Raw genomic sequence first — 537842 nt, 5'->3', positions numbered from 1 at the left:
TGATTTAGTGCTGGCCACAGACACCAATCAAGATGATGAGATTCCAGGCCATTTTGCCTGGTATGCTGGACACAAATTTGTGTCCAGCAAGTGTTTGGCTAAATTGTCCATGAAGGTAAGTAGAGGTAGGTAAGTAAGTAGCAAGTATGAGCTACCAGAAGAACGAAGATGTGTGGTCATTTTCCAGACTGGAATGAGAACTCAATGACATTGACCTTCAAATTCCAGGACTCTAGGAGGCACGGTGATTCCAGTGGTCTCAAGAAGCTAAAAAAAAAAAAAAAAACAAACCACAAGAGATACAATATGGCTTTTATAAAAGTTTCTAATTACTCATCTCTAAGAGTGAAATTCAGAACTCAAATGCTTTGATGGAAATGAAGCAGACTTTGGGGGGTCTGGTTTCGGGGGTGCTCCAAGAACTGAATGTTAAATTTTTATTTGTTCCAGAAAGTCCTGGCAACTTGGAACAGCAAATTTGATCAGCGCCATACGTCCGACCTGTCTCAGCAATGGTGCCATGCGTGTGACTAGGCTGCAAAGCAGCTTGTATTCGTGGGGAAATGACAAGTACCGGAAGGGAAAGCTAGGGACACTGAGACTGTTCCCAATTGTGCAGCAGGAAAAAGGAAGGCTACTGTCTGCTGAGTGGCAAGTTGGCTGGAAGAGGGGATTTGGAAGAGGGCTGGCAGGAAGAATGTGGACTTCTTGTGTGATCTGACAGAAGAGGCAGCTATCTGGAGGAGCCCCGGATCAGAGAAGAGACACAAAGCTCCAGGAGAAACAGATTTCATTTTTCCCAAGTGGAGCTGTGCAGTAAGCCAAAAGGAGGGTTTCTTGGGAGATAGGGGAAGGACTTCTGTTCTCAAGGGATGAGCTGCAGACTAGATGCTAACTGTTTCCAAAGCCTGCAAGGTCAGAGGCAAGTTTGCTTCTCTTTATTGAATTCTGGCTTGAAAGATGTCTACTATTCCTCAAAATTGCTTCTCCTTGTAGAAGTCTATGGCACATGGGTGGACCCCTAGGACATACATTTTTCAAGTTTGATTTCTAGTATATTTAGTCTAAAGAGCTAATTTACTGGAATATTGCTATCATATGGGGCCTGCCCAGTGGTAAGTATGGCTGAGGTTTATCAGACAGTGGTGTCTCCAGTGCAGGCCTGTGTGAAAGGAGAAACTGAGGTTAGAAAAAGGAAGTGTTTGTCAGCTTTGGGAAGTGCAGAAGGCTTAGAGGGACTGTTCAGAACTTGCAGAAAGGTGCTCTGGACTTGTCCAGAGGAAGGGAGCGCAGTGCTGGAAACCTCTGGAAGGCCTGGAGGAGACGCCACTGGGAGCTCCCCACCCCATCCACCCACTCAGGTCTCCCAGTGTCACACACAGACTGGGAGGAGAATCATGGCCCCTGAGACTCAATGCATGCTTTGATGCGCTCTCTCAGAAAAGCACCATGGTATTAAGTGACACAAAACCAAGCCTGAGTCAGGCACAGTGTGGGGTGGACAGGGAGGAGACTCCTGTGTCACCGTGCTTGAGTTACAAGTGATTCTGAACATGGGAGTGTACTGTCGCCTAACCGCCAGTGGTGAGTATGTGACTTCCCAAGCTGGTGGCTCACCACAAGAAGACTATTACAGACTTTGTGTGACCCACAGCCCGAGAAAAGAATTACCACCTCCCTCTCTCTCCCATGACCTCTAACTTGGAGGTCACCCACATGGCCTTTTGTTCTTGGAGAGGACAGGAACTTTGGAAAGTAGAGTTGCTCCACTGCTTCAATAGGTCATCTTCCCAGACTAGCCAAAGCCTCAGAATCTCAGTCTTCTGCTGTTTTATAGCTCCTTTAAAATTTTTTAAAATACGAATTCCTGCATTTCAATAGAAGAGTGTAGATAATAAGATAATAAATATCCAAGTATCTACCACCCAGATTTTTAAAAATATTAACATCTTACCCCTTTGTATCAGATACTTTAAAATTGTAGATAGAATTAAAACCTTGCATATCTATTTTTAGTAGAGGGAAAACATAAACAATTTAATTCTAGTAGGTTGCTGGCTGTATAAAGTAGCTTCCTTTGAGTCTTCAGACAATGGAACTCTGAATTTGTGTACAGAACCAAAGTCCCAGAGATCTGCCCAACCAGAAAAATTGCCAAGAAAGTGTTTATTTCAGTATTTGAACAAGTATTCTCAAGCTTACATTGTGTGTCTCTCTCCACCAGTTGATTAAATGTCCACAAGATTAATACCCATTCTAACCAAATGTCAAGAGCCCTGGGACTCCAAAGGTTACAGGTATGCAAAAGCACATCCTAATCTACTCAGAGTTTTGTCCCATTAAATAAGAAAAGATTAGCAAATATTGTCAGAAAGTTAAACAACTCTTTAAATATATTTATATAGATATTTGTGGTGTTGGGGATTCATGTATGCTAAGCAAGTACTCTACCACTGAGCTATATTCCCAGCCCCATGTCCAAACATTTTTAAGATTTACAAAACCTAAACCCTTGGAAATCTAAGCATTAATTCACCTACTGTTATAGAGGCTAAACTATTTCAGGGTTTACACAGACATCTCTTCTGAATTTTAGTTCTGAATTTCCAATTCACTTCATTTCTACTCGAATGTTGTGTGAATATTTCAAGCTTGAAATGCCTGGAGCCAAACTCATTCTCTCTCCATCCAATTATTTTCTCTTTCCAATTTCCTCCCCTCCTTCCATTAAATACATCATTATTCTTCCAGCCACCCTGATTCAAAGCCTTAGGGCCAGCTCAATTCCCTCTTCTCCTTTGTCTTCAAGAACCTGTTGTTCACCAAATCCTGTTGGGTCTTTCCTAAAATATTTATCATACCTGTTTACTCCATTCCAGTCCCACTGACACCATTCAAGTGGGGATATTTTTTTTTACCTTTGTGGTTTAGCTATTGCAGCAAAATCTGCCTTCCTCCTTTTCTTTTCAATCCATTATCAGTATCAGATTAAACTTCTGAAAAAAGAATTCTGTGTACTTCTGTGCAAACTAAACTCAGTGGTTCCCAAATAGCTTTCCAAAGATAATTTTTATATTCACAATCTTCAGTGTTTTTCACAAACTTTTACATACCTTTCTGACTAGATGTATTCCACATTATTACCCCATGGAAGCCTCCACCCTAGGCACATAACTCTGGTTGCCCCCTCGAATTCTCTGATTGTTATTTCTTGTGCAAGAAACTTCCCTCCCCTCCTTCATTAAACCAACCAGTCTTCACTGGGGACCTATCATGAGCTAGATTATGTGGTGGGCCTATCATACAACAGTGAACAATAAACAAGTGACACCTGCCTACGTAGACCTTACAACTACTGCAGAAAACAAAAGAATAAATAGGAAATTGACATGCCAGGATGTGCGGGAAGTACTGTGACCGGAAAGGAAAGAGGGAGAAGAGGTGGGAAAGAGCTCTGCAGCAGAGGGAACTATCCTGCCCACCTTTTATCAATCCTTTAGTACCTAGCTCAAATGCCTTCTCAATTAGAAAAGTGTAAAAAGCACAGACTTCAAGTCCCACAGATCCAAATTCTAACCCTGGCCCTGCTACATGTCAATTGTGTAAATGATCATGTAAAATTTAATCATACTAAAAGTCAACTCCTAATCTACAAAATATTAATGACAAAAATATTAATCTAGGGCTGAGGATGTGGCTCAATGGTAGAGCGTTTGCCTAGCATTTATGAGACCCAATACTGCAATATATATATATATATATATATATATATATATATATATATATATACACACACACACACACACACAAAATATGTAAATCTACAAAACATATATATATATATAAAATCTACAACACACACACACATATATAAAGCTACAAAAAAAGCATTTACTCATTCAATAAATATGAAGTGTAAAAGCCAGGTACTCTTCTGCATGATAAGTATAACCCTGTGAATATGACAGAAATCCCAGATCATACAGCACCTGCATTCTGATATAGAAAAGTGGGCAGTAAATAGAACAAATATATATTCTAGAATATATTGGTGGATGATAAATTCTGTGGAGAAAATAAGGAAAATAGAAGGTGTATGTATGGGGTTACTATTTTATCCATTCATTTATTTGTTCTTGAACTCATTTATTTGTTCAAACTAACAGCACTGAAAACCTGCCACAGACCAGACACTTTTCTATGTTCCAAAGATATAGCTTGGAAAAATGGACAAAAACCCTCGCCTTCATGAAGCTTACATTCTGCTGGGGGAGAGAGACAAGAAACAAGACAAAAAATAGAAAAATATGGAGATGTTAGCATAAAACAGGAAGGTACAGGAAATGAGTAGATGTAACAAAATATTAGATAAAGAGGCCAGCTAAGCCTAGTGAGCAAGCAAGTGTTGATTAATGACATGGAGGAAGGACAGAGGCAAGCCACATAAACAAGTGCAGGAAGGGAATTCCAGGAACAGCAAATTCAAAGGTGCCCGGTGGCAAGGCAGGACAGAGCCCTGTGGGTTGTTGTGAGAACTTTAGCTTTTATTCAGAGTAACATGGAAAGCCAGTTTGGAGCAGAGGAATGACCTTTTCAGACTTGTATTTTAACAAAATCACTCTGGGTACTGTGTCAGCAATAGTCTAAAGAGAGGCCATGGTAGAAACTGGGAGAACAGTTGGGAGACCATAGCAGTAATTCAGGCAGAGGGTAATGATGACTTGGACCAAAGTGGTAGCCATTGAGGAAGAGAGAAGTGGCAGAACTCTGAATGTATTTCAAAGGTGGAACCAGTGGGACTTATAGTGGGTCAGATTTGGGGTGCAATAGAAAAATTGATTCCATTTTTGGTTTGAGCAACTATTAGAATGGGATTACTATTTACTGAGATGTGGAAGACTCGGGAAGGAATTGGTTGTGGAAGGGTCAGGAGTTCAGCTGTTGATGTGTTGACTTAGGATCATCCGGCAAGGTTTCACTGCAAAAGAGACAGTTGGGTAAACACCTGAAGAAGCTGAGGAAGCAAAACGTGAGAAGACTAAATGAGAGGATGTTTGAGAAAGCACCCAGCACCGTGCACTACCAGTCAAACTCAGTCTCAATGAATTCCATTCTCTTATCTGTTACAAGCTCCCTAGGGTCCAGTAACTGGTGCTTATGCATTGTAATATCCTCCCACTAGTGGGTAACTGTACCTTGTCCACTGTGGTGGCTAAACTATATTCGCTTGAGTGCATGAGAGAAAGGAATAAGCTCTAATCAGCCATTCCTATCAGCTTCCTTTTCTCCTTCCCTTCCAAGGAGGGGATCCTGGCCAACATGCTCTTGCATCTGGAGGAGGGGAACTGGAGGTCTGTACCCCCTATCTTCTCTCTTACCCTTCGTGGTGTGGCACTTCTCCAAATGTGGCGCCACCTGCAACAGAATCAGTGGGGATAGTGGTAAAATGTGAATTCCTGGACCTTTTCCCAGACCTTCTCATTCTGAATTTCTAGGAGAGAAGCTGGAATCTTTCAGCCAAATGATCCCTTGGAGACGAAATTTTAAGGACTACCGTCAGTAAAGAAGATGACCCTCATGGACACTTTTCCTCCGAGGAGGACAATTTCTAGCCATGATGTGGTGAATTACAGCCCCTCTGCAATTTTATGATAATGTGTGCTCATCACCTAATCAAACTGCTCCAGCTGAGTTAGACCCTGACTGGCTCAGATCCCCACTCACGTTGTCAGGTGATTGCTTCAGCAAAAGGCCTTCTGCCAAATACCTCGCCGTTGAACTTTGCAGCTCAAGGAGAGACGTATGAGGGAACTCATAAATGCCAAGTCTCTTTCATCCCGAGAGTTTCCAAACAATGGATACGATTCCACCACGCATTCTCAAGAAGCAGGGCGGCACAACTATCTTAACTACCAAGAAGCAAGAAACTCAGTTCCTTCATATGGCTCAGACTTTCGGCACCATTTTTAGTGCCAATGCTTATGGCCCATCTTTCCATGCCATTGAAATGCCAGCTGCATGAGGGCCATGTCAGGGGTGTTCATTGCCCTCACCCCAGTACCTAGAAGAGTGCCTGGCACACAGTAGTCATTCGATAAATGCACAAATCCATTCCACTTCCTGAGGTGAAGAGCCAAGTTTACACACATTTCCATCTGTGGAGCATCACTGTTTCCTGTAGTTTACTTCTACATTCCTCACCCCACCAGTTCACTATCCCCTATATAAATCTGTGCAGTTTTCACTTAACATATAACTTTCTGGTGACCCCATAAAAAATTGGCAGAAATTCTCGGAAAGGATGATATTGTAATTGGTCTTGTGGGGGAATCCATGGAGGGATAAATTTCACATTATTCATGTTTCCAGATGGGCTTCAGTCCCCCGGGCAGTCATTCCAGAACCTTTTCTCAGCATTAAGTTTACTCCAAGAAATATAAACAGTGATTTAGGGCTTGATTGCTTCCACAAAAGGCTCCCCCGTTTTGGTGCAGAGTGGGAAGAAGAGCCAGCTGGGAAGCAGGATGGGGGGGCTGGTGTCCATGGGGAGCGTTCTATGCGTGAGCAAGATGCTGGTCTACAGGGTTTCCCTGGAGAAGGAGAGCTGGGGGGCAGGGATGGTGACTAGCAAGAGATGGAATTGTCCTTAGGCAGTTCAGGATGTCGTGATCAGCAAGAAGTCTTGGATGCTGGCACACAGAGGTTGGAGTAGCTGTGGGTCCATTCCTACCTCTCCATGGAAACAGTCTTCAAACACCAAACGTCTCTCCAAGGCCACTTCCAACTGGTGGGAATGCTGTACTACTAAAGGTGTAACTGGTATTTTTTGAGTTTTTAATAGGCCGACTTATTACCACCTTCAACAAATATTTGTTCGTCAGCCTGTGTGTGGGGATACAGCCGTAAACAAGGGTGTAAACTAAGTACCATTTTTTTTACTAGTGAGTTCTCCAATTCACAGGCTCAGATTTTAGCCCTTCATACATTTTTTCCAATATCTGATGGTGTTTTCAAAGGGGATCCTTCAGAATAGGTAGATCAGAGTAAATCCTTCCCAAGTCCTGAACGATGGGTCAGCAGAACCCTGATGCCCTCAGGATATATATGGTGATATGATTTATGATTGAAAATCGTCCCACCGAACACATGTTAGGCACTCCATTCATGTAAGGCTCAAACAGAATTTCAGTATGAGCCTGATCAGATGGAAAGTTCATTTTGTGAAGAGCAACATCATGGCTTGCCTAGGCTGCTGCAAAGCCTCCAAATTGGACTCTTTGCTTCCACTCTGGCTCTGCGGGGGGACTGTTTTCCGTTCAGTAGCCAGAGCATTCTATCATGATTCAGTTGAAAAGCCTCCAATGGCTTCCTGTGGCAATCAAAATAAAAATCCCGTCTCCTTACTAGGATCTATATGCTGCTAGGATTGGTTCTGCCTGTAACTGTGGCTTCTCTGGAAACTTATTCTGGCCTATTCTGAACTTATTCTGAAACTTTGACTTTAATCTTTGCTCAATTCTCCAGGAGATCCTTCCTAAACACTGGCTTAAGTAGTTTCATACCTTTTTTTACAATATCACTTTACCTCCTGGCACATTTCATATTCTTCAAAGAAAGAAATATTATAGCAATTTGTAGTCATAAATATGTATTGAATGAGCATGTATCACAGTTACAAAACAAACACCCAAGGGTTTTCTGGAGATGTCTATGACTTAATGGATTTGACTTGCAAATAGTTTGATAGTATTTTTTTTTTTTTTTGGACTGGGGATTGAAGCCAGGGGCACTTAACCACCAATCTACATCCCCAGTCCTTTTTGTTGTTTAATTTTGAGAAAGGGTTTGGCTAAGTTGCTCAGGACTTCATTAAGTTGTTGAGGCTGGCCTTGAATATATGATCCTCCTGCCTCAGCCTCCCAAGTCACTGGGATTACAGGTAAGCGCTACCTCATCTATCCTTTTTCTGGTACCAGGGATTGAACCCAGGGGTGCTTAACCACTGACCCGCATCCCCAGCCTTATTTATTGATTGATTGATTTGTAGAGGGAGGATCTTGCTAAGTTGCTTAGAGCCTCACTAAATTGCTGAGGCTGGCCTTGAACTTGCCATTCCCCTGCCTTAGCCTCCTGAGTCACGAGGATTATAGGTCTGCAACACTTCTTTTTTTTTTTTTTTTTTTTAACAAAAGTTTATTCTTAAATTTACAACAGACTCCAAAGCAACACTTGTGACTAGTTATAGGTGACAAAAGATGTTTAAATAGGAATGGAATCCATGGTCACTGTCATTTCAGGCACAAGAAGCAGCTTACTTTTGGTCAGATTTCTTAATTGCACCTGTGGCCCGATTCCCGCAGCCTTCACTTTTGAGTTTCTTCGGCTCCTCTTTTTGTTTCTCTTTGAGAGCCTTATCTTCCTCATCCACCTCCCTGGGGCTGTTTCAGGGGCTTCTTCTTGCCACCTTCATGACTGGACATGGCACCTGCTGCCCCTACCCCAGACCTTGCTCCTAAGCCCCCCATCGCCTATTTGCCAGCAAATTTTAAAAAAATATATTTTTTAGATGTTGATGAACATATTTGTTTCATTCACTTACTTATATGCACTGCTGAGAATCGAACCCAGGGCCTCACACATGCTAGGCAAATGCTCTACCACTGAGCCACCACCCCAGCTCTGTGAGACAGCAATTTTTAAATTACATTTGAAAACATGGTACATGACACAGAACTCTAGTGCCTAGCGTTAACATTTTTAAACATAGTATCTATAGTTTTTTGTAAAATTAACTTGAACTCAATCAGCACCAAGCCAGTGAAACACAGCAAAATCACACGTGGCCAAAGAATTCCATTGATTGTGCCAGACAGTGACCCAGGAAGAGTTCATAATGGCTGCTGATTAAAACTGCCAATGTCATTCCACATTCCCTTTCTGGAAACACAGGATGATGGCAAGGCCCAGGGAGCATAGTGCTACCCAATAAAAGCAAGAGCGCATAACAGGGGCAGAATAAGGGCAGGGCGGACTGAAACTTGATTGAAGGGTAATGGCACAGCGGTCTTGGGCTTGATGTCATGTTGAGACTGGATGCTGGTAAGACGGTTCCCTTCTGTACCATGTTTAATAGCTGCACTTGGTGAATTGACAGCCTCTCTGTTTAAAACTGACAAGGAGAAAATTAAAGTTTCCCTGGTTCTTTTTTTTTTTTTTTTTTTTTTTTGGTCACACATGAATAACCAATTGAGTCTTAGCGGTTAGTTAAAATTCATATTTCCCTTGTCAGGTTTTTAGCAACTGTGAAGATCAGGTTAATGTAAGTCTCCCCTCCCTTTGCCCTCTTGGCTAACTAGCTAGCTATATTTGCATTTCTTTTTATATCTTTTTCCCCCCTCTGTCCCTTTGACAGCACAGTGTCAGAAACAGTATATTATCTTCACAGATGTTCCATGTGGGAAAGTGTTTGCTCTTATATAAATAGAGAGACATAAAGGGACACTTTGCATGCATTCAACTGTTTTAATGACTTAAGGTCAAAGACTGGTTTTTTTTGTTTTTTTTTTTTTTTTTTTTTTGTGTGTGTGTGTGTGTCCCCCCCCCCCCCCAACTCCCTTTGGGAAATAACCATCAACAAAAAAGATTTGTCAACCACTAGGAATTTGAAAGTTTTCTAATTCTGCTGGAATGGAAAGTTCCAAGCGTGGTGAAATCGTTTTCCATCCGCATATATTCACTTGCAGATCCTAAACAAGTTGCTTTACTGCCTCCTGGAAAGGAAGACTCACTTCAACTACAGCGTCTTTTTCACACCTGGGAAACACCTGGCGACGGTATCCCTCTGCTCCTGTCGAATGTCAGCTCTGGAGAATGATCAACTCTCAGAACCGTGGAAAACAGACAGCCTTGACTCTAACCCCATCTTCATGTCTCTTCTTGATCCACAACGTACAGAAGATTGCAGCTGAGCACTTATTGGCAGCTGTCACCACAGATCTTATTGGCAGCTGTCACCACAGATCTTCTCTCCAAATCGCAGGGAAATCAGTGAGTCGGGAATTAGAGTTATCTCTAGGTTTCACAACCCATGCCCCGGGAACAGAGCCCGTCACCACCCTGTACAAGAAATGAGAACTTGAGAGCAGGATATGAATTTTTCTCACCTCAAAGAAACCCAGGAGAGAGACTCTCCTAAGGTTTATAAGAAATTTGTTTCTGACCCCAGGGTCAGAGAATAGCTTGCTATGAATTTTAATTGGCTGCCAAGTAATTGCTAATTCATCTCTGACTTTGGCAAAAAAAAAAATTAATGTTAAAGAAATGAATTTAGCAGGAAGACTTTTTCTTTCCTCCCTCCCCCACTTCTTTCCTTCCTTTCCATCTTCCTTTGTCCCTTCCCTTCCCTCTTCTCCTCTCTCTCTCTCAGTACCAGGGATTGAACCCAAGAGTGCTTAACCACTGAGCCACCTCCCCAGCCCTTTTAATTTTTTTTATTTCGAGAGAGGATCTCACAAAATTGCGTAGGGCCTTGCTAAATTGCTGAGGCTGGCTTTGAACCTGTGGTTTTCCTGCCTCAGCCTCCCGAGTCACTGGGATTATAGGCATGCACCACTGTGCCAGGCTATTTTTTTTTCTATTCCTCCCTCCTTTCATTTCCTTCCTTCCTTCCTTCTGTGAGCATGATATCATAGCAGCTACTGAAAGCCAAACAGGGATGGTAAATAAGCCTATGGAGTCAGAATGTATTCATTTTCAGAATTTTCTGCTTCAAGAAGGGTCTGGAAAACTGCAAGATTCATTTTTGGATTATAACTCTTTCATGCTGACAAGTTATTCTGCTACTGTCCCAAATCGGATGGACCAATTTTGTGATCCTGTGAGGCAAGGCAGTGTGGGTGGGAGATGCTGAAGGGACAGGGCACCAGAGAACTGTTGGGCCATGCAAGTCAAATGAAACCAACCCCAACCAGGGACAGTGGTGCACGCCTGGAATCCCAGCTGTTTGGGAAGTTGAGGGAGGAGGATTTCAAGTTTAAGGCCAGCCTGGAAGGCTTAGTGAGTCCTTGTCTCAAAATAAGATAAAAAGGGCTGGGTAGTGGGAGAACACTTACCTCACATGTGCAAGGTGCTGGGTTCAATTCCCAGCACCACAAAATAAATAGATGATAAATGAAAATTTTAAAAGAAACCAACATACTGTAGTCCCAGGTCCCAGACCACCTTTCCCATCTTTGAGGACTTCAGGGGACCCATTTTTCTCCATAGCCATTCCCATTTCTTCCTTCCTAAATCTCTTTCCTGACTTTTCTCTGCTCCTACTCAATTCTATGCATATATATAACATAAAATAAACAGTTATAATGGAATCATCAAACATCCAAACATCTGTAACAAAATTGAACGCTCTTTCTGGGAATTTATGGTGCTTGACAGATAATGTCCATCTGTTCATTCAACATACATTCCCCGTCACCTTTGCGCTTATCTTCCTTTGCTGTAGATGCTAGAAAGAAAAATGCTGAACTTCCCAACTTCCGCTGTGGCCTGTGGCTAGAGGGAATCCTGGCTAGAAACTCATGTGCGACTTTTCAGGTCTGACCATAGGCGATTACAATCCACCTGGCGGTCTCATGGGAGAAAGTGGGTCCCCCCACAGCAAACCTGGTGCACCTCCCATTGCACTGCACTCTCTGAAAGGCAGTGTAGTCAAGGACCCAAGACCCCTGGTGGGTCATGCCTCTCTGTATTCCTGGTACAGGAGCCTCCATTGAGTGGCCTCAGGGAAACTCAATGATACTTTTCTCCACTCAGTACTTTTCTTCTCTTAGACCTCCCTCAATCTCCCTTTCTGCTGGGTCTCAGGACCATAAAACTCATTAAACCATAGTAGCTCTTTTTTTTTTCCCTAGTAGTCCCCTTAAGAATGAGACACACCCATACCTGTGCTGGTCCACCTGACTCTTGACCTGGGTGGATGCATCAGTCCAAGTGGGAAAATGAAATGGGGGAATGGGCCTTTCATTGCAATAAGTGATTGAAGTCTTCACTGTCACTTTCGTTTTGCTTTGTTGTTGCTTCCTTGTTGCTTCTCTGACACCTGACAGCTCAGCCCCCTCTCCCAGCTCAGCTGAGCTCCTGACAGAACCATCTTGACACAATTCCAGACAATTAAATCTAAGAGGAAGTCAACTGCATGTTTTATAGGAGACTGGAGAGTGAAGAGCAAATGACATTCTGCCTTCATCCTGATAGGAATCTGGATGCAATGCCCGGAAGGGTGGCAGCCCCTATAGGCACATAGCATGAGAAGCCAAGACCCTAAAGAAGTGGAGGGGAAAGGTTGAAAGAGTCTAGGACTTTGCTAACATTGTTGAGCCACTGCAATAGCCTTGGGGTAGCTATCTTGGTTCTTCTTGTGTCCGAAAAAATAAACTTCATATAGTGATCATAAAATAGATCCACAGTTCTTTGATCCTCTTCCCATCAAAAGAAAAAGTCCAATTCTCTTCGACTTAACTATAGATCAGCTTCAGCTTGTTACTTCTAACAAAAAGAAATAGCCACATTCTTGAAAGAACACATAAAGAAGCCACAAGAAAGATGTCCAAGGAGTCCTGCTATTCCAGTCCCTGGATATTGGAATCTTCCTTGATTGCAGATAAGTGGGTGAATGAGCTTTTACATGTGGGTGGTTGCAAGCCCCTTCCAGCTGATGCAAAGTGGAGATTCCAGATGAACTCTCTATTGAGCCTGATCAAAATGCAGATTTGTAAGCAAAAGGAATTTTTTTTCCCCCTAAAGCCACAAAGTAGCACTGTTTTGTTACAGAGTATAGATGATAGCCAGAATGACTCTGTTAATTTAAGCTATAGTCAGGTACAGCTCCTGTGTGTAGTCAGAAGCATTCCTAACTGATCAATCTTGCAATGTTAACAAGGAGAAGTCAATGTTGTTGTCTCATCAAGGTAATACAAGTTGCTTCTCTAGGACAATTACCTTCACGGCAAACCTCAAGTCCAAAACTTAACAAATTCAACTACAACCTAGAGCTGTCACCTTGCACTTTATAGGAGACATACCTATAGTAAGTAACTCCTACATTAATTGATTTCTATAATTGAAATCTTGGCTAGATTGAATGCTTTTTCTCTACCTTTTTTAATTATTAGAATTAATATCCATTCATGGAGCACTTGCTGTGTGCTAGATGCTAAGGACATAAGAGTGAACAAGACAATGAACATGTTAATATGATGACTTCATATAAAGGTGTATTAGGAGGAACAAAATCAGTGTGGGAGCTATGGGGTGATGGGAAATAGGTGGTTTACTTTAGCTGAAATGCCAGGGAGGCCATCTCTGAGGAGGACACATCAGAGACCAGACTTAAATGATGAGAGTAGCCAGCTTTGGAGAGTTCCAGGGAAGAAGTGTTCAGACCAAAGGAAAAGCCAGTGCCAAGGCTCTGAGGCCAGAGTAAGCTTGACAGGTTCCAGGAAGAGGAGAAAAAAAGGAGAGTAGCATCAGGAGAGGGAAGTGGGTAGGGCAGAGCCCAAGTCACTTAGGTCCTCAAAGGCCCCGACAAGGAATTCGGATTCATAAACAGGGTTGTGACATATAATTTCTAACTTTGAAAGAACACTCTGTGGAGACAGAAGAGCAGTTAGAGGCCACACCAGTAGTAAGGATGAGATGGCTGTGGCTTGCAGACAAGTTGCAGACAAGTGAAGCTGATGAGGCACCGTGAGCTCCGGGATCTATCCGGGTGTGTTTTGAAAGAGAGCTGATGGAAACTGCCGCTACCGTGGTGGTGGATTTCTGTTGATGGCATTTGTAGGAGAAAACAAAGGAGCGGAGGGGCACAGGCACCGAGAGTTTAAAGATGAGGCCCAACAAGTCCTGGGCATTGTTCCAACAGGTGTCTAGTCAATGCCCCTCTCTGGCTGGTCTGCAACAGGCTGCAGCAGAGCCCCCTCCCATGATGTCATCCTTCCAGTTCTGTCTTCCTTTTGTTCCAAATCAAGCAGAGCCCTAGGATTTGGATTACTGAGGATTTATTATGAATCATTCTTGTGGGACTGGGAGGAGGGTAATGAATGCCACTAATTAGCTTGCTAAGTATTCTCTGTAACCAGAGGATATTTGGTTGCAAGTAGAAAGCTGAGGTAATTACGTATGAATCTTATTACATGATCCACATGGGCATTTATGACTAGTTAGCTCAGATAAATGGATGTACAGGTACAGGCTAATGACATCACAGATTCATGCCCCGTAGCTTCCTTCTATATTCTAGGAATCTAAGCTCCATCGCATGTCGTATAATTTAGTTGCCATGTCAGGAAACACAGATCATACTGTTTTGTCATGTAATATTGATAAATCATTTTTTGTTTCCCTGGATTTCTAGCTCTTCCCAAAATCTTGCAGCACTTAAACAATTTAAGTGCATTCCCCTTCTATCATAAGCGCCCCAGCATCATCTTTAAACGGCAAGGTCAGTGGTATCCATTCTGCCCACCCAGGGACACTCTTCTTTCTACTCCAAAACTGACTTTTCTTCTATTAGGAAAGAGTTTCCCTGAGGTATTGACAGAAGAATCTGCTGTCTGAAAAACAATTTCAAATACTCACATTCCAGCAGGTCTTCTCCAAAATGAAAAGCTTCCCCAGGTGTCCATGACCAAAACATCCTAAAAAATTGTTTGCATTGCGTTTCCTGAAGTTATCTCCATCAAGTACAACTAAACAGAACTGCTCTCCTAGCACTGGTCATATGTACCATGCCACCAAACTGCACCTTCTTTGATGATAAGGGTGACATTTCTGGTTTTTCAATGGGTAGCAACAGGGTAAGGGGTGTGGGGGGATAAACCTCCTCATTCTGGTGCAACATCCCCTTCTGGTTTATATCTGGTAACTTTATAAGACTGGGGAAAAATTTGCCCTCAAAATGGCCAAAGACTTTAAATATGCATGAGAAAGGCAGGAATGAAGGAAAGTGAAAGGCTAACAACCCAAGTAGAACGAGCAGAAGCAGGAGTGGGAAGCAGATCATTAGATGAGTTTCTCAAGAGTAAGGACCCCTTCGCCCTGCAGCCAAGCACTTTGCTGGATGGAACAGGAAATCAATAATGTTTGTGGAGCAAACTGCCTGAATGCACAAAGGATTGAAAGGAGCGATAAAATGAAAACCAAAAAAAAAAAAACAAAAAACAAAAAACCCTACGTAACCCATTGCTAATAGTTCACAAATTTGTTTCTGTTGAATTTAAAGTCTTCAATCCTCTTGAATTTGTTCACCCAATTAGAATCTGCTATAGCCTCTGGATAAAAAAAATGTTAAGTTCTAAAAGCTTGTCAGGCTTCCACAGTTAAGGCTCTTATACTATTTCAAAATTAGATATAAATCACAAACCCAAGGACTTTGACCTTCCCACTGTATATATGAATTTCAGATATTATATGGGGCCACTTTCACTATTCGTCTCCAGTCACCCTATTTCATATAAAAAAAAAAAAAAGATAGAGGAAGTGCTGGTGACCTGGTGCATGCAGCCTAGTGCAAACCCTGTCATGGGGCATGAGAAACTATTGCCACCCCATTTTAATTACAGTGTCTGGAAGAAGAGGCTGAACCCCCTCTGATTTGGAGAAAGCCTGGTTTCTTTATCTTATTAACAATAACATATCCCAGTGCTCCAGTAATTACAGACCTATTCCTGAAGCAATCAAATTGCTTATTTGAAAGAAAGACTGTTTCCCTTCCCTAATGAATGCAAAGGGTCCCCCAGAGCCCAAAGGTGATGTGTATGAAAGCTCCTCTGTAACAATGAAAAGCGATCATAAATAAATGACACAGAGCTGCTCTGTTCTTAAAAATCACTGCATGATCAATTTGAGAGACATGCATACAGATGGGACTCATGAGATTTTGTTTTAATTATTCCGCCCGAAGGAAAACGATACTTTGTTCTTTGCTGGCACTATTGTACAGTGAAGCTTAAAGAGACTTGGAAAACATGATCCTATTCATCTTTCTCGAACTGCTGGCAGATACAGTTGCCTTCATTTTTTAGAGGGGGAAACAGGGGTGCAGATAGATGGGCATTTTTGATCTTAGTGGGATGTTTAAAGGATTGTATATTATCATATCCAACAAATTTTAATGCCTCTCTCCTATTCAACTGCTCTGATAATTGTTTGCATTTGAAAATCCACCAAAGGGGTGAAATGAACGACAGAAGGCTGTGAAGAAGGTGAATTTTTAATTTTAGAAGTTACCAAATTCATAACGTAATTTTTTGGTTTGTTTTGTTTTTGAGGTACGGGGGGTTGAACCCAAGGTTTGACACATGTTAGACAAGCGCTTGTAATTTTAAAATGAGGTGTGTGTATGCATACATGAATGCATAGGCATGTTTGAGTATGTCTTGGTTTGGGGGTCAGTAGTAGGATGGAAATAGCAGAGATGAGGCTATTTCACTTCAGCCATTGCACACTGGACTATCTGCCCCCCACTGAAGCTTGCAGCAAGTGGATTAGAAGAGACTCAAATACAGTTCTGTCAGACCAGGGCACTGCTGGAATACAATCTTTCAGAATTTAAATGAAAAGCCTGGTTATGCATTGATATGGAACCCCCATGTGAGTCCTGCTGCTGCCCAGAATGGAAGTTTGCAACTAATTTTTTATTCAGGATCATCAAGAATGCCTCTGAGAGCAGACTCAGAAATTAACTTGTATATTTCACCATCTTAAAATCTGAAAATTAAATCCATTGAAAATTCATCAATATGAGCCTGCAACTGTACAATTTCCAACACAGTAAACTAAAAATTCCTCAGAAGCTTGGGTATTTGTATTTCCTAAGATTCCTTACTGCAGAGTGAAGTTACCAGTTCTTCTTAGATGAGTAACTTGATTCTGGATGACATATGATTGCATTGCCTCTTTGCATACTTCTTAGCCACGTGACATTCATCAGGAGTCAGCAGAATCCCCTCCACCCCCAAATTCGGAGGACACTTGTTTCTACTTACTTCTAAAAGAACACAGAAATGATTTGGAAGAGTCTCTGAAATGTGGCTATCTTTATGGTTGGATGGTTTTAAGTGAATCAGCAAATCACACTAACCAAATTCTAGCTAGTTCTGTAAAGCAATTGCTTAACTGTTGGTTGATGATTAAATCCATCAACTGTTCTTGTTCTGGCTTTTCATTTGTTTTGGTTTTGGATATTGTGTAGGCACAGCTCAAGTGAAGCCAGTTGGACAATTCTTATAGAAAACAAGTAGAAAATATGTGTCAAAAGGTGACAGTCCTGGGGCTGTGGTTGTGGCCTAACGGTAGAGTGCTTGCCGAGCATGGGTGAGGCACTGGGTTCGATCCTCAGCACCACATATAAATAAATAAAAATAAAGGCAATGTGTCCATTTACAATTGAAAAAAAAATATTTTTTAAAAGAGTGACAGTCCATATGGAAAACTAGAACTTTGTTAAAGAATTAAAAGGAATTAAATGGGTTATGCTCACCTGAAAAAAGAAAAGAAAAGAAAGAAGAGGGCTATTCCTAGCAGGAAATGAAGACTCTGCAGAAATGGATTATGCAGAGGGTCCCTCTGGGCCTTGGAACAATTAGCTCTCAGAAAATTAGAGGACAGCCTTTGTGCCTCCAGGGACTCAAGTGTAACAGGTGTCTACTGTCCCTTAGGAAAACTCTCACTCCTTCCAGCCTTTCATTTTTTATGGATGCTTGCCCCCGTGGGGTAAATTCAAACCCTTGAAAGTTAAAGATTTCAAGTCATTGAAAGCCTGAATAATTGGATTCTTGGAAGACATTAGTTTTGCAAGACTCTGCCAGAGATTATGCTTCCTGGGGTATTTTCTGTCAAAGAAAAAAAAAAAAAAAAACTTTTCCTACTGAGTAAAAGGCAAGAACTAAGATGCCAAATTTCCTAAAGTGGAAGATGGAAAAGAGACTTTTTTTTTTTTCCTGTTGCTTTACTGACTAAATCCTTAGGACAATGTGAACAGTGGGACAAGGTGACTGGGGCAGAATCTTCCAGAGACCTGAGAAGAATGAACCCTGAGCTTCCTTCCGGTGGGTGAGGGCTGTTACCAGGGGTGGGCAGAGAGCAGGAGAGCACAAAGGCCAAGAGCAAAGGAGAGCAATTTTCTCATTTACCTGCTGAGAGCGATTAGGCATATTTATGCCAGAAGGTGTTATGAAACTGATGAAGGACAATCTGACAGGGAGTTAATTAAGGAGACCCAGTGCTCAGAGCTGGAGCGGATCTCTGCTGCACTGTGTGGGAGGAGGAAGGTGTGGGAAAGGCACGTCTGGGGGGGGCGGTGGTGAACACTTTTCCCACGAAGAGTCAACAGCACGTTCTTTCTTTCTTTCTTTCTTTCTTTCTTTCTTTCTTTCCTTTTTTATTTTAGATGTTAATGGACCTTTATTTTATTCATTTATTCTATGTGGTGCTGAGAATGGAACCCTGGGCCTCACACATGCTAGGCAAGTGCTCTACCACTGAGCCACAACCCCAGCCCCATGTTCTTCTTTAGGGTAAAAGATTTTACACATCTTGGAATGGGGCTTGCAATATTGTGTATTTTTAGCAGCTGCTGTGAAAATTCCTCCTAAGAAGATGCCCATCTTTGAGGAAATGGCCTCTCCCAGCCTCCATCAGTAGGAGCTGATTCTCCCAGCTTTGGCCAAGGTCCAGTTTTCAGAGGCCAGGATGGAGTGACTGTACCTACCTGGGGATGGGACTTGAAAGAAAAGAAAGAAGGATCTAGAAGGTGGCCCCGAGAGGGGCCTGTGAAATGATGGAGTGCCCCATACCACAGGAGGTGACCACTCTCTATGGCTCACTACATCTTCAAGAATAGACTGAAACTGTCAAAAATCCAGGAACAGATTTTTTTTGGAAGATGGTCCCCTAGGAGTGAGACAGAGATGGAATGTGTGGAGGTAGGATCTGGAAGCAGAGGGGTCTCTAACACTGTAAGGAGGGTTGGGCACAGGAACCACAGTAAGCCTACCCAATGTCTGAGTGACAGAATGAGACTGGCTTGGCCTTTCAAAGTCTGCATCATACTTTAATATAAGGCTGTTCAGATCAACACACAGTGGAAGAAGAGAAAGCCACTTTGCAATAAAGAAATCTATTTCCACTGATGATTTTAACATAAGTGTCTACACTGGCACATCCTTTTTGGAAGGAAATGCACAGTATCTATCAAAACAAAAAATTGGCACGCCCTGCCATCATGCAATAATTTCACTTCAAGGAATCTGCCCCATAAAAACAGTCATATATGTATACAAAGTAGAACTATAGGACTGGGGATATAGCTCAGTGGTCGAGTGCTTGCCTAGCATGCACAAGGTCCTGGGCTCAACACCTAACACCACGCACACACGCACACTCACACGCATTATTTGTAACTGCAAAAACTGGCAAACAACTCATTGTCCTTAAACATGGGATTGATTAAATTGTTATATAAGTGTATGAAAACATCCTCAAGACAATGGGAATTGATTTTTTATTATTAAGGTAAAATTCACATAACATAAAATTAACCATTACATTTTTTTCTTCTTTCTTAATTTTGGCATTACTGGGGACTGAATAAATCAAGGGGCACTCTACCTACCACTGAGCTACATCCTCAGCCCTTTTTATTTTTATTTTCTTGAAACATGGTTTCCACATTTTTATTTTGAAACAGCTTGCCCAGCTTGACCTTGAACTGATGGTTTTCCCACCTCAACCTCTTGAGTTGCTGGAATTACAGGCCAGCGCCATCTTGCCAGACCCCATTGTGTTGAAATATACAGTTCAGTAACATTTCATTCATTCATTCATTCACAGTGTTGTGCAACCATCACCTCTGTCTAGTTCTAAGACATTATCAGCATTCCAAAAAGGAATCCATATCCATTAAGCACCCGTTTCCCCTCTCCCTTAGAAATGTTTTAAAAATGTTATAATAGTATGGACAGTGATATGGCAATCATGCTTTAAAAGCCCTCCAGTCTAAGTCCTATGCACATACACTTACAGAGCCAGTGAGCAGTGATTCTGGCCAGGAGCTGGAGACAGCCTGCCTAGTTTCCCATTCCTGGCTCTGACAGAGACCAGCTGTGTGTCACTGGGCAAGTATGTGCCTCATCTGTGCCTCTGCTTCACAGGTGTAAATTGGGAACTAGATAGTCATGAAGAGTAAATCAACAAAGGTAAGCCTGATAGGTCACTGTTTAATCTATCTGCTTTTGTGTTCTTTGATTTTTTTTTTTTTTTTTTTGGTCAAAATCATGAGCAAATAAAGTGGAAATGGGTTTGTGTAACTGAAATAGGGAGCAGGTGTGTTGAGCAGAGGACTCTGTTTTTCAGGATGCTGACAGGACTGAACCACCCAGAGGCTGCCTCTTGCTCAAAGCAAAGGCTTCAGGGAGCGCGCTTGTTCCCGTATAAGCCACAGAGCAGTCATGCCTTTCAATCTTCTCAGCAGCACAGCAGAAACACGACAGGCTTTCCTTAGCAACAAAACTCTGACTAAAATATTCATGCAAATTACCTGTTTCAGGACTTCCATCTCAATCAAGAGACTGCAGGCGACTTGGGGAGCAAGAGGAAGGGGTCTCTGTGCAGGGGAGACACCTCAAAGGGGAGGGGAGGAAGAAAGGGAGGGAGAGGAAAAGACAAGAGGGATCCGAATCAGTTAAGGTGGAGGAAAAGAAGAGAGTCAGAAGGACAAGGAAATGGGCAAGCATGGAGGAAACCCAGTGCTACTGGGACAGCCGACTGGCTCCGTTCAGGCTGAAACAGAGAATGCAAAGAGCATTTCAATCAAAAGCTCAAGGGAGCCGTCAGAGAAGCACTTGGGACTTCATCTTCATTTTCTGCAGCAAGGTCAAACAATGCAAAGCAGCTGAGCATGGAGGAAGGGGCATGGCCACCGTGGAACTTCCATGTGGCAGCTTCTTTCCATGTCTGCCCTCCAGGGTGACCAATCCCCACCTCCCCACCTCCCCAGGCCTGCAGAAACCACTGCGTGGACAATCCCTGGAGAAGCCCTCAACTTCCCACTCTGAACACAGCCTCCATCAGACTCTGGGATGCCATAGATGCGGGGATACTTAGGAGGCAGTAAACAGAAAGCTCAGGTCCTGTCAGTTCCTTCTCAGGAGGAGGTAGAAAGGCAAGTCCTCAACTTACAAAATGAAAAAAGCAGTCCTGTATGGAACTTGTGTCATTGCAAAGAGAATATTTTTAAAACTCAAATGCTATGGTACCCACCAGAAATGAGAGACATAGCTGGCATTGTGCTCGCAGAGAGTTTTCAAGTATCTTAAGAAGGTTTCTTGTGATTCTGCTGACTTAATGAAGTATCTTGAAAAGGGTAAGCAGGGCCTGGCATCTTCCAAATGGCGATTTTGCTTCTGATAATTTTCCAGAAAAATTAAATGTGCTGGGAAGGATAAATTACAGTTTGATGTGAGTTGTCTTGTTAAAATGTCATTCCTCTCCCCCAGCAACCTACTTCCCGTCTCATTAAAGCCAGTTGACTGGATCTATCTAGACAATTGTGATGGTGATTTACTACCTTAATGCTCAGTTGTTCCTGGGAGCAGAGGGGAGGGGGAAGGGACAGCACATTCCCATCTTCAGTGGCTCTTGGCGGGATGATCAAGTCCTCAGCTGTAGCGTTAAACACAGCAATAGGAAGCAGAGACACAGTAAAGCATTTTCACTGCTGTTATGAGCCGAGATATAAAATGAGATTTATTTGCAACAATCTGATAGAGAAAATTGAGTCCTGGGAATTGATGTCCTAGAAAGGCTTTCAAGTCACCCAGGAGTTACTGTAGGATGTGAGTCACACAGCAGGGAAAAAAAAAAAGAGTTGAGGAGGGGAAAAAAATTGAGCTTTGACATTTTCTGCAGCCACTGTTAAAGATAAAGGAATTGACCAGTTTGTACAATATGAAATATGGTCATAATTACAGTCGTCCCTGGTCCAGTTTCTCCTCACCGTTGGATACCTTGGGCCCTCAAATTGATGCCATAATTCAGCTTTTTTGCTTTTGAGAAAAAATGCAGCTCTTCTGCCAATGTGATGCCAAATAAACAAAATCCCCCAAATGACACTTTTCTAATTTCAAAGGTTTAATCCTGGCAAGAAATCTCATATAGTGGTAATGTTTTATCCTCTAGCCTTTTACCTTTTATTTCTTAAATTCTCCAAAAATGATTGTTGAAATTTGAGTTTAATAATATTTTAATCCCAAGTTAATAAATAAGAATGGAAATTAGAGTTGATGTCCAATTCTACTGACTCAAGTATTCATTTACAGCCCATATTTGCCACGGTTTTGATGTGCATGTGACATTGTAGGCCACTTTCAGAAGACACTTATGATTTTCCCATTTGCATAATTCATTTAGTGCTTCCAGAAGATTTCCCATGTCAACAAGTCTTCATACTGCCAGAGGTCACAGGTAGAACTAAAAAAAGTACAAGAGTTCTGAATGTAGTAGGGCTTTGCCAAAGTCCCGGATCACCCCTTCCCTGCTGGCTTATTTCATTCTTATGAATAAGCAATGAAAATCTGAGACTTCAGGAGACTGCAATGAGTTTTCTGCTGGATCTTCTTGTTCTTCCTGAGATAATGCTAGAAGACATTTATGTAAGACTCACACTTGCTTTGGTGGCAGTAATTTTTTCCGAAAGTTTTAGCCATCTGGACTCCCCTTTTACTTGATATTGGGATTTGGGCCCCTCATCTGCAGCTGTGTCTATGAATAACCGGATGACAGCCTCAAAAAAGTAAAACCTGACCATTTATTATCCCCTCTATAAAGAGATGAGAATTGTGCTAACAATCAAGGTCACAGTCAGTTATACTCCTACCTCATCAGAGGCAACCCTGGGGGACTCCATGGTCAGTAAAATGTCTAGGATAACACTGTTACCTAGACCATGGATATCTTACTCAGGTTTCACATATCCTCATCTGTGTGTGTGTGTGTGTGTGTGTGTGTGTGTGTGTGTGTGTGTTTATAGATCTATGCAATTTGATCCCGAGTATGGATTCACGTAACCACCACCACCTGTAAGATACAGAATGATGTCATCACTGCTGGGCATCTTGGCTCATGCCTGTAATCCCAGCAACTCCGGAGGCTGAGGCAGGAGGATCGAGAGTTCAAAGCCAGCCTCGGCAATTTAGTGAAGCATAAGCAACTCTGTGAGACCCTGTCTCTAAATACAATACAAAATAGGGCTGGGGATGTCGCTCAGTGGCTAAGTGCCCCTGAGTTCAATCCCCGGTACCTCACCACCACCAAAAAAAGAGACCCTGTCTCCAAATAAAATACTAAATAAGGCTGAGGAATCCCCAACCCTCTCCCCACCACCCACACAAAAAATTGTACCATCACCACAAAAGAGCTTCCTTATCTACCCCATCATATTCACATCCTCCTTCCCTCCCCCACCCCAGCATATGGCACCCATTACTCTGTTCTCTAGTTCCATACTTCTGCACATCCAGGATGTTATAGATGGAACTGTACTAGCTATAACATGCTATCTGTAATACACTATGGCTTAAATGTGTCCCCCCACCCAAAGTTCATGTGTTGTTGGTTTAGGAAATGACTTCCTTAACAAGACTCCTGAAGTGCAACAATAAATGGGATGGCATCAAACTAAAAAGCTTCTTTACAGCAAAGGAAACAATCAAAAATGTGAAGGGAGAGCCTGCAGAATGGGAGAAAATCTTTACCATGCACACCTCAGAGAGAGCATTAATCTCCAGGATATTAGAAAAAACTCAAAAACTTAACACTAAAACAAACAAACAAAAACAAAACAAAACAAAAAACAATCCAATCAATAAATGGGCAAAGGAACTGAACAGACACTTCACAGAAGAAGAAGAAGAAGAAGAAGAAATAAAATTGATCAACAAATTTATGAAAAAATATTCAATGTCTCTAGCAATTAAAGAAATACAAATCAAAACTACACTGAGATTCCATCTCACTCTGGTCATAATGCATAATGGCAATAATAAATGTTGGTGAGGATGCGGAGAAACAGGTACACTCATACATTGCTGGTGGGACTGCAAATTGGGGCAACCATTATGGAAAGTGGTATGGATATGCCTCAGAAAACTTGGAATGGAATCACCATTTGATCCAGTTATCCCACTCCTCAATTTATACCCAAAGAACTTAAAATCAGCATATTATAGTGACAGAGCCACATCAACATTTACAGCACCTCAATTCAGATAGCTAGACTATGGGACTAACATAGGTACCCTTCAATTGATGAATGAATAAAGAAAATGTGGAATATATACACAGTGGAATATTACTCAACCTTAAAGAAAAATGAAATTATGGCATTTGCCAGTAAATGGATGGAGCTGGAGATGATCATGCTAAGCAAAATAAGCCAACCCTCAGAACACAAAGCCAAATGTTTTCTCTGATATGTGGATGTTAATTCACAATAAGGGGAGGAGGTAAGGGAAGAATAGAGGTATTCTGGATTAGACAGAGAGGAGTGAAGGGAGGGGAGGGGAGTAGAATGAATAAGACACCATTACCTTATATACATATATGATTACATGACTGATGTGATTCTACCTAATTTACAACCAGAAGAATGAGAAGTCATACTCCACTATGTATGATGTGTCAAAATGCATTCTACTGTCATGTATACTAATTAGAACAATTTTTTTAATGCAAAAAACAATAAATAAATAAATAAATAAATAAATAAAAGTTCATGTGTTGGAAACTTAATCCCCAAGTTCATATGCCAATGGTATTTGGTTGGGGGGACGCTTTGGGAAATAATTAGGGTTAGAGGAGGTCATGAGGCTAGGTCCCTCATGGCAGGATTAGGGGCTTCATAAAAGGAAGGAGACCTGAGCTGATATCTGTCTTTGTTCTTACCACGTGATTCCCCTCTGCCATGTGGTCAGACATCAAGAAGGCCCTCACCAGCTGCTGGCACCTTGATATTGAACTTCCTTGTCTCCAGAACTGTATGAGAACAAATTTCTTTTCTTTACATATTGCCTAGTCTATGGGGTTCTCTTATTACAACAGAAAATAGACTAAGGAGTATATAAACTTTCGAGATTGACTTTTTTCACTAGGCACAATGCCCTTGAGATCCACCCGGGTTGTTACGCGTGTCAGCAGTTCACTCTTTTTTATGGATGAGTAGTACATTCCACTGTGTAGATACACCAGCGCCCCATTTAACCAAGCATGCTTTGAGAGACGTCTGTGTTCTGCTCAGGTTTTTGTTGGTACAAAGGTGCCATGAACACTCAACGTATTCACAGATTTATTTTGTGTGTGAATGTTCCTGTCATAAGTGCGCAAGAACAAATGATTGCTAGGTTGTATAAAAAGTGTTTATTTAGTTTTATAAGAAGCTGCCAAACAACTTTACAGGGTGGCTGTACATCTTATATTTCCATCAGCGGTGTAGGAGAGATCTAGTTTTTCTGCATCTTTGCCACTACCAAATTTTTTGAGAGATAAATGAATATCAAAAAATTGTTAAGGGGCTGAGGTTGTGGCTCAGTGGTAGAGCATTTGCCTAGTATGTGTGAGGCACTGTATTCAATCCTCGGGGCCACGTACAATAAATAAATAAATGAAGGTATTGTTTTCATCACAACTAAAAAAATATTTTTTAAAAATGTTAAGAAGTGACACAGCTCAGCAACCTGTGCAAAAAGAGATATTTGGCTTGTATATGAGCCTCAGAGCATCATTTTAGGATGGCTCACAGCAATTATTATAATAAATTTCCCTGGGCCTTATCAGCCTGTAGCCATGAATCAGTTAACCATGTCTACAAGTGACAGAAAACCCAACTATGGTCATTTAAGCATACGGGGCTATTTTTCACATAGAACAAGATATTCAGAAATCAGCAACAGCAGAAGCTCAAAGATGATAATTGCTGCAGCTTCAGTAATCATGTCCACATTCCTTCAGGAATAGAGAAGGAGAAAGGCCATGTTTGTATAAAGAGGGAAAGTGTTGTCCCAAGAACACAGTCATCTGTTTTTGTCATGTCGCCCAGGACACCGTCTTGCTATGGTTTGAAGATGGCTTGAGTGCCATGTGTTAGATGCTGATCCCTGTGTGGCAGTGTTGAGGTGGTGGAATCTTTACAAGGCAGGGCCCACTGGAAGGGCCTAGTGGGAGGGGGTAGGTCACTGGGGGAAGGGTGCCCTTGGGAGGGCATTTATGTAGTTCTTATGGGACCCTGGGTTAGTTTCTGGAAGAGCAAGTTGTTATAAAAAGAACAAGCCTGGACTGTGAATTGCTCTGGGTTCCTGTCTTGCCAGGCGATCTCTCTCTCTTGTACTGAGTCCCACCATGAAGGCATCCACCATATCATGATGTAGTCAGGAGGCCCTCACCAGAGCCAAGCAGATGCTGGGTGCTGTGCTCTTGAGTCTCCAAAACAGTGAGTTAAGTAATTTCTCTGCTTTATAAAAAAGATATATTGTTATGCAACAGGAAACAGACTAATCCAGATCCCCTCATAGTTGCAACACTATAGAGAGAGGGTCCTGGAATATTGCTTGAGTCAGGCATACAATTGTTGCAGAAACCCTAACAACAGGCTGGAGTTGTAGCTCAGTGGTAGAGTGTTTGCTTAGTACATGTGAGGCACTGAGTTCTATCCTTAACATCACATATACATAAATAAAATAAAGGTATTATGTCCAACCACAACTTAAAAAAATACACACACACACAAATATATATATATATGATAAATATGAGATAATTATTTAAAAAAAAAACTAACATAACCTTCCATAGCTTAATGCTGATATGGCACCTCTACCATACCAAACATCCAGTTCCCTTTTATATTGCTATTCTACCATACTCACATGTCTCCAATTCCTGTGTCTATATGGCTATTTAGCTCTTTTATGGTTTGAATATAGTTCAAGTGTGTCCACCAGAGGTTATATGTTGGGAGTTTGGTCCTCAGCAATGTATGAGATGATAGAATCTTCAAGAGTTAGATGTTATTGAAAGGTCATAGAGAGCACTGCTGTTTAAAGGAATTAATATAGTCGTCATCAGACTCTAGTTGGTTCTTGAGAGAGGTTTGGCCTGTCCCTAAATTCTGGCTTCCTGTCTTACCATATAATCTCCCCTTTTGACACACACTTCTGCTATTGTAATGCCATCTGCCATAAATCCTTTATTGAGTTGAGCAGAAGGCAATACCATGCTCTTGACCATCCAAAATTTTTCACTAAATAAATCTCTTTTCTTCATAAGTTACTTAGCCTCCGGTATTTTGATATAGCAACACGAAATAGACTAATGCAGATTCTTGCCATCATGTTTATACCTAGCCAGAAAGAAGGAGAAAAGCAGAATAGGAGGAAATACTCCTTTGTTCTTATGGACATGACCAGGAAGTTTCCCACACAATTGTCCCTTCAATTCTATTAATTTAACTGTAGCAACATTTCTCCACTTAGCTGCAAGGGAGGTTGGGAAGTATGGTCTTTATTCTAGAAGGACATATGATTATCTAGAGTTTCTATTAGTGGAACAAGATTGTAGAAATTAGAGAGAAACTAGCAGGAGCAAGTACAATGTCTTCCATGTTTGGGACTGGGAAGAATTACTACTATTGAGGGCAGAGGTTCTCAACCAGAGGCAAGTTTGTCCACCAGGGGACATTTGGCAATGTCTGGACGTATCATTGGTTGTAACAACTGGGAATGTGTAAACTCTGAATATCTGGTGGATAGATGCTGGTAAATACCCCACAACGCACAATACTATGATAAAAAGGAAATTATTTAGCCAAAAATGTTAATGGTGCTAAGGTTGAGACATCCTGCCTTATGGATCTATCTTTCAAAACCTCAGCCCTCTGGGCTTTCCTTTTTTTGCTTTTCTAGGAAAGTTTCCAAGACTAGTGTCCTCTTGGGTGAGATTTGGGTGATAGCAAAGCACTTCTAATGAATTAGAATCAGAACAGTAAGACACAATGACACTGGGAAGTTTGCCATTGGTCACTTTAATAAAGAAATGAAACATGTTGACCCTGTGTGTAGTTCCATAGTCACTGTTACCAACCCAGCTTTTGTCCTGAAGAGCAAGATTTCCTTTTTGGCATTTCCCAAGCTAGTTAATAACATATCATCTCACTAATCCAGAGGAAAGAAGCAAATCTATTCAATTAAAGACAAGTGTAATTTTGTACAATTAATCATAGTCTTCTTAAGGGAAAATAAAAATAATTTGTTTTTAGTAAGAAGGAACCCATAATTATTCAGTGAGAGAGGAAAAGCCATTCATGAATATATCATGTTTACTCTGAACGTGGGGAAATACATTGCAGTTTTTGCTGTTCGTCTTGGGCAGGAAAAAAACGGTGTGTTAAATCTCGGCCTTTCTGCTTTTGATAATCTGCTTTAATGATAGATTAAAAATCCAGTTTGGCATTTTGGGACATAAATCTCCAATAATCAACCTGAGAGAACAGCACCAAACCCCCCAGAGAGGTTTCTAACATGAGACGATGACACTTCTTAATAAACTCAGAATTAGTGATGTCACTTGTCACCGGTTCTGCCAGAAGAAGCAGGAAAATGACACGGTTGCTCCAGTGACCTCTCAGAAGTTATGTTCCGTAAATCTGCAAAATCAACCTCTGGAAATCCTCCCCTGGGATGAAGATATACGACGTGTCAGCCGTGCATCCAGCAACCTTTTATTATCTAAGATTGTTATGTGGAGATCAGGCATTTTTCTTACAGACAGGGACAACCATATTATTCCTTGTTTCCTACTTCCGTGGATCTGAGCTCTGTCCTTGTAGTTCTTCATAGGACTTCATAATCATCCTCTAAAACTTCATTTCACAGTAATTCATACATTACTTTTACATTTTTATTTAATTTCCATCTTCTTTTATATTTTTCATATCCTTATTATTTGCCTTTCTAATCAAGTAGAGAAAAGTTTCACTTCCTATGCTTTATTTTTTTTAATATAATATCTGGTAAGTTCCTTATATAAACAATACATCTGTAGTGATTTTTATGTTTTGGTTTTATCTTTTTTTTTTTTTTTTTTTTTTAATTTTTTTGGTGGTGCTGGCGATTGAACCCAGGACCTTGTTACATGTTAGGCAGGCACTCTGTCACTGAGCTAATCTCCATCCTTTTATCTGTGTTTAATACCTTAGCTATTAATGTGAGACAGCATGAAATTACTTTCTTCTTACTATTAAGGAATAAAAGAAAATTTGGAACACACACAAAAAAAGAAGAGAGAATAAAAGATCCATATTTTATGTGATCATGAGATATTGTAAGTAAGAAAAGAAATGCACATAGATACACAAAAGTTGTATTTAGAACTTTAATTTGTTGTATCTGCTGATATCTGGTAAAGGTTATTTAAAGCAGATTGCATGTGAAATGTTACGCTTCTGGAACAATGAAAGGAAACTTTCATATTCCTATTCCTTCGTTCCAGTCCCACGAAGGGAATATTGTCCTGTGTCCTGGGTGCCTTGTCATGCTCCACCCCACACCAGCTGTGGGTCCGTGAGAAGTTGTCTTAGCTTTAACAAGCCTCCCTTGCCTTGTGCATCAAACAGGGATTATGGAACCTTCCTTTCAAGGCTCTTGTGAGTGCAGAGTTAAATGAGTTGACACACAAAGCAACTAGCATATTGCTTGGTAGTGTCAGAGTTCTTGGGCTACAAGCAATAGCTGCCAAACTTAAAAGAGAAAAGCACGTTTATTTGAACGTTCTTGGGTACCTTACAGAAGCTGGGAAGAGGTGAGCAATGGGGTTTCAGAACAGGGAGTCCTGACTATTTTTTGTGCACAGACATCTTGACAGACAATTGAACTCATTTTCAACCACTCTCGGTTCTTTGGAAGATTTCATTCCCAGGAGAAAGACGCTCAGTGCTCTGGATTAGGTCACCTGGTTTTATAAAGGCTGGGGGATTGGGTTAAGTCTTTGGCAGCCTCACCAGACCCAAAGAAAAATGGAAAAGATGTCAGAGAAAAGACAGATATCTACTAGAATGGCACATCGTGCTCAGGAAATGTCAGTTTCTTTTTGGTCACCCATTTTTCACTGTTTTATATCTTGCAGTATGTGTGTTTCTATGACATTATGAGTTCTAATAAATTTTTCACAGTTGATAAAGAGGTTCTCTTCCCTCTCCTGAGTGTATTCCACCCCATCCTAGATACTTCTATCGTTCAAGAGAGACTCTGCCCTCGGGCTCATAGTCTTCCCTCTTTACCCTAAACCCAGTCATCAGCTTGATGGACTTCCAGAAACACATGGTCATGCTCCCCAACCGCAGCCTCTCACCCCTTTAACTTTTCACTCTCAATGACCTTGCCCCCAAGTTGTCTCAACCAACCATTCCTACAGTTATCTAGAAATTCACCAATGCAGACACCATTTCTTGGAACGCGACCAACCTCCAAACCTCCTAGCTTGCTTTCCCAAACCAGTCTGCATTTTTCTCTCTTCTCTTACCTCTTCCTGCCTTAGTGTCTTCCTTACACAGTCGGAATTCCCTGGCACCATCATTAAGGTCATTCACTTGTCTATCAGTGAGTCCCCTCAGTTGTTCATTTTCCACACTTGTGTGAAAAAAATCAACAATGCGGGGTCAATTGGACAGCCCCTTAGGTTCCCCCAGGTGCAGAGGACTTCTGGGGAAATGACAGCCATCCGCCTCAAGGGGATCCCCAGTGTACTCCAGAAAATCCACTGCATTTATCTGGTCATCTCACCCTCTCATTCTCTGTTCTATTAAAAACCATTAAAAAAAATCCTGAAATCATGTCCTGAAATAATCAACTTTTCTCCATCTTCCCTGTGGCCACCCCAATCCAGTTCACTATAATGTCCTTTCTGGGTCACTATTATAGCTTCCTATTTGGTTTCTATACGTTATCCTTTACTCCCTCCGAATCCATTTGCCCTCATGTACACAAGGCATTTATTTACTTACTTACTTACTTACTTATTTATAGATAATCTTTCTCTCCTCCACGTGTCCTCTGCCTCATCCTAGAACCCAGGGGTACTTTACCACTGAGCTACATCCGTATCTCTTTTTGCAAGGGGGTGGGGGATGGGGTGGGGGGTACCAGCGATTGAACCTAGGGCACTTAATCATTGAGCCTGTCCCCAGCCCTTTTTTATTTTTTATTTTGAATCAGGACCTCAATAAGTTGCTTAGGGCCTCACTAAGTTGCTGAGGCTGGCTTTGAACTTGGGATCTTCTTTCTCAGGCCCCCAAGCCTCTGGGATTACAGGCATGAACTACTGTGCCAGGCCCCCACCCTTTAAAAAAAATAAATATATATGTTTTAGATAGACACAATACCTTTATTTATTTATTTTATATGGTGCTGAGAATCAAACCCAATGCCTTACACATTCTAGGCGAGTGCTTTACCACTGAGCCACAACCCCAGCCTGTGCTCCCTTTTTTTAAATGATTTTTTTCGGTATTAGGAATTGAACCCAGGACCCTGTGAGTGCCAGTCAAACTCTGTGCCACTGAACTACATACCCAGCTGTTTTTTGAGATGAGGGTCTCACTAAGTTGCCGAGTCTGGTCTTAAACCTGCCACAGCCTCCCAGGTAGCAAAAGTTGCAAGTGAGTACCACCATGCTCAACCCCAAAGTTATCTTTTAAATTTGTTCTCTATTATCTTTAAAATGTACTTTAGAATCTGCAATGTGTTTTCTGAGGCCTAGCACGACCTCACCCATGTTTCTTTTTCTTCTTCTTTTTTTTTTTCTCATATTGTTTTACTATGTCCTTCTCACATTTCAGGCTCACTGGACTGATGCTCAGTTGCTGGGACAGTGTCCGTCTGGTGTCATTACATAGTGAGGTACCTGTGCCTCTCTTCTCCGTTTTCAACCCTAAGCTCCATTACCTTCTTCACCTGATTAACCGTTTCTCACTTGCCAAGACTCCACTCATAAGCTATCTCCTTGAGGACTTTCTCCCGATGACCCAAGCTAAGCTAATTGCCCCCTGTTAGGCATCCCCATGGCCCCTCCCCTCCACTTCTCTTTCATAATGTTTGCTACAACTATAATTGCTTTCCAAACATCTATCTTCCCACCAGACTATAAACAATACAAGGGGATTAGCTATTGTTCATCATCACTCCCTTAGGCCCTTAACCAATGAGGAGATGCAATGAATGAAAGTCTCCTGTGGCAGGTGATTCCAATGAGCTCAACTAAAGTATTCCATTGCTTTCTCGAAAATGGAGGAAATGGAAATCTTTTGCTACTGCTCATAAAATATCATGTAAGCCAACAGATTTTATTCCCCCAATGATAATATTTCTCTCGTCTTTATTTTAAATTTGGCTTGGGTCTTCAAAAATACTAGTTAATCCCTCAATTTAACAAAAAAGCACCAATCAAATATTAATGGAAAAACTTGAAAATAGCTGTTATCACATAGAGTTTTAGAGTTAGCTTTCCCTTCATTGATGTGGATCTGTGTTTGCAATATAGTTTTCCTTTTCTATTCTTTTATTTTTGAGATGTGGTCTTGCTGTGTTGTCCAGGCTGTTCTCAAACACTTAGGCTCGAGCAATCCTCCCATCACAGCCTTCCACTTAGCTGGGACTACAGGCATGTGCTACCATACCTAGCATGCAACATATTTTTAAAGTATTGAATGTATATAATATGCAGTGTATTTTTTCCTCTGAAGGTTATTCTTAGATCATGTCATAAAATTAAATATTTTGATATTTGTGGTACTCCACAAAAAAAAATTCTGTCTTTTGGTTGCCATTTGTGCTATTACTGTAGGCTGGTATGTGTTAACATTTCTCTGTTCTAGAAAAGAAGAGGATGAAACATCCTATGGTGATTCAGTGTCCAGTGAGCACTGCTTTAAGTATCTATATCTATTTCTCTTTGATTCACCACTTTATTCATAGCTCCAAAACAGCTCTCAGAATTCCACATAAGTCCAGGCTTGTGCTACAATGAGGATGTGATTGATGCTAATAGGTAAATACAATTTATCATGTTTTTCTGAGAATTGGAACTTTAGAAACATAAATGAGAGTAATCCTTCACAAATAAGGAAACCGGTCTGAATGGAGCCCTCAAGTCTCACATATATTTTTTATTCATTGATTTGAGAAGAATGAAAGTTAGAAACCAGGAATATAATTGACACATTTTGTCTGATACACCAAGAAGGAATAGATATAAGAAAAAAGCAAATGCAAGAAAGAAGAGAAAAAGCTTTCTGACCTAAGAAACTGAATAATGATATAAAGCAAGTGTCTCAATTTGATGGCTAGAACACAATTCTCTGCCATATAAGCTCAGAATTTTTACTGAAAGAAGGTGCCACTGATATTAGCAACCATGAGGTGACAGTTTGTGTGAAATGTTTTACACAGAATCAACTCATCTTATACCTGTAAATAACCTCCTGTCAATATTATTGTCCCTAAAGAAATTTTAACTCAGAAAGTTTAATAACTTGCCCAAGATCACAAGCTTGTGGTATAGCCACAATTCAAATTCAGATAGTCTAAATCTAGAGTTAAAAAAGATGCGATATGGCCAATCTTGTAAATATTTACAGAATCTTGCCTAACTACTTAAGCTGTGTTCTATATGTTGAATGAAAACTATTTGTGTTCTAGTTTGTCACTTTCTAGAAAATTCCTTGCAGCTGATTTATTCTCTTTATTCAACAAAGGGGAAAAGAATACTTGCCATGGTTTTTGTTAAGAATTATTGACTTTTCTCTCTCTCCCGGTGTTCATCCATTGCCCTCGGTCGGTGAGTCTTCTGGGTCCTGCAGTGTGGCAGAGCCTGCAGAAACCGGAGCCTGAATCTGCGAGTTTCTGGAAACCTTCAGGGACACTTCAAATCTACAGAGTAGAAACTATCCTGCCTCAGAACCACACGGCTAGATGGGAAGACACACAAACAAATGAAAAAACAAGGGAATAAAGTGCTCCAAACAAACCAAGCTGCTCCCATAAGAGAATCCATCGAAGAAATGTCAGAGAAGGAGTTCAGGATGTATTTAGTAAAAATGTTCTACGACTTAAAGAATTATATAAGAGAGCAGGCACAGGAGTTTTGCAGTAAAATAACAGAATCGCTTCAGGAGATGAAAGATCACTTCTATAAAGATGTATTAGAGGACCTGAAAAGAAATAAAGAAGAAATCCTTGAAGTGAAGGAATCATTAAGCCAACTTAAAAGTTCAATGGAAAGTATCACCCACAGACAAGACCATTTGGAAGATAGAACCTCAGGCAATGAAGACAAAATATTTAATCTTGAAAATAAAGTTGACCCCACAGAGAAGATGATAAATTGCGTGACATTCCCTCACCCAGACACCATGCCTGAACAGCAACTGCTAAAGCCAACCGAGTGGAGCTACTGTGACTACTTCTGGGCTGATAAGAAGGATCCCCAAGGTAATGGCACGGTGGCTGGGTTCGAACTGCTGCTCCAAAAGCAACTGAAGGGCAAACAAATGCAGAAAGAAATGTCTGAATTCGTCCGAGAGAGGATAAAGATTGAAGAAGAATATGCAAAGAACTTGGCTAAGCTCTCTCAGAACTCCTTGGCTGCACAGGAGGAAGGCTCCTTGGGAGAAGCCTGGGCCCAGGTAAAGAAGAGTCTGGCAGATGAAGCAGAGGTTCATCTCAAGTTCTCCACCAAGCTTCACAGCGAGGTAGAGAAGCCCCTAATGAACTTTCGTGAGAACTTCAAGAAAGACATGAAAAAGTGTGACCACCATATTGCTGACCTCCGCAAGCAGCTCGCCAGCCGCTACGCATCGGTGGAGAAGGCCGGGAAAGCCCTCACTGAGCGGCAGAGAGACCTGGAGATGAAGACCCAGCAGCTGGAGATCAAGCTGAGCAACAAGACAGAGGAGGACATCAAGAAGGCGCGGAGAAAGTCCACACAGGCTGGTGATGACCTCATGCGCTGTGTGGACCTCTACAACCAGGTGCAGTCCAAGTGGTTTGAAGAGATGGTGACCACCACTTTGGAGCTGGAGCGGCTGGAGGTGGAGAGGGTGGAGATGATCCAGCAACATCTGTGTCAGTACACACAGCTGCGGCATGAGACAGACATGTTCAACCAAAGCACAGTCGAGCCTGTGGACCAACTGCTTCGAAAAGTGGACCCGGCCAAAGACAGAGAGCTGTGGGTCAGAGAGCATAAAACGGGCAACATTCGCCCTGTGGACTTGGACATCTAGACACGCCTGTGCGGCCCCGGGGGTCCTGCCCGGGAGAGGGGCTGGGGGTCCCGTGGAGAGGGTGGGTGAAGCTGCCCTCCCACCCACTCTCCTGTCCACCGAGGAGAGAGGAGAGAGCTGGCAATTCCAGAAGGGTGATCTGGATGGCTCAGCTGGGGAATCCCAAATATTCCCAGGCCAAGAAGACAGACCTGCGACCCCGCCCTTGTCTCCAAGACTGAAGCCCCCCCAAACCCCCTGCCGTGCTTGTTGCTCTGAGAACAAACTGAGGCTGGAACTTTGTGGTCCCTGCTGAGTTCCATAGGGGTGGCCGTCACATACTTGGATGCCCCAAAGCCCATCCTTCACCTGGTCCCTTTATCTCCCCGGGCTTTGGAAGGTCAGGGAAGGGCTGTCTCTGCCTCCAAGCCAATGTCAGGATCAGAGTCATGGATAGAAGGCGCCGTCAGCTCAGCCTGCACCTAGAATCCTTTACGGGCCCTCTCTCTATTTTTCTCATTGCGTTCTGGGAGCCCAAATCTGGCTTTTCTTGGCCACTTTTCATCCCCGTGGGTCTTGGGAAGGCCTGTTTTCTGCCTTCCCTGACCAACCCTGCCCAGAGAGGTCAGGATGGAGCTACCTCATTCGGCAAATTAGCCCCAAGTCGGAGCATTGAATCACGGTTCCTATCAGACCAGGCATCATCTCTGAAGTCTCTGGAAATCCTGATCCCTCCATTCCTCAGCTGCTTTCTCAAGGCAGTCCCCACCCCTGCCCAAAGTTCTCCGCCAGGGAGACCTCCTCCAGCTGTGTGCATGTCCAAAAGCTTTGAGAGATGGAGATGAGCCAGAAACCACATGGGGTCTGTCTCCCATTGTGGTCTGTCCAACACGGGGCTACCCTGATCCCCGCTCTCCCAGGCTGCCCACCAAGGGCTTGATAGGGCTAGGTCAGTCCCACATGGGAGACAGGTTAGGGCAAGTCTTTGTCAGACTCCATCTGCTTATGCAAGATAGGGTTTGGACTGCTGTATTGCTGGGAGCCATCAGCCAAGTAGGTATGACAATTTCCTTGCCAGCGTACCCCCATGTTTCTTTAGTGGAAGGACTCATGGAAATAGGACATTTTGCAGGACATTGCATGTAAGGTGACCTTGCTCAAGGACCAGGGCAGATCCGTGTTTAGGGTGTCCCAGGTTTAGCATAATAGGAGATTAGGGTGTTCCCCCTTTAGAATAGGGCGTATCCTGTTGCTGAGTTCCTCTTGAGTTCTTAGGGTCAGACAGTATATTTTGGGAGACAGAAGCCCAGGAGTAGTGGATTTGGGCAGAGTGTGGATTTGGGCAGAGAACGTGGATTCCCCCAGAGCGTGTTTGTAGACGGCCGGTGTGAGTTCGGGAATAAAGAATTGCTGTTTGAATCTACAAGCTGTGTGGTGGCTCGTGATTTGTGCCCAGCCAGAGACTGCGGCATCTGGTGGCTCCTACGCGGAACGCCTGAAGCTTGGGGGTAAGTGAAATCGCTCGCCCCTGAGGGAAGGTGAGAGAATGGGTGACCATTTCAAAAAACAATGTGTTCCTGTTCTGATTTATTTTGTTTTTATTTCAAGTTGCCTGTTCCTAGAACTTTCTCAGACAAATTGGGGAAAATGGTTGACTCAAAGTTTGAAGTTGCTCACCTCCGAGGAAGAGAAATTGTTAGAGAAAGGAGGCAACCCAGTAAGACCAAGAACAGTTAGGGCATATGTTGATACAATACAAAAATGTAGCCCATGGATTTTTAAAGACAAGTTATTAAATATATCAATGGGACCATCATGGTATCCTGTAGAAGGATTTTTCTTCAACAAGAAAGAGATGGCTAGTTCTGTTTACTACGCTTGTCTAAGATCTTGGTTTTTACAGACATCTGATTAATTTACAAAGCTAAAGTGTTAAAATATCAACTACTAAATATGAAATCAAGTACTCTTTACTTATTAAGTTCCATAAGGTAATATATTAATCATTATGTGTGTTTTCATAAATTGGTGAATGGAAAAATGTTTAATATTGCTTTGGTCTGTATCTTTGCTAAAACAAGGTTACTAAGCATTAAGATTCTATCAGGTGTAATTTATATACAAAGAGTATAAGAAGTTTCAGTTGGGTTTCAATTACAGTATTATAGTACCATAAAAAACATGAAAGTATTTCATCTTATTAAAGTGGAGTAATTTGTCTAAATCAGAAATTTTATAAGGGTTTTTTCAGAATGTGAATTTATAAAAAGGGTTAATGGCTAGAAAAGAAATATTAAAAGGTTGAAGATGTGAAAATATATTTTAATATGGAAGGTTAAAAGAAAAAGAAATGTTTCTAGATGAGATAATCTCTGTGTGGTAAAGTAAAAAGTTGTGAAATGCCATTTAAAAAGATTTTGAGGAAACTAGACTTACTTTAAAAGTTTGAGAAAGGAAGAAAGAAAAAAAAGGTATTTGTACATGGCAGATTGAGACAAAGCTTCTTAATGGAGTAAAAAAGGCCTTTGGTTGAAGGGCAGCCATGTAAACTAACATTAAGCGATTTAAACAGAATCTAAGCCTCATTTAAAAGAGTGAAGCTGTAGGTGGTGAAAAAGTACATTTAAAAGTACAGTATAGGGGGGAGGGGGGATAGTAGAGGATAGGAAAGGCAGCAGAATACAACAGACTCCAGAATGGCAATATGTAAATCAATGGTTGTGCAACTGAAGTGATTCTGCAATCTGTATATGGGGTAAAAATGGGAGCTCATATCCCACTTGAATCAAAGTGTGAAATATGATATATAAAGAACTATGTAATGTTTTGAACAACCTACAATAAAAATTAATTAAAAAAAAAAAAGATACTTCAAAAGCTTTTTAAAGGAAAAAAAAAAAACCATTGACCCAAATAGGATGCTTGATAATTCTTAATAAGTGCTATAAAACCTTATAAAAGAATGTTAAGATGCTTAATTGCCAAATAAATGAAATATAAACATTCAAAAAAAAAAAGTACAGTATAGATGATAATTAAAAGGCTTTAAAAGGTTAAATTGAAGGTGGTTAAGATGCCTTCATGACAGAGGAAAAAAAACCCCATGATAATGGGAAAATAATAGGATAAAAGATATTTAGATAAAGACGATTAAAACTTTGAAGTAAAAAACTTTAAAGACAGAAGTACAGAAAGGTAAAAAAACAAAAACCAAAAAACTAGAGGATAGAAATAAGATAGAAAATGGTTGAAAATATAAAGTAAAGGTATTTCTGACAGAAAATGCAAAAAGCTAAGACAACTATTAGATACAGACACGTACTTATGAAAACAAAAAGAGGGAATTGGAAGGGGGTATATATCCCCAAAAGATAAACTTAAATAACCGTTTTTACTCTAAACTTTTTAAATTTGGATTCATCAGGACTTAGTGCTGCGGAAAGGCATATGTATCCAAAAAATGTACATAAGCCCAAGGTACTTTGGAAAGATATTCTAACAGGACAATGGAAAGGTCCTGACTCAGTGATTGTCTGGAGTCGGGGCTCTGTTTGCATGTTTCCACAGGGAGAACAGCAGCCGATTTGGATTCCAGAAAGACTAACTAAAACGATTTCTACAGATCGAAAAGAAGATGATTTGACTCAAATCCATAACAGCTGATATCCAGAACTCCAGCTTGGCCATTCTTACATCTGTGACAGTGATTAACCAGGATGCTTTTTTCAATATCTATTTTATTATTGCATTTTTCCACATCATAAGGTTCTATTTTTATTTTTGAGCTCATACAAACCTAGGTTAATGTTTTTTTTTGATCAGTTTTATTTTTTGACTGTGGAGTTTTTAAACATCGCAATGGAGATTTCACCTAGGTAAAGCTACAAGGCCTTTATTATTATCTTATGTGTTGTACGTTTGTTTGCACATTTGTGTTTTGTGTTGTATGTCTGTGTGTGCATATGTCCATATTTCATATATGAGGAGCGTTCATGAGAAAATGGATCCGAATTATTTTTTTTATTCACGTGATTTAAATGGCTTAATTTAAATTAGGTAAACAGCTGTTAAGGATTGTTTTTAAAGGTGGTTAACAGATCTGCTTGTTTACTAATTTAAATCAGGTAAACAGCTGTTAAGGATTGTTTTTTAAGGAGGTTAACAGATCTGTTTGTTTACTTTCACCTTTCCTTTTCATTATATTTAATAATTCTTTTCAGGATAATGTCTTTTTAGCATCATTGCCAGAATTCCTATCTTCATCCCAATGAATATAACTCAACAAGTATGCTCAATCAAGGAGTCAACTTACTTTGGGAGGCAACAGACTTTGGGAGGAGACGGACATATTGATAGATTCCTCCACTTTGAACCGCTTGCAGAACTTGCCTGGACTATGTAACTATCATTTAGTGCAGCAAATTGTGGTAATGCTGGCATATCTTTGCTGATGGTGTCACCAGTGATGCAATTTTTATTTCCTTGCCAGCGCACCACATGTTAATTGTGGTAATGCTGGCATATCTTTGCTGAAGGTGTCACCAGTGATGCAATTTTTCCAAAGGAACTGTCAATTGGCTTGGTGTCGTGGCATTTCTGTATCCTCCTCCCTTCTGCTAGTGATGGTCTAAATTTGGGGGCCAATGGCTATATGCTGGACCGGTAGTCAGTGATGGGTATGATCCAATTGCAGTGGTATCAACCTAAGACAGGAGGCTGACACCTAAAGGTCAGTTGCCTAAAGGTCAGTTTTCCGATGACGGGTAAGAACCATATGTTGAATTGGACAACCTACCAGGCACGGTCCTTAAGCCACATTAACCTCACTCCCCCACTGGCACCAAGACCAAATTTGGGGGCCAACAGAGGTGAGGCAAAGAACCTCACCCCCCCACTTGTGCATAGACCTATCCACAAGTATGGCTGTATGCTGGACCGGTAGTCAGTGACGGGTATGATCCAGTTGCAGTGGTATCAACCTAAGACAGGAGGCTGACGCCTAAAGGTCAGTTTTCCAATGACGGGTAAGAACCATATGTTGAACTGGACAACCTACCAGGCACGGTCCTTAAGCCACATTACTAGTTGTTTAATTAATCAGAAGGGGGGAGATGCTGGGAGCCATCAGCCAAGTAGGTATGACAATTTCCTTGCCAGCGTACCCCCATGTTTCTTTAGTGGAAGGACTCATGGAAATAGGACATTTTGCAGGACATTGCATGTAAGGTGACCTTGCTCAAGGACCAGGGCAGATCCGTGTTTAGGGTGTCCCAGGTTTAGCATAATAGGAAATTAGGGTGTTCCCCTTTAGAATTGGGCGTATCCTGCTGCTGAGTTCCTCTTGAGTTCTTAGGGTCAGACAGTATATTTTGGGAGACAGAAGCCCAGGAGTAGTGGATTTGGGCAGAGTGTGGATTTGGGCAGAGAACGTGGATTCCCCCAGAACGTGTTTGTAGACGGCCGGTGTGAGTTCGGGAATAAAGAATTGCTGTTTGAATCTACAAGCTGTGTGGAGACTCGTGATTTGTGCCCAGCCAGAGACTGCGGCACTGTATGAGCATTGCAGACTCTCTCTCGTTGCTATCCAGGTATGTCCTGCCACCTGGACCTCGAGCTCCTCCGAACTTTCCAGAGCCCTGCACCAAGCCCTCGCTTGGTGCCAGCACCTCCTTTCCCTCTGTCCATCTTCCCTGGAGAAGCCTGAGCCAAGCATGACTCGGGAAGCTTTTCAGCACTACCCCTGGGTTTAGCCCGCCACTTTCTTTCTCGACTACAGCAAACACCATCTCCACCATCTTAGCCTAGAGAATCAGCCTGAGAGAACTGGGAGAAAAAATTGACACAGTGAGCAAGGAACAGCTTCTAGCCAGAAACCCCTGCCCTGAGAGCCCACCTTTCTTCATCTTTCCCACTGATGGCTCTCAGCTTGACCCTTTCATCTCCCATGGGGGCAGAATTCTACCAGCATAATTCACGGATCTTTCCCTCCATTTTACATTGCTAATAATGGATGTTAATCTTGACTCTTTCAGCATCTCTTCCATTGAATTAGAATGGCTTTCTCATAATTTCTTTTAGAAAGATGTTCAATATACTAAAGCAAACCAGATCTTGTCATTTTGTTTTTTTTGTTTAACTAAAACATCCCAAGCACAAAAGCCAACGTGAAGGTGTTCACAATCATGGAGGAGGCAGGATCTGTCCAGCATAGGATGGAAAACCATTCCTTTTGCATTCGGGTTTGGACCATGACACCAGCTACTGATTTTAGGATATTTCTTGACATCTCTCTTTAAAAAATGGGTGCTAGTGGTAATTGCTTTGTGGCTTAGTAAACTATAGAAAATCAAACATCAAAAAAAAAAAAAAAAGAATTATTGACTTTAAAATTTTAAAATTCCTGTGATCTAGGGGTTACTCTTAACAAATTAGCCAAATAAATGAATATGTTTTGATGAATTTCAATCCTTTTTTCCTATTATACATTATATAGAATTCCATAAATATTTTATTCATCAACTCACTAACGTAAGCAAACAATGAGTACGGACACCTAGAGGGGACTGGTTCTTGCTCCTTATAGGACAGACACTTGTTTAACTTTTTGTATCTTCCTCGGACCTTATCACCTCTTTTTCAGTTTCTTTACATATTATATGCTGCATCCTGGTTCTGGGATCCACTACTAGTTACTTAGAACAAAATATCTCCAGATGTTATGAGGTATTGAGCTCAGGTACTTTAAAAAGAGAGCAATGCAGTCATTACTTGAGGAGAGAAAATGGTACATATTTTGCATTTAAGATAGAACTTGTTTTGAACAAAGATCCTGTGGGAGGAGAAGCTCCTATGAGTTTATCTGACCTTCTGTGCAGTGATCTGTCTACCCGAGTCTCCTTTAATGAACTGCCTCCCACTCTAGCTCCTGGCAATGGCTTTTGGCTACGGTGGCACCTTCATCTTTGAGCACCCCACTCACACAGCAGCCCCTGCCAAGCACTCTCCATGGAGAGCTAGTCCATCAGTGATGATGACCAGTCAAATTCTCTGTCTGGAGCTGGGGTTATAGCTCAGCGGCAGAGCACTTGCTTCGAACTTGTGAGGTACTGGGTTTGATCCTCAGCACCACATAAAATAAATAAATAAATAAATAAATAAAATAAAAATATAAAAAATTTTTAAAAAAACTCCTCTATCTGGAGCAGAAGGAGTCAGAATTTAGCTTGCACTGAGAAGCCCTGTAGCACTAGAGTAGTCATTTCCCACCATGTGAATGTTGTTAAATAAATAGGGAAAGTGGGTCTGGGAGAAGAAGGTGAAATTTGGAACAGTGAAGTGCAGAGAAGAGGGATCTTGTGGCCTCAGAGAGAATTAAGGAGGTAGACAGATGTGCTGCTTTGTTCCTTGAGGCTACCTAATTATCAATTGCAGTTCCCATGGGGCTCCAGCCTGCTGCTTCCATCATGATGTTGTGTACCATAAATCCCTTCCTATTTGAATTGCTTTAGTGGGTTTCTGTTCTGCAACCAGAAAATCTCAACTACAATTAAAATGGCCTAAAGACTGTTTCTAGATTTAGGTTTATGTGTATGTGGCACATTTTCAGAGCTCTGGGACAACCAGACAGTAGTTAGAAGGGCAGGCTCTATCCTCAGACTGCCTGAGTAGAAATTCCAGTTCTGCCACTTACTGCTTATGTGATCTTGCACAATCTTACATCTCTGTGCTTTGATTTCCTTGTTTTCAAACATGAGGGTAACCATATTTTTCTATATTATAGTTTATGAGGATTAAACACTTATAAATAGTGTACTTGGTACATAGTATTTAATTACCCAAGGAGCATTAGCTGTTATCTTAGCAAGGCCTTGCTTTTATATATACATACCTTCCTACACACACTCAAGCACATAAACATATGTAAGTATGTGCATATGTGCATTATAATAATGTACACATGCCTATAATAATACCTACTTATAATAAAATATTATGTACATATATATGCATGTATATTTACACATATATACCTGATTATCTGGCCCAAGTTTGAAGCTATATTCCTGCCCTTTGTTTTTTTTGTTTTTTATTTTTTGGTACTGGTGATTAAACCCAGGGCACTTTACTACTGAGCTACATCCCAGCCACCCCACCTCCCTTTTTAATTGATTCTTTTTTAAAAATATTTTTTCAGCTGTAGATGAACACAATATCTTTATTTATTTTTATGTGGTGCTGAGGATTGAACCCAGTGCCTCACATGTGCAAGGCAGGAGCTCTACCACTGAGCTACCACCCCAGCCCTAATTGGTTCTTTTTAGTTATACAATGGAATATATATTTTATTCTAATTAGGGCCCCAGTCTTGTGTATGTACATGATGGTGGGATTCACTGTGGGGTGTATTCATATATGTACATAGGAATGTTATGTCAGATTCTTTCCACTGTCTTTCCTATTCCTATATCTCCTCCCTTCCCTTCATCCCCCTTTGTCTAATCCTCTGAACTTCTGTTCTGTCCCTCACCCCTAATTGTGGGTTAGCCTCCATATATTAGAGAAAACATTTGCCTTTTAGTTTTTGGGGATTGGCTTATTTCCCTTAGCATGATAGTCTCCAGATCTACTGGCAAATATTCTTCTTTACAGCTGAGTAATATTCCATTGTGTATACTTACTACCATTTCTTCATCCATTCATTCATCTGTTGATGGGCATCTAGTTTGGCTTAATAGCATAGCTGTGTCACTGTAGTATGTTGATTTTAAATCTTTTGGATATATGCCAAGGAGTGGGATAACTAGGTCAAATGGTGGTTCCATTCCTAGTTTTTTGAGGAATTTCCATACTGCTTTCCAGAGTGGTTGTGCTAATTTGCAGACCCATCAGCAATATATGAGTGTACCCTTATCTCCACATCCTCACCAACATTTTATGTTACTTGCATTTTTGATAATTGCCATTCTGACTGAAGTGAGATGAAACCTCAATGTAGTTTTAATTTGCTTTTTTCTAATTGCTAGATATGCTGAACATTTGTTCATATATTTGTTGACCAAGCTCAACTCAAAGTGGATGAAAGACCTAAGTATTAGACCAGAAAAACTGCACTTACTAAAAGAAAATATAGGCCCAATGCTCTAACATGTTGGCTTAGGAACCGCCTTCCTTAACAAGACTCCTAAAGTGCAAGAAGTAAAATAAAAAATCAGTAAATGGGATGATATCAAATTAAAAAGCTTCTTCACAGCAAGACCTGAAGAGAGAGCCTACAGAATGAGAGGAATCTGCCACCTGCACCTCAGATAGGGTGTTAATTTCCAGGCTATACAAAGAACTCAGAAAACCTTTTGACTTTTTATCTTGAGACAGTGTCTCAGTAAGTTGCTGAGGGTCTCGCTAAATTGCTAAAGCTGGCCTCAAACTTGGGATCCTCCATCCTGCAGTAATTTGTCCACATTTGTATTGCAGCCTTCATCCTGCTGCATTATAACCTACGTGGTGTCTGTTTTTCTCATTACGAGTGTGCTCCACAATGCAAGTAACTGCCTTCTTTGCTCTTCTATCCCCAGAGCTTTATGTCTGCTACTGGGGATATTCCTGAGCTCACAATAGACTTACATTGTTGGACAGGTAGATGCTAGATGATGCTTCACTGTTAGATTGGCATCCTTTTAGCTTAACACTTGACTTCTGTTAAGTTCACATATCCCTCGGTGACTTAACACTTCGTGCTGCTGCATTATTTACCTCTTAGAGGGAACACATTTCAGAGTCCTCCCAGAAAGCAAGCTTTGGCAAGAGAATAGGAGAGAGGCTTTGAGAAATCTGGTTGCCTGCAAGAAACAGGCAAGTGAAGACGGTGAGATTCTTGAGCTTCTTACTTTTGATCTGGAATAGTTCTCATGGTGACATTTCTCTACCTGACTCAACTTACATGATCGGCGGTGATTGAAAGATATTATCAAGCAGTGTCTTTTTGCAGCTTGGTTGTAGTTGAGAAGAAAATGAGCAGTCACATTGCTGTTAGTTTGCTAGGGCTGCTGTAAGAGAGTATCACAGACTGGGTAGCTTGAACAACAGACGCTTATTTTGTCACAGTTGGAGAGGTTGGAAGTCTGAGATCAAGGTCTCATGGGGGTTGGTTTCTGATGAGGACTTTTTTCTTGGCTTGCAGACAGCTGCCTCACTGTGTCCTCATGTGGCCTTTCCTCTGTGCACACATGGAGGGGGAAGGAGAGGGAAGATGGGAGGCAGAGGAGACAGAAGGACAGTGAATGTGGTATTTCCTCTTCTTAACAGGACACCAGTCCTGTTGGATTAGGGCCCCTGCCCTTAGGACTTCTTTTAACCTTAATTACTTCTCTAAAGATCCTATCTCCAAATGCAGTCCCATTGGATGATAGGACTTCAACATATGAATCTTGTGGGGGCAGGGACACAAATCATTCCAACACACATTAATCCTGGTTGGAGGCCCATTTTAATTAAAAGCTTTTGTGAGTGGCTCAAGCTTTCTACCCTGCTAATCAAAATCCAAACTGAGGACTGAGTCTCTACATGAGGAACAAAAAGCAGTTGCAATGAGATCCACACAGTCTCATCTGTGTGAGCTGGAAATGCAGAAGCCACCACACTGCAGGGCCTTTTGAAAAGTTAAACTATCGAGTATTGGTTCTGGCTTTCCCAGGTGGACTTGGAAGAATCAGAACAGGCAGAGCCCAAGTGTAGGGAAGGCTGCCATCAGTAGGCCGGTCATAGTTGAGAAACTTCCCAGAGCCACGTCAGGAAACAGATCTGTCAGTCAGTCTGAGAAACTGCAGGACCAGGGTGACAAAGGCTTCCTTGGGTCTGGGAAACACAGCAGGTAAATTATGAGCCAAGTGACAGGAGGGCAGAGTGGAGGAGGAACCCACAAAATAAAAGAGATACAAGTGGAATAATAGGAGGCTAGGGTCAGAAGATTGAGGCCAGCTTCAGAATTAATTTCAGGAACATTGAGTTCTGTTAAGGATGGATTGTCAAAGGTGCTTCATTGATTGGGTTCTGATCTCTTAAGTCATTAGAAGATTGTGGGTAGGTGACAAGAAGAGTTTCATAAAATGTCACGCATTATACTCTTCCATGGTATCTCCTGGAGAAACGTCCAAGTTAAGTGATCTTATCTGAGATTAATGTGAACCCTGTTTTAACAAACGGTCTCTTTTATCTTTATAATTGAATTTTTAAAATTTGGATTTTATTCTTTGTGTATAAATTACATTATCTGCTACTTAACCTTATATAATACCAGTGGATTAAAGACTGTAGTTATTATTCTTTGTAATATTTTTTCCTTATTATTTCATTTTTTTTATGAACATTATATTCTCAAAGAACCTTTCTCTGACCCCAGCCTCTGGTGACGCCCTCTCCTGGCAGTCTTTACTTTTCCTTTACAGGTCTTCCTGGAACCTTTGTAATTAAATGGTAATTGCATGATTAATTGTTTAACATCTGTCTTCCTTGCCAAATTATTTTCCCAATAAAAGCAGGAGGTAGGTTCTAATTCCAACACTAGCTCTTACCTAGAGCAATGAATTCTTTTTAAATGAGTTTCATTCACTCATTTGTGCATGAATTTATTTAGTATTCATAAGCCTTAAGAACAGTGTTACAAACAGGAAAATAAACAAACAAACAAAAAATAGTGTGATCATTTCTATCTTCAGAGAGTTCACAATTTAGGACAGAAAGTTCTTAAACATTTTGGTCAAAAGTTCCCATTAATAATCTGGTGAAAGTGGTGGCCATTTTCCCCAGAAAACCACTCATCGGAAATGGACACAAGACTTTGTATTTAACTTGCAAGATTTGCAGATTCCTGGGAATCCATTCAGCGCCTTCCTAAAATTTTCCAGACTCTGAGGTCAAGTTTGCCCCACATAATGGACTTGAAGACACATATAAGGTCAGGAGAGGGATAAAGGGTAGTGTCAGCATGTCCTCCTACAGGTCAGGAAAGATATCCACTGAAGAGATAGTTGAGCCATGTGTTGGAAGATAAATCTGATTTTGCCAGAAGTGGGGGCATTGGAGATTGAGAAGATGGGATTCGGAAAATCGTGGAAGTGTGAAAGAGCATGTCACTGCAAGCAATGGAGGTACCTTGAACAGCTGAGATTGTGGAACTGGAAGCTGGGTGAGTGTGGGGTGGTGGTCAGAAATGGTTGTAGGAGAGGATACTGGAGTGGTAACTAGATATGGTGGTGGGCCACATTCAATGTTAGCCGTGGTTGATGGGGAATAATTTTTTTTAAGGGACTATTAAAATGAGATTTGTATATTAGAAGGAGCCCTCTGGTGGTGGTGTCGAGGGTTCTGGAGGATAGTGGAGTAGCTGTATGGATATTCAGACCCCAGTACCTGGACAAACATGGGCAGTGGAGTTTATGGAGAGGGTATAGACTGGAGTGATTTTCAGGAAGGAGAATCAGCAGGTCATTGTGGCTGATTGGATATGGGGTGTGTAAGAAAGGGTAGGAATAAACTCCAAGGTTGTGTCTTAGGCAACTGAGTGTGCCAGGATGCTGCTAGGTTTAGGTTGCCGTGGGCATTTGCTTAGGCATGAATTCCAATTAAAAATAAAAAAAACAAAAACAACAACGATAAAAACTCAGAAATGCTCAGCGGTCCATTTTTTTTCTTTTCATTTCTTTGTGCTCAAAGTGAAATAAGCTTTTTGTAAGTGATTAAAAAAAAAATAGTACATTCCTTACAACTTAGATTACCCAGCAGATTGGATAGAAGAATGTCAACAGGAAAGTCAACCTTGCCTTTTAATCACAAAAGTTATTCCCGTGCAGCCACACGAGGCAACTTTCTAATCTTTCTTCTTGAAATAAGAGCTCAGGCTGCGTTGAGATGCCAGATTGGCCACGTACAATCTGGGTAGGGCAGATTACTCATCACTGCCTAAAGAATTCTGGGAGTCTGCATGCTTGGCAGGAAAGGTGACAGTTCAATTACAGGTCTGCCAAGTTGGATGCACTTAGTATAGTGCACTGTGTAAAGGGGATTCTCAATAAAATCATAACTGTGAATTTCTTGTAAATAATTACTTTCTATACATTGAATCTTAGGCATTATATATCTTGACTTAGGATAAAAATATCCATGAAAGGTACAATCCTCTTAATTAGTTGCAGATTCAAACTTCATGTAACAGAATGGTAGGCTTTCAATTAAAAATTTTTTATATCAGTTCTTTTGAAATGTAATTTGCATGCCATATAGTTTACACATTTATAGTGTACAATGCTTTCAATTAGTCTTATCTGCTTTAGTTTTTTTTTTCTAATTTTTGGCAATGAGGTGATTTGTTTTTTAGTTGTAGGTGGACATAGTACCTTTATTTTATTTTCACGTGGTGCTGAGGATCGAACCCAGGGCCTCATGCATACTAGGCAAGCACTCTACTCTAAGCCAAAACCCCAGCCCTATATTTGTTTTTTAATCAGAAAAATAAAAGTCTATTTTAAAATTTTAGAATATCCTGATATAGGGGCTGGGGTTGTGGCTCAGCGGTAGAGCATTTGCCTAGCACACGCGAGGCCCTGGGTTCGATCCTCAGCACCACATAAAAATAAATAAATAAAGGTATTGTGTCCAACTACAACTAAAAAATATTTTTTTAAAAAAGAAATCATTTAGAATGTCCTGATATATAAGGCATTTTCTCTTCTGATTATTAGAGCCAAGATAAAATGTTGGTTTAAATTAAAGACAGTATAAAATATGGTCAAAATATTGCCACAAAAGTGATATGTTTACTGAGAAGATTAAAGGTGGGTTATACTAATGGCTTTTGTTGATGTCCTGCTAGGTAAGAGAGACCCAGTTTAATTTACAAGCCCTTATTTTGCCATCAGGGAATTAGGGGAAAACTTCCTCTGCCAATAACTGTCCCAGCTAAGGGCTGAGATGTTGTGATGGGTTTATTCTCACCCAGGATAATAGTGATATTGTATAACAGGGAAAAAAAATTATACCCTTGGGGTTTAAACTGACTGTTGAAAGAAAAACTCAACCTTTCCATTTACTGTATATACACAGTGAGAAAAGTAAGAAGATTTTGAGAATTCTGAATGTCACCTCATATTATGTGTTAATGATCTTTGTGACAGATGGCACAGATCTAAAAACCATATTGTCTTGTTAAAATATCAATGTGTGAAAAGAATGTAACCCCTTTCCTATGAAACAGACAGAACTGTCCTCAAAGACTGAACTTCTCTACTTTGCCATAAAATGCTGGATGGCAGGATTACAATCTGCATGTAGCTGACACCTATGTTGATAATTTATCTCGAACAGTTTTGCCTTCCAAGATTGCATACAGGTGTAGAGTGGGAGAGAGGTTTAACTGTCTCAGATTTGTTCCATTCCATCCTATATCATGGCTAGTCTAATGGTTCTAAAATGTAGCTTTTATTTTCTTACGTCTGGATTTAAAGGTCTACAGAGTCTCCAGTTTAAATCTTGCATATGGTTTTAAAGCCTGTTATAACCCAACACCATCTTGCCTTTCCTGTAATCAGGCATACAAAGACTCATTCTTGTGTCTGAAAGTTTGCTTATATTGTTTAACTTATTGTATTTGCTTTATAGTAAAGTATATTAGATGCTTTAAAAATAGCCTCACAGTCTTTTTTGTTTTCCATGAAGAGCATTTTCTACTATCAAGAATATTGTGCCTTTTAGGGGATCCACGAAGAGGGAATTTTGCTCAGAACTTTCTGCTGCATAACCAAGATGTTTATTTCTTCTAGAAATTGCTATGTGTAATTAATTATATTTCCTTTGTTGCTTTGACCACTAGGAAATTCAGAGTCACATGTGCATCTCTCCTCTAGTACTTACTATATTCTCTTTATTTATTTGCAGTGCTGGGTATCACACCCAGGGCTTCACATATGGTAGGAAAGTGCTGTATCATTGAATTACAACTTCAGCCCTAAATAGATTCATCTAACATGACTTTATTTGTATTAAAATTTTCGACTAACCTCACTTTATTGTCTTTACTTGGGGAAGAAGGAGCAGTGCCTTTTTATAATAACTTACTCTTTTGTTCTTGCAAACCATTTCAAATCCTTTTTGGAATAAAGAAAAAAACTTTTAAAAAATGCTCAACTTGCTTAGTCTTTTTACTCTTTATTTCTTTTTTTTCAACCTCATCCAGCCCTCAAATCCAGCTTTTCCATGCACTCTTTTATCTTCATTGACCCTTTTCTGAGTTCTTGTGTTAATGTAACTTTGCACTTTACTCCTTAGTTTTCATGTGTATTAGTTCTGTTGCAGCAGGTTGTATGTTTTTTGGTGGCCAGGGCCATGGCTTATACTTTTCTGAAACATCTAGTGCAATGACCTTGTATCAAGAACTTTCCTTTTTTTACACTATATTAGTAACAAATAATCACCTTTTAAGCTCATTAACTCTCAGAGAACGCAACACCTCTTATTTAAAGGTGCAGGACCTCCATCTCTCTTTTTTGGCGGTACTGGAGATTGAATCTGAGGGGATCTACCATTGAGCTAAATCCCCACCTAAATCCCCACCCTTTTTTATTTTTTACTTTGAGATGGGAGTCTCACTAACTTGCTCATGCTGGTCTGGTACTTGCAATCCTCTTACCTCAGCCTCCAAAGTAGCCAGAATTACAGGCGTGTGCCACAAACCCCCAGGAACCCATTTTTGTCTATAGCACCCTTGTTTCATCCATCTAAGAAGACTGTTCATTGATTTAAAAGTTTCTTGAGCTCCTTCTGTGTTCTCTGACAGGGCATTCATGCTCACAGCATCCTTTGAGATGGATGGTAATGCCTGCCAGTGGGAAGGCCAACTTGGGGGAGGACTAGGCAGGAAGTTTTGGCGTGAGTCCGATACCTGGGAGCCACTTCTTCGACAGGGAGGAAATCAGGTCTGCAGCCAAAGTGAAAGTCTGCAGCCTGGGTGAAAGGTAGACACCTGAAGCCCTGATACATCCACGCTCAATAGTGCACACATTCTGGGTGCTAACTTCGATCACTTCGGTGGTTGACTACTCTTTTCCGGAGGAAAGTGCAGTATGTTGTTGAGAACCCTGTTCTGAGCAAACTGGGACGCGTGGTAACCTGGGCTGTAATCCAGCTTCCCACCTCCCAGGGTGGAAAGAGGCGTCCCTCAGCAAGTTGAGCACACCTCCCACTAAGCGGGCGCCCATGCCGTGCCCTCGGGCGGGAAGACTACAAGTCCCAGCAGGCAACCGAAGCCCGTCTGGGCCAGTCTTCCGCCGGCCGCGCGCTCGATCGCCCACGTTCTAGTAGGGCGCTGCTTTGGGGAATCCTGTGTACTGACGTCAACACGCTGACGACGGAGGTGCGTGCGTGCTGACGTCAGCGCGTTACATCTTACTCTTCGCGGCTTCTTAAATTGCCAGAGTCTGTGGGCTGGAGCTAGCGTCTGCTGGGCTGTTGTGCTGCGGCTTGGCTTTATCTATCCATCCATGTATTTATTTATTTTTTAAAAGCCCGAGGTTCCCTGGAGAAGGGCGGCAGCTCCCAGCCAAGTTTTGGACTCACGGGTTCAAGATGAACAAAGTGTGCGCTATTTTTGGAGGTTCCCGGGGTATTGGCAGGGCAGTAGCCCAGTTAATGGCCCAGAAAGGCTACCGACTGGCGATCATCGCCAGAAATCTGGAAGTGGCCAAAGCCGCCGCAGGTGACCTCGGCGGTAGGTACCGAGCTTGTTCAGCTGCGTGACTGCAGTCCCGAGGGCTGAAGCTTCGTGTGTAACACGAGCGACTCAGAGGGTTGGTGATTCAGCCGCGGGTCCCTGGGATAGACCTGTTGTGCAGACCCCTACCTGCTTGCGCCTCAACGCCACCTGCCGCCCAGGGCTGGGCGCCGGGGGATTTTACTAAGAAGTCGCAGTCTTGTTAGTACAAGCCTTCATTTTCCTGCAGCCTTTGCTAGTAGTGAGGAGCTCTGTTTTGGCAGCTGGTAGGAGAAAGCAACTCTACACTTAACTTTATGTAGGGGTCAGGGAATGATCCCTGACTACAGCTACAGGGGTTAAGTCTGGAGAGGTAGACATGCCAGGTAGAAAAAGCTCATTTTGGTTTTCCTGAGAGCTGTTCCTGCCCCTATGTGAATGCCCAAAGCAGTGCATCAGAGAAAACCCCTTTTGGGTGCCAGCCGGTTTTGAGATATATCTGGTTTGCTTTATTACATCTATTAAGAATTGTAAGTCATTGATTCCCTTTTTTGTGAATTTTGTAAGTAATTGGAATTTGTTTGGCTCAGTCCTTTTTATTACCTTCAGTTTTTTTTCTTATTAATGGGTCAGTTATTGTTTTTCAAACTCAAGTCTCTTGATGGTAAGGGTAAAAATGACGTCTGAGGGTTTGAAGATACTAAGACCGAAACAATTAGTAGAAGAGAGAAGAATACTAGTAACTTATTATCAGGAAGGCTTTGGGAGGAATAGAATCGTGGGGATGTTAAGTTTTGTGTTTTGTTTTTAAAAGAAGTTGCTGATAGGTTTGGTACCACCAGCTTAGACTCATTGTTTCCTTAGTTTGGGAAAATACTTGGCTCTCTAAAATTACAACTGGAGAATTTCCATGAAAGAAAGAAGTCTTTCAGCCCATATTCATTGCCAGTATATGACCAACGAGGGAAAAAATGGTGCTCCTTGCTGGGTTATGCTGTTTGCTGGGTTAAACCATCGGTGTTTGCTGATTAGATTAAAAACCATTAGTTGAGTTTTAGAGGATAATTGTGGACCAATAAGTCTTCACATGAAAGCCAGGAGTGAGACAGGTGATGCTTTTGGGCATTTCATTTCCTTGAATCATGTGTTCCCCGCGTGACTGATTTTCATTAGTAAAGTGTGATTTTTTCCCAGGTGTCTTACTGTTCCCAAAGGCATGAGGGGATAATGTTAGTGTATACATATTTGGCAAAATCAGGCAGAAAATAAGCAATTATTTTAGTTTATAAAAATTGTACCATTTAGAGTATAGATATACCTGAGTTGAAAATGTGGTGTGCATTCAGTAGAAACCAGTTCTTTCAGGCTGGGATTGTGGCTCAGCAGTAGAACCTAGCATGTGTGAGGCCCTGGGTTTGATCCTCATCACCACATAAAAATAAATAAATAAAATAAAGGTATTGTGTCCAACTATTAAAAAGAAAGAAAGAAACCAGTTCTTTAAATTTGAAATGGCTGGGCCTAATGGCACATGCCTATACTCCCAGTGACCCAAGAGGCTGAGGCAGGAAGATGACAAGTTCAAGGCCAGCCTCAGTAACATAGCCAGGCCCTAACAAATGAGTGAGACCTTGTTTCAAAAACAAAACAATTTTGAATTGGGATCTACCCCAGGCTAGTGATATGCAGGATGATACTCTCTTGATGCCGGGCAGTGCAACAAGCCCTAGCTCCCAGGCAGCCATGCAGTCAGGAGGGGAGACACCCCATACTCTGCAGTATACAGTACTGCTTAGCTTCCTGTTTGGAAGGTTAGGTGCATGAAATGCATTTTCAACCTATGATATTTTCACCCTATGATGGGCTTATCTAGATGTAACCCCATCATAAATCAAGGAACATGTATTAAAATGGTAGATTATTAAGTAGGGAATATTTTATTTTCCTTTGAAGTATGATTTTTTGGCATTTAAACAATTTTTGTAAAGTGGCTATTTTAGAGAGGTAACAATTACTTTTAGTAAAAATGATTTGTAGTTTTAGCTCTTTTTTTATGGCTTTCTTTGTTGTCTCATCTATACTGATGGTCAGGCTTTTATATATATATTATATACGTACAAAAATAGTTTATTTTTAGGGCTTAAAAAATAACAACAAAAAAGAAACCTTGGAGTTTATCCTCAGGACTAAAGAAACAAATTCAACCTAAAGAATTAGACATAAGTTTCAGACAAGGAATATGAACCCAGAAGACTGTTGAATTGGGCATAACAGGTTTAGTGTTAAAGCTATAAACATTATTATGAATCTTAACAAAGCACTGCAAATTTGAAAAAGGATCGCACAATTTTATAGATTCAAAACAAAGTTTTATTAAAAAACAACAACAACAACAACAACAAAAACAAACAATCTAAGAGCCAGGATCTCTTAGCCAGGTGCTGTAGTATATGTCTGTAATGTCAGTGACACCTGAGGATGAGGCAGAAGGATTGAAGTTCAGGGTCAGCTTTAGCAACTTAGTGAGGGAACTGTCTCAAAATAAAAAGGGATGGGCATGGAAGGAGGTAAAGTGGCCCTGGGTTCAATCCGCAGTTAAAAAAAAAAAAAAAAAAAAAAAAAAAAAAGCCAAGGTTTCTTTGTTTCCCAGGCTAGCCTTGAACTCCTGGGCTCAAGCTATCTTCCTCAGCTTCCAGGATGACTGTAATTACAGGTGTGTGCAACTGTGCCCTGCAAAAAAACAACAAAACTTTCCAAAGTTTTCAAATCAACTTTTATTATATTACTTTCTTATTCCCTGCCCACCCCATCCCAGTTTAATTTGACAAGTGAGAGCAGGAACCTATGAAATACTTATCTTTTATCTCTAGGGTTAGCACAAGCCTACCATGTAGTAGGGGCTTAACAAATGTGTACTGTGTAGATTCAAAATTTAAGTTATAATTAATTCTAATGTAACTTTGTTTTGTAGGAAATCATTTAGCATTTAGCTGTGATGTTGCTAAAGAACATGATGTTCAAAATACGTTTGAAGAGATGGAGAAACATTTAGGTCAAGTAAATTTTTTGGTAAATGCAGCTGGTATTAACAGGTTGGTCATAGATTTAAGTAAATTTCTAAGTTTTTTCTTTTTAACCCATTTAGGCTTTTGATTAGTATCAGTTAATGTATTAGTTAAGTTTTTTTACTTGTAAGAAAAAGTGTGTGTTTTAAAACTTTTCTGTACATTCTTTTCTTTCATATTGAAATAAGTGTCTAGTTTGATCAGTTTTAATATTTTAATCCTCATCAATATTGAGCTATTGAATGTTTCTATAACTCTGAAGGCTGTTTCTTCTCAATACTTCCACATAGCTAACCAGTATTCTGAATTCTGTCATCGTGTGTGTGTGTGTGTGTGTGTGTGTGTGTGTACATGTATTTTTTTTTGTGGGGGGAGTACATGAACTGATGGAATTATAGGGTAGGCATTCTTTTATAAAAAATAGATGAATTTAGAATAATATACTAATTGTTGTGCTAAACAAGGCTTAGAATGGCAATTGCTTAGACTATTCAAAATATTTTGGCTACATGGTACTACTTTTAGCAATTTGGAATGTTTGTCACTCTAATTGAAATGGGTAGGAACTACCTTCCAAGTGGATCCTTTCTAAAGGCTTATCATTTATCACAAGCCAAGGTCAAAATAGTACCCTCTAGGTATTCTATCTCAGATATGAAGAACTTCTTACACTCTTTCCATCAAAATGTTACCTATGTCTTGACTTAAAAAAAATTGTTATTAATTTACATGCTATTTATTTTTTGTAGGGATAGTCTTTTAGTAAGAACAAAAACTGAAGATATGATATCTCAACTTAATACTAATCTCTTGGGTTCTATGCTGACTTGTAAAGCTGCCATGAGGACTATGATTCAACAACAGGGAGGGTCTATTGTTAATGTAGGTGAGTTTTTATCTTTGTGGGTTTATAATTATTGTGTATTACCATAAGCATATTTAATCCACTAATTTGTAACTTTCACTTATGAAATTTATCTTTGTATTATCTGTTGGGAAGATTTAACTAGCTAATCAGTGAGTAAAACAGGAATCACAAATTCACTACCTGATGGGGTGGGCAGATGTTGACCACCAAGTATTAGACAATGGCAGTAGAGGCCATGTGATAAATGACCGAAGACATCTAGGTTCAGTTGGTGTTCAGATCTAGTCAATTTTTGGTGTGTATGAATGTGGTTCCAGTTTTGCTAATAATTTTGATTTTTCAAGAGAAATTGGGCATCCTAATTTTTATGCAAAGCCTAATTTAAATTTTTATGTGAAGCCTAATTTTAAAAATATAGACAAAGAATTAAAAAAAATTGTGGACACTGGGTAGTAAACAACAATTATTGTAGTAGTTGCATAAATTTGCAGAAGTTATAGTGACACACTTTCAGACCTTTGAACATTCCTGCATTTTCTAACATGAGCTTTTCAGGGGACACTTTATATCCAAACCATAACAGGAAGTGAAAAATTCATATTTCCTGGTATTTTTACTTTACATTTTCTATCTTTAGATATGTTTAAATACACAAAATACTATCATTACACAAATACTTTACAATTGCCTGCTGTATCTAGGACAGTAACATGCTGTACAGGTTTGTAGCCTAGGAGCAATAGACTGTACCATGTAGCTTGGGGTGTGTAGTAGGCTCTACCATCTTATTTTGTGTAAGTGAACTCTCTGATGTTTGCATGACTATGAAATCACCTAACAGTGGTTACTCTGTATGTGCCTGTCATTAAGCGATGCATGACTGTATAATGTAGGTAAATTTTTAATATTGGATTTGATTATAATAGAAAAAATGGATTTTTTTTTTCTTTCTTTTGGGTACCAGCTATTGAATCCAGAGGCATATCCTTAGCCCTTTTTAACATTTTCTTTAGAGACAAGGTCCTGCTGAGTTGCTTAGGGCCTCACTAAGTTGCTGAGGCTGGCTTTGAACTCAGGATCCTCCTGCACCACTGGGATTATAGGCATGCACCACTGCCCCTGGTGATGTTTTCTTTTTCTAAAGTAAAATTACTTAAAAATTTTTGTGAGCTTGTTTAATTTTTGTATCATAAATACAGGTCAGTGGTGCAGAAAATTACTTCCCCACTTCTGTTTTGCAAGCAATTATTTGCATATAGCTGATATTTTGAATTATAAATAATATAATTTATGACTTATATAAATATAAATTACATATTCTTTAAATGAAGTCACCTAAGTGCCAGGTTTCTGTTCTTGGAGACTAAAAGGCTCAGGGGTCACTCCAGTTGAATTGGGCTGACTGGGCTGCATAAAATAACCACACAAGAGACATAAATACCTTTTCTTTGGGGTTGCTGTGACGCTCCTCTGACCTTAAGGGTCCGCAGGAAGAGAGAGCAAGAGCACATGCTGACCCCTTTTATTGAGGAGAAGCTATTCAAATGAGGCAAGGTGTCAGGTTTCAGGGGGCTGAGTCTGTCCTCATGATGTCCACTGTCAGCAGGTTGACTGATATCTGGGTAGGCCATACCCTAGGGTACAGTAAGAGAAGGGGACACACACAAGGCACTTTAATAGAAGATTCTATCCTAAACAGGGCAAGAAGTTATATTACAAAGGAACAGGTGAGCATAGCTTCACCCATGGGGCTGTAGCAAGACACACACATGCACAAGACACCGACCCTCGAACCCAAGAAGGGTGGGGGAAGCTCTGCCACATTTCTGTGACTGAGCGCCTCAGCACCCAGCCGGGGAGTGTGACCCAGTCACGTGCAAGGTTGGTCTCCCACACCTAAGAATCTTTAGTAGGCAGTACAAGTTATATCACTGAAAGCAACAAAATTGCACATTTATGAAAAGTTATAATTGAAGTGGAACTGGTAAGTTTAGATCAACAGTAGTTCTAATTTAGTGAGATTTATCTTCAGATGAATTTAGGTAGAAGTATTTCCTTACATCTAGTTGTAGAAAGGTAAAATTAATTAGACTTTTTCTGGCTTCAATCTCTTCCTACTGGAAGCCATTATAAGCCACAGAATTTTCATTATAGCTGACCTACTCAGAGATTGGAATGCTTTGCATTCTAGATTGGCTTGCAAGCCTCCTACTTGGCACTTGTGGTTTTACACCAGCTTCATTCCTATCTTATTTTCTGTGTTTGTCTGGAGCATACTTGGATTCTTAAAGTCTTACTACTCAAATGACAGTGGGTAGAATTACTAATGTGAGTAAAGGATAAGATAAAAGTGTTTTACCTTTTTTATTTGTTTACTATAAATTATCTGAATTTTTTATATAATTCCTATGAATTGGTTTGAATTTTCTTACTTTCTTTTCTTCTAGGAAGTATTATCGGTTTAAAAGGCAATTCTGGCCAGTCTGTGTATAGTGCCAGTAAAGGAGGATTGGTTGGATTTTCACGTGCACTTGCTAAAGAGGTAGCACGAAAGAAAATTAGAGTGAATGTAGTTGCACCAGGTCAGTAAAACCTTTTTATTTATTTATTTATTTATTTATTTTTTTAATTTTATTTTTTTATTGGTTATTCAAAACATTACAAAGATTTCAGAATCACATCGGTTACACATCCACATTTTTACATAATACCATAATAGTAACTGTTGTATTCTGCTACCTTTCCTATCCTCTACTATCCCCCCTCCCCTCCCCTCCCCTCCCATCTTCTCTCTCTACCCCATCTACTGTAATTCATTTCTCTCCTTATTTTTTTTCCCATTCCCCTCACAAACTCTTATATGTAATTTTGTATAACAATGAGGGTCTCCTTCCATTTCCAAGCAATTTCCCTTTTCTCTCCCTTTCCCTCCCACTTCATGACTCTGCTTAATGTTAATCTTTTCCTCCTGCTCTTCCTCCCTGCTCTGTTCTTGGTTGCTCTCATTATATCAAAGAAGACATTTGGCATTTGTTTTTTAGGGATTGGCTAGCTTCACTTAGCATAATCTGCTCTAGTGCCATCCATTTCCCTGCAAATTCCATGATTTTGTCATTTCTTAGTGCTGCGTAGTACTCCATTGTGTATAAATGCCACATTTTTTTTTATCCATTCATCTATTGAGGGGCATCGGGGTTGGTTCCACAGTCTAGCTATTGTGAATTGTGCTGCTATGAACATCGATGTGGCAGTATCCCTTTAGTACGCTCTTTTGAGGTCTTCAGGGAATAGTCCGAGAAGGGCAATAGCTGGGTCAAATGGTGGTTCCATTCCCAGCTTTCCCAGGAATCTCCATACTGCTTTCCATATTGGCCTCACCATTTTGCAGTCCCACCAGCAATGTACAAGAGTACCCTTTTCCCCACATCCTCGCCAGCACTTGTTATTGTTCGACTTCATAATGGCTGCCAATCTTACTGGAGTGAGATGGTATCTTAGGGTGGTTTTGATTTGCATTTCTCTGACTGCTAGAGATGGTGAGCATTTTTTCATGTACTTGTTGATTGATTGTATGTCCTCCTCTGAGAAGTGTCTGTTCAGGTCTTTGGCCCATTTGTTGATTGGGTTATTTGTTTTCTTATTGTTTAATTTTTTGAGTTCTTTGTATACTCTGGATATTAGGGCTCTATCTGAAGTGTGAGGAGTAAAAATTTGTTCCCATGATGTAGGCTCCCTATTTACCTCTCTTATTGTTTCTCTTGCTGAGAAAAAACTTTTTAGTTTAAGTAAGTCCCATTTGTTGATTCTTGTTTTTAACTCTTATGCTATGGGTGTCCTATTAAGGAATTTGGAGCCCGACCCCACAATATGTAGATCGGAGCCAACCTTTTCATCTATCAGACGCATAGTCTCTGATTTGATATCAAGGTCCTTGATCCATTTTGAGTTAACTTTTGTGCATGGCTAGAGGAGGGGATTCAGTTTCATTTTATTGCATATGGATTTCCAGTTTTCCCAGCACCATTTGTTGAAGATGCTATCCTTCCTCCATTGCATGCTTTTAGCCCCTTTATCGAATATAAGATAGTTGTAATTTTGTGGATTGGTTTCTGTGTCCTCTATTCTATACCATTGGTCCACCCGCCTGTTTTGGTACCAGTACCATGCTGTTTTTGTTACTATTGCTTTGTAGTACAGTTTGAAATCTGGTATCGCTACACCTCCTGATTCACACTTCCTGCTTAGAATTGCTTTTGCTATTCTGGGTCTTTTATTTTTCCATATGAATTTCATGATTGCTTTATCTATTTCTACAAGAAATGCCATTGGGATTTTGATTGGCATTGCATTGAACCTATAGAGAACTTTTGGTAATATTGCCATTTTGATGATGTTAGTTCTGCCTATCCATGAACAGGGTATATTTTTCCATCTTCTGAGATCTTCTTCTATTTCTCTCTTTAGGGTTCTGTAGTTTTCATTGTATAAATCTTTCACCTCTTTTGTTAGGTTGATTCCCAAGTATTTTATTTTTTTTGAGGATATTGTGAATGGGGTAGATGTCCTCATTTCCAGTTCAGAAGATTTGTCGCTGATATACAGGAATGCCTTTGATTTATGCGTGTTGATTTTATATCCAGCCACTTTGCTGAATTCATTTATTAGCTCTAGTAGTTTCTTTGTAGACCCTTTTGTGTCTTCTAGGTATAGGATCATATCATCCGCAAATAGTGATAATTTAAGTTCTTCTTTTCCTATTTTTATGCCTTTAATTTCTTTCGTCTGTCTAATTGCTCTGGCCAGTGTTTCGAGAACTATATTGAATAGAAGTGGTGAGAGAGGGCATCCCTGTCTTGTTCCAGATTTTAGAGGGAATGCCTTCAGTTTTTTTCCATTTAGAATGATGCTAGCCTGAGGCTTAGCATATATAGCTTTTATAATTTTGAGGTAAGTTCCTGTTATCCCTAGTTTTTCTAATGTTTTGAACATAAAGGGATGCTGTACTTTGTCGAATGCTTTTTCTGCGTCCACTGAGATGATCATATGGTTCTTATCTTTAAGTGTATTGATGTGGTGAATAACGTTTATTGATTTCCGTATATTGAACCAGCCTTGCATCCCAGGGATGAATCCTACTTGATCATGGTGCACAATCTTTTTGATATGTTTTTGTATACGATTTGCCAGAATTTTATTGAGGATTTTTGCATCTAAATTCATTAGGGATATTGGTCTGTAGTTTTCTTTCTTTGAGGTGTCCTTCTCTGGTTTGGGAATCAGGGTGATATTGGCCTCATAGAATGAATTTGGGAGTTCTCCCTCTTTTTCTATCTCCTGAAATAGATTATGGAGTATTGGTATTAGTTCCTCTTTAAAGGTTTTGTAAAACTCTGCTGTATATCCATCCGTTCCTGGGCTTTTCTTGGTTGGTAGTCTTTTGATGGCTTCTTCTATTTCCTCCCTTGATATTGATCTGTTTAGGTTGTTTATATCTTCCTGATTCAATCTGGGTAGTTCATATGTCTCAAGGAATTTATCTATGCCTTCACTATCTTCTATTTTATTAGAGTATAGGGTTTCAAAATAATTTCTAATTATCGTCTGTATTTCTGAATTGTCTGTTGTGATGTTGCCTTTTTCATCCCGTAAGCTAGTAATTTGGGTTTTCTTTCTTCTTCTCTTTGTTAGTGTGGTTAGTGGTCTATCAATCTTATTTATTTTTTCAAAGAACCAACTTTTAGTTTTGTCAATTTTTTCGATTGTTTCTTTTGTTTCGATTTCATTGATTTCTGCTCTAATTTTAATTATTTCTTGCCTTCTACTGTATTTGCTGCTGATTTGTTCTTCTTTTTCTAAGGCTTCGAGGTGTAGTATGAGGTCATTTATTTGTTGGCTTTTCCTTCTTTTAAGGAATGAACTCCATGAAATGAATTTTCCTCTTAGTACTGCTTTCATAGTGTCCCAAAGATTTTGATATGTTGTTTCTGACTTTTCGTTTACCTCTAAGAATTTTTTAATTTCCTCTTTGATGTCTTCTGTAACCCTTTGTTCATTCAGTAGCATATTGTTTAATCTCCATTTGATGTAGGGTTTTTCCTTTCTTATTTTATTATTGACTTCCAATTTCATTCCATTATGATCAGATAAAATGCATGGTAGTATCTCAACTCCTTTGTAATTGCTAAGCTTTGCCCTGTGACATAATATATGGTCTGTTTTTGAGAAGGATCCATGTGCTGCTGAGAAGAAAGTGTATCCGCTTGATGTTGGGTGGTATATTCTGTATATATCAATTAAGTCCAAGTTATTAATTGTATTATTGAGCTCTATGTTTTCTTTATTCAATTTTTGTTTGGAAGATCTGTCCATTGGTGAGAGAGGTGTGTTAAAATCTCCCATGATTATTGTTTTGTGGTCTATTAGACTCTTGAGCTTGAGAAGAGTTTGTTTGATGAACGTAGCTGCACCATTGTTTGGGGCATATATATTAATGATCGTCAAGTCTTGTTGGTGTATGGTTCCCTTGAGCAGTATGTAGTGTCCTTGTTTATCCCTTTTGATTAACTTTGGCTTGAAGTCTATTTTATTTGATACAAGTATGGACACCCCTGCTTGCTTCCGGGGTCCGTATGAGTGATTTGATTTTTCCCAACCTTTCACCTTCAGTCTGTGTATGTCTTTTCCTATCAGATGAGTCTCCTGTAGGCAGCATATTGTTGGATCTTTTTTTTTAATCCATTCTACTAGCCTATGTCTTTTGATTGGTGCATTTAAGCCATTAACATTTAGGGTTACTATTGAGATATGGTTTGTATTTCCAGCCATATTTGGTTATGTACAATACTTAACATGATTTGTTTTTCCTCTATGCTTAGTTTTTCCTGTATTGTGCTCCCTCCCGTTGTTGGTTTTCATTGTTATGTTTCATTTCCTCTTCCTGTAATGTTTTGCCAAGGATGTTTTGAAGAGCTGGTTTTCTAGCTGCAAATTCTTTTAACTTTTGCTTATCGTGGAAGATTTTTATTTCATCTTCAATCCTGAAGCTTAATTTCAGTGGATACATGATTCTTGGTTGGAACCCTTTTTCTTTCAGCGTTTGAAATATGTTGTTCCAGGATCTTCTAGCTTTCAGAGTCTGTGTTGAAAGATCAGCAGTTATCCTGATTGGTTTACCCCTAAATGTAATCTGCTTCCTCTCTCTTGTGGCTTTAAGATTCTCTCCTTTTCTGTATGTTGGGCATCTTCATTATTATTTGTCTTGGTGTGGATCTCTTATGGTTTTGTATATTCAGTGTCCTGTAGGCTTCTAGTATTTGAATTTCTTTTTCATTCTTTAAGTCTGGGAAGTTTTCTAGTATTATTTCATTGAATAGATTGCTCATTCCCTTGGTTTGGACCTCTGTACCCTCTTGTATCCCAATAACTCTTAGGTTTGGTTTCTTAATGTTATCCCATAATTCTTGGATGTTCTGCTCATGATTTCTTAACATTCTCGCTGAGCTGTCTATGTTCTTTTCAAGTTGAAAAACTTTGTCTTCGTTGTCTGAAGTTCTATCTTCCAAGTGTTCTACTCTGCTGGTAATACTCTCATTTGAGTTTTTAATTTGGTTTATTGTTTCCTGCATTTCCAGGATTTCTGTTTGTTTGTTTTTTATATCCTCTATCTCCCTATAGAGTTGATCTTTTGCTTCTTGGATTTGTTTATGTAATTCATTGTCAAAGTGATTTTTCATTGTCTGAATTTGATGAATAATGTCTTCCTTGAGACTCCAGATCATCTGAAGCATGTATATCCTGAACTCTTTGTCTGACATTCCATCAGCTGCAAATATTACCTCATCTAATGTTGAATTGACCTGTATTGTTTGTGGTCCTTTCTTTCCTTGTCTTTTCATACTGCTCATGATTCTTTCTAGCTTTGTGAAACTGTTGAGTTAATGTTTTTCCCCTTATATATTTGTATTGTTCTTGAATAGCTCCAATATCCCTCTTTTGCGGAGAAAGACAATGTTAACAGATCCCAATATCAACAGTACATTATCTAAGGACAAGTTTTCATTATTAATACATTTATAGTTAGATTCTAAGACTATAGATATTGGATTTAATTATTACTTAAGAATATATTCCTTAGTTTCATAAAAGGCGTACCATATCTGGTGGCATATAGAAAACTTAATTTCAGACGAAGGATGTTATACTTAAAGAGAAAGGAGTGAGGGAATGAGGTTAAACTAACTTAGCACCTTTGGAGAACTCTAACCACTCGACTGGTAATTTATGGAAGAATGTATAGACTCAACCTCCTATTTAGATAGTTACCCTATGTATAGATAGCAAAAGTTAGGAGATTGAAAGTGGTATAGAGAGAATATGAATTAAAAAAAGAAAAAGAAAAGAAAAGAAATAACAAGGAAGAAAAGAGAAATAAGAGAAGGGAAAGGGAAGTAAGATAGAAATACAGAAAAAAAAATAGGGGGGAGGTGGGGTATATGCAGTTCCTCTATATTATATTACTTTGGTAATTCAGTTGTTCATGCTCAGTTCTTGGTTTCACATATGCTGAAGTTGTGGAAGAGAGAGAAGAAAAGAGAAAGAGAGGAAAAAAAAAATAGTCTCTCAGAACACTGTTTTCCTTGCTTCCAGTAGGTGGCGTTGTCTATTCCTAGTTTGAGCCTCTGTATTCAGGGTGGTGGGTATAGCCAGTGTGAAGGGAAATGAGCTTCCACCTGTATCTTCCCTACTCTAGTCTCTGAGGTAGAAACCAGGTGCCTCTACAGTTGTTGTTTTGTGTTGATAGCTACAATCCCCAAAAGCTTGTGGGAAATATTTTGAGTTATCTCAGCTAAGGGTGGGGGAGTTGGAAACCGGGTACCTGGATCAGCCGCAACTGTGCTGGTAGCCACACCCACTTTGATGGGTTTTAAGGGTTGATGGGCTTCCTGGAGACTAGCGCTCGGGGCGGGACCGGACTTCCTCCTCCGGTCTGGCTGAGCGGCTGGCGCCTTCCTGCTCCGGTCTGGCTGGGCGGCTGTCGCGGCTTCCTGCTCCGGTCTGGCTGGGCGGCTGTCGCGGCTTCCTGCTCCGGTCTGGCTGGGCGGCTGTCGCGGCTTCCTGCTCCGGTCTCTTTTTATTTATTTATTAAAAATTTTTTTTTTAGTTGTAGAAGGACACAATATCTTTATTTTATTTACTTTGATGTGGTGCTGAGGATCAAACCCAGTGCCTCACACATGCTAGTACTCTACCACTGAACCACAATCCCACCCCCAAAATGTTTTATTAAAATAATGATTATGATTTTTTTTTTCTAGAGAAGCCATTAATTTGTCCATCTATGAGTAGTGATTGATTGCCATCTGGGTAGAGTAGTTTTGAGATGATTGTGAAAAGAATCAAGTAATGAACTGGTGACAAGAAAAAAAATCTTTGTATTTCATATTTTATTTAAAATATGTATTTTAAAAAAAATTATACTAATTATGGAACAACTTAAAGTAAAGAGGATCTTAGAGATCACTTATTCTAGGCAGTTTTATAGTTTAGAAAACTGAGCCTAGGATTTGGAGTGACTTACCTAATTGCATTACTAATTTATGGGAAACTTTAAAGCCCCCTAAGATTTCCCTTATAATATTAAAAAATTGAAGTTATTTTGTTATTTTGCTACTCTGTCTACATAAATTACCTGGACCATTCCAATTTTTTATTTTTACTTTTATATTATTTGCCTTTTGTTAAGTGACTAATTAATAAAATTGCCTAGATTAGTGAAGAGTATAGTAAAAAGGTATTAAAACTCAGATCCACATTATAACTCATTAGCTGCCATGCTAGATTTTTGTTAAGTGTTTATTTGAATAAATGTAGTGTTTTCATATACCTTTGCCAGTTAGCCTTGAAATCTTTGTCTTAGTTTTCTATAAATATTTAAGAATTCATTACTTATGTAAAAAAGTTTATTTTGGGTCACTTGTTGTTTGTAAGAAAAGTGGGCTGCAGCAGATCGTTCCCTTTGCAGTCACTAATCTTTCCCCAGCTTTGACCCTAAAGTTGGCGTTTTATTTGACATTTGATGTTGAGCAGCAGGTATCCCTGATTTATCAAAATGACCTGTTAATCCTTTTAGTGTCCTTTATCCCAGTTCATTGTTTAGGCACAAAGACTTGCTAAATTCAGACATTCCAAATCCATGAACATTTGATAACTGACTATAATTCAGATGCACCCATTTTTTGAAAAAATTCCAAAAGCTGCATTTTTATTTCATTATCTTGGCATTGCTTTCTATTTGTGTGTGCTTTATGTGAGCTGATTGATTTTAGTATTAGCTTAGATAATCATCTGTGGTATAAATTATTTTTGATTTGCAACTACATATATCTTCTTCTTTTCAGGATTGTAAAAAGTGTAGGCAATGAAAAGTGAATTCTGCTTCATGATATTTTAAAAGCTGTGTAGTGTAGGGGTAAGCAAGTGTTTCTAAGTCACAGTAACTCATGCAGCCAACTTCCTGAAGTGGCTTCCTGTGTGCAGGGACTGTGTTAGTTCCTGAAGTTTCAAAGATAAGTATTTCCATCACAGGGAGCTAGGCATCTTGGGAAAGACAGACATATAAACAAATAATTACAACATCGTGATGAACTGAAAGTAAAGTTATGTGTAGGTGCAGTGGAAATGCTGAAGAAGGATGGTTTAATTTTGTCTAGAGTGAATTAATTGTCAAGACAATAAGCTAAATAGTGGGAATCCAGTTTGTATACAAAGAGTGTTAGGGAAGTGTGGTATACCCTTTCTTAACTTACTTTCCAGTGCAGTTAATACTGTGGATAAAAACCTGTTGCTAAAAATGTGGTCATTTTAATAGGGTGACCTTTATTACATTATATTGGTTAAATTTTATCTAGCAGATTTCGTAGTATAAATATGCTTCATTGGTCACAGGCAAAGTACAAATTGAAATAGAATGAATCAATTCCATGGATTATTAACCTTATTTACATAGTAATTTCAACCAGATTCCTTAGCAAATCTTTTAACAGAGCTAACAAATGTAAGAGTTAGCTGACATAAAAAGAAACAAATAATTTTCCTGGGCACCTTAAAATGGAGGTTCCAGATAGTAGGGAAATAGTTAAAAAGCAGATTATAACAAGAAAACCAAGGAACAAGAAATAAATTATGACATTATTCATTGCCCAATATTATTGACTGTTTTAAAGATCAATACTTTCTAAACTTTGATATTACTTTATAAAATAAACTCATCATGGATAAATCTTACTAGTTGGAAAATATTAAAGTATGGGAAACAGAATACTTGATAAATTGAACCTGTAATAGATACATTACTTAAAAATGTTTAAAATAATTTGTACATATTGTACGAGATTTAGTAATACAGAAAGCCATAGAGTGAAAAGTGAGTCAGTCTTGTCTAGACATCATTTCTTTCCTTAAGATCATCACTGTTAATAGTTTCTTCTGTATTTCATGTATAAGCCAATAAATGTGTGTGTGTGTGTGTGTGTGTGTGTGTGTGTGTGTGTGTGTCTCTAAAAACAAATTGTATTATACTAGTCAAATGTTCTTGTTTTATTCATGGAACAATATATATTGGAGATGAATCCATATTATTTTATATAGAGGCACTACACTTTGTTTTGGAAGATAAGTTGTTTTTATTAAAATCCCTACCCTTCTACTTCACTTTTTAAAATAACAGCTTTATGGAAATGTAAGTCATGTCCCATACATTTCACTCATTTTTATGTGTACAACTTCGTGGTTTTAATATGGTCACATAGTTGTTCAATTATTACCTAAATAAATTTTAGAACATTTGCATAATCCCCAAAGAAATACTTTGCCCCTTAGTCCCCATTTCTCTCCAGTTTCCCCAGCTCCTTGCAATCTTAAACTACTTTCTATCTCTCTAGATTGGCCTATTTTGGACATTTTATATACATGGAATCATAAAATAGTTGGAATTTTGTGATTGCTGCATCATCACTTTTAATGGCTGAACTAAAAGATCATAGTGTCTGTTTTTAATTAGGTGTACCCTAATAATGTTTTAGGGGATATACCTATCTTGTTTAACCTATTGCCACTTGATGGACATTTAGGTTGCTTCTGATCTTTTTCTGTTGCAACTAAAAATGCAGTGACAATACTTGTGCATAATTTATCTTGCATATTTGCAAGTGAATGATTGTAATCTGGAAAATAGAATTGCCAAGGCTTGGAGGATCTATGCCTTTTTAATTTGACAAGTAGTGATACATTGAATTTATTTCTATTGGGTGCTTAAGTGTTTTGCTACTGTTATTTTTAAGTTGAAGAGCTTTTGTATTTACCACTTATGAGATAATCTTGTTGACAAACATATGCATGACAGTCTGCTCAGAGCAGGTGTTACTCTGGGTGTTTTTAGGTGCTATTTTGCTTGGTGTTTATTTCTTACACTGTTCCACCCATAAGCATAACAGTAAGACATGCAAATTTGTTCTGGTTAAAATCTTTTTAAAAATGTATGAAAGATGATATGTCATGAGCTTTGTAATGTTTTGAACAACCAATAAAAAGTGTTTTTTATAGCAGATGGACACAGTACCTTTATTTCATTTTTATGTGGTGCTAAGGATCAAACCCAGTGCCTCACATGTGCTAGGCAAGCACTCTACCAACTGAGCTATAGCCCTAGCCCTGTTCTGATTAAAATCTTGATCTAGTTTTTGGCAAGACCCTTGTTTCTTCTTCCTTAAAGAAGTGTCTAGGGTTGAGTTCTTCTCAGATCCTAGAAATATACGGCAGAGAATGGACATCTGAACTTTTAGGTCTGTTATATAGTGCCACATGCCATACTTGATAATATGGGTTATGGATCCTAATCTGAAAATCTGAAGTGCACCAAAATTTAAAACTTTTTTGAGTGCTGATATGGTGAAAAAATTCCACACAATGTTGTGTGATCAGTTGCAGTCAAAGTATGAGTGCACCAACAACATTTTATAAAATTATTACAGGATGTGTATGAGGTATATATGAAACATAAACAAATTTTATGTTTAAACTTGAGGCCCATTCCCAGGGTGTCTCACATTTGTACAAAGATTTCCAAATCTGAAGAAATCTAAAATTTGGGATACTTCTGGTCGGAAGTGTTTTTTTCCCCTCAGTACTCAGTGTAGGGTGCTCTACCACTGAACTATATCCCCAACCTTTTTAATTTTTTTATGTGGCATTCAAGGACTCACTCACTAAGTTGCTGAGGCTGGCCTCCAACCTGCTGTCCTCCTGCCTAAGTCTCTGAGTAGCTGGGGTTTCAGGGTTGTGTCATGTTGCCTGTCACTGGCTCTAACTATTTCTGATAAGGGTACTCAGACTATACTGGTGATAGATAAAATCCTGGTATCTAATTTAAATATAAAGTTTGTTGTGTATAAACATGTCAAAAACTGAAATAGTGACTTAGTAATATGGAAATGAGATGTTGCTGTTTATTTATGCCATGTGGCTAGACAGAAGTGGATGTATGAAATATGTTTCCCTCAGAATTTATGAAATGTAAATTCTCATTGGACAAGAGCCATGCAGTTTTTATGAGCAGCAGTAGTCTTCTTCCTGAAGAGTTCATGTTGAAAAAAGTTTGGTGTAGGGAGTGTGGCTCAGTATTAGAGCACTTGGCTATCATGTGCAAAGCCTGTGCACAATCCCCAGCACCCCGCAAAGGTGTATTGGGTATATCATTAAATCTATAGTAGGAAAATGGAAATGTTCTTAGTTGGTTGAGGGCTTGTCATTTCAGTTATCAATTTACTGATTTAAGGAATGATTGTTTTGTAGCCAGTTGGAAACTTCTAACTGTTCAGTGAAGTAATGCAGCAGCATCATTTGTTGGACAGTGGCACCTACTGGTAGTGATTACTTTTTATAGCTCAGCTTGAAAGTCACTGTAGTATTTGCCTTGGAAAAGGGGGAGTGTAACAAAATTCCTAGAATTTTACAAATTAAAAGTGAAAGATTGGAGAGAGTCTTTTGGTGCACAGAAAGAAAGCATGAACTAGAAAGTGATACAAGCACAAAGATAGATGTGTGGGATGTTTAAGGACTACTCATATCTCTCCTCAGGCCTGTGTATGTGGTATAGAACCCAGGAAGTTTCTTTTATAACATGTCTTAGGTTGTGAATATGTTTATGAGTGAGGATCATAGTTTATAAGTTCAGTATAAAATGACGTATTTGGTAGGTAGAGCCCAGAGTAACTTACCATTAGAGACTAGCTTCACATTTTTGCTTTTATTTCAGATGAACTGGGATAGATAAATGAGGTTTGAAAAGCTGCAGAAAGATTAGGGCTTTTAGTGAAACTATTCTGTATGATACTATAATGGTGGATATCATGACATGCATTTGTCAAAGCCTGTAGAACTAACTGTATAACCTGTGAACCCAGAAGTAAAACTATGGATTTTACTTATCAATATTGGTTCAACTAGTTGGTTCAGTTAACACTAAGGTAAGATGTTAATAATAGGGGAAATTGGGGAGGGCAGTGTGATAAGGGGGCTTGTAGATATAACTTCCTGTCCTTTCTGCTCAGTTTTTCTATAAGCCTAAAGTTGTTCTAAAATAAAGTCTATTATTTAGAAAAGGCTGTCAATAATGATGAAAGAAAGTCTTGATATGTTCTTGTCCTTTATATCAAACATAATCTAAGAGGGAAAACCCAATATATATTGATGTATGGATTTATCCCTTCCTATCAACTTGGCCTCTCTTTACTTTTAGACTTTTTTTTTTTTTTTTTTTGGTATTGAGATTGAACCCAGGGGTGCTTAGGTCCATTGAGCTAGGTCCCCAGCCCTTTTCATTTTTTATTTTGAGACAGAGTCTCACTAACTTGTTAGGGCCTCGCTAAGTTGCTGAGGCTGGCTTTGAACTTGTGATCCTCCTTCCTCAGCCTTCTGAGCTACTGGGGATCACAGGTGTGTGCCAGTGTTCCTGACTACTTCTAGATTTTTATTACAGTGTTCATTGATGGTTAGCAGCTATTCCATGAGATTTGTTATTCCATGTATTTGTGCATAGGTGAGTAGAAGTTGTGGTTAGTTTCCTCTAATGAAATAACATTCTTATCTTCCATGGTTGAATAAGTGCAGGGAGAATCTTCCTATGATGTGGGTGGCTGAACACCATGATTTCAGTTCTGAACTTGTAATCATGCTGGACTGAGAGTACCACTCATATTTAGAGATCTCACCTAAATAGACACAGACCTTATCTGTGATTTGCAACCAAATGTAGACTATTAAAAGACCTCATTCAAAGTTTTAAGACCTTATTCAAGGATTTAAGCTGTCATCCTTTGGCTGTTCTCTGTATTTTGCTTGTGTAATTGTTTTTGAGAACCACAGTCTCTCCTCAGTCCATGTCTGTGTTGAAGAGATCATCTTTACATTTCACTGGGATTGCCCATGAACTTGTCTCATTGCCTAAGCCTCTTTGTGTAAGGTTTGCCTGCAGTTCCTCATTCCTTGTTCTAGATATGCTTATTTTCAAGGTAGAAACTCCTTCAAATGGCCTGTCATAGGTTGTGTGGCCTTACTGTTCGTTTCCAAAAGGACAAACATCAGAACTGATGTTCACTAAGAAGCAGGGCAGATCAGTTCCTTTTAGGACAGCATAGATGAAAACTCAGATTAGCATTTGTTCTTTAGGTGTAACTGCTGTACACCTAATAGTGTCAAGAACTGAGGGTCCTTTTAGGGGAGCTCAGTTTCCTCAACTTCAAGTAAAGTTAGCAAGTCATGGAAACTGCTTAATGAGGCATACTTTCATCTTTCAGTCAGAGTAATAGAGCTAAAAATAAGCTCAGAGATCTGTTAGTTTTAATTGACTTCATTCATTAGGGCACAGAAAACAGCCATACATTTTAGACAGTACATAACTTCCTCAGGTCATAGTTTTAATACTGTTAGTAGAGCAAGGAACAGAATCTTGCTTAATGTGTCCTCATCCAGTGGCCTTTTTACCACAAAATGCTGCTTTTGACAAAATGCTACCAGAGCCAGTTAGAAGTTGAAGCTGGAATTTGCTAACCTGTGTTCACAAGATCTTTCTTGCAAATCATTTCTACTGTTCATGTTAGGTTAAAACATACAGTTGATTTTTTCTGCTGAGAGTTTGTAGTTGCTGGGAAGTATTCTATGCCAATTTTATTAGAATTCAAAAAGACCTTAAACTAAAGGATAACTGTATCACAAATTTTAAGAAAATTAGATAAACTTTTTATTTTTATTCATAATTTGAATTTATTCAATAAATGTGAGTTTTCCTTCTAGGATACTATCTGTTCATAAGTCAGGGAGAGGCACCTTGGAAAGTAAGTGTGTTCAAACACTGAAAGCTTTGGATATCAAGAGCCCTCATCATATTGTTCTTAACATGATTGGATGGCATATTGTTTGTTATGACTCTTCACTGTATATTAATTTACAGTTCCCTTGAAATTCTGCAGAGGCTAATTATTAACTGTGTCAACTGTTTTTCCCTTTTTTTTTTTTTTTGGTACTGGGGATTGAACTCAGGTGCACTTGACCACAGAGCCACATCCCAGCCCTATTTTGTATTTTATTTTGAGTTGCTTAGTGCCTCACCATTGCTGAGGCTGAATTTGAACTCACAATCCTCCTGTCTCAGCCTCCTGAGCTGCTGGGATTACAGGCGTTTACCACTGAGCCTGGCTCTGCTTCTCCTTTTATTCTTCCTTTCTTTCATTGTTCTTGATGAAAGAAATTTAAGTAATATTGCTAACTTTTCAAATATATGTGATGAAATTTTGTGGCAGAAGAGTTTTTTATTTCACAATACAATCTCTCACTGAAACACACAAATAATACTAAATTAGTTTTGTTATTTTTGGCCCTTATTACAGACCATCTGAAATTAGTATTGTGTGCATATATTTTTTCATAACTGTTTTTGAGACAGGGTGTGTCACTTAGGCTGATCTTGAACTCCTGGACTCAAGCAATCCTCTTGCTGTAACCTCCTGGGTGGCTGGGACTATAGGCATGCAGCACTGTACCTTGCTATTTGAAAGCTTTTTGTATGAATGCAAAAATAATATGTACTTGTTGTGGACAACTTGAAAAAAACCCAAAAGTACAAAGAAAATAATCCTCACTTGTAATTCTGGTATTTAATGATAACCACTATTTTGGCACATAGTTTCTTAGTTAATAGTATATATTAGCCTTTTTTTGAGCCACATCCCCAGCCCTTTTTATATTTTATTTTGAGTCACCAACTTGCTAAGTTGCTTAGGGTCTCACTAAGATGCTGAGGCTGGCTCTGAACTTTTGATCCTCCTACCTTATCCTCCTGAGCCTCTGGGATTACAGGTGTGTGCCACTGTGCCTGGTTTTTGTTTTTAATAGTGATATAACTGAGTTCATGTATGATTTCCTTTAAATATACAATTTTCATTCATTTTATATTATTCTATAGCATCATTTGTTAATACCTGCATATTTTTCTATTATGTGGATATAATGGTTTATTTAACTAGTTTATTGTTAGCTTGTTTCTAGGTTTTCCCTAACAATCTGACACTGTCATAGACTTCATGATAGTAAATCTATGAATATTTCTCACAATACTTTTAAGAAAATATTAGCTATTTTTAAGTTAAAACCTAAGGTAAATTTCATAGGTCTGTATAATAAACTAGTGGCCTAATTGATTCTTAAGACAGTATTTAATTCACATTTATTATGATACTTTCAATGACAGTTATATTTAGGTTGATTTTATGTATGATTAGTTTAACATAAAGCCAATTTGAAAACTATATTATTAAGATTGCACACTGAACAATCAAGTAGCACATCTAATTTTTAGTCCATCTATTTTTGTGACCTAACTACTACTAACTACTGTTGCTTTCATGTAGATTAATATTTACTTTCTTTTTAAAAACCTAAAAGATTGAGTACTATATAAAATATTGATTGTGGGTTAAGCATTTTATTAGTAACATGTAGTTGTATGTCTCAGATTAATCTTATATTTTCTTAACAAATCTATGTTTTTTTCTTAATATATCAGTTATCATTTAAAATTGGTTGCTTAATATAATATATAGTACTTTATACTGTGGAACTTTATATTTTAAGTGTTCTCTGCAAGCTTTATTGCATACCTATACCAATTTAAATTTTGATTTTTATGAGTATACTCACATTGGAATTGGATATGACTACCAGATTTTGTTCTTATACAGGTATTGGAAACTTTGGACTTTCTAATTATCAATTATCTTGGCCATAGCAAATGGAACTGACTAGTTCTTATCAGAATTGCCAAATTGGTTCATGTGACCATTTTTTTGATGCCTGTCTTCCCTCAACACAACTTCTCACTCTTTTATTCCCACTCAAATGAAATTTAATCATTTCTGTGGCCTTTTATTTATACCTCTATAAGGATACTCACCAGGCTTCCTTACACCATAATTGTGTATATAAGTGATTGTTTCCTCCATGAATTATAGGTTTCCAAAGGAATGGAATTTTGTTTTATTCATGTCTGTATCCACCCATGACATTATATGAGCTTATCTTTTCATTTTGCTAAGAGTTTGGCCGTATACTTGGAGATCATATATTTTAGTGTTCAGTAAATGTTGATTGAGTTAAAGTGAGTAAAATTGTAGAGTGTTTATTTAATTGATAGCAAAACTGTATCTCCAAAACAAGGTTTATTCATCTCATTTTCAGGTGAAAATTCATTTTTTCAAAATTGAGCAAATATCTTAGTGTCTCCTCTCTTCAACTGAATAATCATTTTTATTGACTTATTATAATTATATATAACAGTGGGATTTGTTATAATATATTCATATGTGCTACACACAATAAAACAGTATAATTTGAAGAGTTTCTGAATGACCACTTCTGTTTTAGGATTTGTTCATACAGATATGACGAAAGACTTGAAAGAAGAACAGTTAAAGAAAAGCATTCCTCTTGGAAGGTTTGGAGAAACCATTGAGGTGGCACATGCAATTGTGTTTCTTTTAGAATCACCATATATTACAGGACATGTTCTAGTAGTGGATGGAGGGTTACAACTTGTGGTATAATTTAGAGATTGTTCAGTTATAATGGTGATTAGAATCAAGTCATACTTTAGCTATTGATAAGACAATCATACTACCTGGGTGACACTTGCTAATCAAACCTACTGATGCTACCAATGTTGATTTCCTTCTTTATATAAATGTTTGAAAAGAACAATGTGTGCCCAATTGGTTTATCTAAAGGGTATGAATCGTCTATATTAGCTACCTTTATAGGCCATATCAATTTTAGTATATAGACATTTTGTGAATGACACAAATATATTTATGTTTTGCTTCAAAAATGGAAAAATTATATTGTATAATTGTGATGAATGATTTCATTGTATCAGGCTGAATTTTCTAGAAGTTAACTTCTAGACAGTTGCTAAAATAAGAATTTCCAGAACATTGATTTGTTGTCAGTACTTTAGCAAATTTGCTAAAGTTAGACATTATATTGTTTTGCATATGTTTAGGCAATCAATTTTTTATATGGGTTGGAAAAATAGTATCAATTAGACAACGACATGAATTTAGAGTTGATTTCTTAGAGCAGTATTACTCTTGGTTGAACAGCTGGACAAAATAACCTGTAAATTTAAATGTGGTACAAGTGGCTTATTTTGTAGAAATTCCCAGCGGTAATGAGGACCAGTGCTTAAGGTTTTAATATCTGGTACAGTAATGAGCTGCATGGATTTCATGAATTTAGGGAGTGTTTTTTTTTTTAACCTACAAAAACTCAGTATAGTGTATTACTTAAAAATAATGTAAGCTTTTGCAAGGGTACCTGGAACAAATTTGTACCAAACCAGCAGCTTCAGTTGCTGCAGTTCTTTTCAGTTCCTGGATGTTTCCCGTGGCCAAATTTGCACTAAATCGTCTCCAAGTTTGAACATCCAGCAAATAATGGCTGACAGAGTACCTGATTTCCAGACAAATATGGTAATGTGGTATTAACTATTGGAGCTGTGTGGACACACAAAATAACACAAATTGGAATAGAATGGAACCTGTCCCCTGTTGGTGGAGTCATCCCAAAGGAATGGAGAGATCAGTAACTGTGCCAACTTATAATTGATGCCAAGTAAAAGCACTGTGTACCTATTATACCTATGGCATATTGAGAAATAAAGTACACTTGAAACATTAAAAAAGAAGTTTAGGAAACTTAACATTATGAGCATTTTTGTATTGTGAATATAACAATGATCCTTACCCTAGTATTTTAGAAAGGTGTAATGGCCAATTTGAATTGTCAACTTGATTGGATTAAGAGATGCAAGAATTAAGGGGTTTATGACTGTGTTGATCAGGGTGTGTCAAGGAATGATTGGCATGTGGGATGGCCAACTGAAATGGAGACCCTCCATGAGCATGGGCAGCACCTTCAAATAGGATGATGGCTTGGATGAAATGAAAGTTTGAAGAACAAGAAAAGCAGCAGCAGATGCAAACTTGATTCTTCTTGAATAGATTGATTGCTGCTGTGATGTCTGAGGATCTCTCTTGCTTTTTCACTCTTCCAAAGTGATCTCTGCCAGTGATTCTCCAGGGAATTTCCAGAAGCCTTCCATCTCAGACTAGGATAGAACCATTGATCCCTTTTGTTCTGTGGCTTCAGCTTCTTGGACTGTGCAGCTACTGGTTCTTCCAGTTCTCCAGCCTGCAAACAGCCATTGTGGACTATCCAGCTTCTGTTTGTGTAAGCCAACCTAATGAGTCCCCCTTTCAAAATTATACTTCCTGTTGATTCTGTTCCTCTAGAGAACCCTGACTAATATAAAAGGTAACAAGTACTTACTTATAAGTAATCATAAAATATTTTAAATATATTTGCAGTAACAATGAGTTAAATGTCTTTACAAGAAACAAAGCAATAGTCTTGAAACAGAGTGTTTGCCTGGGCATAGAGATAAAGATATGAACTGAATGTAAAATATCGGGAAACATCTTTTTTGCATTGAACTCTTGGGAATAATGCAGTATTTCAGTGTCACTAGGTTCATGTTTTTATTTATCATTTTTCAAAATGTTTTAAATATTGCATTCCAAAGTAATTGTCATAATTATCTAATAGCTTTTTTTTGAAGTGGAACATTATCTAAGAATTATGTTGAAAATTAGTGCAAAAAATGATTAAGATGTACTAATAAATTCAGAGTAATAGTATTTTAAATCATTTATGGTCTAAATCAAGATTCCTGATTCTTTAAAAATTATTCTTGTTTTAAAAAAATTATTTTATTTGTTTATTTTTTTAGGTGGTGCTTAGGATTGAACCCAGTGCCTCACACATGCTAGGCTAGCACTCTACCACTGAGCCGCAACCCCAGCCCCTTAAAAATTATTCTTTTTTTTTTTTTTTTTTTTAATGGTGCTGGGATTGAACCCAGGGCCTTCTGCATGCGAGGCAAGTACTTTATATCCCCAGCCCGATAATTATTCTTAATTAATCTTTCAAATAGTTTTTTTTTTTTTTTACTTAGATTTACCTGTTCAGAATATGAGAAAGTAAAGTGTAAGTTAAGTTAGTATTATTGAACAAATTGTCTACTAAATGCAGAATACAGAATATATCAGGTGTTCATAATTTCAGGCACATATAGGAAATGTAGCACTCAGTATAGTTACAGATATGATGCTTTTAAGCTGGAAGAGTTTGTGCGGCCAGAGTAGGTACTTCTGCTCTCCCACCTACTGGCCTTTGGCTGCCTGCACTTCATGATTGCTTTGTATTCGGGTTTTAGTTCCCCTCAGTGGACAACCATGTTCTGAAGTCACCAGTGATTAAGAAGAAAGCAGTGTATTTCACTGAACTGATGACAGGTTAGAGATAGGCTTAACCTTTAAGGATGTGTATTTACACATGAAAATAAGAAATACACCTTTTAAACTATTCTCACCCTCCCCTAGACTATTTCAAACTGGCAAAATATGTGGAGAAGTCTTGAAATGGGTAAAATAAACCTCCACTCTTCATCTTAGGTGAATTCTCCACCTACTTTAGCTAACTTGGTAGAATTTGTAATTCAGTACTTGCATTCTGTTTCTGAAATCAGTTCTCAATTGTTGCCTTACAGTCAGAGATTCAAGAACTTTAATGAATTATTAACCAACAGAATGGTCTATAGTTGTTATGACTCTTGGAACCTACAATCCAGCCCATGTGTGGCATTTAAAAATAATAAAAAAAAGGATAATGGTTAAAACCAATGTATTAAAATTTTGCATTGAAGTTTTAAAACTTGTGCTCCTTTTACACGTTTATTCATATTCAATTTAAGAGGGATTGTAACTGTTTTTTAGAGATAGAATTACATGTTATAAGTTACTTTGGGGGGGATAATTTGTGTGAAGAAGATAACTTATTTATTCTTGCATTATCCAGAAGACTATTCTGGATATTCAAGAGTTATATCTTACATTTACTGATATATTTTTCCAAGCTTTTGGAATGGAAGAATGTGTAAAGTAAATCCTACTGCTGTCTTGACTTGGCAAATATACTATACTTAAATAAAGTACTTAATAATTAACTTTCTTTTGTATTAATTTTGTCTTTCAAGTGTTTTTTAATGATTCAGGATCATCAGTCATTCATGGTGCTCTAGTTTGGGAGGTTATTGAGATAAATCTAAGTATATATCCTGGACTCTTGTTTCTTGATCACATTCCTGTGATTTACCTCCGTTTTTGGTTCTTTGTCACTTTGATGCTTATTCTCACTTTATAACAATTTGCAATGCTAAGCTAATCAACTATATTTTTTCTTAGGCAATATGCCTTCAGTTTGACTAATGATCACCAGTTTAATTTGGAACTCTTGGCCTATAATCCAAATAGAGATGGTATCATTAACACTTGTGTTGCCAGATCCAAGTCTGTATATTTGCTGCTCAAAAAGGGCCTAACAAATCCAGGACAAGTTGCTAGAGTAAGGAGCAAGATTTGGTAAGCCAGCAAGATGGAGAAGATGGTGAACTAGAATTCTGAAGAACTGTGTTAACACAGGTTTTAAGCTTTTTTTATCTTTAGGAAGAAATTGATGAAACCTGCTGGTAATCTGTTCATTTGCACCAGCCTTGGAGGGGTGGGGCAAGATTAGGGTAAGTTTCGGTAAATCAACCTTGTGCAGCTAGTTTAAATGATTAATAAGGGCTACATGCTCAAGGAGGCATAGGCTTTTTCTTGCAAAGGATAACCGCAGACAGCTACAGTTTCCCTTCTGTCCAAATTCCACTACAGGTCTTAACGTGATAAGGGGGCAGTGACGACTCTGGCTACTTCCTGCTTGAAGGTGGGTGAAATGAGTAGTGTTGGAATGGAAATGTTTAACCTGGAATTGGAAATGTTGGAGGATCTGAATGCACAAGCAAGCCATCCTATAAATCCAGAATAGGTGTGTACATACTTGAGTACTAATTATATAATCTGTTTTATTCCTTTATCAGTTGCCACTTGTACCTTGAGATATTGGGTTTTGGCCTCTTGTGGAGCACGTTGTGTTATGATTTGAATGTGACTTGTCCCCTAAAAGCTCATATGTGAGACATTGTAAGAAGGTTCAGAGGAGAAATGATTGGGTTGTAAGAAAGAGTCTTTAACCTAATCAATGATTTAATCCTCTGATAAGGATTAACAGTGGTAGGGTGTGGCTAGAGGAGGTGGGAATTGGGGAGTGGCTTTGGGATCGTGGCTTTGGGTATATATTTGTGTCTGGTGAGGGGAGTCTCTCTGCTTTCTAATCACTGTGATGTGACCTGCTTTTCTTGGCCTCACTCTGCGACTCTCGCGCCATGATGTTCAGCCTCACCTTGAGCCCCGAGGAATGGAGCCGGCCTTCTATGAACCAAGACCTCTGAAACCATGAGCCCTCAAATAAACTCTTCCTCCTCTACAGTTGTGCTGGTTGGGTCATTTAGTTACAGCAGTGAAAAAGCTGACTAAAATACTTTGTAATCTTATTTCTGTGAACTCTTGCTAGCTACATTAATTCTAATGTTTCATAAAAGGAAATTGAGGTACAATTTTGTATGGTATGATTTTTGTATTCCTTCCTAACAAAATTAGCCCTTCTCCACGTTTCAAGTGTTCTGTAATGGGGTTTTAATGATATAGTGTGTTAAACTTAAGCTGGTATTCCCTTGTTCTTGGCACAACCAAAGATCCTTTTATTGAGGGTATAGCCTAACACTGAGATGGCCTCCATTTTTTGATGGCCCATCTGTTTACTATGGGATTGTCTCTATTCCTATTAGCTGTACACTCTATAAAAAAGATCCTTCCTGTAGGACCCCAAAAGATGTTTTAAGAAAGGGTCATCAAAGGAGAGGATAAATATTACCATTTTTTTTTTCTTAAGTACTTGAGGTCCTCTATTGAGATGACAGACTAGGAATCTGATCTTTGTCAGTGGAATGGGTAGATGTTGGGTGCAGACTTGTGTGTGATGGATCCATGGTTTTACTCTGGCTAGGTTGACAGAAGTATTAGTCTTTAGAAATACTTTCAGTGTTCCTATTCATTTTGCCACTAGCTATTGGTCTGGTCCTTGTTCTTTTCAGATTTTTAGAAGAACTCTGTTGTCAGATTGAACTGGATAAAGTAGTACATGAATGGTAGTGTGCAGACCTGTTGGAAGCAAACTCATGGGTAAAAATTAATATAGTCCCCAGTGTTTGTACATACTGAGTTACCAATGATCCTTTAAAAACTCATCATGTTCTTCTATAGGGAGAGAAATGTGAAATGACCTATTACATAGTATTTCAAAAAGATTCAATTTGAGTACACTTCATGGAGCCACCTTAATCTGTGACAGAGCTGCTACTACTTTATCCCAAGTTAAGTTGGGTTTTTTGACAGATTTTGACAATATTTTTTCTTGAAGTGTGATTCACCCCAGCCTTTCATATTGATTGAAGTCTCTAAGAAGAGTATAGTTTCCAAGTAATGTACAGTATTCAAGCCATCTGTTGACTGACAGCTATGACAAATGAAGATGCATTGTTACTTTGAATTATGTTAGGCCAAATCTTGGGGTAATTTCCTTTGAAATTGCCTTGAAAATTTTAGTTGCTTTTTCAGAGTAATTTGGATAGGCCTCTATCATCCCCAAAAAGGTACCTATGAAAACTAACATATCTGTAATTTCCCAGGGCTTGGAGCATCTGAATGAAATCAACTAGCCAGTCTTTGGATGGGCCATCCCCCTGAAACTAAACTCCCACTTGTGGACATCTGATGGTTGTACCTCCCTTTAAGTTATTATTTTTGGTACATGTAAGGCATTTTTGATAACAAATTAAACACGTCCCTGAAATCTTACTGTTACTAGAATATATTCACAAGTCTCCCTGGGTGGCAGTATACTGTTATTATCACCAGAAGGTGGAAAGCCTAGACAATAAAGGGAACCAACTGGTTTTGTAAATTGAGTCCCATAATATATTTCTGTATCCACTGGAGAGTAATATCTTTTGCATAATGAGTACTATTGTAGATAGGTTTTATCATAGTCTCCAGAAAGGCTTTTAGGATCAGAATTATTCCCTGAGCATTTACATTTCTGTCCAAGGCCTGTTTGGTCAAAGGGTAAGTCACATTCCATTACCCTTTCTTTGTCTTTATCAGTATGTGAGGGCCTATATATATTGCAATATGTCAATTTGGCGAACAAGAGATCCAGTTAGGGCTATGAAGTCACCAACCCAGAGAACTGCTTGTCATCTTTGTCAGCTAGTTGCTTCCCTTTATTCCCTAGGCTTTCCTCCTCCTGGTGGCCAGAACAGTATATTGCTACCTGGGAAGACTTGTGAACATCATCAAATAATAGCAAGATTTAAGGGACATGTTTGATTTCTCTGTTATCTTCAGTAAAACGTACTCTTACCACATGATACCACGTGCATTCAGTACCAAAAAGGTATATGGTGAGTTGATGTTTATGTTTATTCCCTTTCCCTCTGCTGGGAAGAGAGCCCTGCCGAGGACAATGACTTAGGCCTTCTGAGTTGAGTTTTGGGGAGGCAGTGCTTTTGCCTTTTATTTTTTTAAGGTCACTGTTAGCCTGATGCTTCTCTTGGTCTGTAAAGCTGATCCAGTCTGTAATTCTAGTTTGGGGGCAGGAAAAAGTCTGATCATAGAGATCTGGCTGACTTCAATAGTTTAATAATCTGCAGGTAATTATGTTAAGGAGGGTGTCAAAGGCCTCATTTGGGAGCAAGGTGGCTAGATTCAATGTGGAGGTAACTTATATTCTCACGATGAGATTATTCAGTAGATTGTCTGGGTATTTTCCCATTCTTGAGGTGAGCCAGTAGCCTCCTTTCTGTTGCTAATCGGAGTAGAAATGATGGGCATGTTCATGTTCAAAAGTTGCCCCAATGTGAATTTTTCTGTATCCTATAGAATGTCACAAATGTCTGTGATCACAAATTCACTAACAGGGAGGCCATCCCTCAGATGTGTGATCCAGTAGTTTGGAAAAATATGCCACCAGACAAGGCACATATCCTAAGGGCTGAATTAAAACTCTAAGCTCTAATCCTTGTTTTTCATAAACACACAAGTTGAATGGCTTCTGTAATTTCAGGAAGTCCCAGGGCTGATACTTCTTCACCTTCACTATATCAGAAGGGCCTTTGACATTCCTTAGTCCATTCTATCACCCAAGCCCATGTTCCTTAAGGGTCTCATAAAGTGATTTTACTATAAGCCCATAATTGGGAATCCAAATTTAAAAACTCAGCCATCCCCTCAAATCCTCAGTTCCCTGTGGGTTTTGAGAGTATCTACACAGGCAATTGCTGTTTATAATCAGGCAAAAGGTCTCTGCCCCAGGACAAAGCTAAGCCCCAATACAGGTGTTAATTTAACTAAGACCTCAGGTCTTAGCCAGAATTTACCTAAACAAGGGGAAGGAATTCTTAAAACCTTGGGGCAACACAGTGCACCGGTATTGTTGAGTTGACTGAGTTCTAGGACCTACTATTCAAATGCAAATAGTTCTTGGGATTTGTTTTCTAGGGCAAGAAACTCTTAAGACTGATCTTTATCCCTTGTGTGTCAACCGCTTCATGGGATATTATTTTGATAGGGACCTTTGCCCCTCCTTTCAGACAGTTTGTATTGGGGAAGTATTCTTTGCCTTGTCTTGAGTCCCAACTGCTTTCACACTGGGTCTTACCTGTTGGTTGATTTCAGGTTGTATTCATTCCTCCAGGTGTTCCTTGGATTTCAGGAAGGCAAACTGCAAGTTCCAGGCCTGTTCAGGAAGGACTTTAATGATGAGTTGACCTGGTAAAAAGGTTATTTGAGCATTTAATTTACAGAAGAGATCTCATCCCAAAAGGGAAGTCAGTTTCTCTGGCATATACCAGAAACTCTGCTTTAGTGTGAGATTCCAAGGTGGAACTCCTAAGGTTGCAAAAGGGATGTTCTGTTCTTTCTCTGAGACTCTCATTATGTGAGTAGTCCATAAAGTTGTTTTTGTTCCAGTTTAGTAGTCAGTACTAAATAAGTAGCACCCGTGTCCTCAAGAAAATCCATTGACTTATTCTCTACTCTGTTTTACCTAGGGCTCCTATGGGGAAAATTTCTATGTGGTATCTCAGATCCGAGGATTCCCTTGGGCCTTTTCATTCTGTATCTGAATACTTTCCATTTTCTGTTGTCTGTGAGCCCCAGTCTCTTTCCTTTTTTATCCTACTTGTACTTTCTTCAACTTAGGACAGTCTTTTCTTCCCAGGGTCCTTCAATTTTAAGTTAGGCACATTGATCTTTGCCTAGGGTACCTTATATTTCTTTGAAGGATCTGTTCCTTGCGGGTCTAATGCAGCAGTCAGCAAGGAGGCTTTGCAGTTTGCATCTTTTTTCTTAAGTTGCTCTCCATTTTTAAGCACCTTAATATTATATTCACTAACTGGATGGGTTTATCCCCCAAATTCTCTTAGTTCTTTTTCAGTTTTCTCTTTAATGTGTGGAGTACACTGCCATATAAATGTCATATTTTTTATTCTCATGTTTTCTGGCACATTAGGGTTATTTTTATATATATAAAATTATATACACACATATACATACATATATACACACATATATACATATACACACATATATACATACATATACATACACACATATACATACATATACATACATATACACACATGTATATGTATCAAACTGCCAGGTATATCTTATCTAGGAATTGAAATGAGTCTTCATTTGTCTTTCGCCATAATTTCTGAATATTGTTGGGATACTTGTGTCTAGGAACCCCCTTTCTTAAACTAATAGAATGCATCTTAGATAATGAAAGGAGACGTTTCCCCATCATTTGGACCCCATGCTAGTTCTGCCTTTGGAGCAGCTGTATTAGCAACATGGGTCCCATTTGGGTCTGATAGGTGGAGCTGATATGTCTCTAGCCTTATTCATCACCATTCTTCTTTTATATCCTGTTTTAAAAAATATTCATCAAGTATATATTTCTGTAAGTCTGCTCAAGAAGGGTGATATGTTGTATAGATAGAGGTAAATAATTTTATCATTTGGAGAGTCCTGTCTATAGTGAGACCTATAGTTTTTTTCAAATAAGTCTGATACCGAAAAAGGGGTTCTGAGTACAACTAAACCAACCACTTGCCTGGATATTAGATCTGAACAAGGTTTGTCAGAGGAGAAATTGCCTTACTTTAGGGGTGGTTCCCAAGACAAAGTTGAGTGCCCTTGTGGTTGTGGAAGGTAGTAACATCTCAGAGCCCTTACCCACCCTTTTCCGTGCTTGTATGAGGATAGCCCTGGCTCTACAGGTTATCCCATGCCTCTTGGAGGAGGCAGAAGGAATGTTGAAAGTGGAGGAGAGGTGCTGATGGAGTCCTTGAAAGGACTGGCATAGGAGGAAGTGGAATCAATGGTGGTTCAGGAATTATGGAGATGGGACAGGGAGTTTAATGTTTGCATTACCTTATCTTGCATTACATTACCTTAACCAACTCTCCCACACACTGTTGTCCCCCCCCCCCCATGTTCACTATAAGCTTGCACCTGGTTTTTCTCAATATCTTGGTGCAAGATAAGAAATGCATGTACATAAGGTATCTCATCATCTTTTCTCACTTGGTCACAAAGTAATTCTTATTAGAAAATAATATAATTGAGTGAACCATTTGAATGACTCTAGGACATACCAAGGCCACACTATGTTACAATAGAATGCTAACTTTTTGTTAGAGGTTCATAACTATAATTAGACCAGTTATTCAAATCTGCTCCTTCAGACTTCCCTTGATAGTGCATCTTCCATTCTGAAAACAAAAAAGTGAATTCACAAGTACAGACGTGAATGAACCAGTTTCCCTTTCCAAACAAGATAACCTTATAGACAGAATTTAAAATGGTTATTTTCTGTGGCAAAAATAACCCAAAAGGAGGGGAAGGGAGTTCTCGCCTGTGCACTGCAGAGTGATTGTTGCCACTCACATGCCAAGTCCTTATAATAGTCTGTTGTTCTGGGGAACTGCTACACCTGATGTGATCCCTTGACTAGGTTAGATTCATATAGACTGTGGCATTTCATATGCAACTATTGACATGGAGAAGACCTTCCTTTATTATCTGCCAGAAATGGGTTCACATGCACTTGCAGTACTCCAAAGTACATACTTATTGTTTTGCCCCAGGGCTTATCAGCTTTCCTGCCCTGTCACATTATATATAGTTTAAAGGGATCTAGATTGTCAGGACATTCAACAGAACATCATAATTCACTCTACAAATGATGTCATGTTAGTCAATAGCACTCTTTGTTAATACCTTAAACTCTTTTGCATCTTCACAGTTTTTTCCCCATCTGCCTAGGCAGTCCCACAAAAATACATGGTCAGCTCTTGGCATTCTCTGTGCCCATAGAAAAGCTGAGGATTATATTAGAGTCATATAAAAGAACAGATTGCTTTTATACTGAATTTTTCTCTGAGAAATTGCCTGTTTTGTGGGGAATGGGCAGAAGCTTGGCATTTGAGGAGAGTAGAGGGAGTTTGAATTTGTCATTATGGAGAGTGAAAAGGTGAGAGATGAGCAGAGGAAATCTGTAATTGCCAAGTAGTGCTGAGGCCCCCTCTGGAGAACGGCTTCCACACTGAGATGAGGAGAATTTTGTGATTTATGTTTCCCTGCATACTCATTTTTTGAGGTTTTCTAGGGTTAATAATTGCTTTATTTTTTATTTTTCTAGTTTGAATTCTACCCATCATAGTTCTGTCCCCAAGCTCTTCAACAGAACTGTTGAATTTCTCTCAATACCATGGTCTCTCAGTGTTGGTTTGAGACACCCTTCCTGGTGCCACCCAACTCTTTCCGGCTTCAGTTTTGACTAAATGCTTTTTAGTGTGCTGCAATTTTTTATGTGAGACTTTCCTTTACCACCACTCTAGGTCTTTTGTCTTATTCTACTGTGTATGGCATATTTCCTAAGTAGCAGAGATTACTTGTTGTTTTCCAAAATCCATTTTCCCCTTCTTTCCTAAAAATGGGATCCCCTATTTCTAGTTAAACACATGAATAAAATAAAAACCACATTTCTCAATATTGCAATTAAGGATGGCCATTATGACCAATGAAATATAAGTCTAATTGCTTCACAGCAACTCTAATGTCAAACACAGTGATCAATACACATGCATGATAAATATTGTTGACTTAATAAATCAACATGTTTTCTTAGTCTTAGAGATGGTTTTTTTTTTCTTTTTTCTTTTTCCCCTCACAGGGAATTTTCCCTGCTTTTTGAAATCTTAGTTTTCAAATCCCATATTGTCGTGACCCCTTGCCCGCAAGGAAGACGCAACTCAGGAATCTTCTTTCAGCAGTTTATTCAGGCCCTTGATATTTCTTCTCTCCCTCTCAGATGCCCCTCCCAGCCTTAATAAAGCATCTCAAGCCCCAATGCGAAGCTGCCACGTGGAACTTTCTCATAGGGTGTTGAAAAACCATGCGCCAACTCTTCCAAATAAGGAGTTGTTTGTTACAGACCACAGTGGAGCCAGCGCCATCCTGCAATGGCGACCATAATCTGCAGAAGCGCCTCACCACAGTTCCCCCATTCTGTTTTCTGAAAACAATACAGGCGAGAGTAGAGGTCCTATCCCACTGTGCAGAAGTGGCTGCATAGTATGGCTCAGTCCTAAGGAGGGCCCTTCCCCAGATCTGAGGCCATATCAGCCGACGCCTTTTTTCGTGGGGCGGGGCGTGGACATCAAACCCGCATGCAATAGGACATGCTCTCCTTGAGGTCCACTTCAAGGATCACTCAAGTGCAGTGCCTTGCCTCGCATCGTGTATCGTGACGATGGTAGACGAAGGGGGATAGCTGAGGCTGAGCTGTGGCTGTTTACAACGACAAACAAGTTGACAACCCCCTGAAAGAAAGGCACGGACTTTAAGGCGATAGAGAAGCACTAGTGTGGAAACCCACCTGCGTGCAATGGCAGCAAGACCAGCAGAGTGCAAGGGCTTTCCAACACTAAGAGAATAACGAGGAAAGACATGCCGATCCCAGTGCAATGTTATAATAACTTGGGGTGCAACGACCATGTCAAAGATTTACTGTTTAAGATGCGCAAGCCAGACTTGAGGTGAATTGCCATTTTCTAAAGCTGCAAGAGCTTGGATGATCATAGCCTTATCGTGAGCACTGCGGGCCTTGAGGTGACAGAAAAACCACAAGCAGAGAAACATACCGAAGCAACACATTGCACCAAAAATGCCTACCCCCACCCACTCTTTAAAAAAGGAAAAGGCAGAAGATATCCAATCAGTGAATTGACCCAAAGTCACGGGATCAACACGGGTACTATTCAAGACAGCTATCTGGGTTAGTTGAGACTGGATCATGTCTTCCGCTTCCATGGACCAATTTCTGGCCAAATATTCGCCAATGATGCGGGAAGCATTCCTGGAATCATTAAATCTGACAGAGGTTATGCATAAATGTGCACGTTGATCAACACAACCTAAATATACTAGATCAGACAATTCCTCAACTTGAGCTTGAAGCAGATCTATCCTTTGATTAGCAGCCAGAATCCCAGATAAAATGTGTTGATTAATTCTACTTTGAGATTCAAGTATGGTGGATGTTTGTTGAATAACCTCATTAATAGTGGCAGCAGTTTGTACTTGGCTGGCCATGGCTACTCCAGCTGTAACTGCTGCAGCAGCAGATACCGCCACAGCTGTCACTATAGCTGCCGTAATACCAAAATCTCTACGGGCTCTAATCAGTTCAACAATAGGAAAAGATTCCGGATCCGCAGTAACTGGGATCGGGACAAAGGTTGGAATTTTTATAATCACTGCCACAGTCCAAGAGCCATTCCAACACTCAGTTAAATAACAGGTAACATTAGAACAATTAAGCATCCCCTGTGATGTATCATTAGCCAAAAGAAACAGGAACGGAGATTGGAGACAGACTGCTGCAGAGGATAACGTAACATTACTTAATTGTGAGTTATGTGAAATATTTCCGAGTCTCCTACCTCGATCCGAGTCTTGGATACTACCAGAAACATTAAACAACCAGCTTTTGACTCCTCGTAATTGAGCCAAAGCGGAGATATCAGCTGTGGCTCCCTTTTCATTGGAAATTAACCATTGAAACCAAGACCAACCAGTTCCTATAGAGGAATTACAGTTGGAAGAATTATATAAGTATCTTTTATGAGATGGGGAAAGAGAGAAACCCTTAGAGACCTGATGTTTCTCCCAAGAGTGATCTTGACAAGGCGTGAATGTTGGGGGGGTATCCTGTTTGTTGATTAGCAAATCTACCTTGTCCCAAAAGCATATCCTTGTCCCAATGGGGGTGTCCCGCCGCATGGTTTTGGGCGGCCTGCTCTACCGCGCCCTCTAGCACAAAGGCTCTCCAGTCCAAATATTTACCTGGAGAAACACAAGCCCGAACAAGGCTAGCCCAATCAGAGGGAGTCATACAGTATCTAGACAGACTCTCCACCTGAGTTAGTGTGAAGGCGGCATCCACCCCATAAGTGCGCACAGACTCCGCCAGGGTCTTCACAATTTTGAAATCTAAGGGCTCATGGAATCTTCCCCTATTGTCATCCTGGAAAACAGGATAAGCAAGACCCATCTCAGCGTTAATAGCCCTCCATGTTTGGGCATGGAAAGCTCTCCCCGAAACACCCCCACCATATGGCGGTGGATCCGGAGGATCATTTTTCTTGAGCCCCTGTTTATTTTTGTTCCCTTCTCCTATAGCTAAACTCCCTAGCTGACGAGACAGCCTCCCGAGCTCTTCCTCTTCATCCTCCTCTTCCTCTGACCCACTTTCGCATGGGGGTGTGCGCAGCGTACTGAGATCTGGATACAATCGTCTCCTCCCCTGTTTCACGCTCCGCACACTCCCATCCTCCTGAAATACCTCACTTCCTGCTGTCTCCGATTTTTCCTCATGTAATTGCTCTAGAACTTCCTGTCCTTTAGTAAGTGCGTCCTGACATCTGCCATCTGTGAGGCAACTACGAACCATCTTCCAAAGGGGTATCACCCCACCCTCTAATATGCCCTGCTCAGAAGCAAAGTCAAGATCTTTGCCTAACTTATCCCAGCTAGGTATAGTAAGGCTGCCCGAAAACGCAAACCACGGTGCAGCAATATCTGTCTTCTGTAAAAATCTCTGTAAAGTACTACGTTTCACTTCTAGGCCCTTGGAACGTAACAGGCCATCTAGGGCCAGGAGAAGCGGACTTGAAGATGCGGCACCCATGACACAACAAAAGACGCACAAAAAACAAAAGTGAAAGTACACAGTGCAGCTGCAATAAAATGTAACGCTCTCTCGTGCTTTACAGAGGAGCTGCCCCGCTTTGATCGCGGGTCCCACTTACCTGGGACTAATCCCCGCTTTGATCGCAGATCCCACTTACCTGGGACTAACCGGGGCACCACCCCTGACTACTGAAAGTTCTGGTTCCCGGGTCTCGGCACCACTTGTCGCGACCCCTTGCCCGCAAGGAAGACGCAACTCAGGAATCTTCTTTCAGCAGTTTATTCAGGCCCTTGATATTTCTTCTCTCCCTCTTGGATGCCCCTCCCAGCCTTAATAAAGCATCTCAAGCCCCAATGCGAAGCTGCCACGTGGAACTTTCTCATAGGGTGTTGAAAAACCATGCGCCAACTCTCCCAAATAAGGAGTTGTTTGTCACAGACCACGGCGGAGCCAGCGCCATCTTGTAATGGCGACCATAATCTGCAGAAGCGGCTCACCACACCATATCCTCTAAGTTTTCCTCATTCCCTTTCTCCCCCATTAGAATTATGTCTTAAAAAATGTTTATACCTCAGTTTGAGGAGTTAAAGCCTATATCCATTCTCTTGATGATAGTGATCTCCCTATGGTGGTTATAGTGGCTGAGCTGCTTTGATACAAAGAGTAATGGCTGGTATCCTATAGAATTTTTAGCATTGCTTTCCAAAACATAGGAGGTCCCTGGCTTACATGGAGAAAAATATCTTGTATTAATTTAGTCTTGATCATCAACAGTTAAGATCCATCTGTGGGCTATGTGTGGACTACATCGTCATCAAGAGCCTGGTGAATAGAAGAATCTGGTGTCTGGGAACTTCCAGTGGAAATTTCCTCTGGCCAAGACTGTCCAGACACATTGGGAGCCCTATTTAGGCTCTATCTGGTCCCACACAGCACCGGAGATGGTGTGACCAGCTGCAGCCATAGGGCCTCTCAGAGATGGGTGTGACCTGCTAAGAAGCCAATCAACCTGCTGACTGTGAGAGGTGATAAAGCAAGACTCCACCCCTGGAACCTTATCCTTGCCTTTGATGTACTCCCTTAAATAAACCACAGGAGCCATTTTTTAATTGTCCAGCTCCAGCTCTTGTGTGGGCTGGATCTATCAGGTGCTCTACTTTAAAACTATAATTCTGATTCTTTGTCTTTTGTTCTTCTCTAATTATTTATTTATTTATTTTTTCTTTTTTTTATTGGTTGTTCAAAACATTACAAAGCTCATGACATATCATCTTTCATACATTTGATTCAAGTGAGTTATGAACTTCCATTTTTACCCCAAATACAAATTGCAGAATCACATCAGTTACACATTCACAATTTTTACATAATGCCATATTAGTGACTGTTGTATTCTGCTGCCTTTCCTATCCCCTACTATCCCCCCTCCCCTCCCATCTTCCCTCTCTACCTCATCTGTTGTTGTTCAGTTCTCTCCCTTGTTTCTCCCTCCTTTCCCCTCACAACCTCTTATATGTGATTTCGTATAATGTTGAGAGTTTCCTTCCGTTTCCATGCAATTTCCCTTCTCTCTCCCTTTCCCTCCCACCACTCATCTCAGTTTAATGTTAATCTTTTCCTCATGCTCTTCCTCCCTGCTCAGTTCTTAGTTGCTCTCCTTAAATCAAGGAAAACATTTGGCATTTGTTTTTTTAAGGATTGGCTAGCTTCACTTAGCATAATCTGCTCTAATGCCATCCATTTCCCTGCAAATCCCATGATTTTGTCATTTTTTAGTGCTGTATAATACTCCATTGTGTATAAATGCCACATTTTTTTATCCATTCATCTATTGAAGGGCATCTAGGTTTGTTCCACAGTCTAGCTATTGTGAATTGTGCTGCTATGATCATTGATGTTGCAGTATCCCTATAGTATGCTCTTTTAAGGTCCTCAGGGAATAGTCCGAGGAGGGCGATAGCTGGGTCAAATGGTGGTTCCATTCCCAGCTTTCCCAGGAATCTCCATACTGCTTTCCATATTGGCCGCACCAATTTGCAGTCCCACCAGCAATATACAAGTGTACCCTTTTCCCCACATCCTCACCAGCACTTACTGTTGTTTGACTTCATAATGGCTGCCAATCTTACTGGAGTGAGATGATATCTTAGGATGGTTTTGATTTGCATTTCTCTGACTGCTAGAGATGGTGAGCATTTTTTCATGTACTTGTTGATTGATTGTATATCCTCCTCTGAGAAGTGTCTGTTCAGGTCCTTGCCCCATTTGTTGATTGGGTTATTTGTTATCTTATTTAATTTTTTGAGTTCTTTGTATATTCTGGAAATTAGTGCTCTATCTGAAGTGTGAGGAGTAAAGATTTGTTCCCATGATGTAGGCTCCCTATTTACTTCTCTTATTGTTTCTCTTGCTGAGAAAAAACGTTTTAGTTTAAGTAAGTCCCATTTGTTTATTCTTGTTATTAACTCTTGGGCTATGGGCGTCCTATTAAGGAATTTGGAGCCCGACCCCACAATATGTAGATCGGAGCCAACTTTTTCTTCTATCAGACGCAGGGTCTCTGATTTGATATCAAGCTCTTTGATCCATTTTGAGTTAACTTTTGTGCATGGCGAGAGAAAGAGATTCAGTTTCATTTTGTTGCATATGGATTTCCAATTTTCCCAACACCATTTGTTGAAGATGCTATCCTTCCTCCATTGCATGTTTTTAGCCCCTTTATCAAATATAAGAAAATTGTAATTTTGTGGATTGGTCTCTGTGTCCTCTATTCTGTACCATTGGTCCACCTGCCTGTTTTGGTACCAGTACCATGCTGTTTTTGTTACTATTGCTTTGTAGTACAATTTGAACTCTGGCATCGCTATACCTCCAGATTCACACTTCCTGCTTAGAATTGCTTTTGCTATTCTGGGTCTTTTGTTTTTCCATATGAATTTCATGATTGCTTTATCTATTTCTACAAGAAATGCCGTTGGGATTTTGATTGGCATTGCATTAAACCTGTAGAGAACTTTGGGTAATATCGCCATTTTGATGATGTTAGTTCTGCCTATCCATGAACAGGGTACATTTTTCCATCTTCTAAGATCTTCTATCTCTCTCTTTAGGGTTCTGTAGTTTTCATTATATAAATCTTTCACCTCTTTTGTTAGGTTGATTCCCAAGTATCTTATTTTCTTTGAGGATATTGTGAATGGAGTGGTTTTCCTCATTTCCATTTCAGAAGTTTTGTTGCTGATATCCAGGAATGCCTTTGATTTATGCGTGTTGATTTTATATCCTGTCACTTTGCTGAATTCATTTATTAACTCTAGCAGTTTCTTTGTAGACCCTTTTGGGTCTGTTAAATATATTATTATGTCATCTGCAAATAGCGATAATTTAAGTTCTTCTTTTCCTATTTTTATGCCTTTAATTTCTTTTGTCTATCTAATTGCTCTGACTAGTATTTCAAGAACTAAATTGAATAGAAGTGGTGATAGAGGGCATCCCTGTCTAGTTCCAGATTTTAGAGGGAATGCCTTCAGTTTTTCTCCATTTAGAATGATGCTAGCCTGAGGCTTAGCATAGATAGCTTTTACAATGTTGAGGTAAGTTCCTGTTATCCCTAGTTTTTCTAGTGTTTTGAACATAAAGGGATGCTGTACTTTGTCAAATGCTTTTTCTGCATCTATCGAGATGATCATATGGTTCTTGTCTTTAAGTCTATTGATGTGGTGAATAGCATTTATTGATTTCCGTATATTGAACCAGCCTTGAATCCCAGGGATGAATCCTTCTTGATTATGGTGCACAATTTTTTTGATATGCTTTTGTATTCGATTTGCCAGGATTTTATTGAGAATTTTTGCATCTAATTTCATTAGAGATATTGGTCTGTAGTTTTCTTTCTTTGAAGTGTCTTTGTCTGGTTTCAGGATCAGGGTGATGTTGGCCTCATAGAATGAATTTGGAAGAGCTCCTTCTTTTTCTATTTCTTGAAATAGCTTGAAAAGTATTGGTATTAATTCTTCTTTGAAGGTTTTGTAAAACTCTGCTGTATACCCATCCGGTCTAGGGCTTTTCTTGGTTGGTAGTCTTTTGATGGCCTCTTCTATTTCTTCCTTTGTTATTGGTCTGTTTAAATTGTGTGTGTCTTCCTGACTCAATCTGGGCAGATCATATGAGTTAAGAAATTTATCGATATCTTCACTATCTTCTATTTTATTGGAATATAGGGTTTCAAATTACTTTCTAATTATCTTCTGTATTTCTGTAGTGTCTGTTGTGATATTGCCTTTTTCATCCCGTATGTTAGTAATTTGGGTTCTCTCTCTTCTTCTCTTCGTTAGCATGGCTAAGGGTCTGTCGATCTTATTTATTTTTTCAAAGAACCAACTTTTAGTTTTATCAATTTTTTTCAATGGTTTTTTTTTGTTTCAATTTCATTGATTTCCACTCTGATTTTAATTATTTCTTGTCTTCTTCTACATTTGCTGTTGTTTTGCTCTTCCTTTTCTAGGGTTTTAAGATGTAGTGTGATTTCATTTATTTGTTGTTTTTTTCTTTTTTTGAGGAATGAACTCCAGGAAATGAATTTCCCTCTTAAAACTGCTTTCATTGTGTCCCATAGATTCTGGTATGTTGTGTCTGTATTGTCGTTTAGCTCTAAGAATTTTTTGATTTCCTCCTTTATGTCTTCTGTAACCCATTGATCATTCAGTAACATATTGTTCATTTTCCAGGTGATGCAGGATTTTTCCTTCCTTCTTTTATCATTGATTTTCAGTTTCATTCCATTATGGTCAGATATGGTGCATGGTATTATCTCCACACCTTTATATTTACTGAGAGTCGCCCTATGGCATAATATACGGTCTATCTTTGAGTAGGATCCATGTGCTGCTGAGAAGAACGTGTATCCACTTGATGATGATTGATATATTCTCTATATGTCAGTTAAGTCTAGGTTATTGATTGCGTTATTGAGTTTTATAGTTTCTTTGTTCAGCTTTTGTCTAGAGGATCTGTCCAATGTCGAGAGCGGTGTGTTGAAGTCCCCCATAATTATTGTGTTGTGGTCTATTTGACTCTTGAACTTGAGAAGAGTTTGTTTTATGAACGTTGCAGCACCATTGTTTGGTACATACAAATTGATAATTATTATGTCTTGATGGTGGATGGTTCCTTTTAACAGTATATAGTGTCCTTCTTTATCCCTTTTGATTAACTTAGGTTTGAAGTTGATTTTATTTGATATGAGTATGGCCACTCCTGCTTGCTTCTGAGGGCCATGTGAGTGGTATGATTTTTCCCAACCTTTCACCTTCAGCCTGTGTATGTCTTTTCCTATCATATGAGTCTCCTGAAGGCAGCATATTGTTGGATTTGTTTTTTTTAATCCAGGTTACTAGCCTATGTCTTTTAATTGGTGAATTTAAGCCATTAACATTTAAGATTACAATTGAAATATGGTTTGTACTTCCAGTCATATTTATTTATTTATTTATTTTAGTTTGGCTAGTTTTCCTTCTTTGCTTATTTTTCTCCCCCTTTACTGAGAAACCTCCCACTGTTAGTTTTGGGCGCTATTTTTCAACTCCTCTTCTTATAGTATTTTGCTCAAAATGCTTTGCAGTGCTGGTTTTCTGGCTGCGAATTCTTTTAGCTTTTGTTTATCGTGAAATATTCTAATTTCATTGTCAAATCTGAAGCTTAATTTTGCTGGATACAGTATTCTTGGTTGGAATCCATTATTTTTCAGTGTTTGAAATACGTTGTTCCAGGATTTTCTCGCTTTCAAAGTCTATGATGAAAAATCAGTTGTTAACCTAATTGGTTTACCCCTGAATGTAATCTGCCTCCTTTCTCTCGTAGCTTTTAATATTCTCTCCTTGTTCTGTATGTTAGCTATCTTCATAATTATGTGTCTTGGAGTTGGTCTATTATGGTTTTGGATGTTTGGGGTCCTGTAGGCTTCCAGGATTTGGCAATCCATTCCATCTTTCATCTCTGGGAAGTTTTCTAGGATTATTTCATTTAATATGTTATCCATTCATTTGGTTTGAACCTCTGTGCCTTCTTCTATCCCAGTGACTCTCAAATTTGGTTTTTTTTATGAGATCCCATATCTCTTGGATAGATTGCTTGTGAGATTTAAGCATCTTTTCTGTGTTGACTATATTCTTTTCAAGTTGATAAATTTTGTCTTCATTATCTGATGTTCTGACTTCTACTTGATCTAGTCTATTTGTAATATTCTCGTTAGAGTTTTTAATCTGGTTTATGGTTTCTTGCATTTCTGGGATTACTGTTTTTTTTTTTTTAAATCTCTATCTCCTGGTAAAGCACATTCTTTGCAGTTTGAATTTGTTTGTTTAGTTCGTTTTCAAAATATGCTTTCATTGCTTGGGCTTGCTGTCTCATGTCTTCTCTAATATTCCGTTCCATCTGAGTTAGGTATGCCTTGATTTCTTTTCCTGTCCATGTTTCTGATACTTCTAGGTCCTCCTGTATATGTAAGTTGTCCTGCATTGTTTGTAATCCCTTTTTCCCTTGTTTTTTCATGTTGTTCATGTTGCTCTCCAGCTGTTTGACTGCTTTGTAACTGCTTTCTCTTATACCTTTGTTTTGGCTTTGTATATCTTTGTTGTCTCTCCTTTGTGGTGGGAGATTATGCCTAGAAATGTTGGGTTTTGTTGTACTTTAAAGCTGATTCATTCAATTCATAAAAGGCTTCCAGGTTCTGTATGCATATAGTGATTTGTTGTTTGTTCTTAGGACTATATGTTTAGGTTAGGTGCTATGGTGGTATGATGGTTAGTATGTCTTGGCTACTTTAGAAGATTGCTCCACTGAAGGTGGATACTACCAGGCAATTGGATCAGGGTGTTGGTAGTAGCTAGGTATGTAGGAGTCCTATACAAAGCCTTGAGACATTCACCTATTTGCATTTAGACAGTTACACGTAATGGAAGACGTAATGCTTGGGATGAAAGTTGGGGGGTAGGGGAATGAAGGTGCTCTTAAAAAGAAAGAAGGAGAGAGAGAGAGATAGATTAGAGGAGAATGAAAAGAACAATAAAACTTGAAACGGGAAAGAAAGAGAAGGAAAAGGGGAGAAAGGAACAGAGCGAGAAGAAGAAAAAAAAAACAACAAAAAATAAAAAATAAAAAAAAAATAAAAAAATTGAAGTCTTAGAGATCCATTTTCTTCTCTTCCAGTAGGCGGAGCTGTGCCCTCCAAGCGAAGCTTCTGCTTTCTACCTGCCGATAGCAATCCCTGTGAGGCGTCTCCTGGGAGTCTGACTTGTCAGTCCAGAGCCATTTCACATCTCCGGCCCTTACCTCCCTTCCTCCTGTCAGCCAGCCAGCCAGGTCCTGTTCCCCAGAAGCGGTTCCCCAGAGATCTAGTTACACTTGCAGCCCCACCGCGTGTCCCATTTAAGCCTCAGTGCTGTGGTAAACTGGCGGCTAAGACCTTGGGAGTCACCGCTGGTGATATGGGGGGTTGGGGGTCGGGGATCCCCTCTGCTTCCCTACAGACACGACCCCTGAGAGGTCAATGAAGTTTCCTGGCTGCTTGTATCTGGATGGGGAGGGAGTCACACACCTGCAAAAGTGGATTCTGCTGGGATGGAATTCCGTCAGCTGAACTCCGATGACGTCACCTCTCTGCTACGGTGGGCCCCAGGCTCCTTGCCGGGGTGTCCGAAGGGAGGGGTGGGACTGGTCCGTCCCTGGTTGGCCTCAGCTCCTGGCTCGCTATTTCATGAAGGCTTGGCTAAAGACTTCTTCCTGCCAAGCTGCGTCTCGGAGGCTAGCGGGACCCAGTCATGTTGGCTGCGGGCGGACGGACCGGCAGCCGCGGACGGACCGGCAGCCGCGCCCGTGGCGCGCAGACTGCGGCTGGTGGATCTGGACCTCTGCGTCTCGTGGCAGGGTTTCGCTCGTCTGGGGCAAACTGATGCTTCAAAAAATCCTAGTAGCTCTCTTCAGTGGAATTTTGCTAGGAGATTCTCCGTTGGTAGAATCCAAGCGTTATCTATGCGTCTTTATGACCCCATCACTGGGGGGGTATTGAAAGTGCTGCCTCTCCGCCCGCCGCCATGTTGGATCTCCCCTTCTCTAATTATTTCTGACTTATTTTCTCTGGTGGCTTTTTCCTGAGCAGGAAAAAGGACCCCCTGGGGAGGTGCGGGCAGCCTCCCCATAACCTGTCTCTTTTGGACTATATTGTTTAGTTTGAGAGTCTCCTTTTTATATATCTCATTGCCTTGTCCTGTGTCTGGTACCATGACATAAGAAAATAGTTTGATTTTGTAAAATTGAACGGATATTAGAAAGTTGAGATTAAAATAAAAAGAATTCAAGAGATCATATGCATATTCAGACTCCTTTTTCCCACAGTAGACAAAATTTTAATCATATAGTTGTATAATCATGAAATACAAGCCAGGCAGATTAGTTGAATGATATTCATGATCAGGGAATTGTGCTATCATGGTTTGGATGACACTTCCCCAGAAACACATTTGCTTGCTTGATTATGCTGGTCAGAGTAAAATTTCCAATATTCTGGATTCTCTTTGTGAATTTTAACATCCTTTGTCTATTTTTTGTTTTAGTTTCTTTTTTTCCCTCTGGGGACTAAACCCAGGACCTTGTGCATGCTAAGCACATCCCATACCACTGAGCTATACTCCTAGCCCCAGCACTCCTTTTTCTTGATGGGCCACTTTCTTCTTGATTAGCTGTGTTTTCTGTCAGCTGCATTCTGGTTGTTCCTTCCTGGGAGTACTGCTACTCACCTTGATTGTACTTGTGTGTTCCCCAAATGTTCTTGGGCACATCATTAAAAAATACCTTTTTCCAGTCAGCTCATTATCTTCATTGTGTATTGAGACACAGTGATTATATTCTCAGAGCTTTTGGTCTGGGGATGTCCCTCTGTAGCCTCTTCTATAGCTGATGTTTCAGTAGCTATTTGTAGTTTATATTGGAGTTTGTGAATTTGCTAATACTCTTGGGAACTCAGGCTCTATAATTCTTCTCTCAGTCTATGGGGTATGACATCTGTGTTCTGCTATTTTCTGTGGATGAATAAGTGAAAATGCTTTTAACAGAGTTACCCATCTCATGCCTTTAAGGAACATCTGACTTGAGTGATTTATGGTAAAATACTTGGGGTTTAAAAATTATTAACATTTTAATTTTCTCGGCCACTGTGCTATATATCATTAGGATCATTCTGGCTTTGGCAGCAGATGGGTGACCTGGCTCTTCTCTAGATGTTCCCAGGTTCTGTTCTTTTTCATAATGGTATCAATCTCCTAAATCTGAAAACATCACCAGTTTATGCCAGGGCTTGACCATCCACATCTATTCTGAGTCCTTCCTCAATTCTTTCCATTATTTTTTTTTGTGTGTGTGTGTGTGGAAAAAAAAATGGATTTTCAAAGACTGGGATTAAAATTCTCTTAGCATGTATGATTTACTTGAGCAGTTGAATTCTCAAAGTTTTGTCTGAGCTTTCCTCTTATTTAACATATTTCCATTAGCAACCTAGCCATTTTTACAGTTTTCATAAATCCAGTGTAACTGACAGTATACAAGTGTATCTTCAGTTCCTTCTTCATTGTTTAGATTTAGATATTTAACTATATTCTGAACATATGGTATTGAATATCTTACAGTTCCCTCAAACCAATATGTGTAAGATGGAACTCATTATCCTTCTTTATTAACTAGAAATTTTTCTATTTTCTTTGTCTTAATGTTCACTTTAGTGGATCAAGTGAGAGATTGATTGTCATTCATAAATCTCTTTTATCCACACATTTAGTCATCATCAGATCTTATTAATTCTAACTAGTAAGCAACTCTGAATTCTTCTAATTCTTTCCATCCCAAGATATGCTGACCTGGTGCAGACTTGGAAAGTTATATCAGCAGATATAAAAATGCCTGCTTCATAATGTCGTCACCTGCCTTGAGTTATAAAAGCACTGCAAGTTTGATACACAAATGTGTTTTTCTGATTTTTCAATTAACCTCATTTTCTTCTTACTTTATGGTGTTTATTCATTTTTCTCTTGAGATCTTAGAGGGCATGGTGGAGCAGAACTGCTTACCTCATGATGCCTGGGAGGCAGAGTGAGAGTGTACAAGAGTGGAGAGTGAGTGTGCATGTATAGCAGGATGTCTGGTCCACATGGCCCAGGTCTTCCAACTAGGCTCCACCTCCTAAAGTTCCCACTACATCCTGATAACACCACTAACTGGGAACTAAGCCTTAACACATAAGCCTTTGGGAAATATTCTAGATCCAAAGTATAACATTCTGTCTTTCATGCACAAAGGCTTATCCCCATTTCACAAAGCAAAATGCATTCAGTCCATTTTCAAGAGTCTTCATAGTCTTTCAGAGTTCCAGCATGGCTCAGAGGTCTAAGTCCAGAGTCTCCTTTGAGACTTAATGCAACTCTTAACTGTGAGTCCCAGTAAAAATAATAAAAAAAAAATAGTAGCACAGGCATAGGTTAAAGGTTATTGTACCAAAAGGGAGAAATGGGGACATAGAAAGGAGAGATGGGACCAAAATGAGACATGAGGCCTGCAGGACAAACATTAAGTCCTGTAGCTCCACATCTGGCATCTGGAGCATGTGACGGTGAGATGTTAGCTCCAATGGGCTTGTGCAGCCCTACCGCTGTTGTCTTGCTAGTTGCAGCCCACATGGCTTCCCTCTTGGGCTGGCTCTGCTTGCAACCTGTAGATTTTTTTGGTAGACGACAAATTCCTAGCATCTCTTAACTTTCTGGGGTCTTTATTAAAGCTTTGGCTTCACTCTCACAGCTTTATGCATCATCTCCTAAGGGGTCACCCATAGTAATTCCAATCCTGCCATGCATTGCCTGGTCTTCTAGGCTTTCCTTTGAAATCCTGATGGAGACCTTCATCATCCTATAATTCTTATATTCTGCATGTCTGTAAAACTGCCCTACATGGATGACACCAAGGTCTCCTGACCATTGGAGCTGCAGCCAGGCTTTCTTGGACCATGGTTACAGTAGCCTCCTCCTGGATGGTTGAGCATATTGAAAGGAATCTTGGGGAGAGAACTTCCTAGGTGGCCTTGTGGGATCAAGGTATCCAGGGGTTCTCTTTTCAAAGGAAAATATGTTAAACAAATTTTACATTCCCCTTGAGCCTGTGATGGGTGGGGTCTGGTCAATTCCTGAGATGCTTCAAAGGCATCTTCTATTGTCTGAGTGCAAACTTGTCTTCTTTTTAATGGCACTATTCTCTTTAGCAACCACATTCTCCTTGGTCTTTAAACACACTCTTGTCAAACTGCAAGTTTTTCAGATTTTTTCATTCTCCTCTTTGTTCCCAATTCTTACTGTAAATCTGGCTAAAAGTAGCCTGCAATACCCATGTCATTGCCTGAATGCTGCACTGTCTTGAGATTTCCTCCATCAGATTAAATGAGTTCATTACCTTAAACTTGGCCTTTCGCAAAGTCCCAGGACATGGGCAGAATGTGGATGTTGTAGGGACAAATGAGGCAAGGCACTGAAGATAGTAGGAAACAGTTTTATTTGGCTGCAGCCAGATTCAGAGGGCAGAGCCTTTGCTGTAATCAATCAATCCCCTGAACGCTGAGTTCAGGTAGTTTCAGAACTTTATACCCAGCATGTAAGGGGAGGGGCTTAGAAGTTCACATAAAAGCAGCTTTTTCTTTTACTGTTCTGGGCAAGTTAACTTTTCAAGGACAACACCTGAGAAGGGGAGAGCTTCTTCTCCACTTTCTTTTCTCCCCCTGCCAGCTGTTACCATGGAGCCCAATTGGTAACTTCTCTTATCTTAAAAATGTAGACATCTCTGTGAAGCCCCAGCTCTAGGCCAGAGGCCTTGTCTACACATTTCTACAAACTACTATACTAGATACATGTTTATGAAAAACTAGTAAGGGGGTGTCCAGCATCTGGAGTGCTGATTTCTTCCTGGCCAGTGGCCAAGTAAAACAGGGCAACACAAAAATTGGAAGTTTATTTACATTGAACTGTTTTGTAGAGACTCTTTTGCTGACTGTCCTAAAATCAGCCATGGTGAAGATTTCTGGGGAAGCCCAGTTAATACTTTTCTGTGGAAAAAGGAGGTGCCACTACATAGACAAATTCTTTGGCAGAATGTAACACAAATAGCCAGAGTAGTCCAGTTCCTAAAAGAGTTCTCATTTCCATCTGAAACCTCATAAACACAGTCTAGTGTCCATATTTCTATCAGCACTCTGGTCTTACTTATACCAGAATTGCCCATTAAGCTCTGCTTACACCATTCTAGGACTTCTCTAGCCTGCATCTTCAAAACGAGCTCTGAAGACTTGTGGACCACATAGCCAAGTATAGTCATAGCCATGACCCCACTCCTTCATTCTGTGTTAGTCAACTTCTCATTCTATGAGTCAACTCTGTGGCAAATTCTTGAAAAAGAACTGAAAGGAGAAATGATTTATTTTGTCTCACAGTTTCAGAGATTTTAGTCCATGGTTGGCTGGCTCCATTGCTATGGCCTGTGTCATGGCAGAGATACATGGTGGAGCAGAGCTGCTTTCAAATGGTGGCTTGGAAAAGCTGGGAGAGGATGCCAGGTACAAAATATACCCTTCCAAGGCAGGTCCCCAGTGATCCTTCTCTCTAGGAGGCCTCACCTCCTAAAGTTTCCATCATATTCCAGTAGTGCCACCATCTGGGTATGAAGCCTGAAGCACAGGAGGCTTTGGGGGACATTCCAGGTCCAAACTCTAACATGGTTCTTACTAGGTGAGATAGCATCTCACTGTGGTTTTGATTTGCATTTATCCCTGGCAGCTAATGATATTGAGTATTTTTTCATAAGTTGGTTGTTTTATTTTCTTTTTCTAGGAAGTGTCCATTCATATAATTTGTCCACTTCTTAATTGGATTCTTTTTTTCTTATTTTTTTTTGAGTTTCTTATATATTCTGGATAATAATCGTTAAACAGTTGAATACTTTGCAGAAAATTTCTTCCATTTGGTAAGTTGTCTCTTCACTGTTTTGTTTCTTTCCTGGTAGAATCTTCTTAATTTGACATAATCTCATGTGTCTATTTTATTTTGCTGCTGGTGCTTTTGGGGGTCTTACCCCTCAAAATCATTGCTTATATTAATGTCTTAAAGGGTTTTCTATGTTTTCTTCTAGCAGTTTTATAGTTTCTGGTCTTATATTTAGATCTTTGATCTATTTTGGGCTGATTTTTGTGTTTGATGAGAAATAAGGGTCAGTTTCTATCTTCTGCATACAGATACCTAGTTTTCCTAGCATCATTTATCGAAGAGGCTGTTATTTCTCCAATGTATTTGTTTTAGTCAGTTTTTTTGTTGTTGCTGTGACTAAAAGACCCAACCAGAACAATTGTAGAGGAGGAAAATGTTATTTGGGAGCTCACAGTTTCAGAGGTCTCAGTTCATAGACAGCCAGCTCCATTCCTCAGGGTGAGGAAGAACATCATGGGAGAAGAGTGTGCAGAGGGAAGCAGCTCACATGATTTTCAGGAGAGAGGGAGAGAGAGAGAGAGAGAGAGAGAGAGAGAGAGAGAGAGAGAGAGAGAGAGAGAGAGACACCACTTGATAGATACAAAATATATACCCCAAAGCCATGACCCCAATGACCCACCTCCTCCAGCCACACCCTACCTGTCTTCAGTCACCTCTCAGATAATCCCATCAAGGGATTGATTCACTGATTGGGTTAAGACTCTCAGAATTCAGTTTCTCTCTAAACCTTCTTGCATTGTCTCACACATGAGCTTTGGGGAACATCTCACATCCAAACCATAATAGCATATTTTTGATGCCTGGTCAAGAATCACTTCATTGTAAACGCATGACATTTTTCTGGGCACTCTGTTGAAGTCCATTGGTCTATGTGTTTTTATGCCAAGACCATACAGTTCCTTATTACTGTGGCTTGGTAGCGTATTTGAAGTCAGGAAGTGTGTTACTTCTAGATTTGTTCTTTTGCTCAACATTCCTTTGGCTATTGGGGTCCTTTGTGCTTCTATTTGATTTTTAAGATTTTTTTTTTTTTTTTTTGTGCTGTGAAGAATGTCGCTGATGTCTTAATGGAGATTGCACAGAATCTGTAAATTGCTTTTGGTAGTATGTGCATTTTAACAAAATTAATTTTTTCAGTCCATGAACATGAGATTTCTTCCCCCCCACACCCTGTGTGTGTGTGTGTGTGTGTGTGTGTGTGTGTGTTCAATTTCTTTCATCCTAATTTTGTAATTTCCATTGTAGAGGCCATTTTTTTCTTTGTTTAAATTTATTGCTAGGTATTTTATTTCATTTTTTGTAGCTATTATTAATGGGATTGCTTTCATGATTTCAGCAACCTCATTATTGATATGTATATAAACACTATTGATTTTTATTTTTTGATTTTGTATCCTTCAATTTTACTGAATTTGTTCCAGTTTTGATGGAGTCTTTAGGTTTTTCTGTATATAAGATCATACCATATGCAAAGAGAGATAATTTGACTTCTCCCCATTCCTGTTTGCATACTGTTTATTTTGTTATTTTGCCTAATTGCTCTGGCTAAGTCTTGTACTCTGTTGAATAAGAGTGACAAGAAAGGACATCTTTGGCTTGTTCAGATCTTAGAAGAAAAGCTTTCAGCTTTTTCTATTCAGTATGATGTTGGCTGTGGATTTGTTATATAGAGCCTTTATTATGTTGAGGTATGTTTCTTCTATACCTGATTTGTTCAGAGTTTGATCATGAAGGCACATTGAATTTTATGAATGCTTTGTCTATATCTATTGAGATAATCATAGGATTTTTGTCCTTCATTTTGTTGATGTGATATATTATGTGTACTGATTTGCATGTTTGGACATTCTTGCATCTCTGGAATAAATCCTACTTGATCATGATGAGTGAGCTGTTTGATGTGATGTTGAATTCGATTTCCTAGTATTTTGTTGAGAATTTTTACATCTATCAACGATCTTGGTTTCTAGCTTTGTTTTGTTGTTGCTACCCTATATATTAAAATTATTAGTTAACTCATGTTCTCCATTAGATTGTGCAGTCATGGAGTGTATATTATATTTTCTCTGTGCAGTATTTCTGCTTCCTTGGTTTGGTACTTGGCAATAGTAGACACTAGAGAAATGTTTTTTTTTTTTACATAAAAATCAAAAGGAAAGTTGTCAACTTTGAGCTAATATGGCTATATGTATTTATGAAATAATAACTCTATTGTAAAACTTACTCTTTTCCATGAAGTGTACAAAAAAGAAAAAGTTCTGCTTCTGGAATAGCAGCAAACAATAGCAAAATGGGAATAAATTCCATTTCCAAAAATATCAAAACCCATAACATTTAGGAATAAGTTTAACAGAAGTATACAACTTCTACATTGAAAATTACAGAATATTGATTGCTGAGAGAAATTAAAGTTCTAAATAGAGAAATATACTATATTTTTGGATTGGAAGACTCAAAATTTTTAAGGTGTTAGTTTTCTCTAAATTGATCCACATATAGATTCAGTCTAATCTCAATCAGAATTCTAGGAGGGTTTTTAATAAGTGCAAATTGAAAAGCTGATTTTTAAAATTTATATGGAAATGTACATAGATTCACCAAAGCAATTTAATAGAAGGTGAATAAAATTGGAAAAATTATATTATCTCATTGGATAAATTATACCTGTAATGCCATGTAATCAAGAGGATAGCGTTCCACTGAATTAGATCAGTGGAACTAAAGAGAGAATCCAGGAGTGGATCCACATAAGGGCAGTCAATTGATGATTTTTTTTAAAAAATAAAAACACTAAGGCAATTCAATGAAGAAAGGAAAGACTTTGAGCAGATGAGGTTGGAACAACTGGATAGTCATGTGGAAAAAACACCTTAACTCCTATTTCACACTGTACACAAAAAATTAATTTTAAATAATCAAGGCGGATATATATAAATTATAAAACTCCTGAAAGCCAATATAGGAAAAACTTTGTGACCATGGATTAGGCAAAGATTTCTTAGATAAAACACAAAAAGCCTAAAAGATTGGTAAATTGGGTTTATTGAAATCAAGAAATTTTGGGGCTGGGATTGTGGCTCAGTGGTAGAGCACTTGCCTGGCATGTGTGAGGCACTGGGTTTGATCATCCGCACCACATAAAAATAAAGGTATTATGACCATCTACAACTACAAAATATTAAAAAAGATATCAAGAAATTTTTATTTCCCAAATAAACTTCCAAAGATATGAAATGAAAAAGGGGGCTCAGTGGTAGAGCACTTGCCCAGCATGTGTGAAGCCTTTGGCTTGGTCCCCTGTATACTGCAAAAAGTAACTAACCAAACAAAAAATTTAGGAAAAGGAAATGAAAAAGGCGAGTTATAGTCTAGCTGAAATTATTTGTGAAACATTTGTTTGTTTGTTATATATTTCAGATATGTCTTTTTTTTCAAACTTTTACAAGTAAATAAGAAAGCAGTGAAATAAATAATGGCTCAAAGATTTGATTACTTCACAGAAAATATATAAGTGGTCTTAGATACAAGAAAATGTGCTCAATATCTGTAGTCATCAGAGAAGTGCAAAATTAAAACCACAGTGGGATACCACCAGATACCTAGGAGAATGACAGAAATGAAGAAGAGTTACAATAACAGTTGAAGATATGGCACAACTGGGACATTTTTATGCTGCTGGTGAGAGTGTAAAGTGCTACAAACTCTTTGAAAAACCATTTGGCAGCATCTTAAAAAGTTGAACACAAAACAGCCATTCTGTTGCTAGATATAAATAAAAATATATGTCCACACAAAGATTTGAACATTATTGTTCATGGTAGCACTATTCATAATAACCAGAATTATAAACAGTGCACATATTCATTATTGAGAGTGCATTAACAAAAAATATTTCTACACAATGGAATATTACTTAACAACACAAAAAGAACTCCAGCCTCTTTTACACATGGATGACTTGCAAAATACTTATGCTAAGTAAAAGAAGCCAGATTCATAAGGGTACATACTGCCTTATTCCAGTCAGATATAGTTCTTGAAAAAGGGAACTAATCTATTACAACAGAAAACAGACCAGTAGTTGTCTGGACCTAGAGGTGGAGAGAGGGATGGACTACAAAAGGGATAGAGAAAACTTTTGGAAGTGATGTAAATATTTTGTATTTTGCTAGTGGTAGGAGCTTCATTGCTGTACCTGTCTTCAAAATTCATCAGATTACATATTTTAAATGATAAATTATGCTTTGATATGAATGGTAAAAGAAAAATGGACTATGGTGGTAGAGGAGGTGAATTTTGGATGAGGATTCGTCTAAATATGTTACTGGACAAAGTGCTATTCTGGTCCTTTAGTTAGAAGCCTCTTAAATTGTTATGATGATAAGTCAATTACTTTTGGTTTAGTTTAAATAGAATAATTTAATATCAATTTCTTTCTCTGAAAGTTTGCATGCTGAAGACTTCAAATGAATGGTGTTCAGATTGTACATTGAAAGGGCAATTTTTTTTCCCCCTGGGAGTTTCAAAAATCTATGCTTTGCCTTTAAATCATTTTAGGTGATTAGCATATTTAAATATTTGTGAGTATATTTCAAGTTAATACCTACATACTTACCAGGAGTACAACAGGAATCTTGTTTATGTGTATCTTTGTAGTTGTAGATAGACAACATGCCTTTATTTTGTTTGTTTATTATTATTTTTAAATGTGGTGCTACAGATGGAACCCAGTGCCTCACAGGTGCTAGGCAAGTGCTCAACACTGAGCTGTAGCCACAGCCCTTTACTGGAAATTTGAGTGACCTTTTATACTAACTTTTCACCTCCTAAAAGGTGATTATGTCACTAATTTTTAGTACCCTTCTATAGATTATGTGAAACATCCTAGTATAGGGGTTCATATCTTTTGCAATGAAGCTAGTAGAAAGAAAAGTCCTGGTTTCAAGTTCTAACTCTGTAACTAATTATGGTTTTGTCAAATTACATTCTCCCCTGAGCCTATTTCCTCATTGGGAAAAGAGAGTAACACTTCTTAGATTTGAATGAAATAATATTAAGTACTAGCCTAAGCCTGGCTGGTAGTAGGTCTTGGTGGTATTCCCATTCCTCCTCTCAGGAATGCTGGTGCATGCCATCTGAAATTCTCCTAGTGTTGGAAGCATTTGGTTTTGTATTCCTGTTTTTTTTAATAACATAACATTAAGATTGATTTTGATGTAATTATAAAGAATATAATTTGTTTAATTTAGCCCCCAGTATTTTCCCTTTCCCTTTTCTTCTCCCTCCCCTTTTCCTTTCCCTGTACTTTCTGATCTTTCTGCTATTTTCTTATAGTTTAGTTTTTTTAAATGAGCGTCTTGTGAATATTCACAATGATGAGATTCACTGTGCTATATTCATATATGTACATAGGAAAGTTAAGTCAGATTCATTCTGCTGTTTATCCTGTCCACAGATCTTCTATTTTGATGCTTCTTGCCTTTTTCCTTCCTCTCTCTCTCTCTCCCTTTCCCCCCTTATTTTGGATTAGCTTCCACATATCAGAGAGAACATTCAACCTTTGGCTTTCTGAGTCTGACTTATTTCACTTAGCATGGTAGTCTCCAGTTCTATTCATTTACCAGCAAATGCATAATTTCATTCTTCTATATGGCTGAGTAATACTCCATTTTATACTCCCCCTTTTCTTTATCCATTCATCTGTTGAAGGGAACCTAGGTTGGTTCCATAGCTTGGCTATGTTGAATTGTGCTGCATATTGATGTCGCTGGGTCCCTATAGTATGGTTATATATTTTCTGGATCTTATTTCCCGAGTCCTATTTTCAGATTTATCTATTCACCTTGATCTGAAGCATGAGCGTTCTAAACAGTATGATTTCTGGTTTGTTCATAAGATGTTAACCCTGATCTTTATCACCAAGTATATCTCAGAGAGTGAATTCTTATTCTAAAAGCAATGCTCCTGAGTAGATTGCATTATTTACACCAGACACTTTAATCCCTTTACTTAAAGGATCAGTTAGAAGTAAATATTTGTGTTCCCTCCAGCTATAAGGGAGCTAGCTGCGAAACAACTGTGTAACTTTCTATGGTTTCCCAAAATCTGACTCTCTTTAATCATACCTTTCCCTGTGACTTTGTTGTACTGAGCTCTGTTGAATCCCTTGTGGCCATTGCTGCTCCTTAGCTACAGCTTTTATACTGTAGGCCTAGATTCCACAGTCGTCTTGACCAGTCTCTGACAGACACACATGATCTCAGTTCTGAGGCTGGTTGTCCCCACTCTTAATATTTGATCTTCAGAGGAGGTGAACTGGGGCAAAGGACAGTGTGTATTCCTACAGAACACTTTGAAGTGTTGCTTTCCACAGCGGCCCTGCTTTGCTTGCCAGTTTTCCACAACTATGAAAAGTCTTTTGGTCTTTTGAGTGAGAAATGTGACCTAAGCAGCAACTTGAAAGCAATTGAAAAGAAAATTGTAATAACATATAGTATGTTCTGCTGTCTTTGAAAGAGCAACTATTATCCTAGATCAAACAATATCATTTTTATATTGTTTGTTTAAATTTAGTTTTTCTATTATTAGTTACACATTAAAGTAATTTGGAGAGTCATTTTCTTTAAAAAATTTATTTTTTAGGTGAAGTTGGACACAATGCCTTTATTTTATTTACTTATTTTTATGTGGTGCTGAGGATCGAACCCAGGGCCTTGCATGTGCTGGGCAAGCGCTCTACAGCTGAGCTACAGCCCCATCCCCTGGAGAGTCATTTTCTGTTCCTTGTAGAGAACCATTTTAATACGATTTATTTGGTATTAATCTTCTTATTTTAATTAACATATTTCCTGATTTTCAGAATTACACATTATCTATAAACTTCCCACTGAAGGAACTTCAAGATTTACCTCTCTTTGACTAGCATACCTACCACTGCTGTGTGCAAACATAGTTTCCATCCCCTGTTAAATGAATCTTCTGTCTTCTTTGGGTTTATTTTTGGGAATCTTCAGTCTTCTTTTTTAAGTTTTTTTTTTTTTTAACCTTTATCTATTTTTGTGGTACTGGGAATTGAACCCAAGAGTGCTCTACCACTGAACTACACACCCAGCCCTTTATTATTATTACTATTATTTATGATTATTTTAAATTTTGAGACAGGGTCTTGCTAAGTTGCTGAGACTGGCCTTCAATTTTGGTTTTGTTATTTCTAGTTCTGTGAAGAATGTCTTTGGTATTTTGAAGGAGACTGCATTGGATTTGGATTCACTTTTGGTAGCGTGGCCATTTTAACAATATTGATTTTTGTAATTTTCATGAATATGAGAGATCTTACTTTGTGTGTGTGTGTGTGTGTGTGTGTGTGCGCGTGCGTGCGCGCGCACGCGCCAGGGATTGAACCCAGGTGCACTTAACCACATCCCCAGCTCTTTTTTTAATGTTTTATTTTGAGGCAGGGTCTCACAAAGTTGCCAAAGCTGGCTTTAAACTTGCAACCCTCCTGCCTCAGCCTCCTGAGTCACTGGGATTATGATCTTTCCATTTTGTACTGTCTTTTTTCTATATTGTTTTTCAGTGTTTTAGAATTTTTATTGTAGAGGTCTTTCATCTCCTTGCTTAGGTTAATTCCTAGGTGTTTTGTTTGAAGTTACTGTAAGTGGGATTATTTCCTGATTTCTTTCTCAGTGAGTTTATTTTGGGTGTATAGAAAAGCTTCTGATTTTTGTATGTTGATTTTTATATCCTGTTAGTTTGCTGAATTTGTTTATCAGTTCTGACATACTTTTGAGGTGGTATTCAGGTTCTTCTAAGTATAGAATCATGTCTCTGCAAACAGATAATTTGACTTCCTCCTTTACTATTTGTATTCCTTTTCTTTCTCTTGCCTGATCTTGCTAAAATTTCAAGTACTATATTCATTAAAAGTGGTGAGAGTAGACACCTTTGTCTTATTTCTGAGTTTAGAGGAAACGCTTTTGTTTTTCCCCATTCACTATGACTTTGGCTATAGCTTTGTTATATATGACTTTTATTAAGTTGTGGTATGATCTTTCTGTACCATGTTTCTTCAAGGCTTTTATCATAAAGACATGTTAAGTTTATCAAAGGCTTTTTCTGCATCTAACAAGGTGATTATGTGATTTTTATCTTTGATTTTGTTTATGTGGTATGTTTATTGATTTGTGTATTTTGAACCATCCTTGTGTCCCTGGAATGAAACAAATTTGATCATGGTATATGATCTTTTAAAATGTTGTTGAATTTGTTTTGCAAGTATTTTATTGAGGATTTGTGTATCTATGTTCATCAAGGTTATTGATGTATAAGTGTTTTTTTGTGGTTGTTGTGTCGTCAGGTTTTGGTAGCAGGGTAATACTGGTTTCATAAAATGACTTTTTTCTTTTTAGACTATTTTAATTTTCATTGACACATAGATAAATGTCCAAACTTATAGGGTACAGTGTGACATTTAAATATAAATATATGTACATATATAGTGAATAATTGTGTTTCTGTGTACATAAGCATCCCTGTGTCTGCAAACACAAAAAACCTGCTCCTTCCTATTGTTTACAGCAGTATCTGTCTAGAGATGATATGATTTCAAATTTTGTGGGCACAAATCTAGGCAAATTAGGAAGTATTGCTTTTCATGCATTTGCAAAACAAATCCAACATTTGTAAAACATAGTCTAACACTGTTTTATCTTTTGAAATGAGGAAACAGATGACTAGCTTATGGAAAATCTAGACTAGATATTTATAAATTCAAAGCTATGAAGTTGTTTTGGTTCTTTTTGAAACAAGCCTTTTCTAAAGAAGACTAATGACTAATAAAGTGTGAGTGCAGGCACACAGGCAGGAAATTGGATCAAAATCCAACAAATTAGGACACAGTCCAAAAGATCTCTTAAGGGTAATGTTCACAGAATGATTTTGAAAAGTTCTTTTCCTCTCTGCTTTATGAAATAGTTTGTGTAGTATCAATTTTAACTTTTCTTTAAAAGTCTGATAAAATTCATCAGTGAATCCATCCAGTCCTGGATCTTTTGTTGTTGGGAGACTTCATTACTATTTCAACCTAATTGCTGTTTGGGTTCTAATATCCTTTGGGTTCAATTTTAGTAGATTGTAAATATCTAAAAATTTATCCATCTAGATTTTCCACTTCATTGGAATACAGTTGGAATCATTAAATCTAAAGCAGTAATGATTCAGCAGCCATGGTGCCCACATTGCACACTGGTTTTTACTATTCACTTGTCATACATACGGTAACTTTCCTGCAGGGATAGAAACCCTTAGTGAAAATCAATTGTTGGTAGCTGTGATGATGAAGAGGTCTGAGAGTAATCACTCTTAGTATAAGAATGAGAAATTTTCTAAGGAAAATTATTCTATATGACAGCACTTCCTCAAGTTTGTTGCATAAGATGTTTCTGGTTTCTTATGGGGACAAAATAAAAAGCAAGGTTTCATGAGGTACTTTTTTTTTTCTTAAAAAAAACAAAACATGCCCTTTGGCCAGTAAAGTGTGAGACTTGCTGGGTTAAACAATGTCTTTATTGCAAGGCATAACAGTATTAAACATATTGACGTGTATATCTAATTTCTAGAAGAGGATATACAGTATGTGCTGACAGAATTCTTTTCCTGTGGGGCATAAGAGAAACCAACATTCCCTGGAATACATTTGAGGAAATATTGTTATAATAGAATTTATAGATCTGAGTATTTGCAATGGTCTTTCCTCCTGACTGTCGGTCTGTCATCAGCATCCTGTCTTCTCCAGCTTGAAACCTGTGGTGCATTTCATCTTCTTTCCTTCTCTTACCCTCTATGACCAGTTGCTGCTAAGCTATTTTGCTGCTCCCTGTATACTGCATCTTCTGTTGTCCTCTTTCCGTAATCCTTTTCTGGCCTTGAATCCTCACAGCTGTCTTCTCATTCATCTTTCCATGTTGTTTTCCCTCTCACTTAGCCATTACATATCTGCCAATGTAATCTTGATGAGCTTTTCAGTGTCAACCCCTATGCAAAAACTTTCAGTACCTGTTGTGCCTGTGACAAAATACAAACTCCTTAGCCTGCCTGGGTGAGACTCTACCCTATTTTTAAAAACTTGTGGCAAAAACCTCATAACAAAAATTTAAGTGTGCAGTGCACTATTTTTAACTATATGCACATTGTATTGCAGATCTCTAGATCTTTTTCATCTTTCTTTTCTATTTATTGAGTATTTCCTTTTCCCCAGCTCTTGGCAACTACCTTTCTACTTTCATCTAAGAGTTTGATTAATTTACGTACCTTATGTAAGAAGAATCATTCAGTATCTATTTATCTTTGAATGGCTTATTTCACTTAGCATGTTGTACCTAAATTATCTAAATTATTTGCAACTGCTTCTCAGCATGAACCTTCAGCTAATTATATAATTAAAAATTTTTAAACTCTTAAAAATTTTATTATTATGAACTATTTCAAATATGAAGAAAATATGTTGAAAATAATATACTTTCCTACATCTACAGATGTTAACATTTTTCTGTTTCATATGATTCCACCCTGCTTTTTTTTTTTTTTCCTTTTTGGTACCAGGGATTGAATTCAGGGGCATCCAACCACTGAGCCACATCCCCAGCTCTATTTTGTATTTTATTTAGAGTCAGGGTCTCACTGAGTTGCTTAGTACCTCACCATTGTTGAGGATGGCTTTGAACACATGATCTTCCTGCCTCAGCCTCCTAAACCACTGGGATTACAGGCAGGCACCACCACACATAGCTGTTTCATATAATTCCTTTTTAAGAAGTAAAAAGAGCATTATGCATTTTTCCGAAGACCCTTTTATTATGCATCCCTTCCAGAGGAACCACTTCCTGAAATTGGTTTTATTTCCATATATCTTTTAAAAATGTGTGTTTTTAAATATTTATAAAATTGATTTATATAAACAAACCCATACTCTACACATCTTTTTGTAACTTCCTTTTATCACCAAATATTGTTTTTGATATTCATCCATTTTAGGTAGAAATCTAGCTTTTAACCTTAACTCTTGTAATATTATGTTGTATGGGTAAATTGTAGTTTATTTCTTCTACTAATGAGCAATTTAGGTTTTTTAAAAATGTTTTTCCTATACATTGTAGGAGTGAGTATACTTGCCATTGTCTCTTTTTCTATATCTTTGAGTTTCTCTAGGCACGGATCTTAATGTTTTGTGTTGTTTACCTTCTCGACACTCTAGTATATCTTATGGATTGCTTCTCAAAATAATGTTTACAAATGCATAAAATGCAAAGAAAATAAATTATTTAAAGTAATTATCAAAGTATTAAAAACCAGTTTTATCATATAATACACATGGCTCCAAGTCACATCATTTACTGGTAGGTCTAATAACTTCCACAAATTTGAAGTACTGCTGAATAGAAATGGTTTTTCAAGATTTGCTGTATTTGTAATATAATTTTTATGGGGACAAGCACAGGTACTTTTACACTATTGTGTAAAAGTATGTAAATTCATAATTGAGGGAAATTTTAAATTTCACCTAGGGGCTAATAATTTTTTTCCCTTCCAAGTTCAAAATTTTGCTATTCATCCAGTTTTCCTGGTTGTATACATTATGTAACTGAAATGATTTAAACAAATTATTTTAGTTTACAAACTATATAGAATAATAACTGACAGTTATTGAACTCTTAGTATGTGCTGGGTACCATGTTAAATTTTACATGCATTGTTATCTCATAAATCTTCACACAAGAAAGAGGTATTACTTTTATCTCCATTTTACAGATAAGAAAACTGAAACTTGGAGAGGGAGTCACTTTCTCATGGGTCCCACAGGTCACTCATGATCAACAAAGCTAAGATCCAAATCTTGGTTGGCCAGCTCCAAAACCCAAGTTCTTCATTACCATGTTATAGAATCCATATTTCCATAATGTAAAGAAAATTATACTTTTCATTTTATTAGTCTCTACTACTAGGCTAGGTAAGGTGATTATTACATTTTTTTTTCAAATCAGAGATAAATTCAGCATTAAAATATATAGTAGATCTTGTAAGCTACAACATAAGAAAGGATAGGGCATTGGGGATAATGTGAAATACCCAATTCAGGCCTAATTCATATGTATACATAAAGTTCCATCATAGAACTTATGTAAAAGATAAATTTTTCAATTTATGAAGGCTATGAATTACTTAAATGACAAGCTTTATCTTCCCCTGCCCCCGTGGTGAGAAAGCTTAAATGTATTGTCCACCTGTTGTAACTATCTAGATGTTAGTGCAATATACAGAGAGATGTATATGAGAGAGAGAGAGAGAGAGAGAGAGAGAGAGAGAGAGAGAGAGAGAGATGTGCTCATGTCTTGTTCCATTAATGCTTTTCTTATTTTCTTCCTTTGATCTTTATTTCTGTTATCTTGGAATATTTTATGAACCCTTGCAATCCATGGCATTGGTGAACACATGCATTTACATGGCTACATATAACAAATTTATGTGGTAGGCAGAATTCTAAGATGGTATCCAGTCTCTGTTTGTTGTACATACATACACCTTCTCTTAGTCATCTAATCAAACACAAATGTAGGTGCTACCCTGAAGGGATTTTATACATATAATTAAGGTTCCAGATCAGGTGACTTTAAGAAAGGGAGATTATCTTGGGGAGCCTGACTCAATCAAGTGCACCTATAAAAGGGACTGGCTCCTTGACAAAAGAGAATCACAGTGCGAGAAGGATCTGATAAGAGGGAGATTCACATTGCTAGCTCTGAAAATGGACAGCTCTACCTGGCAAGGAATACAGGTGGCCTTGAAGAGCTGAGGGCAGTGTCTGCCTCATAGACTAAAGACATCTGTCCTACAATTACAAGTAACTGAATTCTGTCACAGTCACTTGAACTGGGAGGAACATTTTGAGCTTCCAACTAGAATGCAGCCCAGCTGACACCAATTTTAGTCTTATTGTGAACAGAGAACCCAGATGCATCATGCCCAAACTTCTGATATGCAGAACTATGATCATTAGGATGTTGCTTGAAGCTTCTAAAGAAGGTTTTGCTAATTTATTACAGCAGCAGCAGAAAACTAAAACAACTGAATATTTTGCTTCACAAAATTGCACTATTATTTGTTAAATATTTATTGATGTTAAATCCACATTACACCAGCATAACAATCCAAAGTAGTATGATAGTACTTTTTTTTTTATAAATACAACATAAAAGGTGGCAAAATAATGCTAGTTAATCCCAAACCCAGCAAATTAGCAAAAAAGTCACATTCAGAACAATTTGGCAATATATGACATAAGTCATAATTCTACAATACAGATATAGGTCCAGGAGACTGTCTGTATAGTATCTTAAACTCCATGTTAGCAATGCATGTAAGTGTAGTAAAAGAAACTTGTACCATGCTGTATAGAACATCTGCCACCTGGTGCTCAAGCCTATTAATCATTTAAAACTTGGTTGGTTGGTGTTCTTACAAAGTAGAAAGCTGTACATGTGAAGCAGTAATATGAAATATATGGGGTGGTATACAGATATAAAATTATTTTAAAAAATACTATGTATGAATTGAGTAACTGAGCTAAGAAAGTTCAACACTTTTATTATAAATAATGAAAGATATATGTGTTCTGCGTAAGGAATACAGTGTTTTCTTTTCATAGCAAAGTACCATTAAAGCCTCATGTTTTATACTATTAGGCCAAATTATTTTTTCTCATTTAAAAATTTTATTGGTTCCGACTTAAAACTATCAAGTCTGGTCAGAATCAACTCATTCTAGCTGATGCAGAATCGTATGCATTCAAAAAGCAGTCTTTGTAGATATGCCTTTCAAACTACTCAGAACCCAGCACCTTCTTCAGGCAAGGTTTCGCGGCAGCAGGGGAGTGAAATAGCTTCCATTCACCATATCTAGTGCCAGTGAAAAATATGCATTAAGCACAGACTTGTTTTTGACTCTCCTTAACTCTCCATTTCCATCAAGTACACTAGATTCTACAGGCAGTTTCTCATTTATGCCACTCTTGCGGTCTCAATCCATATTCAACTTGCTCTACACATCTAAAATCTTCAACTACTACACAAACTTCAGATAACACTGAAATCTCCATAGCACATGTGCTCCAAACTTCCAACTTGACTTGTGAATGGCAGTGTTTTTTCACCTGCACCTTACGATTAATTCTGAAGAAAACCAAAGAAAAGCCTGGCCTTTGCCACCTCTCCTGCCCCTTCTACTTTTTTCTAAATGAATACAGTACAATTGTGCTGGTAGCATTTTCCTTCATTCTCCTCCCTACTCCTTCCAAACCCTCTTTTTCCTCCAAATATACTATATACCTTGGTCATTTGGGTGGTTTGGATGCCTTTTGTGGAATGGACTATAATATATATTTGCTTTACTCACAATACTTTATATTATTTATATTTAAATTAGCCTTTTAATACGGTTTGTAAATAAGCTTCTTACCAAGGTAGCATGAAAAGAGAATACTACACAAAAGAAAAAAAAAGGTTAAGAACGAAGATATTAACCTTGTTAGAAAACTCTTGGTATTAATAAAAATTAAGGCAAGTAGTTCCTTATGGTTTAATATAAAACAGTTTGCAAAGACAAGGCATTTACTTGGATTTCTTTGTCATTTTCTCTTCCTTTTCATCCTTACATATTGCACTTGGTTCACTGTAGCTGTTGAATACACTGCACTTTAGAATCATTGTAGTATCACATTAAACATTTCACGCTATTGTGCTACATAGCACCTATAGTTTGTGTTTAAAGGCACTTGTCGATTTATGTTTATTTTTGAACAACTGATTTCCTGTAACATTTTGGCATTTCAGAGCACTTTAATCACGCAATTCCAAGTTTTAAACTGAACAATAAATGTGAATTTTTTGTGCAATGTGTGTCTTTCTATACATATCACCTACTTAAACTCTAGTTTGGTATGTCAAGTAAGAAAAATATTATTTTGGTGTTTTTCTTTTTATTTCTTAGTCAAAGGTATATTTCTGCCTTTTACATAATGTGGTGGAGGAATATGTTGGTCAAGGCAATGTCGGTTTCGGTGTTTCAACTTTAACAACAATGCTGGATCACAGGTCCTCACTTTCTACCAAGCCAGTATTCAGTGTCAGGTGAGATGGGCTGGCTTCAGGTTGGAACGCTGCTTTGATGTCTAGTCCCTGGTCCGAAAGTGCTGCATAGCGACTGGCTGAGGGCCGTACTTTTTTTGGCTTGGTGGTCTGTGGCTGCTGATGCCACTGGGCTACAAAGAAAGAGTAAATTAAGATTTTTAACAAAGATACACTTGGAAAGCCCTTAAGTATTTCAAGTAAATACAGAATGTCTTTTGACATATACCAGGCACATATTCTTTGTGAAAGACAACACATCCATTGTGGAGACAGAAAATCTAGGGATACCTTTGCATTTTACTTATATGTTGTAGATTTATTGTCTGTATTGGTAATAAAGGTCAAGTATAGTTTATTTTCATTTTAAAATAATACTGTAGTACTGGGAATCCTTTCAAATAGTTAATAACTTTCCTAATTCTCACTTCTCCTTTTAAAAAAATGTTGGTAGGAGGATTGAAGCCATGGGCACTTTACAACTGAGCTGCATCCGAGTCCTTTTTAATCTTTTATTTTGAGAGAGGGTCTGACAGTTTGCTGAAGCTGGCCTCAAACTTGTGATCCTCCGGCCTCACTCACCTTCTCAAATCACTAGGGTTACAGGCATGGCTCTTCCTCCTCTTTGAAAAACATACCTTTTTCATCAATAATTATAGTAGTTAAGAATTGTGGAGGGATGTTTAACATTAATAAATTGAATGGAAAGAACTGGGCAGTAGAGACAGTTTAAGCCACTGGTTTATTGATGAATCTCACAAAGCTATTTCTTTTTCAAGAGGTAAAATTTGAAATTAGTTCTTAAATCTTTTTCTGATGGCTTTCCTTATGCCAATGGATCATATAATGCTATTTTTCTAATCTATAAATTCAGCAGGAACTTTTTAAAAAAAATTTTGGATGCATGTACACAAATATACACACACAAATCTATTGCTGAGCTGCTTAAGATTAATGAGAAAAGCACCAAGCCACAAAAGTACACATTCCAGCATCAGTGGTACACACATTCAGAGTGCATTAGGACACCATGATAGGATTATAATGTAGGAAGAAATGTTAAAAGACAGTTATTTGCAGAACGCAGTAATAAGAAAACGTGACATTTATGCCTTTGTCTACTGTTAACTCCTAGGGATGCTTAAGTAGGGAAGCCACAACTGACTAGCCAATGTAAGAAAAATCAACATGCATATCTTGCTAATTATTCAAAGCTCCTTAATGATACTTGGGTATTTGTTCTCCTGCTGGGGTTTCATTATTAATGTCGAGAAACTATAAACAGAAAGAGAAAGAGCAATATGAATTTTTTGACAAGTAAAATGCTAGAGTTGTTTAAAAAGATCAGATAAGAGTAACATGAATTGCTGTTCAGATGTTTAAATTTTCATAATTCAATGAGTAAATGCAACCAGATGAAATGAAGTGGCACTCACTGTAAACATCCAGCCTGGCAGTACAGGACACAATCCCTGCTTCATTCTTGGCTGATACAGTATACCACCCAGCATCTTCTTTTGTGGCTCCCTGAATGAGCAGGCAGATGTATCCATGATTATCCTGGTGCATGCTAGAGAAAAGGATAAAGTCATTAGGCTCTAAATTTTTAAAAAGGGACTTTGGACATGAAGCATCATTCTTAATTAGGTCATTAGAAACAGAATTGTGCAGTGGCAGATAATAGGGTCATACTTATTCTGGAGAGGCTGCTAGCCCCATTAAAGTTAATGGAAGAGAAGAGCAGACCTCAAGAGGTTGAATAAATCTGTGCACTTAATTCCTAGTTGAGGATCTGCATTTACAAAAACCACTGAATAGTATGTCACCACTGAAGCAAATGAATTCATCCTTTTTTTGATGTAAACATTTAAAAATAATTACTGTTAGGTTAAGACAATATGCTTTGTCACATATCAATATAGCATCTATCTAAAGGTTTAAATCTATATTTGGGTAAAGAGTGATTTTAGTCTTTGGTATAATCAATAGCATGGCTTTTGTATACACTGATTTAAATGGTACATAAAATGTATCTTTTTATATTTCACTAGAACTGAGCTGCTATGGGTTAAATTAAGTCATTGCGTAGTCTTACCTCACTCGATCTGTGCTATGGGTGAGTGATTCATTTTCTTTCTTCCAAAATATTTGAGGTGGTGGTACTCCTGAGACGCGGCATTCGAGCCTTACTGGGTACCCATCAGCAACTCCTGTATTTTGCAGCTTCTCAAGGAACACAGGAGGTTTGTGTGCTTCTTTAGCTAAGGGAACATGAGATGGATTGTCTATCAATGATATACAAAAGGAGCACTGCAAAGAATTCAGAAGCCTTTACAAATTTTGCTTGAAAAGATCTTTTATAATACCATTTTTCATTTCAGGTGATAAGATGCTAGTCTCTCTCCAAATTATTCTTTTATCAAGCAAAGGTTTGTAAGCTTTCTACTCATTTATTTCCTCAATTAATTCAAGTCTGATAGGCTCACACAGTCCTTTGGCCATCTGTTCCACAGAATGCCTGTCCAACAGCCACAGGAGGTGCCCGAGTCATTGCTAGTATCCGTGATGGCTTCACTAATTATGTCACCACACACAGCCTCTACCAACCACTGCCACCTAGTGATGCTGAGCAAGACAAGTATTTCTAGGAGTCTGATCTGCTTAGATTCCCTCACTTCCATCTGAAATGTTTGCTTTGAAGATTTTGAAATTTGAAATTCTTGGTTTAGGTGAGACATGCCAGAGGACATAAAGGGGGAAAGAAAATAAAGAGCAGGCATCATTATGGCAATCTGGTAGCTTTAAATAGTTCCCTATGAACTAGGAATGTACATCCCATAAATTACAAATTTCAATTTGTATTCTTTGAAGGGAGCTATAAAAGAGACAACTTTATTATTGCCTTATAGGAAGGAAGCCATAAAATAAAGACAACTTTATTATGTAGTCTGAAAAGATCAGAACTGATTGTTTAATAACACTGAATGTTATCTCCCAATGAGAAATTGTTTTCTTGCATCAGTGGTGGAAACAAAATCAAAGAAAGAATTAGGTTTAATTATTCTCTTCTAAGCTGCCAGAATAAAATTTGAAGATATATACATGTCTTTCTGCACCACCACCCTCTCGCCTGGAGTGACAGATACACCCCAATAAAGCAGCTAGGAGGGAGCTCAAAGATGATAAACATTCAACCTGAAATTTCCAAATGCCTAAGACTCTCTAAGACCCTGACTTACATAGAGGGTTTGTTTTTATTAATTTTCTGTAGTTATATGATCTAAGCTATTTTGGGGGAAGTGGGAACAGAAGCTCTCCTCATATTCTTTCTGAGTCTTAGTTTTGAAAAGAACATAAAATGTTGAAAGCAAGACTTAATGTCGTAGCCACTCACCAGTAAGAATAATGTTCCTTTGTGGAGCATTGTGCAGGGCACTCATTATGTGGAACTGCATACACAGTAATTAATTCTTGTAAAAATGCTGAGATGCATTACGATCCCCATTTTGCATATGGAGAAACTGAGATGCTTATATATGATATCATCTATTTGCCAAAGGCCACAAGGCTAGTAAAGTAGAAATGAACTGGGATTGGCACTGCGATCTGATGCCAAAGACCTAGATTCCAATTGCCATGCACTGCCATCTTCTGACAGAAGTGTGAATGGAGGTATACTGAGATATCTGTCTCTTGGACCCCCAAATCTCAGTCCTGAAGGACAGATATGATGAAAATGTACATTTAATAGAAAAAGGAACAGTTTTCATTTAAGGTTAGAAGAATGAATGAAACCAGTCCAGTGTGTAGGAACATAGCTGAAGTTGCACCACAGCCTACACATTTACCACCTTTTTTGTGTGTGGAAAAATATCTTGATCCTATGGTTAGAATCATCATTAGGATTTTAGCCAGGACCTCTTAGGTTTTATTCTCCTTGCCACTCTATTTCTTGAAAAAGCTCAGTACTCACAGTAAGTTTTGATTTGAGTCAGATTCTCAGTTTACTAAATAGGAAAGTCAGAGAAGATTTGCTCCAGTTATTTCATAGGGCTATTGTGAAGACAAATTGAAATAATGTGTATGAAGTGCTTTGTAAATATAGGCATGAGAAATAAACATTATGTTTTGTTATGCTTCTTTTATAAAAGAGACCAGATGAGCTTGGTGCAGCAGCAGTATGCACCCCTGAAATCACAGCGACATATGAGGCTGAAGCAGGAGGATCACAAGTTTAAGGCTAGCATAGGCAATTTAGTGAGAACTTGTCTCAAAATAAAAAATTAATATACCTCAGTGGTAGAGCAATGCCATTAAAAAGAAAGAGAGAAAGAAAAAAAAAAGATAGATCAGATAATTAGAATCTTTACTTATGCCTAACTCTTAAAAATGGTATAAACTTTTCAATAAGCATAGTTTCCTTTTTAGGCTTCTCAAAGGGTAAGACTTCATAAAATAATCCTGCTACAAAATTTGCCTACAATCACAGTATAACCAATTGAAAAATAAATATGAACTTAATTTGATTATGGCACTGGGTATAGATGACAATATTGTTTAAACCTTTTGAAGTTTGAAATCACTACACATTTTGTTTAAAATGAGTTCTGTGTGTTGAATTTGATTTATAATCATATTTTTCATTTCTTGGGGCCTGTGCTGCTAATACTCTTTCCCTGTGTAATACTGGGGCTATCACATATACAAGAACCTGGAAATGCTGCTAAAATCCTTTCCCTTCTAGTTCAGGTTAGTGAGAGAAAAGAAGAATGGCTACACTGGAGTAAGAAAAATTATTTCTGATTTGCTAAGCCTTATAATATGTCCTCACTGGTGATTTTGATGATATAATCTATTTTGTCAGTGGTTTATTTTCTATATTGGTTAAATAATGTAGACTTCATTTATAAGTGTAATCTGACATTCATTCTGGCAGAGAGAAAGGATTCACAGAGAAGCCTACCAGCAACCACAAGCTCCAGGCTGAATGAGTTCTGTCCTGCTCGGTTGGTGGCTATACACGTGTAGATGCCGGCATCTCGGGATGTGACTGGCTCTATGATCAGAGAGTGCACCCCATTTTCACGAACAAGCATCTTGTGTGCACTGTCGGGGCGAATTGGCTTTCCATCTAGTTGCCAGCTTAGATCTGGGGTTGGTAACCCACTGACCTAAACCAGAAAGGAAAGATGTGTAAATTTTTTAAATATTGAAACTGAAATCACTGAGAGCTAAGAGACCAGCATACATTCCAATTCCTTTGGTAGCAAAAGAAATGGATTTTAGAATTAGCTTGTGTCACTTTTTTTGCTTAAAACTATTCCATGGTTTTCTACACACTCACAGGCTTCCTTTTAAAACATTTCTTACAGAACAACTTAGAGACAAGTGAAATAGGGATTTAAAAAATTTCTGTCATTATCTTACCTCACCCAGGACTATAAAAATTCCTGGGATGATGTCAGCACCAGGCTCTGAGCTCTTTGGAAAAAAGATGTCCAACCATAATAACAAACACTCAGCTGGCATTTATATACTATAAAGCTTCTCATCAAGGAGTGGCATTGCTATGGAGACATTAGTTAATGCATCCATCAGCACAGAGAGCTATTATTATTTAATAATCTTTGAAACTGAGTAACAAGAGCAATATGAAATTACCCAGAAAGCCATCTCAACAAATTAGCATCACAATGGAAATGTCATAAAATTTTGAGACCATGAAGGTTGTGTTGACCAGAGATCAGATAAAAGCACATTTAATTGCTAATAACACGTTGTACTGTGAAGGGTAGGGATGGTTGCCATCTGCCAGCTTTTTACAGTGTTGTCCTTGGTTTTGAATAGGAGAAAGGCACTGCTGAGGAGGGCCTTTTTACCTCCCCGATCTCCAACTTTACTAATGGGAAATTATATACAAAGCACATCTGCTGCATAATACAACAATTTCTTTGAAGAACCAGCTTTGCCCAAATCAGTTAGATAACACACACTCCACTCCTGCTCTGTGATGATATTTATTCATTTATACTACCTACAAGATGCCTCCCAGAAATGAACCAAAAAGTCCAGAGAGTTGAAATAAAAAAAAAATTAAGTGTACTCAATGGTGGATTAAAAGCATGAATAGACTTTGGAAACAGCCGTTGTCAGGCAGCTTGGCTTCTGTGATGGTTAGGCTCTGTTGTCCCATCTGTCCACTTGCTATCCCCCAGCTCTCCACCTACACAGCTTTGCCTGTCTGGAGGTCACTAGAAGTGATGCAGGGAGAGAGCGTAGATACTTTAGGTCTGCCCCCAGGCCTTTCCCAAACTTAGAAATAGTGCTGGTTCCCACTTCACTAGTTAGATCCTAGACGAGCGGGCCGTAGTGTGTTTGGTAGGAGAGGTGCCCAAAGCACTGTGTACTCTCAAGCCACCTAATTCACAGTGGACCTGTCCCAGTGGGCAGAGTTATTCATGTTCCTGCAAAGGGAAAGTCATATTCTTTTAACCCCAGTCCCCCTGGTAAGTAAGTAAAGAATGCACAGTCCCAGGAGCTGAAGGTCCTGGTGAGCAGTTCCGTTCGGGAGACAGAAAGGCACGCTTGTTCCTGGAGCAGCGGAAAAAGGTATTTCCCCCAGCCTCAGTGCTGGGTGAAAGGTACTCAGTGTCTAGGAATGTTTGCCAGGAGTTGGGGTGGGGGGCTTCTGGGCAAAGAGCAAGCTGTTGCTTTGGTGTTTGGCTCATCAAGTCTCTTTTCCCTGTCAAAGCTTAAAACACACTGAAGACTTTATTTTTCTCTGAAGCAGGTAACACTCCATCTGTTCATGTGGCAAGATTGAACATTTTCTTCATCTATGTCAGACCATCACAGTGAAATCAAGTACAGACTACTTTTCCTCCCAATGTTCTTTTAAAGGCAGAGGTTTTAAGGACATTTATGCTACTGAAATACTTAAACACATATACTGAAATTCAACTTCTGTGCTCAATTTGTGAAATAAATTACTATGACTTCTTTTTAAAATATGATCAAAAGTAGATATAACAGTATGGTCAATCTCTATACACCCATTATTTAGATTCAGTCTCATCAGTCTCCCATTTTTTATATTATAAAGTAAATTCCAGACTTTATATAATTTTATCCCTATCTACCTAATTATACATTTAAAGAAATATACATTTTATTACATAATTATGATTCCATTTTTATACATGAAATTAATAATTTCTTGGTATTATCTAATGACCTATCTATAATAAAATTTCTTTAGATGACTTGAAATGTAACTTTGTAGGTTAAAAACTATAATAATTCTTGGAAAATTTTTAGAAATTATAATTGAAAAATTATTTGTATTTATTGTGTTCAGTATGATTTGAAATATGTATACATTGTTGAATGGCTAACTTAAGATAATTAACGCATGTATTACCTCACATTCTTATCACTTTTTGTGATAAGAACACTTAAAATTTGCTTTCTTAGCAACTTCCAAGTCTATAATACAGTGTTATTAACTATAGTCCCCATTGTACAATAGATCTCTTGAACTTACTCCTCCTAACTTAAGATTTTGTGTCCTTTGGCCGAAGTCTCCCCAGTTCTCCTCCCCTCGGCAACACCATTCTACTCTCTGCTTTTATAAGTTTGACTTCTTTAGATTCTACATAATAGGGAGGTCATGTGGTATTTATCTTTCAGTGCTTGGACTAGTTCACTTAACATAGTGTCCTGGGGGTTCATCCATGTTGTTACAAATTCCAAGATTTCCTTCCTTTTCCCCCCCTTAGTACCTGGGATTGAACCCGGGGGTGGTTAACCACTGAGCCACATCCCCAGCCCTTTTTATCTTTTATTTTGAGACAGAGTCTCATTAAGTTACCTAGGGCCTCTATGAGTTCCTGAGGCTGGCTTTAAACTTAGGATCCTCCTCCCCTCAGCCTCTTGAGTTGCTGGGATTACAGGAGTGCACCACGGCACCTGGCAGATTTCCTTCTTTTTAAAGGCTGAATAGTTTCACATTGTGCATACATGTATTTTTTATTCATTCATCTGTTAATGGACACTGAGCTTCATTCCATATCTTGGCTATTACGAATAATGATGCTATGAACATGGGAGTGCAGGTATCCTGACATTTTTTTCATTTTCTTTGGCTATATACGGAACAGTAGGACTGCTGGGTCATATAGTTCTAATGTATGAATTTTTACAGACTACAAATAAAGTAAATATACATATGGATTTCAACCTGTGTATTTATACTGCAAAATGAATCATGTTGGAGAATAGAATGTTTTTGATAATACATTTTTCTTTCTATACATTCCTAGAAGCCCAGATTTACCTATTTTTGTTTCTTTCTTTTTGTGGTACTGGTGATTGAACACAGAACACATGCTAGGCAAGTGCTGTATTACCAAACTATATCCCCAACTCCAGACTGACTTTTTGAAAAAGCAGATAATGTCAAGATCCTCAAAGTAGTTATATTTATGTTCTGCAATCCCAGAGAGAACCAGCAGAGGGAACCCAAATTTTAAGAACCTCATCCACGTTTAAAATTAGTTAAGTAGAGCAAAAACCAAATCATAGTATTTTTCATGAGAGCAGTGGTTCTTAAACATTTTTGGCCCGAAATTCCTTTGAGAAACTGCTGAAAACTGTATCATACACAATTTTCTATATAATTTCAGAACTCACACACCTAATAAAGCCTGCTTACCCAAGGACCCTGGGTTAAGAAGCTCTGTGGTAAAACAGGTGAAAGAGAATGTCACTTTAACTTATCTAAGAATTTCTAGAAAATGGAAAGAATAAAAGAGTAGATAGATGGATATATTTGATGAAAAAAGAATGAAGATCCCCTATTGATTAGGGCATATGGCAGATTCATCACATTTATTACTTCAACAAAATGAAAAAAATTAAAGGGATAAATAAAGCCTTTCTTGGATAGGGTATGTAGGGTTCAGAGTAAAGAAAATATTTAAGACAAATTTAAAAGTAAGGAAATTCATGATGGGAAACAGCATATAGATGCTGAGTATATTTTCTAGTTTTTCTTTTGATCTGGCATCATCTTCTATTTTACATAATGTCCCAAAAAGAACTGTAGAGAAATGGCATTGAGGGGAGAAATGAGGCAGTAATTTTGCAGCATAACAAACACTTACTTTACAATCCATTCTGCAGAGCTTTCCTTCTTGAACAGTTAGATCTCCAGGAGCCTGCAAGAAGTGAGGTCTGAAGAATCGCTCCTGAATTGGTTCATTTTCATCTCCACTGTCTCTTGATCTAGAGCGAGGCCTTGAAACAAGATGCATCAGGATAGATAGTAGTTATTTCCAAGCTTTTAGTCCTCAGTTTTCTTATAATACAATGGGGGTAATCTTATTATTTCCTCATCTGTTACCTATTCCCAAGATTTACGCGTCAAAAAGAAAAGCAGAGTCTTGTTTAATTTAGAAGTCTGATAAATTTAATAATCTGCTAACTGTAGACTAATATAAATCACAGAAGGGAAATGAAAAATGAGCCTTTTTTTTCCTAAATATTTTTTAAAGCTTTACAATAGGAGTAAGAGCAGCTTTTTCTATTATCAATTTTTTTTTACTGAATATTTTTCAATAGAAATAACTATTAACTTCACACCAATTTTAATTTTGTAGGAAATTAAAAGCTCTTACTTTTAAAAAATTTAATATATTATCAAAATTCCTTTTCATATTAACTAAGAAAACAAATCTTCTGCATTAATTATCTATGTACCTAAAGGGATTATTTTTACTTTTTAAAAACAAAGTTGTGGGCCGGGGTTGTGGCTCAGTGGTAAAGTGCTTGCGTAGCATGTGTGAGGCACTAGGTTCGATCCCTGGCACCACATGAAAAACAAAAAATAAAGGTACTGTGTCCATATACAACTAAAATTTATATATATAAACAAGGTTGTGCAAATCTCTCACATTTTGCACACCTCTATGTAGTATATTGCCAGAGGAATGCAATTGTATTGCAGGAAAGACTTATGAAATGAGTAACATGTTGGATACAATTTTGTCAGTAATCACTGGAAGATAAATTTAAAAACACTTCACTAGAAAAAAACAAAAAAATGAGAGGAACAAATAAAAGATTAGTATATTAGGCTGATAATCATTTTCTCCAAATACAGATCTGATAAAAATTCTTTGTAGGATCTATTGATATCAGGAAAACCTTTTATGTATTAAAGACCATAGGAGTGGCAGAAGAGAAAAATGCAAGACAATGAACCTGAACCGATGTTGTGTTTATAGCCTGAGATACAGGTCTAAGATCTAACAGATTTTGCTGCACTAGTTTGGAATTAAATTTGCACATGCCCAGGTACTTGTCATCCAAATGTTGATCAAAGGACTGTGGCTTCAATTACATGAGGTGGTATAGACACATCTCTTGCTTGATGCTTACTCAGTTTTCCTGCCTTTCCTCTGTGAGTCTAACTATGTTTCTCTTCACCAAAGGTGTTGTGCATCTATGGCTTGTATCTTACCATCAGGACTATTTCAGGATGTTCTGTCTATAAAATATCTGGATAGAAACCTAGGTTAACAGGCTGATTGACTTACCATATTGTTTTAGGGCAAATACATTATAAGAAATAACATCCTTTCTCTCTCCCTGACTGCCAACATTCTGTCAGTGTCCTTTCATAGACTCAGGGCTACTAGGAATGGAAAGCAGACTCAATTGTTAGCAGATATTTGAGTATCTATAATATGAAAAATCTTACCTATACAATGTATTGTCTAATATGTTTTGAAGTAAGCAATTTAAAAATGTACATTAACAACCTAGCTGATTTTAAGAAATCCAGTGGCAACAGCTTATAATGGTAAGTCTTCACAGCTGTTGGTTAGAGAAGTTTGCTTCGGAACATTTGTGTTCCATTTACTAGTATTTTTGTGTTCATGTGCCACCTAAGGGTGCCAAGTCTTGATTTCTTCATATATAAAACGCGCCATACTTAATAGACTAACAATGGTATATCTGAATAGACTCAGCACATATTAGCAAATGTTTTTTTCCGTCCCCTTTTGGAACTGCAAAGGGGCATAATAATCAAGGATCACACACTTGAATTATGTATCCATGTTCTGTCTTCTAATTCCATTCACTTTTGTTGTCATACTATGTTTCCAGCAGTCCTGAATGTATAGTAATAAGTACACAGTAACACCTACAGGAAGGAACATCTGAAATACCTTCTGACATGAGGATGGCCTGAGGGAGAGCGGGGACTGCGACCTCTTTGGTTGACAGCCTGTACCATCAGCCGTCCAGTACAACTGACGCGGCCCTGTCAGGGACATCAGGAAAAGAGGTCATTCGCTGTGCAAAATTGTTAACCATTAAGCACTCTCATGTCTGGTGTTCCATTCTCATAACAACTCAGTGTTCCATTAGCAATAAAACCCACCCCTCTCAGAAAAGCACTTTCCCTGACTTAAGCTCCTTAATAAAACTAAGAACTCAGGTGACAAGGTCCTTCTCCGAATGTTAAATGTGCTTTACTGTTTTATCCACAATGATGCTTGAAATGCTACCTCTCAATGATCCGTAATCTGCTAAGGTTTCCCTAATACATGAAGTCAAATTGAAAAAAATATAGCAGGACATTATTTTCTTGTCATGATTCAGTTTTCGTAGGCCAATATCTACTGGTTGTGGCCAAATTCTGAAATCAAAACTAGATTTTAGTTTTCTGTCACATCTTTTTAGTAATATGTATATTAAATGTTAGTGGTATCCCCTCCCCAAACAGTTTGTTTGGGGGATGTCTGCATAAGAAAATGAGCATTATGTAAGATGTATACTCAGAGAATAACAAGGAAAATATATGAAATTACACCATGTCCTCAGGAAATGAGACTTAAAAACCAGAAATAGTTGATTATCTAAAGTGTGTGAGTCACTTGATAAGGGCCTAGCTAATGAAAATTTATAATATATTTTTAATTTGCCAATTGAAAATTTGATAATTATTGTTCTGTGGATAGACAAACATAATGCTAAAGGGACCTGATGACATGGATAAACCACTAGTAACTTTGGCTTTTTGTTTCAATTCTTCTCCCCACTTCCGGCCATTACTAGCACAATAGCATGATGCCTGATTTTTTTTCCTCCACTTTCTTCTCCACTCTTCCAGAATAATGGCCAAATGTACTTCTGAATTCAGATGCTGGCCAAAGGTAAAAGCAAGAGAGGAAAAATGGGAAGCAGGTATATTATTGATGAATAGACTTTGTGAATTCTAGCTCAGGATTGATGAGCAGCCCTTATGTGTATTTACATTCAAAATAAAATTCTACCAGTGACTTCTAATTTTGTTGCAAGTTACCAATAAATGCAGGTAATAGAAACAAAAGTGTTCTGTGTGTTTTGAAGAGTTGTTTTCCAACAAAGTGGGCTAGGGTAGGGGGAGGGTGGGTACTAGTAGAGGGAACATGATATTAAAAAAACTCACAGTAGGATTTCTAATGGTGGTGGGCATTGAACCCCAGGGGTGCTCTCCCACTAAGCTAAGTCACCCCTTTGTTAAAAATTTTTAAATTTTGAGACAGGGCTTCACTAAGTGAAGCTTGTGATCCTCCTGCTGCAGTTTCCGGAGTAGCTGGGATTACAGGTGTGTTCACCCATAGAGGAATTTAGTGAAGGGCAGGGATCTGGGCAATAGGGCTCTTCAGGTCTCCCAAAACCTGGACTTCTTTGGGGCTCTAACCACTGGGAAAGGGGAACAACACATAGGGATGTAATACAGATCAGAGGAATTCAGAATGGCCAAATAGAAAGAGGTGGTACCAGAGAAATAAATTTAATCTTATATCACTAGATATAGAAGATTATATATCTTCTATATCTAGCACTCATGCACAATATTTGCTATTGGTCATGGTAAAAACACTGCCTTTCCGAGGAGAAAAAAGTATTACATTATTGAAGGAAAATGATTTCTAAATTAGATTAATTGTATCTGAAGATTTTTTAGTCCCAAGCTCTTGGCAAACACTTGGGAGTCCCTAAACTAGCTTGAAATGTGAAAATTGATTTCACCCTATCTCATCAAATCCATACCTGCTATAGAAAATTTGGATGTACTTGCTTTAAAGACCCTTATAATAAATTACCCAATTCTACTAGATGCTTTATCAAGTGAACACATAAAATCCATGATTCTGTTTTGAGGTTGAACACAAGGAAGCATATGTCTTGTTTTATACAATAGCTTCACACACACTGATACAGGATATGGCCTCCTTGTTATGTGCTTTGCCATGTCAGTGATAGAATGATAAAATGATAATTTGGATCTATCCTCCTCTGTGGGACAAAACAGAGGATCCACAAAAGAAATTAATATTAACTAATCATTGACATGGTTAGAAAAACTTCAAACTTGAACCTTGAATTTGGACAAGCAGAATGGGTTGCTTAAAAAAAATAATCCTCTAACCTGAATTTGAGTTTTGACTTTTTCTAAAACTGGGCAAATCACTGAGTTTTTTAAGCCTTTGTTTCTCTTTCTGTAAAGAAAAGGAATATATATCACAAGGATGTTGTAAGTATTAAATGTTATAACCTAAGATGGTCTTATAAATATTAAATGGTACATGACATCATTATTAAATTCATCATAGCTGGTATTATATTATCATGGCCTGAGAAATTTTATATGCGTGGACATGCATTGAGATGATTTTGGGGGGCCCCACCTGGGCATGGATGACCCCCAAAGTTTCCAAGTAAATGTACTTTATTGGAGGGATCTCTTACCTCCTTTACATTTTTTTTTTTAAAACTTGTTTTAACCAATGTCTCCCTGTCCCTTATCTCAGCATGAGCCTGAGACACCTTTGTATGGTATTCCTTAGCTCTGGAATCATATTTTTTGGGTTTGTAAGTAAATTCTGTTCCTTTAGGAACTGATAATCTAACATCTCTAGCTAGATTTATTCAACTGTAAAACAGGATAATATAGTTAATATCTGGGTACTTGGCATGAGTTAAAATGTACAAAGTGCTTCGTATTGCATTTTGCATACAGTAAATGCTCAAAATGTTAAAATACTGTAGTACTAAATGTGGTCATAATTATAATATCAGATGAATATGAGGCATAGTAGAAGTGTTTTAATACAGTTTTTGCATATGTAAATTATTCTATTAGAATGTAATTTACTCTGAAGAGAAAACAAAATGCTTTTAGCAGAGGAGGCTGAATATGTGGCAAGTAGGCCAACCTTTAACTTCTGTGGTGCTTTCATGGGGCCAAGCACAGTTGTATTCAATGGGCCTGCTTATATGATGGCTGCATTTTATGAGATGTAGGATGAAAGGTGCTCTACTCAGCTAATTGTTAACTAAGCTTAGGGCAAATCCTGCCTTCTCCTCCCCTTTCCAGAAAAACAGGGCATCCAGGTTGACACTGCTCTGGAGAAATTACGCAGTTCTATACTGTTCTCTGGGTTCTTGCTGCTACTGCTTGTAACCGGACACGCAAACCTTGTCATGGAATATTTCCTCCCAAATTTACGAAAACATTTTATGTTACCATTTGTGGTCTTTGTACTTCTACACTTCCTACAACTTTGACTTCTGAACATAAGAGAGGAGGACATGGTTTTCAGGAAGCAGATTTTTAATTTGATTTGTGTATTGTTATTGGTTAAATATATTACTAACCAATACGTAATCAGGAGCATTTAAAAAGCATCCAAATTAAGAAGTTATATAATTTTGAAAATTTTATTTGAAAAAAACCCTGGAATTCAGTGAAGCAGTCTTGAAGATGTCTGAACACCTTATTTAGGAGAATGCTCATATAGAAGTAGTGTTAATGATTTTACTCATACTAATATACCAATTAATCTTAGCAATCATAATTAGAAGGCTCTGATGTACATTACTGCTATAGTACTTGCTTTTAACATTTTAATTTTTTTCTGCTTTATTAATCTGTGGAATAATAATGGAAGTGGATGTTTAGAGAGAAGATTGAAATGAGCCAGGAAACCTTACAATGCTAAAACAAAACAATCATTTTTAATATTTAATTCAGATTTGTGTCACTTTTCTATTCTGAACAAAGCCAAAGTTTAAAGCCATAGTACAAACAAGGAGTTTGAATTGTTAAAGTGATTCTGTATTAAACATCCAGCTTGTAAAGATTATTTGCACCATGCAAATTCAGTTATTTATGTGATATGAAAATAACATTTATATTTCATAGTTTATGAATTTAACTTGTGGCACACAGTCTTTATAAAGGCTTGCCACTTGTATACATAATGCAATTTGAGGGAACATCAAACTGCAAAGCAGCCATTCCAAAATCCAAGTTCAGTACAAAGTAACTTAGCAACACAACAAAACAAAGTAAAACATTTGTGTTTAGATTTAGTTGTGTCTTAAAGATAGGATTAGGGTCTAAAATAAACTGCTTCATGAGCCTCATTTTGGCATAGTGTTTAGTGTAACTGCACAATTGCTCATTATTTTGCTAAACCATGTGATTGCTCTGGTCTCCAATGAATTACTCTGAGCTGCACACATTGCATATGATACAAAGTCACAGGGTAGGTGGAGAGCTGTGTGTTCCATCCCAAGCAGAATTTGGATGCAGTCAACAATATCTAACATGTTTCTCATTCCCAAAAGATTAACCCAGGTGGAAAAAATACCATATTCTATAAAATAATCTACTGAACTTTAGTGTTTTCCTCTTTCCTTGGTTCTCGCCCTTCTCTTGGCTGCTTTCTGTAATTATTTTCCACTGCTCTGAAAAGCTCTGCCTTCTGTGTTTCATTACTGAACTAATTTTTCCACTCCAGCCTTTTCCTCTTTCCCTCGGTTATTTCACATCATGTAGCCTACAGTGTATTAGGAAAAAATAGATGTAATTGCCTGCCTTTCATATCCAAATATTTTTAAAATTTGAAAAAAAAAATCAAGGTAACTGAAAATTCAAGGGCATCTGGGAAGTAGACAGTCAACTTCAGTTTTCTGTCAACTACACTTCATATCTTGAGAGATTCAACTTTTACTTTTGAGTTTTTTCCAGTGGCTACTTAAGATATTCTTTTTTTAAAAAATCATATTTTAATTCACAAATGCCAAGAATAATAAAATCCTTCAGTGTATTATAACAGATGTTATAAGGATAAAATTATGAGAGTTAACAGGTCTATGTTGGCATTCCTACAGCCACAAATGATGATTTATGCCAAGGGTTAGTTAGAAAAATGGGCTGCCACTCATCTTGGTCTAAATACCACTTTGTTGTTTTAATAAGTAGTAACATTCATTCCAGTATCTAGAAGATGACTCACAAGGTAGACATCTGGCATATTTGGGTATACCTGCCACTGAAGACCCCAGGAGAAAAAAAAGAGTTTTACTCTTGGAATTAAAATCAACCAGACAACATGATTAGAGACTTGAAATAACAACTACTGCCAAGTAGCATAAATACCAAAATTCTCTTACAGTTATTTCAATGGGATACACACAACTACATGTTCTGGCCGAGGCCTAAATGTCCACTTTTAGGATTTCCTTAGGTTCTTTTCATGAGTTTTCCCTCCTTTGTCTGTCTTTGGTGATTTAGATAGAAAAGGAGACTGGTGGCCTCATCTCTTGATTATGACACTGAGTGTATTTAAAGACTTTTGGAATTCTAGGCATTAGGGACAGGGGCTGACTGCTATGGCCCCTGGGTGTCTTTTGCCCCTCCGGAAGACCCCAAACACTCACATCACCTTTTGCTTAAATCACCGATGGGGCGGGAGGGATATTCTGTCAGGAGGGCTGGGCTTTTGGCTCCCTGATGTAAACTGGTCCACTTCTCCTATCGTTGCCTTCTCTCCAAAGGGTGGAGGGCGAGACCTGAGGGGATTAACTGTGGGGCTTAGCCTGGGATTTGGTAAAGCAGAATCACTGGGGCCTCATATGAGCCAGTGGCTCCTCTCTTTGGGGTGTTCTCTGGGCCCTCGAGGGGGCGCTGGGAGCAGAGCAGCTTCCCAGTTCCATGTGTGGCCAGTGTCAGCTGTGCTTGGGTGGGGCCCATTCTCTAGTTCAGTTTCCTCCACCCAAGCCCACAGCTGTGGCAGTTGTGGCACAGCCACATCTGCTGCCTAACTCCCTTCCCATGGAGTGATACAAGGGAAAAGCCAGGAGGTCAGAAGACCACACACCAGCAGCATGCTGGGTGGAAATCCCATCTCAATGGACTGCGTACTCTAAAAGAACTGTGGAGTGGAATACCTAGAAACAACTGATCTCTTCCATCCGGGTTGCACAGGCTTCTGCCAAGTCTTAGGATTGCTATTTTTAAGATGGGAATTAGTGTTTGTGAATTAGAATAATGAAAGTAGCATTTATTGAAAGCATATTATGTTCCAGGTAAGCTGAGTGCTTTTTACATGTACTATATGGGTCCATATTGTTATTCTGATATTTTAGAAGAGGAAACAGGCATAAAGAGGTGAAGTGACTTGATAAAGTCACATAGGTAATAAGTGACAGAGTTAGAACTCTCTGATCTGCTGATGCCAGAGCTCATGCTCTTCACCCCTATACTCTGCTCTCCGCGTCATTTCTTTGATTTCCTTCCCTTTCTCCTTTTCCCCTGTTTACAAAGGAGATCTTTTGGGAGGGTCTGGGGCTCTTACACAGGGCTTTGGGTAAGATTACCTTCATTTTTTAAGATTGGTTTTTATTTTAATTAAGACATAATTGAACATATTTATGAGTACAATGTAATGTCATGCTATAGGTGTGGAATGGTATAAGGGGGATCTTCAGTAGCTCTCAATAGTGACTCTATCATGTTTGTCAGGAGTGTAAGCGATCAGACACTATTGACCCTTGAGGCTGGCCTGTTGTCTTAAACTCTGCATGCTGCCATTGGCCGTGAGCACTGCACCTTTCCTGGATTAGAACTTTTCCATATGTACAAATACATTAGTATAATTTGAAGAAGAGCAGAAGCAGACCCACAATTGCATTTTTACATTTATGTTCTTTTGTTCTATAAAATGGCTTACTACAATAACAATTTAAAATATGCTAGGAAAAATGCCTTGAAATTAAAAGCAGGAACCCAGTTCTGCCACGTACTTAAGAAACACACATAATTCTATCCCCAGAATAAATCCCAGTCGTTCTAGAGAATAAGAATAATAAAGGATCCAATGAAGAATTCTGGATTTTGTTGAGTTCTCTACCATTTTTCTTTTAAACAGGCAGAAGGATGAAGTCTGTTGATAGTCAAGGAAACACATAGAAAATATAATAAGACAAAAAAGCAACCTCTGCTTTTGCTCTCTCTTACAATTATGCAAATGTGAACATACTCATTAAAGTGCAACTTCTTAATAGAGACTATGCTTTTCACTTTTTCGGGGTGATGGTCATGTATTTATGGACAAAATTAGAACCTCAAGAAGGTGCATTAACGTAGAAACTTTTCAATGACAGTGAAGAGTCTGCTGTGCTGTCAAACATGATTAGTTGGATAATTTGAGTATCATTCTAATCTTAATATTATTGCAGAAAATATCTTTATATGACAATGGAATATTGGGATAGGATACCTTGTACAAATGTCTAAAAGCCTGTAAGCCTTGTTTAAATCCTACATTTTCTAATCTTTGAAAGATATAACAAAATATGGAACAACATAAATAAATCAGAGACTTTAAAAAGAACTTCTGAACAATCATTATTAGTTATACATATAATTGTTAATTTTAGCTTCCTTAAAAAAAAAAGCCTATGACTTATACAACTTCAGTGAATTCAGTAAAATTACCCTGTTACACATTGAATCTTAAGATACAAAATCACTCACTCAATTTTGTGACCTCTGTAGTTAGCATAATGCCTAAAGTATATAAGATGCTCAAGAAAAAATTTGTGGGCTTGAATTGGAAACATGATGATATCCAGCAACCCTTCATTAAATACTAAGAAGGCAATTTTTGGCCCTAAATCTAAGGGCAAATACAAGACAAAAAAATTTGATACAAACATGCTATATATAGGCATTCACAGATTTCGATGCCTGATGAGGACAGAACTCTATTACTCTAATCCTGGGCCAAGAAGTTCATTGATGTTTGTGTGTACTTCTTAAAAAAAAATTTTTTTTTTTGCATTCTGTTACTAAAATTTGTACACACTACACTGTATCCTTTCTTTCTCCTTTATTTTCTTTATAGGACTTAATCCTACTAGAAATCATATTAGATTATTTTCTACTGCAGGACTAGCCTGTCCACCATTATGACCCCATAACCTCCATAAGAGGTGTATACACAGGAAGCCTTAATATTTATGGAAGGAATGCATATCTGCACCAGAATCATTGCTAGAGAAGAACACCTGATGGAATAAATAAATGTGGAACAAGGAAATTTTCTGGCCTCTGAAACCAAGATGGCTATTGGATTTGGAAAAACAGTTTCATAAGTGAAAGAAGTACAACTTCATCTTTCAATCAAACAGTTCCTCTGACCAATCAAATGCCTGTAAATGCTGTTAAGCAAAGAGCCAAAAAACAGTTTCATAAGTGAAAGAAGTACAACTTCATCTTTCAATCAAACAGTTCCTCTGTCCAATCAAATGCCTGTAAGTGCTGTTAAGCAAAGAGCCCAAACCTACACCCCTTTTTACCTGAGGGTTGGCAGCCATAATTGTAAAATTTCCATCATCGTCTAAGGTAGAGGCTGAGGTGTGGAGAGAGCAGGTCCCATCGAGATCTCTTTGAATGGTGTAGTGATCACTCTTTGGAGAGATCTGTTTCCCATCTTTAAACCAATAGATCTGTACAAGTAAACAAAGATGAAGAATGTGCTCTTACTGTGTTTAGAGGACTGATAACAGTGTGGTCTAAAGGATTGATCTGATTTTTCATGTTAAATGTTAAAACCAAATACCTGAATAGGAAAAAAGCAAGTAACAAACGATTTTAGTTTTTTAAAAATTATATACCTCTTTTTGCCTCTTGATGCTGGGAATTGAACCCAGAGCTTCATGCATGCTAGACAAACACTGTACTACTGAGTTATACCCCAGGTTCTAGTCCTCCTTTCTTTAAAGATATATCTTCTTTTTGTTGTTAAAAATATGATATTTACATTAATTTATTTGCACAAAGGGATATATAGAGAATTTTGGCACTGATTATTTCTATCAAACATTATAGGCATTTTTCTTTTTGCTTCTGTTTTAAAAAATGTATTCATAAGTAAAATGTATTTCTTGTAAGTCAAAGGTAAAATAGCTTGTTCTGAAGGACAGTCACAGACCCCACACTCTAATCATGCCACTGAGTTGTGTTAAATGAGTAAAAGAGTGGCAGGAAAGCGGATTAGAGGGAACAGAACAGGGGGAGGGGGAGGGAAGAGGAAGTACTGGGGACTGAAATACAGCAAATTATATTCCATGCTTTTATGATTGTGTCAAAATGAATTCTGATGTCATGTATAATTAATATGAGCCCATAGAAAATGGGGGGGGGGGAAGAATGGCGGGGAGGGACGCAGCAGTTCAGCTTTGGAGATGGTGAGAACTCTTATTGCTTTATTCTGGGCCAAGAAGAATATGATCAAAAGTTGAACACTTGTCAACTCTCCCAAAGGTATTAAAGAAACACAGTATTACTGAAAAGTACAATAACTTTCAGTTATATATCTTGGTTTGATAGGAAATTAAGTGTGAAAAAAATTTTAAAAATTTCAAGTAGCTCAACTTCCTCTTCCATAGACAACCCCCCTTTCCTCACCTTTGAATAAAAGTGGCCCAAAATTGTCTGATAATTTGTTATTTTTAATTTTGGTTATGAACTACACAGTTGCAAGATCATAATGAATGATAGTAAAGCAGCCCTAACATGACTGAGATGTCAGCCCACCCCAGACTTCACGTTATAATAATGTTATCAAATCATAATACATTGTAATAATAATCTAATAAAATAGATCCTCCCCCTTATTAAACTGCAGTAAATACTTTTTAGTCCTTTGCAACCAAAAGCATTCCTAATTGATTTCCAACAGAAGAAAACCTACTTTAGACTATTTAGTTTTAAAAATAACAGCTTCCTTATTGTAAATCAAATGTAAATTGAGAAAATAAACTGCCATACAAATTTAACTCTGTCAAACTGAGAAAATAAAATGCCATACAAATTTAACTCTGTGAAACTATTTGAATCTGAAAAATCTTTTGAAATTTCTATTTTTAACAGAGGAAAAGTATATATATATATATGTGTGTGTGTGTGTGTGTGTGTGTGTGTGTGTGTATACATATATATTATATAGTACTAAATAAATGCTTGAATTATCAGAATCTGTTACAGGTTTTCTAACCCCTATTTTTTAGTTCCAAATTTTCAGAAATTATCTTACTTTTTAATCTCCAGAACTAAAACCTGACTAATAACTTTCAGTTCTAAAAATTAAATTATGTAAAGCATCATCTTTCCTAATTATCGTATAATTTTAGTGGTTGGATTACTTATTGTGAAGTGTAATTAGTACACTCTTTCCTCCTTTTGCATTCTTGTAACAAGGCCAGTTCTTTTGAGTTCTTTCCTTTAATCATTTTCACCTCCATTATAATTGTAATACAACTTTCAAATGAAATCAATAAATAGTTCCAAACCTTTGCGGAGATTGCTAATGGAGGGGGTAGAGAATACAAGGAAGGGATACTTTTTTTTTTGTAAAAACATAAGCCAAAACAAAGGAATCTTTACACAATGAGTATTCCATATGTTAACAGTCCTAATATGATTATATAGTAGGGCAGAGATAGTTCTTTAATAATCCAGGGAGGAGAAGAAGAGGAATGAGGAAAGGAGGGAGAAAGGGAAGGGTAACAGGGGGAGAAAGAAGTATAAAAGAAGAAAATTTGACAATAAAAGTTCTAAACAAGCATCTTTAAAGATCTGTAACATTTAAATTTGCACTAGTATAAAAACTGTTATGTTAAAAACAGAGTTCATTGTTTCAAGTGAGTAAAGTGTTCTATAAGAATAGGAATCAGTGAGGCTGGGGCTGGGGCTGGGGCTGGGGCTCAGCGGTAGAGGGCTCGCCTACAACATGTCGCACCACCTAAAAATAAATAAATAAAATAAAGGTATTGCATCCAACGATAACTAAACAAATATTTTAAAAAAAGGAATCCATGATTTTAAAACTTAATTAATGACCTTAACTTGGGTAAGGTTTGAAAATAATCTGGGATCTTTTTTTTACGAATACTTTGGAAGTTCATCTTAGTGGATTTCCTTCAAAAGCTGAAAATTTACTTTCAATACATGCACTTGATATCATGCTGTGAATACACAGCTATTACCCAAATTATGACAAGAATGTGGCATAGAAATTTCCTGTAACAATAGAGTTTATTTTAAAAGTTCCATTTTATTAGAGAGTAGATATGGGTTTGAAAATTTAAGGCCATTTTCTTTGATCTATTTTTCTTGGCTTTTTTGTTAGAATTCAGTTTTAAGGAAAGATAGTGATGGTAAAATTACTTGAATGTGAGAACAAAAAATGCACAAAGCTGCGGAGAATTAACACCTACCAGGTATCAGGTATTGCATCACTTGCCCTTCTTCCATTTTGTTGATTCTCATTTCAGCTCTTGTACTCCGCTGTTAACCTTTTTTTTTTTAATATTTATTTTTTAATTGTAGTTGGACACAATATCTTTATTTTATTTATTTTTATGTGGTGCTCAGGATCGAACCCAGGACTGTGCATGTGCTAGGTGAGTGCTCTACTGCTGAGCCACAACCTCAGCCCCCACTTTTAAACTTTTAATACCAGAGAGTAAATTTCTCATTTCTATATACTTGACAAATTTGCATTTTTGATATTGTCCTGTTCTCTCATTGGAGTTTCTATTCCTTTTTAAATTATTTTAGTCATTTTAAATTCAGGTTTTTATTAGAGCTCCCTAAAAGGGTTTAATATGTACAATTCTTAGGCTTCTAGTTTTTTTCTTGTGTCGTTGACTCTCATGGTTGTTGATTTCCTCATATGGTTTGTAAGTCTTGACTGTGAACCTGTTTAGTAGCACTTCCTCCCTTCTATCCTGCAAAAGTCTGATGGCTTAAGTTGTGAAAAGTGTCCTACGGAGAAACAGTCTGCATGCTTATGAAAGAAAACTAAGTTAATCATCCAGAACTAACTTTCATATCCATATATGCCTTTGATGGGGTTTCAGTTTCTCACCTTTTCTATTCTTTTTGCTTAAGTTAGCAAAATATATGCTCCTGTTTATTGCTTTGCTGGGCTACTGAACAGTTTATTCTAGACCTCCTTTTATTGGTAGAACAGCTCCTTAACCAGCATTTCCTTGTGTTGTAGGGAGAGGCCTCCCACCCAGGTCAATCTAATCCTGCATTATCAGAAGTTTTGATCATCCTTTCTAAACTGTACTCCTCACCCCACCTCCATTTGTAAACATAGGAGTCCTTGGTTTTGTAGATTAGAGATTTGAAGTTTTTATCACCCGTGGTGAACACTACTTCTCTGTATAGTATACCTCCGTGGGTTCATGTCTAAGTCTGGCTGCTTACCAGCTCTTTGACCTTGGGAAAGTTAATCTCATAGAGCCCTCTTTAGGCATTTGCAATTTGAGAGTAATGATGAGGAGAAAATGATGTAGGTGTATGAAAAGCTCCTTGTTAATTATTCAGTTGTTCTCATTAGGAGCCACTCCTATCCTATTCTGTCCTGTTCTGTCCTGTCCTGTCCTGTCCTGTCCCAGATTTATTCTTCAAACCTCCAACTCCATTCCCCCATCCTCCACTCTTTGGTTTCTAATGCGTCCTGAAGATGATTCTCAACTTAGAGTACTTAAAACATCTCATATTGAGAAAGCTAGTCTGTATCTCTTCTTCCTATCTTGTCTGCTATATTTTGGAAGCCAAACTCTTCCTCAGAAAATGTGACTCCTGTAGTTTGGTTATGTCCCAGGAATTCATTACTGGAAACTTGGTCTCAGTGCAGTGGAGTTGAAAGATGAGACCTTTGTCAGGGGTGATTGGGTTATGAAGGCACTGCCCTCATTAATGGATTAATCTATTCATGGATTTTAATGGTTAATGGGTCATTTTAGGACTATTTTTGTTATAAAAGCAATCTCTTTCTAGCACACTAACTCTATCTTGCCATCTGATATCCTTTTGCTTTTTGCAATGAATTGAAAGAGGATGAAATCCTTGCTATCACCATGTTTTAGACCTCCTAGTCTCCAGAACCATGAGCCAAAATGGTAAAGTTCTATGGTAAAAATAGACTAGGTTTTACTAGGTTTTGACTAATTTGAGTAGGTTTTTTCTTCTTTATATATTACTCAGTCCTTAGGCATTTTGTTATTGTAGCGTAAACTGAAACAACTCTTAAGAAGTCTTATTTTTAGCTTACCTTAGGCTTTGGATTTCCAGCCACTCTACATGTGAAAGTCACAGGCATTCCCTCAAAGATCTTATAATGTTTCAGCTTCATCTCGAAGAACGGTGCCATTCCATTTTCTACAGGTACATCCCCATAATGAATGTCATCACCTGATTCATCCACAGGAGACCTTTCTAGCCTGTACTCTATTTCACTTATGAGTCTCTGTTCACAGCTGGAGACTTTGTATTCCTGTGTCAAACAAAGAAAGTTCAAGTTAGCAACCTCAAGCTGTCACAGAACAATGTGTCTCATGAGTCTTATCACCCTCTCCAATAAGGCACTAAGATGACAGAGGTATTTTTACCAAAGAGCTTAAAAACATAATCTGAACCCAATTCAATTCCATAGAAAACAAAACCCATTTGGAAGTGAAAATTTGTGATATTTCAAATTGTCTTCAAGTCCTATCATTGAGAAAAACAAAACAAAACAAAAACAGGGATGAAGTGGAAAAGAAAAGAAAAAACTGAAGGCTCTGTATTCCCTATCTGTTCATAAAAATAACACATAAAGGAACACTGATCTCTTTAGGTTAGGTGTACCTCTCCAGAAGGCTCAGAGTACATGTGAAAGCAGCTTCAGTGTGCACAGAATTTTATCAGAAGGCTCAGAGTACATGTGAAAGCAGCTTCAGTGTGCACAGAATAATGGAAGAAATAGCACCATGATTTTTTTTTTACCCATAACAACCCCATCTCATAGGGGTCTCTCCTTAGCTCTACAGCTATTAGGAACTCTTCTCTTTAACAGAAAAACAGGGATAGCACTCCAGTCAAAATTTTGGTTAAAAAACACAAAGCAAAACCAAGAACCCCAATATCCTGTGGTGTTTAAGGTGGATCCTACAGTTCTTGCCTGTAAAGTACAACGCAGACAAGGCAGCCCATTATAAATATTCCCTATTTCATATTAAATAGGGAGTAATTGTAACTAGGTTTTCTCTTAAAGAAGTTCTGCCATCTTTAGAAAATAGTTTGCTGGTTTGAGGGAAGAAATATAGTATTGTGAATAACACTGTGAGCAATACACCACATGCTTTGTCTAATTACTCTGGAATTAATCACTTTCAGAATAAGTAATCCCCCAAAGGTGTATAACAAGTGAAAATGTTTTCATGATTCAAAGTCTAGAGCTTCCACTAATGTTAGGATTAAATTTGTTGGAAAATAAATGTCAAGAAAAATCATGCTGTAGTTATTCTGTTTATCTGATATTAAATGGAAATTGATTTGAATCATAGCACTTATAGTTAACATATGAAAGTAAAGACAGACACACAGGTTAAAAATGAAGAAAATAGTCACAGTGAAAGATTGCAAAGAGAAGAAAGGAGAAAAGTTGAACCTTTTGACCATCCACAGAACTCCCTACAGAGGCATGAGGAGATCCAACATCCTGTAATGGTAGAAAAAACAAGATGATAGAAATAGTAAGATGTAGCAGGATTTCTAGTTTTCTTTAAATGAAACTTTCAGGGTGGCAATATTTAACATAGAGAAACAAAAGGCACATTTTTCAATAGGAGAGTGTACTTGACACTTTAAATTTGTTTTATAAGTATTTTTTCCCCTTTTAACTTGAAACTACATCTGGAAACTCTGTGGAGAGGCAATAGAGATTATACAGCTGCTTACAACAGCTCCATGAATTTTCTTTCTTTCTTTCTTTTGGAGATAGCAGGGGAATAAAAATAGAATTTTAGGTCTTTTGCTGGTTTATGCTTTGAATGCAAATGAAGATAAAGGCAGTCTTTTCTGAACATCGGTATTTGGCTAGATATTAAGAGTATAGTGGGAAATACTAGCTTACTTCAAACAGTGCCAGTGAAAAGGTGTTTCTCCATACCAAACTATTTTGGATTAGAGCAAAAGACAGAAAAATCAGGATACTTAAAAGGAAAATAAAGAGATAAATAAGAAGATAAAAAGAACAAGAATTACCGATGGAAATAGTTCTTATCACTTAACACAGTGTCTGGCACACAGTATTTATTCAATTCATATTATTGTGAGGTTGCTTGATGACATAGATACTGCTTGTCTGTGGCTTGTCCTCTATTTTTCACAACGTGAATCCCAAGAATAGTGTCAGAAGGGACGGAATAATTGTCATCTATCCAGGAAGTCTAGAGCAACACAGTACCTGATTAGTCATTTCTTCTTCTGGCTCCTGAATATTAAAGACAGTCGCACTCTCGGCACCTAGTAGTCGACGGGCCATTCTTTCTTCATAAGTTAATCTCTAAATAAAGCAAGTCACACAAAAATTTATGATTAGAAAAAACCCACAATTATATACTGCCTTATGAAGAAGAGTTAAAAAATAAAATGAGTTTTGACATTTTCTGTAACTATTCTCTCTCCAGCTCCAGACAGCTGCATGTCAAAGGGGTCTGTTTCTTGTGCTTCAGTTCTGCCCTTCACCACTTCTTATAGTCCTCCTGGCCTAACCTACTGTTGGGAGATGAGACAGTTAATCTTGGATGCCACCAACTGATACAGTTTAGATTTAAAGTAAATGATAAGCAGCAAGGCAGAGACCATAGAAAAGATGTGTTATTCTCATCCTTTCTGAAAAACAGAGAAAAGAAAAGATCTTCCAACAGCAAATTTTAAAGGCAATGCTATTTTCAGAGTCGTTCTCAGGCTCTAGGACAACCAAGTAAGCTCCAAGACCAACTGACATGGAAAACAGAAAGCTGCCCAAAAGGAGAACAAATTCATCAGTAAGAAGATAGAACAGGTATCACTGACAGAAGTAATTCTGAACACAGTATATACTCAGTAAATATTAGCAAATGAAAGTTTTCAACCAGTTGACAGTGGTAGTCCTTCTGCTTTGGGGTCAGGTATCCCAGATAGGAGCACTTTCTAGGCTGCTACGTAGTGTATGTGATTAGGGGCCAATACGATAATCCACAAAGGACGACTGAATGTGGCCAAATTAGCAAGAGGACCATTAAAGCTATTTGCCAAAACTAACATCCATAATTCATGACTACTCAGAAGCAAACTGCTTGCCCATCAGGAAGAAAATGGTAGTGTTTTTGCACCTAGCAATCAGTACTTTGGAGTCTGCCAAAACCATTTGCTAGGTCCTTTTTATAAGAGATGCCAACGTTTTTGTTCTGTCAGTGGGATGACTGATTCTTTTTTCTCTTTTCTTTCTTGCTGGGGATAGAGCCCAGGGCCACAGACATGCTAGGCAAACACTGTACCCCTAAGCTACACTCTCAGCCCTGGCTGGGGTGATTCTTGTACTTCAGTTGATTCTGAAATGCTTAGAATTATGGATGTGGGAGGAAATTTCAGAGTTCACCTGCCCCATCAGGGGCATTTTGCAAACGGGGTTTTATTAGAAACAGGGAATAAGGCAGAATCTAAAAAAAAAAAAGTTATTTCAGATAAACTTCTGCATGTAGATGCAAATTCTGTTAAAATTTCTCTAATCAGGAAAATATGTTGGGAAAATTTACAATTCCAGTAATTGCTGGTTCTAGTCCCAGCTGAAACTGGGAAGTGAAAGAGATCAAGTGCCAAGCAGCCCTAAAGGTCAGAGTATTTCATTTAGTAAAGAAAGGGCAGGGGACAAAAAGAGGTGGAGGTACACATTTGAGTGGCACACGAAGTGATTCAGCCCAGTACCTTATTATGTAAATTAATTCTCTCAAAATGATTTTAAAAAAAATCAGTGAATTCAGTTTTCAAACAGTTTGAAGTACTTGCTGTCTTAAAGCCTTCCTGTGTTCTCATGGAGAACTGTATCAACATTGGTGGGGGATCCACCTTGTTTCTCCGAGGCAGAAGTATCAATTTGATATCTGTTCCAATACCAGAGTGTACCTGCTACCATTGGAAGCCAAATTCACTTCAAAGTTTTGTTTTTAAATCACTATGCCATATGGAAACACAAGCCCATGTTTACAAAAGCCAAAACTAAGTAACAGAATATCTAATATTAGGAAAAATGGTTCAAGAATTCCATTTTCTTAAAAAGGAAACCTTACTTTTCTTGTTCTTTTAGGCTCTCAAATGTGGATGTCTATGGAACTCATTATGAATGCCATTCACTGCTTAACAGATAAATATAAATATATGCTTATACATAAAAGTGATATATAAAAATATGTAACAGATAAGTAAAAATATAGATATGCATGACATGATTAAACAGTAGCTTACAGAAGTCTTACTTTGAACTGAGAAATCTAAGTCTATAAAGAATATTTAAATAATCTAAAAGAAGAAGGGGAGGGGAAAGCTGGAGAGATGCCTTTACCTGTCTTGAAAAAGTTCCCATACATACTTTTAAAAAATCTTTCAAAGACTACTTGACAGAGCCAGGGAACACTTCCAGAGCATGTAATCACTTATTTCAGGGAGAAAATATTTTCTTTTGGTGAAGATCTCCTATACTCGGTGAAATGAGTAACTAACAAAAAACTTACTAGAATTTTAATCTTCCTTAATCAGATTAAGATGCTCCAATAATTAAAGTCAGCATTCAACCCTCCTCCTCTATTGGCCACATCTCCCATGGTCTATTTTTACATTTTTATCTATCAATGCTTAAGAATTAGAATTTTCAGAAAACATGATTCCCATAGAGAGCTTTCCACTCTGAAAAATGTGTCTGGGAGGGAGATTTTCTATGAAGAAGCCTGTTTCTTCTATCCAAGAGCCAAGCAAATTTGTTGGTAATGTTCCAGAAAAAAGCTACAAAAGGCTCCTCTGCTCTGCCTGGGGAATCTTAGTTGCTAGATTGGCTTTACTCATCCATTGACTATGATATTTTGATGTGATAATGTGAAAACCAAATAAAACTCGATAAGAAAAAATTCAAGTCCAGAGGACGAAAGATAGCATGTTTTTCACCAGATTTATATATGCACTCTACAATTCTGTAACATTCCCCCTCAAGTTTAGCTGTTTTGCTCTGATAAATTAGAATGAGACTGTGGAACATAATTCTCTATTCAGATTTCTGAGTCAACTGATATCCATCCAGTCATCAGCTGGTAGTACAGGTCTGAACTTCACCAATGATTTCTCTAGCTAAGGTATTTTTTGGGTAGAAGCAGTACATGCCACAGAACCAACTTCTCCTTGGCACTTTTATTATAATCGACTGCTTCTGGGTGCAAACTGTTCCAAGGGCACATCTTCTCCCTCCCTCCCTAGGACCTACCCAGCCACGAACAGAATCTCCATATATCTTTTTTTTCAAATTAAAAAAAAATTTTAGTTGTCAATGGATCTTTATTCATTTATATGTGGTGCTGAGAATAGATCCCAGTGCCTTGCACGTGGTAGGCAAGCACTCTGCCACTGAGCCACAACCCCCATCCCCACATTTCTTTATCATCATTACTCATTTGTTGTAGTCCCAACACTAACATCTGCCCTTCCTTCTTCCTTTCTCTCTAATTCATTAAGAGAAATATTGAGATTCAAGGTTGATGAAAAAAATCTGAAGACAAATCTTAAGATCTAAGCCTCAGGGAAGGGAGATTTGATGTGGATAGCTAATCTTCCAAGTCCAGCCTAATCTGTCAAGTACCGGCTGGCCATTGTTCAGGATGTCTTCCTTGAAGCGAAGTTTTCGTTCCAGATCTTGAATGACGGCATCTTTTGTGCCTTGGATCTCCTCATCAGAGGCTATTCTAGCAGTTCGACTGGCCTTCTTTGGAAATCCCCTACAGAACAAAAGCACAAGGTCATAATGTCAGTTGTCAGGCATCTAAATCCAAGTTAGAATTCAAGTCCAACAAACAGACAGAACAACGTATCAACATGTCATTCCCACATTTTTTTTTTTTTTAAATGCTGCATCTATTTCAACTATTGTGGAAAGAACCTTGAATGTGAAAGCTGGTTTCAGAAGTTCAGGAAACACTAATTGGAACCAGTTTTCAGAGAAGGTTCAAATACCTTGGGGGAGTGTGTCTCGGTGGTTAGGTCAATACCGAGAATAGGAAAGGCCTGTATTTTAGTCCCAGGGAAGCAGAAAGGTAAAGTGAAATATTGATGTGATTTATAATAAGGCCTAGGTTTAAAATCTGACTCTACCTTGTTTATATTAGGTTTGTGATCTTGGGTAAATTTCTTAAAACCTCTTGTAAAACATAAAAATATATACCACATAGGAATTTTGAGAAGATTTGAAAGAGGACATATTTCTTTCATACTTTGATTCAATTTTCTAGTCCTTTCATAATTCACTTGCCTAACCCATTCTAAGCAAATACATGTTGAATATCCCTCATCTGAAATGCTTGGGGTCAAAGTGTTCTGGATTTTGGAATATCTGCAGGTACATAATGAGATCTTGGGGATGGGACCCATTTCTAACCCTGAAAGTCATTTGTGTTTTCTACATACCTATACACATAACTGAAAGGTAATTTTATAGAATATTTTTACTGTGCCTGCTTTTTGACTGTGACCCATCACATGAAATCAGGGGTAGAATTTTCCACTTCTGGCATTATGTTGCTGCTCAAAATGTTTTGGATATTGGAGCATTTCAGATATTTGATTTTTAAATTAGGGATGTTCAACCTGTATTAAGTTTGTTAACTTTCTTTCTGTCCCTTATATGTAGAAAATATCCTAACTAATAGAACCTAAATTTTTCACGTCCATCCTTTTCAGTTATTTGCCCTTAAAGTTCAAATGAGAGCACACCAGAGTTAGATATTAAAAAAACACACTAAAGATATTAGATACTGTGACATTTTGTGTTTGTAATGTCAAAGAGATGGTTAGTTCAACTTCAAATTGTATCCTTTTCATTGGAGATTGAGAAGGATACCATTTATTTAGGGGACTGGGCTACGAACCTGAGTCATGTTAGTAACAATCATAGGAATTATGATTTATAAAATCTCAATTTTCACCACTATGTGGACCTTTAACAGAAACGTGCATAGTTTGTTAGCTTTCCTGTACCTGGAGCCTCCCTTCCATCAGCCTTCAGTTTAATGTCTCTTGGAAAGTCTCCCTAAGTCTATCCAATTAGTCATACAGGTACCATGTTTATTTTCCTTATGGTGTCTCTCACACTAATATTATGTGTCCTTAAATGGTTTCTCTCACCATGGCTCTTTTGTTTATCACAGTACTTGTTAACAGACATGCAGATGTTTCTGCAGTGAGTGGATGTCCTGTCTCTCTTTACTTATGACCTTTCTTTCCCTCTTCAGTCAAGGAAACTTGTGCCAGAGCCATGTAACATCAGATCTCATGTAAAAAGTCAGACTTGGGACAAGTAACTACTACAAAAATGGAAGTAAAGTTCTGCACTGCTTTTGACTACAGACTTACATCTGAGACATAAAAGAGCTAGGTTTTAAAGTCACCCGAAAGACAAAATTGAAGACAGCTCGTTCTCTGTTATATTCAGGTATTATTAGGCACACACAGTTTTCCATTATTACTCAAAGCCTGAACAACATAACTCAGTTGCACAACTATGTGATGATGAGCAGCCTTTGATGACAGACAGCATCACTGTTTCTGCAGGCGGCTACACTGAGAGCTGTGTTCTCAGCATTGATGAGAATGAAAGGAGTAGGAAGGTGAATGTCAAGGGGAGAATAGGTCATTTAAACAAGAAAAGCAGAGAATGGGTATTTTTAAAAGACTACTACAATTGCCTTAGACAAGTAAAAAGACACCTACAATTGTCTGGTTGCTCAGAAAACACTTTTCACTATACTGGACTCCTCTAGGGGGACTTAGAACCACTGCTCTGAAACATTTCATAGAGAAGCAAATTTGGGTTGGGTCCTTGCCACCCAAAAATTTTATCATTTCAGAGAGTACCATTTAGTTTACTCTTTGACCCCCCAATAAAACCCCAAATCATTCTATATTTCTTTTAACAAATCCATTTCCTAAACAAACCAAGATTGCCAACAGTAGAAGGACATGTAACTTAATTCTTCTATTCCCTCTATTTTAGGAAAGGTAGCAGAATACAACAGTTACTATTATGGTATTATGTAAAAATGTGGATGTGTAACCGATGTGATTCTGAAATCTTTGTAATGTTTTGAATAACCAATAAAAAAATAAGATAAAAAAAAATCTATTACAGCTCCAAAAAAAAAAAAAAAAAAAAAGAAAAAAGAACATTTTCCTTTACTGATAGAATTTTAGGTACTTATAATTCTTTGGTTCTGAATAATCCAATAGTAATTCCATAACAATAGTCATTATAATGGCCAACAGATGCCACTATAAAGCTTGGGGAAAGAGGTAGAGAATACAGCATCTAGCAAGGTACACTGCTAGGTTAATACATCAACCCAAATCTGGTTAAGTCTAGACATAAATAGTTGGTTTGTAAAGTGAGTTTATTGCATGATGACATCATGGAATCCTACTATGAATGAAAAATGTTTGCATAAAAGGGTTGGAGGAAAAAAAAAGCTTTATCACTATAGTCTCAACATTATCTTATGTGGGATTGCAAAGACAACCAAATCCTAAAGGAAGGGCCTTCATCACAAGAGGTTAGTTAACAATCAAGTTGGGAATAAGTTAAGGAACAAACCACATGGTACTCCTAGATACAGCACAGTAAAAACTGCTGGCTAGAATGAGTGCTGAGGACTTTACTGAGGAGGTGAGTACCTAAGGCAGACTATGAAAGGTGATGGCAGGTAGCAAAGGGGACAGGAAGGAATTCAGAGGCGGCATGATCAAAAGCACAGAAGTGGGAATCAATCTCTCTCTCTCTTTTCTTTCATTTAACCACCAAGGAGCTCCAAGTCTTGGGCTAGTTACCTAATGACTCTGTGCCTCAGTTTCTTCTTCTGTAAAATGTGCATGTGAACAGCATGTGCCTCATAGGCCCACAACATGAGCTAGCATATGTTAAGCACTTAGAACAGGGTCTGGCATCGTAAGAGTGATTTGGAGGGGCCAACACAAAATGTCCAGCATGGAAATGAATCACAGAGACGAGACTTGCCAAGGGAAACTGAATGAATGAGGGGAAGGAGTTTAAAAGATGCCAAGAGTTTCCAATAATGTACAAATAACCCTCACTGACTGCCTTTTCAATGCTCAACTCTGCTGTTCTAGGGCTGGGAATACAATGCTGAACAAAACTAAGTCAAAATACTTAGAAAAATTATATTGTAAGGTGGAGGTGACAGAGAAAGGAAGAAAATAAGAAGAAAAAGAAGGAAGGAAGGTAGTGAGTGCCACAAAGTGACAGATGTATGGTAGATAGCTGTATTAGTATTGCCTATCAGCTCTCCAAGAAGGTGACACTAGAGCTGAGACCGTGGGTCAAGGACATTGTTGGCTGTATGAAAACCTGTAGGAAGAGGGCTAGGCAGAACGGGTCAGCCAGAATGAGCCTGAGCAGGGCCAACAGATGCCATTATAAACCTTGGGGAAAGAAGTAGACAATACAGTATTTCTCATACTTATTCTAATACAGAACCTCTTCTTTTTTTCAGAGAGCACCTCCTTAGGAAACTATTAAAAACAAGGTAAGGTTTAGTGTTAGCATGTAAGTTTAGTGTTAGAAACCAGAAAAGGAGTTTTTGGGAAGGGGAGACACCAGGAAAGAAAAGCAATTATACATTTTTGAGGCAATGCTTTGGCAACTGAGTTTGTTTTCCTATAAAACTATTTCTGTGCTGGAGTTTAATGTAAAATGGTTGTGGGTTTGTGCCCCCAAATGTCACCTACTTTTGATAAATGAGGAGTAGCAACTCATTAGGGGGAAAAAAAAGAGTATCTAGTGACAAAGGGATGCTTTCTGTTCATGATGGTTTGTAGAATTTAAAAAGAAAAATGCTTATTCAAAGTAAATTGTTACCAAAACCAGAACTCTTCACAAAAATCCATAATCAGAGGCAAACCTTAATCAGTAAACAATTCATAACAGGCCGCCCACATTTATACTTCATGTATACACACTCAGCCCAACTGTGCAAAAAACATTTCTGATCTGTTTACTCTGGCTTTAACAGTAAGTCATTTGCCATTTTAAAATAATATTCATGTGGTTGGGGTAAAACATTTAAAATATATACACAAGCATCTGGAAGGTAAAATCTTCCAGATTTGACCACTACCAAACCCAGGAGGTTTTCTCTCACTTTTTTTCTTTCAACTACTGAAGAATTTTGAATATAACTTTCTCTTGAATTGTTCTTGGTCAATTCTGTCAGTGTATTTCATAAACTCAAATCTCCAGAATATAACATCGATTTAAGAGATCAAGAGCCTATCTAGCAACCAGAGAATGTTTTTAAATTAGTTAAAAGTCGTCTTATTCTCCTCTTTACAAATTCAGTGAAATCTGAGGGTAACTAAATTCCACAAACATTACAGAGTGAGCAAACTCATTAATTTACTGGCAAATATTTAGGTAAGTAATATATTCATCTAAGATACACAAACTGAATTTTGGTAGACAGTTCTTTTTTTTTTTTTTTTTTTTTTTTTTTGGTACCAGGATTGAATTCAGGGACACTCAACCACTGAGCCACATTCTCAGCCCTATTTTGTATTTTATTTAGAGACAGGGTCTCACTGAGTTGCTCAGCATCTTGCTGTTGCTGAGGCTGGCTTTGAACTTGCGATCCTCCTGTCTCAGGGTCCCGAGCTGCTGGGATTGCAGGCATGCACCACCATGTGGGTGATTCAATTCTATTTTTAACAGAATTTATTGTGATGCAAATAATAAGTACAAAAATGGGTACTGAGATCTTATTTAAATGTTCTAATATTAAATTCTCTTCACATTATCTATTGTGAAGAATGAAATGACAAGGATGCATTGTCTACACCTATTGGTTCACTCTGTGCAACTCAATGCAGAGCCGTGCACTACTTGACAAGTCTAACTCTGAGCTGACCCTGGTGCAGAGATATTTCATCAGAACCATCACTTCGTGAGCTCAGATGTGACCTTGCCTACTAATCTGTTGGGAAATACTTGCCCAGAAAAGGATGTGATTTTTTTAAAACGAAATCATCTGATACTGGACCCTAACAAGTCTAATAACAAGATCCTGGGCATGTCCCCAGCCCCTCCAGGTCTCTGCTCTCTGATGGAGAATGACAAGGTTCCCACCAATCTGTTTTCCTGAAAAATGAGAAAAACAGAAATCCTGAGATGTCTGCAAAGCCCAGTGTCCCTTTGTCAGGTTCATTTTTATTGGTTAGTCTTAACCAATGTCTTGACTTGAAAACTGTCTAGAATGCCCTGCATATCTAAAATTTGAAAGTACACCTAAATCTGGTACAAACTTTTCCTTACCACTCAGGGAACTTTGTTTTGTTGCTATTGCAACAGTTTTCATAATCAAGAAATGTTAGACAACACATTTATTAGCAATAAACAGACACGGCTAAGTCATGCTATATATCCTCCTGGCTCAGGCTTATTCCAAAACCCTAGGAAATCTCTTTACCATTTAAGTGTAGAATGAAGACAATGTTCCTCACCTCTCTATTTCCTATAAGTCAGGAAAGAGGGACATTGAAATATGTTTGTAAAGAGCTGAGTGGCTACAAAATATAAGCTCTGAATAGTACATCTGTATATAAGTTCTTACTGACACATGCTCTTAGTGACAATCATTTAAAGACAAAGCCCTACTTTCATGAAAGAGGCAATTAAGAGACACAGTAGCAGTGTGACTATGTAGCTTTCTCTCATGAGAACAGATTCCAGCACTGTCAATGTGGGCAAAAGATACAGTGCCTATCCAATTATCGGAGATGGCTTTGATCTGATTCATGTTTCAGACTCAGTACTGCTGCTCAGAGACCAGCAGAGTCAGAAATTCCTACCCTCTCGTAGGGCCAGTTTTCTGTGTGGAGAAAGAAGGTTACAGGAATACATGTTTGTGAAGCATGTTCTCCTCACGGTCTCCATCAAAAGATCCAGTCATTTGCCAGTAAATGGATAGAGCTGGAGAATATCAAGCTAAGTGAAATAAGCCAATCCCCCAAACCAATGGCCTAATGTTTTCTCTGATATGCGGATTCTAATTCACAATAAGAGAGGGGGTACTAGGGAAGAATAGTTACTTTAGGTAGAGGATAGTGAAGGGAAGGGAGGGGACAGGAAGGATGGTAGAATGAAACAGACATTATTACCTTATGTACATATATGACTACATGACCAATGTGCCTCTATAACATGTACAATCAGAAAAAAATGAGAAATTATACCCCATTTATGTATTACAAAGAGCATACAAATGCATTCTACTGTCATGTATAACTAATTAAAACAAATAAGAAATTTAAAAAGATTCAGACATCATTTGTGTCTGTCAGCACCTCTGAGCAGGGTGACATTTCTCTGCTAGTGACCCAGTCACCTTGGGGAAGAATGTAGCTGCCTGAAGAAAGAAGACACTTGAGGAACTGGATGTGCACAAGTTCCCCAAACCGCAGTCGACCAACAACATGCTGTTGCTGTAAGTCTGGGGCAGGCCCAGTCTTTTCCTTCTTGGTTTTGTGGTTTATCACTGGCGTCCGAGGCCTTTGTTCCCTGTCTTGACCTCTGCTACCCAGACGTGAGAGAAACAGAACCTGATCTCCACAGACTACTTAAAAACCTAGGGTGTACCAATCTCTGCCTCCACAGATCGAAATAAGAACAATGCTAAGCACACACAGAATAAAGTAGAAGGTATACAGTTGATAATAAAGAAAATTGAGATATCTGAAAATGATATTTAAGATTTTGGCTAAAGGCAGGCATAAAAAAAAAGGTTTAATGAGTTTGTTCATTGAGTCATTCATCAATTCATTTGTTAGACCTTGACATATTTGACAATAGTTTGGCAGCTCTTAAAAGTTCAAAGATGCCATTTAGTTATAGAAAACCCTGAAAGGGACACTGGATCTTTGGCAGATTATTTGAATTATTGTGAAGGATAAATACCAAAATTTTGCTTTTAATTCAGAATGCAAATGATGGATTCCACAGTATACCAGCGGGGAAAAATATTCAAAAGACACATGTATCAAACCAAAAGAATGAATTCTTCAAGATTGTGTGATTTAGCAACAGGAAAATTCCTTCAAGACAAGAGGGTAACCACATAATAATGGCTTATTGGGCTAGCACAGAGCTGAAGTCTGGAATCTAGTATTGCCACTTCTCTTTGGAGTCATAGTTCTCTCTCTCTCTCTCTCTCTCTCTTTCTTTGTCTTTCTCTCTTTCTTTCTTTCTATAGTTTTTCACAGCCCAGAACAGTGTGACTTCTCCATTAATTTTTAAGAAACTACAGAACTGTTTTGTGGTAACAATTATAAATATTTGGCCTCATAAAATGAGTAACTATGATAGATGGCGATAAGAGGCAAGTTTTCCTGTTACTTGAGGTTAAGTAAACCCTTAAAACTGTTATCTTCTTAAGAGGATCTAAAAGCAAAGATCATAATAAACCACTGTTTCTTCTTACGATGATTAAGGGCACTACCACCTAATGCCTTCGAAAGACTAATCTTTGATCAAATTCTCTATGAGAAATATTAGAACAGATTCTATGGTACTTATCTTCCTGGGAAGCAAGATTTGGTACCATTTTAGTGAGAGAACTGTCAGGCATCAAGCTTCTACCCTGAATCTCTCTGGTAAATTAGCTTCTTTGTAGCCAGATGATGTTTCATTCTAGCAGCCAAATACAAGTTCAAAAAGAAAAGTTGGGGAGAAAGTCCAAATTTTTCCTTAGGCAAATTCCTTGACTTGACTTTCATTAGAAGTCTATCATCATATCATTACTGCACAGATTCTGTTCTTTTATTTACTTATATATGCACTTGTGCTTTTTTCCAATAAGAATCTGAGAAGCCAGATTTCCAACAGAGAATTCATGTAATCAACATTTAGAAAGTGCCCAACAAAACAAGGCTGTGAAGCTCTCTGACAACCCAGTCAAGGCCAGAGACAGAAATGCTTGTCTTTAATGTGGCATTAGTTCATTCCAGCAATGGAAAACTTTATATATAAAAGAAAATACTATAGTATGAGTTCTAAGGTCTGCCCAATTTTATTCTTTAGTGGGGTTTATTTTGTTTCTCTCTGAAGAATACTGGGCTTCTGGCAAGCTCTGAGGTAGGAGTTCAGCAGGTAGAGTTGAAATACTGAGACTGGCTTCACCATCGCTATCACCTACTCAGTTTTGAAATCTTTTGTAAAGTGAGTAACTGCTAGCTTTCAAAACTCATTTTACTCTTCTATAAAACACAAACACCTGTATCATATGCTACTTCTGAAGGCTTTACTACACTTCTGTAGATGACCTCTTATTTAGCTTCAACCATTTTCTATTTTAAAGAGTTCATAGCTGGAAGTGGTTTCCAGACCTGTAGTCCCAGCTACTCAGAAGTTGGAGGATCATTAGAGCCCAGGAGTTTGGGGCCAATCTGGGTCATATCAGAAACCAAACAAAAAGTGGTCATAGGGTTGCCATTATAGGTTCAGGAAAACAGATCTTAGATAATTTACAAAGAGAAAAAGTGAGAGGAGTCATGTAATCTACCTGTTTTCAGGGTCAGAATTGGTACCTCCATTTTTCACTAAATTGCATACACTCTCACTTATTTGCACTAAAATGTAAATACATTCACACACACCCCATCACTAGATGCTTATAAAAACTTAATACTAGTTAGGGTTTTTCTTAAACACTGAAGTGTATGCTTAGTAACCAAAACCCCTCCACATCTATTGGAATAATGAGTTGAAATGCTTAGTTTGGTGGCCGTACATGGGTTCAAATCTTAGTTCAATGGCTCTGTGGACCCCACCCCCAAATTATTTTAACTACTAGAATCCTCATTTGTTTAAGTGGGACAATGATGACTCTTGGGAATGGTGTATCATGAAATAGTATGAATAAATAAATTGCTTAGCACAAAGATGGATAAGTGGTTGCTAGGGGTCACTGTTATCACAATTATTATGAGCAGTTCTTGATGGGAATCTAACTTGGAGGAAATAGTGTTGATCTAGGTAATGGTCAGTTAGCTCTGCAATAACAGCTTTTGCTGCTGTGATCACTTAAAAATCGGATAGAGGGAAATTCGTAAATTGCTACAGAGGTACTCCCCGGTCGCAGACTTGTGGGCGTAATGTCTTAGGGAACGTGGGAGCTGGCGCGCAGCCTTGGGTAGGCGGGGAGGTGGAGGTGTGCGGCTGTCACTCACGCGGGGGTGACGCCCTTGGGCAGCCCCAAGGCGTTGACGGCCACGGGCGGTGGCTGCGAGGGCAGCAGGGAGCTGAGGAAGGCCGCGGGCGTCTGGCTGTGGCCGAAGCGGGCCGCGGGCGAGGCGCAGTGCGAAGCCGGAGCCGAGCTCGGGAGCGGGGGCGGCGGCGGCGGCAGCGGGAACACGTCGGGCACCGGGAAGGCGCTGGTGGGGCTGAAGACCGGGGGCGGCGGCGGCGGGGGCGACGGGGAAGACGGGCACCACGAGGCCTCGGCCTCGGCCCCGAAGGGCTGCGCGAAGGGCGGCACGGGCGCGCGGCCGAACTGCTTCAGCGTGGGGGACAGGGGCGACGGCAGGCTGGAGGAGCTGGGGCTGGAGGCCGGCGTGCCGTGGCCGGACGCGGGCCCGAGGTTCTGCGCTGCGATGAACTGCTTGGGGCGCGCGTAGTTGAAGGAGCCGGAGGACTGCATGGTGGAGGCGGAGCGGGAGGTCAGCGCGCTCATGGGCTCCGGGGAGGCGGGCGACGCGCAGGCCGCGAGCTCGGGGAGGGCGGGCGGCGGCGGGAAGGGCGGCGAAGGGGGCGCGCTGCGCAGGGCGCCCGCCTCCTGCTCCAGGCGGATTTGGTTCTGGAGTTGCTGGATTTTCAGAGGGTCCCTGGGGAGACAGAGAGGAAGACACCTTCAGAGAGGGAACTGCGAGGAATGCTCCTTCTAGACAGGGAGAGGGACTCTGAACACCCACGCCAGCCCCAGAGTCCCCGTGAGCGCGCACAGACTCCTGAAGGCTGTTGCCTGGACCAAGCTGCTAAGTCAGTCAAGGGTAATGGCAGTGTCTGATTTAAGTCTTATAAGATGATCTGAACCAGTATAGACTGACCCTGATGAAACTTGTCGGCTTCCAAGTGCTCTATTTTAACCACACCGCGAATATGAAGGGAAGGACTTTGATTGAGTTCTCAGTCCTCTCAAATATAACCAATTAAAAATAACAATTCTATCAAAATGCGAGAGAGAGGGGAAAAAACCCCACTTGGTTGAAGTTATTTTTGTAGATTTGTAGGTCCGTCTACTTCAGTGCTGCCACCTCTGCGTTCAGTAAATACCACAGGCTTCATTCTCTGCATTTGTTCCCTAGAGAAGGTTTCACTATATGCAAAGTTTTAGTACACTCCGAATTGCCAATTACTCACACAGACCTTGATACATACAAATAGTATGTGCCGTAGCTCCAACACACGCAAATGGTGACCTCTATCTATACAGTAGGTGTCCAGTAAGCAATAGCAAGTTATTAAATTTTGTAAGAATATTGTAGATTTAGTTTTTTAAACATTTTCCATAGGGAGTTCAAATTTCAATTTTTGCAATGAAAGTTGGTAAACACTTAGCAGATGGCTAGAATCTCACTCTTATTCGAAAGCTTTCCTGTATAGCTCAATTGAACATCCAAGATGCTTTCCTTTATTCCTGTCAGGTAGACATAAGGACCAATGGCTGCCTTTAAACTTCAACAGGAGGTGGCACTATAACAAGCAGATAAAACAGCAATAATTTTATGAAAAGGCACCAAACATTAAAAGTTAAAAACAAACAAACAAACACCTAAATTTCTTACCCCAGGTATTTAATTTCCAAAAATAAATCTTTCAGAAACCCAAAGCAATTCAAGGGATTGAAGCTGCTAATACAAAGTCAAAAAAGATTTAGGTCTGTTATCAAGTATCATTAGATGTAGGACCAGGGGGAAGTTCTAAACTCCTTCCTGTCTTTTCTTCCCTTCTGTAATTAAGCAGTAAAATGATCCCACTTAAATCCATAGGAGGAGGAGGAGGGGGAGGAGGAGGAGGAGGAAACTTTCTTGAGAACTGAAAGGAATAAAGAGAAAATGGTTCTGTATTCTTAATCTGTGCAGAGCATCAAAGATTCCTGACAACAAAGGACTTTGTGGGGTCCTAGTGAACTTAATTTGAACATTTAAAAGCAGCTATGCCACTGGGATTTGCCACTACCCTGAAGTTCCAGATGTCTGTGTGGTTTGGGTAGACTGTCCAGCACATGTGCTCCTGCTTCATGTGTTTAGAACTGGCTTGGGAATAGGACTCATAAAAGCCACCCCTGAGCCCTCAAACCCATTATCCAGCACTCTCATTCTGAATCCCCAAATGCTCCTTTCTGATCTTCCTACCTTTACTGTCTCTTTGCTATTTCCTATCTATGGCAAAATGCATTCTGTTCCTGGAATCCCCTCCCACACTCTTCACCTGATTGATGCACCAGGATCAAAAGCCATCTGAGTGGCTTTCCACCAAGTTGTTTCTCCCCTACTCTGTGGTAGCCTTAGGTTCACAGCGGCCAGAGTCATAGCTGGATCTTAAGGTATTTTAAGCTTGTCCTGCTGTCAGCAAATAGTCGTATGGTGTGGCTCTGTGGAGGCAGCTGCAAACACCACATCATGCTCCGTATCTGGCATGAGGATCCCTCTGCTCCAGTATTAGCAAGTAACTCCTGAGATGCTCATCTTCCAAAAAGACAGGATAAGAGAGCTAAGACCTTCATTTATTATACTGGTTCTAACTTTTTCCATGGGGAGTCAGACTACTCATTCAAGCAATAAAAAGAACCACCAAATTTGCTAACCCAAGTGGGCTTAGAGCTGCTACTTTAAGTAAAGCCATAGTTAAGAAATTATTAACACAGCATTTCAGGAGAAATGAATAACCAAGCATTCTAAAGATTTGTCTGTTGGTACACTTTGCAATGAAGAACTTTTCCAGGTGTTCTCTCCTGTTTTCCAGTGGTTCAGCATCTGGTGAAGAATATAAAATGCACAAACTTGGAAGTGGTGGATAAGGAGGAGCAGGATCCAATTGAATCTTCAGTGTCTGACTTGAGTTTTATGCAAATGGAAATCTAAACATTTAAGTTAAATGGGTTTGACACCTGAATTCTGAGATTCTGAAATGAATAATTTTAAATAATTTTATCAGTTCTCATTAAGTTATTTTTATAAATGTTCATTTTTACAGCTATAAAAAGGCAAAGAGAATAAAAGGTACTAGAAAGTCAAGACTACATATAACTTTTGGTAATTACTTAAAAGTAATTTGACATAAAATGAAATTCATCATTTTTCTGGTTTTCTAACTTTTTCTGCTGTCCTTTCTCTGAAAATGAAACTGGGAAATGAAACTGAATTGAACCTTTTGGAAATACCGTGTAAATGATGAAAAGTTAGGCTGAGTTCTGAATAGCCTTTGTCACAAGTACACTTTTGGTGTCATCTTGTTTAAATCTTCAGTTTTGAAAAAACTAATCCATTGAACTCCTCCCGGTTTCTTTTATCCCCCTCTCTTTACCACACCCCCATTTCAAAGAGTTTAAGAAACCTCCTACTCTTATCCATTCTTCAATTCTTAAAGTCTCACTATTTAGGGAACTAAAACCATCCAGACTTTCTGTTGCATGCATCACAGACCATTTTATAAATAGGAAAGAGGTTTTAAGTAACTTGCTCAGGGTCACAAAGCAAGTTACCTGTAGAGCCAGGTTAGAACCTGTGTCTGTCCCTAGTTTATTTTTACATTAGGCATGCCAACATCAAGAACCTTGACCTTCAATGTGATTTTAAAAAATCTGTCGTCATATTTCCCTCCTTAAGGACTTTATTTACTTTTATGCTTCCTGGCAGCTATGGTATCTAGGACCATCAGGATCTGAATCATTAGTCAAAGTTTTAAATATTTACATATTTAAGAATATCTAACTTCAAGCTTTATTCTTTTTAGGGTGAAATGGTAAAGAGATTAGAATGTCTTGTCATCTCATAAAAGAAATAAATACTAACTCAATGGATTCCCCTCCTATGTTATAGAAAATCAAGACCCCCCCCCCAATAGTTTGTACAAACCTTTTAACAAGAATAGTTTTACAGGTAGTATGATGGAGCAAAGAAGATAAGGATGAAGAAAGATATAAAGCCCAGTTTATTTTCCAGTTCAGCCACCTTTCCTGCTGCTAGATTAAGGCAAGTTGGAAAAAAGTAACCAGAACAAAAACAAACCCAACTAACAGTGATATTGGGGGGAGGAGGGCGAAGGCCAGATTCACAGGTAGACCTTATTGGCTTACTACTTACAGCTTGACCAACTACTACTGCCTATGGGTGGGGTCACTGGGAAGACTGAATGAACATAGCATTTAGTTCATATTATGAACTTAAATAAAGTTCCACAGCAGAAGAGAATAACCACATCAATCCTGGTCACTTTGCAAAATGGTCCTTTAAAAATACGGAGGAAGCAGCCCCATCACTGGAGCAGATTTTCCTCTTTACTTGTTCACATTCCAAGTGGCTGGCAAAGGAACAGCAGTGGCAGGTGGGGAGATGAGGAATTGGAGATGAGGAGGAGAGAACAAGACCAGCCAAGATGGTGCTGCTTCCCTCGTCTTTCCTAGTCAAAGCCACAGGGCACCTATTATGTACCTAGTACTGGACTGACTCACAACAACCCTGGGAGGGAGTTATTACTATCCCCACTTTTTAAATGTCCCCATAGATGAGTGAGGTCAAATAACTTGTCAGAGGGCAGAACCTAGCTGTGAGAGCTGGTTGGCTCATAAAGCCTTGTGCTACATTGTTCTCTCCAAAGTAAACAAAATAAGTTTGCTAGAATGTTAGTTATTATTACTACATATCACTTTTTCTCTAGAGAACTATTGCTCAGGCTCAAAATAAATGATGTGAAAGGAAACTTCTGGAAAACAACTTTTATGTAAATTGGAAATTCCCAGTGTATCTCTTGGGAGCAATGTCTGGATTGCAAGAAGTAATTTGTACCCTGCTCACACTAATAAAGATGGACTATTCATAACTGTCTGGAGAAATTCTTGGGATCATGAAACTGGAAAACATTTATGACTTCAGAATAAATACACTCTTAATGCATTTTCTTTCATTTTTGATTATGTAATACAGAAGCCATTGTGTAATGAAGAATCACAATACGGCACAGTCTGATCTGTGAGCTCCTCTGATCTTACTCTTCATATGCGTTTTGAAGTGGGAACTAGCTTTTAGCATCCTTATGACACTAAATATATGCGTTTTGAAGTGGGGACTAACTTTCAGCATCCTTATGACATTCACTAAATATGGCAGACTCATCACTGTCAAGGATGACAATGTAAACATTTGCTGCAGTTTCTGTACCCCACAGGGTTCATTAGGCATCAGTAGGAATACTACATTTCTAGGGCCCCAAACCAACTGTGGAATTTTAAGAATTTCCAAATAAAGATAGGTAACCTACGAGGTGGTCCCACAACCTGTTTCTCTGTGGCTGAGAGTAGCTCAGTATCCCATACATGAGAGAGCTCAATATATTAATTCTGGAACTCATAAAGTAAAACAAAACTTTTACAGGGGCTTAAATTCAGGTAGTACAATTAAGTTCAATCTATGGCTTTTCTATATTAACGCTCTGGTTGTCTTGTTTTTATTTCATTACTTCTTTCTCACTTCTTCATACCATAGAAACTAGGTCCACTGCATTAATGTCAATATATAAATACTTGCTTTGTTTAGTACTAACATATACTGCTTCTTGGAAAATGGTATATAATTCAGAATTCATGAGATTATCATTTGTACAATAAAAACAAGTTAATATAAGCCAAATGATAATGTATTAGAAGAGGTTTAGGGAAAGTTTTTAGTGCAAAAATAACTGAACTCAAATATACTTCCCTAAGTTTGGCAGACAGAAACAAGGATAAAGATACTGATTTTGTATGAAGTACCAAAGACAAGAGAATGTTAAATTAAAACTGATCGCTTCTTTGGAAAGTGTACGTGTATATTTAACATGCATTGCAGAATGACATAAGTTCCTTTACAAAGCCCCATCCTTTGATCTTTAATTCATTCTGAGTCTTTTGTAAATTGTGCTGACTCTCTAGGCAAAGCCAGAACCCAACACAACTGATTACATGGGAGGGTTCAAGAGAGAAGTGGCCTGCGCAAAATTAACACAAGACTCGAGTCCCTTTTAGAAAGAGTTGTCCTTCGCGTGTAGAATAAGAACCACATTTGGCTCCACTACAGAAAGACAGGAGCTCTTTATGTCTGGATACATAAAGTTGATCTCTATTTGAAGTCATTCCATGTACCATGAGAAAAAGAGAGGGAGGGAGCAATTGCTGACCAATTCATAATCCTTCTGGGAACCTCTCTGAAAAATCAAAGGAGAGCTGCGGCTCTCCTGCAGCACGAGGAGTCAGGACTGAGAGATGGGGAGATGGGATTCTGTCAAGGGTCAGGACTGATTTGAACTCTTCTTCAGCAGCAGAATTCGGCAGCTGGCTCCCCAGGGGTAGAATTCTCATCTGGGGGGTAAATGGCCATTTTGGCTCTGTGCAGGCTGCAGATGTGGTCCAAAGCATTTGCATCTCCACCAGAAGATCAGAATCTGGAGCCTGACATATAAACTGTATATGAGATGGGATGCACTTTGATGGTGTCTGCAATCGGAAGGAATGGGGGGGGGGCACTGGTGTTTGGGCCTCAGCCTCTGGGGGAGGAATGCGAGGTCAGGTTCCCCAAGCATTAACTCAGCATCCCAGTGAAATGCCTTAAATGATTTTCATTTCTCCTGCTTCAAAGGCCAGTGGAAACAGCAGGAAGATATTAGCTGCTGATTCTTATAAAAACTATGCTAATTTAGTGGACATTAAAAGGAACATGAACTGTTCCCAATGGCAAATGTTTGGTATTGATTCTTAAACACAGACAATGTATATTTTTGAAGAGGAATCTGTTTTCCAACCTTTTTTGATGATGCTGTGGCAAAATCAATGATGTAATTTCTTACTGAAACACCAAAGAAAAGCTCCCTGTGAGACAGATGTTGAGAAACTCTGTGGTCTTAAGCATAAAATTTGTGTTGAGAGTTTGAAGAACTGGGGAAAAAAGATGGAAAGACACTTAACTTTCTGTCTTACCATGAAGTGAAGAATCTGGGGTATTTTAAGATTTCATATGGTTAATGTTTCCTCAGCTTTCATCTTAACTGTAGAGTGAGCTCATGCTATCTCTTCTGTGTCATTTCTATTTTGGCTTACACTTGCTAAAGTGAATATATCTAGAGCGGTAGGGTGTAATCAGTATTTAAGAATGAATTACTACTGTGGGGTGCAGTGGCACAGGTCTGCAATCCTGGTGATTTGGGAGGCTGAGGCAGGAGGATAGAAAGTTGGAGGCCAGCCTGAGCAACTTAGCAGGACCTTGTCTCAAATTAAAAAAAAAAAAAGAAAAAAGGCCTGGGGATGTGGCTCAGTGGTAAAGTGCACCTGGGTTCAATCTCTAGCACACCCCCAGTAAACAAATAAACAAATAAAAATAAAAGAATGAATTACTACTAAGGGTAAAGGGTTATATCTTTGAAAACTAGTAACTATTATTTGCTCACCAAATGTCTTTACAAAATAGCAATTCTCTCACTTCTCAGTGCCCCTTTTAAACATTTTTGCTTCTTTTACTCACAGACCACTCAACAAATATTTGCTTAATTTAATTAAAATCCCCAGGTTTCTCTAAAACAAAAAAAGTATATCTGCTCCATCAAGCTATATGGCACTTGACCACACACAGCTACATTTTTCTAAGGGAGTAATCTTAGAGATAAAGTCACCATCAGGCAGATTATTTACAAGTAAGAACACAGAGTCAACAAAATAGAGCAATGTTCAAATAGTTCAACTTCGCTGTGCCATAAGCTATTATGGCTTTGGATAGTTCATTTTTCCTTTCTGGGATCATTTCTCAACGTTAAAGTGGAAATTTATAATGTAATACCTGGAAGGTCCTAATAAACTTTTAGATTTTTGACTTGTTCTTATTAGCCGTTTAAGATTTAAACATTTTTTGTAAGGAAACTAATTTTAAAGGAACCAGTAAACAATGAAGTCAGTCCTAGTATAGTATTAATTTTTGTGTTAATATATGTGACACACACAGATATATTAACACACAAATTAATACTGTATATGTATATAAATGTGCATATGCTATTATCACATCCATTTTGAAAAAATGTATATCGGCTTTTGGTAAGCAGAAATAGAATTTAAAGGCACTAAGAGTCGACTAATTCTATGGTAAATCTTCTTAGAAAAGAAAGGATACTATTAACCTATGAATAATCACCACCTAATTAGCTAACATTAGTTCAATATTCCCAGGGGTGCTCTACCACTGAGCTATATCCCAGTTCTTTTTATTTTGAGAGAGGATCTCACTGAGTTGCCCTGAGGCTGGCCTTGAACTTGTGATCCTCCTGCCCCAGCCTCCAAAGTTGTTGGGACTCAGGAGTGTGCCATGGTGCCCTGTGTATTTTTTCCCCCATAAGATAGATAGACCTATAAATAAATGTGGCCCAGAAGTAGGAAAAAAAGCTTTTGAGTTTTGTCTGTTTTGAAGCCATGCCCATGCAGATAGGGTTGGAAATGAGTCCACCAAAATGCTCTGCCTGATAGAAATGTGAGCTGCAGTACATCAGAGGCTCAGTGGCCACTGTCCTGTAAATAAATTTTTTCTTTCTTGTCACCATAATGCATCTTTATCATTTTGCATGATTTTGTGAATCTTCCAAAAATTCACTGAAGCTATTTTTCTTCAATGTAAAGATAGGGTTATGCTCAAGATTCGGGTTCCAGCGGTCCGGCTGCCTTTCTCTGAGATCTCTGTAGCAAGGGACCATGTATCACCCTCCCACACCTTTCTTGAAGAGCTCCTCTCCTCTGACGTCACCACCACAACTATCCTGCTTTCCTACTTTGGACACTCTGCTGGGTCTTTTCTGACTCCCTAAATCCAGGTATTTCACCAAGATCTAAACTTCCTTAGGCTCCTCTTTGTATCATGAGTCAACTGCTTCACCCTCACTCCCTAATCTCCCCAGCGCAGACCGCAGTCCTGAATTGCAGTTCTTTTACCTGCTTCAACATAACATTATGTGCCTCTTCAAACCCAACGTGTCTCTTACTCCAATCTCATGGTTCCCCCTAATAATGTCTGACATTCAAAACTCTCCCACGTGGGTCCCAAACAGTCCTAACAACCTGATCGCCAACAACTGCTCCATCTCATGTATTTTGTTCTCCCAAATGGCCCAATTTATCATGCCCTAAACTCCCCATGGGATTTCCCTCCTTGTGTCCCTTTGTCTTGCACGTTCCTGATCTGGAGCCCACCCCCTGCCAATTTCTCTTCATCTGCTGAGGTGGTCTTCTACCTCCTTCATCCTTTTGTGCCCATTTCAATGCTGATCTTTTCTTGAAGCCCTTCTTAATAATACACAGCACCTCTTCCTCCCTCCTTCAAGCTGTCCCAGCTAGTATGGCATTGGCAGGGTGTGACTTGGCATTATTGTCTCACACCCACGAGCCAGGTTTCACAGAGCCAGAACGGTGTTCTTTGTACCATCTTTATGATTACAGCGTCTCTGTGAAGAGATGGCCAGGCGTCCTTTGACGTGGAATATGTGAAAGAGAAATGTATCTTGTAATAAAGGGGAAAAGCCTATACTTTACATATATATTCATGTATACATATATACACATATTAATGAAAGCATCAGGACTCTTAGAATGGTGGTTCTTATATTTTTGTGTATATAGTGTCCAAAATATAAAACTCCCATTCCCAAATGAGTGCATTTGTGAACCTTGTGATGCGGCTCTTACTTTGGCTCCTGTGAGGCCCTCCATCACATTCCAGGCAGTAGCAGCCTGTACCGATGCCCATTTTTTTGTTTTATCTGGTTGTCAGTCAAAAACGGCATCAAGTTTATGTTTGCCTAGAAAAGCGCCCCAGGGGGATTTTCAGTCCTTGGTGAGGACTTCGGTCAACTCTAGGCATTCTTTTCCCTGATAGGGCCTATTCTTCCCATCACTGCACTGTTCTACAGTCATTTTTACAAAGCATAGACTGTACCCCGAGGAAACAAAGTTGGTCCCCGTACAGACAGAGGAAATGGTTCTCCTGTGTGTGCACTGTGTAGCAGCAGATCATAAAGACTCAAAAGTGCTGCTAACAGGGCTGCATTGAATGCGAGCGTTGGGGCTAGGATCGGAAGCACTGACGTCTGTCTGGAAGTCACACTGAGGCCTAATGTGCTTTTCGAGTGCTGTGGAAATGCTGCCAGAAGCTGCTAATGGCTGATACTAAATTAAAGAATGTGTAGGCGGAGGTCATGCTTTTTCTGGAAGGAAAATGAGGCTATTGGTTGATGACATGGCAGTAAGCATTCATAAAAGCAGTCATGACTCACTATGGATGGAGAACTGAACCAGTTTCTTCTTGAAATCAGTTTCCTGAAACTCCAAGTTACATGGACATCTGTTTTTATTATTTACCACCTCCCCCCTCCATCTGGTGACTGCAGTCCTCTCCTCCTTTACCAACCTGCTTCTGCCCTGTTCCTTGGGGGTCTGCCAGTCATAGTCTTCCAACCCGTGGTAACAGGGTGAGGGTGTGGCTCAGAACTCGCCGACCACTGTGTGGCTTCAGCAAATCATCCAAGGATAAACATACAACTGAGGCCAGCCCCGGCCAATTAGGGCCCTTTTCTGGGATTGTTTTATACCAAAGATGGAAGAGAAATGTGTCTCTTTGTCTTTTGACAGCTAAATAAAAGGACAGAATCCCTAGGGCTGCCAGTCATGGAAGAGTCTATAAAAAGGGAGTCTATAATACATAAAAAGTCAAGTTGAAAGAGAAAAGACAAGAGAAGAAAGAAATTTAAAATTGGGATACTATCTTAGCACCTAGATCCAGATAATCCTCTGAACATTTTTGTCTCTGAATTCCATGTACAAATTAGTGGCCTTCTCTTTTCTCTTTTCTCCTTTAAGTTAGTTTAAATGATCTCTAATACCTATTTCCTTGTTTTACAGATATAGAAATGGAAATACAGAGATTCACATGACAAAGTTATCAGCTGGTTGGTGCCAAAGGCCTGAAATGAACATCTAGCTGGTAAGAAAAACACTAAATATAATAGTACTGTCTGATGTTAATGAATCAGTAAATGGAAGAACAGTAGTTCATACAATTATGAAAGAAGTAAGAACACTAATAAAATCTCGAACAGGTTAAAAAAAAAAAAGAAGTAAGAATAAATGGTTAAAAGTGTTCTCTGGAAAATAATACTAGAATGAGGTGGAGGGGGAGTTTTTTACTTTTGCATTTGATATTCTTCTATACTGTTTAAAGTTTTAAAAACCATGTGGATATAAAACATTAACATAATGGCTCTTAAAAGATATAGGGCTGGGGATTCACCTCACTGGTAGAGCACTTGCCTAGCATATGTGAGGCCCTGAATTTGATTCTCAGCACCACAAAAAATAAGTAAGTAAAATTCCAGAAGTTGATATCTTAAAGAAAGTCCCACTACAAAAGAAAATATAGTGTTATTGTCTTAGCAACTAAATGTCCTGGAAACCCGAGAAGGGGGCCATTTATCCACTGTCTGTCTGAAGCCAGCAAAGAACTTAATCAGTTGGGACTATTACCACTGTTACTACTAGCACTGACAGCATTGCCACTGGTACTACTACCAATGCCACAGATAACAGCTACCTATTATTGAGCACTCACTAATGTACGAAACAGCATTCAAAGTGCCTTATCTGTAAATGCTCCTGATCTTATAAAAACCCTAGGAGACAGAACACTTTTACTATCTCCATTTTACAGATGAGGAAGCTCAGGCACAGAGATATCCTAAGTAAGCTGTCTATGTCTGCACAGCTGGAAAGTGGTGGAATTGGGATTCAGGTCTGGCTAGTGACCACTATGTTACAGTGTCTCTAATTAAGGCACCACAACTTATCCAGCACTTACCACGTGCACTGTGACTTCAGCTACAGAGGACCTTTCTAATTTGGGTTCCTCCCAAGACTGTGGCTTTCACTGTCACTCCTTTCCCTTCTGTTTCTGTGTTACTAGGATATAAACATTTGCATTCAGCTCAAAACAGCTATATATAGATACAGCCTGGCCACGACCCAAAGACATTCCATATATGTCTCAGATGCTAGACTTTAAAAACGTGTTTATTTCTTCATTGGAGAAACTATAAGAATATATATAGCAACTTGAAGCTGTTCAATTTATTTGTTTACTTAGGGTACTGGGGATTGAACCCAGGAGTGCTTTACTATGCAGCTACAGACTCAGCATTTTTTTATTATGAGAAAGGGTGTTGCCAAACTGCTGAGGCTGGCCTCAAACTTGCAATCCTTGTGCATTAGCCTCCTGGGTCTCTGGGATTACAGGTGTGTGCCACCATCCCCAGCAAGCAGTTGGTTTCAAAACTAAGAAATTAATTTTGCTACTAGATATCTTCTTTCAGTTTTGGCATCACCAACCAGCATTCATTACATGGAGAAACTATTGAATGCTTAGTCTCTCCTAACTAAATATCATTTATTTACAGTTGTACACTATAAATCCAAGATATGCAGTAAAGGGACAGGAAAATGAGACTCATGGGTAAAGAGTCTCAGTTGATATTCTGCAAGTAAAATGTGGATCCATTTCAGAAAATCAAAAGACACATAACATGATAGCAAGAGATACTACCATAAGTTTTCCTGGCACAGACATTGTACATTTAGTTGTGTCTTCACCCCGCTCTTTAAACAACATGTCCACTGTAGAAAAAGTAAAGAAAGAATAATGTCCAAAGCAACTGAAATTGAGCTCTTAAAAACGGCTTTGCTTTTAAAATTGCAGACAGCCCTTCATAGCAGCTGCTACCATTGAGATCCTTAGAGCTTTCCACACTGACTCAGATCCACAGTGACTAAATCACTGTGGATCCGAGCTCTTCATGATCTGAAGAACTACAAAGTTGGTTTACTTTTTTTTTTTTTTTGGTACCAGGTATTGAACCCAGGGCACTTAACCACTGAGTCACATCCCCAGCCCCTTTTTTATTTTTTTGAAACAGGGTCTCACTAAATGCTTACAGCCTCACTAAATTGCTGAAGCTAGCTTTGAACTTGTGATCCTCCTGCCTCAGCCTCCTGAGCCGCTGGGATTACAGGCATGTACCACTATGCCTGGCTGGCTTATTTTTAAATAATTTCCTTTAAATGCGTTTAAAAGCCCATAAATACCATAAAAGCCACTATCAGTCTCTCAAGTTTGTACATCTGAATATTACTGATATTACTTATACATTATGTTATTCAATCTCTTGAGAGACTGTATCACTAAAATACTGGAATTTAGGAATATTATATTTTTCACATGTTGGTGAACATCATTAATTTATAAAGATGCTTTTCAAATTCCTATTAACGTAAGCCTATCACTGAAGAACTCAATGACATTTCTGAATAAATAATACACTGCCAATAACATTTTCTCCATATTTTGATCTCACAAGGGTAAATAAATGAAAGGAATGCACAGTTGGCTCTCGGTACTCAGAGTAATTTCTTTTCCCTTAAAGGTCAACCATTGCTAGTTTAAATGTTAATAGCCAAGCTATGCAAGCCAAGGGTTCTGTGGTGTGAAAGCAGGCCTTGCCTGGTCACCAGGCTCCCATTCCAACCTCTCCTCTGAAGAAGGGAGCTCTTGAAAAAACTCAAAAAATGCATTTTGGCAAGCTCAAGAGATGTAGCTAAGCAATATGAATTAAGAGACTTGTGACCATGGAAAAAAACTGTAGATTTTAAATGGCTTTCACCCTTCTTAACTTTTGACCAGCTAACCTTGACATTCCTTAGAGGCCAAAGGATGAGATGCAGTAATGACAGATCTGACTAACCTTCCCCCTCAGGAGGCAGATCCAATTTTCAGCAGAAAATGAATTCTATCCAAATGTGTCTTGGGAAGAATGAAAATAAATGAGGTTTCTTCCCTAAGAAATGACTAAAACCACTAAAATAATTCTTAGATAAAACCACCCGATTATTTAATGTAGTTACTCTTAAAAAAATGAAAGAGATTTATCATAGCTACATGAAGTTTCCAACTTAAGATTACATGTGACTGTGTACAGTCAAGAGTCATTTGTCTGGCCTTCTATCCAATAATTTTACATAATATGGTATTTAGGACCATTTCCAGTTCCATAAAAATGGTGCAAAATCTTGAAATGCCTTTTGGAAGAACACCTCATAGTATTCACAGCCATGGTCCTGAGCTTAATTTGAATGTATATAAATGAAGTGTGTTGCACAATCATCTGAATTTCATTATGATGCTGTAAGATTATACACTATAAGAGTATATGCAACTTCATTGAAGGTATATACACTTCGATATAATTATTCTTTTTTTAAAATTTAAAATAAATAACAGAAAAGCTAGTCTTGTGAGTTTGGTATCAGTGTGATAATGTACACAGGAGTCAGGAATGTATAGGTAGAAGGAGCCTGGGTCTTGTCCTGTAGAGTGTGTGGAAATTTCAGTGAAATATTACATGGTGCTGGGTGGGAGGGTGAAGCTACTTCCAGAGCTTAGGTTGGGAGCTGACTTTCTTCATCAAGGTAAGAACTTTCACTAAAAATCTTTTAAATCATTTCTAACAAGAATATAGATCAACAATCTAGAGAACAAAGGAAAGACGTGTTCCAAATTAATATAATAGATAAAAATTATCTAATAATGTAATAGATAAAAATGATCTATTAATGTAATAGATAAAATATAGAAACATAAAAGCTATGAATTTAATAGTTATTTAATTATTTAATAGTTATTTTTTTCTTGCTGTGGATATTTGTTAATTTCTAAAATATACCAAAAGAGTAAATTAAATCTCCACAGAATTCATAAAAATGTCAAAATAAGCCAGAAGACATTAAATTTATTCATGATACGTGTAAAACATTCTTCTTTTGCCTTTTAGGTGCATCATGCTATTTTTTTTTTTTTTTTGGTGCTAGGGATGGAGCAAGGGCCTCACCCATGCTAGGCAAGCACTCTACCCTGAGCTATGCTCAGCCCCATACTGTCATCTTTTAAAAACTTCTGCTATGCAGTACACTGCAACTTTTACTATTTCCATGTGGAGGGAATTCTAGGAGGGAAGCCTCTGTGTCTCACTTTGAATCTGCTGCTTGCAGGGAGAGAGCTTTTTTTTTTTTTTTTTTTTTTTTTCCTGTTTTGGGGAGAGCGGGGTGTGCCAGGGAATGGGTAGGTGTGCTTAACTCAAGGGTAAACCTCATTTGGCTCAGCAATGGATTCCATTTCTCCTGAGCTCCCTCCAGTACAAATCTGATTCTTGGATCTTTGATTCCTTGGTTTGTCTCTTAAATGGTCCAGTGCTTGAGTTAGGGGACAGGAAAGCTCTCCTCACATACACATCCTTTTAGTGGCCAGAAAAAACCTCAGACACATGGACTCACTTGCTAATAATTTAGTGACTCTTCAAAGCAGTACTTATTATTTGTTTAGTATTTATTTGGAGAGATTAGTCTCAACTCTGGTAAAGGGCAGAAGTGAGGGTGACCTCAACTTCACTCAGTGCCCCAAAATGAAAATGTTAAACAGGCTCACTCCTTGGGAGGCAATTTGAAGATCATTTATTGATATCTTATCATGTGCCTTTGGCAGGGACTCAGTCCTTCCCAAGGGATTTTGGAAGAGTTCCTCTACTCATATATATATATATATATATTCTCCCTAAGGAGTTTTTACTAAATGCCAATTTATCCATATCTTTTCATTTCCAGTGAAATTTAATCTTTCTCTCCTCCTTCAAATAGAAAATTTGTTTTTATAACCACTTTTAATTCAGCTAATAAAAATACTTAGTTCACATTTACTCTGACAAATGGCTCATAACCTATGTTTCTTGTCTCAAAATAAAATACTGCCATCAAGATTGCTTATGGCTGGTGGCAAGGCACCATATCAGAGCAATCAGTCACCACCACCATCTTCGTGGCCAACAGAACTTAACCTTTGCCTTAGACAATTAAAACATGACTGTTCCTGAAAATCAGTATTGTTGTCAAAATAAAACTTTTTCTTTTAAAAATTAAACCCATAATAACTTCAGCCATTCCTATACAATACTTTTTATCTCCTTCGAAATTAAACTGTATTTCTCAAAAGCACTGATACATGCACATAATAAAAAATGAGAAAACAAAACCCAAAGACTCACCAAACCCTATTGGAATTCTAGGAGCTGAACCTCTACTCACAACTCACTGTCACTGTTTCCTGAGTTCCTTCCAAGCTCCCCCAGACATAATAAGCTTTTAGATATATACTAGAGGGTAGTCCTGTTGCTCTTTATACCAAGATCCTTTTAAACATAGGCTTCCATACCAAATATATTTATTCAATTATTCAGTGTATTCCTATGCCCGTGACAGCATTCACTGGTACTTGCATACAACTGAGACCAAATTCTTTGGAAGTAATTAGTTTTGAAGTTTTACTTAAGCAAATATGGAGATAGAACAGATATATACATACATACATATATATGTATAGAGATATCTATTATGTATATATTATTTATTTGCCACAGTTAAAAGACAGCAAAACAAAATTCTTTCCTAAATTATCAGTCTCACCATGTATTATTTAAGTCATACCTCATATCTTAGCTACATTGACTATTGGATCCTGAGGGAGAGATGTTGTCATCTAGGACCTGACACCAAAATATTATTAGACATACACAGAAACCAGTATCCTCATTTTCTTCCATTTCTTTGGGTATTGTGTTTTTAAACAATGAAATTCTCTTTTAAAGAAAAAATGAGAATCTCCTTTAGCCACTTTAATTAGAGGAACTATTTGCCTCAGGCTGAAATAATTTTTCACACTACATAGCACAATTCATTTCCCAGATGATTCACTGAGTGAGCAACAAGAGTACTCCCATCTGTCTCTAACTCATCATCCTGTTTTATTTACTGGACAGCATTCACTATTACAATTATTGCCTTTATGTATCTATTTTGTACTTTCTACCTGAATGCCCAGCCCAGGGAGTTCAGTCCCTTAAGAAGGGGACCTTTTGTTGTGATTCAGAATCTAGCACGGGGACTGTCATAGTAGGTCCTGAACAGTTCCTTCTCCACTAAATGAACTCCATTTCTATCACCAGGATTGGCTCTTATTATTATTATCTGATTTGCAACTTAGCAGTGGTTTTCAGATCTGAAAAGATAGAGATGACCACTTAGAAGACACTGTTTTTGCTACATTGGTTAGTGCTTTCGACCTACACTACTTAAACATGGTGGCCAGGGGCCACATGTGCACATACGTGCACACTTGAACTATGGTTGGTCCAAACTGAGATGTGATGTAAGTGTAAAATACACACCTGATCTTAAAAATTTAGTTCAAAAAGAGAATATAAAATAACTTCAATATAATTTAAATATTATATGTCAAATGATACTATTTTGAATACACTAGATTAAGTAAAATATATTATTATATTAATTTCACTTGTTTCTTTTTCTTTTTAAATGTGACTACCAAATTATATATGGCCTGATTTATGGACCTCATTTCTGGTAGACAGTGGTCCTAGAAGCTTGATTCAAAAAGTTCCCTCATTTCCGAGAGTTACTCTCAGAGTTACTGTCTCTGGATGTTTACGAGGTGCCCTATCTAACAGGACTCATACTATGGAGCTTAGAATCCAAGGACTTGGTCTCTAGGTGACCAACGTTATGGGATATGATGACAGATTTGCCCATGACAGTAGATGTTATCCTCCAATTTCTTACTCATTTTCTGATGTATTTGCTGATTTCTCAGCAAGTAACATCAGAAGTGAGTCTAAGATTGTGTTTCTCAAACTGTCCCTCTCTTGTTGTACATTCATTCACAAGCAGATGGTCTGTTTGGGGCCCCTTTGTGTTGCTCAGCATGATGGCTGGGGGTATTCTGCTTCAGGCAGTTGGGGGAGACTCCATTTTCATAGGGAACCTTACTCAGGTCACCCTGCCAGGCCCTGGTTTCACAGGAAAGTCAGCCTTTCAGCTGTGGTGAACAAGTGTGGTAATCAGTGGTAGAAAGAAGCTGTCACCTATTGCTTTCCTTTTTTTTTTTTCCAAATCCACTTGGAAAAATTAATATAATCTTTTTCAACCAGGGCCTTAGCATGAAGTATCTCTCTTTTGACCCAGAAACCACTATCTCAGGGAAAACTTGCCCAGTTAAAGAGAGATTACTCAAAGTAAAAGGTAAAATTTTCATGAAAGTATTACTTATGCTTGATAAAACTTTATAAAAACAAGGTGCTTGGAAAAATAACTTTTAGTACACTGAGTATAGAGCTTTTAAAAAACTGCCTCCTGATATTACTTGGTTTGGCTAAATATAGTTAGCAGCCCACATGCTTTGTAGCACATTTTCCCCTGGAATTCAGCTAATATAAATAAAACAAGCAAAGGGAGCCTGGTCCCCCTCCATGACCATTACATCATTCTTCCATATTAGGAAAATCTCTTCAAGTCTGAAATTTTGCCCTAAAACAATCAAAGTTTAATTCTCAATGAATAACTCTGGACAGGGAGCTATTCTCCCCAAAGGGTTGCTGTACGTGGGTAGAACTGTGTGTATTTTCAACAACAGCAACACCATGGAGAACATGAGAAGGTGCCTTTCATTACCCAAAGAAGGTACATGTAAAAAAGCACATTTAATATTCTCTAGATTTTTGCTTTCAATATATATTTTTTGACATATGCATGTGTTACAGTGAATGGAGAGAGCAGAAAGCAGAAATACTTAAGATTCTGGATCTATCATCATTGTAACACTGGTTCTGACCAGGGATTTTTGTATCTGTTTCATCTTAAGAGGATGATTTGGAGAATTAAGGAGTTATGGCAGACCTCTCTTTGGCCTCCCCTGAAGTTCAGTGTTAGATAACTTTGGGTTATCTTTTTGTTGTTTTTGTTTTTCTGAACTGTTCCAATGTTGACATGTTAACTGAGCTAGGCTTCTTGGAATAAAAGGTCAGATTTACAAAGTTAATATGTATGTATAAAATAAAAATCAAACCTTTTCCTTAAACATGACCTTTTCATGGGTACAAACAGGGTAATTCATCTGTTTTCTGATTTTACCTGATATTTCACTTTTCTTTCATCTTAATGTAAGGACTATTTTCACAAGAAATAAGCAAGAAAAAGTTGAAAAAAAAGTTCTAAATCTGAAGTCCATAAGAGTACAATGGCATTGACAAAGCTAATGCCACATTCTAAACCAAATAATCTGTAAACAAACAACCCTAAAATGCAGTGGGTAGCACCTGGCTAATGCAAGCAACCAAGGCTTCTTAGGTCAGGTGCTACTTTTGGCCACAATATATATGTATATATATGTGTGTGTGTGTGTGTGTGTGTGTGTATAAATGAAGATTTTTCTTATATACATATAATTTATTGTCCAAATGTTGACCCTTTCATCTGGGACAAATGATGAACTAGATAGGACTTGGGGACAACAGGCAGATCAACTGTAATGGGAAAAGTGGGACTCGTAGTTAACTCATTAACATATAATGGAAAGTTTGTGTAATGTTGATTAAACTGACAAAATTGAGTTTGGGCTAGAGCATTCGAGAAATTAGACAGGATAAGAAATAATCATGAATTTAAAAATTAAGATGGACTTAACATTTAACATGTTAATTCCCCATTTTGCTAACATAGTACATTCCTTTTCAACACCACCCCAAATACATTGTAAAGTTTAAATCATTTCTACAATGTTTTCCTTCTTCATAGCCCCTTTCTGCATATATCAGGGAAATGGGAGTAACATTACATGGAGGGGAAGGAAGTAACATTAATAAAAATATTAAGGGCTGGGGATGTGGCTCAAGCGGTAGCGCGCTCGCCTGGCATGCGTGCAGCCTGGGTTCGATCCTCAGCACCACATACAGACAAAGATGTTGTGTCCACCAAATACTAAAAAATAAATATTAAAAAAAATTCTCTCTCACTCTCTCTCACTCTTTCTTTAAAAAAATATTAATAAGTTAATAAAGGCAAGTAAACTAATAAAAAGATTAATATAAAGGTCAGTGTGAACATGGATCATATACCATGGACCAAGTTATACTCAGCAAAGACAGATGCCCTGGAGAGCTGTCCCCTGGTACATTGTCAGTGTAGAAACAGAAACATCTATGAAAAATGAGCTTTAGTGGAAAACATTCAGCTGGCACTCTCTTTTCCTCCCTGTCATCTTTTTAAATAGCACTCTCATGTTAGTTCTTTACTATATATAGTAGAGAGCAAGGAGCTGTGACCTGACCCGTACAGAGGCAGTTAGATTGGGCTCCTTCCTACCACCTCGTGCACAACGGCAGCTGTACCTGAAGGGTGACAGATGTGGCCAGGACCAGGTACCCAGGTTCTTCGAGACTCGAATACTGCTGTGCTGCTGGCTCTTCTTAGCTCAGCAGCCTCCTCCTATAAAACTGGCACAAGGCCTATTTCTGACCTAATTCACTGGGGTCGGGGGAGGCACTGGTGGAACCTCAGGGAAACGTGGGAAGCATTTTGTTAGCTTAGTCAATAATCTGTATTTCCACCTCAAGATTTATACAAGAGCTACAATTCCAACATCAGTTTAAGGATCCTAGACCACCCTACCATCAGTTTAAGGATCCTAGACCACCCTACTATCAGTTTAAGGATCCTAGACCATCCTACCATCCTTGCTTGGACAAGAAAATTGTTTATTGTCTGTTTTCCCTACTGGGCTGCAGTCTTCATAGGGCAGGGTCCACATCTGTTTTCCTCACCAACACATAATTTAAACCTTAGCACACAGTCCAAGGATGGATGAGTGAATCACTGAACAAGAAGAGGCAGTAGCAACTAAATTTCTCGAACATTTATATGATTTGGGACAATCTTTATGTCAGTTTTCTCATCTCTGTAACAGGATAATAGAACCTGTGTAAGGGGCAGTTACGAAGATTAGAGAGGACAGTGGTTGGCATGGAGGCTGCTCTGTCAGCCGTTGTTAGAATCCTCTCTTCCTCCCTGGTTAGTGCACCTCTCCTTTTTCACAAGTCAAAACTCAGGATTCTGCCCTGCTTAGGTACCCACCTCATCTAAACCACCTCATCCAAACCACCTCACCCACCTCATGTAAACCCCTCCACCTCCCCTGTCTAAACCACCTTCCTCTCCCGCACACCTCCACTCTGTTCTCTTCCACATAGCCTAGAGTCTTTCAAACCCCCTCCTCTAATCTTGTGACCCTTTGACTTCCTGCCCACAAGAGCTTCCGTTTGCTTCTGAGATAAATTTCAAATTCCTTAACCTGGCGGGCCAGGCCTTGTTGTCTGGCTGCAGCCTCTTCTCGGTTCAGAGTTCAGCCCTCCCTTTCAATGTGCCATTCCACCTGACTCAGCACTACCTCTGCCTCCCACTCAGGTAGGTATCAGTGAAACATCACTTCCCAAGGAAAGGCCCCTTCCAACTGTGGGAGGTCCTCGGTTCCCTGCCCTCCAGAATCCCTGCACAGTTCTTCATAACGTCTACCACATGGGTGTTCCCTACATCTGTCTGCTCTCTGATAATTCCATGAGCTCAGGCCCTTGAGGGCCTTTTCTAGCTTTAGACAAAAGAAAAATAGGAGGTAGCATAATAACAGAGAGAGAAGTGGGCATGAGCTCATCTAGAGAACAGCTGGGACCTGGTGGGGACGTCTTCTAGTGTGGCCCTCACCTTGGTCATCTATAAAAATAACCTGTATTAGACTTTTAAGGCCAAATTTTCTATTGGGAAAAAAAATCTCTGTACACACATGGAAAGAGCTGGCAATGCCACTGGGCTGAAAGAGTTACTACGTGAAGTGGTCTCAGATGTCACCATGGCACCTCATGCCTTCCTGTCACTAACTGGCTGTGAGTTCTCTTCCTTTATAGAGCAAGGGGGTCTCTTCTGTTTCCCCCAAGTGCCTAAAAGTTATGAAAATTGACTTTACGAATCCTAAATAGAGACTTTTTTTTTTTTGCAAAATTTAATGGTGAATGAACAGTTACAATTACAAAAAACAACTGAAGCAGAAGAAAAGATAATTCTAGAACAAAGTCCCCACTATCCACTGCTATTGGTCAAACGTCAATGCTCTAAATACAGTAGAGTTAGGTTTTCTGATATCCAGACCTAGGAAGCATGAGAGGGAATTAGAAATTGTAGCCACTTCATCCATCTAAAAGCTCACAAAGCAGAATAAACCTGATTATCACAGCTCAAGGTAAATTTTAGTGCTACTTGAAAAATAACCCCAAATTTAAGCTTACAGAACAGACACTAACTTTGGGAATGATCCCTACCTCCAGCACCTTCTATTCTGTCTTCCTGCCCATCCCTGTCAATAAATTAAACATTGACAGAGCTTTTACTACATGCTGGGCACTAGGCTTGCTGCAGGAAATCTAGTAGTGGCCAGTGGCACTGCAGGTCTGATATAATGTATCTCTGGAAATTCTGGCCCCAGGTACAGGGGAGGGGTATTCTGTCTTTATGCCTCCATTTCACTAGCCTTTCTGGTCAGCTTCTTCACCTTTTTCCAGGTATCTCAGTCAGGAGGCCACTCTGCTGTTGGTGATGCTAGACTCTGGTGAGGCTGACCTTAGCTTCAGAGGGCCTTACTTATTAGACCTTCTCTCTCTCTGTGCCCTCCACAAGTTGCTTCCTGGAAGACTTTACACACTTTCATGAGACCTGAAGTGTTGACCAGGTGGACTGGCCAACGTTAGGTTGCTTTGCTAGCCAGGGCTACTAGTTAAAGAGTTTTCATTAATGTTATACATTTGTTAATCAAAATGGGGTAAAAGTTGTAATTAAGTTTTTTTCTTCTAACATTAATGGTTGTTGATAAATTACTTATCAAAATGCTAATGTGTAAATCTTTCAACAAGAATAAGTTTGGGATGAATAACAACAAAATTCATAGAGCCTGGACAAGCCTATTAGCTTACAAAATCGTTTTATCCTTCCTCTTTGTTTCATTTTATTTATTTAGGTCACTTTTAATTAGTTGAGATACAGGAGGGAAAGAGGGATATTCTAGAGACACAGAAAATAAAAGTGGCTGCACCATGGGGGTCACAGTCTCTAATGTAGAGAATCAATGGTGGTGTAGTTGGCAGCCTAGAGATAATCAGGAAGGGATGAGAGGATGCAGCTAAGCAGAGACAAGAGAGTGGGAGGAAACAGTGGGCCTGGCACACAGCTGGCTGCCCCACTGTCCTCCTCTACCTCTCAGTGAGGCTTGGGCCAGATCCATTCATTCAGCAAAGTATTCTTGGCTGCCGGGGTAGGGTATGCCAGGTACTGAGACAGGATCTAGGGATACACGCTAAGCAGGAATAAAAAATACATATTTAAAAAGTACTTGGCTACTTCCAAACTACAGCTTGGAGAGCATATTTGTTTACTTTTCCATATTTTTATTAGTGCATTATAACTACACATAATGGTGGGATTTGTTATCACATATTCATACATGCACAAAATATAACAATGTAATTTGGCTAATACCATTCCCCAGTATTTCCCCTTCCCTCTCCTCCTCCTTACCCTTGATCCCTTTCCTTTATACTACTAGTCTCCCTTCCATTTTCATGAGATTACCCCATCCCACTTTCTTTTCTTTTTTCCTCTCTACCTTCCACATATGAGAGAAAACCTACAACCCTTGACTTTCTGAGTTTGGTTTATTCACTTAACATAATGTTCTTAAGTTCCATTCATTTTCCTGAAAAAATAACATAATTTCATTTTTCTTTAGGGCCGAATAAAACTCCATTGTGTATATAGACCACATTTTCTTTATCCATCATCCACTGATGAATACCCAGACTGGTTCCATGGTTTGGCTATTGTGAATTGTGCTGCTATAAATATGGTTATGGATGTATCACTATATCTGATGACTTTAATTCTTTAGGCTAAATACTGAGGAGTGGTATAGCTGGGTCATGATGGTCCTACTCCTAGTCTCTTGCAGAACCTCCAGACTGATTTTCATAGTGGTTGCACTATTTTATAATCCCACCAATAGTGTAAATATGTTCCTTTTTCTCCACATCCTCTCTAGCATTTAGTATTGTTTGTATTCTTTTTAGCTGCTATTCTGACTGGTGGGAGATGAAATCTCATTGTGGTTTTGATTTGCATTTCCCTAATTGCTAGTGATACCAAATGTTTTGTCATATATTTGATGACCATTTGTATTTCTTTTGAGAAGTGTCTGTTTAGTTTATTTGACTGTTTATTAATTGGGTTATTTAGGGTTTTTTGGCATTAAGGTTTTTTGAGTTCTTTAGATATTCTGGATATTACTCCTGTGTCAGAAGAGTAGATAGCAAAGATTTTCTTCCATTCTGTGGGTTCTCTCTTCCTATTCTAATTGTTTCCTTTGCAAGTGCAATAGTTTTTAATTAATTTGATGCCATCCCATTTATTAACTCTTGGTCATTATTTCCTGAGCTTTAGGGGTCCTATTGAGGAAGTTGTTGCCTATGCCTATTTTTTTTTTTTTTTTTTTTGGAATGTTGACCCCTATGTTTTCTTTCAGGAGTTGCACAGTTTCTTGTCCAAATCCTAGGCCTTTGGTCCATTTTGAGTTGATAGGAGAGCATACTTAAAATGACAGAAACATATCATTAGAAATCATATGTGTCATAAGGAGATTGACTTTCCCAATAGTCCCAACTAGATTTTGCCAGGCTTTTCAAATAAGTTTGGAATGTGAAGAATTGTCATCTTTTAGAAGATGTTTATAAGGGATTTTATGTAGGCCCAGACATACCATATTAAAAACAAGCCATTTTATAGCCAGGGAAATATTTTCCTCTTATCTTTTAAAGTTTGGGTGGAGAGTGGGAGCTGTAGGGAGAACATTCATTCCTTCCAGGAACCAGCTGAGAAGGAAGGTCTCTCAGAAGAGATCTGCAGGCTCCTCACGCTTACCACATGCTCAGGGCAGGCAGATCATTGGAATTTCAGGAACCAGGCAAACTGGGTTTCCTGATTCTATAGTCAGACAAAACTTTGCCTGCTTGTAGTTGGATCCTTCCTCCCCCTCCTTTTTTTTTTGTATTCTTGAAGTCGGAGAGAGGATTAAGGGAGTTCATTGCTTTTTAAAATTAAACAAATATATTGAATAACTTGTTAGACATTTATTTGTTGTGTTTTATGACACTGAGTTTTATAGAAAATTGTCTAGTAAGTGTACATAATGAAACAGAACAGATCTCTTTTTTCCTGGGGGTGGCAGAGGGGTGAGAAGAGGGAATAGGAGGAGGCTGGGGGTTCACTTGGCAGTCATTGTCAGCCACCCATGGTCTGAATGATCACACTGCCAGATAAGGTCTCCCAGCTCTGCTGCTGTTTTCTTTAAGAATGGGGATAACACCTACCAATGAGATTTCTTATAAAGTTTAAGTGAAGTTATAAATGTAAAAGTATAATGTCGGATTTGACTGTCAAGAAATTTCAGTCTTCTTTTGCTTTCCCTCAATATTGAAAAAGTATGAATATTAAATTTGCTTAGCACTGAAATCCTCCAGATCTCAGAGTCTACAGAGAATTCAAATAGGAATTTGAAAGGCAGACATGAAGTTCTCTGCAGGTCTGTTAGTGAATACATTGTTACTGTAGAAAACTGTCACATTGTTACTATAGAAAAACTGCCAAAATATACACACTCTTCCTCCTTTCTCCTTTTACTTTCACAACCAAGTCAGCCACAACATTATAGAGATCACCTTTAAAACATAACCTGCTTCTTCTGTTGGAGTTTAGACAATGGAGAAAAATCTGATCTGGCTGCTTTAAAAAGCAAACAACAAAACATCCTCAGCACTTGGCTGAGTCTAAAAGAAAGCTGGGCTTGCACAATGGGCACGCAGAGGTCTGGGGCCCATTACAACTCTGTCTCGGAGGGGCGGCTTATCTCTTCCTCTGATGCTATCAGTTGCCAAGGCTTTCCTTAAAGACAAAAGTCAACTGTTGCACCCAGTTGGAATGTGGCTATGTTCAAGAATGTTGCAATGAAGGGACACTGGGGGTAAGGATTAAATCAGTATATTCTGCCTTAAGGGAAAAAATTCTCACACCCTGCAGGAAGAGTTGCACAATAACCTCCTCCCATCCTTATTGATTGTAACTCAGGCTCTTGTGTTGCATTTTAGGGAAAGTTCACTTGGGTCTGCAGTGAACTTAGAAGTTAACCATACTACAAAGAGTGTACAGAATGAATGTCTCAAAATTACTGCTTTCTTTTTGAAATAAGGGCTCCAAGAAGCTTTTGACACTGTTTCAAAATGAAGTATATTCATAATGCGGAGTCTCTTCGTTACTGTGCAAGAGAGTATGATTCAGATAATTATTTGGTATAAAATACTTTTGCTTATCTAAGCCTTTCCTTTCAACCATTTAAGGAACAGAATGAAAGTACATTCCAGATTTAAGGTTTGAATTCTACCAGCACTTAGACTCAGGCTTCAAATTGGCCTAGTTCTAACTCTGACAATTATCCCCTGACTTTTTGCTGTTGGTCTTTTCTCCTTTCACGTACTGAGTGTGCTTACACTTTCTTCAAATTATTTTATCATTAGTGGATGAGAAGCCCTTTTTTGTTATTACTGGGGATTGAACGTAGGGGTGCTTAACCACTGAGCCACATCCCCAGCCCTTTTAATTTTTTTATTTTGAGTCAGGGCCTCATTAAGTTGACTAGGGCCTTAGCTGCCGAGGCTGGCTTTAAATGTGGGAGCCTCCTGCCTCAGCCTCCCGAGCTGCTGGGATTATAGGTGTGTACCACAGAACTGCACCTGATGAGAAGGCTGTTTTAGAGGGGAGGGGAGAAATTTCAAGAAACTCTGTGTCTAAATTGCATGGCATACCACTTGCATTGAAAGGTGTGAATGATGTCACTTGCTCAGTAGCCCTGGGTTTCTAGTCATTGACACAAAGATCAGTGTGTTCAATCTCTAAATTACACACACTTACAGCTTTCATTATTAATCTTAGAACCTATCAAGCATAGGTCCTAGACAGAGCAAGTGGCTGGCTCACACTGGCATGAGTGAGCAGGAGGGACTGTGGCTTTCTTTCTTCGGTTTTATTTACTTTAACTTTTCCCTGGGGTACGAGGGTGAGGGGGTAGGGGAGAACCTACTCAGTCCCTCTGTCCCCACTGAGCAGCCACTCTCCAGTCACTTGGCTACTCTGACCTCAGTTTTCTTGCAAAGGAAATAAATAGTAGATGAGACTAAATTCTAGCTCTAAATTCCTGAATAACTCTGATAAAGGGAAGTGAAAAAGTACCCTGAATAAAACTGACGGAGAACTAGATCAGGGTGCCAGAGTTAGTTCTACTGCCAGTTAGCTTTTAATATTCCCAGGACTTAGTTTGTTCCTGATTTGTTTTTCAAGAGGAATAAATAGCTGACATGGGAAACTCAAGGGTAAAAAAGTAACAACTGTAGAATAATGGAGTAAGAGTGAAAATTCTTCCCCATAACCACCAATCCTCCACTGATATTTTGAAGCTAATTTTATAGAAACTTTACTATGCAGATGTGAATCCGTGTAACACTCATGTTTAAATGCTTGGGTTTTATTTGTTCACAAAAGTTAGATAAAGCATATAGACATTTTATCTCAATGATCTTTTATCTGTCATGATATGTCAACAACATATCATGGATATTCTTCCATGTCAGCACATGGACATCTGTTTCCTATTTCTTAATGGCCTTAAAGTATTCCATAGTACAGAACTAGCAGTTTTCATTCATGATAAATATGTTCTCTTCAACTGCTTGTTGGTACAAATCATGTAACAATGAAGAACCTTCTTGAACACCTGTTTGAGTATTTCATTGGAAAAATTTCTAGAAATGAAATTGTGGGTTCAGAGGGTATATGCATTTACAGTTTTCAGTTTCAATGGGCAAAGCCAAACTGCCCTCAAAAAGATTGTATGTCCTTATCTTTATCTGAAAAAGGAGGAAAGAACAGGTGATCTTGTTATGATCTTGTTTCCAATGGCCTTTCAATTAAATTAAGAAAGTTCAAACAGTGGTGCACACCTGTAATCTCATTTGCTCAAGAGGCTGAGACAGGAGGATCATGAGTTCAGGGCTAGCTTGGGCAATTTAGCAAGATCCTATCTCAAAATAATATACAAAGGGCTGGGGATGTAGGTCGGTGGTAGAGAAACTCTGAACTTGATCCCCAGTACCTGGGTAGAGCAGGGAGTGGTGGGGATGGGGGTGGAGGGAAAAAGAAAGGAAGTAAGGGAGGGGAAAACAGAATTCAAACCAGGTGCGGTGGTATACACCTGTAGTGCCAGCTACTCTGGAGGCTGAGGCAGGAGATAGCTTGAGCCCAGCTGTTAGAGGTCAGCCTGGGTAAAGAGCAAGACCTCATCTCACTACTTTTCAGAATTCTCGTTAATTTGTTAATTCTTAGGCCTGAATGTGCAATTAGAGTATCACCACCTTACTTTGGGTAGTTACCTTAGCTACTGTAGCAAATCTTTTTCTCAGTTGTATCTCATTATCTTGACATGCAAGCTGCAAAATTCCAAATGGATTGCTCCCAAGAGTCACCTGTAATGCATTATACCTATTCTCCTCCCTTAATAATGTTTTACAATTAATATACAGCAATTGCAAAATAACTTCATGCCTTTGTCACAACGAGAATTCTTTGTTGATAAGATGGTGCTGGCACTGACATGGATGCTTTGAATGTCATTTAAGGTCTTAAGTTTATGATAATCACAAGGTGCCCTTGGCTACTTAAATACATATCAAATGGACATATTAGGCTCTTAGTTATCCAAGTTATAAAAGCAAACATGAGAAAGTGAACTATGCAGACTTGAGTCTTCACCTTGACTGTATATAGTGGATTTGCAGAACACTTCCAATGTATTGTTGGCCCTAGATCTTCTAAGAGTGAAAATAATAAATCATATGGGGGGTATAGATTTGAACAAATATGCAAGCTAATACTTACTTACACATGATAGGATAGTGAATTTTGTTGGTGAGAAGGAAGGTGAGTTATGGAAATTATTGTTTAGAGAGCAGATAGCCAAATTTGTCAAGATGCATTGTAATACTGGAGACTTTTTATCAGTTGGTTGTGGTATACCTGGTTCAAGGTTAGGATGATTGTTGCATTTTGTTTTTGTGGTGCTGGGGATCAAACCCATGGCCTCCAGCATGCTGGGCAAGTGCTCTACCACATAGCTACGCCCCCAGCTTCATGGTGTGTTTCAAGAGCTGAAATTGAGCATTAGTAGCAGAATTCATGTTACAGCAAATAAGTTGGTAATGAAATAGTCAAAAGGCATTCACTGAGGAAAAGAACAAAGGGTTGCAAAGAGGTATCCCATGACCACTGTGTGCTGTCTATAGAAGAGGCAGAAGTCTTACTCGTTTGGACCACATTGATTTAAAACCTCTGATATAACTGAGAGATTGTCATTAATCATTAAAAAGGGAGTTTGTCAAATAAACCAATGATAAAAAGATTACAAAAGGATCACTTAAATTATTTTCAAGACCTTTGGAAGAATATATTACATTAATACTTAAAACCATGACTTCCCTTTCTGCCAGTGCTTTCTTAGTTATGACTAAATTCTTTGTTTTTGTTTTGTTTTTTGGTATTGGAAATTGAACCCAAGGGTGCTTAAACACATCTCTAGCTTTTTTATTTCAAGACAAGGTCTTGTTAATTTGATTGCAGCCTCTCTAAGTTGCTGAGGCTGGTCTCAAACTTGCAATCCTCCTGCTTCAGCCTCCTGAGTCACTGAGATTACAGGCACGTGCCACCATGCCCAGCCATGACTAAGTTCTTTGTATCAATCTTTTACAAAAAGCTTTATGACTTTGGAGTCTTTTAAAGTCCTAACCACCTGTCTCACAGGCAATATAAACTAGATGATGATATTGAAAAAGAAGAAGAAGATGTTAGTAAGAAATGATAAGCAGGTCCTAAAATTACTTGTTAAAGTGTCTAGAAAGATCTCTAAAATAAAAGAAACATTTTTTAAAAATCAATTTATGACTGTACTCTCTTCCCAGCAAAAAAAAAAAAAAAGAAAAAAAAAAAAGAAAGAAAGAAAGAAACATTTTCATGATTTCCTGATGCTTTGGGTGTAGCCAGTGAAGTCTTCCCTGCTCCTTCCATTCTGGCGCCTCTGCATCCACATGAGTGGCGCTCCACCATCCTACAGACACACCATGTCCCTCAACCTCTGGGACTTGGTACCACTAACTGAGCTGCTTTCTCTATCCCGGTTCAAGCTTCTCCCAAACTTCTCTGTGGCCAGGTTTCAGTTCTCGCTATCCCCTCTGAGGACTCCATTCCCAATTAACCACAGTACCCATCAATCCTTTCTCCTTCTGGGTTCTGCCCTCCTTATGAGGGCCTGGTCAGTGTCTTATTCATTCAGGTGAATGCTGCCTATAGAACACACCAGATCACTTTTGCTGAATCAATGAATGACACTGGATTTGTTTGCTAGCTTTTGAAAGTGTTTTGAAAATAGATTTCAAGTATGTCATACCCAATGGCTTCATATTTGAAATTCACCCTTATTAATTAGAAAGTTGGCAGGGATGATACGCTGTGGGATGTTCTAGTCCAATTTCCTGTTGCACAATTTTTTTTCCACCTCATCTATCTAATAAATCTTAGACAAAATTAGAATTATATGGGTTAAAGAATGCTACAGAAAGCACATGGTCTTGCACACTGAGGGCAGAAGGATTTCTGAGAGACTGGGTGGGACTTCGAGAAAAGCTCAGTGGGAGCTCTGAGCTTCCTGACAACTCAGAAACCAAGAAATTCTTCAACTTCTCAAGACTCGTTTTTTTGCTCTTAAATACACACGTGTATTTAACAAAAGATAAACAATGATTTCACAGGATTGTATGAGAACTAAGAATGTAGGTGCACACCTGAAATCCAGTGACTTTGTAGGTTCAGGCAGGAGGAGCACAAGTTCAAGGCTAGCCTTGCTAAGCTAGCAACTTAGCTAGATCCTGACTTGAAATTAGAGAAGATGGGGGATGTAGCTCAGTGGTAGAGTATCCCTGAGTTCAATCCCCAGTATAGGGAAAAGAAAAAAAAAATACAATAAACCTTTAAAGTTAATGGCATCGTTAAACATTTATTAAATGTATGACTACATTGATTCATTTCGATAGAGGAAGGTTAATCAAGTGCAGCCTTTATTTCTGGGCATATTCAATCATGATTTTCAATTATCTAAAAGTTACCTAAGTAATGAGGCCCCAAGCTGGGTATAGCGGTGGCAGATGCCTGTAATTCTTGAGACTCAGGACTCTGAGGCAGGAGGATTGCAAGTTTGGGGCTAATCTCAGCAACTTAAAGAGGACTTAAGCAACTTGGTGAGAAACTGTCTCAAAATAAAAAATAAAAAGGCTGGGGATGCAGCTCAGGGGGTAAAGCATCCCTGGTTTCAATTCTCAGTTCTGAAAAGGAAAAAGAAAATGAAGGAATGGAGCCCCTAACAAAGCAAAGCAAAACACAAACCCTGTCAAAGCTCTTTGGTTTGCACAGCTAGGTATGTAGCTTCCTCCCAGATAGTAATGCACAGTAGACTGCACACTATAAAAGCATCATTTTTCATGAGCAAGGGAAGTGCAGCCCCATTCTCTTTCTCTAGTCTGTTAAGACACAAGCAATACCCACTTCCATCCCGCCCACAGGACTTCTGGGTGGATGTGATGTGGAGCCGTAATTACTCCAGGCAACATGAGTGGTGCCCATGCTTTGGCAAGGTGTGGTGAGTTTGGCAGGGAAGTTCAATTTCCGTAACATTGTTTCCAGCCCAGGAAATGTCTCAGGTGGCTTGGTATGGGTAAGCTGCTGCCAGTTTTTCGGGCACGGACTTGCTACCCTTGCATGACATCATTTGACTGAATTCTCTACTCTGCTTGCTCCACAGAAGCCTCTGCATTCAATTAGTCTCCATTTTTTTTCCCCTCAAATAACCTCATGTGATCCCCACCATGTCTATGTCTGCAAAAGGCCTAATATGGAAGGCCTCAAATCCCTGTGATGAACCTTCTTGCCTATTAAAATAACAAAAGCATTTACTAACGTGTCCATCAAAACCACCAGGTAATGGGAGACTTTTTTATTGTATCCTCATTACCTGGAATAATGGGCAATCACTATGACTCTCACAATTCACGAATACCATATTAAATGTGTTTGTTTATCCTGAGGTTTAAGAACTGAGAGTGATGCAAATCAAAGGTCAATTTTAAATGCTCTTTTTAACCATAAAAACTCTTCTCTAATTTGAGCTAAACAGAGAAGATAAGATAAACTCCCAACCAGGTAGAGCCTGTTATTTCTGTGAGCTAAATTTTTCCCTGTTACCCTCACCCACAAGTTGCCCCAATTTATTAATCACCCCACATCTCCCAAATGATAGTATATTATCTCCTGAAATATCAATTAGCATATAAAATGCCAAAAGGTTTACAGGGGATGTTTCATGGCCCTCGAATGGTAAAACTGACTGCACTTAGGATTTTTTTTTCTGGCAAAACCACAGTAATCATACTTAAAAGCTAGTAAAGCGACACAACAAACTCCCCTAACTTTTGTACACTATGTTACATTTATAGCCACATGTTTGTTGAACTTCTTCTGTTATCATCCCAATGGGTACGGGGATTTTTGAGGCACATTTATTTCTAATACAGTTTTGCTGATTATGCACAGGCTCATCATTTGAATGGGAATGTGGCATTTACTAAAGTCTGAGATTTTTACTTCTTCAAGACTAAGAAGTCATATCTCATGAAGTCATCAACTTAAGTGTTTTTCTTTTTTATTCTTAAAAAATTTTTTTCTTAGTTGTAGATGGACACAATACATTTATTTTATTTATTTAGTTTTATGTAGTGCTGAGGATCAAACCCAATACCTCACACATGCCAGGCAAGTGCTCTACCGATTAGCCACAACCCCAGCTCTTCTTAAGTGTCTTAATCAAATACTCCAGGAGAGCAAGAGAAGAAGGCAAAGAAGACAGGGTAAAACCAGACAGAAACGCCTTCTCACTCCCTCCTTCCATGGCAAAGATATGAAAGCTGAGAAGGACCCAGTGCTCCTCTCACCTGGTCTCTTTGTTTTAAGAGACGTGAACAGAGAACCGCAGGCAATGGACAGTGGGTCACCCTGACCCAGAACCTACCAGACCATCAAAAGATGGATCTGGGACCTCAGATGGCTCAGAAAATAAAAGAAGGCATCAGAGAGCAATGGGCTGCAAGCCACTGGCACATCTCTAGACTTTCCTGCATCCTTAACTCAAGACACACCAAGATTTAGATCTCTAGATGCCCAAGGAAAATACCAGGTGTATGTTAAGCCTGCCAGAGGATGAGCCAATCATTCAGTTGGATCCCGTGCCTTCCATAACGCTTCTGCTTTTAATCAGACTGCTGAGAGCTGGGATGCCATTAGTATTTATTTGTTTATATATTTATTTATTTGTAATTTTAGTTGAATGCCTGTCACCAGTAAGAGTAAAAAAAAAAATTGTTTTAGATTTTAATGACTATTATATAAGGGATTTTTTAAAAAAATATATTTATTATTTAGTTGTAGTTGGACACAATATCTTTATTTTATTTATTTATTTTTATGTGGTGCTGAGGATCAAACCTAGGGCCTCGCATGGGCTAGGCGAGCGCCCTACCGCTGAGCCACAACCCCAGCTCTATAGAAGGGATTTTTTAAAAAATCAGAAACCATACCTAAAGCACAATGAGTGAAAAGATGAACAGATTGTCTTAAAGTCAGAAGAAAACCCAAAAACCAAAGAGAGAAATCACCCCCATGATTCACAGCAGGGTCAAAGGCTCAAGAAGACTGTTTCAAGATACTCAGTCTTGGTCACATTCTTTGCTAACTCTTCAAATGATTGAATGTTTACAAGGTAGCTCTATTACTCTACAAATGTTATATTATGACTTTGTTTATGTAAAACAGGTAAAACAATATTTGTTGTACTACACAGGATATGAAATCATTTACCATCAGTGCAATTTTGAAATATTTCCTAACTATAGATTTAAGAGGAACACTGCAGTAAAATGATACAACAGAGCCACAATAATCTTGAGCAAACATTTGAGAGTCCAACATGATTAACCTTCTCTTTCATTTTCAGATTTGTATTTGGCTTTGTAAGTATACAAAATGAAAATGTCAGGAGTACATAGGAGAATGAGCTCCGAGCAGGGTTGCAGAAGCTACATTGAAATTACCTCGGAGGGACAGGCCCTCAAGAGACACAAGGACAGATACAAAGTGGCCAGATAGTCCCCTGAACACAGTGACTGTCACTCAACGGTTGAGGTGTCTGTCTACTCAGTACCACTATGGCATTTTTCTCCTCCGCTGCTAGGCCAGGGCAGGTGGCCAAGTTGTAGAAAGTGCCACTGTGTGCTTCCCTCTATAACCCAGTAAGATTCTTCCTTTGGAATTGCTTTCCTAAGAAAAGTGGTCTGTGGGATTTTAAACATTTTGCCTTTACCCTTAGTTTTTTCCTGAACTTGTAGTCAGTGTTCTCGATTTGACTTTGCCAGATTTGCCATCTGTGTGTAAGCTTTTGGAAAATTCTGCAGTTGCCCTTGGTGCACATTTTCGAATGATAGCATCACCCTGTGTCTTGGAGGGCGCTTGATGTACTGAAAAGAAAAACAAGAGTTGGACTCAGGAGGTCCTAGTTCTACAATAACTGAACCTTGGGAAAGTCACTTCTATGAACTTCAGATTTTTAAAAATCTGTCTAGTGGAACTAAAAACATTGGCTCTACTCAGCTCCCCTACTTAGGAAGCACCAAATGTCCTGGTGTTTAAAGGAATGAGAACTTAGCCCTCACTAGCACTGAATTTTGTATATCATAACCTCTTGATATACTTGTGTTGAGGATAAATTTAGACTTTTAAACATCTTTTAATATAAAATACTGCTAATAATTTTTTCAACTGAGTGGTCAAGAATATGTCATGCATTTGTACCCTGAAGCCAAGAAATTGACCCAAATAAAGATCTGGCAGGTTCCCACATCTGGTGGTTTCACTGAGCATCCACGATGCACGGTTGGAGAGCTCTGGGAAGGCAGAAGATGAACTGATACTAAACAGTGCAATTTTCTAAGTTTGCTAATTGACAACGCCTGCCCGCTGTATATAAAGAAGGGCCAAGGAATGCATGGGTTTGGACAACTGCTGTCTTATCCCTGATTTTTCTGCCCTTCCAAGAGATTTGCAATTCTTATGTACTGCTCTTTCTTGCAAATAAAAGCTTCCCCTTGGGAAAATGAGGTCCAACTCCTTATCTACTGTCCCTGAGTTACTTGCCTGGACAGATTTATAGTTGTTGGTGTGGACAGTATGTACTCAAGCATTCTATGTTACATAACAATATGGTATGATGTGAGAGAAGTATGGAGTCCATGTGGATCCATTTTGTCTCTTAACAGAAACCAAAAATAGGACTTTTGAAAAATCTACACGTCACCTTTCTATACAAATGCATTCATTTTTAGTTATGAATACAAGTAGAACATGAGACTTTACCAAGAAAAACCACACATTTTTCCAACTCCAGTTTCAAATCAATTCATTTGTAGTTTTACTGGGGTATGCTTTACTTTAATATTCTGTCACCAGACAGATTTTGCAAATGATTGCAGTGCTTAGTCAATGACCAAGCTTGACTCCACTCAACCTTCACACACAGAGCTCAGTTTTCTCTTAATGCCCCCCTTTTGGGGGAAAATTCATCTTTTACCAAGGCTTTAATTATCTCTGATGGTGATAATTTCCAGATTGCTGTCCCCCATTCAGATCTCAGCCGGAGGTATCTACCTATCTCCTGGACACCCCCCACTAGGGATGTACAAAACTAAACTTTCCTTGGAGTTGCTCCTTCTCCTGTCCTTACCCTCTACTAACTGCCTGGCAGAGCTTGGGGAGTAACCCCTGACATATACCTCTCCCACACCTTCACACACCCCAGCACCAATTACCATCACTTCTGTCTTTTAACTATCCCTGGAACCCATCTACTCTAATCAGTTCCTTTGCCTCTATGTTAGTTGAGATCACCCAAAAGCTATTTCCTGAATTATTCTAACCACCTCAATTGGTTTTCCTGTTTCCCAACTGACTACTTATGCTATGCCCCAACAATGTGCTAACCAATAAGGAATGGTTAAATACAGCAGAAGCCATCTTTGCTGGCCTCCACAAAGGCATGGCCTGGTGGAAATGTGGTTTCATTTAGGTAGCCACCACAGAATACAAAACAGCATGCAAGGAAGCATTCTCTCATGGTATAAAACTCAATGTATACAAAGATGGGGTTAGACCATGAAATAATTAGCAATAGAATAAGTTGGGATATAAGTGCTGTTTTTAGGGACTATAAGTGTCAGAGCATTTCAGAGAAGGGAGAGGACAATTTTGACAATTAGGACAGAACATTTTAAATGAAATTTATGGATAAGTGTGTATCAAGTTTGCTATAGCAGTCATTCAACAGACACTAACCACACATTTATAAGTCCCAGGCTCTGCTCTATGTAAGTGACAGATCAAGAAAAGAATCACAAGATAGTCCTTCATTCCAAGAGTCAATTAGATTATAGAATTCTGAGATTCAACATATTGTGGAAGTTAAGAGTGAGAATTTGACCTTGGGCAGACCTGTGTGTACATTTCTCCAGCTAAATGCAGGCTCCCTCCTTCCCAGGGAACTGGTGCACATCTCTCTTCTCAAACTGCCCTGCAACATGCTCACCCTCTCTCAGTTGATAAGCGCCTTCCCCATTTTACTGAGGAGACGGAGCAAGCAGAAGGGCACTCTCATGAGCTCCAACTGTTCTTTCTACCCACTCCTGCACTTCTGGACCCTTTTCTAAAGCCAGCCTGCCGCTGGTGCACCAGGTTTGTGTTTATGGTTTACTTCCTATCCTTGGTGTATAAGCTCTACAAGGGCACGGATTTTTGCATATTTGTCCATTTAGCTCACTGCAATCTCACAGTCTAACACAGTCCCTGGGACAAATATTGCTCAACAATATTTGTTGAATTAATGAGGTTCCAGCCCTGCCATTTCTGATCTGTGTGACTCTGGGAAAATAACCTCCAAATCTCACTTTCATCATTTTAAAATGGGGGTGCTGATTGTAGTTACTGCATGGGACTATAGTAAAGGTTAAATGACACAAAGGATTAGATATTTTAGCACATTTTCTGATATGAAGTAAATACTCAGCAAATGGTACCTATACTATGACTAGAATATTACAATACATCAGCACCCAAGTTTACCTTAAAGCAGTCTAATCTCAAATGATACTACTTTGAGAATTTAGCAGACTGGCAACAAAAAGAGAAATAAGTTGTGTGCATATTTTTTCTTTGTCTCTACCATTAAAACCTAATTATAACTCTAAGAACACTGAATATACAACCAAGTAGCATTAGTGTGTCTACATTCTACAGTAAAAATATTGTTAGTAAGGAAATAATGGCAATCAACAGGCAGCTCACATGGCTAAGCCATCCAAACTAAGTCCAGAGATGACAATTCGACCTCAGTTCTTCCCTGTTTCCTGTGTTGTCTCCCTACCTTCTCTTTCCCCTCTGATGCTCCACGGCCAGCTACTGCTGGGGTATTACCCTCCTCACAAACTCTGTAGTTCTAGGGTGGGGTCCCTGTTAGCATAAGGGGAGTCGGAAGGGAAATGTATCCCTGGTACCTTTATTTTCCCTCAGGGCTTAAATGGAAAAAGAGAAGGTGGGGGTCCCTTTGCCATTGCTGGATTAAAAACCTTAAAAAGTTCAATTTGGAGCTGAGTGCATTTTCCCACAACAATCCTGTTATATATATAGTGGCTTGGTTCTATGGTACTATTAATAAAGCAGAATACTCAGGCTATGATCTCTGGGCTGGCCTGGGAACTAACCACTATGAGTTACTCAGTTTTAATGAAAATTTGTGTTCCGAGTTTCCAGCAATGAGTTTTACAAATCCACATTCAGAATACAACACATCTTAAAGCTCAGGGCTGCCCCCTGCTCAGGATGGTTGAGTTTCACAAGAGCATCACTGATGTGGATTATAGTGTCAAGTCAGGGCCTTAGGTTTGGTGGTCCAGTGGTTCTCCTTTCTGTTTGCATGAGACACCTGACCCCAGTTCTCTAATACCAGGAAAAGCTGCAGCCCACTTCAGAGAATTTTGTGAGAACTAAAGTGCCCCATTAATAGTGGCTTTTTAACAAAGATTGACTCTCTTCCCTCTCACTAGTGAAACTCCAATGTCTATTCTTTTTACTTGGCTTCATGGATCTTTGAGTCTATTTTTAACACTTCTATATTTTTTTTTTAAAAAATGCAAAGTTTTTGCCAACAGAAACCAGAAAACGGTTACTGCTCATTTCTTCTGGCTGACACACCTTGACTCCAAATGGCAGTTTCTCCCTTAGGAGAAATCTTTTCCATCCCATAAGCCCTTATGCCTTCCAACCATCGGCAGCTCATGCCAGGCTGTGAGAATCACCAGTTTCGCTCACCATCGTGGCTAATGGGCACTCAGTGGGGGGCTCTGAACAGACATTAACAAACCATCCCACATTTTCAGTTTGTTTCCTTGTAGACATTATCTAAAATATACAGCAAGAGCAGCTCACCTAACTGGAATGGCTAATGTTACCAATTATGGTTAACCTTAAAGCACATCATCAATGAGCTCAGATTTACTGACAGAAAGAAATCTGTGCCTGGAGTAGTGCTCACAGTAGAAAACTACATGCCACTGGGCTCACAATGGTGCCTCTGCCTCCCGAGCACCTCAGACCTTGCTCCCACGTTATCCCCACGCCTTTGCATTCTCTATAACAACAGGGTATTGCTTTCTGTTCATTAAATCTCCTTGGATGAAACCCTTCTCATCTCCCTTCTCTAATTCTTTATCCTCTGACAGAGTCTGATACAGAGCTTGAGCAGTCTAAAAGGGTATCTAGAGCCAAAAACCTGGGAGAGAGAACAGAGAAGTGAGCGCCTCAATTTTGTCCTGGTAGGACCCTGGAGAGAATCCTTGCCTCCCCTACATCTTTCTTTAATATTTGGTAGCGTCCACTTCTTTTAGTGTGTCTCAGTAGAATATTACTGGAGTGGTCTATCAATCAATCAATCAATCAATCTATTCATCTATCTATCATCTATCTGTAGTTCCTAGAGTACTTTGCAAGAGGCATTTAGTGCTCTATGAACATCATTGTTTTTTTTAATTTATTTTTATTTTTATTTTATTTTTTTAAAGAGAGAGTGAGAGAGGAGAGAGAGAGAGAGAGAGAGAGAGAGAGAGAGAATTTTTTGATATTTATTTTTAGTTATCGGCGGACACAACATCTTTGTTTGTACATGGTGCTGAGAATCGAACCCGGGTCGCACGCATGCCAGGCGAGCACGCTACCACTTGAGCCACATCCCCAGCCCCAACATCATTGTTTTTTAAAAATGGATATTTAGTGGCCACCTCTCCCATCTACTTGAAGGAGAGAGTTACTTTAAAAAATATTAAATAATAGATAATTTACTGAAGTACAGTAAACTTTTGATTATCCCATATTTATCTGGGTCTTTTGAAATAAATGCTGAAAAAAATACAATATATTTTGATACAAAATTGTTTATGTGAAAAAATACACAAAAGAGGTGATACATAGTCTTATAATTCCCTCTGGGAAAGAAATATGGAAAGAGGGCAAAAACCAACGGATAACTGGTAATTGTTTGAACAAATTAATAATTTACTCTTTAAATAATGACCTCAACACCTTAAACAATGTGGACTGTTGGTAATTTCCAAGATATGTCTTCTGTTTCAGTGATAATTAGTTATTTCAACTGTAGTAGAGCGAAAGACTTAACTGTAATCTGGGGAAAATAGTACATTGGAAAAAAAGAGGTAACCACCTTCAAAAGTACTACAAGAATACAACTCAAGAGCAAAGTTTTAAAAACACTAGTTTTATGCCTAAGAAGACAATATGGTAAATTTTTGAATATCAACCATAATGCAGTGTGGTTAAGTGCCATTCAATTTTTATTCTGTCATCTTAAGAGAGTTTTTTTAAAAATCAACTAGAAATCATATCTAGAGCCCATAAAGCTATACTAAAGCAATACCCAGGTGACTGTATGTAGGACATTTATCTATTGTTTACTAAGTCAATGTCCTCACTTGGGACAGACAGGGAATGTAGTTATTACATCACCGAAAGCAGGTGAGCTGTTGTACTATGCCAGCTATCAGAATTTTATGATTCATGGATTTCAACCATCAAAGAAAATAGAGCTACATTATTTCCAGCCACCTACCCATGCTCCTCGCTCAGCACATCAAGATTTCACGTAGCCAGAGATGACAGCTATGTGGACATGCTTTGTTACTCTTGCACATGCTCAGTTTTTTAGTGGATGTGATATGGGCACTGGGCAAATCACTCCCACGCCTATTTCCAAAGACCCCCACCCCCAAAAACTTAGAAGAATTAGTTTTTAAAAATGAAGTGTAGGAATTAGTAGAAAAATCTGTTGACTATTTAGCTCTTGTCTACTTTTACAAGTTTATTGTTCAAGGATGTACTAACCATTTAACTTACAAGCCTTACAGTCACTTCAAGACATAGGCCTACATGTATTTCACACTATCTATCTCCTTTATCAATCACTATAAACAACCTAGGGGGAAAAATAAAATTCCCTCAGAACTCTTATCACTAAACCAAGCCTGCCAAGTCTTGAGGAAAAAAAATACCTTCTTTCGTGGGAGATGGAAAGAGATAGTAAGAAAGATGTACTGCAGAAGCAACCCCAAATCCCTGACAAAGAGCAGGACAACTTACCCTTAGGTATTGGCAGTTATTGAGACAGGACAGGCGCCTTAATAACACAAATCAAAAAAATGTCCTTACAGCCGGGCTGGGCAGTTTCTGAAGCTGGTGAGACCATCCCTTAGCCTGGCTGGTGGGGGCAAAGAGGGGTCGATGGTGAGGGTCTGAGGGTCAAAGGCAGCTTCCTCAGAGATGTGTTCTCAGAGCCCTAGGCACTTGGTATGCCCTCTCTGTCTTCCTCCTGCTAGTTCTGCGATTGCATACCAAAATCGAGATGAGCCAATTCGGGCTCCTGGAGACTCCCAGGTCTGACTGTTAGATCTGAAGACCAGTCAACGGGGTTTGGCTTGTCCAGGCCTGCGACTAGTGCAAGACCCAGCTCAGCAGAAAGGAAAGATGATGCATCCAAGGAGACCAGTCCAAGGAGACCCAACTCACCGCCCTGCTTAGTGCGCCCCCTTCAGTCGCCAGCGCAACAGCCAAAGTCCCAAGCTCAACCCGGGCTCCAGTGAGACCAACCAAGCTCCTTTCTGGAGTGTGGGCCACTCACCATTTGGGACAAAGCCACCCCCAGTGTTAAGAAGGCAATGTGCGGGAAGCCCCCAGACTCCAGGCTGCCGCTCCGGGCCTAGGGGAGCTCTGTGATCATTCCCGAATGATGTGAACACACATCATTCCAGAGAGGACCAGTCTGGCTGTTCCTAGAATCTGGCTATAGTAGGCTAGGCCGGGATGCACTAACAAAGCAGCGGCCGGGGGCTGCGACTGGGGCGCTGCCGGCAGCTTACCAGCAAGCCAGCAGGACGCACCGACAGCGCGCAGGGCACAGCACCCGGCCGGCACAAGACCCCCAAGTTATAAGCAAACTTTCTGGGAATGGCGCCAATGTGGGGGGCATATCCCAGAGAGGGAGAGGAGGCTAGACTCCAGGAGGGCTGCGGGCTGGGCTCAGATGGACCCCTCCTCTCTGACCAGCTGCCAGAGAATGAGGTCATCTCCCCCTCCCAACCTCCACCCCGCCCCCTCCCCCAAATCTCTGGCAGCCCCGCTTTCTCTGCCCTCTAGAAGTGGGGCCACGATTGAGCGAGGGATGGGGTCAGAGAAGTTAGAAGGGAGGGAGGGATCGTCCGTGGGAGGCAAAGCATCTTCTCCAGTCCGACCCCGTTCAAAAGATGCAAAAATTCCCATCTGGAGCTCAGCTTTCAGAGGTCTGTGCCCAGATCACACAGTGTGAGCCAGGGGGCTCCAGGAAGAGCCGTGGGTTGGGTGGGGACTGTTTGAAGCAGCTGCTTCGCGTCCCCCACCCGCTTCTAAAACTCTCCCCCCCACCCTCTAATTCTTTAATTCAAACATTTCTACCAGTCAGGGACGGTTCCCTGCACCTACCTCGGGTCTCAAGGCCGCGCCCCCACTGTGCTCTAATTCCCGTGGGTGCGAGCCAGCGGACGGGCTGCAGGCTCCGGGCTGCGGCCCCGGCAGGTACCGGCGCTATATAGCGCCACGCCGCTCGGTGACTCAGTGAGCCTCCGGCCGCTTCTGTCTGCAGCGCTTCAAAATAAGAGTCCGCGCGCTGGCCCCGCCAGGCCCCGCCAGCGGAGAGGAAAGGAGGCGTGGCTGGGGCCTGGGAAGCCGCCCCCAGGTTAGGAGGTTCCCGCCCCCTTCTCCTAACCTCATCCAGCCCCGTGCGTCTTTCTGGTTGCAAAGCCCCTTCCATGGGGCAGCCAAGTTATAAATCAGGTTTTTCCTGGAACTTTCAAGGACAACTGATAACGGGAAAGAATTTTTTTTTTTAACTTTTCTAAGCCAATAGAGATATTAGCTCTCTGTTATGGACAAAATTCTCCCGTTTCTAATTCTGTTTTTGCCTTACAGACTAAAAAGAGGTATCCAATAAACACAAATACGACCCCAGGGCATTCTAGGAGGAAGGAATGATAAGCTGGTGGTGGGGTGCAAGCGTCCCTAAGGGAATGCAACTGCGGGGCTGGGGGTGGGGGTGGGTCGGGGAGAGGCCAACCTCCCCCCCCCCCCCCCCCCCGCGGGATTTGCAGGTATGGTGCAAACTAATCTGCAGCATTTAAATCCAGGAGCAAAAATCATGCCATAGCATGTTTCTTTTTTTTAAGAAAGACAACGAATCATTCTTAGTTTCCATCCATTAATTAGTTAACTCTCTTCCATGTATCAATGAGTAACTAAACACAGGAACCCTTAGGGTTAAAAGTGTATGGCACTCTTCATTTAGAAACATCTTATCAACCCAGCCTCTACCCTGCCATTCTGAGCTCCTTTTCTGCTATAAACTGTTGGACATCTGAGTCCCTTGCTTTAAACCTCTACACGGGGACTTCTTTAGTAGAAGTGTTTTAAAGGAGGAAATGGACTCAATTCCAGAATTAATTTCTTATGTAGAAATTGTGACAGATTGTAGGCTTAGACCTAAATCCAGATCACCAACTTCTTTCACCAACTCAGCTAAGGACGCTGGGCTCTGTATATAACCCTCTAGTAGCTGGGTTAGCACACTTCAGCTCTGTTCCTGCTAGAGTGTGTGTTCTTTGCTCACTAGGGCCAAAGCTTTTACATGCACTAAGCTGTCAATGGAATGAATGAGTGAACATACCTAAATGTATTGAACCTACTGCTGTGCCAGGCCATTTTTGTAAAATAGTCACCAAGGAAATGACAATAAATGCCAATTATCAGAATTGTTAGTGCATCACTAGCTTGAATGGTCTAGTAATTTTATCCCTACCTTCATTATTGCTATTGACATTAGGGTTTCTAGAGTTGTTTCTAAGCCAGATTCTTCTTCTTCTTTCTCTTTCTCTGCCTCCCCTCCACCCTATACCCCAGACAGAAATATTTTAATTTTGAGGCAAAAATGATTATTAGATATTCAAACAATGAGCCAAAAGTGAATGTTTCCTTGTATTTCTATTCTCAGAGATAAACATTTTAAGTGCCTAGAGTATATTTTTCCAGACTTTTGTAAGTATATCTAAGCACATATTTAAAATATAAATTAGATCATTGTTTACATATGATTCTGCAACCTATTTTTTTTAAGCCTAACAGTATGCTGTAGCCATCTTTAGGCATAACAAAAGATCTTATCATCTTCAATTTCTGAGAGGGTGAAAGGCCAACATCTCTATTGACCTGAGGGAAAACGTTTCAAAAGTGGGGGGGACCCCAAAACCCACAGCATTCCATTATTTAACTTTGCCTTTCTTTGAATTTGTACTTTGCTCATTCCCATGTCAAATGGCCGTTAGGAGCAGAAGCAATGACATCCCTTGGCCACTCACAGGGTTTTCTTAAGGGCTGCAGTGTGACACCAAGATTATTCCAAAACAAGAGCAAGGACTTATGGTCTGTGCCACTGATGTGGAATTCAGAAACTTTCTTATTCCACAGTCATGGGATTCATTTAATGAATTTTAAGATTATGGACTTAAATTTTGTAATTTTATGATATAAGCACAGAAAAAATAAACAGATAGGCATCAGTTACTACTATCACCTCCAGTGTATAGTGGTCACAGGAAGTGGGTATAGGGTGGACTAAACTGGGAGCATTGATTACATGAGAAAACTTACCTACTCCCTTTACTTTCAAGTGGCTGCTGCAAGATGATCCATGAGATCTGCTGTCTCTGTCTGCCTATTTCTTACTACAGGTGTGGGCAAAAAAGCAGTCACGTAGACCAGTTTTCACTTTTCAGTACTGACCCAAGAGGATTTAAGGCACTTATACAGAGCACTGAATATTTTAATGTTTTCAACTTCCAACTTTTTATGCATGCAGTGTGGGAGGTGTGGATACATCTGAGCCATCACCTTGGACAAGTCCCAGAATTGCTAAAACAGTATTAGGAGCACCGATGAGAATGTCTGCCAAGCTTTAAAACAGAATACTCCATCCTCCTCTGCATAGTGCAAACCCTGATCCACAACCTTCCCTCTAGATTTTTTTTCTTCATTCTCCAATAAGTTAAAACTTGGAATTCTATGGTTTTAAGGTAAAATGAGAGGACAGAGAACAAATACACAATAAACTTTTATTTCCCCAGAGCTGCCGTCATGGATTCCCTCTGGCCTCTCTGGAGGTTTTTGGCAGAGGGTCAGCTTTAGGACTTCAGCTCAAGCTACACTTTTAGCGCACTTTGGCTCATGGATCTATGGTTTCAAATATGCAAATTTAATTTGGGATAAAGCAGTTTGCTCAATTTTGCAATTGTCTGGGGAGGAACATGGAATGGCTAAAGGTATTGAAATTGTTCCATCATTCTCTTTTCATGTTCTCACAGATGACAACAGTGAAACAGGTGGTTAGAAACAAAATGAACAACAAAAGAAAACTAAAAAACAAATGGTAGTTGCTGAGAAAAGAAGATCTCAGTAATGAAGCCAAATTGAAGATAAATCTGTATGCATGCACACACACACAACACTGCTGGCAGGTATTATACTACATCTATTTCAAAAACTCTCAATATGGGTAATAATACTTTATAAAGTTGATACTGTTAACAAATCAGGCAAATGTCTTCTGACCAAGGTCCACTAAAAAACTATTACCAAAAGTCTACATTGCCTAATCGTGTTTTCTAACTTAAATATGAAGCCCAAATCAATCTACCTACATACCTATCTAATATGAAGACATATTAACATTCTTTTGCGGCTTCATATAAATCAAAGGAATGAGAATATGTCTTAGTCATTTTTCTAAAAAGAATATTAATGAAAAATTACCAAAATTTGAGATTTTCTATAAGAAGGCCTCTCTATGTATTCACACGTCATAATCAATGGTATGTAAAACAGATGTTCTGAAATAATTCAGCATCAGGATCTATTTCCATTCACTTCTGGTGCCTTGACATTATTTTTGAAAACTTGTTGATTTAGCTCTTGCTGTATTTTTGAAGGGTATAAAAGTTTTGGCTGCATGCTCACTGCTTGTTTTGTAGATACTATTTTTCCAAGGGCTTCCAACCACAATCAGCAAACAAGAACAAGACTAAGAAAAATAGTAGATTAATTAAAGATTTTAACTGATATTGTTTCCAACTAATGTTATTTTTAGGAAAAGGTGTCTGAGAGTAGAATGTTTTTAAGATCAGTTTTTATCTCATTCATTTAAAAAAATAAGCTTTTGAAAAATCTTGGACCACCTTGAATTTAGACTCTGTCATTAAAGTATAACATTTATGTGAATCACATTTATTTCCATAATGACAGCTAATAATTATTTAACAAGAGTATGAAACTTTTAAAAGTCAAAATGTGGGTCTTCTGAAGAGACTAAGCCCCGTGCATTATTTGATCATGAATCCAGACGATTCCGGGAGGAGGCAAAGGGCAAACCTCCAAGGACAATTCATACTTTCAACATAAAAACAAATTAATATAGTCCATTGGCCAAGAAAACTTTTTGGCTCTTTGGTTTGTACATAACTTTTTGTTAAGAATAAGGAGAGAGGATAAGGTGCTGGGGGGTGGGGGTGGAATAGGGTACTTTGTGGAGAAGTGACCGGAACCCAGTGGACATAAAATACGGGGTCAGAGGGAACCTGACAAGCAGGTCTGCAGCTGTGGAAGCTGGTAAACAAAAGAACAGACTGAGTTTGTCTGAGCAAAATAAACCTTGAACCTCCCAAATGACCACAGGGAACTCACAGAATCAGAGCCAGGAGGGGCCTGAAGAGACTGCCTGGTGGAGGGGTGTCCTGGAAAGGGTGGAGCTGAACAGAGTGAGGTCAATCACAGACTGTTTCTGTGACCTTGAGTGCATGAGATTTGTTTTCACATTTGTCAGGTGGAGACAAAGGCATTGACCTGGACGACTGCTGAGAAGACTCAGTGGGCTGCTGCCAGTGAAGCACCTGGCATAGTGCTTGGTCCATATCACATTTGCAGGGAGGGGAAGGTTGATTTTTTTCTGCTTTTAATCTCAGGGATTTTTTTTTAAAAGGAAGATTTAATTAAGAGCACAGTAAAATGTAATAATCTGAACTTCACTTGTGCTGCTCCTATGCCAACCACTTCACAGATACTCTTCCACTTTATCTGATTGTACGGATCATGTGACAGTATCACTATTAATATTATTCTCCTTACATGGAGGATAGTGAGCATAGAGAGGTTAGGTGATTTACCCATGGACATGGAGCAGGCAAGTGGAAGGACTGTTATGTACATCATTAACTCCAGAGCCCAAACTCCAGGGAATATAAATTTGGTGTGAAAAATATAAATGTATAGAAAATTCACTACGCATCCATGGATACTGGGATCTCTGTTAGTAAATCAATAATTTATTATTGCAAAGTGGATTGTGAACAATAATGTCTGCATGACCTGAAATGGGCAAGCAGACCTGTCCACCTTGATCTACAGAAAGATCTCACTCACTATTGAGAACACTTTTCCAAATCAAATGAGTTTTGCTGGCTCTGATGGGATCCTCCACAGATTCTATGTGGATTACTGGGAAGCATAATTAAAAGTAGGAATTTGTCTTTTTATGTGACTTTCCTGAGCAAATGGCAAAATACTATAATCAGATCCTACATAAGAAAAACCTTGAGCTGTGTCTTATAAATGTAATGATTGGTAAAAGACAAATACAGCTTAATCAGGCTAGGATTACACATTTTATGTACATTTGCAGTGGCAACTCATGAAGTTATGGGTAAGAGACCCATATGGGTAAGATCAGCCTTCATTCCATTGCTACTCACAGAAATATAAGGAAACAAAATTACCTCAGTAATGGAGCTGCTCTGGGAGGCACAATGCTTTTTAGCAACTGAATAAGTAAATGCAGAGGAAACCATGGACTCCAACAGGATATTTATAGGGAGCTTGTTTACAGAAAGGACAGAATTGGTCTATTTTCCTTAACTTGGATAAACTTGTCATCTCTGAAATCTGTTATGCCTGCTGTGATTGAATGTGTCTCCCCAAAAGCACATTTGGAAACTTAATCCTCACTGCAGTAGTATCCGGAGGTAGGTTAAGGAGATGTGATTAGGCTGTGAGGGAGGAGTGTATTCCAGGGGTGGGTTAGTTATCATGGGAGCCTGCTCCTGATAAAAGGATAAGTTTACCTCTCTCACTCTCTCTCTCTCTCATCACAGATGTATGTATGTTCTCTTGCCCTTCTGCCTTCTACCATGAGATGACCCAATGACAATGCCCCACCAGATGCTGGCCTCTTGACCTTGGACTTCCCAGTCTCTAGAAACATGATTTCTTTATAAATCAGCCTATCTGTGGTATTCTGTTATAGCAACAAGAAAAAAACTAAAACACCTTTTCCCCACCAAGCCCCTCACATACTAAACTTGAGTATTCATTCTCTTGAATCATAAACTAATGTTCTAGGTCAATTTAATAGAATTATGTAATCTGAAGTACTTTATTTTTATCATTAGGGACACACATAGTGATTTGTTTGAGTGCTGCAATTAAAGGCTTTGTAGCAAAATTATCTTACTACTAAGAAAATTGTGAGATTATTTTGCAGTATATATCTTTACTAAAATAAAGGGTACAAACCTAGACTCCAGTATAGTAAGGCAATGTGAAATGAGAAAGAATTGGGAAAATTTTCTTTAAAAATAAAAATTTAATGAATGCATTTTTACTTTATTTTTATTTATTTATTTGGTACAAAGGATCAAACTCAGGGGTGCTTAATCACTAAATCACATCCCAGCCTTTTAAATTTTTATTTAGAGGGTCTCACTAGGTTAGGGCTTTGCTAAGTTGAAGAGCCTAGTCTTGAACTTTTAATCCTCCTGCTTTAGCCTTCTGAATTGCTGGGTTTACAGGTGTGCCATCACGCCTGGCTGGACGTATTTTTAACGTAGAAAAAAAATCCCTGATGTTGACCCTCCTTCTACAGAGGAGATAATTGTTAACACAGCAATTTAAGGAATGAATTCACTTGATAGGTAGTTTATATGATTGGCCATTAAAATCATCAACTTAATAATACTGTTACTGCCTGTTATGGGCCCATTAAGTGAGTTACTAGGTCACTGTTAATACAGCAAAGTACTAGATTTCAAAACAGGAAAATCAAAAATTTTACCCAAGACTTTCATAAATATAAAGTATATTCATATTGTTCCAAAGAGTTAAGATCATTATTCTTATATCAGTACATCATATTTGCCTATTTGTTTTTAGTAACTTTAGAAAGGGTTAAATTATTTTCAGGAAATTTATGGGAATATAACATGAGATTCTTCACATTAAACTTTGGTTCAATGTACTATGTTTAGTGAAACTAGACATCTATATTTACAAGTGGCTATTTTTTTATACTATGTAATGAATTTTAATAAAATATAGCTCATGAATAGAGTTCAAGAGAGAAGACTGCACTGAGGGAAACTGAAGTGTAGAACCCCATTTTAAAAAGTGTAATTCTGAGCTGTGCATGGTGGTGCACACCTGTAATCCCAGCCACTCCCAAGGCCAGCCTGGGAAACTTAGCAAGATCTTTGTCTCAAAATACAAGGGGCTTGGGATGTAGAGCAGTAGAGTGTGCCTGGGTTCAATTCCCAGTACCACTACAAAACAACCATAAAGAAAGACTAAATTCCATCCTGCCTCTTTAGAAACTGAACTCTTTGTAAATTGCCTCAATTTTTTTTCAAAAGACCTCATTAGAGATCAATTTATTGACAATAGGCATATGCATCCTTTTGTTCAGGGTTGTGGTTAGTTCATTAGCTTATAAGTAGTGACAATATTATTCCAACTTCCTTTATGGGTGGTGCAAGTAGAAACTTGACATAACTGATGTCATTGTTCCCTTGTTTGTTTTTCCTCCACATGACACTTAAAATTTTTTAGCCCAGTAATGAATAAACTAGTCTGAAAAAAAAATCCATTTAAGTTGACTCCATTTTAGAGAATGAAGGCAGTCGTTTTGCATCATAGAGGAATTAATTTTGGATTCGGTTGCCTGCCCCGTGGTCATCAGACCATGACCAAAAGGCCCCAAGTGAGCCTCTTTGCTAGAGCATTCTGGTGGGGCCCCCACTGGCTTTTCCAGACCAAGTTGTTTTACTTGAGAAAGGGATTGCTGATCCTTGAGCCCATTGCTCAGGGGGAGGCATTGGGAAAAAGAAAAGAAGAAGTTAGAGGGGATTAACAATGTTCTTTGTTATAATAGGGGTAAAAATAGATGAGGACAGTTGTGGTTTTATAAAGTGCCTTTGTCCATCATCTTAGGCAAGGCCAATTTATTCATTAGACATGGTAGGTTCAGTGGCAAGGGCCCACGACACTTTGAGCCGCCCCACAAAACAATTTTAATCATTTTTAAACTCAGAAGGAAAAAATGAATATAAATGAATAAAGCAATGATGACTATATCATAATGAATATGCCCTGGATGATATCAATATTTATATTACTATGGTTCTAACATATATCTCTCTATATATGTGTATGTGTGTGTATGTATGTATATATATATATATATATATATATATATATATATATATATATATATTTTTTAATGTAGAAAGACAGCCACAAAAACAAAAATGCCTAAGGCCCCTGAAAGCCATAACGAAGCTCCAATCTTAGGTCCTGACATTTGTCTGAACCTTTGACACTTTCCTTTCATTAGACATAAAGACAAGCTATACCGTCTATTCTCTATTCATGGTTGTGTTCTATGTGAACCTAAATCAGTAGGTGTCACACATTTTTAAAAGAAGAAAACATGGTCTTGTATTCTCAGGCTCTTTCTAATCTAAGCAAGGAGACAAAATCAGCTGTTAACAACAGGTGCTTTGCAGTTGTTCATTCATTTGACGTTTCTTTTATGAGTTAATTACTCATAACTCCCTTGTGAACAATCTGCACATCTGGGAAAATAAAACTGCCTACTGAAAGTGAATTAGTAGAGCGTAGGTGAAACACAATAGTGAATTCATGTGGCTACCCTTAGCAGGCTTAACAAAATCCTTGCTGCTTTGAGAAGTTGGACTTTATGCCTGAAGACGGAGTTAGTACCAGGTTGAAGGCTGCAACCTGGGAATGTGTGGCTCTAGTTCAGCATTCCACTCCTGATGCTTCTCTGGGTCACCCACTCTCTCATTTACACAGCCTCCTCTCCTAGAGCTTTCTATTGATTCAGTAGCATTGGACCTTTTCTGAGAAATGCTCTCCTTTTCTTTTCCAACTTGTTAAGGGTAAAAAGAGAGCATTTTGCTACCAAACGAAACCAAACCAGATGACCAGATCCAAACACTACCTGGTAAAATAATTCCTGAGCTTGATTCATCAGGATCGCCTGTGCATTCAGACTTTAAATGTGACCAAAGATTTCATCAAGTCCTGAGTCCTCTCAGAAATGAGGTCTTGAGGCAGAAGTCCTCAGTCTATTGTTTCCTTATCTGTTCAATGCAGGGGTTGGATGGCATGATCTCTAAATTTCTCTACATCTGATGGCTCAGGGATCACCCACCCTGATGGGGTGTAGGGCTTCTGCACCAACCCTTTAGATGGACACTGGAGTAGTACACAGAGCAGTGCTTCTGTGGGAGATGACAAAGAATACTACAGTTTCTCTTTATATTTATCTTCATCTCAACCTTTGATTTTTTTCTTTGTGTATATTTTTATAATATGTAAATAATAGATAAACCATGAATATATTAAATACACAACTATATATGTGTATATGTGTATATTTATGTTTATATGAGTGCGTTATATAACATATGTACACACACATTATTATTCATATGCACACATACACACATTCATGAATACACACAAAGTACTTGGCTAAAGAGAATGAATGACCAAAAAAACCTTCAAATTTGATTGCTATAAAGTAAGATGAAAGGGGTAGATAACACATATGTAATTAACTCAATTCACCAGACAATATTCGATAGAGGATTTAGGACTTCCATTTCTAGCTTTACCTTTAGTACAATTTGGTTTCTAAACATATAGCTTTAAACATGCAATTTAACTTGAAACGAAGTACTCTGGTCTGTTTTCTACTAGTTCGGGGAGAGGAATGGATATAGAATAGAGTAAGAAAATTCCTTCAAATCATTCCTGTATGTGAAGAGTCAACTAAACACCCCAGACCACTTGAAGACATGAGAAAATAAGAGCAGAGGCCAAGAGCCTGAGTTAAGAGTCCCTTATTAAGGGGATGGCTATATGTCTGCTATTTGGAGCTAGGAAGTTGTAGCAAGCAGAGCATTTGACTTGCCAAATCTTTGTTCCTATAGATGTGGCAGGACACACCCCCACCCCCACCAATACAGAGGCATTCATTACTTAGGAACTCTCACTGGGATCCTCATTTAATAAGAATAGTACCAGAAGATTCCTTCCCCGGAGATCTATCTATATCTGTGTATAGAGTATCAATATAATACACACACACATATATGTGTGTGTGTGTGTGTATCAATATAATACACACACATATACATGTGTGTGTATGTATGTGTGTGTGTGTGTGTATATATATATATATACATATATATATGTATATATATATAATGTTCCACGAATTTTCATATATGCAGGTACTTTCTAAAGTTGTCCTGTGATTACTACTCTCATATTCAAACTGACAAATGACCATTTGGATGCCTGGTTTCTTGGAGTCCATCATTTTTTTGTTTGTTTGTTTTCAATTAGAGAAGGAATTCTTCCTCAGACTGATGGTCATTTACAAGAGAACTGCCATCGACTTGGGATATTTTAAATATATCCTCAAAAGCTTTCATGGACCATCTACTGAAGTAACACAGTTTCATGCTGCATAGCTCATGCTCTGAGTCTGAATCCCTGTCATTACTTGAAAGGTATGTGACCTGGGGCAAGTTATTTAATCTCTCCTTGTCACAGTTCCATCTCTGGTAAAATGGGCACAGCTCACCGAGGGCTGCTAGGATAGAATGAGATGTTCAAAAGCTCTTGGCACAGGGCAGCATGTCATCACTTCTGAGCATCTAGCAATTTCTATGCTATTACTGAGAAACACATTTGCTGCTACCAAGGTGTCGATATTCTAAATAACTAACTGGATGAAGCAAATCATTAAAGTATCATCTTGTTTAAGTCAAGAATATGGCCTGTCTAAAGTTCCTTCAAATTCTTAGTTCTTGAAAACAAGCTGATGGAAGTGCTGTTTAAGTTTACCACAGGAGGGGAGCAATAAGGGAGGGCCGATAAGTAGAATCCAGAGAGGAAAACATCCATTAGGGACTTAAATATTATATTCAACAAAGAAGATAGCTCTGCCATTAACTCCCTGTGAGATCTTGCACAATCTACTTCAAGTCCTGAGTCTCAGTTTTCAAATCTGCACGATAGGGGGCTGGATGAGACTATATCTAACATTCTATAATTACTAAATAGTTATTATAACTCATTATAGAAAATTCTCGGCAATATATTTCTTTGCTTCTCCTCTGCTTTTGATCCCAGAGTATGCAAATAATTTGCACAATGTTTTAAGACTTGATTAATTTCCCCTTGTAAGTGGAAGAATTCCAGTGAGCTGGTTTATGTAAAATGCATTCTAATCACATGGAAGTCTTTAGAGCTACCCTCATTAGCAGAGGGATCACAGAAACTGATGCATTTCAAGATTAAATGAACTATTCTCTTTGAGAACCGAGGCTAGAATTCAGAGAATTCTGAGATCTCAAGTCAAGGTTTGTTACCTAGGGCCTTCAGCACTTGGAGTGTGAGTGCTGTGTATCCCCAGCTGGTGAGGGCATTTAATCCTGGACTCACTGTGCGGGTGTCTGGCTACTTCACAGTGTCCACAGGTATACTGGAGGGATCACAGAGAAACAGTCCTGGAGCCTCTGCAGTTATATATTTTGTGTGTGTGTGCTGTTGTCATTACTGTTTTTCTCTCCAAAGAACTACAGCTAGCCTTGTAATTTTCAAATAGGTGACATATCAAGTTAGTACGTCAAGCAACTCTACAAGTCACAGTCTGTTACAATATCAATAACTACACAAACAGAACTTAGTGACTTGTTTTTGTTGTGTAGATAAACTCTGAAGCCTTTGTTCTTTCTTACTCTGGAAACTGCCTCTTGCCAGTTGGCTTTTTCTTTGTCTTTTAAAAAATATGCTTATTATGAAAACATTCAAATAATAAAGACAACAGAACTGTATTCCTATGCATAACCCAACAACATTACTACTTTCTCCAGTCTTTAAAATATATTTATACCAATAGTGTGTGATTTATAAGACAACTTTTTTGGCATTATTACATCATTTATCATAACTGTTTTTGTCTCCATAGTCTTAATCATTACTAGTCTTATATATTCCACTGGTTGAGACAGAAGAATTAACATTCTATATCTTTGGATCCTAGGGTTTTTTTCCTTCAAGTTTAAAAACAAAACAAAACAGTTACACTAAATATTTTCAGGCTTTTCTATTTTTATTTCTTTTGAATTATTTCCTCAGGGCAGATACTGAAAAGTGTGATTTGGGGAGGACCAAATACCATTTTTATAGTTCTTGACAAATATTGGTAATTTTTTAAAAAAAATTTTTTAGCTGTAGATGAACATGCCATATCTTTATTTATTTTTATGTGGTGCGAGGACTGAACCCAGTGCCTCACACATGTGAGGCAAATCCTTTACCACTGAGCTACAGCCCCAGCCCCTATTGCTAATTTTTTATAAAAACTTGCATTTGTTATTTTTTGTTATACATGACACTGGAATGTATTTTGACATATCATACACACATGGAACATAACTTTTCATTTTTGTGGCTGTATATGATGTGGAGTTATACCGGTTATGCATTCATGTAAGAACATAGTAAAGTTATGTCTGATTCCTTCCACTATCTTTCCTATTCTCATACTAGTGCTAATTTTAAAGAATAACATCAGTTTATGAAGCATTGCTAGGATGCAGTGTAGTTATTAAAAGCTGCTAATTTGTGGATATAACATTGTGTCTCATTTTAATTTTCAATCCTGTGTTAGTGATGATAAACATTTCCTTGTAAGCTTAACATTCTCCAGAAGAGTGATAAAAAAGGTGGCATGTTAAATACAGTTTATATTTAAATTGAAGGGGATATTGGTTTGGAACCAGAGTGTATTACATTGGTAACCATCTACATGTAGTGGTCCATCTCTGTGGGCTATGATATTCCCTTTCTACCTCTGTCCTCAATTTTCTACTTACACTCTGCTATTAACATTAGGCAATGTTCTAGTAGTTTCAATTCAGATGTGGGTGGTCCAATTGTATCTGGTGTGGTAACAGAAGGGTAGATCTATTCACTTGCCTATCTTATAGTTGCAATTAGAATCATTGAGGATTTTAAAAAAAATCTGCCCCAGGATGAATGTCCCTTATTTATTGCAAGCTATGGACATAAATAGATTTCTTGGTTAACAGAAAAATAATGTTTCAATGCTGATTTTGTGGTACAAAAACAGCAATAACAAAAACTGCATTTTCAAATTATGTTTAGGAGTATTCTGAAATTTTTCTTCCAAACCTCAGTCCCCCTCCACCCATACTACAAAAAAGTGCCAAAATAAAAATTAATGTTAATACATATTATTAGTAACAAATATTATTTACCATTTTGGAGAGTTTCAGAGATGATATTGAGAATATTAAAGTAAGCACTGGCAACTTCTTTGTATAATTTTCCTCCTTTGACATTTTCTTCAGTAACAATTAAAGTATTTAAAATTTACACTATAGTGAATGCACATTCAACTAATTTGTTAAGAGGTGAAGTGTTTCTTTTAGGATATGATTACAATTCAATATTCAGAATATATCTCTAAATGGGTTTCAAGATATTTTTGATGCTCTTAGAAACTTTCATTGTCTTCTGCTAAGTTTCATAAATCAGACATAAAAGGGATGTGCTTTTAATGTACAACTTGTGTTTTTCTATGTTGAACAAGAGAATGCTTAGGATTGCAGCTACTACTGAGCAAGTTCCTAAACACCTCTGCAAGAACATGTCTACAAAAAGCCGATAGAAAGGGTCAGATATGATTTTTAATTCTCATGCCTGTTTAAAAACCAGACACCGCTTTCCCTGCAGATTTTGTGTAAGCAGTTAAAACAATGATCCTTTGCTTTTCTTCTTTGCTTATTTTTTTCTCTCCCAGATTGCCTCAAATCTCTGACACACTTCTATTCTGAAATCCTTCAGCACTGACTTCCTTATTTGGTTGCTGGAACTGCTCTTTGTCTTGTTCAAACATTCTGCTAAGCTTGCAGCCTCCCTCCACCCCCCACTTGCCTACTGCTCCCCTTTACACACACACACACACACACACACACACACACACACACACACGACTGGCTTCAACAGGTCACTCTGACTCAGCCTTCTCTGTAGTTCACTAGCCGATCACCCATCAGTTATGCCCATTTAAGGAGTACCTTTTGAAAGTCATAAGGGACCAGAGAGTTTTCAGCTGTTTAGAAAGATTGCTATGTTGTACACTCGAAATTGCCACAAAGCACGTATTTCACACAGCTGCCCTCCTCATACAGCATTAAAAAAGAAAGCACCCCACGCCCCCGCCCCCAAAAAACAAAACAAAAAAAAAACCCAAACCCCCAAACAAAACTCCAGGCTGCTTAATTAGTGGTTACTTTATTCCTCAGAGTTCTGGCACTTAGATTTGGCCGACAGAGTGATTTTGCTTGGTTTTCAACTCTTTCCAATCTGTCGTCTGTGCCAAACACTCCAATCTAATATTCAAAGAAAATATATAACATAGGCCTAAATAGATAGGCCAATAACACAAAGTAGAACTCCGTTCCTAAGCAAAGCACACACTTTCAATAAATGTTGTTCCTTTTTCTTTCTGGAGTTGAAAGCAGCCAGGCATCTGAAGTGCTGAGGGCGAGTTTCTGGTTTTTCTGCTCAGATGTGTATGGAGAAAACACAGCTCTCTGCATTCCCTATTTAAGAAAGAAGCTGCGTGGCCCGTCCAATAAAACAGAGCAGTGTTTTCTTACATATAAACAACTGAGAAATTCCTTGGACAAGCACATAGCCTTTTGGTTCTTGGAACAAAGTGGATGGTGGTATTTATTATGTCAAATAAACACATCATCCACACTCCAAAGGGAAACCTGAAACAATAAGCTGAACAAAGCAGTTTTCAAGGTTTTAATCCTTTTGCAATTAGCTCTTGTCTAATTCTACTGAGAAATTAAGAATGAGCTATTTTCTCAGAAGAAAGAACCCTTATGTGATTAAATATCCACAGTTTGTTCCCAACGCTTATTCTGAGAAAGAATCAGAGCACATTTCCAGAGGCAGGTAATATAAACATACAGGATATCCTATCACTCAATATCATTTCTCATCTAGCCACCCCAAAATGGTCTGCATCTTCCTTTGTTCATTGCACTAATTAATAAAGCTCTGTTATTTGCCAGACTTTGGCTACAGGCTGCAACCAACGTTTGTACAGTTACTAGTTTGATCATTACAAGAAGCACATCACTTTCTATAGAAAGCACATTCTTTCCCCGCCTTGTTACCATTCAGTCAATTTGCTTATTTGTGTTCACCATGGCGACCAATGTGGAAATAGCATTCAGCTTATGAAATTCCCAAAGTGTATTCCCCTCTTACTTGGGACCGTTTTAGACTGGCTTGGATAAATTCTTCTTGGGAGAAGACTCAAATACTTCTTGGATACAGGCAGGGTATAAATTACAAAGATGCTTCCAATTATTTCCATTGGTTACAACTTCCATGAGTCAGGATGGGCCTTATAGCACAGATTGTAGGCTCCAACTTGTGTAGGTTTCAGAGCACATGGAGGTCACGACCTTTTGCACACTGTAGTATTTCATTCTATCATAGGAACAAGCAATTTTGCTGAAAGAAAATATGAAGGCTGAGGGCTAGTTTTTGGTTTTGGGGATACTGAGACAGTCCTAAGCATTTTAATGGGAGCAAAAAGATTTAACTTAGAAAATTATACTGCAAGTTGGGAAAGACTGTCACTGTTTACTTTGAGCCTAGAGTCCTAGGAAGCATCACTGAAGAATCACTGGTACTAAGAAACCAGTCCAAGGCTGGGCTTAGAGACCGGGGGTCTTCTGCTATCTTTGCCACAAAGCAGTAGTGTCATTTTAGTGGAAGTTGTTTCATTCTATAAATCTTCCTGTCCACATCTATAGAATGCCAATCTCATTTTAAATCAGAATTCCCAGTCATTAGATTTAACAGTCCAAACAACTGTAACAGATATTGTGCATGTGCTCAAGATAGACCATATGAACTATTGCTTAGTGAACTATCAACCTCTTTGCCTCTGCTTTGTTAGTATATAAATTTGGCATCTAAACTAAAGAATTTGAAATTTGAGTTCTTAGTGGAAAAAAAATTAGTAACTGGTAGATAAAGACGATTTCAAATAATGTCACCAAATCTAAACTCCTAAAACCTAATGAGAGAGATTATTGGTCCTCATTTTTTTTGGTTTGTGGTATTTCACTGATAATTCCCAAATTCAGCCAGAATTTTAGGTTTATTTAGACCCAACCTTTCTCTTATAACTGGTTCTTGGGATCACTTTCAATCTTTCTGAGACTGGTTGGAACTTCTCAAAAATAAAGTGAATATTGACAAAATAAAAATATGTATATTTGTCAAATATTATATTTAAATATATATATATTTATAAGTATATATTTATAGTGACAAAAATATATATTTTTGTTGTTGCTTCATTCCATATATTCTGTCTTCTAATTCCAGTGTCACTTTGATTCGATCTATGCTTGTCCCTGAGCTTCCCCCACCCCAGTCTCCCCCTGGGCTCTGGGATACTGTGAGGTTCACAGTGACATAGCTCTCAGAGCTAGAGGTAGGGACCAGGGAGAAGTTTTCCAATACTCACAATTGGTCATCATAATAGCTTCTAAAAAGCTGAAAGAGTGGATTGTTTTGTGTGGAGAGGAGTTGAAATATTCTACACCTCTAGTTTATCATTCAGGATGTATCTGATTATAATATTAAGTTTTTGCTCTAAGTGGGTTATAATTGCTTTGCTTGGAAGTAGAAGATGCTTCCCAGCAAGCCCTCCTTTTATTTGCCTTGTGTGCCTAGAAAAGTGTTAGGCATGATGTAGCGAGAAAGCACTAATCTAGAAGTGAGAAGGAAAATTAAACTCTGTGATTCTAGCAAAATCAATTACCACTTTCCTCATATCATTCTTCTTCAATTTCTAAAGGCTTCAATCCTTAGTTGGAATTATAATTATTTTGAGGAAAAAAAAAGTGTCACCTGCACCTTCAAACATGAGGTAGGAAATACAGTCCAACTTATTATTTTTAAAAGGATTACCTTTTCCAAAGGAAAAGAAATCCAGACTTAAAGAGTTCCAGGGATGATAAGTATTTTGACATGGCCATTCTAACCACCTATTTCCCTCCCAGGGAGGTTCCCCACTTTCAGTCCCAGTGTTCCTTCAGAGAGCCTGCCAGGCCCTGCAGGCCTGTAAGTCTATGTGGGGGTTGGGAATCAGTACAATTGAGGAAGATGAGGAGGAAGAGGGGGAGGAGGAGGAGGAGAAAAAAAGAGGAAGAAGAGATGAGGTCATTGTTAATCAGTATAATATGGGGGTTGAGAATCAGCACAACTTCTAGGTCTTACTCTAATTTCCATGCCTATTAGAAAATCTCTAATTTTCTAATTTATACTCCAGGTTTTGATGGGGACAGAAGGAAAATGGTTGCCATATGCTTGACCACATTTGTTTCATATTCAAAAGGAAATAAACACACACACACACACACACACACAGAGAGAGAGAGAGAGAGAGAGAGAGAGAGAGAGAGAGAGAAACTTCAAATAAATGAGTATAATTGAAAGCTGATTCCTCAAATTTGACTCTGAATCTAAATACTCATCAAGGAGGCCTAATTGAGAATATAACATGCTCATAATGTCTTCACAATAAATAGTCTTCACTAGTTTTGGGAGGAGCTGCAGAAATATCCCCTGAGATGGAAAATCTTTGCAAACTAGCAAGCAGGAGCGCGAGTGTAACTGAAATCATTACCAGCAATGTGTTGGAAATGTATTCTCCTGACATCTGGCCATGACTCAGATTGCCATCCTGGACGATTCCCTGCTGAAACTCCTGCCAAACTTTGTTCCACAGACACAGCTCTCCTGTTTTATCCACACAGAACAGCTCTACTTGACAAATTCTATGATTGACTATAAGACAGTTTTGTATACACAGTGCCCCGACAAACCAATTTAAGTTAATTACCATTTTGAAACAGTAGACACAAAGCAGGGATCCTTATCAAGTCCTGGATACCCCTTGCAAATGGTCTATACTGACATATCTCTCAGGAGATGAGTCTTGAACGAAGAGCATCTGGAATAATCCTTGCTTGGCTACTAGCTGACTTCAGGCCACAGTTTGAGGTTAATTTTCATCTAACCAAAGTCTAGTCTTTGTCTCGCCAATCAAATGGAACCATTTTTGGATACATATCTCATCAGTCAGCATAACCCTGCTCACCTCATGTGCTTCCATTTTTTAATGGAAATAATCCTTCCTTCCTTCCTTCCTCCCTCCCTCCCTTCCTTCCTCCCTCCCTTCCTTCCTTCCTTCCTGTATCATACCTTTGTCTTTTTCTTGATTGTCTAATAAACCTCCCAAAGCAGCCCTATAGCAACCACATTCCTTATCTCATTCAGCAGATGTTCAGTAAGCAGGTTAGAGGAGGACTGTTATCTTTATCTTACATTTCTGTTTGTTTTTCATACTTCCATTCCACACCCTTCATATCCATATTTGAACACTTCCCCCCTGAAGCTACCATAGCATTTAGATTTTCCTTTTCTTGTCAATTTAACAAACATTTAAAGATACATATTAGTTAAAAGAATACTTTCTTTTCTATTCATGACAAAGGAGGGTCAAGATATTAATGTTCTCTTCCAAGAATGTATATTCAGGACTGTACATGCAGGAGCAACGCGTGCGTGCGCGCGCGCACACACACACACACACACACACACATTCTACCCCCATATGGCTAAGTGCTACTGTACAAGAAAAGGGAAGACACATACTAAACCCATAGGTACTATGGAGGACTGGAAAAAGACCAAGAAGATCTGAAAAGGCATCTTGGAGAATATAGTTGGGATGTCACATTACTTTTCATATTAGCTGAACCACAAATCCAGGTAATTCTGGCTCCTGTGGTTACTCACACTATGTGTGTGTGTGTGTGTGTGTGTGTGTGTGTGTGTGTGTGTGTGTGGTTTCATTATACAGAGTTGATTTCTTAAAAGATTCATTATAATAATGCTGATCCTCTCCTATCCTTCTTAAGCCACCAAATCTTTCACCGCCTATTTTATCTAGGAGATTTTTGTCATCAGACCTGTGATTACTCAGTTCTTTTGTCCTCAACCTCTGACTTTGGAGGGGAAGTGTTTCCATTTCCTTGAAAGACTATCCAAGCCCCAACTTGGATTCATGTTTCTATTTCTTCTACTCTCATCGGGGGCCACATCCAGCTATCCGACTTTTGCTCTTTTGAATTATTTTTCAATTCTCAAATCTTTCTTGTCAGCAAGAAAGTCTCTCTTATTCTAAGATCATCTTCTAATGATGTTTCATAATTGTTAAGCTGCCATTTTTTTTTCTTTCATCACAGAATGTATTAAAAGCATAGTCTACGTCCTCACTGTTTCACATATTCCTTTTGACTCCTTTCTTCATCTCTTACAATCATGCTTTATTTTTTCCCTTGCAAAGAGCCAAAATTGACCTGAAAAGGTCTTCAGTGGTCACTGAAGCACCAAATCCAACAGCTTCTCTCAAGCACTCCCCTTGATTAATCTTTAACCATCTGAAGAATGAGGCCTGCCTTCCTCAGAGGCTGGCCTCCACTGTTTGCCACCACACTGTTCTCCCAGCTCACTTTCTACTTCCCAGAACACGCCTTCTGAGTTTTGCTGAATGACTCCATTTTGTCTGGTGTCAGGTCCTTCAATGCAGGCATTTCTCCTGTGCCTGCCTTCGTCTCCTCCCTTCTCAAGTTGAAGACTCTTTCTGGACCATTTCTTAGTCTACGGCTTTAACCTTTCTCTCTAGATGGATGATTAAAATATGTCTTTAGTCTTAACCTGTCTTCTGAGTTCCAGAAATACCTTTCCAGTCACATAGTGGACATACTTATCTGATGCCCAGCAGTATCCTGAAGACAACATCACCATGGCTCCTGTGGTTGCGCACACTATGTGTGTGTGTGTGTGTGTGTGTGTGTGTGTGTGTTGTGTGTGGTTTCCTTATACAGAATTGTTTCTTAAAAGAGCTTACCATCCCCTTGATTCTGCTCCACGTACTCTGTCCAGTTCTCCTTTACCTGTCATTTGTGCTATTCTAATGACTTGTCTCTATATTTCTGACTGTAATGATCCTATACGTAGTTAGTTTCCTCTAAAATACAAATCTTATTTTAGAACTTTGGTTTCACAGAATAGGACTGTCTAGGTTTCTTGATCCTTTACTGAAAACAATGAAAACTGCTTGATAAATTACACAATATGATTTTCCCAGAACACTGAAATGCTGTCAAGGAGTAAGGGTTTAAGGGGGGAAATTCAAAGAAAGGTGGGAACACAGAGGGATAAGCAGTAGCTGCTCTACTTTGAGGAATATTCCAGCTAGGAAATGAGCTTTAGCTTTCATGTCATCAAGAAAACAAGAGACAGAAGACGAAACTCAAGGCAGGCCTAAGATGAGGAATTTAATCAAAGACCCCCATAAAGTTGAGCCCCATTCACCCAAATGCCCTCTACATAAGGATGAACGAAGCTGATGTGAAAACTGCTCCACAATTCTATGGCCAAGGAATCACGAAGGAAGTTACTCTGTATTCAGAAGAGTAGGGGAGAGGAAGAGTCCTGAGAAGTTGTTAGTGAACCTCCTGCAGATTCACATCCAACCTCCCATCCTTAAAGTGATTAAAAAACAAAAACAAACAACAACGACAAAAACTCTCAGCCCGTACATTTAACTTAAAACAGTCCCAGGTCAGTGATTTCTTTAAACTTCTGGCAGAACAAACAAATTCCGGGAGAAGGCCACTTCATTTTAGGACTGTAGGAATTCTCATATTTTCCAAGGCACACCAGTGGCTTACAGTAAAATAAATAGTACAGTTACTAAGGGACATGGAAATAAGGCACCATGAGCAAGAACCAGCAGAAGTAATAAACAAAACAAAAGTTTGGTAGGGCACATAAAAATAATACAGTGTTCAACACACTCAGACAATTTTTTTTTGTTGTTCATTTTCTGGTTATTTTCACACCACTGCAAATGCTAAAAAAATCCTTATCTCATAAGCTTTGTGTTAAACTTTTCTGAATATGCTTCCTCTCATGCATCTGTGTGTTCAATTTTCAATACCTTGTTCAAAATCTACCTTTTTTTGGTGAAGTTTTCTCATATCCTTCAGAAGAAATTAACATTTTCCCTTATAGTCTCATGGGCTTATTGTGGTATATAGTGTGAGTGTGTGTGTCGTGTGTGTGTGTATACATATATTACATATGTATATAATATTCATATACTATACATATATATTTTTATATATGTACACACATATACATATTTTTCCCCTCCCCTGGTCTATGAGCTCTTGAAACTCAATTGCTTCTTTTCAAGGGTTTGTTTAATCAGATTCAATTGAATATCATACACCTTGTTAAATACTTGTTCCTGGCTCTCAAATATTTGCAGCACAAAGCAAAATTCTAGTACCCACAGCTTTTCATGAGCCTCTAAGTGTCTTTAAAACCTCCAATCTTGTCAGTCTCCTTATAGCCCCTTGCAAATTTCATGTTCATTTTTAGATCCTATTTTTTTTTTTTTAACTTATGCTGTTTTCCTCTCCTACAAGCGCTTTCTTTTTCTTCTGTTAATGGAAAAATTGCCTTACTTGTTTCTGGATCCATCAGGCACTACACATGAACTTAAGTGTTGAGCTGAGGCATGATGGTGCATGCATCCTGGCCACCTGTGCTGGGCACTCACTATGCATTTGTTGAAAGAAGTTCAGCTATATCTATGTGTATGTACACAGGCAAACACACACATGAACATATGCCACATGCATATTGTTAACCAAAATAGGTTGTAAGCTCCAGGAAAAAAGAATAAATATCTAAATTTTTTAAAAGATATTTTTCAAATCTAATTGCTGCTTGATAAAAAAAAAAATCATCCATGTTAGATGACCAATTCTAGCAGTTGGAAGAAGACATTTAATTTTTTTTTTACTCAATTAGGAGCAAAAATAATACAAAAATAGCACTTGATTCTGAATGTTAAAAGTGATAAGAGCTTGAATCTCAAACGGCTACACACAATTAACATTTGACTATCTACCATGTTGTGCTAGACATTCGGCCAGATGCAAGGGACACAGATATAATAAACAAGATAAAAATCCCTGTTTGAAAGGATAGACCACAACCTATCATTCAAAGGTGCTAAATACTGTACCATACCACGAGGTAAACAGATAAGGTCAAAGCAATTACCTCTCACAAGGGGAGTAGGGGAAGCTTCCAGTTCAGAAGGAAGGTCTTCAAAGGTTGGAGGAGGAAGCAGCAATTTAAGATGGGAGGGCAGAGGCAAAGGCATTGCAATTTGGGAATCCTCTCCACACAGAAGCATGAAGTTGGGCAAGAAGCCTGCATGCTTAGAACAGTGGAAATCAGTTTGAACATAACTCCAAAGGAAATTCAGGCAAGTTGAAGCATTGAATTGGACTGCGAAAAGGAAAGTGCTTCAGGCCTAAAACAGAGGGGAAATTCCTTAAATACTTTATTCTTCCTATTCTCAACTTGATGTTTCCTTCCAGCCAATACCATTGCTCAGTCCTCTCCCTCCATTAAAGCACAGCTTTCTTCCAATCTCCTGGTTGTTTTTTTTTAAATTGATTTTTAAAAAAATAAATGACAGTGGAATGTATTATAATTCTTATTACACATATACAGCACAATTTTTCATATCTCTGGTTGTATATAAAGTATGTTGACACCAATTCGTATCTTCATTCATGTACTTTGGATAATGATGTCTATCACATTCCAATATCCTTGCTAATCCCCTGCCCCCTCCCTTTCCCTCCCACCCCTCTGCCCTATCTAGAATGGGCCAAGGACCCCAACGGACACTTCTCAGAAGAGGAGATACAATCAATCAACAAATATATGAAAAAATGTTCATCATTTCTAGCAATTAGAGAAATGCAAATCAAAACTATTCTAAGATATCATTTCACTCCAGTCAGAATGGCAGCTATTATGAAGACAAACAACAGTAAGTGTTGGTGAGGATGTGGGGGAAAAGGTATACTTTTTTCCATAGCAGTTCTACTGCTGGTGGAACTGCAAATAGGTGCAGCCAATATGGAAAGCAGTATGGAGATTCCTTGGAAATCTGGCAATGGAACCACCATTTGACCCAGCTATCCCTCTCCTTGGTCTATACCCCAAAGACTTAAAAACAGCATACTACAGGAACACAGCCACATCAATGTTTATAGCAGCACAATTCCCAATAGCTAAACTGTGGAGCCGACTAGATGCCCTTCAGTGGATGAATAGATAAAAAAAAAATGTGGCACATATACACAATGGAATTTTACTCAGAAATAAAAGAGAATAAAATCATGGCCTTTGCAGGTAAACTGATGGCGTTGGAGAAGATAATGCTAAGTGAAGTTAGCCAATCCCAAAAAAACAAATGCCGAATGTTTTCTCTGTAAGGAGGCTAACTCATACTGGGATAGGGATGGGGAGCATGGGAGAAATAGATCAATTCTAGACAGTCTTCTGGTCTTTTACAGAGAGGTTATTCACACCCTGTTAGAGATCTGGTTTCCAGGATAGGAAATGTTTGCAGACCTAGTCAACACAAACCTGTAAATACACAGGAGGGTGCACTGAGCTTCCCACCTCAGAATTTTGGCCGGTGTTCTCATTGGGAAAACTCTAAGACAAAATGAGCAATTCTGGTCTTCTTCATTTAGAGAAAATATGCGTATTGCCATGTTTATTTTGAATACTCAACTCTTGGAATGAAAAGAACAATTCCTTTTAGAACACTGACAAAGATTTGATGCTGTGGACCATAAATATGACTTTTACCTAATTACAACCACCAGAAATACAACTTTATGGGCTTACTTGATGATAGGTCAGGTGTGAGTATATGCCTCAGAAACAAATATTTGTGACTGTTTGACTGCCACAGTCTAGATCTGCTGTCCCCGACAGGCTCAAGTGGAGATATTTGGTTATGTGTCTGCATCCACATTTGTTACTGCTATAAATCAGAAGCATCACACATTACCAGAACCACAGAATCCTATAATAAGAAGGGACTTTTATTATAACTACGGGACTTTTATTATAACTACGAAAGTTTTTTTTTTTTTTTTAAAGATACTGTGTACTAAGAGATAATGGTCTTGAGAAATCTGAAGATTGTTGTGACAAATATCTACCTATAGTTCTTCACCTGGTCTCTGGATTATCACCTAATAAATAATAAAGCAACTTGTGTTTGGCTTATACCAACTTTGATGCAAATAAATAGACAGTTTTCCTAGAGGCTTCAATACCCAGCAATAAGGTGCTATAGGTTAGTTTCTGGGTTAACATATTTTCTAGTTTGCTTCAGACAGAAGAAACATACTTCCTACTCTTATCAGAAAAATAGAATCTATGAGGAGGTATTTTCTACCTGATACTATTTGAGGCATATTCTCAAGTTCAATGTAAACGTCACTTAACGTACATGGTTCCCACACAAGGTGAGTAATAATTGAAAAAGTCGAGCCTGTTACCACTGTAAAAGCTGCGTACTGTAAATGGAAAAGAGAAAAGATGACAGTATATCACTAGCAGAGACATGCCCGAACCGCATTCCCAGGAATCCTTCAGCCACAGGAAAAACAGCTCCAAACAAGCAGCCCTCAGTCCTGCACAGGGTGTAAATTAGCTTCCGCTGACAACCCTCTCTGTACACCTTTCTTCACCGCAGTCCCCTGTCATGCCAAAGTCAACAGCGTGCACACTACCAACACAAGGCCAGAAAGCTGTCCTTTAAACCCTCTGGATCACAGACCATGAGACAGTCAACAAGAAACATTTTTTAAATTCCTGGGACAATTTTCAACTGGTGTAAAGTTGTTGGTGGCCCTGGGTGAGCCCAGAAGCAGGTTGGGTGGATTCTTTTCATAGATCCCCAGTGTTATATAGGGTTTGTTGGTTTGTGTTCCTCCAACAATGAACCCTTGCTCTGTGAGAATCTAGAATTCAGGTCATGTAGTATGTACTGAACAGATAAATGAGGCAATAGTATTTCTCATTACTAGAGAATTCCTAATAGATGACTCCCTACTTCTGTGGGCTATGGAACACTTCCTCAATGATAAGCATGCAGAGGCAATGGAGTTACTGCATTTGAGGCTGCTCACCCGAGTACACCGCCTATTCTTCCTCCGAGGCACGTTGCTGAACTTGGGATTAGAACTCCTACAAATAAAGGAAAAGGCAATGCCAGACATTGTCTGTTATTCCCCAAGCTGTTCTTGTCCTCTGCCTCAAGGAGAGTCTTCATTTGTCCAAATGGACCAAGTCTCTAAGGCTGGCATTGTTCATGTGGGTCTGGGGTGGGGTGGGGAAGCAGAGATTCAGCTGTGCTCTTAGTGCTCACAAAGGACACCTATTCCAACTCCTTTTGTTATTTTCTTGGGGTGCAAATTCTTAATGATATTCTACTTTATCTGGGACATTAGGGGACAGGTCTCCTATTTTTTAATAAGTCTTTAAAAATTTATCTATGTCTTAAAAAAAAAACATTTAGAGCTGAATGAAGACTTAGTTATAAAGCAAACACTCAGGCAGTAGCCACCATCCAGGTCTAAAAACAGAAGTCTCCTGCATGTGCTCTGCCCTCATGCCCTCTAGTAACTGAATCCTGACTTGTGGAGTATCTCATCTGCTTGATTTTCTTGATAGTGTTACCTTCAATATAATAAGTGGTAAACAGGCTCGACTTTTTCAATTAGTACTCACCTTGTGTGGGAACCATGTTATGTTAATGACATTTACATTGAACTTGAAAATATTGCCTCAAATAGTATCAGACATCCTCCCTGTTTTTGCGTTATATGAATGGAATTCTACTATATGCATACTTTCATCTTGCTTCTTTTGTTCTATTTTGTGTTCATCTTGCTTCTTTTGTTCTATTTTGTGTTTGTCAGATTTATCCATATTGTTTTGTCCAGCTCTCATTCATTTAGTTGCTGCTAACATTTAATTGAATAACTGTACCATGATTTCTTTATTCATTCTTTTGGTAGTGGACCTCTGAAATGTTTCCAGTTTGGGTTGTTGTGATCAGGGCTGCTCTGCATATCCTGGTTACAAGTCAGTGGGTGCATATGTGTAAGCATTTTTTTGAGGAATATAGTTAGAGTGGAATTGCTGGGTCACTGGGTTTGTATAACATCCGGGTTTATCCAGTTGTGCCAAACTCTTTTCCAGTGTGGTTTATACCAATTTATACTCCCACCAGCAGTATATGAAATATCCTGTTACTTCACATCCTTGCCAGAACTTGGTATTGTCAGACTTTATTATTTTGCCAATCAGGTGGGTGTATAATGTATCAATGTTGTTTTAATTCATACTTACTTTATTACTAATGAAGTTGAACATCTTTTCATGTTTACTGGCAATCTGAATTCCCTGTTTGGCAAAGTGGCTGTTCTAGTCTTTCACTTGTTTATTTTTTAATTGACCAACTGCCTTTTAATTAATGATTAGCAAGAGTTCTCTCTTTCTTGTGGTAATATATATTTCAGTCCAGTGTTGTCTATGTGAGTTGCAAATATTTTTCACTCTGTGACTTATATTTTTACTCCCTTGATGATCAATATTTACTTGAATGATTTGAATCACTGAACTTTTCCTTGATGATCTTTTTTAATTTACCTGGAATTCACTTTTGTGTATGACATAAGGAGAAAATTCCTTTTTAAACAGAAGCATTTAAGTTAGCAAATATTACGTATAAAAAAGGAGTGTTTATTTGGAGTAGGCAGAGGGGAGTGAAGGGAGAGGAGGGGAAATGGGGTAGAAAGAATCGTAGAATGAATCCGACATTATTACCCTCTGTGCATATACGACTACATGACTGGTGTGAATCTATACCATGTACAATCAGAAGGATGAGAAGTTATACTCCATTTATGTATGATGTGTCAAAATGCATTCTACTGTCATATGTAATTAATTAGAACAAATAAAAAAGAAAATATAAGTAAAAAAGAGGAATGTTTAAAGCAAATGTTTTGTATTTTCCTCCTTTGTTGAAGATATGAAGCCTGAGGCTAATAGATCCTCACATACCTCATTTAGGGACAATGATGTATTCATCTATTAACTTCCTTAAAAGTAAGAGTAAGTATGTGTTTAGGTTCCATGTAGCAAATGCCCCAAGGGTACCCTATATAGGGGCTGGAATACACGCATGTGCACACACTACACAAATGCTTGTAAAATCATGGACCCTTGTTGCAAAAATACACAGAAAACTGGTATAGTAGCTATTTGTGGGAAATGTATTGTTTAAATTTTCTGCTTGAAGGCAAATTATATAATGTTTAAGATAAATTACCATAGTAGTTATAGTAGTTTAGTGGGAAAACGGTCAAAAACACCAAAATTTATCTACTTTATCTCTTTTAGGAATTCATCTATCAAATAGAAATGTTGATTTTCAATTATTTTACATGTGCTTTTTCACACACACACACATATACACGCAGACAATATTGTTTACTTAGGGAGTACAGGAATTATTGCAATACATAACTACATTGAATTGCAGAGTATTCAATCTTTCTCTAAGCTACAGGACTTTAATTCTGAACATTACTTGCCAATTCATTATCTGAATAAAAGGCTGGCACAAGTGACAAGGGACATCTGCCTATAAATTCAAGATGAGTAGGAATAGAATGATGTAAAGAATTTGTGTTAAAAATTCTTTGAGCTTAAGAGACTTTGGCTATCTTTCCAATGGACTAACTACCCTGGATGAAGCAAAGAACAAGGGTTTTCTTGTTCTCTTTCTTCTACATTTTCTGTTGAATGTTTTAGCTACACAAGGAACTTTGACTTCTCTTACACTTTAACAAATGAGTCAGTTTATTTCAAGTTTGATGAACCAGAAATAGCAATGAATTACTTTAAATATTATAGTTAGAGCAAGTAAGTCAGAATATAGATAATTTTTAAAAGTTCAAAACATGTCAGCAGGTATATACTATGTATGTGTTAGTAGGACAAATTCAGTATATGTACCATGGTTTTATTCTAAAAAAAACCAAAACAGTACACAGATTAAAGTTACAGTGTGGGCTGGGCCGTGGGTGTAGCTCAGTGGTGGAGCACATGGTTGACATATGTGAGGTCCAGGATTTGACTCCTTGCACAGGGAAAAAAAAAAAAAATTAACAGTGACTATTTGTATAGAGGTAGGTTCTAGGAAATTTACAATTTTCTCACTGAGCTTTTCAATACCTTCCAATATTGCTGCATCTGTATCTATTTATAGGCAAATAGATATTATAATAGAAACAATAATAAAATTTAACAAATGTCTTAGTTAGCATTCTTTATCAGAGGATTTGTCAAATACCAGCCTTACCTTTTATATGTGGGACCCTCAGTAAAAGGCCTGTGGTTGAGGGGGACACATTAGAGATACACCATGGAAGATCTCTTAGTGAGGGAGAACATTCTAGATTGTGCATGCAATTCCTTAAACTACAAATCCTGACCCTTGACTTTATTAGGGCAGTGGCAAAGTAGGTGACCTGCAGCCTCTTCATAAAAATAAGGCGACCTGTTAGTGTGGGACTCTCAACTTGATGCCTTCTCAAGAGACTCTGCTTCTGCTTTGATGACACAACTCAAGAAAAATTGTCAGAATGGGATCAGAAAGGAAGTTTCCTGTCTAACTCAATATGTTGCAAAATTTCCTGAAAGATTTACTCAACATGTGATTAATATGTAGGGGAAATATGCTGTGTAATTAGCAACTGAGCAGCTGCAGGAGAGGGTACAGAGATAGGGGAACATGGGGTGTAATACAGCAACCCCATGACAATGATACCACCAAAACCCGACTATAGCTACATTTGGAATTTGGCTGGATGTTCAACTGTTCACCTGATTTTTTTAATTGACAATTTTTTTTTATTGAAAGCTAACATGAAAAATACTTGGGCCTCACCACATAAAATAGTACTTTTATTTGTATCACAGTCATTTCTTCTAAGCCATCTCTCTTTTTGGGGGGAGGGCAGGTACCAGGGATTGAACTCAGGGGCGCTCTACCACTGAGCCACATCCCCAGCCCTATTTTGTATTTTATTTAGAAACAGGGTCTCACTGAGTTGCTTAGTGCCTCGTTTTTGCCAAGGTTAGCTTTAAACTTGTGATCCTCCTGCCTCAGCCTCCCAAGCTGCTGGGATTACTGGTGTGTGCCACAACACCCAGCCTAAGCTATCTCTTGAGGAAAGCAGAAAATATAGACTTGATACATGAGTCTAGTTCTTGCAAAACTAGTTTATTTTTCATAAGGTACCGTCTGTTTCTCAGTGTGAAAATGCCTAAAATTCTCTTGGTTATGAAGTTATGTGTTTTGGGGTGATCTGATGAACGCCTGTGTTTTGGAATTGAACAATTTCCTGGGTAGAATGATGATGAACAGACAGATGAGCAGTTCTGTTTATACTGTTAGATTGTCCCGATGGTAAAAATACACTGTTTTTGGATGAGTCACAAAAATATTGCCACACAGTATTTGGTAAAGTTTAGAAGAAGTCAAAAATAGGATGGGGTGGTATAGATAAAGGGATTTCAAAACAAGCATATGGTCATTCAAAAGTCATTTGATTATTTCTTTTTTCTTTACTCATCGTATCTTCTTCAAGGCAAGAATTTTATAGAGAGATAAACATGTTCAATGATTCAAAGATCTGCACAAGTCAAAGTCTCAAGCAAACTGACACTACTACTGGATTTCGCGGGAAAAATGAAGACAACTCAAACTTATTTTGCGGAGGTTCATGGGAAATAAAATAAGTAAAATTTCTTCCTTGAAGTAAGATTTGCTCCTTTGGCAGAAGAGGTCAGGTATTCGAGATTAGGACCAGGGTAAGAGAGCATTCACTAGAGAGTTCACGCAGAACAAAATGAACTTTGCTCCTTGCAGCTCAGCTTCATGTGACCTCAGATTCTAAGACAGGGAAATGAAAATGTGTAATCTATAACAAATTTACTATTCCTATGAAAATGAGAGTGAATATTCCCTCGATTTGATCAAACCACTCTTTTGTGAGAATTTCTATGATCTCATTCTCTGCATGTGAATATATTGAAACTTAAGGAACCTAATTGCATTGAAATTCCTTACAATTTGCAGGGGGTAGATCATTGGAAAATCTAGCCACCATAGGTTTTATTTTATAGATTGAGCCTCCATTTATTCCTCAAATAGTTTCTAAGCAGAGGCTATGGCTCAGGTCCTGAGAATTGGGGCCCTGTGAAGAGCCGGATGGACTCCTTTCCAGCCTTAACAACTGTGAATAGTGCAAATGGTGTAGTAGGCTAAACAGCCGAATCAGTCTACTATCACAGGACCATCGAAGCAGCCAAACCAAATGCCAGACATTAATCAGCACTGCCTGATGTTCTTGTGCTGGGCTCTGTGAGGATTCCAGCAGCAATGAAAACATGCTCTCTGATCCTCATTTTGGGGATTCAACAATTATTCTCAAGAAACAATTAGGGAAAAACAACACAGTTCATTACTAGCTACAGATTAACTACATTCACTGCAGAGACCTGAGGGGAATAGAATGTTCTCTATTCCTTACATCTCATCAGCACACAAACTTGTTTCAGTAAAGCCACACCACCTCTCAAGTGCTAATTATTGTGATGGACAATTGCAGAGTATCAGATGTGACAGCCTTGCAAAATTTTTAGAGTAGCCAATAATAAAATACATTTTAAATCACAAGAACTTTATAAAACAATACCTATTATGATAATCACATTCTTGCTTTTTCTATTCCTTTTCCTACTCTTTGATTTCATTTTTTAAAATGTCACTGGGGAAACTGTAAATCGATTTTACAACAGTGAGTTATGGAAAACATTGCTACAGACTAGCCTTTTCAAACTGTGGTAGAGCCGGCTGGCCGTAGTAGAGGCATTGTGAGACCCAGCTATAGACTAAATATTTGTGTCTCCCTAAAATACATGTTGAAATCCTGAGACCCAGTGTGATGGTTTGAGGAGGTGGGGGCTTTTGAGAGGTGATTAGGTCATGAGATGGAACCCTTATGAGAGATTTGTGTTATCTTGCCAGGACCCTCCTACCAGGAGAGGACACAGTGGGAAAGCAGTCTTTTATGAGCCAGGAAGAAGGCCTTCACCAGACACTGGATCTGCTGGTTCTTTATCTAGGATTCCTAAACCTCTAGAACTGTGAACAGATTTCTCGTCTCCCGGAACTGTGAGCAGTAAATTTCTACTATTTATAAGCCACCCAGTCTATCGCAGTTTGTTCTAACAGCCAGAACAGAGCAAAACTGTAAGAAATCATGCTTTGCAACTACTTCTAAAATGATGACAGCTGATATTTACTGAGCAGTTACTCTTGACCAGGCACTAGGTGATAAGTGCCTTCATATTTATTTCAGGATGCTGAATGGTAATTCTTTCAGCGTCAGTTTGGCTGATTCCCCATAAGGGTCTGAATAAAAAATAGAGATGCCAAATACCACACCCTGAAGGAAAGTGCAAAAGCATCATGTGAGAGGCTAAAATATGGACATGGAGGGTGTGTCCAGATTGAAAATCCAGTTCTGTTAGCCTGATCATTGGTTACTCCCCCAGCTAATGCAAGAGTGGGGCTGAGGCACACAGAGGGTGGTGTCTGCAGGTGTCTGTGTCTTGTGTAGCTCCACACTTCTACCCTAAGGGAGGAGAGGGTCGCTTTGCCCTCACCTCAGTTAAGTGAGAGGGGACTCAGAGGGCTTGAGTAAGTCCCTTGTAATGTTAGGCTGCAGAGGCAAAGGGTGGCAGTTCTATGCTCCCAGACAAGCACGCATGGCTTCCCCTTAAGGCCAACTGGGCCTTGAGGGAGCTGTCATGGTCATTATAAAAGGCCATCAAGAGGGTTATCTGGAAGGGTTAAGAAGGCACATAACTGAGGAAGTAGCTGGGCCAGGTTGGCCTCTAGATGCCTGGAGGCTGAGGTCTAGACAAGAGGGGCCACTGCATCCAGAGAAGCCACACAAGTCAGAAGGTGGAAGGAAGGGAGGGAGGGAGGGAGGGCAGAGAGAAGGCCCACCCACTCCCAGACCTCCCAGTCAGGACCTGGCTTTCTCTGAGATAGTATAAGGGTAGGGTGGGAGGAAAGGTTTTATTTAGGACTAGACCCAAGTTTTGATTATTGTACTAGACAGGATTTTTTTTTTTTTTTTTTTTTGCATTGAGCATTGAACCCAGGGAAATTTTTACCATGAAGCTACATTCTCCAGGCCTTTTTTACTTTTTATTTGGAAAGAGTCTCTCGCAAAGTTGCTTAGGGACTTACTAAGCACCTGAGGCTGGCCTTCAACTTGTAATCCTCCTGCCTCTGTCTCCTGAGTGACTGAGGTTATGGGAGTAGGCCACCATCCTCAGCCTGGACAGAACTTTAATTACTGAAATGATAGGTTTCTGATGGGATAACTTCTAGCTACAAGCTACTGTGAAACCAATGAGATCGTCTGGGATTTCAATACCCAGAACAAGGAAAGAATAGAACCACAGAGCAAGAGTTCCTGAGGAGCCGGGGAAAGGTCAGTTATGTTCTTATTGCATAGATATGCCCTGTATTCTACACACTCAGTATTCCTTGAGCACACTGCACACTTTATGCTTCCAATAAGTCCACATGTAAGTACTTTATTATTTACTTTTTTTTTTTTTAACAGAAGGGAAGACTGATGCTGAGAGAAAGATTACGTCATCCCCAGCCAAGGTTTCACACTAGTGAGGGGCAGAGGTGGGTTGAACCCAGGAGGTCTCACTTACACACTCCCTGCTGTTCTCTCTGAGGCACTTTGATTTGCTGTGGGAGGGAAGAGAGAGGAAGCAAAGTGAAATAATTTAACCAGGAGTTATAGTACTGGCTTCCATTCTATGTATTTTTATTTGTGATATATGTGTGCGTATACACACTCACACATACACACACACACACAGGTTTACTTACTAGCAAATTATGTTCATATATTATGTACATTTAAATATAAGTTCCCAGTACAAATTTCAGAATTAATAAGTTGAATATTCTTTATCTCCTGGGGATGCAGCCTTATCGTGATACAGTGCAGTAGAATCCCTTGATTGTGTAGACTACTTTCCACTTTGTTCCCAGAGTTCCTGAGGCATTGGGGCTCACTCATCTCTTCTGTTTGGGTTACTTTTGTGGGAAAGTGTGACAACAGGAGGCTTGAGTTGAAGAAGGAAGGAAAGTTTCTTGGAGTAAGAGGACTGGGTGGGGTTGGGGGGCACTTAAGGATGCCAAAATTGGGGGTAGGTGAGGGGGAAGACTCAGAAATGGGGGCAGGAGGCTATCGACTAAAGATCCTTTCTTTTACTTAGCAATATTCTTAGGCTAGTTCTAACAACTTTCCTCAACTTATTTGATAGCATATAAAATCACTCATGATTGTCTTACTTATTTTTTTAAATTTTTTTTTTAAGTGTTGATGGACCTTTATTTTATTTGCTTATTTGTATGCGGTGCTGGGAATCGAACACAGTGCCTCACATGTACAAGGCAAGTGCTCTACCACTGAGCTACAACTCCAGCCCCAACTTACTTATTTTTTAGCAACCTAGTTTAGAGGAAATTTTTGCTCTAAAATTATTTATTCAGAGTGACTCTTGGGAGGTGGCCTCTGCCCTGTGATGCAATATGAGGCATACCCAAAAGCTAAGAGCACCACAGCCCACTGCAGGTGTCTAGTGAGTGACATTTGCCTTACTAGCCACCAATTAGCTGAGATGCTAATCTTGCTGGAATGCAGTGGCCTTCCAATCTCTGAAATCCTATTTAGAGTTGATCTATGTGCATTGTACATTCTTCAGGGGGAAAGTTTCCACAGTTTCCATCATGTTTCTGAAGAGTTTTTATGATCCCAAAAGATAAGAATGACCGTCCTCGTCCTTGGTATTCCCATGAATTGTTCCTCCTCTACAGCAGAACTTATCTTGGGAGGGGGAAGGTGCTTTTTTAAGAAGAGGATTTATTTATTTAAAGCAGTACTTATTTGAAGAAAAAAGAAAACGGTAGGGAAATACATTGCCTCCTTCCTCCTTCCCCACAATCCCATTCTCTATAAGGCATTTTTTGTTAATAGTTCATGTCCTAGAGCTTAAAATATTCTTTTTTGTTTTATTTATTTTTTTAGAAGTAATCGGACACAGTACCTTTATTTTATTTATTTAATTTTATGTGGTGCTGAGGATCGAACCCAGGGCCTCACACGTGCTAGACGAGTGCTCTAGCGCTGAGTCACAATCCCAGCCCTTAAAATATTCTTTAGAATTATTTCAATCAGAGAATCAACACCTGGTTTTAAAACCTAGAAGAGTCCCAAAGAAGACTTATAGTGGTGGTAGGATAATTATAAAGGGGTTAATTTAAAGATAGGACACTCTGGAGGACACCTGTTTGGAGAATTCCTTTGGACTTTGGATGGGCAGAGGTCACTGCAGAGGAGAGAAAGATTAGGTCAGCACTACAAATATGCATCCGCTGAGGTCCCAATGGTAGTGGGAATAGAGTGCTTTGGGAATCATTATGGTGGTGCTGGATGCCAATTGTTGTTGGCAAATGACAGGCCTAATATCCACTGTAACATAGGAATATGGAATCAGAAATATACAAGGTCTATATAAAGACTATAATAAACTTCACTAAAAGAGGAGAATTAATGAAGAAACAGCCATTTTCATGAATGATAACAGTCAGTGATTTAAAGATGGCCAGTTTCCACAAAATCAAATTTGAGTTTTAAATCATACCTCAAAGTCATAATGGCCTAATTTTCTGAAATTAACATAAGCACGCAAAAGTTTATCTAAAAGTAAAACAGCAGAAATGAATACTCAGTGTGTGTGTATATATGTGATACATCTCTATTACCAGATGCTGACCAATTTTTAAGGTACAATAATTAAAACAGCATGATATTGGCTCAAGTGTAGACCAAAAGGTCAGTGGCATAGAAAAGAAAATCAGAAGCAGCCACAAGCATGAATAATTTAGAGAATGATAAAGGTGCCATTTCAACTCAGTAAGAAAGCACAGATTAGTCATGAACTCAGGAAAAAATAAATTTCAATACACACCTTATACTATACGACAATATAAATTCCAGATGGTTGAAATTCCTAAATTACTAAAAATAAAACAGAACAAGTTACCTACCAGATCAGACTGGACTCTTTCTCTTTCCCAGCCCGGGAAGAAATGGTCTCCTGAAGAGGCAGTGCACTTTGTTAGTTAGTTAAGCTACTCAACTTGAATACTTTAAACCGGAAATGTAACACAACAATCTGCACTCAAATTATCAGCACCACCCTTTCATGTGTCTTTCTACCCTGCTGTAGAACTCTGGAAAATTTATACACTTGCAAAAATTATAGACATAAAAATGTTTTGAAACAAATCAGTGAACTGATAGACAGTTTTCTTTCTACATTTCCTCCTGCCCCGACTCTTCCCATTGCACAACAGAATGTGTTAATTTGAGTTCTTCTCCTAAAGGTGATGTAATGTCCCAGTTATGTGCCCAGTTAATGCTGAGATTTAGAATGCTAATCAACACAAAAAGATTTATGAGTCTCATAACATTTTTAGCAAAAGAAGCAAGAAACAAATGAATATATATGTTATGATTATGCTCATCTAAGGTCCCAAGCCAGGAAAATGAAACTATATTATTTAGAAAGGTATACCTAGATCATATCATATAAAGGAAATGAAGGAAGCATCTCAGAAATCAGGACAACAGTTTACCTCCTAAGTAAGGGACAGTGCTAAAAAGAAAAAAGGCTAAACCAGTGAAGTAGAACACACCTGTAATCCCAGCTACTTCGGAGCCTCAGGCAGGAGGATCAAAAATTTGAGGCCAGTCTCAGCAATACAGTATGACTCTGTCTCAAAATAAAACATAAAAGGGAGTGGGGCTGGGCGTGGTGGTGCACTCCTGTAATCCCAGTGGCTCTGGAGTCTGAGGCAGGAGGATCTGGAGTTCAAAGCCAGCCTCAGCAAAAGTGAGGTGCTAAGCAGCTCAATGAGACCCTGTCTCTAAATAAAATACAAAATAGGGCTGGGGATGTGGCTTAATAGTAGAGCCCTCCGCCCCCAGTAAAGGTGGCAAAGTTCTATTTATTTAATTTTTTTTACCTAGGTGATAATATATATGTTAATCACTATTTGTTATTTTTCAAAATTAAACTTTATGTTTTAGAATTTTAGTTTCATATCAAATGGAAAGTATAGACGATTCCCATATATCCCTTGCCCCCACATAGGCACGGCCTCCCCTATAGTCAGCATCCTCAAGAAGAGTGGCATATTTGTTATAATGACTGAACTTATATTGACAATCATCTCCCCAAATCCATAGTTTTCATGAGAATTCATTGTTGGGTTGGAAATTCTATAGGTTCTGGAAAATTTATAATAACTTATACCCATCATTATGGTGTCATAGAGAGTAGCACTGTCCCTAAAATCCTATGTGCTCAGCTGCTTTATCCTCCTTGCCTCCCCACAGCCTCTGATAACCCTGATCCTTTTGCTGCCTTCATAGTTTGACCTTTTCCAGAGTATTGTGTAGTTGGGCTCACAGTCCGTAGCCTTTTCTGATTGGCTTATTTCACTTAGTAATATGCATTTAAGTTTCCTCCATGTCTTTTCATGGCTTGATAGTTCATATATTTTTAGTGCTGAATAGTATTTCTTTTTTAATATTTATTTTTTTAGTTACAGGTGGACACAATATCTTTTTATTTTTATGTGGTGCTGAGGATCAAATCCAGTGTCTCGTGCATGGTAGGCGAGCGCTCTACTTCTGAGCCACAATCCCAGCCCCCCTGAATAATATTTCTTAGTCTGGATAGACTACAGGTCAACCATTCACCTACTATAGGGCATCTTGGTTATTCCCAAGTTTGATAATTATGAATCAAGTGCTGAAGATGTCTGTGTACAGGTTTTGTGTGGACATAACTTTCCAATTCTTTTGGGTATATCCCAAGGAGTGCAACTGCTGGATCCTAGGATAAGAATATGGTTAGTTTTGTAAGAAACTGCCTTATTCTAAGGTGTAACTTTTTGCATTCCCACCAGCAATGAATGAAGGTTCCTGTTGCTCCCCATTCTCATCAGCATTTGGTGGTGTGTTCTTTTTCTTTTGGCTATTCTTACTGGTATCGAGTGCTTTATTATTGGTGTTTTAATTTGTAGTTAAATTAATGACCTAATAATCAATGCTATTGATTATATTTTCACATACTTGTTTGCCATTTGCATATCTTCTTTGGTGAGGTAATTGTACTTTTTTTTTATTTTCTGGATTTTTGATGCTTTGATATCTGAAGCCTTGCTGACTCTAAAGAGACTTCCCCTCCTGGGGTTAGACAATTCCTAGAGATGGTAAACTTGCCTTTGAAGGTGACTTTCATATGCAAACTAACCAATCTGGAGTCCCCACTACCTCTGCTATCAGGGCAAGGCACCTGACTACTAAAGACAGCCTTGTGCTTAAGAGCCTGCTGGAACATTCCAACTGGCCAACCCTAAATCTGCACACGGTCCTCTGTCCATTCCCATGACAATCACAGTAAAGGCTTTTGCCCAGGTTTACCTTCATTCTTTCTGTCTCCTGACAGACCTTGGTGCTCTCCTCTGGGACCCTGTGTGATATGGTGTGCCCCCCTCCTCTTGGGATCTATGGATAATGAACTGTCTTTTCAATGGTGGTCATCTCCAGAGCTATTGGCCTCAACATACTTGAATAAGAAAACCTACATCCATTTTAAGACAGTATACAGGTCTTCCCATTAAAATTACTTGTTAAACTGAAGGTTGGTTTATTACACATTTTGTGGACATAATTTTTTTCACATTAAAAATAGGTTTATTACACATTTTGTGGACATAATTTTTTCACATTAAAAATATATTTTCACCTTAAAAAGTAATGTAGGCTTTAAACCCAAGGAAAATAGAATGATAACTGTAATATATTCTGCTTTTCTAGACATTTTCCTAAGGAAGATCCAGTTCAATGTAATTGCAAAGGACTTCGGAAAATTCCTAGGTTGTGATTTAGTTTTTAAGTTTCCACTGAAACAAAAAGTGGGAATTAGGTCATTTTGCCTTCTGTCTGTGGGATTGAGCAATGCTCGTTAAAAATCATGGAGGTTTTTGTCATCATATGCCACATAGCAAAACCCAGTAAGAGCTGCTTACCTAACAGAGAAGCCAGATTAGAGTTCAACAATTTAACATTACTGAACATGTTCTAAGTAAAATTAAACACAGTTTATGTTGTTCTTGCAATCCTCAAGTCTCATTTACAACCATTTAAAATTAATATTTAACCACATTTATATAAATACACAGAAGTGTGTAATGGGTTGACTTGGTCCTTTGATGCCTGCTCTCTGGGGCAGGTGCTACTGAAATTCTCCAGGCTTATTTCTCAGATAGCTTAGCGCTCAGGGAAAGGGGAAATAAAAGAAAGTAAACTAGCAATAAATATCTGAATTCTTAATAAATGAAGAGAAAAAGTGTGGAAAAATATTTTCTTATACACAAGTGGCCTCAACATTTAAGACCAGCACTGTCCAAAAGAGCTTACTGTGATGAAGTAACGTTCTGTATCTGCACTGTCCAATATGGTAGCCACCAGACACATATGGATGTTGGGTACCTGAAATGTAGCCAGAATGATTGAGGACTGAATTTTAAATTTAATTAACTTCAAACTTAAATAGCCACATCTGGTTAATAGCTGCTATATCAGACAGTGCAAGTTTAGATAATTTTACCAATTTATTATAATTTACCCTTCTTGAAAAAAAATATTAAATCTTAAGATAAAGTTTCAATAGCACTTCTAGAGAAACTGCATTTACTACAAATCAAGATTGTAAGTAGTTTCTCTTGACTTGTTGTACTCAAGGACACACATAAAATAATCGAAAACAGAAAACATGAACAATGAAAATATATGAAAAATTCCTACCAAACATAGCTTAGAGGAGGTTCTGAATATAATTTTGAAAAAAGTGGATAAATAATTTCATGAATGAACTGACAGGAAAGTTATTTAGCTTTCTGACTGGGAAAAATATTACAGGCGAAGTACAAACATTTCTTTAAAATACAGAGCCTTTATCTCTTTTAAAAAAATGAGTTAAGCAAATATGCATAATGGAGAATTAGATGGATGGATGAATAGGAAGAAAGCTAGCTTTGATGTATGGACTTTAGTAAAGTTATCCCTTGGTATTCATGGGGATTGGTTTCAGGACTCTCCATAGATACCAAAACTCTCTGATACAAAAGTCCCTTATATAAAATATCATAATATTTGCATATAACCTATATACATTCTCTAGTGTACTTTAAAGCGACTCTAGTTTACTTATAAATACCTAATAATATATAAATGATAGGTAAATAGGTGTCCTAATATATTATTTAGGGAATAATGACAAGAAAACAAAAAATCTATACATGTTCAGGGCAGAATCAATTTTTTTTTTCTCAAATATTTTCAATCTGTGATTGGTCGAATTTGTAGATGTGGAACTTCAGGATGAAGAATACAGGGGCAGGCTGTTAAGATCATCAGGTGTGAACCTCCTGCTGGGATATTTGCATCTTGCCTTGGGACTCCCATTAAGCTTTTCTTGTTTTCCTAACCCCTAGATTGTTTCTCCTGCTCTAGGAGAAGGTAGTACATTTCATGTAATAATTTTAAATTATACAAGTTAATTTTTTAAACCCTTCAAAAGGAAAGTGAAAACCACCTGCAGTATCTCTACCCATAGATAACAGGGGCTAAATTTCATTGCTTACCCATCCATTTTTTTTTCTTTTTGGCTGACTGTATATATGTGTGCATATATAATATTCTGAAATATTCCAAAATTAAAATTGGTTTGTACTTCATGGTACATCTACTGCTGGTACATTTTTTTTTTTTTTTGTCTTTTAACAGCATCATTTAAAAATCACTTCCTTTAATACACAAGAAACATAGAAGACAAAAAGAAAGTCAGATAAAGTTCTAAGTCCCAGAGTTGGTAGTTTAGGAGGAATCAAAGAAAACAAGCCTTTCATCAGTCTCCCTGGGAAAGAAGGGGTGAAACAGAATATCACCAGGCCCTGGGTGAATCCAGTGTAGGGGCCACACCGGGCTTAGCTCTCTACCAAAGCAAAGTGCAGATTTTCCTTGTCATTGTCCTGGCCTTGCTCCCGTGCTCATCCTCCAGTTTTCAGAAGTCATCCAGTTCCAAGAATGACTCCTTCCTTTAATCACCTAACATTTTCATTTAGGGAAGAAGGTCACGAACGCTGTGGGAGTTGTCATCCTTCAGGATGGTGAGGGGAGATCTCCCTAAGACTGTGTTGTTTGGTTTCCAGCTACTGTGTTGAGAACATGAAGATGGGGAACTCTCATCTTTTGAGGGCTTGTCTGAGCTCTGGCTGGCTACGGTTTCTGTGGGATATCTTTCATCTTCCTGGGAAGACACCTGTTTGGAAGGGTGCTCAGTGTCATTCCAAGGTAGCAGCTGGTCCTCAAGGGATAACTGAGTATCCAGAGGCAGGTCTAGTTCAAAAGATGAAGGTACTCCCAGGGGCAGAATAGATTCTGGGGGAAGATTTGATTTAGAGGCTTCAGTCTCAGATACTTCACTCAGTCCTTTTACCAGTGGACTCTGAGGGTCTTCACTGCTGGTCTTCATAGGTATCCATGCAACGTCAAGGACACCAATGCCAAGGAGAGTGGGGATATGAGTCCTGGGCCTGTTTTGGACCTCTGAGCTGTTCTCCTGCTGGTAGGGTTGACTGTGGAGAGCTCTCCACCTGGATGGGAGGGTCTGGAATGCCTGCACTAGGAGGACCAGAGTCTGCTACTGGAGCCTGATGCTTGTTGTGTGGTGGAGCCCAAGGTGGGGTGACTGGGATGCTCTTGGCTGAGCCCATCTTCACTAGGGGTACTGATTTTTAAATGTACAGTCTTGGTGAACACATTTCTGTGGCAGTCAGTGTGTTTCTACCTTACTATTTGAGTTATTTCTATTGGCTATACAGTATTCCATTTTCTAAAATGCTAATGTGGATTACTATCCCATCTCTCGCCCTGTATTTTCCTATATGTTTGTCTGATGCTACTTGAACAACACTCTTCTTTTAAATTGGTTTTAAAATATTACATGAGACGGGCATGGTGGCAAACACCTGTAATCCCAGTGGCTCAGGAGTTCTAGCCAGCCTCAGCAAACGCGAGGTACTAAGCAACTCATTGAGACCCTGTCTCTAAATAAAATACAAAATAGGGCTGGGGCTGGGGCTCAGTGGTTGAATGCCCCTGAGTTCAATCCCCAGTACGTCCCCACAAAAACAAAAACAATAAAAAACAACTACATAAATCTCCAAGTTGTATTATAATTGACTCTGTCCTTTATTGTAGAATCAGTAGGGTGAATGCTGGCCCTTCCTCTTTTGCCACCAACTTCATTTGAGAGGACTGGACTTTAGATTTGAGACTGAGATCATTAACCAGGAAGAGGGCAATAGGCAAGACCTAGAACAATAGCTGTCAATCTCCTAAGCCTGTAGTGGAATGTGGAAATGAGGAGGGAAATAATTCGATTCCTGAAGTACATATGGGAACGCTTAGAAGACTCCTGCAGAATTTCCAAGGACCTACTGCTTTTCCAAAATATGGAGAACCTCTGGGTCAAAGAGCAAATGTTCAAATTCCTTACCATGTTCAGAGTACATTGTTCCAGTGTGACTCTGAATGTCCTTGAGTTCATCAGCATGAAAAACGAATGTCCCTTGGATTTATTCGGTGATCCAAACTTGTATTTGCCAAAAAGATAAGTGTCAGAGGATGCGCGATTTGTTCTAGCCAAGGCATCGAATTGGAACCATTCACAAAAGCCGGAGCAAAGACTGTGGCTCAGGATCACAGTCTGAACAAACAGCACTGTTCTTTATAGTACACTCACACACACGGGGAGCATCCGAAACACACAGTACCCTCCTTGTTAAGATGGAATCCCACTGGCTAGCCAATTGATTCACCAGTCTGCTAACTAATTCCATACTAACAGCTTAAATTAAAAGTTAATGAAACACAGCCAGGGCCCCATTATGTTACACTTGTAACGACCTTTCATTACCAAAAAAAAAAAAAAAAAAAAAAAAAAGAGAGAGAGAGAGAGAGAGGAAAAATAACTGGGGCTTCATTAAAAGGAAAATGTCTGGGACACCATCCTGGGCTGGAATGTACCCACAGTCAGAAGCATTCCTTGCAGCTGCCTCCCTGCCAAGTCTCAGGGAAGCCACTTCTCAGAGGCAGGAAAGAAATTCCCACAGGTATCCTGTGACCAGATTGAGCAGGACACATAAGGCAGCATTGTTTGTGGCTCTGCAGGATCTGCTCAAGATGGGAAAAATCTGTTCACTTGGACTACTGTGCACTTAACAGCTTCACACTCCGTCCTGCTAGGAAACTCACACTTGACTCAGACTTCCCGGGAAGCAGGAGGTAGAGAGTCTCTATATCCTTCTTCCTCTCTAGATTCAGGTCCCTAGTAGCTGTTTCTCTCTTCCAGATAAATGAAGATTGAAGAAATTCACGACTCCACGTCCTGCTCTGTATCTCTCCCAATTCCCTTGTCTCAACATTCTGATGATCACCCTGTGCTAATGATTTACAAGCCTTCATCTTAAGCACCCTCTGCCTTTGGGCTGTGTGCACATGGGGGGTCTATACTAGTACCTCCCACCCATGTGCAAAATCCACCCTCAGTTTCTCCCATGAAATGGCTCTCCAGCTTGGCTTCCAGACACCTTCAGTGGCCCTGTATTCTGAAACTTGCGAGTAACCTTTAGATTTCTTACAAATCAGTCATTTAGGATTGGGGACAATCACATATGCCATTGTATGACCATTGTCCTGAAGGTAGTGCATACGACAGGTTCTTGACTATGTAGCTACACAATCTAAGAATCCTTGGAAAATTATTCTGTCCTCAATCCGACTCCATCTTGCTATATCTCATTAAAAATACCACTACCTCTACCTCTAGTATGTATTTATTTATTTGACAACTATTCAAATATTCATATATTTACTATGTGTCAGGAACTACTTTAGGTGTTTTATAAATATTGACTTTTAAAATCCTCATGGCAGTCCTACCATTATCTCCAAGTTCTGGAAGAAGAGGTAGAGACAGCATGATCACCTTGCTCTGGCCAGCCTAGTTACCTTGCTTTCCTCGAAATACTATTTATTTTCCCCCTGAATATCTTTATCCTGGTCTTATCACCTCTTCTCTCCCCAAATCCCCCTCTCTGTGTCCTCTTTAAAATAAGTGCTGACCTACAAGTGCTCATCTAAGGCCACCCCAACCTGCCATCAAGACTAAACTATTCCAGTTCACGAGTCTTTCCTTCTTTGCAAGTCTCCTACACTACTCACAATACAAAGGTACTATGTCTGTGCTACTGCTTTGCATGCTTATTTAATTGTCACATTCCAGGAACTCCTGGAGGTCAGAGGTCCCCAGGATGTTTTTGTCTTCCTCTAGTATTGGGTAAAAACATAACTTGGACTTGGTCATTATTAACTGAACCAAAATAATGAATATTGCCATCATCCAAGGAAAAGGATGAAGAACAACCATCGAAAGTTATCTTTTGCTTTTTGTAGCTACTTTTAATATATATTTTTCTCAGTTCAATGGGAACAGTACATTACATATATTTGTGGGTAGAAATACTGCTTTCTTATTTTTATTTTTAGACCAGGCATTGAAAATTATGGCCATAGTCAAAATCTGGCTCACCGCCTGTTCTAACAAATAAAGTTTTATTGACACAAAGCTATGCCCATTCATTTATGTTTTGTCTGTTGCTGTTTTCACACTCCAAGGGCAGACCAGAGTCCTTGTGACATAGCCTGTATGTCCTGCAAAGCCTACAATATTTACAACTTGACCCTTTACATAAAAATTTTGTTGAACTCTGCTTTAGACAAAAAGTAGACAAACACCTGAATAAGAAACACTTCTGCTCCTCAGTATTTTTATTTTTTGTTCTGGACTTAGTTTTCTCTACTAATTGCCTTGATGTTTTGTGAATATTTTTAAAATTAAGTGTCCGCCTATGGCTTGAGATCAAATCAGAAAGCATTTAATTTGTTCTGCATTACAACACATGCTTTCAGAGAGTTGGTTGATGTAGTGCACATTGAGAAATTTCTTTCCCTTTTTTAAGGTTCCTGTTGTATCTCACTGTGGGCAACATCTCTGAATGCTTCACACAGTTGGTGATCTCATTGAGTCATATTAAGTCTTGGTCACTGGCAGCAGCCCCATCAAATTTGCTTGTGGTTACCTAGATTTTCCATGCCAGTGGAGGCAAGAAGTGACATGGTAATAACATCAGATAATCCCCAACCCAACTAGGTTTGGGAAGGCAGGTAAAGACAGCATTTAGTATTGAAGGGTGCCAGGATGGTGTTTTGCTTTTTATTTCTTCTTCAAATCAAAGCAGGGCCTTTTCACTACTCGTAAACAATAATGAATGTCAGTCTGTTGACAAATTGCCTTTTCTTCACATAATTTCACTATAATGATGGAATGACCAGAACCCTGTCTTGGTCTTGTCTTGTGTGAACTGGAGTTCCGCATTGCCTGTCTTGCCCCTCATTCTTAATCCCTCTCCTGGTACCATACCTCATCTTACAACTAGTCCTCCTACAATGCTGTGACCTTAATGCTCCTTGGGAATTCTGACTAACAGCCCAGGGTTTGGGCCTCAACAGTCTGCTGACAGATTTCTTCAATGTTGACAGCCTGTGCAACTCCCTCAAATCTCCAAACAGCATTTGTTCCCAGGCTTCCTGTCATCATGTCACCATGATGTGCTATAATGGGTTTCCTGGTCTCCGCCTCTGGCCCTGCACCATGCTGGAGGGCCCCTGTCTTCCACACCAGCCTTGATAAGCACCTGCTGCTGTGTCCACCCAGTGTGTAGCGTGGTTCTCCAACCACCTGTTCCTGCGTCTGTCCTGTCCCATGGCACTTAATTGGACTTCACCCAGTTTTGACTTGAAATTGGATAAAATGAAAGGAGAAGAAGATAGTCTCACTTCTCACTAAATCTTCTCAAAAAACATGCTGCTTAATAGTCCCCAACCTAGTACAGACATAGCCAAAGTCTAGTACTTTCCCTAATTCTGATTCCATTTTGGTGTTACTAAAGGCCCTGGGGAAAAGCTGCCTTAACACTCAAAAAGCTACTTCCTGTAGCTTTGTCACCACAAAAACAAAACAAAAAAAAAGCCAATAAGTATCTGTGGCCCCCTTTCTAGTGTGAGTACTATGTTGGCATTTAAAAAAAATATTCAGTTTGAACGTCAAGGCAGACTCTTGTCTATAGCTCCTTAAAAATTATACTCACACACATATGTATGTGCACATTACATACTTAACTTCTGCTGTCGACTGTGAACCATTCCCACAGGCGACCAATGGGTCTACCCATGGTCAACACTTTTATAAATGACTGGCTACAGAAAGGAAAAAGGATGAGATGGGGTAAGAAAGTGTACCAGATAATTTTGTGTGAAGCAAGAAACATCATGTAGCAATAAAACAGGATAAGTGTATTATGAGTGAAATAAATCTTCATAAGCAAGAGCAAAATACTTGTCTATCTTCTAATTTTCCACAAAGGTGAGGCTAAGCAATGCAAATCTTCAGAGGGCAGTATCTGTCAGATATTGCATCTTCTAACCAACGGCAATTTGGTGAGCCACGGAGACAGGGTCAACAGGAAATGGGTCTGCTTTCTGCTTACTCTATCTACAGCAGTAAGTGGGAAACAAGACACTTTGACAGCACTAACAGAATCTTAGTAAGAATTTACAGTAGGTCAGAAGTGAAGAAAAAGATGCATAGCAAAAGAGATTTTAAAATAAAGGACAGGAGAAGAAATTTGAAGGGAAAGCAACAAAGGTATTAAATGAAGAAAGAAATACAACCCAGAGTTAAATAATTATATTTAGAATACTATGGGGAATTATTCCGAGTCAAGGAGTCAAGTAATTAGTTGAGAACACTGCAGCAACTTTCACGTAATTACAGGCTCAAAAAAAAAAAAAAGCAGAATATAGAGTTTTACTGTGTAGTGCATTAAAAAGCTAGAGAAGTCACAAAATCTAATATGTATTCATGGCTAACCCAGAATCTACAAGTTAGATGCAAGTCAGTCTCTCTCTCTCTCTGTCTCTCTCTCTCTCTCTCTCTCTCTTTCTCTCTCTGTGTGTGAAAATATATATAAATATTTTCAATTGAGTTAATATGTACATTCATTCTGTACATATGAATATATATGAATATGAATATATATTTATACTTCTAAACTTTAAAATAAGACAATACCCCTCTATCAAAACAAAAGATAAAAATGTTTTCTCTTCCACATTTTTACACTGGGAAGTTTGAATTAGCAGTTCTTAAAGAGCAAAGGTGTGATTTCAGATGTACAATATAGTATAGAGTATCAAAAAGGCAAAACTCAAAATGATTAAAGGATTTTTAAATTTTTCTGTATATGTGGTAAGAAAAGCACAGGTGCCCTTTTGATTCTAAAGGTAATTTGGGGTAAATGTTATACTGCAATAAATGACTCTTTATGGATCAACTAATATGGAATCAAGAAATAGCAGGGGACTGGGGTCATGGCTCAGTGGTAGAGTGCTTGCCTAGCATGGGTGAGGCACTGAGTTAGATTCTCAGCATGCATATAAATAAATGAATAAAATAAAGGTACATCAATATATAAAAGAAAAAGAAGAAAAAGAAATAGCAGGTACCTTAGAAAGAGAAGATACATTCTGATGTCTGGAGTCAACTGCTTCAGATCAATGAAAACTTCATGTGGTCCCCATTTTTTAATGCTAAATTATATCACAATCTCACAAGCATCAAAAATATGAATGACTGAAATTCAATGTCAATGTATTGTAGGCCATGTTAAGAACAGGGCCTCTGGAGACAGTGCACTTGGGTTCAAACTCTGGCTCCTCTTTTGCTAGTAGTGTAACCTTGGACAACCTGCTCAACCTCTGTGCATTCACTTGTTTTTTTATCTGTGAAACGAAGATAATGGCATCTTCCTTACAGTGAGTGACGAAAGTATGACCTTATATTTTGAGGTCTTTAGAATAGTCTTGGGACATGATCAGTGCTATGTAAAGGTTTGTTATGTAAATATTTACTGTGTTTCTACCATGTGCTAGGCATCAGAGATCCCATCACAAAGACAGTCTTATCCTAAGGGGGTTCAACAACATAATCATATTGTGAGCCACGCATGTTACATAAGACAGAAGCTTAGGGACCTGCTTTGACTTCTGTATTCTCAGTTCCATAAATGGGCCAGATACATCCAGTACAGGGATTAAATCAGTCACTTCATCAATCTTTCTGAAACCATAAACAGATTAACAATTTGAATTGCTTAGAGATTAGGATGTTTTTTTGGAGATCACTGGGTGATGCACATCTGCTAAAAAAGTGTCCAGTGTCCCAGAAAGCTAGAAACAAAAAGATCCGACTAATCATTCTCTGAAAAAATTAGAGATTGGAGCATTTGAACACTTACTTAGGGAAAGAAAATCGGGAAAGGTAAGAGGAAGGAAAAGCTCTTTGGACTTTGGTTCTCCTCATTTCCTTTTCCTCGCTCATCCCCACTGGGCCTTCCCACAAAGTTCCCAAAGTTCATCCAGGAGGTGGAAGGTGGATGTGAATGCATAATCTCAGGTTGAGATAAATCTGGAACCCATTCTGAGTTCTTCAGGGCTGACCTATAGAAGAGCTGAGATTATTAGAAGCCATCTGCAGAGGCATTCTCTTCTCCCCAAGTCAGCAGGCTCCCTGAATTATACAGTGCAATGCATGATTCAAAGAGTAGGTAAGGCCCCAGAAGTGAGAGCTAATTAGCAGTGTTGAGTGAGCAGGGTGGTGAGAGTCCCAGGCAGTGCAAAGTGCCATCGTCTCTACCAACCTAAGGCCTGAGCGTTTTCTCCAAGGAAATAAATTACTAACGAATTTGGTGAAAAGAGTATTTTCTGAATGTATCTAGAGGAGAAATTAGAAGTGTATTGTCAGATTAATAATCTCCACAGTCTATCCTTGCTTATCTTATCTGTAAACTGGATGAGGTGGCCTTGGGTCTCCACAGCCCTAGTTAACCACTGATATTCTCTGAGTCTATGCTTCAAACCCAGGGGAACCCACTGGGTTTGTTTCCTGCTTGTCTCCAACTTCTCTTGTTATCACTCCCTAAACCTGTTCTCCCTTCATCACATCTTGGGGAAGTGACTCAATATTTAAGCCCAAGATGGCTATGTCAAGGCTGGTCCATGGAACAGTAGGTGGGATAGAGCAGTATTTACCATGCTCCCCTAAAACACATTGTGACAGTACGCACTGTCTCTCTTCTGTGTTTATCCTCCCCAGATCACACTGAGACTTCCTAAGCATTAGTCTTATGTGAGCTGCCTTCAAGAAACTGAAAAGTCCCTTGGACTGTACCTCCCATTGTGTTTCTTTCTTTTTATTTTTATTGTTGGTTGTTCAAAACATTACATAGTTCTTGATAAATCATATTTCACACTTTGATTCAAGTGGGTTATGAACTCCTGTTTTTACCCCGTATACAGATTGCAGAATCACATCCATTGTGTTTCTGATAAACTTTAATCAGACCCCCTCGCTCTCTTGTACAAATATGGTGTGCATGTGTGCATAGACTTGCCTCTTAGATTTTCGAGGATTTGGAATCAAATCATATAAAATTTAAAATGGAGAAAATTAATCTATGGCTGGCTTAGCTGGAGTTTAGAGCACAGACATTAACAAACCAGACTGGGAGCCTAGATATCACGTATATTAGTAATATTTAAAACATAAATTAGACAAAATTTTAGCAAATCAAATACAATAATATATATGAAGGAAACTACACCATGTAAAGAATGTAGAAGTTATTTAACATTTGAAAATCTAGTGATATAATTTACCATATTTTTAGAAAACTATGTTATCAGCTCAAATAGAGGTAGAAAAAGAAAACATTAAAAAACTCCACCAAATCCTGATAAAAGTTCTCAGTAAACTAGAAGGGAGCTTCCTTAACTGATAAAGGGTGTCCATGAAAACCTACATCATACTTATTAGTGAAAAACTAAGTGTCTTTCCCCCTGATGTCAGGAAAAGGCAAGTATATCTGCTGTCACTACTTCTAACCAAAGTTTTACTGAAGGCTATGGCTACTGTGATATGACAAGAAAACAAAACAAAACAGCCAGCAGCAGTCTAGTTTCAAAAGGGGAAGTAAATATGTATTGATTTGCAAATAACACCATTGTCCAAGTAGAAAATCCAATGGAATCTATAAAAAAATAAAGCTACTAGAATTAATAAATTAATGTAGTAAGATTGTAGATTATAGGATCAATATATATCACACCAATTATATTTTTATATACTAGCAATGAATGATCAGATTTTAAAAACATTTATAAGAACGTACATTTTTAGCTTTTTTAAAAAAAATTATTTTGGCACCAGGGATTGGACTCAGAGCACTCAATCACTGAACCACATCGCCAACCCTATTTTGCATTTTACTTATTTAGGATCTCATTGAGTTGCTTGGCTTTCTTTTGTTGAGGCTGGCTTTGAACTTGGATCCTCCTGTCTTAGCCTCCCGAGCCACGGGGATTATAGGTATGAGCCACAGCACCTGGCACATTTTTAGCTTTTTAAGAAACTACCAAACCATTTTCCAAAATGATTACAACATTTCATTATCCCACCATCATTATATAAGAGTTCCAGTTCTTCTACATCTTAACCAGCATTTGGGAATAGGTTTTCCCTAATTTTAGGTATTTTACTATATATGCAGTGAAATTTCATTGTGGTTTTAATATGAATTTTCCTAATGACTACTAATTTGAGCATCTTTTCATGTGTTTATTTGCCATCTGTATATCTTCTTTAGTGAACTGTTGTTCATATCTGTTGTCCATTTTTAAGTTGGATTAGTTGTTTTCTTATTTAGTTTATTATATTATTTTATATTCTAGATAGAAGCCCTTTATCAGACACGTGCTTTGCAAACATTTTCTCCTTGTATAAATAGATTGTCTTTTAATTTTCTCATCAGTGACATAGCAGCTTTTGATTTTCAAATTTATCCACTTCTATGAATCAAGCTTTTGATATCATAACTAAGAAATTCTTGCCTAATCCAAACTGATAAAGATTTTCTCTCATGCTTATTTCATATAATCTACCCGTTCTACTCTTATGCTTTCAACTCAGAGAAAAGCATAAGGCCATCCAAAGACTTGTACAAAAGCAGTTTTATTTGAGATAATGAAAAACTGGAAAAACTAAATATCAACAGTTGAATGGATAAAATGGAATAATATTCAGCAATAAAAAGGAATAAACTATTACACAAATAACATGATATGAACAAATTTTAAAGTAATGCTGAGTAAAAGAAGTCAGATGAGAAAGAGTATTGTATGATTCCGTTTATATAAATCTCTAGGAGATGTAAATAAAAATATAGTGATAGAAAGCAGATCAGTGGTTACATGATGGGAGTGAATACTATTGGAGAGGATTATAAAGAAGTAGGAAGAAATCTCTGAGATAATGGATATATTTGCTGTCTTGACTGGTGATGTTTCCAAGACTGAATACACACGTGAAAACATCAAATTGCTGTTGATTACATGTCAATTATACCATGAAAAATGTTTAAAAACCATCTGTAATTTTCAGAAATTCACAAGGATTTTATTACAATGTTAGGAAAATGCTAACAATGCTAACTTGGAGGGTGACAAGGCCTGTAATTGGGATGGGTCACAGGTTTTCTGGGTCATGTGGCAAAATTCTATTCTTTAAGCTGGGTGGTGATACAGGCTGCTTCCTTTATATCCATTCATTATGTAGGAATTCGTGATATATACAAGCTATATAATGAATTCTTTGTTTGATATGGGTTTCTGCGTTTGTGTTTCCTTTTACAATACCAAGTTTTTTTTTTTTTTTAAACAAAAATTTAAGAAAACAATGGTTGAAGAGGAGGGGACACATAAAAATGTGACTCAGCTCATGATAGGCACATTTCCAACTCTCATTCCCAGGGCGATACAATGCTGAGGAAAAGGAAATTGAAATGATACCAAGTTAAATTGAAAGTGAAGTTAAATAGACTTGCAAAATGGCTGCAGCCTTTAAGGAACGCTTCCTAAATGTTAGAGGGGAAGCTAACTAAATGCTATCTCAAGTTGGGTGTGTACCTGTGACCTTTCAGACTCAATGGGAGAATAGGCAGCGAGGTGGGCGGGGGAGGCAGGGTGGGGCTCAGCAGATGCCATTGAAGCTAAGGCACCAACATTAATAAGAGAGGCCAAGTCACAAAGAGAGCAGCAGGTCTTGGCATATCCCGGATGAAACCTGTCACAGGGCAGGACAGGAGAATGATTTCCTGCGTAAGCTCTGGAGTCTGGGTTCAGAGTTTTATTCTGTCACTTAGACAAGTCACTGGTGTGTGGTCTGCCTCATTCTGCTCCTTGCTGTCCTGGAAACAGTGATGTGACGTGCTGGGAGGATTAAATGAGACAGTATCTGTATGGCACTTAGAAATCATGCCTGCCATGCAACAAATACATTGCCCATTATTATCAATGAAATCTTTAAACTTAGGAACTTTGAATCTTAGTAGTGAACAAGAGAAATACGGTTTTATAAAGACCCTATTGTATTGCAGACTATTTCCAGGACTGGCCATGATAAAAACCTGCCAGAAGCTCTTGACACCAACTTTTATGAGAGTATGTTTTCCTCGGGGGTTTCTTGGGATCCTGGGATGTAGATCGACAAGGGCAGGCTCAGGTGTTCAGATTCCATGTGGATTTAGGGTCACTCACTTTATGGTAAGTGATTTCTGGTACATGGAATCCAAACCATGCTAATTTTACTTGTTACTGTCATGTTTGAACTTTTTCTTTATTCTTTCTTTTTTTTTTTTGAGAGAGAGAGAGAATTTTTTAATATGTATTTTTTAGTTTTTGATGGACACAACATCTTTGTTTGTATGTGGTGCTGAGGATCGAATCCGGGCCGCACGCATGCCAGGCGAGTGCGCTACCGCTTGAGCCACATCCCCAGCCCATGTCTGAACTTTTTCTTGGGAGAATGTCACAGGCAGAAGGACAAGCTGGCGTGCAGCCATCAGAAATGGAGCTTCTCATCTGAAACAATGACCACTAAGGGATGAGGCAAGCACATTAAAAGTCCCACCAGTGACCAACCACACACAAAGGAGCACACACAAGAGCAGCCAGTTCCGAAGAAAGACAGTCTCTCCTTCCTCTCTCCTTTCCGTCTCTTCTTTTTTCCCTCCCTCACCCCTCCCACTCGCCCTCCTTTCTTTCCTTGACCTGACACTTATTGATCTTCTTACTAGTTCTTTTATTGATTCATTCAATACAATTATCGAGCACCTACCAGTACTAAGGCCTGAAAATACAGAGAACGGGATACGTGCTTCATGCTTCCAAGAACCCTGCCTCGGCTGGGGTGCCAGCAGGCTGACCCAAGACCACACGCACATGCTGAGTGTGTGCAAATTGAACTATGTGTGTGTATCATTCACAGGAAACAACCCCCTCTATTAGTAGTAAGCTTTTTGACTTAAAAGCTTCTATAGACAAGATTGGGGCTCAGGTCCCAAGCTCTGTGTTGACCCCAGGGATTGATGAGGCCACTTATGTCTTAGAATCCACTACCCTTGGTGCTTTTTATGGAGAAGGTTTAGTAATTACCAACCTCATCTTGTCAAGTGAGAGACTTGAAAACGTAAGAGGTGTACAATGAGGATGACAGTAAGAACAGAGATCACGCGAAAAACTCAAAAGAGGGAGAAAATGGCAAATGCAGTTTGTGGAGAATCACTCTGGTGCTAACCAGGCAGAGGAGCATGATGTCAGGAGGCTAGACTGTGAACCCTACGAGCTGGGTTCAAATCCCAGCTCTGTCATTTATAACCTTCTCTCTATAACCTTAATTAAGTTACTGTCCTGCTGTGCTCATTTCCTTATCTGTAAAATGGGAATCAAAATTGTCCAATCCTAGAGCTGTTGTGAGGGTCGAATGTTAGGCACAAATTGTTATTCTGTCCAGTAGAAGAGGCTGTGTGTCAACTAACTGCAAACTGACAACGCATGCCTGTGATGGTAGTTTTATTAGCAGAAAAATGGATAATTATTAATGGAAAAATAAGTTTCTATTGACAAAAAACATCCTGGCCCCCCCATATCACTTCAGGGGTCCTCTCTTGATGAACAAGTGACAACATTATGCTGCTTTTCTAAGCTTCTAGGAGATGTGGAATGGGTTTCTACATTGGCTGACAAATGAAATTTTAAAACATCCAGGGTCACCCTTCTCTATGGGCAAAAGGTACTGAAGGTACAACCCAGGGAAGGTGGGAAAAAGACGGTGGGTGGCCCTGAGGGAACCAGATAGTAAAGAACACTGTTTGGGCATATTTGTGGGGTGATGGCTGAAAGCAAGTAAAGATGAGTTCTCTCTCTCTCTCTTTCTCTCTCTCTCTCTCCCCCTCCTTCCCTCCCTCCCTCCCTCCCTCTCTCTCTTTTTGGTACTGGAGATTGAACCCAGGGGTGCTTAACCACTAGGCCACATCCCCAACCCTTTTTACTTTTTATTTTGAGACAGGGTCTTGCTAAGTTGCTTAGGATCTCCCTAAGTTGCTGAGGCTGGTTTTGAATTAGCAATCCTCCTTCCTTAGCCTCCTAAGGCTCTGGAATTACAGGCATGTGCCACTGTGCCCTAAGACATGTTCTCCTATGGGGCTCCCAAGAGTTAGAAACGACCTCTCCTAGAGCAGCTGGACTGTACTCTACACGCCCATTGCTTAAAGGAGGGTCAATGCAGGGTGACAGTCTTTGAGAATGAGGCGAGCTGATGTTTTTTGTGTGTGAATTTGGAATAGGTGCCTTCTACTTCTCCTGGGAGGAGACGTTACTGAGCAACAACTGAATAGATGGGGTCACATGGCAGCAAGTCTTGTTGAGCTGAGCAGTCTCTTCCACACTCCCAATGCTATGAATTTTTGAAGTCAGGCAAGGAGGGTATATGTGTGTTCATGTCCTAATTCTGCCTTTAAAATATAATCCTTAATGTGTCATGCTTTGAGAATTTGTTTGAATACCTCTGTGGTAGGGGGTGCTCACACATTTTGTTTTTATTGTATTTTACATACTTATGTCTAGGGATTTGTGCAAACGCATGCCAAATGGATATGATAATTATATATTTCAAGGGCAATAAAATCCATCTCTTTTTTTGAGGTAAGAACATTGAGAGCTTTGGAAGAGTATCCATTTGCATCATGGATGTCAGAGATTACGTTTTGATTCTTTGGAACGTGTTAATTGGTTCCTGAAGCTCTGGCTGTATTTGAAATCTAGAAGACGGGTTTCAGCAGAACTCTGGAGATGTTCACGGAAAGCTGGGAAAAATCATTTGGTTGAGGGCTGACTTTTGAAGAGCAGAAAGATCTGCTCCCGTGGAAGAAGGCAGAAAAGTAGAGAAGACCAGAGTGCTTCGTGAAAACCAGCAACACATCCTTCTTCCAGAAAGGTTACAAACCAGGCTTGGTACTTCACTTTTATTGGATTAGCCCTGCTGCTCCACACTGCACTTCTGTCCCAGGCCCTACTCTGCAGGGACCTGTCAAGTGAGCAGCCGGTGTTGGAGAGCTGTTGGTATGTGCAGCTCAGTGAGTATTGATTGGAGCCTTCCAGAGCTCAGCTCTGCACATAAAGCACAGGGCAGAGCCTCTGCTTGAAGGGATGCAGACTTCTCACTGGCAAACAAACATTTGAGACTGCACCAAATTCTTTTAAGGAAGCTTGTGGGTAACCAAGCCTGAAGATTATACCAGAAAGGGTACAGCTTTAAACAACTGGTTCAAGAGTCCATGTCAGTGAGGGAAAGGAACCACGCTAATATATTTGCCTTTCCAGCCTCTTTCTCCCTCTCTCCCCACTCATCCTTGACCTTCCCAGACCTCCTCCTGACCTCTCCCTCTGTCTCCTGCAGAGATAGAGCTGTTTCACTTCAAATATAGCAAGAGTCGAGTTTGGATGTCTGCCTGAGCTTCGTAGGGATGTTGCTGAAAGCTCTGCACATAGAAGGAAATTTGTGCAGGGCCTCATTTGGGAGAGATGAAATATTTTAATAGCAGTGTTTATGTTCTCGGTCTGTAGATAACTAAAAACCAGCAAGATTTTACATCAGGCTTTGAAATGAAAAATATCACCCACTCAATGGAAATACAAATTTCATCCCTTTTTGCCCTTCGGCCCTCTCAATGTTATTCCTCCAGATTTTCCTGTTCTCCTTGAGATTTCTGAGTCACCACAGAGGGAGACCCAATGCGATGTCTGGCCAAGTTTTGCAGGTTTAGCATTCTCAAGAAAAGCAGACTTAAAAGGTTTCCTTTCAGCATTCCCTAAGCTCCTCAGACAGTCTGGAGCAGAAATTGTCCTGGGACCCATGATCGAGTGGAGACCAAAATTGTAGCAGGCAGGGGAGTTCAAAAGGGTCAGACCAGCCCACTGGTGCATCTGGGCGGCCGCTCTGAGACCAGTCCAGCTCGGCTATCAAAGACCAGGCTGTTCCCAGACTTAACCTTATGAATCCTGTCCTCTGAGAGATCTGAGCCTGGACCTCCCTATCCTTCTTCCTCTCCTTAAAGATGGGAGTTTATGCAGACAAAGCAAATTTTTCAATGTCACAGTGAGGACAGTTTAAACGGATGTCTCTGGATTCATGCTTGAGGGCAGCCATGTGCACAGCCACCTCTCCTGAGATTAAGTGGGCTTGAAAATCTGATTTATAGAAGCAAGGAGAATAGCTCTTTTTTAACAGTTGGCTGGGTTAAAATAGATGTTCTTCGCTGGAAAAATCACCAACACACTCAAACAAAACACATACCATTCAAATGAGCTACCTACCTGGGCCTGATGTATCTTTATATTAACTTAGTCGACGCTCTTCGGAAATAAATGGACTCTATATTGCAATGCACAATGAAGATGATTTTAATAAAGACTATATGAGTAGGCATATGAATCATGAGCATAAATGTTTATAAGAAACTGTTTTGAAACTCATTGCCCCAAGACTACTAAACGAAATATGCCTTTGTTCCTTGTCCTCTTAATCTTGACCTTTATTCCAATACCTGATCTGCCATGTCTTGGAGCAAAGTGTTCCAGTTACAGGGTAATCCATGTGAACCTCAAAGGAGGAGTTGCTACAGGTAAAGTAGCTATCTCTGCTTTTCCCCTTTGACAGTTTTTAGATGCTACTCTTTGGACAAAATAGTTTGTCTATTAATAATGTAGCTCCCAGGGTAGGATCTGATCTCAGGCAGGTATATCCAATGAATTATAATCTCGAGTTATAAAAGAGCAATATCAAATATCAACAGAGATATAGACAGGGGAAGAGGGAGAAACATGTCAGAAAAACCTCATGGAGGAGGGAACACTTGAACTATGTCTTTAAGGATGAATAGGATTTTTCCAAAAGAATGAATAGGGAAGGTTATAGGGAGTAGGGGAGTATGAGCCATGGTGGGTATGGATACCTCTGGGTAATGTCGAAAGACAGGCTATAAAGACAAGTTGATCCAGGGTAAAGACCAGCCTTGGACCGGCTGAGTTTGTTTTACATACCTACAAAATATACATTACTTGTATGTTAAAAGGGGGGACATTATAAAAGGTGCATTTAGACTAGGGGAGAATTGGTTGAAGAGGAATTCATGTAGAAAGGACCTGACCATAAACATGGTCTGTGCCAGAAAATGACTATAGTGGCAGAAAAAACTCGCAAACGCAGCTTTTACCATGAGAAGGTCTGGTCTAAGCACAGGGTCTAGATTAAGGGCAGAGCTGGGGTGGTTATTTTAGTCTCGATACATCCTGTGCTCCTTAGATCAGTTCTGGAGAGAGTGCTACGTCCAGTTCTAGGGACCACCATTGAAAAAGCTGAAGTTGAGTTTGTCAGAATGAAATGTGTGAAAGCCAAGTCTAAAAGGAAGGTTCATGATCTCCTGAGATGTTTGTCCTGAAGCAGGAATAACTTACGGGTTCACTGGAGCCATCTTCAAATATCTGATGAGGTGCCACATCAAGGAGAGAAAAGGCTTATCCTCTCTAGTTCTCAAAGTCAGAGCTCACACTAATGGCTGGGAGTAGCAGGAAGGCCAGTTTTGATTAAACACAGGAAAAACAATTTTGAAGTACAGTGTTATGGCTGGAAGTGACAGAGATCATATCAAACCGCCTCATAGATGATATAAGCAACTTACTTTGAATCACAGTGACTTCTCCTCAATATCCTTCACCTGGTTAGTGGGAGAACAAGAACAAAACCAATTCTATGTCTCTAAGTCCAACACTCTTTCTGCTAAATCACATGGCCTGGCAGCCCCTGTAGATGCCCCACAATGGCTTGGGCTTCTCAGGAAGTGATCTGTAGGACTCTGGATGTACCTGTCTTGAGGGGACTCCTAGGTAATGTCTGAGATGGGCAGGATGTAGCTTTCCAACTGTAGTAGACTGCTTTCAAGTCTGCTTCTACAACTTAAATTTTGGGAAACAACCTGAAAGTTAGGGTTGTAGAGCTCTAATACGTATTATATTAGGTATAGAAGCCTAGGAACTCAGGGACTGTGGTTGGTATGCAAAGAAGGTGGAGGAAACTTCTTACTAAAGTTTTCCAGTTTCTTAGGAACCCATCATGGTCAGTATTGGTATTATTATGTTGATACATCACTCCCCTGTCTCACATTTGGCAGGAGTCAGGGTATGCTGGGTGGGGAAAAGCTATCTTTCTGCTTTGGTCCCTACTAGAAACTGCAATATCCTTACAGAAAGGGACTGAGTCCATATGGGTGTGCCCCGAGCCATGGCAGAATGCCACCTGGAAATCGCCACAGAATAGATTATAACAACACTCAAAGCATTTTCATTCATTTTGGCCTATGCCAAGAAAAGACTCCCTCCCTTTCCTCCTCCCCACCCCCATCCACCACACTTAAAAAAATGTCTACACACCCATTAGTAATCCAGCCATTTACTTGGCTCACAATCATAGGAAAAGGGCTGAATTGCTTACCTCACTAGCTTCATATCCAGATCCTGAATCTACACTTTAAAGAATGTACAGTACAGGATTTCCCTCATTACCAGTGAATTTTAGACGATAAATTCATTAATTAAAAGCTATTTTCTGGCTCCTGGTATGTCTGCTCTTTGGGAAAGAGATTAATATTACGGGTGTGCAGTAAGGTAGCCTATAAAACCAGAACCCAGTTCTGCAGCGTGAGCTGGCTCTGAACTTCATAGTCCATGAACATGTGGCTAAATTAATCTAAGATAAAGCTGCTCAGTGCGTGATATCATGTGATGTTGTCTCCACTTTGAGGTCATTCTGGGCTCTCAAGAACCCATTCTAACTTTCATGACTTGGAGCCTGTTTAGATGGAATTTCTAGTATATTTTATCACTGCCTTCCCTTTCTCTGCTTCCTTCTAATCTCATGTCCTCAGGGCCATGATCTGTGTCTCCCAACATAGCTATGATTATTGACTATTTTCTCCTGTCCCACCTCCCCTGTCCGCCCCCCACCATTTACTGATCATTATCTATTTTCTATGTATTGATCATTATATTTTCAAATATTGTTCTGTATGTTTTACACAGCTTATCTCATTTATTTATTATTCTTTTTATCCTTATTTTTCAGACTATTGAAAGAACTTGCACAAGTTAAAACTGAGTGCTATAGCAATTTTTGATTTGAATAGTTTTTTTAAAAAAATTTTTTTCTGATTCCTAAGCCTGTTAACTATCAAACCAGAACCCAAGAACTGAATATATATAGCTTACCTACTATAAAGAAAAAATTTCTTTCCAATTTACATTGGAAATTGTATATTGGGCAGTATGTAAATACCTGTTTCAAAGGAGGAAAACTTATCAGATGCAAAAGTGAGGCCAGATATGAAATTAACTCTGAGCCTGCTCTGACCAGGAGGATGGCAATGGGAAGATATGGTAGAAGGATGTTTATTGGCCCTAGAGGCCAGGACAGATGTGTGAACTCAACAAGGAGCTGGGGAAAGAGAGAAGGGGAAAGTTGGTCAGAGATGGTAGGGTTTCATTCAGTCCACACCAAGGTCTGAGAATACTGGAAGAAGTCTTTTTTGCCTGATGCATGGAGGTCAGTTAGAAAGGTTTGGAACAAACATACTGAGAGGGATTTTTTTTTTTTAATTAAAAAAAGGTACAAATTATTCTCAAGGGCTGAGTATAGAGGGAGTTTTATAGCCCAGAGAGAATATGTTTATAAAATATAGCTTAAATATCATATATAATATAGAAACATATTTTTAAATTAGTAATGATTTATTTTAAAGATCATGTCCCCAAAATAAATGAGAATCCTACTAATGAATGGTTGTGAATTTTAAATTTGCATTTGAACTGATATACTCTTAGACTCTAGATAATTTTAAAGTAAATATCAAAGAAACATATTTCTTTTTTTTTTAAAGAGAGAGGGAGAGGGGGGGAGAGAGAGAGAGAGAGAGAGAGAGAGAGAGAGAGAGAGAGAGAGAGAGAGAGAGAGAAGTTTAATATTTATTTTTTAGTTATTGGCAGACACAACATCTTTTTGTTTGTATGTGGTGCTGAGGATGGAACCCGGGCCGCACACATGCCAGGAGAGCGCGCTACCACTTGAGCCACATCCCTAGCCCAAAGAAACATATTTCTTATAGGCAATGTTACATATAGGGAAATTGTAGAATCCATCTTGTATTAAATCATGTTCTTCTATAATTTGACTTCAGGTCAAGTAACAGGAGTCATTCACTTCTCTGTTGAGTCATATGTTTAATCTGCTACTCATTGAACACTCACTAAAGTGCTATAAGATATATAGCAAATATATTCTTCAAAGGGAATATTTGTATTTTTCCTTTTTTCCTCTCCAATAGAATTGCTACCATCAACATCCTTGTGGATATCAAAGAATGTCACCAATGTGAATCTGGGAAAGAGCTCTGAGGCTCTGTGACAAGCCTTCAGGAAAGCAAAGAGGCAAAGGTTAATGAGAGACCTGGTCACTACTGACCTAAAGGACTCAAGTTAATGTCTTTTTGGTTCTGAATTTTTGTATCTAGTGCTGACTTGAAACAAAGACATGAATGAGGTGCAATGGTTCCATTCACTAGTGTTCATCATAATGTATATCCCCTAAGCAACCCTGAGCATCTTGACTCAGAGTAGGGCATAGCTCATTCAGATGCATGCTGAAGTGGTACCAGCGCAGCACCTTTGAGGGAGACGTGGTCTTTAGCTCATGTCCTAGATCTTCTCTGTGCCTGTGTGACTGCCTAGAAAGAAAGCCTATCATCAACTTCATATGTATCTAAACACTTTGGACACTGTGTGGCATATGAGAATCAAAAATGTGGCATCAGATCTTACTCTCTGTGCCACCTGGGGCTATGTCATGCCTCTTGTTATGGTTTGGATGTGAGGTGTCCCCCAAAAGCTCAATGTAAGACAATACAAGAAAGTTCAGAGGAGAAATGATTGGGTTGTGAGAGACTTAATTCAATCAATGAATTAATCCCCTGAGAGGGCATTAACTGAGTGGCAATTGAAATGGTAGGGTGTGGCTGGAGGAGGTGGGACATTGGGGCATGGCTTTGGGGTATATGTATGTATCTGGCAAATGGAGATATCTTTCTCTCTGCTTCCTAATCAACATATGAGCCACTTCCCTCTACCACATTCTTCTATCCTGAGGAATGGAACCTTCTGTCTGTGGATTGAGACCTCTGAAACCATGAGCCCCCAAATAAGCTTCTCCTCCTGTAAAATTGTTCTGGTCATATCTTTAAGTTGCAGCAATGAAAAAGCTGACTAAAACAGCTCTGAACTTCAGTTTCTACATAGATGAAAAGGAGATAGTGATATATACTTTTCAGGGCCCTTCTGAGAATTAAATGTCAAGAAAATGTAGGCTACCAGTTAGAGCATCTGGCATGATATAATAGGTAGTGCCTGAAGATTGGTTTAAATTCCATGGAAAGGCATTGAAATTACTTCACCTATTAAAATAATGTAGTGATTGGTTTCAAGATGTGAGATTAAAAATATGTCAAACTCTTTGTGTAATGAATGACATTTTTATGTATTTTAAGTTCAATAATGTATAAATGCTCCATCAATATTTATGATTCTCATATTATGACACAAAATTTTAAATAATTCAAATCTCTAAGCATACACATTTGACTCTACAATTATTTCACATTGTTTATGGTTATGAAATACATTTATAATGAATCCCTAAAATTAGACTTGTCCTTTCTTTTCTTCCTCTAGAAATGAAAATCACAGGAAATAATACTTTTTAGATTTCAGAGTAAAAGAAGAGTCTTGCAAAGTAATATAGCCTAAATATGGTTTATTAGGAAAGAATGACTGGACTTCTAAACTTTTGCAGGTCTAGGATGATCAGAGAAATAAAAAAAGTACACATTCCTTTGCCAACACTAGAGTAGAGAGAACGTTTCCTTAAACCATCTTAAACCATGTCTAGGACATTTACTAAAAAAGGTGCCAGATATGATGTTGCAATTTATGCAAATCCTGTGAATATGATTTTAACTGGAGGAAAGTATCTCAAAGTTTTATGTGAGAACAAAATGGAGATTCAGGAGTATCCCCACAGCAATGCAGGATGATGGGGGACTCATTGGTGAGATTTCCAGTTGGAGAAATGCCCTTGCTTAGGCGCCAGTGACAAAAGACTCTGGAAATCATCGTGGGAAAATCCTATTTAACGGAAATGTGTGTCCTAAAACTTTTCCATATGAAAAAGTATGAAATGTCTTACTACACAGCAGTGCTCTATTGTATAAGCAGCATAAGAAAGAGAGGAAAGAATAAGCGAGACGTTTTTGGTTCAGGTTCAGACTTGGTAAAACCTTAGATTTCCAATTCAGTTTTCCTGTTAAAAGAATGACTGAGAAATAAACATGCATCAGATATAATTTCTAAACAAGATGCAGCCCATTTCTCCTCCTGGGAAACTCCTCTTGCTCTATAGCTTTACACTGCTTGAGGATTAGCCACCCTGCTTCTCAGGAAGGGCACGGTTCAATGGATAACCAGCAAATCATTGCTCAGCTTTGAATTTAAAAATTCGTTTTAAAAGTTAAAAGAAAACCAATAGTCACGGATGTTCTGGATTCTAATTTCAACAACCAGACACTTAAGTAAGAAAAAAGAAAAGGCTTTTCTTGGTCCCGTGTAGTTGGGAATTGAATGTTCAGAACCAGTCTTTGGACATTGAGGTCAAAATGTTTTCCAACACACTCACGTGCAGACAAAGTACCGGGAACAGTTTCTCTCATCAGAGGAAACTCGTCAAAATCTTTCTTGGTCTGGAAGAATATTTTGATGGAGAAATTTGGGGGAATGAGACTACAGTTAATTTACTGCTAATGCCCCTTCTTAGGCACTTAGGTTCCCTCCCCACTATACCTCACGAAGAACGAGACGGGGAGCATGAAGGAGCTCATGGATATCCCACATGGGTTGAGGGAGATCCCAAATCAGAAAAGCCCCATGTTGTAATTTGACACTTGGAAGTAGGTTCCCAAGCCTCCAGGGAGGGAGCCTATAGAGTGGCACAGGAGGTGGGAGGTTCTAGTCCTTCGCCTGCTCGCCAATGCCTGGAGCCAGAGCCCTGCATTAGGGAGAATCAGATGTTTCCAAACACTCCAGCAGCAAAGAGTGGAGAAGACCAGAGATCCTGCGGATCCCAGCATCACAACAAGGCAGAGTATGCACTGGGCTGGAGGAGGAGTAGATGTGCCATAGGGGCGGAGGCGGCACCCGGAGAAGGAGCACAAGGGAGAAGTCAGCTGGGAGGAGACCAGGAGGGACCGGAAGCCTCTTGGCCTGCAGTCACCTCAGGAAGCTTTCCACTTCTCCCAGGTTTTCCTATCCTCCAAGGATGGATTGAGGGGGCCTTTGAGGCCTAGTATGTACATGCTGTAGAGACTGAGTGAACCTCGAAAAGTCTAGATTCGAAACAAGAGTGACCAGTGACCTCGAATAGGTGAGTTGAAGTCTGTCGCCTCTCCTGGCATCGAGCAAGTTGAACTCATATGCTATAAAGAAAGGTGATTTTTCTGGGCATGAATGGGTAGTGTCGTGTTTAAAAAACCCACTACACATGATTAGTGAGTGGATGACTGACTTTGAGAACTGTAGAGAGGGTTAAGACTGGTGGTCAGTATAGTGAAGCACACGTTGTTTTGATACCTTTTATCTAAGAAATTCATGTGCATAGGCCCAGCCCGCGGGTCTGCAGTCTAGCATGTATTTTTTGGTGAGAGAGACGAGGGATTTAAACTATGTACAAGTGAAGGATGTGGGAGGAAAAAAATAACATTTTAAAACATTTTAAATTTACTGTTCGTGGTTACAAGTTTCCTTAGGAGACATAATATTTTTTTTTCTCTTGTCTAAAAAAAAAAATAATTTGGACTGTCCTCAAAAAAGCCCGGTTTAATGTTTCTCAGACTGTTTCCAAGCAGACTAAAATACCAACAAAGTCATATCCACAGGGAGAAGTCTATGGTTCACCAAGTTTGCATGATTCATGCCGGGGAGCTTTATATGCCTGAGATGCATAATGTGCCTTCAAATTCAATGTATGGAACACGCATACCAAAGTGGCGGATTCTTTAAAAAGGCTGCCTGACACAAGGGTCACTGTGAGAAAGGGGGAGGGGCTGAAAGGAAGACAAGAGAGAGGGGACAGCCATTTTTCACATTTGTTTTTGATCCACAAGGGAAAAGCATTCTGGTATCAGTTTCACAAATTCAGGTTGGATCGACAGCTGAGCCCACAGTGTTGGCTGCTGCTTCACATCCACCTTCTCCAGAGCAATAGCCTTGGATTCTGAAAATATGAGTCCCAAACATTTTTCTAATAAGAAAAAGGCAGGATGGAGCCACCAGAGGGCTTAGCCACCCATTCTTAAAATTTATTTGGTAACTAATTTCATGTATGTGAAAGAGCATTTTAAACGGTTCCTATAAATAAGTGAACTTCTGTGAAAGGCCTTTGTAAACCTGAAAGTGGTACAATGACAGCACTTACTGTCATTACTGTCATTTTCACTTTCAGATATCACTGTCACCCTCAGCCATGACAGGCTGAGGGGTATTCTAACACATGCCTAACCACTGTGGCCTGACTGGCTGTGGGACAATGTGGGGACTTGGAGGTCTAATTACCGATGGACACATGGCTGCCTTGGAGACTGCTGGCCTTCTATCGCAAAATGATCACGTTATTTGTTTGAAACACAAAAATAGCTATAAGTAAACTAATCGGATATACGTTGCTCTCTGAATATTTAAATCACTTCTTAAAATTGTCAAAAATGATTCCAAAGCATTGCATGTCTCAATTTTCTATATTGGTGGGACTTCCATCACTCTGAGAAAATTATCTAAGGAAATCAATTTAGAAGAGGCAGGGTTTATTTTGTCACATGGCTTATGAGATTCCAGTCAATGGCTGGCTGGTCCCTGTGCTACAGGTCTGTGGCGAGAGAATCATGGTGGTGGGAGTGTGTGCTGGAGGAGGCTGCTTACCTCATGGCAGTCAGGAAGCATAAAGAGCAAGAAAGGGGTTGGGGACAAGGTAGACCCTCTCAGGGCACATCCTGGTAACACACTTCCTCTAACTTGGTCCTACCTCCCAAAGTGCCAATAATGCCAATAATGCCATCAGGTATGAGTCCATCAGTGGGTTGATTCATTGTTGTGGTCAGAAGCCCCATGATTCAATCACTTCCCAAGAGCCCCATCTCTGAACACTGCTGCACTGAGGACCAAGCCTTCAACCTATGAGCCTTTGAGGGACATTCCAGATCCAAACCATAACAGGCATTTGTTGCAAATGAATAATATGATCCCTACTCGATGGTGACCCCATCATATCTGGGTCATTGGCAATTCAGTGGATGCTTCTTTTGGAAGTTCAGGTGCTCAGGATTTCACCCCTCCCCCCAATTTTTTGGACTTTAGTTATTTTGGAGTTTAGAAGTCATCTAAAACTTCTCACATCGAAGATAAAAAAATCTGAGGAAATCAACATTTTCAGTTAGGTATCGAGTTAATGGTCTGCTTGTTCTTGCAGGAAATTCCTTAAAACATTTGTCTGTATTCACTGTATCTACTTTTTTTTTAACCTTCCTTTCCTCTGCACACTTCTCTCAGGCTTCTGTCTCCACCCCTCCATGGCAGCCTCTCTTGACAGTGTCAACCAGGACTTCCATCTTGCCAATCTGGAAAGATCATTCTGCATCCCCATTTGTTTTAGGTCACTGCGCAGCCTCAACAGAACTGATCACTCCTTGAAACACAATCATCCTGCAGCACCCTACTCTGGGGGATTTTCTCCTTCTTACTTTGTGCTCCCTCTCAGCTTCTTCTAGACCTCCAAATGTTGGAGAGATTCAAGGCTCAGTTCTAAGACCTTCTCTCCATTTATATATACTCCTTTAACTGATAATAAACACTCTCAAGGCCTTAAATATTCTTTGGTGGCAACTCTCAAGTTCATAGATTGACATCTTTGCCATCTGTATTTCCCATTGCATTACTTGACATTTCCAGGAAATCCATTAAAAAACAACAAAAGCACCTCAAACATAACCTGATTACAACAGAACTATTGATTTCCTTCCCTCCTTCCAAACTACTCCTTTCTTACTATTCACTGTGTCCATAAAGGACACCATCTTTCACTCAACTCTTGGACCACAACATAAGAAATCATTCTTTTTTAAAAAATATTTAATTGATTTTTATTTTTTAAATACATGATAGTGGAATGCATTACATTTCTTATTACACATATAGAGCACAACTTTTCATATCTCTGTATATAAAGTATGTTCACACCAATTCATGTCTTCATACATGTACTTTGGATAATGATGTCCTTCACATTCCATCATCATTGCTAACCCCCTGGCCCCTCCCTTCCCCTCCCACCCCTCTGCCATATCTAGAGTTCCTCTATTCCTCCCATGCTCCCCCTCCCTACCCCATTATGGGTCAGTCACCTTTTATCAGAGAAAACATTTGGCATTTGGTTATTTGGGATTGGCTAACTTCATTTAGCATTATTTTCTCCAACGCCATCCATTTACCTGCAAATGCCATGATTTTATTCTCTTTTATTGCTGAGTAATATTCCATTGTATATAAATGCCACATTTTAAAAATTCATTCATCTACTGAGGGGCATCTAGGTTGGTTACACAGTTTAGCTATTGTGAATTGTGCTGCTATAAACACTGATGAGGCTGTGTCCCTGTAGTATGCTGTTTTTAAGTCCTTTGGGTATATACTGAGGAAAGGAATAGCTGGGTCAAATGGTGGTCCCATTCCCAGTTTTCCAAGGAATCTCCATACTGCTTTCCATATTGGCTGCACCAATTTGCAGTCCCACCAGCAATGTATGAGGTTGCCTTTTTCCCCACATCCTCACCAACACTCCTTGATTCTTTTGTTTCCCTCATATTCTAAACATTATCCATCAGAGAATCCTATCATAAATATACTGAATTCCCATCATTTCTATAGCCTCCACCACCCTTGCAAATCACTCAAATTCCTTGCGCAGAAAATAATCTATCATATGGTCTCGTTCTCTTTCCTGCTACCTCCAGGAGAGTCTCCATGCAGCTGCCAGAGAAATATCTTAAAAATTAAATTAGATCATGTAACTTCATTGCTTGGAATTTCACTGTGGCTTCCTATCATAGTTGGAATAAACACGGACTCCTTACCCTGGCCTGCAAGTTTCCTGTTTATTTCCCCAATCTCATCTTCTGTCTCTACCCCTCTCCTCTAAGCACTGCCTGCTCTGAACCCCTTCTCTGATCTCTGTTCTTCTAAGCTCCTATAGGTCAGGCTTCTTTTCACCCATGGCTTTAAAACTTGATCTTTCACTCCTAGCAATGTTCTTCCTTAGATCTTGGTGTGGTGTGCTCATTTCATATCATTCAAATCTCTGCAAAATTCCACTTCCTTGGTCCTTCCCCACTCTCCAACTTTGTTTGTTTGTTTGTTTCTTTTCTTTCTTTCTTTTTTTTTTTTTGTACTGGGGATTGAACTCAGGGACATTTGATGCCTGAGCCACATCCCTAGCCCTATTTTGTATTTTATTAAAGACAGGGTCTCACAGAGTTGCTTGTGCCTTATTTTTCCAGAGGCTGTCTCTGAATTGACAATGCTCCTGCCTCAGCCTCCTGAGCCGCTGGGATTACAGATGTGTGCCACCCCACCCAGCCCTACTCCCCAACTTTTTAAAAATGGAAGCATTATAGTCGTACATAATGGTGCAAATCATTGTCCCATATCTTTGCCTGCATACCATGTAACAGTATAATTTAACCCATCATTCCCCAGCTCCTGGTCCTTTATCTAAACTAAATCCCTCGTTTTCATTGTCATTCTCTATCATCTTTACCTTACCTTTTACTTCTTCGAACATATCAGTAGTCAAAATTATATTGTTTAGTATTTGTTTGTCCCTGGACTGTCCCCAGAATAAAATGTAAGCTTCTCAAGGGCAGAGCCTTTGTCTGTCTTATTTACGGGCCCCACCCTCCACACTCAGAGTAGGGCTTTGCACATTTCAGTAACAAGCCCTGCAACAAAGACACTCACTGGACACATATGAATGATGCACATGAATGACTTGGAGCCAAACACCAAGCAGAAAGGTGGAAGGACGTCAATGAGGTTGGAATAACACATTTTACTATGAGGTACTCTGGGATATCTTGGTTGAATCCTGAATTTTGATTCTATCTAAAATCATACAGTTGTTTTTCTTCAGACTGTTCCCATATAAAAATCATGACCACGTAATGAGCTTAAGAAGCACCAGAATGGAAAATAAGAGTCAGCATAATTTACCAGTATTTGGAAAGCTACGATTATGATCTTATCTGAGATTTGTTCTGGAAAATGTTAATAGTAATTTTATTGTATAGCACTGAGGAATTTGCATTCAGATCTGTTTGCTTAAAAGCATTCATTACTAAATCAGCCATATGATAAAAGAAAGTGTACTCAAAGGTATAATTCATATATAATAATGTTAACCATGTAAGGATGACTCAAACTTTAAAAACCCAGGATGGAATAATACTGATATTTTGAGGGGGGCAGGGAGAAAAGCAGTGGATAAGCCTTCTCCAATTGAGATTAGCAGTGATTTCTTAGAGGTTTTGTTACACATTTCAGTTTTTTCTCCAAAACAGAGGCGAAAACATTTGTTCATCCTTAAATTTATACAAAGACAATTACTATAGGCTCTAGGGATTAGGGAAATAAAGATCTGGTCAAATAAAAAAGATTTGAACTTTTTATTCTCAAGTTTCTGACTTTAAAAAATTTTCAAGTGTTAATGTTATTGTGTACTATTGCAGGCCTACTGTATACTATGTGCTGCACAACATGTTGAACCAAAACTTCTTGGCTTAAACCAACAACAAATCTTAACTATCTCAGAGAGCTTCTCCTGGCAGGAACTTGGCAAAGGTCTAGCTGGCTGGTTTGGGGGTCAGTGTCTCCTGAGAGGTCACAGTCAAGATGTTAATCAGGGCTATAGTCAACTAAAGATTCAGCTGTGGCTGAGGGACCCACTTCCAAGTGGCTCAGTGGCATGTTGGCAAACTGATTCTGGTTGTCAGTGGGAGGGCCAAGCACCTACCCACATGAGCTTCTCCACAGGACTAGTGGGTCGCCCTCTCACCATGAGCCTGACAGGGAAGGAACCTTCCAGGAGGCCAAACTGGAAGTCAAGATTCACTTTTTAAACTTGTCCTGGGAAGTGATGCGCTCTCACCTCCACTGAAGTCTATTGATCACATGGACCAAATATGAGTCAGTGTAGGAGGAGACACAGAAAAGCATGAATACCAGGGGAAGGCTTCATGGGGGGCCAATTTGAATGCTGGCTATAAAGTTTATATGAGCTCATTCTTCTCAGATCCCTCCCAACTCAAATGGAGGAGGAAGGTGGGATAGGAAGGCGGGATAGGAAGGCGGGTGGAGGGGGAGAGAGAGAAAGAGAGAGAGAGAGGTGAGGGAGGAATGGAACAAGAAAATTAGTGGCAGAAATGTCAAATTATCCAAATTCGGGGTTTAAATGAAACTTCAAGCTGGGCACGGTGGCGCACGCCTGTAATCCCAATGGCTTGGGAGGCTGAGGCAGGAGGATTGCAAGTTCAAAGCCAGCCTCAGCAATGGTGAGGTGCTAAGCAACTCAGTGAGACCCTGTCTCTAAATAAAATACAAAATAGGGCTGGGGATGTGGCTCAGTGGTCGAGTACTCTTGAGTTCAATCCCCAGTACAAAAAAAAAAAAAAAAAAAAAAGAACCTTCAAATACTAAAAGAACCAACTACAGGCATATGTACCTCCATACTTCCCCTTTCCATTTAAAATGGCATAGGAAATTGGGGATTAGATCACTGATATTAGGAGAAATTTGAAGAATCGAATTGAGCATTAGCTATTTCTGTAGCAGTCCAGTAGCTGCTGTATTTCCTCCAAAGATAAGCAACAAGAGTATTCCTAATTTCAACTGTGATTTACCAAAATCCTCTCTTGCTTCCCAATTTCTCATAATAAATGCACTATTAATATAATTTAGGGTCTTTTCTCTCTTCATGAAAAGCTTTGGTCACAAGTCTTGGCTGCTCCTCTTTCTCCTTCTCACTTACTCTCCTCCTCTTCTAAAATCCTCCTCTAAATTTATTTTGTAATTATTTACACTATAAGTCATTAAAAAGTTGAAATATAGAATACAATAATAATCAATATGTGTAGGGAATTTGGGCAGATAGTGTTGTCATTAAAAACCAGTTCTGAGTCATGAAGGCCATTGATTTACAGTTGGCAACAAACCAAAGTAAACTAAAACAAAACAAAACAACAACAATCTCCAAAGCATCTAGATGCCAGTGAGATCACCTTCCTGGTATAGTTATCAGGGATGACTTAGAAGTGTGCAAATAGGTCTATCCTGTGAAAGTAGAAAATAAAAAATACATGAAAAAGGAAACAACATCCTACCCAATCTCACAACACAGAACTATGTGGCCGATTTTTTAAAAAGATATAAATCCCAAATCATTTTAGTACCCCTGACCCTCAATATATAAGTTGGCTAAGAAAATAATTCCTATTCTAGGAAAAATCACAGCAATATTTGCATTTCCATTAAGAAATTTATGAGCACTGATTAGATTAGTGCAAGGAATGGAAAGAACTCCAGCATGGTACTCCAGATACTGATTTGAAGCTCGAGCCTGACCTTGTGAATTCCTATGTTTGGCAGGAGCCTTCATGTGCTCAGCAGAGCACTGATCCCTCACGGCATTCCAGCCCAATGCCCTGGAATGGCTCCTCATGCTCTGTGTAATCTTGAGTTGTGTTTAGGAGAAGTGGCTTATTTCATCTCCTTAGCTCTGTGACAAGGCCCCGCCTGTCCATGCTACTAGTGACTATGAGGCTCCTCCTGTCCTTCTACCCTCTTTTTCTCCAGTATTTTAAACATGAAACCACAACCAAAGATGGAGACTATTTATAAATAACTGTAGGAATGATACAGTGTTTATTCAGTCTCAATTTGCTCCCAGGTGAACATGATACATGTGCGTGCTCATCTTTCCAAGTTGAGTTCAAATTGTACAGTCCTTGCCCTGTGTGGGTTATGTTGAGAAACTTCAGTGTGGCTAACTTGATATTACCAATGGCTAGCTATATGTTAGTTAATAACTATCAAGGAAAGAGAGGTTTAGAAACATTATGTATCTTGCCCAAGGTCACACAGCCATTATTAATAGGAAATGTTGGGAACGGGACTCAAGAGTACCTCATTCCGAAGCTGCTACCTATGTGATATTGCTCTTCTGATGTGGAAATTGACATTGAAGAGATTCTAGTGAGTTACACACCTGAATTAATTAATTGCTTTTAAAATTCAACAAGTCTTAATACTAGTTCCAATGACATAAATGTGATCTCACTGATGTAATATTGGTTTGTAGAGTTTTTCTTTCTGCCAGTTTTCTAATGCTATAGAAAAGATGGTCACAGGCAAAGCAGGAATTTTCCATCTAGGTAGAGAGAGAAATCATCTACCCACGTAAGTAAACCAGAGAAGTACAATAATACTGTGGACATCAAAAGGGAAGGAAGAACCAGTTACAAGCAGCAGGAAAGCAATTATGGAGAAAGTGTTTGAGTGTGGCCAGGAAGCATGACCAGGAGGTGGGTCTAGGAGACCAGGGCATGGGAGTGACCAGCTAAGTAGGACAACCTTTTTTTTTAAAATTTCCTAATCTCATTGAATTTTTCTAATAGTTGGAAGAAAAATCAATCTCTGATTTTGACTTGCTATGTTTGCAGTCAGTTAAAAGATTATTCTTTTCCAAATGTGCTTCATTTTTAAAAAAAAGGCCCACTATATAAATTGTGGTTAATTCTGTAAAACAACAACAATAATGATTTGTGCATGTGGTGAACATACCCTAAGTCACAAGCCACACCCGTGTATAATGCCCTGCCCTGGATTCATTTCTGCCCAATAGACTATGGAAGAGGTGATTGTCACTCTCTTGATTAGGTTGCATTCTGTGAAAAGGGCAAGAAGAACTCACTCGGAAGGTGAGCTCCTGACATATGAGTCCCTCTCCACATACTAGAGAGACTCCTACTGGCTTGAAAAGGCTTGAGGGAGCAACTGCCATACTGTGAACTGCCTTTGGTGAGGACCACATGGCAGGAAGCTGAGTGGCCTCTGGGAGCTGACTCTGGAATCCCACTAAAGTATGGGGAAAAAAATATCTGCAGCAGAAATAGTTATTCTCATTCTTGCAGTGATAGTCTTTCAAAATGGTGGAATTTCTTTGATGATATTTATAGTATCTCAACCACAAGATGTTAATATTATATCTCTAAAAAGCCCCTAACTAAAAGCTAAAATGTAGCTTGGGGAATTGCTTGGCTTCCATGAGACTAGGGTAATTCTTTGACAAATGAGGGGAACAGACAGGCTGACTGGCAGGCCCTTGTAACTCTGTATCCTGTGGGTTTGTGGAATGGAGTCTTGTGCCTCTTTCTCTACACAGGACTAAATTTCTCTGCATTCCCTACATGTGGTTACTATATAGCCTGAATTGCTTTGGACAACTGCAGTTTCAAATGTGAAGTCTCACTGTCCTGTGTGTGCCTAAGTTTTTGACTCTGAAAATATAGTTGTGTTTTTTATATATATATATATATATATATATATATATATATATATATATATATATATATATATATATATAATTTTCACTGTTAGGAGTAACACTTGCAATTAGGCTTCATATGTTGTCTGCCTTTTTGTCCTCTCTTGATTTCTAAAAGCAATAAAAAAATCAGAGATATTTTATGGGCCAGGATGAGGTGGGGCTCAAATCTGATTTTTATTTTAGATCCATGATTTCTTGACTGTAATACAGTTATAATAAAGCAATACTTAATGAACCAATCTGAGAGGCAGAGTCAACATTTCTGAGCACATGCAATAGATAAGTTTAAAACATGCATGGCATATAATTTTTTTAAAATTTAAAGGTGAAAAGTTTCATCCAACCTTTCTCTTTTTTTTTTTTTTCCTGAACATAGTCCTTAACCATGATTAAAGTGGGCCAGTGTCTTTGGATTGTTTAGATTATATACAAATAGCACAGGTATTCCTTCCATCAAAACAATTGCTTGGGATTTTGTGAGGAAGATGTATTCAATTTTAAAAATTTACTGCAACTAGGAATGAGAAAGAAATGAAAATAATAAGAACTCTTTTAATACATTCTTATTATGTTAGAAAAAGTGTTTTGCAAAGGAAACATTATTCAAATAGAAATACAACCATATGAAACAAAATCTAAAATAAAATTTATAGTATCTATTATATTACCTTGATATACAATATTCTCTTTTCAAGTGCTTTCTTTCTTTCTTTCTTTCCTTCCTTCCTCCCTCCCTCCCTCATACTCTCTTTTTTTCTTATCTTTTCTCCCGCCCCCCAAGTTTCTTTCCTTTCTTATTATTTGCCCATCATCTCATAGTCTACAACTACAGTGAGGTCACCACTGTATGGTCACTAAAATAGTATGGGGAACCTAATATAGTATTAATGATATATAAAGGTGATTCAAAGGGGCATAGTGAGGGGAATTTGAACAAGGAGACTTGGGTCTTGAGCACAGGCTTCAATAGTGAGAATGATAATGGTAACCATGATGAAAATGATGAAGATCAATACTTTATTTCATTTTCAGGTACTTACTGAGTGCCAAATATTAAGCTAAGTGTCTCATGTGAATTTTCTCTAACTATTCCAATGGCCCTTGTGTTCTATTATTATTCTCATTTTATAGATGACAAACTGAAACTTAAAGAGGGTAAGTGGCTTATTCAAGGTCACAGCTGAACCAAAGAGATAGAGTCAGGATTCAAGCAGATGTTTGACCCGACAGCACACACCGTCCTCTTCTCACCACTGCTGACCACATCTGCCAAGCCATTAGAGTTCAGTGGTCTCCTCTTGCCTTCTAGAATAATGGAGGGTTAGACCAGGTAACCTCTGAGATTTCTTTCGACTTAAAAATTGTATGAATTCTTCGACCCACTGTGGAAAGACCAGGAGACTGGAGTTCTGTTTTCCCTCAGTGCCTTGCCTTGGGTCTTTCTGTTCTGTTCTGTATCCTGGAAATGCTAGCATGTGTGTGACCTGAGGGTAGTGGAAGCTGAGTAGGCACCCTGTGGATTCCACGTGGTACAGAGAACAAAGAACTGGCCCTAACAGGGATGCTGTAGTCTCCTTGGTCCCAATTCCTAAACCAGCTGACTTAATACAGGAAAGAGCAGCAAAGGGCAAAGGGGGCCCCCAGGAAACATTCCTCCACAACTCTCTCTTCCTGGACATGCAGGATTGTCACACTTCAGAATGAGACACCACACTCACCCCAAGGGTAGTCTTCCCTGGGTTGTTTGGAGAGGGATATGCTAATAGTAGGGAAACATGCTAGGATTGAAGTGATCGCCCCAGGGTGCTGAACTCAGAGTTGAGAGCTTTCTGGAGGGAGAGGCATATCTAGCCACACTTGCTTCTGACATCTGTTTTCTCCTTCCCCCTCCCTGACTTTGCCTCTCAGGGAAAGCAAAGATAGAGAACCCCCGAGGAGCTTCAGACTTATGCTTTCCTCTGGGATTCCCCTCTAGCTAGAGCAAAGATCTCTCAAACAATGGAAGCAAATTCCCTTCAGCTATAGTTTGGAAATTTCCAAATTCCCCTTATTTATGCTATGCTGTACTTGTTTTGGAAAACCTGGGAGATGTCTGCCGATAGATATATGGAGGTCTCCTGAAGGATGTTTTTGAAAGATTGCAAAACTGAGTCACAGTGAAAGACAAACTGCAAACAAGCTTTTATTTTTAGGCTCAGCGCCAGACCTGACCAAACAAAACAAGCAGAAAATAAACAAGAACAGTCAAGTTAAAAGGCCCAGTCAGCAGCCTCATTCAAACTCTTTTATCAACAGCAGAGATTGGGGTGAACATCTACAACCAAAGTCCTACGTTTAACTTGAAGCTACTTGTGTTGGTCTGCTTTTCATCACTGTAACCAAAACTCATCCAGATCAACTTAAAGGAGGGAAAGTTTATTTGGGGAACCATGGTTTCTGAGATCTGTCCATAGACAGCTAACTCCTTTGCTCTGGGTCCCAGATGAAGTGGCACATCATGAGGGAAGGGCCCAGCGGAAGAAATCTGCTCCACTCATGGTGAGGTCAGGGGGCAGAAAGATGGAGGAGGGAATATGTACCTAGCTCCTACAACCATGCCCCATCTGCCTGCAGTTACTATCTAGTAGTCCATTCAAACTAGGATGGATTTATTATATCTCTCACAATTCAGTCCTTTCAGCACCTGCATGGACAATAGGTGCTTTAGGGGGACACCTAATACCCAGACCATAACACTACTTACAGACTTAAAAATCATGGGCCTGCCCCCTTGCTAGGAATTAAATACAATTATAGACTCTCTCATCATACATTGAGTGGGATTTTCAGAAAAGGAATGCTTCCCTGCCCCCACAGGATCACCCAATGATAGGATAGGGAATATCATTCAAATCTTTCACCAGAATCTCCCATGTCCCTACTTTTGAAAAATCATAAATGTAATTGAACTATATTATACTTCTGTCTTAAACACTGTGCTAGTTTAGTTAGGGATTTAAAAAAAGAATGTGTGATACCTTCATAGATATAATATTCCTACAGAATATGACGGCCTCGTGGTGTAACCTCGTGGTGTACTGTCAGGCAGTAGGGGCACAGGCATCAGGTAGAGAGACAGCCCTTAGAGAGTAATTACATGAAGGTTATAATGGAGGGAATCCCTGGTGCCAGGGTAGGATGCGGAGGGAAATCTGGTTTACTCTGCCTTCTGGAAGGCAGAGCATGGAGTTTAAACTGAGAGATGGAGAGAAGTTTGAAAAAATAGAGAACCAAGGAGAGAATAACCCGTGGAAACACCAACAGCCCAGGGAGAGAAGCTGAATCACTGAAAACAGAAAGAAGTGAAATTGTCAAGGTATTATTTAGAGTTTAAGAGAAACCCAAGTACATTGATAGAATTGCTAAAATTGTCTTTTCACTTAGGGCTAAGCAGAAATGATTTAACTATCAATCAGAAGTGAATGATTAGCACACGTAGGGTTCGTATCATGAATTCACACAACTGCAGCTAAATGCAGCCACATCAGGCCCATTTGACCCGAGCAACCTACTAGATCTTTTGAAATACTGAAAACTACCTATTATTGATTTTCTTAAACCATGGTTGGGAAACACTGTTCTGTAAATTGATATCTGGATCGTCAGAGTGAGTGACTTCAAAAAATGAGCCTCGGGTTGGGTGTGCTCAAGGAGTAGGAGCTAAGCATCACGCACTCAGCCTGTTACGCAAATGAATCATTTATGAGATATTAAGAAAACCTCTTCATACTATCATAAATACTTTAAATAAACCTGGCTTTAATACAGTTTTCTCTTTTAAGTGCCTAGTTTCAAATACACTTCTTTCTTCTCCAGGAAGAATTGGGCCTCAATATCAAGGCAGTGGTCAGAGAGTTAAAATCACCTTCTTTGAGGTTAAGTAGAAAGCACGTGCTGGGAGCCAGCCTGGGCTGGGTAAAGAAGACAGCTTTGTTTTAAGAGACATTGGCTATGGACCTCAAGTTGGATGGAGAGGAAAGAACCACACTTGCTAGGCTAAAGCAGAGAAGCCACCATCTCCATATTGAAACCCATAAACTCTTCTGAATAGAAAGATCGGGTCTAGCATGGTCCACATTGCTTCCTTAGAAACCACTTAGGATCACTAAGGGGCACAGGCAGCAGGTCTGGGAGGTTTTGTCCACATTGGAAAGCCAGTAGGCTCTCTCTAGTGAAGCCAAGCCATGTTTTAAGACAGCCATTTCCCTTTGAGTCCACTGAGCTTTTGTGAGCTTTGGCAAATGGAAAAATGAAGTCAGCTGTCAGTTAAGTCTAGTTCCCTCCACTGTTCCACCCACCATCATGTTTCTGTTTACTCTCCAAGTTTTGTCCAGTATGAACTTTCTAGGGACACTGGGCCTCATTGAAAGAGACACTCATGTTCCAGGTTTTGTAAGATAAACTGCTCTTTCCCTCTTCTTTCTCTAATGATTCTTATAAAAATAATCTCTCTCTCTCACACACACACCCACCCACCCCAAATACAACGAAAGAATCTTTTTCAAAACTTGGATTTCCTTACAAGCTCAAAGCCAGTAATCTCATGTCACAGGGATGAAGACAAGTAAGTTTTCTGAACGATCACTATTCTCAGCACAACTTCTTCCATTTTTGGTGTCTTGGAGATATGACAGAAGCACCAATGGGATCAGAGCTGTTCACCACCCAAAGCTGAATGTGGCTGTATGGAAATGAGCTACACACAGGAATAGATCGTGAAGCCAATGGGAAAACTTAAAACTAGGGATGAAATTAATCAAGCCCATGTTACACTTAACATTCCTGTCTATTAAATACAGGTCACTTCCTTCAAGATACTATTTTGAGCAAACAAGATTTCTGCAATTCTGCAAGACTGAAGTTAATTAAACAGCATAGCAAAATGGAAAACAGATGTCACAGGATATTTTAAAAAAGATTTTAATGACATTCTGTCTGTTTTCTTAAACTGACTTGCAGTTGCTATTGTATCCTGCACATAAGTTCAGGAGTTGATGGAATGGGAGAATTTGTATCAATTTCATATAACTGGCAGTAGAAAAGCTATTCAAAGACAAGTACAGTTAGGGGAGTCTTTCAGATTTTTTTTTTCTTCTATACAACCTGACTGGCTCTTTTGGCTTAAACTCTTGAACTCTTTTCCATCTTTCAAGAGAATTTCCCCTATCACCAACTCTGACTCTAGTTGTTTTCATTATGGTTCTTTTCAATAGTCTCCTGCTCAGTTATTCTGAAAGCACCTGTTAGGTCTGACTAAGAAACCTAATATCTGTTAATTCTAGCTCAGGAAAAACAGATCACAGCATGATGAAATTTTTGGAGATAAAAGTGATAGTAACTCTAATATAGGTATCCATGGTTAGATTTCTAATGTAATTTTTTAAACATCCGTGGAACCACAATTCAAAAATACAAAAGTCTCTTTAAAAAAAATCAAAATTTGAGATTAAAGAGATTAAGCAGTTTCTTTCTTAAAAAATACATTCACATAAGGAAAATGTGAACTCTTTTTTGGAACTCTAAAAGGAATTAATAGAGAATCTTACTATTATTCTTATTCTATTCTGATTATTGTTATTATTATTGGTGATAGTACTAGGAATTGAAACTAGGGGTACTCTTTCTCTAAGCTATATCCCTGGCCCTTTTGATTATTATTTTTTTTTTTTCTCAAGGCAGGGTCTCTCTCACTAAATCACCAAGACTGACCTCAAATTTATAATCCCCTTGCCTTAGTCTCCCAAGTCCCTGGGATCACAGACATGTATCACCACGCCAGGCTTATAATTTGTCTTTAAAAACATCCTTTAAGATGTTTCCCAGGATTTGAAACCATCTGAAGATGATTGACATGTTTCAAATAGCATTATGACATTTACAAGAGTAAGTTTTCACATGGTTGGCTCTATCTATACTGAAAGTGGCATGCACTGTTTTTTTCAAGTTCCTACTGGCATGGGTAATTAAGAGGAAGCAATGAATTCTCAAAGAGCCTCTTGTTTATATAAGCATTCCCACCCAACTGCTCATCAAAAGTTGTTTTAAAACGGAAACAATTATCTCTTTTAAATCAAGGAAGAGATGATATAAATAAATGCTAAAAGTCTGAAGCTAAAGGATGAGAGCATTAGAATTAGATCAGTGAAACAGTAGATTTGAAACAAAAATTCACACAGTAGGTGAGGGCATTGATTTTGGGCAACAGTTTGTTTCTGCTGATGCTTTTAAGATGTGTGTGGTGGGGAAGCCCGTACATTAAATGATCAAATGGCTCATTTCACGGCCTTGATTTTATGCTTGAAAGTCTTCTACACTTTTTTTTTCCTAAGAAAGCTTTATAATATTGAATGAATAGTCAATATTCATTCATTTATTTTTTCAGTGACTAGGACTGAACTCAGAGCCTCACTTGCGCTATGTAACAACTCTATCACTGAGCGATAGCCCCAGTCCAAATATTATGCTTTTTTTTCTGTACCAGGGATTGAACTCAGGGGCACTTGAACACTGAGCCGCATCCCCAGTCCTATTTTGTATTTTATTTAGAGACAGGGTCTCACTGAGTTGCTCAGCACCTTGCTTTTACTGAGGCTGGCTTTGAATCACGATCTTCCTGTCTCAGCCTCCCGAGTCACTGGGATTATAGGTCTGTGCCACCGTAACTCAGGCAAATATTATACTTCTTAGTGGTCCCATTTGCAACTGCAATATGCTGGTGAAGCAGAAACTCCTACCTAAGATATTTCTTTGATCTCTGTTAATAACTGCAACCTGCTCGTTTCTGCTTCTGTAATCATGCTTGCTTAGAGCTATGACGGGAACCAGAGCTGCCTGAAGAAAGAGGGAGAAATCAAGGCTACTTTCATGAGAAAAATCTTAGAACCCGGAAGTTTGTACTGTATAAAAGATACTGAGAACAAAGGGCTGTGCTCAGTTTTTGAAGAGGACACTCTGCTGAGCCCACACAGGTGCTGAATAAATATTGCTCTTCTACATCTCCAAGTGCTGCTTGTCTCTTTCCAAAGCCTTTAATTGTCTGTATTTTCCCATATTTTCTGTAATAATAGGTATTATAAAAAATATAAAAGTAGGGCTGAAAAACACATATACATACATACATATATATATAATATATGTGTGAAGTTTTATGTATATGTATGAAATATGTGAAGTACAATAATGAAAATCAAAACAATCGATCGGCTGTTAGTTATTAGGATAGGTGTGAATATGTGAATTTAAGAAGGACTGACACAGGGAGGCAGAAAGATCAGTTTGGATGTTGTGAGAACACTTAGAAATGATATGTCCAGGCCGACAACAGGGTGGTGGCAGTAGGAAAAGTAGAGAGAAAATTTAATTTACAAACAAATAAGAATTATCAAACACTGTGAGGGGTGGATGATACCTGCCACAGTCAGCATGTGCGGCACTCTGTCTCCCACAGGGGTACCCTCAGGCACCTTCCATCTTTGGGCCCTGTTGTCCCCAATCCATGACCCAGCATGGTTTTAAGTGGGTGCCTTTTGAGAATGAGATCTTTGCTATCGAAAAAGACTCTTGAAGCATAATTGATTCCAAACCCTGACTAAGGACAAGCTTTACGTTCGTTAGTTGGTTCTTTTTTCAAATTAGTTTCTGGCCACAAATCAATGAAAAATGCAAAGTGAAGTGGCCTTGAAAGTTGAGGGGTAGGACAAAGGTAAACGTGGTTTTAAAATGAAAACAGTGGTCAAATTCCTTCCATGCTTGGAATTCACCGACCACACTCCTCTAAGCAGGGTTTAGAGTTGAGGAAATGGTGTTGGGAACAGATGAGTTAGGCAGCTGCTGTGTCTGGTCAGTGGGCTATGCATGTTTTACTCAGCCTGAAACCACTGCCCCACATCCCAGAAAGCTGCCCTGTCCTTGGTTTTTGTAGTGAGATTAGTTAAAAGACCAATGAGATCTGCTCTTTGGAGAGTCAGGGTTCTGGGCTGACTTATCCATTCTTCTACTTGGTCTTCAACTGTTCATGACTAACAGAGAGCTACCCACAGCACAAGGACAAAGAATTCTACCAAACAGACTCTTTGCAAAGCTAAACCTATATGGAAAGATCCACAAATCTCTCTCACCACGGAGATCACACCAAGGAATGCAGAAAAGAAGGTTGGGGAAGAAAGCAAAGTGGTGTGCTGTTGCTTTACTGCAAAGCACCTTGTTAAGAATGTTGGTTTAGGACCAAAAAAAAAAATTGGCATCTGCCAATTTGTGTGTCATCCATTAAGTGAGCATGCTGTACATAGAGAACATCTTTTCCAAACTCCTCATTACTAACAGGACCAATAATTGTCTTCTAATGTGCTTTAATCTTGGAAGTGTGTTTTCCTTAGTTTCTCACTCTACAGATGTCTTCTCCATCTGGCACTCAAGAATATTGTTACTTGCATATAATTTTACTTAAAAAATTTAAAAAAAATCTGGCCCCAAACATGTATTACAGCAAGACTCTTTGAAGGGTCTCAGCCATCTGAGCATTTAGTTAATTTGCCTTCATTCCATTCTTTTGAGGACTATTGATGAATGTGTCCGATGATGTTTTAGTCTTATTCATTTTGTAGAGCAGATCTGGTGTGGCTGTTTGCAGTAGAAGGGAACCAAAATTGATGTTTTGTTCTGTGTGCATGGAATTTTATACAGCGTATATGGCCATTAGTTTATGTTTCCACTGGGCGCCAGGTACCCAAAGCTGTCTTTTGGAAGCACGAGGTCCCAGAACACACATTTGAGACCTCTTCCCTCCGTTGTGTACAATCTGATGAAGCTCCTTGTTTCCTGTCCTCCAAGGCGTGACACTTCGTGTTAACAGCCGCCCCTCCCCGGCTGCCATGTCTCCCCGTGGCCTGCTTTCCTCTCCCTGTCTCTTCATCACAGTTGTCAGCACATTTCTGACACTGAGGTCATGTAGTTGGAAACACAAACTTGAGGGCCGATCTCTGTGAATGTTCTCCAACATGTTGCGGCAGATGCTGTTCCACTGTTTGTCAGCTCCCTCTCCGCCATCCTGCTCCACCCAAGGTCAATCCTGATTTTTTTCAGATAAAATAAGACAAAGATCCTTTGCATATAGGGCCTCCTGCAAGTCCAGGAGTGAGTAATGACCCGTCACTGCCAGTCATGGTGATTCCATTCCTCTTGCCAGAAATTCACTTTCCCAACCTTTCTTGAAACTAAAACTTATCCTGAGACAGTGCTGTGATCAATGACCTTATGTCTTCCACAAAGGACTTTTTCAGAATCAAATAAACAGAACTTCATGAAACTTATTGCTTCTGGATACTGTTGTGAGGACTTGGTGTTTGAGCAGCTGCAGCTACTTTATAACCATGAAGGAAAGGCAAGAAGACCCCAAGTGCCCCTGATGTCTCTGAGCTACTGAATCAAGCCCATGTTGCCAGTTCATATAAACTCCATTTTTGGGATATTTGCCTAATTTTGCTTACATGGCAAAAATAAGATGTACTGATTAATTATTAATGCTAACATTCTGTGCTCATAAAATAAGGCCATTTTTGAGAAAGGAGAAATCAAAGCAAAAGTGAAGCAACAACTCGTCAAGCTAAAGACGTGATCTGAGCAGATTTTCCATTGCAGAGCTCATTCCACTGATACCACATCAGTGGGGAGTTTCCTGGTCTTTCTCTGCTGTTTCCTTCTGGTGAATTTTGGGTTAAACCTGCGGAATGTTAGTGAAATGCCCAGCTATCAGTAGGAGTAGTTCTACTTTTCACAGAGTGGTCATAAAAGTAAATTTCGAATGTGGGAGGTGGAGGAAGAGGGAAGGAGAAAGTCAGAGTCAAAAAAAACGGTGCCAGTAATCCCTTTTCCAGAAGAGACACTTCTGGCAACCATCAGGGACCAAGACCCAAAGCGGAAACTTTCTGATCCCATCCCTCTCCCTCCATGACAGCCCCCAAAGAAGTTTCCACCAACATGACTATTGACTGTGGATACAATGAGGCAGTCCACAAGAAGCACGCAGAATCCACAGTGCTGGAGGCAAGGAAGGAAGAGAACTTTGAAAGTTAGAGAAAAAGGGATTTTAAAGTATGGATGGCCTTTTGCTGCTGCCTCCCATTTCTCTCTTCCTGGCAGCCTGCCTCAGGTATAGCATAATAGAAATGGAATGGGTAGAGGGAAAAGAGAGGGCCAGTGTAATAACTGCATATATTCTGATTGCATTATAATACGTGGATAATATGAGCAAGAGTGAGGTCTTCTTTTTTTATAGCTGTTCTCACAGGAAAACAGGTGACCTACTCTAAACAGTCGGTCCAGGGTAGCTGCAGGGTCCTCCTAGGAGCCAACCAACCACAGATGGAAATATGTGGGAGAAAACTTGACTTTTCTTGTCATTATTCCCTAATCAATACAGCATAGTAGCCATTGCTCACAATAGGTATTTTGAGCAATCTAAAGACAATTTAAGGTATACAGGAAGTCAGGTGTAGGTTATAAGCAGATACTATGCTGTGCTCCATAAGGAATTTGGGCATCTGTATGTTTTGGATCCCAGGGGTTCCTAGAATAATTCTCCATAGACACCCGGGGACAACCTACCCACCCCCCACTTCCTTCTCACCAGCAGCCTGGATAGGAATATTGTCTGAGGGATATACTAAGTGGAGCCAATGGAGAGAGGGCCAAGCCCCCAAAGAAGGGGTAGGGGAGCAAGGCAGTAAGGGGAGGGGACAGAAGGGCTAGAAGCTGTGGAGTGCACGGTTTTGTCTGTTACCGAGAAAAGCACATAATCTCATTTGATGTAGGTTTGCAACTCAGTGGCTATGCTCATTATGTAAAAGACAGACACTCTTTAGGGGCAACAAATATTATGTTGCAAGAACTCTTCTGGGGATAATAGGTTCCATCTTTTCTTGTTTAAGAAAACTGACTCTGAACTAAATTATGTAGAAAGACATTTCTGACCATTTCTATCCTCTTTACACTATCATAGTTAACCTTTCTCTCTGTAGTTAACCTTCCTTATCTTCTCATCTGTTCTTTTAAATTTTGATGCTTAAATGAAGAGTGTTAGTTTTTGTTTTCTAATACTTTGGGTTTTCTGGAAAGTTCATTCTATTTAGGATATTGCACTCCTTGAGGCTGATTTTTCAAAACCTTCACAGTTGCTTATCCATAGTAAAGCCGAAGGAAGATTCAAGATAGAGATGAAAATAAATGAGAAAATGGCTCTCTTGAGCTCACAGGAGCTGAGATCAGAAATATATCTGAACTAGAAAAAAAAAATGGCAATCTCAGGCAATGTGCAATCTCAGGCTGCACTATCCCTCTACCATAATCCTATCCCAAACCTTTTTAAACAAATAGCAATGTAGGAGATATATAGATTGTGCCCCGACACTCTGTGTGGATGTTTGGCTGAAGTTGTCAAGCTACTGATTAGCTTTGTGTAGGCAAGATGTGCAGTCGGTTCTCTCCAGCTATTGAACAGAGATAACTTTCTAAGCTACAGAAGAATCAATCCCTAGGACTCATGCCATCATTTCATAATTAACCTTAAAATAGTAAAAGCTTTTAAAGAAATAAAGGAATTGCAATATTTAACACTGATCTTCCAAATTAAAATCTGAATTCAGATCCTAGATATACATTTTAAAAATGTTCTCAGGGCTCATAATTTTATAATTATAGCCTCAAGTTTCTAGTTCATGTGTTTTATGTGCCCAAGATTGAATTTTTCTTTGTAAGAATAAGGGATATCACTGTAAGTTTTTCAACCTATTTCACACGGGGGAGCTCCTAGTTCCTTGATAATGCTTTAGTTAGCACTTTTGTATATGTGAAATAGTTTAAATGGCTGAATAATGAGTTGTAAAGAATACACCCTCAGATTATATACAAATAAACCTCTATTCATATATATTTTAATGTTCTGATGAATCATATTGTAAATCAGTTTAACACTCTGATTTGCCTTGGGATAGTCTTGATTAAGAAAATGAATTACTTTAAGTGTGGAAAAGGAAGAATTGCACTTTGATGCCATTTTTTACTTTTGGAACTATTCTTAAATGCCTATACATATGTTCTCTGGCTTTAAAGAAATTGTTGCTTATTTTTATCTTTTTTAACATTTCCAATAAGCCCTGTAATTTCTGACCTTCAGTGATATGCTTTGGCCTAGAAGCAAACAAGAGAGGAGGAGTGATTGGTTTCTTCAAAAAAGGCTCCTGGATACTTTTATCGTCAATTTAGGTCATTGTAGGCTTGCCTCAAATAATATAGATTAATTTGTTTTTCTGTTTATAATGATTCAAGCCTTCTCTAGATTATATATAGGTTTTTTTTTTTTAAGTTTCTTACTACTTATCACTGACCTACTTTTTAAAAATTGTTGCTTATCATTGATAAGTAAGCCCATCAATTACCTGATTATAGGTGGGGAAAAAGGGAAAGTGGGAACTTCAAGATAATTGACAAGAAAAATGTCAGAAGTTATTTGGAAACTCTTTGTCTATCATGCATGTTATGTGGAATATATATGATATGATTCTGTGGGAAAGGAATTTAATGCCAGGGACTTTGATGGAACATCTAGATGTTTTATTTTGTACTGTTCTTTGTCACAGGAGAAGATGTAATGAATTTGGAAGCATCTCCCTAATGACAATGTGGTTGTTTGGTAAAACAAAACACTTGGAAAGCTCTAGCATTTCAAAGCAGAAAGTGTGACAATAAGTATTAATTTCTAGCCTTTAGCCATCAGTGTAACATGTCTCACAAAATGCTCTTTCCACTGGTCAGTTAACTGTTTTCTACGTGGCTTCACATCGAAACTTGCACAAGAGAACAAGGTGTCTATCAACCTCTTGTAACCCACCATCCGTAGCCTGGCCCTAACAAGTCCCGCATTTCTGATTATTAGTTCAGTACAGTTTGTATATGTAACTTCCAGGAACCCTTAGGGTGATTTGAATGAAAACAAAAACTTTTACTAATTAGTCTGACTTTCTAATAGTATGTTTTTCCTTCACCACTTTTTTTAAGGTCATGGTAGAAAAATAAGCATACCATAGGAAGAACTCACTGGTAGTTTTTTGCTAGTTTTCAAAGTTGCTTATTTCAGAAACATTCTTTATGTGTGGTCAAGTAACAAAGGACTCATTGTTAACATTCTCTTAATAGTAACAAAAGCAATATAACGGCCCTGTGGCATGATCTGTACTAGTACATTATTCAGTGTGACCTATAAAACAGGTACGACCATGACTCCCTTTTACTGACAAAGAATCTGTGTCATACATGTGGCAGTGATTAGCTTATCCCCTAGATTGGGTGAAGATTCTGTCTCTGTTCTATACCGCTTTTTTGGGCTTGAAAGAATCTTATTGAAAAATAAACTCTGAAGTCATAAACTGTCAACTATTTAAACATGGTGAATTGAATGGACGTGCTTATTTTCATTCCTTCCTTAATAACTGAAAAACAAATTAATTATAATTACAAGTGAATGAATGAGCTGTCACTGACTGAGCAGAAGAAAAAAGTGGAAGCTCAAGTGAGCACAGGAGTGAAGCAAACAAGGATGCTAATTTGAGCAGCAGGAAATTTCATCTTGGATTCCTCTGAAGGTAGAAGAGAGGGGTGGGGCTGAAGGCAAGACGGGTTGGGGGTTTGTGGGAAGGCCTTCAGCTCCATTCCCCATCCCCTGTAGCTCATCAACCATTCCTCCTTTTCTACCGAGGAGGAGGCTGGCTTTCTTTCTGGAGATGGAGAGCCAGAATGTGGGCAGACACAGGAACACAAGGCACAGCAGAATGAAGGGGGGTTGAGAAGAGGCTGAAAAGTAGGGTAAAGAATTAAATGAATGTATCCATGTGCTACAGATGAAAGGCAGACCCTTTCCCCTAATTAGCCTTTAAATGCTGTCTGTCAAGCTCCCCACTGGCATTTGGGGTCCTTGCCCATTCTGGGGTAAACCCAAATAGGCATAGGGTTTCCAGTCCACTTTGGTGCCAAAGGTCATGAGATGCTTATGGAAAGCCTTGAACATGAAATGTACTTCAAATAAACTACCGGGGAAAAGGAAATCTAAGAAATAAACACAATGCAGACAAAATGGTGGAGGAAGAAACACTGAGCCAAATGACCACCATGACAGTAGCCATTGTCCTCAAAAAAAAAAAAAAAAAAGAATGATTAAAATCCATAATGAGATAAAAGAACACTACTATATTGCATCCACAAAACAAAACAGGATGCCATAAAAATTTAGAAACTGAGAAAGAAGTCTTAGAATTAAAAATGTGAGCAGAAATAGCATGCACAGCAGAAGGTTTAGAAGACATAGGTGAAGAGATCTACAGAAACTATAACACAAATAGGCAAGAAAGGAAAAATTTTGGACTATCCATTTAGGTTTTTTTTTTTTTTTTTTTGGATCTGGGGATTGAATTCAAGGGCACTCAACCACTGAGCCACACTCCGAGCCCTATTTTGTATTTTATTTAGAGACAGGTTTTCCCGGAGTTGCTTATTGCCTTGCTTTTTGCTGAAGCTGGCTTTGAACTTGTGATCCTCCTGTCTCAGCCTCCCGAGCTGCTGAGATTACAGGCATGTGCCATCGCGCATGGCCATTTGGAAGTTTTAATGTCACAATATACAAATTTCAAAAAGAACAGGGGAAAGTGTAGAGAAAGTTGAAAAATAATAATAGAAAATTTACATAATGTATACATATGAGAGTTTCCAGATGGAAAAGGCAGACTAAATATCTTCTAACAGTGTCTGAAAAAAATGATATATCATTATGAAATTTCATAGCACGGGGGTTTAAGAGAAGATTCTACATATCTCCAGAATGGAAAAAAAAAAAAAACTAGGTCATAAACAAAGGATCAGAAACTAGATTGGCACTAAACTTGCTACAGTAACACTAAAAACTCGAACTGAAGTAATCCCTTCAAAATTCTTCAGAAAAACTTATAATTCCAAATCCAGGCAAACTGTCAATTCAATGTGAGGATAGACAAATACATTTTTCAGATGAGTAGGGTGTCATAGTTTGGAAATGAAGTGTCCACCATGTGTTACAGACTCGGTCCCCAATGCAGCAATGTTCAGTGGTGGGGCTTTTGGAAAGTGGTTGGATCCCGAGGGCTCTAACCTCATCAGTGGATTAATCTGTTGATGGATTCATCAGTGGGTGGCATTATTGTCAGGTGGGCCTAGTTGGAGGAAATGGGTAACTGGGAGAGTGCCCCCAAAGGGTATCGCTTGTCTCCAGCCCCTTTCTTGTTCTTTCTGGGGCATCTTTCTTCCACCACATCCTTTCACCATGATGTTTCTGCCTCGGAGCCAAAGAACCAGGTACTGAATCTAAAACTTTGAGTCAAAATAAATCTTTCCTCCTTTAAGTTGATTTTCTTAGATATTTTGTGTCACAGTGATCACAGAAAGCTAATGCATAGGGTATGGAAACTCAATGTGCTCTGCATCTTTGTTACTGATATACACGCTTCTGGAAAATGGAAGAATAAATTTAAAAGTGAAATTTATGGCATTTAGGAATCAGAGGAACCTGGATAGGATGAAGGTAAAATGTACACCCAGGATGATGTCAAAAGGAAGTCCTAGGAGAACATTAAGTCTAGAGAGCAGTCAGTTGGTCAATAGGGACTGGATGATGGGGAAATCCCAGAAGGGATTCTCCTGAATCTAGGGGACAGTACTCTGGGAGCAGGAAAATGTCATGGGAAAAAAAAAATGTTTAAGAAGATGCTCAGAGCTGCATTGTGGTCCCAATGAGAAGTAATAGGGATAAAGATAGTTGAGTGTTTAAAAAAAAAAAAAAAGAAAAAAAGCTATGAACAGTACTGAAAAAATAAGACTGACTGACTGAATAAATAAGAATGATTTTCAAAACATTTCAATAATTTATACTGGATCACTCATACTTTGTACAAAGTCTTTTGGTGATCTAAGTAATTCTCTTTTTTTGCCACATCAATGTGAAACACGCCTAGGTTATATAAGTAGTAGCAATGAGTTTCTGAAGTCAAAAATTGTCCACAAATGTCTGCTTACTTGGGTCTCAGTGAATCATGGCAACAGCTGCTTCTGTCAGAAAACCACTACTCGCCTTTGTCAGGAGAGAGACTTTGTGGTTTTTAAAGTTCCATGAGAATATTCTGCTCCAATTTTAAACAATGTACTGATGTCTATGCTGCAATCAACATGAACATAGAGATAAGTGCATTTTGTTCTCCTAGAAGGAGAGCTATTGGCATTAGTAAATTCGGTGTGAAAATAGATCATGGGGGAACTTTGATATGAGAAGGAAAACAGACCTCATTGATTGAGAATTTGTATCTGATTGCTCATATGAATGTAGTATGTATAATGTAGTCAGCAAGAGGTATATGGTTATTTTACTCTACGTTATCATCCTCATTTTGGAGGGTATAATCCCCTGATAGGGAGCTGGGAGTAGAAGATGAATTCAAAATTTTAATTTACCCTAGATAGGTAACTAGATATCCACAAAGGGCAATTTTTGATCACTGTTCAGAGGTCAAGGTGTTAAGAAAATGGCATCTAACTCTGGCTAATCTCCTTCCCGGCCTTAAGACACAAGACTAAGGCCTTGCAGGACGATCTCCCAAGAACACTCCAGCCTGGCAGATGTCTTTGATTCCTCCTAGTTGGCATGGACCTTTCCTATCTCCTCAGTCCACCCAAAACCAGCTCCCCTTGTTTGGGGACTGAGGTGGATCCAGATTGAGGTCTGCATATTGTCTGCCTGTATTTCATCTATTCCAAGATACTCTGGTATGAGAAGAAAGCATGTCAGATGAGTGCCAGATCCCAAGCAAACGTGAAGCAGGCACTCACGATGTCACACCAGGAAAAACCCTAGAGTCAAATTTAGCTAACGTTATTGATCGTTCTGACTATAAAACCCCAAAACTTAGACATTTGAAATATGCATTTCTTCATCCCATTTCACTTACCCTTTTGGAATATAATTCCAATTTATTTGTACCATTTACCACGAGAGTATAAAATAGAACTTCATCTTAGAAAGGCAGCTTTTGGTAATGCAAAGTCAGAAAATGCAAATTTTTCTCTACCTGATTCCATGAAGAAAATAGGGGCAATGGTCTCTAGTATAAATCATCTTTCTGAGTGACAGTACCCCAGGATCCATTAATTGATGTTAGAAACCTATCTGCCAATTTCTGGTAAAAATAAAAAATTCTCTACTGTATTTCTCTCCAGCTGTTGAGTATCAGAAGGTCTTCATCAGTGGTAATAACCAAATATAATTCTGTTTTTTTCAAAGATAGGATAATTAGGCCAAGTATGAAGTGAAATTTTGCCATTCTTTTTGAATGCTTCATCATGAATAATCCTCTTCTACATGTGTAAATTGCTTTATGATAGAATAAAAAATAAATGTGAATATTGCACATTTGACTTGGAGGATTCCCTTTGAAGAAAGCAGTAGTTACAAAGAAAAGAAAGGCACCAGACATGAAAACACAGTCATCTGGAGCAAGAATTTACCCCCAAGGCTAAAAAAGTCCAAGCTCCAAACTCTATTCTAGAAATTACACACAACAAAAAACATTTTTACTTTTTTATGGCCTTGTATTCAAGCTACCTTTTATGGCTTTTTTTTTTTTTTTTTTTTTTTTTTGCTGCACACATTATTGAGCATAATGATACATCCCTGAAACCAGATGGCTTATGAACTATTTCAACAAAGAGAGAAACCAGGACAAGAAAATATTTGTGGTCTTTCCAGAAATCTTTCACAACCTTCACATTTAATGCCAATTACTAGGATAGCAGCAAGTTTTAAATCGTAGCTGAGGCATATAATTACCCATATTCAATGTATTTCTAAACTCCTCTGAGCAACAGGAATACCAGATAGCTGCACCTACTTTGACATATATAGCGAAGTAAAAATATTTAGATAGTCCGTCAATCATTCAGCTGTTTTACTTTACTAGCTTCATATCAGGAGGTTCACAGCTGGAATCCCTCAAATGCTACCTACTATGGATGCACACATTGTTACATTTAAATAACAAAATGGACCTGGAGAACTCTGGAAGATACAGCCTGGAGCACAGCAAAGACTTTTTTTTTCAGGTTTTTAGAGTTGAGATGGGGTAAAGTAGTAAGCTTTAGCAAGACACCATGAGAATGTAGATAAAGAAATGAAAGGGATGTACTCATTTATAGAACCCCTTTCTTTGATCATCATCAAAAAACCTTTAGGGTACTCATGCATCCTCACAATGGCCTTGATAAGGGGAGTCTACCAGGGAACTGCCACACCCTGAGGTCAGAAGGCTTGAACTGTATTCTAACAGCAGAGTTTGAGGTCCTGATTACAATGAATTTATAGTTTCCTTTTGGACAATGAAGCCAATATGTGTGCTCAAATTTAAATACAATTTATTCATGAAAATCAGTACATTTTATCAAATTAGTGTAATACATGTATTGTTCTTAAAATCGAAGGAAAGAATATAAATTCCCTGCCACATATAGAAAAAAAGTTTTAAATGATATTAATTCCCGTGTTATCTCAAAGGTCTGTGTAATCATAAGTTATGTCAAGTAAGGAAACAGTCATTCTTAGGTTTGTTGAGAAAATGAACTGTCTGCTATTACACATGTAGCAGAAACCAACTAAAATAAACCTCCCCATTACTAACGTTCTCACCACTAGGTGATATATTCATTTGAATGAAAAACTTACACACTCACAGAAAAAATAAATCAATGGCAAAAAATTGGCAACCTAATATATTTCAGTTTGTAGGAGACAGAAATAAATTCTCAAGTAGTAAAAGTTGTAGACATGGAGTGAAATTCAATGAATATGAATTAGGAAGTCATTTGTTGAGAATAATCATTTAAAAATATCCAAATACAGGAACTAGTTTTCTTCCATGAAAACCCAGCTCCAATGTGGATAACGGTGCTAAAATGTAACTGAAATAAACCAGGGGCTAAGAAAGAAGTAGGAATTTTACTGGACAGGGGTCTATTGCCTTCTAACTACAAATAATCTGTTACCATTCATGAAATAACAGCAAGAGAGCCCCAGGAGGATTCTCTTGTACTCAGTCTTAGCAAACCCTTTCTCTATAGCTGGCTTCTCCCAGATCTTTACGTCTACCCTCAATATTTTTTTTTTCTAGATCCCTTCCATTGCTTATGGAACTCCTTGACTGATTCTAATGTATCTCTGCTTCCTCAAACATTTTTTGTTATTGTTGTTGTTGTTGGAGATGCTTTGTCTTCATGGAAATCTGGCCTTCCGCAGTGATGTTACTAACCTAGTCATGATCTTCCCTGAGCAGGAAGGTTCTGCAGGCTCCACGTTCCCCAAAGGTACTCTCAGAACAGCTCCGCCAGCATCACTTCAGCTTTGGCTCCTCTTCTGAAGTCTCTGTGCTCCACCTATAATCGCTCTCTTCCCTCCTGTCAGCAACCTTGGTCATTTCCTCACTTTTCTCAATGACTTTACTATTTAGCATTTGATTTTCTGCCATCACCTTTGGCCACCATCCAGGTTAATGTTCCTTCTACCCTCCTGACTTCTTGGTTCCTTGACCGCTTCCTCTACTCCTGTGACCTCAACTTCCACTTGAACTCTCCACTCAAGCAGAGATACTGTAAATTCTTTTATCACTTGGAAGGAGTTTTTCTTAAGCTTTTGAACCTTCAGAATTGTCTCTTTTGATCATAACTACGATTCTCTTTTCTATCTTCCATTTTCACACTCCCTTTAGTCATTTTCATCCTTAGTGCAACTTCCATTTTCTTGACCTTTTTCATTTATTTTTTGGTCCTGTCTTTTCCTTTTGAGCCCTGAGCTGGCTTCATTTACTTTTTTAATCTTTTTTCAATTTTTTTCTGATCCTATACACTGCTTGGATGATGTTTCCTTTCCTTTTTTTTTTTTTTTTAATATTTTTTAGTTGTCAATGAACTCTTATTTTATTATTTATTTATATGTGGTGCTGAAGATCAAACCCAGTGCCTCAAACATGCGAGGCAAGCACTCTACCACTGAGCCACCACCTCAGCCCCAGAGAATCAAATTAAATATAAAAGCAGTGGCTCAGTGGTAGAGCGCTCGCTTAGCATGAATGAGGCACTGGGTTCGATCCTCAGCACCACATAAATGTAAAATAAAGATATTGTGTCCACCTAAAAAAAAATAAATTAAAATAAATAAATAAATATAAAAGCATCCCTATTGTGCTAGGATGCCAATCACTCATGTCCCGTTTCTCCTTCTGTGTGCTGTTGAGGACTGAAGTAAAGTCACTAGGAGACATTCACTGAATTCAATGCAGACTTTCACTGTAATTTCAAATGAGTTCTCCCTACACACATTCCATTGTTTCTCATAGTTCTCCTCAGGTAGTTTTTACTCTTTATAATTCCACAGTTGCCACAGCCATTCTTCCTCTTTTAACAGATGTCTTGGTTGCATCCTCTCCTGGCAATATTTAAATTTGAATTTGAATTTTTCCTTCATATCTTTTCTCCTTGACCACTGTTTCTCAGAGAAAAGTTTTCATCTTACTTCCTGTGGGAAGCTTCAGATGGATGATACATTAAATACGGGGCTTTAAAATAATTGGCTTATGTTTTGTTTTTAAAATAAAAAAATAGGGACAAGGGAAGTAACTTAGTGGCAGAGCACCTGCTTAGCATGTGTAAGATGGGTTTGATCTGCAGCACACACACACACACACACACACACACACACACACACATAGATGAACTCTAGATAGGGCAAAGGGGTGGGAGGGGAAGTAAGGGGGCATGGGGTTAGGAATGAGATGGACATTCTTATCCAAAGTACATGTATGAAGACACGGATGGTGTGAATATATTTTGTATAAACCAGAGATATGAAAAATTGTGCTCTATATGTGTAATATGAATTGTAATGCATTCCACTATCATATATAACAAAGTAGAATAAAACATTTTTTTTTTTAAAGAGTGAATAGGAAATGAGACATGGAAACCATGTGTATAGACAACTCGTTTAAGAGTTTTTTTTTTTTTTTTTTAAGATAGAGAGAGGAGAGAGAGAGAGAGAGAGAGAGAGAGAGAGAGAATTTCTTAATATTTATTTTTTTTAGTTTTCGGCGGACACAACATCTTTGTTTGCATGTGGTGTTGAGGATCGAACCCGGGCTGCACGCATGCCAGGCGAGCGCGCTACCACTTGAGCCACATCCCCAGCCCATAAAAAATTTTTTTTAAAAAAGCAAAGGAAATTTTCTTTAGGGAGGTGATTGTTGTTTGAAGAAAGTGTTTTCAGAGGAACAAGGTCGTTTTGGAAGATAGGATCTTTTCTGGGGAGGGCTTTCTAGGATGGGCTCCAAAAACGCATATGGAGCCGGGCACAGTGGCGCAGGCCTGTAATCCCAGCAGCTTGGGAGGCTGAGGCAGGAGGATCACAAGTTCAAAGCCAACTTCAGCAATTTAGTGAGGTACCAAGCAACAAACTCAGTGAGACCCTGTCTTTAAATAAAATACAGAAATAGGGCTGGGGATGTGGCTCAGTGGTTGAGTGCCCCTGAGTTCAATTCCCGGTACTGCAAAAAAGAAAAACAAAACAAAAACCCCCAAAACAAATGAAAAATGCATATGGACTCCTGAAGTCACTGGCTTTTAGAAAAGAGGGACTTCAAGAGGGAAGATGGGGGCATTCAGTGACAGAATGTTCTGCTTCCAAGTGTGCTAAACACTGAGCTTAGCAGGAATCATCAGTGATGGAATAAAGTAAGCTGAAGTTTAATGGAGGAAGGAGGATGGAAGAGAGAAGACAGTGCAAATAGACATTGTTGTTAGAAAGTTAAAAATAATTAATAGGAAAATATGATCTGTTCCAAATACCCTCTCAAAAAACCACTGATAATATGTTGGGGTATTTCTATCTAATAGATAATAAACATGTTAGTTGGTTAAATTATACTGTTTATTTTTTCATAAAATTGATATTAAGCTGCTATTTTTTTTTGCTTTGTAGCTAGTGTTTTCCACCTATATTGTTAATATCCTGACATCAATTTCACAACATTATCCCTGAGAGCATTATTCATATGTGGCTCCATCTAATCTCTGAGTTGAGCTACACCCATCTTTAAAAATAAAATGTCCCTATCCAGGAAGGCCTACTTTCTTCAACTTACTTTGTAATTAGCAAAGGAGCTCCATATACATTTAGGTAAGGTGACAGGAAAACATGGAAAACATATTGCATTCTCATGTATTCTTTCATATAAAGTACCAATTACTTGAGACACACATATTGTAATTCTTCTGGATGGTTGAGCACCACTTCACTCTTAGATAACGAATCTCCAAATACTTCCCAGTATATATTATGTACCAAATAAGACTCCTAGACATAAAAATAAGGCTTCATCCTTATTCTGGAAATGTAATTAAACATTACATTTCCAAGTGACTAGCAGAGCAAAGTAGTGTATTATCCTAATACCTAAGAATGTGACACTGTGAAAGCCAATGTTTACATGAAAAACATCATGAGGAAGAATCCATGAAAATGTTATTTCTTAGTTAAGTTTCATACTTCAGGAAGTTCCTCGATTGTATTTTCCATTCTAGGGAGGATTTTTTCCAAAGTCATCCAACACCAGCACTGTTCCTGTAAAGTCCCTGTCACACTATATTTATGAAGAGTCCATATCTGCATAGCCAAGTACTGCAAACCAAGGACCACAGTCATGCCTACATTCCTTAGTTATCATCTTCCAATGTGTTGGGTGAGTGTGTGCGTGTGACTTTGTAATAACAAATTGAAAAGATTAGCTTCTGCTTTATTTTTCCCCTAATATGAGTTCGAGGCTTGGTGCCTCGCTAAATTGCTGAAGCTGGCTTTGAACTTACGATCCTCCTGCCTCAGCCTCCCAAGCTGCTGGGATTACAGGCGTTGTGTCCCTGTGCCCAGCTCCATATGCATACTTTGCACTCTTGCTATTAGTAAATTGTTTTGTTATTTGACAAGACTGCAGATAATGAAAATCACCTAATCAGAAATGGAAGCTGGTGCACATAAAATCTTCAAAATCAGAAGCAGAATGGTTTATCTCCTAAACATTAAGTTGGGAAGAGAATATATTTGGATTACACTGAAAATCTAATTTGGAGATCGCCCATTGTTCCATTATTAAGTCTGGGTAATGTTAAAAGATGGATAGGATTTCATGTGGATTTGTGTGTGTGTGCATGCTCTTGCCAAAATGATCACGGAGACCACCAGATTATAGATTATTCAAAGGTGATGCTCTTATTTCTGTCATCTTGTGTCCTTGCCACCCAGCGTTACCCAAAACTTGGCAGATGCTCAATAACAGAGAAGGGAAGCTGTGCTGGATTTTACATATATTTACGTACATTTAAGGAACTGCTCACCTTTGCTTGGTGCTTACATCTCTTTTGTTACATATTCTGCCCCTCCCTATCATCCACTGTTTTGCTTGCCTTCTCTTTGCCTTTCACGTCTTGTCTTGTTTTTAAATCTACCAGGTAAACCTTACGGCGAGAATGGGATCTAGGAAACCATTTGTATTCTAAGGTCAAGCAGTGACAGTGAGATCTTGAACCCTAATTCATGGAGGTTAAAGGATGGAAAAACGCTCAAGTTTCTAAATTACGATGCCCGAGCCACGCTGGAGCTTGAGCTGCAGTCCAACATAAACAGGACAGGAAGGGAGTAGCACAGGAGCTCCCAGCCCTTCATCAAAAGTCTGGCATCGACAGGGGGGTGTTAACATGTCAAGTACACACACCTTGAAATAGCAGTCTGATTGTGTTGCGGCCTACTGATGTTGCAGGCATGTAGTAGGCAGTGACAATGTCCCGGTCCTTTCAAGAGTCTCCTTTTCTCCATCATGTTAAAGCAAGATGTTAATCCAATGAGAACATAGGACAAATGAGGAAAAGTGGGAGGGTTTCCAAATTAAGTAAGTTGGATAAACTTTTCTAATGTAATTCTCTCCCCTGGGATTCTTACTGCATTCTTCGTATTCATTCACAAGATAAATGATGTCAGTTGGAAAAGTATTGTAAAGAGGAAAAACTCTGGAATTGGTGGGGTCTGAAGATAGAAGCACTGGGCATATCTAGGTAAAATGTCAATCAGGACAAATGGGGCTGCTCGAGGGCTGTCTGCCTCTTGTTGGTCTGTTCTTGCTTCATCATTCAAAAAAACATTTTTGAACATCAACTATGCATCAGGCCCTGCTCCAGGACCTGGAAAGATTAGTGAAGAAAGACAGCGACTATCCCTGCTCTCAAAAAGCTTACATTATAATACTGAAGGGAAATCTATGCACACACCCCAAAGCAAGGAAATCACTACCAGAAATAATTAGGTGCCGTGGGGTGATTACATTTACTGAAGGGTGGCTGGGGGCTGCTTTAGACTGGGTGGTCAGAAAAGGGAGTGACATAAAGCTGAGACTTGAAAGACAAGAAGGAACCAGCCCTTAGAAGCAGAACATTCCAGGGACTAAAACATTCCAGGCAAAGGAACGATCTGTACTTGAATTTGTGTCCAGGGGTATGGGGAACCCCAAGAAACTTCCAAATATAGAAAACCTGGCACAGTGAAGTCACTGATAGAGTGATACGGGCTGCTATTTCCTTCTCTTCTCCCTCTCAAACGCACCATCTCTTATTCCTACACATGCAGCAAAGGGACATTTCTCTGATTGTACCCAGTGCTTATTATGAAGATGTAGCTTCCCTTTGTCAGCCTGCAATTGTACTAAGTGGCACCAAAATCCCTGGTAGCTTAGTTTGAATGGGTTTTATAAGATATGCACCTCTATTGAGATAAGATTTGGAGAAATAATTTGGTGTCTATGGGTGAAAGTGGGTATAAGAAGAGAGAAGCAAAGGCAGTAAAATGCAATGATTTTGGAAAGACTGATTTAAGCTGAAATCATTTTGCCTTTTTGTGATAGGAAATAAGGGCATTTTTTTTTTTTTTTTAGAGACTTGGGGAAGAGCAACAAGAAACTACTGGTTTTGCATGAAGGAAAAAAAAATGAAACCACTTCATCATCATTCTCCCAGTCAAAAGGGCATGAACTTTTATGACTATGTTCATATTTCTGGCACCAGTAATGGCAAACAAGTATCATTTTATCTGTCGACCTCTCTTGCTTCTGGGTGCAAGAATTTTACTTCAGACTTCAGTCTCACTTTTTTTTTTTTAAATTTTTTTAGTTGTTGACGGATCTTTAATTTATTTATGTGTGGTGCTGAGAATCGAACCCAGTGCCTCACACACGCTGGGCAAGCGCTCTACCACTGAGCTACAACCCCAACCCTCAGTCTCACTTTTGATTTCTCATTTTGCTTCTTCTAAAGGTTTTAGATTCTAACCAATTCCCACAAGACAACAAAAACATAGAAAAAAAAAAAGAAATAAATGGGGTTTGAGAACAGCATTTTGTCATTTGTGTATTATTTGGTTTTACTTAGGAGGTGAGCTCATGGGAAAACATGACATTTTTCCTCTGTTTTGCAAATCACCTACTAAATCTGACATTCACCATTTTCCCAGTAGGGCTTATCCCTAGGAATTCCAAGCTATCCATGCCTTGGAAGGACTGCTTTTTTTTTTTTTTTTTTTTTTTTGCAGGGTGGTGGGGATAGTGGTGTAGGAATAAAGAGAAGCAGGCACTTTTACACTAAGCCCTAGATTTACTCTAAAACTTTAGGCATCTTTCATAGACTAGAGTGGACAGCTACCCACTTATCCAGTGCATTCCGAATAAGGAGAAAAATAGAACTGTCAATTAACTTGGTTCATACTTATTTCTCTTCTTTTTCTCTGATAAGATGTGGGACTTACACACTATGTTGCTTCTTTTGTACTGTGATGGAAAATTATGACCATCACTGAATCACAGAAACTACTGATTTTTTCTTGAGCAGAGCTTGGTGCTATTTACTCACATCGAGTGGTAAGGCATTCCAAAAACTCCAGGCTGTAGGGCCTTGGGTACTTACTAAATGGCTTACATTTAATTACACCCCACTTATACTTGAGCAGAACCTAATTTTACATACAGATCTTTTTCTTCAGGAATCTGCCAAAACACCATTTTCAGATGAATTCATTGTGAGAGTAAATATTTTCATTCCTATTATTTCTCCCCTCCTAATCGTTTCCTATACGTTTGGTTACCAGCAATGACAAAGCATAAAAGGCCATAAAGCCCTTCAAATAGAAACCTTCTTTTATGTGAAAGGGGATGAAATCATAGGCGGATGAATAAAGATTAGAGCAACCTATAGGTTTTCACTGCTGACCTTAAAAGAAAAATGAAATCCCATTATTTTCCCCCAGTGTTTGAAAAGGAACAATCAGGTGTAAGTATTTCACTTGGCAATCACCTGTTGTCATTTACTACTGCTCAAAGTATTTGCAGATGCCATTCCAAAGCATTTCCCTATCAATGCACACAATGTTAAAACAATGACCAAACCTTTAAAAAAGAAGACCTTGATAAAAGAGAAAGGAGAGGAAGACCTCAGATGCAACCAAGAAGGTGAGGTGTAAGAGGGGAAGCTGTGAGTACGAGCTTTTTCTTTAATGACTTCTGTATTGCTTACATTTTCACATCAGCATGCATTTATTGGGTAATCAAAATAAAGTCTAATAAAATATTATAACTCATAAGAAAACTTAAAAATCAATGTATACTATTATTATGTAAACTTAATATGTAAATATTACACATTACCCAGTTAAATGGCAGGTAATTTATACAATATGAAAATTATTAAGTCATACTCTAAGGAAATATTTAAATACATAAAGACTTGAAAACAACAGCAGTAAAATCTGGTATATGCAAATATTACTTCTAAGTTGCAAGGTGTTGTTAGGGGCTGGTTCTGCCTTTCTCTAAATATCCTCATGAAAGAGCTGTGAAACCTCCCCCCCCTTTTTTTTGGATATCAAATACCAAAGTCCCTTTGTCCTTCATTTTATTTTATATTGCAAATCTGACTCATAAGCAAATCATGATGTCACTCTTCAAACTTGTGCCGAAGCTACTCATCTTCTTAATAACCATGTAATTGTTCTGTCTGTCTTTTGTAAAGGACCACCCCCCACCCCGCCCCACCCACCATCATACACACAACATCACTGTTTCAGAGCTAAAAGCTGAAGAGCTGTTGAAATGCCTGAGATAAGAAGGGCTGTAAATGCCTGTTAACAGCTCCTCATGTTTACTCTCCCGTGATTTATATCCAATTTATAATGGCCATTGTAGTAGATACACTTCACTTAATCAAGAGCACAGTCCTGGTCACTAAACACATTCCCTCTTTCTTTCCTAGGAAAGCAGGTCCCTTGTTTCATTAAAAGCACTGCAAATACATATTCAAGATGCAAAGATGAAAGAAGACAGCAGTGGCAATTAATTTTATGGCTGGTGCTATAAGAGTGTAAATCTCTTTTATGGCCGCCATGTTTTAGCTCATTTTACCTGTTCAGCCTCTCAGCGGAGCTGGAAATAGGTCTTAAATGTTAACCTTTCACACAACTGCATACAAACCGCATAGTCAGTAGCCATGCTGCCTTAAAAGAGCCAGAACAGAACACAAAATTAAGCGCTGAGTTGTAATAGGTAGAGTTTTTAAAACTACAATATAAGATTGTCCGGAAGTCTACTTTTATAAAATCAGCCATTTGTTAATTTAAGGTGTTCTTTGAGATGGTTTGCTATTTTGTTAGTCTATGAATGTTCACGAAATTTCTTGATAAACAATAAAGTGCTGTACAAATGGGAGGCATTACTCTAGTTGGAATAGCTTGTGAATTCTAATGTTTCTGACAAATGAGCTGATCACACAGAGAAAAATCATAGACTCTTCAGTACTAGGGAAACATAGTATTCAGAAACATATCATACAGAAATCCTTCCTGCCCCAAATCAAAAACACCAGACATCATGGGGAAATAGAAGGGGCTTTCCTAGATTCTGGCAAATTCATTCTCGTGGAAATATGACCTGGTAGAGTATATATACATTCTGTATGACTCTTACATTTCCACTGACCCCTGTCAGGGTAGTAATTCAAGGTCTGTTATGCTACGATAGAACCTTGTGAGTTAATATATTTCTGCCTCTCCCTGACATTGTAATGGCTCCATTCATAACAACTCTCTGCTGTGTGGTGCCAATGGAAACAGCTCATGCAAGCTTTATTATCCTAAGAAAATAAAGGAAATCAAACATGAAGGTGGAAATATGCAGTCCATGGAATTCCTGGGCCAAGTAGGCTGTGTGGCGAAGGGCACACTTCTTCCTGACAAGCCTGACTCTCTCTGGTTTCGTTGCCCGTGTCAGCATCTGCATACTGAATGCCCATCCTCAATTTTATTTTCTCCTCTCATCTATGTCAGATCTCCTTACTGATTCCTACACTTAAAATGTTTGCGAATATTTAAGTACAGGGCTTAATAGAGGACTCAATGTAGATCCCCTTCTCTGTCCCCCCTGGGGAGAGGCCACATCCTTGGCTAGACACTGGAATGCCATATCACTCACAGATATTTTCACAGCCGTAACCATTTATAGCTTTCAGCAAAGGGCAGGTTTAACCAAGCTTTTCATTTACCTTACTTTTAGGTTTTTCTTTTTCTTTTTTTTTTTTTTTGTATCTTTTGGAGGCCCCCCACTTAGAAGCATGGTCACAACCAGTTGGGGACAACTTGCTTGTAGAAGGGACAACTTGCCACATGGTCCAGGCAAAAGGTTTTTTCTAACCAGAGAAGAAATTTAGCAGGAGTGTGGAAAATATTATAAAACCATGCAGGAATACTCACAGTTTGGGTTTGGCAAGCAGAGGTGGTGGCTCCTTTGTGGGCGAAATCAGGCCAGCTGGTGTCGGAAGAGATTTATTACCATTAGCTTTGCCGTTAATCAGTCCATTTACTCCATGGCTGGGATGGACTCCGTTAGTTTCCCTCTCAGCAGAACCGAATTGCATTTGAAGGGCTGCCATGCTAAGTCCTAAGGCAGGGCTGTTCACCTGCGGGATCTCAGATGGTTTCTTCGAAGCCAACTCAAAGGAACTCTTCTCCAAGATGGGAGGGGGAGGCGGAAAGTGTTGGAAATGACTGTTGTTGGATTCGCCCATTGAGTCGTAGCTACAGTTTTCAGTGTTGGCTAAAGAAGGGGAAAAGGAGAAAAAAACAGTGAGAGGCTGCTAGTTCAGCAGGTACTTTTCACAGTGTCATCAGTCTTCAGAGAATCCCTGATGTCCTGTTGTTAGAGAAGAGGTGGCGGTGCTGATCTTATTGGATGCGCCATCTGGACTCTTCCTTGTTTGTTTTGAATGAGCACGAATTGTCTCATTTCCCAACTGAGCTCACTTGTAGGAAACCACCTACTGATTCATTAACAAATTTCAAATAAGAACTAAAGATAGGACTTGGTGAAAAAGAAGAAGAAGAAAAGAGCAATACAGACAATGTCAATCATTAATGCCTGGTCCTCTTACTTTTTAACTCATGGATCTAATTGATCAGCTTAACTGTTTATGACAGTAGCTCAACCTATAAAGGTTTTATTCGGATTTTCATTCTATTTTAAAATTAAGAAAGTAAAATTTTTGAATCCAGATGAAATGTGTCATGATCTAGTGGGAAGTTTTTTTTTCCATGTTGGGTGATGGCCTCAGCTGTAACTCAGTATGAGAGTTTCTTTAGCTGTTACCCTTAATGGAACAGAGGTATATTGAGATCATGTCTTCATCTTGCCAAAAGCCTAGAAGAGAGCTTCTGGCATAGAATCAAAAATACTTATTGAGGTAAACTGAAATATTTATTCACTATGTAATGCCTCTTGTTGATTTACCCCAGACAGAAATGGAAAACATCAATTGTTGCCATTTTTTTTTTTTTTGCTATTGTTGGAGCAATATTGCTATGGCCATTTGGTGGATGGTCTTTAAACCAACTCAAAATCAAAATGCTGGGATACTCACTGTTATGACACTGGGGTTTCCTTTGAACACTTCAAGTTCTCATATTATCCACTTCCCCATTAGGGTGAAACCTCCATTTCTTTTTGAAGATGAGAAACCACTTATTGTTGCTACACTCATATCCCCAAACCTCTGCTGCCACCTAGCACCAAGTTCTTGCTCTTCTAGGAACCAAAGGGAGATTCAATTTTTCTCTTTAAGCCTGTGTCTCCTATAACCAGCTTATTGATGGCCTTCTATGTTTATAAAAGTACCTCTAGATTACCAAGTGCCAAGCCTGGTCAAAGAGATGGCTTAAAAATCTCTGTAAGATGATTAACAGAAATGAGATAATTACAAGAAATCTCTTTGGTAAAGTAGAAAATAGTCATCAATCTCAAGTGGTAAATTTTTGAGTTTAGAAAATCCATATGTTTTTTAAAATTTTTTTTTTTAGTTACCCATGGACCCAATATCTTTATTTTGTTTATTTATTTTTATGTGGTGCTGAGGATTGAATCCAGTGCTTCACATGTGTGAGGCCCATTGAGTCACAACTCCAGCCCTAGAAAGTTCATATATTTTAAAATATTGTTTTCAATACTATAATGCATAGTTTTATTTTTCATACCAAAGTTATATGCCATCATTGATATATAGTATGAATGGAATTTGATTTCTAAGATCTTTCCAAATTACATTAGGTTTATCTTGGATCCTCTTTTCAGGAGTTTCAAGAGTGATTAGATAATATTTGTTAAAGTACCTCTAGATCTCATGTGTTGGCACTGCTGAGAACAGTGACAGCACGTCTGATTTCTGAGGTGACTGCAATTCTAGGTCAGCATGATGTTAGGAAATCCGCCCATTGTTTCCAAGGCCAGGATGGTATGACTTAAAAAAATAGCCCCATGAGTGCTCAGATGCTCCACTGTCATTGTCTGTCAACTCTGCCTCCACCCCCCTCATGTCCCTCCCCCAAAGCCTTCTGTTTTGTAATGAAACATCTGATTGTTCTGGTAGCAGCCAGCATTTCCAACAGCTGAGCCATCTTCCAGGGACAATTGCATTCTGCCTCAGGAACCACACCTGGGGAACAGAACCAAGGCATTTTAGATTCTCCATATACCTGAGGTGACAACTAGCTGGGCAGTGCTGGTCACTGATCCATAGTCATTTCTTGCGGAACAGGTGAAAATCCCTGCATCCTCAGGGAAAGTCTCAGCGATAACGAGGGTACAAATCTCCTCTGGAAGTGAAGAGAATAGAGTGATCCATCAGAGTGAAGTCACTTTGAAGATGTCAGAGCTTCTTTCCTGTTCCCCACCCCACCCCACCCCCCTCCCGCCGGCCTTCTCTCACATCTTAAGAGCAAACTTTTGGGCTTGCGGAGTAATGCTTTTTCCCTCCATTCAACTATCAATAGTGAAAATGAACAAATCTGTCTTAAGACATATCATATGTTTCAGACGCTGGAAGAAAAACATACTAATTGTGGGTGAAAGTGCTACCTTGTGATAAAAACTTTCTTTTTTGGTCAAAGAGATCTTCAAATATTTTTAATTTTTACATGTAAAGTAAAAAACCATAAAAGTAAGCAAGCAATACAAAATATAAAGCGTAAAATGAAAAGTAAAATGTCTTTTTTATCTTTCGATTCCTTCTATATGCAGTATGCCTATTAATAATCTTATTCCCAAAAGCAGATTTCATGCTATTTATTTACTATCATGATAAAGAGTAATGAAATACATATTAAACAATCATGTATTTGATTCTAGACAAAAATGAGTGTATCTATCCTTTGAAAATATATCCAGATATTATCAAAGTATATAGTTTTTGATGTAGCATTCCTGGATCAGATATGTATATTTTTGTATTATCAACTAATATGGCTTATAGACATAATCAAGTATTAGCCCATTTCCCACTCCATGTTTGAGCTTTATCCTACCCCTAAACATTTCCCATTCCTTTTCCTGATTATGGTGAGGATAATCTAGTTAATAGGCCATGCTTGAGATTTTGCTAAGCACTAAAAATGGAGGAGTCCTTCATGTCAAAATGTGATGTTCCTATGGAAAGATCTAGGAATCACAGTGATTATAGAGATTTTACCATGTGGTATAGGGCAAGGCTAAATTTTTTTCTCAGATATATTAATACTGGTTTAAATTTGCAAGAATCATGGAAACACACACCTTATTCTTTTAGTATATTATTCAATTTGATGTTTAAATGGAGTGTGAAAAACTAGGTCCAATATAGAACACAAAAATGAGTAAATAAAAAAGCTAAATAAGTAAAGGAATGAAATGATTTAGTTAAAGGTAAAGAACAATGACAGGAGGACAAAGACACCAAGATGCCACTTACAAAGTATCTAAAGTAGTCAAACTCTTAGCAGCAGAAAATTGCGTAGTGGTGGACAGGGTCTGGGGGTATGTGAGGGGAGGTTGTTCAGCAGATACAGAGTTACAGACGGGCAAAATGAAAAAGTTCTAGAGTTCTGTACAACACATGTGCATAATTATCAACACTGTACTATATAGTTAAAATTTTAAGAAGGTAGATTTCCTACTATATATTTATTATCACAATAAAAAGTAATGAAATACCTATTAAGTATTCATCCATTTAAGTGCTAATTTATCCAGGTGAACATGCCTATAAGTTGAGGCAGGAGGATTGCAGATTTGAGGCCAGCCTCAGTAATTTATTGAGACTTTCAACAACTTAGCAAGACCCTGTTTCAAATAAAAAAAAAAATCTTTTCAAAGGACTGGATATAGCTCAGTGTAAATCCCTCCTGGCATCAATCCTCAGTACAAAGATAAAAAAAAAAAGAAAGAAAGAGAATTTAGGTAAAACATTGTGATAGGTACCATAAATGTAAAGAAATGAATACAAGGAAGATATTGCTCAAATAGTCTCTATCTTTCTTGAGAAACAAGAATAAATGGGCTATAATTGCAAAGGGAAGAAGTTCGATTAAATGAATGGAGAAACTTGTTAATGAAGGATTATAAAAAGAGAAAAATGTATGAGATAAAGTCTGGAAACTTCTTCTATGAACAGCTTCTCTAACTTTTCAGAATTCATTCATCTACTGTTGAGTATTTTTGAGAATACTGTCTTAATATTTGGTGGCAGCAGGTATGAAATAATAACTCAAGTTTTTGTAATTTTATGGGTAAGGCATGTCCTCCTACAACGACTTGAATTAGACAATTTCCAGATCTGTTCCAACTCCCAAAGTTAATTTCCACACCCTTAATATCCAGTGCCACAAGGATATTTTTAGGCCTCCTTCTCTTTCCTACAAAACTGTACTGTCTTAAAAGGCAGTTAAGTCAGTTGCAAGTGGAAATGCTCATTAGAAAGTGCTAGTTTGCAAACATTTCTTGAAATATAAGACAGAAATAGGAAATATAGAATTACTATTTTAAGGCAATTAAAAATTGTTGAGGAAAATAAAAAATCCTGGTGTTTATTTCTGACTTCTGGAGGCATTATAGATCTAGTTGACTATATGATATCTTTTAAAATGGACAAAATATTAGATATACTATAAATATCCTAGAATCATCTCTACGTCCTTCTCTCTCATTCTTTTCAATAGCTTTGCAACCCTTCCTACTGGATCTATAGGCAAAATCAAACATAGTTTCCCGAATCATCTTCCTTTTCCTTTTTATTAAGATCTCTCTCTCTTATTTTAAAAAATTGCATATTTTATATTTTTAAATACACAAGACAAGTATATGGTACAAATTTTATTGCAAATACATGGTACAAAAGGTAAAAGGAACAAACAGGTATAGGATTCTCTACTTTTTAAATAATTATGTTATAAATTTCATGAGGCTTCAGTTTTAATTTAAAGTAGAAACTTAAACATATATAATTCCACTAATATCTGTACACTATAACTTATTATAGAGAGACAACAAAATTATCCAGTCATATAAAGGGCTAGATGATTTCAGGTTGTCCTTAATTTTTTTTTTCATTTGTGTTTCTATGTATGGAAAGCACAAAAGGTCCAATAATCTCAAAAGAGATCCATGGCATTTATTTCAATTAAAATATACTTTAAGTTCTTAATGATGTTACTTTGTTTCAAATAAAACAAAATGACTTTCTTTTTTTACTGAAATCAGGGTATCACTGAAGATTTTTGGTGCTATCAATTGTGAAAAATACTGATAACATAAGAACTCAGCCCTCGTTTTTTCACAATTACCTGAAACATGCTTTGGGATAATAAAATGTGCTCACACTGGGTTGTACTGCAGTAGGTAGTTTATTTATAGCAACTGAGAGCACACCTGACTCATATGGATGGCAGCTGGCTTTGATAGTTCCTTTCATGTCTCATCACTAAGAAACAGAAGATATATTTTTAAATTTTATGATCAAAATAGACCTTTAAAAGATGTTTTGTATACTCAGTGTAAATGTAGCTTATAGTCACAATATTCTTTTTTTTTTTTTTTTTTTTTTGTGGTTCTGGGGATTGAATCCAGGGCCTTGTGCATGCGAGGCAAGCACTCTACCAACTGAGCTATATCCCCAGCCCAATACACAACACTCTTTACAATTTTCTGGCTTTCCCAGTGTTTATCTACGTGGAAAACAAAGTCAATTAAGTCCATTTGGTTTAATATTAGCAGGACACTTATTTCTAATTGCTGTAGTATAACAGCAAAAGGAAAACTTATATATATTTTGAACATAGGTTACATATGGTTCTGTAGAAATTAAATCCTGTATTTCCATAATGCTCAGATTAACACCACACCCCATAGAACGGGCAGCTCTGGTGGAATAGGCAGGGAAGATGCTAACCTCGGGCATGCTCACCTCACACCTTAGCATTTCCATCAGTGCAAAAGGTCCCTCATCTCCAGATGTACTGCAGGATTTGAGGAATTGCCTTGGATTCTGCTAAACTGTGAAGTGTATTTTACACTTAATCTTAATATTTCTAATTCAGTGATTTTATTTAGAAAGAAATACTTGATGATATTTTTTAGAAGAAATACTTGATGATAGAAAAAAATTGATTTGCCACTATGGAATAGGAGGGATACTGTGTTACTCTAGATTTATTTCTTATTAGAAATTAGATATTAATCTTAATATTTCTAATTCAGTGATTTTATTTAGAAAGAAATACTTGATGATATTATTTAGAAGAAATACTTGATGATAGAAAAAATTGATTTGCCACTATGGAATAGGAGGGATACTGTGTTACCCTAGATTTATTTCTATCTTACATTTGACCCTTGATGTAAGTCCAAGATGTAGCCATAGCTATTATTTAAATTTGTCTAAATTTAAGGCTAAGGTGCTTTATCTCCTCAATAAGTTTGTGTACTTTTTTTTTTGAAGGGGAACTCTTTATCAGATTAGGTCTAGATTATTATTAACCTTTTGAATCTCAACTCATTCATAGTGGTGTTTCCCAGATCTGTTTGACAATAAGAATCAGCTGTTGCATTTGTTAAATATACTGATTTCTGCATCCTTTTCTCTCCCCTAGATATTCTGATTCAGCAGGTCTTTGTTGAGGCCAAGAATTTTTTTTAAAAACATGATTCCCAGATGATTTTTATCTTGAGGAAAGTATAGAAGACTTTGCCCTAAAAAAATGGATTTGATACATTTTTTATTAGAACTCACAGAAGGAGACACATTTATGTTCAACCCATGTACAGATATAAGGTGTGTGTGTGTGTGTGTGTGTGTGTGTGTGTAAGGACTTCTCCAAATATTAGTAGCCCTCTACTACTTTTTAATTTTATTTATGTTTTCAAATGGTGTTTACTGTCCACTGTAATGGGTCATGATCAGCTATAAAACAATGCCCCACCAGGCATGGTGGCGCAGGCCTGAAATCCCAGTGGCACAGGAGGCTGAGGCAGGAGGATTGTAAATTCAAAGCCAGCCTGGACAAGAGCAGGGCACTAAGCAACTCAATGAGATCCTGTCTCTAAATGAAATACAAAAGAGGACTGGTGATGTGGCTCAGTTGTCAAGTGCCCCTTAGTTCAGTCCTTGGTACCCCCAACAAATGCCCTATAATAACTAGTAAAGTTCCTGATTAAAAAAAACTGTCCACTTAATCCTGTTTGACATACTATGAAAAGGGTTTCCAGGCACAGGCTTGAGAGCCTGATACATTTTAAGAACACAATTATTATCTGATTCACTGCATAGAAGGAAAACTGGAATAACAGAGAAAGCATGAGGTAATCCTGTGTTTTTTGACAATACTGTACACAGTTCTTGGCTTACCAATTGCAGAGGAAGATAGAAAGTGTGGAAATAATTCAAGTTGGAGCTTCACAAAAGATTAATCATTTGGGAAGTGAGATGTAACTGGAAAGGTACAAGGGACTAGGAATTTTTAAATTGAATACATATGGTTACAAGAGTCAGTTAAACATGGACTCACCCAGAGAAGGGTAAAGGAAACTTTGGATATTAGTGCCCTGTGGGAATTGAGAGTGACTAGCCCAAATCTCTCAGTTCTTCAGGTTTGGTCCAAAGTGATTCTCTCAAGGTCATGGCTAACAGTGCTACAGCCCAAATCCTAAAGGTAGGCTGTCTGTCTCCTACAGGTGTGCTATTTTTCCCTAGAGCATAAAACCTCTCTTATTGTTCTGCATTTTTTCCTAGTTAAGGACACGAGGAACCTGATGCAGAGCAAGGTAATGAAAGATTTAAGTCAGGGAAACTGGGAGTTTCCTGATGCTGAAAATTCTAATTACCCTCCTCATTATCCAAATAAATCACGGATGGGCAATATGTCCTCTAAGGTATCAGACACACTGGATTAGCATGTAAAGCTGAGTCAAAAAGTACATTATAATGTGAACCTGCTGGTAGAAGAAGAAATGAACAGTCTGCTCTTATGGGGCTTTAGAAAAACACCCTCCCACAGGGGCTATCCTCTGAGCAGTGGGCCACAAAATGTCACTGTGTTAGCTTTGAGTTGCGGTGACCAAAACACCTGACAAGAACAACTTAGAGGAGGGAAAGTTTATTCTGGCTCATGGTTTCAGAGGTTTAGTTCATAGTCAACTGAGTCCATTGCTCTGGGCCCAAGATGAGGCAGAACATCATGGTGGAGAACAGCTGCTTGCTGGGGGCCAGGAAGCAGAGAGGGGTCACGGGAGGGACCACGGGAAGAAAAACCCTTCCAGGGCAGACCCCAGTGTCCCACCTCCTCCAGCCATGCTCCACCTGCCCACAGTTACCACCCAGTTACTTCACTCAAACTAGGATGAACCAATTAGATTACAACTCTCACAATCCAATCATTTCACCTCTGCATTTCCTGTGTCAATATAGGAGTTTTGGGGGGACAATTTATACCCAAACCATAACAGCCACATTGTTCCCTCTTGGTAGTACTGCTGGGAGCAGTAAACCTTCCCAGGTTTCAATGACACCTTGGTATTTTCTGAGTGGGAGGCCATATTACAGGTCCCTATACTATCTTCCCAGGGTTTGGGGTATCTGGAAAGGTCTTCTCCCAACCCTCGGTTTTCTATACCTGGAAGGGCAGGGTTTCTGGAGCCATTTAGGAAAAAACTACTGCCTGTTCAGTGCCCAAGAGTGCTCTCACTGTAAATACAGACATAATTCAGTGCCTTGACACCTCCAATTGAAAACAGCATGAAGTTTCATCGGGTCGGGATGACACAGAGCAGTCTTGGAGTGTTGATTTTGATGAATTTTAAATACTTTCTTCTGATGCTTTTCTATGATTCTGTGGTTCTTTTAGTTATGCTATCTTAAAAAAAAAAAACCTGAGATTGCCACTTCTGAATCAGAAGGTTCTTTTAAGAATGAAATTTTATTATTTCCCCATCCTTCTATGAACTAGAGGATAAATTCAGAATCCTTCCTGTGGTGTACAAAGTCCTTCTTTTTGCCAGGCTGACTGGCTCTGTGTCTCTGGGCTCTATGCTTTCTGAGCTCTGAGTGTTGGAGCTTTTAGGCAGCGCCCTGGGAAGCCACATTCCTTTATGTCCCTAAGCCCCTATGCTAGAGTAGTTAGCAATTTCCTACTCAGCCTTATATTTCCCCATAAACATCACTTTCCAAATTGGGTGTAATCCCAGTGACTCAGGAGACTGTGTAGGAGGGCTGCAAGTTTAAGGCCACCCTCAGAAACTTGGTAGGACCCTGTCTCAAAAGAAAAAATAAAAGGACTGGGAATGTAGCTCACTGTTTAAGCACCCCTGGGTTTGTTTCCCAGTATCAAACCAACAAGCAAAAAAGCAAAAACCAAAATATTAATCTCTCAGAGAATCCTCTGTTTTGATTAGACTTGGTTAGATTTTAATATGGTAAACCTTTCTTGGAGACATCTATCGAAACTATAGTTAAATAATTTATTGTGATTAGTTTATTAGTTTCTGGACTAGAAGATAACCTCTGAGGACAGAAGCCATTTGTTTTGCTAATGGCTATATATTCTCAATATTTAGTCCACAGCAGATTATTTGTAGTCATTTTTGAATAAATGCATGACTAAAATTTAGATTGAAGGAAAAATACTTTTTCTTTTTTTTTTTTTTAACAAAAATCTGTTTTCTGAAGGAATTCTCAGTGAGACTGATGCTCCTACAAGCTCCCTTTGTATGTTTCAAATTTGATTAGACAAAATTCATTTCATACGATTTTTCAGGAACACTTCTATATGTAACATAAGGTATACAGTTGATAGCCAACTGAGCATTTAGAAAAGTTACAGATTTAAAGAAACAAACAAAACAAAAAAACTTGGAATGTAGCTCAGTGGTGGAGTACTTCCCCAGTGAGAGTGAGACTCTGGGTTTGATCTCTAGAACTGGGGCCGGGGGATGGGGGGAGAAATTACCTACGTAGTTCACATTATTTCAAAAAAGAAAATTAAAAAAAATAAGTTTTGGGATATTATTTTAGTCATTCATGCATTGCTATGTCATGCTTACTAGTTAAAATTTTAATTAAATGTCCCAAAGATTGTTCAGTTTTTCGTCTCTTAAAAAAAGCAGCATCCAACTGTGACAATGGCTTGTGTTTTGTTGAAAGACACATCACAGCTTGTGTGGTTCTGACATTATAAAAATAAATAAAGCCATGGGGGAAATGAGATGAACCAGTTTGTACTATTGAATTTTCATCGGGTAGCATCTTACTTGAACAAAGACCTTTAAGACATCTGTAAAATAAATTTGGGTTGGGAGTAGAAATCAGGAAATGAATGCTTCTGTCAAATAAAGGGAGTTAGAGACTTACTTATCTGTACTAAGAAGTTGTCTCCCACAAAAATGAAAAAATTTAAAGTTATTAACAACTTTAATTATGATTCATTTTAATCCAATTTTCCTAAGCTTAAATTCCTGAGGTTTTGACTTGATGACATATAATAAATTACTAAGTCAGAAACTATTTTTATTGGTAATAAATTCTGCTTTTTACAGTTACCTAAAAATTACTTAATTATGGTAGTATCTCCCATAAGGCAATCCTGAATTTCATTCAAGTCCCCGAATGTACTTAACACTTGATTAAATACAAACAAAAGCCTTTCTCCCCCCCCCCCCCCCCCGGAAACTCATAAAATGACAAGGCAGCAAGGATAAGATTACTAGGTCCCTTGGGTTTTGAGGGGACATTTTCATATATATCTTCCTTCACAGCCCTTTTTTCTTCTTTTTGTCCAGAATAACTTACAAGACATCCAGCTTCCACTTTTCAAACCACATGGTTTGGCAAACACAACTGATAAAAGAACTCTGGGCTAAAATCAACAAGATGAAACTCAGCATGAGTAAATGAAATGCCTGCATTAATATTTCCAAAAGATCTTTAAAAATTGTGGATTGTATCATATAGATAAAAGGTTATTTAAAAATGTATGGTTTAAGGAATAATAAAGAAATGAAACCTGATTTTATCAAGTCTAAGAAATCAAATATTACTAATGCTTTAGAAATGCCTTGCATGTTCTCGCCAATTTAACCTTCCTTCTTTTGAGATAAAAATGCCTTTAATTTTCTTTAATATGTTTACTACCTTGGTCTATATCCTTAAAAATCCTTTAACTTTAAAAACTTGGGTAACAAGCACATATCTGTGTAACAAGAGGGCAACCTTATCATTGTTAGAAAAAAGCTATAAACTAGCTTCAAGTTCCCTGAAAATTACAAAACCCCACGGGGTACTCAGTGAGCAAGGTGATCAGTGGGTCCTGAGAAATACCAGGTTCATGTCAGGAGGCCAGTGTGGTGGGGCTTGGCATGGATGGAAACTGAACAGCTTGTAGGAATCCGTGGTGGAGTGGACATGGCTGTTTTTGTTTCTAAACTCAAAATAGTCAACTAAATTCCAGATCATGAGACTGGGTCGAAGCAGATCACTTCTTTGGGGTGAAATGAGGGTTTTCAACTGATCCAGGGGGCAGTGCATGGGAAAAAAAGCAAGTCAGTCAAGTAGAGACAATTCAGTCTGGTTTATAACCCAGCCATTCTGTCATCAGAGTAAAAGATAGGCTGGGGTGTGGCAAGGAACCTCTTGGAGATGAAAACCTCTTCTGTTTGTCTCTGGGGTCACACTGTACCAACCAGGACTTGCCCTTCATTCCTGATGCACGGATTGTGACCCTTCTGGGAATTCCTTTTGATCTCCTGATTATTAGTCCCCGTATCAACATCTTGCTTTTTCTGGGTTAACTCTTGCCATGATAGAGCACATCCTCCATAAAGGATTGTGGAGGAAACTTCTTGAGACCTTGCAAGTCTGAAACTAGTTTCACTAGATCTTCCCATAGAACTAAAGGTTTGGTGGTGGGAAGAAATCTAAGTTGGAGGTGAAATTTTATTTTTGAGTTCTGCAGGTCTTGCTTCATTGTTTCTTTGTGTCTAGTGTGGCTACCAAGGAGGCTTAATTAACCCTTTCTGATCTTAACAGTTTGAATGTAACCTGATGTTTTCTCCCTGGGCACTTGCAGAATGATCTCCTTGTCCTGGATATCATACATTTCATGATGATGTGCCAGCTCTGAGTTTATTCTACACACTGTATACTTGGTGGGTTTTTATTTTCCTCCAATCTGAAAACTGGTGAGTTCCAGTTTGGGGAATTTCGAAAAAATTATTTCCTTGACAATCCCTTTCCTCCCCCTTCTTTCTTCTCTCCCCCTGGAACCCCATGATTCTGTGACTCCTCTTTCTGACCTGTTTTCTCTTAGCTCCCTTTTTATTGTTTTGCTCTACTTTATGGGACATGTTCTCAACTTTCATTTCTGAGATCAATTTTTTCATCCCTCGCATTTTTTTTTAAACCTTTTCACTTTTATATCTTGGGTTAATGATTTTCTTATCCATCTGAGGGGAGATTTGTTTTTGTTTTACATTTTCTTCTGTGTTTGTAAGGCTGTTTTTCCCAAGTTGCTTTCAGGGGAGTTACTTGTTTCCTTTTCTATGATCCACGTTTAGGATTTTTTTTCGTGATTATGAGTTGATTAGAAGCTCTAACTGTACCAGAGGAACTTGTCAACCTTGGCTTTCCCGTAGCATAATTAGATGACATCTCTGCAGGACAATCTTCCAAATCCTTATCTGTGCTTTTTTTCCCCTTCTCTCTCTTGAGATGTTCAGAATGTCCAGAGAAGAGTGCTTTGGTCTCTGCCAAGCGAGACAAAGTTCACAGGCCAGTGTTCCAGAGGGTGAGTACAGGAAGAAGGCTGGAAGTGGGGTAGGCCTTGAGTCTTCCTCCCTCCTCCCAGAGACTAAATCAAACTTTCATGGATCACGGGATCCTGAATATCTCAAAAGTTTTTTTATGTTGCTTTTTAAAGCCATCAGACATACCTAAGTGTTCCATTTATTAGGTAGTTATTTCCAAAGAATTTAATAAGTATTTATGTCTGAACAAGTTAGGTACTGTTTGAAAAAATAAACAGGCATCTAAAGAAACAAATTATTATTTTGTTCTTAAATAACTACAATTAAGAAATTATTTTTTTTTTAAAAAAAACACGAAATGACAAAATAGGTAAGCACATTTGTTGGTAGTGTACTTCTTCTGAGGACACAGCTGGTTTCATTTCATAGTTTATCCAGATTTTCATGTGTTACCTGCACATCACACACTCATCCCAAACTCAGTTTCATAAAGACAGATGTCATAGAAAAGAATGTATAGTGATTCAAAGTTAAAATTTTGTACTATTTCAGGCCAGTCATTGTGTCCTGTCAGATGTCAGATTTGACATGTTTGCATCAAACATTTCAAATATACCTAAGTGTCCCTATCAGTATGGAGAGGTATACCAGGTACCTCGTCAAACAGTTTGTGAATCACAGGTTTTAGATGGCCGATGTTTGTTCTGTATGCTCTTGTCCAACCTACCGTCCTCACTTAGAACTTGCATTAAGTTTTAAACTGTGCACAATCTGCTGAGATCTCAGAAAACACTCCACCACTGCCTTCTTACAACTCAGTGCCTTAGTGCGTTTAATGAAGTATAATTTATGTCACAGTCTGAGTCACAGAATCAAAACACAAACTCCATTATATAAGATAGAGGATGAGTCGGAGATTCATGCTGAAAGTAGGAGGTACCATCCTTTGATAATTCTCCAACCAGTAAGACACTTCTTTTGTGGTTTTAATTTTGCATGCCATCAGACAATGCTACAAAAGTAATTCAATACGGTTTGTGGCTCTTTCCAGACGGCTGAGTAAGAGCCTGAGTATTAACATCTGTCAAATGATTCTCCTTTCCCCTCACCCCCAGACCAGTCTTTGAAGGATTCAATCAGTGTGAAGTCACAATGTCAAAGAAGAAGGCCAGGGCAGGTAATATGACAACGGATGTTGGTCTTAAGTAAGCTGACTAGCTATTAATTCACAGAACAGTCTGAAGGGATTCGTGATGCAAGCTGACTTCTGTCTAGACAGAGAGGGGAGTGTAAAACACATTAGACGATACAACACAGTAGTGACAAGAAAAACCTGTTTCACTTGTACAAATGCACGGGGAGGGAATCTGCTATTTCCTTCTTTATCTAGATATCTAATCCCTAATGGGGCAACATCTAGGTTCGAGGGAATTTCAGTTTTATTTTTAGAGCTTTAAAATCATCTTGCCCGTGAATAAGGAAAGAGAGTGAAGAGAAGAAGAAAAAAGGAGATAAAAAGAATGAGGGAGTGACATGGAGTAAGAGAAGAAAAGAGGGAGGGAAGGAAGAAGGTGGGGGAGAGAGAAGAGAGAGCAGGAAAGAGAGGCAATGTCAGAGGAGGAAGAGAGGGTAATAAAATCTGATGTTTAAATAGTTTCCTGAATTTCAAAGGCTATTTATGTTTTAGCATTTGGAAAACATCACAGGCCCAGTCCTATAAAATTTATCTCTGGCCTCAGATGTATTGTAGTCATGTCTGTTTTTCTCCTTTCCACTCAACAGTGGCTAAAAAAAGCAGCTATCAGACCAGTTCCTACATCCACACTATATGGTGGAATACATCAGTGGTCCATTAGACAAAATAATCAATCAGGTCATTTAAGGAAAGTAAACAGTCTGTTCGTGTGTGTGTGTGTGTGTGTGTGTGTGTGTGTGTGTGTGTGTGTTTTCCTCTTGACATAGAAACTTCAAGGTCAATGTTAGGAAAACATTTGGCAATTAGTAAGAGAATCATTCTTAGCTTTGTTAGATGTGCCAAAACTTTGTTTAACCACAAATATGCTTTAATTTTTCCTTGTGCTAAAGTTCTTACTCCTATCAACTCACATAAGCAGTCATAGGAGAAGTCATTCTTGTGTTTAATTTAGTTGTTGTTGTTTAAAAAAATGTGACCATGAATTCTGTTTAACACTACATGCTCACTGGAGACTTTCTGAAGCAGGGCATATTAATGCTTTGCTATGAAAGGGAAGGGAGCCATTCTAGGACTGTCATGGTGAAGACAATTGTGGAGAAATTACCATAGGTCAGGGAAAATGTGTTGTGTTTGGTTTGTTTTGTTTTTAATAGCTCCCAACTATCTTCTTTTTTTTTTCTTATATTGACAAATTTGCTTGAAATATTTCTCTGCCAAGAAATTCTCACTTTTAGCAAATATTATTATAGTGGTTGGGACAGAGGAGTCTGTTTTCTTAAATGCTTTCAGATATAACTAAAGAAAAAATAAAAATAAAAAAATACAGCCAAGTGTCATGCATTGTGAGGATGTGGGGTTTAAAAGAAAGATCCTCCATATCTTGTACTTTTCTTCATGATTTTGCCATGTTAAAGGAAAAGGCATTTCAGTAAATTCTAGAGGCCTAGTGATTTCAGGAGGCTGCTTAGGACTGAATTTATTAAATAATTTATGATCAATATTTTAGAAACAAAAGAGAAAACCATAACTGAAGCAGAAGGGGGAGTTTATAAGATTAGGGGTGAGGGATGTGGGTAGAGAGTAGTAGACATTTCCAAATCCCTCCTTATCCAAACTGATTCCTCCTTAGTGTACTCTCAGGGTTTTGATGTTCAAGCATGAACATATGTCAAACTATAGTGTGCAGTTTATATACAATGTTTTGCATTTTCAGATGTTGGTTAGCTGCTGATTTTCCAATGTAGATTATTTGAGACATTAAAAAAAATAATCATCACCTATTAGATGGTGAGAGTGAACAACAATGTGAAGAAGACAGAATTGCATAAATTTGTTCAGAATACAAAAAGCAGCCTTAATCCATCCTAGAAGCAATAGTTCTAGAATTTGGGACCCAAGGTTTCGTTCCTATATGTGCATAAAGCATTAAAAGACATAATTATCTGTTATATATAATAAACTATTTCTTATAAATAAAAGCAATACCTGGTTCCTACTTTCCTGTCTACCTGTCATCTATCTGTCTACTGCTATTTGAAACAGTAAATACAAAAGATGTGCCCCAACTCTCTATAAGATTTCCATGTTAGCTCATGCAGTAAGTTTGGTCTCAGAAGTTCCATGCATATGGGAACTAGCATTATTCAATTTTATACAAAGACATATCGCAGAAAAAATAGAAAGTGGTATATTTCCAGTCTGGGAAATGACTACTGCATTTGATGTGGCAACTGATACACTGAGTGGGGTGACATGCTCTAGTTGTAACTCAGAAGGCAGCAGATCAATTCCAGTTGTTCTCAAAAAATGTGGAGAAGCATCCTTTAAGCTTGGTCCCTAATAGGAAAATGCTCTGCTTTTAAAGACCTCATACTCAGATGTGAGAGATCAGAGGCTGACCACAGCAACCTGACCTGCAGTAGCCCACAGAAAACCTCAGGCTCCCAAAGAAGGGTCAGGGCAAGGTCATGGTGCCCAAGGCACACATGGCGAATTCTGTTCCACATAGGAGCAGAAGCACCCAGGGCAGAAACAGAAACGACTTGCTTTTCTGCCCTTTGTTAAAAAAAAAAAAAAAAAAAAAAAAAAAAAAAGAGTGAAACTGTGCTTTGCTAACGGGAAAAATACAAAACAATAGAGTCTAGAGGAGGATGCACTAGGAAATACCTGGACAAACATCTTTTAGTCCCTGAGGGGTCATAAATATGCAAGAGGCGGGAGGCTGGGGAGCAGCTGGCCCCAAGGCTTCTGGAGCACATAGCACTCTGATGAGATCCAATGAGGTCATTGAGAGAGAGCCTAGGGCAAGATGACTTTCTTGATGCTTGTAGAACAGTAAAAGTTTATGTATGGCTCAGGGTACATAAATGAGAGCTGCCTGGAGGCCCACTGGGCGGCTCCTATTCAAGACGCACTTCTAAGGCTGCAGTCTAGCTGATCCCTGGCTGCAGTCTAGCTGATCCCTGGCTGCAGTCTAGCTGATCCCCGGTTTTGGGTAGTAGAAGGATGTGGGAGATTGCTCTTTCCTAATGGAATCTTAGGAGGTCTTTTAAAATCATTAGCTCAGTTTTCTTTCTGAGTATAAAAGCCCTAAGTCACTGAGCTTGACCTTCTTGTCTGAATGGCACCTAATGTTTTACTAATAAAGAAGTCGATGTAAAAGGCAGCATACAGAACCCCGATAAAGAAGATATTGTCTTTAAGGGGGTCTCACATTTCCAGGGAACTGCAAAAACATTGTTCTGCTTATGGCTTTAAAACAGAAACAAAGATCTATTGAAACCCACAAGATATATTAACCCTCCAAGAAAGCAAATGCTTACCAGGTTCAGCTGTCGATCTAGGTTCTGTTTTCCACATGAGAAAAAAAAAAAAAAAAGAACAGAATATTATAATAGGGTTCCTTAATAAAAAACCTACCTTTCTTTTCCTGTTATCTTGTCTACGGCATATCTGCAGAAATGTTATAGACAATCTCCATAATACAAAAAGGAGGGTTAAAGGGATAGCATGTCACTGTATATTTCTACAAAAATAGAATACTCAAATTCCAGTAACATCAGGATGTTCTAAAAAATATAGATGGGCTATGTACATATAAACCTACATATCTGCCCGATTTTGAATTCAAATATATGTGTGCATTTTTCCTAAAGTAAGAATACATATCTTTCATCAGCTTCAGTGGGGCCCCAGCTTTAACTTAGTGGACCACACATATTGTAGATTATTTGGTCTCATCCCTCTTTAAAAATGGAAATCAATAGAATGACTCAGTTCTTGTTGGTTTTCCCTAAACCAGAGAGAATAAAATGGTCAGACATGGAAGAATGAGTCTCTCTCTCCTTACTTTTCTGTAGAATTCTGAAATCTGGAGAGTCTTGGATTTCACTTCCCTGTCGGAACCACTGGACCTGGAGAGGGGGCGCTCCTCGGACCCGGCACTCCAGGACCACCACCTGGCCCTCTGAGGCTGCCGTGTTTTGCAGTTCCTGAAATTCAAGGAAAATACTGTCCTTAGACTTTAATGTGTTCTTTTTTAAAATATTTTTTTAGTTGTTGATAGACCTTTATTTCTTATTTATTTGTATGTGGTGCTGAGAATCGAACCCAGAGCCTCACACATGCTAGGCAAGTGCTTTGCCACTGAGCCACAACCCTATCCCTTAATGTGTTCTTAAGCAATTTTACGACAGAGAATAAAAACTCCAAACTTTAGATAAAATGCAGAACAAACCTGCAGAACTTGCATCATCAAATAATTACCATTAACCCAGGGACGCCTTTAAGTCCATTGATAATTAGATTTTTGTAACCTCTATGACAAAAAATTAGTACGGTATACCATAAGCCCTGTAGAATTTTTTGACCTGTTTACGAACTTCATAGACCCTTTTGTATTTGTGGAATTGGATGGTAATTTTATATTTGTGATAATTTTCTTTCTATTTTATTTGCCCGTGCTATGGATCAAACCCAGAGCCTCATGCACGCTAGGCAAGCACTCTGCCACTGAGCCACATCCCCAGCCCTATGTTTATGGTAATTTGATGTTATTTTTATTTATCTACATTTGAGAGTGGTAAACTTCTTAAAACAATCACACTCCAAATGAATATAGCTCCTTAAGAAAACCAGATGAGAAAAAAAGACACATTTGTTTTCCTATGCCCTGATCTCTCCTGTATACCTCATCTTCTGCAGGACTAGGTTCTTAAGTCAGGTTTACTAAGCCAAGTGTTGTGGTATTTTCTCATTTTGAGATTCTGAGTAAACTCATAAAACATGCTGCTCTTCTTCCTTATTGACCTTCATTTCCTCCTCTGGGCCAAAGCCCTTATTGCTCCTCATCCCTCTGCAACTCTACACCAATCAATTTTTACAATCCAACAGATTAGAAATTAATTTGACTTTATAGATACAAAGAGGTAAATTTCTGTACTTGTTATTAAATATCAAGATGTTACTAGTTCCCTTCCGCGTGTTCTTTCTCCATCTTCTTCTTCCAGGATTAACAACAATGGGACCTATTTAAACTTTCTGATGATTTAAACTTTTGACTAGAGTACTGGATCTAATACAGAGCATATAGAACTCCTAATTAAAACATGGTGAAATAACTTATCTCTATATAAACAAAAGCAAACAAATTCACATTGGGAAGTATGTGGACATTTTGGTGGTGGTATTTTGTGTTTTGTTTTTAAAACTGTTTAGGAACTGGGTGTGGTGGTGCACACCTGTAATCCCAGTGACTCAGGAGGCTGAGGCAGGTGGATTGCAAGTTTGAGGACAGCCCTAGCAATTTAGCAAGGCCCTAAGCAATTTAGCGAGACCTTGTCTTAAAAAAATAATTTAAAAAAATGCTGGGGATATTGCTTAGCAATAATCCACCCCAGATTTAATCCTCAGTAGCAAATAAATGAATAAATAAAAACTGTCTGAGGGAACAAGAGATCATGGCGAACCATATAGCAAATGGGAAAACAAATACTATGGCAATTGGCCTATATGAGTGTGCAAAAACACTATGAGTTCTAAAAGTCCATGATGTTGGCTGATGAATTACAAAAGTAATGGGAAATCTGACTTGATGTTTGATAAGAATTTTGGTAATTAACAGGCATGTCTTTTTTTTTTTTTTAGTGAAAATTTTAAGGTTATCAACTATTGATTGTATTCCTTCTCCATTCTTATTTTTAAATGTAGAAAATCTCTAGTTTTAGATTAATGTTTTACTTTGTAATTGGATCCACTGAAGAACTAATTTAGTGGTTCACAGCATGGTGTCTTTCATGGGGTCCAGCTCCTACGGGGTGACCTATTAAATGTTTCCAGTCTTGTCCAAGAAACCATTCATGGAGATTACAAATGGCATCCAAATACTTTTCATGCTTGAGCTTTCAGGCATGACTATTTAAACCTCAAGAACCGAAGGAGACTGATTTATTCCTAAGTTTATATATGTTTTTTTTTAAGTGTTGGAAGTTCAGAGATGTAAGAAATGGGCAGATGCCAAGGAACCAAAGCAGTCAAAACTCCATAGTTATTCTAGGATAACAAACTGGCTCCACCTAGTGTAAACTTTTTTTTTTTTTTTTTTTTTTTTTTTAATGTTGGCAAAAGCCATAGCTAAACACAGTAAACCGTTAAGAGAACTTTAAGGACCATAAGGAGAAGCCCTCAAAAGACCGAGATTCAACCATCAGTGGTTGCCCGGATAATCTAGATCATCCATTGAGTGCAGGATCTGGGAACTCCAAGGGACCCATATAAGGGCATCTGTTGTCATACATCAGGTTCACCTGACATTGTGACTCCTTGGAGGGGTCTAAGGGAAGAAAAGCCCCATATGAGTAGCTACCTCCTGGCTGCATGTGCACGCCTGTGCTAGTCACAGCTCAAAGTCCATACCAGCTCTGTTGCCAGAGCCAAGCCCCAACTCCACCAGGCAGGCAGGCAGGAGCACTATCTCTGCCTCTGCCAAGCTGTGACACCTGTCAATCTTTTCCAAAGGAAGGTGAAGATATAGATGGAGGCTCCTCTTAGACTGGCAATGTTCACCTACCATCCACTCTCACTATCGTGTCAAGAGAATGGTCAAAGAAAGTGGGAAGGGTGGCCAAGCCACGATTAGTTTGAGTCATGGAGGGATCAGCAGGATGATTTTCTAAATCTGTCCCTCTAAAACCAGAGCCAAGGCCCCAAAAGGATGCTGCAAAATAGACAGAAGTTTCCCAGAAGATGAAAGAGAAAAGCAGCAGCAAATGTGGGTGAAGCATCCCTGCAGAAAACAGGTGTACCATGGTCCAGGTCCAGAACATGGGAGGCTAGGGCTGCCCATTGAAGTGTGTGCTGTGCCTCTAGTGACCTCCATAAATCGAGACTTTTTTTTTTTTTTTTTTAAACCAAGAGATGTGTTGGGCCCTGGTGTCCTGAAACCAGCAGTGCCTTGGTTACCAATGTAGGTGGTGACACACTTGCTGGGGATGATTCCAAAATGACATACTACATACTTAATGCAGAATCTACTCTTCTTCTGTAAATGCTTCCTGTTCTAAGCATCAAAGTAAAACTGCACTGGCTGTTATAGTTTTGGTAGGGTTTTGCATGCCTTTTGTTTTTGAGAGCCTGTCTCAGAGGGGAGGTTCAAAGATGTTGTCAACTGTTATCCTCGGTTGCCTATGTCTCACTGGAACCACTATAGTTGCTTATGAACAGACCTTTAATAAAGCCTGACTTCTATCTGGCTTAGAAACAAATCGTTCCCTTCATGAAGACAAATACAGGTGCGTTCTGTTACTGCCTTACAGAAATCTTATAGATTTGCTTTCATGTTTGTCCTTAGGTCACTTGGAAGTTATTTCCTCAGAAAGTGTAACGTAGGAATCCAATCTAACATCTTTTTTTTTTCACGTGTGAAGGATTCATTTTTCCTTCAGCAATTAGCAAGTTTCTGTAGGTTCTGAAGTACCTTTTGGGTTTCCACTCTAATTACTCATCAATTTTTTCATCCCTGATTCAGGGCCATACTATAGGTTGAGTATCCTTTATCCAAACTACTTAAGACCATGAGTGTTTCAGATTTTAGATTTTTTTCTGATTAGGGAAAATCTGCATATATATCATGATATCATGGGGATGGGAACAAGTCAAACAAATTTTATTTATTTTTCATAAATACCTTATACGCATAACCTGAAGGTAAAGTCAATACAATAGTTTTACAATTTCCAAAAAGTTGTGGATTTTGGAGCATTTTGGATAGGGATGCTCAGCCTATATACCTATATCATAATTATCCTATTTTTAGACAATCTTGACATTTCTTCAGACAAATCCCATCCCTTCTGCAACACCACACTATTTTTCTTTTCCAAGAGTTGCCTAACTATTTCTAGACAATTTTTCTTCCTTACAACTTTTAGAATGAGATTGCCAAATTCTGTATCAAACAAATAAACAGAAACAAAGAACCTGTTGAAATTTTAGCAAGATTTGCATTAAATATAGATTAGCCAGAGAGTAATGAGTAATTTCTTAGGAACTGAAAGTCTTCTTCATAGACTTTCAGTTCCTAAGAAATGCGTTATCTCTTCATTTATTTGATCTTTTAAAACATCTTTCAATAAAGATGTTTTAAAACATCTTTCAATAAAGAGTTGGAGGAGGAGGAGGAGGAGGAGGAGTGGGAGGAGGAGGAAGCCAGGTGTGGTGGCACATGCCTGTAATCCCAGCAGCTCAGAGACTAAGGCAGGAGGATTGAAGTTCAAGGCCAGCCTCAGCAACTTAGCCAGGTCCTGTCTCAAAATAAAAATTAAAAGGGCCGAGGATGTGGCTCAGTTGGCTAAGCACCCCTTGCTTCAAAATCCCTGGTGTACACACACACACACACACACACACACACACACGAAGAAGGAGGAGGAGAAGGAGGAGAAGAAAAGTAAAGAGATGGAACAATTTCTGACTTGAGTAGTCATCTAATGAAATGGACATCATTCAACCTGTCAAATCAAATTACTGACATGGAGCAAATTATTTTTAAAATTCCTATAAAGCCTTCTAGATCTCTCCTGCAATTTCCTTGGGAAACCAAAGAAATTTTGAGCATCCCATCGTGTCTTTATTTTTCCACCTGTCTTGGCTTTCCCTCTAGATCTTAAGCCCTATCAAGTCCCTGCTCACACCCACACCTCTTAGACCTCTCACAAGATGAGAGTCACACCGCAGTTGTGCAACAATTTCATCCCCAAGGTAAACATGATAATCAGCCTCCTAATCTGCTCATTTTAATTTTTAAAGACTGCTACCCGAAGCCACATGTGAATGAAATTTAAGGACCAAAGCAAACACAGAGAATGAGTCTTCCAGATGTCAGACCTTCGTAAAAACAGGAGGAAAGCAGGCTGCGGTGGATCCATCAGGTCGGCAGAGATATGAAGTGGGGCTGTGAACCTGAAAAAGCAGAGACACATGGATCAGATTCTAAACATATAAATTGTTGAAAAGATGGGCTAAAGAAACCTTTCATTATTGAAATTGCTCCCCTTGAATGAAACAAGCGAAGTAGGGTATTGCCATGCATCATCTGCTGGCCCACTCACAGAGCAGATATTGTTCTCCTTCCTCATTTCACATCTGTTACTCTTCTCTGTTCAAAAGGATATTTGAGGTAAAGGTTCCCCGGCTCCTAGGGGATCCACAAGCTTTTAAATGCTATTACCAAATGGATTTCGGTGTGTGGGACTTCCACAGGGGTCTTTTTAGAAGTTCTCACAGACATTATATTTTATTTTTAAATAGTGTGGATTCATTGAATCAAAATAGCATATGCTATTGGCAGTGCAAAGTAGATTTTCAGACATCTACCTATCTTAATTTTAACTTGCGCTCTTTCAAGAAAGGGATTATAGGAAATGAAGGAAAAAAAAGAAGAAAATTTTTTCAAGTAAAAAATGATGCTGAAATACTGAGTGGTGTTCATTTCTGGGAAAATACAAGGATTTTAGAGCAGTAAGTGGAAAATATTTCTTTGTGTACAATCACTTATTTTCAAATAGTCTGGACTTATTCACTTATATAAGTGGGTGTTACATTTTGTGTGTGTGTGTGTGTGTGTGTGTGTGTGTGTGTGTGTGTGTGTGGTGCTGGGGATTGAACCCAGGGCCTTGTGCTTGTGAGGCAAGCAGGTGTTAGATTCTTAACCCAAGATGATATGATCTGATGTTATGTGCCTAATACGTTGTAGGACCCTGGGGAGACTGGCCTAGTTGAAGAGATGCTAAGACAATGATGGATCTTACTCATTATCCCTGAAAGATTTTTTACTGGGTTGTGGTTCGGGAGATCTGGGTCTCACCTAACACCATCCAAAAAATACACAAACATTTTACAGTATTTACTCTGTACTAGACATGGTACTAAGTGTCGTGTGAGGATTGCCTCACTGAACTTCATGATAACCCTCTGAGACAGGCAGTATTATTATCTCCATTTCGCAGATGAACAAATGAGGCACAGAGAGGTTACCTTATTTGCTCAAAGTCCTTTAAGCAGTGGTAGAGCTGGGATCTGAACCCAGGCAACTTGACTCCAGAGCATTAACTTTTATGTGACATTGCTTGTGATAAGAAAGTGATGGAATTTTCCAGAGTACTACATTCTCCCAACTATAAAAGTGGGATAGATTACCTTCCATTCAGTGTTACTGTAGAATTAAGATCAGTTTAAAATGTACTCTTCACATCATCATAGTATTTATATCTAGAGATGAATGTGGCTTTCTGGTTTTAGGTTACTGTGTTATCCCTTAATAAATTCTGCCATACTTAAGAAGTGTTTCATGTGTATATTTCCTGTTTCTCAGACTAGTTTATAAACTGTCTGGAAATGGGGCTGGCTATATATATTTTCTGATATGACATGTCCAGTGCAGTACTCAGCATTCAAATAAATACTTGTTAGGTATTTAAACATCAAACACATACACACACACACAAAATCCACTGATTTAATCAGAGATTTTTCTATAAATTTTGCACTCTGGTTTAGGGTTTAAAGGAAATATTTACTACATATGCCTCTCTGAATAACTTAGACTGGTTGATTCTTTTCAAGGTGATGGGCCCAAATGTCTTTTCCCTACTGTTTCCATTTTCTACATATTACAGTATGTGTCACAATGTCACTCAAATATCTGTATTTAAAAGATAAAAAAGGCTGATGAAAGGCACAGTGGTGCTCACAAGACATACCCTTTAGTTAGAAATGGGTTTATATTTCAAGAGTATGGGAAAACCCTCTGTAAGTGAGGTAGGAGTTGAGGGACATCAAGATGGTGGAGGCAGACAGAGTACAAGACAGGGAGATAAGTCATCATGTCTCTGTTTATGGTAAGTCCCATTACTATGGCAAGTCCTACCATGGAGGGCTTATTACCCTAGCCAACTCCCACCACAAGATCTGTATTCTAATTGGGTGGAAATAAAGTAACCAATGGAAGCAAAGAAGGTAAAGTTTTCAATCATGTCCACAGGAAAGGGATGAGGCACAGCTCAGCATGTACGAGTGGCCCAGACATCCAGGCCTTGAGCCACTCCTTCCAGACCAATTAGCTCCACTTTATAGAATGTTCTTTCACTAAATCTATGCTCAGCCTGTTACTTCTGCATGTCTGGCTCAATTCTTTGTTCCCAAAGCCAAGAATCCTGCACCCCAACTGGACACCCCACCCATATTATCATAAATATTATTTTTAAGTATAGTCTTCTAGCAGTGATTTAGAGACATTTAGATTTAACAGTTTATATATATTTAAAAAACTTCATGTTTTTGGTTTGCAAATTAAACTCACTACCACTCATTGCTAATTTGTATTACTGTTTTTTCTTGGATAATGGACTCTTATAATGAGATAAAAGCAGTATGAGAAACTATGGTGAAGGCCAGTAATTTTAATTTTTTTTCTTGTTTTCTGTTTAGCTTCTCAGGCTGGGAAAGCTTTCTGTGGGTATGTGGACTTTTCTTGTCTTTTAGATGAGCTAATGAATTTGGCTAATTGGAAGAGAAAATTTATGTGAAGGAATCCAATAGTTATAGCTAAAACAGATATCATTGAGTTTCCAATGCAAACACAGGTGTTGGCTAATTGGTGGTGTGGATTTGATTAAAGAAAATTTTTACCAGAATTAAAGGAAGAACAGTACCTACCATTTTCTTTTCTCCCAGCTCTGTTTCCACTTAGAAAATATTTTTAGGATGTCTGCTAGTTAGAATCAAAGTGATATTCTTAAAACTAAGCAGTTTGCTAATGAATTCAATTCCTTGTGGGATCTGGCCTGAGGCCCAATTACCTGTTGAACAGGGACAGACAATGGCTGAATCACAGCTGTAGTCACTCCTGTCTTTGGAGATGATGATCCTATTGTCAAGGACACGGAAGTTGTTTTCTTTTGAGCTCTGGAAAATAGGGGAAGGCAGGTGTCCAGTTAGAATTTTTTAGCTGGAATTTTTCTTTGAAATATTTCTACAGAAGAGCTGGGTTTCTTTCTGTATACTTCAACTGTCACTATTTCAGAAATTGGAACTGAACTTACAGCTTGAAAACCTGTAGTCAGCATGAACACAGAATGTACCTTCTGGACATTGAGTGAAATAATTCAGAATCTTTGTGAAAGACTCAAAAGTATTAACCTTGAGAATACTAATACTTGGAAGAGGCCTAATCTTTAAAAGTAAATATTTAAAATCTTTAAGGTTAGGGTTCCATATTTAATTCAAAGTTTTGACTATTTTCCATTTAGCAGCTGTTCTTCATTCTGGTTTCCAATTTTGTTGAGCGTTTTTTGTCTTTTCTCGGTGCATAAGTGTTAGTGAGGTGTAAGAGAAAGATTAAGAAGAGTCAGTGTCTAGGTCCACCATTGTAAAGGAGATGACCATGTACCCTCAAGCAAGTCACATCACTTTATTGAACTTGAGCTCTTTGTCTGAAATGAGAGGTGTTAAGTACATGATCATATAAGGTCCCTTTAGAATCTGGGATTATTTGATGCTGAATGGATAGACTTAAGTTTATATATCATTTCATTATTGTTTGAATTGTACATATTTACGAGGTACAATGTGATAATTTGATGCACATATACAATGTACAATAATTAAATTAGGGTAGTTAGCATTTTGAATGAATGTAACTATCATTTGTCTACTAGCAAGTAAAGACATTTGTTAGCACATCTCGACATCAATGGGATTTTCTACCAAATTCTAGTAATTTTTACCAAATAATTAAGATATTTTATGTTTTCTGAATAATCCATATGTCTTTGTAGGAATAACTATCAGTTAGATGGTTGTCTTTGAAACTACCCTTGTATATGGTTGGTTTGGGCACACTGATAATGAAATGCAGACTTCAGAGTGCAAATTTATAAGTTAAACCTTGTTCCATCTTGAAATACAGGATTTCCAATGACTGTCAGATGACCTTTCCCAGTGTAGCACAGCACACCTGGATAAGTGTCCCCAAATTTGGTTGTCATTCCTTGTTATAGAGATGAGCAATGAAATCATAGGTACTTACTGTGGCATAGCTCCAGCTTTTGACTTGAAAGCTAAACTTTCACTGTCAGAATCTGTGGAACTGGCTCCTGGGAAAGCATTTAAAAAAATAAGGATAAAGTTAAGATTCATTGGTATCTATAATTTCAGAGTAATGTTCCTCATCTTTAAACAGTAAACTACAAAGTCTTAGTTTTGGTCTAAATACACAATAAAATAGAAGATGATTCAGATTCATATCATTTTATTGGACTCTTCAAAAAATCATTTTAAAAAAGAATTATTGTAAATAGCTCTTTTTTTTAAAGCAGTATGCTTTTAAAGCCAGCTTTATTATCAGTTTCATTTTTTTATCACTTTGGCCATCACGATTACACTTTTTACATGGCTTAAAAACAAAGAAATAAAATGTGTGTGTCTGTGTGGGGAAATACTCATGATTTTAAACTTTAATCCTAGGAGATTACATGGTGTGGATTATTAATCTCTTTATTATTCATTAAACAGAAGATATTTTCTGACTCTTGGATAAATTCAAGTATATGACAGTAGCTTCATTCTTGGATAAGAGGGCCTCTGATTTTTGGACCCTGCCCTCCCAAACTCGGAATTGTATCATTTCTATTCCTGAATGAAGAATCACGTCAGAGTTTTAGTCTAAGGTAAACTGCACTCAGATTTTAATGTTTACATATTGTAAGTCAAGGGATTCTAAATGGCAAACTTAAAGTAACTGCAATGGTTAAAAGTATATTCTTGATATTTGATTTTATAAAATACATTTCATTTGGGTTATTAAAATTATCTTGCAAAATAACACAGGCTTATAGAAAAATAACCAAATAGTACAGATTTGAGCAATATAATAGTTAAGATCCGAGGGTACCTCCCTAAATACCATCAGGCACTTGTTGGGAGTGTATTTTTCAGATAAGGTAAATGTTTCAACACACATATATTTATGTACATATTTATGCAAATGGATTCTTACTCTAAGTACCACTTCTAAATAGGTACTTTTGTCTATCAGTATGTGCAGAATACATAAGTTCACTTAATTCTCTTGAATGGCTGTCTAGAATTTCCTCCTGTGACTCTGTTGGTATACACTCTTGTCTTTTGTTGATGTTCAACACAGACATGCTTTGTAACTCGGCTGGAATGTTTGCTTTGTCCCTTCCTACTTATTTCTATAACTTCCATCCACTGTGGCTTTCTTCACCTGGCTCCTGGACTAGTGCAATATACACTTATCTCGTTTTCCCATTTCTCTCCCTGCCACATTCATTCATGCTCCTAGAGCACACCTTTCCTGTTAAAGAACTAGATGATGTATGAGTCTCAGAAAATTAAAACTCCCCAAATCTGACATTTCATTGGCCTTTGTGATTTCCAACCCGATTTTCCAACCCTGAATTTCCAAGTCATATCATCCTGATGCAGGGCGTCAAACGTACTCACTGGGGTATATACCCACAGGTGAGGGGATGCAGCAGTGAAGCAGGCATACACACAAACCCCTGTCCTTGTGGAGTGTGTGTTCTTGGAGGATACAGACAATAGAAGAGACAATGAAATACGTGGCATGGTGGTGAGGAAAATGGACAAAAGATGGAGTGGGGGTGCTGGAGTGTAGGCAGAGGGGGATGTGATGGGGTTGCAATTTTAAGTCGGAGGCAGGGGAGGGCTCCCTCAGGACCCGGGGAGGTGAGGGCTTTCCTCCTTGTTCATGCTCTACTTTGTACCTATAGTTCCAGTATTTGCTTTCCTCGGTTACGCCTACCCAGCCTTTTCTTTATATTCTGCCTTGACATTTGGATCAGCCCAGTCATTTTTTTTCTGTGCTCTGTCTTTGAGTTCCCAGTGTTCTTCTTTGCATCATACATGCCACTTATCATACCTGCTAGAAAACTATTAGTTCTCTGAGAACGGAGGCAGGGTTAGGAAGGGAACTATCAATTTGTGAGTATTTACTACCTGCCTGACAGTCTGCCCGGCTCTTTCTTTATATCATTTAATTATTTTAATAATGAACTGAAGAAGTGAGTTATGTCCAATTTATAGAGAGGAAACCTGAGAACCACGTGGTCAGGCAGTTTGCATGAGGTCACATGACTAGAAAGTGTTGGTGACAGGATTGCACACAAGTGTTTTGAACTCATGGTCTATGACCTTCCTATCCCCTGTGACTTTCATGCACTCTGTATGTCCATGTTCCTCATGGTGCTTAGCTTCATGCACAGGGCTGGCCTGTAGCTTCTGTTGGATGAACACATAGAATAAGGGAATCACAAAGCTTGTCTGGGGACATGAGCAGACCATGCGAGTAGAGGGGGGCATGTAGTAAGGCAGCAGCAGAGGCCAGTATGGGCAGGGCTGGCACATTGGGGCTGACGTGTCTGGGCACTGAGAAGGATGATGGTGAAATTAACTGTGCAGGATTAACTGGGGGTGTAATAGAAAAAAATGAAAAAATAAACAACAGACCATCCAGCACAAACTGTAGGCCAGGAGGAAGTGTGACCAGGAGGTGCCGGGGTGGGGAGGCGGGAGGAAGCCGAGCAGGGAATCCCCAAGGAGTCACCAGGAAAGCTGCAGTTATCAGAGAGGCTGGGAAACCTGAGAGACTAGTTTTCTTGGAATCATAAAAGTGTTTTGGAGAAGGAGAGGGGTGGCTAACGTCCTCCAGGAATGATCCCAGACACTCTCTAAGTGGCTAGAAGTCAGGGAGACAAGCAGCTACTTTTCACCTGACTCTAAATATTTGAATCATTTAAAAAAAAATTTAAAAAAAATCTTCTGATGCCAGGAACAGTGGTATGTCTGTAATCCTAGTGACTGAAGGCTGAGATGGGAGGATTGCAAGTTTGAGGCCAGCCTCAGCAACTTAGGGAGATGCTGTCTCAAAATAAAAAAGAAAAAAGGGCTGGGAAGCTGGGAGTGTGGCTCAGTGGTAAGATGCTCCTGGGTTAAATCCCTGGTGCCAAATAATAATAATAATAATAATAATAGTAATAATAATAATAATAATAATAAAATAAGAAATAAATGAAGTGTTCTGATGACCTCTATTTAAAAAGTCATTCTTGGGCTAGGGATGCTGCTTAGTTGTTAGTGGTTAAGGACTTGCATCTAGAATGTGTGAGGTCCTGGTTCAATCCCTAGCACCACCACCACCACCAAACACACACACACACACACACACACACACACACACACACACACAAAATTCTTGGTACCTTTTTATAGGTGATTTTCAGAGTAAAAGATAGAGGTAAAAAAAAAAAGTTTGTGTACCCAGAATGAGAATACATTTGTTAGTTTTTGTGCACCTGTCCAGCCCTTGTGAAATCTCAATGTCACCTTATATCTCAGGTGTCAGAGCAGCTCTTACAGAAGACAGATCAAATCCCTTTCTCTGTGCCAGGAAGTTCCCTTCCTTCTCTTCAGGGCGATTCTTCCCCTCCCTCTCCCATTCTGTCCCTCCCTCCAGTCATCTGCTTTGCACCTGCTGGTCAGGAGAAAGGAATGTTTAATAACAGGGATAGATGTTTGTGAGAGGATAGACTAAATTAAAAAAAAAAAAGAATCAAGGTACAAAAGAGCATGTGAAGTGAAATATGTACACGTACAAGAAAAAGATCAGCATCATAACAGTGACCGTCAGTTAGTCGTACAGCGTGCACAATTGTAGAATGTGCACTTACCATGGTCACAGTCAGGGCCCTGGGTTCAATCCCCAGCACCACCAACAAAACAAAACAAAGTCATAATTTCCTACATCATGTGCCAGGTACCACTGTAGGGGATTAAGTCATTCAATCCTGACAAGAATCTCATTTTCTCCAGGTACAGATGAAGAGACAGAATACAGAGCCATTGAGTAATGGTTCAAGGTCACAGAACATGAAACTATGTGCTTCATAAAATATTATTAAAAAATTACTTTTAAACAATGTGTGGGCCCAAGGTGTGCTGAGACTCCTTCAGGTTCCCTTCACAGGTTTTTAAAATCTAGCAAAAGGGAGCTATGCCCAGCCTTCATCTATCCATTGCCAGATGTTGAGGTACTGCATGGTCCTGGCCTCTTGGGCTTTACCTTACTGGGAAGCAGGAGCAATTATCCACATCACATCACAAAACGTTTCCAAACTTAAAGGAGTACAGAAACATTTTATCTGATCATTCATAACACTCAGAACCTAAAAATAAGTGTCAAGCAGCATCCACCCACCCACATCAGACTTCTGCATTCCTGTCCAGCCTCTACATTTTTAATGCTTCCTTGTCCTCCACACCACTGGATCCAAATCCTCCTATCCACAGGTCTGGTTTAATTCAGCTTCCTTCAACCCATATTTCGGGACCACCATGGCACCCTCTCTGGAGCTCTTAAAACTGTAATGATCTATATAATCCATTTTACAATCACAGGAGGAGGGAGGAGTGGAAAGTTGTCTGTTTATTTTATGTGTTTGTGTTTATCTTTCCTACTCTTGAGACCATCTCCTGTCATACAGTCCTAAAGGACACTCCCCTCCCCTCCTAGTATACATGTGGGTCACACCCCATTTCCTTTCTCCTTTCTATCTTGTTCTCCAAAATAACATATTTTTCTCCGTTGCACTATTCTCATCAGCATAGAGGCACATTCTAGAAATTCCTGGCTCAAAACAACAACACAGTAACAACAATAACAACAAAAACATCTTTTGTGACTCTATATACGTATCTAGTTACTGGCTTTTCCAGTTTCTCTGCTGGTGGTCAAGCAAGCCTTCCCACTGAGTATCTAATATCTGCTACTTCCATATTTTGCAAACTTGACTCAGGTCATTGTATTTGACCTTGGGTCTTCTCTTGAATTCCCAAGCCCCTCTTGCTAAAATCAACAACATTCCCAGTTGCCTAATCCAGTGGTTTCCTCCCTGCCCTCCTCTGACTGACCTCTCAGCAGGGGTGGACGTGGCCAGCACCTCCCTCCTTCCTAACACAATTTGCCTCGCTCCCCATCACACCACTCTGCCTTGGCTCTGTCCTGCCCCAGGGGCTCTTCTTTCTTACTCTCTTTTGCTGTAAGCTCTTCTTGGAACCTCAGTGCTTACTAGTATCACAGGCTCAGGCTCAGGCCCTTCTCTCTTCTCCCTAGCTGATCTGCCTGGGAGTGCATCCAGTCCTACCGTTACCATCTATGTGTGGAGGCTCCAGAGCTTTCTCGCTCTGTGTACTGGACTATATTCATATGTCTGACTAACAGACTTGTCCCATCTGTTTGGCTATCCAGACACAGATTTCAAATTTATGTTCACCGCACAGCACTCAATCCCTTAACCCCCCAGCTTCTTCTCCATTGGCAACACTGTCCACACAAGTGGCAGAGCTGAAATCCACAGCGTATTCACACCTGATTCTTTTCATCCCTATATCGAACCCACTGCAGGGCTTTTGATGTCTACCTCTGAGCTGTTCCTATGTATACGGCAACACCACTGAAGCTCTTCTGTCCTGATGCAGGAGGCTTCTAACTCATCTCCCTGATTATAAGTCAAAGCAACAGTTAAAAATACAATGAGAAGGTAGCTCAGTGGTAGAGCACTTGCCTAGCATGCTTGAGGCCCTGGGTCCATTCCCAGCATTGCAATTGACTTACAATGCAGACCAAATTGCTAACAGTGATCCTAAGGCCCCATGTCCCACATACCCTGACTGATGATGCTCCAGCTGCCCTAGATTTCCTCAGCTACTTCAGCACTCTGGTCTTCCCCATCCAGGTCATTTGTATCCGTCCCCTATCTATCTGTAGCCCCCTTTCCCCAGGATTCCCTATGGGCTTCTTCTTGGTCTTTGATCAACTGTCATTTCTTCAGAGTGGCCTTCCTGATCACCCTGTCCTGTCAGCCACCTCCATTTCCCTCACAGACTTGCTGGTGTCTGCAGTCATTTATGAGTTTACTGGCTCCCTTGCCCTCTTCTTCGAAGTGTCGGCTCCTGTCTTGTTCACCGATATGCTCCTGCTGCTGAAGCTGCCTGCCTTACAGTAGCAACTTGACGATGGCCAGAAAGTGCTCAGTTGTGTGCCCTGAAAAAATGGCATTCTTAGATCCTAAGTTCTGAAACCCCATGAAGGTGAGGGTCATAGTGGCCCCCATGATAATGAGTAACTTTGCATTTTATTTTGTAGCAGCAAAGAGGGAAGACTCGAGTCAGACTGCTTGGGTTTGAATCCTTGACTCCCGTGTGTGTGTGTGTGTGTGTGTGTGTGTGTGTGTGCGCGCACACACACATAACTGTCATTTTGATCACCACTTAGCCTCCCTCGTCTCCAGTTTCTTTAACTGTAGATTTGGGTGATTTTTGTAAGGATCAAATGAGATAATCCATGTAAAAACTAAGAGCAGTATTTTCCTACTGAACACTAAATGGATGCTAGCTATTCTTCTTTGTAGTTGGACACAATACACTTATTGTGTTTGTTTTTATGTGAGGATCGAATCCAGGGCCTTGCACATGTTAGGTGAGCGCTCTACCGCTGAGCCACATCCCCAGCCCTAGCTATTCTTCTTAAGCTATCATTTCTTTTGTTTCCTTCTAAAATTTGATGTGTAGGATGGCAGAAGTTAGACCATTTTCAGCTTTTAGGGTGTTAAACTTTCAGAGGTTTCATTTAGATTTAAAATTGTACAGAAAACTTCCTTCCTTCTAATAGCCTCCTAGTGACTGCATGATGATGTAGTAATGGCCATGTGCCTTTGGAAGCAGCTCCGTTATGACATGCCTGGCACTAACGCAGAACTGAAATTCATAAATATAAATACTTCTGACTTTAAGTGATGATATGAGCCTAGGAGGCTCTCTCTCATAGCATGTAATTGTTCTCAGGGATAAAAATGCACTAAAATTACTTGCTTTAGAAAAAAGTTATTACCCACATTTCACAAGGTAACGAGACAGTTTTCTAAAGCACTTTGTTAGTCTTGCAAAGATGACTCTTAATAGGTCTTTATTCTTGTTATGTGTAGCTCCTTTAATCCTCCCTTCAATTTTTCTAAAGTCACACACAAGCTATCTAAAGTCACAAATGGTTGATGGCTGGTTAGCTGCATAAGGATGTTTAGTGGTATCACCAGGAAAACTACTCTAGCAGAAATTCACCATCTTTATTGAAGTCCTGAACACGAAATCTACACTGCACACAGAACTGGAGTGGAGTGGCTCAACCAGTTGAGTTCATAGGCAGAAGAGGACTGCAAGGTCTGAAGCTTCTATAGAGAAGAACTTAAACAAAATTAAAGATCAATGTTTGGGGGCTACCAGAATTAGATACTGAAACTGGTTTCAGGGGTAGAGAAATGACTTTTGTTATATAAGAGTAGTTTATCTTACATATTTTGCAATTAACTTTTTAAGTTCATTTGTATCTTTATAACACTTTATATTTCTCTATAACACTTACAACATTACTTATCATTTCATATTCTGGTTTTAGTTTATTTTTTAAAAATGTGTTCATCCCTGTTGGATTGGGAATGCCCTGACACGCAGAGACTATTTTAACCTTATTTATACTACATTGTATGGCACTTATTAGGGCCTTAATAAGTGTTGTTTGAATTAAGTTGATGAACTCTTACTTAAATTAAGTTACAGGATATTCTTTAAATCTAATGTGATTTTGCCAGGCACAGTGGGGCATGCCAGCTGCTTGGGAGTCTGAGAGGATCACAAGCTCAAATCCAGCCTCAGCAATGGTGAGGTGCTAAGCAACTCAGTGAGACCCTGTTTCTAAATAAAAATACAAAATAGGACTGGGGGATGTGGCTCAGTGGTTGAGTGCCCCTGAGTCCAATCTCTGGTACTCCCCCTCCAGCCACCCCCCCAAAAAAAAAGAGAGAAAAGAAGAAAAAATCTAATGTGATTTCATTTAACATCTAAAGCATACAAGTAGTATGATCCAAATTTACCATATTTCTAGCAATCCTAGAAGCAAATAAAGCATTCCATTTTAAGGTGCTGTTTGTGAACTTGGATTTGGAGACAAATCTGGTCACTATTAGCAAACAGGGTTTTTTTTGTTTGTTTTTTTGTTTTTTTTTAATTGGAAGTTTAAATTCCCTTCACTGCATTCTAAAATACTTCAAAAAATTTGCTACATTGCCTACCCAGGAATAAAATTTATTGCTAACTCATTAGCAAAATGTTAAAAATCTTATCATTTATTTTTTCATTCATGTAGCACTTTGAATACCTATTAGTAGGATACAGTAGTTAAGAATATCTTTTCTATTCTTTAAAATTTTTTTTTTCTTTTCATTCTCAATATTACCTCTGGGAAGTGTTTTTTTTTTTTTTTTTTTTTTTTTTGAGAGAGAGAGAGATTTTTTTTTAATATTTATTTCTTTTTTAGTTCTCGGCAGACACAACATCTTTGTTTGTATGTGGTGCTGAGGATCGAACCTGGGCCGCACGCATGCCAGGCGAGCACGCTACCACTTGAGCCACATCCCCAGCCCTGTGAAGTGTTTTTTATAGAAACTAAGAATGTGGACCATGGAGTAAGACAGCCTGAGTTCCAATTCTTATATGACTTGCAACAGTCCCTTTATTCTCTCTCAGTCTCAGTTTTCTTTTTGTAAAAAGAGAATAATTATGCCTCAAAGGATTACAACAAAATTTAAATGATTTACATGTAAGTGTGTGCATTTTATAAGTATCACATGAGTATTACTTATTATTGCATATAAGACGTCACTTTTATTTATTTTTTATTTATTAAGAGGATGAAGTTCCTTGAAGAGCTTGAAGGTCTTTGTTTTCAAATACAACATAGTGGGTCCTTTTATTAAAAGTAAAGGTGTATACTTTCAGCCAGCAGTAAGAGATACATTTGAAACTAATTTTTGGGGGGTCAATTTTTGATGGAGTTTTCTTCCACTTTAAAGAAATTAATCTTTGTCCTAAACCTCTATTGTAATTTTCCCATGTTTGATTTTTCCCTGTAGTAGTGGGTTTATAGCTTCCTTTTGGAAAGTAAAACCACTCTAATGGGCAATATAGGCAGACTCCTCAGTGAGCCTCAGAGTTTGCCAGGCATTTTTTTACATCACCTGGTGCTATTAAACAGTTTTTTAAAAATGAAGATTAAGGGGCCTTGGATTGTAGCTCAGTGGTTGATCACTTGCCTAGCATGTGTGAGGCACAGAGTTCAAGTTTCAGCACCACATAAAAATAAATAAATAAAATAAAGGTATTGTGCCATCTGCAACTAAAAAGTATGTTTAGAATATGAAGACTAAGATAGTAGATATCTCAAGGTTGTTAATATTCTTTCTACATTTTAACTACTATTTTAAAAAGCAACTGATCAACCAGGTGTTCACCAAGTTATAGATTTAGACATAGTATAAACACAGAGCACAATATACATCTGTTTTAAATTACTGGTACTGATCAAAATGCAATAATATTACAAACTATAATACATTGATATCAAGTGTTCCAATTTCCTGGAGGTTAGGTCTTATGAAAATTAATGAATAGAACAAAAGAAACAGTCCATTCTCTGCTACCAATTTTTAATACAACTTTGATTTCCAAAATAAGTCTCACCAAGTAACTCCAAATTCATAGTACACTTAGCAGGAATAAGGGAGCCGTAACGGAAGAGGCACAATTCTAGAACTCAGTTAAAAATGAGAACATTTAAAAATATTAAATCACTTGAAAATCCCATAAATGATTTCCTAAATCATTTGTAGTTTAACTGCAGTTGATATGGTATTTCAATTATATTCCCATGCTTCATTTACTTGAAAAAGGAAAAAAAAAATAAGTCAGACACTGTATGTTTTAAGCAAATTCAAGTTAATGTAGATAAAAGGTTATAAATGAGAAGGACTGAATGTTGACATTAGACATAGTTAATGTATGTCTAAGTGTCAGAACGGTTTATTTATGGAGTTTTTCAGGAGAAATGAGGGTTGAAGCACAGCACAGCTCTGCTCTTTGCATGGGGAAAGCACACACGAGGTGTTCTACAAGGACACTCTGAGGCCCTTCCCGCTCCTTCCCTGTGCACCCTCCTTACCTTCAATGAATACCTCTGCAGATGTTGTGTCTGAGCCGCTGGGGTTGGTAGCCAGACAGGTATAGCGGCCTGTGTCGTCCTCAAAGGCCTCTGCTATGATCAGAGTGTGAAGGTCCCCGCCCTCACTGTGGATCTGAATGTCAGGGGTGTTGTGTAGCTCTTTCCCCTCACAGAACCATCTGCAGGCCAAATGGGGGTCAAAGGACAGAGAGTTAAGAGAGGAAATGGTGATGTTTAAAACAATAAAGCAGAAACCAAAGGCTGAATGCTATGCAATAAGATGCTTGTTTGATAAAAGATCTGTGTTGATGTTACTCATGGAAACTCTACATTTGAGACCGTGAAATTAATGACTAGACAATTCCCATAGGTTTTCTTTGTCAAGCATCTTGCACATTTTATGAACCTTGAAATAAGGGACATTGTCAGACTTGGAAAGATCATTTTGATTACAAAATTAAAAGGAACGAAAACTCAAAATGTCTTATAAAATGTTTTATAATAATTGCCTCCTACATTGAATATAATTTTTTCCTATTATCTTAGCTAAAGAGAATATAAAAGTAATATGTGTTATGCTCAAAATATCTGTTAAGGGAAACTTATCCTCATGTTAAAAAAAAATCATAGGAGACAGTATTTTTGTTGACCCTTCTGATCAGCTGAGCAGTGACAGATTTAATGCCTTCCACATTTTTGATATTTATAAAACTTTCTAGCAGACCGCTTTGGCCTCTGAGATGCAGAGAGAAATAGCAGTTATGCTGTAATTCATCCTTGCTGGTTTGCCCTTTTCCTTTCCCAAACAAGCAAGACCTTGGGGTGGAAGGCTACAGGCCAACAGGCTGTTTTAACACAGGTTTCTTCTCACACTCTTTCTTCTATTCCCCCAACATCTCAGACTCTCAACACCATTTGATTGCTTTTACATTTGAAAAAAAAAAAAAAGAAGAAGAAGAAGAAGAAGAAGAAGAGGAAGAAAAAAGAAAGAAAAAAAGAAAAAAGTTTCCCCCAAGTCCTAAATGTGATTTATTTTTAAAGAGATATGTAGGAATGTGCCATTTGCAACTAACAGAATTGAAGTCTCTGGGACCATATTGTCCATTTAGCTTTTAATTATCACCAAGAGAATTTTCTCTGAGTCTAATCACTTACAAAATTCTTTGGACCTGGCATCCTTTTGTGAAAATATGACACTGAAGACTAATTTTTTTTTCTTTGTTTAGAGTAGCATAATATAGGTATCTCTCTGGATTTAATTTGAAAGTAGAGTTAAGAAAGCAAATGAGTTTGTGAATTCTCAGAACATGAACCCCAGAAACCATACTAAAAACTAAATATGGGATACTCACAAAAGAACAGATACAACTTTGGGAATTATAGAAGATAAAATAACTGATAACTCTGTGCAATGTGACTCGCCCTGTTTGGGGGGCAACTGAGAATGGTGGTAATTCTTGATTCTAGTGCACACTGTGGATTTGTTTTCATAAAGCTGTGGAGAGCTTTCCAGCCCAGAACCATCTTCCCAGTCCTTCCCACCACCCCTCCACCCCTGGCCTTTTATTTCCTTGTTTTCTTTCCAAAACCATAGTCCAGTTCCTCACCCATTAGTGCTAACTGCAGCTTGAGTCTTAATTGATCTCTCCGTCTCAAGCTATAAATTCTTTCTATATTCTGTCATCAGATCAATGCTCTTGAAACTTTTTACTACACATGCTGTTTTCTGAAATTCAGATCTGTCATTGAGGCCTTTCATGTAACTTTGATTTAACCTTATTTTCTATCATTTTTCTGTACTAATCTTCTGTTTCTGTCAAATGTTTCCAGGGATACATTTCTCCCTAACTAGCCCTCAAGGATTCCTGTGTAACCCTTATCTACTCTTCTTTGCTCACACTTTCTCTCTTTGGAATTTTTTCCTTACTTTCTTCCTTGTTATGGTTTAGATATGAGATGTCTCCCAAAAGCTCAGGTATGAGATAATATAAGAGGGTTTAGAGGTGCAATGATTGGGTTAGGAAAGCCTTAATCTAATCAGTGACTTAATCCCCTGATAGTTATTAACTGGGTGGTAACTGTAGGCAGGGAGGGTGTGGCGGGAGGAGGTAGATTCCTGGGGCACATAACTTTGGGGTTTATATTTTGTCCTTATTGAACAGAGTTGTCTCTCTCTGCTTCCTGGTGTCATGTTCCCTGCTGCTTCCCTCTGCCACATACTTCTACCATGATGTTCTGCCTCACTTGAGGCCCTAAGGAATGGAGTCAGCCATCTATGGACTGGGACCTCTGAAACCATGAGCCCCTAAATAAACTTTTCCTCCTTAAAATTGTTCTTGCCAGATCTTTTGGTCACAGCAGGAAAAAAAAAAAAAAGCTGACCAAAACATTCCTTAATCTCAGTTAGGGATCATTCTTCCTTAAGGCCAAACTAAAGTTTTCTCCAACAAATTAATTTCAACTGCACACACGTATGCTCAGCATTTTCTGTGTACAGGAAGGTTTTGCATTGCATACCACAGGTGATGTAAAAAAATGCCTGGCAAACTCTGAGGCTCACTGAGGAGTCTGCCTATATTGCCCATTAGAGTGGTTTTACTTTCCAAAAGGAAGCTATAAACCCACTACTACAGGGAAAAATCAAACATGGGAAAATTACAATAGAGGTTTAAGACAAAGATTAATTTCTTTGGGTGGATGTACTTCATAGAGAACCTTCTGCTGACTACATGAGTATAGTCTCTTATCCTCTAACTCAGCAAACCTGTTGTCTACAAGCCTATTTTTACATGACTGTGTGCAAAGAATGGTTTTTATACTTTCAGATGGGAGAGAAAAAATCAAAAGAATAATAATATTTTCTGACAGCAAAAATCATATAAAGTTCAAATTTCAGAGTCCATAAATAAGGTTTTTTTTGAATGCTCATTTACATATTGCCCAGGACTACTTTTGCATGACAATGACAGAATAGAGAAGGGTTGCAACATTCTGACTGATGGCCCCAAATACCTACTATTTGGACCTCTCAAAAAGTTTGCCAACACCTGCTTTTTGCTCTTTAATGTATGATTCTTGGGTCAGTGGCATTAGCACCACCTGAGAGCTTATTAGATGTACAGCATCTTGAACCTCATCCCAAAGCTACCAATCAGTTCAGATCCTCAGGTGATTCAGGTGCATACAAAGTTTAAGTGCTGGTCGGATATGTCCTGGTCCACACTAGCATGGCAGAGTCTTAGCTCTCACATACATTATTTACTTCTTTAATACAACAACCATGTTCTATGTGTTTTGTATCTCTGGTCCTTGCACACAGGCCCATACAAAATTGTGTTCTTTTTGGTTGTTTCAACCAACTCTACTTAAAAAATTTTAAACACCATTCATTTGACAATTGACCATTTACCACTTTGTGATACCTTCTGTATTGTTTCCTTATATTATTTTTCAATACCAAATGTATTTATAATTTTTTCTCCATCTAGAAAATCCGTCACTTCTTGATTGAAAAAAAAAATGCATTTAAAAATTGATTCATAGTATGTTGCATGTAGTTGGTGCTTTAAAAATATGATCTGTCATGCATTACTTTAGAATATGCTTCCCGTTTTAAAAAAAAAAAGTGAAGGGATTCATGGCCTAATAGTTTTGTAAAATGATGCATATTATTTTTCATATTTTCGAGTCTACATTTCTTATTAAAGACTCTGACATGTTCTGCAGAAAACAAATTTGTTTAATATGGTCTAATCCATCCTTTACCACCTTTATTTGACCATGTGATTCTTTTTCATTTAGCACCTACTAACATCCTATGTTATAGAATGCTTTCCTAAAATATTAATTCCATAGAACTTGTATCTTACAAAAAGACCAATTATAAAGTGAGTAATAATAAGCACAAGGCTGAAAAAATAATTAACAGTAATCACAATAAAATACTTGAAATACACCTAAACACTGGCAGGCAGATTATTATAATAATGGATATTCTATAACAATGGATTTAACACATTGTCTTTACCAAACTATGGTACTTAAATTTCGATTTTATAATGAAATTAGTTCTTCATGTGATTTTTGATCCTACTAGAATGTAAGTTCTCCGAGGCAAATAATTTTTTCACTAGGTTCCAGCACTGTGTTTGGTACTTGGGAGTATAAATCATGCCTTTTTTTTTGTGGGGGGCAGTTACTGGGGATTGAACTCGGGGGCATTCGACCACTGAGCCACATTCCCAGCCCTATTTTGTATTTTATTTAGGGACAGGGTCTCACTGAGTTGTTTAGTGCCTTGATTTTGCTGAGGCTGGCTTTGAACTTTCCATCCTCCTGCCTCGGCCTCCCAAGCTGCTGGGATTACAGGCATGTACCACACCACACCTGGCTTGAATCATGCCTTTTTATCTTCAATATTTCTGCTTCTTTGACATCTGGGCTTTGCTGAACCTGGAGAGACAGTCCCTTACAGGCTAGCCAGTTTTTTAAGAGCATGCCTTTCATATACAAACTAACTAGTCTAAAACCAGTATCCCTTCTACCTTCACTGTTGGGCTTTTCTTACTCAGAGCCACTGCCTACCTGCCTAATCAACCCCAAACCAGGTATGGACATTTAGTGAGAGCTCCTAGGCCCCAGGCCCACTGAAATGATCTAAACAAACCAGTCCTTAATCAGCTTATCCTGTCTTACCTCTCCCTTTCTGTGGAAGCCATAAGCCACATTTCCCCACTCCCTCCTTTTGCTTTCTGACAGATCCTAGTGCTCACCACCTAGTGGTTCCCTGTCATGTGGGGTACGTCCCTTGCTCTTGGGAACTATAAGTACAGACTATCTTTCAATGACAGTTACCCACTGATCTGTTGGCCTCACCATATCTGAATAATAATAAAACCAACGTTTCAAAACATGGAACACTGCCATTGCATTGGGCTAATCAAAGAGGCAGCAGCTTACAACAGAAAGAAGGGCTGAATGGATAGTTTAAATAACATCTGTCATGGTTTCTGCTTTAAGATGTATATACAGAGAGGTTTATCAACTCTCAACAACTCAAACTAAAGTGCACTTAAAAAGCATAAAATTAAACTCAAAATAATCTAGTTAGTGCATATATCAGAAGAGGAAATCAGTCTTGTCTTCCCTTTATGTAGCAGATCAAAGATAAATCACCTTCTTATCTGAGCTCAGAGAATCTTGGAGTTCTACAGTTTTGACAGCACACTCTGGATGAGATGTGTGTGATACAGTCATGTTTGCTAAATTTCTCAAAGGTCCTAATCCTAACGTCTTTCTGGCAGAGGACTCACAATATTTAGTATTATTTTTAAAAGGGGTAAAAGTTAGGTCTGTTGATCAAATTTTGACCTCTTGAAAATTTTCCCACATTAAATTTTTATTGCTAGAGTGGTTTAGGAAAAAAAAAATACTGCTGTGTGGAGCTAATCTGAAAAGCATTCAAAATAGGACAAAGAACAGGTTTGGCAAATGCAGGGCACAGGTGATGGCACTCTGCTCCCCTCCTTACCCTGTGGCAGACATCACTAATGGATCAGGATGTTCTTTGCCGTGAAGTAGGGATATCTCAAGGGTCTCTGCAGAATGGTGTTGGCAGGCTTTATACAAAGTAACTGAAGTTGAAGTTTGAAATGAAACACATTTGCCATCCCCAGCTTGGTCTATTTCTAGAAGCCTCAGCCTCACTTTTCTCCAGATCCTGAAAGTTCTATTTATCATGAGGTAAGCATGCAAGAGGGTTTAGTTGAGGGGGTAGTGTGTGTGAAAGCAAGTAGCGTGCCTGCAGAGAGTCTACTTAGGTAAAATTCTGCTTGAAGTCACTCCTGGATCTTCCTTCATCCCATTTCTAGTATCTGGAAGTCATTTATCTAGTCAATAGCACACTCAATAGCATATTGAAAAATTATTACTTCAAGTTTCCATTCTGAATCTCTAATAAATTTCAACTTCAATCCTGAACTTTCAGCTTCAAAACTTAAATTTTCTACCATAAAATTGTTTAAACACATTATTGCCATCTCACAGTCAGGATGAAGAGATGATATAATATTTGGTAACAATAATACTTAAGGATTTTTATACATTTGAATTAAAGGAGAGTTAATATTTGTTATATGTTAAGTGCTCTGCACATATATGATTTTATTTTCACAACTTTATGAAGTCATTATCATATTTTTAGTTATAGGGAACTCTCATTTATCTAGAGTAATGAGAAGGAAGAACACAGGCAATTACATCCAGATAATCTCCAAAATTCTATTTTTCTCAATGCTTTTAGCTTCATCTTTCATCGAGTTTTCTACTGTGGGAATAAACATGTTTCAACAAAGTTGACTGATTCCTCTCTTCTAATCTCTGGTGTGTCTGCTAAGCAGCTAATGTAATTGCCACACAATAGGGAACTGAAGGAAATAGGAGAAGCAAAGCTTGAAAAATTAGTGGGCAAGGCAAATCCCCTTCAAAAGAATTACCAGATGCTAATGTAGGAGGAAACCAGTTGGGACTGGTTGTCAGATCTCAAGGCCATAAACAAGGCAGGAGAATAACTGTGCTAATTAGGAATAAAATGTAGAGGTTAGGTGATTACAGTCATAATCATTCATTCATTGATCAATTATTTATTCACTCGACAAGAGGTTGCTTACACTTCAGGTCCAACCCAGGAACCATGGGGAATACGGCTGTCAGCGAATTCAGGTTTCTTAGTTCATGGTGCTGGCATTAGGGGCAGATGGAGAAAACCCCAACATAGACACATGGAAGTGCTGAGTATACCTGGGTTCTTCTATCTCAAAGAAGCAGGTACTGCTTCAAAAATCTTTCAAAATCAGTTGTGGCTTCACAGTCCTAGATTTAACTTTGCTTCAGATATAAGACTTATGTTGAAATTAATTTAAGGGAAAGAGGACAATGTTGATGGTCTTCAGAAGTTTAGAATTTTCCCTTTTTATTTGCAAAGGATTACAGAAACTAGGAAAAACGGACTGTAGCATTTAAGGCTCTGTAGGGAGACATACCTACACTGCTCTCTGCTGAGATCTTGAGTCAGGGAGATTATACATATATGTATATATTTTTTGTTTGATTTTCTTTTTCTCCCTCAGGATCTTGCAAATGTTCCAGCCTAAAAAACGAGATGGTGCCAAAAATCCGAGGATCATATTATGGCACCAGCAGGATGTGGCTGGAGTGAAATTCAAGAAGGTGTTTTACATAGAACAGTTTGGTATTTAATTGTTCACTTTCTACATTTCAAGGTGAGGTTAAATGGAACCCCTGACTTGGTGTGAATCCCATTGTTGGGGGAGATTGGCTACATCTGTCTGCTGTCCTGAGCCTGCTTGGTTAGGGATCAAAGGGGGACCGGAGGATAACAAATGTCAGGAGGACTGCAGCTGCTTCTGAGCAGATGGCTGTCCCTGAAAACCACCCATCCTTCCCACTCCTGGACAATGTAAGAAAATTTAAAGGTTTACCTCCCTTCCCGGACTTCCTTTTTCCTTGGCAACTGGCAGTGGGGCTCCCAACTGTATATTGGAGCTGAGATACCCATCTGGGAAAGCTCAGAACACTGATTCTCCAAGAGAATGCCATGAATGTTGACTTTCATGAGAATAAACTCAACTGATAAGTGAGAGGTACCAACAAATCTACTGGCCAAGTATAATATATACTTTCCAGTATAGTATACTAACAGTTTATGTTCAAAACATCACATATGGCATCACTTGGCTCACATCACTTGACTAGTAATATGATTCTAATAGAGCCATTTAGCAAGAAATACAGATTTTGTGAGTGATGGTTTCTTTTGGCCATTTTTATTTTATTGAACCACAACTATGTATCATAGAAGTTTTCTGCGCACTCTATTTTAAACATGTGGCTTTTGAAAATAAATCTGACTTGTAAAATATATCGAGCTTCATCAATGAATCTTGGCTCATGCTCACTCTGCTAAGCAAAATGGTTAATCTTAGAAGCCAATTAATAGAAACAATAAGTTCCCTATTAAATAAAAACATTGAAAAAGAGTTGAATTTTTATTTTCTCCTTTAAGTCAGTTTCTTTGTGTTCATGGGGAAACACAAAGTTACAATGAAAGATGTCTCTTTATTTTTCTCCTTGCAAGTTCACTGATTTGAATGTGGAAAGATTCTTTTCAAAAGGGGTGTCAATGATGATTACAGGAGGGCAGACAGAGCTCCCAGGTGCCCCCTCTCCCAAAGTGCAAACAGCCACATGGTGTCATGGACATCCATGTTTAAAGAAAACCAAAGTAGCTAAAGCAACCAGTTCCTTTAATGCTATTATAATGGAAATAAAAGGTAGGAAAACCCCAGGAAGACCACTGGGTCATCAGTGGCTATTTTTTCCACGTGTTTATTTTTCCCCAAAGAGTGGTAGAATTAGCAGAACCAAATGGGCAAGTGATGCCCAACATGAGTTTTGTTTATGCCTACACTCAAAAAAGTTAGGCTAGCTCTAAGTATTGCATTTCTTACTTACTCAATTAAACACCAATTAATTTTTATGGAGTATTTTTTGTCTTGTCACTAAAGATTTTTTAATTTTTTACATGTGTTCACATTAACCACAAGACACACCATGTTTATTCTGTCATGTGGATTTACAGGCAGACCAAAGTGAAATTAGTCCTTGTCTAAATTTACTATGGCTATAATTTCAGGACTGCTTAACTTGAAGGCCAATAGCTAAATTTGTGTGGACAACAGATGTACTTTAACCTTATGGTCCAAAAGAGACCAATAAATGGATTAGTTTTTTTTTTTTGAAACTCAAAGTTTAGGAAGTGAAAAAATAGACTCTGAACCCAAACCAGGTTCATGTTTAGCAATTCTTTTCTCAATAATCACTTTATCACCTTAGAAATAAAGATAAAATAGAGGGTTGGATCAACCCAAATAAAATTAAACTTTAAAAATGATTTTATTTTGTTTTGTTTTGACAATGAGTGGTAGTTCTGGGTCTGGACATTATGAGCATGTTAATATTTAATTGCTATCCTTACAAAACAACTATAAAAATATGCAAGTGGAATCTGCACTAAAAATTTCTGCTGCCAGAAGCCCTTGTTAGATTGCTTCTAATATTTTCCATACCAGGGATGTAGGAGAAAAGATGTAGGCCTGGGAGTCAGCTGCCTAAAGTTCTTTTTTTTTTTTTTTCCAATTCACACACCAGCTGAGGTGACTGTGGACAAGTTAGTCCCTCATTTGGGGCTTGAGTTTCTGTATTTGTGAAATGTGAGGAATCAGTTAGACTAGTGTTTCTGCAAATGTGTCCCAAGAAACTAGCTCGGTGGCAACCTGACAGATAACATTGAAAAGGTTTCTGTGGCCAAGCAGATCTACGAAACCACTGGGTTAAACAAAGTTAAACATCTGTCTTTACTACAGAACATTTTTAGAGCTTTGACTGCACCAATGTATGCTGAATTTCTATGAGAATTATGGCAGAAATCATTCTCGATCTTACTTGACCATGGGACACGTGTTTTGAGAATCATATTGAAGGATCAGTGTTATGTGGAACACATTTTGGAAAACACTGGGTTGAATTATCTGTAAGATCCCATCTAACTCTAAGATAGTTAGTAGCTGGCATATATTTTACAACAACCTCTTAGAGTGTTCGTGACAGATATTAGTAACAGGGCAAATCCTCTTTCCCACAGGCCCCAGATTTGGTTTCAGAAGCCTTTCCAAATGGTGCCGTGTGCAACCCTTACCAAATGATTATAGTTGGCACCAGACTGGGAACATAACTGCCAAGCCTATTTTAGCAGTCTTTGTTTAAATATCATTTTCTTAGATGGGATTCAATGGGAAATGCTGATTTCCTTCCATTTATACTTGAGTGTTAAACCTAAGAATTTTCTTTCTTTCTTCTTTTTTATTCACTTTTGACAAGCTGCCATTTTGCTCTGGTAGGTGAAAATACCATGACCCGGCAACACAGGTTGGAAATACTTACGGTAAACATACAATGTATCATTCAAGCTACATCATTTCTGAAAGTGAAATAGGTAGTCACTCATAATTACAGGAAAAAAAAAATGATTACTGTTGTAGGTAAATCAGGATGAGCAGCCTGTTCTACTTTTAGCTCACTGCAAGATCAGTGGAAATATCATTTTGGTTTTAGAGAATATTTTGACTCTTTACAAATGTGATGCATTCCCATGCGTAGACAAAGGTAAATTTTACAGTACTTGACGGGAAGAATGTTCCAACCCCTCTATCACTCAAGCACAAATTCTCTAGTTATACCTGTTAGAAAATCAGATTCATCCACACCAATTTTCTACACAAGCACAAAAATAAGTCAGCATGACCTGACAAGTCACACTTCAAAGTTACCTGGACTGTGAGAATTTGTACTGAATGGTTCCAAGTCCTCAAAGCACAGGGGAAAGAATGGATTACAGAGACAGCTTGAGAATGAGAAACAACATCCATAAAAAAGCTAGAGGTGCACATTCAGCTATTTTTTGTTGCTACAGTTATGGCAGGTAATTATTATCTATTGTTGCAACTTGGATTAGATTCCAAAGGGGATAAGACGGGAGATGTTTTATTAGACAATGCTGTCAATCTTCTGTGCTCTTGGAACTTGTCCATTATGATCACCTCAGACTTATGAAACCCAAAGGTTTGCATAAGCCAAACTAGGGAAAGGGACAGCAGCCCTTCCTGGTATCTCCAGCTCTGGAATGACAGACACCCATAGAACACAGTTCACCTATCTACTCCCAGAAAGCCCAGTGGTGACTTTTTGGTATGTGACAAGCAATGATATTTTTGAATCCAATTCTTCCTCAGCAGCAGAACATCTTTCTCTAATGTCAAGGAATAGGGGATTTCATCTAAAAGCTCATCTAAAAGTTTATCAGTCAGTCCCTCAATCAGCCAGAAAGGTACTGCCAGCTACAGGGTCAGGGGTTAGGGAGGAGGGGATTGAGTGAAAGTGGGGAGAGGGAGGGAGGGAGGGGGAGGTACCCTTCTTTCTGAAAAAACGGAAACTTTCCAATTCCAAAGTCCTCATTTCTCTCTCTCCCCTTGACCTCTCCCCGTGTTGGTCTTCCCTGGTTGAAACTCTGTCAGCTCAGCCATCCAGTTGCTCAGGGAAGGGGGCAGCTCCAGCTGCTGGAATTCAGGGTTGATCTGTAGGAGGCTTGGGGACAGCTCCTGGCTTCCTCTCCCAGTGTTCCATTCTGCTCTAATCTGATGACTTTCAAACATGGCTAATTTGTTCTCTCAGGAACAACAAAACAAGCACCTAAACAGCGTAAAGCACATGCACCTGAACTCTAAACTGGCCCTGTCTAAATTGTACATTCAGAATTTTCTTTTTGCGGGGCTGCTGGGGATGGAACCCAGGGCCTCATGCATGCTAGGGCAACACTCTAGCACGGAGCTACCTGCCCAATCTTTTCCTTTTTTTCAAGGTAAGGTTTTCCTCAGCCAACTCTTTCAAAGCCGTCTTCTTTCCTGAATCCTTTTCCCTTGTTATTTTGTGTACCTTCTAGAAGTCCATATTTAGAGGTCAGCTTTCCGGAGAGGAGAGGGCTATAATAAATGAAAGATCCACTGAGGAGAAAATCGTTTTTCACTGAATAGTGAAAAATTAGGGGTGGGAGGAATTATATTGGTAGCAGTTTGCACTCAAAGGCCTTGAAGCAACTAAGGTGGTTAAAACAGTGAATGCTTTCATAAAAAATGTGGAGTGACATTTTTATACACACACACATAGACACACAGACACACACACCCACACACACACCCTACATACCTATACACAACTCCCTGGATTTAACATGTGACATACTCCTTGAATCAAGTTCCTGACAGACTCTCAAACACCTTACAAATGCTGCTTTGCAACCACCTTGGATTGTAGCCACACAGGTAACTCTCTAAGCTCTATCTCTCACCTCCCCCAAAGCTTTGGATTAAATACATACTTTCAAATTTGTGGACAAGTGAACCATTTTTCCAGGAAAGGCACCTCCATGCTTCGCCTCAGAGCCAGGTGTGCTGTGGGGAGCCTCTGCCAGGCAGGGAGGGGCCTCAGGTGTGTGCCCGAGAGCAGGAAGTCAGGACTAATTATACCTTGTTTTATTTGGGCCATTTGAATAACGAATAAAATGGCACGTTTCATTTCAGTTCGTTTTTCAGGGCAAATTACCCAAGGCTGGCATTTCCTTCTAATAGACTGGGTTTTTTTAAAGAGTGAAAATTAACATTATAACCAGACACAGACTTAAATCTATGTCTTTGAAAAATACAGATTTTTGTTAGGTCAGGATGAAAGCATTCTCCTTTATGATTGCAATTAGTGCACCCCTCCTCCCCAAATTGGCTACCTCTTACAACACGGTGCTGGTACCCTGCATGCTCAGTGTGATTGGGATCTCACCAAACACAACTTTTTAAAAAGTGGCTTCAGAGGTACTTATAGACTTGGTGATAAACAACAAAAAATAACACGAGTTCCCCCCGCCTCGCGCCCCCAAGAAACCTCTAAAACTATTATGGGATGCCAGAGGGAAGCCGGGTTAGGGAAAAAGGCTATAGCATATGATATTTACTAGGTCTAGGAAATTGTAATAGCTTCTTTGCTTAGAGAGCAAATAAAAAATATGTGATTTTTGTTTGTTTGTTTGTTTGTTTTTTGCATTTTAAAATGGCACAGGCTGAGCTGGGATTGTGGCTCAGCGGTGGAGCACTCGCCTTGCACGGGCAGGACCCAGGTTCGATCCTTGGCACCATATAAAAATAAAGGCATTGTGTTGTGTTCATCTACATCTAAAAAATAAATATTAAAAAAAAATGGCACAGGCTGCTGGGCGTAGTGGCACACACCTGTCATCCCAATAACTCGGGAGGCAGAGGCAGAAGGCTCACAAGTTCAAAGCCAGCCTCAGCAACTTAGTGAGACCCTGATCAACTTAGTGAGACCCTGCCTCAAAATAAAAAGTAAAAAGGGCTGGGGATGTGGCTGATGTTGCTTAGTGGTTAAGGACCTCTGTGTTCAATCCCTGGCACCAAAAGAAAAAAAAAATCACTGGCGATAAACAGCTACATGTATTCTGCTGTGAAGGAGACTTGGTTCTATAATTTTCTTCTAGTAAACAATTGATGGCTGATGTATAAAAGTTGGACAAAACATCTAATGCTTGGTGCGCTGAATAATTAACGATGGCATAAGCCTCTTAACGATGATGCATTTACTAGATTAGCCTAATTTAATCAAGATAGCTCTTGAGATCTCCAGGGGCTTTTTAATTAGGATGGCTTGTTGGGGATGCATTAGCTTTTAAGTGGAGCTTACATCCACACAAACACACTAAAATGTTTTCCTGTTTTTTGTAAATAGTGTGCATCACAAAATATATTTTTAAAAAGATTTCATACTTGGCACAAAATCCTGAATCAATATATGATGTTAGAGTATTCCCTCCAAAAGCTTTCAATATTTAATCATAGTCATTGGTTACTTGCTTTGTATTCAAATTTCCAATTTTTCTTCCCAAGGTTGAGCTTTATTTTATTGATATGGAACCTCTAGTTTTAAAAGTGTTTGTGTTAGAAAATCATATGCTAAATTCAAATCCAATGAGTTGTAGTTTAATTTTTCAAAAGCCCATCTGAGAGCATTAAAAAGACTTATTAAATCAGAGAATAATTTTTTGTGAAATTTATTTTGCATAATGTATTTTGATAGTTTTCTCAAAAGTCTATACTTTCCTCCAACTTTTTGATATTCTTTCTGATATTTTTCAATATTCTTCTTTGGGAAGAGAAAAGTCCTGATTTTTTTGCATGGGACTAGCACACCCAAAAAATGTCTGTCGGACAGAAAAGTCTTTTTGTTTGTATAAGGAGTTCACTGCCATAGTCACACTATGTGACATTGTAACACTGAGACCCTGGCCTCCAGAAAAGGTGTGGATTGTGTATCAATTAAAAAAAAAAAAAAGGAAAACCAAAGCAAAACCAATTCTGGTTTTGCAGAATCACTACTTTTAGCTATTCACTTTTGTTCAGAAGCAACTCTTCTAAATAAGATGCAAAACTTATATTTTTGTTCAAGCATACACAGCACTCAGATATTCATAATCATGAACTCCCATTTTTCTAATATACCCTCAAGTCACTGAGAAGTAAAAATTCCTCCCTCTTCCCCGACCTCTTCTTCCTGTAAAGCATTATTATGATTTCTAAGTGACTAGAAACTACTAAAGTACTTAATAGCTCTAAAATTCTGGTGGGATTAGAGATTTTCTGGCCAATGACTAAAGAGTTAACCTTAGACATTACAAAGAAAATGTTAAATCTGCTGCCAGGTCATTTACTGCAATGTTAAAAGCTGAAGAAATGAGTTTGCCCAGCACTCTGGAGCCTAATAATGTTATTGTAACTGGTATACTGAGGAGATGGAACGGCCTTCTAATGCTGCTTTTGAAGTGATTTATTGATCCCTGCACAATAGTTTTTCAGCAATTCGTACAACCAGAATTTATAGATTTATTTCTAACTTGAGGAAAAATTGACTTCATCCTTGAACCCTTTGCTGTCTTGCATCAATCTTAGAATTGCAATTAGCTAAGTTAAGTCATGATTCTCCAAAGGCATCCCCAACCTGCTGTGGGCAGGATCTGATTTTCCAAAGTTTGGATTATATCACTCCATCTTCAGAAAGTCATTTGTAAGCACACTGATATTTTTGGCAAACAATATCAGAATATACTTACTCTACACAAAGAAGGAAAGAAAGGGACATTCAAAAAGCATTGTTGTACTTTATAATATTGTTATACAAACATAATGTATAAAGGGTTTATAGAGTTCTTAGAGGAGGTGGCGGTGGGGGATAGGCATAGGAGTTTTCCTGTTGGGCATTATGTATATTTCCCAAAATAAAATAATATCTCACACTCATAGAATGGAAACTGCTATAACCAATATGGGACTACAAATTGGTAAAAAGTCTCAGGAAGAGAATTTGGCAACATTACCATTTAGGATGCATCTGCATTAGGTCCAGTGTAGGATGTTAGGCTTTGATATACTTACACAAGTCTTTCTTTTTTTTTTTTTCCAAAGACTTAAAAAACGCAGTTGATAATTTTGGCACTTTCAAAAAAGGTCATGGGAAAATTTTAGCACTTTTTAAAAAAAGTCATAGGAAAACATTCATCTTGCCCTAAATTTTCATCAAAGAGAAAATAGCTATTCAATTTTGTTATCCACACAATAAAATGCTATACAGCCTTTAAGAATAATGTTAGATGAAGCCATCAAAATCACACCATGTAATAAAATCACAACAGTAAAGAAGCACGTCACTTTGAAGTTATCTTCTGAGGAGGGCTAAGGGAGAGGGAAAATGAAGAACTTTCACTTTTCTTTTTGCAGCTTCTGTATTATATCTATTGTGTGGTGTGTGTGTGTGTGTGTGTGTGTGTGTGTGTGTGTGTGGTGCTGGGGATTGAACCCAGGGTCTTGTGCATGTGAGGCAAGCACTCTGCCAACTGAGCTATATCCTCAGCCCTTTATATCTACTTTAAATGTAAGCAAATATTATTTTATACATTGAAACAATGAAAATGTACAAAAAGGAAACCTAAACGGAAACAGGATAACATAAGAGTACCCAACCTGTACTCCCACAGGTAATCCCAGCTGCTGTAATCCCAATAGCTCCGGCAGCTGAGGCAGGAGGATGGCAAGTTCAAAGCCAGCTTTGGCAACTTATGAGGCCCTCAGCAACTAAGTGAGACCTATCTCTAAATAAAATACAAAAAAGGGCTGCAGATGTGGCTGTATGGTTCAATCTGTTTTATATATATATTTAAAAAAAGGGAGCACCCAACCTCTGCATCATTTTAAAAGTTGAAAAGAAACATGTGCTTTTTAGAACCATTATGTTCTATTGAAAGACATGCTTCATTTCATCATTCTTAACTCCTGCAGTCCCTTAAACCCACATCTTATTTGTATCTATCTCCTAAGGTTTCTATGAGGACTAATGAAGGCAATGCACATCTAACTTTTGGTGTGGGACTTGATGCATTTTACTCAATAATGTGAGCTAGCTGTCAGAATTTCTTATACAAGCCAAAGGAGGAATCCATTGTGGAGGCACAAAAAGCGAATTAAGGAGTTAAGTCTCCAACTTTGGATGTATGCAACCAAGTATTAGTCTTCTATCTTTCCTCCTATTTCAGAGTGCCTTCACTAGACCTGGGTTATGTGTTAGCGTGTTTGTGATATTCTCCTCTGCCTGTGGAGTTTCTCATTGCTGTGAGGTCACCATGCACTTTCTAAAACATGGTCACAATAAGAATTACACTTCATGTGATTAACAAAACAGACAGCATCATATTATCCCATATCCTTGCATACATTTAGAGGCAAAGACTAAACATTTTTGTACAAGGGATTGAGCCCAGGGCTCTCTACCACTGAATTCCATCCCCAGCCTTTTTTTTTTTTTTTTTTTTTAATTTTGAGACAGGGTTTCGCTAAATGGCTACGCTGGACTTGAATTTTCTATTCTCCTGCCTCAGCCTCCCAATTTGCTAGGACATCTAGGCCAAGGGACTTCTTAATTTTCTTTCTGTGCCTCCACAGTGAACTCCTCCATTAGCTTGTGTAAGAAATTCTGACAGCTCACATTATTGAGTAAAATACATAAAGTCCCACACCAAAGTTTAGGCATGCATTGCCTTTGCTGGTATAATATGTAGTCTTAAAACTGAATCTACTGATGCAGAGAGATGCTAAAAGTAATTCACACCAGCCAGAGATTATCTCATCTTACTTCAGATAGTGGATGAAAAATATCACACTGCCTCATCCATGGGGGTATGTAGAATGTGACATGTCAGGGTCGAATTCTGTTGTTTCCTTAACAACTCAGCAATAGCCTATAGGAAAGCTCTTGGCTCTGTTGAGCATGTGTCCTGAAAGCAGGATGCCTTTTATTCATGACAGGATTCTTGCAGAGGTCAAAGGAATCTGAGCTCCATCCCCAAGCACCCTCGGAACTGGATCTTGAAAATCTTGTGGAGGGAAGAGAGAAGCTAACTGTGACATGCAAGGAAGGCCTGAATACGTGGGAGAAGACATCTTTTACTCTGGTGGGGCTGGGTACAGAAGAACAGAGATGATGAGCACTTGACTAACTGCATCAATAACTCACTGCAGATAGGGAGCTGCCTTGAAGAAGAAACCAAAAATGCAGTCATTCTAGCTGCAGGTTGGGTAGAGCTGAAACACACTGCAGGACCAGTGTGTTCCCCCAAGTTTGGGTAAGAATAAAGACATGGGCATACTGGCCTATAAGAAAGATAGTCCTGAAGAAACCCTGAGGGCAGATGCTTGGTGCTCACCCCTGGCAAGTCTCTCACCTTTCAGGCAAATGGTACTTATGCTTTCTTTCCTGAAAGCATTATCTCATATGAACACACCAAGGGACCCAAAAAGCTCTCCCTTATGACTTAATAGAGAATTCCCGTCTCTCTACAGGGAGATGGCCTATTTTCTTTCCCCATTGTGCCATAGATTTCTAATTTTCCTCTCTAAGCTGTAAAACAGCTGTTTCTAATGATTGGAGAGAGAATTTAAAAGTTGAAGCAGCTACTACACTGAGAACAACTCTCTAGTAGCTACTGTGGGCTGCTCAGCCTTCTCCTTTGTCTGAACTGCTGGGGTGGCTCTGGTGAGACCAAGGCAGAAGAAAATAGCAGATGGTGTTATTGGGTAAGAACCACCTCTGGCGCTCTATGGAGCAACTTAATTCTTCAAAGCAGACCAACCTGAACTCGGGAGAGATCATGCCACATCACCTTAATTACATTATCATGAACCCCATCCTTAATGGATGGATGGGGAGGAGAAAATGGAGACTCAAAGCAGCCTTGCATACTCTAAGCACACAATCTGCATAAATCTGTGATTCTTTCTTTTCAATGTTAAATACACAGGATTTCCTCAATTTGGGGGGTGCACTGTAATAGAATGGTTACAGGGAAGGGCTCCAAAAAACTTTCGGGACTTTTTTGGCCACTACTTCCATTAGAGGTCAGGTTGCTCATAGGCATGTGGTTGAGGTGTTCTGTTAGGATTGCTCTTCCTAGTAGCCTTAGAAACATCATTTTCTTTAACGGTTTCAACCATTAGTCCTGATTTCTGAAGGAAAAAGAAAAAAAATAAGAACAAGAAAAATATAATCCATTGTAATAAGTGATCTAGAGATTCTTACACATTCTGCATTTGTGTATTTAATATTGTTCCCCGATCTCTCTGAAGAACTAAACTAAGATCCTCTGACATCCTAACTGTCAGAGAAAATATTTTAATTCTAATCCTTGTACTTTTTCAGAACTTCTATGAGTAATACAGCACCTTTGAATCTGGTTGAAGAAGGGAGGAGAAATAAGACCATTTTTTTTTTCCTATTGATTAGTGAATATTTTTTGTTTTTCATTCCCAAACTTGTTTTTGCTGTGCAAGTTGAGAAAACAGGGGATGGTTTCATAATTTTTATGCATAAGCATTGGTTTTCTATGCTATTAAAATAAGTACCTTAAAATTTGGTAGTAGTTTTGAGGATTGAGATTCTAATTATATTTATAACATTATATGGAGAAGCTCTCGGTATTTTTAAATTGTAGCATTACCAGAAAGATGTGAGCAAAGATTATATAGCATGCAATGCTATGATCTGGAATAATGAGGCTTAGGTAGATTTTCCTTGTCTCCTAAGACTTCATGGCCAAGATGCTGTTTATTTCATGGTAAAGAAAGATAGACTATTTCTATAATCATAGCTTGGAGCTATGGAAATTAATTTTATGCCACTGATATCCAGGGGAAGCCAGAGGCCTCAAGCTGCGTGGTGGCGGTGGGCCAGATCTTGATTCATTCTTGGAAGCCTCATATATACCATTTCACAAGTGATACCTGGAGACCACTTTAAGTATGTTTCATTTTAGTGTTAAGAGTGGTTCTGGAGAGAAGAATGTTTCAGGGGTGGGTGGTAAAGTTGTAAATAGGGACTGATGGACTGATAGCTTCAAAATTACAGAGACATGTGCTCTCCACATACTTGTCAAGGTTTGGCCATGAAGCCCTGGGCTTGGCCCATGCAGGGTCTGGAATCCTGCTGTGCAAGCAGATTGCTGGTGGCCTCTAATGTGCACTGATACCAAAGGGAATTCACCATCAGTATTCCACTTGGTGGGTTTCAACTTAGCATACTGCCCACTGGCTCTCCTCCTTGGGAGTGAGCCTTGGGAGAAAGGCGGGCGTGGCACCCAGCAGGGGATCTCAGCTCTTCCTGGTGGACAGGTGTGCTGCCTATAGTCAGAAGGATGCTGGGGATATTCTGGGAGTTGCCCAGGCAAAGCGACATACTGCTGTCCCTTGAAGAGCAGCCAGAAGACCACTTTGTCACCTGGTGATGAAGTTGGCTTTTTGCCCCAGGTTCTTCTTAGAATAGCAAATAACATACAAGGCTCAGCGTCCCTGTGAGGTCGTCTCCTAGTTTTTAATAATTCCTTGTATTTATTTAGTGCCTTTTTCCTCTCCCAGGAGCTAACTAAAAGACTTTTCCATATGTTACTTCAATAATCCTCATTACAGCCCCGTGCCTGAGCTGGTTAGAGAACCGTGCTAATGGGGCCAAGGTCAGCACTCAGCCTCCCACGAGCCCCCTGTGAGCAGCTCCGTTTGCACTCAGAAAATCTGTTTCATGGCCTCACTCTGCACATCTAACCATATCCAATTAATTTGAAAAGCTATCGATAATAATATTGATAATGATGATAATAACAATTTTTAACATTAATGAGTGCTCACTCCATGCCAGGTATTTTCTCAATGCTTATCATACACTAACTAATTAAGCTCTACCATAAATTTCAGGAGAAATATACTATTATTAGGTCCATTTTATTTTATTATTTTTTTTTGTGTGTGTATGTGTGTGTGTGGTGCTGAGGATTGAACCCAGGGCCTTCCATATGCAAGGCAAGCACTCTACCAACTGAGCTATATCCCCAGCCCAGTCCCATTTTAAAGAAGAGAAAAGGAATGCCCAGGGAAGTTAAGTAACTGGACCAAAGTCACACAGGATATGTTGGGGTAGGGATTTCAACTCCCATCCATCAGTTTGCATAAAGGGATTAAACTCTTAACCATTACTCCACCCTGCCTCCCTATAAGTAATATTTTGGATGGCATGGTGCAGTTCACAAATCCCTTACTATATCTGTATATTAAGCACAACTTGGTGACATAGAGGATATATTGGGGTGGGAAGTTGAGAAGAGGGACATGATTAGCATTTAAAGGGCACAACCAGTAATGCATGTTAGGTATTTTGGCCCTGCTCACCTACCATAGTCCAACAGAAACTAAGTCAATCCCTTGGGTCTCAGGGGCAATGCTGAATGGTGGGAGAGAATATGAGGTTATTCACTAGTAAAATAGGGATGCCAGAACCTGCCTATTTGTTCATTGGGTACTTTCAATGACATAATCTGTCTAAACTCTTGGGACAAAGTCAATGCCAACAAATGTTTGAAAGATTTCAGCATCCAAAGAACCCCTGTCTGTCAGTGGAAGAAAATGAGACTAATTATGTAACCATTCTCCTCTCTGGAGGTACTAAAAGGTTTTGAAAGAAGAATGGCCTCCAGGAAACACAAGCTCTGGGGTCAGGTACAGCCCTAGCTCTGTCATTGAATCCTTGTTGGAACCTAGGCTTAGCTTCTCTAAGCTTCCGTTTCCTGATTAGGATAATAACAATTTCTGTTATAGGATTATTAGATTAAAGGAGAAAATGATTGCAAAGAGACTCCTAATCATAACTCAGTAGAGGCTAGCCGTTATTATATTAAAACAAAGATCTTTATGAGAGTCGCACTTAGATTTCCCAGGTTTTGTTGGATCACCTGCTTTCTGTATGCAGGAGTTCAACACTATTGACCGTCTGAACCAGCCTGCTTTCCCAAAAGTGTTCATTAGTGCAGGGGAATTTTGCTTTTTCAGCAGATGCAGTTTCAAAGTGCTTTGGCAGGACGTGTCGGTGCCCTGATTAATGGCTCGGTACATATTCATATTGGTAGTAATAGCTAGCACATGTGTATTGCAAGCCCTATGGAGCATATTTTGTACTTCATGTTATGATAAACAGCAGCAAGATCTTAAACAGGGACTTGCTGGTGAGCGAGCTGGCTGTGACAACTGTCAACACGGCAAAACCAGTTCCTGGATTGCAAGTTCCCTGTAGCTTAAATATCAAAACCAAAAGAGAAAAAAAAATCCAAAAAAACAAAACACAACACCCAAATTGTTTCCTGCATATTATTCTCAAGTCATACAATGCAATCTGGATATGAATTCCACCCCAAAGCAAGACTTGCACTGTGGTTAGCACAATGGGCTCCCTGCCCCCATCTCCATCACTATTTTAGTTTAACTTGACCTAATTAACAATGGGGTTTAGAATTTTGCCATAATGTTCTCAGTTTCTTTATCAAGTTACTTAACGTTTGTATCATACCATAGCTCCCTGATTTATAACATAACAGGTCACTGTTTCTTTTAACAAAACTTAAGGTTTTGTATATGGCCGACATTCTAAGGCTGGTCTCTAATAAGGCTCCAAACATCCCTTTCTCTCTAGCCCCAAACACTTTGCTGTCTTCTCAAAGAGCTCTCACATCTGCTAAAGATAGGGCAAGGTGCACATTTGCCAATCACTGAGGAGATTGGTGTTATATTTAATATGTTTAATAAATCTTATGTTTTAAGGTTTATTTGTCTTCAGGGTGCCACAGGACAGCAGAGACCAAGGTGGGGGAAACGGGGTTTCTTTGCAGTGGGCTATTGCTGTCTGAGTACACTTTCTTTTCTTGTCTTAGTATCACAATCTGGATGTTTCAGAGGAAGAGCAGGAAGAGTCAAACCTCTTGTGTAGAAGTTTCCAGCATTTGAAAAGGAGAAAGTAAGAGGCAGTGAATGGAACACATTGACAAATACAGGAATTTCAATTGTGTTCTACATAAATTTTCAACCATGCTATTAGTCTGCTTTGAACCCAAAGACTTTTCTCTTCCAGACTCCACTTCCTCCTCTATAAAACCTACATAAAATTTGAAAATGAGAAACTTGAGTTCTAATCTTCACTGGGTGGTGTTGGAAGACACTTAACCTTACTGAGCTTTAGATTTTTGTCTGTAAACTGGGGACAATGTATTTCTAAGGATTGCTTATGAAGATAAAGGTGGTTTATAAATGTGAATGTTTGAAATGATCATCTTTCTAGGCCAAAGTGATATCTTGGAGACTTCCACCAAGATAGATCTGAGCATGGTTTCTTTTCTGTGAATTTACCCATGCTACATCCCTTAACTGCGTGTTTCTTGGAAGACTCTCTGATGGTCTCTTACTTTATCCAGAGTTCCTAACCCTGTCTGATGGTTGGTGGGAGGGCCAGGTGCTGGGAGATGGTCTTCTTGCTTTTCAAATCTTGGAGCCACGAAGGAGAAGAGGTTGGAGGGACAAGGGGTCTCAAGGGTCCTATATGGGTGAATTCCAGGGACTTAAAATGTGCAAAGTTATGTGGGACAGTAGCTGGGGTCAAGAACTAAGAAGTGCAAGAATAGGAGTAGAGTCCCAGTGAGTTGATAAATTGGAGAAACAGTGAGGAACTAAAGGAAAGAACAGCTCAGTAGGAAAAGTTCTGGATGATCCATGGAGGAAATGATCACTATCACAAACATAAGCGATATCTAGCCAAATGAGGATAATAAGCTTGACACAAGCCAACGACGTCCAGCTATCATTTAAAACATGAGTGCAAAAGTTGGCTGCACTGACCGAAGCACAGTTGGGAGGAACTATGAGGTCATCCTCACTTTATCATACCTTTATGAGACATCTCTGTCCCGTTCTGGACTTCCCAGTCGCTCGAGAGGCATGGAGTACTTGGACATAGTTCAACAGATAGAAATAAAGATGATGAAATTGTTGGAGAAGAAGAACTATGAGAAAAAGCAAAAAAAAATCTGGTCTCATTCAACCCAAAGGAAGGGGGACTGAGAACAGACTTAAAAGTCTTTGGATCTATGAATTGGTTGAGAATGACCGGTTGCTCTTGAGGAGAAAACAGGCTGAAGTTCCACAGAAGGGATATCCATTAAGCAAAACAGAACAAACAAAGAACAGATTTCTTGTGAATCTGAAGAGTCTGAACAGGCTCCTGTGGCATGAAACAGACTTTGTCCCCAACATTGATCCAGGGGCCACACAACTAGAGGATGTGGCTGGAATAAAATACTGGATTCAAACTATTTTGAAAACAATACCGATTGGATTTGGATTCCTCCCTGTCTAGGTCCCAGAGCTATGGTTTGGTGTAAGTGATCAGCTTCTCTGGGACTCAGTTTCCTCATCCGTAAAAGAAAAGTAACAGGCCAGATGACCTGCATGGTTGTTACTGGTTGTGACGATTCCCATTTTGGGATGTGTAGAGAGATGTGGTGGCCACATTTACCATGCTAACGTTTTCCTCTTAATGAAGGGAGAGTAGTGAGTATGTTGGGGAGGCAAGAGGGCATTTGTGCCCCAAATGGAATGGCATGACATCCTGTTTGATGAACTAATGTCATGGACTGGGCAAATGGAGGAGAGCCACATGGTCCTGATGGGGAATTATCTGGCTCTGAGAGAAAGGGAGGAAAGAGAATGTAGGGTACTCCAAAAAAGGAGGATGCAGGGAGTGGAAGAGGAGCGTGAGAGGTGCCAGCTAGCCACCTGGGAACAAGGACAGGACAAGGAGACTGTAGAGAGTGGGCCAGGAGGAGCTGACTGCTGCAGCCTGTGTTGGTGCAGCCCTAGAATTCATATGTTGAAATTCTAACCCCCAGGGCGAAGGTATTAGGAGGGGGAGCCTTTTCAGGAGTGACTAGGTGATGAGGGTGGAGTCCTCATGAAAGGGATTAGTGCCTTTATAAAAAATTAGCCGAAGGGAGCTCATTAGCCCTTCCCTCACATGAGGACATGGTCAGAAGTTACCATTCCATGAACCAGAAAGCACACTCTCACCAAGTACCAGTGGGTCTGAACTTAGTCCTGGACTTCCCAGACTCCTGAACTGGGAGCTATCAATTTCTACTGTTTCCAAGCCACCCAGTAGCACTAACAGACCAAGACAGGTATTAAGATGATGGGATCAGGCAAATCCCCAGGATCTGGTCTAGACTCAAAATAGGTAAGGAGACTACTCAAGGGACCACTACCTGAAGCCAAGAGGATGGGAGTTATATTCATGGGAAAATCCCCAATTCTTTAGAGCCTTATAGGTCTGAAGTCATGTAGGCTTTAGAACAAGAGAAACTTGGTTTCCATTTTGCCTCTGCTATTAGTCAAGCGGTCTTGGACAAGATGATTTTCCGTGTTAGAACAGTTTTCAGACAATAAAATGGGGATAATACATCTATTTTATAATATTTTTTTATGAAGATTAAAAGTGATTATATGCCTGACACATAGTAGGCATGGAAAAATGGTTATAATTCTTGTCTTGGCGTGGGAATGGAACTGGTGCAGAATAAAGAGAGACGTGATTTCATGTGACATAGGAAGGGCCTGAAACTAGACTATGGTTAATAATGACGTCAACTAGCTTTTCTATACTATGTCAACCTGGGTTCCTTCGTTAGATCCTCAGGAATATTTAGCTTCAAGTATTGTTAGCCCATTTCCAGATGAGCAACTGAGCCTTGTAAATAATGCCTCCTTTAAGCTCAATTAGTAAATCAGAGTTGTAATAGATACTCAAAAGACTTCTGGTGCCAAAGTCATTGCCTTTTTCCTAACATCTATTTCATGGCGGTGAAACAGGTGGAACACGAGAGACTGATTCATGTTTTAAAATTATTACCATGAGCAAGGTGAGGCTAAACTTACAACTTAGTCTGGCTGCTGGAAAAAGGATGTGAGACCCTAACTGTTCAACTTACTGAGAATAGAGCTGAGACAGAAGGGAAAAGTTGGAGAGAGGCTCTCAGGCTCAAAGGCACCAACTTAGGGTGAAGCCGCTTTCCTTATGCCCAAGGTGCCACCAACCCTTCCAAGATAAGCAAAGAAAGAGCTAGATTAGCACAGTTTTCTGCTTGTGGCACTCAATGAAGGAAGTAGATTCTGCCATCTCTTTAAATAGAAACATTACCATTGATTTTAGTCATCACTCTCCCCAGGAGCCCTCAATAAATAAGATCATTACTGAGTCCCTTAGCTTTTTTGTCAAAGGAGAGCAAGAATCTTTGTGTCTCCCAACCCACTCCTTTCCAGCCAGCAAAGCATGCTTGTGACTCTGCTCTCCTACTTAGACATTGATAGCAGGACTGAACATTCACTTCTGGTGAGGCCAGACCTATCGCAGACGTCGGTGGACACCCTGCCGTCTCTTGTCTTTCTCACCCCAAAGCCCACTCAGACACTCTCTGGGGCCAGGTTCTGGGATTGTCAGAAAAGGGCTTACATTTTCTTTTCAACATAGTTTAGATAGAGTCCTTCTGGAAACAAGGAATATGACTAAGTGATTTCTTAAAGTCTCTTCCAGCCGGTGATTCATCAGACACAGAATCTTAAGTTGGAATGGACTATGGTATTCTGGGCCAAATGTCTCATTTTTGCAAATGAGGAGAGTGAGTTCCATAGGGGTTAAGAATTGTGGGGGCTGCTTGCTAGAGAGCAAAGAGTATGGGATTTGACGTTAGAAGTTCTGAGTTTGAAGCCAAACAAATGCTTACATGCTGTGTGACCTTGAACAAGTCATTGACCTCTCCTTTAAACCCTTGGAAACATATAGACTCAAACTGTGGGAATCAGACTAGCTCAGATGAATTATAGACCAGCTATTATGAAGTCTTGTTGGAGTTATATCAACCAACCTTCCATTATATCGCAATTATGGTTCTCAGACACCAGATTGATAACTGCTAACCAGTTTTATACCACCAAACTGGAAGCTGGAGTTAGCTATGTGATAGTTTTTCATGGACTACTAGACTATGACCTATACCTTGAGGACTGGGATAGGATGAAGTGATCTATAGAGTGAAGCAATAATAGATACTTTAAGTTCATGCTGGATGGACACTTGGGGGAACTTGTTCAGTGGTAATAGGTGGTTTACTGTGCCAATTTTGGTAGTCCACATGGGAGAGGCAGGAGATAGCAGCTTAGTTTCACAAATGAATTGTGGGCCCAAGGGTTGTGTGTTCCCATGGACCACTAATGAGAAGGGACCATGGAACTCTGAGCCCTATCATCATTTGTGCATTGGAAAAAATCAACCCTGTTTCATCTGGCCCCATTATTAATTACTGGGCATACTGAGCCCTCAGGGGGTTGGCCAAAATCATCTCTCCTACTTATCAAATGACATACTGTTTGCCAGTCCTGATATTCTGTTGCCTTCTGAATCAAGGTAATAGATTGGTACTTGCTTCTTTCAGAACTGATAGCTTCCCAAGCTTAATAAGAGATAACTTTCTTTAAGTTATTGAAGATAGTTGGGTTTCTTCTCCAGCAATGACCTTTGGCCCTGGGAGGGCACAACCAATATAGATCCTGTGTTTTCCTGTTCTTTTCAGCATAAAAAGTTTTTCAAACTTTCAGAAATAATGGTGAGGTCAAGCTTGTAATAAGTAGGAATATTTTGCTCTAAGCAATAAAATTTTTTTTAAAAAAAGGAGAAAAAAAGGGAAAAAAACACTGTGAGCCAGTTCAGCCAACAATTTCCATCTTAAAAAAAAGGTTCAAGTTGGAGCCATGTGGTCTCAATAAAGTAGTAAAATATATTTTCTTTACCCTACACTTCATGTGCCCATAACCTTCCTTTTAAATCATCTCTAACCAGCCCCAAATCACTCTGACCGCAAATCATTTGGTGGCTTTGGTCTCCAGGCAATGGAATGTGCTAGAGTAGACGGGGAGTCGCTACCAAGTGTGCTTGGAGGGAGCTTCCACTCCCCTCGCTCAGGCACACAGACCCCAGCAAAGCCTTGAAAAGGTTCCGCGCTGAGATAGCACATGACATCATAGCTCAATCATTCAGGAAAAAACTGCAACGGCTGCAGAATAGCACAACATGCCACAAACCACAGTGGGCAGATAAAGCCGAAGAACGGCTTTTTCTTACGAAAACATTCACAAATACCACAGGCAGCTGGCAGAGACACGTTTAATTACATTTACAGAAACCCATTGTATCCATCAGTCCCCACCATCTATGGAGCTGACCAACAAATGGGAAGGTCACTGAAGTCGTCTTGGAAATGGGAAAGCCAGGAAAGCCCAGCATTTATGTCAGTGCATTTCATAACGTGCGTTATGATTAGATTTGACCCAGCTATAAAATCATTGGATAGGCTTAGAAACGATTTCCAAGTGAACTAGACCTCAATAGTAACCAATCTTTAAATTTATAGCTGGAGAGTAAGTGCAGCCCAAGGTGTGAGAAATCAATTATTCAATTCATGATTAATTTAAGAGACACCAAGCTTGTCCTGGGCATACACAAAGCCCTTGTGACTGCCATCTGCCATCACATCAGAGCACTCAGTCTTGTGTTTTGCAAGTGCCACCGGACCTTTTGTTTGTTTATTTATTTAATTTTTTTTTTTTTTCAAAGAACTCTTCAAAGAGTTAAGTACACGGATGGACTTTGAAGGGATGGTAAATATGTTGAGTGTGCCTTTAGGCACCCCAGAGAAACAATGTTAATCGTGCATTGGCAGAATGTGAGTAAAGCTGGGGGGGGGGGAACCCCTGTGCAAATAAAAGTGCTACTTTAAAGAATACCTAAGCATCATCTTACAATAATTGCTAAACTGGGAGTTTTAAAGGAGAAGTTGCAGAATCTTGTATGAGATGAGAAGTATATGCCTAAATGTCCCATGTGCTTTCTAATTTTAGTCCCAAAGACAGATCATTGCTGCTAATTCTAGTCTGTGATTTCACCAAAGCGAGGGAAGATTGTCAATGGGGGTGCGGGGGGGGGTGGGGTGGGGACAGAGAAAGACTCAGCAAACCTACACAACAAACAAATGAAAACACTGTAATGATCAAAGTAGGTCTCTTCCCTTTCTTTCCTTAAGGTACAATGAAAAATTATATAGTAGCTATAGATGCCAATGTCTAGTAGCTTTAATCTTTTCAGAAATGTTATTTTATAGCCTGGTAATGTATCTGGCAACAATCTTTTTCATCAGATACCTAAGTGTAACTTTCCATTTCAGTTGGGGGTGGGGAAAGCACAAAGGCGTGCTCATATCTTCATGTAACTTCTAAAACAACGGTGGGGGAGAAAATGCAAGACTCTTGGGTTACTGAAAATAACCTGTTTGCCATTATGCCGGCAATTATAAGCTAGGACTTGCTTCTTAAAATTGCTGGGTTCAGCAGAGATTTCCCATGGATTTATCAGCAACAGAAATAAACAAGCATTCCACTGAGCTGCACTTGGAAGTGTGAGAGGGGCTTTTGAAAGTCTTTCCATCATGTGGGCAGGAATTCAACTTAACTTGCTAGGATGTTAAGCTACATCCCAGAGTCCAATGCTTTTCTTAATTATCAGAAAGTTGAAAGCAGGCTGGTCCTTGGAGGACAGCCCACTTCTCCTGTGGTTCTCCCCACTGCCCTTGCTACACAGCACATCACCTCTTTCCTTCAAAAGTAGTCCACTTGCTAAGGAAGAGAGAGGTGACTTCAGAAACTCTGGGGTGCTCAGGTGGCAGAGTCTTTATGCTTGTAAGAGCAGGAGATGGGAGAAATCACTCTGAAAGTCATGCTGGTTCCTTCTGGATTAGATCATTTCAAGAGTTCACCAAAATTGCATATTTATAAAACAGGGACAAGCAATGTTTTCCATAAAAACTCAGGAGGGAATGTCAGTTTTTCAGCTTAGTCTTTCCATGGTAGAGGAGCTATCAGGAATGCATTCTTCCCCATTGTATTCTGCCTGCTACTTGTTCCTGGAGAACCACAGCCAACTGAATGCTAACTAATGACCGAGGGACCCCTTCCAAAGCGCTTCCAGGAGAAAAAGCAGAGAAAGTAGCATTTGATTTTCTTAGACAAAGGACTGCAATCCAGTGAGATCTAGAAAAGCAAACAACTTTCAGCCAACTGAAGAGCAACAGGTGTGAAAATGCCCAGATTTTTTTTTTTTTTTCCAAAGGGAAACAAATTAGCAAAACTTGCCAGAGATAAAGTTTTTCCAGCTAGAGTTCATTCAACAACTAAGTAGCTCTTACGTTGTCAGAAATTGATTGCTTTGTGAAAGTTTCCTTCTATTTCAACCAGGGATGGAGAGATTTCAAAGAAATTTGCAAGAGTACAAACACACTCGGCGCAACTGCTCCAGGCATATAAAAGCAAGAAAGACAACCTTCTATGAAAGCATCATTTTTAATGGAAAAAAAAAAAAAAAAAAGGAAAGAAGTTTAACTTTACATCGTCCCCCTCCCCCACCCCAAATCAAACAACGGAAAAGTCCCCCGATGCAGGACCCAGCAAGAGGCTTCAGAAGAAACTATTAGGATAACCCACCACCAGGCAGACCCCCACTCCACCGTGCCCGGGTACGTTTCACTAGAGTACCTGCAAGCCGCGGCCGGAAACGCTCAGATCATTATTTCCTGCACCTCTGCACACATTTAAAACGGACACTTACCAGTGGGGCAAGAAAAATACGCTCTGCCCTCAAAGAAGCTCCTCTTGGGGTGTTTTCAGATCTCGCTGATTCTCAGCGTGCAATTCACTCGGAATTCAGCTCTGAGTTCACAAAAAGAAAAGTTGCCAACAGCCCGGCCCCCGGCAGGCTGCGCTGAAGGCGTCAGTCCCCGCGTCCCGCCGACTGCAGCCGCGCGAGTGCGCCGCGTCTCGCCGAGGGGCGCGTGTGCGCGGTTTGTGCAAGAGCGCGGCTGCCTGCCGGGGAGGGGAGAGGGCGAGGGTGTGTCCTGGGGAGGAATGCTGCTAATGTCCAGAAATAACTCGGCTCGTTCGGTGTCCTTATCACTCTTAGGAAGACTTTTGCTTTGCCCGGAGGCGGGGGGATTGCAATCACCCAAGAGGAAGGTAACTTGCAAGTCTCATCCACAAACAAGCCACTCTCCTCCCGGTTCAGCGGGGGCTCGAAGCGTTTCCTAAAGATCTCTGTTCTTTTAGCAAACGTTGTGTCTCTTCAGACACCTTGCACGGGGAGGGAAGGAAGCCAGGTGATAGCTAGTACTGAGTTTAAGGGATTGATTTCCACTTTGGTTTTCCTTCTATACCCTTCCACGCAGGGGCATCTTTATACTTTCCATGCGCATTGCCTCTTTTAAATTAAATTGCTCCTCTGATGCTGCCTTACTGCAAAGCTATGAATTAATTACGTTACACATGAAGCCCCTAGGAAAGGGAATGCCAAGAATAAATCTGGTCTTTGTTTCTTTCTTATGTTGAACAAGCCTGCCATTAATCAAGTCTTTCCTCCAACATCTAGGGAATAGACCCAAGGTTGCGACTCATTGAGGGATGAACATATGCACGTCTGGGTGTCCTGCAGTCTTTTCTCTGCAGCATGATGTCATAGTGACTCAGTTACCACACGGACCGATACTAAGGAGAAACAAAAGGAGAAACAAAACCAACCATTTAATAAAAAACCTACCTACTCGCCAACTATAACCCACTGGCAGACAGCGCTTCATTTTTGCACATTTAAAAAGATTACTTCACTACTTCCAGTTTTTCCCATCTTCCAGTCCCAGACTTGCTTTTCATTAGCCAGTCTGAGAAACAGAAACCCCGGATTGTATTTCGAAACTTAAAGAAGAAACTCACAAGGGACCCATGAAGCTATTAATTCTAATGTAGCGTAGAAGACGTCAAAGGCATGACAGATTCTTGAAGTCAATTAGGAACAATATCAGAAAGTGTGTTCCAGAAATAGAATGATCTTGAGAGACAGAAATAGAGATACTGCAAGAAATATTTGTTTTTGATTTAATAGAACGTTAAAAGAATTGAGTGTGTATCTTTAATTCACATTTATTATCCCAAGGAAGTGATGGGTCAGAAAATATTGAATATTTTCTTCCTTATTAAATTTTCCCCTTCCTTTGGGAATCAATGTAAAGTTAATAAGACTGGGATTGCTATTCAAACTGAAAATATCCTGGGTTTGGCAAGTTCTGTTCCTTCTTGCATGTCCTCCCCCTCCCTCTGCCATACCCTTCAGTCGCAGAGTTTTACTAGGCTTATTGAATAACAGAGTCAAATACTGCAGTTCATCCAAAAGACATCACAGGGTGGTCTTGTTGGGTGGGTTCCACCAAAATACATTTTATTTCCTAGCCACTGTTCTCATCTCCAGGACTGGTGATGGGAACAATCTTTTCTCTGTGAATTAGGAAAGAGATTTTATTGGTTCAAGTGCTCAGGCAAAAGCAAATGGAAAATATGGGAGGGTTTCAGCACGTGAACACCAGGAGACCAGAAATCCAAATAGCTCCTTCAACGACTCTTGTTAAGCCTGTAAACATTTTAGATGTCCAAAATGTAGTCTAAGCATCCAACATGTGTGCAACTCTTAGTCAGAGATGACCATTTCCGTGATCCTGTTCCCTTGTGCGGCTGAGTCTGAAACAGCAGATGAAGTCTCTGCTATCTGTTCACATCCTGCGGGAAGGAGGCTACCTGTTGGACTGCAGCTATACGTAGTACTCAGTGTTCCTGGAAGCCCTGTTTCTGTGATCTGCCCATTTTTACTTGTGCTTCAAGTGAGAACTACCCCAATGCCAAATGTTCTGTAGAATTTCTTGAGTCAGGAGAGTGCCAGGGAATAGGTGGGGATCTTATAGACAAAGAATATTCCCCAGCCCCTACTGAGAACTACTAAATTAAAATCTTCCTCTGTCTGGAAGCCATGCCATCAGTTTTATTTTTAGTAAATTAATGTTTTGAATAATACATTCACATAATTTAAATCAAGGTGCATGCACTACCACTGTTGCCCCATATGCTCAGACCATACATCCCCCTACAAGTTACTACTGATTTTAATTTTCTCTGCAGAAAACTAAAGGTTTCTTTATGTGCATAAGTGCAAAACTGAATTCTTATTCTTTTTTTCTTTACTGCTTTTTATTTGTTTTTCATGCATTACAATTACATATGTTAGTGAGAATCATTACATCTTTAGAATCCTCTTTATTTCTTGAAAATACTATATGCAAAACCATTGCTGGCCTTTATCATGTGTCCCTTTACTTAAATATACTTTAGGTTCCTTGCCATATCATATGTTGAATTTTTCATTTATTTGGAAACAGACACCAATTCAGTGCCTACTCTATGCCAAGGACTGCTGTATATGTTACTGACACAGAAGTGAACAAATCGAAAAAAGTTGCTGCCCTATAGCATTTATATCTTAGGGAAGGGACACACAAAGCAGACTTAAACATAATTTAAAAAAAAAAGTAAATTACGCATTGTGTTAGAACATAATGGGAGCAACTGACAAAGCAAGATAATGAGGGTTGGGAATGGGGGTGCTTCTCATTTAAGATGGAATGATCAGGGGTGGCTTTATTGAGAAATTGGCATGTAAACAAACACTTGGTGGTGAGATAGTGAACTTTGGGATGATTTGGGGAGTGTGGTGATCCAGGCAGAGAACAGGGAACAGTGAGGGAACAGTGAAGGCGGAGGCCCTGAAGTGGCGGTATATTTGAGGAGCAGCAGAGATCAATGGCTGGAGCAGAGGGTGTGCAGTCCAATGTCATATGAGGTCAGAGAGTCAACAGGGGAGTCAGGTCATATAGGAACTTGTAAACAAGTACAAGATTTTGGCTTTTACCCTTAGAGCAATGGACAGCCGTTAGAGGGTCCGAAAAAGACATGACATAACTTACATATATCTCAGTGCATAGAAAATATGCTCATGCTTAATGTTGCATAGCATTACCTTGGATAAATACACTACAATCTATTTAATCGGGGATCCCACTGATAGACATTTGAATTGTTTCCAAACTTTCACTGCTTAACCATGTTACAGACTTCCACATATGACATTTTACACTTGTGCAAGTCTATCTGTGGTATTAATTCCCACAAATGGGATTACTGGATTTTGCATTTTGATAGATAGAGCCAAATTGCCCTTCAAAGGGCGGAACCAATTTACACTCCCACTAGCAATAGTTGATAGTGCTTGTTTCCACACAGCCTTGCCAACAGAGCGTGCAATCAAACTTCTGGGTGTTTGCCAATCTGATAGGTGAGAAGTGATAGTTTAAAGTAGTTTTGACTTGCATTTCTCTAATTTTGAGTGAGACTGAGTCACTTTTTTGTATGTTTAAAAGCCAGTTTTCCTTCCTTTGTGATGACCTATCTATTAATATACATATCCCATATTCTTTTAGAATTTGATCTTTTTCTTTGTAGGTTTCTTGAAATTCTATGTATATTAAGGAGATTATCACTTTGTGTAATCAGTTTCAGATTTTCACATTTTGCCAATGTCTGTTGTCTTAAGTGATGGTATCTTGTGACATGCAAATTTTTCTAATTTTTATGCAGCTGGATTTATTAATTTTTAAAATGAATCATTGAAATACATTTCCTATTCCATATGATTTTTTGACATTTAAATATCTGATCCATTTGTATAGATCCATTCAAAGACTTTGTTTATAAGATATAAAGGTAGATCCTGCTTTATTTTGTCCCAATTAATGATCCAATTTCTTACCACTACTTTTTTTTAAAGATAATTAAAAAATTTTTAATAGTGGTAAAAATATAACAAAATTTACCATCTTGATATATTTTTTTACTGCATGGTTTATCTGTCCATTAGTATACTTATTTATGTGGTAGTGATATGGATTTCCAGAACTATATTTACCTTGCAAAACTAAAACTCCATTCCCACTGAACACTGACTTCCTACCTGACAATTCCCACAGTCAATTCCCAATTACCAGCATTCTACTCTGTGTTTCAATGAATTTAACTACATAAAATGCAGAAGTAAAATCATACAGTATTTGTCTTTTTCTGACTTGATTGTTTCACTTAGCATAATGATCTCAAGTTCATACATGTTATTATGTGACTGGATTTCCTTTCCTTTCAGGATGGAATAAATTCCAATGCATATACGCATCTTTTTTTTTTAAATTTATGCTTCTGTCATTGAATATAGATGAGCAAATATCTCATTAAAACCTTGCTTTCCATTCTTTTGGATATGTACTAGAAGTGGGATAGCTGCATCGTTATGTTATTTTTAATTTTTTGAGGAAACTCTGAACTGATTTTCACAGAGGTGGTATCCTTTTATTTTCCTTCCAATGGTGCACAAGGGTTGCAGTTTTCCATATCTTTGCCAACACTTGTTATTTTCTGTGTTTTTGATAGATTCTTTCCTAATGGGTGGGAAGGGATATATCACGGTGAAATATAGTTCTATTTCCTAATGATTAATGATACTGAGCACCTTTTCATTTGTTTATTGTACAGTTGAACGCCATTGTTGAAAAACATATGTATTCAAGTCCTTTGTCCATTTTTCATTTAAATTGTTGTTTTGTTGTTGAGTTGTAGATATTCTTTGTTTATTGTGATTACTTACTGCTTAGGAGGTATATGATTTGCAAATATTTTTTCCAGTTTTTCAATTGGCTTTTCACTTTGCATGTTGTGCTCTTTTATGCACAAAGGTTGAGAAGTCTGATCTATGTTCCATTATCTGTTTTTGTTTCTGTTGCCTGGACTGTATCTCATTGCGAAACATCTCCAACCCTCCCTTTTAATTTTTAAATTTTGAGACAGGATCTTGTTGAGTTGCTCAGGGCCTTGCTAAGTTGCTGAGACTAGCTTTGAACTTGCAATCCTTCAGCCTCAGCCTCCTGAGCCACTGGGATTATAGGCATGTGCCACCACGCCCAGCTCTTTAATTCCTTATGAAAGTAATCTCCCACCTCCTCTTTTTAGATGCCATTTTTATCATAGATCAATTTCCGTATGTCTATTCTATTTCCTTGGTTGATCTCTTAGATCAGGTGCAACTACCCCATAGTTTAAATTATTGCAACTTTTAGTAACCCATGGGACTATCTATTTTATTTAATATATATATATATATATATATATATATGAGTGTGTATGTGTGTGTGTGTGTGTGTGTGTGTGTTGTAGTTAGACACAATACCTTTATTTTATTTATTTATTTTTATGTAGTGCTGAGGATTGAACCCAGAACCTCACATGGCTAGGCAAGCGCTCTTCTGCTGAGCCACAACCCGAGCCCTGGGACTACCTCTTTAAATGTAATATCCCGTTTTTGTTTCTCTCAGAGTTTCCTGGTTTTCCATATTTTTTTTTCTACATGAACTTTGAGTAAACAAACAGCAATAACAATAGAAACCCTCATCATTATTTTTAACTTTGGAATTAAATTTAGCTAAATAGCATAGAGAAAATCAACTTCTTTATGTTGTTGAGTCTCCCTAGCCAAGAAGATCTTTCCATCTGTTCATATCTGACCTTGTATTTGTCAGGAATCTCTCACAGTTTTCTTCACATGCATCTTGCACATTTGCTATTAAGTTTACCCCTAGGATGTCTTGTTTTTACTACTGCAAATGGATTATTTACTCACATTATAGTTTCTAACTAGATATAAGCAACTAATTAGTTGCATTCATTTTGCACCATTCTTTCTTGCCAAATTCTCTTATTGCTTATGGGTATTTCTCAATGCTCTGTGTTTCTAACTCTATGATAATATAATTAAAAAATGAAGACTAAATGTCTGCTTTCTAATTTTTATGTATTTAATTTCACTTTCATGTCCAATTTCATTGTCTCTTAGCTCTTGTGCAATGTTAACCAACAAAAGTGATTGTAGGTTTTTTTTTTTTTTTTGTCTTGTATTTGATTTTAAAGAAAATGCCTCTAGAGTTTCCCCACTGAGCTTGAGCTTAGAATAACATGTTTTATCATGCTAAGGAAGGAAATATTAATTTGCTCTTATTTTAATGATTTTTTTTTGTGGTCAAATAGGATTGTTGACTTTTGTTCAGATGCTTTTGGGGGCATCTTTATAAATTATCTTATAAGCTTTCCCCTTTCATCTATTAATGGGATGGAATACAATACATTTCTTAGTGTGGATTCCATTCTCGAACTTCTGTCATAACATCTACTTGGTCATGGTAATTATTTTTAATGTACTGGTGGGTGGTATTTGCTAGTAATTAGTTTTTACATTGATATTCGTAATTGAGATGTTGACAATTTTTTGTTGTTGTTGTTTTATTGTATTGTGGTCAAAGAATAAAGTTTGTAAATTTTGAAAAATTTTTTGACTTTTCTTTTGTGACCTAACATAGTGTAATTTCACAAATGTATCTAGGTCATTTTTTTGAAAAAAAAAAAAAAAGGGCACTGTCTGTATGGTCAGAGTTGACTAACAGTATCATGTAATTATATTATTCATGTCTTTTTTGACACTTTGGTTATTTTGACTGGATTTATTATGGGCTAGGAAAATTTTAATTTCTGTATACTTTTATCTTCTATAATATTGGCTTTATAAGGGAGTTACTGTGTCATGGATGAAAATGTGTTCATGATCTTTCTGCCTTCAGTTGGCGTTTCGTCACTTAGCTTCAGAGTGCCTTGTGTTTATTCGTTGGCTGAAATCCCATCCCATCTGATGGTAAGATCATAGCCTTATTTTATTTTCAGTACCTTTCCCTTTGTCTTTTCTTATTCTTTCACATGGATGCTTTCTGAGTCACTTTGATTTATGGGTGTCTCTTGTGTACAGGAGTTCATCTGTGATGCTCTTCTTTGTCTCCATCCTTGGTCACCCGGTTCCAGCACCTGCTATTGCAACACAATGGATACAGCTTTCTGCAATTGCTCTTTGGTGTGAGCCCTCAGTTTCAGGAAAGAACATTTTCCGGGTGCTTTGTGAGATTGCCATCACCTAGTTTGCTTATATAAACACTAAAATATTATCTTGGGAATAAGTTAGGCTTCCATTTACAGTATTTTTTTCAGGAGTCAATGTTCTTTCTATAATAGAATAATTTAAGGAACTGTTTCCAGATTCAGCTTTAGGATGACCGCTTTGGTAGTGATACAAATAATACCTTACTTGTGCAGTCTGGCACTTGTCTTTTTGGGTCCTTCCAATATTACTGAGAGTTGACAGAGCAGGTGTTCCCATTAAACAGATGGGAGAGACTGAGGTAGGAGTTCTCAGGAGTGTGCTTCCTCATCATTTTTAACACAACTAGACAGACAATTTAGCCTTCAGGTACAATGCAGAAGGACCTTGATGGGGAAGGGAAGGGGGGTGGATATGTTTTCTAGGGCTGAAAAGGCAGCATCAAATTAATAATAAGCCAATTTATACTGGTCTCAGCTCTCTTCTGAAAACAGTATTATTGAAACACTGGTGGGTTTTCTCAGGAGTCATGGGATCTGCTTCTCTGGAGAAACTTGAAAAATAAGAGATTCTCATCTTTTTGGGACAGTTTGAGTGTGGTCCTGCCCCAGGACATGGGTGACTGGTCAGCCTCCGGGGTCCCCTCCCCCTGGAATGCTCAAAAGATCACTTAAGGGGGTCTGCATGATTCCTTTTCAAACTTAGTCACCAGAAGTATGATCTGTCAAGAGATTGTTATCAATGATAATCAGATTGAAAAGCATAAAATGGTTATGTAACAAGATGCTACCTAAAGGAGAAACTGAAATATAGACTCAATTAGAGCATAATAATGCTGTTTTCTCTTTTGGGTTTAGAGACAGGGAGATTATGATCAACTTCCAATTCCCTCAGGTTCAAGTAAACATAAAAGTTCCCACATAGTCCCCTCCCCACCCCTGTTTTTTTTTTTTTTTTTTTTTTTTTTTTCTGGGCTGAAAGCAAAAAGGGAAAAATACATGAAAATCTTTCACATGGAGGAGACCCTTCAGGATAATGTTTTCTTCTTACTTGAAACCCCCTGGTTGTTCTGCAACTCAACATCTGAACCTTGCCAGCCAGTAAGAAAGACTTGGTTTGAGCAAGACCGGAATTCTGAACATTCTTTGAGGCATCCTAAAAATCCCAAAGTGATGGACTAATGCTTATGTTGTGGTCATGCAAAGAAAAGCCCCCTCGTGATTTGGGATTGAGTTTGTACATTTTATATTTATAGTTTCTGCACTGACGGAATGTAGAATTTGGCATGGAGAAGGGAATGGGGAAAGGAAGGAAGGAATGGAGACCAGGTTTGTCTGCATATGTGTGTGTGTTTCAACCCAGAGTCCACGGAGTAGGGAGACAGGGGGGCGTTTGGGTAGTTTAGTTCACTTGTTTTGAAGCAGAGTCTTCTTCAGGTCTCTAGTGTGGGAGAGCGACTGGAAGAATTCTTTACTTTCCTCGTTAGCAGCACCATCTGTTTACAATGAAAGCTTGGCTTCCACTTTTTGGCGCAAATAAAAACCCTAGGGTGCCCATATAAGTCAAACAGATGAGGCATGTATTCCCAGACCTGAAGAATAACCCTCCTCTGCCTGCACAGGACTTTCATGGTAGATTTACACAGCATCTTATCCCCACATAAATTTAGTAGGAAGCTTCTGAGAAGCAAAGGTGGGTCATAGGTCACTGGAATTCACAACCCGGTCAGGTCATCTGCCACCTAACAATGTGATGGACCCCTTGGGTCACGCTTGCCAAGAAAGGTTAGTGAATGGCAGAAGAGCCATAGAGTAAAAATTCCTTTCATCACTGTCTTGGGATTCTTAAACATTTGGGAGAAGGATTTATACACCCAAACAAGGGAATATGAAAATAAGGTCTTTGCAAAATTGCTAAAATTGGACCTTCATTCCGGAGAGACAGGCATGTTCCTATAAACAGCAAAGTATATGGTAAACAAACAAGAGAAAACTTTCTGGTACCAATGATCAAGACTGGGGTGGGGAGGATATGGGATGCAGAAGGATAAAGGGGCTGAAAATAGGAGCTACACATCCTTCTTTCTCACTCTGCTTTGTACTGTATATACTTGGCCTTGGTGGGAAATGCCCAGCTCCCAACCTGGAAGCTGGGGATTTTTACCCCTTACCCAGAAATAAACTCCAGATAAAGATTTGTAAGTCAATGACAACCGTGAATAAACTGCACATCTTGAAAAATTTTAGTATGAGGAGAGAATTTTCACATTGTATTATGTGCGTGCCATTGTTCATTGTTTATGGGCTCTGTTCCCTGCTGGGCTATCTGGTGGAAGGTCTACACTGAGCATTCAGAGGTTGACCAATGGCTGGAGAAACAAAACGAAACAAAACCAACCATTTGCATTTGAAACAGTTGAAGAAGAATGAAGGATGCATCTACTAGTCTGGAACTGTGGTTCTTGAGCTGTGTTCTTCAAAATCAAATTAGTCTCCATAGATGCAAATTCCCAGGTAACATAGCTTGGATCCAGAAGGCCACGGCAGGGTTGAGAGACCCATATCTTTCCCAAGTATCCTCAGCACAATGGTAGAAATGAACCTCAAAGCCCACTTTGAGAATTACTAGTCTATAATGTTATGTTACTTTATCTAAAAAGAAATGTGAGGGAAATGACATTTATTGAGTTCTTTCTACCCACATTTTTTGCATATGCCCTGCCATTTAATTTTTGGGTAGGTATCCACAATATAGTCAGAAATTCAGTCAGGGGCTATATCCAATCTGCACTTCCCTTTAACAAGTGTGCGGTTGTCTCTCCCTGAGCTGGGAGAAACTCAGGGTGTGTGATATGCACTTGTCCCCAGCATGCCTTCCTTGAGTCACATGGTGTCCAAAGTGATCTATGACCATGGCTTAACATTATGCTCTCTTTATTACTCTGTGATATACTTTTTTCACTGAGGGGTGGAATTTGGACATCATTTTGGTTCAGTTCCCTGTGTTTTTTGTCCATTGGAGGAAAACTATTTTTTAAAGTGTCATTGGTGTAAAAATGAAATAAGTATCATTAATCAGGCCTGCTAACTACATGGTTAATATGGAGCCAGGGTGGCTTGCGGTTTGGATTCTGTTGATTTTGTTCTCTTCCATGTCAGCAGGTTGGGTGTTTGTCCGTTAGTCTTCCAACATTTGCGCTAAGAGTCAGGAAAATGTGTGGATGGATTTGTGCAACTTTGTGACCACTGCTGAAAAGTGGACACTTTATTGATCCCTGGTTAGAAGAATTATTTTGTTTTCATTGTGGAGAATTGGGTTTCTGTTCAAGACTGTCTGGTGACAGCTAAATCTGATACTTTAGAAAATTTACAGGAGACTAGGCCTGAGAGAGACCCAGACTCATGGACTCTGTCCTTTTAAGAACTCCATTAGGAGTAAGAATAAGCGTCAGTTCACCCTAATCAGACTCACAAACACTGTGCACGTAAGATAACCCTGGAACTTGCTAGAAATACAGAGTTCTCCACCACCAGCGGTTAGGAGCCATAGATCTGAGGTGGTTCTACTGAAAGATCCTCCACCAGAGGGTGAAGAACCAACTCAACCAATACCAGCTCACCCTTAGCCACAAGTCTTCCCAGTCCAGTTAAAGACACTCCTACAGCAGCAGGGGCAGCAGCAGCATTTTAACGTGCAGACTGGATTAGGTCATGTCCCTGTTTAAAGCAATTAAGTGGCCGCCTGTTGCAATTAGATTAAAAGCCAATGTCATTTAAATGCCAAATGGGACATGCATGATCTGGCTACTGCTTACATCTCCAATCCCCTCTGTCTCCCTTCTAAATTCCAGCCTGCGGGGTGGGGGGGGGGTGGGGGAGGTCTTCCAGTTCCTGGTCCACAGCGACTCCCTTCATGCTGAGACCTTTGCACTAGTTTCTAGTCATCCTTCAAATCTTAGCTCTTAAGCCATCCGTATCCACAGCAAGTCTTCCTCCCTTCTTAGACTCTGTCTCCTCATTGCCCTTCAATGATATGTGTGCCCATTCATGTAATGTGGTCTCCTGCTGAAGGGTAGCCACCATAACCATGTTCATGTCCGTTGCTCAGTGCCTCAAACAGACCTGGCAAATAATAGATGGTCAAAAATGAAGGAGCACTCAGGGCCTGGTTATGGCTAGGGCAGCTGTACCCTACATACATCTATGATTATACTACCTATGTGACTCTGCACCATGTTCAGCTGGAGAAAGGAGAAGTTGTGCTCCGTTTGTGTACAATGTGTCAGAATGCATTCTACTGTCACATATAACTAATCCGAACAAATACAAAAAAAAAACAAACAAAAAAAAAAAAACAACTGCATGTAACCTATTAAGTGTCCAGACCTGATGGATATGAATCTAAGGGTTATCATATAAGGAAAAAAAGTGGTTTTGGATTTATAATGACCTATGAAATGATATAAGAGAGGACTTTAGTAGCAGAGGAACATATGAATAAATAAATATAAATTCACAGTTGCTCATATTTTCCTTGGAGGAAAGGATTTATTCTTGTGGCTGGGGGAGAGGTAACCGGTGGCATTTTTGATCCCTGATGTCACCCTGATGTCATCTAAGAGCTTCAAATTGATGGGATGAATGCAATTCACCTGCCATGGACATCTACCGTATTCGCCTTTCCTCCTAATATTCCAAATTTCAAAACCCTTTCTTTCTGTGTAACAAAAGGGTTAAAATCGAAACAAAGATGAGTGTGCAACTCATTTTTTAGGTGCTTTGATGTCTTATCCTTTCAGGTTACTCTAAGAGTAAGGCCCTTACAGCCCTAGAAAGCAGAGGCTGGAGATGACAATGCCCAAAGTTTCAGTTCCCAGATCCTTTCAGTTCCCAGATCCTTCCAGAAGTAGAGATTAGTTGGCACAGGGCAGACTTGAAAGAGTCCCTGCTCTCTCCAGGAATGTAGCATGGAGTCGGAAAATGAAATAAAACCATACCAACCAATAGCTCCTTCTAATTCCCAAGGCACATTGACAGTTATTTCACTTCTTTGTCCCAGTTGTCCTGTGAGCAGCTATGATGACCTCCATGCCACAGAGGAGGAAACTGAGACACGAAGTATAAGTGATGTGGTTCACCAGGCAGGGAAATAACTGGAAGGTGCTGGGATTGGAATATTACACCCCACTTTGTGGCTGCCTCATTTCCCTTCCCTGTTCTCATCAGCATTACTTTCTTTTCTTCTCAAAGGAAAAAAAAAAATACTAAACTTTACTGGTGATTTCTTTGCAAAGCAATAACAGGGGCTTTAAAATTGCATTAAATCTCTCCGATTCTCTCCCCTAAACGCAACCCCTTAGAGCATTTATTTTTCAAGGTGGAAGAAAGTCAGGTGGTGGCCTCACTGGTAGAGGGGACCTCATAAGGATACTTCCTGATGTTTACTTTTCTTCTTATTATTGCCAAAGTAATAATTATAATAGTTGCCATTTATTGATAATGAGAACTACATTTTATATACAGTCTGTAGTTAGAATAACCTTATAAAGTTGGATTTATAATTGTCCTCATTTTATAGTGTGGGACACCGAGGTTTGAAGGAGTTGGACCACTGGTGAAGGGTACATGGAAAGTAAATGGAAAGACAGAATTGGGACCCATAGTTTTTGCTCTACTCACCCATTTACTCTTTCTTGGATTCTGATGAATTGCACAAGGTTGTGGACCTCCTGCCCCCTTAATCAGCCCCTATCTATACCTGTTCTGGTGACCCAGAAACTGCAAAGCCTGTGGATACAAAAGTAGGGGAATCCATCTTCATACCTAATTCCTCCACAGTGAACTGCTTGCTTATAAGCTAGCAGCTTATCAGCACTAGAGAGGTTCTAGGGTTATGAAAGGAACAGTCATAGCCAAAGGGGACTCCTCTGACAAAAAGAAGTGCAGCTAAATCCTGCTTTGTAAATAAAGAGAATGACATGCTAGCAAGCACTCTGCCACTGAGCTACATCCCCAGCCCCTTCTATTTTTTACTTTGATATAGGGTCTTGCTAAATTGTCCAAGCCGGCCTCCAAATTGCAACCCTCCCGCCTCAGCCTCCTGAGTCACTGGGATTATAGGTGTGTACCACCGTGCCCAGCTAGAATCCATTCTTTTAAAATTTGCTTTTGTGCAGATGTTTTTATCTTTGAGGCCTGAAACGAGAAAAGGTTTAACCAATTCAAAAGATACCAGTAGCCTAGGGAATCCCTTCGCCACATGAGTCAAAATGCAACAAGTTAGTGTTAGGAAGAAGACGGGGCACACAAGCTGAAGGCAAGATTTCTCTGAGTACAGATTCTGTTGTCACAAAATTAAAGCTGACTCCTTGAAACACAGCTCCATTTAAACTCAAAGCAGAAAGGAGTATGTAAAGAACAGACAAAAAAATAAAAATAAAATTCACACACACACACATACACACACACATACACAAAGAGTCATCAAAACCCAAGGACTATTAAAAAGAAAAAAGAAGATAGAGAAAAAAAATGGTAACACTATCATTTCTTTCTTAACAATCCCATCATAAATAACTTTCCCCTGTTAGCAACAAACTCGGTTCATCCATAACTTGAAGGCAAAGACCTCATAAATTGACTGTGGATTCTTCCCCTGTTGGACCACAAAGCAGTGATTATTCAAAACCGAAGGCTCCTGCTGCTATGCTTTTCAGAGGGAGTCACCAGTGGGATTCAGAAGAGTTGACATTCATTGCAGCGATGACTGACACCTCAAAGATAATAGGAGAGGAATCATAGCACCCCCTTGGGCTGAGATGCAGCAGCCCAGGTCTTTCAGATGTCATCTCAGCCTCTCTGAGATTCGCCCTGAGGACCACTCCCATTGCTGTGCACTCATCTACTCTTGGTGGAGCTGGCAAGGTGTGGGGACACATGCTTTTGATTATCTAAAGAGAATGACTATAAAGAGCAAAACTTAATCCAAGAAGGAATGTAAATCCACTCTTCATGCCCTGTTGAAATGTAATGTCAGTACTTAAGAATTCCTTTTGCCACCAAATGGACTCGGGCCAGGTACTGACACTCAGACCCCAGGCTCTGTTATTTTCTTTGTGAAACTGTGAGGAGAAACGTCTTCATGATTACCCAAGTACGTGTGGATAGATAATAATGAAGATAAATCATTTTTCCTTTCCTAGATACTCAGGCCCTTTGTGGTATGTATGCCACATAGAGCTTTTTATTTTTTTTTAATCATGTATTTGTTTATACAGTGTTTGGGACAAAAAAATGTATGAAATACTGAAGCACGAATATGATCTCTACCTCAGTGCCTTTTATGTGAATTTATAAAAGTATTGCTTTATGAAAAAAAAACTTTAAACTTCACATCTTCCTTAGAAATTAGGGCAAAAGTACTCAAAGATGCTGCAGGAAATTTGAGCCAGATCTTCCATATAGCAGTTTATTCCCTTAGCCTATCCCTTGAATATAATTCTAATCGATCAACCTGTTAATATTCATGCACTAGTGCTTATTGGCTTTGGCCGCCCTGAAATTTGAGGAATCTTGTGGCCACCGTGTTTTAAATGCCCGTAGCTTATTGCCAATAGCTCTTCTGTGGCTTTTTATTCATGCATTCAATTTTGGATGATTCAAATAGCTTATTGAAATGGCACTGTCTCACACTGATGTGGTTTACCCTGCAGGGCCATGGAGAAACACATGCTTTTGGAAAGAAGAGAGACTTTTTTGTTCTTGGGGTAGCTTTCATTTCATTGTAGTTTTGACTCCTATTTTCAGCTTTAAATTATTTTCCTGTGTTCTCAAAAAAAAAAAAGTGAAAAAATATGCCTGAGTTATTGGTCAGAGAGGGGCTCCAACCACATCTGTAATTTCAGATCAGCAGTGAGAGCTCACTATGTGAAACAAAGGCAAATGAGAGCATTTAATGAACACTTATAAAAGTATACACAATACTTATAGAGGGGTCTTCACCAGAGTCTCATTTGCTTATCAGTGTTTTATAGTTTTCCAAATTGCAGAAAGTTATTTCGAACATATATGATGCACATATGAGCAATTTCCAGATAAGAAGAAATTTGGGGCAAAAAAAAAATGTCTACCAGGCCAGCCAGGGTGGTTGTTCTGTCCCTCTCATGGCCTGGAGGCTGTGATTTTGGACTTCAGGGTTCTCCCCGTATAGCACTGTCCCTGTCATAAGATTCCCATTCATTTATTATTATTATAACTTTTAAAACATGAGCAACAGAGTACACAGTGTCATTTTAAATTGTAATATAGTTGAGGATTTTTAAAGAAAAACTGATTAAGACCAATAAATGGCTCAAAAGATAGGGGAGAAAAAAAAAAAAAGACAAGAGGCAGGAACTAAGCCAAGAAGAAAAGAGATTTTTCATTTTCTTCATGAGGCTGGAGATTCTTTGCTAGAGTAGAGGCGCCATCCACACAGACAGAGTTACATCTGATGGACATTACTTATGACATGACTCAGACAGACAAAGAACAGCTGAAACCAAATTCTCCAGCCTTTAAATGAATTCCCAGCTACGAACTAGAAGAATAACAGAGTTAGGTCTTTAGAGCAGCTGATGTGCAGCTCTCCAACTTAGGATTTTTTTCCTCCAAGGTTGGCATGACTTTGTGACATCCATGTTGTATTTATGGGGTACCACTACCATGCTTTAAGATCATCTTTGGACGTATGCCTGTGAATTAGTATAATCTAATTTCCTACTTTTATCCATAATGAGTTCTAGTTTTCAGAGCCAGCATGACTTGGGGCACACTCTTTTTCTCCAGGAAGACTTGGGGGTAATCCTAGTGGCTCATTATTTCTAATTACTTCACATTTAAAAGTATAGTGCTGAGCTCACTCCACAAACCAGCCAAAGAGGCAAGATGCTTCTCTCTACCACTTTCCTCTCAAATATAAATATGTATTTCACAATCAGACCCTTACAGCCAAAACCTAAAACCTGCATCTATTTCTGGCATTGTTATCTGGAATACAGGATGCAGCATGATTAACTGTAGAGAGTGTTGACACACATCCAAAAGATGAAGGGAAGATGATGTAAATTGGTAACAATTAGGACTGGGGATAAGATCTAGGGCTAGGGGACTTCTGAGAGGGATTATAAAGTATGTTCCTTGATTCCATATGGCCATCAAGAACACATGATATATCAAGTCAATACATTTGTCTTGGCAATATTTCTGTATCTGCATTCATCTTGGTCATGGAACTAGGGTGGCCAAATCATCTGGGCTTGCTCTGGACCTTTGGAGTTTGAGCAGTGAACCATCTGCCTCCTGGGAAAACCCTCAGTCTTAGGCAAACTGAGATGGTTGGCCACTCTATGGGGCGCCTAGACACAAACATGTGAAAGAAGTAAATGGCAATACATTTCAAAGAGTGACATTAGAAACTCACTACTTCTGATATGCTAGAATATTTTCACTCTTGGTTTGTTACTGAAGGAACTGGAGGTAGAAAAGGCATCCAGGAAGTGGAAACTTCAACCCTGACACTAGCAAGATGAATTATTTTTGATGCAAGCCCAGAAGTTCTGAATACTTGAATGGATAGTCTGGAGAGCTTTTTTAAATTTTCATGGTTTTGGAGACACCAATCCTCAAGGTTAAGCATGACTTTTCCTTCCTCATTCCTTTCTTCGGGCGGGGTGTGGGGGGACTCTGGGAGAAGAACTTCAGGAAGTTCAGAGCTATGAAGCACTATGTGAACTCCTCCAAGCTATCCCTAAGGAGCTTCTAGTAAAACAGAAAAATATTTTTCCAAAGATATTTTTGGTGACAAATCTTTATTTCTTTTGGATGGGTTGACCATGTTGAGACTTTGAAACAGGTGCAAGGCAGTCTAGTTTAATTCACCTTGTATCTGGGAGACAAATGTCTTAGATTTTGGACCTGCAGAAAAATGTACATCTGCACTTTGGATAAAACCATTATTCCAGAATGCCGCCAAGAAATACTTTCACCATGGTTCAGCTGTTGGACATGTGGAGTTGGAAGCTGGGGCCCCTAGACTTGGCACAAGCTTTCATTGCTCTTGAAGGGTCAACCCCAAATCAGAGGAAGCTAGGAACTTCTCTAGGAACAGAAAAGTTAACTTTGTGGGAGAAGTCATACGTTGAGGTTAGGTGGATCATGGAATTGGTGGCATATGTGTTCCCTAATGAAAAGGAGTTGAAGAGATGATCTAAGAAATTATAGAATGAGCATTGTTTTTAAAGAACCAGGATTTCAAGGGCATCTCATTACTTAAAATTAGAGTAATTTGAGGAAACTGAGAAGAGGTCTATGGTGGACCTGTTTGGACTGGTGTACCTGACCTCATTAATGGAGACCACATCCTCTAAGCTTTTTTGGTATCAAGTAGCCTTTAAGAAATCTATGCACTACCCCAAAGCAGAAAATCCATGCAGAGTATCAGTCCATATTCCAGTAATCATGTATTTAAGGGTACTGGAAAGCCCAAAATTTGACACAAATACCAGAAATTAAATGTAGACGTTGGAATTCATCATTACAATTTGATCGTGGTATAAGACTTCAAGGACCTCTGTTTTGGTTGTAAATAATCTGCTCTCAGATGCAAGACTCTTCTTGCAAAACATATATGTGGGCTGAGGATAGAGCTCAGTTGGTAGAGTGCTTGCCTCACATGCACAAGGCCCTGGGTTCAATCCCCAGCACCACCAATAAATCAATAAATGAAAGAAAAAAAAGTGTATATATATGTCAAGTTGGAAGGACTGATGAGATCCTCGCTTTGAGGGGCTTTTGTTGTTAGTTTCGTTGTGTTTTCTCAGACATTAACAAGAAGGAGAGAGAAAAGTGTTGGTGTTTGGGCTTTAGGAACTCTGGCAATTGGCTCCCTGGCAAGGTGAGATGGAACAGCTCAGAGAACCGATTCAGGTCAGTGGGGAGTGATTTATAGCCATTTCTGAACAAGCTTAGACTTCAGCACAAACAGGTAAAATGGCCTCAGTTTTCATTGTTGGTAGAGTTCATGAGGAGGGAGAAAGAGAAAGGAGCGACAGTGGCAACGCTCAGCACACAAATGCAAACGGCAGAGTTCGGTCAAGTCTTGTGGCACAGAACTGAGAACCAGAAAAAGACTCCTTTTGTGGATATCAGATCCAGACCAGCAAAGGCCTAGTCACTGAGGACTAGGGTCAGTCAGGAGTCTTGGCATACAGGATTTGCTTCCAAGTTGCAGGATTTACTTCTGAGATTTTTCAAACTGGTTGAAAGCTCTGCTCAGGGACTAAACTCCAGAGGGAAGCCAGTGGGAGACAGATTTGACCATGATTCTGTGACTGCACAAAATCTGGGAATGTGGAGTCACACACGGAATTTTTGTTGTGACAAGGACATTCACCCAGTAACATATGATCTTCTCCATACAGCTAGGGAACCTAACAGAGTAGGTACAACCCAGAGTGCTGGCTTGCCACTCTTGAACCCAATCCTCTATCTTATGCCCTGGGATCCCTGCTTGATGAGGTGAACTGATGAACCACCATCAACATCATCTCCCTCAAGCCAGACTTCTGGTTATAGGAAAAAAAAAACACAAACCCCTATGGTCTTCAGTCACTATAATCAGGTTGCCTATTATTCATGGGTGAATAAATCCCTGCCAGTGTACAACTTGACCTGAGACACGGAGCCTGTATGGAGGAAGTCTGAATCCTGCTGCTGAGTGTTTGACTTCAGGGTAATTCTAGGTTCCTCAGACTGACTGAGAGGCACGACTCTCCAGTGCCTTGGAGAGAATTCTGCTCAGTTCAGCAGGAGACAGGAAGGAAACGGGGGTGTACTGAAGCATGAGCTGGAAGAAACGTGGGAGCCTCAGGGGGATGAACCTTCTTTGTGGAAAACTGGTTATGATTTCAGCAAGACAAAACCCAGTAAGGCAGAAAGTGTCTCCCCCTTCCTCATCTTCTGCTCTCCTACTCCTGTTCTACTGATCAGGGAACAGTGGCAAAAAATGAAAGATACCAAAATAATATGCCAGAGATTCATGTAAGTTGGGGCATAGGAAAAAAAAAAAAAACTTAAAAAACAAACAAATAAAAAACCCAAACAAGCCCAGCAGCTTTGGATATGGGAGAAAGGTTAAGAGAAAAGAGGGACTGGGGGAAGAAGAAGACAATGTGGATTTCTAAGTAGTTTTTATTGTGTACTGTGTGATGTAATCCCTCCTCCATGGCTGCAGGGAATGCCAGTGGCACTTATATTGTAGATTCCAAGAATTTGGGAATATGGATTTGTGTTTCTTTGGAAAGCAATATCATGCTAATATAGATCATGGAATTTCAGCTTCATGATGACTGATGCTATAATATTTCATGAAAGTCACAGCATTTGAAGCAAGAAAACTACAGCCACCTTGAACAGAGATGCGGAGCTCATGAGGCAAATGGTTGGGTTGCTATGGGCAACCCATATAGGTGCCTTTGTGAAATTGCAGACCCCTTTAGTTAGAAAGTGTGTTAGTCAGCCCTCTGTCTCTGTGGTTTCTGTATGGGTGGATTCAACCAACCGTGGGTTGAAAATATTTGTAAAAAGAAACTGCAACTGTATGAAATACGCACAGACGTCTTTCTTTTTTATTTTTTTCCTTTAATTTTTATTGTTGGACAGACGTCTTTCTTATTCCCTACACAATAGGGTATGCCAGCTACTTACAAAGCATTTACATTGTATTAGGTATTATAAATAATCTGGAGATGATTTAAGTATACAGGAGGATGTGCCTGTAGGTGGTATGGAAATTCCACTCCATTTTGCATCAGGGAACTTGAGCATCTGTGGATTTTGGAATCTGTGGGGGTCCTGGATCCAATCACCCTTGGATACTGAGGGACAACTGTAGTTATTCATATTAATGAGCCTCTATTTGTTTGCTCCAGGGTCTCTCTGTCTAACTATACATTTAAAGGTTATACTTTGGATCTAGAATGTTCCCCGAAGGCCCATGTGTTAAAGGATTGGTCTCCAGCTTTATGCTATTGAGAGGTGGTAGACACTTTAAGAGGTGGAGCCTACGGGGAGGCTTTCTGGTCATTGGGGGTGTGGCCTTGAAGGGGATTGTGGGACCCTGGTCTTTCCCTGTTTCTTTTTTCGTGTCCTAGCCATGGCTTTACTTCACCAAGCACTCAACACCTCTCCATGATGTGCTGCCTCACCCCAGGTGCAAAAGCAATGGAATCACTTGATCGTGAACTGAAACCTCTGAGACATAAGTCAAAATGAACATTTCCTCTTTTTAAGTTTATTACCTAAGATATTTTGTTATGGTAGCAGAAACTGACAGATGCATAAGTGCTGCTCCTGACATGACCCTGCTCTATGGTCAGAGTGGTTAATTAGTTGAGGGTGGTGCTCCCAAGTGGGCCAACCAGAGTCTCTTCTCTAGAACTGTAAAAAGGAGACCTACTGAGAAGTGAGCTCTTTAAGTGGGGGGACTAATACTTTTTAAACTTGGGAGCAGCTAGTGGTCATATTTCCAATGCAAACTGAGAGGACAGGGCAAGATCATCAGTCAACCGAAGAAGACAGAACAGAATCCTGGTGGTGTGGAGTCCCGTGTTAACCATTCATTCCTGAGGCTCAGCTACACCTCTGTTCTTGGTTCTCTTGCTCTGATAATAATGTTCTAAGTTGAGCTGATTTTCTCTTCCTTGAAGTCAATGTTTTTTTTTTTTCCAAGAAAATATTTTAAAAGCCACTCACAAATAATGAGCATTCTACAGGAATATTGACAGCATGACCCACCCTTTGGGCCACTTGCTAACAAATGACAACAGCTCTGTGGTCTTAGGCAAGTTACTCAAATTTTATGTTTACCAAATTGTTAAGTGGAGATAATTTTTATACCCACCTTATAAACTTGTCATAATTATTACAAAAATGCAGGTGGCATGGAGTTAAGCCTTCAGTAAACATTGCCATTTTATTAGTACTATTATCAAATCTTTGAAATATAAGGTTCTGCCATTGTTGATTTTTCAATTCTTACAGACAAAAGTTCACACTAATTGTCAGAAACAACAATCAACCAGTAATATCTCCTGCCATTATAGGTTTTATGCTTCCCAGTTTTCTGTGCCTTTATTTTTTTAATACACTGCATTTAGGATTTTGGAAATGAAAGGGATTCAGGCAGACTCCCCAAAGAATATGGAGGAGGAAATTGGCTTTCATTAACATTCTAAATCTATTTCCTTGGATATGACTTACAGTCTGTACTGCCTATTCTTCTCTTTTCTCCCTCTCTTGTATTTTTTATGTTGTACCTTTTCTCAACATCATTGCAAGCACCTTTATAGGATTGCAAATGCTGTGTGTATCCCACTCTCAACCCTCATCCTCGTCTCTCAGCTCCTTGCACCTGTATGTATCAGGTACTTAGCATCAGCTAGTTAAATACATACAAAATAGGATTCTATGTTTCTCCATCATCTAAAAGAAAAATGGTTAGCATATCTCAACATTTTTTTGTGCCTTAAATCTTTGGATTGGAATGCCGCATGAGCAAGGCCAAAGTCTCAGATTATTTCTTAAAGTGATTCTAATTTCCTCTCTCAGGCCTCAGCTTGGCAAAGTTTCTTTGGAGGGTGTCAGGTATCCAGAATGTGGGGGATCAATGTTCTTGCCTCTAGGTCTGCAGAGCAGCAACAAGAAGTCAAAGGGGAAGCACTAACTGTCAGGATATTTACACCAACCTTCCATGTTTCTCCAGAATATATAGTTTATGTGGGGAACCTTACTTTGAGGCGCTCCAGCCTTAAATTAAGGATGCTCCTTCAACTCCAGCTGAACTAGGGCAAGCAGGGAAGGGTTGAGCTGGGCCAGAGCAGTCAAGGTCTGAAGGCAGAAGCAGCACAGCCCAGTATGAAAACAGGTGAGAGATACAAACTGGCAAGTAACCAAAGAACTGTCCTGCCCCTTTCTACAGCAAAAAATACAACAAGTTGTGAATTGGGGAAAAGAAAAAAAAAAGTATTTGTTCTGCATTCATTTAAATTATTAGAGAAAAGTCAGTCTCTCTTTTTCAATGAGTTGGTTTCTAAAGAGAAACCTGGAACACCAGTACTTCTGGGGACTGGCTGTGGTTACTGACTCCCAGGAATATGCTGCTGCTTTTTGAAGCATATTAGGGGTTTTCCTAATAAGAAGAGTAGTGATTGTGGGTTCATTCATGCACACATGCACCCCCCCACACACACATACACACACACACACACACAAAGTAAAAAATAAATATTAAAAGAGTATATATATATAAAATGTATAAAACATTGTTCCACTTTAAACTAAATGTGGATGGGTACATATGCTATAAGAATAAAAACTGAATGGGTTCAATCCCCAGCACACCTCCCTGACAAGAAAGAATAAAAATAATGTAACACCATTTAAAAGAATAACAAGTGCAATTTAAGCGAATAATAGATACTGTTAAAGGAAAAAAAATCACAAGATGCTCGTCTTCCCTTCTAATCAAAAGAAAGCGAATTAAAAATAATAAAGTTTCTACTTTTTGCCTCTCAGATTGGTAAAGATGAGAATCACTTCCAGGTCACTTTATAGGCAAGAGAAAGAGCATTGCTTACAGGAGTAATAAATTGATATGATCTTTATGGAAGACACTCAAACAGTGATTATAGGGATTTAAAACACACATTCCCTCTAATTTAAAAATAACTTTCTAGAAATTTGTCCTAAGAAAATATTTAGGCAAATTCTTCAAAGGTGTGTAAAAACCTGTATTTACTTTTTCATGGCATTGAATACTAAAATGCAAACAGTAATTCCTCTGGTGGTAGAAATTCCTTTTTTTATATCTTATGCTATCTGAAAACTTTTATGAGAAGAAAACTATTTTATTTATTCATTTATTGGGCGATGGTGGTGGTGGTAGCATTAGTGGTAGCAGCCATGGAGACTTGAAGGAAAAATGTGCTCATTGCTGGTCCCAGAGGCACCAAGCCCAGTCTATAGGAAGCAACACAGAGCCCACCCGTTGTAGAGCAGCCTTTGCCCAGTGTTCAGGCCATCCCCTGAGTCTACTGACCAACACTGATTACAACCCTTATAGATCCCTGCTTTAGCCTTGACCCCTGCTTTAGCTCTCATGTCCCCTCTGCTAAACTCAAGCAACTGACTGTATACTGATCATTGGTGGGGGAAGGGGTGGGATTTTCTTTATGCTTACTCTTTGAGTTTTTTGGATCACTTCTGGAGACTAGATTATATACTCTAGTCATAAACATAGCAGCAGCTTTTGGAAACTTTTGATTTTTATTTAGCATCATCTGGAGAATGTTGAATAAATACAGAGATTTCATTCCCAGAGATTGATTCTATCTAGACTCAAGGATGAAGACTAGGCATGTTTAAAAAAAAAAAAATATGTCCTCCAAATGGATCTAATGGGCAGCCAGGCTTAAGAATCACTGCTTCAAGCTGAAAACACAGGACCCAAGTCCAAGTAGGTGAGATTGTGTAGAATATTTGGAGCAATCTCCAGAAATAACCCAGGTGAGATTCAGTTAACAACCACTTGACCCTGCTCCAGAATGGAGAAGCAGTTTTCAATAATAATCTATTTGTTTTTTAAAAGAAGTCTTCAGAATATAAGGATTTTAATTTTAAAAGATACCAAACTCACTGCTTCAGTTACCTTTTCACGTCTGTGACCAAAAGACCTGACAAGAACAGTTTTAGAGGAGAAAAGTTTATTTGATGCTCATGATTTCAGGCATCTCAGTCCCTAGACAACCAACTCCATTGCTCTCGACCTGAGTGAGTTAGAACATGACGGCAGAAGGGTGTTGCAGAGAAAGCAGCTCGGGACTTGACAGTCAGGAAGCAAAGAGAAAGCCCTGCTCACCAGGGATAAAATACATAACACACAGGCATGCTTCCAGTGACCCACCTACTCCAGGCACACCCTACCTGCCCAGCCACACCACCCAGTTAATCCCTATCTGGGGGTTAATGCACCAAGTAGGTTAGAACTCTCAAAACCCAAGCATTTTACCTTAACTTTTTTGCATTGTCTCACACATGAGCTTTTGGGGGACACCTCATATCTAAACTGTAACACTCCCTTTGTGGTCTTTTTCTCTTTTTAGAAGGCCACAGGGGTAGATGGCAGATCAGCTATCTTTTGACCAATGTACTTCTGTACTGTGTCTTGATTTGCAGAAACAACAGAACATGACCAAAAATTAATCAGTCGAGAATATTTGTTTGTATGCTCTATTCATTGACTAGGACTGAGTCGCCCAGACATTCTCCCAGAGCCTCAGTAGGCTTGTGTCTGCGTTTCAGATGAGTCACCACCAGTGGCATTATCAGGTAGCAATCATCTCTGCAGTGATGTCCTTTCCAGTCACTGACAACAGGAATTCTCAAAGACATGCACTTCATTCAACCTTTTTGCAATTAAATCACACGCACTGTTGATATTCATATTGCGACATAATAAACTGACACTTTATACAAATATGCTCTGTTTTCTCCAATTTCTCTCTGTGCCTTAATCAGGCATTGTTAGTCTGCTCATGTAACTATGCTTTATTTGTTATGTCTAGAGATGTTCAAATTCAGGCACTATTACATCATTTTTGCAGATTGTTGGGCTGATTGCTACACTAGTCATGTTAAACTTTCCGTTGGTAAGATTTTACAAGATTTCTCTGGGTGTTGGGTGTTTCCTAAGGTAAATTGAGAGCCTCCCTCTGGTTGGCTTCCTTTCTTGTTTGAGTTAGAATGGAGAAAACTAAAGATAATGGCTATGTGGGTTTTTTTCTCAGCCACACAGCCTAATGGCTGTCCTTGATGAAGAGGGAAATTTGGCTTGTGATAGTCATGTCTTTTTGTCCTTCTTGTTTTATGTAACTCTAGTAAATTTACTCTTTATATAGGATTTCTCAGGCTTGTTAATTTTTTCCTCTTTTTTTTTTTTTTTTTTAGTTCTCAGTGTAACTCTCCAAGTTTCTTCAAGAGTTTTCAGGGCCATTTTCTTGAATTACTATATGATAAGAAGCCTGTCATAGGGTAGCACTTACCAGATCATGCTCACTGATTAACCTCCTGAGATGTTTCTGGATAAAAGTGTTCTGAACTCAAGTATGGGTGGGTGCTGCTGCAGATCTTGGAGATAAATAAAGCATAATGGCTCATGTCTATTGTCTGCCGTGTCTGCAGTGAAGCAAAGAAATATTTAAATTCTTTAACTCAACATTTCCCAAGCTTTTTTCCATTCTATGGACATTTGGGGAAATGTTGAAAGCAAAGATGGATTTGACTTATAATTTCTTAATTATTATAAAATTATTAAGAAACATCCCAAGCAAAGCATAATGAACAAATTTGGAACAGCTGTGTCTAAACTATTTTTTTTTTTGCATTTTGAAAAGTAATTCTTTCTTGAAATTTTTGATAAGAAACAGTAAAACATCATTGGTGAAAGTATATATTCACAATTAACTGAATACATTTTCACCTGAAGGACATTTGATTATTCTTCTACAGTTCTACTCAGGAGTAAGTAAATAGCCTTAAAATACCTTTAGGACATAAAGTTTGCTAACTAAAGATTGTTAAATCAACAATAACAACAACAAAAACCCTGATGTATGTTTTCTTAAGGAAAATAAATCTTGAGACACTTTGAATTGTAACTTGGCCATGTCAAGAATGTTTAACTAGTCTGTTAAAATGTTGATAAACATAAGAAACTTCCAGATGGCATTGGGTTGTTCAGGCTCTTTCCATCCTCTGTGGTCAGTTCATAAATTAGAGATAAATCTGTCCTTGATAGGAACAGAATTTCTACTTAGAGTGGTTAACCCAGACTAGGGTATTACCACATTGTTTTAGTACATACATCTGGGTATATTTTTTCTCCAAAGTAATCTTGCAGGAACCATATTTTTCTATAGTTCATGGACACTAGTACACCCTTACTTTTCAAGGTAGTTTGGGTTTTTATTTTCCTTACATCATCTGAAATGGCTGAAAGGGAATCTGGACATGGAGTGCCATAAAGACCAGCTGAGTGTAGCTGAGCAACCCAGTTGGAATTCACCCAGCTGGCCACAGAGGTGAGTCCACTGTGACTTCACCCCTGGCAGTACATCCACATCCGTTCTCTTCCTATCTGACTTCACCTAATTGATGGAACTTAGCTCAAAACCCACAGCTCCTAGAACGTCTTCTGCATGGCCTGCTTCTTTTGGTTCCTGAAGACCTGAACACACTTTTCTTGTAGCAGCTGCTGTACTGTGTGGTACTTGTTGATCTACTGTTCATCATCCTCAGCTCCCTGAAGTCAGAGGCTGTGTCTTAACTGGTGCTTATTTCCAGTAGGTAGCCTGGTGTTTTACACTTAGACATTCAACAAGTGGTTGAACGAATGAGTGAAAGAATGGTTGGCAAGGTGCTCACCAGGCATGTACGTAGCTTTCTTTGTACAGATATTTGTCCTTTCCTTGCTTAGTTACCACCTTTGCACCTTGTATCTCTGCCACTCTTGCCCCAACTGGCCTGACCAACGATCTGACTCAAACATTAATATCTACAGACTTACTAGGAGCCACAAGAATGTTCTATTCTGAATTGTGGTTGCTCTACCCTATTGTCCCCTTCTGTCTTAGAGTCAGTGGTTAGAATGTAGTTAGGGGAGGGGGCCTAAAAGTAGAGAGAGGCTCTGAAGGGTGGGCATTGGAAGGCAGAAGTTATGCCACGGAAAACAAAGTGGAGGGAAGTTAGATAAGAGGTGGTAAGAAATAATGAAGAAAGAGTAGAGATGAGGGAAATGATGAGCTCATCTCATGATGGTGGATTTGCTTTTGCATGCCCTAGAGTACCTGCTGGGCCCTGGAGCTTCTGAAGCATTCCTTTCTAGCAAAGAACGAGTTCCTAATTCTTCAAACTGGGCTGTGCGGTTGTAGAGGTTTTACTTTCTTTTCTATCCTCTGTGTCCTTGTATTAAACTTCTCTTATTTAAACTAACCTGAGCATGGCCAATTAGCAGAAAATGCCTTTTTATGAATCAGGAAGCAGAGAGAGTTGAATCAATTCAAAGGGAGAAAATGGTGGTTTAATTTGGGTTTGTATAGATGGGCTTTCTCCAGAGGAACCTCAAAGTTCTCAGGCAAGTTTCTCAGTGTGGTCCCAAGTCAGCATCATGTGGTGGTGTGGTGGGGGCTGTTGACTCTTTCTAAGAAGGCATTCTATGGAGGTAAAGTTTGTGAACCCTTGCTCTCTAATGACATGCAGATTGAGCTAATGACCTAGAGATTCTGGACCAAAGGTGACCAAAATGACCGATAACTAATCTTGTGCATCTGAAGGCATTCGTACCCAAGTATTTCTGCCCTAAAATAAGCCATTCAACCTCCTAGGGTGGGAGAGACTTTTCACTCTGTATGTAATGTACCTGTGGAAACATTATTTACAAAGCTAGAAGTCTATGTTGTAACTATTTTTTTTTTAAGAAAAGCTTAAGACACATCCAAACTTGCAGAAGAGAAAATATTGAGACACAAGGAAATAGTGATAAATCATTGATTTCCTAATATCATTACATCATTTAGAAAATTATGCTAAAGACAGCTCCCAGAGACAAGCCTGCACACCCTCCTATCTCCCCAGGCAAGGTAGGCATTGCCTCATAGACATCTTGTCTTTTTCTAGGAGTTATTCTTTTCTTTTTAAGGAAGACACTCTTGCAAATATTCTATAATACAACCATCACTCTCTTCTGGGAAGACTAGAAGACTTCTGGTCTTTTTTACCCAGTTGAAAACCACTCCCAGACCATATGATCCCTAAATATAACTATTCTAGTTTCTAAAATGCACTACAGTAGTTTTGATTAGCCGATTATTGTAATACTTAATCCTATTAAGGCATTATTCAATAATTCCCGAGTTTACTTTTGTCCTAAAGATATGATCAAAGATTGAGAATAATGCAGAGGAATAAAACACAAAATCACATATAATAGAGAAAACTCAGAAAGGCACAGGTGATTTACAAGCTGGGGTTTCTAGGGGATTCCATTTTATTTGTTGTTTTAAAAATATGAATGTAGAGAGAGCAAGTAATTTATGCATAAGAAGTCCCTGTGATTGCTTTTGAGCAGTGATGATATTTTTTAATTTTAAAAGAGAAAAATTCTGTTTAAAGAATGGGAGAGGAACAGTATTAAAACATACAAGTTTTTTTTAAGTAGAAGTACTCTGCTAAAAGTAGCCACTATAAATGTAGAATATGTACCTTCTGAGAAATTTGTTACAAGATATATAAACTCAATTGTGGCTGAAGTATATTTATGGTTTTACAACTTACTTTTTTTCATTTAAAATACAACTTGGATATCTTTCGTGGTGAAGTATGGACAGATTTAACTTATTCATTTAAATAATTATACAGAATATTATAGTGTAAATACTCATCATTGTGCTAGTCCTTCATTAATACTTATAGTATTTTTGTTTCTTTTGTTGTAAACAAAGCTTCATGTGATGTACTTACACATAAAGCTTTGTTCATTTGTGAGATTCTACCTGTAAAGTGAATTACTAGAAGAAGAAGTGTTAGTTCAAAGGACACATGATTCTAAATTTTAGTAGATACTGCCAAATTGTCCTCCTAATAGGTGATTAGAATCTTAATTTGTACAATAAGGGTGTGCTGAGGAGCATTTAGTAAGCTGATTAATCTTGAACTCAATCTCTTCACTTGTATGGTTTTTTCCAGGGCCCTGCAGAAGACCTTATTGTGTATACACTTTTAATCTTTTTTTTGTAAAATTAGTAAAGTAGATATTTTAACCACAGGTTTTTTTGTTTTGTTTTGTTTTTGTTTTTGGTACCAGAGATTGAACACAGGGGCACTCGAACACTGAGTCACATCTCTTGCCCTATTTTGTTTACAGACAGGGACTCACTGAGTTGCTTGGCACCTTGCCATTGCTGAAGTTGGCTTTGAACTTGAAATACTCCTGCCTCAGCCTCCCGAGCCACTGGGATTACATGTGTGTGCCACCATGCGGGCCACAATCAGTTTTGATTGCTATCTCTTTACTCTGACTTCAACATCACATCTCTCATACATCAAATGGAATTGGAGTAGCTGAAGGGTACTTTGGGGATGGGTCTCAGGGAAGATGGGAATGTACCATTTTAACAGCCACTTACAAAGACCTCTTAGAAGGCTGCAATAAAATAAATGAGAAATTACATACTCCTTTATAGACACAGAGGAAAAGGCCTTTTTTTGGCAGGGGGGGTGAGTCATAAAGTTTTTTTTTATTAAAGAAATAAAATTAAGATTGAAAACTAGTTGAGTACAAAACCAAGGCAATAGAGATGAATGGTAAAGTCCATAGAGCTTATTTTAACAAGACAAAGTGAGTTGTGGAAAAAAGTCCAGATCACTCAAAAATTCAACTCTAAGATTTCATCTCACTCACTCTAGTCAGAATGGCAATTATCCAGAATACAAGCAACAATAAGTTGGTAAGGATGTAGGAGAAAAAAGTACACTCATACATTGCTGGTGGGACTACAAATTGGTGCAACTATTATGGAAACTAGTATGGAGATTCCTCAGAAAACTTGGAATGGAACCGCCATTTGACCCAGCTATCCCACTCCTTGGTTTATACCTAAAGGACTTAAAATTAGCATATTATAGTGATGTAGTCACATCAATGTTTACAGCAGCTCCTCACAATAGCTAAACTATGGAACCAACCTAGGTGCCCTTAAACAGATGATGGGTAAAGAAAATGTGTGTACACACACACACACACACACACACACACACACGTGTATATATAGATGATGAAATATGACTCAGCTTTAAAAATAAATGAAGTTATGGCATTTGCTGGTAAACAGAAGGACTTGGAGAATATCACGCTAAGTGAAATAAGCCATTTCCAAAAAACAAAAGGCTGAATGTTTTCTTTGATATGCAGATGCTAATTCATAATAAGGGGGTGGCTAAGGAAGAATAGAGTTACTTTAGATTAGGTATAGGGGAGTGAAGGGAGGGGAGGGGTATAGAGGTAGGGAGAAAATAGAATGAAACAAACATTATTACCTTATGTATATATATGACTCCATGACCAAAGTGACTCTATGATATGTACAATCAGAAAAATGAGCAATTATACTCTATTTATATATGATATATCAAAGTACATAAATGTATTCTACTGTACTTTAAAATATTAATTGTGAGTTTGAAAGATATTTTTCCAAATTGTCAAAATTTTTTTAAAAATCTTGATTTAGCATGCTGGAGAAAAGTTATATGTCTATTCTGACTACATAAAATATTACAGAATTGTCATAGGAAATGATGATAATCAAAAAGTATGCAAACACCAATGAAGGGAAAAGATATTAGAGAGGTATTCCAGGGAGTATGTTAATATAAATGTCATGTTATTTTTCTGGATTTTGTAATATTTGTGGTATTTGTTATCTTCTAAAAATTTATAATTTTACTGAGCATGGCGGTACACAGCTGTAATCCCAGTGATTTAGGAAGTTGAAGCAGGAGGATTCCAAAATTGAGGCCAGCCTAGACAACTTAGTGTCTCAAAATTTTAAAAAAACCCACCATATATATATATATATATATATGGCTGGGGAGTGTAACTCAATGGTATAGCATCCCTGGGTTCAATCCCCAGTAAAAAAAAAAGCAGAAAGAGAAAGTTATGATTCATTGGAATTGTTCTCATTCTAAATAAATACTGAAGGTCATACTTAATCTTGTATCCTTTTCCTTAAAGAGATCTCTCAGATTCTATGAGCTTCAGGCACAAATGTTGGCTCCGCCCCTGAGTTTATGAGGGTGCTTATTTCCACAGACTCTTGCCAATTCTAGGTAGTATGAAATCTTTTATATACCTGCCAATCTGATAATATATGGTATATCTTTGTTGTTTTAATTTATATTTCTTTAATTGGGAGTTAAGCTGAGCATTTTTTATATGATTATTTTCTGTAACACTCCCTTTCATTATCTTTGCCTATCTTTAAAAATTTCATCTGTGAGAATTCTGGGAACAGAAGTTATCCTTCCATCAATCATGCTTCAAATCCTTTCCCCAATTATTTGTTAGCCCTTTAACTTTGCTTATGGTGTAATTTTTTTTCTCTCATTCAAAAACATTTAAATTTTTTATTAGATTGACCAATGGACATAGAGTTTTTTAAAAAGTAAGGTATTACATATAATATACTGGGGCTAAGATGTAGGTTAACTCAAGCAGATGACTTAAATGAGACAAATAAAATTCAGGGAACATCAACATCTGTATGCCTTGGTTTACTTTCTCCAAGTCAGGGAGATGGCAAAACGTTTCTCCCCTAGAAATCAAGGATTCTAGCAATTTCTTCCCCTTTCCTTTTTCTCAAGGTCAAGTCACTTTGTACTTGGAATTGGTGAAGGAATAGACCCAACCTATAGAAGCTGCATTTCATTGTCAACAAGTGACTCTGGAAATGGGAACCTAACTATATTTGCTGCTGTCCTTTAGGGGAAGGGCCTGTGATTATTTTCCTGGGCTGATATGTCCAAAATCATTTCTCCCAGTTCTTAGTTCTGCATGCATACTGATGAATGAACTATGCCAGCCTTGTACAAAAGACCAGGGTCCCACATGCAAACCAATTCAGCTGCCCAGGATGGCGAACCTTAGTTCTTCACTTGCCTGGAAGGCTACTTTTCACCTTTTAGGCCCACTTCAAATGCTGCCTCAATAAAACTTTCCTAGATCCCTGAGGAACAATCAATCACTCTCTCAATGATGTTTCCATAGCATTTGGTTCACAGTGTCTCTATAGTACTTAAGATGTACTATTATGAAGCAAATGTACATATTTCTCCTTTAGACCATGAACTTGTAGGTAGGAGTGTGTCTCATTCATCTTGAACTCCATAGAACTCAGCATAGTAGAAGTGTGCACAAAGAACCCTTTTGGAGTGTGCATGACATCTATAAAATGATTTAGACCGAGGATGAAATCACCAAAAACTCTTATTAGAGGTGCATCTAGGATGACAAATGTGTGGTATGGGTAACCAAACACATTCTGTTGAGCAGGCAAAAATAATGACTTGTGGGGTAGATTTTTAATCTTAGGTTTCTCAGATTTTTCACCTTCATGAGTGAGTTCATATCTGTATTCACTCCCAAGAGCAAAAACCCCGTCGTAGCGACCGGATGACTGTCTTGCTTCACTATAAATAGGTTAATACATTTACTCCACATAGCCACACTTTACAAAGTGAAAACTGCTATCATCTATAGAGAGGCATAGTTTTGGCATGAAAACAATAGTACACTTACTTTAATAAATACTCATCTATATAATTACACATAATAAGCGTCTTGGACAAAAGCTTCAAAGCCTTTCAAACATTTATAGTAAAGGATGTGATTTGGTAGAGGAAAGAAGGTCCCTGGGGACCATACCATGTGCTTCTGGCGCCATCTCATCAGTTAATGTAGTACAGATCTCTCAATAAATCATCGTGTTTTGGACGAGTAAGTGTCTCATTTATACTTCCAAAATATAGCAGTGTTGCAAATGTTATAATAGTCTGGTATTTAATAGGTTTGGGACATGCACAGTAATAGCTATTGTTAAGGATACCAAATTATTGATTCAATAAAGACAGCAAGCAAATAACCTTAGGTCCTATCACAGTTCATCCTCATGGAGGTCACAGACAGATAAACATTCATTTTTGGGGCCTTTAATGATATCTAGTCAATTTATCTAATCCACAGTCATTTGCTCATTTATCATTCACTTGGGAAAACAGTCCCACAATGACTGACTCAAATGCATTTGACCTTTAGCTGTAAGACAGATAATTCATTTACTTGGAATAGATAAACCTCTAGGATGATTCTATTAATTGGGGTTCTTGTGTGGAAGTTACAAGCCCAACAAAGTTTCTATAGCAAGTCTGACAATTCCACATGGAGTTAGCTGTGTTAGCCCTGTTCTTGATCTACTGTCTATTTAATATACTAAGGGTTAAAACTGTCTACTGAATTTGGTGCCGGTTTAAACACCACAGGACTACTATCACTGGCCAAATAAGCTTCAAGGCATTAGTGGTGGATTTCAGAATCCTAAAACGTCACTTATTTAAGGTCTAGTTGATACCGCTATTTATAAAATCTTCACAACCACCCACAGTATGCTTGTTTGTAACTGAGGACCAAAGACGTTTGTCTCCTTGACTAAGATCTCAGAGTCAGAGTTCAAATCCAAGCTGGTCTATCTAGAAATGCATGGCTTTTCTACCACACTGGTTTCATTAAGCTCTTTAAGCTTGTGGGGAAAAATTCATTTCCTATGTTACAGACATCTGATTTGTGAATATTTTACTGGACTCTGCCGCCCCTTAGAAATCTCTGTTTTTATTTTTGCTTTTTTTTTAAAGGCTTCTCCATAAATACCATCCCCAAATGCTCAGTCTCCTCAGGAAGGATGAGATCAGCTAAAGACCAGGATAAAGAATTGCCCTGCTCTTTGCCTGAGTTTTCACATGCTTCATCTGTCCCCATTTTCCATTATTCAACCTCTCACTAGGAACTGACAGGGAAATTCTACCTTAGACAAAGTCTTTTTGCTCCAACTTAGATTATCTGTAATTATCTCCTTAATTTCCCTCCCTTTTTCAAAGTTTGCCCAGTTCTTCTAAAAATACTTTCCCTAGAACTTATACTTCTTCTAATTTAATTTGTTTTTTTCAAAAGTTTCCCGGATCATGACTGACAAATGTAAGAGTCCATAATAGTTTATACCTAAACTGTCAGGTTTATACCTAAACTCAAGGGGGCCATTAACGTCCAAGGCCCTGAAACTACCCCAATGCTCCCTTCCTGCCATCCTCCAATAAACTCATCTACAAATATGTCTCTCCATAAGCACAGTATTTCTGAAAAGTGATAATTTAAAAATTACTGTTTATATCTTTAAAAGTTTAAATTATTATAGTTGCAATGCTATTATTGTTTTTTTCGACTTTTCCATTTTAAACAAAGATAGACATAGCATATCCAACATAACCATTTAAATGGGATTTGGAGTGTGGCTGCATTGTGACATTGTTTCTGAAATATAGTCTGGATCGAAACAACGGACTGATCAGCACATCTTAAAGCACTGCTTTTTAAAATCTGGAATGCCCTTTGTTCTGTTTCAGTGGAGACCCATGTTCTTATTTTGATCTCTTGTAGATGACCAATTTTCTTGTTGGGTCCTCCTCCCTTCTGACCCAGAAAGTGAAGGAGGAAGAAGAGGACAGAGGCAAATATTAAGTGTTAAGAGTGGAACCAAAGAATCTCTATTACTGCCTTTTATTCCAACAATCTAGTAGAGGGGATCTGGAGTGAGCAGCCCACAATATTTGAAAGTATCCAAGACCCTTTAACTGTATTGAAAAAAACTTAGTAATTGACATTTGAATTTAGAAGAGCAGAGGGAGGAACTCTATGAAAGCATTAGATTAAATTACCATCTACATTTAAAAAAAATATATTATGATTGTTTCAAAAAATCCACCAGAGTCTAAAAAATAAATTTTAAAGAGAAGTTTTTTAATCAGTCATATCACTCTATGTTATTCTTCATTTAGCTTTTTTATAGCAATTCTTGCATAGTTTACTATTTTTTTAAAGGAAGGGGCAAATTATATTACATTTTATGCAACTGTAAATCCCAGAAGCAGAGCCTTCATTCACATGATTATTTGGCATGGTTCTAGACATGTAGGTCTTTTCATAATTTTATAGCATAGATCTGTCAGGACAATGACCTAGATTCCTCTCTTCAGGTTTGGTCCTGTAAGACTTGTTGTCCCACATGGTATAATAGCACTATTCTTTATATCTTGGCCTCTAGACAGATCAAGCTAAGATGAGCTCTTTCTTTCTTCCTTCCTTCCTTCCTTTTTTTCTTTCTCTCTCTCTTCCTTCCTTCCTTCCTTCCTTCCTTCCTTCCTTCCTTTCTTTCTTTCTTTTTAAAAAATTTTTAGTACTTCAATTTGCTTCCTCTACAAAAGTGATATGAAATAATCATAAGGAATAAACCATAATAGAAGAACTAGTGTCAAATGGCCAAGTCAAACAAGACATTTTAATTTGATTTCTTGCATAACTTGGTGATTTCCATGCATTAAAGTTCCTGAGTTCAGAAATAGGTCAATTTATTAAATTTTATATTCATTTTATAATAATTGGTTTTCAAAGTATACCATGAAACTACTCAACCAATTTTTGAGGTCTCAAAGTACAAATATTTTCACATACTTTGGACTCTGAGTAAAGTTTTTTTTTTGTTGTTGTTGTTGTTTTTAGGATAATGCTCTTTTCTGCATAAACTTAGTTTTCGTATGTATGTTTCCTTTGGTATTGTTGGGATTCTGCCTCACGACATATTCAAATCCATAAAAATTCTTAATAGTACTAATAGTAGTATTTCCATGGCTTATTTCAGCCATCTATATTTTGGAAATTACATCTTAAATATATGACTTCTTAGGATGATATTTTTATTGAAAGCCCAGTCTCTTGTGACCTTCTTTCCAGTATTCCAGGGCACTTACAAGGAATCATTCCTGAACTGGAAAAACAAAAATCAAAACCATATGACCTGCTATTTAGTAGGCAATAACTATTTAATTGTTAAATAAATGATGTAAATAGAAGTGAATTCCCATTATTAAATAGAAAGGCCAGTGTTCTCTTTGGTATTTCTGATACTATTTTAATAGAGTGGTACTCATTGGTCTCAGGACATTTATAAATAAGAGAGCTATCTGTTGAAAGAATACTGAACTATCCACTGGGGATGATTAACATTAAGACCGTCATGGAGCAGTTAAGACTTCTGGTCAACCTTAACGTGCAGTTAAGTGTGCCAGTTCTAAAGGTTTCAGAAAATTCTAATACCATATAACACTGATGCAAAGGGACTTCCTTGTAAAAACTGATGGCGAGCAGGGTTTTAAAATAAGGTTGGCATGGGGCCAAACACTCATGTATGAAGAAAGGAAAAGAGAAAAGGCTCATGAGAGAAGGGAATCAGTTGGGCATTCTCAGAAAATTTCAAGAATTTAAGTCTTTCTCAATCTTGGCACTAGGTAGAAGGGCCCGTTAGGCGTGACTCTTTCTGTTGCAAAGGAGGCATAGATAATGTCTGGATTACCATAGAGCTTAGTAGCTACACCTCTGATCCTTGACAACTGCCTCAAATTCTCTGTCTTTAATGCAGGGTGTCAGGTCTAAATGGAAATTTTAACTTGTCCCCCTTTCTCTTCAGCTTTCAAATATGAAGAGTGTTTCTTTTCCTTCTTTCTTGCTTTTGGTGGTGGTGGTGGGAGGTGTTGGGTGGGACCACGGTGGACTGGGTTCTCCCAGGGAAGGTCTCGGGGCTGTAGGACCCTTGACTGTGAGGCATAGGCCCTGGAGGTCACAGGAGGAAACAGAAAGAATCATCTTAGAAAAGATGACTCAGAATTCTGATTCAGAGGGATCTGGGCCAATTTCTGATCTCATCCTGGAGCTTCCTGCAGCACCTGGGCTTTCCCTGGAGGTCTTCTACCTAGTCTAGGGCTTAGGCCACACCTGTCTGGCCCAGAGGGGATAAGCTGACAAGAATCCTGCTTGCAGTGGAATGCCAATGCTCTCATTAGATCAGACGTAGGATCAGATGGTACATTTTCTAGAAGCATAGTTTATCATATATTTCAATCACAAATGACCAATTATGACATTAAAGCACTTTAGAAGGAAAACAAACTGTTCCTGCTAGATAACCACTATGAAGAAGCAGTAAGTTTGTACCTGACAATAATATTCTGTTTTACTCTAGAAATGTTGAACTGTTACTGAGAATTTTACAAGAAGTTTGCTTTATGTTTTGACCTAAACATGAAAACTGTCAAGGTATAGATAAAGGCTCCACAAAGTGAGAAAATCTGTCTCAACTAAGGTTGCATATCTAGTCTGTGACAGAAGTGGATACCTGAAAAAAAAATTGGCTGAAGGAAAATAATCTTACTTGTAAGGGATTTCTAATAGATATTGAACAAGGCTACTGTAAAAAATACCTTTCTCTTTCCACATTAAAAAAAAGATTTTGTGAAGTAAACTGAGAAGAATTATAACCATAATCTACTTAAAAAGTGTCTGAAGCTATTTTCTATTCTCCATGAAGGTCTGCAGACAACTCCTCTGGGATTGACTGGGTGGCTAACAGGGCTTTAGAATGCTCCTGTCTTTCTCTGCCCTCTTGAAGACTCAGGAATCATGGGTCCCTTTTGTAGCTCAAGGAATTTGGCTCCACGGATTTTTCACAAATGTAAACTCATACCGATGATCCCGGTAGGAATCTGGGCATGGGATCAGGGGAGAAGAAATTCAAATCTGTGACTCAGAATTGCACAAGCGTCTGAGATCACTGCTAAAAGGAATGGCTACTCCACACACATTTCTAGACCACAAGAGACACTGACCCAAATCCAACAGAGCCAGTTAGCATCAGATTCACCTTAGGAATGACCCAACCAAGTTTCTGTCTAAAATATACTGACTCTGGAAAAAACAGTAGGAAATGAATTTCATGTGTCAGTCTTCACAGTCTTATCTCCTACCTGCATATCTTTCCCGTTTTGTGGTCTCATCTTCTCCTTTGAAACTTCTATCATGCATTTTAATGAATACTGTGGTGGTGATTCCATTCTTTGGCCAGTGTGAATTCTCACTTCCCACCTGTCTGGTGGGACATGGGAAGAGATAGTGAAATACTTACTCATTGGTAGAGCTGCTTAGAGAATTGGTACTTCCAGGGAAAGGTAGAATTGAGAAGAAAACAGCTGGCAAGGGTTAACCATGCACAAGGCAATGAGTTTGAGAAAACATGGAAAAGTTTAGAGATGTTGGCCTTTCTATTCATTCCCTCTAGTTCTGGAATCTTCTTAGAAGAGCCTATGCTGGGCAGTCTTTCCAGAAAAATCTGGTGAGCTGTCTGCTGTTTTAGCCAAGCAGGGCTGCTACTGAATGATGTAAGCATATCTTTTTCTTCAAGGGCAAAAAAAAAAAAAAAAAAAACATGTTGGAGTGTTCTAGCAAACCAAGTAAAAGGTGGAAAATATTTCAGTTTTTATGCAACTGTTTGACTAAATCCTCCCTATGTGACCTTCAAAGAATTTGTCCTTTGGTGATGTACTATCATGACCCCAGAATTTCCAAATCTTTTGATTCTTGAAGATCTTCTCAGCTGCTACCATTTGATAGCTTAGCGAATTGTCATTTATAATAACATGCCAAGGCTTCTCAACCTTAGCACTGTTGACATTTGGGGCTTAGCTTTTAGCTTGGCAAGTGTATAAAATGCTGGCTCTTTCAGTTTTGCTAGTTATAAAGTAAACGTAGAGGTTTGCCTCTCTATTTTCCTCTACACCATTCCTAAATGATCAACTACAGCAAAAGTAATTTGGACTAGCATCCAAGCAATGGTCAATTCTGGGTGGTTGGGTGGAGAAATCTCAAGTTAAGCCTCAATTGTGACGTCTAATGGTATAAGTAAAAAAATGTTCTCTGTATTATTAAGAAGGGAGTTTCTACATAAATTTGGAACATCCAGTCCCTAATGGTTTACCATGAGTTGGGGAGCAGTGGGATGAAGAGATAAGGGTTTCAGCATTTTATCCTCCTGTGTTGGAAATAGTATTCTGATGCGCACTACTCAGACAAGTCTCTTGAGGACCAGGAGGAATTGTAGGGTATACAGAAGCTAAAGTGCTCGAGACTGTGGCTACATAAAAAATTTCCAAGGATATGTATTTGCAAACGCAAAGGAAATTATCCCAATAGAAGCCAACTAGTGATGTTTAAATGGCAGATTTAATTCAGAGAGATCTATAATAGGTTAAAAACATTACTATATTGGTTTTTAGAGATATCTTAGCCAACGCTATTTTCCTGACATTCTAGCCATGTAAAGGAGACTAGATCCAATGGTTTTAAATGATATGTTGTTGTGTGACAAGAACAAATCTGGTCTCTTAAGAGTGCTAAGATTCCCCAAGTTTCCTTATACATTGTTCCTAAAATGGCCCACAGGAGTAGTGGGTAGCCACTTGGTTCCACCCCAGGCTGGCAGTGTTGCAGTATGTATCAGGTCCACATACTCCCTCAGCTGGTGTCTCAGAAAACAACAGGCTGCTCATCTCACTGGTCTTGAGCTCTCAGAATTATGTGCCTAGGATAGGCATCACATAGTGCCTGAACAGGGGACAGGATTCCCAGTTCCTTCTCTTTTTATTCAAGTGTGATTTTGTGTGTGACCATTTTTGTGAAGGTGGGCTCTGGAATACCCTTATCTCTATAAGGAATCTTATAGATATAGTGAAATTTTAAATCTATTTTCTTGGATGGCAGAAACCATCTTCCATTTCTTTTTTTGGGGGGTGGGGGGAACAAGCCATGGTACAACTGAGCTTATTTTGGTAGGCCTATCTCTACTGTCCTCATCCTTGGAATGAGTTGCTAATGTCTCATTCCTCTTTCCTCTTTTATAGAAAGAGGAATATAATGACACACACACAGGCACACACTTGCATATATACACACTCACACACAGCACTCACAAGGACGTTGTGATAAACGGAGAAGATAATGGCTATGAGACACTTGGAAAACTGCCATGTGCAATAAATGCACTATTATTTTTATCAAGCATCATGAACAATATGTACTGTGGTCCCTCCATTTAAGAGGCATTTCTACACATTGGGAATGTATTAACAAATAGAAACATTTTCTAAAACAAACATATCTATTTTCTTGTCAATCAGAATTTCTGTCATATTAACTAATTAGAATTTTGTCATAAAAAAAAAAAACTGTTTATAGCCTTACTAGAACTAGTAGAAAATAGCTAGTGGGTGGGAAGAGTGTTCTCCAGTAGACATTCAAAAAAAAAAAAATGTGTGCTTTCTCTGCATCTGTGCCTGGGTGCATTGTGGAGGGGAAATTTTGCTCACCACTTTGCTCTTAGAAGCTGGCCCAGAGTAAATGTGTATTAAACGAACGAATGAAAATATACGTTATATAACGACTTTCTGTCAAACAACCCTCCTTAAGTCTATCCATGTTCTTAGCCATCAGAGGATTTGTCTGTCACACATGGTCCACATTTGAATGTTCATATGCAGAAACACAGATGGTTGGAACTAAAGTTTACTCAATTCTGGACGGCAGAAACAAACCGCAGATTGAAATAGAAGACACTTAAACAATGTTTCTGACATGCTTGGTGATTAAGACAGAAAATGATTTGTTTTTTCTAAGATGCTTAAAAAGTCTCGCTTACTTTATGTATCCCACTTTTCATTAAACGAATCACACAAATTAGAGTGTTAACACATATTCTAATAAAGGATTAAGTAAAAGTCTAAATGAAAGGATGACAAAATTAAAAATGATTATTTTTGCTTGAGATCCAAGAAAGATGACTCATGAAAGTGTTTCTTTAAAATTATATTTGTGAATGCCAGACCCAGTAAAGGTACCAGCTTTGTTATCTGCCATCCATTCTGTGTCCATTGGCATTCCAAACCAAACTACACTAGGACAGTAGACCCGCAGAGGGATACCTACAATTTGTAGAGATCAAGATTTATTATTGATAACTGACTGAAAAGAGATGAAAAAAGTTGAGGGTCTTAGGGCACCACATCAGTTGTAGCTGGATTTTATATGATGTCTACAGGTAATGATTTCGGTTCATGCAAAACCACATTGGAGTAAAACAAGCTAAGTGGGACAGAGATGGAATCTGATATTTATTTGGTATCTGCTTTGTGCCAGACGTTTTGTTAGGCTTGTAACATGTCTTCTCATTAACTTTATATACTCCCACACACAGTGTTCTGTGCTTCTCAGTTCACTGATGAAAAATTTGAGGCTCTGGGGTTGGTAGAGTTAAGATGGAGATTCAATCTTTGGATGGTGGTGGTGATTTGGATTTGGAGGGTTAGAAAAGAGAAGAGATAGAAGGAGAGTAGATGTGAAGCACAGACTTGATAAGTCACGAGGTCCCAGTGGCCACTGGGTAGAAGCAGAAGCACACGAAAAGCCCGTCAGTGGAAAAGAATAACAGCATCCAGAGATCCCCACTGAGCTGTGTAAATTTTAGTCTAACAAGTCACTTAGCTTTCTATGGAAAATAAACATTTTCTTCAAGCAAATTCAGTTTTGACTCTCTTTTCTACCCTACTCAGTCAAACTGATCAGAGGATCCTGGATCTTTCCACATGAACTCAGACTAGGAGATTAATTGGGTGCTCAAAACACGGCAGACTGTGTCATCCAGAACTTGACTGTTCAAAATGTGGTCTGCAGACCGGCAGCATCAGCTTGACTCTGGAGCTCCTTAGGAATGTGGATTCTCAGTCTCCAACCCAGACCTACTCAATTGGAATCTGCTTTTGACAAGCTCCTACGGTGATGTATGTGCACATTTATGTTTGAGATTCCCTGACCTAGGAGATAATTTTCTAGTTTTAGCATGATCTCTTCATTTTCCTATCCTTTTCAGAAAGCTACGATGAAATGCTACTTCACTCATCCACAGTTTACCTTTAGCAAAATATGCTAGAAAATGTGCCTTTAATTTTCTTATTTTCCTGCATTTTCCTAACATAGCATAAGGAAATAAATCATTTTGTATATATAATATTTGTATGTAATTTTGTGCATATACTACTTGATATTTGCTCTTGTCCCACAAAACTATTTGATATATACATTAGCACTGAAGAAATTGAAGGGCGTTGAAGTCTTATCAGGGAGGAAAACTGAGAAAATGCATTAATTAGTGCACTGTTTACTTTTATTATCACCTCTAGACATTTGCTTGCTCCAGTGCTTCATGGCTTTCAATGAATGGTAAAGTACTAGAAATAGTAGTATGACTTTGTTCAAAGAAGAATGGAAATTCTTCCAGGTCCCAGGCATTGGCTTAGTTTGGAGCCAACCATGTATATGACACATGTTCCCTGAACAAAACACTAGCAATCCAAATGAAATCCCACTGAAAGGATCATAAGGTCTGATGAAGTGGGATTTAGTCTTGGAATGTGAGAATGATTCAGCATATGCAAATTAGTCAAGGTGATAGACCACTTCAAAAGAATGAAAGATAAAAATCATATGATCATCTCAATGATGCACCCTATCTCACACATAATACAAAAATCAACTCAAAATTGATTAAAATCTTAAACAGAAGTTGTGAAACTATAAAACGACTAGAAGAAAACAAAGAGAAAAACTCAATTGGTCTAGGTCTAGGCAATGATTGCTATGTATACATGTATGTATGTTTTGGTACGGGGGGTGCCTAAAATTAAGCTACATTCCTAGCCCTTATTATTTTGTATTTTGGAACAGGATCTTGTTAAGTTGCTTAGGGCCTCAGCAAATTGCTGAGTCTGGTCTTAAACTTGGATTCTCCTGCCTCAATCTCCTGAGTTTCTGGGGTTACAGGTTTGTGTCACCATGCCTTGCTAGGCACTATTTTTTTTTAAATATACATATATGAATCCAAGGCACAGACAACAGAAGCAAAAACAGACAAATGGGATTGCATCAAACTGAAAAGCTTCTGCACAGCAAGGGAAATAGTCGGCCAAGACACAACCTACAGAACACAACCTATAGTTGCAAACCATACATCTCATAAAAGGTTAATATTCATAATTTATAAGAAATCAGATACAACTCAATAGCAAAAACAAACAAACAAAATACCTGAACCCCAAACAACTCGATTAAAATATGGGCAAAGTCCTTGAATAGTCATTTCTCCAAAGAAAACAAATAGCCAGATGGTATATAAGAAGTGCTCGATATCAAAGAAGTACAAATCAAAACAACAAAGTATTCCCTCATATCTGTTAGAATGTTCCAAAAAACCAAAGGCAAGTATTGGTGAGGGTGTGGGGAGAAGAGAACCCTTGGCCGCTGCTGGTGGGAATGTATATTGATGCATCGCTATGAAAAACAGTATGGAGGGTCCTCAAAAAATTAAAAATAGAACTACTATATGATCTAGTAATTCCACATCTGGGTATATATCTGCCCAGGAAATGAAGCAGGAACTTGTATATCTATACATTTACAGGTTTCATTGCAGCATTGTTTAAAATAGCCAAGATTTGAAAACCACCTGTAGCCACCATTCAACCAGAAGGGTAAACAACCAAAACTCTACAGAATACTGTTTTGCTAAGTTATGATTCTTGGTAGGTTAGATTGTAATAAATGCTTTTAAAAATTATTATATTTTCAATTTATGATGGATTTATTGGGATTTAACCCCATTGTAAGTTGAGGTGCATTTGTATTATAAAGAAGGAAATCTGGACATTTGCATAATCTAGATTAACCAGAAGATCATTACATTAAGTGAAATAAATGAGAAAGAAAAACAAATATTGCATTATCTGAATTATGTATGACTCTGAACAAGCCAAACTGATAAAAGCAGAGAGTAGAATGGTGATTACTAGGGATTGGAGGTGGGAGTAACAGGTAGATGTTGGCCAGAGGGTGACATTTCAGTGGTACAGGATGACTAACTTCTGGAGATGTAATGTACAGCGTGGTGACCACAGTTAATGATACGTCATTAAATCCTCAAATTTGCTAAGGGAGTAAGTGTTCTCGCCACACACACAAAAGCAAGTAACTGTGCTTTGTGATGAATATGATTGGCTTGATTGTGACAGTCACTTCACAAGATACAGGTATAACAAAAGATCATGTTGTATACCTTAAACACACACAATGCCCACTTGTCAGGATAGAATTCTAAATATATTATTTTAAACAAGTATTTTGAAATAATTTTTGATATAATAAAATTATGTTGTTAGGCTACCAAAGATGAATTTTTCCATATGGTGATAATATGATTTGTCTTTTTTCCTCTAAATATTTATTTTAGAAACATTGACCTAGACCTTTGCCATCTTTATTCAATATTAAATTCTTGTTTACCTGTTCAGATACATGATTTATACCTACTTGTACACATATGTATTGCATAATTTAAAAGGAACTGCTGCAATATCAGAGTAGTTCCATGTTTTTCAAAGAAAATTTCTCAAACATTCATAGATGGAAACTTAGCCATTGGATGCATTTGATAATAGTGATACCTGACAGCCATTCCTGATTTACTGTATTCCATTTACTGTTCCCAATGTCTCTCTGGAGGAGACATTTTTCTTAAGTTCATTATACAAAAATAGAACTGAGGTTTGGGGAAATCAAGTGACTTTCAAACTGCTGGGTTTTACATGGTGTGGCCAAAGCCCAGAGCTATTAATGTTATGGTGAGCCACCTTGACCTCCCACTGTGGGAGACCTTATGGGACTTCCCAGGGATTAAAGGCAAGGTCTGCCTCTGGCAAAAGTGCAGACTTGTAGTTTATTTTTACATTTTTCTCCTTTATCCCTCTTTCTGGTTTCCATATGCTCTGCTTTTTCCTATGAAAATAGAAAACTGCTAGAAATCAGCTGAAACTTGGAATTGAAATATCACAAAAGGACATCGATTGGAATTTTCCAGAATGGTGTTTCCCCAGATATTAATAGTGTGCCCCAGTATTTTTTCTGTTTAAGTGAGTTTGGGATATTCTCGGTTTTAAAGGATAAACAACTTTCCATACCACAGTCTTTTTAAGTTTTTAGGTAGGAATTTATTTGCCCATCAATTATCTATCATTTGTGTTTTTCTTCCATACACATTTCCCATACTATTAAAATTCAGAACACCAATTTTAGAAATGCTTTCTTAAGGGCTCTATGATTACAAATTAGATTTTTTTTCAAAGTCCTAAATTAGTGGAGGATTTATGTCCAAGGAAACTGCTAACCTTAGAAGATAACCTAGAGCAAACAAATGATATTAAGCTTCAAATTAACAAGCTGTTGGTGAATTCCAGGCCATCTTGTCTCATCATGTGCTTCATCCAAAATAAGCCATGTTCAAGTTCAAAGAATGCTGGAAAGTAGCGCAGGTTTTCCTAAGAGTTTCTCTAGCAAGAGCCTGGGGATTAGCTGCACAACCCTGCTCCGAAAAGGTCCTCACTCTGTCTCTGCCCTTCCCCAAGCTCTGCCTCCTAGGCACAGGCTCACCTCTTTCTTCCACTGCCTATTGTCTCATGCCAGGCTCCCTCTCTTTAGCTCTACTCTCTTTAGCGCTCTCTCTCTCTCTCTCTCTCTCTCTCTCTCTCTCTCTCTATATATATATATATATATATATATATATATATATATATATATATATATTAGGCAGTTGAGATTCTGATGATTTTCTTTTTACAACAGTTTTCCTCCAATCATGGATGATGGATCACCTATAACAGAATCTGGGGCTGTTCATTAGAAACACAGATTCCTTGGCACTCCCTACTTCACAGATTGACTGAAACAGAATCTTGTGGCAAGGTCTGGGCAGCAATACTTTTTAAGCTTTTCAGATGATTTTAATACGCATCCGGAGAAAATAACTTCTCGAAGGTGGTCTCTAGACCAAAGGTGATGGCATCACTTGACAGTTCATTGGAAATGCAGACTCTCAGACTCTACCCCAGACCCAGTAAAACAGAATCTGCATTTTAACATTATGCCCAGGTGACTCATAGCTACAATAAATAAAGGTGGAGAAATAGTAGATCAGGAGTTCTCAAAGTGTGTTTCCCAGATGGGCAAGGAAACTAGGAACTTGTTAGAAATGCAAATTCTTAGGCTGCAACCCAGAGCAACCTAGAGACTTGGAAGATGGGGTGGGGTGGAACCTAAATTATCTGTTTAATAAGCTCCCCAGGTGATCTGACACATGGTAGAGTGTGAGCTGCTGGGGCCTATTCTTTTCTGTAACACACCCAACCACAAGCACTAATTGGTTAAGGCAATGCAAGGAGATTGAGCAGCTGGCAGATACCTGTTCTTCAGTCAAGGCAATTAAGAGGCATTAGCTAGCATCTTCAACGCTAAGTAATCTTTTAATCCCAGATGCGAAAATCATAGCAGATATAACAATTGGGAAAATATGGGAAATAAATTGCTGGTTAATTTTGACCTCTCATTTTTAAATGAGTCAGAGTGATAAATACATTCTAAGCCTGAGGAATTTTTCTACCTTCCATCTTAACTTTTAGCAATTATTATTATTTTTTTTTCTGACTCGTCAGAGCATCTGTGACAAAACCATCAGGTGATTAGTTCTTTGTAGTATAGAATGAGTTCTACTTTGAAATGCTGCCAAACTCCAACTCAAATGCAGGACTGAAGAGTGAGTACTTAATATTTATTTTCTTCACTTAAACGGGAGGGTTGAGAGGTGAGGACTTTGGAGAATGACCCATTGATTCCACTGGTTATTGAACATCTACTCAAGATCAGTTGATATTAGGTACTATTAATTTGAAAAAAAAAGATAGTTCCTTCTCTCAAGGAGCATGCAGTCTATTAGGGAGAAAAACAAAGCAAGTAGGTAATTTCACTACAGTTTGATCCCTTATATACTGCAGGCTTGACATGATTATCTGTTATAACCACAGTCCTAATGCGATTTGAAGACAGATTTGAGGAAGGTGAGAATAACAAGAAAGAAAGACCGGTCAGTAGTTTCTGCACCAGAGTAGTGGCAAAATATACATGGGACAGCCATACAAGGATGTCTTAAAATACAATTTTTTACAGTCAACAGTTGACCCATTACACCCACCGAAATAAGCAACTCAGGTAATTCAAAATAAACTTTGGAAGGTTTTATAAAAATCATATTTTTAACTATACAAGAAAGAGCGGATGCTTCGCAACATGCCCTTTTTATTATCGCCAGCATTCCGTGACTGTGCTGTTTATGCCAGTATTATGCTTAATTAAGCACCATGGCAATATCAATAAGAGTCTGAAAGCCAGATGTGGCACAGAGCATCCAAAAATGCATCTATCCTGGCAAGCTTAGGATAAACCTTGCAAAAAAGAGAGAGATAATTCCCAGAAATTGCTTTGCCTTGAACAAAAAGATCTAAATATAAGAGGTTGTACTCCAAGAATAGATGAGAAAAGCGAGCACAATTATGCAGCAAAATCTCGAGCATGTAGAAACAGCATTCGGGTTTCTATTCCACATCAGTGCTATGCTGCTCCATGCTATTTAGGAATGGCATCTTTATGCTTTCTTACCACAAAATAGCCTTGAGGAGAGAGGCCCTCCTTTAAGCACGACTCTCCAGGGAGCTCTCTCTGACCTTCCCTGCCTGAGCTGGTCCCTTTCCAACTTCCCATGTTCTGTTAGAACTCCTTGCATTCTTGCATCATGGCATGCATCCTTTAGAAGTTCAGTTATTGATTTATTGTCCTCTTCCCCACCAATAAAAGCCAGAGGGTGTTTAGGTTATATTTACTTATACGACCACCAATCTTCTGAGCTATTCAGTTGTTCACACTCTCAGTTAGGTACTGTATTAAGCACTATGGGTTTAGCACTGGGAAAGACAGACACACTCTCAGTTATTAGGGAGCTAAAGATTGAGTGAAAGGAGACGGATAGTTCAACACATCAACACATAAATGAGTAAATAAATAATTGCGGATAGTGTTCAATGCTATATAATTAGTAAAATGATGCAATAGGATGATGAGAAAAGGGGATTAGGGAGGGATCCTCTGGCTAGAGTGTGGAGACCAGGCTTTCCTAAATGGCGACTTCTGAATTGAGACTTGTGACCATGAGGAAATCTAGGAGAGGTTTCTCCCAGGCAGAAGGAACTTGAAATGCACAAGACCTGAGATTTCCTGGGCTTGGAAATCTTAAGAGATGGAGAGGAAAAAAATTCAGCTTATTTAGAGTAGAGCTGTAGGGGTCAGATGGAGAGAAGAGGAAGATGAGGTTGGAGAGCGGGGCAGGGTCTAGAACATGCAGGGCTTTACTTGTAGACTGTATGAAGGCAAGTGGACTTTGTTCTAAATGTAGTAAAAAGCCTCTGGAGGGTTACTAGCAGACTTACGTCTTGATCAGATTTACATATCTGGAAGGCCCACTCCAACTATGACATGGAGCTTGGAGGAGAAATGCTATTTAGTAGGGAGCTGCTCATGTCCAGGTAAGGATGGCTTGGGCTGAGGTAGAGTGGTGTGGGTGGTCAGTAGTGCTCATCTTTGGAGGTTTTGTCAGTAGGACTTGCTGGTGAGGTGGTCTATGAAGGGAAGACAACCTGAATCAAGGCTCCAGCCTTACGAATGTAGGTAGAGGCCATTTACAGAGATGGCATGCAGAACAGATTGGGAAGGGGGATGTCAAAGCTGGTGTTTGCTTTTGGACATTTCAAGTGGTATAAAGGTGTATTAAGAATTGTAATGCAAAGAAAGAAAGAAAGAAAGAAAGAAAGAAAGAAAGAAAGAAAGAAAGAAAGAGTAAAACTTTTAGACATTCACACAATTCACACTGCTTGGAAGAGTTTACTAACCTGAGGCAAATCAAATAGCAGGGGGTTGGGGGGTGGTAGTAGGTAAGTCCTGGCCTTTGGAGGGAGAAAGATTTGAGTTTGCACCTAGATTTCCTTGCCTAACCATGCCATTTTATAATTACCCTCTTTGAGCCTTAGTTCCCCTATGTGCCAAATATATCTGTCCCGTGGGATTATTAGGAAGACAAAAGCAGATGGCATGTATGAAATGCTTATTGCATATCTGGATTATACGAAGTGTTGAATAGTTACAACAAAAACTAAAGGCTACAAGGGAGATGGTGATAAATTGGGTAAGGGGACAAATGCAGTAAGAGACTTCATGGGCCATAGAGCTGTGTCCTCTGTGCTGAAAACTAAATCAAGAAGGACAGGAAGTCCATTTTTTAGTAAATAGGACCTTTCTCCCCATGTTTGAAGTTTCTGTTACTTCATGCAATATAAGGGCCAAGCCTACTCTCCAAGTTACCAGACTGTATGTATAATTTCTTCTCCCAGTCCCGAACAGAATATCTCTTTCTACAGAACTCTCTAAAAATTTTGCACACATAACATAAAACTTACACATTTAAGTGTATAGTTCAGTAATATCAAGTATGTTAACATTGTTGTGCAGTTATCAGCACCATCAATTTCCAGAACTTGTTTTATCTTCCGGAACTGAGACTCTGGAATTAACTATTGTTAATAGTCCAGTTGGGTGACCAGCATTCTACTTCTATCTCTAAAAAATGAGTACTCAAGGTGTCTTACAGAAGGGAACCACACAGTATTTGTGCTTTTGTGACTGGCTCGTTTCACTTAGCATAATGTCTCAAGGTCCTCCATGTTGCAGCGTGTGTCAGAATTTTCCTTCCTTTTTATGGCTGAATAATATATTCCATTTATCCACTCATCTGCCAACAGACACTTGGGTTGCTCCCATATTTTGGCAATTGCAAATAATGCTCCTGAACATGAGTGTACTGTATGGGAGGTTTTATGAGGCAGCATAAATATTCAGTTACTTATTAATTCATTTACTTATTCTCTCCCTCAACTATTTCCCAAGTGCTTACTTAGGTTGGCGCTGATAATGCTTATAAGGAAAAGTGCTATAATTCATGTGTGCAAGAGGCAATAGAGTTATTTAGAACATTAAGTTCTCTCCAGGTTTAAAATGTGTAGAATAAACTTTAGAACACTCTAGTGTAGCAATCTACCCAGCAAGCAATTGTCCAATGTTGATGTTGGGCATAGCATGAAATTTGCCTCAAAGAATCTTGCCTTCTGCCCCATAAAACCAGTGCTCTGAAGGAGTTTAAAATTGTCAATAGATAGTAAGGAGAATAAAGAGAACTGAATGGCATGACTTGTATAGTTTCCAAAATTTGGATCTATAAAGAGGAGCTTCCATGTTGGGAGACAACTGAAATTTAAATACATTTAGGGACTGTCATTAAAAACATTTCTCTAGATATACCCAGAAAATCACCCATTGGCTGGTTGATGACTTCTGTACATAATAGGCTAATGTTTGTTGTAACCAGTCAGCAATCAAAGTGGCTACATTTGATTGATAACTTGGACAGTGTGCTTAAATGTAGGAGACAAAACGTTCTCATAAAATAGATCCAATGAGGGTCTTCTACTTAGAGTTCCCAGAATTGCAAATGGAAGAAAGAGACAATTTGACTGGTAAGTGTTTGGAATCTGCAGTGCAGGACGAACCAAGAGGGAGGGAAAGAGGCAGCAGCAGCAATAACCTGGAGAGGAGAAATGAGAAGTGAATGGCAAAGAAGCGAGAGTGGTTAGGATAAAGCCCAAAATAGACTCGTGGCCTGCCTGGGTTTCAAGCTCTGTATGCTACTTTCTTCGGATCAGAACGCTGCCATTATTTTCAAAGCAGAGAGCCAAAGAAACAAGCTCCAGAGAATAAGATTACAAAACCGGGTCAGGCACACAGCCTAAACAAATGCTTCATGAGGCATACATTCATATGCACCTCTTTGTTATCCCTAAAATATGCTTTGAGAAAAAAATGGGGATGGGAGAAAACTTTCCCTGTTTTCGGCACGTCAGAGGGTAAGAACTGATCAATATTTAAGAATTACCCAAGAGTGTCAATCCAGGACAAAAATGAATGTGAGCAGCTGTGTTTCACAATCTGACCTCAGGACATTGGATCTTTAGTATTTCCATAATATGACTGTAAAAAATATGTCCCTCTAGCCTTATTTGCTTTCCTTAATGGATAATGCTTCTGGCTTGGATCTTTGTGTGGAAAAAAGGATCTTTTGTCTCATAAAATGTTACAGATGCTGCTATGGTAACACACTTTAATTTTATTCCTATCTCAGAAGATAAACATGGAAGGCTGCAATTGGCAATTTAATCTAATATTTAGCATTAGCTTTAGATCCACAGAGCATTTGGGATTTTGGTTTTTTAAGGAACATTGGCACTTTTGTTAACCTGCTGTACTCAATTAAGCAGAATCCTAAAGCCCTGTCTAAAAGGTATTACTCTGCCAACTTAAAAATACCATGTGGCCAAGTTTTAAAACTCACAAGGGAGAGAAAGCATGCTGCTTCTACGACAAAATTCTTAGGTGGCCAGAATGAGTTTGCATTTGTGGGAATTTTCTTCTGGGCTAAAAAAAAAAACAAAAACAAAAATCCAGCATTTACAAATACAGTATCAATTTGGTTTGAAATAAAACCTATCCATTGAAAGGGAGGGATCCATTGACAGCTTCTTTTCTTTATTAGCTAAGTCTGAACAAATAGCATTAAAACTTTTGCACTAAAGCCAGTTGTTTACTTTGCACTCAGTAAATAACCAGGGTTACTGCGTCTGGAGAAAGTAATTTGAAGCCCCAGTTCCTGGCTGAATTACAACAATATACATTCACACAGGACGTGGACGCTTTCATATCTGCCAGTGTCATAAAACATGGCAAAAAGCACAAATAGAAGGAAAGACACAGGAAACATGTTCAATAATGCAACATGGATTTAAATCCCCAAAGCTTTCCATTCCAATTGCAAAGAAACGTAAGCCCCCAACTGCTTTTTTTATTTTTAAAGAGACTTTCTCTGCCATTACTCTTACTTCACAATTTTTATTAATTTTTCTCTTCCACAATAGAAAGTCTGGGCAGCCAAAGGGTTAATGAAGGCTATGGTCAACTTACACGAAGTTTCAATTACAAACCGGTGGGGGTCAAGTCTGATTTTGATTCACCATATGCCACACTAATCGATTCCAGAGCACATTCTGACTGCCTTTCAGAACAAGAACCCCGGTTCATTCATTAAGTGATTAGAAATCTGCATCTTGCTTACTTTTAGTCATGCTAGATCTTTACAGAATAAAAATCATCACTGTTACTGATTTATACACTGGCTTTAGAAACACACATAATGAATACACTCACACGATCGTACTTTTCAAACACCACAACATATACAAGTTGCTAGTAATTAAACTGGAGTGCCTACCTAAGTTGTTCTTGAAGCAAATTTCAGCCCTTTGTAATATTTTCCCTTCATAAAAGTCCCCAAGTATTTACAGTCTGCAGATGAGATCATACTCTTGAAACAGTAAAGATTAAATGCGAAGGGGGAACACAGTGAAAGAGAGGTTGTTCACACTAAACACGACTTGTACTGAAAAGATTCCACAGTGCTATCTTGATCCTCATTGGTCACTCAGTGGGCTGGAACAATATTTGCCCAGTTGCTATGTAGAGAGGGGTGGCTGCCAACTCACTCTACTAATAAGCCTGAACCTGGCCTTTGCAGATAAGAGTGGTTATTGTTTGAGTTAATGTGCTTGCTGATAAGATGCTCACCAAAGCAGGTATAAGAGATATTTTTTCATTTGTGACAAACCATAGACCAGCTACAGACATTTCTTTGCCACTCTGAATTTTAACAGCTGTTGGAAAAAAGAAAACCAGGAGATGTCTGTTTCTTTCTTTCTTTCTTTTTTTTTAAATTAGACTTTCGTCCTTTAGGAATGCATATCTAAAAAGATCACATTTAAATGTTTTCTTAAAAAGGACACTATATTCAAATTCAGAAAAACAATTTGCCTATCCCAACTCTGAGAACTGATTATTAAAATATATTCAAAATATCTCAGGGTGCACATATACATCTTTTTTATTAAATATGCACATATATTTATGTGTAAATGAAGGTTTACTTTAGGAAAATTTCCCCAAATTTCAAAGGAAGCAGTTTGGATTTGACAGTTCTGAATGTACAAACTCCATCACTAAACTCGTGAGCACACACAATGCACACAAAGCAAGCAAGTTTGAATAGTACAGGACTAATGTAAAGCACATGCCAATTTAGATGGGGTTTTAGAAAATTCAAAGACAGATGTTTTCCTTTTTGTATTTAGAGAAACAACTTTATTATTTTTTCAAATTAAACTAACTGCATTTTTGGGAGTATCCTGTGAATATAAGACTGTAACCCTAAATTTAACATCATGTAATGAATGGAGACACATGAAAACAGGCATACTCAATAGGCCTTTAATAAATAATTTTCAGTAATGACCTTAATGTGCCCGAGACTAGGAGAAAAAGGGAACTAATTACTCAACAAGTAGGATGCTTTCTAGTGCTCTGCTGTAGAACGTGTCAAGAAGATTATTAACTATGTTGGAAGGGATCTAAATACCTCTGATTTTATAAATCCAATGAGTTTTTAAAAGTGTATATTTGCTTATTGGTATAAGTAAAAATCAAAATGAATAAAATAATAAATTCATAATAATAGCTTCATAAAAATTTCTTATAGAACCAGAAGGACTGGAATCACTTTAAACTCTGTAGCAGAATACTGAGGAATTTCAACTTTCATCTTGAGTATTTTAAAAAAAAGTTCCTACATTATTAAAGAGAACCTCAATGAACCAACCAACAGATTATGTTTCTGATATATACAAAAAAATCATTTCTTGAATTAAAACGTGACAACAGGATGGTACTAAAATTTGGCTATTTTTAAAATTGAGCTACAGAAAATTTTTCTGGTCAAGTTAGGAAATAAATGCTCATAGCTAAAAAGAATAGAATAGAATGTGGTTCTATTTACTTATTTATTTATTTTTTGAGTGGCCTCCTCAATTAATAGATTTTTTTTTAGTGTGTTTGTTTGGTAACAGAGACTGAACCCAAGGGTGCTTAACCACTGAGCCATATTCTCCAGCCCTTTTAATTTTTTAAATTTTTTTTTTTTGGTTTTTTTATTTTGAGAAAGGGTCTCACTAAATTGCTTTAGGCCTCTCTAAGTTGATGAGGCTGGCTTTGAACTTGTGATTCTTGTGCCTCAGACTCTTTGCTTAGATTACAGGCATATGTCACCGGGCCTGGCTAAGAGATGTTTTTGAAGAAACAACCTGGTACACCCCCAGCTTCACTGTATTTACAAATTTCTACTGAGCATGTCTGAGCCAAGCCATTGAGAGACTCTTCTTTTCAAGCCCATGAAAAACACACATAAATGATCCCAACATTCATATCAACATAGTTTCTTCTGCTTAGCGCTTTATGCAATATTCCATTAAGACCAAGGGCTACACTCCTCAGTATATACCCAGAGGACTTAAAATTGGCATACTACAGTGATGCAGCTGCATCAATGTTTCTATCAGCTCAAGACACAATAGCTAAGCTATGGAACCAACCGAGATCAATGGATAAAGAAAATGTGGTGTGTATACACAATGGAACAGTACTCATCTATAAAAAATAATGACTTTATGACTTTTGCTGATAAATGGATGAATCTGGAGACTATTATGCAAGTGAAATAAGCCTGTCCCCAAAAACCAAAGATTGAATGTTTTCTCTGATATGTAGATGCTAACATACAAAGGGGGGGGGCAGTAAAAAAATAGATGTTTAGTAGATTAAACAAAGGAGAATGAAGGCAAGGAAGGGGGACAGGAAATAGGAAAGACCATGGACTCAATCTGATATAACTTTCCTATGTTCATATATGAATACACCACAGTGAATCTCCACATCATGTACAACCACAAGACTGGGCTCCTAATTAGAATAAGATGTACTTCATGTATGTATTATGTCAAAATATGATCTACTGTCATGTATATAAAAACAACAACAAAAGGGTTTTAAGAAAAGAGCGTGATTGGTAATCCTTATACCACTGTTTATATCTTCATCGACTCATGAATTCCTACAATTTTCAAAATATAAATCCTTAGAATTAATAATTATAAAAAATGCTCTTTCTATGAAAACCTGGAAGAATTTTATTTTTTATAACAAGGTTTAAATCTGGAAGAGAGCATGAGCTCAATCTGGTGTCTTTAAAACTACATTACCTTTTAGTAACGGATACGCGAGCATTCCCAGAGAAAATTTTCTATTGGACGATGGCCAAAGGAGATTAGCTAAATGTTAAAAGACCATATCCTTTCTCTTTCTTTATCTTTGACCTGTTTCACACTATTGTAATCAAAATACTCCTTTGTATCCAGAATTTGGTTACAGGACAGGTCAAAATTTCTATGGGTATTTTAAGGAAGAAAAGGGAAAAAAAAAAAAAAACATTATACAACACAAAACACACTCTGCAGTAGACACCATCATTATTTGGCCAGATTTAGAAGACAAAGTTTTCTCAAGGATATAAAATTTCATGGAGCATTAAAAAATATGAAAAGGAATCAGCTTTTAGATTTGACAGCTTTTCCTTTCAGTTCAAAGCAGATACCTTTCCAAAAGACTTCCATTCCTCCCCCATGAAGAAGTGTGACTATGACAAGGTGAAATACTCACTAACAAACCAGGGATGCTGTGAAACATCAGGATCTTGCTTCCAATCTTAGAAGTCTTAATCTTCTCGGAGTCTTAATCTGAACTTGCCATTTCAAGGTGGAAGATCTCAAGACTGTCCCCTGCCCTCCCGATGACATTAGCACTGGTCACAAGTCCTCTCCATTCTTCTTCTGCACCTGCCTCTGGAGCTCAACCTGCTTTGGTCATGCTGCACAGGTTTTACTGAATGAAGACCCCATGCTCTCTCCACCCTGGAGGACTCCCACATGAGGTTTGCCTGGCCTGAAGCCTCTGCCTTCCTTCCTGTTTTACCTAACTTATCTCTGAGCCCCCTTCATTTCTTGGCTTGGGGTTGCATCTCCCCGCTTCCTCTGTGCTGCCACAACAAAAGTGTACTTGCTTGGGTGGAGAGGAGAAGAATGGTTTCCATGTATCTATCCTCTGCCACATCTTTAGAGTCTCTCGCAGGTAGCCTATCTACCTGGCAGATAGCAAACACTCAATGATTATTTGCCCAAAGAACATGCAACTGAAACATTTGCTTCTGTTGGAGACACTGGCCTAAACAAAACACGTAGCACTCAATTTTCCTGGAAGGTGATACAATATTGGCTCCAGGAAAATATGGCAGCTATGATAATGAGAGTGGATCTGTTTTTGATCAATCTAGAGACTATGACTTAATCTTAGCCTGCACTGATTTTGTCTAAAAACATGAAGAGATAGACCACAGGTTAATAAGTACATAAGTAATAAGTACATAAATGCCCTTGGGATCCTGGCAGAATAGATTTTGTACATGTAGTACACATCATTATCTAAGCTGTTTGTTTTTTTTTTTTTAAATTTATTTCCATTCCTAGATTCAGTGCCCAAACTTTTAATTGCTTAATGGATTTCTGTCATTAGTCTCAGTCAATAATTTTTTTTCTCCTTTTTCTTTCTACTTTGTTGGTAGAAAGATTGCTTCTAAACACTTTGGATAAACACCTCACAAATTGCAGCTCTAGAGTACAAAGAAGTCAAAACCAGTTTTCATTGACCCTGGGCACTAGAATCTGATATTCAAATCACCCTAACAGAAACAGGGGATGCTATCCCTTAGAAGTTCCAGAAAGTGTTTCAACAAAGACATATTAAAAACATTTAAAACTAGCATTTGAAATCATCATCTTCCCTTTTAGTACCTCTGAGAGATAACAAAAGGAGAATCCCAGAGATCTAGTGATGAGTTTGAGAAGGCCAAGTTTAATGATTCCAAAGCTCCAGCCTTAAATCTTTGCTCTCTAGAGATAGGTCAAGATTTTAATAGGAATTTTATGTCCCCTTCTCTGCCATATATGAATTATATCTTGTTGAATCTATCTGTAATTTTAGATCATGTCATCTTTTTAATAAACTTTTGAAGAGCTGTGTATTTCTTTTGTATCTCTATTTGTACCTAATAAGGTGTTATACATAGAAACTGCGCAGGTCCTTGCTAAGGAAATAGACAAATGAAAAAATAAGCAGTTGTATTTTTATATTTAAAAAAATACAAGGAAATCAAATGTTAAAACTTAGCTAAGTGAGGAGGGAAAATCCACCTCACTTGGGACTCTGGTTGTGCTGGGATCTACAGGGCCTTCTCTAACCTCACCTTTGTAAGTAGCACAAGCTTTATTAGCATTTGAACAGGGACCTGGAAATGCTAATTTAGGTATCACCCTAACTGCTGAGTGAATTCCCTGGGAGTCACATTTGAATCCTGTGAACTGCCACAATTTCATCATAAAGGACAGCTCCACTCAGAAAGGAACTGTCATCTTCCCTATCCCAGGGAGGCCCAGACAAAATTTCTTTCAGCACAGCACAGTTGCTTCACAATTCCTGGGCTTCAGTACAACACACACTGAAAGATCACTGGCTTGGGAAAGAAATTGTATTATGGAGAGCTACCTGGTTCCTGCGAGGTCTGAGATGGTAACTTAGATCACATCCAGCCAAAATTTTAAATGCATTCCATATATTTCAATAGGGAACACCACCATTACCTTATGTATGCTAACCGAATAGTTTGTCCTTTCTAAAACACCATACCTCGATATCTACATTTATTTAAAAGACACCTTAGGATTCCTAACATAAGGAAAAGCTGTGGAAAAAAATTGACAAATAGCCTTATATGTAATATTCTGGGGGTTTCTCGGTTGTATTGAGATTTGACTTTCATCATAGAGATGGACGAGTTAAATGGGAAGAGATCATGATTGATATCATGATATTTTTTATTATGATCTATGTGTCCTTAAATGACAGAAAATCTCAAGGCTCAAAATCTCTGTTCCGAGCTGACCAGATGCATTTGGATCCATGGCTTTAAATGCCTTATGAATCACCTCCCATTCTTTATCTTTGGCTCCGTATTTTCCACTGAGCTCTGGATCCTTTATGCACTGCTCTCAGAGATCACAGTCAGATGCCTGATAGGGATCTCTGCTCAACAAATCTAAAGCAGAGGTCTTCATTTCCATGAGTCTGCCTATGAAAACTACTCTGTTCATTGTTCCCATTTCGGTTAGTAGCGTCACTGTCCACTCAATGGTTTAGGCCCCAAATCATGTTATTTTTCTGTCAATCTCCCCAACCAATCATCAGAAAATTCTTCCACCTCTGCCTCTGCATGCATTGTAAATCCAACTTCTTTTCACCATCCCCACAGCTACAAGGAGCCACTCCTATTTTCTACTGGATCTTGATCCTTTCACAGGCTCCTCTAAACTCCTTTCTCCTCTCCGAGTATGCAGCCACAGGCATCTTCTGAAGACAAAGCTCAGATCATTGTTTGCTCTTAGAATCTTGCAATTAAAATAAGAGCCACGGCTTCCCATGGTTTAGAGCCCCCATGAAGCCTGAGTTTCTTCAAGGTCACCTCTCAAGCCCTTCACAGTCTAGCTACTGGTGGCCTGTAAACACTCAGACACACCAGCCTCATTCCCATTTCAGGGCCATTCTCTACTGTCTCCTCTTCCAGTGACACTTCCCTCCAGGCTGAACTGCATGCTCAGCAAGGCCTTTTCTGACCACCCCATCTAAAGTAATCCTGTGTTCCTGGATACTTTCTAGTCTGTGTCTTCATATATCTCAAACACTTAGCATCATTTGAAATTATGACTTATTTATGTATTTACTATCTTCATCCTAATGCCAGAATGTAAACCTGAAAGAAGGAACCTAGTCTGTCTTTTTCATAATTACACCCCGAGTGAACACAGACTTATACCTAAGCCTCTTTTTAATGGCAAATGAAAAAAGAATGCATCTCAGAAGCTTCTTATCTCTTGAACTTGCTACTTTAAATATTGAAAGGTTTAGAAATAATGTAGATGTGGTTGTATTACCAATGCGATCCTGCAATCTGTACACGTGGAAAAACAAGAATTCATACCCCATTTGAATCAAATGTATGATATGTCAAGATCATTGTATTGTCTTGAGCAATCAATTAAAAAAAAGAAATAATGTAGATAAATCACCTACTATAGTGCCAGAAATGTAAAGAACATTAAACAGATATTTGGGAACTATAGCAAGCATGTTTTTCCTGTAAATCTCAGCACATACTAGGGGGTAATTTAGTAGAATGATAAGGTTAGTTGGAGATTCAAAAACCAAATAATGATAAGGAGATGGAAACATTAATTGCTCTAATTTTGTCAGTACACATTGTATGTATGTATTGAAATATCACACTGTACCCAATGAATATGTACAATTATTACATTAATCAAAAACTTAAAATGCTTGAGATGGGCTTGTTAACTATTTGATCATCAAACAGTGTATACATATATCACATTATCACACTATGCCCCATAAATGTGTGTAGTTAAAATAAAAACAAAGGACATTTACAGTTAGAAGAACTTGGTTTGAAGTTCCTATTTATTTTACTATCTATGTGACTCTTGAGCCAATTTTTTAACTTCTCCAAGTTTCAATTTCCTTACCTATAAAACAACCCAGTTGTTATGAGGATCAATGTCTAGGAAATGCTTGCAAAAGTGCTTCATAAAGTTTAAGTGCTAAGCAAAATACATTTAAATATTCACGGGATGTGGAAGTGTCTGTTGATGAATGGAGAGTGGAAGTTGTAGTAGCTCTCATTCTTTCCACTGATATTGTCCTGAAATGGTTAAGTGTGTGTATTTTGAGGTCTCAAAACTGACCCCATTGCAAGTGAACTAGTACATTCAATAAGCAACAGAGGGGATCTACATCAAATAAAGGTAACCTTTGGAAATCCCTTTTAAGGGGTTAGAAAAATAATAAGAAAACTTCAAATAGCATGTGAGTTGAATACATGAATGCAAGTTTTCAATTTGTTAAGTAAGAAGCTTATGAGTGTGTTTTGAGCCTTATTTTTTCTAACTTAAAGATTTTTGGAAATTGTTCATTTGCTTATTAGCCCTTATTGAATGGTCTGCCTTTGGGTAAGGGGACGTCAGTGGTGACTTAATCCTCACTGATTCTTCCTTGACTGCATCCAGCGAGGCCTCAAGTGTCCAGGACCACAGGACTGGGTCTCTGGTAGGGGCTACACATGTCTCATTGTCATCATCTGGGCTCTAGGGCATAATAGCAGGCACTTGAAATGTTTCCCTCCTGACTACAGATGTGTTTTCCTACTTTTCCACTGACAGTACTTCCTCTGTTATTGCAGGTAACACTGCTTTCCAAAGCAAATAAATCATAAACAACAGCTTAGTTATGCATGTGTGTGTATGTGCACATATTTTTAAATAGAATAAAATCTTTGTCCGTTTCCAGAACGGGTCTCCAAATGGCAAATGAGCTTTCAGTGAAAATGTGTTTAGGGAATGAGGCTTCCTGAGGATAGAAGTGGGTCTGCCTTCCATGAAGCTAATACATTCAGTGCTTAACACAGTACTCAGCACTTACCAGTCACTCAGTAGGAGACAGCAGAGTGAATGGGTTAGCTTGATGGGAACAGGTAATGCTTGGGAAGGTTCTGTGAGTCACTTAAGTCATTTTAGTACATTTTGAATTGCTAAGAAATAATAATTTCCCTGATATTTGCACTCTTCATCTTCCAGTTTAAAAAATCTTTTAGAGAAAGTTTCAAAGGAAATCTGTCTGGTTCAAATTATGCATGAACCTGATACTAGAAACTGCTGGGTGGTGTCAGATTGCAATGTCAACATCGTGTTCAGTTCTAGTGCTTTCCAGTATCTGCCTCCTTCCTAGCCGCAGTGTTATTGGATGAGAAGGACTTCATTCTTAAAGGGTTGGCTAAGGTGATGGCTGTCACTGGGAAAGCAAGTGGCAGGCCTCATAAAATAGGAGGATATATTTTAGAGGTCATACATTTCATTTAGGATACTTGAATTACTTTGTTTCACCACAAGCTACAAATTTGGTTATTGATCCTCAGAAAAAAACGTTCTATAACCTGTTTCAGCTTATGCCTGTTACAAAATAACTGCACTAGTCATTACACCCCTTCATACTCCTGAGGCTGGATTCTGAGGTTGCTTTTTAATAACATTTATAAAATACATATTGAAATGCTTAAAGAATGCCATTTAGATGTTATATGGACTCAAATGTTTCTTATTAAGGGCCAGGCAAAATGCACTGGCTTATATGTCATCTTCTTTATGAGACTCAATGTTCTCTACAAGTGGCTCTTATATTACCACTGCAGTAATGTTCTTTCAATTTGAAACATGCATATGTAAATATGTTACCTTAAAATGTTTCAGCATGTTTGAATTTTCATTCAATCCTCTTTTCTGGTGATCAAAATCCAGTGTCGAGGTACGGCCATGGTTGACCCAGCTCAAGAAAAAATAGTCCTTGCCTTATGTATTAGAATGGCTGGGTCAATATCCCAGGTGCTCTATCTTTAATAACCCCCTTCCTCAGCAAAACTGCCCTGAACTTCTCCATCTTCTTACAATCTTGCTGTGGCATTGGCTGACTGATTTGTTAAATTAATTAGCCCTTCCAGAGGCTAAACATTCAGTGTGAAATAACTAAGAACTTTAGCAGATACATTAGGGGCAAAAGTCATATGAAAAACTTGTTATGGCTAATGTCCAGAGCTCCTTGTGCACTTTACTTCTTCTTCCAGGGAAAATATTTCTCTTTTTATTGTTAAAGGCATGGTGATTCAGCTTGAGTCAAGAGGGAAATTTCTAGCATCATGTCAGAACTATAAGTTGCTATTTCAGAGCAGATCAAATCATATGGATAATCTATTCATTCTAACCTAGTCCTGTAGTAACCTCTTAGTCTGGGATTTCAATTGCGACGTGGAAAGTTACATTATAACATGAACCTTGTCATTATATAAACACAGAACAAAGCCACACCTAGGTCATGTTTTACAATAAATGGCAGATCATTATTGCTTCCTTTGGTATTTCCTTTGCAATGCTGATTATGATGAAGTCCTGGCACCACCGCAATAAATGCCATTCCAAAGAAATTCCATTTTCACTTATGTAACAGGATGTTGGAACGGGGCTCCTCAGGCCGCTGCTTCCACCAAAGCACCAATGTGCTAGGTAACAGGTAACCCACGCATGTAAGACAGATCCACGGGTGGGGTTTTCAAAGAAAATAACTAAGGACCAGTTTCAAGACTCTTGGATCTTTTAGGATAGAAACAGTGTTTGGAATTTGGCGAGAGGAGGGACTGGTAATGAGATTCATTTGGGGAGAGATGCTACTAGGTATGTCCTCCTTGTAAAAGGGCTTCTAGTTTGCAGGGTCAGGGGTGGGGGGCATGTAAATGGGGGAGGTGAATAACTCATTTGCAGGGGATGAAGCACAAGTCTCAGATGGGAAGAGAATGCACCTGTAAGGTCATGGGAACTCAAGGGATGGGGCCTTGCAGAAGGGCTCCTCAGGGCTCTAAAAGCACTCAGTGAGAAAAAGAACTGGCTTTAGCCATTGCCAGGTGCAGAGAAAGCAAAGCCACCCACCAAAGAAAAACTGTACTGTCCCCTCACCTTTCCTCCCTGTCACTTCCTTGCTGGCAGGAAGTGTTCAGGGCAGGAGGGAAGAGGTGAGCAGGGAAACAGGAAAGAGCGAGGAGCTGGGGACGCTTTGTCTACTGCTGGATCCCAGCCAGAAACAGGTCCTACCCAGGGGAGGGCAGACAATGTCACACTTAGTCAAGATCAGAGTTTTGATAATTACATGGGAACAGACCTTCTTATTGCTGAAGGAGGCTGTGGTTGGGATGTGAAGTGAACACAGGGCATCTTATAGAAGAGCAGATAGCATCTATGGAGTTCTTCACCCAGGAACAAGGGTACAATCCCATAAATCTAAAGGGACAGTGGATGAGAAGAGCAGGTTGGGATTTGTTTCCTTGCTGAGTTGTCCTAGTTTGGCATATGGATTGCCTAGAAAGAATTCATGGATATAATATAGTGGCTGTGATTTCAAAGTTAGCATTCATATAGAGAAATATAAAAAATAGGTAGTATAATAGCTATTGGAATATCCTCAGATGCATAAAACTCTACAGGGCAAACATATCGAACAAGTGAAAATGAGTGAGAACCCTGTGAATTTTGATGCTTCCCTGAAGGGGATGGTCACAGGCACATCTGCTCTACTGCCTTCTAATCTGTTCTGGGTAGGTGCCTCGGGAATAAAATAGGGCTGTGCACTCTAGGGAGAAGGGACTGGCTTCTTCTAGGCTTCATGCCTTAGTCACTAAAGAGTATTGAATATTAATACCTAAGGGGCAAGGAGAAGACAGTAATGTAATGTCCTGAAGCTTTGAAACTTTTCCCCACTTCTTTTTCTGCAGCCCCAATTTTTGTATTCATTTTTTTCTCTAAGTCTTTTTTTTGTTCAGCTAGGTTGAACTAGGCTGTTAAAAACAAAACAAAACAAAACAAAACCTGGTATTAACAATGACATTCCTTGCAGATGAGACTTAAAAGACAAAGAAAAACACAGGATAAGGATCTGAGGCTTGTGCAGGGAATGGATAGCTTGGCTTTTAAAATACAGGTTACCAAGAGATTAATTTGCACACATTGAAATTATTCTGCTGTGTTCTGCTTACTGTGTCCAGGAACTTCACTTCTAGAGAGCCCGTTTTTGAAAAATTGAAAAACAGAATGAAGAAAATCGTCTTTTCCTTTAACATCTTAACTTCTGTTCCCTAAATAAAGAGGCACTAACAATATGAAACACCATTCAAAAGCACAGACACTGTGCTGAGAGGTTAAGTATTTCTCTGCAATCCATAAGACCACACTTTAAGTTCTATACACACTTTATAAAAAGGAAATGGAGAATATTATTATTATTTTTTTTTTAATTTTTTAACTGGGAATTAAACCACTGAAATACATCCCCAGCCATTTTTTGTACTTTGTTTTGAAATAGGGTCTTACTGAGTTGCTTAAGGCCTCCCTAAGTTGCTGAGGCTGGCTTTGAATCCACTATTCTCCTGCCTCAGCCTCCCAAGCTTCTGGGATTATAGGTTTGCACCCAGCTGAAAGTGGAGATTTGAGAAGGCCAAAGCATGTACCTTAGGCTACACTGCGAATTTGTGTCTGAGCTTGGACACCATCATGTCTTCTTGACTGGATCTCCAGCTCTTAACTAGACAGATAAATGGGTTTTTGTTTGTTTGTTTGTTTGTTTTTTGGTGGTGCTGGGGATTGAACCCAGGGCTTTATGCACTGTACTCCAGCAAATAAGCTAAAATAATAAACATCTTATTGTTTATTTTTTATTGTGATACATATATCTCATTGCATATAATTAAAATACATAATGGATGAAATCATGCTATCTAGAGGCAACTGTTTTATTCTGATTCACTTTCTTTAAGTGTTTATAATTCGTATTTTACCTGGTCGAAATTATACTGGGTAAATATATTAACATTTGATAGGTTTGTCCTTTAAATATAAACTAAAGCTCTTGAAATAACCTGAAAGCTGATGTTTTATTCTGAGGGTATTTTCTGAAATTAGGAATATTGTCAGAAAGATATAAAAAGTAAAATCTGAAAAAATTGTCTTTATGGGGTCTTAAGGATTCCTTAATTGCTCAATAATAAAAACGACTTAAATATTTACTTAATTTATTTAGCCTTCAAGATGTTAATACTTTGTCAATTAGCATTAAAGTTTATTAAATAATGGGTATAGCCACTGCTGTGAGGCCATGAACATCCACAGTGATAAAAGGTGATACAGACGTCTTTAATTTTCCATGTGGTTCTATGCTTCCCTAGCTAATGAGAAATGTCTTAATTGCAGCATTGGTAGATTTTCCTACTAATTGTTGGTGGACTGAAAAATTAAGAAAGAAACAGAAAAACGTGTAGGAGAAAGTAAGAAGTAAGATAGCTTTCCTACCAATCAGAAGTTACAAGAAGCAGCATGTTCTCAGTGGAGAAAAAAAAAAAATTGCAGAAGTAAACCAAGGAGGAAGAAATGACCTTTCACATGTCAGATACTTTTTTAAGGACAGTGGCAAGCTGTTCCCTATCCTCATAAAATGGCACCAGTAGGCCTCATCTGCAGGTGGAAGGACTTCCTGCAATGGAACAAGGACTTAGTGATGGTGTACTGTGTTCCAGGCACCCTGCAAGGCATGGTGGGGGCTGGACAGACATGCTTTCTGCTGTTCTGGACCTTGAACTCATGAGGAGATGCAGAACATGAACAATTTTAAAAATAACCATTGTCATAAGTAATAGAAATAAATCCTCTTCAATAGGGGATTCCTCCGGGTACAAAGGGTTTCCTGATTTAACAAGTAAAAACCTACCTTACCCCAAAGGCCTTTCATTTGCATGGGAGTGGCAGGAGAAGGAGATGGGAGAACATTCTTGAAAAAGAAAAGTGTTTACTTCAAGTTTCCTAATCAGGGAAGCAACTTGTGTATACAGGAATCCAAGTTAGATATAAGAAAGAAACAGACACCCTTAAACAAAGTCAGGTCAGCTAAAAAAAAAAATGGGGTAAATATAGAGAGACATATATATATATTTTTAAATAACAGCTTAAGAATTGTCACATAGGCGCACACTGTAATCCCAGTGGCTTGAGAGGCTGAGGCAAGAGGATCTCAAGTTCAGAGTCCACCTCAACAACAGTGGGGCACTAAGCAACTGAGACCCTGTCTCTAAATAAAAAACAAAATAGGGCTGGAGGTCTGTGGCTAAATGGTCAAGTGACTCTAATTTCAATCCCCACTATCCTCCTCCCCCACAAAAAAAGAATTGTCACACAGAAACTTACAGTCTTATTCTCACAGTAAAATAGAAGGTTCTTTTGTGCAGATGTAGTTATGCCAATCCACACACACACATACACACACACACACACACACACACACACACACAGATATTCTTTCAAGTAACCTAGTTTTCCTTAATCTACTGGTTGTAAGTATGTCTAAACATTACACAGTTTTGATATTTTAATTGTTGTACCACTTGTATTAATGACTCTCACAAACGAACCTTCTCTGTGAGTTACTATACTCTTTCTCCCTTTACCTCTCTGTCTTCTGTGGACTTTCATCAGAGCCACGATGAAGCTTTTTCTTTATAAACTGACTTGTGCTCCTCCTAGTCCCTTCGAGATACTTCATGGACGAGGTTCTCCCTTCTCTAGCACGTGGGGCAGTAAAGAATAGGCTCTTGAATTAGGCTATTAGGAGTGTGAAATCCAAACTCTCCTCAGCTACTTGCTGGGTAACTTTGGATGTCCTACCTAACATCTCTGAGGCTGTGTTCACGTCTTCAAAATGCACCTCATAAGGCTGCTGCCTGACTTTAATAATTCTGTCCAGAATGTGAGGTATTAGCACAAAGCCTAAATTCGTAGTGATTTTAAAATATCCTCTGAGATTTCCAAGCTTCCTTACTACATATTTGCTCTGATTTTGTCCTGGGTAGGATAATGTGTGCTGTCAGGTCTCCAAACAGGAAAACAGTTAATAATGAACTTGATTGATTTTTGCTGGCCCGTTAGTCCATGTACTTAATGGATGATGTACGGAAGCTCATAGGTTCCAGGGATTCATTTTCCTGGAGAACTGAACTTCCTTAAACATACTTGTCCACATTTAAATCCACTTTTATTTTTTCTCCCAAGTCATAAACCCCAAACAAACCAAACCCCATGGGAGTTTCCTGTATCTTCCTTTCCAATTTAACTTGGTATTTCACGACTTGGAAAAACTTTAAGTCAGATGTTTTCAGCACTAAGAGGACACCACTATTCAAGAGGACACCACTATTTCATTTTATTTCACGTAGTGTAAATTTGCCCTTGGTTTTCTACCCCCAAGTCAGTTCATTATCCACAGATTAACTCTACATCAACGATTCACATTATGTGTGTGTGTAAGTTATGAAATGTGGTGAATAACTTCCTAACCCAATTGAAAATAAAATTATTTTTATTCCAAACCATTGTTAAAGGTCTTTGAAAGTCTTAATAAATGTTATTTTTTTTTTGCTTTTATGCACATAGTATCTCCTTCACAAAAATTAGATAATAAATTTTTCTCTCATGGTTATTATTAATGGAAACATTAAAAATTTCTCTTATTAACCAATGTGCAAAGTACTCAAGAATGTTACCACTTGCAACAACAACAACAACAACAACAACAAATCTGATTCCCCAAGTTTTAGGTATGAAGTGTATTCATGGAATCCTTATAAACATCATATTGCCAGTTCCTAAGCAAGTTACAAAATGTGGCTAGCAGCTTCCTTATTCAATCCTTGAGTTTCTTTAAATTATTTAAATATCAGGCAAAAGACCTGAACAAAAAAATTCATTAAAGAAGATCAGAACATTTAAAAGCGTAATTAATTAACGTTCCAAAAATGCAAATAAGTCAATTTAGTTTTTATCCATCAGAGATTGAAAAAAAAGGCTATTCAATTTAGGCAAGAATACCATGATTTTGGGTTTTCCTCTATACAGGCAGGTGTAAGGATACATTTGAATAATGTTTTGAAAAGCAATGTGTGTAGTAAGTCTATACGAAGTATAAAAATTAATAGTATATTACAAAGATCTATTCTAGGCAGAAATAACTCTAAACCTGTCAGTGGGTTTATAAAATATAAAAATTTCTGAAACAATTGAGAACTTTATTGAAGCTGCATAACAGTGTTGAAAAATTTCTCCATTAATTCGAAATGTGCAAATTAGTACTGGTAATAAGATAGATCATTGAAAGCCATTTTTTTTTTTCACAGCATGATGATGGTACAGGCAAACCATTAAAGTTTAATAATGAGAACATGGATTTGGGACAGAACACAAAACAGAAAAACAAAACTTAAGTAGTAAGTGAAGAATTACTGACATTTTCAGTAAGGAGACAAAACTAAACAGTAATCTATAAGTGAGAATAATTTGCCTATGTAGTAAAAAAAAAAATGACTTTGAGTGTTTAGCTTGATTAGTGAAGTTCATTTAGAAGGAATGAGTTCACACAGTCAGTGGTGAATGTAAATGCAGAAGGTCAGATACCATTTGGCACTGAGAGACTCTTCCAGGGGATATTTAGAACCTCATAATATCTCTAGCTTGAAGTTCAGATTAGTTTTAGGGACTTGATATGTTTTGTTACTTTGCCAAAAATGCCAATTTTGCATTAGTTCCACATTTGGCTTTCTCGGTAAATCTTGCAAGGGTTTATTCTTTTCTCTCCCAGAGGAACACAGAACTGGAATAACTAAAATATCTGTAGGCTTGCGGGAGCTCGATGCCTTGGATATGGTGATTCCCTGCAATGGGTGATGTGATTGAGGAACTTAGCATTTTTCTTTGTTATATTTTCTATTTTGATGAAAACTTGGTGATTTTACACTGACTTAGACAAAGTAAAATCATTCCTTTGAAGTCAGCATTATCCCTGAGCACCTCTGCCCTCCTTCGCATTTTCTGCACTTTATTTCAAAATCCCTCTCCAATCCCCTGCCCATGTTTATCCTAAATATTTGCTGATGCAGTGGAAATGGTGCCGTGCAATAGGAGAAATGAAGCTGACTTTTAGTTCTCAAGGTTTTGTATTCATTATGTTTAATGGGTAAGTTATTTAGCTACTCAGATTTCTTTTTTAAAAAAAATTTATTAAATGATTACACAAGAATGTGGGGGAGGAGGAGTAAATAAAAGATTGTGTATCCAAGTGTTTGGAAATGATATAATTCTACATAAATGAGTTACTACCAACGGCATCATCTACTTCTTCATTTTTGGGACACAATTTCATTGACTTTTGCCAAATGTTAGGATAAAATATTTAAAAATCTTTTGGTTTTCTGAGGTTAATTTTTTTTTAATTCTCTCATTTTTTCACAAATGCCTATAAATGTCTAATGATTATCTTTTGTAAAATTAGCCATTTGAGGAACATCTTGGTTTTTATTTTTGTTTTTTGATAGATAAAGTTTTAACAAGAGAGAAAAATGGGACTGGGATAAAACTGTCTACATAACCTGGTACCAAATATTTGAAAAATTCATGGCAATGCAAGATGAGAAAAATAAATTCAGTAGTTGATTTTAACAACTTATAATTTACTAAATTGACATTATCACATTAAATGTGTCAGCACTCAAATATATAAGCTGCTAGTTTGAATCTGTGTTTTGAGGCTGCGCAAACACATTTAGAGATATTTGACTTAAAAAAATTGTTTGAACACCCACCAGGAAGAGCATCTGTTTTCTATTGACAACCTTTATGCTTTTTATTTAGATTCTGTCACACTAAATTTTTTTTTTCTTTTGAGAGGTGTGATGTCGCAATGGATTGGCAATTTTGATTATGACAGCGACATCTTTGTAAAAGAAGAGAATTCACCACTCTAAAGGTGGACTGTGTGGCAGTTCAGTTATGCAGAGGGTAAGTGGCAATCCTGTGGCTTAAAAAATCACTAGCTGGTGTTTTCTGAGAGATGGTTACATTCTCCTCAAGTGGTAACAACAACTTTCATTGTCATTGACCACCCTTCCCAAATTATGTTTAAACAGGCAACTTTAAGAATAAAAATATTAAGGCAATAATTTTAAAGCAATTTTAGAAAGAAACCAATATGTAAGTTTTTTACGTGAATGTTATTATCCATTATCATTTATTGTCATCAGAGGATGCTCCTCCATAAAGCTTGGAACTTCAGTGTTCGCAGGTTTCATCTCTCACACAATGGTGCTCACCCCTGACTGTACATCTGAGTTCCCTGGTAATGGCAGACTCCACTGAAGACCAGTTTGGTTCCCTGGGGATGGGAATCTTGAGTCAGTATTTTATTTACCTTTTCTGAGAGTCAACCTCTTCCTGGATCACACTACTGGCTAGAAAAACTGAGTCCTCAAAAACCATATCAAACAACTGTTTGTTCTCTCTGGATATACCAGAAAGCAAAGTGTAAAGCTAGTTGAAAGTAATATGATCTGCTCAGCACAGATGATCTTTTTTTTTTTTTTTTTTTCTGAGTTAGGAGACAATTATCTTTTTTCTCCTTTTCATCTGAGGAAGAGACATAGTCCCTTCCATTTTTTTAAGTCAGAGCATTAATAGTGACTATTAGCCTTTGCTTGCTGAAATCTACCTTCTCCTTGCATCCTTTAGAATTTCTTTTCAATGGTTTTAGATAAAATCTTGTGTCCCATTAATTTTTGTATGTCCAATGCTTGGTATATTTGGATGTAGTATATAGTTGGTGTTCAAGAAGTGAATGCTGCATAGTTGTGCATATGAAGAGCCCACCCAGAAGGAGATCTTTGCAGGAAACCCAGAGGCCTTCACACCCATTATGGCTTGTTGCCAGTGTTATCTTGTCCTCCGAGAAAGCAGGGATGCTCATCATGCTAATGTTACATACATTTACATGACATTTATTTTAGTTTAAAAAGCTGGTTTCAGAGTTATGTGAGGTCCACGCACACATACATAGACAAATATGTACAGATCACTTGATTTTTGTAATAATTTAAGGCAAGTTTGCCAGAAGATGGTTTTTCTATTTTGCAAATGGGGAAATGGAGGTTCTGAAAGTTAAATACCTCCAACTCAGTGCTTGCCAGACATCCAGTTAGTGAGAAATACGGGCGCATAATTCCAGGGCTTGAGATCTATATTCCTTTTCTTTTTCCACAAAACCTATCACCCCTGGTAGGGAGAAGGCATGTGGATCAAATCTGCAGCTGACATAAGGGATGACGGAATCAGAACTCCAAAATATTTCAACAGGTTGGAATGCTGGCCAAGGAAACCCAAAAGATGAAATTTAATAGGGAAAAATATAAAGTCTTCAGATTATATTAAAAAATGTGAAGTGCAGCTTTGAGGGGGTAGAGAGTGGGTTCATGTGAAAAAAAAAATCTGTGGCTATGAGATAAGCATGTAATGAACTGAAATACATAATGCAAGCTTGGTTAGTTTTATTGCACTGGTAGAAGTATAATAAACTTCAGGAAATGAGAGAGCCCCACATTCTTCTCTGTGCTTCAAGTATACCATGTGGAATTTTGTGATTTGTTCTATCACATTTTAAATGGGACAGTGACAGACTGATGCTCTTTTGGAGGAGGGTGACTGCGGCTGGTTGGTGTCCTCAAAAAATAGTTCATACCAGATGACCTCCTCCCATCCCAGGACCTGTGGAAAATGTGATGACCTTGAGAGACTTCTGTGAACTTGAAAGGCCTTAAATTCTCATGATAGCATCTGGCTCTAAGATCCTGCTTTTTAAAATCCAAATTATAGCATTCCCTGCTTTATCCAGGTTTTCACTTTCTTAGGATTTAGTTGGTGATTTAGCAAAATCAGTTTCTTCATATGTAGGCAGCTGAAAACAGCTGCCTATCATCCTTTGCTGACCTTTTAACCCTCCCTACATATAGCAACATTGGTTTTTTGGATAGCATACTATGGACAAAGATAATATGTTATCTGAAAACAAAGGACAATAATATACACATCGTAGTCCCCCTGGTCCTTGGTTTTACTTTCTCCCATTTCAGTTACCTATGGCCCAACAAGTTCTGAACATATTAAATGGAAAATTCCAGAAATAAACAATTTATGAATGTTTAAATTGCATAATAGTCTGTAGCGTGATGAAATCTCACAAGTGATGCTCCATCCCACCTGTGACATGAATCACTTTACCAGTGTATCCATGCTGCATGTGCTACCCTCCCAATCTTCACTTAGTTGTCATCTTGTACCACAGACAACTATTGTGGTTTCACAGAGCTTATGTTCAAGCAACCCTTACTTTACTTAATAATGGCCCCAAAGTGCCAAAGTAACAATGCTGGCGGTTCAGACATGGCTTGGTTAGTTTTATTGCACTGGTAGAAGTATAATAATAAAAGCATAAAGTGCTTCTTTAAGTGAAAAGGAAAAATTCTCAACAAGGAAAGAAAAACAAAAGTATGGCGAGCTTGCTAAGATCTATGGGCCAGGAGAAGTTTGCTTTAGGTAAAATTGTAAAGGAAATCATGCTAATTTTGCTGCTGTACTTCAAACTGCAAAAATTATGGCCACGGTACTGGAGAAGTGCTTATTTAAGATGGAAAAGGCATTACATTTGTGGGTGGAAGGTATAAACAGAAAATGTGTTTGGATTAGTAGGAATATTTTGCACCAAAAAACATCAAGATAATAGGAAGACTTTGGCAAGGGATACCTTGAAATGAGCAAACCGTTTAATGCAAATAAGGGATGATTACACAGATTTGGGGGAGATTTGGAAAGAAAAGCATAAAAATTATTTGAGAATCTGTTAGTTATTGTTAATGTCTTACTGTGCCTAATTTATAAGTTGATATTTATCACAGGTATGTATATATAGGAAAAAAACCTGATGTACGTAAGATTTGATACTATGTTTGGTTTCAGGCATCTACTGGGGGATATGGGATTTGTCCTTTGTGGATAAGGGGAAATTTTTCCCAGTGTCTGACCTGGGATCTACCTATTCTATACTGTGTGAACCTTGCCAGCTCCATGCTTGATCTGCACAGAATTCCACTCACGTAGGCTTTTCTCTGCTAAGAAATTTTATGAATAATTAAGGGAAGCAAGGAACATTCATGCAGCAGGAACAACAATAAAATTTTAAATTGAAAAGCAGACATTCTCATTCTTAAAACATTTTTTTTTTCCTGGTTGGACATCTTCTGGGAATTCTTTTAATGGCTTCTGATATGTTTTAGCACCCTGATCTTGCTGGCTGTTCTCTCTCTCATTTTTGCTCTTCATTCACTTCCTCTCAGATATCCTGCAGGATTCCATATGTTTCTCAGATTAAATCTACATGCAGAAATGGCCTTTCTCTATTTCCTTATTCTTAAACTCCATTGCAAGCCAACTTACTTGTGTGTGTACAAAAGCCATTCAGATGCTTGGTTAAACAAAAGGGCCACCCCAGGATGTCTTCCCTAACAGAACCCATTCTTCCTAGAATGGAGCTGTGCATTTAAGGGGCACTTTATTCCTCTGTTAAACCAGGAAAATGAAGGGTTAGAAAATGGCAGCTTCCCAGTACTTATTTTAAGTAATTTAAAATAATGAACTCATTTAAAATTGCTGTGTAAAGAATCATTCCATTTTCCCCATCATAATGACATATGAAATGAAACGATCCCTCTTTTTAACTGTGGAAAATGCATATTGTGTAGACTCTCATTTTATCATTACAAGTGAATACTGGTAGTTATAGGCAATATCTCTGAGACAGGAAGAGTAGTGTAATAGCTCTATGTATGGAATGTCAATGTGATAAACAAAAGGCTCAGACTAAAACAGTGAGTTAAGTGAGACAACTAAAAAGGTCTATAATTTGCTATGTACAGTACTAGCTGGAGGATGCTATAGAGAAAGAAACTGAGAAAGTCTTGAGTTCTGTTAAAAGAGAGCAAAGATATAGTCATTTATAGCTGGAGACTCAGGCTTTGGAGAGACACTAGGTATAGATTTTCAGCTTCTGAAATCAAAGAGGGTGAAAAATAAATAAATAAAAGCTCATGGGGAAACCATTGCAGTCTGAACTCTGGGATTACTTCTGAAAACTATTGCTCTGCTTTCCTTTTACAGGTGGAGACAGCCCAATTGTTCAAGGACAGAGGTAGTTTGGTCAGAGAGACCAGTCTTGAATTTATCCAGACAATGCTGGCCTCTACCCAAGCTAACTGATGCTCATTTATAGGTGCAAGGTGTTTGCACCCTAAGACAGAGAATATGCAGGAGTTCTTGCTCTTCTGTCTCTGGAGATGAATTGAACAACCATCAGAGCAAGGCCAAATGGGAGAAATATGGTCCTTGTATAACAACGAGAGTCCTGCGTCTGTTAGTATGGACTGATTCATGAAATTACCTGTAAAAATCTATAAACTGTTATAGTGAGTGCCTTTGGAATATTGGAAATAAACCAGAAAATAATAAGGAACATGAAATTTTCTACAAATGCTGATGATAGAAATAATTGCAAAACTAAATTATTCTTTTTGATTTTACAATCCACTTAGACAACTTGCTAGAAACCTTCCAATGTGATAGTCAATAGAGGAACACAGGTTTGGTTGGGTTAAAAACACAGAACCCAGGGCCAAACTGCTTGGGCTAGAATATTGGACTTGCCATCAATCATCTGGGTGGTATTGGATACTTGCTTACCCTCAAGATCCCTCAGTGTTCTCACTTGTAATGTGGATAATAACAGTGTAACCAGGGAGGTATGCACATGAGAGGGTGCTGATGAGTTCAAGGTAGAAACAAGAATTAAGAGCACAGGGAGATGTGTTAGGTGTGACATCTTTCCTTTATCCCTGTTAACTACAGTGTCAGCTCCAGAGGACAGACATTTTTGTCTGATTTGTTCACTCCTATACTCCTGAACAGTGTCTATACTCAGTAAGTGCTCAATCAATATCTGTGGACAATTTTCAACTTTTTTTTTTTTTTGCAGGAAATGAGTTTGAATAATCAAGTGGCTTATATTTCTTTAAAGACAGTAACTATTATAAAATGGGACAGAGAAAGAAGGAGGAAAAAAACCCACAAATCTATCTCCCAGATATTATTTAGTTTACCATAAAATATGTATTATAGTTAATAAGACAATGAAGAAAGGACATTTTTGTAGGATGGGAGTCTGGATTTTGTTGGACATGCTGTTGTCTGAATAATTCACATATGAGAGGAAAGCAGAAGTAGAGAAACATGTAAAGACCTAAATAGCAGAAGGGGATAAAGAAGGAATGCAGTCATCTGCTTGAATTCAGGGGCACTTGAACACTAAGCCATATACCCAGCCCTATTTTGTATTTTACTGAGTGCTTACTGCCTCCCTGATGCTGAGGCTGGCTTGGAACTCAGGATCCTCTTGCCTCAGCCTCCCCAGCTGCTGGGATTATCAGCATGTGCCACAGTGCCCCGCCCCTGTCTGAATATTGATCTTCACCTTGAACCCTACTGAAAGAAGAAATGAACTGCTATGCTCACCGAATCCTGAGTAACCACAAGTCAACATATTTGCATAAACACTGCAGTCTGCACCACATTTTCCATTTTAAAAAATATAGATTTCACTGAAAGAAACTGTACTCATTAGCAGGGAACATATACAATCATCTTTGTCGGGAATTCTGAGGCAAACTAGGGTCTCCAGGACAGTTACAAGTTCCTCTGTCATCCTTCTACAAAGACGTAAGGGAAGATGAACACTGGGTGGGATGCGAAGGAGGGACAAATAAAAAAATTTCAGTTCCTGGCAGCAATTTCAATATTGTGGTGCAAAAGGGGCCCTTATCAATCCAGCAGCAGAGAAATTTCTCTTCTTTCTGTTAGAAGCTCTTTCCATTTGGGAAGGGGCTCTGAGAGCCTTTGGTTCAATGTAGGAGAAAATGAAGTACCCGTGACATTTCGTTGGCTGGAGAAGGATCTGCTTCTCATCTTCCAGTGCTAATGACTCATTAAAAGGTAAAATAAGTATAGGAAAAGTGAAAGAAGGATACAAAAACTAACATATATAACTTAGCTCTTTCATCAAAGAAAAAGGCACTCATTTTAAATGGTGCTCCTCTCCGCAGCTAGAAATCAGTCTCCTGCCTAACTGAATAGAACTGTCACCATTTGACATGGCCCTTCAGTCCCAAAGTCCATTACAGAATAAAAACATAATTAGGACAATCCCCGTGGCCAAGAAGAGTGTGAGATGCTTTCCACAGTTTTATGTTTCAGAAGCAGACAAAGAAGCCTGAAGACAGACAAAATGATTGTGGCAGACACAAATCAAACTCAATCGCCCACTCACCCAACGGGAAAACCTTTCTGATCTTTTAAGCTCCCCCATAATTTATGTGTGGAGCCTCTGCCTGAGAACGTGAGAAGCTGAGAAGGAATCTGATAGTAGCAGTGTGTGCCCGGCAGGAACTGTGGAAAGCTCTCATGGAAATCAACTAAAGCATCTGCTAATGAGAAAATTGTAAGGGCTCATGTCTGTGCACAAAGGACCACAATGACCTGGTCGTAATAGTGTCACATTAATGTTCTTTTCCAGTTTTAGGTGACTCTAAGGTTGTTGTAAGTTTTAGGTTGTTTCCTTCATAAAAAGTACGACAAATTGAGTATGTGTAGCTGTATCTTAGTTTGGAAGAATCAACAAAAGTGGCAAAGATGATCTGTCTGAACCATTGGCTGATATTACCAGTTGCTACATTTCATGTAAATTAACTATATGGAGAAATTGTGAGGCCGATTGGGGCAGCTCAGTGGTAGAGCATGAGTCTAGAAAGTGCGAGGCCCCCAGTCCCATCCTTAGCCCCAAAAAGAAAAGAAGAAGAAAAAAAAATGAAAGAGAAAAAATAATTTGTGAGGCTTCTTCAGAAACTTTAGGTCTTCCAGGAAATCCTAACTTAAATTGCAACAGTGGAACAACTGGGTTTGGGAGTCTGAAAAGATCTGAACACAAGTTGTATCATTTTGGGGGTGACAAACTGGAAAAGTTGGTTCATTTCTATGAGCCTCAGTTTTCCTCATTTGTAAAATGGGAAGCACAGCCATTCTGAGGATTTGGTGAAACCATGTATGCCACTGAAATTCATCCCTCATGTAGTAGATACTGAAAATGTTTTTCTATTTTCCCTTGCAGTATTGGGGAATGAACCCAGGGAGAGCTTTATGGCACATTATTAAATTTACCTGAAGCTGTGAGAAGTCTGTTTGTCAGAGTCCTAAGATCAGCTTTCTCTTTGGGGAGGGTGAGGGCTAGATTCTGACCAACATGAGCAGGAGCTGGTTGCAAAGACGGAGGAGAGACTTTAGAGTTGGGAAGAATTTTTTTCCCCCCAAAGGCCTGGAATTTTTCCAGAAGTATCCCCAGTATAATTTGAAATTCAATAAAAAATCAAGATTTATTTTATGTTCAACTTTGTATGACTGCCTCTGTTCTGTAGGGTGAGAATGAGCTACAACAGACTGAATATAGGTATAAATGAGGCATTAAGTCATTTGAAAAACAGTGTCCAGGGCTGAAATTAATTTAATTTTATCAGTATATTTAAGTATTAAACAAATTCATTCTGAACTTGGAATTTCATGACTTTAGTACTTTTATTAAGCAATTTCTCATTCTGTTAAACCTCTATATTCTTTTTGTATGCCCACTTCTTCATTTTATGGTAAAGGCTTTAAAACATTTTATCATGTTCCAGATTTTTGGGAAAAAAGGTGGGGATGGAGGGGTTAGATTGTTGACTTGCTCAGAATAATTGCCTGGATCTATAGTTCCAACCATGAGGCATGTTTAATAATTATGTACATTATCAGTAACCACTCCCACTTGGCTTGAACTCATTTTTCCCTTTATCCTACTTAATACCCTACTTGCTTAAGTCAACACCTCAGTAAGTATTTACTTATGGTGCCTATATATTAGAACAATTCAAATAAAAACATGGCTTGTTTTGGTATTGCCATTCTTGTATGTTAAAACAGGGAAAAGATCCAAGAACATAAACTATCTCACAGCAAATTTCTAGAATGGTTATTCTCAATTTAAGGGGGAGAGCCCAATTTATTACTATAGTAACAGGTTAAACTTAAATATGGCGATCGGTATAAATTACATTTAACTGGTTTTAAAGCAAATAAACTTTTCCTTCTCTTGAACCTTCACCCATTTTATGCTTTGAAATATTTAGATAACAATTTCCCTCTCATTTTCGTCTGCCTTTGTAGTCTGCCTTTGAGCCCGGATTTGAAGCAGACACTGTAGATCTTGCAAAAAAGCTTGTTCCCACAAGATTGCCAGCCAAATTTTGCAGACTCAAGCTGTTTGGAGAATTTGGATAATCATCACAATTTTTGGAAGCCTATCTGAGATAAACATAATGCCAAACCTCGAGGGGTCTCATTATTATTGTTGGTATGATTCAATATGAGGTACTCCTGTTCTTGGCTGGTTGCTATAAGATACTTATAAGGTTTGTTAATTGAAATTTAATTGGCAATAGAAAATAATACATGTTAGGTTACAAAATATCACAGCTAAATAATTTGCGCCAGTATAGCAGATGAGAAGAAAACAAATTGAAACATTCTACTACTAAGTGACAATTATGTAGAATAATTGCTTCAAAAGTTGAGAGAAGGTTATTATTTATGTTTGAGCAAAACATGTTTGCTATTACACTTAGCTCAGGACTATAGGTGGGAACTGTGGTTTTGTGCCTGAAATATTCTTTCACTCAGTAGCTGTATATTCTCTGCCTAAACAATAAGAAACAGCAAAGGTACACCTCCTTTGTAGGAATTTACAAGTGCTAAAATCTAGGAAACCGTTCAAAGGTAAACTATTTTGAAAGGTAATTCAGGGGGGTGATCATGGGGATAGGGTGGGATGCAGGGAGGGTAATACCTGAGATGTCAAAAGAGCTTTACCCTGAATGAAGGAACAAACTTGTTACTGGGTTTAGTACAATAGGAGTTAAAATGCATTCCAGAGTGTATTTTTTTTTTTTAATTTTGTTTCTTTGAAAGGGCAAAGGGAATCTATTTGGGTCAAAGGACAGGCAGAAGTGAAGAGTCAGAAGTTAAGGGTCGTGAGTGAGAGCACTTACTAGCAGGAAAGAGTCATAGGTCTGGGATAATTAGATTATTTAAACTAACAATTGAAGAAAGTGGAGCAGAAAGCTTCTGACCTTAAGAAAAGATTCAGGACAGCTCTCTTTAATTCTGTTTTCATTAAGACAAGTGAAGGAGTGAAAGTTAAAATTTATTAAGTGATGTCTCTGGCACCCAGGTGCCTGGAGTTCTTTACATCTTGTAAATCACACGCCGTGTTGCTTATGTGATTATTTATGTGACAATGTGATAGATGTATTTTTATATACAAAGAACAGGAGTGTTTTAGTCAGCTTTTTAGCTGCTATGACTAAAGGATCTGATCAGAACAATTTTAGGAAAGAGGCCGGGTGCAGTGGCTCGTGCCTATAATCCCAGCAGCTTGGGAGGCTGAGACAGGAGGATCGTGAGTTCAAAACCAACCTCAGCAATGGTGAGGCACTAAGTAACTCAGTGAGACCCTGTCTCTGATAAAACACAAAATCTGGGCTGGGTATGTGGCTCAGTGGTTGAGTGCCCTTGAGGTCAATCCCTGGCACCAAAAGAAAAGTTTAATTGAAGCTCACGGTTTAAGGGGTCTTAGTTCATAGAAGGCCAACCCCATTTCTCAGGGCTCAAGATGAGGCAGAACATTATATCATGGCAGAAGAGTGTGGCAGAGGGAAATAGCTCACATGACCATTGGCAAAGCAGAGAGAGACTCCACTCTCCAAATATAAAATATATACCCAACTGCCACGCCTCCAATGAACCACTTCCTCCAACCACACCCCATCTGCTTCCAGTTACCACTCAGTTAATCCCATCAGGGATCAATTCACTGATTAGGTTGAGTATATAATCTGATCATTTCTCCTCCAAACCTTCTTGCATTGCCTCACCTGTGAGCTTTTGGAGAACACCATATCTAAGCCCTAACAAGGAGCTTGGGTTGTGTGCTAAACTGCTTTTGCTCAGTTACCTTTTGTAAGATTACATTCTGGAAACTTGTCATTCTTTGTTTACCTTCTTCCATTTTAAGAATAATGGCCAGGAGTAAGGAACTTGCTATTTCATAGATTTTTGATATGGATATCAAAATAAAAGATTACTTATCCGATATTTGAAGAGGTGACTATAATTCTCTTTGTTTTCCCAAACATGCTGAATTTCTCAGAGAAGGGCAATTGTTATTCAAATGGAATAATTATTCTCTGTGCTATCTCTGCTATTGCAAGGTGTTTAACATCTTACCTCACTACATGCCACCAGCACTTTGAACCCCCAGTGCACTAACCCTGCACACTTCCAGCTTCTCCTAGGGAAGTGGTATGCACACATTCACTCCACCTCTCCCCTTGGCTTATTTAGAAGCTTTTAGAATTATCTCTTTATCTGGAGACTTCATTAAGAACTCCTTAAGTCTTTTAAGATTTGTTCTCCTGATGCTTGACGGATGTGTCTTTCAATTTGAAGACTCCCGTATTTCTACGGCAAGGGTAAATTTTCTTCTAGAATTTCTTTCCATGGGGCTTCTCTCCTCTCCTCTATTTTCTCCTTATGAAATTGCATTGGCTAGACCTTGGCCTCTGAGTCTTTCTCATGTCTTTATCATTTTCCTCACGTCTATACTCTCTTGTTCTTTGTGATCAGCATTTAAAGAAACTATGACTTCTTCCTCCATGTAAGATAAGCCTATGCTTCAATTTTTCAGACTTACTCTGTATATCAGTCAAGGTTCTCTAGAGGAATAGAACCAACAGGAGGTATGAGTATTAAAAGGGGATGTATAAGATTGGCTTACACAACCAGAAGTGGGATAGTCCACAATGGCCATCTGCAGGCTGGAGAGCTAGAGGAACCGGTAGCTGTGCAGTCCAAGATGCTGAAGTCTCAGATCAACAGGGATCAATGGTGCTACCCCAGGCCAAGACTGAAGGCCTGAAAACTCCCTAGAGAATCACTGACAGAGTCTGCTTTGGAAAAATGAAGAAGTGAGAATTTGATATCCTCAGGCGATTGCACCAACAACCAAGAACCCATTTAAGAAGAGTTGAGCTTGCATCAGCTGCTGCTTCCTAGTTCTTCCAACTTTTATTCCATCCAATCCTCCAACCTATTGAACAGGGCTGCCCACACTTAGGGAGGGTGTCCACTCAGTTTTCCTATCCCACAGGCCTAGACACACACTCACTGACCTACCCAGAAGCCTCATCTTCAGCATGGCATCTCTTAATCCAATCAAGCTGACAATTCAAATTAACCATCATACTCTTGAAATTTTTATTTTTATAATTGTGTTCTAAATTCCATCATGTCCTGTTTTTTCCCCCCTACCAAACAATATGTTTTCATTTCTTTCAGTGCTGGGGTTTTCCTGGTGTGAATTAGAATGAAAAACTTTTCTTTAAAAATTTGATTCTGCAACCTGTACACTCAGAAAAATGAGAAATTATATCCCATCTGATTCAAATGTATGATATATCAAAGTCATTGTACTGTCGTGTATAACTAATTAAAACAAATAAAAAAATTTTAAAAAATGATCTTAAAATAGCTCAGCCTCTCTTGGAATCTGTCCTGTTGTTTTTCATTTGATGAAGAGAGAGAGAAGCAAAGTTCTTTCCGATTGCTTATTTCCCCAGAATACCTGGTGATCCTTGTTGGTTAGATCATGTTCATAAATAAAGACCTAGGATGACTGGCGTAAGTAATGTGCTACGTTTCCTTTGTAGTAGTAATGATCTTATTTCCCTGTGGGTTCCTTATAATGAGAGTAGAACATATGGAGTGGAAGATTTCCCTGTAAGACCCCAAACCCCAAATTGCCAAGGCAGGAAAGGATTTACTCCAGGGATAATGAGTGTTGCAGGAGCCCTCAGTGAGTGACTCTTCCTGTGGGCCTCATGGCCAAGGCCTGACGAAGACAGTGTCTGCATCAACACTGAGTCTGTATTGTATCAGCATCAAGACGAGGGAGAGTTTTTTTTTACAGCATTCCCAATATTTTGGTGAGTATTCCTGAAGTTTGGCCTGACTTTTTTGGTTTATTTATGAGCCTCATGTCTTAAGTGTCTTAGGCTAATATCCACTCAGTTTCACTTAATGGCTTTAGAAGGTAAGTGAGTGGCTTTACCCTGTCACTCCCAGACAGTCATTCACCCCCAATGATTTTTCAGCTGTGTTCCAGCTCAGAACATGGGTTCTTCATCATCCCTCTGCCTTAGGATGAATTTTACCTATACCTGGACATTCTCCCCAAAGATTTGAAAGCAGACTTTAATCCTTGTCATTTGTCCAAGTAAAATAGTCATAAGTTTCTGGGCCTGGTCATCCATTTCAGATTCATCATCAGTTCAAAACTGTATCTCAAAGCAATATGTTCTGTTACTCTAAAACAGCCTTATTTCTCAACATTCTGACAAACCATAGAAGAAAAAAAATTCTACTGCATCATATCATGATTATGTAAATTCATACAAATATATGTGAATATTTGTAATGAGTGAATTTCACTACTATGAGCAATCTCTATTACTATTATAACACTATTATTTGACACTTCTTTTATTTATGCTCTAAATTAGGGATATGTGACCTAAAGGAGACTATTTAAAAAAAATATGATTGTAAATGTATGAATTGCCAAGATCATTGTAATGTCATGTGTAGCTAAAAAAAGAGAATATATTTAAAAATATATATTTTTAAATTTTTACCCAGTAAAAAAAAATATGATTGTATTTTGCACAAATATGATTGTATTTTGCACAAAAATGTTACCCAGGGAGAAAATTCTCGATTGGAAATATCTAAGGTCAGATGGTACCAAGACTTCAATGTAGGGAACACTCCCCTGCCTATTAGAATTTGGAGCTTCTATTGCAATCCAGGAGGGGAGGAAGGGTCAAGAAGTGGGGGATATTGGGGAGAGTGGAAAGAGAGAGATGGATAAGACTAGGCAAATATGGTGAAATTCCACCATGGTGGCCGTCTCAAAAAGACATTTAGCTCCCCAGATTATCTGTTCTCCCTACCCTCTTGTATATTGTAGGCATTCATGTGATGTAAGGCCCTCATCTGTATTCTTTCACACTATCTTCTGTGAAAATCTATCAGACTCATAAGTATGAATAAAAATTTTAAACATGGAAATCAAAGAGATGCTGAAACCTTGCACCTGAGTTTACTCGCTGCAGTGCAGAAAGCCTGTGCAGAAACAGGATCCCAGTAGTTGAGGGAGGATATGAAAGAAATGTTCTGAAATTTTGAAGATCATAAAATTGGCAAGCGTAGGAGACAATTATATCCACATCTTGAGAGGTAGAAACTGCCCATTACAAATGTCTATGTTGTCTGTCTCTTTCTTTCAATATTGGGTTGACTGAAGGGATGGACAACATCTTCATATTCTCCAATAACTAACAGAGCTTTACCTTCAGGGAATTTTCTAGAAATGTCTATCATAAATATAACAGATTCCAAATTTATGCAATTGATGTTCAATAACAACATGACTATATAAAGTTAGTGGCTCTACTTGTAAGGAATTATTTTATTTAGTTAGAAGTTAAAATACTAACTTTCCAGTATCTGACATCTTAATTAACTACCCGTCTTCCTTTTCAATTGTAATAGATAAATTAGAGTTAGCTCTTCTTATCCTATTACTACCAAATTATATACACTCACAATTCTGGAGACTCAAATGTCAAAAGGATTCCTTCTGGCTATTTATAATCTGTAGTTGCTCTTACACAGAATCTGAGAGCCATAGCAATGATGGAATAAAAAGGTTAAAATATGTGCCATCTATAGTGGTGGGAAGTCTAGTGAAGTGTGAAACCTGTTTGGAGATCAGACACACTTCTCAGAGGCCAGCTTTTGTTCAAATGAAAAAAAAAAAGTATGAGACAACATTTGTGGTGAAGAAGATGCATACAGTTTACTTTAGCTTTAGCAATAACTTCTTTAAACATTTATTTTATTTTTTATCTAGTTTATATTTTGAAAAGAGAAATGTCAGTACTTAATAACTCTGTAATCACTCTACTTAAAATTGCACCAACTTCATTTGATTTTGTCATTGTCTTACTGTCTAAAAAGACCTCCCATTGGAGAAACTGTGGTCAAACTGGATCTTAGGAAGTTTTGAAAATGAACTATTTAAAATTTTTTTCATGTTAAATGATTGTTATTTAGTTTTAATAAAACAGACCAATGTTGAACGTGGTGATTTACCAGTTTAATTTTTTGGAAGGGATAACTAGCTAATGGCTTTCCATCTTCAGGCTAATGCAGTTCAATGAGAGTTTGAGAAGGCTGCACCCTCTTCATTGTGTAGCAGGTAGTATGTATGTAGTGGGCACACTGATAATCCCCTCTTCCTCTGGCTCCCCACACTGCACTGTTACTATGCTGCAACTTATATGACTGAAGGAGTCAAGTTTTGAAGAGCAGAATGATTCTTAATGGTATGTTTGGTTTTATGCCAGGGATTTCCTCCTTATTAACCTGGAATCCTTTTTCTACCTCCTTGTTGATGCCTAAATCAAACGATAGCCCTGTTGTATCACATTCTTTATTCCTCAGTATCCTCTGTTCATTGTCCACATTAGAGTCTATCAGTCCAGGATAGCAGACATTAAAAAAAAAAAAAATGCCTAGTAGCACTCCTGTGGTAGCCACTTTTCAGAGAGGCTAGTAAATGTGGGGAAATAGTAAAAATTTTTACATGGTTTGCTATGCACCATTAAATAATCAAGACAGCACTTCAAATACATAAATCATTAGTGGTTATGAGTTAACCAAAGAGCCAAATGTTGATGTTAGTAACCCAGATACACCACTCATCATGGGTACGTCCTTTGGGCTTCACCTCTCCTGTCTAGTTTCCTCATCTGTAAAATGGTGAGGCAGTAATAACAACTGACTCTGTAGAGCTCTTGAGAGAAATGGAAGAGTGAATGTATATAAGGTCCTTCATAAAAACATGTCAGGAATACTAGGGCTCAAGTTAGTATTACTCATTATGTTTCTCATTGGCAGAGAAAGCAGGAAGGGTAGAGAATAAGGATAATCTACAGATGACATCAAATGTTCTTTTGAACTTTTACCATCAATGTGATTCTCTTACCAAATTACAGAATTGGAATTGAAGTTGACCTAAAAGAGCTAAAAGCAAATGATTAAAATAAGGGGAAACAATTTTCAAGCTGGGCAACTTGCCATTGAGTAATCCAGAATTTACCTTACAAATTGTAATCGATCGTATTACCACATCTGGAGTATGAAAATTATGGATCATCTTCTAAAATGTGCAATCAATCAGAAGGATGGATTAGATGTGGTCCTAGATAGAAATAGGAGGTACATTGGGCTCTGGGGTTGTGGCCTAGTGGTAGAGCACTTGCCTAGCAAGTGTGAGGCACCGGGTTCAATCCTCAGAACCACATATAAATAAATGAAGAAAATAAAGGCCCACCACTATCTAAAAAAAGAAAAAAGAAAAGAAAAAGAAATAAGAGGTACATTAGAACTCAGGCAGCACAGTAGGGTTTCATGAAATGACTAGATCCAAAGACTAGACGTTTTATGTAAGGATCATCCTGGGGCTTAAAGGAGGGTTGTTACCACACCCAATCTTAAAGAGACCAAGGACAAGTAGAATTTCCTGAACACTGAAGAACATCATGTGGAGGGGAGACCTTCATTGATTGAAAGCATCAAGGTGGACCCAAAGGAAGATGAGACACAGAGTACCTTGAGTTCCTCTCCTTCCTCTGGTCTTCCAGGCTCTGTGGGGCTCATCCCAACCTCAAGCCTGAAGGCATCTGTTGTAATCCAGACAAGTGAGCCTCTTAAGAAAAGAAAGTGGGGCAAGAAGAATAGATGGAGGGTCTAGAGGTCTAGTCAGAGAACCATGGGGCGATAGTGGCAAGAGCCACTAAATATGAGTCCTCATATTTAGAAATTGCTGAACAACATTTTGGTCAACAACAGACTGCCTATACAATGGTTGTCCCTGAGTTTGTTATGGAGCTCAAAAATTTGTCTAACCCAGTGACACTCTAGCTGTCATGATGTAACACAATGCAGTATTCATATGTTTGTGATGGTGCTGCTGTTAAAACAAAACCAAAAAAAAAAAAAACTACTGTTCTGCCAGTTGTATATAAAGATAGCACTTAAAATTATATACTGTACATAATACTTGATAATGATAATAAATGACCCGCTGTCAAGCAATGCACTGCTGTCCTTGAATTTTAACAATCTTAATGTTGTGGCAGCATGAACCAAAGGAACATTGCTTAAATTTCTTTTCTGGTCAGTTAAGAAAGACTTTATGAACACACATGGAAAGGCACTGCCAAAGGGGTATTGCTTTCGTTTCCTCCTACATCTGTACTCCCAGTCATAATGAAGCAGTCCCATCATTCATTGCTCTGATCCTCATTAGCATTTCTCTTTTCAGGAATGACTTGTGTCATTTCAGAAGGATTGCTGTCACATGAGTGTTATCATGATCCAAATAACTGTTTGTTCATGCACAGCTAAGACAAGTGCCCTGACTGGCTGGCAAAGTAGGAGACTTTTGCATATTAATTTTTTTTTTGCCTTGGAGGACCTATCTGGAAACACTTGGGATATAGATGTCACAATGTGCTTGAGCACTCAACTCTCTCCCCCTCTGCCTTTTTACATTTATCTTGGAATGATTTCTTATGTCATCTGCTTCTAATCCTTGTCTTGCTCTGATTCCCTCCGTGGAGCCTTCATTTGCCTCTCTGCAGTTTTTGTAACTGCTAACTTCTAGCTTGCTTACTGCTCTGATAACCTAAGATCTGTTTATTCCATTTGGCTGATTAAATATGCCTAATGCAGGGGATATGCTGAGTAAACGCTGTGGGTGCCAAGAGCCTCAGGTGATTTTCTAACACTTGCCCCTGAACATGCCTTGGGCATTAAGCACAGGTGATTAGTGCATTATGTTTGCATGATGAAAGAAAAACAAAATCAAGTTTCCAGGATCCTAAGGGGTAAGCAGGCCTGCTGGAAGGCAAGAAGACAAGCTAGCACTAAGTATGGAGAGTAAAACAGGGCCAATTTGCAAATGTCAATACGAAGGAGAAAGAAGATGAATCCAACACATCTTTCAGTTTGGATGGTAATTTACTCTAATTCCACGGATGTGAGAAAATTTAACATTTCAACCGGAGAAAACTGTAATGAAAGACAGGTTTTGGCTGGGTTTGATCTTTTTCTGATTTGTCAAAATCTGAACGCCAGAAAACCATCAAAGAAGAAGAGAAGAAACACATGTGTGACAGTTGAGAACTTGAGGATCACCCCCTGTAGAGTCCAGAAGCTGCTGAGGCCATGGAGATTCTTCTCAATTGCAGGTAGCTAAGAGCTCGGCTTGTGTTCTGAGAAAAATGTGGTCTGTGAACACTTGAGGTGTGTGTGGGAAACTGAACCCTGTACTGGAAGGCAGAGCGTGCGCTGCTCTTGGAACTTGCTAGAAGACACACCTTTGAATTCCAAAGAAATAAAGCCATTTTACATAGTTCACTGGATGAGTGAATGTTAAGATTTTATAACTTGCAGATGAAAGGGACTAGGTGCATATGAAATCTTTTAATTGTCAACTAAGTATTGCAGGTATATATTATATATTATACGGTGGTCATAAAGTTACTTTGATTTGGAGAAGGACAGACACACCTTGTTAATGGATTCATCATTTTACCTGCTTTGACCTGTTAGGGTTTGGGGGAAAAAAAAAAAAAAAAGCAATCCAAACTCAACAGCTCTCACGCTGGAAGGATGCCACCTGTTGTTTTCCTGTGGAATATCTGTTGTTTAAACTATTTTTCCTATAATTAATAAGAACGATGGCATTTCCAATTGAGGGGGGCGACTTGGAACATTTGCTCCAATGCCCTTCAATTACCCACCTCCCATATTAGGATTTAGGATATAAATAAATTGGTCAAGATATTTATGGAGCTGAGTGTGTATAACTGAGAGGCATCTATTTCTAGTAAATGAAACTGATACATAAGAGGCAAGATGATGTTTTCCTAGAGAATCCCATTGCCTGCACATCTCACTCCCATATTCCCCACACTACATGGTCCCTGATAAATTTTGCTCTGGATTGATGAACATCTGTCCCTTTGATGTGCTCAGTGACTTGTAGAGTGAAACAACACTCATATATGTATGGATCATTCAAAAGGTAATATGATTTCTTTAATCTCGATGCTTCCCTCTTAATAGCTACCTGTTCAAAGTGAAGTTGTTTATTCTGTAAAAAATTGCCTTATTGTGTTGGATTCACAATGGCCTTGTGTAGAAAAGGTCAATCAGAAATCAGTTGAACTAAAAGCATTGTTGGTGTTGAGGCCCTCTCCCCCTTTATTGCAGGCTGCGATGATTTGTCCTTGTGCTTGGCACATGGAGTAATTCCATGGAGCAGGATCCTGGCCAACATATGCCAATGTATTCTTAATTAAAATGCTGGCAACTACACATAAGAATTAAGCAGTACCATACTGGATTACAAATCATATTTGTTATGTTCTGCTTGGCATTACTGCTCTGTTTATGACAAAAAAGAGAAACACTTGCTAAATGACTTTGATGGTGGAAGTTCTACAGCCATGTCCTCTCAAGCAGCATCAATGGTAATTGTTCCTACCAGTAAAGGTGCGGGCTGTCCCTCATGTCAACACTGCAAGGCGGGCTGGGAATGTACACTGTATAAAGTTTTCTCATAAGGATCACTAAATAATTGGTCAAGACTCTGCCAAGTTTCCTTAACACTGGGGCAATGGAAGGAAGCCATTCATAAGCATTGGCCTGGGGAGAAATAATCAACATCTACCATGATAGAGGTTTTTAATGTAAGCTCAGGCTTCTCTAAACTCTGTTGGGGAACCAATCTGCAAGATGGGCTGTGGATCCCACTCTATTTGCTTAGCAGTGGTTAAAAAGTAAAGATTCTGGAGCTAGCTCTTGGGTGTGCATTTTAGCTCCAAAACCATAACTAGATAGTGGGAAAATTTCCCTACTATTTCTTAATTCCTTAGTTTTAAAATGGAGATAACAAATTCATAGCTTTTGAATTCAACATGCTAATCCCTGTAAGGTGCCATTATTTTATGAACTATTAAGGAGGATAAAAAATAGCATGTAGTATTGTATTAATCCGTTTTCTGTTGCCATGACAATATACTTGAGATAAATGAACATACATTGAGTAAAGATATATTTTGGCTCATGGTTTCACAGATTTCAACCCCAGTGGCCTTTAGGCCAATGACAAAGTGGTACAATGCTCACCTTATGGCAGTTGGGAAGGGGGGGGCGTGTCTTGTGGTCCCAATATCCTTGTCACAGGCACACCCAGTGACCTAACTTCCACTTCTTCTTAAAGGTTCTACCACCTCCTGATAGCTCCACAAGCTAGTGACCAATCCTTTAACACATGGACCTTTAGGGGATACTTCAGCAATCCAAACAGCAGCAAATGTCAAGCAGGCCAACAATGAAAGTGACAAAATGAGCAGTTCTGACCAAATGTGTGTGTGCACAAGCTGACAACCACATTGCGGCTGTCATTCGATGGTGCTTGTTAAATGTCCTCTTCTGTAAGATGTGATCTGATTTATAGACATGTTAATTGTAGCACAATAAACGTCTTAGGATTCACCCCCCCCAAAAAATATGATAGTATTTACTTTAAGTGAATTTATACATACAAAGCCCTTAGAAGAGTGCATGGCACACAGTAAGTACCCAAGAAATGTGACTATCAATATTATATCATCTGTTAGTATTGTCAGGAGAATGTCAAGAACCTTCATGAGGGTTTGACTTTAGTAGCTCTGTAGGAGGGTTGAACTTCTTATTTCTGTAAGAGAAATAAGGAGGAACTATTTTATAACTTGTGACTAGAATGACAACCTAAGGGTTCAGAAGAATGGAAATGACTTTGTAATATAAGCTTCCTACAATTTAGTGGAATGCATCATTCTATGTACTGACTGTGCCGATGTAGGGGATGCTGTTGAAATAGGACCACAAGCATCTGGTGTCAATTTTCAAGGTCTCTCCATTAGGGATGACAAAGTCCCTGGACAGGAGTGTTTAGGCCCAACTGAAGCATCACCTTCAATAGATTCTCTTGTTTGTGAACTATACCTTCTTCACTATTATCCTTTTAGAAAGCAGCCTGGTTCAAATCGATCCCTTCCACATAATCAAATTCATGTAATGATGTGGGGAATTCTTAATCTCTGTCGAGGTTTGATGTCCAAAGCTGAGTCACAAATAAGTTTCTATTTCATCTCCTAGACTTCATCAACTGTGTGTCTATCACCCTCTCTTTGTGTATGTTTAATTAGTCTTTGCTAATACAATTGGTCTGGGATTCTTTCTATGATGGTTGAATGATTTAGAAAATCTTTCTCTGGCTTCTAAAAGAAGAACCAATTTTTTTTTTTTTCAAATGTGAATTTTCTTTTCTCTGTTCTTCTCCTTTCCTCCTTCCCTCTTCTCCCTTTTTTTTTTTTTTTTTAAATTTCTTCTTTCCTCCCCATTCTCCTCCATGGAAGATTACTGGGAAATTCTTCCATTTTACTTTTTGTTTAGACTAGAAATATGTTCAGTACCTGCAACAAGGGCTAAATGCTGTCACCTTAGAAAAAAAGTCCTTATATCTGAGGGTACTTTTATTTATGTTTTCTGACCCATGACATGTGGATTATAAAATAATCCACAAGGCATCAAAGTCAATTTATCTAGCTGGGGAAAGGCTTGCATTTGTTACTCAGATTATTTTATATATGCAGTAACTGGAAACTTGCTTCTGTGGCTTCATTTACCATATCTGATATGTGGAGCCAGATTTCTCTGTTGGAATTCAGAACCAAGAGAACACAGTTAGTATCTACTTGCACATAGTTATTTTTATGCCATGGAAGGCTTTTGATTGGATTTCTGTATCAGTGTTCAGAACAGTAGCAGTTTACTCCTGTTTCTGAATATATTAAATATAATACTATTTCTTGGCTCAAAGAAATTAAAATGAAATGGAAAGGACCATTTTTATGGCTACACATCATCTGAACACCAATTGGTAGAACATTTTTGCAACTTGGTCAGCACAGTAAGCTATATCGAGTTTCAAACTTTTAATCGTATTTGCTGCAGTTGTATTTAAAAAGTAACTCCTAACCGTCAAAAGAATGCTATGTCTAAGTGGAGTTCTTGAATTGCTGTAATTACACCTAAACAGATTCAGTGATCCGTGATGAGGTACTGGCCCAAGGCAAATGAAGAAACATGTCAAGAAGTACTTAAATCGACTCTACAGAAGAGATTTGAGTCTTTGAATAGTTTTGACTGCGAAGGTATCTGAAACTTCAGAGTCAAACCCTTTCAAAGCAATTATTTTATACTAGTTTGCATACAGCAAGTTATGTCCAAAAAGTACATTGTTTTTCCTCTTGAGAGATTTGCAGTATGGTATAATACTTAGTAGGAAGAAAACACAAAATCGAAGCCAATCTCTCTAGCTGGGGAAAAGCCTGCATTTGTTACTCTAATTATTTTTAGAGTTTTCTTCCTGTCAAAATTATTGGAATACAAAAACAGGGAGTGGCCAAAGTGTTGGGAAACCACTTTCAATTGACTTTAGAAAATATTTAACAAGTAGTGGTCATGAAGCAAAATGATGGAAATTGCCAAACAATTTAAAGAGCACCAAGAAAACAATAGTCAAAGAGATTTGATTTTTGGAAAGATTTCCAAGTTGACAGTAATCCACAATCCAGCTGACCTTCACAGATCAGGGGTTTAGTAAGAGAGGCTGGGGAGATAATTAGTTGTATGAGGGAGGGGTAGAGACTGGAAGAAATCAGCCAAGAAGGAACACCAGGCCAAGTAAGGGTACACGTTTCTAGAAAGTGGTAAGAGACAGGGAGAGAACCGCATTCTTCCTGGTAGCCTTGTGTTGTTACAAATCTTGGACCCACTGAACAGATAGGGATAGAAACACCTCTTGATCTGTTAGATTTCTTATAAATTATTTGTTCGGTCTATAATGTCGAAGGGTTCCTTCTCCATTGGCTCTATCCTCTGTGAATACTTAGCAATAAGAAATCAAATTGTAGCATAAAGATTTTAAAGAAAGGAAACAGATTCAAAGATTTTTGAGAAGGTATAATATTGTATGATTATAATATAATTATAATTACTATAATTATAATTATTGACAATCAAGAATAAAAGTGAATACTTTAAAATGATAAGTAACTTCATAAATAAAATGTTGAGGTTTACTAAGATACTACTATGTGTCCAACAGTTTTAAATTTTCTCTGTCTTCAGTCACTGAACACACACAATTACTCTAGAGATAGGCTCTTTCATTTTACCAGGAAGGTCACTGAGGCACAGAAAGTTTGGACAACTTGCCTAGGGGACCTGACACCTAATAGAGCCAAGATTCACACACTGGCTCCAGAATCTATGTTGTCAATCATTAGGCTCTTCCCATACTTGTTCCACAAGCAAACTTTTAATTCTAAAAGAAATATCTGTGAATGAATTTATCCTTCAGGTACATTTATTTTGGGGTTTATATGAGTATTGGTTTTCTTTTAAAAAAAAAAACTTGATCATTGAGATGTATATTGATGCTACTGTCTAATTTGGCTACTGCTACTGTGGGCTGGATACCAGTGATGGTTCTGTTCAACTAGAATTTTTCTAACTATAATAATATTTCACATTTGCCTTCAATATCAAGCCTTCTTATTTACTGATCTCTCTGTCTATACAGAAGTAAGGACTGAACCCAGGGTGCTTTATCATCCCATCTTTTTATTTATTTATTTTTTCTTGATTTTAAGACAGACTTATTCTAAGTTGCTGAGACTGGCCATAAACTTGGGATCCTCCTGCCTCAGTCTCCCAAGTTGCTGGGATTACAGATGTTCATTACCACACCTGGCTCAAGCTTGCTTCTGGATTCACTGAAATATCAGTCTGAGCAGTATTATCACATATATCACACATGGGCTTGTTATAGTATCATAGTGGCATGGTTGGCCAGGAAGAGGTGGGAAGGCAGCTGCCTTCTATAAAGGTTCAAGTTGTTAAATAATAATTACACAAAGCAGGGACAACATCTCCTAGTTCAGTGATATGGAGCTATTCCATTTCACTGAGGTCTACACAAAAGGGTTTTGAAGAGAGATTTTGAACTTGAGATTTATAAGCGGGCAGGTGTTGAATGGAAACTGGAGTTGAGAAAGAATGGGAAGGACAGAGAGAGGACAAAACATCAAAATAGACCATATGTCTTTAATTTATTAAGCACATGGAGGAGTCAGAGATAAGGACACATTTTCCCTGCAATGAAAGGCACCCTCTGTTGCCTGGTCTCTTGGTTTCTAGTTCAACGATCATCTACCACTCTAGGGATGGTGTACTGGTCTCTGCAGAGGAGAAAGGCCTTGATTTTTTTCAACTGAATGCAAATATACTGAGAAAGAAATTGGATTTAAAAGTAAATGGAAAAAATGATGAGAATGAGAAAATCAGAAGCTGTGATTTTTTTTTTTTTCTCTTTATGGATTCAGCCCTTTTATGCTTGCTCTCAACACCCAAGAGTGAAAATGGAAGGGGAACAACTGGGTTGGTCAGAGGGTGATGGGCTACTCATGTGACCCTTCCGACTCTCTGGCCATTGTGTGTGTGTGTGTGTGTGTGTGTGTGTGTGTGTGTGTGTATCTAAATGTAGACTTTGTATAGATTTTTGCATCCTCTACAGCCAATAAACTGGGAAGATTACACCATAAAAGGTCTTTGAGACAGAACACATATAATGCTCTACGGAAAACTACAAGTTAAAACAAAAACATTTTAAAGTTCTAAAATATAACTAAAACAACCCAGAAAATTGATTAATGCATAACCTTAAGGGCAAATGGCTAAGAGGCAGCCTATCCAATTCACAATGCTAGACAGCAAGGTATTCTCTGGATGGTTTTTTGTGGACAAAACCTGGCTGTGGAACTTACCCAAACATAACAGGAATGATAGAGTAAAATTAAATGTCTTTATACTTGATATTTTTCAATATGAAGCACAAAAAATAAAAATTTATCCTTGCATCTCTTTATCTTGAGATATAAAACACTGCAGACACAGTTGATGCTCTCTGGGTAATCCTTGCAAATCACATTTTTCTTATCTCTAAGGTTACTACTGTCTGGAATTTAACACTTGTCATACCCATGCATTTCTCCATGTTCTTACTTTATCTGTAGGCTTGAGATAGTACTGTTTTGCAAATGTAACTTCAAATGAATACACTTGTTCATCTGATTTGCGTGTACTTTGTTTCCAACTTATTATTTTTTGGTTGATATTATTAGTGAGTTTGAGATATCCTGATATGTACAGCTCTAGTTATTCATTGTATGAATATATTATAATTTAATTTATCCATTTTCTTTTCAGTGAACACATTTAGGTTCTTTCTAGTTTTTTGAAACAATGTTGCTATGAACACTCTTATACATGTATCCGTATATTCATAAACAACTAGGTATAAAACTAGAAGTGGAATTAATTATGGAATTATTAAACACATATTTATTGAGATGCTGGGAACACAAGAAAGAGTAATACAGATACAGTCCTTACATTCAAAGATTTTGTGCTCTAGTGAAGGGATAGATAATGAAATAGTTAAAGTAAAACTTATCACATAAATTCTAGGAAGAAAATCATCCCAGAGGGTAGAAAACAGAGGAGGGTGACCCGTTCTTTTATATGAGTAGTTATGGAAGGTTATACTCTGAAGGTGACCTTTAAGGAGAGATATGAAGGACACAAAGGAGCCCTGGAGGAAGAGCATTTCAAAAAGACAAAACGGAAAAGACAGAAGTCCCAGGTGGGACCATACCTGCTACAGCAACAAAGACTCACCCTATGGCGGGAGTTGTGTCTTCACAGGAGAATGGCAGGGGGTGAAGTCGGAGAGACAAGGAGCCTTATTAGTATCTGTAAGGACTAAGGACTCTACCCTGAGTGAGATAAGCCGCCGCTGGGTGGTTTTGTGTAGCGTTGTGATCATAATTTTGTTAAAAAAAATTATGGGAGGTGCTGAGTAGATTCTGATAAGCAGAAATGGAAGCCAGGAGATCTATTAGAAGGCAATGCAAAAATTGGAGAGAAAGATGGGGGTGGTGGCTTGGATCAGAGCCTCATCAGAGGATGTGGTGTGATGGACAGATTCTGGATACATGAGTAGTTCTTGGATAGATGGAAATATGGGGTGAGGAAAAGAGGAGTCAAGGGTAACTCTGTGGTTTTTCCTTGAACAGCTGAAAGGAGGGTTGTCTTTATGGACATGGAGAGGACTTAGAAAGAGGTTTGTGAAAGAGAGGAAAATTAGAAGTTTCGGCTTATTAAATTTGATATGACTAGTACATATCTGAGTAGAGATGTCAAGTAATCAATTATTTTGTAAAGGGTGAGTGCACATACATCTTAAACTTACTGTGTGTCACAAAATTGACCCCCAAATTACCTGTACCTATTTAAATTTTTATGTTACAGTAACAGCACATGTATTTTAAGATTTTTTTCCCATAGTGATAATTTGATGGTGCTAGCTGATATTTTTATTGTTGACTATCTTCTTCTTTTTTATTTTTTTCACAGTACTAGGATTGAACCTAGGCCCTTGATCATGCTGGGCAAATGCTCTACCATTGAGTTAAACCCCAATCCTGACCATATTCTCTAACAACAGTACATCTGGGCTAAACCATTTGGATCTTAAATTTATAAGCATCTAATATTCATAATCTAGCAGCTAGTGGTGTCATTGATATATTTTCCAAAGACAACACAATCAACTCTACAACATCCTGATACCCTTAGTAAGAAAAATGAATAGATGGCTTATTTTTATTGTTTTTGTCTTTGAGAAAATGGAAATTTCTACAGACAGTGTTGCATAGATTTGATCTGGATAATCCTGTTGTTTTGGCATCTGATGATGATCAAAGTCTTGCTAATGTAAACTAATTGGAAGTACTGGAGGGGCAAGGTTTTGATTATAGAAAGAAAAGAATTTAATTAATTTTAATTACATATATTAAATAAAACTTTATAAGGCTAATAATGATGACCTCATAGGCGTCTTATAATAAGTTATGAGTAACCGTATTTAGTATATTAAAGCATATGCTTGGACTATGCTGGATTTTTCTTTTACTGCAGTAGGTGGGTGTTTAAAAGTGTTTTATGTTTTTTCTTTTGAATATGTATACATTTGCTTTACAATATAATCTGAAGGTGAGGATACATTTGGATCTACTATTGTTCATTACTGGGAATGCTTTGTTTTGTTTATAGATATTTGGTGAAGAGTATGTGCTCCATTTTTTAAAGTTTTAAAAAAATTTTTTTGGCTTGTGTTGATTGACCAAAAATAACCATGAAGGGCAATGCTTTTTATTTTTTCATATGAAAAAATTTCTAGAAATCCTCATGCTACTATTTTCATTGAAAATATTTAGAATATGAATTCCATGCCTACAGGAGTTTAATAGGGGCTTTCACAGCTCCACTCATCTCCCCTTCTGGAGGTTCTCAGCAAGGCAGACACAATGACCAGGCCAGCAGTGACAGCAGCTCAGTCTTCTCACTGGCCTTGGAAGAGCAGGATCCGGAATCAGAAGACTTGAGTTATATTCCAGGCTCCACGACTGGTTAATTATTTACATGTTACTTGGCATATTTTTTTAAATAGTTTTCCATGTCAGTTGTCTTAGATTTAAGTGGTTTAAGACATTGAACCCCTTAAATAATAATATATTTAAAACATTTTTTAAAATGTAAACTGAAAACATAGGCCTCCTTTTTATAATACTAAAAGTAAATTTTAACTAAACATCTTCATGAATATTTTTATCAACTCACAAAAGTTGAGCATAGAGAGCACAGGGGAGGGGGCTGACATCAGGGTCTTTATGCTGTTCTGAAGTAGTCTATGAGGAATATGGAGCATTAGGACACACATGGATGAATAGATGAATTCTGACCTGTTTTGTTTAATGTGACTGTATTAGTCTGGGTTCTCCAGAAGAATAGAACCAATGGGAGATCTATCTATCTATCTATCTATCTATCTATCTATCTATCTATCTATCTATCTACCTAGATATACATAAATATATAGATATAGATATATATAATTATAAGAATTTATTAGATTGGCCTATACAACTAGAAGCTGGATAGTCCACAATGGCTGTATGTAGGCTGGAGAGCTGGAGGAACCAGTAGCTACTCAGTCCCAGAAACTGGAGCCTCAGAACAAGAGGGATCAACAAGGTTCCCCTAGTCCAGGACTGAAGGCCTGGAAACTCTCTAGAGAGTCACTAGTCAGAGTCTGCTTTGTAAAAGGCAAAGAGCTGGAGTCAGATGTCCTTGGGCAATTCCAGTAGCAATCACAAACCCGTTCAAGAAGCATTGAGCTTGTGTTTGCTTCTGCTTCCTTGTTCTTCCAATTTTTGTTCCATCTAAGCCTCTAGCCTATTGGACTGTGCTACCCACACTTAGGGTGGGTCTCCACTTCAGTTTGCTGTCCCCCATGCCAATCATTTCTAGAAAAACCCTCATTGAGACACTGAGAAGACTCTTAACTTAGGCATCTCTTAATCTAATCAAGTCGACAATTCATATTAACATTACAGTGATAATTGAATTTGTTAACAAATAATTTTCATATCATTTGAATATAACCTAAATGCATATAACTTCAATTATTATCCACCAGCTCTTCTCTCTTTTGTTGAGATTCTGTTGGATATTCAAGAATGAATAAAGAAAACTCTTTTTCTGTCCTGCTTGTGGTTATGACTAGTATTTGCATGATATGGAAGAATGGGTGGCTGTATATAGGGTAGAAATTCCTTGAAATGTCTGGCCTGGCTTCTCCCTACATTTTCTCTTCCTCCTATCTACACTTATTAGCTTGGTTATGCCCTGGATTCTGGGCCAAAGAGTCTCAATTTTGGCCAAATGTAAGGCTTTCTGGGTAGCAGCTTAGTAACCTAGCTATGTCAGTTAGCAGTCTGCTTTCCTATTCTGGGCCCAGCACAAATTTAGTCACTAAAATCTTGCCTCATCTCATCAGAACTCATTCTCTATTTCCTTTTCTTGTGTCCTTCTGAAGCTATAGTCCTGGCTTTCACTTGCCTGAATTCCTGAAGGGTTATTTCTTCCAATGCTTCATGCCCTGCATCTGGATCCTGGCACCCTCTGCCATAATTGTCTGGGGAGTATTCCTTTAGAGTAACACTGAACTTTTCCACTGGTCCATTACCCAACTCCTGAGCTCTTCACTTGCAGACTGCCCAACACTGAATGTCTCTACATTTACCAACCAGAATCTATTGGGACCCTGCTTATTGCTTGTTCCAGATTCCCCTGACACACCCTTGTCTCTCCCCAACTCTGTCAACTGCTCCTGGGATTTTAGGAAGTGGCCTGGTTGTCCAACAGGTCTTTCTAATGTCTGGGGCCTGAGCCAGATTCTAATGGCCCAGTGTAGGACCTCTTTATAAGTTTTCTTCCTTATACAAAATTTCCTTCAAAGAAGATTTTCTCTTAAGACTGTTACATATCTCATGTGGTCAAAAGACTTCAATGTCCTTAGTTATTTGCTGTATGTACAAATAAACAACAGAGATGACCAAGAATCTTTGCAACAGAAATTAGGAAATCTCAGTGGGGAGGGAAAGAGAAGGTCCTGATGAATGAGAGGGATTAAATTATGTTTTATACACGTATGAATGTGGCATAATGAATCTCATTATTCTGTATAATTATTATGCACCAATAAAATAAATTAATCCAAAAAGTAGACTCAATGTGCATGTATACTCTCTCTCCAAACCAACCAAACTAAACCAACCCAATCCAAAACTAACTCTAAAAGATACAAAAAAGACAGCTTACTTTAAATAATGGAACATTTTATCAAAGACTTAGTGATTCTAGAAGGGCACAGTTTGCAATGTCTAATAAATATTAGCCATTGACTTTGGTATGCTGGGAGACAGAAAACTAATTAATAATACTGTAGCTAGTAAGTAAATTAGCACTCCACTGCCCTGAGAAACAGACCGAAGCATGATTTTGATGGCTCCTAGAATTACCAAATGATGAAAGTAAACTTAAACACAGAAATTATGGTCTGCTCACTTGAAGTCATACTTTGGTGATAAATGAATTGCTTTTTGTCATTTTTTGACATGGTAACACTTTTGGAAGTGACTGTTTTGCAAGTAAATGTAGATGGAACCATATGTTGTTTGAAAACTTGTGAAACTGTTTTGAGTGACATGTGAGTATATTTCTAATGAAGAATTATTTTTTTTCAAGATTGGGAGGTTTTTAAAAACCTTAATAGAATCTGGAAGAAAGACTCAATTTTATTTTTATCAGAGGCAAATGATAAGAAAAATAAATTGTTATGGAAAACATATACAGAATTTAGAATGACATAGCTAATTAAATGAATAGATTAATAAGTTTTTTACTGCCCTCTGCTGTTAGTTTCTAAAAGAAATAGAGCAAAAATGACTATAAAAACTGACAAGGTTGAACAAGTTGGTTGGGGAAGAAAGAATTGCCTGCCTTCCATTATACCAGTTTTCAACCACTAATTGTGAGGATTACTTCATGCTTAGGAGCAATGAATTGTAAAACTAAGAAACTGACACTAGGAAAGTGCAGATTAGCAGAAATAGGGTGAAAGGTATAAAGTTTGCGATTCATGACATACAGAGAATAAGGAAATACCATCATTTAATTTTTAGCCAGTGATGTCTACTTCACTATTTTTTCAAAGTACATTCTTTTAAATTTGCTTTTTTATACATACATAATTTAGGTAAGGCATTCATCATCAATAAAAGCAAAACTTGCAAACTAAATGAATGAATGTTTATTTGCATACCATAATCCTGACTTGAAATGCTGCTTGCATTTCGACATGTGAAAATCAGAAATGAGAAATAACACATATAACAGGTAACACTAATATAGCAGTTACTGGGTATATGGCACTCTTTTTCACATGTTTTTTTTTAATTCGACTACCATAAAATAGAATGAGGTCATAATTATTGGAATGGCCTCTTTGCAGATGAAGAAACTGAGTCACAGAAAGCTAAAGAAACTTGACTAAAGTAACTTTGCTGGTATAAGTAGTCATAACCAGAAGCCTGGTCATATGACTCCAGGGCCCTGCTCTTTAACATTTTGCACAGGAGAAGGTATAAACTCTGCAATTAATGAGGTGGGATTTATATAAATTGTAATGGGTATGGTGGTGTGAGATGAAAGTGACCAGGGTACACCCATGTCATTCTACCTTTTGCTGCACCCATGCTTCAGTAGCCAGAGCCTGTGCATGAAGAACTGACCCGTGGTGCTCCAGGGCCTATCTTTTCCAAGTATGTGCTGACTTCCTCCAGGCCTTGGTCTGCATTATCTCTTTGGAGCTCATCTCATGGTTGACCTCTGCACACTTCTGCCTTTTATCTCTGTACCTCCGGTCGACTGCTAACTTTAGCTACACTTTTGCTCATCTTCAGTGACTCATTTTCAAATATACACACTCTTCATGACACTTGGGATCAGTCAGTTTCACACTAAAATTTTCCCTGGCTGCTACCAATTCCAGAATCCGATAGAGCAACCTGTTTGTGTTCTTTTTATCACGTATGAGTCCTTTACCATTTCCCTGAATCAAGGACTCAGATGGTCTGTGACAACAGAAATCTCCTGCCAGGGGCACCTAGTCCTACTAGAATCTGCAATTTGGGACTCTTTGCCTTACAGATACTTAATAAAACTCTACCTCTGTGACCAAAGGGCTAACCACTCAGGAAGTCTTTCCTCCTCCCATATTAAAGGAAACCCCAACATCAATAAAATCATTTGATTTTCATAATAAAAACTTCGTACCTGACTCGAGGAGTTGGGTTTCCAGTGACTCTGCATTCCAAATAAACTCTACTTCCTTCTGCCACTTCTTGGCTCCTCAGCTTTTGGATGAACCGGGGCGCAGTGGGGAAGGGGAGTGCCTTTTGGGGCTGTGGGTGAGAGATGGTGCTGGACGGCAGGTCCAGGTCCTGGTCTGCCTGGTGGCCATGGCTGGCCTCTGGGAATTTGACCACCTCCTGTTGGTCTTCGGTGGGGCTGTGGCTGGCTGAGGCGCTTATCAGCGCCGATGGCTGATTTTTAGGAGACAGGTACCCACTGTCTGGCGAGGAGGACTCCCCGTTGGGGCTTCTGTTCTTTGGCTTTGCCGCTTCTCTAAATATGGATGTCAGCTCTTCTATGAAGTTAGCCGCCTTGTCACACAGCTGGCTCTGGGGCCCAGCCTTACTTTGATGTGCAGGTTTGGGCTTTGCAGTTGTGCTGGGGGCCTTCGCACCTCGCTTCTCGGCCTTTCGGAGGCTCCGGATATAGCTGGGGCTGGCAAGCAGGGGTGACATGGTGGGCTTCCTTCTGCAAGCAGGTGAAGTGACAGTCTCAGTTCGTTCTTCTGCCAGGGGCTGGACGGGTGTTGATCTGTTCTCCTGAGATTTTCCCGAGATCTGCTCCCCCGATTTCGTCTCCTTGTGGGGAGGATTTTCACAGAGGCTTACAGGAGAGGTGTTGAAAATTCTCGAGATCTCCTTTTCTGAGTCGAAATCTTCTGTCTCAGAGTCGGCTATGGCTCTCCGGGCCAGGTCAAGGCTCTTGTTAATCTCTTCCTGGCTGAGAAAAGCAGATAGCCCCGGGGAGAAGTCAGCATTCTTGCTTTCTTCCTGCATGTCTGATAAGGAATCATAGAAAGAGTCGTGGGAGGAAGTCTCTGACATATTGGAGCAGCCTTCATAAACCCTTTGTGTCCAAGAGGGAGGCCAGAGGCACAGGGAACCTGTTTTCTTCCTGTGTTCTGAAAGACAACAGGATTATCCTTAGTACGAAGTGTTCAGTACTGGTTAGTACTTGTTTTTCTATTTATTTTTTTCCATAATGCTACTAATCTACAAATTGAAAGGACAAAGTGAACAGATATATCAGCTTTCCCAATTCCATGAGTTGGAAGGAAGATCACGCATACCCGTATTTATAATTTATGATTTTAATTTAACATATGCTCTATGACTGAGTATCAAGTGTCTCACTGACTCTATTGAATAATCCAAGAGAATAATACCTGCCATGGATCCATCTGCATGGCAGGGCATTCTGTATTTCCATAGAGCCCCCTTCACACCCGCCTACCTCTCATATCATTAATGTTATACAAGGTTGATGTTATGCTTGTTGATATTTTTAGTAAGACTGCACATCTGACTCTGAAACACAAAATATATTCTAATGATTCCAATTTTCATTTGCTCTTGGATTTCAGTGAAATATTCCATACTTTGTGTCCCATTCTTTCCTCCTGTCTGTCCAGTCATGCTCTTTCATAGTCACTCATTTATTATGACTCCAGGAGGCATTAATAATCACTTAGGAAGTTTCAGGTGCTGGAGGGACAGCTTTGTTCCACACCAGGGGCTTGTAAACTTTCTCTTAAGGCCAGACAGTAAGTATATTTTTTTGCTTTATGGCTATCCAGTCTCTGTTATAATTACTCCACTTGCTATGATGGCATGAAATCAGCGATGACTATGTGCCAATGAAACTTTATTTATGGACACTGATATTTGAATTTTATATTATTTTTAAAAGTAAAAAAGAATAGACTTCTTTTTGATTTATTTTACAACAATTTGCAAAAATGCAAAAGACATTCTTGGTTTTCAGGCTGTACAAAAACAGGCCGTAGAATGGTTTTTACCCAGGGGTTGGGATTTGCTGTCTCTTCATCTAGAATGATGACGTAGTCCTTATGTTCAAGGAGTTAAAAGTTATGTGGGGTGGTTATGTGAGATGATTAGAACATTGAATAAATCATACAGAATAGTATACAGTAGAATAGGGGCCTCTTTGATAGGGCCTCCCCCTAAAGTGAAAGGATCCCCGAGCCATGAGAGCCTAATCTAATTTTGAAGGACATGTGAAAGAGCTATGTGCTTTGCATGGAATATTGATATGGGAATATCATCAGAACTAAATAAAAGTTGTTTAATTATCTGTACAATAATTGGGCATCGATTTAAATTCTACTGTTATTTTGAATTAAATATTGTGAGGCAGTGACTTTCTTGTTAGTGTAAGTGCTGTTTTTTTTTTCTATATATTGTTCCTAGGCTAATGGGGAGAAAGATCTAGAAAATCTCAAATGATCTTCCCCTCACGACTGAGTCCAGATCACTAAAGGGAACTCTGAGGACATGAGGAGCTTGACTTTATAAGGTGTGTCAGGCATCGTGAGTGAACCCAGTAGGATATTCCCCAGAAGTTGTGTCTTAAGAGGGCTCTGACTTGAGCTGCTCGTGTAGAAGTGGCTTCTCATGTGGAAGTCTCTGATCTCAAAGGATGCTCTGCAGGAGTTGAGGAGGGTTCCAGAAATCTGTCTCCAGAATTTACCCACCACATAGGACGCTGTGACTCATAGACTGTTAATTCAACAGAAGTCATTTGATAAAACACCCTAAATCTCAGTATTAATCTACTGTATCTTCTTTAGTTGAGTATTAGACTGTGGTCTAGATGTCTTTCTGAATTCCAAATTCTCCACCTGCTAGTCCTACTCTACCCACCAAACCGTATGACCCGCGGTTCTTCAAGGAAATTCTATAAATCCATTGGAATGATCTTGTCCCTCTCATCCCCCTTTATTAACTCAAACATTACTCTTATTCTTTGTCTTCTCTGTGCTCCAGGATGGAACCATTCTAACTGCTCTTTGATTATTCAAATATAGTTCATTTTTGGAGAAAGGTTTATTCAGTACATCTTGAATACTTGAATATGTTTTGTTCATGAGAAACAGGCAGTTAAAGTATAATTTTGAAAAGGAAAATCATGAAAAACATATAAACAAGTACATAAACAAGTATAAGATAAATAAGCATTCAAGATTTTACTTAATTAACTAATGATGAAACCAGTTAAGAAGCTACAACCATTTCAAAGAAGACTCTGAAGAACAGACATAAAAATAGGCAACGAGGAATGGATTTGCTAGAAATTTTGTAACTGGTTAATATCTACCAAGCAATAAAATGTAACGTTTATACCTGTGAACACATATGATTTGTACTGTTATTGAATATTTATAATTTATAGAGTTGTCAAATTGCCTAGTTAAGAACAATGAAAGGCACAGACCCTACGGAGTCAGATGACCCTGGAAGATCAACCACAGCCCATCTAGTGTTTCCAGGACAATTCAGTATTATTTTGTCTATATTGAAGTCATTTATAGACTGGTCCTGAGGAGGACGTTTGGGCTTTCAATCCAGAGTTCCTAAGCTCAGTCAGCAGACGTGGTGGATAACACTAGTAGAAGGCAAGGATCAGAATCAATGCTTATAACATGTGAGGAGAAGCAGGATTAGGCAACATGAACCCCCAAGAGGCATGAAAACGGGAAGGGAGAGACCCTTGGGCTGAATGCATGTTTGTATACTGAAGGCAAAGCCAACTGTATTTTCATTTCTTGCAAAATTTATTGTTTGGAAGAGAAGTCACTGTTCTTTTTTGTTTGTTTTGCCCCGAGAAAATTTCAGTTTTTGTATTGAGCTCAGTGATGAAAGAGATTGGCTAATGTTTTGTGTCCACCACACCTAAAGTAAGCTGAGCTGAAAATTCAAGTGAACCATTCGAACAAAATCATTGATTCTTTAAATGACTAACTGGCAACATCAACTGAGATAGATGTACACTATACAGAAAAATTACCCATTTAAAATGTATTGTGAATATATGTTACATGCCCAGTAATATGCTAGGAATGGGGATAGAACTCTGAAAAAGACCAAGTTTTTGCGCTCATGGAACTTAGCCTATAAGGGATACAATTAAGTCATACATGCATATGATTCAATGTGACAAATGCTGTGATGAGAGAGAAAGGATGTGCTGTGAGAGCCCCTAGAAGAGACAGAAGGTTGAGCATCAGGCAGAGTTTTACGGGGGAAATAAGTCTGACAGAATGATACTTGGCAATAGACTGAATGCAGGGATGATACAGAGACAGGATTACAGGTTTCTGACTTAACAAGAAGATGAATTGTGCTATTATTACCTCACATGCTGAAAGAGGAGGAACAGGTTTTAAGGAGAAAAAAAAAAGCTTAATTTTGATTTGCGCCTTTTGCATTTGAGGGAGCTCTGGTGTTGATTTCCAGGAGGCAATGTGAGAGACTGCTCCAGAGTACAGGAGGCGGAGAGCAGAGCTGGGCTGGGAATTACTGGCCTGTGGGTGGCTTCTTAAACCACAGGGATGGATGAGGCTATCGAGGGAGAAACAGGGAGTAAGGAGAAGAATCGTCCAGAGCTCTGGAGGAAAACCAGGAGAGTGGGTGTCATGGAAATTGGCAAAGAAAATGTCTCATGGAGGAGGGAGTGTCCCTTTGACTCCAGCAACTGGGAACACTTAGCACCACTGGCAACAGCAGTTTTGGTGTGTGCCTCAGAGATATAAAGCAGACTGCTGTGAAAAGACAGTGTAGATTGCAAGTCCAGTTGACTGTGGTGAGGTTTCAAGAAAGGAGAAACATAAGGGAGTAGTAGAGCAAAAGGGTGGAATCTAGCCAAGTTTTTTACTTTTTTTTTTTTTTTTTTTCCAGGATGGGGGCATAGGAAGGTGCTTAGTGCTAATGGAATTCAAGAGGCAAAAGCTGAAAATACAAGTAAAAAAGTGGGGAGATAAGCGTCCCACTGGGGTTTAATCCCTGGTACAAAAAAAGAAAAAGCAGCAACAACTTGTAGCCCAACTCCCACCCCGAGACCTGAGAGTAACTGGGATATTATAACACAAATGGGCTGGGGTGGGCTGTTCTTCCATTGTCAAAGAAGAGAAGTAATAAAGAGTGTGTGTGTGTGTGTGTGTGTGTGTGTGTGTGTGTGTGTGCGTGAGAGAGAGAGAGAGAGAGAGAGAATGATGTCCAGATAAAATTTATTTTTGAAAGCAGGGAGCGCTCTTGTCTTGAAATGGCTTTGCTTTTGGCAAATTTTGAGGACAGGAGACAATTGAAGTACTCATTGTAGGGAAAGGGAGAAAACTCTCTGAGGAGATGTATGGGCAGAGGTGAGGACTCAGTTGAAGTTAGATGTCATGTACTCGTGGTGTCATTAATGTGTGTGATTGTGCAGTTCTCACCAGCGAGCTCAGCTGTCCAGCTGAAGGTATGCAGGTAGATGATCCAGGTTTTGACAGGTGGAAAGACAGAGGGGAAGTGAGTAACGGTGCTGAGAATATTGGCAGGGAGAGGCAGGCTCTGAAATCTATGCTGGACTGGAATTCTTAGGTAGGAGTGGGAACATAGAGAAGTTACAGGACCAAAGCCCCAGTGGAAACAAAGGACAGGTGTGGTGAGAACAGCTGAGTGAGAAATCCAAAGAGATGTGTTCAGATGGGGAAATATCTGAATCAAATATTTTAGAGGTAGAGCTTCCTGATTTCTGACTTCAGTTTTAAATGGTAAAATTTATTTCTTTTTTAAATTTAAAATGTTAAATAAAATATAAGTTTTCAACTCTGCAAATATTTCAGTGAAATTGACAGGTGCACTGAAATGGGCTGGATGTCATCATCTAGAGCTTATAGTAATTATTATATTAATTAATTATATTAATAAAATAATTATATTCTTATTAGAATTATAAAATTACATAGTACAAAATTATATTACATACTACATTTAATTTTTTTTTTGTTTTTCTTCAACTATTTTATTGATAGGTTCCCAACATGAGTACAGATGTGAAAGGATTTGACAAGTAGCTTGACCACAAAGAGGTCACGGATCTTGTTCTGCTATCTAGATGAATGCGTCCATGATCCTGCTGCATCTTCTGACCTCAGATACTATTTTTTTCTTTTTTTCTTTATATATGACATCAGAATGCATTACAATTCATATTACACATATAGAGCACAAATTTTTCATATCTCTGGTTGTATACAAAATATATTCACACCAATTTGTGTCTTCATACATATACTTTGGATAATGATGTCCATCACATTCCACCATCACTTCTAATTAGTTATCATGTTCTAGTTATTTATACATGACAGTAGAATGCATTTTGATACACCATATATAAATGGAGCACAACTTCTCACTCTTCTAGTTGTATGCTACATCTAGAATCACGCTAATCGTGTAATCATATATGCACATAGGGTAATAATGTCTGATTCATTCTACTATCATTTGTACCCCCCATCCCCTCCCCTCCCTTCACTCCCCTCTGTCTAAACCAAAGTACCTCTATTCTTCCCTAGCCCCCACCCCCTCCATTTAAATTTTTATAGGAGTTCCACATCTGGGATAAAATGGATTTAAGGTATATTTACCATTAGAATAATCTATGTTTAAGGAATATAGTTTAATATTTGATAAGCATATGCATTGTGAAATTATCATCACAATTCCACTAATTAGCATTTTTGAAATCTCAAATAGTTACATTTTCTTCTCTTTGGTGAGAATACTTAATATCTATCCTCCTGACTAGAGGTAGAAAATGACCTTGTGATTGACCATTTTTGTGGACCAAGGTCAGATTTGAGAAGTTGTACCAGAGACTTTATGGCCCACAAAGCCTAAAATATTTATCTGAACTTTTACAGAAAAAAAAAAAAATGCAGGTCCCTTCTGTAGAACATTAGCTACCTAATAAATCCATATAAAATACATAAAAACTAATAATGGTGACAACGATCTTGGTAATTACATTGGCTAACCATGCACTGCTTAGCAGGAGGTAGGTATTGTGCCAAGAGCTATTATGTAGACTATTTCATTTAAAATCCTCATAACGGATACCAATTCAGAAAGAAGGAAACTGAGGCAGAACATCTGAGTTGGAGAGCTGAGATCCAAGTCCAGGCAGTGCTCCAAAGCACATGAGCTTAACCATGAACTTTAATACCATTACGTTATTTTTTTTCACAACCAAGTATCCTAAGTAATTAATCTAATGAAACTGAGGATCTAAAATGAAAGTTTCAGTATTAATTGAATTGTATTTTAGTACAGATTCAACTTAATATGCTAGATTTTAAAGTGTCATGAACACCTCTATATGAGGAAGCTTAAAGTAAACGTTGAGTGATGGAAAAATGTTCAATTCTTACTTTTAAGCAGGGAGTGTTTGCTGGAGGCATGTTATCTCACCTGCTTATTAACTTAAATTTTGGTTTAAAGAGGTGCCATCTGACAGGATCCAGTTGTCGGGATTAGGTGTAGTTTAAAAACTGCTTGCACAGTGAAAAAGAAAATCATAGGCTTTTTGGCATATCTGGTTCAGATCCCATTTGCAATGCGGTTATTGCTGCTGAGGCACGCACATGGTCTAGGGAAAATGATCCTCCAAGGTGGATGGATCAGGGAGGTTTCCAGGTGGCCCAAGTTCACTGGAAAATTAGGCTTCAGAGATTTCCGTGTCAGTCAACACCCCCAAATTAAAAGGTCATAATCAAAAGGAACGAAATACAACTGCAGACATCTCCATGATTTCCCTGAGATTTCATGTTTTATGTCGAACAGTGCACTTGGTAATTCAATGCTGGTGCGACAGATGTCAAAAATGAAGTAGAATAAAGACACACATTTATAATGCTTTTAATGACTTGGGAGGAAGTGAGGTGAGTGCTGCAAAGGGTGGTGTTTCTACTTTAGTAAGGATCATTGGAAGATTTTGAAATTTTGAGGAATAAAGGGGTTTTCTATAACTTTTGATCTTTCCTGCCCTCTAACTTTTACTCTTTTTCTTTCAAGGAATTTGAATTGCCCTTTTCTGTATTTTTCTCTTACTTAGTTCATCATCTCCATCATGAATAGTTCAGTATAATTATCCGCTCCTCTAATATCCATAAATAATGACTGTTCTATAATTCCCTCCAATTCGTGTAGTTCTAGGTTCTTCCCCATGGAAGAAATGGCTCTTCTGTAGTCCTGTCCATTATTATAGTCACGATCCCTTCTTCCACTTCCATAGAATGGTAATGTGAACAGGAAATCGATGGATCAACTCTTTATTTGTGCAAGGGAAGCTCCAAGAAGCACAAGATGAGATAGGCATAATTTCTTGCCTTCAATGATTTTACAGTCCAGTAGAAGGGAATCAGTCAAAAGGGAAGAATCACCACAAGGAGGAAGATGATAATTGCTATTAAAATACTTCAGACAAATTGCAGTTGAGGCATCACAAATGGCAAGAGAGATTATATTCACAAATTTGGTCATGTCACTCCTTTTCTTTCTACTGATACCCATTGGCCCATACAAGAAGTTCCAAAACATGATACACAGGGTAAAAATGCCTGCGAACCATCCACTCTGATGGTTCTTCTGTCCCTTCTGCCTTCATTGAACACAAGCAATGGTCAGCCCTTGCTGGCCTACTCTGGATTCCACGAACATTCCATGTTCTTTCATGTCCTCATGACTTTTCACATGCTTTTCCTTTTGCTAAAATATCCTTCCCTTCTTTTTCTGTTTTTCAAACTCCAATTCATACTTGAAAACTTTCTTAAATTCTACTTCTTTTTGGTGCTTTCTCAGATTTTCTATCAATATAATTTGCTCCTATTCTGGGCATGATACTTTTCATAGTATTTTGTCATTACATTCATCTTACTAAATTATAAATACTTGCTTAGAGAACTTTGTTCACTGGGCTGTGAACATCATCAAAGCAGAGCTGTGACTATATGGTTAATGCTTACCACAGTGTCTGGATCATGGCACATGGCAGAAACCAAGAAATATATGGTATTTGCAACATGGTTCAAACCCTGGATGGGATTTGGGAGGAGAGGGAGTCATACAAGCGAAGGCATGAGATGCTAAATGTTTCATCCTCTCTCCTCATTCCCAGCCACTCAAGCCCCTCTGCAGTATTTTTCATGGACATGTTCTCTTTGGTTCTGCTCTTTAACTTGCATTTTAAAAAATTTACTTTTTAAACAATGCATAAAAACATAAAAATGGCACTTATTAATGTTCCATATGTGTAAACATTGTGTGGTGTTTAAATCAGGATAAACATGTTTATTTCCTCCATACGTTTATCATTTCTTTATGGTGAAAACTTTCCCTATTTCAGCACTGGATAGCACCCAGGTTCACATGAGCCAGGAGTGTTCTGTCAATGTGTGGTCAGTCTTTCAGTACTAGAGGGCAATCCAATCCTTGGTTATATTCAAATACACTTGTTGATATGTTGTTCAGAAAGAAACAGGGGAGTATCTAGAAAGATAGTCTATCCCTCTCAAGCCTCTTTCTTGGGAAAAAGTAGGCCTGAATGCCTTGTCTATAGTAACTGGCCTATGGGCAGACACTGAAGGAATTTTCCTGGCTCTGAACAGAGTCACCCATGTCAACTCCATGATCCTATGTCATACCTGTGGCCACCAGTGCCACTAAGTTGTTTTATACCCTGAGCTCACCAATATCAGCATAAGAGTGAGGTAGGATCAAAGTCCACATGGCTATGGGCTATCTATTGCCCAGGGGACTCATCATCCATGACTGTTACTATCAGCCACAGGTGATGCTATCTGAAATGGAGGTTCAGTAAACCAGGGCTACGTGTCTTCTCCTGGTACTGGGGATGTTCCAGTGGCTGTGTTTATTGGTAGCCCTGGGGATAGGGGTTATTAATGATCTTCCCATATTAGGTTTCACCAGCCTAGCACTAAGTTCCTAGGGAAAAGTCTTTTGCTTATTACCCTGTCTTATGGTATACTAGATAAACAAAACTTAGCTAAGAAAAATAGATGATTCTGATAAATAAAATCAGTGACAAAAAGGGAGAAATGGCAACTGACACCACAAAAATGCAAGAGATCATTGGAGATTATTGTGAGCAACTATATGCCAACAAACTTGATAATTTAGAAGAAAAGGAAAATTCTCATACACATATATCTTACCAAGACTGAATCATGAAAAAATACAAAACTCAAACAGACCAATGAAAGCAATGAGATTCAATTAGTTCTAAAATGCCTTCCATCAAAGGAAAGGTCAAGGCCAGATGGCTTCACTGGCTACCAAACATCTAAAGAACTAGCACCAATTTTCCTTGAGTTACTAGTGGATAAAGGAAATGTGATAAATGTACACAGTGGCGTTTTACTTGGTCATAAAGAACAGAGAATTATGACATTTGCAGGAAAGTGAATGGAACTGAAGAGCATTATGCGAGGTGAAATAAGCCAGATTCAGATGGTCAAGGGTCACAGAAGATGAGGATTTAGAGAAGGGAAGAAGGGAGGGAAAGGGTTAGTTACAAGGTTATGAATCAGACCAAATTATGCTATGTGCCGGTATGACTGTATCACAAGGAAGCCTAATGTTATGTATAATTATAATTCCCCAATTTCTTTAAAGAAGAAGAAACGTGCTTTTCTATAAAGGCCAGTTGCAATAAGCCAACAGCTAACATTATGCTGAGTGGGGAAAAGGTGAAATCTTTTTCTCTAAAGTTTGCATCAAAACAAGGATGCCCACTTTGATCACTTACACAGCTCAGTGCTAGAAGTCCTAGCCAGAGCAATCAAATAAGAGAAAGAACTAAAGGGCATATACAAATTGGAAAAAGATGATACTATCTTATATATTGAAAACCCTAAAAACTCTACCAAAAAACTATTAAAACTAATAAATGAATTCAGCAAAGTTGCAGGATACAAAATCAACATAAAAAAAAAACAGTAGCATTGCTGTATGTCAATAGTGAATTATCTGAAAAAGAAATAAAGGAAGTGATCCCATTGACAATGGCTACAAAAATTAAAATAATGAAATAAATACCTGGGGATAAACTTAACCACAGAGTTTTAAAAAATCCCTATAATGAAAATTACAAAACATTAATGAAATTGAAGAGCACACACTCACAAAAAATACAAAGTTCTGTGCTGGAGTTTGTGCCCTGCCACTTAGTAGGTATAGTCCTGACCCAAGTCTGCCTCCAATTTTGGAGGCGGGATGGTGCAGACCATTAGATACTTAACCTAACACATGTTCAGGGGTTCTCTGTCCCAAGTATTAGCCTGCTGGTAGGGGTATAGCACTGGGGTTCACCATCACAGCACTGGAACTGGGTTTCAAGTCAGAGGCCTGGTCTTAATTCTTTCTGCCTCTCCTGAGAAGGAAGCATTTCTCGCCATGTTGGGCTGCTTGGAGTTGGGAGTGGTGGGGATGAAAGCAACTCTTTTTTTCCTGTCTTCTTCAATGTGTCTCTTAGTTTTGTTTTACTAAAAACAGGCCCTGTGATCTCTCACCTCATTTCCTTTGCTCTTGTGAATGTAATTAGGCGTGTGCATAGTCCAGCGTGTCTGTGGGGAGGTGATGGCTGGTCAATCTTAGCTGCTATTTTGCTCCAGCCAGGTTTGGATGCCTGCTCTGCATTTATATTGTTCTTATCAATAGTTACTCACTCCCTAGGGTGTTTTCCAGTAAGAACTTGATAAAGTAGTCGATGCTATATGTTAATGGACATACATATAACATGGAGCAGTTACTTATAAAATACACATTACATGCTCATCTTACTATAAAACAGTCATAGATCAGACACTGTATTACAATTTTTTCTATAAAGACATTGATTTTTTTTGTGCTTATTATTACTATCCAAGAAAGTTTCTCATGAAGAAATGCAGAACCAGAAAACAGTTATTCTGTTTTCCAGAATTCTACTACACATTGAGTATCCCTAATCCCCAAATCCCAAATCCAAAATGATCTAAAACCTGTAAATTTTTGACTGCAGATAATGACATACGTAGAAAATTCCACACCATGCAACTTTTGTATTCTGCACAACATTTTAAAAATAATTATTAAAAAATAAAAATATTATTTAAAATATAATAAATTATCTTCAGGCTATGTATATAAGGTATATATAAAACATATATAAATTTTCAAAATCCCAACCATTTCTGGTCCCAAGCATTTCAGATAACAGATCCTCAACCTGTATTAAGCAAGGAGAATTCTGTAAACTGTGCAGGTTCTTTGACATGGATGCTAGCAAATTCAGGGTTAAATTTTAAACCACAGAAATAGTAATGTTTTTAGCTAAAAAATGATTTTTTTGCTTCCTTTCTCTATTATGTTAGCATCTAATTATTGAGTGCCTACTATGTGTTGAACTCCTCTCTTATAGGCTGAGAACATAGCTGTAAATGGATTCTTTGCCCTACGAAGCTAACATTCCTTTTTTTTTTTTTTTTTTGGTGGTGGTGCTAGGGATAGAAACCAGAGCCTCACACATGATAAGCATGTGCTCTGCCTCTGAGCCTTACCCCTACCCCTAGAGCTAACATTCTAGTAGGATAAAAGACTTAAGTAGTAAGTTGAGAAAAAAAATTTACCATCTACTTATTGTGGTCTTGCCTTCTCTTGACTGGTTCTGAGCATCTGTAGTATGCTTTAGTTACATACAGGCTCAAAATGTCTTTGAAAGATGTTAAAGTACAAATAACACAAGCTAATAAAATCAAATGCACAATTACACATTAACCTCAGGGTTTGCACACCATGGCTGTTTTGGAAGGCACACCCTTGGAGGGGAGGGGAGAGTCAGTCATGAGCAGAAGGCACGCCCAGGTTAATGGTGCTTTAGTTTCCCTCAAGGTACCAGGAGCAGCTGCTGTGTCACCTTATGGTGATCTGTAGACAAACTCTCCCAGGTGGATCTTGATATTTATGTCAAACTCTTAATCTTCAGCAAATATTTGGTGGAGCAAAAGTTTGGGCGGGCTGGCAAATACCAGGAGGCGTTATAGATTCCCATTCACCTCCCACTGTCGAAAGGCAGCTTATCAGCATCTTGGCTGATTCTAAGCAGATATTGTTCTCAAATGTGAACTTCCTTGGTCACATATTTTGTTAACTCCCTGTGCATGTTCCATTCTTTCTTAAGGAAATTTTGGGGCACTTAATTCATAGATTATTTCTCATTGAAATTGTAGACTTCATGATTTCTCCCGAAGTTCATATCATCTGAATTCTACAGGACTCATGTTATACTATAAAATGAGGAACATGTAAATACATTTTTAGTGTTTTGTTTTAGTGTGTGTGTGAGTGTGGTGCTGATGATGGAACCCGAGCTTTGTGCATGCTAGGCAAGCTCTCTGCCACTGAGCTATATTCCCAGCTCTCATTGAAGATTTCATATTTGGGATGTTGATCACACATTCTGATATAAGTAATTTTATCATCCTAAATTGTCATGGCATTACTGCCCCCGTATTTGGGAAAACACTTATGTTTGAATTCATGAATATGTTACCTACATATAAATATAAATGTATATGATTTATATACATTTATGGCTATACAAATGACAGAAAAGAGACACCTGGAAATTATGAATAACCTTTGCTTTTAAAGTTGCTGACTTTGGGAAATCAGTTATCTGAAAATCAAAGCTATGATATTTGGGAAGATTCTCTATGTTGCTAGCCAAAAAAATACTTGCATGATCCCCTTGAGGCAAGACACTGTTGATTGTTGAAATGAGAAAGAGTTCCTTGACTTGGAGGAACTTGGAGAGATAAGGGATATGAACAAGAAACAACAGAGACTCGCAGAAGAATGAATTCTGTTACAAGCAACAAAAGCTAGGGTTCTACAGGGAATGATAGCATATACCTGTAATCCCAGCAACTGAGGAGGCTGAGGCAGAAGGATCACAATTTCACAGGCAGCCTCAGCAACTTAGTGAGGTCCTAAATAACTTAGTGAGACCCTATCTTGAAATAAAAATAAAAAGGGCTGGGGATTTAGCCATGTAGCTCAGTGGTACAGAGACCCTGTGTTTAATCCCCAGTATCAAAAACAAAACAAAACACACTAGGCTTCCTGAGGACATAATACTTCAAGGCTTCTGAGCTCTGTGCTTTCACATTGTGAATCATATGATGGAGTAGATACTATTTTTTGATTATTTCTATTTCTCAAACTGCAGCAAAAAAATAGTTGGAACATTTGGCTAAAATTAAACCATCAGGAGTGACAGGCTCATAAATGAAATTTGTGTTTAACTGCTAAAGTTCTCTTTTTCCATGGGGGATATTATGGGAAATTAAGAATTTAGATAAGGGCATAAATTTTGCAATCTATTTGTGTGGAATATTTTTAGAGATGTTGAAAGAGCTAGTACAGTTTTGAAAGAAAGATGTTTGATGTTAGAAAAAAGCTGACAGACACTTAGGCTCTCTCAATATCATACACCCATTTGACAGGTGTGATGGAGAGTTGAGGCAGGGTATAATCATTTCAGTAATCATCTCAAGATGCACATACAAGTGGGAACAAACACATAAAGATGGTAGGAAGAGCATGATCCTGAACAATGAGCCCTAACTACCTCTGTGGTAGGTTTAGACAAGGGTGGAGTTGAGAGGTGAGATATTCAGGAGAATCTTTTGTTGCATATTTCATGATCTTTTTTTTTTAAAAAAAACATTAACATTAGGAATAACTTTAAATTGAGCAATTTCAATTGCTCATTTTCCTATTTAAACGATGACAAAAAAGGAATGAAAATTATTGATTCAAAGATTTGATACTGTAGCTATTTTTAAATCAAAGTAACTAGGGAAACCAAAATGGGAAAAGCTTTAAAGCTTATTTTTCTTGTTTTGGAAACCAGGTAGCTCCTAGACTACATCTGTTTCTTGCTTCTCCTTCTGTCCCTTGCTCCCTTTCTCCTTCTTTGCCATGACATTCTTTTTCCCGGAAAGAGCCCTTGGGGCAAAAGTCAAGATGGAAAATTTATAAAATCTTGTGTTTGATGCAAAAAAAAATGTACAATATTACAATCTATTTCTTAATAAGTACACAGGATTCTTTTCCTTTCCAATAGGCAAATTATCATTCTAGAAAGATATGTCATATTTATCCAACCGTTTTGAATGCCCCTCTAAACAGAATATTTTATCCCAATTTTGGGGATGTGAACTAACAGCTCTTTTAATGCTGTAACAGTCATAAAAGGTATTTTACAGGGTATATCTGGAGTTATTCCTGATATCCTCTTCAGTTTATCATCTTTAACCATCACGTTGAATCTGTTGCAATATCTAGACTTTACATACAATTCATCCATTTCTCACTTAAATGCAAACTCTACCCAATTGATTTCTTTATTCTCCGATGTGATGATTTATCAGTTGTAAGTTATAGTCAGAGCTGTTTTGCTCAATATTTGCTCTCTGTGCTGGGATTTAATCAGGACACAGCCATTTACTCTAGATAGTCTGAATTTCCAACTGGAACTCCGGAGTCACGGTAACCTTTGATAACCTCCTCAGTCATACCATTAAAGAAGCAGAGATACTTATCTTGGCCTGCAGATTTCGGTTGGTGTCTCTTAAAGTGTCAGGTTGATTTGTGAATCTGAATAATGTTCCTCTGTACAGTCTTTTTTTTTTTTTTTTTTTTTTTAAGGTAAAGAAATCATTGTCCAGTGTAATCTAGATCCTTATTCTGTTGTGAAGTTTGTGGGAAGGTCAGATTTAAATTCAATTTCAGCAATAAAAGAGAGTGGTCTGGACAGGGAACTGACACAGAGCCCTGAGATACAGACCCTAATTCTCCCGAGATGCTAGAATGAGAAAGAACTAATTTGAATTCTAAGAATGTGTAATTATGTATTTACAGAGCAGATATTGACTAGGTAATTCTGTAGGCCTTATTTTTTAAAAAATCTGAATAATCAAGGTGAGTATTCAAGTTCTTTTTTCCTTGGGAAAAAAATTGGAAGTTATTTCTATCATGGAAAAAGAATTTAATTTCCATATACACAGGACTGACTATATTTTGAATAGTTTTCTGACAGAGAAATAGGCTTTATATTTGCCCACAGCATTCATACTAGAAGGCAATTAGTATTTTTAGAAAATGCTAAAAGGTAATATGAGACTGAAATCATTCTGAATCAACTTCATATATTGGGTTCAAGACAGTTTCATGTGTAGTTTAAGACAACAGGACATGAAGTTATGTTGTGATATTTAAATTTAACCGGACTCCACACACTGCCCTGTAATTTCTCTTACTAAGCTTCATCTTCTAAAAATTAGATATGCAAATTTTATGCATAAATATAATTTAACATAATTGCAGTTACTAAATCTACTGATTTAATTATGTCTAAGGAGTTATTTACAAAATCCTTTGAAAGGGGAACTAACAATTTAGATTGTTACTAAAAATCTAAAGTCTATCATTAAAACCCATCAGTTTTTAACTCAACTGTGGATAAGCATCTAGATAACTAAATTTTTATTATCTGTGAAGCATAACACATTCACAATCTTGTTTGGCTCTATAACCACATTTCATCCTTTTGGAATCAATAGCACCAATTTAGCTTGCTTAAGCGTATAATAGAGAAGGTAGTTTCTCTGACAGCATGGGCAGAGATAAAGGAGGCAGGAAAATCTTATGTATTATCTGTTTGTGGAAAGACTACAAAATTTGCATTAATTTTCCTCTCCAGGAAAGAGAAAAATCAGGCATCTTTTAAATGATATAACCTCAAGCAAACTACTGTTATTTTCAAACTTTTTCTTAAAAAGTCCTCAAAATATTGCCCTCCCAGTTAGTAATATTAAGATATACCTTATAGATCTTTTCAATGCTTGGTCAGTTTGAAGTCTCCAGAAAGATGGATTATTTCAGATGAGCATTTCTTCTTTCCTGGGAGAGCGGAGGTTGGCTTTGCCTGTCCATTAGAGACTGCTTGGTCCGTGGACACTTTGAGACAACTGTGGCCTTACTCTACTCTCATCTGTCCTCTTACTCCACTCGGCTATATTTGGTAACTGAACTCATGTTTCAGCAGAGTGCCACAATCAGGAATTCTAGCAGTGGGCTGGGAAGCAGCCCCAGGACTGAGGGTTCTTAGAAATTATAGCCACTTAGTATAAAAGGAACTATTTTTATGCATCTAGTAAGCATAGAATGTTTCTTTATACTCTAAAAGATTCCTTTCAACATACTCTTAATCAATTACTAGTACGTGATTCCAAATAGAAAAAAAAAAACAAAGGACACTCTTAAGGAAGACTTATTATAATCTGCTCTGTGCATTTAGCTTTTAGTCATGTCATAAATTGTCCTAAAATAGTAAATGTAATAACTATTTAAAATTTTAACCACCTGTCAGATTGAATGGAGAGTCTGACTGCTTTCTTACTTCATATTTTTAATTAAAAATTGTCCCATGATTGGTGTGTATTAAAGACATAGTCCAAAGTAGGGTGAAATGGGCACGGACATACAGAGACTGAATCTTACCTATGTTGCAATGAGCCCACTTACATTTATAAAAAAAAATTTATCAATCATTCTATCACTTATTCTGTAGCATCTCATTGTAACATGGTCTAATATTTAGACCTTGTAAATATGGGTAGAAGTAATAAGAACAGAAAGCTTTTCTGCTTCAAGGTCAGATATTAGAACCCAAAATAAGGGGACTAAAGTAGTCATATAAAAGTTCATAGTTAAGTTCCTGAGTTTCCCTTGGTCTTAATAATATAATCTCATTTGTTCCAGTTTCATATCTGAAGAAATTCTTTCCTGATAGTGGAAAATTTATGAAGGTCTGCTCCTGTACTTTTCTTTATTGACAAAACTTATCCTTTAAAAATGGTTCTTCTTGAAACATGATACTCTGCTGGGCCATTTCATCAGTCACATTAATATGTCATTTAGAAAATTATTATGATAGGGGAAAGAAACCCTCTGGTTGATTTGCATTGCCCATTTGTGCTGTTATAATGAAATACCCTGACTTCTCACAATTCTGGAAGCTGGGAAGTCCAAGGTCAAGGCACTACCAGATTTATTGTGTGGTGAGGGTCCCACCTCCACTTCCAAGATGGCTCCCTAGATGCTGTGTCTTCTGAAGATGAGGAGCACAGCACTGTGTCCTTACATGGTGGAAAGTAGAAGGGTAAGGGCAGTTGAACTCTTTCCATCAAGCTCTTTAATAAGGGCAGCTAGCTCGCAAAATTCATCAATCACCTCCCAAAGGCCATTCCATGTTGAATTGGGGAATAAATTTCAACATAATGTTTGGAGGGGACAAAGCATTCAAACCTTAGCATTAATTAAAGAAGTGTTTGTTTGCTTTTTACCTCATAAGATAGTAATAAGCCACTGAAATGACAGAAAATTAGAAGGGAAGATAGTATAAGATGCCAGAAATGAAAAAAAATGTTGGAAAATGATAAAAATAAGTTAAACTGAATCACAAACTTAAAAGCCTGCAGAAGGGGATGCTGATAAGAAGTGATTCACCCCAAACAATCTCATAGACGTTTAGGAATTGGAGGCACCAGACTCCTCCTTGGAAATGAACTTTAATTGGCAACCCTGAGTATAGCTAGAAGTGACTGAGTCAGGAACTGAGAAAGAATCCCTAGGGAGCAGTAGGACCTGACTTTGCCATTTCTCCCTCACGCAGGCAGGAGACTACCCCTTGCCATGTCTGGAGAAGATGGGAAACTTAAAACACCAGCCTACCCTCCCGGAGATGCAAGCATAGAAGATGGAGGCACTTGAAGAAATTTGGGGGCTGGAGTTAGGATTGGTGATGGGAACAGAGGCTTCAACTGTTATCTGGTGCTTTATTTCTTCAAAGAAAAAAGCCATATGGGAATGAGGAAAAATGGTAACGTTTGATCCACATGGTATTATTGTGGGTGCTCATTATATATAAATTATATATGTAATTACATTAATATTTTTACTTTTTGTATTTGAGGAACACTATAATAAAAAATTAAACAAAAACCTCCATGTATTGTAAGGGATACTGAATGTGGAAGAGATTATGGAATCAAAATATTGTGACCTCTTTTTTTTTTTATTGGTTGCTCATGATAATACAATGATCTTGACATATCATACTGTTATAACCTCTTTATAACCTGGTTATGGAAAGAATTATTGAGATTAAACAAATGTTTAAAATACAATGACTTTATTATTAAATTAATTATTATCAATTTAAAAATGAATGCTATCCATACTACATTCCTCAATCTTCATCTCAAAGTATTAAAAGATTTTTTTAGATGTTGTTTAATAGTAAATTGTGTTGGGCAGACATTACTAACTTTTTTCTCTCCTTCTAGATTGGAATGTTCCAAGGTATAACTTTTGCTAATCTCAAGTTAATTTGTAACCCCACCCACTGTGTGTGCCGAAGGCATGCACACTGTGTTAATGTCCTACTAAGATATTACCACGGTAAAATTTTTTGCAGTTTCTATAAATAGAAGAGATAGGCATGCAATTCATAAATGTTCATCAAAGACAATGGAAAATAATCACAAGTTATTGATCAATTAGGGATTCTTTTTTGTTGCAGTGGTCGATCATAATCAGATGAAAACATGTTTCCATGCCTCTTTGCAGAAAGTATAGCCAAGTTTTCCCATGTTTAGGCTCCCTTGTTGCAGGAGGAAATTCAAACTTTTTGAAATGGAAATAAAAAAGTTAAGTATTACCTATGTAAAAGTTTTCCAAATGACATTTACTTGCATGTATGATGAAGACAATCCTGCTAGATTATCAGTAGGGAGCTGGCCTGGTGCTTGTAGGGGAAGATGTTGGTCACAGCCTGAGAGAGAGCTGGAGTCTTAGTGCCTGGACGAACAGAGGGTTGTGGGTTCTGTGATTGGCAAGAACTCTCACATAGAAGGAACAAATGCCAGGGCACAGTTAGTCTGGCATAGGCACCTGGGCATCATGGCCTCAGAAGCTGTAGTGAAACAGGAGGCTATCTCTATGTTCTTGCAGACTCTGGGAGCTGGAACAGAGTCCAATGCTGATCAGGTGGCCTTTTGACCAGAGGAGGTCTCTCTCACATTTCCCTAATTGCTTGTTCCCTAAATCCTGGTATAATACCAGGGAATTGATAAAGCCAAAGCTATAATAAGTAAAAAGAGGGACTGCAATTGTAGCTCAGTGGTACAGCACTTGCCTTTAGCATGTGTGAGGTACTGGGTTTGATAACTCAGCACCACATAAAAATAAATAAATAAAATAAAGATATAAAAATGCAATAACATAGTTTTAAAAAATGTTAAAAAGAAGTAAATAGATAAAAAGAGGAAAATATATATTTTACATATATGGCTCGTGGTCCCAAAGTTAGATTTCATTTTAATAAAAACAAATAATTTTCTTGTACCTTGTGAAGAAGGCAGCAAAACAGTCTTGTTTTACAAAAATATAAGAATCTGGGCAACTTAGTTCTTTTCCTTAGAAAATTTATAGCAGTAGTTTGACCAAAACTCTTAAGATAGTATAACAAGTTTCAATTGATATTAAGGCTGGAATTAATGCATAGACAGTAATTGAGCCTCTCCTGTCTTTTCATATATACATCAGTCAATTTCTATGTGCACTGAGGTGGGAAAGTGGGCTAAAAATCCCTTAATTGGGTTCCAATATGATTATTTTTTTAGAAAAATTCCTGCCCTTTTGAAGTGCTTGAATTTGTTTCAACCATCTTCCATCCCATTTCTTTCAATTAGGACTTTGGATCTAGTTGGGTTCTCGAGTCTCTTCTTTATTCCAAGTCTTGCCACTATCTTGGGTGACTTTAGTACCTATTTGTCAATTTAGTTCATACCCTTGAATATTAGTTCTTGATCTGCTTATTCTAGTGATTTCATCTCCATTCTTCTTTTTTTTTAAAAAAAATTTTAATTGTATACAACACAATACTTTATTTATTTATTTATGTGGCACTGAGAATCTCACCCAGTACCTCACACATGCGAAGCAAGCATTCTACCACTGAGCCACAACTCCAGCCCCATTCTTCTTCTTTTTAAAAATTATATATATATACACACACACACACACACACTATATTTAGTTGTAGTTGGACACAATACCTTTATTTTGTTTATTTATTTATTTATTTAATTTTTTTTAAAGACAGAGAGAGAAAGAGAGAGAGAGAGAGAGAGAGAGAGAGAGAGAGAGAGAGAGAGAATTTTAATATTTATTTTTTTGTTTTCAGCGGACACAACATCTTTGTTTGTATGTGGTGCTGAGGATCGAACCCGGGCCGCACACATACCAGGCGAGCACACTACCACTTGAGCCACATCCCCAGCCCTTGTTTATTTATTTTTATGTGGTGCTGAGGATCGAACCCAGTGCCTCACATGTGCAAGGCAAGTGCTCTACCACTGAGCCACAGGCCCAGCCCCATCTCCAGTCTTCTTACAGAAGATCCAAACAGATTTGCTCTTCCTCCAAATTGGGTATTAGTTACTGTTATAGTTTGGATGTGAGGTGTACCCCAAAAGCTCACTTGTGAAACAATGCAAGAAGGGTCAGAGGAGAAATGATTGGGTTCTGAGAGTCTTAACTTAATCAGTGAGTTAACCCCCTGATGGAATTAACTGAATGGTCACTGAAGTGGTGGGGTATGGCTGAAGGAGGTGGGAATTGCGGGCATGGCTTTGGGGTATATATTTGTATCTGGCAAGTAGAGGCCTCTCTCTCTGCCTCCCTCTGCCAAGCTCTTCTGCCATGATGTCCTGCCTTGCCTTGAGCTCCAAGGAATGGAGCTGGCCTTCTAGGAACTAAGACCTTTGAAACTGTGAGCCCTCAAATAAACTTTTCCTCCTCTAAAGTTGTTCTGGTTGGGTCCTTTTAGTCATAGCAGTGAAAAAGGTGACTAAAATAGTTACCTACTGCTTCATAACAAGTATGACAAAAGTTAGCGTCTGGAAACAATACTTTTATTATGTGTGTCTCCAGTACCTAGGTGTCTCAGGATCAGGGTATCTTGAGATTGCAGTCAAGAGGTTGCCTCCAGTGTCTTTCACCTGAAAGCATGCCTGGGCTTAAAGATTTGCTTCCAAGGTAGCTCTCTCTTGTGCCCAGAAAGTTAGTGCCGTTGTTGGCAGGAGCCATATGAACTTCCCTCATTGAGTCTCCTCACATCACGTCAGTTAGATTCTCCTAGAGCAAGTCATTCAAGAAAGAGGAAGATACAAGCCACAATGTCTTTTATGCCCTAACCTTCAAGATCATATTTCACCTCTTCTGTAACATCCTTGTCCTAATCGGCCACTTATTGGTCTAGGAACAAGTGTCCTTCAAACATGGCCAGTCTCTCTACTTCTTCCTCCTCTTACTTTGTATCTGCCTGGGACACATGTCACAGAATCAGGTATGGCATCAATTATTTGTAGGATTAAACTGGTTGCATCCATCAGCACATTGCAGTGAATGCCACATTCATCCCTCATGAGTTTAGTTTTATGAGCTGTGGTTAAGTTTGCTGCACATACATGATTGAAGCCTGTGGGTGGTCTTTGGCCACATGCTTCTGCCACTTGGAACGTCTGCCCATTTGTATGTGTGCGCAAAACTGATTACAGAAAAAATATCTTATCATGATCATCAAAAAAGTAGAGTTGAGGTTGTCTGAGAATAGATTGCATAACCTAGGTTTATAGATGGGTATTGGGGCACAGTTAGATATTATGACCCTTGGTCATAAATCTTTCAATCTGCTTTAAAAGGCTCAAGTGTAGAGAGAAGTTTTATTTGGGACTGAAAAGCCAGTAACATTAATTTCAAAAGCAGATTTAAGCAAAATAAGTTTAACATTGGATTTAAGCAAAATAAGTTTAACATTCACTTATAAAGACAATAACATTGTTATATTACCATAATATCATTATTTATTCAATAATATCAAATTGAATAAAGAGAAAAGTTCACAATGGTGTTTAAATAGTATTGTATCATCTGGAATAATAACAAACAGAAGTCTACCATATGTTACAGGCCTAACACACTGTGGATAATTGGATGTATTATAACATTTATAACCCAATAAAGGTCAGATTAGTATCAAAAGATCTAGAATTTAATTTGCCATTAAAAAAAGTCATATGGCTATCTCCTAGATTATTAACAAGTCTCCTGACAAAACTCAACATCCATTATTATTTAATAAAAAACATCTTTGTGGGATGAGAGGAGAATGGTTCTCTTTCAAGGCTATATATTAAGGCATGTTCATGTGTGCATATAAGTATATGTATACATATATATGGTTAGATGTATATGCATGTAAACATGTAGTTTATACCATTTAACCATATATTTGTATGACATAATACACAGTAATAACAGATAAAACACCAAGGAATACTATCAACTAATATGCACGTCTTAACACATATGAAAAATGAGAAGAGAATGGAATAATGGAATAAATGGAATGGTATACATTGTTCTTACATAGAAGAAATTGATTTTGCAATGTAATCAGTTTTTTTTTTTTTTTTTGTACTGGGGATTGAACTCAGGGGTGCTTACCCACCGAGCCACATCCCCATCTTCTTTTTTCTTTCTTTCTTTCTTTTTTTTTTTTTATATTTTATTAGGGTCTCACTGAGTTGCTAAGTACCTTGCTAAGTTGCCGAGACTGGCTTTGAACTCTCAATCCTCCACCTCGCAAGCCGCTGGGATTACAGAAATGTGACACCATGTCCAGCAATGTAATCAGTTTTCCATAAAAATAACCTATAAATGTCATATAATCTCTTTTTAAAATTATGTTTTAGTTATACATGACAGTAGAATGTATTTGACATATCATACGTACATGGAGTATAAGTTCCCATTTTTGTGGTTGTACACGATGTGGAGTTACACTGGTTGTATACTCATATATTAACATGAGAAACTTATGTCTGATTCATTCTACTGTCTTTACCATTCCCATCCCTCTTCTCTCCCCACTGTGTATTGTGAGTCAGCATCCACATATCAGAGAGAACATTTGGCCTTTGGTTTTTGGGGATTGGCTTTTATCACTTAACATGATATTCTCTAGTTTCATCTATTTACAGGCAAATGTCATAATTTCATTGTTCTTTATGTCTGAGCAATATTACATTGTATATATGTACCACATTTTTTTTTTTTTTTTGGTACCAGGAATTGAACTCAGGGGTACTTGACCACTGGACCACATTTCCAGTCTTACTTTGCATTTTATTTAGAGACAGGGTCTCACTGAGTTGTGTAGTGCCTCACTTTTGCTGAGGCTGGCTTTGAACTCTCAATTCTCCTGTCTCAGCCTCCCGAGCTGCTGGGATTACAGGTGTGCTCCATTATGCCCCGCTATGTACATTTTGTTTAATCCTTTCATCTGTTGCAGGACAACTAGGTTGGTTCTGTAGGTTAGCTATTGTGAATTGAGCTGCTTTAAACATTGATGTGGCTGTGTCAACATAGTATGCTGATTTTAAGTCCTTTGGGTATATGCTGAGGAGTGGGATATCTGGATCAAATGGTGGTGTCATTCCAAGTTTTCTGAGGAATCTCCATACTGCTTTCCAGAGTGGTTGCATCAATTTGTAGTCCCACCAGCAATGTATGAGTGTGCCTTTTTCCCCCACATCCTTGCCAACATTTATTGATACTTGTATTTTTGATAATCACCATTCTGTCTGCAGTGAGATGAAATCTCAGTAGTTTTAATTTGCATTTCTCTAATTGCTAGGGATGTTTTACATGTTTTCACATATTTGTTGATCAGTCATATATTTTTTTTCTGTGAAGTGTCTGCTCAGTTCCTTTGCCCACTTATTGATTGGGTTATTTGTTTTTTTTTATATTAATGTTTTGAGTTCTTTATATATCCTGGAGATTAATGCTCTATCTGAGGTACAGGTGACAATGATTTTCTCCCATTCTTAGGCTCTCTCTTCACATTCTTCATTGTTTCCTTTGTTGTGAAGAAGCTTTGTAATTTGATACCATCCCATTTATTAATTCTTGATTTTACTTCTTGCATTTTAGGAGGTTTGTTGAGGAATTCTGTTTCTAGACCAACATGATGGAGATTTGGGCCTTCTTTTTCTTCTAGTAGGCGCAGAGTCTCTGGTCTAATGTAAATGTCACATAATCTCAGTCCAAATGGTATTTTGCTTTGTGGAACTAGAAAAACTGACACAAGGTTTCATGTAGACAAATTTGCATAGAAAAATAATCACGAAGACTGTACAGAAGGAATACTAATGGTAGAGAGAGTCCTAACAAATTCCTTATGACAGAACCACAGGGAATGGAATAATAAATTAAATAAAATGATATATCTGATTCTTGCATGGGAAAAACTTTGAAATTGCAGCATATATTAAATAAGTACATGTATTTTGGTCTATTTCTTGGATCTGTTCAATTCCGCTGACCTACCCCTTATTATATTGTTTAAAGAACTAGATTTATATTTCACTTCATTCAGCAAAATAAAATTTCTTTTGGTTCACACGAATTGGGAAAAAATGAAGCGGCATGCGTAAGTAAGTATATAGTTAGGCAGATATTCTCAGGGTAGACTTAGGATAAAATTAGGGCACACAACAATCTATATAGCATTATTACATGTATACATATACTTTTATCTCCATATCTATATATATATATATATATATATATACATTTTATCTCTCTTTCCTGGCATAATGAAGTTTTCAAAGTTTTCCTGGAAGAAAACAGTGAATCTTGGAGCGGAAAAGCATTCAGCTATGAGGTGAACACTGTGGAAATGGGAAATTACTCCCGTGTGCATGCTGTGTCTTTATTTTTAAAACTGGCATCAGAGGGAAAAATGGTTTCAGAGATTATCTTGACTCTTTCTGTTTCTTATTCTTTATGCTTTTATTAATGAGAAACTTTTTAAAAATCACTTTCAAAAGTAGTAAAATAAGAAGTGATGTGGAAAAGAAATCTCACTACACCATTAAGTGAAGCAAGCACGTTGTTTACTAGTTATTATATATGTGAGGTAAGATTAAAGAAAATTTTCAATTCTTTTTTTTAAAAAAAATTTGAAATGTGAATCTGTTTGCCTTATACTTGCTCACAACAATAACAAAAGACAGTAAAAAATTATCCAATGAGCCGTAGGTCATTGGAATCATTAGAAAACGTTTCTAGACCAATTAATCCACTAGACAATACAATTTTAGAGACTAATCCAGTAAAGAAATTTAAAATTCAGCAAGCTTCATTTAGGGAATTTAAAGTCAACTTTACTAAATTTAAATATCTTAAACTAGATTTCCCCTCCTGCTGGCCAGCCCTTAGTTGCTGATTTGCAGATTGTCACTGGACCATATTCCACACATATGAACATTCATCTTCATCTGGCTACCTTTAAAATGTCAAATCCTTTGACCTATTCCATCCCAGGTCTACTCTGAGGATATAATCCTAACGACAGGAGACACTTTATGTAAAAGCAGTCCAATTTCACATAATTTGTCATAGCAAAAAATTGAAACAAACTAAATGTACAATTTTGTGGACTAGCTTAGTAAGTGCATGGAATTTTAAAGTCGCCCTAAAAAAGCAATTTTTTTTGAAGTGTTTATAATAACGGAGAGAAAAAGCTAAGAGAAACAGAAAGAAAAATGATCTTTGTAGTTTGAATATAACTTTAAAAATTAAGAATTTTTGCATAGCTGAAAGTTTAAGTGGTTTATATTGAGTTGGGTTTTTTTTTTTTTTTCTTTCTCCTGGACTTTGCATTTTGCCAGTCTCCTGGGCGCACTTAGGGGATGTCAAACTTGGGGTGGAGTGCCAGATAACTGCGGACAGCTGTGGAGCCATTTAGGAAGTTGCTTCCCAAAGAAGCCCACTGTGGAAGGGTGTGGTTGTCACTCCCTGGGAAAAGAGAAAAAAAGAGCAGACAAAGGAGGAAATCAGCTGTTGGAACAAGGAAGGACTTAAACACTGAAAAAATGCCAACCATTGAAGACAGTTGCTCTGCCACACACAGCCCTGAGGCCTGCCCTCCTCTACTTCTGTTGGCGTGGCATTGTGCTCAGCTGTTGCTATTTCGGGAAGGAATTTCCACAGAGCTGGCAAATCTTCAGCCCTGAGGTTTCCTCTGATTGACTAATCAACAGGTGTCGAAAAAGCCTGTGGCAGAAATGTCACAGACCCAGTGTGCTCATTTGACTTCTGTAGCTGTGACTAGAGTTCACTCTGGTGGGTCATGTCTTAATCCAGAAGACTCTCTGCAGAATAGAAGCTAGATAGATCTTTGACAGGATTTGTAAGCAATTTCTTTTCCAAAGAGACATCATAGGTACTAGGTAATAGCATGTGTGACTTATGATTTATAAGTTGAATATTGTATTCATGATGAAACAACTGAAACCGAAAATGAATATGTTCTAGAATAAAACTTTTCAAAGAAACGTTGTTGGCCTTATAATCTTAAAAAATATATTCAAGTATCTTGACTTAATTTTTGCTTCATGAGCTAACTGTAAGGACAGCCCTTAGAACAACGATCATATCAGTCCTAGAAAAAAAAATAAGGTAAAAATAATACATAAAGTGCTAGACTGTCATACATTTTTAAGAAATATACACTATTCTATGGTTAAATTTCATTTTTAATTTTTTTCCTTTAAAATATACCCCCAAAGAAATACACATACATGAATTATTCCAATTTTCCATAAAAATAAGAAAATTGAAATAAGACTAAAATTGTATCATATTCAGAGTAAAAGTCAAGGCCTTATTTTGATCTCTGGGGTCATGCATGGTCGGCCTCTTCCCCTTATCTTTGTGACTTTCGGTTCCCCACTCTTACTCTGGTCTTTTGGATTAAGCCACACAGTCTTCTCTGATGTTCCCTGAGCCCAGCTCAGGGCTTAGTTGTCACCCAGTCAGGCACTTTCTCTCCAGGAAAACAGAATGGCAGAATTTCTTGCCTCATTATTATCTTTAGTCAAGTCCTTCTGTGTGGGATGTTTCTGTCTGCCTTATCTAAATTTTAACCTTCATTCAGTCAATATTTTATATCCTCTCTTCCCTATGAACTTTATTTTCTTGCATCTTGCCTTTATTTAACATTGCACTTTTTTTGTGTGTGGTGCTGGGATTAACACCAGGGTCTCATGCACAATAGATAAGCATTCACACATGTTCTTGTTATTTTTCTTCTTATTGCTTCTATTCTTCACCGGAATGTAAACTGTGAGGGAAGGAGTTTACTACTACAATATCAAATGTATAAAATGTGCCTGGGGCACCTTAAAAACATGTTTAAATATACTTGATAAATATGTGTTAAGTGGATGCCAAGAAAGAAATTTCTAAAAAGTGTATTTGAATGCTGACATGGCTGACATTACTGTTGCCATTCAACATGAGACTTCTCTGTCTTAAAGCTTAAGGAAGGACATGCTGCCTAGTGCTCTATTCATAGTTCTCAATATATCATGATAATAATAAGAAAAACAATAGCAGCAACAATAATACCTGTATCTTATTGCTTTGTAGCTGATATTTTGACAAAATTCCATTCATTGAGTGCTTTAAAACTCACACTGCTACTACTCCTATTTTATTGAGAAAGAATTGAGGCTAATCAAGTTATCCAATATGTCAAAGCTAGTATATGATGGAACTGGTATTAGATAGATGATGTGAATTAAAACTTTTGTCACCATTAAGCAATCATGCTTGGAAGGTCTAAAAAGAGATGAATACTAACAGGCATATCAAATCCTAAAGAATAAATGTTAATGGATGTCAAGCCAGAGAGTGACATGATCAGGTTGATAGGTTAGAGAAATTCCCCTGGAAGAAGAAAGGAAAATAAAATGGAGAAATGGCTGGGAAGGAAGAAGTTATTGCAATAAGCCAAATTATGTTTATAAAACCCCATAGAATTATATACTAAAAGGGTGAATTTTATTGTACATAAACTATACTGCAATAAATATGGACTAAAAATTAAAAAAAAAGATAATGCACATTTTAGTTAGTAGAAGAGGTGATATAAATAAGAGTATGGAATTTAGGCACATCATGAGGGTCAAAGGAAGTGAGGAATAGTGGCTTCGAGATTTCTTACTTGAGCGGTTAGATCTAAATGACAGTGGCCAAATCCTGATTAGTAAAGTAAGAAGAAAAGTACCTTTGGAAAAAATATTGTAATTTAAAGCAAGGGAGAAGAGAGACTGGCATAAATCTTGAATACTGTTAAGAGGTCAATAAGTTAAGGACCAAACAGTGCTGTTTGGATTTGGAATGGACAGATGATCCTTGGCGATGTTGGATAGAGGAGCTTTAGGGTCGATTCTGGTCTGGAGGTAGACTAGAACAATTATTTTCAGAAATTTAAAGAGGAAGAAGTCAGGATAATGAGTGCATCCTCTATGAGGTGTACTGCTGAGAGGGAGCAGATGAAACAGGGCAGGGGCTCATTCTTTTAATTGCTACTTTAAAGATGGAAGTGACTTCATCATCTAGTAAAATGAATGGTAAATGACTGTTGTATCACATTTCCATCTTGGCTGTAACGAATTACCCCAAATACACAAATGCGTTCTCTTATCATTCTAGGGGTTAGAATGTTAAAAATACCGGGGTGTCACAAGGAAACAGACACATACATGGAAGTAGCTCCGCCAGGCAAAATCTACTTCCGCAGAGAGATGTGCTACCAAACAAAATCTGGCAAGCAACCACACTTGGGTCAGCAGCCTGCCTGTTTTTATCTCTAACACAGCCCTGCCCCTTGCTCTGATAGGAGGGGCTCAGGGTTGCATCAACATGACAGGCTAATTTAAAAATTGGGGCTGGTAAAGGGAAGGGCTACAGTTAAAATGGCTTCAATTGGATGCAGGTTGGGGACTCAAAATGGCTATGATTGGACACATTCAGTCCACCCTCTGGAGACTGGATCCAGGAATTCAGATAGATAGGCTACAGGTTGTTTTTCTTATACCCTGATTTTACATTTAAGGCTAAATACTATATTTTGAAAATGAACCACTGGACTTTCTGTTTTTCACAGGAAGACTAAAATCAAGGTGTTGGCAGGACTGTGTTGCTTTGGGGGGCTTTATGGAATCCTTACTGCTTTCATCTTCTAGAGAACATCAGCCTTCCTTGGCCTATGGAAAAAAAATCTCTCATCTCCAGATACTTAATCACTTTTGCAAGTTGCTTTTGCCATGTAAGGTAATAGTAAAATGTTCTGGGCATTGGGACATGGATATCTTTGGGGACCATGTATTTTCTTAATATATTCCTCTCTCTACCCACTAAATATTCATATCTATTCCATATTCAAAATGTATTTAACCCATTCCACGTTTCCCCAAAGTCTCAATCCATTGTAATATCAATTCAAGTCCAAATACCCCATTTGAATCTCATTAGCTCTAAATATTCCAAACTACCCTGGAATGAAATTGCTCTCCCTCTGTGAGCCTTTGAAACTAGAAAATAAATTATAGCTTGCAAAATACAATGGTAGGGGCAAGGATAGGATGCCAGCTATAGATGTTCCTATTAAAAATAAAGAAAAGAAATGCAAATAGAAAAAAACAAAAAAAGAAGAAGAAGGAAGAAAAGGAGCCATGTGGCTCAAGAAATTTCAAAATCTGTCAAGGCAAATTCCATTAGATTCAAGGCCTCGGAATAATTCTTTGTGGCTTTCTTTCCCTCTGGGCCTGATGCTCTGTAGATCCTTGGAGTCATCTTTCCTTCGAAATGAAAGGTAACACATATATTATCAGACTATAGCCTTATTTTATTTTATTTTATTTCCATCCCCTTGAGTACAAACTGACAATGTTTCTGGTGATATGACCTTGCAGATCTCCTGTGTGTGTGTCCCAGGGCTTTGCTTCTTGGGATGAGTCTCCTCCATCTGTCTTTCCTGAAATTCCCATTTATATTCCTGAGTTATGCTAAGAAGTCTGAAGTGACCTCTGGGCCACATGCCTATTCAATTCATGATCCCTTTGCTTGACTGAATACTCTAACCTATGGATCTTTTGAGACCCTAGAAAAAAGTCATACTCATGACTTTCTCTCCAGAACATGCTTCCCTGACAGAGGATCTTCTAATTTTAGCATTTACCAAATCATCAAGTACTGGTTCCTCTTGCTTAATCATTCTCTTCTATAAGGACACTTGTGACTATGTCAAATCCATCCAAAAAATCTAGGGTAATCTCTCCATCTCAATATTCTTAACAACATTTGCAGTTATTTTGGCCATGTGAAGTGACATATTCAAAGATCTGAGGATTAGGACATGGGAATTCATACGTGGGATACCCGTATTCAGTATACTACATGCTAGTAGGCAGGGTGAGGTTATTGATACAGGAAATTTCTGGGGATGGGGGTACTCAGGGGCACTTGACCACTGAGCCACATCCCCAGCCCTATTTTGTATTTTATTTAGAGACAGGGTCTCACTGAGTTGCTTAGCACCTTGCTTTTGCTGAGGCTGGCTTTGAGCTCCTGATCCTCTACCTCAGCCTCCCGACCCACTGGGATTACAAGTCTGTGCCACAGCGCCCAATGATACAGGAAATTAGAGTATGACAGAGTGAGTTTCTTGAGAAAGTTGGAGGTTATCAACTCCAACTCAAAGGAGGTTAGATGTGCTTAAATGGAGCATGATAAGCCTACTTAGACTGTAAGTGAGGGATCAGACTGTTGAAAGGGGTTTCTTTGCAATAGTAAGTGTATTTGCTGAGACTGGAAAAGAACTGCAAATGCCATAGGATTTTGAGGTTGCTGTTAAATAATAGTGGAACTGTGGTTGTAAACAATACACTTGAGGTAGTAAATATTGATTTCTATTAATGCTGTGGAACCGGAATTTATCCAGATGATTAAATTTCAGGACAAGTGCAGAGGAAAGCCAATAGATGAAGCAGTTGAGAAAGTTAATGAGAGAAAGGTTCAGCCTGTGTAGGTATTTGAGGCTGGGGAGGCAAGACTGTAAGGAGGCTGAGACTGAGAGACTGGGGAGTAACGAAAGGATCTGGAAAGTGGAAATGGAGTTTGATTCTCAAGTTTCTGAATAAAGTCCTGGTTGGAGTCATGGGAATGGGTTGTAGCAATGGAAGAGAACTAGATGATATTTATCTGAGTAGAAGTGTTTATTTGTATGAACTTTGGGATGGAAAATAGGAAGGGTAGAGTGACATCTGGGGAATTCCTTTCTGATAATTTATATTGTTAAAAGACCAAACAACAAAGGATGGTCATTTACATTAAGAAATTATAGGGGCTGGGGTTGTGGCTCAGTGGTAGAGCCCTTGCCTAGCATGTGTGAGGCCCTGGGTTCAAACCTCAGCACCACATAAAATAAATGAATAAAATAAAGCTATTAAAAAAAGAAATTGCAGGAACAATTTTAGTAATAATCAAAAGAAGAAATCAACATTAAATTATCTGTGTTTTGGGGTGGGATGATAAAACTGTAGCATTTAAAACACTTGTATAAGATAGCTTCATAGGTACAGAGAATGTTGTGCTCAGCCATTATCTTTGGAGTTAGAGTAAAATTTTGAAATCTTGGCTACCATTAGCTAGCTGCAGGACCATGGACAAGTTTTTAACTCCCTGTAATTGTACCTCATCCATGGAAGAAAAAAGTAATTCCCTTTGTAGAGTTTTGTGAAATTAGAAGTGATAATATATGTTAAAGGTTCCATACGTTGCCTAGCACATAAGTTCAATAAATAAGTTTACATCAAAACCCAGCTTTCTGCTGCTGACAAATGGGTTCTTACATACAATGTCCAGTAACTATCAGAGACTAGCGAAGAACTGACATCAGATGAATTTATGACTTGATCTGGGTCAAGTTTTAGGTTCTTTTGTTTCCTTTCTCAGTGTTATTATCATTGAAAAAATGACTATTTTTCAATAAAAAGGAAATGAGAAGAAAAGAAAACTTGACAGAAGTGAGCTACACCTGTACCTCCTTATTGAAACAACTTAAGATTCCAGCCTCTGAGGAAAAAAAACAAAAAACTATTTTCTTCTTTACTCTTCTGGGCTCTTTCCATTGGAAACAGGTCACTTGTATCTCTCTCCTTAAAAAAAAAAAAAAAAAAAAGATAAAATGCTGACTTCAAATACTCTCCATTTGCTACCCTACTCCACTGTTGAGGCCTCAGAGTCACCTTGAATTTAAACAGATTCTGTGCATGCATCGTTTCATGGAAATTATGTGCCAAAAGAATTAAAGGGTCGGGTTGAAGCTTAAACTGCAAACATTAATAAGCGCAATGACAAAATTCCTCTCAATTTAAACTCTTCGTGGTACATGATTCGTGCTACAAATGTTCACACTGGACAGAAATACTGTTGGAAATTTTTCATCAAATGAATTTCTACCTTGTTCTTTCATTCACTCCATTAAAAATTATTGGTGCATTCTGATTATACATATTATTGGGATTCATTGTGACACATTTGTACATGCACATAACAATTTGATCTATTTTATTCCCCCATATCTCACCTTCCCTTCTTTGTCTCTCCATTTGATCCTCTTCCTCTGCCTTACTGTTTTCCCTTCTATTTTCACTAGATACCTTTTCTTTTCCATTTTTTTCCCTTCTAGTTTGACATATGATAGAAAGTGCATGACCCTTCCTTGACTTTCTGAGTCTGGCTTATTTTGCTTAACATGCTGGTCTTTAGTTCCATCCATTTTCTGGTAAATGACATAATTTTGTTCTTCTTTCTGGTGGAGTAAAACTCCAATGTGTGTATTTGCCACATTTTCTTTATCACTCATTTTCTTTTGTGTGTGTGTGTGTGTGTGTGTGTGTGTGTTTAAGTGTGTGTATATATTATATCCCTGCAGGACAGCTCTGCTCTTCTGTACCCTCCCTAGGGAAAACTCTCACCTGGACACCCGGAACACTCCCGCCAGTACCGAACCACCTCCCACTCCTCACTCGGACCTCCACCCTGGACCCGATGAGTGCCCAGCGCGGAGGTACTGAAGGATGGCTGAGGGTGAAGAGCTGAGGATCGAACCCAGTGCCTCACACGGATGAGGCAAGTCCTCTACTGCTGAGCCACATCCCCAGCCCTATCCACTCATTTTCTGACAGACGCCTCAGCTGGTTCCATAACTTGGCTATTGTAAATTGGGCAGCTATATCCATGAGTATGCATGTATCACGATAGTATGCTGACTTTAATTCTGGGCGGTAAAGACCAAAGATTGGTATGGCTGGGTCACATTGGTGGTACCATTCCTTGTCTTGGAGGAACCTCCACACTGTTTTCCATAGGGATTGCACTCAGTTACAATTCCATCAACAATGTTTAAGTGTTCCTTTCCCCCACATCAAGAGTATTTCATTATTTCTATTCTATTTTATTATTAATGGTATAGTACTTATTTATTTTATATCATTATATTGTGACATTATAGCCTTTATTATTATTTTTATTCTAGTTTTATTCCATTTTTGCAAGCCCAGCACCCCACAGGAAACTCCACACCTGTCGGTGGCGTTTCACAATCCATGCACTTAATCCTGCACTTAATTTCTCTTCATTTCCTTCATTTTCTTGTTTAGATTGCCAAACTGCTCAGTCTTCCTTCCTTCCCTCCCATGGCCCCAGTACGATTCTCGGAGCACACATCAACACTCTGTCCCCAGCAAATCGGGAGAAACTCCGAAGGCTTCTGGGTGGAGGAAGGAAACCCAAACTCACTCCACACACTGGAAAGACGCAGCGGTGGCTGGGAGCGACGGGTCTTCGCTGGAGTCCGGGGTCTCCCGGGAGCTTCCGCTGCAGCTCCTCGCGCTCCGCTATCGTTCAGCACCTCCGCGCTGGGCGCTCAGAGGTCCAGGGTGGAAGTCCGAATGAGGAGCGGGAGGTGGCTCGGTCCCGACGGGGGTGTTCCAGGGGTGTTCCGGGGGTGCAGGTGAGAGTTTTCCCTGGGGAGGGGCCGGAAGAACAGAGCTGTTCTGCAGGGATCCCAGGTGTTCTTCACTTCTGGGTGGACCCCTGGATGGACCTGGCAGGGAGAGCGGGAAAAGATTGCCTGGTGGAAGCAATTCATTAAAGGAGTTAGAGATCCAAGCGGTCATTTCCATGGGACAGAACTTCAGCAGTTGGAGGACTCTTCCTGAAAACGGTGGCATATGGCCCAAGGAATCTAAATCTGCAGTTTAATAGAAAACCACAGGTGTTGGCTATCGAGGGTGTGGAAATAATTGAGGATGGGTTTCTGCATTGAAGGTTCCTGCCCCTCCTTAAAAAAAAAAAAAAAAAAAAAAAGAACGAGAATAGTTTGAATAGTTTGGTGTGTATCCTTCTTGATATTTTACTCAGAAAAAAAGTTTAAATGTCTATAGCTTCTATCTATCAATTATCGATCATCCACCTGCCTTCTATCATATGCCCATCTCCGGATGTATACACTTTTAACACATATTTTGGCTATCATGCTAAACAGCATGCTTTTCTTACTTAAAGATTTATTGGTACATATCAGTCCCTTTTAGTGAATGCTGTGTGATATCTCATCATATATTGATTGTATCATAACTGAGTAATTTCATTTCAAGTAGAATATGAACACATAAAAAATAAATACATGGCCTTTTCTATTATTGCACCCTCACACCTAGTCTTACAGTTTTAATTCTCCTCAGGGTTATCATGGCAAATGTATTTTTATAAATCTCTTTCTTGATTATTTATAATTACATAATCTCTATTTCTTGGTTTATCAAATTAAGACAGTCTGCTAACTCCATGCCATAAAAGCAACATCCATTAATTTCCTCTTCCAATATTGGTTAGACATTAAAAATTATTTCCATGGTTAGCTTTATGATTTTTAACAATACGTCTGTGTTCACTGTCCTCCATGGCTATGCGGCTTGTGGGGCTGAAGTCAGCCTTCCTTCCTGTTGCCAGCTCATTCCTGCTCATGTCAGTATGTAGGTTCCATGGTTGTCTCAGACATAACCCCTTTTAGTGCAGCTTTTAGCTTATTAGGAAGTTCAGTTCTCTAAATATATCTGGCATCTGATTTTGTTTGCTCTAGTTAATTTGCTATGCCACTAATCACATCCAGAGATTTTATATTTTCATCCTTAATTTCCATGCATGTCTCTCAAATTAATGGGGTCTATGTCAAGTTCATTTGGAATGATAGTCTTGCCTGGGAAGGTAACTCCTACCTCTAGTCTCTGTGGTCAGACTGTTTAACTGAGGACTCTTTATGGGGTTTCTGAGCAAACTTTTTATTTATTTATTTATTTTTAACAGTCATATCATTTTTTTTTAATTTGGGAAAAAGAAGGGACACTACAAGACCCAAAATTCTTAACTCTCTTTCTTCTAACTCTGCTTTTAAGCCAACCATTTTTTTTTCCTAAGATATTTCTCATTTCCTTTTTTAGTAATAACTTCTTAAAAAAGAAAATAAAAAGCAACAGACATTGACCTTCAACTTTTCCAATCACTTTATTGAGTGCATGAGACTTGGTGGCATGAGGTTGTCTTCCTAGTTTTCAGGAGATGGTATGAGGCAGATATTGTTATTACTGTTGATTTGTTTTAGAGAATTAGTTTTCTGAATAAATACTTTTCTGAGCAAATGGAAATTGACCATTTCAAAGCTCAGAAAACATTATTCAAGTGAAGGTGGTCATCTTGAATTTCCTCTAAACATTTTCAGCTTAAAAGATGAGTTTACAAAATGACTTCTGTTGATATCAAAAGTAAACACAGTAACAAAATAAATGTCTTGGGTAATAGATGAGTTAAATCTGCTTCTTAGTACACATTCATTGTAATTTTATTACATATTAATTGTACAAATCAAAGGGTTTCATTCTGTACAAATTAATGGGTTTCCAAATGTGCTTATTTCATGTTTTGATCAAAATAATTTTCTTTATCCATTCATCTGTTGATGGGCACCTGGGCTGATTCCATATCTTGGCTCTTGTGAATATTGCCACAATAAAAATGGATGTCCAACACATGTTTTATTGTGCTTCACATGAGTTTCCAGCTTTGAGCCCAGGAAGCCTAGCTTTTCCTTGTTTGTTATATGTTCTCTAGGTGGAAGATACATACCATATTTCATTGATTGTTGTAATCTGTGTCTTCTCTTTTTATCTTTGAAACAAGGAGAATATTACAAATCTGTGGTTACAGTGCATTTGTCAGTGTTAGAAAAATTTGGTGATCCAGAAAACAATGATGCCTCAGTCATTTTTTTGTTCTTGTATTAGAAAACAAGAACAATAGTGTTGTACAATTATGTGATATAGGGTGACAGACACTTCTGTAAAAGGTTTGTAGAAGTTAAGAGAACACTAGCTTATGTAACAATTAGAATTTTAAAATTTCAGTGGCGTTAACACTTGCTCAGTGGCATAATATCTTTCTCTTCAAAGCAAATTTTCCTTATCTGACCCAACTCCTTCCACATTATGGTTCCACCATGCCCTAGAGTCTTAATATTCTTTGCACCTAGATTTTTAGACTGGAAATAAAAATAGAGAAGATATGCGTACTTCTCAAAAGTTCTGCCATCAATGCCACTCAAATTCCACTGGTAAGAACTAATTGATGGCCACTTCCATATGTAAAAGGGTCTGGAAAAAATATTCATTGGCCAGACAGCTACTTCTCAGTGACAAATCTAAATTTTGGAAGGAATAACATAAATTTTAGTGGACATCTAAATGTCTCTGACCCAATACCACAACATTTTTTTTAAACTTTAATCAGAACCTAAATAAATTTCTCACACTGCAATTGGAGATAAATCTATTTTTTAATCTATAGTTTTCCCTCCTTCTCTCCTTCCCTTTATCCTTCTCAGTCCTTTTCTCTTTTCCCTTTCTCTATCTCTATATATTTGTTTTTCTCAGCTTTTGTAATTTGAAGCATGATCAGTTTTGAAATTTTCTTTGTCAGAATTATATTTTGGACCAGGGATTGAACCCAGGGGCACTTACTACTGAGCCACATCCCCAGCCCTTTTTTATTTTTTGAGACAATTTCTCACTAAATTGCTTACGGCCTTGCTAAATCACTGAGGCTGGCTTCCAACTTTCGATTGGCCTCTGGGATTACAGGTGTGCATCACCTTCTAGGAGTTTCTATAGATGGTGTCCTTTTCTATTCAGACTGGTAATTTCTTGCTGTTTATTTTTGTGGATTTTAGTATGAATTGATTATTAATGTCTTGTTTCATTAGTTCATTAGATGCTTCAAAATGAGGATAATAAAAATTCTTTTTTACTTCGTTTTCATTCTACCTTTGTTTCTTCCTTTTCTATCTTCCTTCTTCTATTTGTGTCACTTCTACCAAGACCAGTGTCTCCTTACATACTCTTTGCTTAATTATGGATACAATTTGAATGGTAAATATAAGATAACTGCTTGATTCTTTAAATCTTTATTTTTATATATAGCATCTCAGATTATTAGAGCTGCCAAAACAAAATAATACTATACACTGGGTGACTTAAACAGCAGAAAATTATTTCTCATAGTTCTGGAAGCTGACAAGTTCAAGATTAAGATTCTGGGTGGTTCAGTTTCTGGGAGAGCCACTTCTGTGTCTGTGGAGGGCCACCTTCTTATTGTGTCCTGTGTCAGTGAATACATTCTCTTTCCATAAACACAAATAATCCCACCAAAAGAGGTTCCTACTCTTACAATCTTGTTTAGCTCTAATTGCCTCCCAAAGTCCCAAGGGACATAAACATTCAGTCTATAACATCATCTTTGGTTGCTGTTTCTGTATTTTTCATTATTATTATTATTATTATTATTATTATTATTATTATTATTTGATGGTAGGATACTTAGTCCTTTCCTGATATTCTTGTTTCTTTTAACTTTCCAAATTAGCTGTTTTTTCTACTTTTACATGGTGATTGTTTAACTTATTTGCATTGTGTTCTCTGAAAAAATTAAGTTCATCATTATTTATCTATACATTCAATCTAAAAATTGAAAACTAACAAACAACACTTACAACATTGTAAGTATTCAACATGGTAGTCTATTCATTATAAAAGTTCGTGATCAGGTCCAAATTGTAGGAAGAGTATCCTATATCATTAAACCTTGATTACAGTATACTTTTCTTTTTTCCTTTTTCAAAAAGTATTTTTTAGTTGTAAATGGACACAATACCTTTATTTTATTTATTTATTTTTATGTGGTGCTGAGGATTGAACCCAGTGCCTCACACATGCTAGATAAACACTCTACCACTGAGCCACAACCCCAGCCCCTACAGTAGAATTTTCATAGTACTAAAAGATGAACAATGTTGGTCATTGTGACAGAGCATTAGGTTTTGATCATGATGTTGAAGGACCTTACTTTAATCAGTTCTAACTCCCTCCAGGTCAAATATTAAATCAGATTACATAGGAGCACCTTTTCTTTTGGCAGAAACACTAGGATAATAATATTCTTCTGAATTTGCGGAGGAGAGAACTTGGTAAGCAGTTTGTCTCAGGTCACACAGCTAGTTAGTTGGACACTTAGGAACTCAGCCCAGGCGTGAAGGCTGAAGGGCTCAATCTCTCACCCTCCTTCCTTTCACCCCATTCCTTTGTAGCTATCTTTTTCTTTGGCAGATTTTAAGTTTTTCTCTTTCTCTTTGGAGCACTGAAATTTTATCAGGATGTGTTCAGCCACGGATTTCTCATTTTTTCATCGAACTTGCATTGTTTTTGTCTTTCTTTGGCTCTGGGCTAGTCTTCCTAAATTACATTTTCTCATATTGTGTTTTGATTACTTTTGCCACCCATTCTGGTACTCCAGTTATCTCCTCCTGGATTTCCTGTGAAATGCATTATAGGCTTTGATCAATCTTTCATGTGTCTTAATGATTCTCTTATTTCTATCTCATTGTCTTATTCCTCCACATTCTGAAAGATTCAAAACTTTGTTTTAGTTTGCCAATTTGGAATTCTGTTTATTGTTCAACAGAGTCATTTATTATATTTTGTTAATTCTCAAGGACAATATCTTCCTGTATTTTTTTTTCTTGTCAAAAAGACATAATTTAGTTTCTTAGGTTCAATATCTTTTTACTTCTTTTGGAAGTAAAGATTGTTCAGAACTTTTTGAGATTCTTTTCTGGCCTCTAAATCATCTGTGTTCTCAGAAGATGGATGTTCTTTAGTCTGCTTATTTATGTTGTTTCTCTTCATTTTTGGTTCATTTTCTGTCTGATCATTATTTCATGTCTGATGATCCTTTCTTTCACTTTTGTGCTCATATTATAAATTTTAGAAAATTACAGTGGTTAGTAATAAAGCTGACTTGGGCTTCCCTATTTTCTGTTTCTTCATTAAATAGGAGAGAACACTAAATATGTACTCCTCAGCATGTGTTCGGGGTGGACTATTTCAGGGACACTCTCCTATAGTTTATGTGGTTGGGACCCCATACCCTCACACACAATTTAAAAACCAGCAGAAATGATTATATAAGAAACAATTTATAATACACATATCTACGTGGAAATATTTAAACATGATATATCATGAGGAAATAATGATGTACTCACATGCTACACATCACTTATATTAGAATCACATTTAAATTTGCAAATAAAATAGTATTTAATTCTAGCCTTAGAAAATCATAAATCGATAATTTACTTACATGAATGTTCAGTAAAATATTTAAAATTAGTGCAAGATGTAGGATAATTATTTACAATTGGGACTTCCTGTGATTTTATTTTCTTTTTCCACATTTTTTTATTGGTACATTATAGTTGTACATATTGATGGGATTTGTTGTTGTGTATTCACTCATGCATACAATACAACAATCTGGCCAATATCACTCCCCAGCATGTTCCCTCTCCTTGCCTATTTCCCTACTGTTGGTTCCTTTCCTTTATTGATCTCCCTTTGATTTTCATGAGATCCACTCCACCTTTGTTTTCCTTTGTTCTCTCTCGATAAAGCATGTGAGAAAAAACATACAACCCCTAAACTTCTAAGTTTGACTTATTTCATTTTACATGATGGTCTCTAATTCCATTCATTTTCCTGCAAGTGCCATAATTTCATTCTTCTTCATGGCTGAACAAAACTCCATTGTGTATATATACCACATTTTCTTTATTCATTCATCCATTGATGAACACGTACCTGCCTGTGATTTTCAAGACATCTAATATGTCAGAAGCCCACTGTTACATGCCAGTGCACCTGCCAAAAATTCCCAAGTGTACCTACAAAGAGCAGCACTTTCCCTTTTAGGAATTGCAGGGCTATCCTTTTTTTTTCCTGAAATTTTCTACCAGTCTTATCCCATTTTGTGTCATGTAGTCCAGGGATTCCTTTTTAGTTTCCTGCTCAGTTATAAGTTCTAAATCATAAATATAGAAGTGCATTTTCTGAAATGTCAGTGAATTCTTGGGAGCCAGGGAAGCAGATGTATCCTTCACCCTCACTTCTTGAACTAAAAGTGGTTCCTCTTATCCTTATCTTGCCTGGGTCTTTTGTCTCCCCACAGACTAAAACAGGCTGTCTGTCTTTTCCATCTTAAGACCTCCAAGGGTTTTGTCCTTCTTTCTACTTCTGTATTTTCTGTATTTTCCTGAATGAGTAAATTTCCTGAAGATGTAGTTGCTACCATTTCTTTTCTTTTTTTTATTATTCAAAAATATCTTTTTTTCTTACATGACAGTAGAATATATTTTGATTCATTGTACACAGATGGAACACAACTTTTCATTTTTCTGATTGTATGTGATGCAGAGTCACACCATTTGTGCAATCATACATGAGCCTAGGGTAATGATGTCTGTCTCATTCTACCATCTTTACTATCCCTTTGCCACTTTCCCTCCCCACACTCCCATTTGCCCTATCCAAGGTTCCTCTGTTCTTCCCATGCTCCCCAACCCCCTTATGGATCAGCCTCCACTTATCAGAGAAAACATTTGGTCTTTGGTTGTTTGGAATTGGCTTACTTTGCTTACCATAATATTCTCCAACTCCATCCATTTACCTGCAAATGCCATAATTTTATTTCATTTTAATGCTGAATAGTATTTCATTGTGTGTATATACCACAGTTTCTTTAGCCATTCATCTATTGAAGGGCATCTAGGTTGGTTCCACAGTTTAGCTATTGTGAATTGTGCTGCTATAAACATTGATGTGGCTGCGTCACTATGGTATGCTGATTTTAAGTCCTTTGGGTATAGAGCGAGGAGTGGGATAGCTGGGTCAAATGGTGGTTCCATTCCAAGTTTTCTAAGGAATCTCCATACTGCTTTCCATAGAGGTTGCACCAATTTGCAGTCCCACCAGCAATGTGTGAGTAAGATGGTACTATTTCTGTCTGCTTGTTTACTATTGACTTTGTCTTCCACACAGCCATTCCTCAAAAAACAGCCAAGGTCATCTTTTGGAAATAAAAATCAGATCATGCCACTTGCTCTCTACCACACAATGGACAGTGACTGTACTTGCAGTGAACTTCCTCCTTTGGCTCCTATCCTGCTGAGTCAGCCTGGCCCAGCTCTCCTGGCACAGCTCCAGGCACAGTGGACTTCTTTGCTGTCTAGAGCACACCAAACCTATTTCTTACCAGGGTACTTTGCATGTCGAAATGCACTTTCCATGGCTCTTTGCAAGGCCACTCTGCTCTTCCTTGGGGGTTTATCTAAAATGTCACTTCCTTGGCGGTATCTTCTCTAACACTCATTCTTTATGAATCTTTTAGTTTTTAATAGCATTCAACACAGCTTTCAAATATTTAAAGTTTTGTTTATCTTTGTCCACTGGGATATAAACTTTTTGAGTACAGCAGAAAAGACTCTTGTTTCTTGCAATATTCCTATTATCAAGCTCAGTGCCTGACATGTAGCAGGTACTCATTAAATAGCTTCTGAATAAATGCATTCTGCTTTCTGTCTCCTCAATTTCAGAGACTGTACTTTTTTGGGGTGAGGGTGGGCTACAATATTTAACTACCTGACAATCCTTTGGCAATTTTCAGTTCTAGTCTTATTTTATTTATTAATGGTTATGGCCAAATATCCTTTTTTGAAAGTCCTTTCTGCTATATCATATGCTCTTGAGCCTAGTTTTCTGCTTCCTCCTCCATTCTCAATGATTCTTCTTCCTCAGTTTGGCCCCTAAGTATTAGTGTCCCGAGGTAGGGAAGAGCTTGATGTAGTTGAAGAACTTGAGAAAAACCAGTGTGAAATTAGGAAGTGAGTTCTCCCAGAAGCTGGTCCCAAGATAAGTAGTTCATTTTGGGAATGATTGAGAGCGGTCAGGGGTCACTGTCATCAGATAAGGAAGAGGACAGGTGAGAGAAGCAGTCAATAACAGTTTCATGAGGAAGCAAAGTTCACAGTGAGTAAACTAAAGCTTCATTCCACCACAAATCTCAGAAACTTCGGTAGAACATTCACTTTATACTTCTTTCTCTTGGGAGAAGGAACTGGATTATTTATACATGGCATCTCACCAATGTTTCTTTGAGTGTGAAACTGTGGATAATTAACTCCGTATGCTTTTTGTCAGGAAAAGTAAGATATCTCCAGTATATGTATCAATTTCCAATAAAGATGGATTGCTGCCCTCTTCAGCAAGGGAGGAATCTAATGGAATCCATTTGCTACCAGTGGCTGACTGGCCTTCCCAAAGGCAGGTGCCATATCAGACACTGCAGAAGGCTTTGCGGCTGATCTTTCTGACATTTGGTGTTGGCAGTAGCTGAGTCAGAGTGGTGGAAGAGTACCTGTGCTGTTGGGCATCCGCATGGTCTCATTCCTTGCCAAATCATTTCCACTGTGACTGCTCAGTTCGTGGTCCATTGTGCAATCCCTAAAGAACCACATAAACAACATGATGTGTCCAGTAGATCCCAACCAGTCCAGGAGTAAGACAGAGATGGGCTGATATTTACTTGATGCATCGTTCTGTTTGTCTGATTCTATAGGCTCCTTAGTAGTGAATGATCTTTTGTGGGCATAAACTTGAGATATGAAGATGTACACATTAGGTGCCCGCATCCATGCGTCAGACCACACTCTTCTTCCTCAGATATTTTTAATCTCCAATTTTTCCACCTTGCTTTCTCAAGACCCCTGATAAACCAACCATATCACTTGTGGCTGCTCAGGAGTCTGTGTATATTATTGTATCTTCCTAAGTCTCCCTGCACATCCTGTTGATCAGAACTACAGCCAGGATCATGCCTGCTGGAAGGATTTCCCTCCTAGCACTGTCTGTCAGAGTCACCCTGTTTAGTCTTGTGGTACAAACACAGTTCATTTTAGTTTGCATCAACATACCCTGGTGACAAATCCAGAATTCAGGACAGGTTTTTTTGCCCTCCCTCTTTGTCAGTTAGGTGTCATTTGAGGCCACAGATGTGAGCTGAGAGAGGCACCAGAAAAACAAAATGAGGTGACAAGTGTTCCCTGCTTGTGGAGCCTGCTTATGATCTGAGGTCTTTTTAGCCAGAATCTTTAATGTACTATTTCCATCATTCAGGGGACACGGCTGATCCAGCCTGACTTTGTCATTTGGAAGGTCTGAGAATCCTCAGTTCCTGGTAGGTATCTCTAACCGCATAGTTACTTCATATATTTTGATAAAAATTTTAGTTGCTTCTAGGGCCAGTAAAATTCTAAAAGTTGCTGCAGACTAAGAGGAACTCTCTCCTTTATGCTAATTCCTAACTCACCCCTCCTTACCCAACATTTCTCTGCAGCTTTTTTCCCCCATTTCCAGCTTTCCCCTTAAAAATCAAAGTCCGGGACCTTTCCCATCGTGCCTCTTGTTGGATTATGGAACCTGTCTCAATGCCCCTCTAGTTTTTTGTGCCAGTTTCAGTGCTTAGTGAATCATACCACAGTGACTGTTTTTTTCTTTGTAATACCCATGCATTTGTGCTTATTTTGCAACAAGTATGGCATGTGGAAAATGCCATACAAAGTAGGTGTTTCATAAGTATTTCAGGGTAGAAAGAAGTAGCCCTGTAAAGAGCAAAGTTCAAATCCTGCTTCTACACACTTCTCTCTAACAATTCTAGCCTACAGTGATTTCTTCTTGAATCTACATCAATTTCTTCAATTAATTTTAGTAACCAGATGACCTATCTATTTGCATTTCTAACCCTGAAACTTGACCTCCTTGTAGGGTGCCCTATTCCACACCCTACTATCCAGGCTGTTGTCCAAGCTGGGATCCAAAGAATTGTCCTTGATATCCCCAACTCTCTTCTCCCTCCCCAGGTGGAATCTGTTACCAAATTTACCTTCAAAGTATTTCTCAATAAACATCTATCTCTCTAGTTCTAAATATCACCATATTATTTCAACACACCCCATCTTCTGCAGGACTAGGTTAGTAGTTTCTTATATATACTTCCCCACCCAATCTATTGTCTTGACTAAAGCTAGAGTCGTGTTTTCCAAATGCAACTCCCAACCAACTTAAAACCCATCGGTACCTTGCACATTTACATGCAAGTCTGTGTGGACATACATTCTCATTTTCCATATGCATGTGTCTATGATTGAAATTGCTGTATCATAGAGTAGATTATGTTTAATTTTATTGAAAAACATTGCCAAAACTTTTTTCCAGAGTGGTTATGCTAATTTACCCTCCTCCTTCCTACTGTGAATGAGAGTTCTAGTGTTTTAAAAACTTGCAAATATTTTTATTTGGACAGTCTAATCATGCTGGTGGGTGTGTAATTTATGAATTAATTGGCATTAACCAATAGAAAATGATGTACATTTTTTCATGAGCTTGTTATCCATCTCTATATCTGCATTTGTGAAGCATCTTTCTAAATCTCTGGACTCTATCTTTTAATATGACTACCTCTAGAGAGGTAGTAATGGAGAATTCTAATTTGATTTCTTAGGTTTCTTTTTTCTTCTCCTTATTTTGAGACACTGTCTTTCCCTACTTAGTTGTTTTTTCTTACCAGCTATTTCTGTCTTCCACTTCTCTGACTGACGGTGCAGCTACCACTCTATTGGCACCTGCTGTTCATGTCAGAATTTGCTCATTATCAAATGGTCTGAAAAAGGAAGAAACATTTTCCACTAATATGAAAGTCTTACCAAGACTTTTTTCCCCCCTGGAGAATTGATAAAGTGGAAGCCTTTCTGGGGCCTTGGAGAGGGTGTGAAATGATTTCTTTATCTCTATAGCTTTTTTGATCCCATTCCTGTTACTGGCTCACTTAAGCTCAAGTGACCTCTCAAAGGTATAATGATATTAGCCAATAGCTGGTCTCCTTTGCATTATGCTATCTTCACAATTCTGCCACTTCCTAAACCTCCTAAAATAGAATTCTAATCCTCCCTGTTTTCTACTCAACAGCCTTCAGTATTTCTCCAAAGGAAACAAATAGGTTTTAAATTTATTAGTGTGGCCTTCGAGGTCTTCTAAACTCTAGGCCCACTCTGCTGTCCATCTAGACTCTGAATATGTCATACCAAAGTGCTTCAGCCTACCTGCCAAACTCTAGATTTCCAGATCCTGTTTATCTACCATGTCTCTGCTAATGTGGGACTTTATTTGGAGTCTTTCTATGGTTTTCCCATAGGGTACTAGTTGTATTTTTGGACAATATTTAACTTGTTATTTACATTTCCTATCTCACCAACTGTGTATGACCAGCCAGTAGTTATAATTTTTGTTTTGTTTTGTTTTGATGTCTTCTTTTTCTTACTAGGTTGTAAATTCCTTGATGAAAAGTTTGTACATCTTCACTCCTGAATTATATTATAGCTAGCTATCTCATCATGCCAGGTATATAAAAGTTGCTCAGTAAATATATCTTGAATGACAATTTCCAACTCAGGTTGAACATTGAACTATGTGACAGGCACTTGCCAAGCATTTATATATATTTCTCTTTTAATCTTCACTATGTCTTTATAATAAATGTGCTATGATTATTTTCAATTTATGGATGAGGCAAGAGGAATGGGAAAATTACATCTGGTCAAAAGATTCTGTTAGTTGTTGTTGGGCTGTGATACAAATTTAGATGATATGGCCCCAGAGCCTAATGTTCTCAACCACAGTGTTTTACCAAGCCATTTGTGGATTGAAGTCATGGGTGAAGAATTGAATGGCAATGGCTTAGTTGACATTGAGCTGGGATGACTAAGAGTATGTAAAACCCAACTGATTCCATCTCATGAAAATTTGCAAATAGAATTTATTATACAGCATTTTAAAAATTTTGTAACAATTCATACTAATATTATGAAATATACTCCTTTCTCTCATCCTCTCTTTACCCCTGGATCCCACACCTAAAGAATACATATATAATAAATACACATCATTTTTTAAGTCATTCAATGATATTCCTCATAGAATTCCCTGGAAATTTCTAGTTGCATAGCGTTTTACAACTTTTTAATGTTTTACTCGGCTTAGGGTGATTCAAGATAGGTTGTATAAGCAGCTGTGAGTACAGTAGCTTGGAGTGCATGGTGAGATCATCAGTTTTGGTCATGTGCCTTCTTCTATCCTCAGAAGCTATTAATGGAGTAACTGGAAAGCAACAGAGCCACGGTAGTGTGCTCTGACCCTGCATGACTTCTGTGTGGCTGTGCTGCTATGTGAATCTTCTTCAGTATTTACACTTTTACCCTTTACATTTCCGTGTTTGGGGATAGACACAGAGACATGGTCTTTTACATATTTAGACAACTGTGGTTTTGAGGTGTTCTTTTACACAGGCGTCTCTTTGCTTTTTAGATAGCAATAACAACGGTAAGTTGGTTTATCCTAATGAACAAATCATACCATATCAAGATGGTAAATTTAACATTTCAGTGACACACATAGCCTCTGGAGCTGAGTTGTGAGGATTCTAATCTGATTTTAAATCTGATTATTTATTAGGCCATGGGAACTTGGAGAGGTCTTAAAAATTTCCTTTTGAATATATTTCCTCAATGCATAACATAAATAATATAATTATCTTCCTCATAAATTCACAGTGATGTTCTATTTAAACCACAGAGAACAGTACCTAGAACGTTGTATATGTTTGTTGTTATTATTTTTGCTTGTTTATACACTGAATCTTATCAAGCATATTAGACTGGGACTTTTTTGGTCTTTATTTTCCATTTGGTCTCTATTTTCAATTTAATCTTGATTAGCTAAATAGCACTCCTTTTTCAAAGTTAGTTTTCTAAATATAGTAGTAAACCTATAGCTTTGAAAGTAACATCCTAAAAATTTCTTAGTTGGGTTCAACCTATAATGATTGCAGTGTTATTGGCTCCTAAATACAGCAAACCATATATTTTCTGACTGAGCAATATGTGAAGATGATATTGCTTTATGGATATATGATATGAATGGATATGCAGTCTCTCAAAGCATTAGCTTTCATTTGTTTTAGGTTTTAAGAATGTTGACATGCAAAAAAAAAAAAAAAGAGAGAGAGAGAGAGATAGAACTCAGGTGAATAGATTAAGAAAATGTGCTATGTATATACAACGGAATTTTACTCAGTCATAAAGAAAAATAAAAATTTTGGCATTTGCAGGTAAATAGATGGAAATGGAGAACATCATGCTAATTAAATAACTCAGAAAATCAAGGGTCAAATGTTTTCTTTCACATGTGAAAGAAAAAAAAAAATGGTGGTGGTGGGGTGATTCCATGTAGTGTTTTAATTTTAACTGACACCAAAGTCTATATAATAGTTTTCTCTAGTAAGCTTTAACTTTTTGAAATACAAATATGTAAACTTCATGTAATAATTTAATTTTAAATACTTGCACATGGTGTCTTAATTGATTTGTTATATCTAGTGAGTTAGTTTTAGGAATACTTTGAAAGTATTATCTACATCTCCAAATATTACTGAAAAATATAATGTTATCAATATTTAGCCATCAGTATATAGCTTAAGTATGGGTGAAGGTCTTTATAACTGCATTCTTATTTTTTATAAAATGTATCCTATTTACAATCTTGGCAAAAGCTCCTCTGAATATATTTTTTTAATCAAAATGCATTTTTACATATATGTATCTACATAAAATACTAATATTTTATATATATACATATTTGAATATAATATATATAATATTAATTATATTTTATATATATATATTATATATATATATATATATATATATATATATATATATATATTTAAAGCAGTGTATCCCTTTCAAGGCTGATCTTCAATCCATGGACTCAAGGAATCCTCCTGCCTCAGCCTTTCCAGTAGTGAAAATATAATAATTTAATTTTACACTAGGATAACATACTGTTGACCTAAGTCCATCTTGACCAAAGGCTTGTGAAGGTCACATCCTGTCAATGAACATATGGGGATAAAACCCAGGCCAGGAATTAGAGATTGAGAGTACTCACCTCACCTTGCATCATATCTTGTTTGAAGAAATAAAACTACAGGCCCCACACCCTACAGGGTGTGGGGGCAATGTAAAGTTCCCTGAGAGCAGAGGGAGATATACAGCCTGCAGGTGTAACTTACGTACTGTCCAGTTTGAAAAGACTATATCCAATGCCTTTCCTCTCTGAATAAAGCAAAATCAAGGCATCTTTGAAACAACATCATAACTTCTAAAAAACTATTATTTTTTTTTTAAATAAAGACCTTCAACTGTTGCACTACTTGTTAACATTTTAAGATACACCTTTCAGACCTTTCAATACTTCTGAGGTCAGTTTGAAGTCTTTGAAGTGGTGGCTTATTTCAGATAAGCATTTCTTCTTTCCTGAGAGAGGAGAGGTTGGCCTTGCCTATCCAGTAGAGACTGCTTGGTCCGTGGTCACTTTGAGACAACTGTGACCTCAGACTGTCATCTGTCCTCTTACTCCACTAGGCTATATTCGGCAACTGAACTCATGTTTCAACAGAGTGACACAATCAGGAATTCCCAGCAGAGAGCTAGGAAGTAGCCCCAGGTCTGAGGGACTACTTTAATTTCATAGACATTAAAGCCACTTGGTGTAGAAGGGACTGTATTTATGCATCTAATAAACATAGGATTTAGACATATTTCCCTATACTGTGACCTTGTAACTAGAAATAACCACATCCCCTTTTAACATATTCTTACTGAATTGCAAGTGTAGTTCATGATTCCAAGTAGAAAAACTGACACTCTCAAAAAAAAATTCTTCTTAGTATAATCTTTTGCCAAATGCATTTGAATATTAATAATAATAATAAAAAAGCAGAAGGGGTCGAAACTTAAACCCCTTCAGAAAGACATACTGATGACATGCAAATAATTTGTCTTAGGGACTCAGGAATTTAAGGCACCAGACACTTCCTTACAGATACTTTTAATTAGAAAATTGTAGACACAAGAAGGGTAAGACAGGAGCTTCAAACAGGGTTGAAAGAATCCTCAAGGAGCAGTTATTTCCTACTGTCATATCCTTTTTGTCCTTTAGAAAAACTAAACTAAAAAGCTTCAGATCCAAGATCATGAAAACCAGATGAATCACTAGAAGTCTGAGGAAACTAGATTGGAGAAGGGAATGAGAGCTTCAATTTTGCCTGTAGTTTTATTTCTTCAAACAAGATATGATGCAAATATATATATAAAAAAATAAACATTTGAAATATCTTCTTGGTGTTGTGAATGTTAGGGAATGGGATATCAAGATTAATTATGTAAAACACAGTGAATAATACCATACATGCAAGATATTAATTTTCAAATATAGTAAATACTCTATTTTAAATAAAACTATAATTCTGAAAATCTACCATCATATCAATATTACCTATTTATCTATCTATCTATCTATTTATTTTTGGTACTGGGGATAAAACCCAGGGGAATTTTACTACTGAGTTATGTTCCAGCCATTTATTTATTTATTTCTATTTTGACATAGGGTCTCTCTAAGTTGCTTAGGGCCTCACTTACTTGCTCAGGCTGGCCTCAAACTTGTGATCTTCCTGCTTCAGTGTTCCCAGCCGCTGGGATTACAGGTGAGGGCCACTGAGCCAAACTCAATATTTTAAATGTTTTATTGTTGAATAAATAGCACGTTGTTCAGAGTCCCAGAGTACAGGTTTCTACTTCTGCCTCCCAAGAACTCTAGCCAAGCTTTATTATATTTAGAGTTCTTGTATTCCAAAGGGAAATTCACGCTTTTTTTTTGTATTTCCGAATCATAAGAATAAAAAATTCATAAATGCAGGTGCAAGAACCCTCCAGATGACATAGATTTGTATGTGATTGAGATAATCCTGTTGCGATGTCTGCAGGGATATGGGTGTTGGTGATTCCAGGAGAAGATGTTGGTCCCAGCCTGAGAGAGAATTGGGTTTTCAGATCCTGGAAGGACAGAGGGATGAAGGGTTCTGTGATTGGTCAGAATATTCATGTAGGACAGACCAAGTGCCCAGCCAAAGTAAGATCTGGTCATAGATGTCTAGGCTCTTGAGTGCTAAGCATGTTGGGCTTGGAAGCTGCAGTGAAGGAGGTGGGATGCTTCTACTAGGTAAGGGACCATGGGGTTGGAACAATGAGTCTCACAATGAATCTCAGGGTGATCAAATTAGAACACTGACCAGAGGAGGCCTCCCCCACACTTCCTTAGACTTTCTGATCCCTAAATCCTTATATAATTCCAGGGAAGGGAGAAATGTATAAGAAAAAAATTTAAAAAGGGGAAAACTTATGCTCCTGAAAGAGGTCTCAAACTAGATATGAAATCAATAAATGTAATTCATTGAATCAGTAGACTTAAAGATACAAAACATATGATCATCTCAATAGACACAGAAAAAGCATTTGACAAAATACAGTATCCTTTCATGTTCAAAACACTAGAAAAACTAGGGATAACAGGACCATATCTCAACATCATAAAGGCTATCTATGCTAAGCCCCAGGCCAACATCATTCTAAATGAAGAAAATCGAAAGCATTTCCTCGAAAAACTGGAACAAGATAGGGATGAACTCTTTCACCACTTCTATTTAACATAGTTCTTGAAATACTGGTCAGAGCAATTAGACAGATGAAAGAAATTAAAAGGATATAGATAGGAAAAGAAGAACTCAAATTAGCACTATTTACTGATGATATGATTCTATACCTAGAAGACCCCCAAAATTCCACCAGAATATTCTAAAACTAATAAATGAATTCAGCAAAGTAGCAAGATATAAAATCAACACCTATAAATCAAAGGCAAATCAGTGACAAATCTTCAGAAAGGGAAATGAAAAAAACTATCCCATTTATAAAAGCTTAAAAAAAACCCTTGGGAGTAGGTTAAAGATTGTAGATACCTCTACAATGAAAACTACAGAATGCTAAAGAAAGAAATTAAAGAAGACCTTAGAAGATGGAAAGATCTCCCTTGATCTTGGATAGACAGAGTTAATATTGTCAAATGACCACACTACCAAAAGCAGTATACAGATTTAATGTGATTCCAATCAAAATCCCAATGACTTTTCTCACATAAGTAGAAAAATAAGTCATGAAATTTATCTAGAAAAATAAGAGACCCAGAATAGCTAAAGTAATCCTTAGCAAGAAGAGTAAAACAGGTGGCATCACTATACCAGACCTTAAACTGTACTTCAGAGCAATAGTAACAAAAACAGCATGGTATTGGCACCAAAACAGACTGGTAGACCAATGATACAAAATAGAGGCAGAGACTAACACCCCAAACTATAATTATCTTATGTTAGACAAAGGTGCCAAGAACAGGCATTGGAGAAAAGATAGTCTCTTCAACAAATGGTGCTGGGAAAACTGGAAATACATATGCAACAAAATGAAATTAAACCCTTATCTCTCACCATGAACAAAACTCAACTCAAAAAATGAATCAAAGACCTAAGAATTAAACCAGAGACCCTGTGCCTATTAGAAGAAAAAGTAGGCCCAAATCTTCATCATATCAGATTAGGCCCCCGACTTCCTTACTAAGACTCCTGTAGTACAAGAATTAAAATCAAGAATCAATAAATGGGATGAATTCAAACTAAAAAGCTTTCTTTCAGCAAAAGAAACAATCAGTAAAGTGAATAGAGAGCCTACAGAATGGGAGCAAATTTTTACCTCCTATATATCATCAGATAGAGCACTAATCTCTAGAACGTATATAGAACTAAAAAATCTTAACACCAAAAAAGGAAATAACCCATTGAATAATTGGGCTAAGGACCTAAACAGACACTTCTCAGAAGATAATATATAATCATCAACAAATATAGGAAAAAATGTTCATCAGCAGCAGCAATTAGAGAAATGCAAATCAAAACCACTCTAAGATTTCATCTCACTCCAGTCAGAATGGCAGCTATTAAGAATACAATCAACAATAATAAATGTTGGCAAGGATGTGGGGAAAAAAGCACACTCATCCATTGCTGGTGGGACTGCAAATTGGTGCAGCCAATATGGAAAGCAGTATGGAGATTTCTTTGAAAACTGGGAATGAAACTTCCATTTGACTCAGGTATTCCACTCTTCTATCAATACACAAAGGACTTAAAAACAGCATACTACAAGGACACAGTCCCATCAATGTTTATGGTAGCACAATTCACAATAGTTAAACTGTGGAATCAAACTAGATTCCTATTAGTTGACAAATGGATAAAAAAATGTAGTGTATATACACAATGGGTTTCTATTCAGCATTAAAAGAGAATAAAATCATGTCATTTGCAGGTAAATGGATGGAACTGGAGAATATAATGCTAAGAGAAGTTAGCCAATCCCCCAAAACAAATGCTGAATGTTTTCTCTTATATAGGAGGCTGATTCATAGTGGGGTTGTGGAGGGGGGAGCATGGGATGATTAGATAAACTCTAGATAGAGCAAAGGGGAAGGAGAGGGAGGGAGGGGGCACGGGGGTAGTAAAGATAGTGGAATGAGATGGACATCAATACCCTAAGTACATGTATGAAGACACAAACGGTGTGACTCTAATTTGTGTACAACCAGAGATATGAAAATTTGTGCTCTATATGTGTGATATGAATTGTATTGCATTCTGCTGTCATAGATAACATATTAGAATAAAAGTTAATAATAAAATATACAGGCTTACTATTAAAATGGAAGAAGAGGAAGCATTCACATTCCAATTACTGAATACTATAACATTTTAACTCATTTTCAATATTTTCCCTCACATTAGACATGAATTTTATTTTAGAAATTTTTAAACTTGACGAGGAAATAAAGATGATTATCCAAAAAAAAAAAAACCCCAACTGGATATGATTTCATTAAAATACAAGCAATATGACCCTTTTTCCATGCTGTGTATCATGGAGAGAAACCTGTGGTAAAAATGTTGCATAAACAATAGTGTGCAAGACTCCTAAATGCAAAAGTTCTCTTTCTTAAAAACATTACATTAGTAGTTTGACCAAAGCTCTTAAGTTATTATAACAATGTTTGAGTGATTTATTAAGGGTGGGATTAGTGCCTGGAAAGTAATACAGTTTTGCCTTATAGTTTTTTTTTTTTTTTTTATTAGTTACACATGACAGTACAATGATCTTGACATATCATACATTTGAATCAAATGGGGGCCTTAGAGTTTTTAAAAAAGCTGTCTTGGCCCAGTTTTGAGGCCCTGGCTGGAAGTCAGCCCCTTCCTCTTTTTTGGGAAGCCCTTTAAGTCTACACCCTCAAGCGCTCCCCACGGGGTCACTCTATGCCTGTTCTTACTACCCCAGGACCAGCTGCCGAGACATCCCCAATGCTCCAGAGCCCTCTGAAATCATTCAAGTTAGTCCTAAATCTTTGTCTCGCTTGTCTGTCTCTTCTCACAGAAACCAAAATAAAGGTGTTGGCCCACAGTTGCCTGCCTCTCCTTCTGCCTCTGGGCCAAATCTCACGCTTCCCTGAGTGGCCCATGTGGCTGTGCTGTCCCAGAGGACCATGAGTAATAAAATTGTACAACTTTTTCCAGTTCTTCTGTCTTGCTCTGCATCTGGCCTTACCACACCTCACCCCAGGTCACACGGCTGAACTGAGTTTCTCAGGCTTTTTTTTCACAATTACACTGGAGCTCATCTTCATGTATATCTGAATTTGGAAAGTAGGATCAGGGGCCTTTTTCTGGGTCCCATATATTTACAAAAAATCTTACTAAAAGTCTTGTACTTTGGAATCCCTTGTCATTGGAGCTGACATCCTGTACCCTATTTTATTTAATGAAGTTTGGATCAGGTAAGTTTATGGTTCTCTTCTTTACCCCAAGACCTGCCATTAATCCAGGGGGACATTAGCACACATTTATCTATTTATTCCACACCAAACCAAAATGCTTCATGTATGTTCTTTGACCAGTTTATAGCTATTGATCTTCACTTCTATTCATATTTTACCCTTTAGCGCCACAGCCACAATTGCATGTGCTCTGCTTCCAAAATACTGAATCAAAATACATAGCATTAGAGGACTGTGATATAGCAAAGTGGTAGAGGGCTTGTTAGCATGCAAAATGCCCTGGGTTTGATCCCCAGTATCATAAAAACAAACGAGCAAGCAAACAAAAATGTGTGTCATTTATCTATTGCTGCATAAGAAATTGCTCTACAACTTAGTGGCTTAAAACATGATATACATGAATTCAGTATGTGTTTATCCAGAGCATTAAAAATGATCCTCACTGATTTTAAAAAAGATGCCCTCTACTCCAGGCCAGCTCTTGTCTGTGGATTTGCAAATCTCTAGATCCTTTATAAGTGCATTAGTTTCTGCACGTTTATAGGTTCATACTTTAAAATATAATCTATTTAAAATATTTTCTGTTTATTGAAGTCATAACCTTTGGCTTACTCCATTTTACTTTGAGGACATATATGAAATCATCTTCATCTCAATATGTATAACAGAAAAAAATAGAAACAATGTAAATTTCCAACTTATGGGATGAATAAAGAAACTCATGGAATTTAAAAATGACTATAGAAAGTGATGCTCATAACAGATTAGAGAAAACTCACTATAGGATGCTAATAGGAAGAAGTTACTTGTCTTTACACTATGAACACATTACTTAAGAACACAAGTACCCCTTTTTATGACTAAAGATTTTAATGATTTAAATTAAGTTGAAGTTAAAGTACAGGTTTGACTGGATGAGATCGTTTGGTTTTCTATTTTATTTTACTTTTCTCTACTAGAGGGGAAAGGCATTGTATACAAAGATAACTGGATATTATGAAATGGCTTTGACATTCATTTGAACTAAATCAAACTAACGTGTTTGTTTTCTCCTGAAATTTGCATCTTGCCAGCCTCCCGGGTGCTCTTAGGGGATGTCAAACTTAGGGTGAAGTGCCAGATAACAGCGGACAGCTGTGGAGCCATTTTGGAAGTTGCTTCCCAAAGAAGCCCACTTTGGAAGGGTGTGGCTGTCACTCCCTGGGAAAACGGAAAGGAAGAACATAACAAAGGAGGAAATCAGCTGTTGGAACAAGGAAGAATTTAGATATTCAAAAAATGCCAACCGTTGAAGACAGTTGCTCTGCCACACACAGCCCTGAGGCCTGCCCTCCTCTACTTCTGTTGGCCTAGCAATTTGCTCAAAACTATTTTGGGAAAGAATTTCCACAGAACTGGCATAGCTTTAGCTCCCAACGTTTCCTCTCATCGACTGGTCAACAGGTGTTGAAAAAGCCCGTGGCTGAAATATCACAGACCCCGTGTGCTCATTTTATTTTTACATTGCCTCCACGATTTTATTTATCTATCACTTCCAGGGCAAGGAGATGTTTTATTTATTTTTTCTTCAAAATAAAGAGGAAAATAAATGGATACTGACACGATATTTCTTTTCATAAGCACACATATAAATTTATTAAGGTTTACTTCGGATGTTTGAATTTAGCATTGAAGTTATGATGACACAAATCAAACCAAAATAAATTTAGTAGTTATAGCAGGAGAAGTAAGTAGCACTGAATTCCTTTCCAAAGTCACAGGTCAGATAAACTCCTGAAATAGCAATCAAACCTGAATCGGAGAAAAAGTACAATGCAAAACAATACAGTGTTAAATTGCTAAACTTTTACCTAATCATGTAGACCTAATCCTCACTGCTTCTGTATTCAGCAGTCCAGGTTTCTCTGTTCTTAAATCAAAAAGGAATGATTGACTCCTCACAGTGGATGACCTCATCCTTAATGCCATGGCCCCTGTTAAACCCTCATAGCTAACACACAATGGTGTTCAAATTACTTATGCTGTCCAATCAGAAACTGGTAAATTTGCTATTAAAGATTTAGCTCAAATATTCTCTTCAATGCCCATTTCAATGGTATCTTTGCTACAATTTCCTTCCATCTCTGAAGGGGATATAATACACATCAGCCAGGCTACTGTGGGTACCTCAGCAGCCTTGCCAACACTCACAATCATTGCTGGAAAATTTTTGCTATGGCCACCCTTTTCCAGAAGCACAGGTATGAAAAGGCATTGATGATGTGGTCCTCAAAGGAGATTCATTTGGAACACTCATTGAGGACATGCAAAGACTCACAAATAAATTTACTAAAAGTCATTATTCCACATAGGAGTGCAAGGCTCTGACACCCTGGTTATATTCCTGCAAAGGATTTGCTAAACTGAGGGTTATACTCCATCCTCGTCACTGTCAAAACACAACCCTTGTCCCTCTGAGCACCCACACTGTGAATACAAGTCCAACATCTCCTAGACTTTTGGGGTTTGGAGGCAAGATGTTCTATATTTACAAATCTTGTTTTATTTTACTGATGCTATTACTTGTTAATCAGTCCATCCTATATGTGTGTGTGTGTGGGGAAATCTCCTACTAAATGCTATGAAATCCATCCAGGTGGAGATCAGCAGGCACTCAGAGACTCCTTCACTACACCACTGTAGGGGCTTTAACAACCACCTCTCCTGCTTCGTTGAGTCTGTAGAAGTTCCCCCATGGGCTTCCAATAAAAAATACTGCCCCCTCCACCCTGCGCTGTATGTCATTGCGCAGCATCTACTGACCACATCCTGGGCTCTCCTGGACGCAGAGGGCTCTCACAGACTCTGACGTGGACCTGCTGCAACCACTCGCCCATTGTGTTTGTAAGCAATCAATGTGATGGAATACAGACTGGGCCCATTTCTTCAGTGTCCAGGCACAAAGGGAGGAGTTGAATTGATCCAGATTATCAAATTTCAGGCAAGTGTGGAGGAAAGTCAGTTAAACTCAAGCAGCTGAACTTGCTCGTTAGAGAGAAGATGATGTGCTCGTGTATGGAGCTCACCCTGAGAAGATGTGTTGAGGATTACTAAGAGGGTGAAGTGCAGGGAGAGGTGTGAAGCATAGAAATGAAATTTGTGGTTTTCTAGATTTTAGACAAAGTCCAGGGCATGGTCATGGGAGTAGGATGTTGAGGTAGAAAAGAAAAGCTTGCTTGATCTTCTCTGTGTTATTTACATACTTTGGGAATGCCAAGGTTTGAATGTGCCCTCCAGATTCACATGTTGGAAAGGTAAACCCAGAGCAACAATGTTGGGAGGTGGGGTCTAATGGGAGGTGTTTAGATCATAAAGGTTTCATCCTCATGAATAGACTAGTGCCAATTAGAGAGCTTGAGGCTGCAAATTGGACCTCCTATTCTCTCTCCCTTGCCTTCCACCATGAGATGATGCAGGTAGAAGGCCCTTGCCACATGCTGGAACGTTGGAACTAGACTTCTCACCTTCCCAAACTATGAGAAGATTTTTTTATTTACAAATTACATAATTTGTGATATTTTGTTATAGTGACACAAAACAGACAAAGACAGTGGAATATTGAGGAGGATGAGTCATAGTTTACTGAGTTCTCATTTGATAAAACTGAAGTCATTAGAAGTTGAAACAACCATACAATATCCTTACAAAGCAACAATAAAATATGTATACTAAAATCAAAGCAACCAAAAAATGAACACTTTAACCAAAACAGGAAAAAAAAGGAAATAATTTGTTCATTAAGTGACTTTCAGTTGTTGAATGTGAAACATTTCTCAGAGATTATGTAATACAGAATATTATAAATACACGTTTGGGGTTAGAGCAAGTTTTGATCTTGACATCAATTTTTAACTGTTTTATCCATTTACTCCTAATTCATCAAATCTATAAAGTGAAAAAAAGCAATAGCACACAGATCATAAATTGTTGTGAGAATGAAATATGATAATAAGATAATAAATGTAAGGATATTAGCGTATAGCTTAGCATATAGTAGCCTCCTGAATGAATGCTGCCTCTTGTTGCAACACAATCCATTGTTTCTGCTGCTAGAAAATATGCATTTATCTCCCTACTATCTTAACCCATAATAGTGTATTAGTTTTTAATGGCTGCTGTAACAAATTATCATTAACTTAGGGGCTTAAAAACAGCACAAGTTTATTCTTTTTTATGAATTTTTTTTATTTATATATGATAGCAGAATACATTATAATTCTTATTACACATATAGAGCACAATTTTTCATATCTCTGGTTGTATACAATTTTTCATATCTCTGGTTGTAAACATAGTATATTCACACCAATTCATGTATTCACACGTGTACTTTGGATAGTAATGATCATCACATTCCACTATCATTAATTACCCCATGCCCCCTCCCTTCCCTGCTAACCCCTCTGCCCTATCTAGAGTCCGTCTATTCCTCTCATGTTCCCTCTCCCTATTCCACTATGAATCAGCCTCCTTATATCAAAGAAAACATTTGGCATTTGGTTTTTTGGGATTGGATAACTTCACTTAGCATCATCTTCTCTAACTCCATCCATTTACCTGTGAATGCCATGATTTTATTCTCTTTCACTGCTGAATAGTATTTCATTGTATATATATGCCACATTGTTTTATCCAATCATCTATTGAAGGACATCTAGGTTGGTTCCACAGTTTAGCTATTGTGAACTATGTTGCTATAAACATTAATTTGGCTGTATCCCTGTAGTATGTTGTTTTTAAGTCCTTTGGGTATAGACCAGGAGAGGGACAGCTGGGTCAAATGGTGGTTCCATTACCAGTTTTCCAAGAAATCTCCATACTGCTTTCCATATTGGCTGCACCAATTTGCAGTCCCACCAGCAGTGTATGAGTATGCCTTTTCACCTACATCCTCACCAACATTTATTATTGTTTGTCTTCATAATAGCTTCCATTCTGACTGGAGTGAGATGAAATCTTAGAGTGGTTTTGATTTGCATTTCTCTAATTGCTAGTGATGATGAACATTTTTTTTAATGTATTTGTTGACTGATTGTGTATCATCTTCTGAGAAGTGTCTCTTGAGGTCCTTGGCCCATTTATTGATTGGGTTATTTGCTTTTTTTGGAGTTTAGCTTTTTGAGTTCTTTATATACTCTAGTGATTATGAAGTGGCACCCCCTTTCTCCCTGGAAAAGTCTTAACTGGGATTCTCCAGAAATCATCACCATGGTTGATTTTAGGACTGTCAGCAAGGGAGTCTCTGCAAAAGATTTCAATGTAGATAAACTTCCTATTTTTATGTCCCCCTGTCTTACTTGGCCTCTGGCTGGGAAGATACCAGCACTCCAGGTGCTGGACACCCCCTTACTAGTTTTTCACAAACATATCCAGTATAGTAGTTTGTAGAAATGTGCAAGCAAGGCCTCTGGACTTGAGCTGGGCTTCACAGAGATGTCTATATTTTTAAGATAAGTTACTAATTGGGCTCCATGGTAACAGCTGGCAGGGGGAGGAAAGACAGGGAAGAAGCAGCTTTCTCCTTCTCAGGTGTTGTCCTTGAAGGGTTAACTTGCCCAAAACAATGAAAGAAAAAGCTGCTTTTATGTGAACTTCTGCAGACTGTGAACTTCTGAACCCCTCCCCTTACATGCTGGGTATAAAACTCTGAAACTACCTGAACTTGGGGTTCAGGGAATTAATTGATTACAGCAAAAGCTGTGCCCTCTGAACCTGGCTGCAGCCAAATAAAACTATTTCCTGTTATATTTGGTGCCTTGTCTCATCTGTCCCTACAATAATTAGTGATGTGTGAGGGGTAAAGATTTGCTCCCAAGATGTCGGCTCTCTATTCACCTCACAGATTGTTTCTTTTGTCAAGAAGAAACTTTTTAGTTTGAGTCCATCCCATTTATTGATTATTGATTTTAATTCTTGTGCCACAAGAGTCTTATTAAGGAAGTTGGGACTTAATCCCACAAGATGGAAATGAGGGTCTACTTTTTCTTGTATTAGATGCAGGGTCTCTGGTTGTATTCCTAACTCCTTATCCATTTTGAGTTGAATTTTGTGAATGGTGAGAGATAGAGTTTTAATCATTTTGTTGCACATGAATTTCTAGTTTTCCCAGCACCATTTGTTGAAGAGGCTGTCTTTTCTCCAATGCATGTTCTTGGCACCTTTGTCTAATATAAGATAATTGTAGTTTTACGGGTTAGTCTCTATTTTGTACCATTGGTCTACCAGTCTGTTTTGGTGCCAATATCATGCTGTTTTTGTTATTATTGCTCTGTAGTATACTTTAAGTTCTGGTATAGTGATGCCACCTGCTTCACTCTTCCTGCTAAGGATTGCTTTAGCTATTCTGGGTGTCTTATTTTTCCAGATGAATTTCATAATTGCTTTTTCTATTTCTATGAGGAATGTCATTGGAATTTTGATCAGAATTTCATTAAATCTGTGTAGTCTTTAGGTAGTATGGTCATTTTGATAATATTAATTCTGCCTATCCAAGAGCAAGGTAGACCTTTCCATCTTCTAAGATCTTCTTTGATTTCTTTCTTTAATTTCTGTAATTTTCATTATATAGATCTTCTTTCTTTAATTTCTGTAATTTTCATTATATAGATCTTTCACATCTTTCATTAAGTTGATTCCCAAGTGTTTTTTTTTTTTTTTTGAGGTTGTTGAGAATGGGGTAGTTTTCCTCATTTCCCTTTCTGATGATTTGTCACTGATATATAGAATTGCCTTTGATTTATGGGTGTTGATTTTATATCCTGCTACTTTGCTGAATTCATTTACTAGTTCTAGGAGTTTTCTGGTGGAACTTTTAGGGTCTTTCCAGGTATAGAATCATATCATCAGCTAATAGTGCCAATTTGAGTTCTTCTTTTCCTATGTGTATCCCTTTAATTTCTTTTATCTGTCTAATTGCTCTGGCCAGTCTTTCAAGGACTATGTTAAATAGAGGTGGTAAAAGAGGGCATCCCTGTCTTGTTCCAGTTTTTAGAGGAAATGCCTTCAATTTTTCTCCATTTACAATGATGTTGGTGTGGGGCTTAGTGTAGATAGCCTTTATGATGTTGAGTTATGTTCCTGTTATCCCAAGTTTTTCTAGTGTTTTGAACATGAAGCGTGGTGTATTTTGTCAACTGCTTTTTATGCATCCATTGAGATGATCAGATGATTCTTATCTTTAAGTCTATTGATGTGATGAATTACATTTATTGATTTCCGTATGTTGAATCAAACTTGCATCCCTGGGATGAATTCCACTTGATCATGGTGTACGATCTTTTTGATATGTTTTTGTATTTGATTTGCCAGAATTTTATTGAAAACTTTTGCATCTATGTTCATTAGAGATATTGGTCTGAAGTTTTCTTTTTTTGATGTGCTTTTGCCTGGTTTTGGAATCAGAGTGATGTTGGCCTCATTGAATGAGTTTGGAAGTGCTGCCTCTTTTTCTATTTCCTGAAATAAATTGGAGAGTATTGGTATTAGTTCTTCTTTAAAGGTCTTGTAGAACTCAGCTGTGTATCCATCCAGTCCTGGGCTTTTCTTGGTTGATAGACTTTTGATGGTGTCTGCTATTTCATCACTTGAAATTGATCTGTTTAAATTGTGTATATCATCCTGATTCAACTTGGGCAAATTTGTCAATGCCTTCAATATTTTCTACTTTATTGGAGTACAGATTTTCAAAATAATTTCTAATTACCTTCTGTATTTTTGTAATGTCTGCTGTGAAATGTCATTTTTAATCCTGTATGTTAGTGATTTGAGTTTTCTCTCTCCTTCTCTTTGTTAGCATGGCTAAGGGTGTGTCAATTTTATTTATTTTTTCAAAGAACCAACTTTTTCTTCTGTCAATTTTTTCAATTATTTCTTTTGTTTCAATTTCATTGATTTCAGCTCTGATTTTAATTATTTCCTGTCTTCTGCTGTTTTTGGTATTGATTAGTTCTTCTTTTTCTAGGGCTTTGAGATGTAGTGTTAAGTCTTTAATTGGTAACTTTTTCTTCTTTTAAGGAATGAACTCCAATCAATGAACTTTCCTCTTAGAACTGCTTTCATAGTGTCCCAGAGATTTCAATATGTTGTATCTGTGTTCTCATTCACCTCTAAAAACCTTTTAATCTCCTTGATATCTTCTGGAACCCATTGTTCATTCAGTAGCATATTATTTAATCTCCAGGTGTTGGAGTGGATTTTATTTCTTATTTTATCATTGATTTCTAATTTCATTCCATTACAATCTGATAGAATGCAGGGTAGTATCTCTACTTTTTTATATTTGCTAAGAGTTGCTTTGTGGTATAGTATATGATCAATTTTAGAGAAGGATCCATGTGCTACTGAAAAGAAAGTATATTATCTCGTTGAAGGTTGGAATATTCTATATATGTCAGTTGAGTCTAAGTTATTAATTGTATTACTGAGTTCTATAGTTTATTTGTTCAGCTTTTGTTTGGAAGATCTATCCAGTATGAAAGAGGTGTGTTAAAGTCACCCAAAATTATTGTGTTGTGGTCTATTTGACTCTTGAACTTGAGAAGAGTTTGTTTGATAAACATAGACGCTCCATTGTTTGGGGCATATATATTTTTAATTGTTAAGTCTTGTTGGTATATGATTCCCTTGAGCAGTATGTAGTGTCCTTCTTTATCCTTTTTGATTGACTTTAGTTTGAAGTCTACTTTATTTGATATGAGGATGGAAACCCCTGCTTGCTTCTGCAGTCCAATGAACAGGAAAAGAATGAGTGATGTGAGTGGTATGATTTTTCCCAACCCTTCACCTTCAGTCTGTGAATATCTTTTTCTATGAGATGAATCTCCTGGAGGCAGCATATTGTTGGGTCTTTTGTTTTTTGATCCAATCTGCTAGTCTATGTCTTTTGATTGGTGAGTTTAAGCCATTAACATTCAGGGTTATTATTGAGACATGATTTGTATTCCTAGCCATTTGTGTTTATTTTTGGTATTTATCATGACTTGGTTTCTACTCTGATTAGTGTTTCCTTTAGTGTGACCCCTTTCTCTGCTGATTTTCATCATTCTTTTTCATTTCCTCTTCTTGGAATATTTTGCTGAGGATGTTCTCTAGTGCAGGCTTTATAGTTGTAAATTCTTTTAACTTTTGTTATCATGGAAAGTTTTTATTTCATCATCAAATCTAAAGCTTAGTTTTGCTGGATATAAGATTCTTGGTTGGCATCAATTTTCTTTTAGAGCTTGGTTTATGTTGTTCCATGATCTCCTGGCTTTGAGGATCTGGGTTGAAAAATCTGCTGAGATTTGAATTGGTCTCCCCCTGTATGTGATCTGATTCCTCTCTCTTGCAGCTTTTAAGATTCTATCCTTATTCTGTATTCAAGGCATTTTCATTATAATGTGCTTTGGTGTAGATCTATTGTAATTTTGTACATTCAGTGTCCTGTAAACCTCTTGTATTTTGTTTTCCAATTTGTTCTTCAAGCTTGGGAAATTTTCTGATATTATCTCATTGAATAGATTGTGCATTCCTTTGGTTTAAAACTCTGTGCCTTCCTCTATCCCAATAACTCTTAGATTTGGTCTTTTGATACTGTCCAATAATTCTTGGATGTTCTGTTCGTGACTTCTAACTTTCTTCACTATGTGGTCAATTTTATTTTCCAGGTTGTATACATTGTCTTCATTATCTGACATTCTTTCTTCCAAGTGATCTAGTCTGTTGATTATAGTTTATATTGAGTTTTTATTTGATTTAGTATATCCTTCATTTCAAGGATTTCTGACTTTTTTTTTTCAGGGTCTTTATCTCTCTCGAAGTAATCTTTTGCTACCCATATTTGCTCTATTATCTCAATGTTGAGTGCTCAATTTTTGCCTGTATTTGCTCATTTAGGCCATTCTTTAATTCACAAATCATTTTAATTATGAACCTTCTGAACTCTTTCTCTGGCATTTCATCAACTTCGCTGTCCATAGGTTCTATTATTATAGTGTACTGGTTTGTTTGGGGCACTTTCCTCCCTTGTTTTTGTTTCTGTGTCTTCTTTTCTTGCAGTGTGCATCCGAGATAGTACAGTGTCTTCCCTATATTCTTGTAGTGCCTGTGCAGATTGTCTGTACCTTACCTTGATGTTTGGCTTCCAGATCCTGCTGGTGTTCCTCAATGAATGCTACTGCATCCTGGGTCTGGGTCCTGTGTAAGTTGGAGTGGGTGATCTGGCCCTCTGGGTTTGACCTCCTGTGGTAGTTTGCTTCATAGGAAGGGGTGGTTCTGTGCCAAAGGCTAGGCTCTGGCAGTGTCTGCCCTGCCAGAGGAGAAGTGAACTGGGCCTACTGAGATCATGGATCCCCTGTGGGCTGTTCACAAGTTTATTCTTTTCCTGTTCACTGAGCTCCAGTCCAAGAGTCATAAAGCTGGCTTCTAGATGTTCTAGAAAAGAATGTGTTTCCATATCTTTGCCAGCTTCTAAAGAACATCTGATGCTATAGTTTGTGGTTCTTCCTGCATCTTCAGTCTGTCACTTTCTTAGACTTCTGTTATCAGGTTGCATTCTCTGACACTTGTCTCTCTAATATAAAAAGGTCCTTATAATTATTGTGGATCTTACTGGATAATACAGGGTAATTCCTTCGCTGAAGGTACTTAATTTAGTTTATTCCCTAAAGTATATGTTGCTACAAAACCTAACACATTTACAGGGGATTAGGAGGAAGGTCAAAATACATTCAGCCTACCACATTAGAAATATTAGTGAATGGTGGGTACAAATATAGGACAACTTCAGACAGATCACATGCTAAATTCCAGTTCTTTTATTTTCTTTCTCAATATCATTATTAACAAACACATCAGTTCCAATAAATAAGTTCCAAACACACAAAGTTCTAATAAACAAGTGAGTAAATAAATGCCTGATGAATGTGAGAAATACCTTTCCTCCCTCTGGAGTGCTGGCCTGGTATAGAACAGAACAGAATAGAATATTCATGCAATGAATAGAACAGTAATTCTCAGACTCTGCCTTACCCTGAATTATTTCAATATATAAAGCTATAGTTTGCCATAAGTTGCTTCATTTTCACTTTATGTACTGAGGTAGAAAGACTCTATTGCTTGTTTGTACAACTAAACAGTCATTATCTGTCTAGCACAACCATAAGACACAAATTATAATAAATTATGCTAATAAAAATGGCCACCAGTGAGCGTATGCATCCCTGTGATTGGAAAAGTGGGCCCATGAGCAAGTTGAATACACCAGACCATTAAATGAAGCAACCCCCTCACCAAAGACCCCAAAAGGAGGAGCACCCCAAGACTGAACCTGGGAGCACAATGACTCCATCACCTGGTCATTCCTTATAAGCCTTGCCCAAGAAAATCACCACAACAACAGACCTCTGAATCTATCCTTGGGCTTTAGCAGGACAAGGTTTCTCTTATCTGTGGATCAAGCACAGCTGGCTTCAAGCTGACACCTCAAAGTTGAAACTCCAGGCTGATGCTGAAACTGCCCTCAGTCTGGACCAAGGCCTAGGGTAAGTTCCTGAGCATTAACAGCTCTATGCCCTGAGCCTGTACTTTGGCTGGTTTGTAATCTTATCTGACCACCTGTAGGGACTGTTTGCATTTGTTACCTGTTGTTCTCTGCCTTTACTGTCAGTTGGGGTCTTTTGAAACCCTGTCACTGCCTTAACCCTTTATTAGCCTTTCTATAGCTCACACACACACACACACACACACACACACACACACAATTGTGAAAAGTGAGATGAGTGACTTGAGTGTTACAGATATTAGAAATAAAGATTGAAATAAAAGAACTTATGTTTGCCCAGATTGATTATCAGGTGACCCACAAGGATATTGTGAACTGCTACTGCCAAAGTGGTGCAGCCTGTGAATATATTGTTATTAAAAAAATTCTGACATTGTGGAAAGACTCAAATGTGTTTAATCTGATGACATAGCTTGCTCCCAACACTCACTGTCCTCCCCTTTTTCTTGAACAGCTTGACTCTTTGATTTATGACTTAAAAATATATCACCCCTTGTTCTCTCCATCCTGTTTTCCCTGTGCAGTAGTGCCGGTGGCTAGGCCTTTAAGGAAAAAGCAGCCTGTGACTTCCCATGGTCACCAGGATTACCCAAGTCCACTGCTTCCCAGGCCCCTAAACCCTTCCTAAAATTCCAGTATATTTGCATATTTATAGCATTCATGAAATGAAGCACATCAGGTCACTAAAAAGAAAGGAGGTTCCTATTGTTGAAATAAGTAGGTGAAAGTAGCATCCAGGCTGATATCTATCTATCTATTTATTTATTTTTACCTGTTGATGCTTGCAACGGAGGTTTCAACAATAATTCCAAATTCACATAGAACAGTAATCATCAGTTTGGGGACCAGACATTCCCCCCATCTCGCCTGGCATTTCAGATTCCATCATGTTATAGTCTAAGTCAACCACCTCTTTGATTTTGTCGCATTGAGATGTCCCCAGAT

At 38.4% G+C, this 537842-nt stretch overlaps 2 protein-coding genes and 3 pseudogenes across 6 annotated transcripts; 3 read left to right on the top strand and 2 right to left on the bottom strand.

Moving 5' to 3' along the window:
• The first annotated feature begins 34156 nt into the window (after nt 1-34156).
• Nucleotides 34157-35380, top strand: LOC143398177 (growth arrest-specific protein 7 pseudogene; annotated as a pseudogene).
• Nucleotides 35381-51813: 16433 nt separating this feature from the next.
• Nucleotides 51814-75178, top strand: Cbr4 (carbonyl reductase 4). The gene is made up of 5 exons (XM_076852355.1): nt 51814-52112; nt 55066-55186; nt 55909-56045; nt 58475-58609; nt 75000-75178. The coding sequence occupies exons 1-5, from the start codon at nt 51971-51973 to the stop codon at nt 75176-75178; spliced, it is 714 nt and encodes a 237-aa protein (XP_076708470.1). The 5' UTR covers nt 51814-51970.
• An 820-nt stretch (nt 75179-75998) lies between these two features.
• LOC143396472 (cytochrome c oxidase subunit 7B, mitochondrial pseudogene) lies at nt 75999-78654 on the top strand (annotated as a pseudogene).
• A 37513-nt stretch (nt 78655-116167) lies between these two features.
• On the bottom strand, nt 116168-486973 carry Palld (palladin, cytoskeletal associated protein). 5 transcript variants are annotated; one of them, XM_076853651.1, is made up of 23 exons: nt 486828-486973; nt 470017-470995; nt 339233-339411; nt 329171-329237; nt 327942-328047; nt 324970-325044; nt 319940-320081; nt 319413-319436; nt 304328-304447; nt 302057-302399; nt 157907-158560; nt 148266-148401; nt 144849-144947; nt 144051-144101; nt 142674-142895; nt 137902-138051; nt 129429-129523; nt 127359-127491; nt 123158-123365; nt 120290-120455; nt 119631-119764; nt 119423-119469; nt 118244-118328 (listed from the first exon to the last, which is right to left on the bottom strand). In XM_076853651.1, the coding sequence occupies exons 2-22, from the start codon at nt 470916-470918 to the stop codon at nt 119456-119458; spliced, it is 4020 nt and encodes a 1339-aa protein (XP_076709766.1). In that variant the 5' UTR covers nt 470919-470995; nt 486828-486973; the 3' UTR covers nt 118244-118328; nt 119423-119455. The 5 variants fall into 5 exon arrangements, with proteins under 5 accessions (XP_076709764.1, XP_076709765.1, XP_076709767.1 ...); XM_076853649.1 differs by lacking the exon at nt 119423-119469 and having other exon boundaries at nt 116168-118328; XM_076853650.1 differs by lacking the exons at nt 119423-119469; nt 144051-144101 and having other exon boundaries at nt 116168-118328.
• Nucleotides 240635-241423, bottom strand: LOC143397536 (cell division cycle-associated protein 3 pseudogene; annotated as a pseudogene).
• Nucleotides 486974-537842: the final 50869 nt, after the last annotated feature.

The sequence above is a fragment of the Callospermophilus lateralis genome, chromosome 4 (assembly GCF_048772815.1).
Source record: "Callospermophilus lateralis isolate mCalLat2 chromosome 4, mCalLat2.hap1, whole genome shotgun sequence".
Classification (NCBI taxonomy): domain Eukaryota; kingdom Metazoa; phylum Chordata; class Mammalia; order Rodentia; family Sciuridae; genus Callospermophilus; species Callospermophilus lateralis.
This window is presented reverse-complemented; position numbering and strand designations above follow the sequence as displayed.

Excerpts from the sequence above, each read along its gene's own strand:
- Palld (XM_076853649.1), bottom strand. The coding sequence starts at position 470,918 with ATGTCAGAGACTTCCTCCCACGACTCTTTCTATGATTCCTTATCAGAC. Across the intron at positions 320,082-324,969 it reads TTCCTCCTGTTTTTACGAAG|GAACTGCAAAACACGGCAGC; the intron begins GTCTGACATCTG and ends CTTGAATTTCAG. Across the intron at positions 148,402-157,906 it reads CCCAAGGGCGTCACCCCCGC|GGGATTTCCAAAGAAGGCCA; the intron begins GTGAGTGACAGC and ends TTTGTTCTGTAG.
- Cbr4 (XM_076852355.1), top strand. The coding sequence starts at position 51,971 with ATGAACAAAGTGTGCGCTATTTTTGGAGGTTCCCGGGGTATTGGCAGG. Across the intron at positions 52,113-55,065 it reads CGCCGCAGGTGACCTCGGCG|GAAATCATTTAGCATTTAGC; the intron begins GTAGGTACCGAG and ends TTTGTTTTGTAG. Across the intron at positions 56,046-58,474 it reads AGGGTCTATTGTTAATGTAG|GAAGTATTATCGGTTTAAAA; the intron begins GTGAGTTTTTAT and ends CTTTTCTTCTAG.